The 576,716-nt window shown below is 37.2% G+C and overlaps 3 protein-coding genes and 3 long non-coding RNA genes across 9 annotated transcripts; 2 read left to right on the top strand and 4 right to left on the bottom strand.

Annotated features, from left to right (window-relative positions):
* Positions 1-34,493: 34,493 nt before the first annotated feature.
* Positions 34,494-45,634, top strand: LOC116226001 (uncharacterized). The gene is made up of 3 exons (XR_004166192.2): positions 34,494-34,578; positions 44,039-44,111; positions 44,688-45,634. It is a non-coding gene; the product is annotated as an uncharacterized LOC116226001 (long non-coding RNA).
* A 48,114-nt stretch (positions 45,635-93,748) lies between these two features.
* CTNNA2 (catenin alpha 2) lies at positions 93,749-559,420 on the top strand. 4 transcript variants are annotated; one of them, XM_031588178.2, is made up of 19 exons: positions 127,396-127,416; positions 151,054-151,161; positions 151,907-152,013; positions 198,283-198,478; positions 210,677-210,843; positions 213,949-214,068; positions 215,950-216,216; positions 229,855-230,058; positions 448,073-448,153; positions 465,758-465,910; positions 502,959-503,051; positions 503,293-503,449; positions 506,392-506,592; positions 516,796-516,947; positions 523,176-523,289; positions 527,042-527,223; positions 529,675-529,780; positions 533,676-533,810; positions 558,262-559,417. In XM_031588178.2, the coding sequence occupies exons 3-19, from the start codon at positions 151,912-151,914 to the stop codon at positions 558,547-558,549; spliced, it is 2,718 nt and encodes a 905-aa protein (XP_031444038.1). In that variant the 5' UTR covers positions 127,396-127,416; positions 151,054-151,161; positions 151,907-151,911; the 3' UTR covers positions 558,550-559,417. The 4 variants fall into 4 exon arrangements, with proteins under 4 accessions (XP_031444039.1, XP_031444038.1, XP_089996010.1 ...); XM_031588179.2 differs by lacking the exons at positions 127,396-127,416; positions 151,054-151,161 and adding an exon at positions 93,749-93,904; XM_090139884.1 differs by lacking the exons at positions 127,396-127,416; positions 151,054-151,161; positions 151,907-152,013; ... (3 more) ...; positions 215,950-216,216; positions 229,855-230,058 and adding an exon at positions 387,126-387,193 and having other exon boundaries at positions 558,262-559,420.
* Positions 377,330-387,175, bottom strand: LOC149918328 (uncharacterized). Its single transcript, XR_016466252.1, has 3 exons — positions 386,954-387,175; positions 382,440-382,510; positions 377,330-377,454 (listed from the first exon to the last, which is right to left on the bottom strand). It is a non-coding gene; the product is annotated as an uncharacterized LOC149918328 (long non-coding RNA).
* Positions 393,264-399,111, bottom strand: LOC149918327 (uncharacterized). Its single transcript, XR_016466251.1, has 3 exons — positions 398,517-399,111; positions 397,812-398,056; positions 393,264-393,987 (listed from the first exon to the last, which is right to left on the bottom strand). It is a non-coding gene; the product is annotated as an uncharacterized LOC149918327 (long non-coding RNA).
* Positions 404,171-406,198, bottom strand: LRRTM1 (leucine rich repeat transmembrane neuronal 1). Its single transcript, XM_031588182.2, has one exon. The coding sequence runs from the start codon at positions 405,978-405,980 to the stop codon at positions 404,415-404,417; it is 1,566 nt and encodes a 521-aa protein (XP_031444042.1). The 5' UTR covers positions 405,981-406,198; the 3' UTR covers positions 404,171-404,414.
* LOC149918326 (uncharacterized) lies at positions 431,283-432,992 on the bottom strand. The gene has a single exon (XM_090139882.1). It carries the CDS (start codon positions 432,462-432,464, stop codon positions 431,388-431,390), a length of 1,077 nt encoding a protein of 358 aa, XP_089996008.1. The 5' UTR covers positions 432,465-432,992; the 3' UTR covers positions 431,283-431,387.
* Positions 559,421-576,716: the final 17,296 nt, after the last annotated feature.

Here is a 576,716-nt window from a genome sequence, read left to right as displayed (position 1 = left end):
TTGCTGGGAGAGAAATGAGCCAATGAAGACTCTGGTTATCATAAAAGTAATCTAATCAGGTTTATATGAGACAGGGAAAGAAAGTGAATTCTGCCCATAGGTATCATGCTATCCTCAGGCTTGAGCTGAAGCTCTTTGGCTCCTAACAGGCATGGTGATGGGAATGAATTAACATTCATAAATCGAAACAGGGCTGCATCCAGCCCATGCCCCAGACCGTGCCAGATTTTGCTATTTGTGACTATCTTTATAGATCTATCATTGCCTATCAAAAGTAAGATGTTATCATCCTGTTGTTGCAATCAGATGATGCTAGCAGGATTTTATTTTAAATAAATAATTTAAAATATTTCAGTGTTAACTGGACAATGCCTAAGACATGCCTAAGAGCAGCAGTAGATACCTTTTTTATTCAGCCTGACAGAAAATCACTGAATCATAGAAAAAATACTGAGATCACCAAGTCCAGCCATCAGCCTATGCCAGCTATTGCCCTAGACACGTCACTCAGTACCACATCTATTCTTTTCTTGAACACTTCCAGGGACAGAGAGTCCATCACCTCCCTGGGTAGTTTATTCCAGTACCTGGTACTCCTTCTGAGAAGAACTTATTCCTAATATCCAACCTGAACCTCCCCTGGTGCAACTCGAGGCCATTCCTTCTTGTGCTATTGATGTCACCTGGGAGCAGAGGCAACCCCCACCTCACACCAACCTTCTTTCAGGGAGTTATGATGTCTCCCAAGAGCCTCCTCCAGACTCATCCCAGAATCATCCCAGCTCCCTCAGCTGTTCCCCATAAGATTTGTGCTCCAGACCCCTCACAGTTCCATTGTCCTTTTCCAAACACACTCCAGGGCCTCAATGTCTTTCTTGTAGTGAGGGGCCCAAAACTAAACACAGTACATGAGATGCAGCCTCATTGATGCTGAGTACAGGAAGTTAAATTCTCAAATTCATTTTGTTAATCTGTATCATTTCAGTTTCTTTAAGCAGTACACACACATTCCTTGATTGTGTTAGTGACTCACTATAAAATGCAACATCAGTGATTTCACTGAGACCATCTTACTGCTGGGAAAGACAGGATGTTTTATCTTCGCTAATAATTGGTGTGAAGCCTTATATCATGTCTTTGGAACTATTATTTTTCCTAAAGATAAAAAAGACATCCCTACCTAGCAACATTAGGGATCCAGAGCTTCATTGCTGCTGGGCGCTGTGCAAATAGCAGACTGAGGGGGAGTCACTGCCACAGAGAGTTCAGGCATGAGACTTTGTTGAAGGCAGAAAACACAGAGTGGATCATCAAGTGATCTGAACAGCCTGAAAAACAGCAGCCTCATTAAACTATCTGTTTAATCGATGCTAAGACTTGCTCCTTTATCATTGACAGCACAGCGAAGAGTTTGCAGGCAGAATGGGAAGGTGAGCAATGAATTGGCTGTATGAATTGACAGTGGTTTTTACCTGCAGAATTACAGAAAACAGGATTGGAAAGGAGTTGAGGTGGTCAGAGAGGCTACCCTTACTCTGTTGAAGGGATTGAGGAGAAGAAAGGAAGAAAACAAATGACAAATATGTTGTATAGACAGTCATAATATCTGCAGACTGCATCTGTGTGGCAACACTTCAGCAGGTATAGGAGGCCATCAGTAGGGCTGGGATAGACTGGGAAGATCTGTGAAAGTTCACTAGTGTTTCATGGCTCTGTAGGAAATTTCCAGTGAAGGAGAACAAAAATGGAACAAGATGCCTTAATCCTCTAAATGACAAAGTATGAGAACAATCCTTTCTCCACTATTGGAGGTGTTTAAGAAATGTTTGGATGTTGTACTGAGGGACATGGTTTAGTGGAAAATATTGGTGATAAGTGGATGGAAGGACAGGATGATCTTAGAGGTCGTTTCCAACCTTGGTGATTCTATGATTCTATGATATTTGAAGCTATATGAAGAACCAGAGTAAGAGGAGATGGTGCTGTGAAACAAGAATGACTTGACCAAGACAAGTCAAATTGCGTTCCCCAAAATGGTACTGCTTAGATCTGAATGTCCTGGGAGGGCTCAGAGATGAGTCAGAATCAGTAAACCATATCTGACAGAACAAAGGAGAAGAATACAGAAACTTCCCATAGCTAAAGAAATGAAGACTGGATGTTTGTGGATGTCTTCTCTTAAAGAGTGGTCAGGCAGTGGAATGGGCTGCCCGGGGAGGTGGTGGATTCACTGACCCTGGAGGTGTTCAAGGAACGTTTGGACGTTGTGTTGAGGGACATGGTTTAAGTGAGAGCTATTGGTGATTGGTGGATGGTTGGACTGGATGATCTCGTAGGTCTTTTCCAACCTTGGTTTTTCTGTGATTCTGTGTTTCCTAGGAGAAAAAAATAAAAAGTAGTTTTGACTATACTGACTTTGGGTCCATCAGGAACTTTCAGGTGGACAACTCTATAGATCAAGCTGGGAAATACTGAAGAGAAGCTGCTGCTGGCTGGGCTGACCTTAAAAAAAAGATAGTAAAAATGTTGAGGGTCAAAGCCATGCGGTAATTCAAGCAGCCTGGCAGCTTCCTGCAGCTTTTCAGAAGCTTAGGAAAACTCTGACAAAATTACAAATATGCAATTAAGTAAAAGGCTGAGGTTTCAATACAGGTATATCTGATTCACTGCCTATTGCTCTACTATTTAACAGGGCAGACTGCCAATACTGAAACACTGACCCTAATGTTTTTCAGCAAGTGGGCCTCTCATTCCCCTAGAAACCCTTCCTGATCTTGTTGGTTTGAAAACGTTGCATAAGTGCATGTGCAGGACTACGTGACTTGCATAACCCTGCAGCAGAGCACCTTCATAAGCCCATAACTTATTGTTTACAATACAGCTTTTTCAATCTGGTAACGTGAGTGAATGAACAAATACATTCGGCATGCACTTACCTGATTTTGCTAGCATATTTAAAGCACCTAGTTTCACTAAAAGCTGTAATGGATGTGGCGGAAGGAGAAGCTCTTCCTGGTTCTCATTTTTCAATATATTAAGTGCGAACATTTCACTTTTATGAGAAAGTTTTAACTTTTAAATCTATGAATATGAATCTCCGGTAGCAGTTCAGATGAAAATTATCATCTTTCAATCTCATCAGTACTGTCACATCTATTAGAAAAGGTCCTTTTCTGTCATTCTACCATGTAGCTCAGGGACCAAGCCTACAGAATTAGCACAGGGCTACAAATTCTCCCTTCTGTTTGATTCTGTCTTCTGCAAATGTATTTTCTTTGCTCAATTTCATTTCTTATTTTGTTGATGCATTGTATTTCAGAAATAGCTTGCTTTTTTTCTTTACCTTTCTTTCTTTTACCTTTTCCCCAAACAATTATCATGGTGTAGCTAAAAAAAACCAACAGTCCTTACCTTCCTCATAAGTGCCAATATTTAATACTGTGATGTGTCGTAAATCCTTCATTTCTGCTTAGTGAACCTTCTAGTTTTTAGTGAATAAATTATTCTAGGGAATATGTTTATTCCAGGGAATAAATTATACTTGATGCAATTTCCAAGCAAGAGGAAGAGAATGCTATCAGTAGTAGTCAACGTGGATTCACCAAAGGGAAATCATGCTTGACCACTCTGATATCCTTCTACGGTGTCATGATTGACTGAGAAGATTGAGGGAGAGCAGTTGATGTTGTGTACCTGACTTCAGCAAGGCTTTTGACACTGTCTCCACAATATCCTCATAGGTATGAAGGACATTATGTAAGGTCTGAGAAATATCTGAGAACTGAATTTCATCTTGATTACTCCAATTTATTCACATAATCTGTTTTATTATCTTAAAGAAAAGCCTCTGTATTACCTTAAAGCTTTTTTCTCCAGATTTTTGTACGCAGTATTTCTCACACCTTTCTCTACTCCATTAGCTGATATCATTTCTTCTGGTGTTTAACCTTTCACTGCTATCCAGACAACAAGTAGATTTAGTATTCACTGATGCTGATTTCCTGTCACCAGTGACCATTTAAACCAGTTTAAGCGCCTTCAATAATCAGACACCTGAAATACCCACGCTACAGAAATTTAATGGTTTGAGAGCCAAGATTTTTTATACCTTCTAAGTGCACTTTAACATTCTTTATTGCACCAAGTATGAAGCTAAATTTACCAAGTTGCATAAATCTCTTCCACCTGTGCACACCATGAAAAAGAAGTCATTAAAACAGAATCACCATGTCATACATTAAAACTACTTGAAAGAAAGTATAAAAAAATGAGTTAAAAAGCTGAGCTTGGTGCTTGGATTTTAGTACCTTGGACAAGATGCATTTCTACAAATTTCAGACAGCTGTGGTGCTAACACCCATCCTACCTAAATTCCTTTTAGAGGTTTAGAAATGTGTCCTTGCAGGGGAAAATTCACGTGACCAATTTTGAACACACATTTAAGAATTAGGTGATTTACTCCCTATCAGTGCTTTCTCTTTCCATTGACTGAGGACAACATCAACGATCAAATCAAATGGAAATTTTCACGTTGTTTATCTGAAGTTAGGCAGGATGAATTCCATAACTACGTTTATATTTAGAAATATGACATAGAACCTAACCAATAAGCAATAAAGTACAGGTCCCATCTTGCCACTCTTGGTTTATCAGATGAAGAATTATTAAATGTCTATTTTTCTGATGAGCTGAGTGCTTCCTGTGATGAAAATCAGCATCATGACACAAAGTCTTCTTGGAAAACAGTATCCTGACTCTTGAAATCAATCTAGCTCTGCATCCACTCAGAATAATTTTTAAACTTGGTTTTAGCAGAAAAATTTTCCTGGCTGCAAGCTTTAATTAAGCACTTTCATATGCTTTCCTAAATCCATATTCTTAGGCAGTATTCTCAAAAAAACTTCATTTTTGAAATCTCTGTTGGCTTTACTCAGAAACCTTTGTAACAACTGCCTTTGGTTATGGTGATTATGCTTCTCTTTCTAACTTTCTAGTTGCTTTTCTCATTTCTCTCTGTTCAATAAAATTAAACAGATCTGGCTCAAATATAAGCCTTCCTAAATTACCAGTCTTGTGGGCTGTTCTGGGTTTCTGCTGAGAATATTTAAAGTAACAAGAAAACCATGAAAACAGATGTAAGCATAAAAAATTGGCAAAACGTGTTTCTCCTTTTCATCTTTCAGTCTCCATGTTGGTGACCTACCTACTTGGCAAAGTTCATCCAATAGTTCAAGCATTCTATCCTCAGAAGGTTCTTTTTTTAAATACAATTCCATATATTTTGGAGAAAATGAGCCTGTGAAATTAGCACCATTCTGGATAGCAGAAAAAAGGAAAGAAAGAAAAAAAAAAAAAAGGGAATAATCATTTAAAGGCATTTGCAAATGTTCCAGGAACATCATTACATATGTATTTTTAGTCTTCCTACTGGCAGTAAGAGCAGTGTAAGACGGATTTGCATTTCAAGGCTGGAACCAACTGAATTTTGCATGGATCTGATAAAAACATCAGGAGAACAACGAGATAGTCTGGCATGCACACACATTTCCTAAAATGACAGAAAAATGAAAATTTCAAGGATGCATTTCTACTCCTCCCTCTTCAAAGTCCTTCTACTTAACATTCCTGGAATATGCTGCAAATATGCCTAACCTATTAGTAAAACTCATTCATTTCTACATATTTTTCCACATAATTGCTGGATGAGGACTGTACTGGTAGGAGTAGAGATACCGCACAGATGCTCAGTAAGAGCACTCAAAAAGAGTTCAGATACTCAAAAGGAGATACCTTTACATTCAGCAAACACAGATTTTTGCAATACTTACAAATGAGATTTCTCTGTGGAAATCTTTTCCAGTTACAAAGAGACCTGTTTTTCCAAATTTGTTGTAGCACTTAATTTATTACCAGCTCCCTACCGTAAAGGTGGATCAAGGGGATACAACATGGCAGCTCCTAAGGTCAATTCCCCGTGGGCTTACTGTGCAAATTAAAGGTTGCAGAGGGCTCTAGATTAAAATGTTCTGCTTAAAACATTCAGCAGTTCTCTCTGGAAGAAACAGTCAGGTGAGGAAAAAAAAGGATCTCTCACATCTCAGATAACTTCTGGTTTCTTTGCTCTTCATTGCACTTTCAAATTGTGAAGACTCTCAAACTGCATGATGGCAGAAGAGTTTTTCTTTTTCACACTGCTTTATTTTTGTATGAAAAAGACAGACACAATGAAATGTCCCTTAGAGACATTTTATTCTTGCAAATAGTTTTGTTTGATCCCAATTATGTTAGATTGAAAGTATGTATCATTCTCTGGAAAAAGCTAATGCTCTTGAAGTACTGGAAGATAAAAAATATTCTTATTTCTCAAAGAAAAGGTCAAAGGAAATAAAAAGCTTATCTGAATATAAAGTAAATACTCTCATTGGCAGTGAAATATACTACTTCTACACAGCCATTACTGTGGTAGCATGCTTAGTCTGGCATGTGATATTTCCAAAAAACCAAAAAATTATTGGCAAAATTTCCTAATCTAGCTGTTCTGCAACTTTTTCATGTTCTCATATGTCAAATTTGGGCTTCAGTCCTGTCTTTCCCTCAGCAAACCTACCAGTGCACTGCCTCTGCATTCATCCAAGCATGCCTCTTCATCTTTCCATCTTTCTCCAAGCTCCTCCAGTTAGCTAGGAAGCCAGACCCAGGGCAAGGGAAGAGCAGTCTTCATCTGTGACTTGTTCTTGGCTTCCCTGCTCAGCCAGTGCTGGAGTGCTGCCTGGCTTCAATGCTTGAGTGATTCTGGAAATGCTCGTAAAATCTTTTGCAGTATCCCAGACCTGGTTATATTTGAGATCAGCCTCCTCAGGACCTACTCCAAGATGTAAAGTGAACTGCAGCACAGAGCAAATAGTAATTCTTTAGGACCAGGCAAGACCATTTTACCCTTATTCCTTTTGACTTGATAACCTCACTATCAGTTTCTCTTTTTAATGTCTTGCTCAGGAGGGAGTCTCCAAATGGAGACTCCAAAATCCACCAGCCTTTTATAAAGAAAGGAGAAAGAGGAAAAGTTGTTTATCTTAACATATTAATTTTATCCCTGAGGAAGTATCTATCACCCACCCTGCCCAGGCCAGATGTGAATCCAGCGAGAGGGATACGTTGCATCTGATGCAAAGGAAGAAGAAGGGTTTAGGATACAAATCTGTAGCAATCTCATCTTCAATGCCTCTAGTAAACGTCTTCAAGGTTATTAACTTTATGATCACCATGATATCCTGTGGCAATAAATTCCAATGGTCTTAATTATGGTTTTACTGCAAACATTATTTTGCTTTCTGGTTTAAAACATGTTACCTCTCAATTTCAGGAAATTTTTTCTGATCTATTTTTAAAATGTGCTAACATGATTGCTTTAGCTACTTCATCTGTACAGCTTGTTTATACACCTTCCTCATGTTCTGGCTCATTTTTTTCCCATGTAAAGGAATAACTTCACTTTTTAATAATTGCTGCCACAAATCACAGAAACACTCATATTTCTGTTGTGTCCAACCATAAATGTCATTCAAAGCGAAGGAGAATTTTCATCTACACAGTTTTGTATCATTTTTATTATTGTTATTATTATTCTCCATTGCTCTCTGTCTGCATCCTCGTAATCTTATTCAATGCACCTTGCCTCTAAAATTAGCACTTCTCACTGCATTATTTATAGTGACTTACATATTTTCTACTGGAGTTGAAACAGTTAATGTAGAACATGCACAGCCACTAGCATGAAATGAACATGCATATTTCAAGACACTATACATTATTTTTGTATCTGAATACTGAATTTCCTCTGCTGTTTATTCAACTTGGGAGGCTTTTTCTGCCAAGATATCTCCTATGCTGAAAACCACAGTGGTTGTTACCTGCATATTTCTCTCTCCTTTGATTACCATCTTTTGAAGATTTCTAAAATGTCTTTCAACCAACATCATTTTTAAAGATGCCTATTTCAGCTTCTCTACTGATAGCTTCTAGCCGTGATAAAAAATGAACGTTTCCCTGTTCTTTAATGAAATACAGAAGGGTTTCAGCAAATTGCCCTCTTTAGACTAATGCTTCTGCTTGCAGCAGTATGCTAGGATACAACAATAAGTTTGCAGACCAGGACAAATATATTAATATTCTGTGACTTTGCATTATTGGTGCAAAGCAGATGTAAGCCCAGATCAGCTGACTTGTTCAGGCCATGTCTAGAGACTTGTATAGTTTCCATGGTTTTCGAAAATCCTGAATAGACTGGTACCAAGCTATTTTCAAAATCTATGGTATAGAATTTAAATATTATTCCTCCAGTATAAGCTATGGATTTAAGCTAACTAGCCATCCTGGTGTGACGACCTCTTCATCATTTGAGGGACGTGTTTAGTGGGCACGGTGGGAATGGATTGATGGTTGGACTACATAATCTTAGTATTTTTTTTCCAATCTTTATGATTCTATGATTCCTTGATCTATGATCTCCTGAGCTGAATTTCTGTATCATCAAGGTTTTTGTACTGTAGTCTGAATGACCTTGCAACACCTTTTAAAAAACAAATCTCCTTGCTTTTTAACGAGTCCCAGCAAAATACTATCCACAGGCTATCGCCTTTAATAATGTAATTTTCACCTTAATTTCTAGGAAATTCTCCTCATCCTTCTTTCAGTGTTTAGAATGGAGGGGTCTGCAGAGCTTGTGCTGGTTCAGAAGTGATATGAGAGTAGAATAGAACTGTGTTTGCCATTCACATATTAGCTGCATACATCAACCCTTATCAAGATGTTCATTTTTCCAATCTCTGACAACTCCAGACTGAAACCATAACAGTGTCAGGAGGTGATCAGGACAGAATTTGACTTGCTTTCAGTATCAAAGCTTGCAGGTTTTTTTCCATTAGAGCTACTACTCATGAAAAAGCTTGAAGAACACATTGGCTGTTAGTCTATGTAAAATAATGTTAAATTTAGCTACAACCATGTTTGTATTTTGGGGATATTTACTTAACTTAATGAGGAATGTGATCAGCTCTAATGGGAAAGTGCTCTGTTTTCATATGTGTATGCAAATGTAAGTAATTAACGCGTGCAAATGAAGAGTAGGTGTCCAGGGGAAGGTTGCTGTTTGCTTTCTATGACTTGTGCATATTAACTATCAAAATAAGATTGAAAAATGGTCCTACATTTTTTTTTTTTATTCCAAGGTTAATGATACAATTCAATTAGCATTAAAAAGGCCAGTCTTGCATTACAGCTTTGGCGAGCTTCCAGAAATGTTGTACAAACCCATAAGCTTTGCTGATCTCAGACCTTTAAATCCTGCATTTGACAAGGAACTGGCCTTTTTCAAGAAATGGGCAGCAGATCTGAACTTGTGTATATCTGATCTGGACAGTATTATCACCACCAGGATTAAATTCAAGGTTCAAGTAAAATTAAGCGAAGTTTCCAAATAATTTAATTGCAGACAGTCAACTCATACTTGAGTACCTGAGAGTAATTGCCCACATAAGACCAATTTGAGTAAGGAATTTGAAGAGCATTTCTAGAAAAACGGCCCCCATTTGAGTCATTGTTCCTGAAATCAAGGACATTCCTTTAAATGCTTGTATATAACTGTCTAACTTGAAACTCCAAGATTAGCAAATCTTGCCATGTTATGAAGTTTTATCTGTGAGCAAGCATTTACCTCCTATGATCTAGCTAATGTCTTTGATTACATCAGTTGTGAGCACACACATTCTATAAAGGAATTTAAACCATCAGATGTGATTCAGTATGGAGCCTGCAGCCTATTATACACACTAGAGATACAAGACAAGTGCCTGTCAGAAAGAGACTGTATTTCAAACAGTGTAGAAAAAAATCAAGGGAAATCAGGGAGGGTTTTAATCAGGGAGTACATTTTAATATTTGTTTTTTTCTACTTAGATATTATAATATATATATTATAATATATAGCTATAACATTTTTTACAGTAATTTAGACTGAATTCTGGTCCAGACAGCAATAAAACTTTACTATCGTGAATAGCAAACAAACAACAAATAAAACAAAGAGCTGATGATAGAGAAAAGTTCATAAACCTCTCTCAGGCTGCTGTCAACAAGCTGTGAGGAACTTGTTCAAACCAAACCCTCTCTCAGCTCTTAAAGTTATTGGTCCAAATTGAACCTTATCTTCTGACATGACAAGTTCATTGTGCAGTGACAGCTTAGTATTTTGCCCCTCACCATGTTAGAGCTCCTGTGGAGCCAGATGTGCAGTGGCTGAGCAGATAGAGACATCTGTTCTGAATCATGCAAATCTGAGAGACTCCACTGTACATCTGTCCCAGACATCACTATTCATTGAAAACTTCAAAACCTGAAGATATAGATTTCCCTTTGTCCAAAGCAAGCATTTTCCTCACATTTTCATCCTTCTGTTTCCTGAGCCAATACGTTGCCTATTGGCCAGAGCCCCAGGATTAGTGAAAGCCTTATAAGTAAGAAAGGCACTAGTAGATACAAATACCCTTTGGAGAGGCATAAACAAGCCTTTCTGCTTCATTGGGTACTGTGCCCATTTACAGACACGATAGATGGAAAAAAAAAATGAGGTCCATGTGAAAGGAATCCTGAAAGGAGACCTGAGAGTGATCAAGCTGTTCACTTGAATTGTTAAGCTAAACAAAGGAGGATGAGACCAAGAGTGATCATGAGACTCCAGCTTTAAGAGAGAGCGAAATTCCCGTTGCACAGGTACAGAACACAGTCAATAAAATCTATCAGATATGGTATGGAAATTGTTGTCTTGGTCTTGAGAGAGAGAAAGGGACTAGATGACCTGTAAGAGCTCTTCCAGAGCACTTCCTCTCCATATATTTATGCGACATCCTATAGTCAGATGAGCTGACATCCCAGAATGCCAAGGAGAGAAAGAAGTAAATGGATTTGCTCATTTTAAGATAAGTCTTAGGGTAGACCTTAAGGCTGTGATCAGGTTTGTAGTGGGTGGGTTTTCTTTAGAGAAGGCAGAGCCAGATGCTCTTGAAGTGTGCCACTAAAGATTACAGACACAAGTTCTTGTTCAAGAGCAGGAAATTTTGCCACCGTGATGGTGGGCAAGCATTGTCATAGAGACCAATATGCCTCAAAGTTTCTCAAAACTCACCTTGCTCAAGACCCTGAGCAAACTGACATTACTTTTTCAGTTTCTCACAAGACTGTTGTGGTCACAAAATGATTAGAGAGGAGAAACCAATATACAAGGGGAATTTGGCACTGTAACCATCAGCACTAGCTATCATTAGAAGTTAGATGACCACCTCAGGGAGTTATTATCACACAGGATAGCAAAGCACCTATGCATCTAACAGCCTGCTAGAGCACCGAGCCAAGAAAATATGTCAACAGGAAGGATTTTTTCTTCATTTTAACCTGTTTTTTTTGCATGGACGAGGACATCTCTCTGAGGGCTGCAACTACAGAGCTCTGTATTATTGTAATTTAGAGCTAAAGAGCAGGAAAACATCAGTTAAGTAATTATTTTCTCCCACAACTGACTATATACTTTACCTTAGATAGAATCATAGAATCATTGGGCTTGGAAAAGACCTCTAAGGTAGTCTAGTCCAACCAAGATAATTACGGGGTTAAAGAAAGAAACAGAAAATGGCTATAAAAAGAAAAAAAAAAAATTAGATTCCTTCCTTACCCCCACCTAAATGTCCTAGCCAGCAGGCTAAAAAGTCACAGCTCCCATCCCTGGGAGTCGAGCCTTGCTAACTGCAAAAGGCTGTGGTTGAGTACACTTATCACAAAGGTCATCTACACTAAAGGTACACATCAGCAGCCTTCAAACAGTAGCAGCATTTAAATCAGTCTCCCAGGAGATGAGCAACATAACTTTAATTTCCACCTCAGTACAAGGAGATAAAAAGCTACATTCCACATGCAAGCTTTAAGCACCAGTTTATGGGATATTTTGCAAGGAAGTAAGCTTCCCTCTTTCTCTTAGTGTTAATGCCATGAGGATGAATAACACCCCTCAATCTGAAGAAATACCTTTTTGTTTACTCCTTGGGACAGGTGGAAGAAAGTACTGTTCTGTTCTCAAGATTTATGTCTGGATTTTATATATTCACAGGTGATAGGATAAGACAAAGTCAGCTGTGGCTCTAGTGAAGCAGAAATATATCCTAAAGGCCAAACATGAACATATGATATTTAATAAGCATGGGTCACACTTTCTAGCTCAGTATAATAAAGTGAGCCAATGCACTGCATTGCGTCAATCTGCCTGAAAGGTAACAATTTCTTTCTTTTCAGGACTTACATGGTATTTCCACCCTCCTCAAATCCAGCTTAGTCAGTAAAGAATAAGCTGCCTCTGTAAGACAGGAGCTTAGCTTAACTTTCTTCATTAAATATTTAGCCAGATATCCTTTAGTATAAGATTTGCAGACAAACCCTAGAGAGAAAAAACAAACCACCTGCCAAACAGGGATCACAACCCATGCAAGTCATTCTCAGGCAGAAGCTTCTTCACAACTGACATGTTTTTTTTTCCCCTTTAGAGTGAATAGACTTCTACCACTGTCTTAAATAGAATAAAGAGTCAAGCAAAAAGCCTCATTACAGGATGCTTGGATTTAAAAATTCAGCAGGGCTCAAGTCAGCATCATTGCATATGTTAAAAAATGTGCTTGTCAAACTAAACAGTCCTTTAAATCTATTAAAATGTTGAAAACATATTGCAAATCCACATGAAACAATTATATTTTCCTTAATGAATATAAAGGAAGTTGCAACCTGGTGAAAACCAGGGAGGGTAACCCTGGCTGTGCCATATTCACGTCACTTCAATTGTGCTATGAAATGTGTTAGGTAAACCACACTCAGGAATATTTAGGACAAACTGCTTTTATCTGAAAATAAAAGTGATGCTCAAATCAGACTATGCTCAGTTACTGTGTCTCATGGAGTAGGTGGGAATTTCCTAATATCCATCAGTTTGTTTGTGTTTAATCTTCCAAGCATATCGTGATTTTTTTTCAAGTGAGTTGTTTATGATATAAGTCACACCTACTGTATTCATATATCTTGTATCTAGAAATAGAGACTACAATATTTGAAGTAGTAAAGACCTCTATGGACAACTCACGAGCAACAGGTCTATCCAAGCATGTAGAGTCTGTGCAGCAAAAATGCTTTCCAAAATCATCGTATATGACTGTATTTTCAGCATTGGGCTACAGGAGCTCCAGCTAGCTGCCATATATACAAAACTTAACTATGAAGTTTCTCTAAATGTGTGATCATGCATATATTCTATGATTTTCTCTTATATTTTTCCCTGAGGACAATTCTCAGTAGCATTGTAGAGGAAAGCATAGTTATAAGATAGTCTTAAAATGAAATTCTTAGGGCTTTTATCATCTCAATTGTACATCAATCAAGTTCGATTTCCAGTTAGGAGTGAAACACGACCACAGTTTGCAATTGGAAACTTCAGTCTGATTAGCATCATAAATTTATTCATGATTGTGTAATTAAAAGTGATTTGCATCCTGTGATCTGTAAGTACTGAGAAGTCTATGGAGAGCTTCTAGGGGCTTCTTGGCTCAGGACATTTGTACTTACTGCATAGGGCTCATAGCTCCAATGGGAAACCTTTAGGTGTCTACAAACAAGATAAAGAATATCAAGTATTAACTAGTTCTCAAATAGCTCTTTCTCCACCCAGTTGTATAATTATAATGTAGCAGGATGCTGTACCCTCATTTGGGGGATATGGAAATATTTCTGTTTTCATGTATGCTATATATGTAATACACATGATATGCATTTGTGATATTAATGTTATATTTGTATGTTACATGTATTATATATGCTGCATGTCTTGTGGTTTATTTATCCATTTAGACTCCTGGTCATTCCCTACACTTGCAGAATAATTTTGACTTGCAGCCCTTTGCTCCATGTTGAGACAGAGGTTTATCCTGACTAGCTGTAAACAATAGTGCTTCTGTTTCATCTACATCACTTACTGCAATGTCTGAGTTTCCCTTGGGGAGCACTGTCACACAAACATTATTTGGGTTTAGCACTTAAATCCTTGTGAATGTGGTTTATAAAGCACAAACTGCAGGTACTGTAGCATAATACAATGAGGCACTTCGAGTCATATTGGTGTTTGACCGCATCTTTTAATAACTGTTGGTTGGGTGCACAGAAACTATTAAACACAATACAGCCAGATTTTCTTTTCTGCAATAACAAAAGGCCCTAAAATGCTCACATCTAACAATTCATTACATTGACTTTGCTATGGTTTAGGGCAAAGAAGCCCAGTAAAATTTGGAACAAAAGCAAAAAGACTTAAACTGGTGTTATCACTACCATCTGAAATCCCTTCACAGTGCTCTTGCTAAATGCAAGCAGCACAATACCAGACAACATCTACCAAAAACTCTCATAGAGAGGTTTAGAAATGCTGCTGTGTTGAAGTGCACTTTTTTTTTTCTTCCCAAAATCAACAGGTATTTGTACTCTTATATAAGAAAACAAGTCCATGGCAACAGCTTATACAAGTGTACATTTTTAGGAGCACTTTTCATAGAAGTGATCAAAAGCAATTTTCAACTAATAAGAACTTCTGATGGGAAGCAGGTTTCTTGAGTTTTATACATACTCTCGATTGTTCTCAGAAAAAAAAAAAACAACCCAACAAAAACAAAACACCTCTCCTAAAACTAAAATACGATTGCTCAGAACAACAAAACATTTCAGGTGGGTTAAGAATCTCTTTCTCAGTTCTAAGGTTCTTTTCCACTGCTGATTTGCATTAACGCGACTAATTTCAAAATACGATGCATCTTAAAGGATGTTGTTGGCTATTTGTTCTCAAAGGAAAAGAAGCTTTAAAAACCGTCAAACCTGAACAAGAAATTGATATTCTTCAACAGATTTCTTTCTCTCTCTCTCTCTTTTTTTTTTTTTTTTAAAGCAGAGTCTTCACAATAAAGATTCAGTATCTCTGAAGATTAGCTTCATGAACTCAGCTACTCTCAGTGCATTAAGTTAAGCAGGAGCTAAGTCCTCAGATAAAGAACTGCATTGTTTTAGTACAACTACTTTGGTCTTCTCAAGCATGACTGATTGTGAAGGGGCATTTTAGCAAGTCTTCCTGAATCAGAGATTTGGATGTTCCCTTTGTTTGACTCTCCACTTAACCCAAACCCTCAGATTTTGTTGCAGTAGACCAAAATTATTTTAAAACATTAAATGAGTAAATGAGAAATGAATGTATGAAAAGGTAAATCAATTTGAAAGGTATTATGAACCTGAAGCTTGGCTCCTGCAGCGTGAAGTTTCCAGAACAGCCACGTTCTGTATACTTCTTATTTATTTTCTGAGAATTTTTGTTATTGCAAGGTTGCCTCTTCAGGCTTTTCTTCAGTTACTATGAGAACAGCAGTTCCTTTCTATTAAAAAACAGATCTTCAAAAACATCATTACATTCCACAATTTGATGCTCAAAGAAGAAAACAATAACCTGATATTGTAAAACATTTGATAAGAGTCAACAAGTGACTCAGCCCAGTCTCAATATGAGTTTTTCTTCAAGAAGGTCTTGAGGAAGCTAAGCTGTGGGACAAGAATCTCTCATTAACACGTGTTGAAAGTCAGACAATCTACCACAAAATTAATTTCATTTCCTGTCTTTTCAACTTCAGGACAACAGCCTTAGAAGGTAGTCTGTAAGGACACACTGATTCCATGGTATCATTGGCTTTTGAGGAAAGCTAGATGGAACATCCCATGTCTAGCTTTTCACCAATGAGCAAGATGAATCTCATCTAGATGAGAACATCTGTTTCACATTCATTATCCTGGTCATCCAAGGGAAAGGATGAGTGCATACTTCAGCGTGGATGTAGAAATCGCCTTCATAGATGCAGGATAAAGGCAAAGTGGGTGAAGGACAGATCACATCAAATTACATTTATTGCTCAAAAATGACCCTCCCCATCTCTATAATCTATCCAAACTGAACATTCCTTGGTAGATTTACATGAACATTCCTTGGTAGATTTACATGCCTTTTAAAGGTTTTCAGAACAGACTTCCCACAGGCTATAAACCTTCGTTAATCAAACACATTTCTCCAGTGCAAGAATTCATAAACCCAAAAGTACACTAAGAAAAGAACTTGAAAACAGCTGCACAGAGCCAGATATAAAATTCATCTAGACTAATACCTCATCTATAATACTGGACGGTGGCAGATCCTTAGGGAAAGTGTATAGCTAAGACGTTTATAGTTAAATCTTTGCCCTGGCAAATCCCTCAGGCTGTCAGTGGTTTAAGGACTTGACACTGCAGTTAATAGCTCCTAACTGATATATAGCCTTTGAAAAAGTCTAGTCGGTTTTTGAGCTCATTCATTTAAGTTTCCACAACTTTCTGAGACAATTTAATTATGCTATCAGTGAAGAAGTAATTCGCTCTGTTTGTTTTGAATCTGTTGCCTGATAATTGAAATGTGCGTACCTAGTCCATACATGTCAACATAGGAAGAATAATGATTTTCTGTTCACTTTTTGAATATCATTAATTGTTTTCTACGTGTCTGGTCATGCCCATCTCAGCCATTGCCAAGCTAAAGAGATTATTTTATACAGACACTGTTACATACCTTCATCTAGCTTTGCCATCTTTGTGTGAGTGGATTACTTGCATCTTTTTTTCCCTCCTTCTCTAATAGCTGTTTTCTGGTAGTATAATTCTCAAAAAACAGTTCATATGTAGATTTACAAAGGTGGTTTGTATCTCCATTCACCCCTAACCTTTTTGCCTTCTAACAATTTCTAAGCACTGCATCTGTCTACAGTATCCCCAGGATCCTTGCTCTGAGCAACAAAAATTAACGTAGAGCCCATCACAAAAAAAAAAAAGAGAGAGAGAGATTTTTGTTTTTTTTCTTTTCATATGGGTTTATTTGCTCTTAGCAATGCTTAATTTCATTTGTCATTACTTCTTCCAATCAGCCATGCCACGGTTTAAATAAAAACTAATCTAAAGCAATGACATTTGGTTCTTACACTGCTTCTTCCAATGTCCACTAAGGTTAGCGGAAAGAATTAGATGGGCTTTCAGCTGGACACAGATGGTATTAGGTTGCCATTTATTTTATAACATTTTCAAAGAAGAAAACCACTTTTGAAATAGAAATGCTTTCCAGCCATGTTCAGCAGCTGAGCTGCACATTCTGGAGATTAGAAAAGGGCTGTCTCACCCACAGAAAAGCTGAATGGCAACACCACAAAAAAGAAAGCAGTACCACAACACAGTTATTCAGATGCATTTTAATTCAAATGAGATGGGGCTGCAGAGAGGAAATGCTGAAAGCCACAAAAATAGAAATTTTCCTCTCTCGCTTTAGTGTAATTTAAAACATCAAATCATTTTTAATGAGTTTTAGTGAAACCAAATCTTGGCTGTGACATTCTTTGCCAAAATTTAGCCTGAAGAAAGTTTTCAAAGTTGATTTATAAATCCCATAATAGAGATTGTTGGTGGAAGTAGTGAGCTGCAACACCCAAATAGGATATAGTGTTAAAGCCTCGTATTCAACTTTTCATCTGCCAAAAGTCTTTGTAATGTGTATTTTCACTGCATCCCAATGCGGAAACTATATGAAGCATTGTCTTTATAAAACTATGACTTAATCATTTTCTAACATTTTGCAGTTTATTAAAATCAAGAACAAATTATTGATAGAAAAATGTATAGAAGAAACTATGTACCACCAAGATCTCATATCAATTAGAGAGGTCTAATTTACATTAATAAACATCAAAAAAGTTCACTATGCTCCTTGTTTGGAAGGAGAGCTTCTTGACTTCTGTTGGATAGGTTGTTTGTACATTAATTTCTCTCTCTTGCATAAAATTGAACAAGATCTTGAGGCTTTCAAATTATCAGTGCAGACAGTGTTCACCTATAATCATGGTGTGAGATTATTAACTATTATGGAAAAAAATTAGTAATGATTAAGTTACATTAGCCATTTTTTTCCTATCATCCCACAAAGACAAAAGAACTACGGACAAAGAGAGACAGAAAGCCTTTTCATAGCCCTTCATTCCAGGCCTCCTTTTTTCAGGCATCCATATGTGTTAGTAATGACACAAGTTTTGCAAACATCCAATGTAGTCTGCAATGCTGACTTATTGATTTCTACGTCAAGAATTCACCCAACACTTGGGACCTTTTGCTCCAAAATGTAATTTGAGGTATAAGTGAGGTCCATTGTCTCACAGCCTCTGGTGAGGTCAAGGGCACAGGTACATCATGTCACAATTCCATGGATTACTCATCTGATATGTACACTGCACTGCACCATTCCCCACCACACGCTCCTAGCATCCTTACATCTTTTAATTCTATGGTTGCCTAAATATTCTCACTTTCTTATCCAAACAAGTTTTATCACAGTTCTCCTAGTTCCTGAACGTATCACCTCATACAGATTCTACTTACCTCCAGGATTTATCACTCCTTGGGAAACTTTCGTCCACTGACTCTTCAGCACATACATCTCCTCTCCTCAACCTATTGCTTTCTTGCAGTTCTTTCTCTATACCAAACTAGAGACACATACGGAATCACGGAATGGCCAGGGTTGGAAGGGACCTCAAGGATCATGAATCTCCAACCCCCCTGCCATATGCAGGGCCACCAACCTCCACATTTAATGCTAGACCAGGCTGCCCAGGGCCCCATCCAACCTGGCCTTGAACACCTCCAGGGATGGGGCATCCATAACCTCTCTGGGCAGCTGTTCCAGCACCTCACCACTCTCTCTGTAAAGAACTTCCCCCTGCCATCCAACCTCATTCTTCCCCCCCTCAACTTAAAACCATTTCCCCTTGTCCTGTAGTTATCTATCCTTTCAAAGAGTTGATTCCCCTCCTGTCTGTAGGCTCCCTTTAGGTATTGAAAGGCTGCAATTAGGTCACCCCGCAACCTTCTTTTCTCCAGGCTGAACAAGCCCAGCTCCCTCAGCCTGTCTTCATAGGGGAGGTGATGCAGCCCCCTGATCACCTTTGTGGCTCTCCTCTGGACCCTCTCCAACAGCTCTCTGTCTTTCCTGTACTGGGGACTCCAGACCTGGACACAGTACTCCAGATGGGGCCTCACGATGGCAAAGTATAGAGGAACAATCACCTCCCTGTCCCTGCTGGCCACCCCTCTTCTGATGGAGCTCAGGATACCATTTGCTTTTTGAGCTGCAAGAGTGATATACAATTTACATAAACTCAAATAACAAGAACTACTTGCTACAAGCCAAGAAATAAGAATAATTTTTGTACCTGTAGGAATTTTGGATGGGAATTGCTTTACTTCTACCTTTTGGCATTAGCCAGTGTTGGTGCCCATGTCAGAGCTGGTCGTTTAAGACTCACAGAATATCACAGTAGAGATGGCGACAGTATACATTTTAAGCATCTACTCACAGTGAGATAGAATGTGCTGAAGGAGCACCTCTTTGTCTCCATTGGCTGTGGAGGGATGATCAACAGCTGTCAGAGATAACTAAGGAGGTAATTATCTGCTTTATAAATACCTCAGGTCAGATGAGCTGCCTATGTCCTTCACTTCCTTTCCCCACATAAAGTACGCGAGCAAAAGGACATCATGATGTGACTGCCCTGCACTGATTTGAAGAAGGCAAACTCCCTGACTAATAACTTGACTCTTGATCAATTAGTTAATAACAAGCTGCAGCTGTCATCTTTCTTTGTAAGAATTTCACCATTTTCAAGTAAATGCTGTCAGTACAGCCTTTAACTCATAAAATCTGGTTCAAAGCAACCACCACTGTAATTATACCAAGACAAAACAGAGAGAGCAGTTTAGTAATGTTCACAATAAAAATATCTCCAGGGAACTAAATGAAGAAAGTTTTTATTCTGCACAGAGCAGGACCAGTGAAGGTTGCTCCAGATTTTGAAGAAAACCTCAATTTTGCTTAACACACATGGGTGATGGCAGTGGCAGGGCTACTTTATGATTCTGTGGTTTTCTTTATGTACTTTCTACTCTTGTACGTCATTTTCAATGAAATCTGGAGTTCTGTTGAATAGTCCTACCTCCATTACTGACTTGCTGGAATAACTGAAGAGGTCTTCTAACCTCTTTTTATTCAAATATCCAATTTATGAAATAGAACACATCCTTTTACCTCTATAAAGTGCTTTGGGAGTTAAGGGATTATTATCATTACATTCAACCCAAATCCGGAAGCTCAAAACAATCAGTCCTGATGTTGGTGGTCACAGTAGAAACCACAAAGACTGTTCCTATCAAGAGCTCATGTTAGAGACTATAAATGAAAAAATAAATCTAGGCTTTTTTAATATATTCTCCAGTTTCCCTCTCTGCTCAAGAAATAAAAGAAAAAAAAAAAAAGAAAAAGCAAAAAATAAAAAGGCATTTCAAAGGTTCCCCTTGCCCAGAGCATGGAGATTGAAAGCGTGCTGTTCAACATGGCTACAGTTCCCAAGCTAGAGAGAGATCAAAACTGCAGTTTCAGTAGCACTTCCCTACAATAAAGCTAATCACATTAGCCACTTCACAAGAACAAATCTTTCATTCCTGTTTCACTTTGATTATCCTTTTTCATTTTTATCTATGATCAGCTATGGCTTCAATAAAATCCTTAGGTACAAGGAAAACAAGGCATGTCTAAGATGAGACTTCAAGGTGGGTGCCCTTGAAAGATCACCATCCTACAGGATAGGCTCAACATTTGCAGTGTTTCATTTACCTACTTAAGCATGTCTTTCAGCATCTAAAGTGTCTTGGCTTGGAGGAAGCCCTTGTTTTGAAACTCCCCTCTTCATCTCTTTGAGAGAAATAGATGAAGGAAAAAAAAAAAAATAGGCAGGAAAATATTTCGGTATTCACTGCTCTGGTTTTGTGAATGCAGGGAATGAAGAAGTTGGATCTGATATTGCCTGAGCCCTGCTCAATAAATGCCAGTACGTGGAGGGTGGTGACACATTGGAACAGATTGCCCAAGGGGGTTGAGGATGCTCCAACCCTGCAGGCATTCAAGGCCAGGCTGGATGTGGCTCTGGGCAGCCTGGTCTGCTGGTTGGCGACCCTGCACATAGCAGGGGGGTTGAAACCAGATGATCATTGTGGTTTTTTCAACCCAGGCCATTCTATGATTCTGTGATTCATTAACAATAGGACATAGAAGACAGGAGGCAGCAACACCTAGAAGACAAGGAAACTGTAAGTATTGTTAACATTTGAATTCAGCTATATGATCCTGATTCTGCACATATAGTTGTCTGATGAAAGAGTTCAGATGGCTCCAAATAGGATCACTCACTGACAGTGAGGCCCCTGTTAGTCCTTGCCAACTAATGCATAGTGCTTTGCATAGGCATTCATTATTTTCTATGTTGTTAAGAATCAGTCTTCTGATTTTTGGTAGACTAAATGCAAAGAAGCAGTTTAAGATAAATGTAAATATGCCCTGCATTTAAGACCAGTTTTTTTATTCCACATCAGCAATTTCACATAGATTAATGAACAAAATATTTTGGCAGGTAGCATCTCAGGTTCCCTGTCCTCAAACTATCTGCTTTCCTGACTAAGTGGTGGGGAGAGAAAGGAAATAAAAATTACTTTAGAAGAAATGAAGAATGAATTCCCATGCTCTGAAAATACTTCCAGCTTCTGGTATGCATGGCACATCAACCTGGTTTGTTGTCCCCTGAAGGAAGCTATTTATTCATGGCAATATTAATCAGTTTTTTCCATTGTTTTCTTACCCCTTCTCTCCCCAAATCGTTCATTCTCTACCTCCTTCATTTTAAAGGCATTAAGCATAATTTCACCTAAACAGTCAAAATATGCCATCAGTTTCTTTCTGCACTCTCATACAAATGCATACCTGAGGAAAACTGTACAGGATTTAAGAGGACTCACTCATGATATAATTGTTTACCTGGATTAGTGCTCTACAAGCCTGAATGAAAAGAACAATTCTCTTTTTCCCTTTTTTCTCTTTTTTTCTCTTTTTTCTCTTTTTCCTCTTTTTCTTTTTCTTTCTTTTTCTTTTTCTTTTTCTTTTTCTTTTTCTTTTTCTTTTTCTTTTTCTTTTTCTTTTTCTTTTTCTTTTTTTCCTTTTTCTTTTTCTTTTATCTTTTTTCTTTTTCGTTTTTTTCTTCTTTATTTTCTTTTTCTTTTTTTTCCTTCCTTTTTTTCTTTCTTTTTCCTTTCCTTTTTCTTTTTTTTTTTTTTCTCTTTCTCTTATTCCCTCTTCCTTTCCCTTTTCCTTATTCTTTTTCTTCTTTTTTTTCCCTTTTTTCTTTCTTTTTTATTTTCCTTACATTTTTTTTCTACAATTACAATTGCAGTTCAGAGACAGAGATTCACTGTTCATGAATAATTAGAAAGTGCAGCACGTTGTTGAAGGAGCTGAGTTTGCAGAGAGATGTGAAAATCTCAGATTCTGTGATTCGTGTGGTTGTGGGCCCACAGGTTTCTCCTTTCTCATTATCAGTACAAAGGTTTCAGTAAGGGTGTGCTGTCTGGCTCTCTTATAGCAAGGTAGAGGGATTTGCAAAGCTCTTGTCGATGCTGTAAGTCGAGGAGTGATTTCAGTGAGGACTAGAGGAAGTCCTAACCACAAAAGAGATCAGGCATGTCATGGAGGGAAAGGAAGAGATTTGCAGATGGACTTCACTTGCACTGTGAAGGAAAGTCAAAAAGCTCTGGGCCAAGTCTAATGCACAACTGGCAGAGTGGGAGTGCAGTTTGTTCTGGGAGTGCTATGCTCGTCCTGTGATGGGAGAGGAAAGCTAGATAAGCACATAAGGGATATGGTCCTATAGTTGCCATGGGAAAAAGTTCTGAGCCTACTCCAAGTCCATCCCTGTTTCCTGTCAGAAAGGAAATAAAGAGTATGCTAAATTTTATTTAAAAGAATGAAGAACCAAGTATGCTATTCCTGAAAAGCTTAAATCTTGTTTTTCTTGTTTATTTCAATAATTAATTAAAAATAAAATATTTATGTTTTATGTATTCAAAAATTACTAGTAGGTATGAGTAAAAACAGTTGAAATAAGCCTAGATGCCATTTTTAAGAAAACAAAACATGGAAGTATCTTCAACATTACACAAAGCATAGTACACTCAGCACAAATTCCTAAATATATTACAGCTACAGCGTGCTCTGTAATTATGCCACATGTTAGAAAGTGTAAGAATAATAACAAGTCTCTCTGCATGGAGAAATGCAGTATGACTCAGGCATCTGGCAAGGGTTCACTGCTGTGATATGATAGACCTGTCACCTTTTGATATGTGATGCCAAAGAAGAAGAAAGATTCATAGCTCAATAGCTCCCTTCTCAATCAATTCTAATTAGATTTAGAGAGGTTGGATGTGGAGGGGGAGCCACCATATGCTGGTGGCATCTGAAAATACACAGACAAATGCAATAAAACGTTACTATTTCTGTGTTGAGATCTATCTGCTGCCCTTTTTCCACTATACATTTTATCAAGAGGTCAGTGTGAAAAAAACCAGCAATTAACTTGTCTATGACTAGTCTTAGATCAACTGTCTTAGCTGAAAATCTTGCACATCTACACAATACATGCATTATTTTTGACTACTAGGGCCCTGATCCTGCAAGTGCATGTAGGTTTGTTTAGCCTCCCACGTGCAGATAATTAAGTTGATTTCAGGGGGTGCTGTTTTCACCATTAGCATGAAACATCTGCTTTATGCTTGAAGAAGCAGCACCCTGATTTTCCTTTCCCAATAAACCTCATGACACACATAATATTAACTGACAGACAACAACTGTGTAAAATTAATCCACTCCATATGTGTTTGCAAGGCTACGAAAGAAAAGTGATAGAAGAATGTAGTTTTCAAAAATCTATCAGGCAGGAGCAGTTTCACAGGAGATTCATAAACCTTCTTATGAGCAATGTAAAACGCTTTGTCAGGGCGTTTGTACCATGCACATCCCTAGGGTAATCCTCATGTTTAATGAAGGAATTAAGAAGGAGAAAAGGAGGAAAGAAAAACAGCATGGCAAAAATGTCAGAAAGATCCCACAATTAAGGTGCTGAGCTTTGATTCTGTGTTCTATTCACTTTCTCTCTGCAATGGCAAACACCCTTTGTAACCTTGGGAGTTACTTTTCTACTGACTATAGAGATAGCACTCATTATTGGAGCACTGAATACCTAAATAGCAGCACTAGCCCCCAACAATCCAATGGAAAGCATTAATCATTTCAAGAGGATCTGTGGAAGGATGTGAAGATTTCTACTGCCACCTTCCAATTGGTTTTAAACCACGCTTTCTCACACAAAGAACAGAATAAAGCTCAAGTAAGCAATGCTCCTGGCTCTCCTATATTTCATAATAAGAAATTTTGCAAGGCAGGTCTTCCTCTCGTTGGTTGGTTCCTTCATTTACTTTGTTTAATTTTGTTTTTCAAGAAGAGCAGAAGTGGTAGACAGGAAGGATGGAAGGCTTGAAGACACGAAGGGAAAATAAGCAGTACACGGAATATGGACATTTTGGAAATGTGATGCTTTCTAGTGGGGGCACAAAGCAGCAGATTGAAGTAGCATAATTGCATCATAAGCCTTTGGAAAACAATATGCAACGATGGCAGCTCCGGACTGAGCAAGAGAGGCAAGGTCAAGTTGCATGAACAAAACCTAACTGTGGCATTTACTGAGTTTTACATATTTTGACTCTGCAGGCATAACATTTGTGATTCTGATTATTTTCTATTGTTTATATGAAACACATGCAACCTGAACATTATTCACTAGTAGACAGCGTCGAAACGCAAAACGGAATGAAACCATGTTGGCAATACACTTTTGCTTGGGGAAAAGATTGCAGGGGATGTCTTCAGAATATTCTTCTGGCATTTTGTTTTGATCAGCTGAAGAGGAAAATATTGCCCTTAGGACAGCAAAAAAAAACTTCTCAGTGTTACACAAAGAAATTTCAGGCTTTGGCTCCGGGCATTGCATCATAATCTCAGTAACTCTCCATCCCTAGGCGACGTTTCACCAACGTTTTCCTTCACAGTTACTATTTATAGGATGGGAGAAACTGCAGACTGTGTGGGATGTTACATGCACGTGGTGGTTTGTTTTGAGTGTATGTGAGGAACTTGAGGTTTATTCTGAACAATTCAGACAGCTTTACTTTAGGTTCTCTGAACATGACCGTGCAGAAAGCTTTTTCCTAATAATTCTAGACAGAATAGTGAGATGTTTCTCATATCAAATGGTATAAGGAAAAAAAAAAAAGCCAGAAGACATTCAGACCCCATTCCTTTTTTTACATTCTTAGTTCCAGAGGTACAAAGCAAAGATATCTACCCAAAAAGCCAGTCAAATGACTGTAGTGAAAGCGGATGCGTATGTAACTGTAATAAGATTTTCCTCTATTACACTGTCCTTAACTTAGCAGTTTTTGAAATGTAGAGTACAGTGGTGATGGGATAAAGGGAAATAGTTTCAAGCCTCAAGAGCTTTTAGGTTGGATTTAAGGAAAAAGTCTTTTGCAGTGAGGGTAGTGAGGCACTGGCGTAGGTTGCCCAGAGAGGTGGTGGGTGCCCCATCCTTGGAGACACCCAAGGTCAGGCAGGATGGGGTTCTGAGCACTGATGGAGCTGCAGCTGTCCCTGTTCATTGCAGGGGAGTTGGACTAAATGGCCTTTACAAGTTCCTTCCAACTCTAAGGATTTTGATACAGGATTCATTTGATAACTTTAGCCATATAAAGTCACAATTAATCCAAGCTGGACACTTACAAGCATCCCTTCTGCAGTCAGTGAAGAGTGATTGCTGGTTCATTCCAACTGGGAATGGATGTATATATATGCATATGTATATATGTACATATAGGAAGCTTTATCCTTGGACAATTTTTTTTTTTTAATTTATTGTTTCTTTTGATGATATAGGTAACCTGGAGCATAGATAGTTTTCTTTGTGGACAGATGGACTCCAGTAAGATATGAGGTCACAGAATCATGAAGTAATTTAGGTTCAAAGCAGGATCACTGTGACATCAATGCAGTCTACATGGGGCTTCATCCAGGCTACAGAAAGGCTGGAAACTGTGCAGCCTATCTGGGATACTTGTTCTTCTAGCCAAGCAATGAGACCTTCCTCCTTTTCTGGTCACTCAAATCTGTTGGGTTTTTTTTAATCACACAAAATGTTATTATGGGATGGAGCATCAGGGGACTGTGTAGTCCAACCTCCTGCTCCAAACGTATTCTATCTTTCCAAGAACTTCATGGCATAAGTCACTGGCTATGAACCTTGATATTATGGAAGGAAAAACATTTTCTTCTTTGTCACTGGTATGGAAAATAGTTGTTTGTAACACACATTTGTCCTCTGGAAACGACTGATTTATATGTCAGATTGACCCCTTTAAATAGAAATCAAATTATTAGGAAGATGCTCCAAAGAAAGTGTCTGTTTCAGTGGAAGAACAAAGGAGGAACTGGAGCTATAAACTAAGAGGATGAGAAGCAATGAGAGGATGTCAGTAAGCCAGAGAAGGAAAGAGTTTTTCTGATGAGATTTTCAAAGACTAAGCGATAAGAATGATCCTATTTAATGTTTTCACTAATTAATTTAGAAAAAAAGCCAGAAGATGCTAATTAAATTGATGACAAAAACTGGGAGGCATCATGGTACAGAGGACTACAGTATTCTGAAATAGTTGAACAGAAACTAAAATCAGAGAAATTGGATGAGATATAATATTTTAAATTTATAAGGTCACACACATGGAGACTAGGCACAAATAATCTAGTAAAGTTGCAAGATTATACTATGGTATACCAGTCCATCAGAGTATAGATGTGAACCAACATGGCATTGTCATGGAAAAGACAAATGTGATTCTGAGGGGTATCGAGTGGAATACATCAAATAGATAACATAAATTATTAAATGTGCTTTCCAAAACAGCATAGCTTTCTTATCTCAGGCTACGCATACAGTTCTGGTTACTCCTGTTCAATAAAAATAAATTTAAGTCAATATTACATTCTTGTTTGGTAAAAGAAGGAAATTAAAAGGAGAGGCAAGTGAGAAAGAGAGATTCCACTGTTGGTGCAGCTTGAGAATAGAGGTTGAGTCTTCAACAAAGGTAATTCCACAGATTTCAGCAGCCTGTCTGCAGATCCAAATGAAAGCAATCTTGGCAAGCAGGGACTGAACAATGCTGTAGTGTTGATATGCATTTCAGAGCAAAGGGAAGGAAAAAACAAACATCAAAATTAAGACACACTGAAGGTCATATTTAAGAGGGAAACTTAGCAAGACTCACTGCTGTGGTGTGTAATCCATCCTACACATGTTCTAATTTTTATTACTGTTAAATTTTGAATGTGTTGCACAAAGAGATTATGAAATTGCAGTGTCTGAGGATCAAAACATTCTTCCTCTGTCTCTCTTGAGGAGGAAAGACTGTGTATAGTTTACACAACGGTATGGAAGCAAATTCACATACCTCAGAAAGAGGACAGAGAACAAAATCCCTACTCTAGCTTTTTTTTCTGCATGTCAAAAAGTATTTCAGTGAACTCAAAACTAAGTGGAACTGAAAGCTCTCAACAGCCATCCAGCCAAAGAGAAGAACTGTAGGGGAAAATTAGAGAGAGAGCAACTAGCAGAAAAGCAGACAACTGGATAACAGCACCCACTGCCATAATGGTAATGAGAACAATTGAATTGCACCATGAAAGGTCACACTGAGATGGATGATATCCAGCTCCTGGATGTGTGTGTTTTTGCAAAAGCCACAAAGAAGGATGCAGCCTCTCCATGCACAGCCACCATTTCCATCCGTCCTTGGTGTTCCCAAGGGCAAAGTCACCAGTGTTGTCCCAGACCTTCTGGGGGCATCTCACTGTCAACCTCCCCTTTGTGTTGTGCCTCCACATGCTGCCCTGCCTGCCTGGGTGGTGGTTTAAGCACTTCAGAAACCCAGATGTGTTTCTGCTTCATTAAGCAGCCACTAGGCTAGGATTTATTGGTGAGCACTTTATGAGCAGCTGATGGAATGGGTTTTATTTGAATTGCTGGTGGACACGCTAAACAGAAATACAGCATTAATTGAATTATGCTGTGGTCTGGGATAGATCATTGCAAACATAAAAGCACACATTCTCTGGAGGTCTGACTTATTCTAGTGCATAACAGCAGCTACAGGTTTTGTGCAGCCATTAATGCAGTGAATGTTTCTCTGTCACCGAAGCAAAAACTCAGTACAAATAACACCATGAAGTCACACAAGCAAAGAACTGATGTGACACGATCATTGGCTGCTCTGTGTTTTCATCCTAATCTTGTCATTAATTATCTTTACAAACAGTAGTCCTTAAATTCATGTTAATATTAAGAAATCTGAATTTATGTTGCACATCAGATCACCGCATTCAGATCACATCTGTGCTCAGGGGCTGGCACGGCTGGACTCTGAAGGTCAGAATCACTTCATAGTCAATTAAGTATTTATAAAACCAGTTAAATGTGCTTCCTCTGTAGCCAATGGAGAGCATTAGATTGTTCCACATTGCATTCATATTATCCTTAAAAAGCAGATGCCTTCTTGAGATGCCTAATTTTGCAGAGGCTGAGGATAGGCAACATGATTCCCATCTCAGATGACCAGTCATCCATGGACAAGTAGTTCAGGTGAAAATAGATTGTGGCACAAGTTCAGAGCGCAGGTTGATTTTTCACCTCTGGATTTTTCCCAAAGTGCTTTAATTGATTTTTTTATTGTGCTCCTCGTCATAACATTAGAATTACACTATTCTGTGCTGCTTTATTATCAGGAATGAAGGGAGTCTCTTTCCACTAGTGTTTGACCTCCCACCAAATGACCTATGTATCTTTGTATGCAAGATACCCTTAAGTAAACTCCATGTGCAAAGGACATCATGTCTGGGAGGGGGGGATAAAACATATGGCTGCAAATTTCCTCAGTAGCTTTTTGGAAAGCACAAACCATCAGTAAGTTGTCATTTGAAGGAAAAAGCACTGCTATATCTATGCAGCACCAAGATATTTCTTTTCTGACGCTCTAGTCCAGAAGTTGCATAATCACATTAGAGCATTAGCAGTTCTGGAGAAGGCTAACTGTGTTAGACTTATGGGGCTTTATGATTTTCTGACAGGAGCTGGCTCGTATCCAGGCAGCTAAGAGCTTGCACAGAGGAGAAAGGGATTGTCTGCACCATCATGACCTTGGTTACCTTTAGATCTGCAATGAAACATCTGGCACCTTCTATGGAGGGACAGTAGGCAACACTGTAGTTTAACCACATCATTGGAGCAACCCTGATTTAGTTTATGAGAAGAGTTTGGCTTTTGTTGGCCAAGTTCTTATTTTCCTGCAAACAATCCTGTCTCTGTTTCAAGCACCAGTTTCAAACAGAGACAGATTGCAGGTTGTGCTTCTAGGCTCAGAGTAAGACGGGTGGATGGAGATGGAAATAGTGTCAATAGAAGCAATATGTATTGCAGTTAACAGGAATCAAAGAGAAAATGCCAAGAGCAGCTGACACGTTTTAAACTACCCAACTACTGTCGTTAACTTTCATCAAGTCATGGGCATGAAAGGAATGAGGGAACACCCTGGGGCAGTGACTGAGGACATCAGCTGAAATGTTTTCAAATTCATTGCAATTAGAAGAAATTTTCACAAATGCCTGTAATATGCTGATCCTCAGCCCCATTGGCTTGGAATCCCCCACCTGAAGTCCCTTGGAAACTTCGGCCCTTCACAAAGCAGTTAATAGCTGTGAAGCTGAATATATTCCACAGAGGCAGGCATCCCCCTCTGTGCACCCAAGGGCAAGGCAAATCCTCAGTGGCAGAAATGTGGCCTAGAAATCAAATAGGTATCTTACACTTATCTCATCCACTTGTCCTTATCTTGTTTCCAATCCAGGTACCAAATCCAGAATGTCATACCCACTCTGGCATGCACAGAAGCCCCCTCTGTGGTCTATGTGCTAATTTCCAATCCAAGAGCTTACATAATTCTTTGACATTGATAGCACTTTAAAAGTTTCCTCGTTCTCTTACTGGTTCTCTTGGTTTTCCCTTACAAAGTATAGCATATTTTTCAAAGGTCAGACTATGTTACTCCCTTCTGACTTTAAAAACTGCAAGCTTTTCAAGACAGTATTCTTTTCTGGCTTGAAAAACTGTAAGCTCATAGGATGTTTCAGTGGAAGAAATGCTGTAACTGAGTATAAATAATGCCTCTTTTCTTCTTCATGTCTTTTTTGTTGCTGTTCTACTAGTTACAGTAAAAACTTGGTCTCTCAAGCTATAACAACCAATCCCAGCAATGAGGCTGCATTTCTGCTTTGGGGATGATTATATTTTTATTTTCAACTGTGAGCACTTGCTGTCAAATTTCATGTCATTTTTATTTAATATGATTCTCTATCAAATTGATTCTCTGTCTCCCAAGCCTTCCTGTCTTCCAGCTGGGCATTTTTTAAGCAGTGATTTGCAAAACATTAAAGCAGGCATATAAATAAATTACTGTCTGGAGAGTGAGTCATCATTATTTAATAGGAGATTGTACCATAAGTAGTGGCTGCATGTTGGTAGAGCAGGCCCATGATGCCCTCTGCTTTATCCCACTGTTTTCTGCTGCTTTCCTCCTTCCTGGAAGCTTGCCCTACTCAATCACATCCCATAATGCTGGTAACTGAGACTCTTGTTTTGCATCCCTGCTGTTACAAGGAGGACAGAGAAGCACACAAACTCCTTGGGCACAAGTGCTACCCTGTGGTAACCTGGGTTCGGAAGAGACGCCTAATGCTTAGGCCCCCATTAATCAGGAGTTGCTCTAGAGCTGAAGGGCATCCAGAGATGAAACACTAGATGCCCATAGAAGTTGTGGATGTTCCATCCATTGAGTTGTTCATGGTCATACTGGATGGAGTTCAGGGAAGTGTCTGATTTAGTGGCTGGCAACCCTGCCCACAGCGTGGGGATTGGAGCTGGATGATCTTTGAGATCCCTTCCAACCCAAGCCATTCTATTCTTCATTGTTTCTGTGGCTCTGTATGCTTTAATGTAGCTCCAAATCGTGCTGATACATTTATGGTTTCTATGCCTTTGATATCTACATTCAGGGAATTTAGAGGATGTTACCAGGAAAATCTTCTTCACTGAGAGGGTGGTGGGCATGGAACAGGCTCCTTAGGGCAGTGGTCAAAGCCCCAAGCTGCTGGAATTCAAGAAACATTTGTAAACACTCTCAGACACAAGGTTTGGATTTGGGGTGGTCCTGTGTGGAGCCAGGAGCTGGAGTCAGTGATCCTTATGGGGCCATTTCAATTTGAGATATTCTACGGTTCTATGAATTCATCCTCAAGATCTGACTTTGATTTTAAAATGAACAAAGGAAAAGTTACAACATACAGGCAATTGAATTAATTTTATTTAGGAAACGAATCTCATTCTTAGTAATGAAAGCCAGCTGACAGCAATGTAGCTTGCTCCGAAAGTAATGCCTTCTATTTATTTCCATAGAAACTTCAGCAGATACAAAGAGCATAATAACACTGTTTGATTTGATAGAGCTAATTCTCAGCTAAAAAACACTCTTTTTTGACATAGTCATGACCATTAGCTTACATTTTCACCAGTCATGACAGAGCCTGCATGCCATGCTTGCAAATATCTGCTCCTGCAGAGGTGACCCTCTGCTTCACAGTATTTCACAACCCACTGTCTCACTGTGCTGACATTCAATATTTGATCTCTATAAACATTCATTAAGTGCCAGTGGATGTCAATGGCCTTTTTTCCTGCATGGAGGAATACAAAGACACACCTTTTCTTCATGCACACTTCTGTGTCAGATGCTATGCTATCAGACTGCCCCTCTGCTGCCATCTGTCACACAGCAACAAAATGTAATGGGATATTGGTGGGAAGGTTCAACCTGTACTGCCATCTCACCAACATCTGCATCTCACATCACTGGCCAACAGAATGAAGCAGAAGGCATTACCTTCAGAGGAGCCCTTGTACTTCATACCTACCACCAGCTGTGGAAATTCTTGTTCTTAGTAATGACTGTTTCTCCTACTTGGAGTTGCAGAGTGATAGATAACTGTTATAACTTTATTCTCTCAAAGGGCACAGAACAGTGACATCGATTCCCACTCCTTTACCCTCCAGCTTCTCCCTTTTTTTGGATAAGAGGCAGGATTGAAAATATCTTTACTCTCAGAAAAAAAAGTATATATATAATGAAGTCGTGTTAAAGTAAGCAGAAAAGAATAATTAGCAGCCCTTTTAAAAATGATTTGAGCTAGATTGTTTTCTACTAGCAAAGATAATCATCTTAATAGGCTGTTTGTATTTGGGTACATTTTATCTAGAAATGGGAATCACTAAAATGCCTTGACAACAGGACAACCAAAGCTACTAATGAGGTATAATTATAACATAAGATCTATATAATTAAACGTTATAAATTGACAAGACCTTGACAACCTGCAATGAGCTAATCTCATGGCATTGCTCACAAGTGTTGGTACTCAGTGCCTTTCCTGAGCTAAACGCACATTTGGATAATAGGTTTTCCTTTCCCAAGTTCTCCCTGCAACTAGATAGAACATTTGTAATTTTCTGGCAGTATCTAAAATAGAACTTCAGAAGACCAATTGAAACCTATTTGCCCTATAGCCCATGGTAATGACCATTACTGCAGAATGTGAGTATATATATTTTATGTACTGATAAGTGCCTGCATCTTTCTAATGCACTTGCATCCAGTGCTAAACTACTGTGAAGGCTGATGATATTTTGCAAGAAACTTGGAGGAGTATATGCACATCTCATTTAAAAACCCACCTGGTGTTGAAATTTATGTAATAATCTTCATAAGCAGGTGATAAATTGCATTTTTATGCTTTCCCCACCTGCACTGTATCCTTTAGTCTATTCCCCTCTCTGAGTTCCTTCCAACTTAAAAATCCCTGAATAGCTTCAAGCAATCAATGTTTTATTTTAAATATAAACATGTAAATCTTCTGGGGATTTTTCTGCTCTTTGTCTCAACATGGTATTTTTCTTCCTTGAGCTTAGGGTGCTCTCAGTTGGATGCAGAATGAACAATAGTGTTTCTATTCAAGTTGAAAATCTGATTTTTTATGATTCACTGAATCCATAAGCAATGAGGGAAATTTTGCCATTGAAAAATGAAGATTTTCAGCTCCATAACAGGTGCAGCATTTACACCTACATCCTAACCTACAACTGTGCTCCAATTATGGAAAGCATTGTTTTATAATATTTTGCATTAAAAGCTTTTCAAACATCTGCTCATATTTCCACTAACTACTTTTTCATTTATAGATAAATTAGCAGTAACCAAAGCACATTTCTACAAGTGTGAGCAGTCCTGCTTCACTCTTCCACGTGTTATAAAGCTGTTCAAAACTCAAGAAGTATTGTCTATAGGAACATATAGCACACCTTTTTTTCCTGGACATGGGGAGGGTCAGGTGGGTGTTAGGAAATGGATCTGCCACAGAGGATGGTGGGCATGGAATAGGCTACCCAGGGCAGTGGGCACAGCCCTGAGCTGCCAGAGCTCAGACAGAGCATTTGGACAATGTTCAGATATAGAGTGTAGATGTGGGTGGTCTTTGAGGACCTCAGTGATTCTTGGGGGTCCATTCCAACTCAATCTATTCTATGAACGTATTATTTGCACGATTTTAGGGCTCTCTAGCTTTCAAACTCGCTTCATTTCCTCCCCACAGGCAGGAAAATACCTCTGGTCAGAATCTCAGGTGGTGCAAATAGATCTATAATGAAGCCTGGCTGATTTTTGCCAGCTGATGATTTGAATAATGGTATTTCAGCATTGAAAAGTTTCCTTTTTTGAGTGGAGGATGAAAAGGATGAAAACAGAAAATCTAGAGATAAATATATTGAAGTTAGAATGGGAAAAAAAAGTTAATGTTTTTTCACAAGTAATCTTGAACTATTAGGACTTGACCAAGAGCACTTTTATTTTATTTTATAGATGTCATCATTGAAATGATTTCCTAATATGTGAACACTTTTCAGTACCATGCTGATCAGCATAACATTTGTCACATTTGTTCTTAGCATCACAGTTGGAAATGACCTCCAAACTCATCCAGTCCAACCATCCACCTACCACCAATATTGCCCACTAAAACAGGCCCTTTAGTTGTATGGAAATTGCTAAGTCACAGCTTGAACCAATGATTGAGCACCTGGTGAAGGGATACAACCAGCCCTGGGAGCACAGGTGTAAACAATTCATCTATATGACCAGAAGGGGGTGGAACCTGGTTCCATCCCTCTCTAAGCCTCATTTAAGGGCTGGCTGCCTCAAGGGATGGTTTTTTATCTGGAGATCCCTACTGGAGTATTTTGTGGTCTCTGATTCTTATGACAGGTAAGCAAATCTTTATTTCTTTAGCTGACTTGTGACTCTCATCCCTTTTTTGGATCATTTAGGACTGGTTCTCTGCCATTGCCTTTCTCTACACTTAAAACAGCATCAAATGTTTCTTGCGTACATTTCTTCAGCCTTTCTGGCAAAGCAAGTTCTGGAGGGTTTGTTTTGATTTTATCTTTTATAATTGCACTAATTTGAGTATGAGGAGGCTGTGTTTCTTTTATTAAGTCTCTATATCTTCAGGAAAATATGAGAATATAGAGGAGAAAATAAAAGCAATAGACAAGTATCTGCTATTTTGGCAGAAAGATGGTTAGATTTATAAGGATATTGTACTATCTTACTTAACTTACTGCTCACCTATATTGAAAAGAATCACAGTGTGGAAAAAAAATAAACCTTTTGGTCATGGTATTTACCTTAGAGATTCATGTGTTCTTTTAGTTATTCTGAGCCTATGTTTTAAGTGTTGGAGATAACAGGGGAACTTGTGAATGTAAAATATTGTTTTCTTTAAAGAAGAAGAAAATACTTGATTGATTTATCTCAGTCAAAAAGCTGCATTTATTAAAAAAAAATTAGTCCAATAGTGGAAATGGGGGGGGGAAGGGGCCAAGTAGGAGAGCTTTTGTATTTCCTTGCTTTACTCCTTAGACTATTAAAAAAAAAAAAAAGGAAGAAAATTGATAGAGAGATAAAAATATCTTAACAGGGACAGCTAGAAAGAGAAGGGAGGGGGAAAAAAAAAAGCTGAGAAAGGTGGGTTACAGATGCAGAAACTCTGGGCCACCCTTTCACTGGAGAGATTGTCCTCTCAAACCACCTCCAAATATTGTGTTCTCTGAGTCCTGGGGGGAGAGAGAAAAATTATGCTCCCCTTTTCTTTTCCAATGGAAAAATGCCTTATTTTTGCCTTAAAATGATGAGCCTGAATAACACTGATTGAACCAAACCTTCTGTTGTTCTTACATTGCTCTTTTGCTTAAAATTTTGTTTGTCAAATCCTCCTTTTTGTATAAAGTCAGGAATTTGGCTGGTACAATGACAGGAAAATGGATGGACACTCATCTGAGCTCCCTTTTAACCCAGTGGTTCTTTGATTGGTGCAGGAGGAAGGGAGAATCAGAGATTGATGTACTACAGGCAGTTGGTGGAAGTTGTAATATTTGCATTAGGATTACTTGCCCTTTGAATTGATCCTGTGGCTTCATGAGACTGCTACAAAGCATGAGATCTTGTTGTATCAGATCTTATGTCAGCATTTTGCGGCAAGCTACACTTTATCTTGTGTGCTTCTAGAAGAGAAGAAATAAACTTGGACAAGGATTTAGCTGCAAGCAAGGGGAAGTAAATCCTACAAGTTCATTCTATTCTGATAAAATTAAACATCAATCCTCGGGAAGAATCATAGAACCATTAAACTTAGGAAGATTTCTGAGGTACCCATGCCCACTGACCGTGTCCCTCAGTGCCACATCTCTATGGTTCTTGAACGTCTCCAGGGACAGTGACTCCACCACAGGCATCCAAAGGCAGCAGAGATGTGCCAAAAGGACAACACTGACATTTTCTTGGGCTGTTTCATCCAGTTGTCCCAAACAAGATATTGCTCAGAAGTCATTGCTAACTTCCTCTACGCCCTGTACAGTCAAAATTATCATGTAACACAGAGATAAACTTCTCTTGAGTAGGGCTACAGATTTTAGTGCCTTTCCATGAACAGTGAATTCCAAAGAAGACAGGTGAGTTATAGGAGTGAGACCTATGTGATAAAAATGATAATAATAAAAATAAACAAGAGACTCCATTACAAACACTTTGTATTTAGTTTTCTGTTACTGCTTCTAACTTTCTTGCAAGTTAGAAACATATTCACACAACTTTAGACATTCATTACTATGCAGATGAATCATAATTCGATCTTTTAAGATTGACTCTTTCTGTTCATGTTAACATCTTGGCCTCTCAGTTCTTCTGCTGTCAAGCCAAACTCAAAATAATTAAGGCAGGTTTCTTTGTCTTTCCTCCAGACCTCCCCTGCTATTTATTTATATCTCTGTGGACACAATTGCTCCTCTGCCTTTTATTCAGATCCATTTTCATTCCTTTCTTGTACTTCCCTCTGACTCAGTTGTCTCCTTTTATTTTCAGAGCTAATCTCTCAATGCCAAAACATCAGTTTCCATCCACCCACCATTTCCATAAATTACCTTCCTCAATGGACTCCTGATCAGTGATGTTGAGATGGAGATGTGACAGCCATAAAAAGTGTAAATAACAAGGGTAGCTTTTGTAGAAGTTTAAATCTGGACTAAAAGTATTTAACTTTTTCCTCTTGAGATACAGTGAGGAGATGGATCAATCCAGACCAACTCACTTTCAGCATGAACTGATATAACTCACAGTGACATCTGTGGGAGCAAAAGAGCACAAGCCATTTTGAGCTCAGTCAGAAGAAAATATATGTTGCTCTTTTGTTTCCATGCATTGATTCATGCCACCTTTTTTTGTTTTTCTTCTTTCTTAGTTGTCTGTATTTTAGAAAAATATGTATAAGCAATAATTGTACCGGGAAAGTTTTTTGCTTGTACCCATGGGTGGAAATTCTTAAGCCAGCAGATTCTATTAACTTTTGACAACTGGGTTGTTTATATGGTCACTACAAACTATAGTGCAAGAGTGAAAAATACGCCAAATTTCTAACTTAGAAAAACTGTGATTAAACTCAGTTAGGATTCAATACACTCTGCAGAGGTTAATTAAATTTTTATAGATTTATTCTTCATTCAGTGCTTTAAAAGGTTATTCTGTTTGGTTATCATTGCCAAGTTGACGATGGGGGAAATTGAAAGTCCTGATCTACATCAATCTTCTGTGTTGCCAGACATTGAAATAATTTGCAGGATATCAGTATGGCGTGAAATGGGGAAAGAAGAGAGAACTACAGCTGAATGATGTTTAGGTGAGCGGTGGGCTATCAGGAATTTTACACAAGCACAACAGAGATATTGAGACTTTATCTCAATGGGATTAAGCTATTGAAAAATGAATGCTTCTCAGCTCAAGCTGAATAGCCAAGGATGTGACTAGGTCAATTCCATGAAGATAATATAGTTAAAAAGAGTAGTAAAGAGCAGAGTTGAGTTCTGGAAAGGCTATGATCTCTTAAGATAATTGCAGCAGTAACATAGAGATCTCCAGCATATCACCTAGAATACCCAAGTGGGGATGGGTGTTTGCTACTTGCCTATCTGACACTGCCTTGAGAAAAGCAGTCAATGTCCCAGGAGGATTACAAGTGATGTATTATACATAGCAGATGGTTGTGATAAATAGAAAAGAATGCTGGGAGGTTAAGGCAACAATATACAAAATAAAGACTACTTTGAAAGCTTCAGTTTCTACTTTATCTACTCTATAAGCCTGGCATGCAGCAAAGCTGAAAACGTGCTTAAGTTCATCTCTTTTAAGCAAAGCACTGTGGCATGTGTTTAATTTCTGGTTTGTGGTGAAATACTCTGCTAAATGTGGATTGACTGCTGAATGCTGGCCTGAGGATCTTGTTAAAATACTGGCTAAAGGAGATCCAGTTAACATTATTTATTAAAAAGCTTTAACTGCATTCCTTAGAAGAAGTTCTGTAGGAAGCTGATCTGTCATGGAGCAAGGTTCTGCCTGGGGGTAAAAACTGGTAGAAAGGCTAAAAAAAAAGGGGGGGGGGGGGGGTCAGACATGATACTGACACTTCATTACAGAAGGACAATTGTTACAGGTATCTACAACAAGCATGAAATTATGTTGCTTGTAGGGATGCAAGCTCTGTATGCTGAGCTGCCTGAAAAGTAAATGAGAACAGTTTATTTTCCAAAATTTAGAATAAATTATAGTATATTTTTTCTTGGTTAAGCAGATAGTGATCATCCCAAATATTCCAGCTGTAAACCTACATTTAATAGCAGAGCTCCTTGGAGGATAGCTCTTGCTTTCTTTCTAACTTGAAAAATATCTTGCATAGTCCCAGCAGTAGCTGAAACAAATACCCATAAATTCTGTTAATAATCTGGAATAAGGCCTGAAGAAGAAATTTTTTTTTTGCCAGGAAAATTGTTTTATCAGACAGAATTTAGATCAGGCAAGATTAAATAAGGCTTTGGAGATGCCTGGACTCAACTATCTGCACAACATTTATGACAGATGAAATTCACTGCAGATAACTTCAAGGTGATACACATGAGAAAGGATGATTCACTTGCTCATACACATAGCTGAGTTATAAATTAGCTGTAATCACTCAAGAAAAAGAACTTGCTATTATTGAGGACAACTCCATGAAAACATCTGCTCAGTGCACAGCAGTGATCAAGATGAAAAAATGTCAAAATGTATTAAGAGAGGGTTATGATATAAGGCTGGAAGCATTATAATGCCATGGCTGTGCATGGTCTATATTCACCTTGAACACTGTGCCCAATTGTTGTCACTCTACTTTATAAGTAACTTTCTATTTCTAGAAAGTAATTGGGGAAAAAAAGCACAATTATGAAATCAGTGGTTAGGAAACTTTCTAGATAATGTTGAAGTAATACAAACATATGATTTGAAAGTTAAGTTTTGCTCTTGTAGAGTATGCACTATGGACTTGGCCATTGCCTAAAAGACAAACTGACAGAAATCAGAATTTTTATGCAATTAATATATACAATATATTCTTACAAAATAAAGTACTTCAAGATCTTTATTGCTTTCAAAAAAAAACCAAAAAACCCTAAACTGTCATTTACTTTGCACCTTAGAAGCAGGCAACCCAGAGAAGGAACATGACCCATCAAAGAGATGCCAGCCAAGAAGCAGATAAGGATATGTGTAGGGAAAAAGTAGATTAGTTAATGTTTCAAATTCATTGAGAACTTTTTTTTTGTGTTCCCACAGTGGATTATTCAATTTGTCTAGCATATTCCAAAGACTTCTTCTGTGAATTTATCATGTGCAGAGATGTATCATAGCTAGCATATATAGAAGTACATCAGTGGAAGAGCATACAAGCAAGAATTTTCACTACAGTTTACTATATATTATTACTATGCAGCATTACTCTCAGGTTTTTGCTCAACAATTGGATTATATCAATATTCTGTATTATATTTCTGTGCTGTATTGCTTTAAAATAAGCTACCTGAATGAATGATAACTGAATTGGCATCACTGTATAAAATATTATTGTGGGAGAAAGCATCATGCCAAAATAAGATGAGTGAATAAGAAGTGTGGTAAAAATTAGTCTGAGATTTTGCAAATGAGTGCAAAGCTCATATCCTTCAGCATGCAAAAAAGCATATGAAAGAAATTCAATGTAGGAAAAGAAATACAAGCCAAATACAGCTTTGGGAATTATTTCTTGACAAAAACGTTTTAAGGATCTGAAGCACAAAAATCTATTTTATGCTCCTCTGTGCAGTTGATCATGCATTCCTTCAGGCAGCAGAAATCCTATTGACTAAACAAGATTTATGGGCAGAGAACAACAATGGGATCAAAACCAAGGTACCAACCCGTTAAAATCCAAGCAAGGCATGAAACAGTTTCTCTCTCTTTGCAAAATTGTGTGCAAGAAGAATGGCTCTTCTCTGTGTAAAGATAAAGCAATATTAACTGTGAAAAATTAGAAAGAAGCAATGAAAACCTTGATGAGAGGAGACAAAGCTGTGGTGTGTGTTGGTGCTGTACAGCAACTGGACCACAAAGATGTACCTGCTTGTCTTAGGAATACAAGATGTAATGTGTAGAGTTTCATTTCCACTGAACTAATGGCACTTTGGAATAGCTGATGGTGCTTTTGTCCCTTATTCCCATGCTTTTTCAGTTTGGCAAGAAATTCTGCCTGCATCCTGATGCTTTTTCTAAGAAAATTGATATCTTGTTTGTTGCAAGAAAAAATGTTCTGATGAAACTTCTTTTTATCACATAAAAGACAATTTCTCAGAAATATACCAAACAGCCATCAGTAATACTATGCTTCTTCATCTTAAAAATGTACACAGTCTAGAAATACACTGATAGTCATCTCTTCCATCTGACATGTACTCCTTCATCTCTGTAGCTAGCTACTCCCATATGCATTAAATAGAGTTGTATTTTTATGCATTCAATAGTTGAGTAGTTGAAACAGCCCACCTCTCTGCAGACAGTGACTGTCACCAATATGATTTTTTTATATTTAAATATATCTGGTGTTAATATTAAAATTAATGTTATTGTAGAAGCTCTGAGCTGGGTCAACAATCTCCTCTGTTTAACATTGTTCAGAAATATTACAAGTAGTCAAGTTATTGTGAGTAATGCAGTTCTGTTTATCAGCTAAACTGCAATTACTTGTCTTCTGCATGCTGTTATTTCATTACAAAGGCAAGGTAAAACATAAACCTAAACCAACTTAAGTCTGAACACTTTGTATATGCAGGAGAGAAAGCCTTGAATATAGCTATACATTGTTGAAGGCTTTCAAGAGATGAATTAGCAAAACGCTGAGCAATCTAGGCTGATCTCAGAGCTTCCCTTGCTTAGAGCAGGAGATCTCCTGAGGTCTCCTCCAACCATGGTGTTTGTAAAGATGGTGCCTTGTTGAGAAAATGGCCCCTAACAGGAGGTAAAATGCTACTTTCTAGTATTCATTGCGTTGAGTTAGCATTTTCATGATTTTGTGATCTACGTAACTGAAAACAGATCCAAATTGTCTGTCTCAAAAACTTACATTTTCTGGAGCCATTCAAGAAACTAATTCAAATAAAGTCACGTGCATTGAAGTCAATGCAGTAGTTTCACACAGGCTTAATAAGAAATAATTTCTACCTCAAGGAATCTAATCCATCTCTTCAGAATGGTCAGATTGTGGAGGAGTTTTGCACGGTGTACTCAGTTCATTACATTTTTCTTTGCTTCACAGGAAGGTCTGAATTCTTTTTCCTTCCTATTCACAGAATCATGTGATGGAATCATGAAATGGTTTGGGATGGAAGGGACCTCAAAGATCACTTTGTTCCAACTCTCCTATGCTGGGGGCAGGATTACCAACCACTAAATCAGACATCTTCTATTATGTCAACTATACCATTCAGCTTAGTGTCATTAGCAAGGTCACTGAGGGTGTCCTCAATCCACTAAGTTGTTGATAAGGATGTTGAAAATATGTTGATTACTAAATATGTTGATATCTAAAAATGGAAAAAAGTTTTTGCTGGTTTTTTTTTTTTCCTGTGAAATGTTACTTCTCTGAATTCTGCTATCAATTTAAATCCATCTTGTGCAATGTCTTTCAGCTAAAGGTCAGCAGGAAAATTGAGCTGTCACCATGAGAGCATCCCATGCCCACAGCCAGCAGCAGCTATTGACAGCAATGGTTACCTCATGACTGCGTACAATGAGACATTAGAGAGGACATAAATTATTGAAGAGCATAATTAAATAGGAAGGAAGGGTTTTGCTTGGTAAAGACACTTTCAAAGTTATAGATTGCCTTCATGAAAGATGGCTGGAAAACTGCTGTCATATTAGTAATAAATGAGCCAAATAACAGGCTATACTTCTACTGTGCTGCTTTTTCCTATAGATCTCTAGCATCCTGAAGATGTTTCTCTGACCCTTGGCTTATTAATGTGACAAAACAGACATGCCATTATTTACACATGTAGCATCTTGTAGCACTGGCTTAGTAGGATTCATTGGCCATTGCCTTTTGCTGTATGAGAGGAAGAGGGAGGAAAGATGAAGGGGATAATAGTGCTAGTCAGTTTATAGCTTTAGATGTCTTGATTTTTAATCGTTTTTAAAAATCATTATGAATACTATTGTAGGTACTTAGAGAAATGACAGATATTGAGAGCCTTATGTGTTATCCTATCTGGCTATGATTTGATAGATAGAGATAATAACTTTTATTCACTAATCTGTAAATAATAGCTATCTTGTTAAACAGCAAACAAATCTGTTATAATCAGAGGAGGCTACTTCCTTAAATTCTTAAACCCACTAACACAAAGGGATATATTTATCTTCCTTCCTGATCAAGTGATTAAGATAAATATCACTTTTTTTTTTTTTCAAACAACATTCATATCTTTGTCTAATTTCCTTCTGGACAAAATTATGCTGACAGTCAACAATTTGTAAGTGCCTCAGTTCTTGCTCTGTATAAAATAGATTAGAAAAGACTTCCATGCAATATTTACCCTATGAGGCACTCAGAGTCAACAGCAGTACTGCATATTCAAAAGAGACATGTTACAGTGTCAGTCCTCCTTCAGTTTGCAAGCTAAGCTCTCACTCCCTTCTGGGTTCACTTAACACTGCATTGGAACAGGTCTAGAGAGGTGTCCACATACCACATCCCTGCAGATCCTCAAGGTCAGGCAGGATGGGGCTCTGAGCACCTGATGGAGCTGTGGGTGTCCTTGTTCATTGCTGGGCAGTTGGCCTAGATGGCCTTTAAGGGTCCCTTCCAACTCAAATGATTCTGTGATTCTGTAGTTCTACATCATCTCCTATAAAACTGGAAAATGTTATATGGATTTTGCTATATAATCTCCACTTACAGAGCTAAACTCAATGCTCTAGAGACAGACAAAGCAAATTCAAGCTCTCACTGCCAAAGACAGATCTGCTCGTTTCTCTAAAATGTATAGAGATGAAGAATTCATCATCTTCCCTGGTCTGACACTTAATTAACTTTTTTTAAGGAAGATTTTTATATGTCTAGACTTATGTTCCTTGAGGAAAACATAGTAGGTTATCTGTGACCCACCTCTTTAGGATTATAACCATCCATGTATGGCATGTGTCTACACTAATAAGATCCCTTCTACTCTAAGCCATTCTGTGCTTCTTTGTGTAATAATTCTCAGTTTACCATAGCATATCTTTCTGTTCTCCCTTTTTACCATCTCCTGGTACAAAAAAGGCCTAGTATCTGCATGTCCCAAAATAGTTTTCACTGATCCTCTAAATCTAATCACGTGCACGAATGAGACACGGCCACAACAGGATGCAATCCACTAGCATAGTGATTTTGCTGAAAAGAGAGCTTTCCAAAATGTTTGTGAGAGCAGTCCCATTGAGACTATCCTGGCGTGCTTACAGTAATTGGGAACCTTTTGTTTTCCGCCCTCGTTGTGGAAATGTCAGTGCGTTCACCTGAATGTTCTTGAACAAAACCTCAGCAACGAGCTGGTCAGTCTTTCATTTGCATGAATATTTGAAATACTTTTCTCCTCTGTATTTGTCCTGCTCTTATGCAATGTTACAAGTCATTATGTTCATATCAAAGCGTGGCAGTGAAGCTGCTTTTGGAATATATGTGTATAGTCATTGCCTTCATTTACTCTTTATTTCTTGTATATGCTTTTCTGGGGAGAAATCTGATTTGCCTTGTTCTGATATGAGGCATTATTTTTATATCTATTTTCAGAGCAGTGTTGACATTTCTTGAGCCTGCTGTATATAAATAAATGAAGAAAATCAGAGCATTTACCCTTCTGAAGGTAAAACACAATTAGGCAAAAGCAGTATAGCATTATATTACAATCTGATAGAATGTCTCACCACTGACTCAGAGAACCTATCACAGCACTGAGTTTAATATGATATTCATTGCTTTCAGCATAAGACGTGTGAAACAAATGGACACTGAGAGCCAATAAAATGATAGAAACCAGATCAGTTTCAACAACTTCAGCAGGGATAATGGGCAGAATAATTATAATACTCCCATTAACACTTTGCACAGAAGAAGGATAACATAAAAACTAAGCATGCTCTTCCATAATCATTTGGGAGATATTCTACAAAAGCCCCTAATTTTCATAGGCATGCCTTTTGTTTTGTTTTTATAAGAGACTTGTTAAAACCAACAATTTTTGATGAAGGCATTATATCCACAAAGGGGAAAAAAAGTGGAATAAAATACAAACCAAGTCTAAAAGCTTCTACAATATGTAAGCTTCTCTTGTATGGACATTATGGGATATTATTTTTTGGGGAGAGGAATGGTCCATCTGTCCAAGATAACCTATCATCTCTTTTTAAATGTTTGTTTTACTTTTGATCTTGCTTTTCAGAGCAAGTGCACCATGCTGGTCAGCTGTGATAAGGGGCTGATGGACACTGGACATACTCTAGGGAGCCTGAAAGGCAGTTTTTCAATTGCATTGGATTTTGCCCTGCCATTTTTTGAGTGGGGAGAAGAGATTTCAGATGGGGAAAAAAAAATCAGCAACGATCCAGGAACATCTAGCTGTTTCCCACTGGAAACTGGGAGCTGCTGATTGCTACAAATCTGTTTAAGGTTGGAAAATCTGCAGCTGGCAGAGACATCACTGAGGCTTATGGTAAAGTCCCTGAGGCTTTCCGTCTGCTGATGAATTGATGAAGGGCTTCAGTGAGTGAGCATGTGCAGGTGTCTTTCTGCCCATTTCCTTGAACCAAAAAGTGTTTATTCTGGAAGCTGATCCTCTAAAATCAGTCACAAAGCATATATTGTAATGGGAGTGAGAGTAGCTAAATCTGGCCTGAAGAAAACTGACAGAAATGATGCATTTCACCTGAAGAAAGCTTGACACAATGTAAAGAAGGGAAACCACAAATAAATCAATTTAAACTCAAATTCATTTGCACAAGTATCCAAAAACCAATTTTTCACACTGTGAGTCATTGCTTCCCGTTCTCTAGCTCTCTGAACAGAGGTTAAGTGGGATGGAGGCTTTGATGGAGATGAGCAGCTTTCAGCTGCTGGTGGGTGACTTGCAGCTGATGTCGCCTGTAGGCTCCCATGGGGAGGTGATGTAAGGATAAATTGGAGAGCAAATGCAGGCAGATGTGACTGACCACAGGATGCTAATGTGAGCTACTGCCATTGCAAGTGCTTGAGACAGTACACATTTCTGAGCCTGTCATTACTAGCAACTCTGAGATTTTTTGCTGGGAAAAAGCACTTTGTTTAAATTACTGCACTTGCTCTGAGTGCAAAATGCTTTGAGTTTAAGTGAGTCAAAGGAGAAGATACTGCTTGTGCTAGACACGGGGATTTCAATCCTTCAGAGAGATGAAAAAAAATAATGCTTAATGACTGTGTACACATCCAGTAATTACTGAAGAATGAAGTCTGATATCAGTAGTATAGGAAAGTGAGGTTATGTAAGGCTCCCTTTAAATGAAGGGAATTTAGGGAAGGGAAGAATGTGCATTCGTGGCTGCTGTTTCATTTGAAAAGTTTTACTTCTTGCGATGAAAATATGCTGCCTCTCTTCTAAATAAAATGGAAAATGGGCTAAGTTGCTAGAAATACTTCATAAAAACACTTCTCTGAGATTAAAGCAGGGAGTTTGGACCCTGGATTCTTTTTCCTCCTTTATAACATCACTCATCTTTCCTTGACTGAATCATTAAATCTGAAATAATCTAGAAAAAAAATCTCTTCGTTCTGTATGCCATGAGCCACATACAAGGCTGCCAGTTACCCAAGGTAACTCAGTGCCAACAAATTTGGTTGAAATCAGTGAAGCCTGCAGAAATTCACAGCCCTGTAAAGGCAGTTGGTGTCCAAAAATAGAGGCAGTTATAATTAGTGTGGACATTTGAAAATTCCCACAGATGTAAAGCAGTATTGAATAGAAGGAAAAGGACTGAATCAGAACTACCCCAATAGGTGCTAAGTTTCACCTGATGAATGCAGTGTTACTCCAAAATCTGTCTTGCTTATTCTTTTTCCATTAATCCAAACATTTTGTGTGCTTGTGAGCATTTTTTAAACAGTAGTTAATTTTCTTTGCATCCTTTTGGTCTAAGGATCCTCTCCATCTTTGGAGTGCAGAGTCAAGGTTTTATGAGGTGAGATTCATGAAATCATAGACTCATTAAGGTTGGAAAAAGCTTCTAAGATCTTCAAGTCCATCTGTCAACCCATCCCTACCATGCCCACATCCCTCAGTGCCACATCTCCACAGTTCTTGAGCATCTCTGGGGACAGTGATTCCACCACTCTTTCAGAGAATAAATTTTTCCAGCCATCAAATCTCAGCCTCCCCTGGTGTAACTTTAGGCTGTTATCTCATGTCTTATTGCTGTTACTTCGGAGAAGAGTCTGACCCCCACCTCACTCCTTTCAAGGAGTTGCAGGAAGCTATAATGTCTCTCCTGATCACCTTCTTCTCCAGACTGAACCATCCCAGTCCCCTCAGCAGCTCCTCATAAGACTTCTGCTCCAGACCGTTCACAGCTTTGTTACCCTTCTCTGGATACTCTTTGAGGCCTCAGTATCTCATTTGTTTTTGAGGGGACAAAGACTTCTTGCTGCTGGTTTATTTGTACTTCTATGTGTTTTTTTTCTTTCTGCCTCTTATTCTATGATTCAGCAGTGTTCAGGCAGAAGTGCTCTGCTCTTGTGCTGCCAAGAGAAAAAGCTCTCCATGCTTTCTGGTGTGAAGATGGGGAGCACAGTTTATTTGGGTGCATGGCAGGGTGCCCTGCGGGTGGCTGGGGGGCTGCAGGCAGAAACTGTGTAACTCACAGGATGTCTTTGAAGCCAAAAAACTCTGCAAATCTTTCCCAGTGTCAGACTGACCCTCTCATTTCAAGAGGAAATTAGAAACAACAAAGCCAGTGAAATGGAATATAACGGCAGCAATACACACAGATGCACAAACAATTGGGAACTTTTTCACTGCTGTTTGTTGCGAGAAAGATAAATCCTGTAGCAGAATGGAGTTTCATTCTTTCTTTGACTTCCTCTGGCATTTAGATCTATTTATTCCCTTAGGACCCCTAGGGTGTCTTTTGAAGACATTAGAGTAGAATTTATTTTCCCTTCCTTTTCATTTCTCAAGAAACAGTAGCAGAAGTACTTGGGGATGTCATAAAATCTCAGTGCTTTCAGCTTTTTTAAAATGCAATTTCAAATTATTATAATAGTAATAATAAATGCAGGAAGCAAGTTAGAAATGGTAAAGAGGGAGAGGGACAAGTGACTCAACCCAAGGTTATCCAAGTTCAGGAGAAACAACAGTGAAAGCATAGGAAAATGCCATGGGAACTTGCCTCCTTGCAAACAGAGCAAAGTAACATTTACCCCTCATGTTGGTTGAGTCCATGCAAGAAAAGCTTTCACCATTCAAAAGGAGCTTCTGACTTCTTTCATAGAAACGTGTGAGATATGGTGAGAAGAGGTGAGGCTATTTCAGAGTAGGATTTAGAAAATCCAGAATTAAAGATAAATCTCCCCCTAAAGCCTGTACGTTCGTGTTGCTAGGAGTAAGGTACATTGAATATGCAGGAGACTGGAAAAGGAAGGAGTGTGCCAAATTGTGTAATTCTGTTGGATGTTCTAGTTCTAACTGCTGACCTGGATCAAATCTGCCGCCAACTTGCTTGTACAGAAGTCAGTGGCTGGTGTTCATACAGCCTGGGACATGCTGCTATGTTCATTGCATGCATTTTCCAATGGAAAATTCAGTAGAACAGTAGTAAGGAGTATATTTTACAGAATATATATACATCAAGCTATGTATTAGAGCTAAAAATATCTATTTTTTATGTGCCTCCATGTAGTTTTATGGCTTTTAGCATTTTGAGCACGAATCTGTGTTTTTTTGTAGGGCATTTGGCAGAGGAGTTTGTCTTGTGAGGTGGGAGAGTGACAGAAGGGATGTGAAATTTTGCAGGGCTTATGCATCTTGTGCCAGGTACCCATGCCAGGGGACTGGACTCCAAGCACAAAGCATATCTTCCAAGATTGCCATCTGAAGAGCTTTTTGCTTTAATTCCAGCCTGCTGTGGCTCCACACCCAAAAAATATTATGCACCTTTTATAAAGCATGACCTGACACATTTGTGTGGTGCATCAGGACTGCATTGTAATAAGCCATCTTGAACTTACAGCTCGTCCTGAGAGTTCAGTTAAGCGTGGCAGATTGCCTGACCTGCCAGTTAGCTTACCTTGTTTGTTTTACAGGCAGCACCTTTTTGCTCCTTTGCTCTTTTCTTTTTTTCTTTTTTCTTCACTTTCACTTTATTTTCATTTACAGGAACAGATGTTTGTGTAGACTGCAGTCACCATTCAGGTTGACTGGTCTACACCTCTCTGTTCTCTGGTGTGAGATAATCATGCTGTGAAATGCTGGAAGGCTGTGTGTGATGGTTTTGTTCTTCATCCTCCCACTACAACACTACTTCTGCAGTCACCTTAGCTGTAACAGCAACACTGCTGTAACATCTTTGCACTGAAGTCATGCTCACTTCTCGTATTTGCAGAGTCATAACAACTCCACAGAATCATTATAGCAGATAAGAGGACAAACGAATTTATGACAGCCAATTAAAGCACAATTAATTATTAATCATATAATCATAGAATGGCCTGGGTTGAAAAGGACCACAATGATCATCTAGTTTCAACCCCCCTGTCATGGGCAGGGCTGCCAAACACCAGACCAGGCTGCCCAGAGCCACATCCAGCCTGGCCTTGAATGCCTGCAGGGGATGCAGCTTCCACAAATGAAATGGTGATGTGAATTCTTAACATAAATAGTTGTTATTATAGAAAGAATGCTAGCATTTGACAGTGGAATCTATGGCTAAATATCAAATAGTGCACGAACAGAGTGGCGTCACTCCTTCAAAGTTAATGAAATATTGCAGGGGAGCTTGGTCCGTTTTGCTCAGCTACCAAATAAAATGCAGAGATTTTTGTAAGCTACATAAGATGTGAAAAATCGGTTTTGTGGATGGCTGTTTCTCCAACAAAAATGTCTTTGCTGCATATCTGTTGGAATATGTTTTTGCATACTTTCAAAAACTGCCATAAATCATAGAGTCCCCTGAGTTGAATGGGATCTCAAAGATCATCGAGTCCAACTCCTGGCTCTACAGCAGACTGCCCAAAATTCAAATCCTACATCTGAGAGCATCGAAAGTAAAAAGGCATCCTTGCACAGAGCTAATGATAGCAAGTTAGTGCACAGTAAATCTGTAAAGCAAATAGTCTAAAATCCACACTGAGAGATGGCAATTGAGGTTGGTATGAAGGCTTAATGGTCATTAATCTTAAAGGAGAACAGGATGCAAGATGCAGTGATTCAGTAAATTTGATAAATGAAACAAATAATGAAATGTGGGCAAAAAGAAAAGAATGTGTAATATATTTTCACTCTTCAAGTGTTTAACTTAGAAAGACACACCTGCTTGCAAGCCAGGAGGTTCCATGTGAGTTTTTGGCTATTGCAACAGTATGGAGGGAGAAAAAACACAGATTATAAAGCACAGTGTTCAGGAACCAGAAGAGAAGGGCTTTTAGATCTGTGGATGTAGTTGAGCTCTGAATGAGTATGGAAGGTATGAATAAGAAGAGATCTGGGCAACCTCCTCCTGCTGAGCTTTTCCTATGGTAAGCAAATATCTAGCAGTGACTTTTTCTTCTTGTTTACTCTTTCCCTAGAGCTTCACATTTCAGAGGGTTTCCATTTCAGTTATTACTACTCTTTGTTTTTCTACCCCCTGTTTATTTTTGAACAGCTTCCTCATTAAAATTTTTAAATAATTATTTCTCTGCATGTAACCGACATGAAAGCATATTCTCCCACCTCAACCCATGCAGTTAGGGGGCCCTTGCTTAAAATGCTTTCTCTCTCCCTACCTCCTTACTGTACAAAAACAATCCAAACAAACAAAGGAGGCTTTCTTGGAAAGCTGGCAACTATTTTCAGAGCTCCCACTGTCTTTTCTTTAAGTTTTTCAGCTTGTTTGTTTATATGTTCATGTCTTAAGGCCTTCCTTCCTGATTTTATTGATGGAAACCATGAGAACTGCTATTTTTTTCCAGAATGCAGATTTATTATTTCTTCTCTACCCCATCTATGACTTTCCTCCAAATTAAAGTTAAATAAATAAATAAATAAATAAATAATTTTCAATATGTGCTCTAAGTCCTGTGACTTAGAGCTGTGGAACAACACATCTGGGTTTTTTTTTTCAATTGATAAGTAGGAGTGGAAGGCTCTAAGAAATTGTGATGCAGACCGCCAGTGGCTGATGATGGGAGTGATTTTGCAATAATAAAATGTTAAAAATAAAGGGTAAAAAACATAGCAAATAGTGTAATAATGGGCACATCTCGTGAAGGTACAGGGATTGTAAGTTGTTATTGTGCCTTGCTGAGTGGTTTCCAAAGGAGGACATGCTGCTATGCTGGGAAAAGTCCAAAATGATACTGAATCTGGGTTAACGGAGACGAGAATGCACAAAAAAAGGGTTAGATGGGGTGCTGAGCAGCCTGGTCTAGTGCTTGATGTAGTGGTTGGCAATCATGTCTATGGCAGGGGGTTGAAACTAGGTGATCTTTGAGGTTACTTCCAACCCAAGCCATTCTATAATTTTATACGATTTAAGCAAACCAGGAGTTTGACTCCAGTCATCCTGCAGCTCAGCACAGGGCTCTAGGCACAAGACCGTCAGTGTATTCTAGGGGAGGAGAGGGCTTGTTTTGTATCTGTAACTGAAAACACATTTGCAGAATATTAGTTCTGTGCTGCATCAGACTGGAAAATATATTTTGAAACCTGAATTTTCCACTAATCAAAATTCTGGACTTCTTGCCACTCTACTTCAGAGATCCGCATCTACAATTGTGCAGTGGTCTTTTGAATACCTGCAGAGTCTTAGTTCATCTATATACATAAAAATGTAATTCAGGTCATTCCATTGTAAATAGAAAGATGGTTTCTGGGAGGCACTGAAATGCTTGTGGGAATTTATTTATTTTCTATGCCGAATGAAGTTTTTCATGCTAACCATTGCTGCCTGGAATACAGTCAGAGCTAGTGGCAGCCAACCCAAGTTCTGTTATTTTGAGAACTTGCTTCTGCTCCACCATCATGAAAGAAAAATGCAAAGGAGAATTAGTGATAAGAAAGTCTTGGTAAAAAAAAAAAAGGAGGGGGGGGGAGGTTCAGTGCTGATTGTATTGAAATATTTCCTCAATTCAAAGTTAAAATGTTAAAAAGCTTGTAATGAAGAAAAAAATTGCTTTTAATGAGAACTGAGTCATGCACAACCACTTTGAGCAGAATAGGTATAGGGCCAATAATCCTAAATGATTAAAAGTCTCTAGGAGTACATAAAACTACAGATTGCAACACCAAAGTGTTGGAAATTATGGTGGTTTCTTATATTCTTCATGGGTTTTTTTTGTTTGTTTGTTTCCTGTGAAGAATTATTTAAATATAAAAATTCACCTCAAGGTAACAAGACCATTCTTTCCAGGTGCTTGTTCTGGGACAATTGGGATTATTTTGGAAGGTATCAGAAATGCCGTGAGCATCTCCCACAGCAAGAAGAAATCCATAACAGAGAGAGATATTGATACAACATAGGAGTGGTCAAATTGAACACCTTTGCAGAGGTGACTTAGGGAACCATTCTGATTTGTAGTACTAAGGAACACGGTTTAGTGGGTAATATTGGTGCTAGATGGATGGTTGGATTAGATGACCTTAGAGGTCTTTTCCAACCTTAATGATTCTATGATTTTTTGGCTACACCTCAAGTACTGTTTGGGGCACCTCAGTACAGGCAGGACATGGAGGTGCTGGAGCAGGTTTAAAGAAGGGCAACAAGACTTGTGAAGGACTTGGAGAATATGGCTGTTTAGGAACTGGGGCTGTTTAGTCTGGGGAAAGGGAGACTTGAGGGAGACCTTATTGCTCTCTTCAAGTACCTGAAAAGTGATTGCAGCAAGAGCGGGGCTGGTCTCCTCTCACTGGTGACAGAACGAGAAGAAATGCCTGAAGTTGCATCAGGGTAAGTTTAGGTTGGATATCAGGAAAAACTCCTTTACAGAAAGGGTTGTTAAGCACTGGAATAGGCTCCCCAGGGAGGTGGTTGAGTCACCATCCCTGGATGTGTTTAAAAAGCATTTGGATGTGGTGCTCAGGGACATGACTTAGTGGAGGGTTGTTAGAGTTAGGGTAGTATGGTTAGGCTGTGGTTGGACTCAATGATCTTTAAGGTCTTTTCCAACCTGAGCAATTCTATGATTCTGTGATGATTCTAACATTTTGTCCATACTTTACAAATCAGCAAATGAACGTGTTGCAAGAAAATAAGGAGTGTGGGCTTGTATGCATGCAAAGATGAGTAGATTTTTCTTCCATCCTTTTCACCTCCTCTGATTTTCTTATGGGACAATTTTTGTGCTATGAAGAGTCATTTGTGCAGATTGGGCTGTCTTGGTGCATCAGAGTATTTTCTGCAGCTTTGTGTATTCCATTCTGTTTGCCTTCTAAATTCTTCTATCTCGTGCCACTGGCTGCTATGGAAATGCTACATATTCTCTGGACACTAGTTGACTAGTTGCTGTTAAAATTCATCTGGGAATAAAATGCCTTTTGGCCAACTAGACATGTAGTGGCTAATCCTGTTGTGGTTCTGTGGTTTCTTCTCACAATTCAGGGGTGTGATAATTAGTCTTCCGTCTCCATTTCATATAGTGTTAGCAATGCTTACTACCAGAAGACCAGATGGTCCGCTTGCAAAATTACAGCTCTCTCCTGAAGTCCCATGCTTTATTTTCTGGAACTACTCTGAGAAAGCATTTTGAAATAAAGCTAAAAAGATGGGAATTCAACCTAAATATGAGTAAAATGAGTAAGAATAAATGGCAAAGGATATTGTTTTTCCCTTGTGCATCTTTTGCTGTTATCTTGAAAGGAGTACAAAGAAGGAGCCAAAAGAAAATTTGAAGGATGATGTCTTCCTTTCAAAGGGGTTGTTGGGGGTAACTAACAAAGCTATTATCAAAGCAGAAACACTCCTCAAAAAAGCATGGACAAACTGAAGTTATGCTCAATTACAAGTACAGACCCCAAAGCTTAGTAAGTACTATCACTATGTTCAATTGCAGCACAAAATACTCAACTACAACAAGAGAGCTCTCTGTATAGGCAAATATTAAATGTGTTGAGACAAATGATACTGAAGACTAACACTCCTTATTCCTCATGTCCTTGCATGAGAGGTCCCTTCCCCCAGCACTGATTTCCCTGTCCTCAGTCCCCAAGGGAGTCTTCCTTCTCCCATCATCTGCTTAAAGAGTAAATCATGCAAAGACAAATTAAACAGCTTTGCCTTCTTTTAGAGATGTCAATAACTGGACATGAAAAAGTAGAAACTTAAGCAAAAATGTGAAAAAAGATTTCTATGATAAGAAACTGAGTCAGTCCAACTCATGACTCCACACTCATCAAGAAATTCCCTATAAATAACTGTGATGTTTTCATTTCTTTTTCTGAAGTTTGACTGCACTCCCACAGGTCTGTATGTGTATTTTCCACAGTGCCTGAGTGGAAAAAAGTTTGATTTTAATGTGAAGAAAACCGGTGTGCCAGCAATCAATTAGCCTTAGTTGCAGTCAGTTCAAGTAAGGAGGCAAGGATGTCTCTTCACTTGCGAAAAACAGAATTGAATCATTCCTAGTGAGGTGAAGGCTGACACACTGGTAGGGACAAATGGGATGAAGATGGAAGGACCTGTATCTTCCCCACTTCCATTAGACTATGCAATTTCACTAGTAAATCATGTATTCATCTTCTGTTTATTTGCCTTGCTTGCACTCATACCACTAGTGGGTAAGGGTCTGTTTTCCATCTCACATATGCTGTTATGAAATTTATAAATTAGCAAGCTATTTCAGCATTCTCTCCCTCTGTGTTTTGATCTCTGAATCTGGGTAAATTAGGACCATACAGCTGAAAATATTGGCAACTGCAGTTGATTTTCTTTTTTCTGTAAAAGTTTCCTTAAGCCTTCTAACATGCCATATATAATAAGCAAATTTAGTTTCAACAGAGCCTGCGTAAGGTATCTAATGCCATCCTATCAGTGGATCCCTACCTAAAAAATAAATAAAACAGTGTTAAGTCTGGGGAGAAAGAAGTGGTTTTAATGCAGATCATCATACAGTGTGAAAAACAGCATTAAAACCTTCTCAGATTGCCAGTGTGGAATGCAACCACAGTTTACAGAGCCAGAAGTGTATTTTGTACAAAATTTAAGCACTGCCACATGAAGAGATGTTTCATAACCCATGGATATTATTTACTTCTCCTCTTGGGTCTCAGGTCAGGCCCAAAGAGGTTGAATGTTTAGTTTGGATAGCCACTTGATTTGGAAGTAATTCACCTTCATTTAGAACATATTAGTTCTTACATTAGCCTTGACATAGGAGCTAGACATTATGTTTTGTGGATAGGTGTTATTCCAGCATAAAAACATATTAAACACACACAGTGTGGATGGCAGGTGCTCAGCACCAAATATTTTACCCTAAAGATCTGCTTTTATGGTATCACAGTACTCAGTAATGAAGAAACGGGAATGAATCAACACAGTAAGCCACAACTGAAGAGGAATCACTGTCTTTCTGTTAGCAAGGTCACCTCCAGTGGGATGTAGCTATACTGGGAGCTGAATGCTGATATCCTGAATGTCATTTCCTATTCTGAACAAATACAATGACATCCTCACTGATTCTTCTTAAAGTGGAACATTAATTGAATTTCTCTGCCCATTTTCAGTGGGATCATGGTTTGCAATTGTCCACTGGCTGCATGCCTCAGTGTGATTCTACTTTATCTCACACACTGAGATTATGAAAACTGGCTGTGTGACGTACAGTGAATCGTGACATGATTTACTTTGAAGAGGTAAGCTTAAAAAATTTCCTGAGAGGAATCTTATTAGATGCAAACCACGCCATAACCGAATTAAAATGCAGCCTAAGTATTCTTATATCCATTTCATCATTACCACTATATTTCCCCCCCTGTTTCACCATTATCAACTGATCCGAGTTTGTTGCTTGCTTTCTTTGAAGCAGACAGGTCAAAAGAAGCATTCTACAAACATAAGGTCAATTGTGTTCTGCTGAAAATGATAATAAATAGCTCCAAAGCAGCAGTTACTCTCAGCAATTAGTGGATGATATGGACAGAGAATGTAATGGAAGGGCAGATGTGGAGAGTATCGTTCAGGAATCTCTCAACCCAAAGCTCACTCCCAAGGCTTGTAAGGGTTTTAACCAACCAGCATTAAAAGCTGGAAGCCACTGTATAATGAAGCAAGTATTTATTTTGCCATTCAGTCCAGACATTCTCACAGGATAAGTCTGTGCATGTCTTTGTATGTGATTTGAATGTAGCAGGGGAAGTACCATCTCACCTCTAGGATAGCTGAGACAGCTATTTACCTTTCTGTGTCAGCTAATAGATAAAGTATAAATAAGTGATGCCAAAACAAACACAGCAGATAGTTTTGGTATGTTAGTAAAGTTATTCTGCACCAGGAATGGCTGCCTTTTGCCACTCTGCATATGCTATTGCCAAGAGTGTGTTTTAATTATTACTGTAGGATACAGCAGAGCTGTTTAGTAACACAATCTTATGCAGTTTCTGCTGCGCTGCCATCTTTAATCATGTCACTTCAAAATGGTTTATGTAAATCAAAAGGGGACTTGAAGCATCCGTTAATCTCCACTTGTCAAGATCGAGACGGCTGGTGGGAATGCAGAGCTTTCTGGCATGACATAGCATCCTGGCAGCATGCCCACAGATCTGGCAGCGTGCAGATGAAGACACCTGGCAGTAGGAGAGGACGAGGAGGTATTTTTAGGATTGATGTACCTCTGCTCTGAAAGTAACAGCAGTAATAATTTATGCAGAGCGACTAAATGCCACGTGCAAACATGCATTGTGACGAACTTTACTTTATACATGCCACCAACATGCAGAAAATACTTAGCTACTAAAATGAGACATATAATAAGAAAAAGAAATGTATTTAATAGAAATGTAGAGTCATAGAATTATTAAGGTTAGAAAAGACCGCTAAGGTCATCAAGTCCAACCATCAACCTATCCCCACCATGCCCACTAACCCGTGTAACTCCTGCCACCTGGCCACATCTATACTGTTCTGGGGAAAAAAAAATAATCTTTTGTTGAATTCTACCTGTTCTTGCTCATTGAATTATTCACGTAATGAATTCTTTTGAAAAATATTATTTCTATCAGTAGCTGAATGTTTTCTACGGTCATTGTGATGTAATGACATCACAACATGTAATGATCTTAATTCGAAGACTGTGATGCTCAGTGAGACTATTTTATATGCTGAAAATCACATTTAAATGACTGGAAATTTCTCATTGGATGTTAGGAAAAATTATTCTCCAAAAGAGAGGCAATGTGTTGGAACAGGTTGCCCAGGGAGGTGATGGAGTCACTGTCCTTGGAGATGTTCAAGAACCTTGGAGATGTGGCACTGAGGGATGCGGTCAGTAGTCATGGTGGGGGTTGGGGTTGGACTTGGTGATCTGACAGGTTTTCTCCAACCTTAATGATTCCATGATTCTAAATCACAGAATTAGGTTAGGCTAAGGCTGTTATTAACTTCTAAATTGATCTCCAAATTTTTACTGATACAGTGACCTGTGAGATTGGGAATTATGAAGAAGAAAATACCACTGTGATTCAAAATCACTTCCTATTAAAATATTCTTGTAGTCATCCCTGGTAATGGTCAAACTCGTAAGTATGAGGCCTCAGTTTCTGTTTTTTTCAGCCACAATGCCTAAGCTAGGGTACTTCAAGATGCATGATTAATTGATTTCAACTGTTTTATACCAGAGCTTTAGGTCAGAATGGCAGCACTGGAAGTCACATAAGCACTGTCATTTGAATCTGCATATAATTAGAAGCAAGTGCACTATCAGGTAACCAAGAGGTAACACTAAACATTCAGTATGACAAAAGTCTGAGGTACACATTTAGCACCTAGAGAAGCAAGTTAACCATCTTATAATTAAGACAAATTAAGCTACGTATCTGATAGAACATATTTGGAAAGTTCTAATTGTTTTTCTTTTTTTTTTTTTTTACATTTTCCTAAAATATTTAAATTAAAACTGTGAATGCCAAGAGTGAAGCTGAAATATTAAGTGGTATGTTATGCTGGAAGCAGGTAAAGTATAGAATTTAGAGCTATAAAAAAGGGAAGCCTAAATGTCTTTCAAAAATCCTCCACAAAATGTCAGGATGCCATACCTCTGGCTTCAATAGCTATTCACATTTGTGTTTATCTAACTGGGCCTTATGCATATACAACAAGAGCCCATCTATGGACTGGCTTGACTTGACCTAGAAGTTGCCTCCTATACAACTGATGTTGCAGTTTTACATTTCATTGTTTTCTTTCTTGACCCAAATCAATTCATGCCAAGGGGAATTTTTCCATTGACACTAAATGGGCATTGGATCATATCCTAATTTAACCGTTCCCAAGAGAGTGAGTCTAGAGCAGCTTAACTGCTGTAAAATCAGCATTCACAAACATTCATTTAGAATATGAATGGCTGCTCAACTCAGCCAAGCTTGTGTCCCTTTTTATCACTGAATCTTGTATAATCAGGTGTTTACTCAATGAAAAGCTGTTGTGTATCTGTATATTTACCTTTACGCTATAATAGGTTATTTTTCATTCCTAATTCATTAACCTCCTTTTTTTTTTTTTTTTTTTTAACAAAACTATATTTTCTTGAAAAGGGATTTTTTTTTTTTTTATTTTACCAGCACATAGTAGCATTGGTTTTTCAATGAGAAAAATGGTCACATCATTATTTTTGGTTATTGTCTTCTACCTTTTTCTTAATCTTTCTTTTCCCCGTGACTTTTAATGGACAATTTTGTGACAGGGAACGGAAAATAAAAAACCATACACATTTTGCTTGGTCAACAAACACAATAAGGTGAGTGTGCCCAATACGTTGTGATCATTTCTTTTTGAATCATCCCTCCTTTGAAATTTCCAGACATGGTATCAAAGGAAGGAGACTAGCTGGCCTCGTACAGAAAAAGCAAAAAACCTCTTAAATCTAAATAAATAGTGCATGAACACATCTTCAAATGAAACGTTTTTCCTTAAATTAGTCATCAAACAATTGCAAACAAGAAGTAGGTATGCAAGGAAATCAGTGTGATTTGCAATCATTTGTAACAGAAAAAGAGCATCCAAATACACCAGATAACTGATTAATTGTAATTAGAGTGTGGGGTCTTGATCATGCATAGTTATTTCCCACTCATCTGATTTCAATGCAAGTAGGTTTTGGCCCATGTTAATGAATTCAAATCAGTTGATTTCAGCTCTACTGAGGAGAGTGTTTGGCTCCGTTTTGCAATGAAAACTGTTCCCATTACCAAAAACCTTCATAACAATTATCAGTTAGCTGACTAACAATTCAGCACACGTAGAAGTGACGTGCTTGATAAAAGTACTTGATTGAATCTCTGCTAGAAAGACATGGATGTGAATGAAAGCATCAACTGCTTCAAATAAATGAGTATTAACGGATGTACTTAATTTAAGCAAGTTGCAAGGACATACTCATAGATATGTATTTATTATTATCTCTTTCTCCATTTGGATAGTAAGGAAGTAGCAGTGTTTGATTTTTCTGGAAGATCCATATTTTCTGTATACAGCTTGAGTCAGCATTCTGGTTGGAGCGCTGGGCTGCTGGTCCTGCTCCAGCATAAGCTGTCATGAGTTTTGCTTGCAATCTGTTTGAGAGCAGGAATAGAGTATCTGTCTACCTTGCATACAAAGAATGGGTATGAGGCTTCCTTCCAGACCAGGACTATCTGCAGTTTGCACAGCCATGATTTTGGCATATGTCAGTCCTTCCTCTGCCTGAGAGCAGCCAGGTGAGTTAGCAAACTGCCAGGGCAGATGACATGCCCTGTTGTAGTAGTTGCAACAAAATAGGAATGAAGAGAAATTGACCCAAATGCACCAAAGTCCATCCAAAATTCAGGTGTTTCCCTCTAGAAATAGTAATGATAATTCATTATCATTTTAATCTTTCTTACATCAAAGAATCATAGAACGGCTTGTGTTGATAGGGACCTCAAAGATCACCCAATCCCAACCTCCCTGCTGTGGGCTGGCTGCCCCCACCAGATCAGGCTGCTCAGGAACCTGTTCAACCTGATTTTGAGCATCTCCAGGGATAGGGCACTCACTGTTTCTTGCTCAGTCTCTCAAAAATCATGGGAGTGTTTTGGCATGAAGTCTGGGGTGCACATGAGCAAATGGGATTCATACTTACAGGTCTGTGAAGAAGATCATTAAAAGTCACTAATTTTGCATCAACAGCTAAAATAACTTCTTCCTACCATGTGTGATTGTAAATTAAATAAGCTGAAACAAGCCGAAAGAAATATAACATCAGAGCTGTCTCTAATGGAAACAGCAAGCTCTTGATTTTCCATCTCTAATAATGAAAGGTTTTGTGTAAGAACTTAAAGGTAGAATATGCCCATGGTTTTGCATAAGACAATTAGTAACATGAAGATATATTAATCCCTTAGCCTTGGTGTTAGGAGAGAATTCCTGAAACATAAATATCATTCAGGCAATGATTACAGTTGGCAGAAGGGAGCCTGACACCAATTTAATCCTGGAATAGAGCTGAACAGGCTGCCCAGAAATGTTGTGGTGCCCCATCATTGGAGATCTTCAGGGCCAGTTGGATAAGGCCCTGGGCAACCTGACCTGGTGTCTGATTTAGTGTTCAGCAATCCTGCCCATGGCAGAGGGTTGGAAATAGATGATATTTGAGGTCCCTTCCAACCCAAGACTTTATATGATTCTATGATGATTTGCAGTGTTGTGGAGGCACAGCCCAAAGCTGGGTAACCTGGCAGAATTGTCACAAGACACAGGAAAGGAAAAACTGCATTTAAAAACCAATTTTACTCAAATAGTTTCAGAGAGGAAAAAGGTAGTGTGGAATAAAAGGGAAATTCACTGAAATGATTTCCTGCAAAGCACATTATTGCAAAGGTCTGATGACGATTGGAGACACTCAGACTTGTAGTAAATAAATGTTATTGCACTGCCATGATTACAGCATCTTTCCAGTTTCCAGCCTGGTTGAGCCATCTGGCATGGGCATCCGGATAAAAGTTACACAATTATTAAAACAAGCTAAATTAGATTAATTTAAATTAATCACAGTGTATGAAAATAACTGGCCAGAAGCATCAAATTGTAGTTGTTTTGAACATGCTGACCTATTTTTCTGGTTATTGCTTGGCTTTCTCTAATTATGGGATAGCATGCTGCCTTTGAAATCAGTGGCAAAAGTCCAGCTGAGTGAAAAGAGGAAGATTTGTGCAGGGTGTTGTTTCTCTTGCACACAAGCAGTGACATGCTTCGTTAAGTAACAGCCACATACAGCACCAAGAGAAAGATATGGACACTTTTTATTGCTGTATGTTGGCCAGTTGTGTAGAATGTGATGTTACCATTTTACATTAAGATATTTCCCATGCTATTTTGGGAAGGTCTAAAATACTTTTTTTTTTTTCCCCCTGAAATAGACTTGATGATCCCTAAGGTCTTTTCCAACCTGAGAAATTCTACGATTAAATGTTAAGAAAAGTTTGCTCTGCTAACTATTAAAAAAATAGGCCATTTTAACCAAAATATTTCCAAAATAATCATCTAAGGTCTTTACTTGTCACAAATGCAAGTTTTGTGTTAAAAATGCAGCCAAAGCTTTGGTGACGACGCATTTAAAAAACAGTGTAAAAATGACTAATGAAAAATGGCTTGTTTTAAAGTGCTGAAGAAAATGGGAAGGCATTCAACTAACAGTCTCCCAGAGCTGCTATGAATAAGAGCTGTTGAGAAGGAGAACCCCAAGAAGGAGAATCCGTAAGAACTTAGCTCTATTTTTACCAAATCTGCTTGCCAACGTATGGAGGAAAAAGGCAGCATCTTCTCTACTGCTCAGTCAGAGGCAGCCTGGCTCAAGGTTTAAGAAAGTGCTTGAACTGATTCACCAGGGTGTATTTTCCATCTTCAAAGCCCTTGATGTATGTCTGTAACCCAGCAGTGGATGCACTGAGGATGGAGGCTTGTACCTTCCACAGCTAATCATAGAATGACTTCAGTTGGAAGGGACCTCAGAGGTATAATTCCAACCCCATTGCCACAGAAATGAGCAACCCCAACTCCAGTTAGCCCTAAAATGCTCTCCTGCACTCTCATAACCCATAAGAATCCACCCCAGCAGGATGTATATGTGTATACACAAGCCAGACAAAATCTCCCTCTGAACTCAGTTTGGACTTTGTTTCATTTCTTCTCAAGTGTTTTGTCATTTTTTTCCTACTACATCGGCTTCAGATAAACCCTTTCACAGATGTTCTCCAAATCCATAAGTGGCTGTGTGCAAAGAGCCAATTCAACTAGCTTAACGCAATGGATTGGAATCTGAGCTGCAGACGAAACACACTGTTGATTTGTTTTTATGCTGCTGGTGTGAAGTCCCCCACTGGGCAGAACAACGTGTCACATATTGAAGGAGATTGTGTGGGATGCAGGGGATATCTATACTAGATATTGAGAAGCAATTTCTCAAGATGTTCAGAAAGAAGGGGGAAACTGCTTTGAAACAAATCATTTTTCCTAAGTGAGATCCATAATTCTTACAATAAAGCACAGGCAGGAATGTTTATCAGTGGCTTTATTTATTTATGTATTTTTTTTGTATAGAAAATGCTAAAAATGCATGTAGGGTAACATGCTATTTAAAAACCTAGCCTGAACTTCCTTTTCATCACTTACCTGACGTAACTAAAATATAGAAGTGCTAATAGCTGTAGATAAACCCAGGTATGGAATATACAACTTTGACCAATGTGATATTCCACATTATTAGGCAGAGTGGATTCTTCTAGCGGCAATCAGATTTTAACCTGAAGTAGTTTCACATTTACACATTTATCCTCCTTTCATATTCTGAAGAAATCCTTTTGAGTAAGGCAGATAATGTGCATACTTCCAGTATAAAGAAATCAAAACGTGTAAATTATCCACACAAAATGACACAGGCATTTACAACAGGAGACCTATGTCTATTTCCATTACAATTTCTACAATATTAATTACAATGTTAATCTCATAAGACTCTTTCTCATATACACATTTAATTCGGATCCCATTTCAAGTAAATATCATGTTTATTATGCCTACATTTCAGTAGACTTTCCTGGAAGCTTTGCTTTTGTAACTTTTCGCCTTGAGTTATCGATCCCCAGAGGTAACGTGTTTACCTGTTTGGGAGAGGGATTAGGATCTAGACACGCAGTCCTATTCTTGGCCCTCTCATTTAAGACTTGTGAACTTCAGCACAGTACCTTTAAAAAAAATAATGTCTCAATAGTGAGACAGGTTAACACCCTCACTGTGCCTCCTCTGTTTAAGACAGTGATTCTGGTAAAATGAATGGGTTAAATGTAAGAATAACTCATCTTTGCAAATAAGGATTTAGTTCCTCTTCTGACAGTCTCTAGAAGCACTAATTGTTTCCAGCAACTGTGTATAAATGATCTGAACAATCATCAACTGAAGGCTTTTATATTTCCTTCTGTGGTTAGTTCCACTAGGATCGCTGTTATTTGAAAATAAGCATGAAATGCAGCAGTTTTTAGCAAAAGCCTTAGAGATTCATATTGAGAGCGTGGACCAGAGGGTATAAAGCAGCTATTTGGAAATCTCTGTATATCAGAATACCCACAAGACACGTCAAGTGTTTGGGTGTGCATACAACAGAGCATCACATCAGCTACCTGCACTTCTAGGCTAATAAAACTCATACTCAAACACCTAACTCATATGCATACCTTGGGGGTTTACAGGTATTAAAAGTGGAAAGGACAAATAGCTGTGAATAATTTCATTTGCCTCACCTTGAAAATCTACCCATTAGAATCAGTCTGTATATTCAGATAAACAACCCATCTTCCTCCTGAGTGTTTGTTATTGTGGCTAAGTTAGCACTGAAGCGAAATGAAAGCAGGTGAGCATTTGGAAAGGGGCAGGAGAGAGGTGTTCCCATCACATGAGTAATCAGACAAATGAGGTATTTCCAGAGAACTCTTTGAGTGCAGCTGACTATTCTAAAATGTTTGTTATGAAGTAATTGCATTATGAAAATAATCAGCTGCTCAGCATTCTGATCATTAGAAGCTGATGATATAATTGTATTATAATGAAAAGCATTCTGGTGATTACTCCACAGAGAACTCCTCTGCAGATAATATTCAAATTTACTTTATTTTGGCATCATTTCAAAGAAGCTGAAAGTACAATGCAAACAGCTGGACCATGAGGTAATGTTGTTATAACTTCTGAGTATGTCCCTTTTTAAAATTTTTTCTTGAAAAACTTCTTTGTGCTTATCTGCCTAATGCTAGCTGAACTTACTGATGCTTTATGGTGGCTCATTGAATAACTTTGTTCTGTATTTTTCATGAGAACCAGCAATGTTATTCTTTTTTTTTTTTTTTTAATTAGAAAGCATTTTAAAGTTATAAAGACTCACTAATTGGAGTTAATTCCTGTTCTGAATGATGTTTTCTCAGGTGAACTCTTCTACTAATGATAAGGGAAGAGGGAACGGCCTCAATTTGTGCTAGAGGAGGTTCAGGTTGGACATTAGGAAGAATCTCTTCTCCACAAGAGTGGAGAAGAATCATTTTAGCGAGAACCATTGGTGATAGGTGGATGATTGGACTGGATGATCTTATAGGTCTTTTCCAACCTTAATGATTCTGTGATTCTGTGATGCGTTAGAACTGGTTGCCTAGGAAGGTGGTGGTGTCACCATCCCTGGAGGCCTTTAAGGAAAGGGTAGACGTTGTTCTTTGGGACGTGATTTAGTGGGCAATTCTGGTTGTAGATGGATGTTTCCCAACCTTAATGATTCTGTAATTTTAATGCCAAGCCTTAACTTCATGTAGCGGTGATGACTTAAATTAGTGGCATTATGCAGAGTGTAACAATAGTCAGATCTGTTCCAATCAGGCAGTTCGCTGCTGATTCTAAATGGCCATGCTATATTTCATAAAGTTAATAAAAAATCTCAAAACTAGCAATCTGTTGTAATCACACAGATAGCTGAATAGGGATTTCTTCCTAAAGAACTCAATCCATTAAGAGAATAAAGAGTCTTACAGAGGAACCTATTTTTCTGTTGAATACCTGGGATCCTGTAGCTGTGGGTAAATGAATTTTGATGAAAAATTATTCTGCTGTCTTGTTAGAAGTGGTGTGCTGTTTCCATAGTACTTGAATGCGTTTTGAGGAGTAAAACATTCTTTTATGCTCTGTTGACTATATTACTTGCAAGGAGATGCTGGGGCTGCAACATGGGCTGATCTTTGACTTGAACAATCTCTGTTTTCTACTTATAGTTTTCTTCAGTTAAATATGTAGCTGCAGGCCTATTTGGTAGTTGATAGGGATGAGAAAGCAGAGGTGAATAGCTTTCTATTCAGTTAGACTCTAGTTAACCTTTAATAGGAATTTCCAACCTCTGAATTTCCCTGTTGACTTAAATCCCCTCTTTTTCATTTTAATTGTGATACATATGGCTTTTTAAAAAATAAGTTGTCGTTTGATACAAAAAGACTAAAAATAGCCATGTATTCTGTTCTGGAGCCAGCCAAATTCAGTAGCAACATGAGAAAGGGAATTTCTGAGTGTTGGACAGGAGATACTGAAATCATAACCACAGCCTATGCAACTGTAGGGAGAGTTTCTGAACTGCGTGTTTGAGGAAGCTATGCTAGGTGTGTTTTCATTCAATGTTCCCTTCATCCCTGTTATACACCCAGACAACTGAACAGCTGTGACACTGCTCTTAGCACAAAAGATCAGCTCCCCCCTTTTTCCTGATTCTCAGCTCTTCCAAAAGTGCATTCATATCTTTGATACCTCATGCCTATGGCGTGCTGAATCAAATGAGAAGGCTGCAATCAAATACCTTATTTCACTTGATAATGCTTTTTCTAGGGGAAATGAAAGCCCACACCTCTCTTTGACTCTAATTAGAACAACACATAATTGGCGGTGCTGAGAATAAAGCCACTTGCACAGATGTTCCTTGTTGTCTTAGAAATTTAAAAGGAGTAGAAATGGCAGCACCTGCACATTAAAAGAATCTGTAAGTTTTTGAGAGGCAGCTAGAGCCTAATTCTGAATTGCTTTAGTAAGTTTTTAAGTACCTCAATACACTTAGGGTTATGGATTTTCTTGCTTATGTTTTCTTAAGAAGACAATAACCACATCTTAAACTTTCAGAGCCTCATCTTCACTTCCTGTTTTAATTGCTGTATACTATTGCCAGATGGAAGGAGGTAGAAAATGTCAACAGAATAGAAAAATATTGTTCTTTTCCAGCCTCTGCAGTTCAGTTGATAAAGAGAACTTCTGCAGAGCCCTGGAAAGTTAATGCTGACGTCTCTCAGCCTGTTGGCCAATGGAGTTGATTGTTGCCATGCGCTTTCTTACTTTCATACCACAAGGGCCTTGAAATAGCATTGTAATAATGAAGTGCTGTAAAGAGAGCTTGCCTGTGGCTGCAATAACAGCTTTGGCTCCCTAGTGATTATACCTTTTGCAGGGCGCTGGCTATGTCATGTAACTGTGGTGTTTTTTTCAGTCACTTTTTCAATGCTTTTTATTCCACTGAAGTAATCAAAGACAAAATCATTTCTTTGACATGTTGTATGAATTCAACAGAGAAAGATTGAAAGGAGGCTTTGGGAACTACTAGCTGCATCTTCTGCCAGCAGTGTAATGGAAAGACTGAGGTTATTCTTGCACCTTTGCTAGCTTTGTGCTATCTACAGATATTGGTGAATCATTGAGTCTATTGAACTTCCACCTGAAACACATTAAAACATGCAAGGCAAGTGTAGAGACAATGTTAAGTTATAACCTGAACCACTGATTGAGCACCTGGTGAGAAGGCGGGGCCAACCCAGGGGAGCTCAGGTGTATGCAATGCACTTGAGTGATCAGAAGGGCTGCAGCCAGGATGCTCCTTCCCACACCTCATTTAAGGGTTGGCAGTGGAGATAGAGGTGTCTTGCTGGAGATCCCTGCCTACTGAAGGTCATTTAAAGGTAAGCAGTTTTTCTTCTTTTTGTTTCTGCATCCATGGTTGTATTTGGGCTTGATCTCATTTGCTGCAGCCTGGGATTGTGCCACTCTGCTATTACTGTTGTACTTTCCATCACATAGTATTATAGTAAGCAATATTTGTATCCAGATTTCATCAAATTGAAGCATGTGTTGGATTTGTTTTTTGTTTCCTATTCTAAATGCCACTATGGAGAAAGTAACTGGATGTGCCTAATAAGGTCTCTTCTTACCACCACTTACTGCTAGCATAAGTAGAGAGAGAAATGCAGTCTTTCCAGGAGCTGAGAGAATATTTTTGTAGCTTCTCATTTGTGGCTTTTATTTATTAATTAGAATAAAGTGTAGGAAGCCTTTACTCTATAAGGGGGCCTGTTTATGTCTTTACATTGAACTACTGCTGGAGTAAATCTGAATGTCAAAATAGGACAGTTAAGGAACTATGGGATGCGAACATGGAGTGGAAAACATTTGGGTACCATTATTAGTGAACATGGTGTATACTGAGACAGACTGTCATCTGACACCTATAAGCAAGGTGTTCATAAAGACGTTCTGCAACAGTTTTGTTATTATAAGCACTCTAAAACCAGACCTCTGCTAACAGTCCAATTAGTCCACAGCAATGCTTGGTTATGTCATTATTACACATAGTGATGTGGCATCAGTTGATGATACTCAAATACACATTTCAACAGCACCTCCTCCTTTCTTCCTTCCCTTTCTGCTTGCTTACTTTGCTAAACAAGTGATAGGCATGGTTCAAACCAAATAATTAACCATTTCTGCCCCTGAGCCACACAGTCAACAAGTCATGCATCACAGGGTGTTAGTAACAGATGGACTTTTAGAGTGCATGCTATGAACACTTAAGAAATGCATATATTGTGTATCAATATTGCCGTTGGAAAATAAAAACTGTAGTGAAGAGTCATTTCTGTCAGTAAGAAGAATAGCTGGGCAATTTTCACTGGGGTGGTGGTTGGGAATACCAAAAGCAATCATTCCGTGTAATGGAATAACTCCCTGTAATACCTGTTTACGTCGGCAGTCAATTCTCATTTGTAAATAGCACGAGCTAAACAACAACAACAAAAAAATAAAATGAGTAGCCCACAGATCGAAAGTTTGCAGAAGAAATGTTTAGTACATAATGATTTTTTGCAGTGCAACCAATATGGAGTGAGAGTGTGTTGTGAGAGGAGGTGGGGGGGGAAGAAAGGGGGGCTGGGAGTGTTGTGGAAGTCTTGAAAGACCTTTAGCTACAATAGTTTAAGTGAAGCTTTTGCAATTCACTCTTTTTTTTTTCCTCATAAATCCATTGTAGTTGTCCTCAGTACCTTCTGTGATGTTATAACTTACGCATACTGTTTCCTCTGGTAATTCTATGTAGTGAGTCTACACATCTATAAAGCCTAATGTTTCTCATCTATTCTCTCCTTGTAACATCTCTTTGCTACTAACGTTGGTTGCTGTTATACATCCCACCAGTACTGAGTATGGTTTTAATAATCCATTTCTTTATTTTCTGTCTCCTAACTTAAAAACAAGCACTTGTTAAAATTCTTGTAACATGTATGTCAGTCAGTTGGAAGATTTTTGCCTAAGAGTAAAACTCCCATTTATGTGAATGAAGCCAAAACTTGTCTGCAGCTCTTTATAGCTCATTTCATTTGGAAAAGTTTGCTCAGTTTGGGCTTAGTTTCATTGGGGTGTCCTTCCAAGAAGCTGATAAACTTTCTACAGATGTCCTTCCTGAAAGGAAAATATCGGTGGAATGAGAATAAAAAAGAGTTAAGGCAGAAATGGAATCAACTGGGAGGCCCTAAAGGGCTCAAACATCTCTTCATTTTTTCAAGGATAAGGATGAGCACAAAATATGTTCCTTATCCTAGAGTTCTGCCTAGAAAGAAACTGGCTTGGCTGGTGAGAGGACCATGCCCAGTCCTCTGCATGGTTTGCTGAACAGATGCTCATTTAATCTCTGATTAATTGGGACACTTACATGACTGCCAAACTGACCCTTAATAGATCTCTTTTCTGATGCCTATAAAAGCTGAGAAGTCTTATACCCTTTAGCTTTTCTCAGGCAGTTGATCTTATACATTGATTTACATGCATCATAAAACCTGAGAAGGCTGCCCGATTTCGTTGTACAAGACAATATCTGACTCACTCTTGCAGTGTTGCAGAATTTTGCAGAATTCTCAATTCCTAATGTCACCAAGAAGCAAAACTAGTTCTAGAGCTCTTTTTCTGATGGGACTCGGCACTGAAAAAGAAAATCACAGGGTAAAAATTACTTCTTACTCTGGGCTTGTGGTACATCATGGGATTAAAGTAATTCTAGGTTCCCATGAAGTCTTTCTGTTTCTGAAGGAAGTAATCTATCAGCTTATTGTATTGTCACAGGTTAAATATTCACTAATGGTTTATTAGTGTATACATTGTAGGTGATCAACTTTGTAATTAATGTATGAGTGCTACTAAGTTTCTCACATTTAATAAATATTTTCAGTACTCCCTTATTGCTTCATGCACCAATTACATAAATGCCTAATAACTGTAAATCAATACAAACTCTGCAGTAAATCATTATGAACCACAGAGCTGCTAAAAAGTGAAATGCCAATCCAATTTTTTCACTACTTTATTGTACTTTGTCTGCTGAGAATTTAATTTGACAAACCTCCAGCAATGCTGTGACAGTGTATTTGTTGAATCGCCTCCTTGGACACTTCTTACATCTCATCTCAATTCACTGAGATTAGGATCAAGTTCTTATTTTTGCTATAGGCTGAAGAGGCAACTGTGGTTCTTGAGGACTTGAACTTAACTGAGTTTTACTTTGCCTCTGGCTCTCCTTCTTTTCTTTTCTATTTAATTATTATAATTGAAACTTGTTTGTGCGTACAAACCAACATATCCTTTTCTTCCCATAGAACAGACTGAAGAACACATCCTTGGTTTCAGCACGGAGTGGGCCTTAGGATGAACCTTCTTGTCTAAATTTAGGCTGGAAGATGTAGCTTCCTCATGGCTACTCCTCTGGGTTCCTCCAGCAGCAATGACAGAGAGAGGGAAATCTTTCTGAGGAGTGATTCCCAAAGTAGCACTTTCAAGCAAGCAGGATGCATCTTCCTCCACAAGTGACAAAAAAAAATAGTGGGTGACTAACTGGGATTCGACACCTACCTATTGGATGGTTAAAGTTAAGGAGGATGAGTCATACTGTTAAGACTTCTTTATCTATATAGAATAAGAATTCTGTTCATGCTTCTTTTTAAATGTAGCTTTTCCACTGAAATATCTGCTAATTTTATAGTCTTCTGAAGAGTCATGCTGAGTTGAAGTCACAGGTGCATGGAGTCTAGGTACGCAGAGACCAAAAACCACTATATTTAACTGCAGGAAGTATCATTTGGTGAACAGGCTTTCAATAATTTTTAGTGTGGTTATTTGTACTGGATTGGTCAATTTGTTTAATGTTTCCTGCTCTTATAAAGTGGGCCATTATGTCTGTGGTGATTTCAAGTAGTGAGGATCCTAATGTACGTACTTCTAACAACAGAGTCTTTGCTGTGTTAGAAACAGTAGGTCCCAACCAGCAAACTGTTAAAATAACTGCCATTTCCTGCATTATTGGTCTAAAAAATCACTTATCCCCAATAGCATTTACTAGCAGAAACACTCCCTATGGCTGAGTTATCTCCACATGTGTTTTTCCTCTATGTAAATAGCCTATCTTAATTTTTCTTGCCAAACAAAAAATTATCAACAACAGATTATATTTCCACACATCTTTTTTCTCTTAATCATCAGGAAATGTTTGCCCATAATTCTGCAGAAGGAACATAGCTAGCAACTGGGGAGCATTTTGCAAGAAAAGCTATCATTACCAGCTTGGTGCTACCCTGCCTCTAAGATTGCAGAAATCATAATGTAAGGAGATGTAGCTGCAGGTACAGCAGATAGTTAATCAAGTTTTCCCACTTTTCCTAATCAAGCTATTAACAGTAAGCAAGGCCTGTTAATTTCTTGTCTGCTGCTCAATAAATTGATCTGATTGTCAATATCTTTCTTCATAGCAGCATCCTCAAATATGCCCACTTGGATTGCTCCCACTTGAGGCTAACTTTTAAAACAGGTTCAGCAATGAAAGCCAATGTGATGCAAAGTATGGAAATAAGGTCTGAGTATTTAGGAAGTTTTCAGGTGACTCCTTCAAAAATATTAGGGAAAGAAAATTAAATAAATGAGGTGCATGTGAGAAAGAAGAATTGGAAATAACAACTGAGAGTCAGTGAGCTGTAGTGTGTACGATGAAGCCCCAAGAACGTATGCAATGTGTTTGTGAAATGCTGCATAAAACCACAGCTCCTTTTCAGCAGGCACAAGCCAGGCAGCTAGATGAGCAAGTGCCACAAAACAAAAATGGAAGGAGAACAACAGAAATATCTGTTTGAGTTTTCCCCAAAGGACAATGCAACTTATTACACCAGCTACAGAAGTGCATAAACTGTGGCCTAATATTGAATACTTACAGATTATAATCTCAGAAGAAACCATTAAATTCAGCTAGTCTGATCTTCACAGTATTTGCTTTCCTTGAGCACTTCTGGCCTCTTCTAGATAAGTGTCCTGACAAAGAGAGTTAAAATGATGGGGAATCAAGACTATGCTTTAGTAATTTATTACACAGAACCCCCATGGTTTAAAAATGATTTTGTCCATTAACTTATGCTGTGCTTCACTCAGCTAGACTAAAGAGATCTGTTTGTGAAAGTCTTCTCTCCAAGTTCCTATTTAGAGATTAGAAGGTGACTTAATCATAATCCTTTGTCAGATAAACTAAAAAAAATCTCTTATTTTTTTTTTAACCAGAAAGAATGCTTTCCAGACCTCTATGAATCAAAATACTCTTCTAGACCCAGTTTTGCAAGATTTGCAGGTTCCATATCTGCTATCTCTGATGTATTTTCTGTCCTTGTCTGACATTTACCTGCTTTTATTGAGCCAGGTATCTTAAACTGCACCATCTCATCAACAGATTCCGAATGCTTTCTAAAACCAGCCTATCACTGCAGTTATTTCTTACAATTCAGAGCTCTCATTGACAGTGTAGGGATGCTGTCTGATCACTTAGAGCATTTCTATAGAATCATCAGATCACTAGGTTTGGAAAAGACCACAAAGATCATCAAGTCCCATCCCAACCCATCTGCACCATGCTCACTAACCATGTCCCTCAGTGCCACATCTCCATGGTTCTTGAATGCCTCCAGGGATGGTGACTCCACCACTCCCTGGGCAGCTGTGCCAGAGCCTGACCACTCTTTGTGGGAAGAAATATTTCCTAATATCCACCCTGAACTTCCCCTGGCACAAAGCTTCAGGTCACACTGCAGAATGGTTATAATGTAGAATTTTTGATGTTATATGTTTACAGTATATTTGCAAAGATTCCTCACAGAAAAATGGAAAGTATTTCCCTTATGCACGTTTTGGTCGCTTGCTGCGTTCTGGTTCGGTTCTTAGCTTCTGGGTGGTTGCTTCAGAGACACCTTCTGATGACAAAGCTTGGAAAACATCATGTTTTTATTGATTTCTTTATTCTTTTAATTAAGCAGATGTAGTAGTCTGATCACTAAGACTAGACTATCTATCTGCCTCTTAAATTTATCGTAACATCTAGTAGTTTACTGATTGGTCAGAGACTGGATACAGCAGTCTACTCTCTTTACTTGCACATATGAGAGGTGCTAACAGTATTTGTGGCAGCATATGGGCTGGTTTCACATCGCTGCTAAAATATTTCCAAGCTGCATCACACAGTAGAGTAGTCAGAGATATTTTGACTTGGTTAATCTGTCACATGTACAAGGAAAGGTTTTTGGAGCTCTAAGCCTAAAGGGGACAATTCAGACTTAAAACATTGCCAAAGCATTTTTTTTTTTTTAACCTTTCTGCTCATTTACGTGTGTTTCAACAGTCTTACAGAAGGTGGTAGCAGCTGCCCTACAGAGAGCATTGTGCCTCTTGCATGACTTCCTTTTACAGGAAATAGAAGATTTCTTTTCTTATTCCAGTTGGATACCATTTTGCTCTTTAATCCTAATTTAAGGGAATAAATAAGATATCCTTATATTTTATTTATATAAAAAGAAGTTGAAGGAATTCAAGAGAAAATATGCTGAGGAATAGGAACATCTCCTGTGTTGTTCATGTGTTTATGGCCAAGAAGTCAAATTTATATTAGAATCTCAGCACCGTAATCTTTTAGCAAATGTTACCAGCTGTTCAGCTCCACACTTTCTTCTAGAAGTAAGAAAACAAAAATCCATCTTATCAGTCAGCTATTGGTTCTTAGTATCCTTACCTTCACAGATGATTGAGTCCCTATCTTCCTGCAAATTTTAGTTTTAATAGGCTGGGATCCATCTTTCTGCAAATACTAGAATAAAAATATGTATGAAGTCGTCTATTGAGTGACTCTCTCTCTTGGATCACTTTTTATATATTCTTTGGAGAAGTAGTACTTAATTTTTCTTCTATGCTTATAAATTATGTTAGAGCATATTTTTTTCTCTTCATGGAAATGGGCAATGAACATAGCTTGAGAATTTATAGTACTTGGATATACTTCTGAAATTGAAGAATGTGAATGTTTGGAGGAATAAAATAGAAAATTTCTGAGAAATTTGTCAAAAAAAAAAGCTGAAATTAAAAACAAACTAACAAAGAATGCTTTTTCTAAGTGTTACAGTCAATAGCATCCTGGGAATTAAAAAAAAAAAAAATCTTCCTTCTTAACGTTTATATAATTCTGTATTTCTCTATGTAGAATTATATATATTATTTAATATATGCTCTATTACCTAAACTTCATTCTTCTCCTGTGCAGAACCCTGAGTGACAAAGTATGGATGCAGGATGTACTGTTACCACAGTAAAGATCAATGTATATGTTTACTGTAATAAAAATAAATGTTATCTGAGTGAACATGCATTTCAAACACTAGAATGCAATAGAAAAATAATGTTTAATGATGAACAGCTGAAATACGTGAGGTAAAACTCATGTCCAACATAGGATTTGTGCCTGATAGGTGTGACCTTATTTCCTATACTACTAGGAAATCATAGAATGACCTGGGTTGAAAAGGAATGCAATGCTCATCCAGTTCCAATCAGTTTCAACCCCCTGCTATGTGCAGGGTCACCAACCAGCAGACCAGGCTGCCCAGAGCCACATCCAGCCTGGCCTTGAATGCCTCCAGGGATGGGGCATCCACAACCTCCTTGGGCAACCTGTTCCAGTGCATCAAATTAAAAAATAAATAAAATAAGACAGATTACACAGTACACTTCAAATACCATACAAACAGTTCTGGAAGTATCATTTTGTTTTATTCTCCTCTCTGGCAAAAAAAAAAAAAAACAAAAAAACACTACTTTGAAAAGCTGGTTGAAACCAAACGCCTTATAAACCAACCAAGCATTACTCAGCAGTACTTAGTTTTTGGTTTTTGTTTTTTTTTTTACAGCAAAACAGGAATGAGTGAGGGAAAGAAATAGTGCTTCAATCCACAACATTTAGTATTTCGTACATGAGGGAGCTGACCATATATTAGAGTAACTCAGGTGTTACAACTGTCTATACCAAATAATATCTTCCTGTCTGAAAAGGCAATTTAAAGACATTCGTTCCCCAGCTCTAGCTTCTTCGACCCTTTAATCTGTTATGACAGTGAGCTTGGCAATATTCTGAGATTTTGCTGTCCAGCTGTCAACTTATCCTGTATATCACTCAACACTTTCCCTCGTGCTCCTTACTGTTTGAACACAGTAAAAGCTCCATACTAAAATCCAAACATCCACAGTCCTGTCTTATCTTCAACTTCCAGCTCATCTCATAGCCTACTCACATCATAATAGCCCAAATATTTTTTTTGCTATTGTCCTCTGAATTTTACCTTTGGGTTATCTACAGTAAGCATACTAGAAATGGATGAATGCATGATTTAATTTTTTTATTGTCTGCTGACTGAAATGAAAAATAAATCAATTTCTTTGATAATTCATTTTACTTCCATCTTTCATCAGTCTAGCAAAAATGAAAAGAAAGATGAAATTATTTTCAATTGTAGAAGATGTTTGACCCTAAACAAAGTAATTCATACTTTCTTAAGCTTCGCTTTTATAGTAAAGGAATTGATTTTTAGAAACATTGTTTCAATTTAAAAATGATTTTTTTCTAGTTTTTCCATCTTTTTTTCAGATAGTATGCTCATATTTTGGTTGATGTTATTCAGCTTCTTTTCACTTTCATCAAAAAGAATCAATAAGAAAATTTTCCCATGCTTAGAAGCATAAATGGAACAGACAACTTAACAGTATTTTTTGCACTGCTTTTGTCAGTGCAAATTCAGTCTTCAGATCTTCCTTCATGTGTTTGTGTTTTCATAGAATGGTTTGGGTTGGAAGAGACCTTTAAAATCATGGAGTTCCAACCCTCTGCAATAGACAGGGACACCTCCCTCTTGACCAGGTTGCTCACAGCCCCATCCAGCCTGGCCTTGAAAGTTTTCAGGATGGAGGCATCATCCACACAGAGTTTTTAACCTGTGAAGTCTTTTGGATTCTAACATCTCTGTGTAGAGTTTGCATTACACCTGCTGTTAGACATCTGGCTCTTAGTACAGCCTTCCTTGGGTTATGTTCTAACACAAATACCAGTAATGGGTGGAAATCACCACCCACCTTGCGCTTACCTACACTTAGATCAGGTTTCTCATAATAATTATGCTGAACAGAAATATTCATATAAAATAATGGTGTTTATAGTCTCAAATGGAAGCACTTAGGGATTATTTAATTTAAGAGAATAAAAATATTAATGAGCATAAATATTGGCAAGAATCTTGGCAAGAAATGATGTATTCTTAAATAATTTTTCTGCGTCCATTCTCTTAAAAACTTGGCAAGACAAAGCAAGGTAATTTATTTCAGGTATCAGCTTAAAGGTCTTAAAAATGCTTCAGAAGTGTTGGACAGGAGAATTCCACATTTGTTGTGCTTTAAATGCCTTTCCAAACCAACCCAATTGGACACGTGTACTTGAGGAGCATTGAGTTTACTGTATGTGGCTGCTCTTGGAAGCTGTGTGTGGAAGAGAAAACAAAACATCCAACTACAGAGCAATGGGATGTCTATCCAGGTATCCAGTGAGTCAGATGAACAATGGATAGTGTGTATATGTATACACAAGGGCTTCTCTGAAAGTAATCGCTCCTATTTCATTATGTTGGCCCACAGCATCAGAGGTGGGTGCTGGTGCTATGGCAGTAGAGGTTAAACCTTACTGCCAATTTCCCATTACATTTTGTTGCTGTGCAATGGATGGCAGCAGAAGGGCAGTCTGACAGAATGGTGTCTAACACAGAAGCAAAGGTGTAGAACTGAATTTCTCCATACAAAAAAAGATGGCGCCCACTGACATTCATCAACCCTTGCTGAATGTTTATGGAGACCAAACAAAGGATGTGAGCACAGTGAGGTGGCTGGTGCATTTCAGCAGTGGCAACGATGACATGAAAGAGAAGCCAAATTCTGGACAGCCACGCAGACTTTTACAAGCATTACATGCTGGTAAAAAATGCACAGCTAATGGTGGTGGTGATGTTGAAACATGGTGTTTTGTAACTGGGAATGTGCTCTAGCAAATAGTGTTATCTTGCTCTTTTTTTCTGTTAAAATTTCCATGGGAATATATACAGAGCATTACTTTCAGAGCATTTGTTTATATTTCTACTGAATCAAGCTCCCTCAAGTCATGTCTATTCAAAGCCATTTGTGCTCTGCGCTCATTCATGGGCTGCACGTTGCTACTGGATACTGTATTTCTCCAGGTTTCTAGACCAATGGTTGGCTTTTTCATACCATCAGAGCCAAACAAACTATTTAAAAAGTCAGAAGATAGAGTCATAGAATGGTTTGGGTTGGAAAGGACCTTTAAGATCATCTTGTTCCAGCCTCCTGCTATAGGCAGGAACACTTCACACTAGAGCACAGAATCACACATAGATAATGACACAATGTTAGGCTTGACTTCTATATTCACCAATGAAAATACATTATGCAGAATTTCCTTGCTCTATGGAAATGTCCAGTTCAACAGCAGAAATGCTGGAGGGGAGTTATGAAACTACTGGGTTGCTTTCAATTAAGATCTGCAGTGTCCTTTCTTAATAACGCACAAAGGACATAAAGATTCAGTATAACCTTAGGATATCATATAAAATAACTGCACTAATTATTCCTACCTAAGTATAGAACGATATGATCCCAGTCCTTTATGTCCCTTCTCTCTCTTCTTTGGCACTTTGCAGTTTTTGAACTATAATCAGCAATTCCATGTGGAAACTTAACATCTGATTAAGCACTGTTGGTTCAAGCTGATAGGAGGAATTGCCTAGAAATAAGGAATCAGTTCTGAGCTGAATGTTGTAATTTTAAAACCACTTCTTAAAAAGTATTTGGTAATGTAATTAGTCAGGTATCTTATTAGAGACATTTTGATGATGGTGGCTTGAGTGAATGACATTTCTCGCTTAGTCCTGTATTTTGGGAATGTTACAACCTGATCCAGCTTCTGAAAGTAACTTTTGCCTTGAGCTCTTTACACTGTAGAAGTGGAAAAAATAATCGGGAGTTCCTGTGAGGTGACATTCTTCTGACACTTCCCAAATGCTTTTGCTACAACATGGTATCACAGCCTCTATTCAGATCAAAAAGTAATTTCAGGCACCCTGGCTTCATGTCAGATTGAGCAAAGACTAATCAGGCTTTCAATCTTGAAGACGCTCCTTAGGGAAGCATGTTATACAGACACACTTAATAGATGTTCTGCTGATGTACTCTAATTACTGTATTAGCTTTATGCTTCTTTCTGGATTATACCATATGTGTAGCAGCTGAAAGTAATGCCTCCTATTTATTTTTGTGGAATCTACAACAGATACAAAGAGCACGACAACACTATTTGATAAAGCAAATTCTCAGCTACAAAACACTATTTTTTAACATAAGTCACCACCATCAGCTATACATCTTTATCAGCAACGTACAATAGCCTGCATGCTGTACTCATAAAGAATCTGCACTAGTGGAGATGACCCACTATTGTCGCTGTCACCACTGCTGAAACGCATCATTCACTGCCTCACTGTGCTCACATCCTTTGTTTGGTCTCCATAAATGTTCAGCAAGTGTTGATGAAGATCAATGGGTGCCATTTTTTCTGCATGGAGGAATTAAATAGCACACCATTACTTCAGATGTGCTTACATGCCAGACACCGTTTTGTCAGACTTCCCCTCCGCAACCGTTTGTTGTACAGCAACAAAATGCAATGGGATGCTGGTGAGAAGGTTCATCCCCTACTGCTATACCACCAGCTTCCATCTCTGATATCATGTGCCAACAGAATAAAATAGAAGGCATTACTTTTGGATTCTACCTTGTAGAATCTTGGCTTGTAGATCTTGAATTAAAAAATAGTGACCCCTTTTCCAGGGAAAAACAGTGTTAATTACTCATTCTCTTAGTCATCTGTAGTAGAACTTCAGGATTGTGATTTATTGTCCCATAGCAAATGCAAGTTAAAGTGCCTTAAAACATCCCAAAATGAAAGAGAACCAAACTTCTCTTGTTGCTTTACTAAAGAAGTGTTGCCTTACTTCTTTAATAGAGAAAGGTTATACATGTGATTAATGCCACCTGGAAGGTTTTGGATCTGAACACTACAGTTTGGACCCAGCAGTCCACGGGTTAGGATTACCTTTTAGCTAAGGTTCAAGATTTGCTGGTGGAATAACCTGAAATTCAGGATTGCTGTTATTTTATGAATAAAACCAAACACTTACAAAATTAGGAGGTACAGCATAGTTACCCGTCCTAGTGGAGGTTCTGTGGCCAGGTGGCGTAATCTAGTTGATTTGGTGGAAAACTATCAAAGATGATTTTTCAAAGGATGTAAAAATAATTTAAAAAAAATCACCATGAACAGAGAGAGTGGAAATGAATAAAGTAGAAGATATATTATGGTCAGTGATATAGTTAGCAAGAAAAAGGTTGTATTTTGGGGTAGAAGCTCAGACAAACTGTAAGAACAGGTTCAAGTTTGGCAATGTAGATCTTAAGTCCTTTGTATGTGGTGATACAAGTCTGCAGCTTTAAAAACAAAAACAAATTAAAAAATCTTCTCAGTATAGTTGCAAACTGCTTATTCCAGGAGTAAGCAATTGTTATATTGTAATGGTCAACTGTTCAGAAATGGCCTTGTATGTCTTAAAGATGTAATTTTTCTTTCATGTACACTGATGGAAAATTGGATAATATCAAGGTTGTATAAACTCTTCCTTTTCTTTGGTTTCTTTATGAAAGCTGGAGGGTTGGTTCTCTATAATTTGCTGAATCAAATGCTCTTTTGCATAATTGGTGATGAATGAAAAGTACAGATGCTTCATCAACATTTGGAATCATAGAGTCATTAAGGTTGGAAAAGACCGCTAAGATCATCTAGTCCAGTCATTAACCCATTTAATATGTATTAAAGCTCTATCCAGAGTTTCTTTGGGTCTCCTTATCAGCTGTGTAACTGTTACTGATTTTTGGCTGTACTAAATCTTTTCCACAGAGTGACTTTCTTTAACAGTATTTTCATGACCACTGATTATCCTCCCTATGGAATTCTCTTCTCATTCTTTACGTCTGTTCTTTGGTTTATGTTTCTTCGTGTGTGGAGGGCATGTTCCGTATGGTGAGTTATCTCACAATCAACCTCTCTTTCATTGGGAGGCAGTATCAGTTTAAATAACCTTCTGTTTACTGCAGACAGGATATTTCTCATGGCTCAGCTGAGCACAGTAAAGTGTTAAACAGCTGTCTTATGGCAGCTGCTTGGCATCATGCAATAAGCCCACAACTTGGTTGACACTGCTCTCACTGTGAGAGGGGGACAGTAGCAGCAGACTGATTAAACATCAATGCCCCGGAGAAAAGCTTTGCATTGTACCCTGTGACTTGTTTTTCTTGCCTGTGACATCTTGCAGATTTTTGTTTAAAATGTGCATAATTTTGTAGATACAGCACTTACAGACTCTAATCAGCAGTTAAGATAAAACAGTATTGCTTTTGTTCCCCTGCGAAAGCGCTTTTCATGCAGTGTTGCTGGTTGCTCAACAGCCGCATTTATTCCGAATTGTCCTGTGTAGCCCAAGAATGTTCATCTCTCATTTTTCCTACAATAAAAACATACTTTTTTTCCCCAAGATTTCTAAAGCACAATAAATCCCGTAGTAATGTCTGTCCTCGCTCAACCCACAGCTGTGCACGACCCCCAAAATGTCAGAGCACGAGTCCCCCGCTGTGCCATCGTCATCTCACGTTGCTGATAGCACTGATTTGGCCAAAAAAAACCCCACCAAAATGTGAGCAGTGGGGGAGGAGGAGGTCAAACTGATCCCTAACAAGACAGTTCTGACAAAATCACGTAGGAGGATTTCTTGTTCTTTCAACCCTAGAGGCATATAAGTAGACCAGAACTAACGAGTGCCAGATATAAATCTGGTACAAATTGATTTCTTTTTAGTTGAATGGAGCAACATAGCTTTCCACCATCTGATGATGTGGCCCTTCATTTCTCATTAGTAGGAAATAAATACATTTTTATAGATGGAGGGGAAAAGAAAAAACATTCGCTCTGGAGGCTGTTCATCAGTTCCTGCACAACACCACTTGGATTAAGTTGGGAAAATTTAATTAAAAACATGAAGTTTAAATTTCTCATGAGAAATTAAGTCCAGATCACTTTTTTTTTTCCCTGTATATGTGACTGATCTCCTTACTGCTGTTTAGTTTCTGCACTGCTGCAAATTATCTAAACAAAACTCAATATATGGACTACAGTCATGTAGTGCCGTTCACAGGAAAATAATTCCATGGTGCCTTCATAGTAGGAGGACAGACAAGAGCTTGACATTTACCTCTGCTGTTTGCCAACAGCCAGCTGGTCTGACAGCATATGTGGCCTAGCAGGACAACTGGCACAAGCACCGCTTTAAGCAACACGTGCCATTCCTTGCAATGAGGGGGTAAAAACACATGGGGGATACTTTAAAACTTTGGGAAACGTTGAAAATAAAGAGCAGGAATCCATAGGAAGAGAGTTCTACATCCATGTCTGTGGAACAGCTTATTGCACTTTATGCATAGAAAGCTGTATAATAGGGTCCTCTTAACATGGATTTGCCTCAATACATTGTCAGTCTTAGAGTATCTCATAAGTAAATAATTTTTTAAAAATTAATTTACAGAGTCCGTGGCTGAAAAACATATTTCTCTGTTTAAATTTGCAGTATAAAAAATTATATCCCTTGTTGAAATTAGTCATGTTTCTTTGGTCTGGGCGAGAGTGCTAGGCCCTGTAGCATTGTAGAATAAAGAATTTTGTGAAAGAAGAACTGATGTCTGAGGTGTTTGTTGTAGTTTCAATTATATGACTCCTATCTCAAAGTGGGATATTGGTTGGAGCAAGGTGTGGGTTGGCCCCTTCTCCCAGATAACAGCAATAAGATGAGATGTGATGGCCTCACATTGTGCCAAAGGACATTCAGATTGGATATTAAAAGAAAAATATTCTCAGAAGGAGTGGTCAGGCACTGATTCAGGTGGTCCAGCGAGGTGGCAGAGTCACTGTCTCTGGAGGTGTTCAAGAAAAAAGCAGATATGGCACTGAGGGATGTGGTTTAGGGGGCATGGCAAGGATGGGTTGATGGTTGGATTAGATGATCTTTGAGGTCTTTCCCATCCTTTATGATTCTATGACTTCTTGATAAGATCAGATAAGGGGCAGAGCCAACCTGTTAAGAGGCTGAGAGGAAGGCCTGGGTTGGATGCTGATCTGTCTGATATGTTTTAGACCCACAGCTCTCACCTGAAGGAGGGGGCACAAAACTGGAATTGCTAACATGACTGTTGAAGCGACTGTCCTTCTTTACCTGAACCTGTGCATACAAAAAAATATAATTCTGGGGATGTGTGGAGCCAAAAAAATGTATATATATGGAAAGGAGAAACCTAAATTTTAGCACTTGTTAAGAGTCTTTAGGCTTGCTAAGCGAAGTGTAGATGAGGTAGGGAAGGAGAGCAGTCCCCATTCCTACTGTTTGGCAAAATGAATAAAGAGATTAGAATCTATGAGTTAGCTGAATCTGTGCTCTACTGGTGAGTAGTCCACATTGGAAGAGACCATACATCTTATTTCCATTTTATTGACTCTAAGATGGTTCTAGGTTGAAATGTAAAGACGCAGTAATGTTTGGAAGGTGCACAGAACATGGGGGAGGGCTCCATTACGTCCAGAAACAGCATCTTTCACCCTATGCTGCAGTCCTGGGTCGAAGCACTCTATTACTATTGCATCACTTCAGAAGAAAGGTGTTCAATTTCACTTTAGCTTATATTTTGTTCCAGATAGCTGGCATCTTAGTTTTAATTTCCTCTATCCTATCGTGAGATAATTTTCCAAGTGTACATCATTAGGATCATTTACTTCAGTGATTTGTGATTCAGTGATTAAATTGCTTCCTTTCCATCTTTACAGATGAGCCATATTTAATGGCTGTATTTCATAATACACACCAACCAGAACCTCTCTGAACTTTCTTGAAGGGCAGATTAGTTCTGTTCTATCACATTTATCTAAGCATCTAAGTCTCATTTTTAAGATGCCAAATGTTCTTTCAATTACTATTCTGGTCACTTTTTGAGTTTCATTATAATTTATAATGATACAGTTCTCAGAGAGAACCTGGAGATAAAACAGAGAGGGATTAGGCAATTTTTCAAGTGATATCTGCTGTCACCTTATGAAAAAAGGAAAGATTTCTGTATAAGGAAAAAAAAAAATTCAGTACATTAGAATGCATTGGAATATCTAAATGTTGGCATACTAGTAAAATGTTCTTTCAGAAATGTACTGTTTGGATATAACATTACAGAAAACTCTAGGTGAGAGAAGTGAGATGCATAATGTTGTAGCGTTAAAGTATATATCGTACAATCATAGGAATCACAGAATGGCCTGGGTTGAAAAGGACCACAAAGATCATCCAGTTTTCAACCCCCTGCTATGTGCAGGGTCACCAACCACCAGACCAGGCTGCCCAGAGCCACATCCAGCCTGGCCTTGAATGCCTGCAGGGATGGGGCATCCACAACCTCCTTGGGCAACCTGTTCCAGTGCATCACCACCCTCTGCGTGAAAAACTTCCTCCTAATATCTCACTTAAACCTCCCCCTTGTATCAGTTTAAAACCATTCCCCCTTGTCCTATCACTATCCACCCTCGTAAACAGCCATACCCCCTCCTTTTTATGCACTCCCTTCAAGTACTGGAAGGCCACAATGAGATTTCCCTGGAGCCTTCTCTTCTCCAAGCTAAACAAGCCCAGTTCCCTCAATCTTTCCTCACAGGAGAGATGCTCTAGCCCTCTGATCATCTTAGTGGCCCTCCTCTGGACCCACTCCAAGAGCTCCATGTCCTTCCTGTACTGGGGGCCCCTGGCCTGGATGCAGTACTGCAGATTTGCTCAGAATGTAATAGTTTTGTGCAGATATAACTTAACCAGCCTTATAATTTATGTCTTTATAATCCCCTGCAAATAACAAAGGGTACAACAAGTGGAGGATCTTATGATAACAGTCTTTGCTCACATTGCAAATTAGTAGTAAGTGCTTTATTATGGTCAGACCTGATTACGCTATTCCTTAGTTCTAGCACAATCCTGTGTCACAGGCAGCAACCTGGCAGCCTCCCCCTGTCACCAGATCCTCACTGTTCCCATAATGGGAAATAGGCAATTTCACATGGAGGCAAGCTGAGGAGCCAAGATACATCATCAGCACACTTAAACTCTACCTTTAGTGTTGCACAAGATCATAGAGAATATCGTGAGTTGAAAGGGGCCTATAAAGATAATTGAGCCCATCTACAGAAAGATATTTTCTCATTATTTTGTACTAGACCATATTCTGTGTCTATTGCTTCAAATTTGGGCAACTGAATGTCAGAGGAGGTGCTCAGTGGAAATCTATGGCAGTTAGACCTCTTGTGTAAACATGCTCAGTAGGTTTGGAATTTTTAAACAGACCCATTCTGTAAAATGCAGGCTATATAAACCTTAACTCACATTTCATAAAGGGATACCTTACCTAAAGGGCACTTAAGACTCGGTGAATAATGAAAATTTTTATTCAGTACATAATTACAGCATATTTGTTAGTATTCTAAATGAGTAATGGTACCACACCCATATTTTTTTTTTTTAAATAACGCTAAACTTTTATGATGTATGCCTTCTTGTATAATCAATGAAAATTATATAAAGGAATATTATATAATCAAATAATATTAAGATGTTATAATAATGAAATAAGCAAGAGAGTTAGGCACAGCGAGACAAAGAGAATAAATAGGATGCTTACCTGTGTTGTAGGCTTGCTCAGGAAACTCCAGTGGAGTGGATCTTCTGAAGAGAGAGAGATCCTTCCCCACTGGTAGTCAGCTCTTAAATGGGTCTAGGAGAGGTGGAGCCAGGCTCCACCCCTTCCTGCAGCACAGGTGAATTGCTTTCACCTGTGCTCCCAGGGCTGACTCATTGCTCGCCTCAGGTGATTAATCAGAGGTTCAGGCCGTGACTCAGCAGTTCCCATCCACTTCTTCTTAAATCATTAGTACAACTTTTAAAATATGTATACAGAGTTGAGTAAGTCACAGATTTGAAGTACCCTCACAGTTTTTTACTGAAGGTTGGCAAAGTATCGGTACATCAGTAGTGCACATCTTGAGTACCTTCCTGGCCTGTACTAGCTGTATACTGTCAGAAAATCAGATGCTATACGGTAAGCTTTCTTTTTCCTCTTTTTCCTGTTCCTACAGTTTGCTATTTGCTGTTATGATGGGTACATTCTGTCATTGTGCTCCCTCAAATGTGTCCGTTGCCATTGTAGCATTTACAGAAATGCTCAGTGCTTGTATTCTTTATACCACTACATAAATTTACACCCGTTGAGTGCTTAAATGAATTGTGTTACACACACTGATGTGGTTTCTCCATGTCTACAACATGTATCGTGGCTCAGATTGATAACAGAAGTCTTGGTCGGATGTTTGAGTTCACAGAATCAATTTCAAAGAATCATAGAATCATGAAGGTTGGAAAAAGAAACCATTGTAGTCACCAAATTCAACCTCAACCCATTCCCACCATGCCGACTACCCATGTCCTTCCAGTGCCACATCTCCACAGCTCTTGAATAGCTCCAGGGTTGGTGATTCCACCACCCCCCTGGGCAGCCGATGCCGATCCATCTCCACTCTAAAAGAGCATAAATTTTTCCTAACACCCACCTGAACCTCCCATGGCACAACGTAAGGCCTGTGCATACCCATACATGCTGTCATGTTTGAGTCAGCAAAGATAGACACATAATAATATAGCATCTGATGCACACTGTTTTTCTAAGCACGGCACGCACGCTGTAATAACAGACACATCTAAATGCCTGTGACAACACATGACATCTTTGAGCTGATTGCTCTTTAAGAGAGTTAGAACCCTCACATTTTTTTCTTGGTGGCTTTATACACCCAGGCTCTAGTTCAGAAGCACTTTCACATTTCTTTTTATTATTCAGCAGTATTTATAACCTGCTAACAAGACAAAAACATTGAGGCATTAAAATAGAAGTATCAAATAAGTGTATATTGTTCTTTGCAAGTCAGCTGCAAAAGAATTATCGGTGTTAGCATATGTGTGGACAGTGGAAGTAGCTAGAGTTTCCTCTTTTAATAACAATCATTTTTAATGAAAATATTAACTGCTCATGTACTGTTATATGGGGCATCCTCCTCTTCCATTTCCAACTACTGAAAATCTGAGCAAACTCCACAGTTTAGAAAGAACAAGAAGACTAACTCTGCAAGCATAATGCCTTACATCAGTTCTCATCTGGATGCTTTTTCAGAATTTTATATCCTGTCTCTCCTTTCATATGCATCCTCGTCATTTTATTCCTGTATTTGGGACTTTTCCCTTTCCTTGTTCATTAGCACCTTCGAAGAAGCAATAATACACTGTCATTAATCAAATGATTTCTAATGTCTTGACATAACTCAAGAAAACCTTGCTGCCCTTGTAGTACCTGAATCACATTTTGAGAGATTGTGCCAGAAACCAAATTATCTTAGGAGAAACAATCAACAGACAATACAAAAAGCAAGCAAACAAAAAATCTACAAAACCTACAAATTTTAATTGAAGAAATATATTTAACAGTAATTTACCAACCTTATGGCCCCACACAAGTGACGCCTATCTTTCACAGCTTGTTCTCCAACATATAGTTCTTTTATCTTGATGTCAAAAAGCTATCCTCCTTTCTCTACCTGTGAATGTGAAGACTCAGCTCTCAGAGGTAAATTCTTTTCCTCATAAAAATTCTTGGTTAACTTCATCTCATTGTAAAGTAACGGATGCTGAAATACACGTTTGTTTTACTTTTGATTTAAACTTACTCAGTTAACACTTATAGTGGTCCACTGGAACAAATATTAAATAAACTCCTTGTGAAAGGTTTCATCAGTAAAATCTGTAAGATAAATCTATGCTATTTTTTGGTCTGTATCTCTGAGCCCATCTGTTTCTTATTTAGAAATGTGTTGATGCAATTTCCTGCATCCATTTCACATGGTACTTCACATGGTACTGTTCTAATTGAACAAAACCTAGAACCATTAATATTTTCTATCAATGACCTCTATCTTTGCCATTGACTTCTATTTGAGAAACCACTAAGAATGGTTTTGTCAATGTTAAATATTATTTATTTTTTAGTCACTTGTTATACAGAGCAGTAGCCAAACACAAAGCTAACAATACTGTATATAATACTTAAGACTCATTTGTAAGACTAAAGCTGTATTTATGTGGGTTTATGATTATGCAGACATAAATGAAAGCATTTGGAATTAGCCCTTATCTTTATTTTGTTGAATATGTAAAATGAGAGCATTGACAAAAGGCCTGGTAGTTTTTCCCAAAAGGAAAGATAATGTTCTGTTTTGACAAGAATGACTTACCTTGACATATTTATAATACAAAACAAAGATAAAGTAGGAATATTTTAGGAACTGTCACGGCAACGTTTCAATTTGCCAAAATTCCATTATGGAACTCTACTCAATTTTTAGAAAATACTTCATTAATTTTCAGGAAGAAATTTTTAAATAGAGTGGAACTTAGTAACCTGTCACAGTAATCTCCAAAATAGGACAGCAGTAGTATTTTTTCCTCCACAACTTACTGTTGCAACTTCAATGATCGTTATAGTTTGCTAGATGTTCCTTCCATACTTAATAGTTTGATTAATTTAACAAAAAATCATTTGGTTTCTTCTTTCTTTCAAGTGATGGTTCATTCAGCTGTCATTCAAATACAAAGAATGCCTTGAAAATGTAAATATTCCTGCAGTGTCATTCCCACTTGAGGTATGCTTTATGTAAAGCACGCAAGGTCTTATGAAACTCTTGACCTGGTGATCAGGAGGCACAAACATCTTGAGAAGTAACAAGATGCATAATTCAACTTGAATGCATGTAGCATTTTTGACACTGAAATAAAGGTTTTCATTGAAAAGTAGCAGGGCCATTTTACATGGGGCATTCTACACATTTCTCCCACAATTAACAGGTCCACGTGGATATTTAGAATGTCATTTTCTGTTTGAAACTACATACACCTACAGGCTGGAAATGAATGAGCTTGCTGATAGGTAATTACCTGTTTTCCTAAGCTTAAGTGATTTATTTACATTGACCATGTCAAACAGACAAACAAGAAGGAATTTTTTTATATAATTCTTTAACTATCACTGAAAAGTGAGGGCATGGCAAAGGGGTGTGAGATACTTCAGGTTTATTATTTACTAACCTATATTTAATCAAAAATCTGAAATGCTGTTGCTTTTCAGAGTATTGTTACTCTAAATGCTAATAGATTTCTTAGCCAAAGTATACGAGCTTCATATACTTCATGTACTTCATGAAAAAAACTCTTAACTTCTAAAAGAAATTAAAAAGAAATAGCCTTAATATAAATAAGGTTAAAACATCCACGAAGGTACTTAAGAAAACTTAAGCTCGTAACAGATTAGTCATAACCAATTGTACTTCTTCTCATTGGCTTCCTCTAGCTTTTTTTGCTTGATGTTTCTCTTTTTCTTCTTACAGCTGTTGCTCCTTCAGCAAAAACAACTTTCTGCCCTTTGTAGGTTTCATCAAAGTCTGAAGAAAAGACTAGAACCATCCATAGTCTTGTCATTTGTGACAGAGACTACTAACAACCTCATCAACTTTCTTCAGGCTACGTCTCAGTTATAAGTCTCTTGTGCATTTTTGCAGGTGTAGTGGAAAGACGTATCATCTTGGCTTCTGTCAATAGAAAAAGAAAGAAGTTAGAAACTTTACATATGTTAAGATGTGGGAGATATTTTCTGTAAACATCGCTATCTCTCCTCATGGCTTTGCGCCCACAAGAGAGAAAATATATTTAAGTAATAGCATTTCTTCTGAGAAAAAGTATTTAGTAAGTAATATGTTGCAAGTATCTGTTAATTAAATATTGAGAATATTTAATGTATTAAAAACCAGACATCATTAAGAAAGAGAAAGGTTAATAAAAACAATTATCTTTTTCTTGTAGAACAACAGTTCTAAAACTATTTATATCTACATTACTAAGATGCTATGAGAGATATGGATATTCCTTGATATGTTTTGTCTACTGCAAGTCTATAAAGACAACAGGACTTTGTATAATAAGACCTTAGTAAGAATCAAAACTTAGCCCAATACTTTTAAACGACACTGCAGAGAAAGACTATGACTCAGAAGAGGAATTCAACAATTTTCACAAGGGTGAGCAAGTACCAGACACGCTTCCACCCCACCTTGTACATACAGAAAGCACAGCAGGATGCAATAATTGAAAGAGCAGAAGGTTGAGGACAGTCATTTCCCTGAAGTGAAGCAAGTCTGCTGGCTGTTCTTTTAAATGGAGGAATACTTTCTGAACTCCATTTGGAGCCATAGCAGCACAGAACAACTCTTCTGCTCCTCAGGCTGAAAGGGAAAGATTCTTCCTGTGTGACAGTTGTTAGGATTCAGATATTGATCTTTCTCACTAAGTTTTTATTGGATAAAGAATGAAATTGTAAGGACAGAGCAGTGCCAAAGGAATTTCAACAAGTTCTGCAAAGGAACAAGCCAAAAATACTGCAACTTTTAATCTCTGCAATTTCTACTAGGTCCTCTAACACCTCCTGTTCCCTTTCTTTACACAGTCCATCTCTTTCCTTTGCTCTCCAACATAGATAAGGCTACCTGAACATGTGCTCTGTGTACTTGCCCTGTAGTTTGCAACACATTTGTTTACTTCCATTAAGTTTCACTAATTGAGATCTCCAACAAGAAAAAAAAAATATCTTGGCGCTGCATAGGATTCCACAGTTGTGGACAGTTTTCCTGCTGCTTTGATGCAGTATGCAGACATAAGAAAATTGAGCTTGTTTTGCAAAGAGCTAACAACATCAGCAGCACAAGTGGTAAAGTATTTACAAACAACAGATGGGAAACAGCTAGAAGGTGGTGGTCAACATGGAAAGTACTGCTCTCTGCATGAGCTGCTTGCTTGCTCAAGGTTTCTGTAAGAGTCAGGAACTTTAAGGATGATAGAAAAAAAAAAAGTACGTGTAATTATGTATAATTAAGATAATTTAGATACAGCTTTAAATAAGCCAATCACTCAAGGAAGGTTGGGAAAGACCTGATAAGTCACATTTTCCTGGGTCCCATTTTTTTTTCTAGTTGCTACATAATCCAGAGAGGTTACATGAATCATTTTATAAAAGAGGTTTCATGGCATTTGAACTGAATGTTCAAATGTTTAAGCTCATTCTCTAATTAGATGCAAGATTTCTAAACTTTTCTCTCCCCGCCCCATTTTGATATATGGAAGAGCAATGCATCTATTACACATTGTCTGATTTTGCACTTAAAGGATGAGGGAGGACCTCCACACGCATACTCCTGCTCTGATAGTAAGAGGTATCAAATGAAGCTCAAAACAAACAGATTTTTAAATATATTCTTGTGGTTTTGAGAAGTAACCATTTAAAGAAAAGGCTTTGTCATAGCGTGCAATGGCAGACATTAACCTAGCCTACATTATTCCCAAAGCAGCAAAGAACAGATTTATTTTCACATTTAATTTGAGCTCTTAAAGTCAACTTTCTGAAAGAAGTGAAGGTAGTTGCACCATTCTCTTCAGCATAAAGTGCATAGACATACACACATATATTTTTTTCCCTCAAAATAAACTGCATCTGCTACTTGCCTTCTAGCTACTTTGGAGGTACAAGCCAGGGTAAGTCCTTGGATACTCTGACTGACAGATTCTTTTGAGCCAGATAAAACAGTCAAAAGGGAAGGCAGAGGGCATGGCAGCAGGAGACTGAGTGCCAGAACTCACCTTGCAGATTACTCTTCGTGCAAGATCCAATTTAAATGATCTGAAAGGTGTGAAGGCTTTACTGTTGCTTTTTGTACTGCTCAAGATAATATGTAACACACAAGTATATAGCTGTACAGAAGGAAGAAATATTTGCCACCCAGTGTTTAAGCAAATGTACCAAAAATGACATACCTAAACCAGAATACAGATACTTACAATACCTATCCAAAAAGTATCCATGTGTGTTCAGAGGTTGTGAATAACTTTAGTCATTCCCTGTTATATTTATGTGCACTCGGGCAATCAAGTCTAGAAGGTAATGATTTATTAATACAAATTACTGCAACATCTTTCAGAGCTGCTGATGACCTCCCTTCATTTTAGGCAGGCAACAACGAAGAAAGCTATTATTCTGTCTTTAAAGTTAACAGAACCTAAACGAAGGTTAAAACATTTTAAGTGAAATTCCACCTGTACCTGGATGCTCAACAGCTCATGCAGACTTGCAAGGTACATCTCACAAGGGCAAAACACTCTGTCTATCTCTCTTGCTAATCACACTGCCCAGTACTCCCTATGCTTTGATCATGATTCTATCACGATTCTTTTCTATACATAGCCCAGTGTTGGCAGGGGGAGATTCCAAGGCAGTTGCAAGTTTTTGGTAGTAGTTGGCCCTCCTTGGCTAATGAGAGCTACATTCATTTACAGAGTTGCTCTGTACCTTGTTTCAGTTTTCAGTAAACACTGGTAACAAACTCAGGTTACTTACTTTTCTTCCAGACTGTTAACAGTGATAAAAGTTGAGGGTAGTTTCAAAAAACAGTTAATAACCTAAAGGAAAGAAATGTCTAAGCAGTGGACAAAGCCCTCTTTCAGCACCACAGAAAATAAGTTTACAAAACTTCCAGATTTTTAGATTTCCTTATCACGTTCCAGCAGACATCTGCACAACCTGCCTTCTGTCTTAAATAAAAATAATCTGGAGTAGGTAAGTAATCTGATTTGCTTCTTAAACTGACATACTTTAAACAGAAATATGTACAAATCGTTGATCGAGTCCTTTGGTTTCAATTTACAGGAGATGTATTTGCAGTGTAGCTATTGGTGAAGGGAAGAGGTTCAATCATTTTTCTTAATCATGCTTATTTACTATTTGTCATTCTTACATGTACGCTATAGCTCATGCTCATTTTACTCAAATGCCTCGAGACACTTTTAACTGACATTCAATTAGTGATGAAATGCAGTGTGATAAAGGAGTAGATGATGATTTCCTATATTCTACTTGGAAACTTTGTTTGCTTCCCTTAACATTTACAGTAGCCACTTATTAGTGGTCTAAAAGACACAGAGTACAGAAGTGAAAGCAAGAAACAGGAGGTCTGTAGATAAATTTTTCTTACCATCACATGGCTCAATTCAATATCATGGGAAAGCACCTAGAAAATTAATTTGATCCAAACTGAAAGCCTAATAAAGACACAAACTAAATACCTAGCTTGCAGCAATAATTTATACATCATCGTACAGGGCAGGTCAGCCTAGCATGATCTGTTTATACATGCAGAATTGGTTGTGTGTCAGTCTTAAATGATGCTGTGAGAAGGTTAAAGTAATTAGAAGTATTTCTGTGTAACACCATCTTTGAGTACTTACATCTGTTAAATGACTCTACCAAGTACATAAGCTATAAAGAATCAGATCACATTTAAAATCATATTTCAATGAGTTTTTGCTAAAAAATTGTTTTCCCTGGTGCAGACTCTCCCATGGATTCTATTGTTACTTGGGAATGGGAAACAGGGCTCCAGTCTAGCTCCTTTCCTCATTTATTTATCGGAAAAATGAATGTAGACCTTGATAAGACCTTTCTCAGAGTGGGGAGATTCTACTTGAGGGTAGGCAGACACCTCTACAGAATCTCTTATAGACTGAGAAATAATTTTGGCAAATCCTCTTCAAGCCTGAAACAGGCAAAAAAAAAGTCTGGAAGGACTCATCCCACTCCATTCCTTGTTGCCTGTCAGTGTATGTGGAAGCTGGGGGAGCAGATGGACATCCCCAAAATTGCAGAGGATAAATGGAGCAAATCAGTGGGATTTGCACTGCCTTGAAATGGCAAAGTTCCTCAACGACACCACTTACACCATGGGGATCCCTGACACTGGGACTTGCAGGATGCCAGGCTGAGTGATTCCAGAGCAGAATCATAGAATCATTACTGTTGGAAAAGATCAATAGTATTAAGTCCAACTGTCAACTGACCTTCACCACACCCGCTAAACCATGTTCCTCAGCACCACAACCACTCTTTTCTTGAAAACCTCCAGGGACAGTGACTCAACAATCTCCCTGACAGCCTGTTTCAACGCATTATTGCTCTTTCAGAGAAGAAATATTTCTTAATATCCAACCTGACCCTCCCCTGCTGCAACTTGAGGCCATCACTTCTCATCCTATAGCTGTTACCTGGGAACAGATGCTGACCCCCACCTCACTCCAACCTCCTTTCAGTGATCTGTAGAGCAATGAGGTCTCTCCTGAACCTCCTCTTCTCCACACTGAACCTTCCAAGTTTCCTGAGATGCCTCCTATAAGACTTGGGCTCCAGATCCTTCACAACTCCATTGCCCAAAAAATAAGGAAGGTGATGTAGGGTAGCAAAACCACCTTAAGCTTGGGAAGCTTAACAGTAGCACTGAAGAAGGAAAAATTTATAACAGAAAGACAAAAAAACTGGTCTTTGGTGCAGATAATTTAGGGCTGCAAGAAAGCTGCGAGAAGCTTTTTACAGTGGAAGAGAGCTGAAGCTCTAGCAGTCAGTCCTAGTTGTCTAACAAGAAAACAATTAATGAAGCCATTAATAAAGCAAAATTACTTCCCCCTGCCCTTCGGAAGGCACGTGAAGCATCGCACTGGTAAATCCACCCTCGCTTCACTCCCGGCCCTCCATCAGGCGCATCTCCCCTCACATCCCATCCCTCAGCATCTTCCCTTCACCGGATGGACGCAGCCGTCCCACAGCACCCCGAGGACGAACCACCCCCCCGGGTCGGGGCAGCCCTCACCGCCCACCTGCCGCCCATGCGGCCACCACCCTTCGGCACCTCCCTCCCCTCCCTGCTCCCTCCCTCCTTCTCTCCCCGCTTGGTAACGCCGTCTCCGTACTCACAGCATCTGCGCACTGCGAGGCGGCCGGCAGCCCGCCGCTACCGCCGGCCCTGCGAACCCTCGCTCAGCCCGCCCCGACACAAGGCCTCCCCTCCGCCTCGCCGCCCCCGAGCGCGGCGGTAACAGCGGCCGGATCGGCGGCGCAGGCGCGCTGCCTCCTCCCCTAGTGGCTGCTGCGGGGAGGCCGGCGGCCGCTCGCGGGTCCCCCCAGAGCCGAGCGAGAGCGGCTCGGGCCGGCAGCGGGAGGAGAAGAAGAAGGAGGAGGAGGGCGGGAGGCGGGGGCCGGGCGTTGTGTGAGGAGGGAGTCGTGCTGCACACCCAGCCCGTCAGTAACCGCCGCTGCTGGGGAGGAGGAGGAGAAGGAGGCGGCGGCGGCGGCGGCGGCGGCGGCGAGAGGTTCTCCCACCCCCACCCACCGAGCTGAGGTGAGGCCAGGGCAAAGCATCCTCCTTTCTTCCCCTCATCCCTTTCTCCCTTTCATCCTTCCCCCACCCTCCTCGGGCTCTTTCCTTTCGTCCCTCTCTCCTCATCCTCCTTCCTCTCATCTCATCCTTTCCCGGTCCTCCTTTCCTTTCTTCTCTCCTCGCCACCTTTCTCCACTCCTCCCCATCCCCCAGGCTCCTTCTCCCCACGTTTCACACCCACCACAAATCACCATCGCTCCTTCCCTTTTTCCCTTTTTATTTCAAAACGCGTTTTTTTCTTTTTTTTTTTCTTTTTTTTTTTTTCCTTGTAATTGCTTGCCCGGTGAAAGAGAAGAGGCTGAGAGCCGCTCACAGACAGAGATAATCCGCTGTCTTTAAAGAACGGGATTTGAATTAATGGTCATTGGGTGGCGCGTGTATTGTGGGGAGAGGGGGATTTTATCGAGGGAAGAAAGAGAGGGTCGGAGGTGCGTTGTTTTGCTTATCCGTCTATTTCCCATCTATTTACACGGCCCCGTGCGAACGCTCCTTTTGTGTTTCTCCTTATTCTCCTTTCTTCAGGCAGCACGGAGATCTCTCCATGCCTTTGCCCACCCCTCCCTGTCGCGCAGTGCGGGGCCGTGGGGTGGGCAGGGGGCTGCAGCCCTCCATCCATCCATCCTCTTTAGGCCTTTTTCAGTCCCTCTCTGCGGTGACCCCCAGCCCAGCCCCAGCCTCTCCCGGCTGCTGTCAGAAGTTTGCAGAGCGTTGAACGTGGTTTGGTCCGTGCGTGGAGCTGATAGAAAGCAGTGTGGAACTAGGCTGTGAGGCGGTGAAGTGTCTGGAGTGGAAGAAGTTTGGCTTTTGGGTGATGAAGGGAAGCAGTGTGTCGCTGTCCTTCTGCTCCCAAACATCAGGGTGGCCAGGGAAGTAAGTTTGACACGTTTATGGCACCTGCTTCTTCCTGGAGCGATGGGGATGTGGTGCCTGAAGGTTTGGGAAGGTGCTGCTTCCTCCACTGCATGGTGGTTTTGCTGCTCTGCTGTGCAATGGCCCGACCTTTCATTATCAGTGTGTTTAGTTGTTAGCATGCTTGCAATGATTTCAGCCCTTGGAGGCTTCTGTTTGTCAAGCCTGAGCCTAAAGTTTGCCTATGCTTCATATATGTTTCAAAGCCTGTTACTGTAACCATTTACTGTACCTCCTAGGGCAGCATGTACAATAGCAAAACTCTCTGAGCCCTAACATGTAAAACCCTGCATCTCCTGCCCTACCTAAGAAATGTTCATTACGTGAACTTATCAAGATTGCAGCAGTGTGTTTTGGAGTACGAGATAAGTAGCACAAATAGGAGAACTCTCCGATGATGCTGAGGCACATAACAGATTTGGTTGGCTTTGTGGCTATCGCAGGGCTTTTGCTTTTCCTTTTAACCTATTGTTTCTGTGATTAATATCGTGTATTGTTATCAGGCTTTTGGCATTGCATTCAAACAGTTCCTTCTAGAAGAGAAAAAGTACTGACCTGAAGGCTGAACTTTCACACTCAATTGTGTAAGTCATTGTTTATAGGCTGCTGCAGAAACACTCTCATCTTAGGGTAAGGTAGCTGTAATGCCATCAGTGGGTGCTGCTGGTGACAAAAGCCTCCATAGGAAAGCTTCAGTGTCATTGGAGACTAGCATGGAAAAGCAGCCCTAGTTTATGCAGATTTTTGAAAGCTCTTTTTTAATATTAGTGGTGAACACGCATGGTACTGCTGACGTGCCTTTGAACAACTGAAAACCGAGGGTATTCATAGACTGAGGCTTTAAAGCCAAAGGAAGCTATTAGATCTTCCACTCTGACCTTTTGACTGCTATAGTCAGTTGGATTCTATCCAGTTACTTTTGAGTGCAATAACTTGTATTTGGCTGAAGCACATTTCCCAGAAAAAAAAATGGAATTTTGATCGGAAGACTGTAAGAGGTGGAGAATCCACTGCTTATTAAGTTATTTGGCTCCAGCTCCCAGTCACTGGTTACTGCTGTGCCTTTCTCCAGCATGCTAAAGAACTCAAAGTATTTTCTTACCATGGAGGGAGGCATTTATCTGCTGGAACCTTGTAAATTCCTCTCTTTTCTGTTTGGAAAAAAACAAATGGTCTAAAATTACTTTAAACTGTCACTGCATACATTTTCCTCACTACTCAATTTCTGTGGCCTTCTTTGTTTTTTTTTTTCTTCTTCTCCAAATCTGCTTTTTCAACATTTTTGTGACAATGTGAGCTGAGTGCAGAACGCCAATGCCTCTCTCAGGAGTGTTGTGTGAGTTTAAGTATTACCTCTTTAGCATTACGCTTCTGTTGATATATCAGGTTTACATTTTAACCCCATTGGCTGCAGCACTGTATTTTTAATCACATTTTCACTGGTAATGTTTGCCCTATCAAAGCCTTGGCAGGACTGTTTATTTCAAGAAGGCTTCATAGTTTTATGGACTAGAGTGTGTCTCCTGATTGTAGCTAAACAGCTTTATATGTGGCTTTATTTAAGAGGTTGTTTTGTTTGGGTTTTTTTCTAACATATATTTGAGTATATCAAACAGTCCCAACTGGTTTACCCCAGTTATGCACCATTCTATCAGTCTGTAACTTGTGCAAACTTTGTTGTCATGATTGATCGTATCTACTTACAAGGAATTGAAAAATGGTTTCTTGGTAGCAGCTCAAACTGTGGGGAATTCATAGAATCGTAGAATGGCTTGGGTTGGAACAGGCCTCAAGAATCATCAAGCTCCAAACTCCCTGCCTCAGGCTGCCAACCTCCATATCTAATACTAGACCAGGTTGCCCAGGGCCCCATCCAGCGTAGCCTTAAATGCCTCCAGGGACGGGGCATCCACAGCCTCTGGGCAGCTGTTCCAGCACCTCACCACTCTCTCTGTAAAGAACTTTCCCCTCACATCCAACCTAAATCTTCCCTCCTTCCACTTAAAACCATTTCCCCTTGTCCTGCTGTTATCTACCCTTTCAAAGAGTTGATTCCCCTCCTGTTTATAGGCTCCCTTTAGGTACTGGAAGGCTGCAATTCCTCATAAATCCCAGTTATGTTGTGATTCATTCTTATTGAAGGCTGATTAGTTTGTCCTGAGGTGTCCCTTAACCAATTCTTAACCTGTTTAATTGCTGCTAGTTTGTAATCAGACCATCACAAAATAGTACACTAAGTGCCATAAAAGTTTAAGCATACATACTGATGCTCACATTTTTTTTTTTTTACTATTTTGCTCAGAATTTGCATCATGTTAACCTACAGCTATAAACACAATCTCACTCGCTTGTTAAAGCATGGTTGTAATGTTAGCATTCTGAAATTTCTCTGCAATTTTCAGAATGATTAAAAATTCATGTTGGTGGAGTAGCCATCTCAACTATTTCTGTGAGCCCCCTTCTTTGTGATAACCATTTTCAGTCCTGCTGAACAAAAAGCATTGCAAAGTAACGTTGTTTTAACATTGCTCTGTGTCGCAGGCTGAAGAGGTAATTCATCATTCTCATGAGACACAAGAAAGTCATCTCATTTCTTTCCAAATGCAGAATTACTTCCTGAATGCATCAGTCCCTTCTGCACTATTAGTGTGATTAGTTTCCCTGTTCAGTAGCACACCTTTGTGAGGGTGAAGATGTCTTTTGTTCTTACAAATTCCACCTCCCCCCCTCGTGTTTTTCCCTTCTGCCAAGAAATGTTTCCAGCTTCACCCATCAATTTTTACACAAGAAACATTTAATCTGTTCTCTTAAAACTTTTCTTCTTGTTTTGTGTGGCTTCTTATTCTTAATAGCAGCATTGATTGAAGTCTGTTGCCAAATTACAGTAGTTATGACAATACCTTCTAGGTATTACATGCTGTTTGAACGTAACTGGGATTTTTTTTTCTTTCTATGTACAATAACACAAGTATACAATCCATTGTATTGTGGGGCAAAGTAGGCATTTGCTTTTAATACAACATGTTTCAAGGCTTAGATAAAAGAAGCTAAGCTATTTATTTATTACCTCCCTACTTTTTTTTCATAGCCAGCACAAAGGATGGGACATCGGTTTCAGATATAGCAGAATACAATGTGTATTTGGAAATGTGAGGGGGAGGTATAGAGGAATAAAGAAGAACAGCATGAATCTGATAGTAACTGCAGTAGCATAGTTAGGTTATAAACCTGTTAAAGTTTTTGGGGGTCCATAGCAATTGTCCCCCAGAGCTAATTGGAGGTAAGGTGCTAGAAGGGGATAAAACAAGAACAGAATTGGAGAGGATAATAAAAGTTACAAGAAGAATGTTGCATTTTAGAGGCTAAGAGCTGCTGCTTGATTAAAAGAAACTTGTTCGTGTATTTTGTATCCACACATTAGTTAAGATAAGCTTTTTGGGGGAATTAGATAAATTATACTGTTTACCACTTGGCCAGTGAGGACTTTCCCAAAGCAGAGCTTCCAACACATCAGGCTTCTGCAGGAAACAGAAGTGGTCAGGACTCCCATTCCTCAATGGGACTCCACTAGTGATGGGGAGGGTCTGCCAGCTGTATCAACAACACCAAGAGCACAAGTGGGATCAAACTGCTGCCCCATCTTGCAGGCCTTCAACATTGTTGGAAAGTAGTTGTATTAATACATTTTAATGTAAAAGACAGTAAGAAGCGAGTTGAAGGTGCAACAAAGAACAGAAACCACGTTTGGGCATATTAGAATAAGTGGTTAATAAGGAATTTATTCTTGTACTATCCTGAGTATTTCCATTTGGTCGTGAAAGGGTAGATAATAGCAGGACAAGGGGAAATGGTTTGAAATTGAGGGATGGAAGATTTAGGTTGGATGTCAGGAGGAAGTTCTTTACTATGAGAGTGATGAAGTGCTGGAACGGGCTGCCAAGAGAGGTTGTGGATGCCCTGTCCCTGGAGGCATTTAAGGCCAGGTTGAATGGGGACCTGGGCAGCCTGGTCTGGTATTAAATGTGGAGGTTGGCAGCCCTGCATTTGGCAGGGGGGTTGAAGCTTCCTGATCTTTGTGGTTCCTTCCAATCCAAGCCATTCTATGATATGATTCTATGAAAAAACCTCCAAAATCTCTTCCCAAGGATTTAAGTTTCAGGTTAAATTATGGAATAGAAATGCTATTGTATGTGTTCTGATATTTTCGTAGATGCTGCTTTTTCTTTCTCTTGTACAATTATTGTAATATAGCAATAGCTGTGCTTGTTCCAAAGGAGCTATGTTAACAAACGTGAATAAAATCTCTTGAAAAGAGACCTAAAAGTTCTTTGCCATTTTAATTTTCTTGCATAATCCTGTTATGCAAGTTATCTGATGAAGTTTTTTTTTTTTTTTGTCTTCTTGAATTTTGAGTCAATTTAAAAGTTGTTGTAAATAATAGCATTTGCATTCATGTGTTTATTTAATAAACAGAATAGATTTGATGTTCTCTATCATTAGGTATTGCCTTCCTTAAGAGGTAATGGAATGAATGGTCTCTCTTTCTAATATAAAACAAGCTGTGATGGTGGTTAATTCTTAATGTGAGTTCATATCTGTACAATTATATATTTCCCAGTGGATGCAGGATTGCATCTCTAGGCAAGATGGAGCTAATGTATGTAGGTGCCATTTGTTTATGGCCTATTTTGTGTAATAGAGCATCTTTTGTTTCATCTAAAAAAAATAATCAGAATTGTAGTAGATATTTCCTATTGAGAGGACTAAACCTTGTGTTTGAAGTCATGCAGTTGATTTAACATATGCCACCATTTTTTATTGTTACCAAAATTTAAGAGGGCTGATTAATAAAGTTCTCCCCCCACCCCTCACTGTTTTGAAACATTGAAGTAAAAGAGATCGTTGCTTGTGCTTGATTTTTTTTTGATCTACAGGTTATCAAAACTGTTTGCAAATGTTTATCTCATGGTTATAAAAGTTGACTGTTTGACAACAAAAGATTGTTAAGACTTTCAAGGAAAAGTATAATAAAGGTAACAACTGGAATTGCCAGTGAGAAATAGCAAGAGAAGGAAGAGAGATTTTTTAAGCATCTCTCTTCTGTTGGTGTACTGGTAAGATCAAAAAATATCTCCATCATATAGGGCCAAGATTGAACATAGCCAAAATTGGCTTCTACAATGTTTTTAATCTTTCCTGTTTTTGAATAAGTTTACACTGTCATTCATCAGCTTTAGATTTCTTGTTTGACATAACTAACAGATTTAATCTGGAAGTATGAAAACAGTTTTTCTATTCGGAAAATATAGGAAAACCAATGAAGTTTAATCTTACAATAAAAAAAAATTTAATGAAGTTACAGAGTTGCAAAGAAACAAGTGCAATTTATTACCAGATTACTAGTTAGAAAGAAACAAATGACACTTTTCCCCACGTTTTAGGGTCAACTTTAGAGGGATTAATGTATTTTCATTACAACATGCAAACTCTTTTCTGATTCTTATACAAATAGTCTTGAGTGCTTACTATAATCAAGTCAGGAATGCAAATTGGGAATTACATCTGCTTAGTCTAATTTTAAACGTATCTATTATTTCTGTAATCTACATTTCCAGCGCTTGGATGCTGGGCAGAAATACTTCTAAGAAAAATAAATTGTCAGGAAATCCATGAATGAAGAAAGATGAGGCTGTGCTGGAGTAGAATGGGAATAAATAGATTCAAACAAATGTTCTCCAGGAGCGCTTTACCCCAGAAAGAAGTGTGCAGAGCTGTCACTTGTGCTCAGGTGGGCTGCTCACACTTACAGGGAAATTCAAGCCTATCTGAGAAAACGTTTTGGACTTTCACACTTACTAAATATTGCTTCTGGGTCAAATCTGATATCTAGAAAGAATAGGAACATTTTCAAGGGAAAAAAAGTTAAGAGGAAGAGCTATTGCTATCTTATGGTCTCATTTATTACTTGTATGACTTAAGAAGAATTCAGTGTATGATTAAGACAGACAGCATTCTGAATGCAAGGATATTTTAATCTGTTCTTGCACTCTAAAAAGTTTTTAGGTGACTTGTACCCTTGAACCAAGTGTTTCTTTTATGCTCAAATTCAAGCCCTTGCATTTAGGCTTGTGTGCTGGGAATCCTGTGCATGTGTAGGCAGCAGGATGCTTCCTGGGTGCTAAAAGCAGGAAGGACACAAACCCTGAGTGGGAATGCCTTCTACATGTGCTTTGTTCACATGAAAACAGAACTAAAGTGTCTATAAACACTAACATCCCCTGCCTGTTTTCCTCACCTTCTAAAATGCATCTCTACTATGTTCTTTACTATGAGAATGGTGAGGTGCTGGAACAGCTGCCCAGAGAGGTTGTGGATGCCCCGTCCCTGGAGATGTTGAAGGCCAGACTGGATGGAGCCTTGGGCAGCCTGGTCTGGTATTAAATGGGGAGGTTGGTAGCCCTGCATGTGGCAGGGGGTTTGGAGATTCATGATCATTGGGGTCCCTTCCAATCCAAGCTATGTTGTGATTCTGTGAAACAATTTTCCACAGCTAAGAACAGGAAAATGTAAGGAGTATCAATGTTCAATATTCACCTTCAGTGAGAAGGGTAAGAAATAGTATTTTTTAATTTGTTTTTATTATAATATATAAATTTCCTTATTGTGACCAGAGAAACAATTGGCTTACTTCTCAGAGTCTTCCTGGAGCACCAGCTGGAGGTGCTGTATGTTCCCCAGTGATCTCAGATGCTGTGCCATAGCCTAATGAACAATGACAGAGTAAAATGGAAGAGTAAAATTACATTTTATGCAAACATAGCCAAAAAGTCTTCAGAATTAATGCCTTGAAGTAGTTGAGAAAGCTGAGCAATTGTGGGAGATAAGTAGACTTATTTTCTTTGCTTTTAAGTAGAAATATCACTGAGTACTCACCTTCATGTGAGCCTTAAGCTGGGTACAAGTTCAGCAAGCTACAAATGTGGTGGCAGCAAAAGAAAATCATAGATGTGTGGACAGATTTAACACACAAGAACTGTTGTGGTTTGGATGTAAAAATAGAAGGCTTGCAAGCAGAATGAGGTTAGGAGCTGTAGTGGTGGCACAAATGCAGTTGCTTTTTTGAGGCTCTGCACTCCATGTTCTCCTTCCTGCCAGTTTCAGGACTGTTCTGGCTTGGCAGGTGCCAAAAATTTTCCCTTAATTTCAAATTCTGTGACTGATTGACTTCAAGTTGACAAACCCTAAGTTGGTTGCATCTTAGGGGTAGAGTCAGCTTAACGTGAATTGTTTCAGAGCTTTTGTGCTCGTGAGAATGATGCAGAGATGAACTGACAACATGAGTGCGCTCAGGTCTCCTGTTGGCTTAATGAGTTTATTTTTGTGGAGTGGTTGACAGGCAGCCAAAAGAAACAAACAAACAGAATTACATAGCCCAAGAACAGCTTCTTCGCTGATTTTTTTTTTTTTTTCTCCATAGGAAAATGAGTTAGGAGGCAGGGAGTCACTGTATTCAGTTCATATGAGGAGTAGCTTCTAGGGAAGGACCGAAGGCTGCACTTTGCAAAAAATAATCCATTGGTAGCTTGAAGACTTCTTCAAGTGTACTTGAACTCTGTGATCTGAACTAGACAATGTGAGCCTGGGTTTCCAAGATTTTGTGGTGTTACTTACTCAGCTCTTGACAATACTGTTTGGATTTTTCTCTTTTGTTACTGTTCTTCATTAAAAATGGGGTGAAACTATGATTGATTAAGTGAGGAGAGAATTTTGAAATCACTCTTGATAAAACATAATTTTATGAATTTTTACCAACATTTATTTAGGAAGGACCAGAAGGTGCTCAGATGTGGTTACCTCTCAGCCAGTAAAGCTAGGCTATAGGAAATGCAGACAAAGCATGGGTGCTGTAGGAAAAGTGTGTTGCAGGAAGACTTTCAACTGCTTCATGTACCTAGAGCTTCTTTGAATGAGGAGAGAGATGTAAATAGAAAGGAAAAAGAGATTTGAGAAGATGAACTTATTTTATTCATTTAAAAACAAAATGCACCCATACAAAGCCTTAGTCCCAAATCTGAATTATATTTCTGCAATTTGATGAAATGTGCAAAACCCAAGAAAAACTTTGCATTGACATTATGTAGTGCTTCTTTCAGCATTATAGGCAGCTTTCTGTGCATCTTAGCTAATGGACAGATTGGGTTTTCACCTTGCAAAAGCTGACTACCCTCAGTCCTTTAAAAGTAATGACAGAATTAATGTTGAAAACATCTCACTCAACAATCTCAGTCCTGTCTCTACCTTTGGCCATGAAATGTGTCAATATTTTCTAAGTTCAGTCTGGCCAAATCCAGTCCTCGGTGGTATTACAATGATACGTATGTAGTTCCAAAAGTAATGCCTCCTATTTATTTTCATGGTAACTACAATAGACACAAAGAGTCCAATAACACTGTTTGATGAATTCTCATCTACAAAACACTATTTTTTGACATAATCACCACCATTTTTTTTTGCCAGAAGTGAACAAGTAGCTGTGTGCTGTGCTCTTAAAAATCTACATGGAGATCTAGATTGTGGCTTATCATAGAATGGCCTGGGTTGAAAAGGACCACAATGATCATCTGGTTTCAATCCCCCAGCTATGTGCAGGGTCACCAACCACCAGACCAGGCTGCCCAGAGCCACATCCAGCCTGGCCTTGAATGCCTGCAGGGATGGGGCATCCACAACCTCCTTGGGCAACCTGTTCCAGTGCATCACCACCTCTGTGTGAAAAACTTCCTCCTAATATCTCACCTAAACCTCCCCTGTCTCAGTTTAAAACCATTCCCCCTTGTCCTATTGCTATCCACCCTCGTAACAGCCGTTCCCCTTCCTGTTTATATACTCCCTTCAAGTACTGGAAGGCCGCATTAAGGTCTCCCTGGCTTGTCTTTCATGTCACTGTTGCCACTGCTGAAAAGCACCACCCGCCACCTCACTGTGCTGTCACTTCTTGGTATCTGTAAACATTTAGCAAGAGGCGATGAAGTTGAATGGGTGCCATTTTTTTCCACATGGAGGAATACTATGACACACCTTTACTTCAGGTGCACTTCCATGCCAGACACCATTTTGTCAGGCTCACCCTCTGCTGCCTTCTGTCACACAGTAACAAAATGAAATATTGGTGGGAAGGTTCAACCTCTACTGCCATACTACCAACATCCACCTCTGATGTTGTAGGCCAACAAAATAAAACAGGAGTCATTACTTTCAGTGCAGCCCTTGTACATAAGTTGCTTAAAGCACTGAAAAATTAGAAAGCTTCCCTGTATTACCTCACAAAGCTATTGTGAGCATTGTGTACCTCTTCTGTGTTCTAGCAAGTGGTTTATGTGAGGGGACTCATCATTTCAACATTTGGATAAGAAAAAAGAATACTCAGTGTTTAGTACTTCAGAGCTTCTTGCATCCATTTCTCATCTGCCTCGAATAGGTAGTGCATTCTGCTCAAATTTTCATCTTAATGAGCTATTTCATGTATGTTCCTGTTTTGATCTAATGATAGATTTTCTGATGAAGTGAGAAACCAGTTCTGTCATGTTGGGCCAGTTGAGCAAAACATTACAGATGGACTTGGTTGACTAACATGAACTCGCAGGATTGCTGGTGTAGATGCCTTGTGTTGTTCTACTTGCTCTTGTTAGGTGCTGTGCAAGACCTCATCCATATCTGTCATGGATGTCTTGTACAACATCTCAGAGTGAGAAACGTGGTATCAGAGCATGGAATTATTTGATAAGTTTCATTAGATTTCTCTCCAATTGCACTGATGTGGGTGGTTCCGTCCATGGAAAGAGGCAAAATTCTTGGTTAGTCTTATGGTGGCAAAGTGCAATAAATAACAATGAAATTTGGTGAAAATAAGGGAAATTAGTGCTGTTGCCTTAAAATTAGGTTTACTCTAAGTATGCATATCTAATATGCAGATTTCCTGGATGAAGAATCTAAATTCACTGTGGGCTGATGTCTTTTTAGTGCAGCAAGTACTACTGAAAACATTCCAAAGTGAAATACAAGTTATGTCAGAGGTGGTGGTAGTTTTCATTGCGTTGGAAAGGTTTCATTATTTGTTTCTCCAGGGATCTTTTGATATCTTAAGACCAAATACTGTGATTTTTAGTTTTGGATTCCAGTGGATGAATGATAAAAAATTTGTTAAAGGTTTATGATGGAAATTGATAGTGTTGCAATAGTGCCACTGCCCACATTCACTCCCTGCACTGTTTAATCACCACTGAGTGTTGAAATTTGGGAAGTATACCTTTTATTTCTGTTAAGGAAAATTTGTTGTTTGTTTGTTTGTTTTTAACTGTAGATGCTAAACCTTAGTCCAGACTTCATTCCAAAACTGTATGTCTACATTATTCTAAATAATTTAGTGAAAAATGTGTTGGTAGTAGCAGGGGTTTTAAATGTTTAAAAATATCGGAATGTGTTTAAATTGAGTTTTGCTGAATACAATGAAAAGATGAAAAATAGACAACCTTATTGCTTATTATAATAAATTATGAATGCTGCAGGTGATTTCCAGATTTAATAGCTGCTATAGTGCTAAGCAGTTCTGTTGTTGAACTATTTTATTCTAAATTATATTCTTAAGCCTGGGGAAAAATTGGTTTTTAAGAGCTGTGCTAACAAATTCTTATCATCATATTGAGGCCTTAGTAAAGTGTGATCTATTATTCCTTATATTTTATTTCAAGACAACTGAATGTAAGGAGATGCCTTTTTTTTTCTTTTTCTTTTTCTTTTTCTTTTTTTTTTTTTTGGCTACAGCCTGGCTCAGCATTGCTCCAGTTCAGTGTTTGTTGTTGTTTTGCTATTCTTGTAACTGTTTTTCATGGTGAAGGCTTGTGATTTCATTAGCATTTATTTTAAAACCTGGAAAACCTGACAGGGCTAAATGGAAAAAGAATTCTGTTTTCCATGTAGATAAGCACGGAAGGACATGAATAAAAATCAGGTTGGCCTTTCCTCCACGCTTCACAACTCTCCTCCACAGCTTTATGAACCATTGGGAAATGGGCCACGTTATCTTTAATTTTGTAAATAATTAGCATTCTTTGTGTGGTTATTTTTACTGAAAGTATGTTTCTAGATTAATTTGCAGATAACAAAGCCAGCTTGATGTACTGAAGCTGCGTTGCCTTCCATCTTTGGCTGGTTAGTTGTTAGGAGGTTTTTGTTGCTATATTTGCCTATCTTTCCAGCACATTGGCAGCTTGTTCCAAGAGCCAGAACTTATGATAACCCTTGAAACTAAACCACACATCTTATATGTTACCTCCAGCTTTAGTACCCATAAGTTGTCTCGAGAACATCCTTGTCACTCCTCAGAACTCAGAGTTGTGTTCATCCTTTGAAATGAGCAACAGTTTTTCTGCCTGCTAAATGATGTAGTGACTTATATTGATGCTACTGAGAACGTGCCCCTAAGTTTAAACCAGATGGGCATTGGTGCTAAAATACCACTTTGTTTTGGGGGATTATGGCTATCACACCTGGACCCTTCCTACCTTCAGTTCGGTGCAGCAGCGCTTATTGTCCTTGTTTTCATTTCATGTGTTTTGCTTAATAGAAGGAAACAAGTTACCACTTTGCATTTATTTTTAAGTGAAGAGAAAAAATGACTTTCTCCAGAATGATGACAATGAGCAGTTTATTACCACAAGCGGTGCATTTTATTTTCTTTCAGTTAGAAAGCAGTGATTTGTCTGAATTTTTGGAGTGGTTTTTAAGTGAATAATGATATAAGAGCCTTCTTACTTGAGGCTTCTTATAAATGCAGTTATTTATATGAGAAAAACTGCTCATGCTTGGATTATTTATGCAGGGAAAAAAAAAAAAAAACAACAACCAACTGGCTCTGGATTGATACAGTTTTTTTTCCCCATCTTCTCTGAACTAATTTGTTTTCTCTGTGCAGTGAGTTCTACTTTGTTTTAGATAGTTAGGAGCTCCTTATGCCATTTCCCTGGGTAAAATGATCAGATTCAGACCTTGCCTTCTCTTCTTCAAGGCAAACTTTGTTCCTTGTGGCTTCAAGAGAGAATATTGTGGCCTTTCCCGTTTCATTTTTAGCAGGCCAGGCTTCATTAAAAGCAGTGCTGAGACTGTTCCTGGTCTGCTTTCACTGGCATGTTCTTTGCTTCCTTTCTATGTTTTTTTTTCCCCCCAGCAATTAAGAGAGAGGTGTGAAGATGAACTGCACCTTCTTCCCCCTTTTCAGGTTGCACTTTTGATGCCAGTCTCCTCCTATGAGTTTCATTTGAGCCTGGAGACAACATTCTGACCCTGCAGTGCACGGGGATGTGAATCCACTGCTGACCCTTCAGGTCATTTAAATCTGCAGTTCTGTGGTCAGGAATGTGTGCTAGTTGGTAAAAGGACCATCTAAACAGCCTTCTTAAAGCACTGTTAACTACTGACAGGAATCATAAAGCAAAGATACAGAGGATTTTATATCAACAAAGATTACTCCTACCTAGAGCCAAGAGTGACCTAATTTTTGTAGATACACCAGCAGGATCTGAGAGTCTGTCTGTAAACAGTTTCTTAGCAACAGCTGCCTGTCTGTCCCCTAGAAAGAATGTCACTTTTTACTCATTGTGAGGCTTTCTTCTCTTGACTCCTGAATTTTACAGCCCTTCTGCCCCAATCAGTGCTTTCAGTTGCAGGGAGGCTGAAGCAGTTTTGTCAGCGATGATGGCTTTCCTTTCTCTGGTAGAAGCCACCTACAGCTCAGTGAGGTGGGGTTGATATTAAATCACTGTTTACTTTATTGCTGGCTTCACAACAGCTTTTCTGTTGCAGCCCAGCACACTGATTTATCGTAGTGCAGTTCCATATATATTCTGAAATGATGAAGGATCTTGCATTTCCACATTTCTGCTTCCGCTTAAATCCAGGAGGTGACAGACCAGGAACAATAAAATGAAATTCCTTTTATTTATTTATTAAGGTTTCAACTTATTTTGTTATTCTCCCCACCCCCCCCCCCCCCAAAAAAAAAAAAAAAAAAAAAGATTTTTTTTTTTTACAGCACAAGAAATGTCTTTCTTCATTTAGACTTGTACAGCCTCTGTCTCAAATACTGAATTCAGAGGCAAACAAACCGGAGCCCTTTTGGATATGGTTTTTATTACCTGGAAGCCTGCAGCTCACGTGTCTGTCATTTTGAGCTTTATCTGCCTTAAGGACTGTTGTGTAATTTGCATGGAGAGGTCAAGCAGTGACACTTCCAGAAAGAGCAGCTCTACTGTTTTCTACAATAATACAGTGATAAAGAGAGCAAGAGGGGAGATGGAAAAAAAGAGTAATTTTCCTGGACAATTACAAGCTCTTGTGATTAATTTAAACAGAAATATTATTTGAAAATAGCGATCTTATTCCTTTAGCCAATGATCTGTATGGCATGAAGTACAGAAAAACAATTTTCAGTGTTTTTTTTTCTTTTTCTATTGTTTATTGAATATTTTAAGACTCATAACCTGGGGGCTGAGGCCAAGTGATTGATTCAGGTAATAAGAAGTTTGAATGATCATAAATATTAAGTCCTCTATCTTGCTGCTGATACACCATATCCTGTTTTAGCTGAGACCCATTTGAGATGGAGAAGTGCAGGTCCTGTAGAAGTCAGGTTTTGAACTGAAGGTGTTGGAATGGGATCTGATCATAAACACATTTAATAGGAGTTAAGGAAGAGCAAGCTGAAATCTGTCTCCATTATATTCAGAGTATCTTAGAAAAGAAATCTTCAAGAAAATACAGTGAAGCACACATACAGAAAATGCTTCGAGGGTAAATATAATAATGTATGCTCTAATTTATCAGTTCTATTTCCCAACTCTGTGTGGCAGCAGATCAAAAGGACACTTACACTGAGATGTAAAAAAGTCTTTCTCTGGAGGTTGTGGAAGCAGAGGTGAATTTTCAGTTCGTTGAAGATTCACGTGAAGTCAGAATAGTGTCAGTTAGCACAGGTTGATAGGACCTATGTAGGTGTATTGTTCCTTTTACTTATTTATCATAGAATGGCCTGGGTTGAAAAGGACCACAATGATCATCCAGTTCCAACCCCCTGCTATGCACAGGGTCACCAACCACCAGACCAGGCTGCCCAGAGCCACATCCAGCCTGGCCTTGAATGCCTGCAGGATGGGGCATCCACAACCTCCTTGGGCAACCTGTTCCAGTGCATCACCACCCTCTGTGTGAAAAACTTCCTCCTAATATCTCACCTAAACCTCCCCTGTATTAGTTTAAAACCATTTCCCCTTGTCCTATCGCTATCTACTCTTGTAATCAGTCATTTACTGTTGATTTATTGTCAATTCTTTATTTCAGCTGTTCCTGTGAGGGTTAAATATGACTTCAGCTTGGAAAAATGGTCTTCCTACTTTTCCTTCTCCCTTAACAGAAGGCATTTGGATGTTGGAATCAGATTTGAGGAGTGTTTACGGCTGATATAGACTGAAGCCTATTGCATAATTTAAGGGAATTGTAGATTTTATTTCTGCTCCAGAAGAGGAAAATTCATATGTCTTTATGTCTGAGGGCTTTTGAGCATAATATAGAAATTTCTGTTAATGTGAGAAGCTGTCTTGTTTCTTAAAACTGTTTTTATTTCCTCCTCTTTGTTTGATTTGATATTCAGAAGTTTCTGCTGCGTGCAGAATGGAGAGTTAAAAAGTAATTGAGGTATTTTTCTGGCTTGCATTTAAAAAATGAGTAGTAGGAATTTCTCTTATGAAAGAGGTTAGATGCAACTGGGAAACACAAAAAGAAAGGCAGTTTAAAATACTTCGATGCCTAAAAAGCTGACATTGAAGTACAATAAAGAAGTTGAGTAGGAAGACGGATGAAACATGAGCTTTTGAAGAACTTTCTATGAAAAGGGCAATAAAGCTAAGATTTGTTACGTTTATAATTTTTAGGAACTGCTGGGGTGGCTCACTGTCAAATAACATAAAAATAGACTGTGATAAAAGACTGAGTACATTTTTTTTTTTTGTACTGGTTTCAGTATTTTCCATTACATTTTGGCCAAAAGTTGCTCATTGTTTTAAAATGTTTTATTATTATTATTATTATTATTATTATTATGCTTTTTTTGGTAATTTTTTTCTTATGTAAATGAAAATAATCTCAATCACTATCAATAATTAGTTGGCATTTCCCTTCACATTTGCACCAAACTTAATCGATGCTTTCATAAAAGTAGAAGTTTCTCATTACTATTATTTCTCTGCTATTTTGTGAGGTATGGATAGACCCCAATAAAAATATACCTTTCTAACTAAATATTCTTTTCTATCAAGAAAAGAATGTTTTTTTTTTTTTCCCAACCTCGTCAAGACCAAAAAAACCTTCCTTTTTATAAGCAAGTTATTGTAGCTCTGTGTTTCCTGCATATATTAACCAAATGTTTGAAGACTGAAGACAACGAATATGCAGTGACTCATCTGTTTAGAATAAAACCTGATACATTTGTGAATGAAATCCAGCTTTGTAAAGCAGAGCATAGAATCACAGAATCAGAGCATGCAGCTTGTTATTGTTTGGGGGGATTTTTTTTTTATTATTGTTTATTTATGCTTTTAACAGATGTACAGGTTAGGAAAGTTTTATTTAGACTTGTGAAGCACTCACTCATATTTGTAAATCTGCTGATAGTGGGATGAATTGGTTATTTCATAGAACTGTACTATTAGTACAATTATCATCTGTAGTGGTTTTAAAGCATTTTTAGAGGTGCTTGCATTGATAATATTGAAAGAACTTCGATTCTTAACCCTAAACACAAACACGAGGATGCCTAAGAAGTCTAAAAGAGAACTGAATCCCAAACTCTTGATGAAGCTCCTAGACAATTAAGTAGCTTGTCAAAGAGTTGGAACAAGTATAGGCTTTTTAGCAGAAATGTGAGCTCATCTGACAAAAAGTGTGAAATATCAATGCCTGCCTAAGTCCAAATTATGTATATGTTGATATCTTCAAGTCTTTTTGACAATTTTTTCCTGTAATCAGCATGCTTAATAGCAAAATGTGGTATTATTTCCGTAGCGGTGGTTGAAAACAAAGAGGATGTGTACAGGCTGATTCTTTCCTGGTTATTCTATCCCAGCCTATAATAGCTGCCTGTGGGTTTCGTGAATCTCAGGGTAGCATCTGGGTGATAACTTTTAAATGAAGACAGCTCCATTAATGTTTCATAACTTCCTTCATTAGCATTGCCTTCTTCATCTCTGAAACATTCTACTGCAACTGGCTCCACAAATTTGAGGGAAGAAGTAATTCCTTTCTAATGTTTTAAAACTCTTCACTGAAGAATTTCTGAGGTGCTTTTAAGCCTTTTGAGGCATATAATATAGTGTTACCTATTCGCCTCCATTCTTTTTGTCTTTAAATTTTTTATTTCGTCAGTTTCCTTTTTCGTGTTGAAGATTGAAGTCTGTTTAGACACTTCTCATACAGAAAGTATTCAGTGCTTCTCACTGAGACTTTACAAATACATTTTGTAGTTCTAGTAGACCTTTTTGCAGAAGGAAGCAGACAACATTAAAGATTAGATTTGTAACAAATTCAAGTAGTGACATGCTAGTATTCAACTCCCCATTCCTTTTCCTTTCCGAATGAAGCAATGCAGAGCTGCTTTTTCAATGAGTTCCAGCTGTGACTTTAGTATCAATTGCTCACTGAAATCATATTACACGTGAAACATGTTTGCTTCTCCCAGTGTACCATATTTTGCAGTGGTACAAAACGTAATTTCATGTGGCATCTTTGACCCCAGTCACCAAGTATAAAATCTTCAGTTCTGCTTAGTGAGATTTATGCTAGAGTATCCTAAAAATATATATTTTTTCCTGTAATTAGTAAATAGTCACTTTACTCTTCACCTCCTTTTTTCCAAGATGTATATGAATATAGAAGTGAATGTGGATTCACAGCTTGGGCTCTTGGGAAACCGGGTTCATTTTCTCATTCTTTCCTGTGAGGACTTCATGATGATTTTCCTGCAGGTGACAAATACAGGTGAAAATTCTCCCAGTGTCCAGACAGCCTCTTAGGACTGATGAGCAGCAGCACGGAGATCAAAGTCCTCATGCAGATAAGATTTCATATGGAAGAAAAAGTACTAAGGGGAAAATGAATGTTGTGAAGTAGAAAACTGAGTATTAGGATCTTTACAGTATTGTTGGTTGAAATGTTAATATCTCACAGGATATAAAAGCAGTTGAGAAATCTCAAATGGAAAGCAATGAAAAAGAGCCTGAACAGCACACACAAGCCAAAAAAGTTGTGGATGCCTCATTCATTGAGGCATTCAGGGACGGGCTGGATGGGGCCATGGGCAGATTGAGCTACTTGGAGGCAACCAGCTCACGGCTGGGGGTTGGAACTGGATGGTATTTCAGGTTCATTTCAATCTGATCCATTTTATGGTTATTGTCCCAAAATAGAAAATAATGGGACTTGAATGTTGGATTTCAAATAAGTATATTGATACTAATATTGCGTTTGAAGAATGATAGCAGTTCAGTTTATGGACTAGGGAAGTTATATAGGGAAGCTGTAGGGTTGCACTATACCTTCAAGAAAGCTTAGAATTCAGTTAGATTAAAAAATTAACTCCTATAATCGGTAATGCAGTACATGTACTGAAGTTCATGACAAAGCAGGAGAAGCTCAACAATGGTGTGGCAGTTGTCCATCCAAGGACTGCTTTACAGAGCATTACAGTTGAGGAAAAGGAACTCCTGGATTTGAATAACTGTTGGACCTATCTAAAATGATTACTACTGAAGATATGAAACTGTGATCATACACATTTTTATTCTGATCCTTGTAGGAGGTGAGGAGAAAATCCAAATTAACCATAATAGTGTTCAATTTCCAGAGGAAATACACGTGTAGGAAGACATGCTTACAAAGAAATTATAGGGAACATTAAAAAGCTTTTTTTTTTTTTTCCAGTTTCTGTTCTTAAGAAACTTTAAGACAGTAGGGAAAATATATATATATATATATATATATATATTTATTCTTTAAAATAAAGAATGAAGAGTAATCAGAATGAGGATTTAGGATAGTAGAAAAAGCTATTTTTAGTAAATGTATTTGGAAAGGTATCTTCCAAACAGTGTTGAAATGTTAAATGTCCAAAATGGCCAAAAATAATTCTGCAGAGAAGTTCAAGGCAAGCAAACTAATTATGAATCTATTCCTAATCCTTCGGAAGCAAAAGCCATTCAGTGGGGTTGGCAGTTGGTTCAGGACTGAGGTGGGAAAGGGAATGTTGGAGGAGGCCAAGCAGGAAAGCTGAGGAAATTCTTTGCATCCTAACTAGGAAGAAGGAAAGGTGTCTGAGACTGAAGTGTTAATTAAAGGGATTTTAGCAGTAATGGATACAATGAATAGAATTGGGTCACTATTATTGAGGGTTTACTTTATTATTTTATCTTTAAATCATGCTATATTCATTTCTAACAATTTGTCTCACTCTTGGTTTTTTGTGTCCCAGATGATTGGGGTCTATGTTTCATACAATGGTGAGAATTGTTTTCATCTTAATATTTGTAATTCTTGGATCAAGATCTGGATTTTGCCAATTTTTGTCAGTACTAATATTTTGTTTGAAAAGGTATGAATGGTGACAGTTTCACCTCGCTGAACCCGTCACTCTTTCCATTCTAATCCTATATAAACACTACTTGTATTCCACTGAGTGGCCTATAGTAGCTTGTTTACCTGATGACTTGAAGAGTTTATTTGCTGTTTTCAAGTTTATCTGCATTCCTTTCTTCTCTTAATCTTCATAGAGATGATTTCTTCAGAGACATTGATCAAAGATTCAGTAACAAAATGAAAACTGTGCTGAATGAGAAGAAAAGTTGGTATGTGGGAGAATTAATCTGGCATTACCTAAATTGCTTTTTTTATTATTATTTTTTATTTTTAGAACTAGCACGTCTTTGTCATCTGCATTACCTGTTGCCTGCAAAAGGCTGGTCATTTGTTAAGTGATCTCAAGAAAATTGACAGGTGGTTTTTATGAATTTATGCAAGAAGTTACTTTGTATTTTAATAGCAGTAATGAAAAATGGATTTTCTTTCTTTCTCCTGAGCTTTAGGGGATTTTCTGATGTAGCAAAATTCTTCCTATCTTTAAATCATTAAGGTTGGAAAAGACCTCTAAGATCCCCAAGTCCATCCCCAATTCATCCCCACCATAGATCTTGTCCTCAAGAGCCATGTCTCTCTACTTCTTGAATGCCTCTGGGGACAGTGACTCCATCACTTCCCTGGGCAGCCTGTTCCAATGCATTATCACTCTTTCAGAGAAGAAATATATCCAACCTGAACCTCCCCTGGTGCATCTTGAGGCAATGCAGAAAGATGCTCTGAAAACTGAAATAGAAAGAAGTTGGTTGTGGTGCCTTCCTGATGTCAGGGCAAAAAATAACTGTCATCACTTGGGTGGGTTGCAAACAATTTGAAATACAATACTGTAGTTACTGTATATTTTGTCTTAGTTTTGATGAGATTGAATTTACCTTCTGAGAATAGCACCATAACATTAGTGAAGTAATGCTTTTAATGCTTTACACTGTCCTTGTGCAGGACAGAGGGAAGCTCAACTAATAGCCTCATCTTTTTTTTTTTCTTTTTTTAATAGTTGAATTTCCAATTCTTTTACAATTTTTAAAGTTTCATACCAATTTTGAAATGTCTCTTTATGAAATTCGGTGCTGTAGAATGGAAAGCAGCTCAGATTTGAGTAATTTTACTGTGTGGATATTGCTGTTTCTTTTTCAGATGAATTCTTAAGGATTCTGTTAGATATCCAGCAATATATATCTCCCACTGGAACCATGCCGTCTATGTCCGTGTTTGATTATATGTCTACTGGTTCAAAAAGTAAAAATGCAGAGTGTGGTTATTTTAAGGATCAAGTCCTGGTCTTCAGATTTGTTTATGTAAGAGATGTAGCAAGATCCCATACGTAAATTCGACTTGTTTTCTGGCATATGAATTTTTCAGCATTTTCAAAAGGGTCAGCCAGTCTTTTCCCTCTATGGAACTGGGATAAAAACAAATAACTTGAGTTATTTCTATATGTTTGTCTGATACCCTTTTGCGTTATACTTCTCAGAAATGGAGCTGCAAGGCTTAAGGTCTGTGCTCTCACCCACTGCATAGTATGCATTCACAAGGCAAAGGCAGTCCTACTTCTGGGTGCAAATGGCTGCAATCAAGGCAGTTTCTAACTCATGATTGCAGATTTCCTTAAAGTCAGCAGATGTTCTGAGCATCCTCTTAGAAGCTGACACATTGGAAGGAGGTGGGAACAGGTTGCCCAAGGAGGTCGTGGATGCCCCATCCCTGGAGGCATTCAAGGCCAGGCTGGATGTGGCTCTGGGCAGCCTGGTCTGCTGGTTGGTGACCCTGCATATAGCAGGGGGGTTGAAACTAGATGGTCATTGTGGTCCTTTTCAACCCAGGCCATTCTATGATTCTAAGTTTGGTAAAGGCAGTGTTTGAACTGCTTTACAAGTGTAGCAGGCTAGCCATCAGCTCCTATGAAGTTTTTCTTGTGTTTAAAATTCATATGCTCCTGGCTTCTTAAGACTGATTTTAAGTCTCCCTCAGTGTTCATGATTCTTTCACCATCAATCAATAATAGGAAATTCTGGGTGAATTAAAATGCCTGTAGTACCTGGTGTCAGTTGGCAGTTGCTAGGATGGAGTGTTCCTTTAGGTCAGTCGTTTTCAAAGAGGAAAACTGCTCTCTGTAAATATATTTAGTAAAATAACACTGTTGTGGTTTTGCTGGTTTGCCTGAGGCTGTGCGTAAAAAGCAGGATTGTCTTAAACATGGCATCAATTTGTTAAACATATTAAGTTATCATTACAGTCTTGCTGTTTTAAATGGTAATAATTTACTCATTATAAGAGTGTTACATGGAGGGTCTATCTTGAACCAGTCAAATCTGAATTGCAGAAAAATACCTATTCAGGAAGGTATACAGCAAGTGAAAATGGTGCTTAAAAAATCCAAACCAGTCTGTTCAACTTGAAGGAAATGTCAGGTTGGAGATATGACAAAAAAAAAATTATGGACTAAAAATTTTTTTTTAGTAATTATCTTTAATACTATCTGCATGCTTTAAGGGATCAACAATTACAGGTTCAGTGTATGACTGTATACGCTTCTCGTGACTTAAAATTCAATATCAGATAAGTGGTATCTGTTTAGTAATCTCTGAAATCTCTGAATGGATTTTGTCTTTTTTTGTGTGTGGCTATTTGATTATTTCAATAACTACTGCTGCATAAATACACCAATGTCATCTGCAATGAGTGCCTTCTAGGCTTAACTCCTGTGTTTAAAAATACAGCTGTAGGTGTAGGGGAGGTAAGAGAATTTCTTGTTGTAGTTGCTATACATGTTGGTCATAAAGTTTTCTGTGATTTTTGAGAGGGAATGGGAGGCTGATTTTTGTATATTTTATTGCCATTTATTTTGAGTCTTGGGAGAAAGTTCTGTTCTGTTTGAGCTAAGTGCTGTATAAACACCCGACAAAAATAGATTCCATTTCCATTTCAAGTGAAGGGCAACAGCTGGATTTATACAGATGGAATGCTAACACAGACAAAGTTAGCAGTGGTAGCAAGGTAAAGCTTGGTGACAATAACTTATCCCATCTATCCACAATATATCTTTTCTGTAGATGGCTGCACTGTGTGTGCAGGAGGAAAGTGAAAGAAAGCAACGAGGAGATGGAGTTTTGGAATAGTTTCCTTGTAGATGTCAAGAGCAGCTTTATGAGAAGGTGCAAAGCTATGTGTTTAATGATTTAGCTGCTTTATGGGATATTTGTAGCTGAAATCAACTTCCTGTTGCTGAAGGCTTATTTTCTAATTAGTTAGCTCCAGGGTTGACTTAAGCAGCTGCCATTCTCATTCTGCGTTGCCTCCTGAGCTGTGCTATAACTGTTTGTGCATATCTAATCTGTGCTAAACTAACTTTCCTTTTTAAAAATGCTTATTTTAATCCCGGATTTTTGTTGTTGTTGTTGTTTCATTACTCACTTGAAAAAATACTTATATGAGCAGAACTCAGAGCACAACTCAGGTGTGGGAAGAAGTGATGAAGAATAAGTACATGCTGCTGAAACCATCACTGCTGCAGAGAGAAAGGCTCATTAAGCTACAGCCCAGTAAGTGTCTGGTAAAGTTTCAAAAAGTTCTGAAAGTGAAGATGAGTGATAGAGCGTAGAAAAGTGAATTAGTGGAAGAATTTTGAAAAAGCACTAACTTCACCAAAAAACTAAACTGTCTTTGTAATAGTTTCCTGAGAACATAGGATGGAATAAAATTGCCTTTAACAGAAAGTGAGATGTGGGATGATAATATCAAAAAGATGAGGGGGGAAAGCCGAGCTTCAGGTATATAGATGGAATCAGAATGTTATAAGAGTATAATACTGGAAGATTTAGATATGACTTAGACTGGACAATGTGGAAGGAAGTCCAGAAATAATGCTTATATAACAGACCAAGAGATATCCAAAGTCAGAATTAGAATTACTATGATTATCCGAAAATAGGAAATAGAAGCCATGTAACTCTGTTCTGTACCTCACTAGGGTCTGATGACTGTTCTAAAATCTGGATGTTGGGATTAAATGTAGTACGGCAGCTCTATTGCTTACCATAAAACCCTTAAACTAGTGTTGTTTTTTCTTTTTTTGCTTTATGCTTTCACTTTTTGTAATATTGAAACAGTTTTCTTGAATCAACCCAATTTAGCAAAGAACTCAGATTTTATGGCTGACCTACATTTATTGTTGTGTGTGTTTATCTTGTGGTGTTCTCAATTTTAATCACTTTACCTACTATTTTTTTTTCCCTGTGGAAAATATGAGGTGCTTGGAAAAATAATTTAATTCAAATAAAGGATTACCAGCCTGAAAAGGCTGATAAATTATCTTCTATGTAAGAAACAATCATAGAATCATAAAATGGCCTGGACTGAAAAGGACCACAGTGGTCATCTTGTTTCAACCCCCTCCTATTTGCAGGGTCACCAACCACCAGACCAGGCTGCCCAGAGCCACATCCAGCCTGGCCTTGAATGCCTCCAGGGATGGGGCATCCACAAGCTCTTTGGATGGTGAATACCAGTGTTTAAATGGATTCTCTTGAGGTTGTACATAAATTGAGAATGGCAGCCTGACACTGGCACTGGAAAAGACTTGTAATAGGTAGTAAAAGCCTTTGATTTGATCAAAGCTCATTAGTTATTGTAAAAAGAAGGTGAAGCATCCTTTTGAGTGATTATTTATACTGGTAACCTGAATGTTGCCAGTTGCTCCACATGGAAACTTGCTGTGCAGATATTCTTAAATGGCATATCTGGTGTAGGAGATATTTTGTGCGGTGTGTGTCAATTATTGAATTAATTGAGGATACTCTGAATAAGTGAAAAATTAATTACTTGATAGCTGTGTTCAGGTTACCTGCAAGGCTAAGCAAGCTTTCTGCATAGGTTAAAGTACATCTCCATTCCAGTCTGTATGGAGATGTACATTATAGAAACTAGTAGTTACTTTTTATTTTGAGAGCTGTGGTTTATTGCTGCCTTCACAGTGTTAGTAGAAACCTGAGGAAAAGTATGAGTCGTCATATACCTTAATTTCTTTGTCACCATCATCATATCATAGAATCATAGAATCACAAGGTTGGAAACGACCTGAAAGATCATCTAGTCCAACCACCTTCCCATTCCTATTAGTACCAAGCTACTAAACCATATCTCGTAGCTCCTCGTCCAGGCGCCCCTTGAACACTGCCAGGGACGGCGACTCCACCACCTCCCTGGGCAGCCATTCCAGTGCCTGACCACCCTCTGAGAGAAAAAGTTTCTCCTAATGTCCAACCTAAACCTCCTCTGGTACAACTTCTGGCCATTTCCTCGGGTCCTACTATTTGCCTGGGAGAAGAGGCCAGACCCTTTTTCATCACAACCTCCCCTCAGGAAGTTGTAGAGTGCAATAAGGTCTCCCCTGAGCCTCCTCTTCTCCAGACTAAACAATCCCAGCTCCCTCAGCCACTCCTCATAAGTCTTGTGCTCCAGACCCCTCACCAGTTTTGTTGCCCTTCTCTGGACTCGTTCCAGGGCCTCAATGTCTTTCCTGTAGTGAGGGGCCCAAAACTGAACACAGTACTCGAGGTGCGGCCTCACCAGTGCTGAGTACAGGGGATGATCACCTCCCTGCTCCTGCTGGCCACACTATTTCTAATGCAGGCCAGGATGCCGTTGGCCCTCTTGGCCACCTGGGCACACTGTCAGCTCATCATAGAATGACTTGAGTCAGAAGGAACCTCAAGGATTACCAAGCTCCAACTGCCCTGCCACATGCAGGGCCACCAACCTCCACATTTAATACCAGCCCAGGCTGCCCAGGACCCCATCCAATCTGGCCTTGGACACCTCCAGGGATGGACAGGGCATCCACAGCCTCTCTGGGCAGCCTGTTCCAGCACCTCACCACTCTCATAGTAAAGAACTTCCCCCTGATATCCAACCTAAATCTTTCCTCCTTCAACTTAAAACTTTCCCCTTGTTTTGCCATTATGTAACCTTGCAAATTGTTGACTCCCTTCCTGTTTGTAGGCTCCCTTTAGGTACTCAAGCTTCAATGAGGTCATCAAGCAGCCTTGTGTTCTGTCATGCGTATACATTAATGAACTTTGAATTTTAGATCAGCACAGAATATCATTAAGTAGAGTAATTCATTAAGAGTAATATTTAAGAGTATTCAACTAATATTTGATATTAACCCTGTTACATTAAGAGTCTGGGATGTTCTATGCATTGTTAGTGAAATAGTTCAAATACAAATCTGAGATATTTTCAGAGACTAGAAAACTTTAAAGATAAACCAAAAAAAAAGCCTTTAAAATTATTTTAATTAATTGTTAGCTTAAAGAGGCCTGAGAATGCCTCTGTTGTCAAAATTTGTCTTTAAAAAAAAATAAAAATAAAGAATTTTAGACCTAACATAAATATTTCTTGTGTTGAAGAGAACTGATTTGCCTAAATGCTGGATTTCCTATCTGTACAGTAAAATTCTTTGTGTGACATGAAGTATTAAGTGCTTAAGAAATCCCAGCTGGGACCTGCAGAGGTAAGGCTGGATTCAGCACAACAGACAGGAAGGGATTTCTTGGCTCCCTGTCCGGATAATCAGATCTGCTGGGCTGGTGAAGAAAAATCCAGGGCCTGTTATTAGGTGCAGGAAATAATTGTATTGAGTTTATTCAAAAGTATCCTTGTTTCTTCTTTCTGGTTATAATAAATCCTTTTAAGCACTGAAGTGGTGCTGCTTTTGTGACTGTTGCAGCAATCTTGCTAATGATACGAAGCTGCAGGCTTCACATTTGAAGAAACTTGTTATAAAGACCATACTAGGCTTTCATGTATATATTTTAAATAGCAGTTTATGTTGTCCAGCAGGTATTCTGAGTAATATCTACCAGAGAAGTGACTATCCAACAACCACTTGTAAGCAGAAGTTCAGACTAGCAAATCCATTAGATCAGCTGTAGCTCAGCTTTGTCCGCAGTGTCCTCCCATCTCTTCTTCTACCAGTTCAGTTTGATTCAGGATGGTGATTGTTAAAATAAAGAATGGCAATTGCTGCTGTGGGTGCTCGGTTTCACCTGCGGAGAGTCCCCACATTTTGCTGCTGCAGTCTTTGGTTTCCCTTTTTGAGATACACATCCTGATGTTCAGAAGAGAACCCATCGAAGATGTATGGAAGCTTTATGAGAAGCAACTCACTGGGGACAGTTCTACTTGAGTCAGGACACCCACCCTCAAAAAAAGTTAAAAAATTAAGTAGTAATACTATTTCCTGCCTAAAACATAAAAAAATTTAGAAAGTCTGTATCTTCCAAAACCAGCTTTTCTAAGTAATGATAGAATTATTTTGTTCCCTTTAATCCAGTTTTCTGTCTATACTTTTGATACTTTTGACAGCTTCATTGCACGCGTAATTATCAGTATTGACACAAAATGCCTTGGTTTCATCTATCTAAGATGTTTTAACCTGTTTTTCCACTGACCGTTTTCGTTCTTCACATGATTTGTTTATTGAAGAAATCAGTAGTTTAATAGAATGTGTATTTTGTAGTTGTTTAATGATTTAGTTCTGATTATTTCTGTATGCAGCCCAGAGTTTTGGAATTCATTATCAGTACTGCAACTTCTCAGTGTCTGAATTTGCTGTGGAACTATTTTAAAATAGCTTAAAAAAAAATCAACCCAGTGTCTTGGATCTCATAAAACTGAAAAGAAAAAGAAAATTGCGTGAATGAACTGTTTTTTGTTGTTATGCAGGTGAGCAGTGCCAGCAGTGTTATAACAACCTTTGCACAGAGTTAGACCTTTTGAGGTCAGAAAGAAGTGGAAGGAGCAGCTGTTTAAGTTGTTATCCTCTGCTATGCTATCCTCTCTAGACTTAGCAGGAAGAATTTCCGTGGCTTATGTCACTGATAAGTGGTTGTTGCATGGTTGTTGCATGCTAGGTTTAGATGTGGTGGGTTGAAGCCTGGCACTGAGGAGGAACGTGCTCAAGAAATGCATTCTTTTTTCAAACACGTCTTTATATGTGTTTATAATTTCTGCTTTGTTAGGAAAATAACTTTGAGACCAGTTATACTAAGTAGTGAGGAATAGGAAATAAGGGAGAGAATTCGGAGAATCATGTGTACCTCTTAGGTTAGTATTAAATGCCAAGCTTAGTGTCCTTATTCCGTTAAGTGGAAGAGCTTAAATCAATTCCTATGGTCTCCCTCTAGCTCAGTCTTTCCTTTGAAGGAAAGTTAAAGGTTGCATTTGCACCACATAAGGAGCTCATTTTTAAGATCTGAGATTTATTGCAAGAGGAAGGTTTTGAGAATTTGTTCTTGAACAGGATTTAGTTTTACCCCCTCAAACTCATTCACGCTAACTAAACCTATTGGTCTATCAAAAGTCTATCCAAAGGAGATCTTCCCCCCCTCCCCCCCAGCCTCAGCATCTTGTGAAATGTGGATTTTTCTGCATCAACGTTTGGAGCTGAATGTGTTATTTTTGAAAGCTGGATTCCTAGACCTCTTTTTACCTTCTCTGGGGCCTGCCTTAGGAATTCACTGAATCATTCCTGTTAAAACCTGCTTCCTTACTCTCTGAAGCAACAATTTAAACCAACCCAATCTGCTTGAGAAAAAGAGTTAATGGCATTTCAATGGTCAAACTCATGTTTATGTTCAGAAATCAAGGGCCTGCAGTGAGATATTTTATTTCCACCTTCGAAAATACGATAAATATAGTACCTATATAGAAGAAAAGATGCTTAACAATTTGCTGAATTTATTGCTCACCTCTGTCTTAAATATTTTTTTTTGTAAGCAGTTCTGTTGCATTTAAGCTTATTTAAATCTTGATGCCATATTTGACTTCACATAACTGCTTTAAAATTACGTCTACAGTGGTGTGAAACATCTCTGTTTCTGTGAGGTGATGTTGGAGAACAGCCTAAGCACTAGTCTGGATTGCAGAATAACATTTGGAAATAGTGAGAATAAATCATGAACACAATTCTTGTTCTTCAAAATCTCGAAGTTTCATTTAGGAGGAATTTTTTTTGGTATTTATTACTCTTACTCTCTGAAAATTGATATAGTATTAGTATTATTTAGCTGTATATATTTCTATCTATACGTATTTATTTCTGTATCTATAGTAGATGAAGCATTTTCACTTTACTGTGATTAAATTAATAGTACTCAAAGAATTGTTGTCTTTGTTGTTCCAAATTTGAATTCAAATTATTAGACATGTTAAAATGGTATAGGACTGCTACAAGTGAATGTCTAAAATGTAAGTATGCTCTGCTAGCAGACACAATTTTAACTTGAAAGGAGATAATTTGTTTCCTGGTGTCTTATTGGTGCTTTTTGAGTCAGTCCTAACAATTAGAGTGGGAAAAGACCTGTCAAGTTACATGGATCATTTTCTTGACAATTTTTTTTTTTTCCCTTAAACAACATCGCCAAGTATGTGTGTCTGTTCTAATCACAAGTGCTCTTTCCAAAAGTCTATTTCACTTTCTAGCAGAAGTCACTGTTGGAAAAGCACCAAATACTCCCCATTGTGTGGCTTCCTCGGCATCTTTCTCATCTATGTGAAAGAATTGTCATTAAAGAAAAAATAAATTGATGTTTGTTCAATTTTTTTTCCTCCCTCTCCAGTCACTTTTCTAGGAGGCAGACGATTCGTCTTGATCAGTGACCTTTAAAACTGGTTGATATACATTTAAATACAATCTGTCACTTAAATTCCTAATAAAAATAAACAAAACAGGAACCTACCTCATATTCATATTTAAAAATTTAATCAAAATGCAGAAAATTGGCACTTAAATTGTTGTTATTTTAATAAAATGTATGTGCGGGGTGTATATAGCATTCTTCTTTTCAAATCAGTACAAGAAAGGTTGTCTATAGTTAGAAATGAATTTTTGCGTGTCTTTTCTATCTTAGAAATGGTATTAAGTTATTAATTTTTTAATTGTCCAAATGGATGGAAGGAACAGAGCTTTACTGCAATTTCAAGTACGTGTTAGTTTCTGAACTTAGAATAAAAAGGGAGAAGGCTCCGGGGAGACCTCATTGTGGCCTTCCAGTACTTGAAGGGAGCATATAAACAGGAGAGGGGATGGCTATTTATGAGGGTGGATAGCGATAGGACAAGAGGGAATGGTTTTAAACTGAGACAGGGGAGGTTTAGATTAGATATTAGGAGAAGGTATTTCACTCGGAGGGTGGTGATGCACTGGAACAGGTTGCCAAGGAGGTTGTGGATGCCCCATCCCTGGAGGCATTCAAGGCCAGGCTGGATGTGACTCTGGGCAGCCTGGTCTGGTGGTTGATGACCCTGCACATAGCAGGGGGTTGAAGCTAGATGATCATTGTGGTCCTTTTCAACCCAGGCCATTCTGTGATTTGGACAGACAAACAGCAAGAAAACCATGGACTGAAACAAAAATGTTTTTCTCTCTTTACCTCCTGAAAAGGTTGGCTTCATGAGCAGAACTTTGGTTTTGGCTAGATCAGCAGCAAGGTAACAGTCTGGAGTTTCACTGTAAGCCCTCTAATGAAGGCTAATGTGTATTAATTAGATATTATCACTTTTAAAATATGTCTCAGTTATTATGGTTTCTTTTTTCCCCATTTTTTTTCTGCTTCTGGAGCAGAAACATAAAACCAACTGTGATGTAGACAATTTGCATAGCACTAAGTAGCCATCAGAAAACGTGTTCTGACCTCATAACTCGTGCAAAGAATATAGAGCAGCCACTGTACCTGTCAGTCTCTTTTGTTTGGATGCCAGCAAGTATAGTGATGTTTGGCTTAAATTTAATGTTTTATTTATGGCAAAATAAAATCACAGAATCACAGAATCATAAGGGTTGGAAGGGACCTCCAGAGATCACCGAGTCAAACCTCCCTGCCAAAGCAGGTTCCCTACGCCAGGTTGCATAAGTAGGTGTCCAGGCGGGTCTTGAATATCTCCAGAGAAGGAGACTCCACAACCTCCCTGGGCAGCCTGTTCCAGTGCTCCGTCACCCTCACCGTAAAGAAGTTCTTGCGCACATTGGTGCGGAACTTCCTATGCTCCAGCTTCTGGCCATTTCCCCTTGTCCTGTCTCCACACGCTGCTGAAAAGAGTCATATTAAAAATATGATTTTTAAAAGTATTCCGGGAAAATAAAATAAGGAAACCTAGGACAAGCTTTTTTCAATAAATTATTCTTCTGTATCTACTTCTTTTTCTTCCACCTTTTCATATCGCTGATCTGACAGGTTTCTTTCACTTTCTTTCACTTTGCTGCTGTTGATTGACTTTTTACAACTAATTATTCTCTTGCTTTCTCTAGGTAACTCTTAAAAAGATAGTGTACGTTATCTGGAAGTAAAAGAATGTACCATTGGGAAAAAAAAAAAGCCTTTCATGCTTAGTTTCATTATAAGCAGATGAACTTGCAAATTTAAATCAGTTTTGCTCATTAGTTTTCATCTTTGTGAGCGAGCTAGAAGTCCATTGTATTGATCAGAAGTTCTAAATGCTATGTGATTAAAAACTGTCAGTGCACCCTGATAACAACATCTCTGATGTGGCTTCAGTTTCAAAATACAATAGAATCTTGTTAATTTGCTCAAATGGATGAGATCTATGCTGATTTTAATAATTCATGGTATGTGATATGCATGAAGGTCACCAAGTGACAGAGCATCTTTCTTCTTTTACTTTGGAGGCTCAATGAAATAGGGATAGCATGCTAATAAATACTTTTTTTTTTATACTATTTTATAACAATATCTTAGGAACGTGAAGTCATTCACTCTGGAATGCTGAGAAATGTATAGATGGGGCAGATATTCTTGCTGCATGTGTCTGTCTTTGTGTAAAAGGAGTAGAACCACAGCAGTCACATTTCAGTTGTCTCTGAGAAGTTTTTATGTATTTTTCCTTCTGTCGCTGCCCTTAGGACCATAAGCACTTTTTCTAATGCAGAATATGGAAAAAAAACCTGTTTTCTCCCAAAATACATAGAATGTAAAATCCACGCGTCAAGAAAATGAATGCATATACTGACACTGTAGTTTAGGGTGGTAAGAGAAGAGTGTGTATGTATCAGTGGAAAAACGTTTTTCTGCTCTTATATGCAAATTCTGAGCTATAAGCTGCCTTCTGACATGGACCCAGATGCTCACTTCCTTCTATTCCTTCTCTCTAAAGTGCTCCTCACTGAAACAATGAGATGTCAAAATCAAAGATGTAGAAGCACGTCTGAAAATGTATAATTCAGATCATCTTCAATGTGTTTGCATGAATTCTGAAGCAGCTGAGCCACATAAATGTCCGCAGCAAGGAGGAGTATCCATTGATTAGAATCTTACTCAGGGAAATTTCAGAACAGCACATTTTAAGAGCATTTTTTGGGTGAGACTAGAAAAGATTTCTTTGGTTCTTCTTTCTACCCTCCTGCCCTCCTCGATGAGTTGATACCAATAAACATAAGGATTAAATTAATAAATGTAAAGAAAAATCGATACACATCTGAGCTGTAGGAAAGAAAGACGAAAAACTTAACATGAACCAGCAGTGTGCCCTTGCGGCTCGGAAGGCAAATGGGATCCTGGGCTCCATCAGAAGAGGGGTGGCCAGCAGGGACAGAGAGGTGATTGTTCCCCTCTACTCTGCTCTTGTGAGGCCCCATCTGGAATACTGCGTCCAGGTCTGGAGCCCCCAGTACAAGAAAGACAGGGAGCTGTTGGAGAGGGTCCAGAGGAGGGCCACGAAGATGATCAGAGGACTGGAGCACCTCCCCTATGAGGACAGGCTGAGGGAGCTGGGCTTGTTCAGCCTGGAGAAGAGAAGGCTGCGGGGTGACCTCATTGCAGCCTTTCAGTACCTAAAGGGAGCCTACAAAGAGGAGGGGAATCAACTCTTTGAAAGGGTGAGTGACAGCAGGACAAGGGGAAATGGTTTTAACCTGAGGGAAGGGAGATATAGGTTGGATGTCAGGGGGAAATTCTTTACGGAGAGAGTGGTGAGGTACTGGAACAGGCTGCCCAGGGAGGTTGTGGATGCCCCGTCCCTGGAGGTGTTCAAAGCCAGATTGGATGGGGCCCTGGGCAGTCTGGTCTAGCATTAGGTGGAATGGTTGGTGGCCCTGCACGTGGCAGGGGGGTTGGAGATTCATGATCCTTGAGGTCCCTTCCAACCCTGGCAATTCTGTGATTCTGTGATTCTGTGAAAGATTTTTGTCCACATATGCATGACATTCACACTTTGCTGAAGCTTAGGAGGGGATGTAGGAAATTTCATTACTTCCTCTTTCATTGAGTAGCTTATTTACTTTTTGTTTTATTTTTGAGACCTCTCACTCTCTGGAGTAATCAACTGATCCTTTGTTTAAAATTAAATATTTAAAATAAATAAACTTTTTGGCCTTTGTCACTTCAGTTGTTGATTTTTGTGAAGGCCTGAGTGTTTCTGCTGGTGATCCAACTACATCCAGTTTATGGAAGGTTTTGCAATGGAATTATATTCCTATAACTGATTCTTTTTGAGGTTGATGTGATTAACGTCAACGTAAGTTGTGTTTTCAGTACTTATCCTTTTCACGTTCTCTTTTACCTATTGCTTTTTTTCTTTATGCCAAAGTTATTTGTAGGTACTTTGTAGTGGAAGTGCTAAGTCACAGCTTGAACCAGTGATTGAGCACCTGGTGGGAAGGCAGGGCCAACCCAGGGGAGCTCAGCTGCAAGCCAAGCAACTGAGTGACTGTAAGGGGTGGAGCCAGAATTCACCCCTTCCCAGACTTCATTTAAGTGTTGGCAGTGGAGACAGGGATGTCTTGTTGGAGATCCCTGTGTACCTGAGGCCTTTCAAGGGTAAGTAGATTCTTTCCTTGTTTCTGTGTCCATGGCTGCTGCATCTGAGCATATCCTCACTTACTGCAGCCTAAGACCTTACTACTATGCTGCCATTGCTGTGCTTTCCATTACGTACTTTAGCACGGATAGTTAACAGATTAAAGTCTTTGAGCTTTATTACTTTGGGTTAAATTTGGATGTCTGTTTATTTATCTTTAAAATTGGTGGTGAAAGCAGGAGGTGAATACCTGGGAGCCTCTTTTGAGTCACTGGTTGTAAAGCTTTCATAATTCCTTCCCTTGGTGATTTCCTTTTTCTTTTTAATGACTTAAATAGATACAACTTCTTAAATAAATATGTTGTAAAACCTAATTTTCTTATTTCTACTGTGACTTTTTTTTTTGTTTTGAAATATGTGAACTTCTGTTATGCATTCAATGCAGTCCATTGTAATGATTTCCTAACAAATATCACAGCCTCTGCCTAAATGTAGTCATTTCTCTATGCCTACCTGTACTGTTTAAGTTAAATATGATTAAGAAAAATTTTATGAAACTGTAAACAAACTTGTGTGCTTTTGATCAAACAGCTAATCATGTCTGTGGTCATTCAGTTATCAGAACATCTCCGTCTTCGTTTTGACTAAAGACTTCACTTTCAACAGTAACTAATTGTTTCTTCAGTCATCGCTGTCACATTAGATGCTCTGATATGTTTCTATTTCGATATGATCATCTATTAATGATGGTAGTATAAATAAATAATGGTACTGTTATTTAGCGTCTTGAAACCAGAAATTTCTCAGAACTGCTTGTATGAACATTGAGTCACTCAGTCACTTTATGTTTACATACCTTTAGCTGTCTTCTAACAAAACTCTCATCAGAATTTTGTATTTTTATTTTTACTTTTTCATGGAATTTAGTTGTAAAAGGAGAACTTGGGAATGCTAGTATTGCAAGGACGAACTGGAAGGCGAGGTAGCTGTGTTCTGCTGCTTGTAATGCTTTTCTAAGGATCTTGGCTGTGGAAGGTGTCAAAGGCAGCTTTCTCTCAGTCTGTTTGAAGTCATGTTAACATGAGTATGGTGATGAAATCAGACACTGACTGCTGCATCTCTAAATAAAGAGAGTGACCAACAGTCCTGTTTGGAAAGATGGCTTGCAATGCAAGAGAACTGCCAGTCTGAATCCTGATGTGTAGCGCTTTAGTCAGGAACCAAGTCTAAAAGCCTTGAGGAAAAAGTGGGTTTCAGATAAACTTACCTTTACTCTTTCCATTCAGCTATTTAAAATGGTGTTCTGCTCAGTGTGGCTCATTGGCAGAAGGCTGTTTGAGGTTATTGCCAAGGCAGTTTAAGATCTTGTCCCCCATCATGGAGTCCCTACAAAAAGTTACCTACTGCAACAGAGAATGACTTGAGACTTAATAGTAGCCCAAAGCAACTTTACACGCAGCCAAGCAACGTATGGATTTCAGCTTTATTATCAGAAGATTTGCTTTTCTTTTTTTTCCTTGCTATGGAAAAATCCTTGTTTAACTAAGTTTTTAAAAATGTAATGACATTAAAATATATCTATTTCAAATATTAAAGCAATTTATTGCAGATCAGCTGAAATGTCTTCATAATAACTTGAGAATTTCAGAATCTGATTTGTGTTTTTGAAATTTAATGTAACTTTCTTGGAGGGTCACGTGAAATTCTTTTGGAAAAATTTTAATGTTTTAATAATGTGTTGATGTGAAATTCTTCACAACCAATATAACGCTTTCACTTAAGCACTCATAAAGAAATCTATCCCCAGAAATAAAGACTTCAGTTCAAAGTACATAAATTGTTTTTGTTATGAGCTGCTGAGCTGTATTCTTTGAAATAGTTGCTATGGAAATCCTTTTTTGCTTTTTTTTTTTTTTTTTTTGGTTATACACTCAATTAGGCTTTTAAAGAACAGAAAAAAAGTGCTGAGAAAGTTTGAAAAATAAAAATAAACCTTTTAGTTGGGAGTGTTTAGAAGTCTAGACCACATAGAATGGTCCTGTTCTCTTTTTGTTTTATGTATTCTGCTCACAAATTGACTGTCCACAATAGAATAAACAGGCCATGTTAGTTATTAGCTTCATAGCTGATGTTTTTATATCTGTCTGCCCAAAGACAGGAAGAATAAAAATGTTGTTGACCCTACTCAAGAGTAGCTTTCAAGGTCCAGGTCTCCCCTCAAGCTCAGTAAATGCTTCTCTGGCTTCTAAAATGAATGGATCTAGGTCGAGTGTTCTCAGTATCGCATTATTTCTTTGTAAACAGTTCACCTACTTTCCCTGAATTGAATCTTAAAACTTTATAAGCTTCCTAGACTAGTTAGTAAACAAAGACCTATCCCTGCATTCTAATGATGATTATTGCTCTTATTGGCTTGATGCTGTAACTAAGTAAGAATTTCTTATTTACTGTGGAGTATTAAGTGAGATCCATAATTCAGTTATGCTGTGTGTATCACATACCATTAGACTTCTATTGTAAAAGCAGACAGATGCAAATCAAATCTGTTGTCCTATTTCCCTGCTTAATATCTCAAGAATATAACCTGAAGGTCAGTGTATACTTCAAATAAAATACAGTGATTACAAAAAAACTATTATCAGAAGGTAACGTATCTTTTCAAAACTGAACTTCTGCAAAAAGGTATTTTTAGAAATGTTTTCGGGAGAAGAAAAATTGGTACAATTTGTCTAAAAATGTTCACCAAAGGTTGTTAATAAAGGAACAAGATGTGCGTGCAATATAAAGGAAATGGGGAACTCGCTCCCCAAAAGGTCGTGTTCAAAAGGACTAAGAAGGGAATCTCAATTCTGTATTTTCTGTGCTTAAGGTGCCACATAGTCATCATCAATCTTACAAAATAGGAACTTTAATCTTTTCTTTATTGCAGCCGATAGAGAAAATTGCTGATGGATTCAATAAAACAGGATTGGAGCCTCCATTGTAGCCTGTAAGGGGAAAAAAATTACATCTCTTCTAAGATTCGTTTGTATCTGACACATACTTTTGAACTGCCAAATTGGCAATGAATGCTATCTTAATGTGTACAAGTCAGGATTGTAATTATACCTTGAATGTGGTGGATTGAGTGCAGCACCAGCAAGTATATTCCCAAAAAATAAACCCAAAGTTCTTTCAGTAGTGATCAAGTATAATTTGAGACTTGAGTCTTAAGTTTGTCATTAGACTCATCATGAAAAGACTGAAAAACTCACATTAATCTGGTTAGTCTTTGAAACTCTTATGCTATGCAAGTAGTCTTTTTTTTTTTTTAATTTGATTTTTCCAAGATTTTTAATGAATCTACTGAGGTAGATGGCTTGAACACATAATAAATTGTATGTATTGTTTGAGTTATTGTGAGTAAATTGGTCATTTATTAAAAAGACAAGTGTAGCAAATGGGGTAGAATAAGAGCATCTCAGAACAAATAGAGCTTCCAAATTTGTTAGTTTTATATTGATTTTCCTGACTTATCAGGAAAATATTTGCCACATGATTTGATTATTAAGTAAACAATTGTAAATATTAGAGAAGTGAAGTGATACAAAGTTCTAGATGTTTAGAAAATCAGAATTATCATTTGAGGTGTTTGTAAGAGAGCCTTCCTTTAGCTTCTAGGTGAACGAGATGCTAGTCACTTCAAGCAAGTAGCACATCCACTTTCTTCAAGTACACCACCATTTCTTCCTGAATTTCATACATAATGTTTTCTTGTGTAATACACTGCAGATATTCCTAGTGTTGTTCTGCTGTCATAACGTTTGACAGCTCTTTCTCATACAATTATTTTTTCAGTACTTTGAATGGGAGCAAATCCCACGTTTGTTTATTGCTAGGCAAGAGAATGATGCAGATCAAGCGACATTGTGATGCTGCTAGAAAAGACAAAAGCTGAGGATGAATTTGAAACTAAATTTTGTAGCTTCTAATCCAGTTCTGTGTTGTTTACACCCACAAAATATCGAACTTATGCAAATATGCATAACTATGTGTATGAAAGAGCTTGCTTTCAGAAGGACTCCAAGGCTGGAGCACCTCTCCTATGAAGAAAGGTTGATAGAGCTGGGGTTCTTCAGCTTGGAGAAGAAAAGGCTCCAGGGAGACCTTATTGCAGCCTTCCTGTACTTACAGGGAGCTCATAAACATGAGGGAGACTGATTTTAAATGTGGTCTGATAGAAATAGGACAGAGAGAATGGTTTTAATCTAAAAGGGGAAGTTTAGATTCGATGTTAGAAACTTTTCACTCAGGGGATGTTGAGGCACAAACACAGGCTGCCTAGAAAAGTTTTAAATGCCTCATCCCTGAAGGTGTATCCTGAGCTGGATAAGGTCCTGGGCAGCCTGATCCGGTGGGTGACAACCCTGCCCATGGTATGTGGTTGGAACTAGATGGGCTTTAAGGTCCCGTCCAACCTAAGCCATTCTGTGAGGATGAGGGAATGTGATCTGAGAGGCACCTGGTGGAGTGCGTATCGAGAAAGCAGGAATTACCTGACTTCTATCTGCAGGTGGTTTGGCTTCATTGTGCCTTAATTGCAGCCACCTTCTGTCAGTGGAGTAGGCTTTTGTTCTTGGCTGAAGAGTTTGGGCTCTGGGATTTAAGCCACAGAAAACTGTAGTTACTTTTTTGCAAAGTCTGCTATTAACACAAGGTTCTGTGTAGATTAAAATGACTCAGTAAACTTCATCGCTATTGTCTTGTCTTTAAACAGCCGAGATCATTGGTTTAATCTGTGGTGTGGATACTTCACTAGTGGCAGTGCCTGGAGGATTTATAAATAACTACTTCACAATTAGGAGGGGGGTATCTGGCACTGGTATTGGTAAAATTAAATCTTATGTATTAGTGTGGAGGTTCTGCAGTGAAATAAGCGTTCCTGAAAGGTCAAACAGAATGTGTGCAGTCAGATCTGGCCTTGTTCCAAGATTATATAAATGAAAACATAATACTGGGCTTGTAAAATCATATCTTTTCTAGTGCAAAATAGACCTTTTAGCGTACTTGCTTTAGAATTTGTAATTGCTTGTGTAACCTGGTGTGGAAAATGATACTTTGCTGCTCTGTATTGTTGGGTACAAGATTTTCTTCTGTGTGGTCCTTATTCATGCGATTGCTTCTTTTGTGTTACATACTGGATGCCCTTATAACATTCTGGCTAAGCACCCGTGCATCTGTGAGAAATACTGAATTTCTTCCCATCTGAAATCTTGCTGAGATATCTCCTTGATACCTGAGGCTTTAAATGTCTGTAGTTAACAAAAGAGACAGGTGGAGACAAAAATGACAGAGAATGTTGGAAAAAAATTGATGCTATTTGCTTCAGTACCAGAAAAATTCAGTAATTTCTCTAGGAGTTTTAAAGCAGAAGGTAAACCTGAAGTTGTTGCAGTAGAGTCCTATATACATATATAGACACATGTGAATATGTATGAATATATATGGTAAATTTGAATATATATGAATATTTCATATCCAGCTATATAAAATTGTGTTTTGTTCTTATTATTATTTTATGAAGCTTAGCTCTCTTCCATCCCAAGATCCTTCATGAAAATGTCAGAAATCAGCATGGCTTTGCATTTAGCCTTTTTGGAGTTGGTGGCATATTTTAACTGCTTTTCATTTCCCGTTAGAGAATTTGAGTTTTTTTTTACTTGCATTCTTTTTCCTTTTTTGAGCTTTTTGTTACGTATAAGCTATCTGAATACCTACGGAATCAATACCCAAGGAGTAGAAAAGGTAGGGAACTACCAGCTATGACACCAGCCTGAAGGCAAGTGTATTTTTCTATGCCCATTGGTTTCCATCATGGCTGATGGAATCATCACTCAATTCTAAGTGCTTTTTTAAATTTTATTTTCAGTCAAGATGAAACTATTAAGGTAATATGTCTGAAATATAGCATTTTCAGTTACTCTTTGTAGGTTTGTGCTGTTTTATGCGGAGCTGTGACAGAACTGTAAGGCAAAGCACGTTTCCAGATGATAGTCAAGGGGCAAGATGTGATCAACCAAGTAACAGATAGCACTATTCATCTTCCAGATGGGGTGGGTTAATGCACTTTAGGACTGAAATGACAGAAAATGCCATAGGCTGGGTAAATATATTTATCAAACATGTTGATTGTAGTAGTATTAGTATATGGCATGACTGAGATGTTGCAGCCATATGTTAATGTAACTAAACAGCATAGGCACTAGGCATAGTTCCCAGTCTGTTGGACTACAATGTAGATCACGCCATAATGGTTTGATAATACTTTCTTACATTTACGTAAAGGAATAAATGTTTGGCTTTCTCCTCTGTCCTTCAACCAGGTTCTTTTCAGAAGTTGATTTCTATTTTTCTGTTTCTCACGTTTGGGGAGGAGTAAGAAGCTAAATGATTTCAGTAGATGGTGATTTCATTTCAAACAGTAGATTTCAGTAATTTGAGTTGCTGAAAGTAACTAAATACATCTTCAGTGAATTTGGAAATGCCATTCAACCTTATTTGGAAATTCAATTCAGGTCAGTCAGTTTCCAGCTTTTGTATTGCATGAGTTGCAATATTTTTTTATGTCAAGCATCATCATGACCTTTGATTACAGCGTTTGAGCTGAAGACAAATTCAAATTCTGTAGTTTTGATGACCTCGTAGGTGGTGTGAATGATGACCAAATTAGATCCTAGGTTAAAATCAGGAAACCTATATTTCTTCAAATAACTGTATCATTTTCAGTGTTACAAAGCTGGGAGGAGTGCCTGACACGCCAGAAGGCTGTGCTACCATTCAACAAAACTTGGACAGGCTGAGGATTGAGCAGAAAGGAACTTGATGAGATTCAACGAGATCAGTTGTAGAGTCCTGCACCAGGGATAACTGCATGCCCCAGCTGCAGTTTGGGGGCTGACCTGCTGGACAGGAACTCTGCAGAGAAGGACATGGGTGTCCTTGTGGCCGAACAGGTTGGCTGAGTCAGCAGTGTACCCTTGTGGCCAAGAAGGCCAACAGTACTCTGGAGTGTATTAAAAAGAGCATAGTCCTCCTCTACTTTGCTGTGGGTCAGGCCGTGGCTGGAGTACCTTATCTGGTTCTGGGCTCCCAGTTCAAAAAAGACAAGCATCTCCTAGAAGGAGTCCAGTGGAGGATGACTAAGGACCTGGAGTGTCTCCCGTACAAGGAAAGGTTTAGAGAGCTGGGACTCTTCAGTTTGCAGAAGACAAGGCTGAGAGGGGATCCTACTGCTGTTTATAAATACGTAGAGTATGGGAGTCGAGTCAATGGGAGAAGACTCTTTTTGGTTACAGTACAACAAAGGGCAATGGGTAGAAACTGGAACTAAGGAAGTTACATATTAATGGAAGGAAGAACTCCTTCACTGTCAGAGTGATGGAACACTGGAACAGGCTGCCTATAGAGGTTGTGGAGCCTCCTCTGGAGGTATTCAAGATCTGCCTGGTTGCCTACCTGTGCAGCCCTGCTGTAAGGAGCAGGCTTTAGCAGTGAGGTTGAACTTGGTCCCCACTACAATTCTATGATTTTTGTGTCTATCATATGTACTGTGATCTGGAGGAGGGTAGATGGACCAGGAAATATGCAAATACTGGATTTAAAGGTAATTTTTTAATGAACTGATGGTTTAACACTGCCAATAATTGGAATTTGTGTTACCAACCTTCATGTCTAATGGCACATAGTAGGAAATGGAAACTTATAGGCAAATGCATGACAAACTCATAATAGGCTTCTAAACAACCACCACGATTCAGATTTGTTGGATTCAGGCTTCTGTGCAGTTAGATGCTACAGTGTTCTGTTGGATCAGCAATGTGCGATGTTAAGCTGTCTGTGTACTACACAAAAGCATCCTGTATGACAAATCTTATTGCAGCTTCAATTGTGTGGCTTGGAAAGTCTGAATCAGTCCAATCCCTGGAAGAGATGGGGTTAGTAATAGAGTCTGGTGCTGCCAGCTCTGCCTAGAAACCCAGAAGACAGTGAGAAGCTGGGAGTAAATTGTGAGAGAGGCAGGTAAGACATGGAACTGCCTGAACAACAACATCATTGTATTAGAACTGAATTTACCTTTTTTTTTTTTTTTTTTTTTTTTTGCTAGCAAGCATGAGGAATTTCTGATGTAAAGGGGTTTAAAATTTTAAAGCTGTTATAAGCAATTTCCATGAATTTATTTATCTATTTATGGATCTGCAAACACTTCAGTAATTGGTATTTGTGGAGCTGTGTATAAATGCTTGGTAAATAAAATTAGTTCTCTTTCCTATTTAATAACTAAGGAAACCAAAATGTCAAATTGTCTTTTACACTAGAAGGTTATTTTTGCACGCATATATATATTTTTTAACTCTTATTAAAGTTTATCTGTGTATTATATTCTGTGGTAAACATGGAAATAAAGAGCAACTTGAGAAATTGATCTTTTTTAATTTCCAGAAGAGCTGTACATCCATTTTCCTTTTGTTAGGAAGAAAAGCTTGAGATTCCGAATTAATTTTAAATTGAATCTATTTTTTTTGTGTGTGTGTCTTATATTTAGGAGGGCAGAGGGCAGTAAGAATACAGAATGAAGAGGAGATAATTACTAAAAAGAGCAGCAGGCTTTCAGTCACAGAAATGTATTCATATTATCTCACAAGAAGGCAAATTAAATATTTAGTATCTAACTGTAGACTTCCATTCACTTTTGGTTGTAATTTTAAATTGTAGTTTACAGTTACAGTATAAAATTATGTGCTGGTCCTTTGAGATGGTACGCTTCGTGAGATGAATTTGTACTTTGGCAGTTGATAAAGGATGAGATAAGGATATGATGAGGAAAAATCTTAGCCATAGGGATCTGAAGTGATAAAGAAGACAATTCTTGTGATTCAAAAAGAACAGTGTAAAAGGCTTCAGAGAGCAAGGTCAACAAAGCTCATTCTAAAAGCAGCGGGTCTATATTAAGTTTATTTTTGTGGAACTGGTAGGGTTCTTGAAGGGTACGGTGTTTCCAGCCAGGATAAGCTGAAGTGCTTCATTCCTCTGTTACTTTCTGGTAAAATGGAATGGGTTATCTTTAGGAGTTGAGTGACTGGCATTATGGATGATGAATAGATAAGTGTTAATGAAAGTGAGACACATGAGTGATGATTAGGACAGTGATTATACCAAGAACATAGAACAAATAGTCATTTTTTCCCCTTAGGCATTTGTCCTACTGATGACAGGATCAAAATTAACTCAACAAAATAATCTTGCTGATTTCATGCTTTTTTGTCAGCCATGAGTAGAAAGTACTCTGTTTCCAAATGAAAGATGTAGCATCAAAAATGTTAATGAAAGAGATGTCTATACAATTCTCTTCAGAATGGGGGATTTAAATACGTTACGAAAGATGACACTGTATAAAAGCAAAGGTAAACGCTGAAGGTTTGTCCCCTTTAGGTCATCATATTCTCTGAGGCAATGCACCTTATGTCTTGAGATGAGTAGAATGGAGGAGAAATGCTTGTCCACATCGCAAATTATGTCAGCCTATGCAATAAAGATGTCTGATAAGTTGAGATATTTATTGCATCGGCATTACTTGATCTTTTTGAACTTACACTCTGAAAGTGATATTTCAGTGGCAATACAAATAAAAATGTGATTTTTTTGTCTTAGTAATTATAACTTTTATTAATATTTCAATGGGTGAAAAAGGCTGAAATCTTAACTTGCTTTAAAATTGTATATGCATACATATTTCTTTGATAGCCCAGGCAAAAGGCTCTGACCAATAAACTTAACTTTCAGTATTCTAATTTTTAATAAATACTACTTTAAATTTCTGCGTGTAGTTCTAGATTTCAAATGGTAGGTTTGAAATGGTAGGTTTCTGGGTTTAGTAATTTGTATAGTTTGGTAATACTGTGTAACATCGTGGTTTGACGTTAGTGTATAGATCAGATTCATTTATAGGTTTGATTAAATGTGCTCTTTGTGATGTATTGACACAAAATTTACATAGCTGAGACTTAGATTTAGTTGATAATTTCCGTTTACTTTGCATACCTACATCAAAAGTTCCTGTGCATGGTGCCAGCTGCCTGGCAGTGCTCCCAAATTCATATCGACCTCTTACAGTACAAGGAAATTAAAAATTATGGAAGGATTAATATTGCAAAATCATGATGAAATTATAGGGGAAGCTGAAGAAGTGTTTCAGTGAACTGATATATGTGAAGTAGGTTAAGGTCAGTAAATTTCTGGCAGTACAGCTCTTGGAAAGTTTTAATGTGACGTGCTGTCTCTCAAGATAAATTAAAGTAAATAAAAAGCAATTGATGGAATTTCTTTCTTTTAAATGAACCTTCTGGCATTTACACTTCAGCCCTTTTTACAGCAAATTTGGAATTAGGTTGTGCAATGCATAGAGAAGTTTTTAATAAGAAAGAAATTGTAAGTTAACATGTAAACAATATAACTGAATGGAGGAAAGTTGATAATTTGATAGGATTTCAAGATATGGTTTCGTAGTTCATTTTTTTTCTCCTGCTGAGAGGATTTTATAAAGGGTTTTTCATGCTAGAAAAACTAGAATGGTTGTAGTTTGCTTATATCTCTCTTGAATATATTGTATTTTATATGTTGGGAGTTGCTGAGCATTAAATTTTAGGAAAAAATCACATATGCTTTTGCAGTTAATAAATAAAGGGATCAAATAAGGAATATGAAACATGTAATAGTTTTATATTTGGAGAAAAGTAATGTCTTCTACGTTCCCCATTCATTGCATGGGAGTTGGACTTGATGGCCTTCAGACGTCCCTTTGAGCTCTAAGGATTCTATTCTATGATTCTGTGTCAAATGAAAGACAACCCTAGGAGTCATCCAGATATGGAACAGATTATTTATTGCTAAATCTTCTTTATTGCTTGTTTATTTTTGTTATATTTTTCCCTTTCATGAATGTATCGACTCTTTTCTTTTTTAACCTGATGTGTAACTTATGGCATCTGTAGTGCCCTCTGCCAGAGTTCCAAAATCTTTGCTGATAACTGAAAATGCAAGCTTATTTTAATTCTTTGTTTCTTGTGGAGAAAGATGTGCAAAGATTTTTTCACTTTTTTTCCACAATACTTAAGGTCTTATTGTTCTACTGTATTCCCCCTCAGTCTTCCTTTCTGTACCCTGAAGATTCTTAGTCCATTTAGGTGTTCCTCAAAGTCTTTGCCTGTCTTTATTGCCACTGTTTATTCCCCTGTTCTGCAATACTCTTTTTAGGAAAGTAGTGACCAAATGATGAGGCATATTTATAGAGGCATAATGTTATTTTCTGTTGATTGCTTGTTTGTATTCTCTTTCCCATTCAGAATGATTCCTCACTTTATTTTTGTTGTTATTCTGTGCTAAGCTGACATTTACATACAGCTATAGTTCACACACTTATTCTAATATGCAGGAACACTATGTAATCCATCATTATGTGTATAATCAGAAAACTGCTCTTTTTTCCTAGTGTCAATCATTTTACGTTTATCTAAGTTAAATTTCATCCATCTTTTTCATTATCATTTCAAGAACTTCAGTGTGATTCTGTTTCATTGTTCACGCTTGATAGGAAGGGGGAAAAAAAAGAGAAATGACTAAATGATTGGATTGGGCAGGTTGGCATTTTGTACTTTTACAGTTGTACCCACTCTTGAGATTGGTTATGGTCACTGCTTTTGTTTCTCAAAAGTATAAAAGGACAGGGAAAAAAGGAAAACAAACTATAAGACTCATATTATCTATTGTCTGTTTCAATTATAAGGATATGGGGTTCTATGTGAGATACAAACCAAATCTGAACCTGGTGGCATTACTAGAAATATGGAAGCACCTGAAAAGTATGGAATAGACACCCAAATTCATGTTTTAAAGTGAAATACATTTTTTTTTCTGGTGATTAAAGACATAATAAAAAGCCCTGCTACCCAACAAGCCTTCACAAAATACTAGATCTGAAAGTGAGATGAAAGGAAGGACCTGCAGTGGAAGGGCACAGAGGAGAGGGAAAACAGATGTTCATAAATCCTTTTCATTTTGGCTCCTTCTGTCTGAATTTTCTTTATTTTAATGGCTAAGCTATGTTCTAATAACATCTAGTTTTACTAATTCACACTTCTTGTGGTTTAACCTCAGCAGACAGCTCAGAATTTTGCAGCTGTTTGCTCACTTTACCCAAATGGAATGGGAGTGCAAGGTGGGAGAGAATTGAAGAGCTAAGAGTGTAAGAATGGATGGTTTGAGATAAAGATAAAGCAAAAACCACATATTGAAGGAAATCACAAAAAGAAATTCATTTACTTCTTCCTATCAGCCACTAATGGGGAGAAGGACTACTGAGTAACAACTAAAACATTTCTGTACTATCAAAAACTGTACACTGTTTTCATCAAAACCCAAAACATGACATCACACACATCTTTACAAATGAAGTTATCTCTACTCCAGCTACAATCATGACAAAAACCCTCGTAGTATTTTTGGCTTGCTTAATTGAAAGAAAAGCTGTAAGTGAATCCACCTCAAAGTAACAGTTGATGTAGAGCCTAATTACAGTCACTGTGATGAGTCTGAGAAATTCTCTCGATCTGTTAGCAATTGCAGATGTAGTCTAGCATTGTCACTGGCTTATTGGAACTGTCCTGTGTTCACTTGTGGTAATGTCACAGACTTCAACAGCTAACTTATAAAGAAATAATCTTTTTCTAAATGTTTCCAGGACAATCACTGTAGAGGTTTTAGCCAGAGTAAATAATGTCTCTATGCATAAGAACAAACTGAAGAAGCTGAGAAAATTGTAAATTTAGTTTGCCTCTGTTTCATCTCCATATTTCATTTGTTGGTTATAACTGAAGTTTGAGGAAAGACTTTCAGGCCTTTAATAAAGAGCATTATTGAAGGGCTGTTCATTCTGCAGGTGTTGCAGGTTACACTGGGTTGGACTCAAAGTTTAATGCAAAGAGGATGAAGCAGTTGCACCTTAATGGAAAAAAAAAAAAAAAGGAACGAATAAGTCTTGAAATGTATGAGCAGGGTAGTCATAGAAATAGTAGGCTCACTGCTTGATTTCTCTCTTCATAGAATGAAGTGGAGAAAAATGTTAAGCTATGAATTCTGCACAGAAAGCAACAATTTACAGACTGATGATAATAAATTAGATCTTGTAATGCAAGCTAGAATGTAGGCTGTGTAGACTAGAAGCAGCCACGTGTAGTTTGCTCTCAGATACTAGAAAGCTGGAACTGCAGTGATAAGAATTACTGAAAAAAATAGTATTGCACAGTGGAATTATGTTAAGGCAAATAAGGAATTTAAGAAATAGGATGTAAACAGGCAGTAAGAAACAACTAACGATAATCACAACATAGCCATAAGGGACAAGCTCACAATGCTTGGTACATGGCAGCAGAACAAGTGATAGGATGCTGTGGAAAATCTTGAGCACGCAGCTGAGGATTTGCAGGCAATCACCTATTTACTAGTTATTTGAGTACAGTATACAAAACCAAAAAGTACTTGGCTTTAAGAATGAATATACCGTGCTCAAGGACAAGTGGTAATACTGGATGCCTTCCATCCCTCTGCAGTGAATAGAAGTGATGATGACACTTAGAATCATGGAATATCCTGAATTGGAAGGGACCCATAAAGATCTTCAGGTCCATCTCCTTTTCATGTTCTCATTTTAGCTTATCAAGGAAGAAATTTTAAAATGGTGATGTAATTAGAAAATCACCTACAATGATAGTAATTTTTTATGCTACTATTCTGTATGCGTAGTTGAAATATCAACTGTGACTATTGCTCAGTGTTCGTTGAGGTCCTTTCTAATCTCAGTCATTTTCTGACTAGATTGTTGTCTTTTCATCTCTTGCCTTAGTGAGTAATTCCTATAACTAAAGCTGGACAACATTGCTTAAAACAAACAAACCTCAATGAATTAATTCTTCACATCAGGTCATTTTCTGTATTTTATGGATAGACTTAATGAAGTAGTGAGTGAATTGTACCAGTCAGTGCCTAAAGGTGTCTGGCCATACAAGTTAAGTTGCCATGGACATAAATCTCTAGATGTCAGTGGCCTGCCTGACCTGAACAGGAGCATTTGTAATGAGCTGGAATTCTTCAATCTATGTTCCTCTCTATGGGAAGTAGTGTGGTAGCTTGTACACAGTGTTCAATGCTAGATTCCAGCAGTTCTGGAATTCACTTCAACAAAAAATGAACTTTGTTATTGCTGGAGCATGTGAATCTGCTTCTCGGGTGATTTGTTGGGTCCCATCAGGTGGCTATCAGAGTATGAATGGTTACACAGGATTTTGGGAAAGGAAGCTAGACTTCGTTCTTTGCTTTTATGTTGTTGTTTTTTTTTGTTTTTTTTCCTGTCTTGTGATGCATTTAAGGTAAAATAGCAAGGTTCTGAAGGTGCAATGCATTCACTGAATGGAATGCTGGAAGGAAGAGATGTGATTAATGTAATCGCCTGCATAACATGCATCATATCTTTTAATGAATTAAGTCCTGTTTACAGTAATCCTTACCTTTGAGGCAGTGAAGTTCTGCATTTGAAATAAGCAGTGATAGAAAATCCATCTCAAGTCCTTATAAATTGCTTCTTATAAGTAGTTTTGCTATTTGGCAATATTTTTCAAAGCTCTTTATTTCTATGCAGAATTTGTTTAATTTCAGCCTGATATGAGAAGTCTGTTGAAAACACTTTTTGGAGAAAAAAAAAACAAAACAAAAACCCTCTCTAAAGTACTTATAATTAAAAATAATCTATGATAGCTACGGTCATTTTGTAACCCTTGTGTTAATTCTTAGTTAACAGTATTAAGTGCACCCTCTTCCCCTTATTTGTGATTCTATTTTGTGAGTTTGATGTTGGATTGTTGGCCTTACTAAGGTCATTCTGCCTTCTAATTTTAAACAAAGTCCCAGGGTTTTATCCTACTCTTCTAGAATGTCTTCAGTGCTCCACATTTTGAGGAAAAAATAAAGATAAAATCAAAATTAGAGAAACAGATTAGAGAGGCAGCAGGTGTTAGGAGTTCTGATCTCTTCACATTAGATTGTTTTTATCTTTCAAAATCATGTATAGGTTTTAGGAGAAACAGTGACTCTTTTAATGTCACTAATCATGTGGTTTGTGCTGTTGTGGCTTTAGATGTCATCTTTTAGATTAATGTAGACAATCATAACTCATATCTGCTACTTATTTCATTTTGAATAAAGAGAAACTTAGGAGGAAGTTTTTCACTCAGAGGGTGGTGATGCACTGGAACAGGTTGCCCAAGGAGGTTGTGGATGCCCCATCCCTGGAGGCATTCAAGGCCAGGCTGGATGTGGCTCTGGGCAGCCTGGTCTGCTGGTTGGTGACCCTGCACATAGCAGGGGGTTGGAACTGGATGAGCACTGTGGTCCTTTTCAACCCAGACCATTCTATGGTTCTGCGTCCCAAGAAGAAACAGACCTTTATTATCCTTTAATTAAATTAATTCATTTAACAATATACTGAAGTTGCTGTGATTCTTATGCTGTTGCATAGTATTTCAGGATTAAATAGTGAAACTACAGCAAATTCTGTGAACACACAACTGAGGAAGATAAAAGCTTCTGTATATCAGCATTATATACAATGTGATTGGAACACCCATCAGCGTTAAGAATAACGTCAAGTTCTAGTAATCAGAGACCATGCATCATTAAACAATTCAGTTCTTAGTCTTAAAACTTCTTATTTTCACCATTATGGGGTTTTGCTTTGTTCTTTTTGGTATGAATGAAAATCATGATAAATAATACCGGAATGACACATGGCTTCAGTGAGACCTACTTTGAATGGCCTTGCTAGGGAGAAAACAACTTAAAGGAAACCTAACACATTCAAAGGAAGAAGCATATTTAACAACAACAAGGTTAGGTAATTTCTCTCAGATTCTTCCAGGCAGCAGATGAACAGTTTGACAAATACATGTATTCTCTTGTTGCTGGTATCTGCTTCTGGAAGCTGGTGGGAGCATTCAGAAAGGTTATTAACGGCTATAAATTCTTGCAGAGGGAAATGGCAACTGTGCTCCCACTGGGCTTTGTTTGAGATCAAACCTGTTTAATGCATTGGTTATGGAGTCGGAAAATGAAACACCTCCACCTCTCTGGTATTGGAGCTTGTAGACTTTACAAGGGCAAGGGGAGACTGATGTCATCCACTGTGTCACAGTGGAATTGGGCAAGCTTTGGGCTGGTTCTGTCTGTAGTCAGGTAACTAATAGATCTTGTTCAATGCAGGAAAATAGCATTACTACTGGAGTGACAAAAGCAAAAACCTTTTAAACCTTAATTAAGAAAAAGGATGTATAGAGGTTATAATGACAACATCGCTTCTGTAGTCAAACTAGCAGGGAAATTGTCACCTTAAAAAGATAGCAAACTAAAAAGCACAAAAAAAAAAAAAAGAAAAAAAACAACACCAAAACCACACCCTAAAACATTGGCTATAGATAAGGAAAAACATGTAAATTATTCAATTTGCAGGTAGCAATGGTTGATCTTATGGAATAGGTGGTTCTTAGAGCAATGAAGACAGGGAAATACAGAGTTAATGTTAACTGGAGTTTCCAAGTTTGAGGAATTGCAAATGGGATACTTCTAGTGAAAGGATGACCCCTACATGCAGGAGTTTGCAAATTCATGGTTAAGAGCTACGTTTAAGAATTTTTTTTTTTTAAGAACTGTTTTAATTATTGAGAATGATTCTGTGTTCAAGGAGAGCAAATGTGCAATAGTTTAAACCAAAGATAGTTGTTACTTCTATGCTCTTGTAAAATATATTGGTATTACCTATGCTAGTCTTACACAGTGAATGGAAATAACAAAAAGAAAGTAGATTTAGTGAATAAAATTTCATTTTTTTCTCTTTTTGTAAGACTTAGGTTTAATTTAATGTCTGTCTCTAGTAGGAAAGAACTCAAATATTTTTAAAAGTTATTAACAGAAAACTAACATCTGTTTATGTAAATTGATCATATCCACAGCTATATGAATAACTTGAAGGTATTATTTCACTGTAGTTACACATCGGATGTCATTTTGGGGGGAAATGTGATGAAGTGAGAATGCACAGCACAGAATGTGCGCCAAGGACCTGGTTGTAAAATCTTTTGGATTTTTTTTTGAGCTTGCAATGTGGCCCTGTGTGAACCGGCATCTCAGCAGCATTGATCTCAGAGGCTTTGATCACTTCCAACAGTCTGTGAGAAGACTTCTATTAGGAGGCACTGAGGGCTAGTGTGAATACAGAGGGATTTATGCGAAACTCTTTACTCATACAGTTGTGACTTGACAGTCTTTTGCTGGTGCTTTGACTCCCTTTTGATAGAGATTTTTTTTTTCCCAATTCTGTTTCACCTTGCACGTTAGGAAGCTCCTCTACCTTTCTTTTAAAAGTTATGCAGTGGACAAAAGCATGTTCCTATGAGTAAGACAAGAAAAAATATTCGAACATAGGGATTGGCTAGGGATTTAAACTTGGCTGTTTAAATCAGTTTTCAAGCACATTCATTCAGGATGAATGCTACCATCTTAGAGTGAACTAATTTTCATATCAAGCAATTGTAGTATTAATGTTTGTGAGAACAAAATAGAAAGCAATGTCCCTCCTCCCCCTTTTTTTCATTTTATTACTGGTAGCTTTCTCCAAATCACCTTTTTCCTCACAGCCAGACAACCATTAGATTCTTATTTAAGAACTGGAAATTATGTCGAGCATCCTCTAAAGTGAGGACCTTCTGTATACAGAATTCCAGCAGAGGGCTGAAGTAATGGTCTCACTGTCCACAAATTGTCCTCAGATTCTTATTGTTTGCCCTACTTTCTTTCTGAAATGGTCCTGGTACAACCAGTTGCAGCTCAAACGTTTGCTGGACCCAATGGGATACACATCCACTGCTTCTTAGATTGGACTCTCATGTTTGGATTGCCTGATAGTCAACACGAAACCACAGACTGGTAAGCCTTTAAACTAGAGTTATTTTTCTAAGCCGTGTATAGATGTAACATTCAAAACAACTTGAATGTTGCATGCAACTATGCTTCATGAAGAGTTGTGAAATGCTGTCACTTTTACTTAAAGCAGAAAGGGATGTAAGTCCTGTGGGTGGATGAAAGGGGGGAATCTTCCTGTTACCCTGACCCTTACACTGCAGTTTACACCTTCTGTATGAGTTTTTCCACAGTCTCTTTAATTTCTAAGGGTAGTTTTCCTTCTCAACTCAATCAGCTCCTGGTGTAGGCAGTTGTCTCCTAGAAGGAGCTGCGTAACATGCCTGAGAAATGTGAATGACTCAGATGTTGCTTTATTATAACTTCTCTGCTTCCATGACAGGGGACCCTGTGGTCACCATTTCACTAACTTTGTTACCGAGGTTATCTTCCCCTTGTCAAGGTCTTTTTCCTCCTTAATCAATGGTTTACTGAGTAGAATTTCAGGTTTCCTTAGTGGACTTCTTCCATGTGTGAACTCTGTTGAGGGCAGATGGGAATCTCAACCCACTGTGGAGGTGGAGGGTGAGCAGAAGGGGAGAGCATTGTGAATCCAAAAGGAAGTTGAAAGCTTAGAAAAGCTCAAGTTAAAAATTCCGTGTAGTTGGGACTGGGGCCAAAAGTTTATTTTGGTTTGTTTTTCCTGTCTAAGCTTTAGGAAAGAAGAGAGAAGAATCACATTTATGAAACAAAACAAGCAAGTATGTCACAAACTTGTTATCTAAACATGTAGAGACAGATACTCCTCCAAACCATCTTGATCCATTTTTTTTTTCCCTATTTTTTTTTTCTCTTCCCTTTTTTTAAGCAAGGTGACAGGAACTGCCCATGTCAACTTTTATCATTTCAGCCAGCTCTGCTGGAAGCTGTACTGGCTGTCGCTGACTAATGAGATGTGGTTTTCTCTGCAGAAAGTGATGTTCTCTACTCATTTTTTCCACTGCTCTTCTATTCCTCATTGTTAATCTCTGGACTGTTAATATTTTTCCCTTGATTTCCTTTCCTTGCAATTGCTATGCATGCTGTATCTTTTTCTATGTCTTTCTGCCTTTACTTGTATTATTTGAAGTAGAAAAAGGGGAACTGGGTTGAGAATGTCTCAACTTCTGTTCTTGTATTACCTGAGACAAAAAATGGGCAAATGGATGTGGACAGTGTTGGAAGCCAGCCTACTTAAATATCAGATTTCTTGCAATAGCACTTCATCATTTGGACCAGATACCGGAGTCTGTGCAGTACTGAATACTGCCAATAGATGCATGGTAATGGAAAAATCTCAGCTATATATACATCACGACAGTCCTCTGTCAGACAGATTAGCTCAGAGGTGGAGATCCCCAGACTGTGCATGTGCTAGGATCTGAGCTGGTTTGTGCTCTTATGTACTCTGTAATCATGCTTGGTAATTCGGAGCCTGCTCGTGTATCACTGATGGCAAGCAGTTCAACTTCACGCGCACACTAAGGGATATAACCAGTCATGTATTTTAGGTTTCTAACTCTCAGTGAAGCACAAAAATGTATTTGCGAAGTTAGACAGAATTTTTCTGTATCTGTTGCAATCCACTGTGTATCCTGCCGTAAGGAATTCCATACTCTTAGCATAAGCATCTCTCTGTTGAAAAGTTTTTGTTTTGACACAGTTCTAAACATAAGGACACGATCCAAGAAAGCACAGAATGTTTATCATTCAGTTTTGCAGGCACCTTCAAGCAATTTGTGTCCATGCTGCTGAGGCGGATGCAATCCAGTCCTCCCCATCATCATTGCTGTGTTCAGAGCGTTTCCTTCTGCTGGTGCTGTCCCTCTTGTGGCTCTGAAGTGAAGCAGGGAGCTGAAAACTCATTCTACTTTTGTAGGATTAGTTATATTTCAACCAGGTTATGTTCTGATGGAGTTTATTGCACTGTTATCACAAAAAATTAAGTGCATGCAAAAAGAGCTGAGTTGGCCTCAGCCTGGAAGATTGCATTGGTTTAAAGCATGAATTAAAGCATGTTTGGGCTCATGGACTTGATGTGAGGTAATGATTTGTGAAGTATGTATTCTTTTTAATGGTCCACATAAATCTCTTCAATGATTAAAACTACTATAAACTTAATCTTTGGAAAAAAGGGTTAACTATTATTTTATATTTTTGCAAATTTTTTGTCATTTTTTTCATCTTGTAGAATCACAGAATTGTTTGAATTGGAAGGGACCTTCTAAAGGTCATCTTGCCCAACTCCTCTGCAGTGCACAGGCCTGTCTCTGGACATCTTTCTCTACTATGAAAGCCATTTTTTGCGTTGCTGTAGTAATATTGCAAGTACAGATCTGTGCTAACAGTCTACCTAAACTAGTCTTGCCACCAGATTAATCCTATAGATTTGGTAGGAATCAAGTAGAATTATATAAAGAAATACTGAAGTATTAATGAGGTTTTATCATGTGTGTTTATCTCTTGTAATTGAAAGAATTGCTCATCCTTTCATATTGAAATTTGAAGGATATTTTTCTTATTTCTTAATAAAGGTAGAAAATACTAAAGTATTTCTTTAGTACAACATGAGGAGTTTCTTTTATTTTGTCTCTGCCATATCTGGTGTTGCAGATGTGAACTGGACTGACACCTGGAGGCCTATTCTGTGCTGGCAATACTTATATTTATAAAAAAAAATGTAGAGTTCATTTTGCTTTCAAAATATCTTAAATATGACATTTAAGTTGCAGCACAGAAATGAGATGCGCTGTCACTTATAAGCAATTTTTGTCCACCTCACTGGGCATTTATGTATGTAAATCACAAGGGAAAGGAGTCCATTGTGCAGGAAACAATATGTTATAGTATGGTGCACAAATAAGCAATTTTGCATGCAAAATGCTGTGCTTCTATAGAAGGTTCCAAATGGTAAAACAGGTCTGTTTATAACACATTGATGCTAAGGGTGATTGTGGGGTTAGATTTTTAGGGGCTGCTATTTTAGTACAGAATTCCACTGGCATAGTTAGAATTTGGCTATAGTTGTAATCCACTCCACTGGATCAATGATTAAAATAAACAATTATTTTCTTTATCAATGATACTTTGAAGACAGACTTCCTAATGCAATTTTATTCACCTTGTAGAAGCTGCTGGGCTGGGTAGGGAACAGAAAGTTCTGTGCTGCTGCATTGAAGAAAACCTGAAAACGAGGCAGACATACTGTAGCACGTATGCTGGGAGAGGAGTACAGTTAGACAATAACATCCCTAAAATATATTATTAATATGGAGTTATTTTCTGGATTAGTACTGTCAGTCATCTATGCAAGGTCGCTTTAGAATTCTGATGTCCAGAGTGCTATTAACAGACTTTCCTTATTTAATAATGCCAAATTTTGAATTCCTGCTTAGTAACAACGGTCTTCCAGTAGATAATATGTGCAAACAACAAAGAATAAGTTTGAATGAAACTTTCTATTAAGAACGACTTTTTAACTATACAGCGTGGAAGTTTAATTCAATGGGATTTACCCCCAAAGAATGATCAGTTTGTATTTCTGAGTAACAGAGGCTGGAACTTAGATGAGAAATGTATTATAATATTTTGAAAAACAAAAAAAAGATTTTTTCTTGAAGTGTGTTGCTGAGCATTAAAAAACAATGGCAATAAATTGGAAACTCCAGAGAGGAGTAAAAAATAGGGTGCAAAAAATAGGATGCCAAAGGAAATAACAGGTATCATTTCAACCTAGATAGCAATAGGAAGGGGGATCTCTCTTCCTTGCGCCTTTTTTTGTCTATGATAACAGACTTTTATGTTAGTATGAAAGATGTTATGAGATGTTGTTATCCTCTGATCAGACAGGATGTCTTCCTTATGTGTGCAACCACGAGCCAGGTTCAAACTGTGAGCAGGTTGTTTTCAGTGAAGCACTGGAAGGGAACGATTTAGGGGATATTTGGTCAAAGCAGGAATAAGGCATTGTCAGCATCCTTTCCTTTCTCCAATTGAGCAGTACTTATTCACCTGTTCAATCAATACAGGAGGGTTGTTGTAGAAATGGCAAGGAAGAATTAGTCAGTATCAGGGAAATACCAACTCTGAACATACTCGGAGTTGTGCAGGTAACTTCTTTACATTCTTTTGTTATTTGAAACTTTTATTATGAGAGCAGCTGGAGGAATGTTGAGGAAGAATGGACTAATTGTTTTATTTTACTTCTTTGTGGTGTTGGAGTAAATTTTGTTGCAAATGAGAAACTTTTATAGGCTCTTAATGAGGCTTTATCATGCATGTTTATCTTTTGTAGTTGAAAGAATTGCTTATCCTTTCATATTGAAATTTGAAGGATATTTTCCTTATTTCTTAATGAAGGTTGAAACTGAGGCACTATTCTTATTGAAACAATAAGTTGTCAACTTTACATGTTGTGTTACCTGTATGATTGCTATCCGCTGAAACTCGTTTCTTTTCTAGACTTTGGTCTGTGTTACAGCTTTTAATTAGTTTTTGCTTTGTGAGAAGTGAATGTTTCTGTATCTGTGTTAATAGTTAATGAGGAAAAATGTGCTTATTAAAAAGAAAAACTCTATTTCACAGGTTTATAAGTATCAGAACTCATAAATTATTGACTGGAATCACAGTCTGCCTAAGACTTATGTTGTGAATACAGAGTCCAGTGGAGTAGTAACCATCTTTCTAGAGAGACATATAGGTTCTGAAAGATAATTAAATGTTATCTGATAAAAAAATGAGAATTGCTCTCACACTGCCCATGTTTACAGCAACTAGAAACCATCTCATACTTTACTATAATGATACATGTGGGTACTTTTACTGCTGTGAAGCCTCATGTTTTTTTGAGTGGAAGCTGAATAATAGTAATTTTAGTTGACGCTAGATATTATCAGATAATTCTGCTACTAAATATTTGTAAATGAGAGCAGACTGAGGCCTGTGTGATTTATAAGTACATCGATCAGTGATTTCTGATATCTCTGTTCTTGTGCAAGAACTACAAAGTTGTCAGCTAGTAATGCAGTGAAAATCTTTCATCAGAATGTGAATTAATTTTATATAAACTTACCAGTCTGTTGATTTTAATTGGCAGTAATTTGTCTGAAATTCTTTTCAATAAGGCAGTGGAACTTTTGTATGTACTAGATGATATTGATAAGTACAGAATGTGTTCCATATTGAAATCAACTTTAAGTATGTTGCTATTGGAAGAGCAATTTCTGTACTCTTGATTGTTGTTCACTTAAGGTCTCTGTTTTGTAATAGTGTAAGTAATTTGTCAGCTGTGTTTTTTTTTTTAGCAACTTCTAACATTTTGGATTTTATGTAAAGAGGACTTGATTTGAATCTTAAGAAATGCATAAAATAATATTACTTTCCCTACTACATTTCTTACAGTCTTCCAGTTATATGGGACTTCTAGTTGTTTTATTATTATTATAATTATTCCTGATTATAATGAAGGAAATAATTAAACTGGAATTTGCATTTATTTGATCAGATTTTTCAGTGTTTTTTAGTGGATAAACTGGCTGACAAGTGACATGAGTTGTCACCTCATAATTCTGTTGCTTCCCATGCAGATTTCCAGCTCTGTGAGGCTGATTCGCATGCATCTTGCAACCTGACAGAAGGATTTTTGTCTGAATTTTTAAAAATGACGATAATTGTCTTAAAAATTTCCTGAGAAGGTAAACAACTGAGGATGGTCTCCTTTTTTTTATTTGTTTTTTGAATGAGCACTACTGTTCTTGGTTTAAAATTGAGAAATCCTCGCTAATGCAGGGTACTTTTATTTGAAAGGCAGAATGTATTCCTTGTGTGGTGACTTGACCTTGCCTGGTGATGAGCCACAGTGCTTGGGGAGGATGCTCCTGCTCCTATCCATGGGCTGCAGTTTCTGTTAAGAGAGTGCTCCAGTGTGGGCTCTGTCCAGTCTGCAGCCCCTTCAGAAAATCCCACCTGCTCTGGTGTTGTCCTTCATGGGCTGCTTCTGCTTCACTGTGGTCTATTGCAAAAATTCAGGGGCTGTCGGGGGAACTTCCCCTCCTTCTCTAAGTTTGGGATTCACAGAGTTGTTTCTCAAACTGATTTTGCTGTGAAGTTGGCTGGAAGTAGCCTCGTTTAGCACGAGAGCCTATGGTCTCTTCCACATAAACCTGGAAGATTCCTGCTACCAAATCCATGCTTGTTAACATATCTGTCCTTAAGGGTGTAGGAGGGAAAGATTTTCTGAATTGAAATGTTTAATCACTCGGTGGAGGTGGCAATGGTGCACCTGGGAGGTTTCAGGAGCAGAGGGACAAGAAGAGCAAGATTACAAAGAAATATTGTGTGCATAGGAACAGCAAGTGTGCTACTCCCTAAAATTATATTAAATGTTTTGATATTACACTACGAATATTCATGGCTTTCACGCTGTTTTGTCTGTTCTAGGGAGTATGACTTCTGCAACGTCACCTATCATTTTGAAATGGGACCCCAAAAGTTTGGAAATCAGAACTCTCACAGTAGAGAGGCTACTGGAGCCACTTGTTACACAGGTGAGCATCTTGTATTTCTTTTGTTTCATCCACTAGCATGATGCTGTACTTATTATATATAATTATCTTAATAATTATAGATAGTAAATTCTTAAGTAGTTTGTTGTTTGTGATCTCTAGAGGAAAGCTCTGTTTAATTGTGTTCAGAAGTTCTAGTTCTAAATAATTTATAGTGTGAAGATACAAGTGTTAATACAGGAGCAACAACTGTTTAGTTATGCTTGACTTTCAACAGCAGATTAGAAATTTATGAATCAGCCAACTTAAAGCTAGGTATCTGACTGGAGCACATGCCTTGGTTTGTTGAGCTACAGTGGTACACAAATTCACATTGAAAACAAAACCAAACAACCAAATTAAACTTTTTTTTTTCTACGTGGACTAAAATGATATGACCTTGAGATCCCTTCCAACCCTGGCTATTTTGTGATTGTGTGATATAATGAAAAATCATTAAGGTTGGAAAAGATCTCCAAGATATCTAGTTCAACCGTCCACCTACCACCAATTTTTCCTACTAACCATGTACCTCAGTGCCACATCTCTGTGGTTCTTGAACACCTCCAGGGGCAGTGACTTCATCATTTCTCTGGGCAGGTTATTTCAACACCTGGACCACTCGTTTGAAGAAGTTTTTCCTAATATCCAAACTGACCCTTTCCTGGCTCAAATTGAGTTCGTTCCCTCTTATCCTATCAATATATTCATATACGTTACTGATATACAGTTTTTAACAAGATAGATGAGATTTTACGTAGTCAGAAAACATCTTTATATTCCTATGCATATCAAGATTCCTGTATTTGTACAGACTTAAATATGCTGTAAATGCATGGACAGGGGCAGGGGTAATGTGGTGTGGAGAAATATGGCAGTAGATATCAAACTTCTGTCATCATTAGGGCAATTTGCTGAGACTGTCGTCTGGTGCACTTATTTTTCTATATTGCTGTTCGTAATAGGTAGCTGGTTATGTAACTATCCTACTAAGCATTAAGATGGGTTGCCCCATTATTTGAAGTACACAAATCATTTTTCTCCTAGTAATGCTAGCTATGATAAAAATTCCACAAATGCCATCTGTCCAACCACCTGTTAGTAACAGTTTTCTCACAGGCATTGTGGATCCTGGGGATTGGTCTGCTGCACAGACATTTTAGACCTTGTTTTGAGCATGAGACTAGACTTCATGATGGTTTTGTTTTTAGAATAAAACAGATATCAAATACCAATCTCTATTTCTCCTTAAAGATACTCACTTTCTGAAGAAGTTAATCCTATTCTTCTGAAAAAAAGATTAGTCTGTCTACAAATTATTCTGGATGTGTATCTAATAGTACACACAGACTCAAAAGCGAAGAAATGAAGGGATGCATATATCTATCTGTTGATGAAGTGATCATAATTATATATGCTGCTGATATGGAGGATGAGCTAAAAGTCATTGTAACATGAACTAAAAACTAGGTTATGAGCTCTCTGTTTGTCTGGCTCACCTGCTGGCATGGGAAGCAAGGCTGCTGTGCCTCTACAGTCTGTTCCTGAAAAAAAGTAAATTACAGAAGAGAGAATGCAACAGCAAGAGCTTCACTGTAATTTTGCAGTTTATGAATTTTCTTTTGGTTGCTTGGTTTAGATAGATTTTAATTTGATAGTGTTCCTCATCAAATGTAAATACAGAAATCACAACTTGATGATGTGGATTTCTTCAACTAAGATTTCCAAGGTTCTTACAGTTACATTATTTTACTTTTATATTTATCTTCTATTTCACAGTGTGTCAGTAAGGCTAGAGGAAATAATACGCGATCTAGATGTACAAGAGTAATGTCTGCCTATTGCTTTATTCAAAGTTTCTGTATATTTCCATTCTAATTTCTTTATTTCAGTTTTCTAGACAGTTCTTTTTCATATGTTCATACTTTTTGAACATGTGTTTTATTTCTTGTTCTAGAGAAATAACTGGTTTTACCTATTTTCCTCTAGTTTGAATCCAATAAAGTATGTTTGACAAAAGCATGTTTTGTAAGCCATATAAACATAATCTTGAAAGCTTCAAGTGAGAAGAAATGTGCTATCTTCAGAATATGTTTATCTGTTGCATTTTTAGCTTAACTTAGTTCCTCTTTGTTTTTCTCAGACAAATTGACAACCATCCCAGCTTGACAGAATTTTTTTTTTTCCTTCTTAAAACTACATAAACAGTCTGGTCAAGTAAGAATAGTATCTCATTTGTCTTTGTTTGGGCTTGAATTGCAGTCTGCTTATGCTGTGACTAGCTCCACAAGAACTGCACGTACACACTAGGTGCAGTAACTTCAGTCTCCTTAAAAAATTCGAAAGTTCTTCCCAAAGAGAACTTTGCAAGCTTATTTTACCAAATAAATAAAACATTTAATCTGTTCCATTGGAACTCATAAGTGCAATGAGGGTGGATAGTGACAGGACAAGGGGGAATGGTTTTAAACTGAGACAGAGGAGGTTTAGGTTAGATATTAGGGGGAAGTTTTTCACTCAGAGGGTGATGGCATGCTGGAACAGGTTGGCCAAGGAGGTTGTGGATGCCCCATCTCTGGAGGCATTCAAGGCCAGGCTGGATGTGGCTCTGGGCAGCCTGGTCTGCTGGTTGGTGACCCTGCATGTAGCAGGGGTGTTGAAATGAGATGATCATTGTGGTCCTTTTCAACCCAGGCCATGCTATGATTCTGTCATAGATAGATTCTATTCCATTGGTTGGCAACCCTGCCCACAGCACATGTTCTGAATACTCTGATCTGACTTTGATCAGGAGTTTAAAGTAAACAACATCCTATGATTTTGTATAGCCAAAATTTGTTTTGATTTCTTTTTAATTTTGTTTTTAGCACCATCAAGATAAATCCGTGTTTCGTTTTTGCTTCAGACTTGAGTATTCTAGAAGATTGTTTTGGATAACAAACTCTGTATGATTTTTGGAGAGTGCTTGGAAAAAATGGAGGCACTGGTCTGTCTTTAGGCTCCAAAAATGCTCATCAATCCTTTTTGTTCTGTTTAAGGTGTGTGTGTTTGTATGGAGAAGGCTCTAAACTCAGTGTATGTATATAGGCTCATAAGTGTGTGACAGACTTGCAGATGGTGGAAACTTCAGTGATTTCTACTGGAATTCTAAGAAGTAGTGCAGAAATGTGATCTGGATTTGAGAAAGAACACAGCAGCAAGTGAGGAGAATGGTGCATTAAAACTTGAATTCTAGACAAGTTCATTAGTGTTCCAGATGAGAAAATACAGATAACCTATGAATTGATTTAGAAGAAATTATAAGAAAGGAAGGTTGTCTGAACTGGAGGCAAAAAAAAAAAAAAAAAAATCCATTAACTGATCATGAGCACGCATTAGGAATGACAGAATTACATTTATTCCAGGCAGCTCTGAACTAGCAAACTAATTAAAACTTTCTCTGGCTGTCACAGGTCTAACAGTAGTGGAACTTGCTGGAGTACCCATTTACCCAGTCATTGTCTAACAGATGTACCCTGCCACGTGTCTTTTTTCACATTAGTGTTAGTGAGATTTATTTATTTTTAAAAAATGATTCAGAATAATAATTAGAATTTTCATTCTCAACTTCGTTGAAGTTAACTGAGATGTGTTTCTGTTCTCTGGCTTCAATTTCACAAATAGTTACAAATAGAATCCTAGAATTGCTCAGGTTGAAAAAGACCTTAAAGATCATTGAGTCCAACCACAACCTAACCATACTACCGTAACTCTAACAACCCTCTGCTAAATCATGTCCCTGAGCACCACATCCAAACGGTTTTTAAACACATCCAGGGTTGGTGACTCAACCACCTCCGTGGGCAGCCTATTGCAGTGCTTAACAACCCTTTCTGTAAAGAAGTTTTTCCTGATACCCAACCTAAACTTACCCTGGCACAACTTGAGACCATTTCCCCTTGCCCTGTCACCAGTGAGAGGAGACCAACCCTGCTCTCACTGCAATCACCTTTCAGATATTCGACGACAGCAATAAGGTCTCCCCTCAGTCTTCTCTGCCCCATACTAAACAGGCCCAGTTCCTTCAGTCTCTCCTCATAGGCCATATCCTCCAAGCCCTTCACTAGCCTTTTTGCCCATCTTTGGACCTGTTCCAATACCTCCATGTCCTTTCTGTACTGAGTGCCCAAAACTGAACACAGTACTTGAGGTGAGGCCTCACCAATGCTGAGTACAGGGGCAGGATGACTTCCCTAGTCCTGTTCCACTCCATTCCTGATCCAAGCCAGGATGCCATTGGCCTTCTTGGCCACTTGGGCACACTGTTGGCTCATATTCAGCTGACTGTCCATCAGTACACCAAAGTCCCTTTCCATCAGGCAGCTTTCCAGACACTCTTCCCCAAGCCTGTAGGGTTGCCTGGGGTTGTTGTGACCAAAATGCAGGATATGACACTTGACCCTATTGAAAATCATACAGTTAACCTTGGCCCGTCAATCCAGTCTATCCAGGTCCCTCTGTAGGTAAATTTTGTCCTCTGAGTTTATAACTGCTTGTAACTTTAATTCTTTGGATTAGGAAGTAATGCAGAAATTCAGAAATGAACTTTCATTACCTTCCAATTAGGAATTTGGATTTGAGGGGTGGCCAGCACCCCTCAAGGGGGTGATTGTCCCCCTCTTGTGAGGCCCTATCTGGAGTACTGTGTCCAGATCTGGAGCCATCAGTACAATAAGGACAGAGAGCTGTTGGAGAGGGTCCAGAGGAGGGCCACAAAGATGATCAGGGGGCTGGAGCACCTCCCCTATGAAGACAAGTTGAGGGAGTTGGGCTTGTTCAGCCTGGAGAAGAGAAGGCTGCGGGGTGACCTCATTGCAGCCTTCCAGTACCTAAAGGGAGCCTACAAACAGGAGGAGAATCAACTCTTTGAAAGGGTTGACAACTGCAGGACAAGGGGAAATGGTTTGAAGTTGAGGGAGGGAAGATTGAGGTTGGATGTCAGGGGGAAGTTCTGTACAGAGAGAGTGGTGAGGTACTGGAACAGCTGCCCAGAGAGGTTATGGATGCCCCATCCCTGGAGGTGTTCAAGGCCAGATTAGATGGGGCCCTGGGCAGCCTGGTCTAGTATTAAATGTGGAGGTTGGTGGCCCTGCATGTGGCAGGGGGATTGTAGGTTCTGATCCATGAGGTTCCTTCCAACTCTGGCCATTCTGTGATTATTTTTAGTTAAAATGAAATATGCAATATATATCCTTAACTGCTAGTGCTTCCTAGTCTCACTCTCAAGCTAGTAAACAAAATGAATGACAGTTTGATTTGTCAGATTGTGGGTGGCTTTTGTAATAAAGAAGAATTGTATTTTTGTGAAGGGCTTAAGTACATTTACCTGATATTTTATACATAGCTTGAAAATATTGCTTGTGGAGGTTGTCCATAGTGTCTCATGGGTTAGTTTTTTGTATCTAGGGATTTTGTATAATAATTAAATGCAAATAGGAATTTAATGACAGAGATAATATAAATTAACACAATTGTTTTCTTTTGGAAAAATATCAAGAACAGTCTTGTGCAAATGTGGTAAAATGAGAATGGTATTTATGTACTGTTTTTGAGGATAACTTATGCGTTTCTTGTTCATAGTGCTGGTGTTGAACTGTGAATTGTAGTTTTGCATAGATATTTTAAATAGTGGCTGTCCTGCAAGTGTACGTTTATTATTAGAGCCATGCCACAGTTGTGCAATTTGTGTTCTTCCAATTTTTTGAATATTAAGCATTAGTTCAGAATTGTAACTATAACACAATGAGTCTTCCTCTGTAGATTTTTTTAATGTCTGATCACATTTTCCTTCAGTCTGACACATTTTTGGCCTTTTAGTTTTGCTGTGAGGAGACAATTGTGTATTTCCATTCATAATCACTTTTCTGTGTGTGTTTTACTTAATTTTTCTGCCGAAATCTGAGGCCTGTTATAGTAACTTTGAAACAATAACATGTTTATGGCAGACAGATGTCATTGTTTTTTTCCTTGCACGTAGTATCAATCAATACAATGAAGTAACCTACATATAAAATAAGCATGTCATAAGACAAAATTCCAAATAGTTTCATATGGTGGAACTTTGTAGAAAGTCGTCAAAGAATTTGAGCCTAATTTAATCCCTTATGCAGTATATTTTGAAAGTGGACTGATTGCCATGAGAAACATATTTATGTTTCTAACCCTTCCAATTATTCAGATGCTATTTGTATTTGGTGAGCCTGGTCTTCATTGCATTTCAACAATGAACCCGGTGCACTAATTAATCTCCACAGGAAATATATCATTGATTGCTGTCATCAAGGAGCTGCCTCTGCACACACTCATCCAGCACAGGGTACCTTTCAGAGGCTCAGTGAATATGTATCCGTGTTTAAAACAGGTTCCAGAAGTACATTTAGAGATGATGGAGATTGTATGGCTTAAGCACTTCTTCCACTCATGTTAGTAATTGTGCAGCATTTTTGTACAATTTCTCTATTTGATAGCTGGATTCAGCTGAAATCATCTCCAGGACAGACTTAAAAGAAAATGACTTATGAAGGCTCTTTTTTTTTTTTTTTTGATCGTTTGAGCTCAATTCAGTGACATTATAAGGTCCAATTTATTATGTTTTATTTGAGCAATGCTTATTTTTCAAATTGCTAAGATATTTTCCATGAAAGCTCTATTTCTGTTGATTCATGATGTTTTGGGGGAGAGCAGGAGGTTGAGCTGCTCCAACGTGGGCTCATTATGTGATGCCCAATGGTAGTGAAGCTGCATCCTCTCAAAAATTGTTTGGAATTTTTCTTTTCTAACTGAAATTGAACTTTAAATTATAGTTAAAAAGGATTTCTTTGTTTAGAAGTTACCGAATTCACCTTACTTTCTCTGACATTCTTACAGTCAACATTTAAAATACCATCTGAACTAAAAGTTATCAGGTATCTATTAATTTCAAGGCTGTTTTTTATTCTATTGCATTCTGCAAGAGTTTGCTGTGGTCAAATTTCTTTTTCATCATTAGATTTACTGACATCTGTGCCTCCCTTTGAACCCTAGTTGGGATATTTTTGGTACTTCTCACAGTTTTTGTGCTGACTGAACAAGTATCTCACTGGATTTTATCTTTTCTATTAACATTATCCCTGACTGGTAAATGTGAGCTATTTACAGTATGTAGGGTCCTGTAAGGTCTGTAGCTTGTCAGTCTGTTTGCCTTCATAGAATCAGAGAATATTCCAAGTTGGAAGGGACCCACAAGGACCATCAAGTCCAACTCTTGTCTCAGCACAGGACCATCCCAAACTATGTCTGAGAGCAGTGTCCCTGTGCTTCTTGAGCACCAGAAGTTCAGGGCTGTGCCCTGTGAGGAGCTGCAGGCTGCCATCCTCACACCTCTTACCCTCCAGACCTTTCACCATCTTTGTAGCTCTCCTTTGGTCAATCTCTAAAAGTTTTGTGATCTCTTACAGTGATGTTATTCACTATTAAAATATATTTATGTAAGCATCTGCATATTTTGGCCTATGCATATGCAGGATAGCATTTTCTGTGGGAAGAAAGAGGACTTAGAGGATTCAGGTCTCATCCACTGCTCCAACTTAGGACAAGACAACACACTGGCTACTTCAGTCACATGAACGATGTAGTGTGGAGAGATGGTGAGAAAAAGTTGTTCATGCTGTATCATAGCTGCAGATGTAAGTTTTTCTGGGACTACTATAGACGTGCAGAAAATAGTGACTGAAAAAGCTTATGGCTAAACAGAACTACTCTATAGCTTTGTATTCTTACATGCTGCATCTCCATCCATTGAGAAGGGCTTTGATCTTGGTCAGTATTAGGAAATTCTTAGTGGCTTACGGTTACCAGGCAAGTCCAAAATGTTCTTAACTTTATTTGGTATGGCCAAAACCATTTTCATCATGGTTTAATTTAAAGAAGAGATTACTACTTTCTCTCTCCAGTCTGACAGGTAGTGTAATTGATATTAATATGCAGTGAGTTCCGAGAAGGAATTTGCTGGGTGTCTTGGCTATTACATTGAATATATATGTATCATCTGCCTTGATGCAGTTATGTAAGTCGTGTTATAATTTTTCTCTACTGTATGAATGTAAGATGAGTGCTCTTTCCTGTCCACGAAGTTGATCTCACAGTGAGACCCATCTATCTTTCTGAAGTCAGATTCTTTGGGTCTGGAGCTGTGACTGTAGCCAAACAACAAAGAGAGGCATACAGAATAAATATGCATTCAATGACAAGAAGATATGCAGTATGGTTAAAAAAAAAAGTGATTTGTAGACTGTATGCATTTTAATGCTGCACCTAAACCTCATTTTAGCAGCAATACCAGTTGTAAGAAGAGCCTGAGGGTTACGTTAAAGTTTTCCCCACTGTGACTGAATAAAGGAGTGTAACAGCAATGAGGCTTCTGTCTTGATTAAAAAGAAGAACAATTTCTATTAAAAAAGAAAACAACAACAATGAAAAATCCTGAGTATTAAGCTAGAATGAAAACTAGGAAGTTTTGTCAGTATTTCTGGTTGCTGCTCCGTTGCAGCAATGAATCAGTCGTAGTGGGGCAAGCAGGGAAGAGGGGGACTTGGATGAATCTTTCCCATCTGTGTGGAGTTTTCAAAAGGCAAGAATTAGTGCAAACAATCGCAGAGCTAAAAGCTGGGAAGGTTGCTGAAATAGCTTTCATCTTGATTGCTGAAACTGCAGCGTGGGATTTTGAAGCTGGTCTATCTTTTCTCCTGTTTGGTTTTCCCACGTACCACTTTCTTGCAGATGTTTCATGGAACAGTTTTCAGAAAGTGACATTCCTTCTGGGAATTTCCAAATGCTAAGCATGGTGCTCAAAGTAATTTGAATAGTTTTTGTAAGGTATTTCCTCTACTTATGTCCTTGAAGACATAGAGCAAGATGCAGCTAAGCAAGGTTGAGCTTTTTTTTTTTCTGTCCTCAAAAACCCAGCTCAGCTCATTCTTAATAATCCTGTTAGTTTACACAGGGTCATTGCTATAGAAGATCTAAAAGGGAAAGATCTAAAAGTTTTGAGGTAAAATTGACTTTGGTTGTGTAGTTGTAAATTTGTCTCAGTGCTTTTGAAAAGCATAATATATATATATATTTCCAAAATAACGTGTCACTTCCAAAAGCTTTCTGTCTAAAAATGAATACATAGAAATACATTAGCAAATTAGTCTCTTTAGTGTCAACATGCTAATTAAAGCAGATGATGCATACCGGGTTATGTTTCAAAAGATGATCACATATTTATAACATTTTGCATTGATCAGTGGATAGGTGACCTTGTTATGAAGCAAGCAATAGATTTATTGTTTTTCTTTTATTCTGATAAGCAAAATCTTGTTGGTATTGTAAACTTGTGCATATAAAAGTATTTAATGTAGTAGTTTTTTTCAGTGATTAAAATCTCGATATTATTGCAGCAGTTAAAACTGCTGATATAATAACTTACAGAGCTATAATACTTCTATATCTAATGTACTTTTAAAGTGAAACTTTGAGTGCTTTTGCAGGGGGTTATCTTAGAAGAAAAAATCACGTGTGAAGTAAATGTATTAGAAATAAACATCATCAATCACACATACTATAGGAGCAGTGAGAGTAGCAAGAGATAAAGTGATCTTTAGATGGATCCAGCTGGTGGGTATTGAATAAATTTAGTGAGACGGTATTATTGTTGTAACAAAACATTAAAGAGATTATTATTGGAAGGATTCCCCGTTCTCAGAAATGATGTTGACAAATTGGATACGGATCAAGGAAGATTAGGTGAGTGATTCAAGTTTTGTCTTTTAGTGGTACTCTAATGGCTTTGGATGTATTTCATTTCTATGTAGGTTTATCAATAAAGAGGAATTGTTTTAAATTAACATGCACTATAGATCTACAGGCTATTTCTGATAGTGTCCAGAGGGTTATTTTAGAACCAATTTAAACAAAATTCAAATATATGTTTCACTGAAATGGAAATGTTCCAACATGAAAATGATATTCAGCAAGAATTCTGAAGTACTGCTTTAGAAATCTAAGAGGCGCTGTGATCTCAAGCAGTATAAGTTCCCTATGTACACTTCTAATTAGTTCTATAGTCTTTGGAAGAGATTTGAGTATCCAAGTTGGTAATCCTTTTTAGCTTCATTCTTGAAATTAATTTTAAGAACTTCTTTACTTTCTTATTTTTCAATAACTTAATTTGCTGGATGTCATCATCCAATCTATAACAGACTACAAAATAAGCTTGATTGTTAAAAGAATATGCTAATTACAAGACTTTGCTTTGAAGTGTTAATTAACCTAATTATATGAGATCCATGTTCTGAAAAGCAGTGGTAACTTTTTCGAGTTCACTTCAATATCTGAAGACTGACTTTACATGGAGTTGAAAGAATCCAGGGCATAGATATGTTGATTAAGATATTTATTTTGTTTCTTGTATTAATTGTTTAGGAATATTGATTCTAATGGGTATACACCTTTGTATAGATCCAAATACATGCAAGTATATTTAGTTATGTTTGATTTTGCGTTGTAAAATGCAATAGTATGAAGCTAACCAGAGATGAGCCTTTGGGATATTTTTAAGACATTGCTTTTCAGTTAGAGAAATTTAGATAGGAATTCTGTTTTTGTTGTAATCACATGGTTAGAATTGCACAATTATTACTCCTGTTTGTAAACTGATTTTTGTATCCCTTCCTACGATCGCATAAATAGGCAGTGTTCTCTAATATTGTGTCCCTGAGCAGTAAATGCTCATAGTTTGAGGAAGTATCTTCTCCAAGTAGCGTGCAACTCTTGAAGAGTGGTAGCCCCAGCTCTCTTGGCCTCTCCACACAGAAGAGCTACTCCAGTCCTTTGATTATTTTGGTGACCCTCCATTGGACTCTTTCCAGTAGGTTGAGTTCTGTGTTATACTGCGGTCCCCAGAACTGCACCCAGAACTGTTCCAGCTGTGACCTGCAGTAAAAAGGAGTATAACATAAGATGTATAACAATGTGCTGACCTTTCAGGTTGTGGAACAGCAAGCTAAACCTGTGTTTGTGAACATCGTATTGTTAGACAAGTGCATTTAGACAATTCTGCCACATCTAAAGGTGGCATTACACCTCCCACTATGGTACAGGCTTGTTTTTCCTCTTGTTCTCAAATCTTACCTCCTTCTACAAATGGTTAAAATGTAAGTTTTCAAAGAAGGATTTTGGAGAAATAAGACTTGCAACTGGAATTAATTTCCTTGTTCGTTTCATAGTTGCTCCATAGTAATGGAAATGTCTGCTTATGCTAATAGTAAGTTCTTTTATTAGAAGGTATTCATACAGAAGCATAATGAATCTAAGTGTACTGAACGGTTACAGAATATTGAGTTGTTTCCAGGGGATACATATTAACCTATTCAATTTTTTCCCAGCAAATTACATATATCTACACTCCATAGTTGAGAACGATTAAGCTTTTATTACTCTGTTTGAAATATTTTAATTAAACATATATTATCTTGTAAGGTTATTCAATACAGGTCCAAAATAGGGGAAGCTTACACTTCTTCGTTCTTAGGTACACCTCTTCATTTTTGAAGGGAATCTTAGAATGGCTTGGGTAGGAATGGACCTCAAAGATCATCTAGTTCCAACCAAGTAAAGAAATTGATTATTATTTTCTTGTGCCACTGGCAGATGGTTTTCACTTCTCTGGAAAAGGAATTGGATTAAAAAACTTAAAATGAGGCACAATGTGTATTAATTTCTCTCTCTTTCTTCCCTGTCTTATACGTAGGTCATATTCTTTAAATCTGCTTCCTTCATTCTACCACACAAGGTCTCTTGGAATGTTTTCAAGAACCTGCTATATTCATACTTGTATTTCTTTTGAATCCAAGTGACTCTGTGCTTTCGCATATGTGCAGTATGATCTCATTTGCTATTGGAATGTGGTGGATTTTAAAAGTTGGTGGCAGTATTTTCATCCTTTATAAAAGGGGAAATGGACTTTGAGAAGTTTCTGCCTGACATAATGGAAGTACTTGTTAGAGTAACTGAAAAAGTGGAGCTGTACAGCTATAAGACTGACTACTATCTGTTGGCTCATTTTATAGTGGTCCATGCCAGGTATAATAAGCTTTTTTATGAGCAATTTACATGAAGAATAAATTCCCTGTCAAATAGACACCTGTGTTCATGACACTGAATGCAATGGAGTTTTAACTGGCTTGTTCAAGTCAATTTTATGTAATTTATTTCCAACCAGGACTGAATGCATCTTATAGACATGCCAGCTCATCAGGAGCATGTGTTTGATGGCACTATTGCTAATACCAAGAATTGAAGACTGATAATGTACTGTACACATTGGGACATGACAAGAAATGCCAGGCTCTAGGAGGCATCTAGCTGTTCTTCCCAGAGTGGCAGACAGATCTGGAAAGAAAATTTTCTCTTCCCTTGCTGGTTTACCTTGACAGGTAAAAATAATCAGGAGCATTATTTTCTAGATAATTTTTCACTGGTTTTTATCCCATTTGACTTTCAGTCTCTTTGACTGTTAGAGACTTCCCTGCGTTCCCTGCTTGGTTGCCTTTCTGGTTTTATAGGGTTCATTTTTTTTTTTTTGCAGTGAAGTGGGATAGAAAGCTGCAGCACTGTGTCATAGAGGGTGAAGTGTTGACCTCCTCTTCTCAATCAAAGTAGAACTTAGGATCCTCAGGACTTTATCACCTGTACTTTATCATCATTCCTCAGCCATCATTTTTCTGACTGTTACTTAAAATTGAAAAGGCCAGACTTGTTTTTGGTATGCAAACCTGGTAACATAAAAGGCTTACATTCTTTTTGTTATTATTGTACTCTGTTATGCAATTATATGTTGTTATTCAAAATTATTTGGACAGAAAAATTAGTTGTACACGTTACCATTAAATCCTATCAACTATCATGGAACATACCAGTGATACGTGATTGATGACCCTGCCCACAGCAGAGGGGGTGAAACTAGATGATCTTTGAGGTCCTTTTCAACCCAGGCCATTCTATGATTCTATGATATGCTGTACAAAATGAACTGATGTAACTGAAAAGTTGTTTCTTTTTCTCTCAGAGTTCATATTGTGAGTGCTTCATTTCTGTTTTAGTTTGCTTTAAATGTTATGTACGAAATAGCAGGAGGTATTAAAGGAAAGGATGTAGGGGCTTGTCTGATGCTAACAAAATGGCTGCAATTGTACTGGTCTTCATGGTCTTTAGTTTTCTTTCAGAACTGTAGTACACAAACTGCAAGAGGATTGGCAATTATTACCTCATTCTAGAGCTTTTGTGGGTGTTTAAATTTTCTGAACAAAAGTTACTAAGCGCTTAGAAAATGAAGGTTGAAATTTTGAGCTCAGTGTAGACTTCACAGAATCACAGAATCACAGAATGACCTGGGTTGGAGGGGACCTCAAGGATCATGTAGTTCCAACCCCCCTGCCTAGCAGGGCCACCAAACATACACCTTTACTAGATCAGGTTGCCCAGAGCCTCGTCCAACCTGGTCTTGAACACCTCCAAGGACGGGGCATCCACAACATCCCTGGGCAGCCTGTTCCAGGACCTAACCACCCTCCTAGTAAAAAACTTCCCCCTAACATCCAACCTAAATCTTCCCTCTTTTAACTTAAAACCATTTCCCCGTGTCCTGCTATTATCAGCCCTTATGAAGAGTTTACTCCCCTCCTGGGAGTAAGTTCCCTTCAGATATTGAAAGGCTGCAATGAGGTCGCCCCGCAACCTTCTCTTCTCCAGGCTGAACAAACCCAACTCCCTCAGCCTGTCCTCATAGGGGAGGTGCTCCAGCCCCCTGACCATCTTCGTGGCCCTCCTCTGGACCCTTTCCAAAATCTCCATGTCTTTTTTGTACTGAGGGCTCCACACCTGAACACAGTACTCCAGATGGGGCCTCACAAGAGCAGAGTAGAGAGGGACAATCACCTCCCTATCCCTGCTGACCACCCCTCTCCTGATGGAGCCCAGGATCCCATTTGCTTTCCGGGCTGCCAGAGCGCACTGCTGGCTCATGTTAAGTTTCTCATCTATCAGGACCCCTAGGTCTTTCTCAGCCGAGCTGCTCTCAAGGACAACTCCCCCCAGCCTGTACAGGTGCCTGGGGTTCTTCCGGCCCAAGTGCAAAACCTTGCACTTTGCCTTATTGAACCTCATTAGGTTCACCCGAGCCCAGCTTTCCAGCCTGTCAAGGTCCCTCTGAATGGCCTCCATTCCCTCCACCGTATCAACTGCACCACTCAGCTTGGTGTCATCAGCAAACTTGCTGAGGGTGCACTCCATTCCCTCATCAATGTCATTAATAAAGATGTTAAAGAGCACCGGTCCCAAGACAGACCCTTGAGGGACACCGCTCGTTACCGGCCTCCACCTGGACATAGAGCCATTGACCACCACCCTCTGTCTGCGGCCTTTCAACCAATTGCTTATCCATCTAGTTGTCCACCCGTCAAATCCACTTCCCTCCAGTTTGGAGATGAGGATGTGATGGGGGACCATGTCAAAGGCCTTGCTCAGGTCCAGGTAAATGACATCAGTTGCCTTCCCTTCGTCCACCAATGCCGTCACTCCATCATAGAAGGCCACAAGATTAGTTAAGCATGACCTTCCCCTGGTGAAGCCATGCTGGCTATCTAGGATCACGTGCTCGTTCTTTATGTGATCAAGCATATTGTCCAGGAGGATCTGTTCCATAATCTTCCCAGGCACGGAGGTGAGACTCACCGGCCTGTAGTTACCCGGGTCCTCCCTGCTCCCCTTCTTGTAAATGGGAGTGACGTGACCCTTCCTCCAGTCGTCCGGGACCTCACCTGACAGCCACGACTTCTCAAATATGATGGAGAGCGGCTCAGCAACCACCTCAGCCAGCTCCTTCAGGACCCTGGGATGCACGCCATCTGGCCCCATAGACTTATACTCATTCAGTCTAAGGAGGCACTCTCGGACTTGCTCAACCCTTACAGTGGGGAGGGATTTACCTCCTTTGTCCCCACATAGAGGTATGGGGGTGCAAGACTTAGGGACGTGAAAAAGACTAGAATCCTGGCCACCAGTGAAGACCGAGGTGAAGAACTCATTCAGCACCTCAGCTTTCTCTTCATCTGTTGAAGCCATTTCTCCTTTTAAATTTACCAAAGTAGGTACGCCCGTTTTGGCCTGTCTCTTCTGGCCAATGTACCTGTAGAAGGTTTTCTTATTGTTTTTCACGTCCCTGGCCAAGTTCAGTTCTGCCTGCGCCTTGGCTTTCCTGATCCCACGTCTGCAAGTCCGGATGGCATCCCTGTATTCTTCCCAGGTGACACAGCCTTGTTTCCAGAGCTTGTACACCCCTTTCTTCACCCTCAGTTCTCTTAGCAGGTCCTTGCTGAGCCATGCCGGTTTTCTACCTCTCCTGCCCACTTTCTTAATCAGGGGAATGGAGACCTCTTGTGCTGCCAGGAGGGCATCCTTGAAGAGCAGCACTTCACTGCATAATATTTTATACATTTTTAAAGAGAGCTTAGTACTGCATGTGCTCTTCACACTTCTCAGCCTTTTTCATTGAACTATGAATTTTCATTGAACTATGAATTTTCAAGAGCAAAATTGGTATAATCAAGTTGTACAATCATGTTCTCTGTTCAAGTGATTGGCCTGTAGTTTTCATACTTCAAAGAATGTCCTCAATTAACCGTAGGAATGTAGCTCTCTCTGTTTTTTCTTTTGTTTTGTTTCTTGCATTTGCAATTGTTTAGTTTTTACAACCCAGCAACAGCCCCATGGGCTGGATAAGCTAGCAAGGATGCTAAACATCCACAGGTCATTTATTTCACATCTCTCATGGAAATGAGATGGAAAGCCTGGAGCATAGAAGTTCTAAAAGAATTGTGTCAGAAACTGAGTAGAAATAAAGTTGGTGTTATTCTTCTCTATTCATCTACAGTGATCACAGTCGCACAGTGGTTGAGATTGGGAGGAGTTTCTAGAGATTATCAAACCTTGCCCTGACAGGAATACCCATAGCTGGTTCCCAGCCTGTGTCCAGGTGCCTTTTGGACCTCCCCAGGGAGAGGAAGACCCCTCAGTTCTCTGGTCCCTGTGCTGATGCTTTGGCACCTGCCCAGCACAGCAGCTCTGTGTGATGGCAGGGGGAGCTCCTGGGCTCCAGGTTGTGCTCACTGCTTCTGAGCCTGGCCTTGGGCACTGCTGAGCTGGGCTTGGCTCCCTCCCCTTGCACCCCAGTACTTCCAGATCTTTCTGGTACTTAAGGCTCCAGATATTCCTAATGCTGCTTGGCATTGAAACAGGATGCATTCCACAGAGGTCATCTGTCCATAGCCATTCCTTCAAGCTTGCTGTGGAATCATAAAGTCATAGAATCCTTAGAGTTGGAAGGGACCTTTCAGAGGTCATCTAGTCCAACTGCCCTTCAGTGAACAAGGTTGACATTGTTTCTAGGGATGTAGATATAAGCATCCACAGAGTGTAGCAGAAGAGCTGCAATTACATCAACAGATGTCACTGACAATGCGTTTGCAAGCTGATAAAAGTACTGTAACTAGCCAATAATTTGACACTTAGCTATCATGGAAATGAGGCCACTACTCTTGTGAGGAATCAAAGTGCAAGTTAATATATATGGCCTTAAGTGTGATGGTCATAACAGTTTTTTTGTTTTGTATATCAAAAAATAATTGATGCAATAAGATAAATGCTAATACTATCTTCACATGTACTCAACAATCCATTACTCCATTAATTTCTCTATCTCTCTGCTACTTGAGATCGAGGACTTCAATGAGTGCAGCACTTTTGTTAGAAGTACTATTCTCTGGTGCTGTATCTTTTATTTCTGTACTAAAATCTTGCATGTTGTTAAGTGACCTTTTAATAGGTACATAATACAGCCACATCCAATTGTGGTTAATGAGTCGTTAGCCGAAGAGGTGACTGTGACTGAGTTCTGAAGGAGACATAGTGATAGAAAGAGATGCCACTGGAACATTAGTGGTCATAGACACAGCATGATTTTTGAGAATCCTGAGAAAAATGTCAGACATTTCATTTTTGAGGTAGTATTTTCTTAATAGATCTCAATTCTGAAGAAGCGTTTGGCTCACTAATGTTTATTAAAAAAAAAAAAAAAAAACCCAAAATGGTAACAGAGTATTTCTCTGTCCTAATTTTGGAACCACGTGAAATTTCAGAGCTGCTGTGAAGGACAAAACCTTGACCTGAAATGCTTATCTGCTAGTGCTTCTGCTGACCTACACCTTGGGGCTTTCAGTAGATTTGATACCAAAAGTTAAGGTATTATAAGGAAGCCAATGGATCTTTAGTTAATGTAACATAATCCTCTCATCTTGTCCTTCTTGTTTTCCTTCCAATCTTTTGCTTTTGCCAATTGCCTGTTTCTGTCCCCAGTCACCATTCTGTGCCAAAATACCAATAAAACTTATGAATTGTACGTCAAGCAAATGTAATTAAATGCATTTGAACTTGAAGGAAAACTACTGAAAATATACAAGCTTTCATTCTTTATGGACTGGAAATTTAGTGAGGAAAAACAATTTTATATCTTTAGAAGTGATGATTTTAGAAGTTGAAATTTCAGATTTTAGCTTCTTGTATTAATTTTATTCGGGACTGTCTTATTGCTCTCTACTAACCATTCTGTGTACTCCTTCAAACACATCCTTTGGCCAAAGAATTTGTAGCGATTACATCATCAGCTGTATCCTGTGATAATTTCTCCACTTTTTTCTCCTTCCTGATATAGTATCAAGGCACTCTAAATTAAGCCTGAATTTTTTGTGCCTTTTATATCACACTCTGTGGTGTTCCTTGTTTTTTCTTTTTTTTTTTCTTCCAGATGTAAAAGTTTGTCTTTTACAGTAGGATTGTCACGTTCCTGAGGGCTCCCAAATAACATCTGGTTCTGAAGTTCTTCTCTTCACTCTGACAAAGCTTTTGAGCTGATGTGTTTTTATAACCAAAAAAGGCAGTAATCAGCAGGGTTACGTGTTCCGATTCTGAAATTCTTGTTTTCAAGAAAATGTTTTTTGGTTAACAGGCTATTGTCTGTTTTAATCAGCTGGTTATATATTGAGTTTCGTAAGACTTAGTGAAATCTCATTCATTCTTTGGAAAATCACAGTCATGTAAGTTTCTTCTGTAAACCTGGCAGTCTGACCTTCACATTTACTGACTTATTGTTCACTGAACTGATGGCAAATCCTTAGGAAATGGATATTTTGGATACTCTGTATGAGTCAACTTGCAAATACCACTACGAAGAACAACAGTGAGTCAGCCACTCTTCCAGTGTGTTTTATGACCATCAGCAGAAAGCTAAAGATTCAGTGGTTGCGTATTAAAATGATATATATTTGAATATAATATATATAAAGATCATGTTTCCCCATCACACTACCCACTACTGTATAGAATATTATCTTCACTAATGTCCTTGTCAACAGTTGTGGTATTTTATATGATGTATAACTTATTATAATTTCACAGAACAGAATCACAGAACTGCCAGGGTTGGAAGGGACCTCAAGGATTATGAATCTCCAACCCCCCTGCCACGTGCAGGGCCACCAACCATTCCACCTAATGCTAGACCAGACTGCCCAGGGCCCCATCCAATCTGGCTTTGAACACCTCCAGGGACGGGGCATCCACAACCTCCCTGGGCAGCCTGTTCCAGTACCTCACCACTCTCTCCGTAAAGAATTTCCCCCTGATATCCAACCTAAATCTCCCTTCCCTCAGCTTAAAACCATTTCCCCTTGTCCTGCTGTCACTCACCCTTTCAAAGAGTTGATTCCCCTCCTCTTTGTAGGCTCCCTTTAGGTACTGAAAGGCTGCAATGAGGTCACCCCGCAGCCTTCTTTTCTCCAGGCTGAACAAGCCCAGCTCCTTCAGCCTGTCCTCATAGGGGAGGTGCTCCAGTCCTCTGATCATCTTCGTGGCCCTCCTCTGGACCCTCTCCAACAGCTCCCTGTCTTTCTTGTACTGGGGGCTCCAGACCTGGACGCAGTATTCCAGATGGGGCCTCACAAGAGCAGAGTAGAGGGGAACAATCACCCCTCTGTCCCTGCTGGCCACCCCTCTTCTGATGGAGCCCAGGATCCCATTTGCCTTCTGAGCCGCAAGGGCACACTGCTGGCTCATGTTAAGTTTTTCGTCTACCAAGACCCCCAGGTCCTTCTCCATAGGGCTTCTCTCAAGGACCTCTCCTTCCAGTCTGTAGGGATGCTTGGGATTCCTCCGGCCCAAGTGCAAAACTCTGCACTTTGCCGTGTTGAACCTCATCAGGTTCACCCGGGCCCACCTTTCTAGCCTCTTGAGGTCCCTCTGAATGGCATCCCGTCCTTCAACTGTGCCAACCACACCACTCAGCTTGGTGTTGTCAGCAAACTTGCTGAGGGTGCACTCAATTCCATCATCAATGTCATTGATGACGATGTTAAAGAGCACCGGTCCCAAGACAGATCCCTGGGGGACGCCGCTCGTTACCAGCCTCCACCTGGACATAGAGCCATTGATGGCCACCCACTGTCTGCGGCCTTTCAACCAGTTTCTATTTCCTATGTGAGTATATGATACAGCCACTGTGCGCCCTCTGTATGAGATAATATTTCTAGCAGCACAGTCTACGAACACCCTGCAAGAAGCTTATTTAGCCAGAAAATGAGTGTGTGTAATCAGCATGCAATTTCACAGAAGTCCAACAGGGAAGCTTATGTTGGGTTACTGCATTTCCATTTATGCAGGGTGGAACTATCAGAAAGATAATTGTTTCATCAAAATGTGCCGTATGTTGGATCCATTAAAGTTCTACTTTCATCCACTGAGAGTGTGGCCCACTTGATATTCATAAATCCCTTATTAACACTTAAAATGACATTTTATATTACTCATATCTCTTTTATTTTTCGTGAGATTTTCGGTGTTGCTTGTCCTTGTAAATTTATTTACTGCGCTATTAATTTAGCAAATCTTGTATATGATACAGAAGAACTTTATAAAACCATGACCAGAGTCTTTTTATTGAGTTTTGCTCTTGTTTGACACATTTGCTGTTTAAATAACTAAATCTGTATATTTAATACAATTCTGTGACTTAAGTAGACTTCTAGGTTTTAATATATTCTACATTTAATGAACATTCTATCTTGTTATAAGGTACGCAAATGAAAGATAGTACATTTTGTTCACCATATTAATCAATTCTGATTAATCACCTTGGCCCTGAATCTCTGTTTTATGGCAACACTCATATATTCCTCTGTTACTTTTCCTTTTAGAAGGAGATCTTTTAGTGGTTCCTTTCACTTTTCCATGCCCTATTCATCACTTCTCCCACACCCCCCAAGAAAATATTTTATCAGGTTATTTAGTTCTGGTCTTAAGTGAAATTAGAAACTATACTCTACACGTATTTCTCATGTTAGGAATAGCATTAAATTGTATTTCCAGCACAATCTATATTCTAAAATTGGTTCAGTCTAGAGATGAGATGTGTACTGTAGCTCACTATTTATCAGGTATTTCTGTTCGAAAGGTCCACACAAAGAAACATAAGCCAGCTGATCAATTCCCATGCATGTGGTAGCAAGCCAGTCAGCCCATCTGTATGTGCAGGGGTGGGAATATGTGGTGTGAAGCAAGCGGGGAAAATAAAACAACCGCTGGAAAGCAAGATGCTGTAAGAACAGGTCCTCATAGTCTTGCTTTACTTTCCTGAGCATGCATCCAAAACAAAGAAACAACTTGAAGACTCATCCTCTCAAGGTAGATCTTTCTATGATGATAACACTGTGTAAAAGATGTTAGCGTAATTTAGTTCTAGTAAAAATCAGACCTACTTTTGCCTTGCTTCCTAAATGGCTGAAAGGAAAAAAGCATTTCTAGATACGACAGATGAGCAATCTCCTTCCCTCTTCAAAGAAGAAGAGAGTTAACAAAAAATATTGCATCTGGAGACTTACGTAGGTGTTCAAAATTTATAGAGCTCAAAGGAGATGTTGCTATCATTGTGAGATCTTTTTTGAGGTGCTGTAGTGTTGAAATGATCATATATCAATGTCCTTTGAAGTAATTTTATTGTAAAATGCTATTACTCCGTAGGCTTTTATCAATGTTTGCTTTTTATTCCAGAAAGATTTTTATGCCTAAGTTGCTGGTTTAGGATCTGTATTGCATAAGGCAATAATGTGTTACTTATTATAGTTTGATGTAAGAGATGGAAATTTGAATATTCTTTTCAACCAGAAACAGTTGCTCACTAGATTTTTAGAATAAATAGACTGTGGAGACTGTGAAAAGACATACTGTTTGAAAGTAGTTACTCTGGGAGAGCCTCTACTCTGTGTTTGCTTTACTCATGATGCCAGCTTTTTTTTTTTTTTTACTGCATGGGTGGAAAAAAAAAATAATAATTGGGAAAAGATCCTATGAACTTTAAAGTGGTTTCTATTTATTGTTTGCTTTGGGATTTCTGCAGTAGAGAGATTGATTAGGAGAGGTGAGGCTGTGTTCAGGAAAACATTTGAAGTGACAGTATAAACTAAGCTAGTTGTAAACTCACAGAGTGGTTTGGGTTGGAAGCGACCTTAGAGCCCATCCAGTCCCAACCTCTGCCATTGGCTGTTTGCCCCCCATCAGATCATGCTGTCTGATCTGGCCTTGAGCACCTCCAGGGATGGGGTATCTACATCCAGGCAACCATCCTCACCTTCTTATGGAACAGCCTTTTCTTTCTTTTGTTCCTTTACGTTGCTCGTTAGGGGAGCAAAACGTGGAGGTGCTTGGTGACTTTGGAAAAAAAGAACTATAAATTACTGCACAAATAAAAAAAATAGAGTAATAATTGGTAGAACCTTTACTGATGTCCTTTTTCACAAACATGTAGCAGAATCTTTAAATCCAGAGTGCTTAACTGGAACAAGTGGGAAGCTGTAAATTCATGCAAATTTATAACCACTTGAAAACAGAGGATTAGTTGTAGATTGTCTCAAGTACTCACTACGTATTTCTTTGTTTATGAGCTGATAGTATTTCAATTCTCTACTTTCTAGTTCTGACAAGTTTGTATTGTTAGAAATACTGTGGCTAAGAAGATATCTTTCTGATTTATAATGTGGTTTCTCATAATTCTATTGCATGACTATGGGATTTACTGCAGGCAGTATGCTGGTTCATCCTTATTTGATTTATGAAAACAATTTAAACTTCTGTTAATCCTACTGTAAGTGGCTGTTTTATCTTAAACATGTTTTTAAGTGCCATCTCAACTACAGGTATTTTCTTGAGATGTCTCCTTAGCAGGGAGTGTTGCTTTCAGTTCCCTGTTTCTTTCTGGCTCTTACTGAAAAGTAATTTGCATATAAAACAAAATTTAAAAAAAATAAATAAATAAAAATAAAAAACAAAGAATTTTAGTTTTATGTTCTTCAGATATCTTTGGAGTTATTTTAAAACAAATATGCTTTTATAAATTACCTCCTTCAGGTATAAGTAAAATCAAGACACCTGGAGTAAATGTGCAAGTACTTTCTTTTTTGCGAAGGAACTTTATAGCCAAAGGTCTCTTTTTTTTTTTAAATATGCATTTTTATTAGGATGTAGACTCTGGCTTTAAAATTCAAATTTTCTAGATATTAGGATAAAAATTAGCTGTCTAGAAGCTGCAGAAGGCAATTGAAAAATGCTGCAGCAGTAGGGGTGTTTATTGCCATACACTGTCCCTGCATGAGTAGTGTTTTACACGACTCGCACAGCCACTCAAAACCATCTTTGCATTTGAATTGAATGCAGTATTAGGTCTGGATATATTTATTACTGTTTGTTTAATGTGTTGGTGGAGCTGAATGACCCATTTGATTGGCAGTGTTTAAAAAGGTTTTCAGATGGGAGTATGCTTTTTAGTACTCTGATAGACAAATAATTTTTCAGTGGCAAAAAAAAAAAAAAATCTTGTTTCTACTGAAGTTTACAGACTGATACAGGAATTATCAGAGCTGTGATAGAGCAAACGTTCTCAAGGACAGTTGCTTCAATAAGCACCTAATGCTTGTAAGGAGAAGTGGGTAAGTTGGGCTGAGTTGCAGTTTGCCAGCAGTGGTCCAACAGGACGTAATTATGGAAGGATTTGGTGTACACATAGGGATCTTAAGGGTTCCTTCCAGCCCAAACCATTCTATGACTCTATGGATGCCTACTATGTTTCAGGCTGCCAAGCTAGAGCTGGGGCTGTGAGCGTGTTGGTAGACAAGTTGAGAATTGAAACAGCCTAGGCAAGTTGCAGATAATAATCCAAAAATATAGAATGTAATTCATTAGAGGTAATCAAAAAGCTCTACTCTTGGCCAGAGGTAATTAGCTGCATAAATACAGATTAGTGACCTGCCATACTTAAAGGTGTGAGGAATGGCAGTGGATCATAGCTAAGCATAAGCAAAGAGCATCAGGATTTACTTAACAGGCATTCACTAAATTCGGTTATAGAACAGAACTTCAGCTTCCTGAAAAACAACCCTTTAGTGCTTCTCAACGCTAAGTAAAGTAGGGTGAAATATGATGTCCAGTTTAAGTACCACACTTGAGGGAAGACTTGAACAGCCACAGGCTGTCTAGATAAGAGCAAGAACTGTGATCAGAAGTCTAGAAAGTGGGATCTTGTGTGAAAGATAGGATAAATTGGAGCTGTTATTCTAAGGAAAGAAGACAGATGTGGGGTTGTAACAGTTCTCAAATACATTAAGAGGGAATGGGACAATTTCTTCTTTGTGCCTGTAGTGGATAGGATGAGAAATAACGGCCTTAAATTGAAAAGGGAGAGATTTCTGCTAGATAATGGAAAAAGCTCTTTCGTACTAAGAGTAGCAAAGCACTGAAATAGATTTCTCAAGGAAGTCATGCAATCCACCACTATTCAAAGTCTTCAGAATAATTAGAAAAAGGTTCTCCTGTACCCTTGTCAGGAATAGCAGAGGTAAAACTGATTCTCTGTTTTGTGATGAGATGGCTTGGAAACTCCTGAGGACCTTTCCATGCATGTATGGCTGGATGATTTTTTTTCCCATTTTTTTCCTGAACTTCTTTTGTGTTAAGTCTTTGCATTGTTGACCATCAGTGAGTAGTGTCATCTGTCATGCAAAGCATTGTTCACAGTATCTTTCACCTCTTCTGAGTAGTGATAACTTCCTGCACATCCTTGCTTTTTCCCTTCACTGTGCACACATTAATATTTCCACTATTGAAGTTTATGTATTACTGAACCATTAAAGGTAGCAAGTATCCTTAGTGCTGCTTTGTGGTCAACTTTAGTTTTGCTTAATTTCATTAACACTGTATTTTAGTTATGCATACTGTATCATTTATTTCTTTATCACTTTAGTCATATATCAAGCATGATAATTGTTTTTTTAATTCTCTGGCATCTTTTCTCTTTTGTTCTATGTATATTTTTCACTATATTTGAAGTCTGAAGGGTTTCAGTTAAAAATCTGTCACAGGCCAAGGGGGAATTAAGAAAACTAATAAAGCTCTCTGATGATCAGAGGTGGTTTGGTATGTAAGAGCTTGGGTTGGGGAACTTAGCTGTTACGCTTTAATTACTTCTGTTATTTAATTATATTATTTTGAGGTTTGTAAATGGTTATGACTACGATCTGAGCAATTTCCTGGGGGGTGGGGAAAAAAAAAAGGATTTGAATGAACTCAAGGCATAATATTAGTATATTTATCTTACAGAAAGCAGGAAAGGTCACAATGCTGTTTTGATCTTTCTCTCACTTCAATTCTCATGACATTTTCCTTGAATATCTCCAGATTCTACTGTTCCAAGTCAATTGCAACATTTCTATTAAGTGTTGGGATTGGGATAAAGGGCTGGGTCAAGAGTAAACAGCCACAAGCTTTGTCCTATCTCAGAGACTGATAATCAAAATTAATGAGCAATCAGGTTTCTCTAAATATTGTCAGAGTCTATGGTGTTTTGCCTCTTTCTGTGAAAGTTTTCTGTTATCTCTTGGAACAGCTACTCTGATCTCTCTATTAAAGACAAAAAGGGAATGTGTTTGTGTTATGTGTGTGTGTGTAAAAGTGGGTTTTCATTTCTATTATTGTAACTATGTGCAAAGTTTCAGGTCAGCACTGAGGCATCTTTTTCTGCTAGCAACTTCACTTAGTCTAGAAGAGCCCAATATTCTTTGTAAGGAAGTTCTGGCTTCTTCCCAGACAGTGCTCAAATTTGAGACTAATAAGCGACCTGATACCTTCTCCAAAAGTGGGGCATTTATCAGCCAGAGATAAATTTGCTGACTTTCTTCCTTTCATTTTAAATCGGGGCTTTATCTCTGAGTGCAAGCTGTGCCCCCAAGTCATAGCAAGGTGAAGTTGTGATTCATTGCAAACTGCTCAGGCATTAGTACCATATGCCTAATGAATGACAGCATCTATCTGGGCTTCAGCATCTTCTAGCATCTGCTGCTGCGGATCAGAGCTCTGCTGTGCCATGTGCTGTACAAGCTCACAACAGAGTGACCATTCATATTTCCAGTAGCTTTTTGCTCACTTGGTCTTTGCTGCTTTCCTGTTTTGTTACTTCATTTTACATCTGTCTTTAAAAGCTCCCTATGCTGAATTTAAGAAAGCTGTTCAGGAATGGATTGTCTGAAGCAAAAGACAGGACTGCTACAGAAGTTGCAGTTGTGTGTGTCTGTGTCCAAACACATTGTAATGAAGGGGGGAAATGCATCCTTCAAATCACATCCATACTTAAATAGCAAATACTGTGTCTTCAAAAGGCTGGTAGGTGTCAAATCTTGCCCAGCACTTTTCTTGTGCCAATAAACATTAAGAAAGGAAAAACAAAATACAAAACAAACAAAAAAACCCCACCAATTTTCATTTCATAATCAATTGTATTAAAGAGGTCACAACAATTACATAGTAGCTGCTTGAATTTATATTGCAGCCAAAAATATTCAACAAATGCAGAATGGATTTATATGGTAATTTGTTAAGGTTCTCTAACTCAGTATCCTTTCTATAAGTTCAATTTTACTTAGGAACTAAAAGTGGTTATTTAAGCCTCTTGAACACCTTGCTTCCACCTGCAGTTGTCTGTGTGTTTACATTTGGTTATTTAGATTTAGGCTTAGAGGTTGGTTGTCAGTGCCAGATACTGGAAATATGCAAATCTGAGTGCAGATTCTCTTTGTAAAAGAGAATGTGTCATTTGCAGGCCTCACTTGAAGGCAAAGTTTGTTGTTTACCAGTATTTTCATGATATGTTCTCCATTTCGATTTGATATTTCATTTAATTTTTTCATTGATCTACTTTATAGAATCATAGAATGGCTTGGGGTTGGAAGGGGCCCCAAGGATCATCAAGTTCCAACTCCCCTGCCACAGACAAGGCTGCCAACCTCCACATCTGGCACTCGCCCAGGTTGCCCAGGGCCCCATCCAACCTGGTTACTGAACACCTCAATGGGATGGAGCACTCACAGCCTCTTAGGGCAGCTGTTCCAGCACGTCACCACTCTCATAATCAAGAACTTCCCCCTAACATCCAAACTAAACCTTCCCTCCTTAAGCTAAAAAACATTCCCTCTTGTCCTATCACTGTCAATGTTATTAAAAAATATATATACGAATGCACAAAACTGTCTGTGAATACCCAAACAAGCCCCCCAACTTTTAGGAGAGGATAAATACACCAATGGATATTACAGCACTCAGTAGCTACTAGCTCTTCTGACCATCTGTATTTATTTACAGAGACAGTTCATCCAATGCTGAAGAATCTCTGAATGTCAACTTTGGTTGGTTTTGTTACTTTAAAAATGAAACCTTTCTTGCTGATTGTTTTCTTATTAATCTATTTCCACATGCTTAGTATTCACAGTCATGGATGAAAATCTTGCAAATTGTTAAAAGCAACAATGAACCTTGGATATGCAGTGGAATATTGGATAAGAGAATGACACTGAGAAAATGTAAATCTTCCTAATTGTTCCTAAATGGCACATTGATCTATTTATCTTTCTGAAAACAAATGTTTCCCTGTTACCCAGCGTTTATAATCCCTTTCTTAATTTCAAGTAAATACTTTGAAGAAAGACCTTTGTTTTCTTTCAACCCCTTCTTTTTAATTTTTGATATTTTCAAGATGTTAGTGAAGTTTTACAGTGTTTCTTGTTAACTCTAAACTGTCTAGTTGTATCAAAGCTATCTTCCTCTTTCACAAATTAATATTTTTAATAACTTTGGTTATTTCTGAGTAGTCACTCTGCTGAAGACCTGTGTGTCCATCTGCTGGGAAGAGTGCAGTGAGATTTTTTTCTATGTGACCTTGAAGGGATAGATTAGCTCTCCACAGTTCATCATAAATTAATAGATATATATATATATAAATCATACAAATGTATTTATTTCTGGAGGTTGTTCAGCTACTTTAGAAACAATATAACCAGCCAGCTGAAAAAATTTCTTAGGGATACGAACCAGTTTGTACTGAAGTATACTTCTACTTTAAAGCACGTGAATTGCAATGAATTCCTAATCTGGGACTTTTCAGGGAGCTGATAGTTTTATTTGATTGAAATAATTGCATTGAGCAGTTTACTGTTCCTTGAGAGTGGTGATTTGACATAAGGTAAAACTCAGGGTTTAATTGAAATGTTCTCTATATAGCCTGACCTAATTAAATCTACTCTTGCAAAGGAATACAGAGGACCAGCTTGGTACTGTGTAGAGTTGAGCAAACTTTTCAGAAGGCCACACCAAAGTATGCATTCAGTATTTTTCCTTCCAGTTCAGATAGTTAAAAATAAAGTGTTAGGCATGTGCTTCTATGTATCATACTCCCACATATCTACTTCTGAAACCTCTTTCCACCTTTCTGACAGTTTGTCAACAGAGTGAATCATGTTTATTTGGCCTAGAATTTCTTGGAAAACTTGTTCACGTAACAAAGGGATTTTAATAGTAGATGTTTAGAGTTAAGGCATTGTACCAAATGTGTTGAATTTGAAAGGCTGATGCCAAATCTTCGATATGGTTCTCAGGAAATACCTTCTAGTTAGAGCTCCATCATGAAAATTATATGGGGAAAGGGTTTGTAGAAGTTAAAGAACTTGAGGCCAAAAGTAATAATGATGAAGTGAACTAAGAGTAAAACCAGCTTGTAGTCAAACACTGCTTTAACTTTTAAATGTACCTTTATAATAGATACAGATAATCTGAATTTGTTGACCTGTATTGTATGTAAGAAACTTCATTTGTTCCTCCTACAATTTTATTTTAAATTTTAAGCTGATTGAGGAAAATTGCCTTGAAGGTGTCAAAGATGTACAAATGGGGTGGAAAAAGTGCAAGATCATCATTTTAGATAGCTACAGACTAAGCAGTATCTAAGCTTTGAAATAATACAATTGATCTTTGCATAATAGCTCTTATTTATGCTGAGTAACATTATATTATGCTGTATATTATGCTATTCATAGTCAGACAAGACACTGAAGTGAAATATGCTTGACAAATTCACAGTAATTGGCCATAGAGAGTTTGTACTAGCTTAACGATTTCTGAATAAAACCACTTATTTAAGTGAGTAAAGTTAAAGTTGAGTGTGGATATGATCTGTTGGTACAGCAGGATCTGCAGGTGCAAGTGATGGGCTGCCCAAAACAGCCCTGATGTAGAGCACAAATCAGCTGTGCTTGTGGAAGAGGACGTTCAGCAATTCAACAGTGGTTCAGGCAGTAAGTCTAGTACAGATCTGGCCTCAGGTAAAGTTAAATAACAATCCAAAAGAAGTAATTTGATTTAAACTAGGCTTTTTTATCTCTTTCATGTGTTTTCCCAAGAACCTCTGGTGACACCTCCCAGTCTACATCTTTTAGCAATAAAAAAAGTTACTGGTTTCACTTAAAGGCTCGTGGTTCTATTTATGCTTGTGGATAATTCCTGTAAGTAAAAATTTATTCAGTTTACGTTCTTACATATATCTTAGTGAAATTGATGTGAGTGAAATTGATCACACTCAGTGAGTGATGTGGGGTTATATTTTATTGGACTTTTATAGCATAATCACTTTTTATTAGCTCTTTCCAGAATGTACCTTGGTAAACCTTTTTAAGGGGGGTATTTTCTGTAACTGTGCAGTGCTGTGTGCTTCATATGAGGATAGAAGGGCAAATAAGTTTTGGTCCTTCCCTGATGATATTCATATACATCCAGCTAAAATGAGCAAGCAATTATTTAGATTAACTCTGGGAGATTATTTATTTAAATGTAACTAAAGTCAAATAATACGATAAAGATAAATTTATTATTTTGTTTTATTGTATCTAAGGAAATGTACCCAGCAATGTCCAACCCAAGTACAAATAAACTCCTTGGAAAAGCAGTTAGATAAGTACATGTCACAATCTGTAATCTTTTAAGTGGCAGAAGAGACTTTAAACTTTGTTTATTTTTACTAACTGTTGATCTTTTGTTCTACTCTTACTATAGTGCTTACACAATTATTCCCTTCATGCATACTAATCTTAATATTTGTTACCCATTTCTTTTATGTTATACTGCAGGCAGTATTTTTTTTATAAGCTGCTATGCATTCCTTGTGCTAACTAGCTAAAACTTTCCCTATTACACATTCAGGTACATTTATTTGCAATTATTTGATATTTTACAGGTCAAAACTTGTTTTTTTTTTTTTTTTTTTCCCTAGATAGAGGTTTTTGAATTTAGACTGACACATACGTTGCTCTGATGATATAGAAACTGCATCCTCAAAGATTACATTGGGTTGCTTTCAATATCTCTTGCAGTATTTAGGAAGGAGTATGATTCTTTACATGAAAAATTCTTAGCTGTAGATGAAAGTTATGCTATGGAACAGTTACATTCTATTCTGGAATAGTCATATTAGACAGACTTTTTGGCATTTTGGAAAGGTTTTTATTTCATAATTAAAGAAAACACAGTTTAGAAATGCTTGTTAGGAAGGTGACTGGAGAAAACCTACTTTTTATTTTTAGCAGTAATATTCAACTGAGATAATTGGGGTAAAAATGTAATATGGAATTATACATTGTTCAGGATGACATCTTCATTAAATAGCTTATTGTTAAAAATACAGCCTGAAGTCTACATACTTTAATATTAAATAATACATTTGTTCTATAATAAAAAGCTTATTTTGTGTGCCTTTATAGCCTGTGCCAGAATGAGTTGAAAACTGACTTAATGTCACTTTCTGTGTTTCAGACATAACACCTTTTCTTTGGCACCTGCTGTTCTGTTCTGCCAATTGCCACTTACTGCTGGGAATATATATGTATATATATCTTCTTGTACATTTCTAAGGCTTTTATTGGCTGCCATTGCCAGTTAAGGTTATTTTTCCACAAATTTGTAGTTTTGTACTTTCTTTCTCCATATGGTTAAGTTTAAAGCAAAGCCATTGTTACTGCACTACTCTTCAGAAAATCAATACCGACAGTGTTAATGGTAAAAGAGAGTGGATTAGGAAGTATTCTATTTGTAGCAGGAGGGGCAAAGAATTCCTTGCTCTTTATCAGTAGGGAAAATAGAACACAAACCAACCGTAGGGTAGGCAGACAAATGCCTAGCACTGGGGTGATTAGCCAGGTTCAGGTACCATATGCAGCAGGATAATTAGTTGTATTACTCATAATGCTTTTGTTGAAACAAAGAAAAAAAAAAGTGTTGATTTCTACCCAACTAGATCTGTGTGTGGAATGTGTGGGACATAAGAAGCTGTTGGATCTGTGTGGGATGATGTTATTGCTCTATGTTCTTCTGATTTAAAAAAAAAAAAAAATCAAGAACAGCAGAAGTGATACAGAAATGGTTTATCTTCCTAGCAAATCCTGGTAGAAAACCAAGGAGATGATGTTAGAATCACAGGCTGGCCTGGGTTGGAAGGGACCTCAAGGATCATGAATCTCCAAACCCCCAACCACACGCAGGGCCACCAACCTCCCCATTTAATACCAGCCAGGCTGCCCAGGGCCCCATCCTACCTGGCCTTGAACACCTCCAGGGATGGGGCATCCACAACCTCTCTGGGCAGCCTGAAAAAGACTTGTTAGAAAGGACTTGCTTCTAGGTTGACGAAAATCATTTTCTGTAGATGTTCTCTTTCCATGTCTCAAATTCTATCTCTAAATAGGCAATTTGCAGTCTCAACTGCTATGGCAGGTCCCCAAAAGATAAAATTATAAAATTAGATGTTTGCGTGCCAACACAGAACAGTACCTTTTAACACAGTGAATACAGTCTCCTAGAGTATAATGGCAGCCCATAGCCCTAATGGGTGAGATTGCTGATCTGTAATAGAAGATAAGCAGATACATACACATAGATATATGTATATATAGTATCAGACATACTTTCCACATACAGCAGTGAATTGGATGTGGTGCTCAGGGACATGCTTTAGTAGAGGGCTGTTAGGATAGTATGGTTACATTGCAAATGGACTTGATAATCTCTTTAAGATCTTTTGCAACCTGAGCAATTCTATGGTTCTATGAATCTTATTTTAATTGGATGGTATTCACTGGAAAGCTCAATTTAAAAAAAAAAAAAAAAAAAAAGAGAGAAGTAATATATAAGCTTCCAACAAGCTCCTTCATGTTTCTCAGGCTATTTTTTTCTAATTGCACAATTACCTTCAGTTTTGTAAGACTGATTTCTTTCTTGGAACGTTATGTAAAAAGCACACAAAAGAGAAAAATCGGCTGCTTTGTCAAGAGGAGGGATCTTGACTGTAGATGAAATACAGAGGTTTTTTTTTTACTATGATTTGGCAATCGTGAGTATACAAGACATGGCTATACTAAAGTAAGTCTAGCCAAGATGGACAGGGGGCAGGAGTGCAAAACACAAGGATAGGCTGAGATCTGACTTGTTCACCATGAGGGAGATTGAGAAGAACTTAATGCTCTCTACAGTTGCCTGATGGGAGATTGCAGAGAAGGTGGAACCATGAGCATTAGTGGAGCCAAAAGCCATAGTATTATAGGGAACACATATAACAGAAAAGGAAGCAATGGGCAGAAGTTGCCAAGATATCTAACTGATGTCTGGTTGAATCCAGAAATAATTTTACACTGTGCAGGTGGTCAAACATTGTAAGTTTTGGGCCAAGGAGGTGGTGCAGTTTGAGAACTTGGACTCACTCAAAGCTGGTCCAGATCTGGTGCAACCTTAATGTTACATTTAACTAGCCTTACTTTGATGCAAAGCTGGATGAGAGTGCTGCAAAAGTTCCTTCCAGCTGAAATATGGTAATACATATAACTTCTTGATTTCTGAATTTTACACTGGTAAAAGAAATTTTATCTGGCGTGGGAAATATGCAGAATAAGGAGCCCGAAAATTTACTGATATATACTGATATACTGAAAATATTCTCTGATGTATTTTTGACCACAAATTTATCATTGCTATATATTTACAATCTCTGAAGGTGTTGTCATTTCTGTTCATTATGTAAGCATGACTACAGTTGAATTGTGGAGGTGTGGCTATCAGTGCTGCTGTGATTGCATTGAAGTTATTTCAGGACTGAAACAATTGGCAAGCTAAAATGGAAAGTTATTTCAGTTATACTCAGTTATTTCCCTTTGCCTGGATACTTCTATTTGGAGGTTGTCATCACTGGTAAATAGGTGGCTGAATGTGAAATGCACCAGCCCTGGATGCTTATCGTCAAAAATCATATTTTGTTCAAACTCAGTAATTCAAGTCTTCCTTTCCCTATGTGAGATACATGAATCTCTGCATATTGGTGGATCAAAGGTTAAAAAATAGATGATAATGCTGTGGGAAGAAAACAAAAAGCTGTAATAGTGTAGTCTGTTCTCCCTCAGATCACTGAATCATTTTGTGAAGTTATGGTTTACTTAAGTAAAGTTGTTTTGGAAAAGAACTGAAATAACATGGTAATAACAGCTGCTTTTACCTGTCCAGACTTTACCTTAAAGAAGTTTGCACAGTCTTTTTGGAAAAATGATTTTTTTTTCATTTAAAATGACTGTTAAGAAAATTGTTTTCTTCATTTTCCTCAGTTGTTCATTATTTAAAAACGAAAACAAAAAACTTAAGGAATTTTCACTGGATGAATAAATTAATTTCATTATTCTTCATACTATTGGAAACAGAACTCCCAGAAAATAGAATCATGTCTATTTCCAGAAGATTTTGATTTTTATCTTTTCTATAATTAGAATGGAAGATTGGTAGCTTCTGTTTTCTGCTGTTCTTTATGGGAAAGGTTTTCATTAAAGAAAGATATATTGCTTGTTACAGAGGAACTAGAGTAGTAACTCACATGTTTCTGAATTATTTTTCTTCCTTCACTTGCATTACTTTAACTGAAATTCAAACTCCTGGGAACCATTTTCCTTCTTGTTTTAGTGATGCATGAGATCATTTTGAATATTGTTTAGGATTGCTCAGAAATAATGTGTGTAGCCTAGGAGAGATAATCTTCAATGTCTTATTGATAACTTTCTTTGCTGTGAGAATGGTGAGGTGCTGGAACAGCTGCCCAGAGAGGTTGTGGATGCCCCATCCATCCCTGGAGGTGTTCAAGCCCAGGTTGGATGGGCTGTGGGCAGCCTAGTCTAGTATTAGGTATGGAGGTTGGTGGCCTTACCTGTGGTAGGGGGGTTGGAGATTCATGATCCTGGAGGTCCCTTCCAATCTGGACCATTCTGTGATTCTGTAATAACTACTGCAGAGATGCTTTGGAAGTCACCTCCAGGTCCAATGTCCTTCCCCGTGCCTCCTTCTAGGAAGGCCAACTTTTCTTCTTTCACCTTCCTATGATAAATATAAAAGTAGTACTACCTGTCTTTATAGTTGCTTGCTGTGTTGGTTCAATATCCTATTAAACATTAAATCCTTTGACGTAGTGATTTTCTAGTACATTTCCTTACTCATTGGAAAACCAAAAATATTAAAGCTGTTATTCTAATTGTGATGTCCTTTAAGGAAATAAACTTTTTTTTCCTCAGTACAAGCGAAACCATAATTATTAGTGAAAGCCACAGAGACTTACTAAAGTAATTGCCAACTTGTTTTTTCCTCCTAATACAATTTTTTTCCTGCTTTGCAGTAAAGTTCTTTTAAGACCTAAATCATAAATAATGCTATCTTAAAGACTTGAACAGATTTTTATAGCAAAAAGAAGTGTCTAAGAAATCACAGTATCACAGCAGTTGGAAGGGACCTCTGGAGATCACCCAGTCCCATCTCCTGCTAATAATGCAGGTTCTCTAGAGTAGGTTACACAGGAATGCATACAGGTGAGTTTAAATATCTCCAGAGAAGAAGACATCAGAACATCTCCGAGCAGATTGTGCCAGTGCTCTGTAACCCTCAAAGTAAATAAGGTTTTCCCTGTGTTCATATGCAACTTTCCTTTTACAGGCTGGAGTAGTACTGGCTTTCCTCTAGTCCTCTGGTACCTCTTCCATTCTCCATCACCTGTCAAAGATGATAGAGGATGGTTTGCCAGTCTTTTCTGCCAGCTCTCTCAGTCCTGTGGATGCATGCTGTCGAGGCCCATAGGTCTGTGTGCATTGAGTTTGCCTAGATGATCACTGACCAGATTCTCATTGACTAAGGGGAAGTCTTCCTTTCCCCAGTCTCTGTCTATTGTCTCCAGCATCTGGGTCTCCCCAGGGACAGTCTTAGCAGTAAAGACTGAAGCAAAGAAAGTTCTCAGTAACATTTTTCTCGGTGTCCTCCATTACCAGGGCATCCACATTGTTCAGCAGCTGGCCCACATTTTCCCCAGTTATCCTTTCATTTTTGACATACTCAAAGCCTTTCTTGTTGTCCCTGACTTCCCTCAGCAGATTTAATTTCAAGTGGGCCTTAGGCTTTCTTTTTTAGCATTCCTGCATGCCCTGGTGTTTCTGTATTCCTCCCAAGTAGCCAGATATCTTTTCCACATTAAATTAACTTTCTTCTTCCATTTATGATTTTTTGTGAGTTCCTTGCACATCAGTGCAGGTCTCCTGCCACCTTTGCCTTATTTCTTAGTCCTAGGGATCTGCCTGTCTTGGAAGAAGTGGTGCTAGAATATCAACCAACTCTTGGGCCTCCTTGCATTCCAGTGCCTCTAATCATGGCATGCCTCCAAGTAAGAAGTCAAAGCTGGCTCTCCTAAAGTTCAGGATAACAATTCTGTTATCTCCCTGTTTCTTCCATGTAGATCTTGAACTCCACTCTCTCACTGCCACTGCATCCAAGGCTACCCCTAAACTTCACATTCCCAAACAGTCCATCCTTCTTTGTAAGAGCAAAGTCCAGGAGCACGCCTCTCCTTGTTGGCTTCTCCATTACCTGTATCAGAAAGTTGTATTTCAAACATACGTCATGAACATCCTGGACTGTGTGTGCCTGAGAGTGTTAATTAGTTAAATATCACTAATTTTAGTTTGTAAAATGTGTGCTATTTAGTGGTAAGGATCGTTCATAGCCAATAGTGCAGTAGAAAGTAATCTAAAAGCAGGAATTTCACAAGTTGCTTATTCTACTGTTTATTGTAGTGTGGTGTGCCCTCATGTGGTTAAATGAAATATTTTCCTTGAGTGAGTCAGTCATCATTTAAATGTATTCTCTATTCTGCTAAAGAACAGAGGAAAAAAGTCCTACGCCTAAAGAGAGGTAGTTTGATACTAAGTAGGTTTTAATGTATTAAATACTTTTCTTTTTCTGTACAAAATGATTTGGTGCTTGAAGGCGAAAAAAAAAATTGCTAACATTAGGTCTGATTCACCCGTAGTTCAACAGTAAATGCGTGCATTTTGTCTGTTTTGTTTTTTGAGGTTTTGATGATCTACTACCCAGTACTTAGGATAAAGTGGTTTCATTTCTCATTGGCTAATACTGATTACTTCAAATATGGAACTTGTTTGCTGATTTTCTCTTGCCTAATATGTAATCATAGATTGACTTAGGTAAGAAGGGACCTTCCAAATCGTCTAGTTTCAAGACCATGCCATGGGCAGAGTGATCAACCACCAGGTCATGCTGCTCAGGGTCCTGTCTAACCTGGCCTTGAGCACCTCCAGGGATGGGGCATCTACAAGTTCTTTGGGCAGTTTGTCTCAGTGCCTCATTACTCCTCCTAATTTCTTCCAAATGCCTTATCTTTTATCATGGAATCATAGAATGGTTTGGGTTGGAAGGGACTTTTAAGATCATGTAGTTCCTACCCCCTGCTATAGGTAGGGACACCTCCCTTAGACCAGGTTGCTCACAGCCCCATCCAGGCTGGCCTTGAATACTTCTAGGGAGGGGAACATCCACAACCTCACTGGGCAGCCTATTCCAGTGTCTCATCACCCTCACAGTAAAGGCTTTCTTCCTGATACCTAGTCTGTTCTTTCAGTTGAAAACTATTTCCCCTTGTCCTGTCACTATGTGCCCTTATAAAAAGTGAGCCTCTAGCCTGTTACTCAGTTCCCTTCAAATACTAGGAGGCTGAAATGAGATTTCCCCAGAGCCTTCTCTTCTCCATGCTAAACAAGCCCAGCTTCCTCAAATTTTATTTGTAAGAGAGGTGCTTCAGCCCTCTGATCATCTTTGTGGCACTCCTCTGAACCCAACAACTCCATGTCTTAATTGCATTGGTATCTCGAGGCCTGGATCCAGTACTGTGGATGGGGCTTTACTAAGGCAGACTAGAGGGGGACAATCTTCTCCCTGTGCTGTTGGCCAACCTTCTTTTGATGCCCCCAAGATACCGTTAGCCTTCTGGGCTGCAAGTACATGCTGCTGGCTCACACTAAGTTTTTCATGTGTCAGGGTCCCCAAGTCCTTCTCCAGAGGGCTACTCTCAATTTCTTCTCCCAGTTTGTATACGTATCTCGGATGCTTTGCACTTGGCCTCATTGAACCTCATTAGGTTTAAATGGGCTTACTTTTCAAGCTTGTCCAGATCTCTTTGGATGGCATCCCTGTGCTGTATCACCAGATGGTAGCCTGGTCTTCTGCAGTATTCTCCTGCAGAAGCTGGCAGCCCGTGGCTTGGACAGGTACACTCTTGGCTGGGTAAGGAACTGGCTGGAGGGTCGAGCCCAGAGAGTGGTGGTCAATGGAGCTAAATCCAGCTGGCGACCGGTCACGAGTGGTGTTCCCCAGGGGTCGGTGCTGGGGCCTGTCCTTTTCAATATTTTTATTGATGACCTGGATGAGGGCATTGAGTGCACCCTCAGTAAGTTTGCAGATGACACCAAGTTGGCTGGAAGTGTCGATCTGCCTGGGGGTAGCGAGGCCCTACAGAGAGATCTGGACAGGCTGGAGAGCTGGGCTGAAGCCAATGGGATGAGGTTTAATAAGACCAAATGCCGGGTTCTACACTTTGGCCACAGCAACCCCAAGCAACGCTACAGGCTTGGGGTGGAATGGCTTGAAGACTGTGTAGAGGAAATGGACCTGGGGGTGTTGGTTGACGCTCGGCTAAACATGAGCCAGCAGTGTGCCCGGGTGGCCAAGAAGGCCAATGGCATTCTGGCTTGTATCAGAAGCAGTGTGACCAGCAGGAGTAGGGAAGTAATTGTTCCCCTGTACTCAGCTCTGGTGAGGCCGCACCTTGAGTATTGTGTCCAGTTCTGGGCCCCTCACTGCAAGAAAGACATTGAGGCCCTGGAGCGTGTTCAAAGAAGGGCAACAAAGCTGGTGAGGGGTCTGGAGCACAGGCCTTATGAGGAGCGGCTGAGGGAGCTGGGATTGTTCAGTCTGGAGAAGAGGAGGCTCAGGGGAGACCTTATTGCTCTCTATAACTACCTGAAGGGAGGTTGTAACGAGCTGGGGGTCGGCCTCTTCTCTCGTGTAACTGGTGATAGGACTAGAGGGAATGGTTTCAAGCTTCGCCAGGGAAGATTCAGGCTGGATATTAGGAAATACTACTTCTCTGAAAGGGTGGTCAGGCACTGGAATGGGCTGCCCAGGGAGGTGGTGGAGTCACCGACCCTGGAGGTGTTCAAAGAACGTTTGGATGTTGTGTTGAGGGATATGGTTTAATGAGAACCATTGGTGACAGGTGGATGGTTGGACTGGATGATCTTATAGGTCTTTTCCAACCTTAGTGATTCTGTGATTCTGTGATTAAGCGAGGTGAGATAGTCTTTGCAAAATGCATGATGTTGTGGGGTGGGAAAGAAGTCACAAATCATTGAGCTAGAGAGGTGATGACTATGAGCGTGTGTGACTCCAGCTATTACAGGAGCTAAGGGAAGGTTTTAAGTGGGGTTTTGGGGTGCTGCTAGGAGTACTGCTTCCTTTTTTATGGAGTGACTGCTTAAGGCAAAAAGAAAAAAAAAAAAGTGTCCAGAGAACAGTTGCTGAAAAAATTTTATTTTAACCTTATCTGTATGTAACAAACTTGAAATGATACAAACAGATTACTTGATGTAATGTGAAAAACCAAAAAATACATGATATAAGCAGCACTTTTAAAGTATTCCATGTCAATCAAATACCTTGGATGCTTTATAATAAGTTAATATGGGGCATCTGAGCAGTTTATTATAATTGAAAACTTTCTTAATGTTTTGTGGAGATGGATAGATGATCTAATATGTGGTTATAGCTGACATATATCAAATAGTCTGTGAGATATGACAGGCTTTGGTTAAAAATAAAATAATGGGAATGCACATATTTCATACTGTCTTTGGCAGCTGCATTTGACTGGGAGCAAGACCTTTCTGAGAGTGATTTTCTGTGATTAAACAAAGCACAGTAGGTTAGAAATGCAAAGAATCATCATGATACTTGACTTTTGTCAATTTTGTTTGCACTGAAGTCATTGAACGTTTATTTTAGGAGGTAAATTAGGCCAATAATTTTGTTGAAGACTGTTTTCTCAGGTTGATAGTAACCAAGAAGTAATTACAGATTACTTAATTAAGCACTTCTAGCTTGGCGGAAGCTAGAATTACCAAAATTCCTAACAAGATACTAGAAACCTTTATGTAGAAGAGTGTTTTTCCATCCTTAAGAAAGGTTCTACAATCATAGCAGCACATACATAGACAGTGCCCTAAAATCACTGTCACCATCTGACCTGTCCCATTTGTGAGATGGTCCTGGTCTCAGTGAAGCTACCAGTTGACATGTCCACATCATAGAGCAGCAGTGCTATAAATGCACAATGCACAAATGCACAAATTCCTCTTGTCAGATTTTTGTACAGTGGTGGGGTCAGCAAATGGAATTGAACAGCGGTTTCTGTGTCTTTAGGGATTTTTTGAGGTAACAGTCAGGGCGACTTGGCTTGGAGGTTTGCAGGAGGAAAATGTATGAGGTGTTGTTTTTGTTGTTGATTCTTTTTGTTAACAGAACAAGTAATGGGCAATTCCACAGAGAATTAAGAACTTTAAAATGCTTACTGAAGAACTTTACAAGTGCCTTATGCAATATTCATTCACATGAGCTTGGATATAAGTCTCTTCTACTGGTGTGAATGCTGATAAGAAGAATATAAATGAACAGTAACTTAGTTGCTATCTCTGAATTACATCCTAAAGGTACATTGTTTATACAGAATAGAAATATGCAAATTTGTCCAAGAATTTGTGTAAGGCAGTGGAAAAGTGAACGAGAGCAGCTAATCTGTTCTCAGGCTGGGTTGGGTGAAAATACACTGGCTTTGATCAGCTTGCCTTGAGTTATCTGTGTACTTGGTATCTGAAAGTAGGTATGTCACTGGCATTTTTGCAACATCCTCACTAATAATTTATACATTAGAGTATAGTCTGCTTATATATTAGTTCTTCTAAACAGCAGATGTTTGCAAATGCTGAAGGGAACTGGAAGGAGTACAAAAAGGCTGGGTTAGTGTGGAGAATTACACTGCTTGATGAAAATTCAAATATCTGTTTTTTAACAGAAGAAGAATTTCAGTTGTATGAATTAGGTAGACATCTGGTGTTAATTGTGCAGAGATAATTACAAGAGTTAATTATGGAAGTTTTTAGAAAAAAAGAGTTATGATTTATAGACTAAGGGCAGTGGCAATACTTTAACTTGATAGAGAACTTTGAAAATATTATTAAAAAAAGAAGTTGTATTAAAGACTAAATCATGTTTCATAATGTGTCTTCAAAATGATATTGGTGTAGCAAGGAAAAAAGCAAATTTTCAAGTGACACAGGATATTAAGAATAGCTAGGGAAAAAAAAACCCTCAAGTTTGCAGCTCTTCTGTTTTGTATGTAAATGAAGAAGATGTAATTTGTTTAAAGCATTTTATACTGCATTTTGCTCAGTAATATCTCATGGTTGGAGTAGGATTACCTAATGAGATACTGCTGAGAGCCATATCATAAAGCAACTTTGCAGTATGCAGGATTTGGGATATATAAAGCCAGCAGTCCCCCATGGCTTTACTCCAGTTCTGGATGGTCAACGTGAAGGTCGTGAGCAGTGTTCAGATTAGCTCACTCTTTGATTTTGATCTTCCCACAGTTCTTTAGCCCATGGCAACACTTCAGCCCAGTGCTTTAGTCCATTTCTCTCATGGAGTTTTTGAAAAGTCTTTGTTTCTTCCTCCTGTCAAAGAAAACAAATTTTGATTAAACAGACCAAAAAGACCCCAAGCTTAACATGCCAAGACAATTTGGAAAATTAAATTATTGCTTTTCCAGACAGCTGTAGTGATTTTTTTCTCTGGGATGAAACCAACTTCTTTCAGAAAAAGGAGGATTTTTAAAAACAGTGCTCAGGGGGATGCTGATGCCACTAATACTGCCAGTGAAGTAATAAGGCTGCCTTCCACTTGAGTGCATCTTATCTCCAGTAGCAAAAGTGTCCCTATGCTAAAATGTCAGGGCTTTATTTTTTCAGGTCATTGGGTATTTCCAGAAACTTAATGATATATGAGTGTATGAGAAGAGAGGAATGACTCGTAGCTGTTCATATTCAAAGAAATGCCTCTGGGAAGAGCAAGTAATGTTTATTGAAAACAGGAGGGGCAGTGGCAAATAGCAGAATTTCTTACAGACCATTAGAAGTCTTTCAGAGAGACCCTGATGTTCATTGCACCTGTTGCAACCAAACCATTTGTGTGAATTGTTTTAGAATAAATCAGTTGGAAGGGAACTTGAAAGATCATCTAATCCAAGTGACTGTCCTGAATTGTTTGCGTAATGTACAATGCATAGCCATGTTATATTTGCCTTCTTTATCAAAAACAAGCAAACAGATAAATGTTATCCACCCCACTCTATCTGATAGGTGTATTCAATATTTAAAATTCAGTGCTTAAAAATAATAAAGTCGTGGCAAGGAGGTGTGTGATCAGTGACAATCCAGAATAGCTAGTAGTACAGTGAAAAAGTGTAGATCGATATTTTCCCATAAAGTGTCAATATATGCATATTGTGGAACACAGTTATAGAAAATTTTAGTGCTTTGAGTGCACTGGCACAGGTTGCTCAAAGAGGTGGTGGATGCCCCATCACTGAAGACATCCAAAATCAGGCTGGATGGGGCTCTGATGGAGCTGCAGTGTCCCTGTTTATTGCAGGGGCGTTGGACAAGATGACCCATAAGGGTCAGTTCCGACTTAAAAGATTTTATAATTCTATGATTGTGTGAAAATTTTGGCTAACCAGTTCAATCCGTTATTAGAGAAAGGTATTGCAGCTCTTCAGCTTTCTGGCCCATTCGTTTCAGGAATTTGTAGGGAAGACAGTTTAACTCACGCAGTCATGAATGTTTTTCTGTGAGGTGGAGCTGCTGATTAGGGATTAATGTGATGAGTACATGATCTGGTTCCATCCCCTTTCACTGCTGATATCGCTGCCCGCACGTGACCTCAGCAGTAGGGAAATCCATGTTAATACAATTTTCTTCTTTTATCAAAGACATCCTCACCTTTCTTTTGTGCTGCTGGAGCTGTGTAAGAAAGACTTAATTGAGGATAGGACTGAACTATTAATTAGTAAAGTTCTGTTTCTCCAGCAGAGATCTATGCTACAACTGTGTGAAGCTTCTTTAATAAAATAAGAACGAGGTTCCCTGGTGTGATCACAAAGCCAAGATCATTATAGGATTTCCAAATGAGCTTATGGGAATTATCAAGTGATATATTGAACAATTGTACTGAATTTTTGTGAGATCCGCATTAATTACTAAAAGAAACTGAAGTCAACATTCTTTCTTTTGTACCAGTAAGGGTAGGATAAGATATTTAAAGTAAACCAGTAGCTTTAAAGCCTTGCCAAGGGGACTGAACTATGGTCTTTTTTCTTATTCCTTTTTTTTTTTTCCATGAATGCCTTTAACATGAATGCAGTTAAAATCTTCTGGAAGATGCTTCTGAAAAAAAAATCAAACAGTGTTAATGGGATAACAGGTTGTTTCTTTTATTTTCCTGTTTATACTACGACATATGTTATAGGCTGATGTGTGGCTTTGTTAGAAGAGGAAAGGAAGTGATTTTCTTTTCACTCATACAAGTCTTCCTCCCCCAGTATTTCTGAATTTTCTGAATGGTACTTCTAATTTGAACAGGAGCTACTTTCTTAGCTTTTCAAACTGGTAATTCAATGTCATTCCAATTAAGCTGGTAAAAGACATCCCAGTTTGGCGAAACAGCAATATTTTTTTGAATGGTTCTCTAAAGGCTGAACCATAGAATATCCCAAGTCTGAAGGGGCCCATATGGATCATCAAGCGCAGCTCCTGGCTCCAAACATGGATTTCCATCACAGTATGACTGACAGCATTGTCCAAACACTTCCTGAACTCTGGCAAGCTTGGTGCTATGACCACTTCCCTGGGAAACCTACTCCAGTGCCCCCTCACCCCTGTCAGTGAAGAACCACTTCCTGATATCCAATCTGACTTTCCCCTGATGCAGCTCCATGCTATTCCTTCAGGTGCTATTGCTGGTCACCAGAAAGGGTGATGGTCCAGCCTCATTTGGACCTAAAGGAGCCCCAGCATTGTGGTCTCCTGGCATCAGGGAGTGTTTTTTTTTTTTTGTTTTCTTTTCTTTTGTTAGGCCATTTAATGAAAGGTTATAACATCTTTTTGGGGAACTTGAATAATTTATTTTTCCTTATCAGGGAATCCATCCCTAATATGTATTAAAAAGTCATATAAAAATAAATGCAGAGGAGCATGAGACATACTCACTGTAGCGTTCTTTCTGTAGCAGTCCCATAAGTCCATGGCAATTCTCTCTGAGTTGATGCACAAAGAAGATGACCTTCACTGAATGAGGTTCTCATTTTTTTATGCATAGCAATAGTAGTTACAGTAGAGAGTTCTGGTTCATGACACAAGATTAGGAAATTTCATCGTGTCCTTTGGAAAGTATTTACATTTTGAAAAGAATGTATATGCTCTGTGTCTGCTGTTAATATTCTCTCTGTGTCCCTTCTGTACTCTGAGACTTTCTTGTATGCTCAGAAATTCTTCTGGGAATGAGGTTTCTGGAAGCTGGAGATTTTAGATGTTTTGCTATGGTCAGAACTTCTCATCTTCTATTCTGCTGTGCCCATTACTTTTTGAAACTGTACATGAGGAGTAGTCCACCATGTTGGGGGCATCACTGTATATATTCCTCTACTTGCTGCAATTGTTACATTCAGAATGTGGACTTTTTTTGAAAGACATATATTTGCATCTACAAATTATTATTTGTGGTAGAGATTTCAATTAATGTTTTCATTAAAAAAAGCTGAAAGATGCATATGTTAAAGTAAATCAGGGCATAATGCACATTTTCTTTCCTTAAGGAAACCAGCCCCTTGTGCTTACTTTTAGTGCAGTAAATGAGTTTGTCTCCAAAATGAACTACTGTCTCGATCAAATTAGTTTGGGACCTTCATTCAGCAATGTAATTAGTTTTTTCTATTAAGGTCATTTAAGTGGATGTGATATTGAATAATTTTCCAAGCAAATTGGAACATCTGGAATTGAGAAGTGAAATTAAACTGGAGAAGGGAGACTTGATGACCAGGTTGCAGAACTGAGTGACTGTGCTGGGTTTGGAATCAATGCATTCTCTCTCCTCCATCCTAATAATGCAAATTACGTTAGAGCATACAAAGTTAAGATCTTCCATTCTGTAGATTATAGTGCTTTGCATGTACATTCTTAGCCATTTAAAAAAAATGGATTTTTACTGTTCTTGTCCTGTGCTTAGCTGTTTGAAATTCTCTCTTGTTGCACAATAAAGTTTGTGTGAATTAAATCAGGATATTTAGTTTTCTAAGTACTTTTTTGTCTAATTTATTTGAAGTTGCTTGGAGGGAGTAGTTGTGTTCTGAGGGCTATATGTAAAATGCCTTGTTACTTCTACTGAGAACTTTGTTTTACTACTAAATACAACATGTAGAAACATTTTATAAAGAATACATACATATCCTATATCATTTATTATGGTTATTTTTAATGGAAAACTATATCTTTTTAGGATAGCAAAAGAGATGTGCAACTCGATTGCTCCTTCTGTATTCACAGGACTTCGGCAGTTCTTCTAGCTACAACTTATTTGTTTCAGTGCTATTTGAAGCATTCAATTTTATTTTTTTTTCCTTTTAGTTGTTGACCTTTGTAAGTATCTAGAGAGAGAGGTCTATAAAATAATCTGATTTGACTTCATTTATGACTTTATTGATCAGCGTTTTCTTTATTTCAGATCTCTTCTTTATTGTCTGAACTGCTCTGGCTGTTTACCTCTAATTCGTTCAAGAAGTTAAAATAATTAAGATCAAGTTCTAGCATTATTTTCTTCCTCTTCAGGTCTCTGATGAGAAGTTCAGTAGATACATAATCAATTTTATTGCCAGTTGCATCTGAAAGGTTTTCTTAGTCATTTTCATGATGTACTGGAGAAATCCCTTCATAGTGGAATAAACCAAAGGATAGCAAAGTTTTAACTTGCTTGGCCAGGAAGTTTTTCCTTGTGCGTGTGTGTATATGGTGCTTCCGTGCCCTGGCAACCTTTTCTATTTCATTTTTATTTTTTTACTTCTTCAGATGCCCTGTTTTCAGAGTGGTTGAAAATCTAATATAGAGACTGCGGTAGAAGTCTCTTTGGTCATAACTGTACCACATTGTCATGCTTCTCATAATAGGAAAGGGATGGCAGCAAGTTTTTATACTGCTTTTAGGATCTTTTCTTTCTCTTTCTTTCTTTCTTTCTTTCTTTTTTTTTTTTTTTTTTTTTTTTTTTTTTTTTTTGGCTTTGTATTGTCTGTCTATTGCAAAGACTTTGTTATTTTCTGACAGTACATTTTTGGGTTAGCACATAGCTAAGCCACTTATGTAGACTGCCTTGGTTTAAATCCAGGCAAATGTGAAATGGATCACTGAACATCATGGATTCATTGGTACATTTCCATGCATTTAACACCAGATGATATCTGGGTTGGAATTTGGGTCCCATTATCCACCTCTAAGGATTCTGTGATTCTGTCTATCACTGGACCCATGTGAGATTTTTTGGTCTATCAAAAAGCTGTGACTTATTATGAAGCTATGTGGTTCAGTGCGTTCTTATTATTAAGTTGTGTGGTTCAGGTTTCTGGTCTGCTCCTGCACAGTTGAACGAGGAATTCTTTTAGTTGACTTCAGGAGAAATTATGAAAGCAGTGTGCATTTCTTTTTAAATATTATAAGTATGATCATTCTACTATCCACTGTTGTTTACATTTATTTCTTGTAAACATATTGAAGCAACATTGCACTGAACAGTTAATATCTAGAGAACAGCTACAGTGCTTTTGTCACTGCTCGAATATAAGCAATAGCACTTATATCTAGAAGCAATTTCTTTTTGAGTAGTTACTGACCTTTGTTACGTTTTCATTTTATGGCTTTGTCATTTTTTAAAATGAAGACCAGTGACAAAAATGTATATTGTTTCTCTAGTTCACTGTTTGACTGTTCATTTGCTTGGACCAGAATAAATTAAGCTAAAAGCAAAAAACCTTTTATTGGGTGGGGTGTATGCTGCCATCCTTCAGATGACACAAAACCTTAAATTGTATTTATTCAATACACATGACCATTACATCACCTCACCAGTAGAAAATACTGGAAACAATGAATTAGTCAACAATGTATGTTGCTGTTAGAACTGAAGAATTGATCGAACTTACAGAAACTTGTTTTTTTTCCTTTCCCAAAGGTAACAACGCTCGTTAACACAAGCAACAAGGGACCATCTGGAAAAAAGAAAGGGCGCTCCAAGAAGGCCCATGTGTTGGCTGCCTCTGTAGAGCAGGCTACTCAAAACTTTTTAGAAAAAGGAGATCAAATTGCTAAAGAGAGCCAGGATCTGAAGGAGGAACTGGTTGCTGCTGTAGAGGATGTACGCAAACAAGGTGTGTGGAAGAAGCTAATTAATTGTTTAACTGCTGTGGTTGGATCTTTTCAAAACAAACGTATCTCCGTTAATGTTTGAAAACTACTATGTCTTCAACTGCACTGTATTTATATTGGAATATAGAGATATTAAAATAACCGCACCTTCATTACTGGCCATGGGTGTAAAAAGTGTTTTAACTTTGAAGTGAAATATGTATTAAGTTTCCTTTTAGCTGTCCTATCATCTAGACTTAGTATTATGGTCCAAACATCTCTGAAAAATCTAACAGTTATCGACCAAGTATAGCAAAGAAGAATTTTGTCTTTTCAAGAATATATTGAAATTTACATAAATATAATGATATTCTGAAAATACACAAATATTATTATTATTATTTTTGTCTTGATGTTGGTGATAATAAGATAAATGTTAACATTACTTTTCAATCTGCATAAATCTGCAAGTTTCAAGATACGCACCTTTACAGAAAATAGTTTAGTTGGGCATCAGTCAGTCATGGGATAACATGAAGTAATGCCTCCTATTTTATTCTGTTGGTCCATGACATCGGGGGCGGATGTTGGTGGTATGGCAGTAGAGGTTGAATCTTCCTACCAATATTCTGTTACATTTTGTTGCTGTGTGACAGATGGCAGCAGAAGGGCTCTCTGACAGAATGGTGTCTGACATGGAAATGATTATGAAACAAAGGTGTGTAATGACTCCCTCTGTGCAGAAAATATTGACATTCAGCCATTGGCATTCATTGATGCTTCCTGAACGTTTAAGGAGAACAAACAGTGGATGTGAGCAGAGTGAGGCAATATGAGACATTGCTTTCAGAGTGACCCTCATAACACTTTCTTTACGGCAGAACTAATCAGTTTTGGGAAATCTAATTTTGAAATTTAATTTGAGATTGTAAGAAAACTGTTTTCATGCAGGGCTTTGAAATTTCAGAAATACCATATATATTCATGGTGCAGTAGTTTTTATCTGATAATTTTCCTTCAAATGGTAAAACCATATGTCAGATGCTTTCAGATTTACATGTGTACAGAGGAAAAATATGTTTTCAATCTATGCCCTTAAGAAAAATATTCCATAATTGACGTTGATTGTAATTATCTTTATTACCACAGAATTAAGTACCTCTCAGTATTTTCCATTTTAAATCCTAAAATCTAAAAATACCATCTGCCAGTACCATAATTCTTAGGTTTTAGAAAAAGGCTGGCAGATTTCCAACTGAGATTTCGAAGAATCTAAAGGACTTTGGTATAAAGTGCTCACTGATGTTCAGTGAGACCCCCAGTACTTGTTTTTTTTTTTTTTTTCCCCAATACTTAAAAACTGAACTTCGGTGATCATATGAGTGGACAGGGTTAAATGTTGTATATGAAAACCTTGATCTGAGTTTATTCCAATCTTTTCTATCCTGAGGCTTCTTCTTTCTATCCTCTATATCTTTTTTTGCTTGTTTGTTTTCACTGTTTTTCTGTTTCTGCATGCATTTTTTTTTTACCATTCAATTGCCAATGCATGATAATAAGTCCAGTATTTGCTGTGTTCTCTTAACATACAGCATTATGTTGGTGTTCTCTATTTGCTTATTGTTTTCTTTTAGAATTTTGATGCCAATGCTGGTTATCCTGATACGCAGTTTCCTTTTTCAGTGTCTTCAGTTTCCTGTTGCTGACATTTTTTATTGTGTGCTATGCTATTCTAAAAGAGAATTTTCAGTTTTCTGTCTGAATTTGTCTCCCTTTGGGGTTGTGATGCTGACTCATTTTTGCTCCTCTCTCAAGGAGTTTTATACTGTCTTAGAGTCATTAACCTACTTTGTTGCAAGCTCTCTCATCCAGGCTTATACACCATGTTCATTAGCAGCGTCTGAGGTCCTTATGCATCTTTCTTTGTCACTAGAGCTTTATAATAGTTCACTGTGATTTTTTTTTTCTTTTTTTTTTTTTTTTTTTTTTGCAGATTTGTGCTTTGTAAAACTAGAAACATGAAATGAGTGCTATGGAGAATTTTGGTTTTCTTCTTGAATTCCTGACTCATAACAAGGCAAATGTTATATTCATTTTTAATCTTTTTTTTTTAAGATGCAGGTAATAGAGGAATAGAGAGTGTAAATAACGTTGGGCAGAATGATACATACATGTTTTGTCAACATTTCAGCCTAGAAAAATGTATGTTAGAAAAGTAGAGCAGTTTTTTTGGACATATATAACCTGAGTCCGTAATGAAGAGAATAGGAAACACCAAGCACTATTGCTGGCACACAGGAGCTTCATAAACTAGACCAGCTTTGATGCAACGTGGAATGATATATTTAGCTCAGTGACATAAAGAGGTGGATTAATAAACCAGTGTTGATTTTTCTGGCAAATTTCCAACGTGGATAATTACACCATCAACCTAAGAAAGTCTCCAGCAGTGACAGCTGGCTCTGGGGTTCCTCATTTCCCATCTTATATTGCTTTATCCTCACATGGTACTATATACAATTGAAATTATCCTGGACAGAATTGCTTTCCATTGATAGGTGTAAAAGAAACGCACTGAAACAATAATTTGCAAATGTTTTGGAAGGAGCAGGAAGGAAAAGAATGTATATATTTGAGATTCTTGGAATTTTAGAGAATAAATTACGTTTGGGTAGTTGTACAAAATTCTGATGATCAACAATTTTGGTTTACAAGGCTGAATTGTGTAAATGCAAGAAAGTTTTTAAATGTGTATATATATTTTTTAATTTTGCATTATTTTATCAAAAAGTAAATATTTTATGTGCAAAACTCCCAACTGTGTACGTATGCTTATCCTGCAGTAGTTCCATAATACGTTCAGTTTGGTTTCACAGTCTTTAAAGGTCAAAATAGTGAAAACAGGCATTAGTTCAGAACCATGAGAGTGAAATTATCCATCACTGGATAATTTGCTGCATGAATATTCATTCACGTGTTGTGAGAGCTGTGGAAAAGATGAGACTTAGGAAAGGCTGATGTTTGATGTTTGTGTTGTCATTCTTAGGGGTGAGGGAAATCAGACAGTTCAGATTCATTGAAGTTTTACGAGTGAGATTTTTATATATTTTTATGATTGCAATAACATTAGATCCTGAAACTACAGAGCTTGAGAGGATCAAAGAAGAACTCACAACAATAAGAAATACAGTCTGGGGGGCACGTTTCTATAGCATAGGTGTCTAAATGCAGTTGTTCCTGTCTTATCACTTTAATTGATCTTTTATTGATCACTGGAGGAAAAGGATATTCCTTGTGGAAGAGACATTCAGGTTGTATTTTGCATGAGAGTCTACCAGAAATTGCTGGTTCATTGGCCTCACATCTACTAAATATCTTAAGAAGCAGTCAAGGTTGCCAAGGGAAATAAGTCAAGGAAATAGATTATATTTGGGGAATTTGCTGCTGTGTTTCTTCATATCTTAAGAGGCCCAGTGTGTTTATAAGTTCCCTAGCATCAAACACAATCTTCTAAAATTTTCATGTTGATGTTCATGTCAATTTTCCAATTCCTTGAAGGCTAGTCAGGTCTTGAGTTTATGCCTCAGGGATGATAGACTGAGAAGTAGCTGAGAGCTGCAGACAAAGCAGGATTCAAAATGGTAATATGTTCTCACATTCAAAACAATTTACATTTGAATTGAAATTTAATTAATGTTTTATTGTACTTAAGTGTATCAGTGATGTTTCAAATGAACTATTAATCAGACTTATTAATTGGAAAAGTTCTTTCTAAAGTTAGCATTTGTGAAATAATTGTATGAGGTTGTCACAGATCTGTGGCTTAATGGCTCCAAGTTCTGTGCTCTCAGTATTTTGCTGTCCCTTAGGAAAAAAGTAGTTGGATTAATTAAAATTATGTATTTCAATGGTCTGTGAAGTGAATGAAATGGTTGGATGTAAATGTGAATGAAATGGTATTGAATGTAAATGCGAATATTGAATCGAAAATATATACTAGTTTTAATAATATGCATTGTACTGTAAGATACATATTCATCTTCTATCACCGATTCCAAATGTCAAATGTAAAGTGAATCAAATTTTAGTCAGCTAGATTGCTTGTATAATCAATTCCAGAGAGATGCAGCTCTAGTAGCAGAAATGTAATGGGAAAAGATCAAGCTAGATCATACATGGCCTTTCCTGGCATTGAAATATATTAACATATTGAAGAATGGTAATTCATCCTCAGAAAGGGAACAAAATCCCAACTGCAAATGAAATAGGAAATAAGTTTAGAAGACAATAGTAAAGATTTATTTTTTAAAAAAAAAAAAGGAAAAAAAAAGGGGTTAAGGGTGTAGCAATGAAGATTTAACAGTTGTTCATGTAAAGCTTTGGGAATTCTGATTAGCATTTTAAATGGATATTTATTTTTAGTAAGTACACAGGATACTTCAGTATGGAAATGCTTTACAACTGGCTTCCAAATGCTAACAAATGATTATACAACATCTAAGTAGAGATTACCACTGTAATGTATTCATTTCAGTTACGTGGATTTTAAAGTACAATGAACAAAACATAATGTTTTAAGATAGGAAATAAATAATCATATATGATTTTTATGGCAGAAGGAATACAGACAGTGAGAAGAAATCCATTGAAGAATGCATTTAGACCATTATTCCTGAGAATACAGAGATGGTCACCAACCTATTTGGTGAATTTCTGGATGAGTACAATGGTAATAACACTGGGGACCTTTGCATCCTGAAGGGTTAATTTGTTTGTTTTAATAAGATGACCTCATCCATGAAGGAAGGGCGAAAAGAAATCTGCTTATGTTATTTAAACATAGCCTACTAGCAATTATGGTTTGTTCAAATCGCTCAAGTTATCATCTAATATAATCAGTATTCCGTAAGGAATCTGCAAATCAGTTTGAGTCTGTCTACATATTGTCATACTTTAGAATACCTTTGTAACAGTACTTTGTCTGTAATTACAAGGACAGAGCTCTGATTAGGTCATAAATCAGTTGTCACGTCTTTTTAATCTTGGACATGTAAAAGAAAAGACAAAATGTGAAGGAGATGGATTATTTAGACTGTAAATTCTTAATGCCTTTCATTTGAGAACTGTTCAAGAATGGTACATGCAATCAAGTTGTCATGGATTCCTTAATTGTTTCCAGGTGCTTGGTGTGTTATCATCATGCCTTACTGGTCATAGAAGCTCTCTAGATTGTTGCTTTATGTCCACCATGTATATTTCTTAATAAAAGCCTTTGGAAAAATAGCATTTCCTTGGTATATTACCCATTATGAGATTTAGTCCATTTCTTTCTTACCAAATAAATGCTTATGTTCAACTCTACTTATAATTCCAAAATTTCCAGTACCCAAAACAGCACTCCTACATACTCCTACCAAAAAAAAAAAAAAGTGAGAGTTATCACCCCTGCCATCCCCTTTGCTCTTTTTCCTTTGTATCTCCAGTAAACTGCACTGGAACTAAAATAGGAATAGTTTTTCTAAGACGTTTTCTAAGATTTATAAAGATATATACATGCATCTGTGTGTGTGCATGTCTGTCAAAGAACAATATGGAATACTTGCACATTTCTGTTGCTTATTAGCAGCTTTCCTGGCTACCGGCGTAATGAAAATATTGTCAGTAAAATAGAGGAAGCCTAACAGTTTCTAAATGTGTGTGTGCATATGTATGTATACACATATGAAGATTTGCTGGTGTCATCTGTTTTTCTCCTTTTGATTTTCATTCTCAGTATGTAGTATTCACTTAACACTATTCTGTTGCCTGAAGCCTTAATCCATCGTAAAAGTTGAGAAGCAGAAACTTCAATAGGATTCAGTATGAGACATGCAGTGGATTGACCTTTCCTCTTGCACTTTTGACAGTTAGACTTTGGAGTGGATGAGCTGGTGTGTGCTGTTTCAGTCAAAATTCTGGTGAACTTCTCAATTATCCCATCTCTCTCTTTTTCTTTTTGCAGAAATTACAGCTTGTTACTTGAATTACCCTACACAGATTACTGTGTGACCTGTAGGTGTAAGTGATTCTGGATAGATAATGTAAAGGCATCTTTATCTGACTCCTGTATGAGTCCTGAATTTAATATCCCAAATCAAATGACATCTTATTTTGAAAAACTAAGGAAACTTTTCCTTTTTTTTTTCCCTTTCTTTTCCTTTTTTTTTTTTTTATTTTTCATGCTTCCCCTTCCTCCCCCCCCCTTTTTTTTTTTCATGAGACTGAAATTTAAGACTCAATTTCTAAATGCTGTTGTTTAATTGGGAGAAAATGACTTAGTCTTAAATGCGAGGATGGATAGAGTAAGTTCCTTAGTTAAATCCCATCAGAATAACCTAAGTGGTTTGACAGTGATCTTGTGAGGTAGTAACTGGTAGTAATTGGTAAGTTTGAATCTTCTGAATGAAGCTGAAGAGATCTCAACACCTACATAATAACTTTTTTCATTAAACAATAATAGTAACTTCAAAAAAAAAAATCCAGTCATTGCTCAAATACTGGATTTCAGTATTTCTGTTTCGTTTTATCTTTGCTTATTTGTTTGTCTTTGCTAGTTTGTTTAATTACTTACTAATGATGAGCAGTTCTGTGTAGAGGGCCTTCCTCTACTGAGTGCCCTAGGTTTTACAGCTCACTTTCTAACTCTACAAATACTCCTCATTTAAGAAATGTAAATGAAACATACAATTTGTTCATAAAACTCAGTGCCAAAGAATACAATATATGAATACTAGTGAGAAATTTGCTAATATGATGTGCTTACAAAAAAAGCTATGCAAATTTTTCCAGATTCTTAGTAGCTGAGAATGATAAGGTATCTCCTATAAAACTGCAGTTCTTATAATGTATATCCCAGAAACAGCAGTTTCATAGGTCTGATTAAATTATTACAGAAATGGATAGTCTGTGCAAGAAGAGGAGACTGAAATATCACCGTTGATCAATCAGGGCTCATTACAATAATGCATGAGGCAAAAAAAGACAATAGGAAGCACAGTGGAAGAAGAATACTATTTAAATGGAGAGACTAATGAGGCATAAGAAGAAATGGGTATAAATTAGCTATAAACTCAGTAAGTATGGAATTAAAGTGGCTCTAATGAAAAAAAGAAAAGCTTACAAAAAACTGTCAGATGCTGGAATTCATTTAGAATGAACTTCCTACTTCCAGTAGGATTAATTGGGGTTAAATGTCTGGGCTGTTTCAAAGACAGAAACTTGATAAGTTTATGTGTATAGTTATTATCATATTAAGGTTATTATTAATTATATTATGACATGACTGTCTGCAGTAGCAAGGAAGCAGACCTGATGACTCAAGATGTCTGTGTTTCTTGTGCTGACCTAATTTTCATTGAAAGTAATTTAATACTGACTACAGAACAACTTGAAATGAATTTGGGAAGAAATGGATAACTGAAAGGAGGGTTGGCTTTTTCAGATAAGAAGGATTCTCTGATACGTAATTTTCTTAGATGTAGCTTCAACATAACCTTTGGCCTAAGAGAGTCTAATACTGTTGTACAAGATAAGAACAGGTTAATAGATAGACAGCCACCGCTCTCCAGTAACATACATCACATGGTGCTGCTGTAGTTGCCAAGCCACTCTCCATCAAATTTGAAAAGTCATGGCTATCAGTTGACTGGAAACCCACGGTGACTGCAAAAAGGAAAACATCACTCACTTTTTTAAGAAGAGTAGTAAGAAAGACTCTGAGATCTACAGGTTGGTGAGCCTCAGCTCTGTGCTTGGAACAGATCCTTCTGGAAGATATGTCAAGGTACATGCAAGTCAAAGAGGTGATCTCGAGACAGCCAGCACAATTTTGCCATGGTCCTATATAGCATCATTATCCTTAATATGGAAAGAAGTGGCTTTGATATTGGGTTGATAAGATAATATGAGCCAGCAGCGCACACTTACAGCCCATAAGGCCAACCATCAAAAGAGGAGTAGCCAGCAGAGTCCCTGTTCAGCCCTGGTTAAGCCCTATCTGGAGTACTGCATCTGGACTGTGGGGCTCCAGCACAGGAGGTTGTGGAGTGGGTCCAGAGAAAGCTCTTGAAGATGTTGGCTGGGCTGGAGCACCTCGGCTATGAAGAAAGGCTGAGGGAGTTTGACTTGTTTAGCTTGGAGAGGAGGAGGCTCCTTGCAGACCTCATTGTGGCCTGCCAGTGCATTAAGGAAGCTTATAAATGAGAGAGAGACTGACTTTTTACATGGTCCAATAGTGATAGGTCAAGGGGGAACTATTTTGAACTACAAGAGAAGGGATTTAGATTTGACATAAGGAAGAAATTCTTCCTCACCACCTTTACTGAAAGAGTGGTGAGACACTGGAGCTTGTTGCTCAGAGAAGCTGTGGATGCTCCATCTCTGAGGTGTTCAAGGTCAGACTGGATGGGGCTCTGGGCAACCTGGTCTAGTGGGAGATGTTCCTGCCTGTGGCATGGGAAGTTAAACTGGATGGTATTTGAGGTTTTTTCCAACCCTAGCTATTCTATGATTCTGTGGTTATTAGACTGTTAAATGTTGGTTCTTTGTAAGATAAAAACAAAACAAAAATTAAAAAAACAAAAAACAAAAAACAAAAAAAAAACAAGACAACAACAACAGCAAAAACTATGAAGTTTTGTATTTTTTTCTTAGTTATATGAATATATTAAGTACTTTCTGCTTAATTATATATAAGGAGATTCTCTTCACTTAACTGTAGCTTTCAAATGTTAAAGATCTAATCCTAACCTATAAACTCGTTTTGACTCTCCACATATTCTCCTTCTATCCACTAGTGTTCATTCAGATATGTTTGCTAGCTATATCTCCTGGGATAATCAAGTCTAAGAAGGTAATTTTTTCTGCTTGCTTTCTGGTTCCACTGGCCTTTTAGCAAATATTATTAACTTCTTTATAGTTCAACGTTAATATTCATCTGAAGCTACAAAATGAAAAATTGGCAGAGATCCAAAAAGTCTTTTTAATGCAAAAATTTTATTTAAACAATTCTTAGGCATCTGGTTCTAAATTCCAAAGCTTCCTGGATGTACTTAAAACCCAATATACTTTCACATACAAAAGGTTTGTTGCTGGATGTTCATAATCATTTCTATCTTGATCAGAAACAAATTTAGAGCTTTAATAGCAGAAAGCCTTGGTGGGATTTTCATATCGTTGCACATACCCCCTTGGTTTCAATCAGCTAGATATGCTCCAAGAGTTATATCTCTACTTAAAGCTGTGATAGTTTCCTTTAATAAATGAGTGTAGGGAAGTTGATGCCTTCTGAGCTGTTACGGTGATTAGGTGTATCCAGTTGTCCATATTCTTACCCAAAGTTAGGAGATTCAAATGTTAGAATGTTGGCCACATCTTAAATTCTATGGTCACTCTCACTTTCTATGAGGTATTTTGAGTCATTGACTTAAAAAGATCAGCACATTTTAATTCCCAGTTCTTACTATGCTCTGAGCCAAATTATGTTGATAAATTTTCCAGTGACTGATCACTTTAAAATGCACTGCAGAAAAATGTTTGTGACCTGAGAGTTCCTCGCTGGTTGAGTTTTGTTATATAGGCAACATGCATGGGGACTTAGGTGCAGCAGGCTGTGGTGATCCTGCAGAAGCCTTGATTTTTTCCTTGGGAGACCAGCTAACTAGAACTTGGATATTTCAGTGCCAAGCAATATAGCATTTAAGCATGTAAGATATTGCTTTATTGTCTCCTTATCTGGCAGTAATTATTTGTTCCTTGCCTTTGAAGAAACACTGCACACGAATTACAATAAGAACATGTAGTCCTAACGGTAATAAAATAATGAAGAGAGTTCTGAAGGGAGTAATTCACTGGGGCTGATTTAAGTGTCTCCTGCACTATTTGCATTGTCTTATGGGAAGTTATGCTGTCTGAGGATTTTGAATGTTATAATCATCTGAAAGGCAACGCAACAGAGCTTTGATTTCACATTAGAAATACTTTATGTGTTTCTATGTTGGAGAGAAGGAGGATTTTCTTCCAACATAATGACAAAGTTTGTGTTAATATAAAAGCTCAATCTAAATTGTTTTTCTCCTTTACCTTATTTCTATAGGAAATCAGACATACAGCTATTGATCTACAGTTAATTGTTGTTAAAAGTATTGTTAATTATTGTGGTCTAGTAGAAAAAAAGAATAACAGGAAAATCAGCAACTGGAGAAAGAAGAAAACAAAAAACAGACTCATGTTTACATTAAGAGCAAGGCAGGTGCAATCTACCATTGCCTTTGCCCCTTGCTGCCCCTTTTAACAAGTAACAGCAGCAAAATTAGAAAAGAATCAAGTTGGTCTGCAGTTAACAGCAAGGCAGCCCTATGCTAGTTTGGATCTTGAACCATTATCGTGGTCGGTCTAAATTAATTAGAGCTGTCATTAGCAGGGCTCATCAGCTGGTCCATAACATTGCAGATGCAGCTAAATTGCTTCTAATTGCAGAGATAGCTTCTTGGATTTTAGTTTGAGGTTTCTGTACTAATGTGGCACCAGGGGGCATGGTCTAGTGAGCGTGGTGCTGATGGGTTGGTGGTTGGTCTAGGTGATCTTAGTGGTCTTTTCCAACTGTAATGATTCTGTGATTCTATACTTGATTATTTTCCATAGCCTTTTGAAGTCCATGAAAATAAACAAGTGTTTTTCTCGTAGATTGGATTGACAGCAGCATCTCCAAATTTCTACACTGAATGCATATCTTTTTTCTCCCATTTCACAAGAAAGTTGATATATTTACAGTTTGTGATTTTTTAGCTGACACTGTTGATAAGTAAGTTGTTGTAATCACCCATTCCTTACAAGGTTGAACATGACAATGTTTCTCACGTGTTGCCTAGAACAATGTTTTATTCGTTCAGAACAATTTGTAAGAGTGCAGTCTGCTTACTTAAAGACATTCCAATCACCTTTTTGAATCAGTGGATTTTTCTTGGGGCCTCAGCACTTACATTGGCATTTATATTCTAGTGAATTCATCCTTCATCACATCACAATTAGGAATATATTCTGTATTTCTGCGTGTTCTGCATTTTCTGTTGCTCCTCTGGTTGTTATAAAAAAGAAATACCTCCTATAGTAGAGATCTGTCATCTGTGTGTCATACGTGAAAGGAAAAAATATGTGCCATCAATTACCTCTGCTTTATTCTATTAGTTTCTTTGCCTTCCAGAGCTGTATTGTCTATTTTTCATTCGCATTTTAAAAATATTTATTTTATATATCAGGATTTACCTGATCTCTGTGTGATGTTAATCACATTTCTATGTAATTTAATACAGTATTTCCCTTTCAGTTGAGCTTCATGCTATGTGTTTGCTTAATGGATTAGCAAAACTTTGAAAGACAGTTATGATTTTTAAAAATATTTTACATTCAATTGTATTTCTTGCTGTAAACAAGTGGAAAAGATATTCCAAATTCAGTTTAAATGCCTTTGCACTGTTAAGTTGCCAATCTCCAGGCCATGGGCTGGTTGCTCCCCACCAGCTCAGGTTGCTCAGGGCCCCACTCAGCCTGGCTTTGAGCATCTCCACAGATGGGGCACCTACAGCTTCACAGGGCAGCCTGTGCCAGTGCTTCAGCATCCTCTGAGTAAAGAATTTCTTCATAACATCTAACCTAAATCTCCCTTTTACTCTAAAGCCATGGCAACAATGCTTCTTTGAGTGGAGAAGAATCTTCAATAGGAACAATAAATCTTGGTGAAAAAAATGCATGGGGTTTTATCTGAGCATGAAGGCAAAGAGTAGAGAGCAGAAGTGAAAGCAGGAGTGTCTAGAAGAAGGAATTGTAGAGAGTTGCAATAGGAACAAGACTGTTGGGTTATTCTGTGCTATCTTCTCTGCTAATAGAAGTGATTTCTGTGTCCATGTAACACAGTGCTGTCTATCTGATGTTGTATGCTTGTGCTCAGCTGTCTATTCTGGTATGTTGTTTGCCTTCTTAATTGTTACACATAACTGCTCTAGAAGAACAATAACACTTGGAAAATAAAGAAAAATGGCTGCACGCATTCAAACTTTATTTCTCCTAAGCAGTTCAGCTTTGAGTAACAAAACCTGTTTTCTTAAGAATGCTTTAATGAATGGTTAATACTTTCTGGAAAAAAAAAAAAACTAAAGCTTTAATGATCATTTTTTTTTCTACTCTAGGAGAAACAATGAGAATTGCCTCTTCAGAGTTTGCAGATGACCCATGCTCCTCAGTGAAGCGGGGCACCATGGTGCGGGCTGCTCGTGCCTTGCTTTCTGCAGTTACCCGCTTGCTCATCCTGGCTGATATGGCAGACGTCATGAGGCTCCTGTCACATCTGAAAATTGTATGTATTTTTAAAGGTTCTGTATTATGTTTGCTTTTTTTTACGTATACAGAAGTTGGGACAAATCATAGAATTGCTCAGGATGGAAAAGACCTTTAAGATCATTGAGTCCAACCACAACCTAATCGTACTACCCCAACTCTAACAGCTCTCTGCTAAATCATGTCCCTGAGCACCACATCCAAATGGTTTTTAAACACATCCAGGGATGGTGACTCAACCACCTCCGTGAGCAGCCTATTCCAGTGCTTAACAACCCTTTCTGTAAAGAAGTTTTTCCTGATATCTAACCTCAACTTGCCCTGGTGCAACTTGAGGCCATTTCCCCTCATCCTGTCACCAGTGAGAAAAAAACAACCCTACTCTACTCTCCCTCAAGTCACCTTTCAGGTCTCCCCTCAGCCTCCTCTGTGAATAAGTGTTCACATTTCATACTCAGCTGCTGCTTGTTTTTTCTTCAAGTGCTACCGAGGGTTGGCATGAAGCAAATTTTTACACTGTTCTCATTCATTTCCTTATTATGAAGAAGTTAATTTTTGGAGACTTTAGGCAGCGCACTGAACAGATGCATCTATTTAACTGACCTTTCATCTCATTCAGATCGTTTACTGACTCAGTGCTTGTAAAGCATTGCTATCTTGTGGCAGAGTTTAGGTACTGCAGTTGTTCTTGATGTCTGCAGAAATTCTGGAGGTACCAGGAGTTTGGTGCTTTTATGTACAGTCAGAAAATAGAACAAGTGCCTTATCAGTCATCATAGAGGAAAGATGGTATAAAGAGGAATAATAGATTACCAGCTAGTTTGGTATAAATTAGTACTTACACTTGGCTGTTATCGTTCATATTTTTATACGGTCATATTAAAGTTCTGTAATTGCAATGGATTTTCTTTGTTTGTTATGTTCTCAGATGAATTCACTTCATCTTTTTAACAGTGTGACTGTACAAAAAGATTTATTCTCACAACAGTGAGAACCTTTCATCTGGAAAATTGGGCTAAACAGATAGAAGACAGTTTTTATGGTAGAAAAAAAAGCAGCATTTTCTTCTGCGTGAATTCTAGTGTGCTCTGCTCTAGTAATAGAATGCTGTTGTGATAGCTGCAGTATGTAATTTCCAGTGTAAACATAATCTCTCGTGAATGTTTTAATTTTTCCCTGCTATAAAGCTCCATGCAATAGTAATTCAAATAACCCTTTGCTAGTGAGGCTAACAATATTATGAACAAAAGCTTTCTGCAAGTGCTGTGATTAAACTTCTGATCCACGCTCTTTCATAGGTGGTGAGAAACACTTTCCTCACATCAGAGTTTTCCTCCTCTTGTTAGAGCATTGTGTTGCATTATTTAGAAAAAAACATATTCCAATACTCTTTTGTAAGTGGGTGTATTTACTAACACAGTTTGCTCCCTAGATTTGCAAGGGCATTTATGGCACTGTGGTTTGTAATCTGTACATTTGTCTGATGTCACTGTGAATAACCCAGCCTTCTGTTTCAATGAACCCAGACTTCTGTGGTTCTTTGTAGCTAAATTCAATTTCAGGACCTTAAATGTCTTTTTTTTTTTTTTTTTTTTTTTTCAGGTTCAAAAGTGTAACTTATTTCTGAGGACTGACTGTGAAAAATAGTTTTATCATTTTATAATGCGAATGTCTTTAAGACAAATAAATTATTAGGAAAAAAAAGTTTATAAGAAAAAAGATTCCACTGGGACAAATCCTGTATTGACTCAGTAGTAGCATTTAAAGACTGGTGTAAGTTAACCATAAAATCATCAAACTAAAACCATGCAGCATGTCGGAGTCTAATTTATACTGTAGGGATCCTGAACTGTACTGTGATCAGTTTTCATTGAAAGCATGTCAAAGGAGTTGTGCTACAGACTTCATTTGAGATAGTACATTTTAATTAATGTTTCAGAGCAAAAGCATGCAGTTGTCATCTGGAAGGATATTCAGTCATTTCTTTCAGATTATATTTTGCTCTGTTGGAATTAATAACAGTGACTACTACAGTGAAACTCATGAAACAGTTGAAGTATTTGGTAATACAGTCTAGATGATAGACATCTAGCATTATGAGTATTGTAATGAATTACCTGCTACTTAATCAGAGGAGCACATCTTTCAGCTGAGTGTGGTTGTATTTGATTGAGCAAAGAAGTTACTCAGAAGTGAATTTGTTTCAAATTCCTCTAGTAATCAGTTGACTCATTTTGAAACTTAATGCGTTGTACATTTAAGAGGAAGTTTTTCACACAGAAGGTGGTGAAGCACTGGAACACGTTGCCCAAGGAGGTTTTGGATGCCCCATCCCTGGAAGCATTCAAGGCCAGGCTGGATGTGGCTCTGGGCAGCCTGGTCTGCTGGTTGGTGACCCTGCACATAGCAGGGGGTTGAAACCAGATGATCATTGTGGTCCTTTTCACCCCAGGCCATTCTGTGATTCTGTGATTGTACAGTGATAATAGAGTGTGATCAACACTGTTCAAAATCTGCTTATTGGAGTGGAATCTGTAATGAATCTTCTAGAAAACTGGTTTAATATGGGACTGTCAGGGCTTACAGAAATGGTTGTTGTGCCCATGGTTGTCATTACAACCACATTTTGGAAGAAATGTTTTAGAATGAAGAATAGAACATATTTACTTCGCAATCTTTTTTCTCGGAATTACATTTTTTTATAGCAAAACAACACTTCTGAATTCCTATTTTGTCTCAGGACAAGTTATTTTGCAGAGTAGAGGGGGACAATCACCTCCCTGTCCCTGTTGTCCACTCCTCTTGTGATGGAGCCCAGGATACCATTTGCTTTCCAAGCTGCAAGGGCACACTGCTGGCTCATGTTAAGCTTTTCATTCATCAGGACCCCCAGGTCCTTCTCTGCATGGCCGCTCTTAAGGACTGCTCCTTCCAGTCTGTAGGGATGCCTGGGATTCCTCTGGCCCAAATGCAAAACACTGCACTTTGCTGTGTTGAACCTCATTAGGTTCACCCGGGCCCACCTTTCAAGCCTGTTGAGGACTGGATATGCAATGGACAGAGTAGTTACAGGTGTTGTACAGCTGGATTAAACTGCTAACATTGGTAATCTATTATGTTCTAGGTAGAGGAAGCACTAGAAGCAGTGAAAAATGCAACGAATGAACAAGATTTAGCAAATCGCTTTAAAGAATTTGGAAAAGAGATGGTGAAACTGAATTACGTAGCTGCGCGACGACAGCAGGTGAGTACATTCCAAAGCAGTGGTTGTGAAATTTAGGCCTGACTCTAAATATCTTGTTTCATGTTCAAGATGCTTTTAAAACATACAATAAGTAATTGTTGTGTCCTGGCACATCATTGAATCATACGGATTTTACTGAACGTGATCACATTTTTCAAAATGTAATTTTTTTTAAAAGAAAATTATTCAAGTGAATTCAATTAATAATGAAGTAAAGATGAAAAGGCAAACTGTTTGGGGGGTTTGGAATTGTTTTCAAATGGTGACTGTTCCTGCTCAGTTGCTTTGAGGGCACTCCAACAGCTGAAGAGCACGAGATCTTTGATAGTGTCGTCTAGTTCAGATTCAAGAACGAGAGTCTAATTTGTGTTTAAAACCAACATTGTTAGTTTTCAGATACTTAAAAAGACAAGTACCCAATTCATTTATTACTTAAGCAGATGGAAAAAATGAATAAAAAGTCATGACAGCATTTATTCAGTACCTATAGCTATTCAACTTTGCATTGAACAGAACTTTCTCCTGAATGCTGTTCTTCTGAAGAGTCCAGACATTTTGTCATTGTGGAGTTATGTAAGGTTTGTTCAACACAAAGCTGTGTTTGAATATTGATAATCATTCAGGGATGTCTTTGTATTGCAGGTTGTAGAGCACACTCAGTTTGGAAAGCTGGTTTTATACATTCATCCTTCTATTTACTTTTGTATTGCAGTGGTACTGATTTGTTTTTGTATCACTTGTACATTTCTAACAAATCACAAATGCAAGGGTAGTATCACATAAGCAATGTTATTTTGTACATTCAGACACTTCTCTTCCAGAAATGTAGTGAAAATTATGTGAAAAAGTTAAAAACATCAACAGGAAAGCTAATGAAGCTATGTCTCTTATGTTCTTGGAAATATGAAAAGATCAAAGCAAATGTTAGCATAAACCTTTTGAGATTTCCATCTTAAAGCTCATTTATATAGTACCAGCAAGGTGTTCCATGTAATTGTGGAATATCTTGACAGGATTGGAAGTTACTTCTGAGATTTTCATTTGTTTTCCTTTAATCTCTTCTCTTGTAGCTGGCAAAACTTTTAGGAACTTAATTCTCTCTGAGAACTGTATCAGTGAATCATGTCGTTGAAATTCATCAAGTGCTAAAACCTGTAAACCCAGAATGCATGGATTCTTTTTCAGTTCTTGCATTCGATTCATGTGTGAGCACAACTATTCAGCTTCCCAAACTTCTTTGTTCATAGTTTTAAAACAGAATAGTGTTTTCTTACTGCTTATGAGTATTGCTAGGAGTACTTTACCTGGTGTTTGAAAAGCTTTCATAAACAAGTTGATATTATATATATGTGAATATATTAGTGGATAAACAAAAATAATACAGTGCCATCTTATTTTAGTAAGGCATTGCAGAATATCTGTTGTATGTTGTCAGAGGAAATAAAAGGAAGAATAAGTCACTATGGTAAAATGTAAAGTACACGAGAAATAGAGCAAAATGTAGAGAAAGCAAAATGTGTATTATATTTAAAAGGAAAGCTCTGGGAAAAATATCTATAAGCACAGCAGTCGTAGCCAGGAAAAGGAAACATATTCATGGACTTTCCTTCACATCAAGGGAAAAAAAAAAAAAAGTATTTTTAGAAGGAATCCAAGTCATGAAATATTGAGAATTCTTACGAAGCCACAAAATACATGTTTTGTAAATTCAGGGCCCATAATAAAACTGTAACTATGCACATAAAAAGCTTTTGTGAGAATTATGGTCAATTTTGTCATTAATGACATCTCTGCAAAACCACTGGACAGTGACAGTTTAGACCATACTTTCTAACACTGAAGCTTTCATTTACAACTAAATAATTCTGTGTTTTTCTATAGGAGCTGAAAGATCCTCACTGCAGGGATGAAATGGCTGCAGCTCGAGGTGCTCTGAAGAAGAATGCCACAATGTTGTATACTGCATCCCAAGCATTTCTTCGTCACCCTGATGTTGCAGCCACTAGGGCCAACAGAGACTATGTCTTCAAACAAGTTCAAGAAGCAATTGCTGGTATCTCCAACGCTGCTCAGGCCACCTCACCCACTGATGAAAACAAGGGGCATACTGGCATAGGAGAGCTTGCTGCTGCCCTAAATGAATTTGATGTGAGTATCATAATTGTATGGAAAATGAAATGTTTCACCCTGGAATCTACAGTGCTTTTAACTAAGTGCGTTTTAGACAGGACTCACATTTTTCTTTCCATTCAGGTCCATTTTCTTAGAATGCAGAGGCAAAGTGCAGATGTTGATTTGTGTTATTTTTAACCAGGAATAGTTATTTGCTGCTAATGGACTTGAATTATAAGGAGTTTGTACTCATATGCTGCAACAGTGCTAGAGGGAAAGAACTTGTCCTCTGCCCTTAGCATCCTTGAAAATCCAGCTACAGAAATAGCACAAAGTGTGATTAATCTGACAGTTTATTTCTGTGACATTTGTCATGTGTTCTGTTGAATGGTGAAATCAGATTTATCTGGCATGTCAGGAAGGAAGATATTACAGGAAAATAAAGACGATGGTGGAGCTGCGCATCCTGGAAATATTAACAAAGTGTATTGAATCATGGATTATGTTCATCAAATAAGGCAGAGATGAACAGATAACAGATGAAGCTGGTCCCATTAATTGCAGACAAGGGGCTGCACCAGAAACAGCTAGTTTTGCTTAAGTAACTTTCTTAACACCTAACTTTTTACATGTTAATTTCACTACTAATCTTTTTTGTAACAATTTTTCTTCTCTTCATTCTTGAGACTTTTTTTTAGAAAGTAGAAAAAAACTTTAATTCAAGACAATATATGAAAATTCTGGTGTTACAGAAATTAGTTTTGACATTAATGAAGGTCTAACCAAAGTTATTATTAGGAAACTGTACTTTTAGACTAATTTATGAAGTTGCAATGCAAGGATATGTCACACCTTTTGAGGAGCTATTCAATCCTGCTGTATTTAGGACTGGAAGTGGAGGCGTTGTACTAGTGGTTCCTCTCTTGTCCTAGGATGATTGGGCTTCTCTTGTGAATCTGCAGCTTACTGTCATTGGGTTTACATTGGAAATAATAATAGAAAGAGTAAATGTAACAGGAGTGACTGAATAGGATATGGTATTAAAAAAAAAAAAAAGCAGAGAATGAATATAGAAATGATAGCAAAAGGGAAATGGGAACAAATCTGCGAGTATGTCATCTCAAAATGGATGGGCATAGGGAAAGCAAATGGGCTGGTAGCTGACCAGCAGAAGGGTTTGTGCCATTGGTAACATATTTTCTTCCTCTCATGGTTCCTCACACTGCCTAGAAGCTGTGCTCTGGTTAAATTTCTTCCTTCATGGGTCAAAGCAGTTGCCAGCGTAATGAATGAAAAGGAGTAGCAGAAGGTGAAACACTGCTAAAACCATTCAGAGCTACTGTGGAACCCAGAGATAAACTCAGATTTCATTGTACTGATAGATAAAAAGAAAAAAAAAAAACTACTGCCCTCATTGACAGTACTGATACTGTTTTAGTATCTGTATTTCTGATTATGTAGATTTTCCAGTTATTGTGGGTCAGGATTTAAAGAATTCTGCCTGGTTTGCAAGGCCTTCTCAGCTTACAGATCCCTTACTGGTAAGGTCCTGGAAATAAAATCCCTGCTTATCTGATAGTACTCTGGCTTTTGTGTGTGACTTTGCTGTTATGGACAGTAGAGGTTTCACAAACAGTCACGGAAAACACGTGACTCTTAGCAGATCTAAACTGATGATGCTACTGCTCTCTGGAAAAGGCTGTTGTGCATAGTGAAAGTAATTTTAGTGATTCTTTGGGCTGTGGAGACGATGCGAGACATCTGATGTTGAACCCTGGCTTTTTTGGACAACATTTGTTCATCGGTTTGCTTCTCAGGTAAAGTCTTTCCTGGTTTACATGATGTGGTGGGCATCGTAAATGTGCATGGGAAATACGTAGTCATAGGATCGTGTTCTGTCTACAGCTGCATGTGGAGAAACAGATTTTTTCATCTTTTTTTTTTCCAGCTTTAGGAAATGAAAAATTTCTTATCAGTGAGGATGCAAAGATTGAAATGATTGTTTTATCTACTTTCTAACTACATTCCTTATTTCACTTCAGTGATTAGCTGCTGACTTAGATTTATTTGGACGTAGTGTTGTAACGGAGTCAACATTCCCTAAACTTCAGGGAAAGACCAAAGTTGTAGCTCCAGTTGTGGGATGATTCTCAATTTATTCTTATACTGTATGAGTAGGAAAGCAAGCAAAATTACTAGTTTCATGTAACTATGTCTTGAATGCAGATATGGCAGAAAAAAAAAGTGCATGAGAAAGGAGGGTTACTTTTTGCAGTGAGAGAGATTTCACAATGTGTTTATTTTACAGTGGCCATTTGGTTTTGTTCTGAAGTGCATAGTAAACCTGATATTGTATGATAAGTTAATTCTGCTGTATTAAAAATGTTTGCATATTTTCCATAGCACTTACCAGTTCTCAGACTTCAGTATTTCTGATTTCAGAGTCAGCACTCTGTGGCTTAACACTTAAATGACTGCAGTGTCATTAGTCTTAATATCTTCTCTATCAAAATATCATCACATGTAATATAAATCATTATCCAACCTATTTTAATCACGCTAGTATGTTTATAGGTGTCACTGTTATACTCTGTAGAGGCACCGTGACTTGTGGTATAAAATCTCCTGTGAGCTATTACCAGTTAAATCTTTGGAAAGAATTATCACTTATTGCTTCTAGAGATTATTTATGTAGAAATGAAGAGAGTTTATGAATCTGTTCTGTACCTGCATTTCTGCATTCAATTACTGCTTGAAATAGATAGATAAAAATTACAAAAATACGTGTTATTTTTTTATAATTGTTAATTTTTTTCATTTTCAGATTATTTAACTCCAGATATTTCTTGCTTTAATAGTGAAGGATTTTATTATTGAAGTTTGTTACACATTTTGAAGTCATTAAATATTTCTGGGTTCTTACTGCAACAACTAAGAGAGCTCCTTTTGTTCCTCTGGAGAAAATTATCCCAATTTCTGCAAGGTACATAGAGGAGTTAGCTGTGAATTCTGAAAATACAGTGTTTATACTGAGCATATGGTGGTTTCTGTCTGATGCAGTTTTTTATGTCTCAGCCTTTCTCATTGTCAGCAGTCTGCTGCTGTCACTTGTTGTCAATGGCAGGCTGAAATGGTATTTGTTGGGTACGGGGCACGTTCAACTAGTCAGAGAAAATGTTTCCAGTCACAGTATGGACCAGGGCTGGGATTTCCTAGTTTCTGGAAATGTAGTTGTAGGGTATCCTTACAACACTTTGAAAATTAAACCTTTTCTGAAATTCAGATTGTAGGCATTTCAAATATGTCACCCTAAAATGTTTAATGTTCAAATACCTTTGAATGTTTTGAATCATAGAATCATAAAACCATTAAGGTTGGAATAGACCTCTAAGGTCATCTAGTCCAACTGTCCATCTATCTCCCATATTGCCTGCTAAACCACGTCCCTAAGTATTACATCTACTGTTTCCTTAAAAACCTCCACTTCCTGGGCAGCCTGTTCTAATGCCTGACCACTCTTTCTGAGAAGAAATTCTTCTTAATATCCAACCTGAACTTCCCTTGGTGCAACTTGAGGCCAATCCTGCTCATGCTATCACTATTACCTGGGAGAAGAGGCCAACCCCCACCTCGCTTGCAACCTCCTTTCAGGTATTTGTAGAGGGCAGTAAGATCTTCCCTGAGCCTCCTCCAGACTGAACAGTTTCAGTTTCCCCAGTGGCTCCTCATAAGACTTGTGTTCCAGACCCCTCACAGCTTTGCTGTCCTTCTCTGGACACACTCCAGGGCCTTGATGCCTTTCTTGTAGTGAGGGGTCCCAAACTGAACACAGTACGTGAGATGTAGCCTTACCATAGCCAAACACAGAGGGATGATCACATCCCTGGTCTGGATGGCTGCACTATTTCTGATGCAAGCCAGGTTGCCATTGGCCTTCTTGGCTACCTGAAACCCCTACCTCTCAAGCTTGCCCATGTCCCTCTGAAAAGCATCCCTTCCCTCTAGTGTGTCAACTGCACCACTCAGTTTGGTGTCATCTGCATATTTGCTGAGAGGGGGCACTTGATCCCACTGTCCATACTGTTAAATCCATAGATTTAATTCCATTCACCACCACTCTCTAGGCACAGCCATCCAGTCAGTTTTTAACCCACTGAAGAATGTACCTGTCCAAGCCACAGGCCACCAGATTCTCAAGGAGAATACTGTGGTAGGCAGCACCAAAGGCTTTGCTGATGTCTAAGTAGACTATGTCAACAGCCTTTCCCACATCCAGCAGGCGGGTCACTCAATCATAGGAGATTAGGTTGATCAAGCAGGACCTGCCTTTCGTGAACCCACGTTGGCTGAGCCTGTTCCTGCACCTGCCATGTGATTGCCCTCAAGTGTTGCATAACTTTCTTGGCACCGAGGTCGGGCTGATGCGCTTGTACATCCTTGGATCTTCCTTATGACTCTTCTTATAAATTAGTGTCATATTAGCAAGTCTCCAGTCATCTGGGACCTTTCCAGTTGACCAGGATTGCTAGTAGATGGTGGAAAGCAGCTTGACTCCCTCAGCACCCTCAGGTCAATCCCATCTGGCCCCATTGACCTTTGACAGTCCAGGTTGAGTAGTGGGTCTCTTTAACTGTTTCCACCTGAATCATGGGGGATTTATTCTGCTCCCCATCACAGACTTTCAGGTCAGTCAGTAGAGTACCCTGAGGATAACTGTTCTGACTATAAAAGACAGATGCAAAGAAGGCATTGGGAACCTCAGCCTGTTCCTTATCCTCAGCAGTCATCTCAGTTCCCTGCCACATCCAGTAGAGGACAAAGATTCTTCTAAGCCTTCCTCTTACTTTTAATATATTTGTAACAACATTTTTTGCTGTTCTATTCCACAGCAGCCAGATTGAGATCATGATGGGTTTTTGCCTTTTCAATTATATCCCTGCATATGCTAGCAGATTCCTTGTACTCTCCCTGAGTTGCCTGGCCCTTCTTCCACAGAAGATAAACTCTCTTTTTCTCCTGGAGTCTCAGCAAAAGTTCTCTGTTCAGCCACACCAGCCTTTTTCCCCTCAAGTTGTCTTATGGTACACAAGAACAGCCTGCTCCTGCACCTCTATGTCATCTTCTTGAGGAGTGTTCAGCCTTCCTGGACCCCTTTACCATTTGGAACTTACTCCCAAGGGAAGTGCATTTACTTTTTGATGTGAGAAATTAATCATTTTTGTGCAGTTATATCAGCAAATGTATAGATGCTTACTGTGAATGCATCATAGATCCTTAAAAATTAATAATTACATGTTGGTCTTGGATTTTCTGTGATAAGTTGAGTAAATGATTAAATAAATAATGCTTCTGATTTAAGTTTAAAAAGAGTTTATTGGAAAAAGGAACAAAAATCCTTTTTTTCATTGATGCTAAAGGCAAGTATCTCTCATTTTCTATGTTGCTCATTGAAGAAAATGTCATAACTGATGAGACTGCTCAGCTGACTTTTTCTTTGAGCTCTGTCTAAATTAGAAAGTTCTGTGTTTATAAATGGAATGAAATGAAATTGTTAAAATATATAGAGTGCTTGATTTTAACAGATGTTAATACAAACAGATAAACAATGACTTATTGTTTCTCTGTGCATACATTCACTTGTTATTAAATTTGCTTACTAGGAACATTCATCCACGTTACATCTGGTGTTGCCATGCCTGTGTGTCACCCCTGGTTCTTCTGGTTTTAAAATTGCATTGAGTCTTGGCTAAATACAGAAATAATTTCTTTTATAATGGAATTGATTGCTACAGATGAGAAAGAAGTGATCAGCATTTAGGGATGTGGTTTAATGGATATGGTGGACGGGACTATGGTTGGACTAATGTTCTTAGTGGTCTTTTCTAACCTTTATGATTCTATGAAAATTATTTTTGTTTTTCCTACGTGAGGTACATCTATATTTAAGTTACTGAAAATATACCATGTTTCATTGGAAGGAACAGAACTTGCCACTTTTCTAAAATAATTTGGTTATTTCAGCCAGCAGCTTTGCAGCTGCCCTCCCTTCCTTCCCTGAACACCATCATTAGCCTCTTGTTCTCAATTTCCTGCTCATTGCCTTTAGGAACAAAGGGTCGGGAGTGTGCTGCACATCATTTGATACTTTAGGAAGGAGGGAAAATGCAGTGGATTCAAGTTATTCCCTCTTTCCGCAATTAACTTCTGAATTTATTATTATTATTTTTTAACCTTCTGCAAAAGCCTTTCCCTTTCTGTTGAGGTAAGAGTTGTATAAGAGGGGAAAGGGTTGTAATTCAGAATTTTCCATATGGCAGCAAGAAACAAATTCTTTCATTCATCTATCTATTTTTTTTTTCCTACTTATGATCTTAGTAGCTGGAACTGTACATATTTTGGCTAATGTTTTGTCTATGTCTGTGTATAAATGGGAAAGTATTATTATGGAAACATCAGCTCCACAGCATCAGTGACAGCAGTGGAAATGATGAGATTTTGGTATCAAATACGTAGCAGAAACATAGCAGGGCCTCTTGTAAAGGGAAACACCGTTCCCTACTGGCAGCTGGAGTGATGTGCATTCATTTCTCTCGGCACTACGAATGCTGCTGGTGAGTTCTGGATGAATATTTTCTGTTTAAGAGCACCACCTAGTGGGTTTCTTGGTTTTTCTTTTCCCCTGAAATGCTGAATCTCCGTTCTTTTGTATAGTAAATTAGCTTTGCAGAAAAATTTAGCGATGCAAAATGCTGTTTGCAAGCTTAACCACATCTTACCGCTGCCACTTCTTTTGATCGTGTTTTCCTTTCAAATGCATTTAAGCTATAATAGGACAATAACCAGTTTATTTGCAGAGGAGATTTTGTAGTGAACTCTTATCCAAACAAATTTGTTAGAGACAGTGGAAACACAAATGAAACACACATTAAAACTTGAATCAACATAAATATATTTTTATCTCTAAACATTACATAGATTTTCTCTGGGAAAATAATTTCTCCATTGTGGGTAGTGGAATTTGGTTAATAATAGTTATGAATATCTGAATGGTTATATCCAAAATATATTAAAGATTTTTCACTCTGTTTAGCTATGCTTAGTGAAATTATCCAATGAAATTACAGTTGGTACTATTTAGAATGTGCTGATTTAGCACTTGTGAGATGTTCATGTAAGTCACATATGAGCATCACCAATATCTCATGGAAGTAATATCTTCTTAGTTATTCCTGTAATTTGTTTAAGGAAGATACTATCCTAAATTTAACAGTGTAATTAAGAGATTTAAATACTAACTATTAAACTACTCTTAGGGTAGTCACAAGGTTTTCATAAAGAATGAAAGCTTTCAGATGATAGACATTTTCATACTAATAACTGCTATCTGCCATTTGTATCTTGCTCTAACCTGAATAATCCATCATGAACTCAGGTGGTGGAGGTGGGGTTTTGGAATGTGAAGAGTGAATTTTGGGGAGCTGTTGCACTGTTGGTACTGGGTTTTTCAAACCTCAGCTCTGTGGTATCTGTGAAATACAACATAGTGTCAGCTACAAACATTTGATTTGCCTCTAAACAATAGTTAAATAGCCTCACTAGCAACTTAGGTGCACATAGATGTACATATGTTAAACAAACCCAGGTTTCTTTCCATGGTTGTGCAGGCAGCTCTCCAAAGCAACACTTATCCACTATTAGCTCCCATGTTACTTTACAAAAGTTGGTCCTTCAGCATATTATATGCTCTTTTTTACACAAAGACTTCTTTTTGTTGTTGTTGTTGGGTTTTTGTGTGTGTGACATTGTTCATCTATGATATTTATCAATTTGATGTTTTAAAGGCATTTGTCACTGGGAACGTAATCCTTGTTGTGGTATATTATTTACTTTGCAGTCACATTAGCTTTAAAAATGATATTTTCCTTGTGCTAAATCACTGAGAAGCACATTATGAAATGATCTCTGCCCTGGACGCTTTACCTTCTAAATAGAAGAACTAATAAACTATAAAAAGAGAAATAGAGGAAAGAAGGAATTATTTGTCCTGTCACACAACAGATTAATAGAAGAGTCACTAAAGGAACCTCAGAGCCTTAACTCCCAATTAAGAATCTCTTCTACTGTACTTTGCTATTCATCATGGTGTTTAATATATCAGTTCTGTTCAGTGGTATTAGATATGCATATCTGCAAAACTGTATAATGAAGAAGTTTTTTACTGAAAGATAGTTCTGTTCTGTCTGGGTTATTTCCTTCTTCTGCAGAGCTTCTGATGGACATGCATTCAAGGCACATTCTGATGCTGTGTTATGAGACATGCTTTAGTGAGAACTATAGGTGGAAGGTTGGACTGGATGACCTTGTAGGACTTTTCCAACCTTGGTGATTCTATGGTTCTATGATTGTATGGCAGTGACATAATGGCCATTACTGTTTATCAGTTTCATGCAACTACGTTAGGACTACAAGGAATGGCCTCAAGTTGCACCAGGGGAGATTCAGGTTAGATGTTAGGAAATAGTAAAATGTAGGAATTTCAAGCAGCATGAATTCCTTCTTCACTCTGTAAGGTTATTGACTGGGGAATTCTCAAACAGCCATTTGTGTGAAGGTGAGAATCTGCTCTTCTCTTCAGCTCTCATACACTCATCTGTATAAACAAGAAAATTGTATGGACCTGTTTCGTTTGTTCTTTCCCAAAAACGTTATCTGAGACCTTTTCCTGCCTGAATATACATTGTAAATTATAGCTGAGCTATTATGTTTAAGATTTATCTTGTTGCCAGCTCCAAGGTGGTAAAGTAGAAGTGGTTTCACTATTTCAATTCAGAACTTTGAGAAGATGATGCTTTTCATGTGCTTTTTTTTCAAGTTTGCTAAAATGCTGAGCAGTATCAAAGGTTGAGTCTATACACTGACTTAGGATCTATTTGGATCTATTTTATTTTGGCTGTTTTTTGGCTTCTGCAGATCTGGATTTTTTTTTTTTTTCCTAACCAAATCTTAAAAATTATTTATATGTATAAAAATTAAATGATGCTGTGGTTCTGTGTAACTGCTGAAATTTTAAGACTACATGTTCATGACAAATTTCCTCATCTGTTGGTTTACACGAGACAGCAATGCCTTAAGTAAGTAACTTTTTGCAAGAGCAGATGATTAATTTGGAAAATACAGACTATTATAAACTGGCAGTAGTTCTGGGATTCCAGAATTGTTTTAAAAGATTAAATTCATCTTAACATTTTGTTTTTGTTTCTATTAAACCTTATTTTATATTATTGAAAAATGTATTCCAATTGAGATTGCTGCAGTGAAGTTTGAATGATTGTGTGCTCTCTGATCTCAACGCCTACATAAATGCATTGTATTGTTTAACCCAGCAGGCAGTTCAGAACCACACAGCTGCTTGCTTGCTGTTCCCTAGTGAGATTGCAAAAGGAACTGGAAAGGTAAAAGCCTGAGAACTTGTAGGTGGAGATAAAGCAAAAGCTGTGTACACAGGCAGGAAGGCAAAACTAGAACAGTTGTTTAACCACTTCCGGCCAAGTAGCAGTCATTACATGTGATGGTTATTTGGGAAGAGAAGTACTGCAAGTCCAAATGTCCCCTTCTCCTCCTTCTTTCCTCCCAGATTGTATAAATGACCATGATGTCATCATAGGATGATTTAGAATCCTTTACTATCAGTTGCATCCTCATTAATCGTTGCCCCTCTTTCCATCCTAAGATATGTACTCAGAGATCAGTCGTGTAAACTTACCACATTTGCTGGGTTCCTTTAGTCCATGACTTGGGTCACTTCTGTTATGGTGGTAGCTCAGGACAGGAGAGATGGTGCATTGCTTAGAGGTATAGGGCACCAAAGCCAGCTCAGGTCGAGTCACTGCTGCACTTGCATTACTTTTTGTGAGGCTTATCCTCTGTTGGTTTGAGTGGTTCCTCTATAGGACTTCCTATAACACATAACTAAAATCATGGGTTAAAATTTAAAAGTGTATCCATTACAGTCTCTGCCCCTTGTTTCTTTGGAGCAGGCCACAGAATGTAGATATTTGCAATATTGTTTGTTCAAATGTGGATAATTATTTCAGATCTTAGATTTCAGGAGTTTATTAATGTTTATGAGAGATTTTTCCTCGTTGAGCAAAAAAGAAATGGCATGCACTACTCATCAGTAAGAAGGCATCTATTTTCTGAAAGCTTTTGTTCTTTATGAATACATTGCAACTACTCGTTTATGACTTATAAAAAATAGAGAATATACTTACCTATGATATATCTAAAGAAGGTATTCCAAGTTTAACACACTTTAAGTCTGTAATTATGTTGAAATTAATTTTCTTGGAATTTGTTTCAGCAAATAAAGCCAAAATAATGTAATTTATAGCCCATTGCAAAGGTACAGATGACACCAGTCAGTCTGCAGTCGCACAGAGCCTTGAAATGCTTAATTATAAAACCTGGATTATAGTGTCAGTCATTGATTTATGGTTTTAATATTAGCTAATTGATTAAAACATATTAAATGTTCCAACTCATTTCCATTCATCATTCATTAACTGGCTGTCAATAAATATGAGATTTGTTCTTTACAGGTTTTTAAAGGAATTTATTTTACCTCTACTTCTTATAATGGACACAAATTGCTAAGATTGGTCAATCGAAGCAATTTCATGCTTGCTATTACAGAATTAAATATACTACTGTAAACATGAATTTATATAGCTGCTTTCTGAAAGTCCCAATGCTATGAACGTAAGTACTGCAGTGAGCTCTAAGTATTAACATTTGACTGAAAAGCACTGCTGTATAAATATGCGTAGGCCCAGCTATTAGAGAAGTCATTTCTAATTTAAATGCTTGTAAAACTGCTTTGCTTGCAGCTATGAAACATAGACCCTAGAAGATGCATGCAAGACATTATTTCACATTCTGGTTAATGTTGCGTTCATTTCTGTGAAGTCAGCAGTTCCTGGAGCTTGAACAATAAGATATCTGCTTAGAATTCTTCTGTATCTTAGTAATGAATGAATATTAATACATTTCATGACATCCTTACACTTGTTGCTGTTTAACTGCCTTGCATTTAGTTAGGTTGTAAATATTGAATGGTTTGATCCTTTTTTCTCTGTGCAGTAGTGAGTAATTCTTTAATATTTTTTATTTTTTGTTTTTTTAATTTTTTTTTGTGTGTGTGTATGTGTGTACAGAGAAATTAATTAGAAATTCCACTGACCTCAATTAGATGCCATATTGCATATGTAACAGAATCAGAATTTAACCTATAATAACTTCGTTTGAGCATCTGCTCTTCATAATAATCTCATACAGTTTTCAGCGTTAAAAGAGAATGTATGTTTATCATATATCATGCACCTAAATCCTGATTTACATTTTACTATGATTTATTATTTTTTTTTTCAAATTAACTGTATCATCTTGCAGTTAGATGTGGCAGGAAATGGACTAATGTCATCAAAAGTACTGTGCAAATTCAATTGGTTCATTAATCAAATCCTGTGTTGTTTCAGATGCTTTTGCTGATTCTTAGAAAACAAGATAGCTTTACCTTTTTCAGATTGTTTTATTCATATTCCACGATTTTCTTTTAAAACTAAAATAGGAAGCATGCAGCTCAGAGAACATTTTTAGACAATAAACCATTATGGAACTTATTAGCATGAGTGCAGCTAAAGGTTATGAGTGACATGGTGTTGCTAAGGTGCCTGTAAGTAGGAACAGAAGATTACTTCTTATATATTTGCTACCTCAACCTACAAAGACAGAAAAACAAATCAGAACATGACATATTGGTGATTCAAAGCCCACAGTATGAGATTATACACCACAGGGGCAGAATCTGTGCATTTTGTAGCTTTTTCATATTTGGTAACACATTTGATATATGAAACGTTTAACAACGGTCATAATTCAAGAACTAAACTGTTTTAAATGCTAAACAGCCTTTGAAAAGCAAAAGTTTTCTAGTACAGCAAAGATTTTGTTAACTAGTGTACTATTTGGCAAATTAAGGACATGTGTAGACTGTCTTCCTATCATGTAGTCTCAGATTTATTTAAATATCCAACACGTTTTCCTCACTTAATAAGAAATTAGAAATTGTCTTTAAAAAGATGTACTATAAAACAGCAATCATAGATGTTTCACATTTCTATTTTTGTGTGATTACCTAGTGTGGTTTTCTTGAGGTGTTAATGAGAATCCTTCATTTTTATTTTTGATGATGTTTTACACTGGTTGACAGCAGCGAGACAAGGGGGAGTGGTATTAAACTGAGACAGGGGAGGCTTAGGTTAGATAATAGGAAGAAGTTTTTCACACAGAGGGTGGTGATGCACTGGAACAGGTTGCTCAAGGAGGTTGTGGATGCCCCATCCCTGCAGGCATTCAAGGCCAGGCTGGATGTGGCTCTGGGCAGCCTGGTCTGCTGGTTGGTGACCCTGCACATAGCAGGGGGTTGGAACTGGATGACCATTGTGGTCCTTTTCACCCCAGGCTATTCTTTGATTCTATGATTTTTATTTTATTTTATTTTTTTTCATTTTATAATGCTATAAAGTAGTAGCATTTCAGCAGTATAAATCTAGTAAGAGAAAAACAATCAAACTGGATGGATTAATGCTGAGGTTATTCAACTTTCTTTTCAGTCATAAAAAGCTCGCACTTGAAAAATGATGATTGAATATTTGCATCTTTCAAATGAATTTCCTGACTAACGAAAAAATTCTGATGGTTGAGAGGAAAAAAAAATACTTGTGAAATTATGGTACATCAAGATTATATATATATATATGTGTGTGTGTGTGTGTGTGAAGTGTATATTTGTAGAGAGATACACAATCATTGTATACATAATCCCATAGTTTGTGTTGTGTTGATTTTTTTTTTTTTAACTATGTGCTTCCCAAACTGGTATTTGAACCAGTTGTTCTGTTTGTAACAGTAATGTTTATATATATTAAAATATGCTCTGAATTATTTTCATACATACAATGAGATTTCTTAGCTGTTGGGCATTTCTTTAGTGTTTATTTCTTAGGAATTTGGTAGGTAATTTATCCATAGGAAAGATTAGAAACTCTTTGAAACTGCTGAAATAAGAAACGCTAAAAGCAGTAATGATCAAGATACAGAATTATAGAATCATAGAATGGCTTGGAAGAGATCTTAAAGCCCATCTACTTCCACCCCCTTGCTGTGGGCTGGTTTCCACCCACCACATCAGGTTGCCCAGGGCCCCATCCAGTTTGGCCTTGAATGCTCCCAGGGCTGGGGCATCCACAACTCTCTGGGAAGCCTGTTTGTTCTGGTGCCTCACCAGCCTGTGAGTAAAGTATTTCCTCCTAACATATAATGTAAATCTCCACTCCTTTAGTTTAATACTATTCCTCCTTGTGCTATCCCTGTCAGAGCATGTAAAAAGTCATTCTCCTTCCTGTTTAGAAGTGCCCTTTAAGAACTGGAAGGCTGCAGTGAGGTCCCTACTGGAACCTTCTCTTCTCTAATCTGAACAAGCCCAACTCCCTCAGCCTGTGTTGGAGAGGTGCTCCAGTCTTCTGATAATCTTCATGGACCCATCCCAACAGATCCACATCTTTCATGGAGATCCATTTATCCCGCTCATCTTCTCGTTACCATTTTGCTTTTCAGAACAAAATCATATTAGACCCCATGACGTTCAGCGAGGCCCGTTTCAGGCCATCTCTGGAGGAGAGGCTGGAGAGCATTATCAGCGGGGCAGCACTGATGGCAGACTCCTCGTGCACGCGGGATGACCGCCGGGAGCGCATCGTAGCCGAATGCAACGCCGTGCGGCAGGCACTGCAGGACCTGCTCAGCGAGTACATGAACAATGTAAGTGATGCATGCTTAGCACTGGTTTCTCTTCCGCTAAATTACTCAACTTTTCTCTAGCAAAAGGCTTTAACTGTTTAAGAAAAACCAACCAAACAATAATGCTTCTTCGTATGAGCTGTTTGAATCATTTCATTTTTAAATATCTTGCAAACTTTTGGCAGAACTTTGGTGCAATTAGAAGTTCACTGGGATGTCTTTTGGTCTGTAAAGGAACACCTTGCTCCCCATAGCTGTAGCATTGGAGTTCCTTCTTGTACACTAAATAGCCAACAAATAATCATATTGGGATAAAATACTTCTTTAATGAAACCTGGTGGCAAGAAGTGTCACTGGATAATGGCCTGAGAAGTTTTCACTAGTGAAAATGAATACAGTTCATTATCAAAATGATATTCTCTGTGCAATAATGGTCATGGTGTATGTTTGTTAAGATGATACCTATAGATGCTCATGTGAGATAATGTGTCGGCTGTGTGGGTTAAGCCACTGACGGTCTTTGCTTACTGTTGGAGCTATTAAATATTCTGTATCTGTGGAAGCAGTGAGTAATATTAATCAGTACTGCTGTTTCCACAACAAGATGTCTGCTGTGCCTTAAGTACAGCTGTTTGTGGAGGGACTCGAGCTGTTGACAATGTGGTAGTTGCAGTGCGTAGCCTTTGTTCTTCCTAACTTATCCCAGAAAATTACTCCCGAGTCCTGTGGAGGATGTGTGAATTCCTAAGCCATATAAACAACCTAAAAATGGCAACTTATTGTTGGGAAAACTAAAAGAAATGTTTTTTTCCCTTTAAGAAAAAAATGATAGTTGCCATTTGAAACAAGCAGTCCTTGTGGCTGTCATCACTCTTCTGTGACCTTCTGGGCACTGGAATATAATACCAATGCAAAGTTTTGAATTCTCTTTATAAAGAGAATTAAATGCAATATGATTATGATCTTAAATATCTGCAAACAGACGTCTGAACAAACATTCTCAGAATGACAGTCCTACTTTATGCTTGTCTATCATCTCTACCAGGCTATGACTGCAATTTTTGGATCCTATTTCTCTGGAATCATATCGTTACTAAGACTGTCCAAGGATGAACCTTTAATATAGTTGTGTACATTGTTACACAGCTACATGGTAGGCTGATAAACAGCAAAATTCAATCCATGAGTTATTTTGTTGTACAGATATAAACAACGATGGCATTTTAAGGTCTTTATTCCAAATAAGTCACCATAAGAAGTAGCTGTTAACGCTAGTGGAGAATTTGAAAGAATATATTTGCTTTTATTATTGTTAAATTGGTTGAAAAGTTCTTGTAATGTGATAGGAAGCTAAGTCTAAGCTCTTGCATTCTTGATTAGCTATTATGAAGAGGCTTTGATGGAAGGAAACCTTCTGGATTGCTTGCTAGGAAATCTTGCTATATAGAATTATTAGTTAGGTGTCATTGTTATAGGTCTTTCAAAAAGAGATCTGATGGATTGTCATTTGTCATTGCAGCATACCTTTTAAGGGCACAGGTTTTTGGAAATGAAATGCACTTTATTTTATTTCTGACCCCGTCTACAGAGAAGGGAGAGTTTTAAGTGACTGTAAGCATTTATGAACACATTGAAGATGGCTCACAGCCTCCTAGTTGTTGCCTAAATACATAATGGTGTGAATATCTGTTACCATGGTATCTTCAATTTTTCTTCCTTTTTTTTCTTAATTTTAGCTATACCACACAATTTCTATAATTATGACTTTTCATGTTGTATAGGGGAATATAATTGACTTTAGCTCTTTTTTATAGTGATTGAATACACATTGTAATGATTCAATACATAATTGATTTCCTAAAAAGTGAAGTACTTCTAACTTAAACATGCCTGTGATAGCAGAATTTAAGAATGGTATTGTATTAAACACTGTAAAAGCTGATCATAGTGGATACAAGAGGTGGGATTCAGTTTTACATCTGAAGACACTTAAGTTTATGTTTTAACATGTAGATACATATAGCTAACCTGAGGATCTCTAGTAGATGCTTAGTGCCATTTTAAATTACTGGTTCGGGTAATTTTTGATCATTTGAACTGAGGCTCTTGGCCTCAGTGTGCCAATAGAAAGCTTTTGAATCTACCATAGGTCTTGTGTTGTGTCTGTCAGCCCCACCTCCATGTTGTGTGTGCTCTGGGAACAGCAAATGGCTTCTTGACTTCTACCTTAATCAAATCAATTGAGCCTGAGGTGTTTAAGCTTCTTTTATAACTGATGGATATCAGGTGAATCCTGCTAAGGCCTTTCATAAGCTAAGTTTTACAATCTGATGTATTATAAGATGAATAACTCTATCTGGAGACCTCAGAATATATTAATTAAATTTCCATCAATGAGAATGGAAGATTTTATTTGCAAAGTTTTTTAAAAGCTTGGCTAAGTTTCAAAAGGGTAAAACTGAATCATGAACACCAAGCTGTCTAACATGATGAAGTTGTAAGTCTGAGTCTGTACCTCTGAGATGATTTGGTGAAGATGGATGTATTTAACATCTGCCCACAGAGATTTAAATCACTGAAATCCTTCTATCGTTTCAAATCACATAAAATATTATTTGACCTTTTCTTTTTTCACTCTTTTTGATAACACCTGGACAATGATGGATCAATTTGGCTGATGATTGTTGATCATATCTACATACTCCTTTGATACTTGTCATGACATATAGAAAGCATAGGATAGATTGAATATTCAGTGGTCCTAGTGTACAGTTTTAGACAATGTAATCTCTGGATGCTTGCAGTGTCATTTAGAGTCAATGCAAGGTCAGTTATTCCCCAGCATAAAACTTTTTCTTTCTTGTTATCTATTCTTATGATTGGGAATCACAGAAGACTTCAAATTGCTTAGTAGACAAGTAGATTCTGTAATCACTTGTACCGTGTTAAACACTGACACTGCATAGGACTGTAGAAATTTGTCGTAGTTTTCATTCTATCATCTTACATTAAATTTCAGTAGATATGAAGTAAAATATAGTGGAAAGGAAACACTCAGAATGGAATTGTCATTCTTGAAGTTTCACTGATTTATTTATTTATTACTTTTTGCTGTTGTATCTGTGGATGGTATTCAAGGCACGAAGAGGAAACTGGGAGGGTTACAGGCAGTTGTATGAAACAGAAGGTTGGCTGTGTGATGATACAAGCTGCTTGTGCTTTCTGTCTAAATGCTAAAGGCAATACAAGGAGGAAAAAAAGGGGTTTTGCCAGATTTTGCTCCAAGTAAAAGGAAATAGCATCAGGCTGAACAATGTAAGAACTTCTGTCTTTTATGTAGCATCGGTTGTGTAAGAAAACTTCCCCCACCTGCAGAACACCCACTGTGCCCACCTCTTTCTTAGAAAGCTGCCTGTGGAGAGGCATGCATCTTATCTTCTGTGCTCCTGCAGGGCTTTTAAAGTACATCCGTCATATCTCCTGATACTCCCTGCACCTGTGGTCTGTTTTCATCGCTAGTTGCTGTAGCAGCTTTTGGTAGATCAATATACTCTGCTGCATTGCAAAGGAAAATTTAACACACACACAACGCTGTTGTTTCCCCTGTTTGCCTTTCCAGTCTTTATGGATCCATCACAGGCTGCCAGGTAGATTATAATGTTCCTAAGGTTAGTTTTATGTCAGGGAGAAATCTCTCTGTGTGTTACTCAAAGTTTACTGAAGTAAGTTAAAACTGTTGTGCAGTTCAGTTTTGCTCTTGTGGATCCTTTATGACTTGTGTTGCAGGCTGATAGGAAACAGCAATCCTAGGTATTTGTGGATAAGCAGTGTATTGCCAGATTCATGTAAACCAGCTCTGGGCACTCTTTCTTGCAAGCATGAGGGTGCTGCTTGTTGATGTCTGGTTAGGATGAGAAAAGAAGAAAATGATATATTTAGAAAAATATGCTTTAAAAAGATGTTCTGACATCATTGGTATCATTGCCAAATAAAGACAGACTGTGAATTTTGGGTTGCTGTGGAGTATCACAGACAAATTTGGAAAGTGGTTGACAAGTGAGTAAGCCACGACTGTTAAAGATCTCTGCAACCAATTGAATTCTGGCTTGGAAGGAGTACAAGTGCACATTTGAAAAGACATTTCCCATCCAGTTCAAATACCTAGTTATCTTCACTAGCCTTTGGACTTGTTGAGTTAACCTTCATTCCCACCCAGTATTCTTGCTTTCAGCTACTGCTAACATCTCAGAAGAGCTTGGTTTTCAATTTATTACAATTGTGTTTCTGGACAAAGAATGCTTAGTATTGCTTGTTGACTTTTTTGACTGCTCTTTGGATTGAACACATCTTTCTGGATTCCTTGTACTACTACTATTTAATCTGTATGTGTGAGTTTCAGAGTTCTACAGGCTAGGCTTGTTTTTGTTGATACTTTACTGATATTACCATAGGAATAATGTTGCCTAGTGTTTGCTCTTTTTAATCTTGTTCTCTTAAGCTGCTACCTATTCCTGACTGCTGTTCACTGAAACTGAGGTGCTACAGGCTATAATTCCTGTTTCTATGGAAAAGAAAATGTCATATCTTGAAGATGCAAAACGTAAGAAAACAGAGAGGGAAAATATAAGTCTCCAGGCAGTTTTTCTTCACAAATATATCAGTAAGAAGTTTTAACTTCTCAAAGTAAAACTGTAGTGCTGCACTACATGAAAATGAAATGTCCTCAAAAGACAGCTAAAGTTACTGTGCTTGATTGGAGAATGAAAAAAACTGATAGCAAAGGGAAATCTATAATATATAAACTCTCAAGATACTGTCAGCTCCTGTGTTTAACAGGTCCATTTGAATTCATATTTAGAAGAGAAAGGCAATAATTCTTGAATAACCTTGCATAAGGTTAGCCTGGGTGACAGTGAGCAGTAAATTACAGTTATGAAATAGAATGATGTCTGTAGCTATCCTGGGATGGAGGCTGGGCTGGGTGACAGGCGACCGAATGCTGAGTCACCAGGACTGAATGATGTGACCATGACCACTTTGGCTGGACAAGATTCTTGTTGGTACTGTAGTTGAACATTGAGCTTTTTGAAGCATTTCTAGAGAAGAACAGCTTGTCTGAAAGTGTCCATATTGTATTTCAAGTTGGAGATAAGCTCATTTATACCCACTTTACACATTGGGATGTTATACAAGCAGTTTTGTCTTCCCTAACTTGAAATAAACAACTGGAAACACAGTAGTTACGGCTGGAGGAGAAGAATATGTTCCCAATTTGCAAATATTTTATGATATGCCACGGTGTTTCTTCTCGAGTACTTTAGGCTTTACATTTATGCATCCCTCCTGAGTGCCTCAACTTCTCCTGATGGTACATAAATCACCATCTAAGTATGCTACCTACATTATAACTCCGAAAGGATTCAGCCACATTTCAAGGAACCTTTTGAGTCTTATTTTTTGATCATCAGGGCCTCATAGGAGGTGCCTAGTTTCTTTATGATATGTTTACAGAAATGCTGCACTGCTTACAGTTACACAAGTGAGGTCTTTTTTTCACTGTTTGTCTTATTTGCTTGTTTCTGCATTTTCTCATTTTGCAAGTCCATGTTTACATTTATTTTTTGTAGGAGATTCAGTTAATAACGTTGATGTTTTTATAAAGAACAAATAGAAAAGCCCTCTGCAAAACTAGTCTTGATAGCTTGGGAATGGCAAACATGCAAAAAATTTGCCTTGACCTCCGGTTTCTTTGGTCATAGAATAACACAGCCCTGTGGTATTTCATCTGTTTGGATTTTTTAACTCACTGAGTTACGACTTGTGGGACTTTCTGAACTGCACTCCTGATGGCTTTGGCTTGGTGGTGTCCATAGGAGAGCCTTCTGTAGGTACCTACTGTATGCTGTATTTGTAAAGCTGGACCATGATGTGCCATTGAGAAAGCTTTGTATCTTCTGATAACATGTAAACAAATAAAGAGATTTTTGGAATCTGAGGCTGAATTGCAATATTAGGTTGAATGATGTTTCTGACAAGGTATTTCCCTCTGAATTAGCATGGGATTTTCCTAGATTGCCAGTGAATTCAACTAAATGCCTGTATGTGAGGACTTATTTTTTCATTTTCCTTTATCTCTATATACAATTAATGATGCAATTGACATGAAGGGTCAGAAAAAATATGGTCTAAATGATGTTATGTTACAGTCCTTCTGTGAATTCTCTTCCTTAATATGACTTCATTGCTATTCCATTATTAACTAAATGCATTTTTAAGAATCCTTTTGATACCAGACAGGTTCATTACTGGAAATCATGCAATTATTATTTCTGTAACTAAGAAATACTGAGTATACTAAGAGTGCCTGCCCCTTTTAAATTCAGTATGTTTAGACCAAAGGACTATTGGGGAAAAAAAAAAAAAAAAAAAGCATTAATTTTCCTTCTACTGAATGCTGTATTTTAACTCATTTTATTTTGCATTAATTAGTTTTGATCTTTCTAAAATGTGTTCTTACAGAAGTAATGACTTCTGCATCAGTGCTTTTAATATGCTGGAAAGCACAGTGGTAATGTTTGTAACGTTAATGCTATCTGAAAATAATATTGTTAAAGCTAATTTTTTTTCACCTGTAGAAAAGACTTTGAATATGTGGTGTGATTCATAACTTTAATAATTTTTCTTCATACCAGAGTTAGCATTTATGGGTCATTAGTTTGTTATTTTTTCTTGTCTGCAAGTCAATAGCAGTGAGAAAGACTTCTCATGCATTTTATACTATATTTGTAGCATTATGATTATCTCCATGTGCATCTGCCTTTTGTGTATATGTTTTAGTTTGTGTTTGTACAATATGTCCAGATATATATATTGTTATGCAGTGTAGGCTTTTGAATGCAAGGTAGAATGTTCAGAGTGCCTTTACAGAATCACAGAATGGCCAGGGTTGGAAGGGACCACAAGGATCATGAATCTCCAACCCCGCTGCCACATGCAAGGCCACCAACCTCCCCATTTAATACTAGACCAGGCTGCCCAGGGTCTAGTGTTATTGGGAATGCATCAAAATAAGTATGAACCTAATAACAGTAGTAAGCATCAGAAATCTGTATCCTGAAGGCTCCATAACATCTTCTGTTCATTTAATGATTTCTTTTTTTATATATGCACAGTATATCTACATTCTTTCAATTGAGGAAAACGTGAAGGTGTCAGTGGAAACTCAAACAGTATATTAACTATACACATTTGTGTCTTTGAGATATTATTATTCTGCAGGTGAGCAGAGGAGGGTGTAACTATAAAGAGACACTGGGGCTTTGTGATAGTGAGTGCATACCAGCAGTGTATTCTTTGTCAGGGCATTTGTGTCCCAGTTTAGGAAATGGGTTTGTATCATTTCTCTTGAGCATTGCCAAAATGTGCCATAGCAATGCAAGAAGTCAGATTTGAGCAGTTTGGTAGACTTGCTTCCTTCTCATTAAGAGCCTGCAGAAGGCACATGGAACTAAGGGAAGGATGGAGGATGTGAAGAGAAATTGATCCTGTTGAGTACCATAGAAAAACATCAAGAATCCACTTTCCCACAAACAGGCAGAGAGCACAAATCTATGTATGAATGTTACTATGGTGCTTACACTTCCAATTAGCAATCCAAACTACAAAATCAGGGAGTTACAGTACTGTCCACTAAGCTCTGCTTTGCATATATTGTGTTGGTTTGAGTTATGCATGTTTTTACCTACACAAGGAATGATTTTAACTTAGAAGAATTCATATTAGAGAAATGTCATCTGAAGTCATGGTAATAGATGTCCAGAAGAGGGCACACTTGCATACCAGAAATGTTTTCTACATAACTGGAGATCTGCATTCTGATGTGGTATAGCTGCAATCAAAGAAAATGTAATAAAATATAAAATGAAGAGGTTAATTTTTAGTAGTTACGGGATTTTTAGAAGAAAATAGATTCAAAAGGTTATTTGAGTAAATATATATATTTAAATCAAGTTAATATTAAGTGTGTTAATTATCAAATAGAAATTGAATGTTAAGTTCTACTTGCGTTTTTTGAAATGCCTTGATAATTTTATGTTTCACTAACAGATTTGGCAAGCAAGGGATAAGAGCTTCCCCCGCCCTTCTGAGATTATTTCAGATGCAGATTTATGATGCAGAGCTCAAGAACACATGCAACTTAGTGAAGTCTAATTTACAAATTGCCTTCTACAACAGACATATGATAAAATACAAAGAGATACATCCAAGTTTGTTGGGCTTTGACGTTTGACCTGGAGCATCATCTTATGGCTTCATAAATACAGTAGACAAATTGTGTCTGCTGACCCAGTAACTCATCACTTTTTCAGAATTATGTATTTGACAGACTCTGGGAGGATGTGTGGTTTATTTTTGTGTCTTTACTTGAGGAATGAAAGGCATCTATACTGTAAGCAGCTCCCTAAAACTTAGTGAAATCAGAGGAAAGAATTGTTTCATTTCTTTGAGGATTGAGCTGCAGGAATAAATTCTTTCCATATTTGGATTTTTTTTTTTTTTTTTGTAATTTTACATATTGATTCAGTTTTCATAATATTTGATAACATTTGGAGACTTTTTCAGAGCCTTTCCTTTTAGCAGAGATTGAAACTATGTCAAAATGTTGTAGCATGTATTTGACTTCAACAGAATGGAATGAAATGTTTTGTGAAATCTATTTCTCTATAATAAGGCTTTAAGCTTATATGCTTTATAAAGTAAGCTATGATTAAGCTTAGGGTAACATATTGACTCTATTTTCACAATACATATGTTATGTAGGTTGTTTATATGTTTGTCAGTTAATTAACTGATGCCTTGACTAATTCTTTCATTTGCTTGTCAGTTATTAAAAAAATAAAATAAAAAAAATGGAGAAACCCAGTTGGATGCATTACAGCACGTGACAATGTTGGAAATTGTTTTGGGCATTTGGTCAAATTTTGAGTTAAGCACACAAGTTATAATTTCCTTTTATTCAAAGGAAATTCTTCCAATTTATGCTGAGGATTGACTCATATCTTTTAAAGCATCACAGATTTTTTGCATTGTAGTGAAACATTTCAGTGTGAAGTCAGAGATCCCCAAGAGGCAATTCTGGTGCTTCAAGTGGACAATGACTGAGTTTTTTCTGATAGCATCTAAAATACCTAGGGGCACAATGTGTAGTAATGTAGTTACTATAAGGCTGTCAAATTCATTGCCAAATCGTATTTGAATCCTGGGATCAGATAAATGGGATTTTAATTGGGTTTTAAGGGTAAGCTGAATAAGTAGATAAGGTAGAATTAACCAGAGACATATTAATTTAATGAAATCTTTGGTTCTCTTAAGCTGTTGTATTAAACACCATTCAGTCTCTGCTGAAGAGAGACATTGTAGTAGGTTAGAAAGAGTTTGACAGTGATAGGTAAGACAAATGATGGTATCAGATGTAATGACTTAAACACACAGTAACATAACTGCATTATCTGGAACACGGGGTAACCATGAAACTGGTTGACGTCCCATTAGCTGTATTTTATCATAGACAAAAGAAGCAATTAAACAGAAACCCACATTTAATGGTTTCCAACCTGGTTGGACCATTCACCCAAGTGATTTATGAGGCTTTTGAACTGTGTTATTTGTTTCTTATATGGAACACCAGAAGTTGCTGTGATGTGAAGTTGTTGTAACCATTTCTTGTAAATTCCTTTTCTTTCTGAACTATCTTAATGATCTTTTTTCTTTTCCTAACATCAATTAGTTATATAAATTGCTAGATATATAGGAGGAGAAGAAAAATAGAGTCAGTTTGAGTCAGTCATGAAAGCATTGGCTTATCACAAAATTATGTCTTTATCATTCTGAATGGGTAGGTGAGCACAAACCCTTATGCATGCCTTTTGGTGCCTGCATGTATGATGAGGCAAATTCCACAAGTGTCAGCAAAGAGTTGTTTATCATTATGTGAATGCATAAAAGATTCTATCAGGGATCTAAAAGGTAAGAATTGCAGGATGTAGATATCTCTGTGAAAGGCTGTAAAGCAAATTCTAATGGTTTAAAATGTGATTGTATACTTTGTTGGTTTTGGGTCTCAGGTTTTATGGGGGCTGGTTCATCTCATGTGTTCTGCATGGATAGCCAGCACGTAATGAATCCAAAGGTTCGGCTTCAAGCATTTTGTCAGCGTGAACTTAAATTAAAGGTTATGAAATCAAATGTTTAAAAAACAAAGCATTAAGTAGTTAATGTTTTGCAATTCCACATCAGGCTTTCACTGATGAAATACATTTTGAAACAGGAAGACAGTTCAGTTCTTTATTTATTTTTTCCAGAATCTAATGAGAAACTTTGTTTACAGATCTGCCTTAGGTGAACAACCATTTATTTTTCTCTTAAAGTATTTTTTTTCTTCTTTCAATGTAAATAATAATAATAAAAAAAGAATGAATAAATAAAAGATACGCTTGATTGCAAGCGTGCAAGACTAAGCTTGCAAAGTACATCTACATCCAACCATTTGTATGTACCAAACAATAAAGCTTGAAGGCTCATTAGCCTGGAATGACCCAACTGTGTTTTATGCATAGGGGTCATTTCTTTACTAATGAGCCTCTAAGCCAGATGGCTAACCCCACAGTAGTCTAACTGCATTAGTGTGATTTAGATTTTTAGGCAAATTGCTTTTTTTTTTTTAATTAACAAACTGGAGCTGGTGGCAGTGCTGACAGACAGCTTTTTATAGAACTGTGTCAAACGAAGTATTTTGCCTTAGAAGATAAATGGCTAAAGTGGCTCTCTTTTGTATCAATTTCTAATACGGTTGCTCATTTCTAGTGATCATAGTTTGTTAGATGCTATCCCCATGTTCTGAACAGAAAGCTAGTTTGGTTGTTTTTCATCTCTACTGGATTTTGTTTCAGTAGCCAATTAATCAAATCCATCCTTATTGCCTCATATCTGGGTACAAAAGAGAACATGAAAGAAGAATGATCTGCACAGGTGAAAGGGAGAGAATACTGTTTGTTTTTCAATGTCTGTCACCTTCTAGAATTCCTCATCCAGACTTTTTAGTTGTCTTTATGAATTTAAGATGTCTCAGATGACTGGGATGACAAACTGCTGCTCATTTGGGCCTGGGTTCATATTTCTGTAGAAACCTTTCCCAGTCATGAAGAACCTGGGATTTTGGATTCCCTCTGATCAGTTGAAAGAGTTTGACACCTTCAAAACATGCCACGTTTTATGTTGATCATTTTTGAGGGATGCTTTTCACTCACCGTTGTCTGAAGTGTCCTCAAGACAGATTTGGAAATAAGACAAAATTTTACATAGAGAACAGGCCTTAAGACAGGAGGACTTGAAGGAAGGGCAGTTTACAAAAGACAGAGTGTTCTGGAGATGGCTTTGAAAGAGTGTTTCAAACACTGCATGAATGAGCATCCGTGTCCTTTTGGCAATCCCATATTTGAAAGAAATTTTGATACGGTAGGTCGTTCGTGTCTGATACAGTGAGTAACTTCAGATGATGATTTACACATATCGTATGGGCTTTTGTTGCAGTGATGTTAAATAATTCTATATAGGTTCTCAGCACGGAAAATTGCTCTTATCTTGAAAGAAGGTGGCTACATTTGAAGGAAAGAACATAAAATGGGTCAGATTTATGTGGCCCGGTATCTTTTCTCTGACAATGGTCACAGGGGGTGACTAAAGAAGAGTATAAGAACCTGACAAACATTGTGATTGTGATTCCTTGCAAAATTTATTCTCTCTGCCTCGAGCAATTTATGGTCCAGGGAGTTCCTACACAAAAGGTGATCTTTTTTGTTGAAAAATGAATAATTTAGGATCCTTTCTTAAACAGTCTGTAGAGCATTAAGAATTTTAGAGATGTACACAAGTCTCTAGAGTAGCTATTTAGCATCTTTTTTTGTTTTTGTTTTTCTTTTCCCCCCTTCAGCTTTATGAGTTGTATAGTCCGGGCCAGATCAGAAAGGAGAGAAATGCAACAGCTGTAACTCTTTGGTAGTTTTCTTTGTAGGTATTTTAAAACTTTATTGAACCGTTTTTTAAGGACATTATCAACTTCTCTTGTGTGTTTTTTTTTTTGTTTGTTTGTTTTGTTTTTTTAAAATTTACATTGGGAATACTGAAACAAAACTTAAGACAAAGTTTCATGTCCTTTAAATGTATCAAGTCCAATACATGGAGATTTGCTTGCTTAATATCCATGTGCTTTTGTTTTCCATCTATACCTGCCTCTCACCAGCTGCAATAACTTTCAAAGCAATGTGATTTCCCATTGTGGGAAATCTCCCTAAAATTATCTGTAAAGATACAGAGAAGATGGACTGGCACCTTATGAAAGCAGGAATAAGCCATGCTTCCTAAATAAGCCATGTTTATAAAGTTCTGGTGGTAGGTATAGCGTCTTCAGGTGCTTTTCATTGCATATTGGCATTATGTAATCAAAATGGAGATATGGCAATGCACTTTTCTTTGTCAGAAAATACAGCAAAATGTTTAGAGAAGCTTTGATTCAGTAAAACGGTTTTGCTATAAGCAGTCAAAGTCAGAATCAGGGCCAAAACTGCATGAGATAACTTTCCCCTGAAAGGAAGAAGAAAAGCAGTGTCAAAACATTAGAAAAAATAAATGAATTTAGATGTGAAAGTGCAAGAAAATCTTAATGCTGTTTTGATTTGCCAGTGCTCATAAATCTGTCTTCAAGAACTGGGGAACGGGTATTTTTCTGAAGGAGATACTAATCAAGGTGGAAAAGAGCAGGTGATTTTCTGTTTTATCCTGACTAGTGCTCATATTTCTTTGACTACGCATTTCCTGATGTATTAGGATGTTCATATGTGTGTGTATTTCACATTTTTAACTTCTGTCTCTCTTTACCCAAAGCCAAATGAACTCGCACTGAATGTTTGGTGTTAGGTAAAAGCTGTTTTCAAATCTGTCGTTACTTTTAAGATTTGTTCTTTGGAGATTGAACTTCTACTTTCTAATTAAGAATGTGAAGCTGGTATCTGAGTCATACCTTAATTTGTAGTATGGGAAATGTAAGTAGTATTTTTTCTCTTTACTTCGTGTTGCCAAACTAACAGAATGGCAATAATTTAACTGTGTTGTTTTTTTGGTTTTTGTTTTTTTAATCAAACCATATAATTAAATGACTATGAAAACCAAAGAGCATTTCACATTCACTGAAGAGTGGTTACACTTTTACTGCCCTGTAAGCAAAACTGTAGTAACGAAATGATACAGCATCATATACTGTGTACATTTTTATTTGTTAATAACAAATTTAAAATGATAAATACTTTTCCTTCTGTAAAATCTCCTGAGAATTCAGTAGCACTGTAAATGTAATCTGCAGTTCTTTACAATTATAGTTTAAATAGACCAAGTCTAAAGGGAGTCTGCCTATTTGATTTTCAAATTTGCATCACTTAAAATCCAATCAGACCAACTGTTCAGATTTTTATTAGGTATGAAATACACGAATGGGTTCAAGGCCACGCTATGTATAGCAAACACACACCTTGTGTTACAGCATGGCTTATCTAACTTGTTACTTAGCATGTGATTCGACCTTCATCTCACAGAGACTGCTGGCTGACTCCTTGAATTGTTACTATATTAAACCCTTCGATTTTCAGTAACTGGTGTTTTATAGGCCAGCAGATTGCATTTGATTTTGTGAATTTGCTGTAACATATTGAGTTTAACGGATTTATGCAGGAAAGTAAAACAAAAATAATACAGCAGGCACTCAGAATTTTAGAACATGAGGGCATTAGGCTTGCAGGTGACTGATATGGATATTGGCATTGAATATTTTGGTATGAAAGGTAATGTGGTTTTGACAGAACGTTTAGCCAATGCATTCAGGTGTTTGGGTGGTAATCTGCATGGTCTCATCTACAGGAGACCATAGTGACCATGTGATGTACAACATTATATTCTCACTGTTTTTAAAAACGGAGGATTTGTTCAGAGCATGCTAAAATAGATTTTAAAGGCCTGAAGAAATGGAGTCTGTATAATCATTTCTTCGTGTAGCATCCTTTGTTAATTTTAATCATAAGGTAGAAGGAAGAATGTTTATTTGATGTTTTGATTATAATTGTTTGTTCATTACAAGGTGGGTCTAAGGAAACAAGAAAAAAACCAAAGCCATTGGAAAAAAAAGAAAAGAGGTTCATCTCCTTTCTTACCTATTATATCAAAACAAGTTCTGCCTTTTCCATCCAAATACATAATGATGCACTCTATACTTTATGCCATGGAAAAATCTTTAAAATATAGTTGACACAATTGTATTCATTGTAGCTGAAAATTTTAGAGGAACAATCAGACCAGTAACCTACTATTCATGTTCAGGTCAGCTGGTGGGAGCTGAGTTGTAATTATTGGGTCAGATTACCATCAATATTACTTTTCTTAATGATATGCTTGGAATATAGCAATCTTCCCCAACTCTTCAGTGAATTACATTTCTGTAAAATTAACAATGTTCACCAATACATATACGTCAAGGAATATTCACGATGACATCAGGTAACGAATAATAGAACTTTAACCATGTATGTAATATTTATCAAATTTAGTCTTATTGGTTGGGTTTTTTTCTTTTTTTTTTTTTTTTTTTCTGGAATATCCTGGATATTTATTGCCTTGGTTTGAATACTTGAGGAGTTAAGTAACAAAGCAGGTCTATCCTAGTAACTTTTTCAATGCTTTTGAGGGACCAGCTGCAGTGCTTGAACTTTGCATCCTTTGCAAGCCATGAATCTCTCTCTGGTTGTCTTAAGTGATCCACAGAAGAGCTGAGTTAATTTACATTTTCAGCATGGTAATCTTCTTGAAGGAGAAGTTAGTGTTTTATTTCTGATGGAGCCTTTTGTGGGCTGGATCATCTTCAAGACAATTGAAGCACTGGTTGAATCCCCAACTGTGATTATTGAATCCAAATAAGAATCTGATGAAAAAAAGGGGAGGGAGTTTTCAGCAATGCCTAGTATGGAGTTTAAATAAACCTAAAATTTTCTGCTTTTTTTGTTTCTTGCCATTTCCAAAAGGCAATAGCTATCAGATTTTCTGAAAGAACTGAATACCAGATAGCACCAAATGTGGAGAATTTCTGTTGAACAGTTGAAGCATTCAGTATCATAGGAAACTAGAAATTATAGGATGTGAGGGAAAGAAATCTTAATATAGCTACTAACCACTATTTTTATAAAATGCACCATAAGTATTATGAGTGCCAAGAATATCCTAACCATCATATTGATTTTATAATGTTTTTTCTGACTCTGGTATTGCAATGAAGTGACATTTCATTACAGTCAATGGAACTATAATAACTGAAGTGCAACACCAGCTGATGGAAATAAAATTAAATCTCTCTTCAGTAATAAAGAAGTGACATCCACCAAGAATAGAATACAGACTGGTTTTGTAGTTTTAAAATGTTAAATTACAACCAGTTATAAATAAAAAGTAAGTATTTGTTGTAGGTAACAATCAGATAATATCATTTATCCTAGGTTTCTTCAGAATCCTAAAGCAAATACTTATACATGTACGTGGATATTCACCTCCTTTAACAGAAAGCCACACAATTGTGACATATGCATTTTGCAAAATATATTTAACAAGGTTTCTTAAATATCTTCCCGTTCCTGGTGACAGATAAATTAAAAATAAGCCTGTTTGAGGGATTGAAAAATATAAATCTAGCCCTGCTTTGATACATATGCTATTAGAGTACATACAGAATTTTCAAGAGCATGGACTGCTGAGCATTTGTGTATCATTAAGCATCATTTGGATTGGAAATTCATCATGCTTCAGTGAATGAGTACTAATACATTTGATAAAGGAATAACTAAAAATATAACCTAAAAATATATATGCAGTATATCTATTTGCTGCAATAGGGTTGAAATGACACTACCTGCACAAATATCATGATACTAAAAGCTTTCATCAACAGATGTTTTTTCTTCTTCTTTTCTTTTCTTTTTTTTTTTAATTATTTTTTTATTTTTTTCTCAAAGAAAATAAAGTTGCTGTCTTTGCTTTGACCCCTCATCTGACTTCTTCGTGTGCAGTGACTGTACTTGACTAGCAGCTTCTTTATTGGTTTTTGTTTTTAACACTGTCTGCTAGCAATAGGAAAGTGGGAAGTGGTTTAAAAGAGGGAAGATTTAGATTTGTGTATTAGAGGGAAATTCTTTATTCAGAGGGTGGTGGGGCACTGACAAAGGCTGCCAGATCTGGTGGGTGGCAACCCCCCCTATGGCAGGGGATTAGAACTAGGTGATCTTTATGATCCCCTCCAACTCATGCCACTCCAATAACAGGTGAAATAAATTTATTATTGGATTTTGGAAATAAAGATCATCACTTGAGAAAACAAAGTTTGCTTTCATTGATTTGCTGAATGCTAGAGGTGTTGGCAAATATATTTCATGCGCTTCATCTGATTCATAGCAATCTGCTAAGGGTTACTATAATTATATTTTGTGAATTCAAAGAAAGAGGAAACTTGCATCCTACATAGGTTTGTCATGGTCTAAAATGATAAGAGCTTAAGGACTGGACTACTAGAACACTGGACTTTCTAATAAATGTATGAATGGTTACAGCTCCCAGTTCTTTGGTCCACGTTCTCAGCATTGTGTGATGCATTATTCCGAAAGAAATTATTCTATGTGCATATTTTGCCATCTATAGAGCACAGTGTGTAAAAAGCATAATGTATAGGAGTGTATTTCAGTTAGTTTAGCTAGTTTAGGGAAAACAACATGCAGTTTGTCTTCCTGTCTTCATTCAGTTCTCTCTAGCAGAAGGAGGTCCTAAACTCAAAGATCCTTAAGTGACCTTTTGAAAATGTTATTAAGAATTCAGAACAATTCTTACCATTTTCATCTTGATCTTGATGTCTGTATTACTCTTAGTAGAGTCATTTTCGTTTCTCTGGCTCCTTTCAAAATTTCCTGACATTTAACTGACAAGATCTACCTGGAACATAATGCGTGAAGACCCCAGCTGAAAGGGAGCAGAAAGAGCCTGACACTGGGATATGAAATGCAGCCTTCTTCTGTCACTTTGATATTAAAGCACGCCTGGCACCTGCAACCCTATTTCTCTGATGTGGATGGTGAAAAATGTAGTTGAGATAAGTTATAAACTCATCTGATTACTTCTTTACAAAGGTTTTCATTATTATTTCTTCATATCTGGAATTCTGTATTTTTGAGGGGCCTACAAATATATTCAATTTTCTTTTATGTTCCAGAAAAGATATTTCTTCCTATCCTGATGTATTTATTTGATTAAACAGGTAACTGGCTGAAGCTGGCCATGGATGTTGGGAAGACCCAATTTCATTCTGTTCTTTTTGAAACTTAAAAACATTTTCACTGTATTCTTATAAAATGCTGTTCTGTGGAGAGACAATATATTTGGGAAAATAAAAATTCCTATTTTTTGTCATTATTATTATATGAGAGTGGTTAAGGGACAAATGTGAATTTGACAGTCACCCAACACTGCATGTTTTGTAGAAGGTGCTTTTGTACCTAGCAGTAGTATTTTGGATTTAAATAATGACATTGGAGCAGGGAGAGCAGGACAGTCATGACGGAAGTCTACGTTGATGGGGAGGGTTGGTCTTCCAGTTGTTGGTTTCCTTACTGAATCATTTGCAAGCATCTGTAATTTCTTGTAGGGAAACCAAAGGAAACATGGCAAACTTGTCATTGTATCTGTCTCCCTAAGAAGGGTGAGAGGATTTTCCATTAAAAACACGATCAGCTTTTAGAACAAGTTGCCCAGAGGTCTTCAACTATGCAGCTTTTCAAGACTAAGGTAGTTAAAGTCTTGAGTGACCTACTGTGATCTCATAGCTGACAATGCTTGGTGCAGGAGATTGGACTAGGGGAACTCTGAAGTCTCTTCCAGCCTGTATGATTTCATGGTTTAAGAGAGTTTGGATGCAACAGGCCATTTGACATTCAGAATTCTTGCACATTTGCAGCTGACAACAAACCATTTCTGGCATTTTGCAGTATGTGCTGAAACTGGTATTCTTGTCAGCTTAAGAAGCAGCACAAAAGTAGAATATTAATTATTAATTGATACTGATTTATTGTAGAAGGATAGCACCCAGGTACATTTAACTCCCATCTGATTCTCTCCATATGCTTCTGCCAATTTCTAAGCTAAAAGCAGATGTTGGTTGCTTTCATCACACTTGCTCCTCTTTTGCTAACTACTATAAATGAAAAAGAATCATAGTGTCTTGCTGTTTGTTTTTTTTTTTTCTTTTATTCAAATTAAGAAAAATTAAAAAGGCCTTACTGCAAAATATACTCAACTTTGTGAGGTAAATTCTGTACAGAAGTCATGGGCTTTGGTTCTTTGTGTGAATCCTGGATTCTACAAGAAAAGATGTTTGAACATAAGGTTAGTAAACAGACCAACAACCACAACACACACCCACAAATACCCACATTCATTTGCTTTTCTAATTCATTTAGAAAAAAGAAAGAACACAAGTTATAGAAATACTCAATAGTTGGCTAATGGAAAAAAAAAAAAAGGTTTATTAGATTAGAGGTTGAAGGTGGAAGAGTCTACTTTTAATTGAGAGATGCATTTGTTAATTGCTTTTTGGTATAATTTTGCATGTTATGATGAAAAGTAGTATTTGTAAATTGTACCCAGTCATACTTTCAAACTTTCTCCATGTCCATTTGGAATTATTTTTAAAATATACTTTAAATTTTCTTTTCTTAGCCAGGATGTTGGAAAAACTACCCCCACATTTCCTCCAAATATGATTGCAGTTTGCTAATAAATTAACTACATATAGAGCTTAAGGACATGTTTGTAACTTATATTCCATTCCTTGTAAAAATTCAGCAAAACAGCACTTGCCAGATAAGTTCTTTGCTACTTATCATTTCCAATAGAAAGAATGATTTATGAGTATTCTAGGGAAAATGACTTTCTGCAAACCTCATCTTTCATAAAGAAAAGAAGACTAATGAGGGCCATCTTTGTTTTAGAAAATAAATCAAGTTTCCTTGCAAATGCATCAGATTTCCTAATGCATTTGTATTTGTACAGCAAATCTGTTGAAACAGTGATTTGCATTAGATTGTGCTAGATCATGCTAATTTATAAGAAAAAGAGCTCACCTTTGAAGTAAGTTTCTTTTTGTAGTTTTCCACTAAAGTTCTTTGAATTCTGTGACAGTACCATGCGTTCAGTTAACCTAATTAAAGTGCATTGATTCGCACTTAAACCTTGTTCAAACTATGGAAGTAAAACTGCTTTCCATGGGAAACAGACTTTTAAAATGTGTTTTATGAGAATGTAGAATATTCTGATGAATGTGCTTTGATGTAAGCCTTCAGAAGATGAACAAATGATAACTATATCACCGTATTACATCATGCAAACCGAAACAAAAGAAGGGGATAATCTTACTAATTCATCTTTCACTAAATGAAATATTTACTTGGACAGAAACATTTTCAATCCAATTGTTTTTGAGTTTCTTAACAAGTTATGTTACTGTGGCTTCTCTGTGGAGTTCAAATTGATGAATCTAACTGTGTGCTGATTCCACGATAAACTTTCATTAAATTAGCTTTAGTAAAATCTCAGAAATAATCCACAGTAAATAGCTTTCTTAACCAAAATTACACTTTAATTGCTTCGTGGAAAAATAAGCCTTAAAAGATTTTTAGATATTTGAGGCATAAAAGAATCAGAAATTTCTTTTTCTGCTTCCACAAATTTTGTTTTCAGGCCAGAAAATTTTGAGATATAATTGATGATTAGCAACGCCATCGCATTGATCCTGTCTCCTTCTTCACTACTAAAACATGGTCAGGAAAGGGAAGTTTCATGTAGTTATATCCTTCACTTGAGAAAGGTCTGAATCTGACATTTCGAAGGGGTTTGAAAGTACTTTCCAACTTTGTACTGAGGAATGAGAATGTAGTAGAAAAGTTGCATGTGCATTTGAGGCAGCAGCTTATTTAATTTTAAAGGCTCAGGGAAATAAGTTTATTATCAGAGCTCAGGTTCTGGAAGAGTCTGTTACTGCATACTCAGAGAAGGAAGAGAAATCAGAATTTCTCTGTTCACTACTGGTTTTCCATTTGTGGAAAAACCCCCACAAGATTTCTTGCATGGATCTCAACACGCTTGCAATACTTTTCACTCCAAAACAATAATTGTTATGAAATCATATGAGGTGAGCACTTTGGGTGAGTGTTTAAAGAGTGATGGTTATGTTTCTCAGTGAATAAATTGAAATATTGGAAATAAAGAGGAATTGCTCTCTGTCTTCACCAAGGTGAAGGTAAGTGACATTCAACAGTATGTGACTGATCTTTTGCTCAGAGTCTTTATACTGTACATGCTTGGAAAAATCTGTCCATTATAAATGTGGTGGGTCATTAAGATTCTGTGCATTTTTACTAAGCCACTAACTCATTTCTTCGTGTTTTACTGATTTCTAATATATATATAGACATATATCTAATGTATCTTACATAAATAAATCAAATATAATACAATTTATAGTTTTAACAATTATAGATCAGTGCAGAGATTAAAATAAATACAAGCATTGAAGAATTTTCCTTCAGGGCTCCAGCATGGAATTGTAATCAACCTCGAAGAGATCTGGGTTCTCAGAAATGAGATCACCTTGGCAACAAAATCTTCTTTTGTCTGAAAGAAGCTAATCAGTGATTTGGCAGAGGAAAAGAATGAGATAAAGGATCTCTGAGCCATTTCTTCTCTTTTTGGTCCTCCACTGCTGTACAGGATGGTGGTAAGGGGTTTGTTTTAGCAGCTGGGTGAGGCTCCTGCCTTTCCTCAGTGCATACAGACTCTCAGAACACCAAAGGGAATTAGCAAAGCCCTAAGAGAGATAGGAAGTATTCAGCTTTTTCTACTGAACAGTGTCAGCATGGGTTTTATTCAATAAGTGAATAAAGTGATGCATTATGAATGATAGAAGACCTTTCTGCATGTTCCTACGTGTTTGCTTGTTTGGTCTTGTCCTAAAGGGTTAGGTGTAATGTCAGGAGGAAGCTGTCTTTGGTAGGATGCTGGGAATTGATTGAGTACTGGTGCTGGGTACGTGAGGACTGGTGAGTCAGGCCTGGTTCCTGGGGTTAGGAAATACTACTGTGCCATCAGCTTGCAGTATGGAGGAATGTGTACTACCTCATTATTCACAAATCGTAACTCTACTGCCAGAAACTTGCTTTTTTTCTAAAAGTTTGAAGCATTTGGATTGCTTCCTCTAATAGTAATGTACCTTTTCAACCTGACTCCTATAATGCAAATCCCAAATCATTTACAGGCATTCTAGCATTCATGCAAGAGATGAAAATGTAATTGAATCTTCTGCCAGCTTAGATGGACAGGGGAACTTACAATGTTTGCTTTATTGGTTTACTTTTGCTTTTTGCTAGTATTGCTTTCACATTTCTCTCCTAATTACTTTCTTGACATTGTAGTTGCCTTTTTCATTTTCTTACTGTGCTGTTTGTTTGTTTGGGAGAGACAGGAGCAGGCAGGATTTGAAATATTTAACTAAACAGAAGGTGTCTTTTTGTAGCATATTGGATTAAGTGTAATCATGTGAGTTATACTAGGTATCGTGCCAGATGATCTATTGGCCCTCCTTCTCTTTGCTTTCTATTGATCCATGGGGCAAAACAGTGTGAATTTACTTGTTTGTATATTTACCTACTTCCTCACTCCAAAAATAATTTCTGGTATTGACAAAAACGCTTAAATTTACAATGAAATCTGTGATGTTGTACAATTCTGTTTGTTCAATCACTCTGTTGTACCATAAAGAAATAGAGAAAAGAAATCAGATGTAAAGCAAACAAGTCAGAAGTAATTTCTTTTGCGTCTCACATGTAGAATTCTTCACCTTTAGATGTTTTAAAGGAATTTCAGTGATTTCAAAGTGGGATTATTTAAATCCATGGAAGATAGAACGTTTGGTGTTGTCTAATCCTGCTGGTCTTCTATAATCACCTTAAGAGTTTATAGTCTACAAACTGCATGAAGACAAATTAATGAGGAATTCTAACATTTCCCGGATAGGCCTTACATTTCTTCCACTTCTTTATGCAGTTATTATTTCATGAGCATCGTAAGGCACTTCCAGAATCAGTGCATTCTTACCAGTATTGTTTGAAATTCATATTGGGTGTACATCTATTAAATCACATTTCAGTAAAGATAATTAGAGTGTCTGCATCCTATTTTTTTTTTTTCTTCCCGTGTCTTTGGCAGAACTTAAAAGGATTGACCACAAATATAGGGGCAGTGTTTCTTGCATAAGTCTGGTGCTGAAGAAGAGCACTGGTAGCTTTTTCTACCGTAGAAATATATTTATCTTGCATGAAGATTTTGGATATGTATCTCTCAAAAATACTTTGTGTATTTCTGCAAGTTCTTTAGAATTACTGAAATCAGTAATAAAAAGCCTTTGGAGTTCATTGGCACTGATTCCAACCATGGAAAAGTCAAACACATAATATAACCTGGGTATTGATATATACTGATATAGATTTCCTACAGCTACCTATAGATAAAAGGAATAGATAGTCAAACGTTGGCATGTTCTTGCAGAAATCAAATGAAGTAAAAGTCCCTATTTCTTTTATTTTTCTTTCCTTTTCTGTTACTTGTCACTCTTACCAGCAGCAGTTACTGGAAAATAAAACTAACAATGTAGATTGAGAGTGCAACTGCAAACATGACGTCAGGGTGTAATTCATCACCTATTTGTCTCCTTATTGGCATTTTCTCACTGGCATAATCTTCTCCTGCTTTCAAAACATTGTGTACACATTTTTCTAGGCTATCTTCTGAACTTTTTAGATTCATTGTGTTAGGTTTAAATCATTACCAGAATCCATAGTTGATGGGCCATGTTTAGGAAACAAGAAAAGCATTCTTAGAGAATTTTTCATTATTTAATAGTCTCAAAATGATGGTTTTTACATTCTGCTTTATATAGAATTCACAGGGGGAGCACAATGTAATAATATTATAGAAGCAAGTAAACGCAGAAGCAGAGAGAAATATACAGAGCACATGGTGAGGTATTTTAATCTCACTGTATTTATTTTAATAGAAGGCCAATAGTACACATAAATTGTTTGTATTCAGTGGCAATTTCTGCAGAATCCTGTAAATCAATAAACATCTTTGCCATAGCTTTAAGTGCTGATAATGACAGGCAGAGAGCATTGTTCTTAAGGTATACACATGCTAATTGTTCAACAGTTATCAAATAACAAAGCCCAACATGTCTGGTAGACCACTACTTAAACACTTAGCAGAAGAGTTGTGATTAGAAGAGTTTCAGGGGGAGGGGGAGAAGAAAAAGAAAAGAGGAAGATTGCAGCAGTTGGAAAGGGAGGGAAATTTGAAGCATTTTGGAACATGAAAGAAAGCCTAAAACTCTTATTGTGCACTCAGAAAAATAGTTCAGCACTTATATCAGTAACGGGAGTAGACAACAACATTGTTAATTAAAGGAATTTGTGGCATCATGTAATATCTTTAATTATAAATACTGTATTCCATATCTTTTAAAAAGAAGGTTGCACAGAATAGCTCCTTGTTCTATCTTAACTTTCTGAAAGAGACGTTGTTTTTCTAAAATCCTGTGGAGAGACTGGTCTGGAAACCAAGCTTGCAAATCCCTAAAATGAGGAATAAGGGAATGAAAAGGAAATAAAAACATAAGGGAGGAATGCTACCCCCAGGTGCCCTAAGTAGAGAGCAAGGGCAGAAATTAAAGCATATCTCTAAGATATCACAGAATCATAGAATTACCAAGGTTGGAAAAGACCTCCTAGGTCATCCAGTCCAACCATCTACCTACCACCAATGTTTCCCATATTTTTTAATACAACATCTAAACAGCTCTTGAACACCTCAACCCCATCCCTGGGCAGTCCATTTCAGCACCTGACCACTCTTTCAGAGAAGAAATTTTCCTAATATCCAACCTGACCCTCCCCTGGTGCAACTTGAGGTCATTCCCTCTCATTCTATCACTAGTTACATAGGAGAAGATGCCAACCCCCACCTTGCCGTAATATGTTCTGTAACAAGAGAGATCTTTTCTTTTTGTGGAAGTTTGGTCAAATTTTCAAATGCTTTGGTTTCGTCTTTAATAAAAGATGCTACCCTGCACAATGAGAATTTACTATTTTGTTTGGCTATTCAGTAAAGTCAGCTCAAATGGCCCAAGTATTCTTTTATCATTTTCTCATATATCACTTCCTGCCTTATTCTAAATGAATAACTAATTCAGAAATAAGTCATGGGATAACTGCAGTCACTGACTGCAGCACTGTGTCTTTCAGCTGACTGATGTCCCTTATTCCTATCTATATTATATTTCACTGTGATATAAAGTTCTGGTACTACACTATATATAAGCCTTTCTGTTGTAACGGCCTTGACATGACAAATTGGAAATCTTGTGTAGATTTCAACAGCCACGCAGGTTGTTAGAGTTATTTGTGAAGGTAAATCAAAACTGCTATTATCTATCTAAAGTTTGTTCCAAAGGGTGCAGTTATAACTTTCTATGGAAATTTATGGGCGAGCATCCTTAGACACACAAGTGTTCTTTTTCTACGTATTCCTTTCAACTGGGTATGTTTTTGTGTATTTTGATATGAACTTGGTATATTTATTTTGGGAAGTGCTGCACTTAATGGCCATGACATTGTAAGTATATTGAAAGGATATTCACTTATGTGTGTTTGAAAGGTAATATACTGTGGGTTTTGTTTTGTTTTGTTTTTTTCCCCATTTTATTGTAGGTTTTTTTTTTTCTTCTTCTTTTTTTCCCCTTCTCCTGCACTGTAGATGTTCTGGCTTTTTTAAAATGATTTTACTGGCTATTGAAAAGTAGATTAACCTGTCTAAAAAAAAAAAAAAAGTAATAAAATTGAGAGTTAAATCCCCAGCACTGAGCATCAGACTACTTTTTTTTGTTACTGAAGTTCTCACTTTTAACAAGAAGTCATGCTGTCGTCTCTTTAGCTGAATTCACTAGTCTGAAGCCTGAATCTAACTTCTGAGGTGTCTTTTCTTCAACTATAGTCATTAAACCTCCATAGGGCCCACTAATTACTGTTATCAAAATGATTTTTGGAGATGGATGATTTTGTAAGTCAAAATATGAATGAATAGACTGTTTTCTATCATCTCTGGTTACTTCCCAGCATTCTGTTGTGTTTTGTTCTTTTTATTAAATGGATTTTTTAATGGCTAATGCAAAGTTAAGCACTTAAAACTTGAAAAGAAATTGAACACTGTTTTCCATTAGGCTAATATGAGAATCTGCTTTCTCCTATATAAAAAGTAGTTTATACATGCAAAAAACAATTAATACACCATCTGATTCGTGTGTCTCCTTTTGTTTGTAAGATTAAATGGATTGATGTCGTTTGAAGTCCTTAGTAAAATTTCCACTGTCAGATTTCCATTACAACTACCATAGGAATTCTGAAGTTTTAATCAGTATTTGTGCCGTAGTTTCTTTTTGGTGTCACAGGAGATCTACATAAGTAAATACGAAGAGGATGTTTTATTCTCATGTTAAGTGTAGAATAATGTGTTTCATGAGAATATATAAATCTTTGTTGGAGGAGGAGAATGGAAACCTTGCTTTTATTTTCAGAAGACAGTAGGCATGTTAAACCAGCACCACTGCTAGAGACACCTAAGTATAACGAATGTTGTAAGCATCTAAATTATTGTGATAATTAAGCTGATTGACAAAAGGTAGTAATAAACATTATTCAGGATCTCTTCAAGTCAACATTAAACTTTTATGGCATTGAGTGAAAGGGGTTTGGCCTTTTGTAATGGATTTATGTGTAATAACACCCAACAATTTCATCATGGTGCACTGGATGCTGTGTAGCAGCTTTGCATGCAGTGGAGTGTTAATGTGAATTTTTACTAGTAATTAAAGTAAGTGGTGTTTTGATCTTTGTTGGTACATCCTTGATACCTGTTATTGTAGTTGAATGTTTTCTTTATGTTGACATGGTTAGGGCTGTCTTGTTTCTTTTGGACTACAAGGAGTTAGAATTACATCTGTATGGCAGTGACTGTAAGACCGTGCACTGGAAACAGAAGTTTGCTTCTGCATGTCAATCTAAAATTTCAATGGTTTTTAACAGTTTCTTCAGAATATTACGCAGTTTGCTTTCATGGAAGTAAGTGAAACAACATCTTGAAGGTGAAAAGGAAAAGAAACCCATCTCTTCCTCATTAAAAATTAAAACAAAAATAAGGAAATTACTTAAGCTGCTTTATATGCATTATCAATAAATATGAACTACTCTGTTACACTCTGTGTTTTTTTGCAAGACTGCAATAACAGATCAAATTGCTCAATATAGTACTCCTTAAAAAGCTTTTTTCAGAGCCTTATCTTACATAATTTGTCAGTAGAAAATAGAAGAAAAAAAAAGGATATAGGATTAATGTACGTTTTTCCTAATCTAGTAGATCCTCTTTAGAATCTAATAGTTATGTGAAAACCAAGTTATGAATTCTGGTTCAGTGAATCTCTGAACAAAATTTACTTGAAGGATCTGCCAAAGGTGATGTTGAAAGACATTTCTCAGTTACCATTGACTTGTTTAATTAGAACTAAACATATCTTGAATGCTTTACTGTACCCTTTTAGTAATAATCAGTATTAGTATTAGCTTTGAAAGATAAATATGTTAGGAACCTTCTTAAGAAATGCTGCTGCCCGATTAAGAACAAAGTAACATACAGCTTCTAAGAGGAATCCTGTATCCATGGTAATCAGAGGGATGTTGGCCTATGAGATTATAGAAGGAATATTCATTAAATGAAAGTAAAAGAAACAAAATGTTTGCCAGAACTAAAATATAAACCTTCAAAAAAAAAAAAAAAAAAAAACCCCACAAAATTGAAGGTTTATCTATACTCTAATACATAGAGATCAAAGAAGTGATGCCAACATAAACACAATAGACTTGAAAAGATATTTGAAAGTATGTGTAGAAGTAGATAAAATAAAATTTGTAGGTGATACAAAATACTCCTAAACCACTGAGTTACAGATTTAAAATTTTATCCGTAGTTCACTAATTGGAATGTAATTTTATTTACTGTTTTGTTAATCCATTCCAATCATATTAAATCATTTTGTACTATGAGGCATATTTAACAAGATATTAACGCATCAAAAAGATTAAAGAGTGAACAATTAGATCCTGGCTGTTGTTTGCTATTGAAGGAATTGCTTCTGAAAGGTAGCCAGTGTCTGTGGTGTTTAAGAGTTAACTAATGCCTTCAGTTAACAATAAATTCTTCATTAAATACGATTATGCTTATAGTGGCAGAAAAAGCTCTTACCGTTCTTTTGTCTGATTACATCACCTGCTACATTAAGTTCATTAGAAATATTAAACAGTGAATAAAGGCCAAAGGAGATGAATCATTTTTAATGAATGATGAGTGTTACTGAGACCATTTGTTGAGTAAAGAGGAGTGATAGTTTTGAATAATGTTTTTTCTTTTCTTGTTTGCTGCTAAAATATATGCCTTCCTGGCAGTTTGGTGTTGGTTTGATTTGATTTGATTTTCATTTGTTTTATGTTTTTTTTTGGTGCGTTTTTGATTTTTTAAAAATTAATTTATTAAAAACCGTAGGAAAAAAAAAATAATAATGACCAGAGCTTAAAATCATCTAGTAATTTATTTTAGTTGCCTTCAAAATTTTGAAAACACAAGTATAAATGCCTGTGTGATCATTTCTATGACTGCTTGTAAACTTTTTTTATCTTATCCTACTCTGAATTAATGATCTTTAGGAATTTCTTAGAGACTACCAGATTATGCAAGAAGGACAGAAGGATTTAAATAAGAATATCCTCTATTCTCATGAAGAAACTTTCATCCTGGATGTTAGCTATTTATGCCAGGGCCTTTTCAGAAAATTCAGTGCTAGTGGTTTCTTCTCAGGTGTAGAGAGGATATCTATCTTGGAATCACAGAATGGCCTGGGTTGAAAAGGACCACAATGATCATCTAGTTTCAACCCCCCTGCTATGTGCAGAGTGGCCAGCCACCAGACCAGGCTGCCCAGAATCACATCCAGCCTGGCCTTGAATGCCTCCAGGGATGGGGCATCCACAACCTCCTTGGCCAACCTGTTCCAGTGCGTCACCACCCTCTGTGTGAAAAACTTCCTCCTAATATCCAACCTAAACCTCCCATGTCTCAGTTTAAAACCATTGCATCTAGCCATGCAAACAGTTGTTTACTATCACTATTGGGCATTCACTATTGTGATTATGTTTATAGTGGCAGAAAGAGCTCTTACTGTTCTATTCGCTATCGTAAACGCCCAATAGATCTCAGTAGTGCTCTATCAACAGCGTATCACCCAAAGGCAAGGAATGTCTGCTACAATTTGTTTTATAACTTATTTTTCAACAGTTTTAAACTGTATGTATTATCATTGGTATTTTGAGTTCTCAGTTTTTTGGGTATCTCCAAGATCTCCCCCAGTTTATCTTCCTAAATAAATTGTTGTATGATTCACTGCCTTTTATATACAAATCACGTTATTGCTTTATGAAGCTAGGTAAACACTCACAAGTTGGATGTATGCTCCTTTTTTCTTTTGTATTTTTCCTGTTCTACTTGACTCAGTCTTATAGAGAGTTGTTCAGTCTTGCCTTTTTACTTCATCATCATTTCAGTGCCCTACTTTTGCAATCATTTTCTTGCGTATTGACAGTAATTTCAGTTGAGATTGAGAATCTCTTTCCTTAGGCAAAATCAGGTAAGAAATGGGAGCATGCTAAGTAGAAGGAATAAATAATGTTTGCAGAATCTACTGCTAGTTCAGAGACTATGAAAGATTTGACATTTGCTATTACTGAGCTTTGACATTTACTATTACTGAAACAAGTTTTTAACAGCATCATTTAATATTGTTTTATAAAGTAGTTTCTCTATTGTTTCTTAGTAAAACAGCTGTACTGTATCTGAAGGAGGGGGATTGCTTTTTAAAAAACTTAAGAGCAAAACCAACAATTCATTAGATAGTTTCTAAAACTGTTTCTCTTGCCCTGTATGTTGTTATGACTATTGTCTCTAACTAGAATTTTACCCAATGACCAAAAAAAAACAAAAAAAAAATAATCAGGTTCTCCTTTAATAAAACTTCTGAATAGTATCAGTAATTACCTACAGGCTTCTGTAAGCAAATTTAAGGAACCCTATGTCTCTCACAGGGAAAATTCTCAAGACAAGTAATCAGGTTTTTGCTTCATATATATTCATATGTCAAATATTGCTACTTATAATTGAAAAACAGTGCCATCATAATTCTGTATAAAATTACATGATGTGAACACTGAAGCATTAAGTTAATTTTTTAGCTGAATTGGTAAATAATCTTAATAGCTATTTCTTTAATTGTTTATATTTTTCATCCCTGACACAGGAAGATGCTGTTAAAATTCTAGTCCTGTTAAAATTTCAATGGAATAAATTATTATTCCTTAAACATACAGTTTAAGGCTCTTCTAGTTATAGAATTGCCACATTGATTTCATATTTAAGATTTTCTTGTGTACAGTGTTCATATTGCTTGATAACAGAATACTTAATCTTTCCTATGGTAGTTCTACTTAGAAATTTCTCCCCAGCATTAATATACTAATTTCCAGCAAGGCTCATATGAAGAATTTTAAGTCCCAGTAGACAGAAAGTAATTAAGGAAATTTAGCTGATGCACTTCCATTTATGCACTTCATTGAAGAGAAGCTTACCCTTTAACAAGTTCATGTTATTTCAGTGTTTTAATATTTATCTACGTCTTGTGTGTCTCAAGACTGGGAAATTTTAGAAGATACATTTGCACATATTAGAAAAAAGACACTGACTGACTCGTTCGTTGCTTATATTTTCATTTGAAATATAAAGGCAAAACAGATGAGTGCAGATAATGTTTCTCAAGCTAGTTAAGACGAGAAGTAGTGAAACTCACCATTTAAATTCAAGACAGAAATGAAAAATATGAAAAGGATTTTGAGATTTTTCTGGTGGTCTAATTTTACCCCATTAGAAACAGTTTTGTTTTTTCTAAGACAACTTCTGCATTCTTACTTGGTTTTAAAATCAGAAGACCTCCAACAGATATATAATATTGATTTGTGTATTCAGATAATTCAATGAGTGCAGTATGGTTGACACACCAGAGGGATGGAATGCCATACATAGGGACCTAGAGAGGTTTGAGCAGTGGGCCCAGGTGAACTTCATAAGGTTTAACAGATCCAAGTGCAATGTCTTGCACTGGGGTCAAGACAACCCTCACTACTAATACAAGCTGGGGCAAGAAAGGATTGAGCACAGCCCTGCTGAAAAACACCTGAAAAAGAGCAGAGCCACAAAAATGATCTAAAGGATGGATCACCTCTTCTGCAAGGACAGGCTGAGAGAGCTCGGACTGTATAGCCTAGAGAAGAGAAGGCTGTGAGGTGACCTGATAGCAGCCATTCAGTATTTAAAGAGGAGCTACAAGTAAGGAGGATACAAACTCATTTGCAGGGTCTGTTGTGATAGAACAAAGGGAAAATTTTTCAAGTTCAAAGAGGGGAGATTCAGGTTAGATAAAAGGAAAAGGTACTTTACAATGAGGGCGATGAAGCACTGGAACAGGTTGCCCAGAGAAGTGGTGGATGTTTTCTAGTTCAGTCTGGAGACTTTCTAGTTGAGGCTGGAACCAAGCCCTGGGCAACCTGATCTAGCTGTGCATCATCATGCATGTCCCTGTTCACTGCATGGGAGTTGGACTAGATGACCTTTAAAGGTCCCTTCCAACTCTAAGGGTTCTGTGATTCTATGAAGTATCTTCACGTGTAGAACATTTTTAACTGTTCTGGGTTCAAACTACCACTAGTTTTCATTTGATTGCATGATACAAATATATTGAATATATGAATATGAATATGAATATGAATATATATATTTTTTTTAAAAAAAGAATGTAGCAATTAAACAAATGTATTCATTAAAAACAAATCAAAGCCAAAATAAAATGGGAGAACGGGAGAACAGCCTTTTATTTGGGATTGGCTTGTAGTTACAGACTTCTTTGTCTCATCTTTTTGGCTGTCAGTTGTCTGTCCCCTTGAAAGTTGCAATGCTGGAGCTATTAAAGGCAAATAAATCAAATGCCTGTCAGACTGAGCTCGTTCTCTTTCTCTAATCTCAGTGCAAGATTTCACCTCATCAGAGGTCCAAGAAGGTCATTAAATGGAATTCAGCAGTTAAGGAAGCTTCTCTCAAATGACTGTTGTCTTCTGTATATGCTCAGTGATACACCCATATACCCTTCATCCCATGGGTAGGTGAGGGAGCATGAATCAAAATATTCAGTGGCACCTATTTATTTATTCCTTTATTTTACTTCCCTTTCAATACAGTTATTTCCTGAGAATGAAATATAAAAATCGTACTTCATTCCTTTGGTATTTTGAAGGAAAAAAAGAGTAAAGTCTAGAGATATTTAATTCTCTCAGGCCTTTACTAAATAACTTTGATTTCTGATATGCATTCGGTTTTTCAAAGATTCAGTCTAGCTAATTATAAAATCTAGTATTTTCTTCATTATTCTGATTCTTTGCTTTTTCTATTTCAATTTACAACTTAATTATGAATAAAAGGATCTTACTTTAATTACCTTCCACTATAGCTGTGAGAATAAGCAAGCAGTAATCGTAGCCATTACACCAAATGCTGTGACTTCAAATTTCTGACCCTACCAGACAGAGCATCTTAGTATAGTTGAACAGTTCTAATTATTGCTTTCTGTGAATGCTGCATTTTGAACTTTTTGCCCTGCACCATCTTGTTCACAGCTAAGAAATAACAAGTGCCTTCATCAAAACGCGATGAATTCTCTGACATTTTGAAATAACTGCTAGATCCAGCTGAGGCATAGAAAATAATTGCCATTCAAATATATCATTGTTTGTGATTTCCTTCTTGCTTCACTGAAGTTCCTAAACTGTAAGTTGGAACAAACATTTGGGAAAACATCAATTCTGTTTAGTTAGGTCCTTCACAAAGGTAAGACCTCAACACCTTGTTGAAATTTTCCTCACCTGGATCCTGATGGGAAAGTTGACTTGAACAAGAACTGCAGTCCTCTTTGGAAGAGAAAGGTCAATTTTCTACACATACCAGACAGTATATGTAGGATTAGACAGCAGGAAGACATTATTTGCTAAGAAGATCCTGGCACAGGCTGCTCAGAGAGCTGTGGGTGTTCCATCTCTGGAGGTTCTGGAGGCCAGGTTGGATGAGGCTTTGGACAATCTGATAAATAGCGTTCCTGCCTATGACGGTTTGGAACTAGATGCGGTGCAGAGTCTGGTTGGAGACCTGTAACCAGCGGTGTTCCCCAGGGGTCGGTGCTGGGACCGGTCCTGTTCAACATCTTCATCAATGACCTTGATGAGGGGGTAGTGGCCACCCTCAGCAAGTTTGCTGATGATACGAAGTTGGGAGGATTGGCTGACACGCCCGAAGGCTGTGCTGCCATTCAGCGAGACCTGGACAGGCTGGAGAGCTGGGCAGTAAGGAACCAGATGAAGTTTAACAAAAGCAAGTGTAGAGTCTTGCACCTAGGGAGGAATAATTCCATGCACCGGTACAGGTTGGGGGATGACCTGCTGGAGAGGAGCTCTGCAGAGAGGGACCTGGGTGTCCTGGTGGACGACAGGTTGGCTATGAGCCAGCAGTGTGCCCTTGTGGCCAAAAAGGCCAATGGCATTCTGGGGTGCATTAAAAGGAGCGTGGCCAGCAGGTCGAGGGAGGTGATCCTCCCCCTCTACTCTGCCCTGGTAAGGCCTCATCTGGAGTACTGTGTCCAGTTCTGGGCTCCCCAGTACAAAAAAGACAGGGATCTCTTGGAAAGAGTCCAGCGGAGAGCCACAAAGATGGTGAAGGGCCTGGAGCATCTCCCCTATGAGGAAAGGCTAAGTGAGCTGGGTCTGTTTAGCCTTGAGAAGAGAAGACTGAGAGGGGACCTGATCCAGGTCTATAAATATCTAAGGTGTGGGGGGCAAAGTGGCGAGGCCAGACTCTTTTCAGCAGTGTGCGGAGACAGGACAAGGGGAAATGGCCAGAAGCTGGAGCATAGGAAGTTCCGCACCAATGTGCGCAAGAACTTCTTTACAGTGAGGGTGACGGAGCACTGGAACAGGCTGCCCAGGGAGGTTGTGGAGTCTCCTTCTCTGGAGATATTCAAGACCCGCCTGGACGCCTACCTGTGCGACCTGGTGTAGGGATCCTGCTTTGGCAGGGGGGTTGGACTCGATGATCTCTGGAGGTCCCTTCCAACCCCTACGATTCTGTGATTCTGTGATTCTGTGATTCTTTAAAGTCTCTTCCATCCCAAATCATTCTGTGATTTTGTTTGATTTAAACCTGGGGTAGAGAAAATGCAGACAGTGTAGGCTTTCATCACATGAAAGAATGTACAGGTACTAGCTCCAAAATACATATTTTGGAGATAGAAACATAATGCTGTCCTAGTAGTCTGTGAGAAGGAGTTTGCTAGAGAGATAAAGGATATAGGAAGAACTTTGGGAAACTGTGAATTTTATGTAGTTATGCTTTTCCAGCTTCAGCACGACAGGATTTGCTATGGTTGTTTATATGGGAAGTGAGATCTGTGGAGGCTCTAAATGTCCAGAAAGTTCTATGATCAAATGATTTATGTTGAAGGTGAAAAAGGAATGATTGGAGCAGTTGATTTGTCATTGAAACTTTATTTTAGGATCATGTTATTAGATAAAATAACGTAGAGATTAACGTTGAAGAGAATTGGGAATATTTTTTAAGGAACTTCAAGTAATCCTGTGGATCGTCTGTGCTTTCTTGAAGTCCTGAAGTACCTTTGGACCATTTCTGACAAATCAAGCACTGGATTTGTTGGTGTGTTAAAAAAAAAACCCAAACTGTAGAAGTTGTGAGTTTAAACTCGTAGGGGAAAAAAGCAAACAGCTTAAATTTAGTGCTTTAAAATGATTATTTTAATTTCCACTTGAAACTTTGTTGAATTTCAAGATACACTTGGATGTTTTAATCTTTATGTTCATGGAAGTGCAGTTATGGAATATCAAAAGGTGGTATAAGCAATGTAGGAATATTAATTGAAGGACTTCTTTTATATTCCTATATGACCTTTCCATTTCTATTTTCTAACATTATTTCCACGTTTTTACATTTTATCTATTTGATTTTGAAAGAGAATTAGCGAGGAGATCTATATTTAAGATTTTATAGTCTCTGTACATTTTAGTAAGGCTTAAATATAATGTTCTGCTAGATACTATGAGGAAAAGGCCAACTGAAATCACTGATTTCCAGCCACTTTTTTTTTAGAATGTCAGAATTATTTTTGCCTGTAATAATCTTCAGTGCTTTGCTTTGCTGTTGCTGGAACATGTTTGACTACCACTTGTTAAATAAGCCTGTGTTGCTTAAAAGTGGAAGAAGAACATTTCAAAAGTGAATCAGAGTATATTTATTTTAAATAGGCAAATTAAGCTGTCACAAATACCATTATGAACATTTTTTAATAGACAGCCTTCACATGGTTCTCTAAATTAGTGATTTAAACCTTCCAGTCTGTAGTTTTCCCTTCTAATTTCACTTTGCAATGATCAGGGCTTTTCTCAGCGTTAGTTTTCTTAGCTTACTTTGTATTTAGATCATTTTTATATATTCACAGATCTTTTTTTTTTCAATTAAATGTAAGAATATGAGAGCATACAGTTCAAGACAAAGCATTTAGAAAAGTTCCAATATTGAACACATTTCTATTACAACATGTTATTTCCTTGCTTGAAAAACTCTGTGGGAGGTCATTCTGATTCTTTTAATACTCCAAGAAAGTAATGGATCAAAGCAATATCTTCTGCTTGCAGAGAGTTGCCTTCTACCAGTTTGCCAACTTTTCTGAGTTAAAATAATCCAACACGGTTATCTTCATCATTGGACATATCCTTCCCCATTGTCATTATCATGATGGCATTATAAGGTACAAGGTAGAAATTGTATCAGACAAAGCTGTTTATTACTTCACTGCTAGCTTCCTTGGAGATTGCTTTACTGTTCAGTTAATAGACATTTGATCTTCAATCACTCCTAGGTGTTTATGTCTTTTCTCATAGGAGTGTGGGTTTATTTGGCCTCCATTTTATTAGAAAAATGAAGCTAGCAGCCACAACATACTGCTGGAGTCTGTATTTTAAGCCCTCAAACGTGGGCTATTTATCTAGTTCGAAATCAGTGCAAGGAGGTGTTGGTTGTCAGGTGAGGAGTAGATTCCATTGTGCTCTGAAGTAATGCTTTAAAATTAATGTTTATATTGAGCACAGAAATAATGAACCTGCATAAAGAAAAGCATGAAAGCCAAGGGAACAGAGAGAAATAGATGGGGAAGAACACTGAGTAAACCGAGTTAAGGGTGGAAGGACTTGAGATTGTTCTGACCCCAAGTTATTTACATGGGAAGCATCAGATCTGTTGGTACAAGGCCTGCATGCCTTATTGTCTGGAAAAGACAGACCAATCATTACAGACTGTCTCTGCATGTGGGAACATTGATGTAATATTTACATCAGCATTTTTCTTCTGTCCATTCTGCCTGTTTATGATCAGCTGATCTGTGTTACATCAGATCGAAATGGTAGAAGACTAGTCAGAATAGTGATATAACCAACACCTAAGCCTTAATAGCTGGGGTAAATAGCTTTAAGGAAGATTCTGATTTGGATTGCAGCAGTGGAAAAGCAGCAAGGAAAGCAATCAAAAGCCAGTGGACAGTTAAGGGATTCATCTTGCAAATAAGGGAAGAGATCTGGAGAAAGGACTGTCAACTGCCTGAGCAGAATGATGCACAAATCAATACGAAAATAAGGAGTGTATCTGCATGATGCAGACTCTTGGGTGCAGAAAGGAGATTCTGGAACTAAGCTGAATTATACTTAGATAAGTTAAATAATATGTCTGCACTTCCGAAAGAAAGCAAGATTCATCTTCTGAAATTGTGTTTGTCTTGCAATTGAGTTCTGCTTTAATTTTGGAAAGAACAGCTTCTGAAAAAACAGTTTTGTTGATAGAATTTTATTCTGTCACAGGCTTCCAGAAGAATGGGGTTTACGGGTTTCAGTCCAAACAGGTTAATGTAACTTATAACTGTAAAGATTTCCAAGTAAGAGTGATGTAAGTGTGTGAACCCATCTACAGAAAACTAACATTAGGAGGAGAGAAGACCTGAAAGAGGTTTCAAAATTAAGCTTGTTCTGTAAATGGCAATAACCTTTGCAAACACTCAATGTGAAGAAAGCAAAGAGAAACACAGATGTATTTTAAGATGGATGATGATTAAGAAAAATATAAGTTGACATATGATATTATTCTGAAATATAATTTAGTATATACTTGTATCATATTTTTCCCCTATAAAAGTACTTATTGTCACTTAACTGAGTAATTATTAAAGGAAAATAATGAAACCAATTACTGAAAAACATTGTAGATTGTTCACATTACAGGAACATTAAACTAGTTGTTATATATTCAATGAGAAGCCAGTATGGTTTCTTTTCTGGAGACAAGTCAAATATTTTATTTTCTTAACTTTTAATCTTCTTGGCACACACATTCCAGGTTATTTGTTCGAAAGGAATCTTCATGTAAATAGATTAATTGTGTAAGCAAATTAAAATGTGGGATGGGAATGAGTCACTAGTAATGTTCCCTTTTCTAACATGTATTGATTTATTATAATGGATTTCTTTAAACAAGTCATCAGAAATTTTCTTGGAAAATGTGGTTTTCTGCACTTACGTGGTGATATAAACTCCCCAAGGACCAAAGTATGGTTTAGGGATTACTCAGTGTTCTCCATTTCATCAAAAGGCTCATATTGCATTTAAAGGCCCTCTCCCTTGAAACATTGCCCCCTTCCTGTAAGCATTCAACGTCAGGCTGGATGGGGCTGTGAGCAATTTGGTCTAGAAGGACGTGTCCCTGCCTTATAGGAACTAGATGATCTTAAAGGTTCCTTCTAACCTAAACCATTCTATGATTCTGTGCATTCAAGAATAATGTTAATTTTGTGGGAATCTTGAAAACTTCAAGACAAACGCACTACTGGTAATATTGTTTACATAGGCAGAAGAAATAGTGTTTCACATTTATTAATAGAAGCGGGGAAGTTCTTTACTAGGAGAGTGGTGAGGTGCTGGAACAGCTGCCCAGAGAGGTTGTGGATGCCCCATCCCTGGAGGTGTTCAAAGCCAAGCTGGATGGAGCCTGGGCAGCCTGGTCTAGTATTAAATGTGGAGGCCTGCATGTGGCCTATTGGAGATTCATGATCCTTGAGATCCCTTCCAACCTGAGCCATTCTGTATGATTCTGTAATTAAAGTGGCTCTTTTAAGACAGAGAAGGAAAAGAAGCTCCAGTAATGTTTCAACCTTTCAGTTTAGAGCGTGTTATACATAGGTGAGAAGCAATCAATTTTTCCTATAATTTCAAGTCCATTTTACTTTCATAAAGATGTAATAAGTTTACATGCAATAATCACGTGATTAAAATGAGTATAAATGTACGTATTTTCTTCTGTTTACAATTTAACCATAGGAAACGGAAACATTTCAGTTAAATAAAGTGGAATATTCAAGGTTCAAAGCTTTGGATACTTATATTTGGTACTTGATCTTATAAGAATGTGAAAGAGAGTTGAATTAGCTATTTTTAACTAAAATTAAGTAGGGCACAGTTGTATTTTGGAGCAACTTGGATATTCTTGTCCATTATAAGTAGATGCTGGGTTTTATTTAAAGATTAAGTAACTTCTTATGAATTCTCCAAACAATTTGGAAAATCTAATTACCAAGCTGAAAAGTGAAATATAACCCTGAAACAAAACCTTGCTATCATATCATGTGCAGTGTTTTTACCTATATATATTTTGTTTCTCATTAAAAACAAACACACAAAAAACAAACAAAGAAAACACTATTAGTAAACTTCTGCCTACCTTGGCACATAGTTTGGATGTCTCTAAACTCATATTTTCATAGGAAATATATTGACTGAATTGGACAGGCTGTGTAAGCAAATTTGTGGCTGTGGGCAGGAGAGAAGGAAAGTTCAGATTTGTTGAGATCCCACAGTTGCAAGTACAAAAGTGTGATAGTTTGAGTTTACAAGTGGTATGTTCTTAAATTACATTGGCACACACATCTGAATTTTTTAGAGTTAGGCTGGAGATACATAGTGCATCTTGCTTAATGTAAGCAATGGGAATGCAGGCTGTTGATCCACGATTGTTTCAGGTGAAGGTTTTTGTAAAATAGGATGAATTCATTCTAGTTATATTTGGAATTACTTCAAACTTCAGTAGTCTTGGTTGTCTTTATATACTGTGTGCCAGGTTCTCAAGCTGTGGCAATTGCAACCTGGTTGCAGAGATCCTTTTCAAAGTAATGAGCTGTTAAAAGAGAATCCTGTGCTTTGAGAAAGGTTAAAAAAAAATGCAGATATTGGATATATTCTTCCAAGTGGAATTCTTGATTATTTATTTCAGATTCCAAACTCCACTTATTTGTAACTCTAGGTCTTACACTTCTTGGCATAATGTTAAGGCTCCAATGGTAAAAGTGTAGAATGCCCCTTGCAGGTTATCATAAAGGTATCACCCTGTATAAAATATGATTTAAGATATAGTTAAGTAGTTTATCATACAGTCTACATTGGATTCCACTCTCTTACTTGCTCTCCCTCTTTTAATACAATGTGTTTACAACAGTTATTCTCAATTTAAATGTTTATGAAGTTGAGCTTCACAAATAGCTGTTAGCAATTAAATCTATGTTATTGCATAATGAAGTATTGTCCTGACTTTTACATCATTCTCTGAGGGATTTGTGTTTTATTTTTCCTTTTAAGATTTTATGTAAAGGAGGAATAAATGCACAGAGGATATTTAATCTTTTCCGTTGCTGTCATTGCCATGGAAACATTAGAAGTAAAAGGAACTGTAGGAAGAAGATGAAAAGGTAGAAATAAAGAAGCAGAAGTAAAGAAAAAGGAAGGCATGCAGCAGGCAATAAGTTTTAAGGCAATCAGTGTTTGGCTACTGTTCTGATTCAGAAATTCTGTCCTGTTTGGAAGAACGTTCCCTTTTAGACCTGAAGTATGGGTCAGTTTGATCAATGCATTTAAAAATAAGAATCATTTCTCCATTCAGTTGAAATACTGAAAATAAATCCACAAAAAACAACCCTTTGGTTCATGTCTTTTCTGATGTTTTCATGGCTTTATGATTCTGATAATGGTAGAGATTTACAGCTGAGATGCATTACGCTAGGATGAATGCTTCTGTTCGCTCTTATATCTTTTTTGCATGTCTTGGACCACTGCCCAAAATCTTTGGAAAAAAAAGATGTTCCTGACAAGGTGTAGAGATGTTGTTGAAGTCTGGATTCCTGAACGTGTTCTTGTCTGGAGCATTTATCATTATCCTTTTCTTAGATGCGTGAATCTAATCCAATTTTATCTGGATGCACTAACTATAAATATCACAATTTCCCTCGTAACTAGCCACTCCCTCTTCTTTTTCTCCATCCAACAACCACTAATATAAGAGTTCTGTTTTACATTTTTATGTTCACTCAGTGAAGGTTCCAGTAGGTGGCAGCCCTGTAGCATTGTTTGTAGATTTTGTACGATTAATAAAATTAAACTGTGCCTTGCAAACAGCTTCTTTTTGCAACACTCTTTCATATATTTCTTAAGTTCTCAGACCTTTTGTGCCTATGGTGTACCACTTCAAGAAAATAATGTCTCAAAATCTCCATTTTATATATATTTTTTTTGCTATAATGCTGCCTGTTACTGTATTCCATAGCAAAATATATATTAGGTCTTCCTTTTTGTGCCTGGCCTCTGCTTTTCGATATGTTACTGTGGTTTAACTCTTAAACCCATGCAGCAGTTACAGTCCATTATGCTTATGAAGCCAGCTAGTGTACAAAGACCCATTTGCTGATTTATTTTGAATTAGCAGGTGGTAGGCGACTTGCTGACACCATTTTGCTTTTGGGAATTAATATTTTCTCTACATAGTCCAGTTCCATGTGGGAGTGGAGGAGGCTGCTGGGAAAAGTTAAGCTGGCATATGCATCTCTGTATCCCTCTCCAGTCTCCTACTCCCGATCTGAAATAGGATCAAGAACTCCTCAAGTCACTTTTTGATGTTTTTTTTTTTTTCTTTCTATTAGGTAAACCTTTGTTTTATCAATTTTCAGGACGTTCTTGGATTTTATAAGCACAGAACAGGATGTGAGAATGGGTTAATTTAACTGATCAAAGAAGAAATAATGAGTTGAACTACTAATCTTTAAAGCTACATTCTTAAGGGCTTTAAACCAAGAATTGCTTGGTCTCTGAAACATAATTTTATTTTTCCACATGTAGACCCCACAAAACTCATTTAAGCTTTGGGTTGAGAACCTGCTTCTTCAAGAGAGGAAGGATACAAGGGAGAAAAGCACTGCATAAAGCACTTGTATGAATGTCATGAAGCTGTTATTTTCTGGACCCACTCATACATATGTTATTGTTGCAGCCCTTTAAATAGTGTTGATGTTGCTAAGCAATATTCAAATCTTTTACAGATTTTTTGAAAGATGTGAATACCTGTTAATGGTTCTTTTGGCTATACTAGTTGATTTACTACTGAACTATATTTGTAGCCTTTCCTCTGTTTTTCTCTTTTTTGGTAATTGGTTAGTTGTTGTTTTGTTTGTTTGTTTTTACTCCAAAAATTCAGACTTTGAAAGTACGAAACCTGTGAGAATGGCAACAAGTCAGTCAGTGGACAGGGCTTGTGGGGTACATTGGGGAGGAAGGTACACAAACAGCAATCTTCTGCTCATTAATGAATGTTCCATTCTGCTCTTCTCCTTAAATTACAGAAATTTCAGAAAGAAAGAATTGCCAGACAGTGTGTTGTTGCCTGGCAGCCTTCTGAAATCATGCACTGCAACATGAAGCTGCCTGACCTAAATCAAATATATATATATTGCCCCTTTCTGCTTCCTGTTAATTCTTGAAGGTGCTGTTGGGATACTGCCTGGTTAAATTATTAAGTGAAAAGGAATTCTTATAGATACCAGTATATATTTAGAAGTGATGCAATTCATATTTTAGTTAAGCTACTATATTTTTGCATTAGTTGGAAGTGATAAAAGATATTCTCAAAATAATAGCTATACTGCAGTTTGTAATGGTAGTGTAGGATGCTACTAATTATGAATAAAATGGGTAACCTGTGGATATTTTAGCTATCTGAAGCATAGGTTGTACATCTCACTGGAACTAAGATGGGTGTTAGTACTTCTCCTTTTACTTCAAAGACATTGTAGTTTTTTTTTTCTCTTCCTATAAATGGTTTAAATTTCTACAGTTAATCATCCTCATTAAATCTTTAGTATCAAATTCACGTTAATAGAAGAACTGAAAATCATAGTTTGAAAAGCTGCATGTCAAACTCCTGCATCTCCATGCAACTTTTTAAAGCAAGATCTAAAAAGACATCTTGGTTGGTTTGCATGGGTTCCTCTTACACCAACTGTTTCCATTAAGGAGGGAAATCTCGGACTGAGTTTTAAATTTGTAGAACAAACTTATTAACTTGCTGAACCTCTGTCTTTTTTTTCCCTTCTGATTGAATCTTGAAGAAATCATTTACAAGAGAACTGACAGATTTAAAAGCTGGCATTTTGTGTGTGTGTTTTAAAAGGTCTACAGTGGGTCACCATTGCAGGTAATAATGATGACAGCAGAGTTTATTACAGGGAAAGAAGGTAACAACAGAGTTCAGAGCTTGTTATGGTAGATGCCGTACATACTAATAGGCACAGTGCTTTTAGGAGGTGATTAATGAGTTTTCTGAGACAGTCTGCAAATATTAGAGCTCTTTAATATATCAAATAGCAAGCTAATGAACGTTAGGGAAAAGAGCTTGTGAGGGAAATATTTGAAAGTCTGAAATATATGCTAAATAGACATCTTCTCGACTGAAATATATTTGAGATGTTCCTTGTTATTATTTAGTGCTTTCTCCTGGAAAAATAAAATAATAATAATAGAGAAATAATGTATCGATTGATAAGCTATTATGTACTTTGTGTATTCTCAGATATCATCTGACTTGTTCTTCTATTTCGTAGTTGAAGCTGCTTAAGATCACTGATCTGAATGGTTCTCATTTCTTCCACTCCTGAAGTCTGGTTCACTCTTTCTTCTCAGGTCAATTTTTCATATGGGTTGGAAAGCTGCACCTTGCTCAGATGACCTTGTGGTTGCAAGGTTTTAAGTTATATGATCCTTTTTTAATCTGAATTTCCACTTTCAGTTTTCTGATGGTATTTATGAAAAGCTCTGATACTTCTGTTTGTAACTTTGCAGAGCACATGGCCAGATAAGCTGGTCGTAAGCTTTTCATTAAACACATTTCAGACGACAAGATTTTGAGATCCACATAGTCATCTGGGAATTAAATATTGCTAAATGCAAAATACAGAAATGCCAAATATCTGAATTGAACTACCTGACCTTTTGGGATAATCCTGCCTTGAGGTTTTGTGTTTAAACGCACATTCTCTCATGAGCACTTGAGTTTATAAAATTACTTTATCTTTCTTTATCATTTCTGTAATTTTCTAACAAGCACAAGTCAGAAAATATCTTCAGCAGTGGTGGTAGCAATGGTTTCCAGTGTCCACATTGTAAGTAATAAGCAGGGTATGTTTCAGATTACATTGACAAAACCCACAAATTGTAAATGACAGCAGGGTTTGATCTTACAAACCAGCCCACTATAGCACTCTCTTGCTTTCTTTCTTCCTTCAAAAAACTTGCAATTAGGTTTAATTTTCATTGGAGGAGCTTCAACTTCTTTAACAAACCAAAAAAAGACACAGCCACACACAAAAAAAAAAAAAAAAAAAAAAAAGCCCACAGACCTCATGAATCTAATTTCCCACTGAGAAACTTGTTCTGTATCTGGAAAAGATGCTGCATGTTTTGTGTAATTTAAGACTTCAGGGATGTATTGAAGTCATGTCACATCACGAATCAAGGCCATCATAGCAAAACACTGCTGTCTTTGTAATAAGGTACGTACTGTCAAACAAAATAAATTCTTATGAATAAGAGTTTGGCTATACTGCAGAAATAAATGATGCTTCTACAGCCAATGATCAGTAACTCTCAGATCCCAAGATTTCTCCCAGTCTGCTTAAATTCAGGTGTCTTGACCTATCCTTTGTCAAGCTGTGCAACTTCAGAGCTCTTCTTTGTTCATGAGTGAATCTGTGTCAATGACTCTGTCTTTCTTGTCAGTATCATCAATGAATCCCATTTCTGTCTTTGAAGTACTAAAATTACTCTACACTGTGTACTTGGAGTAGATTGCTGGTCTCATCCCTTTAGGATCATTCCAGTGCTTATGTCACCCACACTTTTTGAGTTGTCCTGCCATATACTATTTCTATGTCTACTATTTCACACTAGCTTAGGTGTGAAATGACACGTGATTAGGTTTTTCCTTATATAGCCTCGCAATGGTGCCAAAGTCTTCAATCCTTACACTATTTTGGGAGAAAAGAGTAGGATGTTCTCTTTGTCCACAGAATTCATATCTGTTTGAGTCAAGCAAAAACATATTGCAGTACTTGTAACTATCAGTGACAAAGGAACTTTCTGTTTTCTATCTGCATCATGGATTCTAATGAGCCATATAAGACTGCACATTTGTTACTAACTCTGAGGTGATTGATCATTTTCATCATGTGTGGATAATTATTTCCCAAAATAGAATTCCTAATATCGTGAAAACGCTCACAGCCCACTCAAACTGATTCACTCGTGTAACTATGGCAGCTTCTTATTATATTGCACTGGAAAGGATGGTCTGATTAGTAAGAAATTATGATTTATTTAAATAATCAAACTCAATGTACTTAAGAAGGAAACTTATCCCTCTCTTGGGAGATCTGACTGTGAATTAGCTTCTCAATTGCATAGCCACATTAGGGTGTTGTTTTTTTTTTCTTTATTTCTTTTTTTGTCAACACTGGCACATAGAAGTTCGTGAACAGCTATTTCTACTCTGATAAAATCAAAGAATAATTTTGGTTAGAAGGAGCCACTGGAAGTTTTCTGGTTGAAATGTAATCAAAGCAAAGCTAACTTCAGTGTTACATCTCAGATCCTTGTTCTGTCAAACAGAATATTGCCAAGGTTGGAGATTCCAGTGTTTTTCGGAGTTATAAGTATCATAGGCTTCCCATCAATTATATTTGATCTGAGTTGACAGGGGAGCTTAACTACTAGAAGAGGCCTCTGTGTTTGCTTCATAGTTTTTGGCACAATCCTTTCCAGGGATTTTTTCTCCCTCTGTATAAAAGGCATAGGTTTGCAATGGCTTCTACACTGCTGGCTTTATAAATGTATCTTAAAGTCCCAAGTAGTAATTTCCCATCATTAGTTTTTTGTTTGTTTTCATTAAAGGGGCCAACAGGAAAGCTGGAGAAGGGCTCTTTGTCAGGGAGCGTAGTCATGGGACAAGCGATAATGGTTTTGAACTACAAGAGAGTAGATTTAGGTGAGATATTACAAAGAGACTGTTCATGATGAGGGTAGTGAAGTCCTGGCTATACTGAGATTCTGTGGTTCATCACTGAAGGTGTTCAAGGCCAGGTTGGGTCTTTGGGAAATCTGATCTGGTGAGAATTGTCTCTGTCAATGACCGGGGTTGGAACTGGATGGGCTTTAAGGTCCATTACAACCCAGACCATTCTAGGATGGTTCAGAATGTAATTTTGGTGCATTGGATAGGGGTTAGCAGTAGTGGAGAGGGGACTTATAAGGTTGAACAAGGACGAGAGTCCTATACCTGGAGAGAAATAACCGCATGTATCAGTACGGGTTATTATAGGTTGACCTGCTGGAGAGGAGCTCTGCTGAGAAGGATGTAGATGTCCTGGTGGCCATCAGGTTGATCATGAGCCAGCAGTATGACTCTCTGGCCTTGAAGGCCAGTGGTATTCTGGAGTGCATTGTAAAGACTGTGGGAACAGGTTGTTTGAGGTGATCCTCATCCTCTACTCTGTCCTGGTGAGGCCACATCTAGAGTATTGCGTCCAGTTCCTGGTTCCTCAGTTAAAGACAGGGCACTTCTAAAGAGAGCCTAGCAGAAGGCCTTAGAGATGGTTAGGGCCTGGAGCATCCCCTTCATGAGGGAAAGCTGAGAGTCCTGCGGCTGTTCAGCCTGGAGAAGACTGAGGGGGACCTTATCAATGCTTATCAATATCTTAAGGAGTCAAGTGGATGGGACCAGGGTCTTTTCAGTGATGTCCTGCAACACAATAAATGACAACTGGCACAAACTGAAACGTGGAAGTTCCATATGAACATGAGGGAAAACATCTTTATTTTGAGAGTTACAGAGTACTGGAACAGGCCCAGAGAGACTGTGGAGTCTCTTTCTTTGGGGATATACAAAACCTGTCTGAATGCTTTCCTGTGTAACTTTCTCTAAAGGCTTACTAGAGGCATTGGTCTAGATTATCTTCAGAGGTCCCTTCCAACCCCTATAATTCTCTGATTCTCTGAATAGTAAACTGATAATACATTTGATTGACCTAATTAAAGGCATCTGATTACATCAGCTTGGAACATTTTCTATAACATGATTAAAATCACACTGGAACACATTCAGCAGTTTTACACTTCAATAATACACAATATGGAATGAAAACCTGGCAACAGTTTGATGAATTCAATGTTGCATGCAGGAATACAGAGTAAGCAGAATTAGGGGGTTTCAGATGTAGTGGACAAGTAATGTGTTTCAACAAATTTTCTTTTGTCTTTGCTTAGTCTTCAAAATGAAGTTTTAAATTAGACAAGAGCAACGTGTAACTCTTTCGGGGTTGTTTCAATAGTTCTGCTTGAAAATGTTCAACAATTAGGATGCATGCTATTTTATTTGTTATTGACTTTGCATTTTGTGCGAAGTACTTGGGCTTTTTCCTTTGCTATCTTTGCTTCCTGCTACTTTTCTTTCCCCTCTTCTTTTCTTTCCCCTCTTCTTTTCTTTCCCCTCTTCTTTTCTTTCCCCTCTTGCTTTTCAAACCTGATTTGTATTACTTATTTTTTGCTTTGATTATTCTATTTTTCTTTTAAATCTTAAATACTTCATCTAATCTACTGGGACTATTTTTTCCCCCCTATATTTTACTTCTCCTCAGTATAGAAAAGATTCATAGTGATATCACTAAAAGTAAATTCGTTAAAAGAACCTTCCTTCTAAATGTCTGATAGGGACTTTCCTCTCTTTAGTCATTTTTATTTCTTTCCTTCTCTTGGTACTACTAGATTGTTTTCCTTCCTGATTTCTGAGTTCTTCAAAGTCTGGAGAAAAATTCTGTGTAAGAGAAAAAGAAACACTGGAATGAACCCTAAAAGCAACCAAAAATTGAGAGACCATGAAGCAAGGATGGGGTGGGAGAAGAGTTAAAGTTGTTGACAAGCAGTGAAATGGTGTAGAATTTCCATAATAGAATAAATAAATAAATAAATCATATTTTCATGAACTACTGCCTCATTTGTTTGTCTTAATTTCCAAATATTGTAAAATTTGTGGAGTAAAAGATGTAATTTGTTGGTAATAAGCAGCATGGAATTATTTCAGAACAAAATGTAATAAAATACTGTGTCCTATAACTGAGCATAACAGTATATAATTTAACATGATGTGGTAATGGTAATATAAATCTGTTGCTTGCTCTTTTGAATTTACATCAACTAATAATTTTTGTCCATAGACTTAGCGTCAGCTTCTGTTTTTATCTTTGCTAGCATAAATCAGCTTCAACTTCACTGGAATTGTAAGATCTCAAAATGCTATATTGCCAATCTCAAGATTTGCTTTAAAATTACTCATAAAACAATATCAAAATAAAAATATTTCACCGTTCCTTTGAAGCAACAAGTTCACAGCACCAAATAAGTGATAGAACAGACTTCCCTTAGCAACAACTTTATCCTATCAAAGTGATTGCAAAATAAATTTAATGTTACTCTACAATAAACAAAATCATGAAATTCTTATGGAAGCTATATTAATTAAGGCACATGCAAGATGGGAAGATGATCTAAGACAGCCAGGATGGCTTCACTAAGGACACATAATTCCTGACCAACCTAGTGACATTCTGTGATGGAGTGATAGCATCAGTGGACAAAGGAAGAGCAACTGATAAAATATACCTCAATTTCTGCAAGTCCTTTTACATGGTCTCACACCACATTCTTATCTCTACTTTGGAAATAGGTGGATTTGAAGGGTGGACTATTCAGTGGATGAAGAAATGTTTGGATGATTCTAGCCAGAGAGTTGGTTTCGATGGTTCCATGTCAACGTGGAGAACAGTGATAAGTCTTCTTCCCCAGTGGCTTGGGGCCAGTGTTCTTCAGCATCTCAGCTTGAGGCCATTTCTTTGCCTCCTATCACTTGGTGCTTGAGGGAAGAGAATGGTGCTACAATCTTCTTTGTAGAGAGTGATAGACTCTCAAAGGAAAACAAAAAACAAAGCAAAAAACAAACATGACTGTGGGGGGCGGGTGGGGGGGGAGTGGGGAAAAGTTAGAAAGAAATGAAGTTTTGGAGGAAAAAAAGAGAAAGGAAAAAAGAAGACCAGAATACAGCTACCATAGTGGCTCTGACCAGATGTTCTTTTACGTGATGTTCTGTTGTTATTTCCAGTAGTAGGTGTTTAAGAGTGCAGGCAGCAAGGAAAGCATGAGGTGAGCTTTTTGTGGCTAAGCTTCCACTCAGCTGTGATTTAGAAACTTCCAGAGCTCAAATTAGCTTCTGAATCACCATTTTAATAGCCATCAATGGACCTATAATCCACTCATTTTTCTAAAGACTTATTGAACCCACTCATACATGTGAGCTTCCCTGCAACAGTTTCTGAAATTAATTAGACATTATATGAAATAGTAATTATTGTTGTTCATTTTAAATGTCCTACCTTATTATTCTGTTTTAGATCTCCTAATTTATTGATTAATGGCCAAGTTAGAAAATAATGATCTTTCCCTTTCTCTGTTATGTAGTCTTAATAACTATTTTCTTCACAGAATATCTGACTGCTCCATGTATTAGCTCTCAAGAGATGTTAAGCCCAGAAATGTATGTTTTACTTTGTCATTTTATTCTTAAAGAAGCAATACTCTGTGATTATCTCTTTAAATGCTTTTTTCATAAAATATTTACTCACTTGGTTGTCTTTTTGAAATTATTTAATTTAAAAACGTGAAGGCAGCGCTCATGTTCAGTTGAATAATACATTCAAAGGAAGTTGTTGTGGTAAGTCATGCAGTACAACTTATTAACCTTAGGTGGACAGTTAGAAAATTGCTTTGCATCTCTATTGAATTGCTAAGAATGAGGTCAAATTTCGATCTGTGTAGGGTTGGCTTTAATCCAAGAGGTCCAGTAAAAATTTCTTGGAATTGGCAGTGCTGTTAGTGGTACTGTCCTGGAATGGTGAATATCTAGAGAGGGTATCTTCATTGGTATTCATGGTGGCTACCAGCATCAGTGAAAATACAAGATGGCAAGTTTGTGCTGATGCAATACAATTTATTATCTTTGAATGACCTTTGGCTCACAGTTTGCTACAGCTGAATAATATTGACAAATTAGGTTGGATCAATTTAATTTGTTTTTAATACAATTTGCTAATTACTCTTGAAATGAGATTTTCAGGAGGTTTCATTTTGATGTTGGAAAGGGATGTTGGGGAAGGAATTCAAAACTTGCAGCAATAAGCACAATGCCTTAATTTTAGGCTATTTCTGTAAAACATTACTGCCATTTTAACAACAAACAAGGGATCAAAATAAGAAGTGGATGCTTGGAAAAAAATGAGAGTAATGAAGTTACAGCGAGCTGTTTAATGGGATGTGATGATGGGGAAAATAAGTTTGCAGATTTGACATGCGTTCTCTCCATTTTGCCTAGACTCATTTGCAGTGCTAGGCACATTTCTTAGATTTTTTCAATTCATGTGTACTTTTTTAGGGGAAAAAAAACTTAATGCAAGCCATCATATGTTAATTTGTAATGTATTAAGATAATTTCCTTTTGCTAGCATTATAAAAATAATTATGGTAATGTAAAATGAGTTGCTGGTCTTCCCAAATTAATTAAAGAATAATGATATTAATCACAGGAAGAAGATAGCCTAACAGAATATTAATATAGAAGAGCGAAATGGGATTATTTGGAATATATCACTTTTTTTTCCTCTTTCTGTTAAGTATGTATGTATTTTCACATGAGGATGGATTTCCATAGGGCAGTATGTAGAAGCTAAGTACGTGAGATGAGGAGCTAAAATCTCCCTTTGAATAACTATGGTGTAGTGCTTTGAGTTGCATGCATCAAAAATATACAATATCAGTGAAGAGAATTCATAGGTGACAGACATTTATTAGTATGCCACATGCATGTTGCTTTCAAAACACAGTAAAAACGTAGACTACACTGTAAGTCTTAACTCCAAGAGAGAAAGATCGTGATGGGCAGATTCATTCTGCTGGAGGTGTTCCATGTGAAAGATGCTGTTGTGAGCGTTCTCTATGAGTTGGAATAATCAAGAGCTGAAGAGAGAGATGTCCCCGAATTCAGTCAGCCCCTAATCTGTGTGTGAGAGGATTCTGTTTTAAATAGATTTTGAACTGTTTGTCATAAGTTGTTACAGGTGGTTTAAATTGGGTAAGGAGGTGTCGGTTCTTAGAATGCCTTCTTTCTGTGCCCTAGGAAATATTCAGGTTTTCTATTCTTAGAGTAAAGTAACTTGATGGAAAAGTACTTGATAATTTAATAATTCTGGAGTTGGTTTTATTTGAGATAATCACACGGGCTAATTAGATCACTGAATTTCACAAAAACATTTTATAGATAAGGTCCTGGACAACAGGGAATTGCAGAAATGAGCAAATCTTCTCTTGTTAAACATTGTCAAAGTATGAAATGTCATATCATATGGTATATTCAGACAGACACTGGTACAATAAAAAAAATCATGTTGCCATTTTAAGTAGAGCAAATAAAAATGATATAATCTAGACATTAAGTAGAATGGCAGTAGATGAAGCAAGCTAGGTGGGAAGTTTGACTTCCAAAATATAATCAACATTTTCTCATTAATGAGGTAAATATAAGCCCAGAAAAAAAGCTATCATGGACTGTTTGTTCTGGAAGAGGATCTGTGTAGAACAGGCAGCATCGTAGGCTTTTCCTCAAACTGCTCTTTTAAATCATTGTAATATGCTACTGGTACAATATATTGATAGGCTGACAGCTGCCCGCAGTGCAGTATGAAAGCTTTGAGAATGACCCAATGCTGTTTGTCCTTTGGTAAGGCTGCACTTTGAAAAAAAAAAGAAAAAAAAAAAAAAACAGCTGTTTTAGACAAACAAATTTGCATTTTTATTTTAATGGAAATCACACAAATTCTTGGACTCGATTTCAAATCTTAATTACTTACATTGTTTTGACTTTGGATGGTTTATCAGCTTGCATGATGAGATGTTCAGTAGCTCAAGAAATATTTAATACCTAATTCTGACATTCTCAGTTAATTATCTGCATTAAAATGAACTTTTGAAGCTTTGAGAAGGAAGTTTGACCCAAGTGATGTGAGTTGCCAGAAGAAACAAACTCCAAATGCTTTTTTTATGGGGATTTCTCAGTGCTCACAAAGTTCAGCATCTTGTTCAGGTTTTTACATTAAATGTCGATTTCCTGAATGTACCACAGGCTTTTACGTACCCTTTAACAAGTGTATTTTTCTGTATTTTAAGGCAGCCTCAGAAATCAAACTGAGTAGTTTCTAAACTGTCGAAGGAAGTCAGGGCTCTGGAAATGTCATTGTCAGTACAAATGGGCTGGTTTGTCTCTAGCCTGAGGTTATTTTTGGAGAATTCCCATGGTGGTTTGCATTTGCCAAGAATAAACTTCTTTTACCCTGGACGCCTAAATTCTCTGAATTCCCACTCATATGCCACAGAGCATCCTTTGTCATCCTCCAGTGAGACTTGTTCCAGATACTGGGCACCTCTGAATTCCTCCTTGTGAGCATGACTTGCAGTCAGGTGTGTGGGAACGATGAAGGAAATCTCAGAATGCACTATTAATGTCTGGTGTGCACATAGCTGGATGCCATTGTGGCTAGGACTCTCAAAAGCAGCAGAAATATTGCCAAAACAAGATATATTTTGCATCTACACTGCAGAATCTGAAAAAAATGTTATACTGATTTTTTTATATTACTCATAGAGATGAGCGTTAAGTAAACTAATTATTTTTAATCATAGATTTTTAATATCTGACTTGCTAGAAGTAAATAATCCTAGGTACATCTAGATATTATCTCATAGATCAGTTAGGGGTTGAAAGTGAGGGCTTTGTGCATGGAAATCATTGACAACAGAAAAGCAGAAGTTGTTCCTTGTGATTTTTTTTTTATTTTTTTTCCCTGTGGAGTCATTTGTCAGTAATGGTTGCAAATTTGTTCTGAAAAACTGTGAATATTCTAGAACCTGAGCAGGAGCAATGTGTATGCTGTCTGGGGCTCTGTGCGTCGCGGAACAGCCGGTTACACCAACACTGTGATTTGTGCTTTGATGTAATTCATTTCCTTCCTTCTCTGCTTCTGTACTACAAACAGCCCATCTGTTAAAGTGAGTACATTGTAGACAGCATTTTGGTGTGTGAAGTATTTTTGATGTTTTCTGTAGAAATATGAAGACCTCATAAATCTGCAGTGTACTGATTCCCTACAGTGAAGGGTGTTGATTTTTTTTCTGTGTGTGAAAGTTGAAAACATATAGATCAATATAAATAATGATAAAGAGAAAGAACAATAAAGAGAATTTACTTATTTTTGATTTTCCCCTTTTGGAAAAATATCACAAAACTCATGACAAAATGTGCCAGAAACAATCTGCTATTGCCAGGTGATTTTCATCTTTTCCAGTTTTATTTCTTTTCCATGAGGATGACAAAGAAATTGGATTTTTCTTGCTGGCAGAGTGTCTCCTTTTATGGTCTGTATGTCCAATATTTTTATTACAGAATTACAATGAAATACGGGAATGAAAAGATTGCATAAATGATGATATAGTTTGCACAATTATACTATCAAATTGAATCATAATAATTTAAGCTTTTGTAATATGAGTGAATAGTATTTATGTTTTACAAATTTTATTTTTTTTATAATTTAAACAGAAGATTGCTGATTTATACATAAAATTTATGTTGAATTCTTGCTATAAAGGAAGAGTCTTTAGTATGATTAACAACTGGCAAGGTATATAAGATATTTAATGGATATGCAATGCTGAATGAGTGATGGCTTTTGCCTGGATTGTCCAATTTGGTGTAGAGTAGTTGTATATTGGCTAGGTTTCACAGGGGATTGTAGTTCTTCAGGTTTCCATGAATGCAACTTCCGCGAAAGCACTGGTGGAGGTTTTGCACATTCATAGATTTGAAGCTACATTCCTACTTAGTGCTAATATTATTTCTTCAGTACTATTGAAATAAGGTAAGGGTTTTCTTTTTAAGTCATAGTGCATTTCTGTTTCTGCAGATTTCTCACTGATCTCATTGTTTCCCATCAAAAACACAGAATATACTTCAAATGGACAATTCATTATAGTATATTCAACATGATCAGGTTGCAGTACCCCTAGGTTATAAATCAGCAGCAAGTTGAGTAGTTAATCTCCTTTATTTATTTATTTATTTATTTAATATTTTATTTTTTTACACAGAAAAGTAATGGAATGTCTAATAGTAAGTCAACCTTATTTATACAGTGAGGGTGGTGAGGCACTTGAACAGGCTGTCTGGAGATGTGGTGGATACCCCATCCCTGGAGACTTTCTAGTTGAGGCTGGATCAGTCCCTGGACAACCTGATTTAGCTGTGCATGACCCTGTTCATTGCAGGGGAGTTAGACCAGATGGCTTTTAAAGGTCCCTTCCAACTCTAAGCATTCTATGATTCTACAGCTATTTGCTTAGATAAACCTTTAATAATATAATTCTGAAGTTTTCATTATTATCAGATAACAACTATCTTCTTTTTGTGTTGGTTTTTATTTTTTGTTGACTTCTACAAATAACATCCACTCTGTTCCATCAGAGAATGTTTTTAAATTCTGATTATTTCACATAGCTATCATATATTTTTCATAGTTATTCCCCTCTTAATTGTATATAGAATATTTTGAAGTTCTTTGGTACTGTATCTTGTAAAGATAATTGTTAAATTTATAGCATTAACATTTCATCATATCCAGTATTCTTATCACTAACTCTTCCTTCAACACTTACTTATTTTATTTTTTTTATTTTTAAGTTGTTCTTTCTGTCCTTACTCTTATCATTCCAGTGATTGTTAGAACATCATGGTTATAAATTAAGCAAGATTGTAAAAATACCTGGAGGGGTTACTAAAAGATAACGTGTCTCTTAAAACATCTATTATATTCTTTAATTGCTAAATAGCTTTTGGATTATGATGCTTGGAAAGCACAAGAAAACACACAGTGAAAATCTGATTTTCCTTTTTGAATTTAATCAGAGAAACTCTACTGACCATCAGTGGGTTTCCTTGGTCTCCTAGAGAGCTGTGCTGCCTGTGAGCTTGCCAAGTCTTTGTATGAAGGTCAGAGTACTGAATTTAGTGTGGGACTAAAAATCACACCTCTCTGTTATATTTTCTGGATGTTTTTGTTCTTAATGTGAATAGAACACTTTGAGTTTTCAACCCTTGTAATATATTGAGCTTTTATTAGGCAGATGTACGTTTTGTTATCTTGTAGAGAACTTGAACTGTTGGAATATCAGTCTACACAATGGGCTAAATATATATATATGTATTTGCTTATAATGTAAAATAACATCCCTCTTCAATAAGCATTTAAACATTAAACTATTCATATTTTTACTGCCAATCACCCTGGAAAATCACCCTAGCTGTTGAAACCCTTCTTGGATTGTTTATTGACACCTACTTTAATGTAGACACCCAACAGAATCTACATCAATTTGCTACTGTCCCCTTCTTGTCTGTCACTGGAGTTGCCTTAGGATTCTTGTAGTTCATTGTTTCTGTGCTTATACTGCTGAAAAATAAAAAGTAAGAAAAAAGAAAAGAGTTTATGCATTTGCAGCAAGGTACATAATTACAGCACTGTGCACAGTTTGTCACAAGCTAACATATATATTTTTTAAATTTAAGTTACAAATTTGCTGAGTCTTAGGTAGAAAAACTCCAGTAAGCTCAAGATAATACATTTAGAGAGATTTTAAGAAAGAATATCTAGATAGATCTATGAATATTCTACATTATTTTCGCTTAAAACTGACTGTGATTTAGCAGTTTACCTTTACTACAATTGGGTATTTATATCCAATACATTTGAGAAATGGGCTTGGATGTAAAATGTAATGGAGATGTAGGTAACTAAAAAATAAATAGAATAATTCAGGGACTCATACAATGTAGCATTTTTGCATGAAAATTGCTGCATTAAAACACAGAACATGGAAGTAATAAAATCAGTATATTAATATTTTAAAACTTACTGGTATCAGAGACTTAAAAATTAGAATCTTATTAAAATCATATTCCTAATTATATGACCCACAACAAACAGACTTCAAATTACTTTTTATTTAGCAATTTGTTTTTGGCATTTGCAGCAGATGCTTCCTGCTGCATTTTATTGTGTCAGTTATTAAGAGTTGGGAATAAGTCTATCAGTTTGTAGCATCTCTTAAACTGCTGGCCTTTAAGCACTGATTTCAGGGAGTTCAGATAGCTGAAAAATTGATAAGTCCTTTTTTTCACTCTTTTGGAAAGCTTTCATTCTTATATTCTGCACGCAATATACATGGAAATAATATATAAGCCTTAAGATTATAAAAATATAGGGTTTTTATTTTTTTCCTTTTATATGCTTTTATTCTTCTCATCATTGACATCTAATTCCAAAAATATCTCACATATATTCAAAATGCATGCTTGCACAGCATGTATGTAGCAAAAGTTAATTAAAATACTAAGATGTTGGGTTTTTTTCCCACAGTAAAATATAGTGTTATTGTTGTTTTTGTTTGTTTGTTTGTTTGCTTGTTTGTTTCTGTAATTAAGGGTGTTTGAAAATAACCTTAAGAATATGCATAACAACACAGGCTAAATTTCTTACAAAAGCTAACAGAAATATTAGGCTATATAATATTCTATTCTGATTCTTATGCAACTGAAAATGTCTATGGAAGGACCTTCAGTAACAGTACCTTCGGTACAGGTTGGGGGATGACCTGCTGGAGAGGAGCTCTGCAGAGAGGGACCTGGGTGTCCTGGTGGACGACAGGTTGGCTATGAGCCAGCAGTGTGCCCTTGTGGCCAAAAAGGCCAATGGCATTCTGGGGTGCATTAAAAGGAGCGTGGCCAGCAGGTCGAGGGAGGTGATCCTCCCCCTCTACTCTGCCTTGGTAAGGCCTCATCTGGAGTACTGTGTCCAGTTCTGGGCTCCTCAGTACAAAAAAGACAGGGATCTCTTGGAAAGAGTCCAGCGGAGAGCCACAAAGATGGTGAAGGGCCTGGAGCATCTCCCCTTTGAGGAAAGGCTAAGTGAGCTGGGTCTGTTTAGCCTTGAGAAGAGAAGACTGAGAGGGGACCTGATCCAGGTCTATAAATATCTGAGGTGTGGGGGGCAAAGTGGCGAGGCCAGACTCTTTTCAGCAGTGTGCAGAGACAGGACAAGGGGAAATGGCCAGAAACTGGAGCATAGGAAGTTCCACACCAATGTGCGCAAGAACTTCTTTACGGTGAGGGTGACGGAGCACTGGAACAGGCTGCCCAGGGAGGTTGTGGAGTCTCCTTCTCTGGAGATATTCAAGACCCGCCTGGACACCTACCTGTGCGACCTGGTGTAGGGATCTTGCTTTGGCAGGGGTTTGGACTCAATGATCTCTGGAGGTCCCTTCCAACCCCTACGATTCTGTGATTCTGTGATTCTGTGATTCAGTAAGTTATTTCCATACTCTGTCAAAGGAGATATTGTGTATATGGTTTGTTTTGGAAGTTGCCTATAATTGACTGTTGTCCAGCTCCAATGTTAGGACGTCTTTCAATTTACTTAGAAATTATCCAGAAGTTAATGTAAATAAAGGACTTTCTTGATTAGGAAACTCTTTGTGGTATATCATTGAGCTCTGTAACTTCCTGAAGGGGGGTTGTAGTGAGCTGGGGGTTGGCCTCTTCTCTCGTGTCTTTAGTGATAGGACCAGAGGGAATGGATTCAAGCTATGGCAGGGGAGATTCAAGCTGGACATTAGGAAGTATTACTTTTCAGAAAGGGTGGTCAGGCACTGGAATGGACTGCCCAGGGAGGTGGTGGAGTCACCAACCCTGGAGGTGTTCAAGGAAAGACTGGATGTGGTGTTGAGGGACATGGTTTAGTGGGAGCTATTGGTAATAGGTGAACGGTTGGAGTGGATGATCTTTTAGGTCTTTTCCAACCTTGGTGATTCTATGATTCTATATCAATATCCTGTGAAAACCAGATGAAGAGCTTACATCATGTCTTAGAGCTCTGGGTGTTCTAATGTAGGCTGAACACATCTGTAGGGTTAGAGCAGGTCCAGTGGAGACCAGAAGGATGCTCAGAGGACATGTAACAAACTTAATGTGACCAGGAAAGCTGAGATGAGTAAGAAATGTGGGAACTTTCTGAAGAAAATCCCTTGCAAAACTAGTGGTGTAAAGCTCATGAGCCAATGCTAGAAGTTAATGAACATCAGCAAGTGTGTGTGAAACAAATGATATCTAATAGCACTTTATGACTCTTTTTTTTTCTGTAGATGTAGACAAGTATAATGATTTTTTGTTTGTTTTCTCCCATCTCTTGTGACACTACCAAAGATCTTAGGTACTTGCGAGACATAAATAGATGCTTTGGAATAGGTTTATGTAATGTGCTCCTTTTATGATAGTTCTGGGAACCATGGTTAGGAAAACCTTGTGAATTTATAAATATCAATCTTACAAAATGAAAAATGCTCACTTTGATAGGGTTGTGTTTCACTCACTTTCACTGCTGATCTGAAGTTTTAGGTAGAAGATAAAAAAGATTTTTTTTTTGTCCTCTCTAATCACTGTTTCTGACAAATTCAGAACTGATGGAATATGCCATTAAAAAGAAAGAGAAGGAAAAAGAAGCAGAACATCTTCTTTGTGCTATTAAGGATTTTTTTTTTTTGGTTGGGTGACATTTTGGGGATAGGCTGTAATTATTTATTGAATATTCTGCTTTTGAGCTGAAGGAAAAGATGTTCTCTTATTTCCTCTCTTTCTCCATATGTCAAGGATAACATTCTGTACATTTTCTTTTGTCTCCATGTTACAACTATTTATTTGTATTCCTATTAAGGTCCTGTATCTACATAAACAACTTTTTGTAATACTGTCTATTATGAAACGAAGGCAATTTTGCTAATTGTTATTTATTACCTCCGTCTTTCTATGTCTGTTAGACTTTCATTGTTTGCTACTTTTGGTTGTGGAGTATCTTTGCAACGAGATAAAGATGAATAAATGATAGCTAGTTAAGCTTCTTAACCCTTCACCCAAATGCAATTAAGTACCTGTACTTCAAATTTGGAAATACTACAATATGCATAATATAATATTTGTCTGAATTTCGTGAACTTCTACTGTAAAATAATTTTATCATGTATTGTTCTTCAAGAAAGAATGGAAGATGTACTATTTTCTCCTTCCATATATTAGTTGTGTTTGAGACAATAAGGCTTTTTTAGTGTAATGCATATTCCTGCCATATTGAATTGGTAATAATGGGAAAAGAGAGAAAACAGTACTAAGAGGGAAGTGTATAAAACCATCTTTCTCTCCACTTAAGGCTTTCTCCAGAAGCAATTAAGATCCAGGCAAATCACTGAAGTACAAGATGCATGTTTAAAAATAGGAAAGATGATTGGAAATGGGTGAAATGAGCAAAACTACTTCAAACTACGTTTGCATTCTTTCATCAAACTGATACAATTTCAAGTTGCCCGTGTCCACAGCTAGCTGGATCTTAGAGGTCCTAGATGATCTCAGAGCTCTTTTCCAACCTTTATGATTTTATGAACTGCAGATAATATCCAAGTCAATCCCATGACTGGGGCTCATGATGCTCTGCCCTGCTTAAATCACAGAACCACGTTTTCCTTTCAAATATCAGTCCCATACTACAGTAATTCCTTTCAGCACTCATTTTTCATTATAAGGACTGGCATCATTGAGCTTTAATACTGCACGTACAAGTTAGCAAAGACTAACATGTGAAGGAAAGAGTTTATTAAGTTTCTTTAATTCTTACACCAAAAAATCCACAATTCACAACTGCACTGTTGTTCACCTTTTGCTCCTTTCTCTTTTATTCTTCTGCTTGGAAGAATAGGGTTTTTTTTTTTTTTAATTTTATGATAAAATTTTGTAGTCTACATTGTACTCATGCTTCTGTGGAAACTGTTATACTAGCAGCAGTATGTGGTTATGGAAATATGTCTGAAAAAACAGGGCAAAACTATTGCTACATTTTCTTACAATGTTTAATGGGTTGGGTTTTTTTGCTCCTATTTTGCCCTTGAGCTGGGTGGTAACAGTGGAATGGTAGAAAGATATAATTTAATCTAAAAAAGCATTCTATGTTGAAAGTAACTTCAAAGCTATCATTAAACATACTTACAATAATTAGTTTCAAAGCATTCTAATTCCTAGCAGTGTTTGAAGAATTCAGCATCTAATGAAGTAAAATAAATTACACACCACTTTGTTCATTGAATAACCAATTTTCTTCCCCTAACCACCGTTTATCAACAGAGCCTTTCACTGGGAAATGTCTCAGCTCTCCTTTAAAAATACTCAGACCCAAGCATGCTCCTCATTTCCTCTCCCTCCCACACACAATGAGCTTGATTATAACACCTTTGTTGAATTATAATTTAGAAAAAAATAATAGTTCACTTTCGAGTAGCGTTGAATCAAGAGAATGGAAATGCTCTGTGCAATCTCTGTACTGCTTTACTTCGAAGAGCTTGTATTACTATTGATGAATGAGGAAATATTACATTTTCAAAAGTCTGTGTCGTGATAGCCTTAAATAATAATAATGAATTGAGAAAGTCCACACACTATGTAATTTGAGCTATATTTTCTTTTGGAGGAAACTTTTGAAACTGTATTTATCAAAACGGATTCGTGCCCAGTTATTAGGCTGATGATTTGTAATACTGAAGGAAAAAAAAAAACAACAAAAACACACAGCTATACTTCTATACACAGAATTAGTCCCACTGACATTAGTATCATGTGGTTTTCTTGTCAGCAACAAATTTTAGGAGAGAAATGAATTGAAACTGAGAAATTTCCGTGTGAGATTGACTGCAACTGAAATGGGACTAGTTAGTAATCATGGACATTCTTGTTTCTAATGCTGAGTAGATATGTTTACTTCAAATTACTTATGACCTATAAATGAATTGCAGTATAAGTGATGAGGCAGCTTAATTATCACTTTGGAAACACAGCGGGAGATGAAATTGGGCTCTTCATAGACGTGGGGCAATCCAGTATTTGTGAAATCCCTGGTAGTTTTGGGGCACCAAAAAGTACCACCAGGAGCAGGAAAAAAAAATAGCAGCAATATTTGTTAAAGAATAATTGCCTTCCTTTTCTCGAAAGGAAAATCACAGCTCACTTTTTTTTTCTTCTCCCGTTTGACTTTTTTTTTTCTTACTGTGCAAATTGGACCACACATTTATTCTTTTATTCATTTACTCATTAAATTTTTAAATTATTATTTGTATACATGTCTTTAGACAGACCCAATATGTAATGTGATTTAAATTTCTATTTTGTGTACTATCTGTACACATATTTATGAGCAACAATGTCTCACGATTCCTAGGCCTATTATTTTGCATCACAAAAGTGAAAAGGATTGTGGTGTAAGGGAGATACAGCTTGAATGTTTATTGTATCAAGCAGTTTGCTGAGATTCAATAATAATGTTCAACATTCCAAAATACCAGAAGGTTAATTTAATTGTAATTTTGGGATATAATATGACTTGTTCATTGACAACTTCTCACAAAGTTTCCTCATTATTTTTCTTTTTATTGTGCCAGAGCAACTTAAAGCCCTGGGGAATGGTTTGTCTGTCACAAATTAGTTTCTTTTTTGACCTAATATTTCATTTAGGTAATGCAATGAATAAGTGAATAAATGTATGTATGTATATAAACTCTAGATACAAATACCTTGCTAATCATGTTTTTGCTACTCGATATAAGCAGTAAAAGTAAATAAAGGTAGCAAAATGACTGTGGTCTGAACTAATGATTCTTTGGAGATTAAAAATTGAATGTAATTCTGTGTCCGTATTCTCATAGTGCAACCTTATATAGATTATTGAATGTGGATTATTCATTGTGGACTATTGATTGAAGAAATCTCAGTGATAAAATGCATTGTTTATCCATTCTTCACAGAAGAAAAGAAGCAGCCACATTGGAGCTCTGTTTTCTTATAAAATTGTAATGGGTGGTGATAGCAGACAGCTGTTGATTTGCTACCATTATTGTAATGCTTCTTGGACACAATGTAGATGAAAAGTACTCTGTAAAAGTTGTTCTTATTCAACTTTGGAAGCTTTGGTTTCTCTTCGTTACTATGCAGGAATTTTAGGACTATATTTGGTTATTCTGTGACTATATTGAACAGGTTTTAGTGTTGTTTTCATTTTGGACTTCATGTATTGAGAATACATTCTGTTCTGCTTGTCTGAATTACCAGACCTAAATATATATGTATATATTTCAGCTTTTGCACATGGAAGCTGCTGCCTCTGTATTCCCAGCTTGGAAAGAAGCCTCTGGGACTACACCCTTGCATTTGCCTTTTTTTTTTTTTTTTTTGGCTATCATTTAATATGCCGAACAAATGGCATAACTTCATTGGAAAACATTTTCTAATAAAATTCCTGTAACTTTGTGAAAAAAAAAAAATAGAACAGCAGAGACAACAGGAGGTGCCTGGGAAAAAGATATATTAATAGAAGAAGTACGGAGTGACGATTCCCTCAATGTTTTCCCAGCCTGTGCTAAATCACAGCTTGTAAAGTAAGAAGAGACTGAAAATGAAAAATGCATTTGTTGAAAAGTTGGTGGACAAGTTTTATTTCCAATAGTTCCTTCTGCAGATTTTATAAATATGTATCTCATATACATGGTTCTAAAGTGTTGTAGTTAAGTGGTTACTTTTTCTTGATTTTTTTTTTTAAACTTGAATCAGGATGCATAAAAGAGTGTTTTCATTACTTTATTTCTAAGGTACTTCCATACAAGTGTTTTTCAAAATGGATGCATATATTCATGCTGACTTAACATGTTATTTGGCAAGTTTGAGAAGGTTCAGATTGGTTGTTCATGAAATTTAAAGTTTACTGCTATCTTAGCCTTTCCTGCAGCAGAAAATATGCCATTATTGAAAGGTATAGGTCATAAAAATACAGAAATGTGCAGTGAAAACCTTTTTTTTTTTGGCATATCTTTACTCCCTTTGGTTGCTTTAACATGTGTAAGTGTCTGCTGTCTCCAAGAGTCAATGGATTTTAGTTTAATTTATTAATCAGCATCACAAAAAAATGCTATAAAGAACTTAAAAAGTTAAAAGAAAGGGGAAAAAAAAATCTGCTATATTTCTCTATGTAAAGAGATGGGTTTTCCAGGTAATACACGAGTATGCCAAATTTTGGGCTCTTATCTCTACTGCTTCCTTCTTTTCCTCCAGTATATCTTTCTGATAATTTTTTTTTCAAACAGGATGGTGTTTGCTGCCATGTGTGAGTTATGCAGCATTGACAAAAGATTGAGAAAACTGTGGGCAGCTCTGCAGTAGCCTATTTAACCTGAACCTTTCTGGCCATCAGAGAGAACTTGATCACATATTTCACACCCGACTGATCTGTTAACTCAGTTGAATTCTTGTGTATTTTTTCTCTTCCTCCAGATCCACTTTTAGGCTCTGACTGTTTGCGATTGATGGTGGCCTTTTATTTGAGGTGGCTCTCATGTATCTGGGGAAAGTTATGTTTATCAAAAACTTAAGTTTGGATGTGCAGCCAAATCCATATAAAAATACCAACCAGAGGGATCCTTGGAAGATCTGAGCTGATTCTGTTTACGAACAGTGGCCTAAAGCTAATGATTCAATGAAAGATAACTAGCTCTGTGGTCAGTGTTCTGTTCATGCAGTTGCCTTTCTTGTATGGCAAATAAAGACTGTCCTTGACTCCTGCTTTATTGTTGTAAAAGAACATAAAAGACAAGCATCAGCTAGGTGACTGGGGTTAATTTTCATAAGATTTTTTTTCTTTTAATTTCAGTAATGAGTATTTCTTGTCTATCTGCTGTTGGATTTTGAAGAAAGGAAATCATCTTTTGCAATTCACAGATTAAAATCTAACAACACTCCTTTTTTTCCAAGGCAAATTTATGAAAATTAATAGCCTGTGAAGGTTACAGCCCTTCTTGTTACTGAAAACAAGGTAGTTAACTTGTGTTCCTGAGTTTGTATCATAGATCACAGAAATGAACATAAGATTACTTTTAGGGGTCATCTTATCCTAGAACAAATAAAATAATGCATATGTATGGACATGAAAATTACATTCTATGGTGTATGAGCTTATAGTATCACTCAGCTGACTGTCTTGAGTATATGATATCTTTGCCCTTGGGTCATTATTCAGTTTAACCTTTGGTGTTTGTATAATCACCAGGACTCAAGGTAATTTCAAGTAAAACAGGATCTAGTGATAACAGCTTTGTCTATATCTGGAATATCATATTATAGCTCCTGTAACTCTTTAAACAAGTAAAGGGAAAGATGTGGGAAATCTGAAAAAAACAATGGGCCATAAATGATAGAGGGACATTAATAATTAAATGCATTACAAGTAAAAAAAAAAAAATCCAGTGCAGCAATTCTTAATGATATTTTCCATGGATCATATAAGTAAATGAATTTCAAGTTCAACCATTTATGCTAAACAAGGTTAAAATGGCTAAAAGACTGACTGTATTTTAATGTGCTATAAAAGAATTAAAAGCCTCCAGCAGTCCATAAAATATCATCCTTCATTTCTGAATGCAATGCACATTACCAGAGGAAGATTTGGTCAATCACAGGGCAATAACTAACTCTGTAGGGCTGCTGTAATTGCTAATGTAATTGTAAAATGGAGGTTTACCCAGTATTAATTCCACTTTTTCCTATTCTTTTAGTTAGAAATAAGGTTTGTCCTTCTTTTAAAGAGATATTATATTTCATACTATTATGTTTACTTCATTTACTTAGTATACTGCCAAACTGTATTATTACTGGTGACGCATGGCATCCAGTATTTAGCTTGTTGAAAGCAAATGCTACTTTCATTTACTTTACTTATCTAAATATTGACAAATAATTGACAATATAATGCATTTTCTGTTCTGTTTTGTTTTAGCATTGCATTCTGTTAACCCCTCAGACAAAGGGCTTGGGTTTGAGGTGGTCCCATGTGGAGCTGGGGGTTGGACTTGGTGATCCTTCTAAGTCCCTTCCAGCTTGGGATATTGTGTGATTCTGTGAAATGTGCACTGGTCTGGTATTTGTGGAAGTCCAGAAAGGAAAAACTGGATTGTGATAGCAGAAAGAACATGTTGGGTATTAGGTTGGACATCAGGAAAAATTTCTTCTCAGAAAGAATGGTATTGCACTGGCACAAGCTGCCCAGAGTGGTGATGGAGTCACGATCCCTTGAGGTGTTCAGGGACCATGGTGATGTGGCACTGAGGGACGTGGTCAGTGAGCTTGGTGAGATGGGTTGGGGTTGGACTTGGGGATCTTAGAGGTCTTTTTCAACCTCAGTGATTCCATGATTCTGTGGTAAAGCTGGAGCTCCCTTTTCTCCTGCAGCCCCTCTTTTTCCTCTCTTTTCTTTTATGCAGGGTACCATGCTTGCTTTCTAGAATGAGGAAGGCTTTTCAATTCCAGTTCTTTCCAATTGTCTGTCTACATTATATAATCAGAAGCTGTCATACTAGACAAGCAGAAAAGCAAGGATTTGACTTGTAAGTTTGTTAGGTGCAACAGCAAGTGGGGAGGAGGCATTCTGAAAAAGTGAGAAAAGTTGCTTTTGTATTCTGTTGAGGTTTTCTTTTTTGTATGTGTGGTTCTGTGTGGTGTTCTCTTTTTTTTCCTCACCGTGTGGCTGCTTGGCATCTCATTCTAAGCAACAGCAGAGGCACTGCAGCTGTCAGGCTGAGGAGGCAGCTATGGCATTGATATTCTTGCTTTCATGTTTCAGCAGTTATCTTTACAACTCTAAATGACAGAACCTCTTTTTAATTCATTTAAAATAAAAGCTATACTTCTGTAGACGTTGATGGGAATCATGTGGGAAGTATTCCTACTTTCTATGAAGATACTGCTTTGTTAAGCTGAGGATAAGAAATGCATGAGATACTTTGAACAAAAAAAAAAAAAAAAGAGTTTATTTTCTTGTTTTCTTAACAAATGTGATTTGGTAAACATATGGTCAGTTTTGCAGTGGCAGGTCCTATGCTCTTGATATAGCAAATAAAACCAGATATGCTAAAGAGGAAAATGTCATAATTGTGTGTTAGAACCTGTGGATCATCAAGCAGAGTATACAGCCCATGCATTTTCCTGAATTGTGATAAGAGTTGGAACTGTGCCTTAAAAATATTTGAGAAAAAGTAAGAAGCAATGCTTGCTATACCAAAAGCAGCACGGCAAGGTTAAGAACTTTGCCAAGTGATACTAAATGGAGGATTAATGACCATAAGGACTTCTTAAAGGTGAGGAAACAAAAAAAGAGAAAGACAGACTATGCATTTTAGGATTGTAAATAAATAGAAGGGCTTTGTGAAAGCAGTTACCCATTTATTAGTCAAGTACAAAAGTAATGAATGAAATAAACGTTTATTACATGCAAAATATATGCTTTTATTTATTGAGAATGAAATGTGGAAGAATAAATTACAAATAAATGGAAGCCAGAACAGATTTTTCCATAATGTGAAAATAAAGTTACAGTTCAGAGCATCCTCCAAAAGAGAAGAGCAGAAGGAGAGTGGGAACAGAAGAACATGATTAATCTTTAACAGTAAACTTTTTTCCTGTCACTCTGAATGTCTTGAATCAAAGGCAACCATGCGTCAGATGTTGAGTTTGAACAAAATAAATTATAAAAATGCCTGATTTGATGAAGTCTAAAAAATTGTTGATTGCTGGTATCTGATTGTACAGAAAGTCTCCCTTCACCTGTCTTTGACATTGAAGGACTAAAAAAAACCCACCTGTTTGTCTATGCTAACTTAATAATGTATAATATATTTGCTTAGTCTTAACAGGGAAAGTGAGGGTATATTTCATGTATTTTGCTACCTGTCTTTAGAAGTAGAGTGAATTCCATGAACAGTGTGCATTATTTCTATCACTGTCTTTAGGGCTTTTGTGGGAGCAAACTTAGAGAAGCCATGCCTTTTAGTTCCTGTCTGAAAGCTGTAACATCAGTTGATGTCACCTTTTAGCACGGGCAAAATTATTATTGCCATTGGCTACTGAAGAACAGCAAAGAGTCACTACAGAGATTCATCATAAAAGTGCCAAGTCTTCAGTCCTCTATGTCAGTGATTTAGGAATTGATCAGCTTCATGTATGAATGTCATTGTGTCTTCTTGGCCTGCGCCATATGGGTGCATTTTGCACTCTTCCCTTCTTAACAAAAAAATAAAAAGGAAAGTCAGCAAACAAGGCATGAACCCATGCTGGTATATCTAAACTCTGCTCACCCGAAGCACTGGGTTCCATGGAGTCACCCTGTCTTCATTGCAATGGCTCAAGCCCTTCCTCACATCTGGCAGTGTTATCAGATCAAATGCCAGGAAATACCCACACAATGGGCAAACAAACCAGGAGAATACAGGGATACTCTGACCAGAAGGGAATCGGAGCGTTTCAATGCCAACAGGAGGTGAAGATCTCTGAGGCAGAAATGTGCATTTCTAAAAACGTACCTGAAACCTGAGGATTTTAGCTGTTGTGTTTAGCTGTTTTTCTGTGATCCAGGAAAAAAATGTGAAGAAAAAAGAACAGTGCCCACCAACAAAACCCTTCCTGCTGAGTCTGTGTAGAAAAGATGTTACAGAATTATATGTGAGAATTGAAAGAAACTGAACCTTGTACTGCATGTACAGAGCTGAAGACCTTTTCATGTGCAAGAGAAAATTAATCCCAGCCTCATTCTCTTTTGTTCTTTCTGCATTACTGGGCACTTCAGAGTGTCAGTGCTGAAAGCTATGTCAACCCAATAAAATATTTTCTATATTTACTTTGTGTGCTTCAACACCAGCACACCTATTTCTTTTCTCTAAATTTATGGAGATATCGTTAGAAATACAGTTTTGACTAAGAGGTTAGCTGAATGCTGTGGGAGACAATCTATCTTCTTGCTAAAGATGCCAGAAATTCATTCTGTAAGGAGACAATGTGCCACAGCAGCTGCTCTTAGTTGTCTGCCTGTGGTCTTGAGGAGAGAATGAAGTCACGATAAATCACCTGCTTTACGTGTCGTGAAAGAAAAGCTTAAAATCGTGAGTTTCTCGTGAAGTCAAAAACAAGTTTTGTGTGGTACAGTAAAAGGGCTTGGCTGCTGTGTGTGCCTCTTAAATTGCTTTTGTAGGAGTTTTTTGTTACCTTAATGGCTTGTACACAGGAAAATTTGCTTAATGAGTAACTGGCAGAGGCTTGCCCTTTGGTTTTGGTATAGCCTGAATCATATGCCATAATACAAACCTCAACTAATACATTCTCCTCGTGTTTTCTGCATTCTGAATTATTTATTCATGCTGTCCTCTTAGCAGCAGAGTGGTAGGCATTTATTCTAATGACACCTTTGTAGGAGGTAACTGTTTTATCACTAAACAACAGCAGTGATGGGGAGTGGGGTCAAAAATACTATTATGAAATAATAGGGCATAGGTAATTAATAACATCTAAATTTTAAACTGTGTAAATGAATAAAAGTCATCATGACTCTTAAATGACAGATAAAATTTCTCCTTTTGACCTACATCATTTGAAGTAATAGAATTTGAATTCACCAGCCATGTGACTACCTGCAAATCTCACCGTGCCTGGCTCTATGCAGTAATATGTTGATGTGGTATTTGCTTGTGGGGCTTAGGCTGGGATTTTGGGACAACGTCAGCTCCTGCTGCTTTGATACACTGACACATCCATTGACTGTTGGAGAGGGTCCAGAGGAGGGCCACAAAGATGATCAGGGGACTGGAGCACTTCCCCTACGAATAAAGACTGAGGGAGCTGGGCTTGTTCAGCCTGGAGAAAAGAAGGCTGTGGGGTGACCTCACTGCAGCCTTCCAGTACCTAAAGGGAGCCTACAGACAGGAGGGGAATCAACTCTTTGAAAGGGTAGATAACTGCAGGACGAGGGGAAATGGTTTTAAGTTGAGGGAGGGGAGATTGAGGTTGGATGTCAGGGGGAAGTTCTTTACAGAGAGAGTGGTGAGGTGCTGGAACAGCTGCCCAGAGAGGCTGTGGATGCCCCATCCCTGGAAGTGTTCAAGGCCAGATTGAATGGGGCCCTGGGCAGCCTGGTCTGGTATTAAATGTGGAGGTTGGTGGCCCTGCATGTGACAAGGGGTTGGAGATTTATGATCCTTGAGGTCCCTTCCAAGCCTGGCCGTTCTGTGATTCTGTGATCCAGTTCAGAGCCCTGGATCTCACATAGTGGGAATGGGTGAATTACAACTCGCTATATGCCGTAGTGTTTTTTTAGAGGCACTTATTTCCAGCTCTCCCCAGAACAATCAGCTAGGTTTCGATTTCTGTCATTGCTCTGATAAAGTCGTCTGATCCTAGTTTCCTATCTGTGAAAACATATAATGGTGTCTTGCTTATTAATTGGAGGTTTCTTTATTTTTGTGTGAAATAAGGTAAACCCCTGCTGCTTTCTTCACAATGGAAATATTTCCAATTCCCTTCAAAATTGTACGAATGATTCATATGCGGTGATATAGTTATGGTTGACTGGAGAAACTTAAAATCTTTTTGAGAGATGAGGAGAAATGAGGCATTTTCTCCATCATCAGTTAAAGAAAAGCCATTAATGTCAAAATCTGAAACTGCAATATTAGTGTGGTGTCTGTGGTGAGTTGGCTGCAGCTTCAGCACTTGGGAAGCTGCCATTGGGAAAGAGAAATGATGTTCCACACTCAGTTGTACTTCATTCAGACTCAGCAGAAAGGGATGTGGATGGTGTGCTGCTTTCCTTCTGCTGGTGTCCTCTGAATTAGGATTTTTTTTAGCCAGGCCTCTCCTAGATCACAGTTTTTGTTGCTATCTTAATTGGATGAGACTTACCGAATCTGCTTGTGGAAGGATAGAGCTGGCTGTAATGTTTCTACTCTTTGGCATAGAGCAGTACATGGGAAAAACATGTTTGTTAAGGTGAGAAGTAGAATTCAAAATTATAATGCTCTCCCTTCCAAAAAGAATTTGGAATGTATATGCACACTTGCAAAGGGATATATGAACGTGTAGGGAAAAACAGGATGAAAAATCTATTTTATGCTTTGGCACTTAATTAAAAATCTATACTTAGCATACTTATTCTAGTAACTCTATACGTCTCTAGAAATTTATCAGTCAATGAGGTTTTTAGTCTTTTAACTAGAGGTTGAGGGGAGACTGAGAAAATAAAAACGCAACAAACCCACACCCAAATATCTTCCAAGTGTTGAATTATTTGGAAAAATAACAAGACAACAACTATCACGGCAAACCCTATACTTCATATACATATTTCCTTTCTTTTCATAAGCAAGATAATTTTACTATTCTCTTTATCGTCTCCATCTTTTTTCCACCTACAAGACAAAAAAACAAACAAACAAACAAACAAAAACCACCAAAAACTTTGTTTTGTCAATTTGCTTTTCTTTTTCCATCTGTTTTCAGAATCTGTCAGCCAGCTTCTTTACACCTCCAGGTATATTTATTTCATGTTCCTTCAGCACCTTTGATCTTTTATAAAGCAAGGTGGTCATTAGTGATAATTGGAGAATGAACATAGCTGTGTAGTGGAAATGAGATGTTATCTGTTGTTGCAGTCAAGTACTCTAGGGAAACCGAGGCAAAGTTCTCATGTGAATTTATTCCAATAATACATAAGATAGGAATTTGGATACAACGCCACAAAGTTATTGGATGCTCATGGAGGTAGAAGTAGATAAATAAGAATTAGACATACTAAAATTTCTTGTCAGATCTGGTCTCTTGTTCAGGACACTGGGCTATTGCTAAAAGACATGAAAACTATGACATCAGTTTAATTTTATTTTCCATTCTTGTTTGCAATTGTGATTTGATTGCATGCTTTTGGAGTCAGCATTCTCTGTCACATTGTGCATGTTTGTGTCTGTTTCTTGTCTTTCAGATTGGAAGCAATCTAGGATAAAACTATGTTCCTACCCTTTTCAACATGCATTTAACATATGAACTTACTGGCAGGCAACTCTGTATTTTTTCTTTTTGGACATACCAGTTGTCCACCTTAGGTTTTAGTGTTCTGTTTCCTATTCCTGAGATTTTTACTGCTAGACAGGTACTGCTAGCCTTCAAGACATAAGTGTAACCATGCACTGTGATACCAAAATAAGCGTGAATCAGAGAGATCCCATGTTTCCCATTTGCAGTCAGTAGGAGCAAGAGCTGGAAGGTGATCAGCAACTGCAGGAAGCGCTGTCAAATTGTTATCAGCATCTTCCACCATGGAGCAGCAGAGCAGGCGGTCCACAGCTAAAGCAAACGATGAGTTAATGAAGGAAATATTGTTAGAAGCTGAATTTTCACACAAGGAGTGTTCAAAGATCTAGATGAAAAGAAGGTTTGTTTTGAAAACCTGCAAGCCTTTGAATACTCCTTCTGCACTGTATTTGTCTACTTTATTTCTGCCTACAAACAGAAATACATCTTATGGAGTCTTTTGTTTTGGCAACTCAAAGTTCTCATTTCTAGCATTAATTCTTCTGCAGGAGACACTTAAGTCCTGTGAGTCACTATGCTTTTGTTCTTGGTCTAGGAATCATTGTACAACTTAAAAAAACATTTTATTTGTTCTCTGTAGTATAGTTATTTTCTCCCTCTTGTACTTCTTTCTTATTCTCTCCACGTTCCTGATAAACTCTGCATAAGAGGTTTGGCCCCACCATCCACACAGCACAGGCACTACCTGCTGGGTGAAAGGGGGTTGCTGCAAAAAGTAAGAAAAGAAAGAGGACAGTGGATAAATAAAAACAATGTAACTGCTATAATTAAATAAAGTAACGTGGAGAAAAAAAAGGGAGGTGAGGATAGAGATTAAATGAGGATAGGTGAGAAGAATGGCATGCACATTGTAAATCTTAAGCTCCAACAGACTTTATTTGAAGTATGAAGGAAATCTATACACAGAGTATTGCTTAGAACTAAGCTTATTAGTAAGCAGAGAAGAAAGGTCTTGTTAAGCACTGCTTTTCCACAGTCAGAAAGCATAAAGCCATGAAAAATACATGAGAAGGCTAAGTGTAACATAATGTCCACACAGTACCATAAGGCTGCATTAAGAACTGCACAGAATGAAAGGAACCTCAAAAAATTGTACATCAGGTAGCATGAAATTATATCTTGTAACTATCAGATGGGTCACCATACATTCACTGGATTATTTAGGTTGCCCTGTTTTTGTCTGTGTCTTATGACTGCGTTAGCTAATATATTGTTGCATGTTACATCAAGTTAAAGGTGATTTTACCCTTTGCTATTGCAACAGGTAAGGATTTATGAACAATTTGAATTCATCTTTCAAAATTTAGGCTGCCTTAATTACTTTTAAGTAGGAGTAAATGTGGTATTATAGTCTTTGTATAATATTGCCTTAATGAAAAAATCTTACTTTCCTGTCACTGCTACACTAGTAAAATTTTCTAAAATTTTAATTAATTCCCATCGTCCTTCATGGAAAAGATAAATGAAATTTGTAGTGAAAGACAGATGTAGATTTACAGATTATAAATCAAGAGGAGATAGTTTTGATTATCTGTTTTGACCTCTGCATAACACAGAGCAACAAATTTCCCTCATTTAAATCCCTTTCAAAGCAGACAGGATCTGCCAGAAATAAATCCTTCCTTTCTTTTATATTAGTCCATTATGCAGAATCTAGCCTAACCACTAGGAAACCTTTCTAATAGTTAATTATTCTCATTTTCTCAGAAATATACCTATTTCTTGCATGAATTTGGTGGATTTGACATTTAGTAATTGTTAATTCTCATATTTTTTTCTGTGATTTTGCACACATTAAGCTATTTCTTTGAGGGCCAGAAATAAAGCTGGATTTTAGGGAGCAGTTGTTGACTACTGCTGGTGCAATAATTTCGGAGACCTTCTATGGCCTCTGTAGATCAGGACAGAAACTGGAGGACTTCAAGGCACTTCTGTTTATCTCACAGGTTTTAGATCTGAGAAAGGAGAATCTTAATTCAAGAGATGTTTAGAAAATGCCCTCGATGATGTGCTTTAACTTTTGGTTACCTCTAAAGTGGACAAGTAGTAGCTGATCTTTGAAGGTCGCTTCCAACTGAACTATTCTGTTCCGTTCTCCTCCATTCCATTCCATCCTTCATTTCTTGATATTTTCTTTTTATCTGTTGTTTTTAGGAATGGGAAAATGTATTGTCTGCTGAATGGTTTGTGTGCAACTGCCAAATGCTTTGGAATAATAAACCAGTGCTCAGTCAACTTTCATTTTTTTTTCTTCAGCTGCCTCGGAGGCTGATTCCAAACTTATTATCTGATGTGTTAGACAAGTTTACCCTGTATTTGCACTTTGACGAAGTCATTCTGTTTCCCTGTGCTGCTGATAGAGGCTATTCCTCAATTTCTGGTGTTTGCATCTTCAGACAGGCTTTTCTGACTGCACTTGCAGCAGAGCTCGAAGTCAGAAGAGGAGAGTTATTGGCAGTAAGAGAGCAATGGAGTGATCATGGAATGCCTACTGCTTTGGCAGCAGAAAAGAACAAGATTAGTTATTCTAAATGAAAAAAAAATGCTTGCTGATATACCTGCTTAGTGTAGAAAGTCATGTTTCTGTCACTTTTTTGGAATGATTCATACAGGCTGTAATTTTGTGTCATGTCACATTGGGTCTGTGTGTAAGAATATAGGAAACAGACCAAAGGCTCACCGATCAGAAAGGGAGGGGAATCCACACACACAGAAGGGAGGGGAAGGGAGGGGAGGGGAGGGGAGGGGAGGGGAGGGAAAAGGGAGGGGAGGGAAAAGGGAGGGGAGGGGAGGGAAAAGGAAGGGGAGGGAAAAGGAAGGGGAGGGGAGGGGAGGGAAAAGGAAGGGAGGGAAAAGGGAAGGGGAAAGGAAGAGGAAAAGGGAAGGGGAAAGGAAAAGGAAAAGGAAAAGGAAAAGGAAAAGGAAAAGGAAAAGGAAAAGGAAAAGGAAAAGGAAAAGGAAAAGGAAAAGGAAAAGGAAAAGGAAAAGGAAAGACCAGAGTAGGTTTGTGTAGGTTTATGTGTTGGGAATATTGTAGCAAAGCTCAGTCCAATTGCGATTTTAAGATAACATAGGAGATTTCTGAAAAACTGAAGAGGTTTCTATACCCTCTGAAGAGTATAATTGGTGCACAGAGTTGGACAAGGGCTGAGGCAAGAGATCAGTTCTGTGGGGCTGTAGAGGAATCTCTTGCATTGTCTTTCCTGAAGTGGAAGCTGACAGTCTTGACCTTTTTAGAGAGCGTTACCAGAACTTGATTGTCCACTGAGGTTTGTCTCTCTTTGTTTCATGTTTTGTTTTTTCTTAAAAAATGCATTCTAGATACTGATTTATGTAACTAACAAAGTATGAAAAACATTAATATTCCTTAGTTCAAAAATGAGGGGTTTCAAGTCTAACAAGACAACTGTCTGATTGTCTTTCAAGGTATTGAGCAGTATGCAAAGGGACATTTGCATGTTCAGTGGCAGCTACTACTGGAAGGAGCAGATGGGGCTCACTTAATTTGTAGGGTCTTATAAGGGGAAATCACAGAAAATCGCAGCTGTTGTGATTAAACATAGAGTAAGAAAATGTGATTTGGGGTCAGTTGGTCATTGCTATTACTAATAGATATAACAGTATGTGTTTATATGGCATATTTTCATCAGGAATATAGGATCTATTACATTGGATTAGACTGATGATTTTTTATTTCTTCTGTATTCTTGACACTTGCATTACCTATAGTTTTAAACATTGAAAAACTCTACTATTTTTCTCCATTTTTTTTACTGTGTAGTAGTTATAAATGGCCAGTGAAAATGATGGTCAGCTGAAAGTAGTGTTTCATTACTTACAAGTTTGTGATCTGAAATTACAAATCATTTGCTGAAATCTCATTTCTTTTTACCAAGTTGTTGTATAGCTGAAGTTTAAAAATAGTCAGATGATGTTTCAATGTCTGTGTGTGTTCCTGTCTAAATTGGTCATACAGGTGCAAGACAATTTCTCTAATGTATTTGTCAATCTGCAAAGGCATTTTAATTAATTAAGTGAAGTTGGTAGGTGCCTTACAACTTGATTGTTCTATTCTATTTAGACATGTGGCTTTATAAAGACAGTGTTCCCATAAGTCACAGAGATACACATACGCAAAAGTGGAGTAAATGTTGCTGAAAGTCATCCGAAAACAAAACCATAAAATGAAGAACATGAGAAGCTCAGAAAGATGCAGGATTGATTTAGGCAGGAAAGATTCCTAAGTATTACTGTTAGTATCCAATTGTAGAAGTCATTTTCAGTTGGAAAAGGACACATTAAAAACAAACAGAGAAAAAAATTGTTTTATTCCTGTGCATAAAATCTTCAGAGCTTATCATCATTTGTTTGGGAGTCAGGGTCTTTGGCTTGTGTTTCCACCATCATTTAAAGATTCCTTTACTTTGATAAGACACTTAATCTCACTCTGCTTTTTTTCCCGATAGTAAAACTGAAATAATAAATCTTAGCTGACTAATTATAGGTGTTCTGTTAGGCTCAATTAATTTGTAAGGAATGTTAATATGCCCATATGAAAATTGGTGTGTGGCATGAAGTGTGTGTGTATAATTACACTGAAGACACACACACATGGACTTCTCAGAAGAGCACTACTAGGGCTGCAAGGCCCAGCAGTCAGAAGGAAATACGAGTTCTGCATATGGCTACTCCCTTGTGACTATTCATTATGCTAAATATTTAATTAGACTATGATATGCTGTTATCCCAGCAGAAACCCTGTCTCATTCATTTCACACTGGCTGCAAACATCCACCTCTTTTACCCAATGTATTTACTTCTGTTGTACTGCTCAGTTTTACTGTTTAGTTGTGTCTCTTTCTCCTTTCTGATCTCATTTCCAGGTCCTTTCCCTTTCTCCATCATCCTAATGTCCTTGTGAAGTTCCTCAGGAAGTATTTTTCTTGACATCTCTCAAGAACAGTTCCTAGAATTCAATAGACAAGTGCTTGAGTAAAAACAGTGGCACTGTCATCCTACTTGCAGTTATGTTTCATGAACCATTTCTAGCTTGACTTACAGAAATCCAGGACTGCAGGTGGCAGAAAGCTTTGGTTAGATTAGATGTGATTTGGTACACTACAGCTTTGTGTACCTTAAATTCAATATTGTCATGTTCCACTGACTCTGGAAGAGAGCATGAACTGACCAATTGTGTGTAGCTCTTCAAAGAATAAGAAGCCCATTTTGGACAAAAAAATACTAAATTTTGGATCTGCACACCAGTAATATTTGCAGACCATCCAAGGTTTTTGACATCAACATTCAATATTCCTGGGAATTATTCTTTTATACTCAAGAAATTGATGAGTGAGACAGTTGTTTCCTAAAATGAGATAAGGCGAGTCATGGAAAATCACCATAGCCAGTAGCAAGGGATTGGAGGACATATTATTGTGGACCTTGTGTTGCATTTCACCCAGCTAAGCGTGTTCACTGGCTGCTTTGAAATATTCTTTCTGAAGGCTAATTTTATTGTAAAGAACATTTGCTATTGAGGAGAGCAAATACAGCCGATCCATTATCTACTGAAGCTAGCTAAAATGTATGCATTTGTACTGTTTAGATATGCAGCACTGTGTCATTGCAGCCATGCTACCTTATGGTGTTCAGATGTTTGAATTCATTGAGGTTCATTGAATAAAGCCTGTTTTAGTCAGCTGGGAGAAAGCGTTATGAAATTAGCAGAAGAGTCATCATTAAAACCCATTATTCACGTACTTCAATACAAGATAACCATGCTTATTGCTTTTTGGAAAATTGAGTTTTTTTAGTTTTGTTTTGTTTTCTGAGGCAGAAATTACAACTTTATTTTCTCTCTTTTTAAAAACTATTCATTATTTTGAAAGCAACAAGGAAAATACAGTAGCATGAAATTGTTACTTCCCGTAGATTCAAACTTATCTGAGAGCCATGATTTTTATAAAGGAAGAGAAATATTACATTGAATTGAAAATATTGTTAGTTTTACGATCTAGCAGTGCTCAATCTGTTCAATTAAAAGAATGCAGTTAGATGCAGTTACAGTGGTTCTGTGCTGGTAATCTAAATTTGTTGGCTTCCTGCTTTGTAGTAGCACAGATTACTTTCTGCATTCTTCATTTAAGTGACACATGATTCAATAATAACAACAACCTCAACAACAAAAACCAACATAAACCATACTGATTTGGTGAAAACCAGCACAAAACCATACTGATTTGGTAACCTTATGTTTCTGTCTCTTAAATTGCTACGTACAAAAGTAGCACTGTCATGTAGATCACATTAGTACAGAATACTAGTAGTGGACTGCATCCTTCAGGCTTTAATTCTCGTAAGAAAAAAGACTACAAAATCTGCTCCATAGAAAAATAATGATAAGCAACAGAGGAGACAGCATTTATTAACCTAGCAGATGTGTCAGATCATTGTTTGGTTTGAAGTCAGATATAATCATGACTTCAAAAGCATTGTAGGAATGAATATTGCTGAAATAACTTGCTGTGAACTTTGCAACGTTAATGAAAGCTGTAGAAGCATTTTGGAATGATGTGAAAAGTGAATTATACAGAACCTACTGTCTTAAGTATAAAGACTTCTTTAACTGCATTGTGTATTTCTCTGTGCAAACAGCTCTAGGGCTAAGATTTCAAATAATTGCTAAAAAAAGTCTAAAATTCCAAAACTGTAACAATCATTTAAAAACTGACCTTTAAATGATATTTCTACATAATTTATACCCAGATTGTTTGCAAACAATCAAACTTCTATTACAAATTCTACGTCTGCTACAAAGAGAAAGCAGGCACTGTGCTAATATGGAGATAAACAGACACTAAAATTTTGTTATGAAAATGCAAAATACATGAAAACATCTGTATGCTAATGATCTATGAGTAATTTAAAAGTATAGTTCTCCCAGGTACTGAATAATTGCAAAGTAATATTAATGCATTTCTCTGACTCAGCTGAGTATCTCTCTCTCTGTAATGCTGTGAAGTAATTGTAGGTGCTTGGGATGTTGTTTGACTGATGGGAGAAATTTGTCAGAACCACTGAGCTGCAGGCTTATCTGCTGTGAGCTCCACCAGGGATTGTGTCTAATATTGAATGTGCAGATGGTGAGGATTAGGTGTGAAAGAATGTAAAAACAAAGTGCAGCTGGGGATAGTGAAGATCATTATCAATCTATTGAACATTTTTAACTGCTAGGTGACAGCTGTGTAAAATATACAGCAAAAAATGGCATTTCATTTATTCAGTGCATGTATTATTAAAAATAAATAAATAATAAAATACCTTTCTTAAAAGCAAACAGATATTTGATGAGACTCCAAAGCGTCATAATGCCTGAATGTATTTGTTAAACCAATTGGATGTACCACATAACTGCTTCTTGATTTTTTCCAGATATTGGAGCTTGAATATCTTAAAGGCTCAATGGGAAAGACTATACTGCAACATGCTACCAAACTTAATTTCCTCCTACTCCACCAGCAAACTTAGAATGAAGAGTGGGAATAAAATAAGTCAGAACATCAGAAGAGTTAATTATGAAAAAGAAAAGGAAATAGTATCTCTTTTCTGCTGTAGACTTATGAAAGATTAAATATTAATAACTCCATTTGGATGGAAATTTGAAGGACAGGAAGGTGGTGCAACTTGTACAGCATCATTTTTAAGGCAAATAGCAGAGCTGGGTACAGGGTCCCTGCACCTAGAGTTGCACTTCTGCAGACTTTGCGTAGGGTAATCTGGTGAACCAATTACCTGTGACAGTGATGTATCTGAACAGGTCACTGAAAGCACTAAGATGAGGCTGGACAGGGCTCTGAGCACCCTGATCATATCCCTGTACCCTGTAGATGCCCTTGTACATTGTACAGGCGATAGACCTTTCAAGATCCCTTCCAGCTCTAACAATTCTATGATTCTGTAACACAGTGCTAACCGCCTTGGTAAAGAAAGAAGGCAAAGAAGGTGGATGGAAAGGAGGAAAGAAAACAAGGTTGGTACACAGGCAATGTAGTCATTTGGAAGAAGAGACGTTGTGCTGCACAATTTTTTTTTCTGACATGGCTTTTCTCCCGTGAAAGGATTTTGTATTGCTGTAAATCTTTGGGTTTTATGGGGTCTCACATTTTGAGCATTTCATTGGCACTGCCTAATAGTGAAGAGCCGACTGGTCACTAAGGGAAGGATCATGGAAACAAATACATATTAAAAAAAAGAAAAAAAAAAAGAGAGAAGATGTCAAGTCTTAGGTCAAACCATGCCCACGGAGCAAAACAGGTAAGGAATGTCAAAAAACAGGGAAGTCCTGCTACATTAAAATGTGTTTTATTTAACTCTTTAAATGTGTTCTTAACGGAGCAGAAGGCTTGTATTTGGAGATTAAAAACCTCTTGGTATCTAAAAAGGTCAATTAAAAGAAAATATTTAGTTTTGTTTTCTTTTAAAACTCATTTTATCATGATATTTACTCCCTGTAGTACCTGGCAGCACTCCCATGGTTGTAAATATCTCTTCATCTTTTCCCTAATACCTGAATCTCTCAATGAATAGTAATGGAGAATATGCTTCTCATGAGGGTGTCCTAGCAACAAAACCCAAGCACACAGTGGAAGAGTAGTGGAGGTGGTCACTAGCAACATGAGTATTCTGCCCTCCTTTCTTTGAGAAAGTACTTTGTTAACAGTCCACTCCTACAGCCACATTAACAAGCAGATATAGTCATACTTGGGGTAGCAGAATTGTCATTGATGTCATCTACAGTTTTGGACAGAAGAATGGAAGAGAAAGGACTTCCCTATTATGCTCATCAGGGTGTGTCTCTAAAATCTGGGTGAGATACATCCCTGAGATAATTGTTATGATTGTCATTCTATTTTCACCCTCTCAAAAAAGGAGAATATAATTATTTTTAAGGAGGTAAATACTTTTATTGTATATCTTAGAGATGCTATAGAGAGCCAAATTTGGTACCCTGAAAGTTTAGATTTCCTCCTAGAGAGTTGGCTCTGATGTAGACATCTTTTGTCATTGGCTAGAACCATGTAATAACTGCTTCTTGTTGGGAGAAAGTATGCCAGAATGTACCAGCAGCTTTCTTTTCACCAAAGGCTTTTTTTATTTTTATTTTTTTAATAGTGAAACAATAATTTAGAATATCTTAGCTCTCTAAAAAGTCAAGTAAAGTAGACTCAAAAATGAAGAGACTTGGAAATATGTCTTCGTGTTTGCTGGATCCTTACCCTGGCCCAGATTTCCTGTTCAGAAGCTAACAGGGATTTGTTGTTGTTGTTGAATAAACCCAATACAGCTTTTTGTGTGTTCCTAGGAAAGGTATGTCAAAAAGGTATATTTTAGAAATGTCACTGGTGTTTCTTTTATTAGTACACAGGCAGTTCAAATCAACACTGTTATTAGTGAACTTGCTTATTTAGAAGCTTGTATTATTTCTTTACAGGAAAACTTATAAAATTTTGACAAAACAAAACAAAAAGTCTTCCTCCTTATTACCTTGGGTTGGAAAAGGAGTGAAAATCAGAGATTCTTGCCACTTTATTAAAAAATGAAAAAAAAAAAAAAAAGAAAAGACTTCTTAACTCTTTTGGATGCAAATACTTTGTCCTTGGCTAATTAGACCTCTTTTTAAGCAATGTATTGGACATTGAAGATGCCAGATTGACAGTCCTGCTAAATAACAATCCCCATTCATGGATGGATACAGTAGATGCAATGAATTGTGATGCTAATTTTATTACTTTGAGCTTGAAAGTTTTTCAGGGCAAACTATTTAAGCACAAAAGAGTTTTCAGAGGGTGTTGATGCTATGAAATTTTTATTCCTTCCTCCTTTAGCTTGAAATGGCAAGTTAAAAATTGGATCCCTGACTACCTTCTCTTTGTAGATGTGACTCTACTGAGGGTTCATACTGTGATTCTCATACATTATCTAAAGGCATTTATTATTCTGCCTTCTCCAGTTTTATGTATTTTTATGTATAACTATTGACTTTAATGGAGCTGCTCCCAGTCTTCCCTGCATATCTAGTATTTATTTTATTTTTTGCTTTTGCTTAGGTGGTATTAGAAATTGAGAATAAAACCACCAGTTTGTCCTTTGGAAATATCCACTTTTATTACTATTTATTAGGAGCACCATGAAAACTGAAATGGAGACTGACGTGAGAAGAAAAATTATACTTATATTAAAGCATAGAATATAGGCGTTTAGGGAATGATGCTTCTCACCCTGGGTATCAGTTTGATTTTTTATAGATATATATGGAAATTGATTCAATTGCATTCCTTCCAGTATGTTAAGTGTATACAGTCAAGGATAAACTGTTTTTCTTTTCATAACTCTATGCTAAATTATCAAATTCATGTTTCTTCTTCTCTAACTTGTGAAAGAAAACCAATAGAGAAAAACAAAAGCATATGAAGTAAAACCTTTTCCATATCTTTCATTTTTGAAGGAGAATGGTTTTATCTATGTAAATCCCACATTTAAAGACATAAAACCTCATACTGCGCACTGAAAATAACCAGGAAATATCTGAATCATCCTTTGTGTCAAGGATATAAATAAGCAGTTTATATTTTGTAAGCTGCTCTCTATTCTAAACCATGAGGATGCATTGAAAAACTTTGAAGTCTCAGATCCCATTATTGTTGAGGTCAACGGAGAAGCACCAGAAATGAACTTGTTGGCAGCATGACAGCATGGTATCACTTAGACGTATTCCAGCTGCTATTTTAATTGAATGAGAACTTTAATGAGCAAAGTGAGGTTAATGTACAGTCCCAGCTTTCCAGCAGATTAGATTGACAATGTTTCATTTTACTGTCAGAGTTATCAAAATCTGTTTTTTTCTTCCCCGTGATATTCCCTTATTATAAGTATTGCTGTAGTAGGGGAATGCAATTGATATGCAGTCAAATTGTTCCTGACAGAGAGATTTTAAAAGCTTTTAGAGGGGATGTAAAGGAAGAAATTCTGTCTTCGCAGACTCTGCTTAGAATATCTATCCACATTAAGTGTCTAACAGTTACACTGAACAGAAATGACATCTTACAGAAGACTAAGTGCTGCTTAACTTTTTAATGTCATTCTTGGGAGATCTGAAGTTGAATGTGTTTTTTTTTTTTTTTTTTTGCCTCTTCTTCTTCCTAGCTGCTATATCACTCCATCATTGCATTTTATGAAAAATAAAACAGTACTTCTGTTCTCAGTAGCAGACTTTCTATTCTTTCTATTGCACCATGGAGATAGCAGTTTATGTCTTGGCATATGGAATGAAAGCCCCATACTGTTAAACAATTGATACTTGCCTATATATTGATTTGGGACAAAAGGAATACAAGCCAAAAATAAAGTTCCTGCATTTCTTGTAACCAGACATCCACTGTTGCAGACAGACCTTTTAATCTTACTTGAGATTCTATGAAAGTTCTCAGTATATTTAAGACTTATGTTTTTCTCTGTTCTTCCTGAAGGGCTGTTTCAGAAACTCAATCCTGTTATTTTCAGAAACCTTGTAGTTTTCAGTTTGTATTTGGTTCCAGCCCATTCACACTCCATTAATTTTCCACTAACTCTATCCTTTATCCTTAGTAAATCTTACTCTGGATAGCTGCTTTTCATGGTATCTTTCAACAGAACAGTCTCCTAGCAGCCTTCCTTTTGGTGGAACTTTATTTTTTGTTACCCTCTGCTACCCTTTTTCACCAATATCATCCTAGCACATCCTCCGAACACCTTTCTCTAATGATATAAATTCCTCTTTCTTGAATGTAAATGACTGAAGTACACCGTGTTCCAGATGAAAACTTACCATTACCTTACACAATATAATTAATACTTCCTACCTGTGCTCACCTGACACTCATAATATTGCATTTGCCTTTTTACAGGTACTTGATATTAATACCATTAGATTATATTTATTTAGGATGATAGGTCTTCCATTAGTATTTACACCTGGTAATTCTCTAGCCAAAAACAAATTAGTATCAATAGTTCATAGTGTAAGAAGTTGAGCTTTGTACCTTTAATTTCTAACCCATTTCTAATATTTAAGTCACGATTCCTTACAGTTATCCATTTCTTCAAGTGTGGTATTTTCATCCAATTACATGTTAAAGATTCATTCCAATTTTCTTGCTTAATCAAATTTCATGACCGCCAGCATGAATATCAAAGGCTACTATCAGCTTTGTCTTATCTACATTAAAAAATAATAATTCTCCATAGTTATTTAGTTAACTGGCAATTATAAATACTTTAGGTCATATATTATCTGGGTCAACCATCTTTTTTTTCAAAGTAGTCATAGCAGCAGCATTGGTCAGAAGACAGAATATACTTTGTATGTCCATCCCATGCTAGTAACATTTGGCAAAGAATTCACTTTTCTCATAGGCTGATTTTTATATTTCTCCCTTGCCTAAGCTTTGCCATTTCCTCTCCAGTGACCACCTTTGGCCTAACCCTACCATTAATATTTTATCTTCAAACTCTTCATTTTTGCTTTTTTCTTGACCCTGTCACCTTTAGATAAGCAAGGTGAAGACCTGCTCATTCATAGCTCCAGTGGCACAGAACTGCACTCTGAATGCAATACAAATTTCCACCCTGGAATTTGACCTGTTAGGATACAAACACATGGGATGAGCACGAGGAGGCACTGTTCTCTGACAGCCAGCTCTGCCTTAAGTAGAAGATCAGGCTAGAAACTTCTTGAGGACTCTTCCAACATCAGTGTTTTGATGATCTGTGTCCTGATTATTCTGAAGAATCCAAATTTATTTTTCTTCTTTTGCAAAGTGTTCTAATTCAAAAACTATTCTACATTGTATTTCTACCTGGACTCAGGATATTTGACTGTGTGGATAACTTTCTGAACACTTTTCTCTATTGAAGTAACCCCAAAATGGAACATTTCTTAAAGTGTTTCTTTTTGTTTAATACTACTTACAAAGGCTTCATCTAAATTGACATTTCTGCTTCTCACTTACGCTTACAAGAAGTACAGAAAAGGTCTACGATCGCTTAATGTGCAGTAGATATTACAGCTAAGAATAGTCCAAGGAAGTTTTACTTTGGAGAAAGATTTATTTGAAGGAAAAAGTACTTAGCTATTCACACGAGCTAGGTCATATACATATAAAAGTTATTTTCAACATTTTATCAAATTCAAGGTTAAAATCTCATTCAACTCTTTTTATTAAAGGTAATATTTATAGTATTGGTTACATTGGGTTGTACTGCTCGAGACATTTTAATATTAACAATGTAAATGGTACAACAATGGTACCTCTGAGAAATATGTTATATATGTATGTGCTGCTAATGCTATTCTTATTACCATTATCTACTTTATCTCATTTCCATTAAAGTGATGGATATTAAGCAATATGAAATAGAAATAGCCATTTTCTCTATTTTCTGCTTTGCTAGCTGGAAGTACATAAGGGATGAAAACTCTTATTTCAGAAAGCATATTTTATATTCCAGAACTGGACTGTAATAAGTGAAAAGCAAAAAGAATACTAACAATGAATTGGATCATTAGTGTAGAGGCGTTTATGAGATGTACTAAGGATATTCAGTAACATGCTTGAGGAACATGGTCATTCCTGTGGTCAAACATAACTTAAATGCTTTTTACATTTAAATCAAATGTAGTCATGTAATGAATATATAAGAAAACATGGTTTAAGTGACCTAGAAATGAAAGGTAATTGGCTTTTGTATATCTTAAAAATTTAAATGAACTAGTTTAAGGCTTTTTTCAGTTTCAGATTTGCTTTTTCATCTTCTTTTTAAAGTAGTTTACAGGACACCTGAGGAAATCTTATTCCTTTTTCTCTTTTAATGGCAGGATAAAATAGAGCTCATCTCTAATAAATGTTTTTTTGGCCGATTTAAGTTCTCTAGATCCCAGCATTACTCATGCTGTAGTTGACTAAAGTGGAACAATCCATCTTTTCTTTTTCTCCTTTAGAATAAATAAAGAATCTTCTCTCCTACAGCATGTTCCCTGCATCTCTTCAAGGTGTTTGCAGTTTCCATTTGTACATTCTCAAACAAGACTGCAGTTATCTCAAAGCACAGTGCCCTAATTAGACTCGGTGCTTTATCTTAGGATCTGTTCCCCAGCCAGTGTCACCTTTCCGTTGTCTTTCTGTTTAACTCTTTTCTTGACTCTTCTAACACTGAAAAAATATTTTAGTCAACTTCTCCAGTTGTGTAAATGGCAGGTATTTCCCTACGGTACAGCCTTCAAGCATGTCATGGTCAGGTGAACAGACGCGGGATTCCCTTTAAAGCAAAGAAGCAATTATTATTTTAAAATTCATAACTGCTTCTTTGCAAAAGCCACTAAAAAAGAATACTGCAATTTATGTAATTAGCATGTAGCACTGAAAACTTCCAGGAAAAAGAATGAATATGAGCCATTAGTATGCAAAGCTGAAACTCAATACAGTAAAAAGAATTTATGGGCTTGTGATTACATTCAATACAGTTAATTGACTCACACTTCTTTATTACTTACAAACTGTGAATAAAATTTGAGAGAGGCACACAAACGCACCCTTTTTTTTTAATTAATCAGTAACTTTGTTTTGTATAGCAATTAAATCCTAAAATAAACAGACTTAGGAAATAAAAAATATATATCTGGTGACTCAGCTTTCTCTTACTATCACAAACAATAGCAAAAACTTTGAGTAGTCGAGAGCTCCAAAACAACCCTATATATTTTATGAAGGAAATATGCAATTCTTTTTTTTTTCATTTTCTGTTTACCTACAAGTTTCTTAACACCTGTTTTCTTTGAGTGAGTGCCACTGAAATCACTTGCTTTTGATCTTTATTAGTTGGCAGATAATGCTAAAGACAGAGGAGTTACAGCTCAGGATGCCTAAGATTGCTTAATACAAAGCCTTAGGAAATAGATAATTGAAAATTGTAGTTGTCTTCACATATCCTTCATTTTCAAAACATTATTATGTTAATCCTTAACCAGAGTTTGAAATCTACTCTACCAGGTTGTTTGCTTGTTGTAAAGACTGAATATTTAAAAACTTTGTGTTGCTGCCTTGCCTGACTTCTGTAGATGAAATAGTACAAATATAATACTATATAATTCAGCCCTGAGCATTGCAGCCACTGTTCTACTTAAATTCTGAGTGGCCGCCAAACAAACTAAGAGAAAAACTTTTTCATACCATATTATTTTGAATACCTTGACAAAATACTGTAAAGTAACAAAAAATGTTAATTATCTGTCTAACAATCTCTGAATCTCCTACCGAAGTGTTTTAACTCTCCTTAGCAAGAGTTTGCTCAGTTAAAATTGTGTCAAAATCTATATGAACCTTGGTAGTGCTGGTCAACAATCTGCTCCAGGATCATTAGTGACACAGAAAATTACTTATTTCTTAGTCCTATTGTATTGCAGTCCTGTCACTCCCCAAGCTTTGGTAAAGACCTACATGGACAAATGCACCAAAGGCTTAACTGAGGAGATATGAATACAAAATAATTCACATGGATGGATTCTTCCTTGGCTTCTTTATCTTCCTTGTTCCCATTCTACTCCTCTCCTAGCAACTGATTCAAACCAAGATCCTGTGCAGTATTTGCTTTATGCTTCTTGCTTTTTTGTTTTGTTTTGTTTTTTAAATATCCTAACTTCTTTTATTTCTACGTTGGTCAGATGTGAAGAATTTCCTTACATTGTGGGTCATTCCTTACAAAGCCTAGGTCAAAACTGAGAGATTTCGGTTCTTAGGAAATTCATTCTGTATCTCCTTGATCAGAAAAGAAGGTAACTGTGAGAAAGATGTAAAATCCCATGAAAGGCTTTATATGATACTTTTCTAAGCAGCTCTATAGACTTATGGCTAAGTCATGCTTAAGTGTTCCTGCAGTGTGGTCACTGCTACAGGTGTGTTTCTAAGGCTAGTATGTCATTTTATGAGAGGAAAGTCCTTTGCCTATTAAGTGCTTCTCCACAGGAGCTTAAAAGGGTCGTTAGGAGTTCTTAAACATTTCTGCAACACGGTTCCCAGGAGGGCAGACTCAGGTTTCCAAATTTAACTGCTTCCCTTTTCTCATGTTGAACTGACCTCCTCTTCTAGCTAGACTGTCTGCTGGGAAAGAAAAAGCAATGCCAGCATTGCATTATAGTTTTAAGACTATAAAACTGTTTTATCTGACTATTGTCCATTTTGCTTTACTGCTTCAGTCCAATGGGGCTTGAGGCAAACAAGGATGGGACAGTGTGTGGTCTGAAGTCCCGCATTTGCTGTGTTAAGTGCCCTCTACAGTCTTGCCAATATCAACTGGCAGCATTTCTGAGACTTTGGGTCAAGGCCTCCTTAGGATTGCAGCAGCGTGCCAGGGCAGGGCAACATCCTTGCTCCAGTTCTGTGCAGGGGTAGGAAATATTTGTGCTCAGCAATTACTCTCACTTTATACATGCTGAGCCAGAAAGAGTTGCAATTTCTAAAAAGACTGGCATTCATCTCCAGTATGTGTACCCAGACAGGAAGCTCATTTTCTTTTATTTAAATGGTCATGTGGGATTTTAGCAGAGAAGGTGAAATATTTCATAGAATCATAGAATCATAGAATCACAAGGTTGGAAATGACCTATAAGATCATCTGGTCCAACCATCTTCTCGTTACCACTGCTACCACAAACACTAAACCATATCTCACAGCTCCTCATCCAGATGCTTCTTGAACACTGCCAGGGACGGCGACTCCACCACCTCCCTGGGCAGCCATTCCAGTGCCTGACCACTCTCTGAGAGAAGAAGTTTTTCCTCATGTCTAACCTAAACCTCCTCTGGTCCAACTTGCGGCCATTTCCCCGAGTCCTGTTCGTGGCCTGGGAGAAGAGGCCAAACCCCTCTTCACCACAGCCTCCCTTCAGGAAGTTGTAGAGTGCAATGAGGTCTCCCCTGAGCCTCCTCTTCTCCAAACTAAACAATCCCAGCTCCCTCAGCCGCTCCTCATAAGTCTTGTGCTCCAGACCCCTCACCAGTTTCGCTGCCCTTCTCTGGACACGCTCCAGGACCTCAATGTCTTTCCTGTAGTGAGGGGCCCAAAACTGAACACACTACTTGAGGTGCAGCCTCACCAGTGCTGAGTACAGGGGGATGATCACCTCCCTGCTCCTGCTGGCCACACTATTTCTAATGCAGGCCAGGATGCCGTTGGCCCTCTTGGCCCCTGGCCATGCTGTCGGCTCATGTTCAGCCTAGCATCAGCCAACACCCCCAGGTCCCTTTCCTCTTCACAATCATCCAGCCGCTCGTCCCCAAGCCTATAGCGCTGCATGGGGTTGTTGTGGCCAAAGTGCAGGATCTGGTACTTGACCTTGTTGAACCTCATTCCATTCACCTTGCCCAGCAATCCAGCTTATCTAAGTCCCTCGGAAGGGCCTCCCTACCCTCAAGCAGATCAACACCATCTCCCCAGCTTGGTGTCATCTGCAAACTTAGTGAGGGAACACTCAATCCCCTTCCTTGCACTGAGACACAACTTCCATTCTCTGCAGCTAGGGCAGTACTTGAAAATCCTGCTCTGGTATTAAAGTGTGAGCAAATCTGAATGTTATTGTAGTGGTAATTCCAAATGAGGCTGGAAAGGCTGATGGCATCACCTCTGAGCTGATTCCTTTGGTGCCTCTTTGTAAATTTTTAGGGTAAAAGAGCTCTTTTGTTTCCTTGTTCCTATGTTTCCTCTATGCAAATATTCAAAATTTCTGAACATGTATTAGGAGACGCTCAAATCCAAATCACTTTGATCACCAAAAGGGGGAAAGTTAGAAATGCAAAGAATTCAAATGCAAAGAAAATATATTCAAATGCAAAGAAATAAATTCAAATGCAAGGAAAAAGAAGTTTCTAGTGATTGAGTTAAAAAATGTGAAAATCTCTTCCTTGGGGAACACTTTCCTGCAATTTCAGGAGGCCCTTGGTTCACTTATTATGATATGAAAAGCAGTGAGAAAATTAACAGCTCGCAGATTGTGAAAGTATAGAATCCTACTGGTAGTTGTATGTTTCCAGTTTTCTACATCAATATCCTACAGGTAATTTAGAGAAGAATAGAAAAAAAGATTTATCAAAAATGCATGAGAAAGGATTGAATGCATGGATGCATGAACGGATGGAAAGCATGCCATGCTTTTAGGTAAGAATTAAAAGTTAGAATGGATAGAGTTAAAGGACTTTAGTTTTAAACATATCTGCAGGATACAAATACAGACACAGTAGTGGGCTTTCTCTTGCAGTCACTATTGCATTTCACAGTTGGAGAAGCAGAGCACTCTGGCCTTGTGTAAAGATGTCAGAATTTTTCTGTCATAAGTGACACTTCAGTTGTTCCATTCAAAGATACTGACCCCTACTTATAAACAAGAACTGAACAAAAATCTGCACTGAAAAAATTTACTTTCATATATTTGCAGATGAGTTACACAATTCTTAGGATTGACTTGTGCGTCCAAACTTCTATACACTCTTTTTTCTCTCTTTTTTTTTTCTATACTGAGAAAAAAAAAAAAAAAATCAGTCTAGAGTTAATTAGTTTTGTTTGGATTTTCAAAGCAACAGCTAGACAGCAGTGATGAATTTAATTAGCAGTAGTGAAGTTTCACCTGTCAGTGCATCCCACTGTCTGAAAACTAGGAGCTTGGAGACTCGTAGTCTTTCAGACTAGGAAACTGTCATGATGATAGTAAATGGACCACTCATTCTATAATGTATACGAAAAAAGAAAAGGGAGGGAGGGGGGACATTACAGAATTATTCTTATGGTACCTTTGTGTGTTGTGTGGGAGCTTTTGAGACTGACATGCTTTTGTCTGCTTTGTCTGGTAGTGATTTGCAAAACTTGCTCCAGATTCAGCTACCTGCAGAGCAGTCTGACAGCTGTGATGAGCAGCAAGCTCTTAACGGCTCTGTAGAAGCTTCTTCCAGTCAGCTCATCCACTGGTCATGGAACAGAGAGGAGTATTTAACCAAGTAAAGGAATTCCGCTCAAAATGCTGAATAAATGCTGTGGATTCATTTATTTTGATCAGCTGACTATGCAGCTTTGTAATGGCTAGGGAAAGGAATAGGTTGAATCACTGAATTAGAATAGATTCGTTGGACGGGACCCACAAAAATCATCAAGTCCAACTGCCTCACCACTTCCAGGCTAGCCAAACATCGAAACACGTTATTGAGGGTGTTATCTAAATGCATCTTGAACACTGACAGGCTTGTGGCATCAGCCATCTCTCTAGGAATCCTGTTCCAGTGTTTGACCTCACTCTTGGCACAGAAATGTTTCCCAGTGCCTAACCTGATCCTCCCCTGGCATAGCTCTGTGCCATTCCTCTTCTGCCATCGGTTCTCAGAAAGGAGCAGTGCTCGGCACCTCGTTCTGCTTCCCCTCCTCAGGAAGCTGCAGGGAACAGTTAGATCTCTTCTTGGCCTAGTCTAGATTGGACAACCCCAGTGTCCTCAACCCCTCCTCACAGGACATGCCCTCCAGCTCTTTTACCAGCTTTGGTCCCCACGGGATTCACTGAAGCATCTTATTATAATTTTTATAGGATGTCCTGGAAAGGAAAGGGATGGGCTGAAAAAGGAATCTTTAAAAATAACTAGAACCCCCTAAAATGTGGAAAAGTGGATTATTTTTCTTTTTCTTTCAGTGTTTTTGAGGACTGCTAGGTATGTAAATGAACTTAAGTTCACTTAAGAAAGGTATTAACTGAATCTCTGTTCCCAGTGGCTCATCCTGCAGTCCTTCAAGTATGTTGAGAGCCAGTATACTACACAAGGATGCATTTAAAGAATAGTGATAAATAAAGGCCAAAAACATACAGAGAAAACCAAGATGTAACCCTAAAATCTGCTGCCAGTATAGTCCAGATGTAGGAGATTGTCATTTTAATTTTCCTTTTGAGTACAGTATGAGTTTATGAATAGGAGGAAGGGAACACCACTTGGCCTCATTATTGGTCAAAGAATGTATTTCCTGGATTTCAGAAAGTGCTTGGTTATCACTTAGTGTTTTCTATCCCATCTGTATTATTTATGAAGTCTACATCAATGGAACATAAGTCTCACTGAGAGTGGGAGAGGAGGAAGTGATCCAGAGAGAGCAAATTTGCCAACCTGCTGAAAGACGTCGCTTCATCAACCACAGCAGTCGGTGCAAAGTTAGCAGAAAAACAAGACAGTGCCTCTGAGTTTCATACCTGGTTGTGCAGAGCATTTACTAAAAGGCTCTAGGGTATTGGGACATAATTTGAAATGAAAAACAAAATCTGACATTTAAGGAAAAGAAAACTATGATATACTTAATAGAAATGATTGGAACTGCAATCTCTCTGAGACATGTTAATTAAAATAACACAACAAATGGTGCCTCAGTGCAGAGTTTGATATGCACCGTGGCTTTAAGTTGTTTTTAATAAACATAGTAGACAGTAATATCAATTTAGGAAAAAAGATAAGCAAGAATAAAATTCAAATTTAAATGCAAAGGTTAGACTAGAACAGATGACTCATGCTTTATCTATTTGAAGTAATTATACAGTGAGGGCTCAGAACACTGGCTTTGGAAAGAGCAAATCACCATAGTGAGATTTATCTTCTAGCTAATTTTATGGGTAATACAAAAGTTTCTAAAAATGACTGTTTGAAGGATGGGTAGGAAAGGTCATTGCTTCTTCCATTCCCTCTTTTTTCTATTGAAGGACTTTCCAATCAGTCATGTTTACAAAATCTTTCTTTTTTTTTCCCCCCTGAAATTTCCTATCGAGGTTGTTGATTGCTTTTCCTTTGCATCTCTAAAATTTTCAAATTACATTCATGTCTTCGTATATGATCTGCTAGAAATGGTTGCCAATGCATTTGTAGTGTAAGAGTCTGCGGGCATGGTGATAAACACATTCTCCAAAGAGATTTGCTAGATTACTGTTCTTTTTATTGTGCCTTAACTCACCTGTGAGCATCCTGAATGCTTGCTGGGAGTGGTGGCTGTGTTTTCAGAAATGTTTGATCATAAAACAGAACAAAGACATTTTAGTTATGAGGATTATACAGATCTTGATTGAAGTATTTTTAAAGTCTGATGCCAATAGATGTCAACCTGCGGAGCGTTTGGAAAGTCAAATCAGTGGGAGGCTATGAGGTGGTTTGCAGATGGCAGAAGTGCTGTACTGAAGCATTAGAAAAGATTATTTGTAGTGTTTATTTTCCCTTCAGTTTCTTATTGTAAATGAGTGTCATTTTTTTGGTTCCCTCAAAATCAAGGCTAAAAAATAATAATTAGTCAGTTTTCTGTCTGTATTGATGAAAACCTAATTATTAAGTACCATAATTAATTGCTTTGCAGTTAAAATTCTTACTAATCTGGAAAAAACAAAAAAAACAACAAAAAAAAAACAAAACCAGAGGGAGTCAGTGTTGAGAGGTACAGGCTGAATTTGGACCCCTCTCCTTTCTTTCTTAACTATAGGACCTTTCTGGACACGTAATCCCTAAATAGTTACTCTGTTCATGCTCATTAATAAGCATTAATTCTGCAGCCATTCATCTGCACCTATTTGCAATATGCCATTTCCATTCTGGCTTCTCTCTTCAGGTGTCCCTCTCCTGTAGATACCCACTACCTCCATATTCCTCTTTTCTTAGAGGGTGCCAGGACAGATTGGTTAACTGATACTCCTCATAGAAGAGGACAGTGGTTGGGAGGTAACAGTGTGTCCTGCAGAATTTGGTTATTTCTGGTGAGTGCAGAGATCCATCAGTCTGACAAGAACACACCAAACATAATACTTGTGTTGTACTTACTGGTTTGGAAATGATTGATTCCTTTGAACAGCATTAAGCATTAATTTAGTGCTCTCCATCTTAAGATTCCTAGGAAACATTTGTCAGTCTTTTCATCCACTAACCAGACTGTTTCCTCCCTCTAGCCAGTCATGAAATTGTGTCAGTTTTCTTTGTAAATTACCTTTCCTGTTAAATTTTCAGTTCACTCTTCTGTTTTTTAGAAAGATTAACAGCACTGACTTTTCTCAGTGGTATGCTGTGAACTGCAGTAGATATCGTTCGTTCATAAACAGTTTCCATTTTCATTTTACCTGAGAGTCCATTTAGCATGCTGCAGTAGAAATACATGGGCAGTCTCTTTCTTTGTGAATGCTGACAATCCATCTTCTATTCAGTCTGCAACAAGTGGAGTAAAGCACCAGAAAACACAGTGTGTGGGCTAGGGGAGTTTTGGAATGATGTATTCACAGGATGTATCTGTAGGCATCGATATGTCTAAGAAATCAATTGATTTCTTCACCGTCTTGCGATATAAATTTCAGCTGTTCCTATTACTTCCATATTTCTTTTTGACATTGCGGGAGGAATGGTGGGAGCCATTTTGAAAGCTTTCTCAGCCATTTCAATTTTCAGAATTTGTGCCGATAATTGAATTCATGACTTTGTGTATATATAGAGAATCATCTAATGATTTAGGTTGGAAAAGACCTTCAGGATCATCGACCAACCATAAACCTGCCTTACTGAGTTCCAGCACTACATCATGTGCCTTAGTGCCACATGTTCTTAGTGCCACATCCACATGTCTCTTAATACCTCCAGAGACAGAGACTCAACCACTTTCCTGGGCAGCCTGGTCCAATAGTTGACCACCCTCTCTGTCAATAAATTCCTCTTGATAACCCATCTAAACCTCCATGGGTGCAACTTATTTCTTTAGTTTGGTTGTTTTTTCATCAAAACCCCTATCCATATTACTTGTAATTATGCAAATGAGCTCTTACGAAAGGGTCGCTCCTTCAGATGAAGGAGCAGCAGTTTTCCACCCCAAGCAAAGTGTGCCAGATTTTGCACTGGCTCAGACATTGTTATACTGTGCTTTTATTCAATGCAGATATACAGCAGGTAATATTTTACGTTACGCTGATCTGCTGTAACCAGTGAAGAAGGGCAGAGCTATCTTTCAGATAGTTTGGCTAGTACCTTAGGCGATGTCTTTCTTGTCAAGATGGTGGAGAAAAGCAGGAAACAAAGTCTCCTGTGACTCTGAGTCTAGTGTGATCAGCAGAAAAGTACTGGACAGAGGTACCTCTTGATTTATTGTATACCAGATAATAAACCATGCAGTGAGAGAAAGGCTGGAAGAAGTCCTTCGGATAGCACGATTTATTCCAAGAGTGAGGAAGCATAAGATAAACCTTCTTCCCTCTTACAGTCAAAATGCTGCTGTCTTGCATATCTTGTTCTAAGTAAAAAATTAGATCTATTTTTTCAAGAGTTTCTGCATGTAACATAAGCTTTCAGTGCTTGAAGATAAAAATTATGGAGATGCTGGTTTAACTGTGACTTTGAATGGGGGAATTACGGTAATAAACACATTTATTAAAGTTGAATAACTTCTGTTTTTTAAACAGTAGGTCAAAGCAGAAGCAGGACTTTTACTTTCTTCTGCACAACAGAATTTTGTCAGCTAATCTGGTAAAAAAAATAAACCCAAGGAAATAAATAATTTTACAATGCCCAAAGAATAAGAGCCTTCAGGCAGCAAATATTTTCAAGACCGCAGTGTGAAATGATGCTGGAGTCCCAAAGCAATTAAATGCTTATAATTACATGAAGGTGGTTTTGTAATATATGGAAACAAAAACAGTAACAAACAAACAAATCCCTTTTGCTCTAAAAAAGAAATACATGGAAAATGAACAAACAAATCGTCCAGCTCTGTAGTGGTTATCAGCACGTTTAACCATGATAGCTATGTACATTTTGAAGTGCCACATATTCCTAGAACTAATATAAACATCTATAGACATTTTAGATCTTCTTTTTCACCTTCTATATGACTTTGTCCAAGCAGTTTCAGTGTGAGTGTTCAGAAAATAACATTTTTAAATGATGCAAGCTCTCATATTCGGTCTTGTTCTCTCTGAAGACTACCTAATGTAATTTTGGATGGACTTGTGACAGATGGCTCTAAAACGGATCTGCTTTGTGGAAGTTTTGGTAATTGCTATGACATCACGAAGCCTGAAATTTTGGTGAAAGGATAATTTTGGAGAAAAAAAAAAAATGTTTTGGATGCATAAGCTATCAACTGTAATATGCCGTCAGTAGTCTTTCGAGAGATCTGACAGCAAAGTGAAAACTTGGGAAAGATACACATTATAAAAATACTCCACCAAACATGAAAATTTTGTGAACAACAGGAAGGCAGTTCTAAAATGTATCCCTCTGCCAGTGTGGTTTTGGTTCCTGTCTTGAGCAAGAAATCAGAGAAGCGTCCAGTTTCACAGCACTTCTACAAATGAATTTGGACTTCTTGTGTTGAGTAGACAGTCCTCTTCCTTTCCTGTGCTTTAAAGATCATTTTGGAAAGTTTGGAAAGATATTTCCTGATGGATGGAGTGCCTCTTTGCATTACCTTTTCAGGAGAATCCACAAATCTTATTTATAATCTTGAATGGTTTTATTATGCTAAATGTTTCTCTTGTGAAAGTTTGATTCTTATTTTTGGATACTTTTGGAAAGTATCTCTCCTTATGATTGTTGTTAATCCATTGTCATTTCTGGTACTGAAATTAGCTAAAATGAACCTGGCAGATAGAAGGCATATACATTCCCTTAGAGCAAGGTATTAAAACAAGGCAGCGTGTGTAGATGAACCTATTAATTATATGAAATATGTATCAAATTTTGGAATTGAACTATTTCTTCATGTTTGTGGAAGGACAGTTTTTAAGGACATCCCTTGTGTGGTGCATTAGTGCTGTTCAGCAAGAGGTAAGCATATTTGGCAATGTCTATGCTCTGTGTTGTGTCCCTAGTTGAGGATAATTGTTTTTCTTGTAGATACAACAGAGAAAAAATGTGAAAATGGGTTTGTATCAATATACACAAATGTCAGCTATGTTGGCCAAAGCTTGAATGCTCTTTGCAGAATTTCTAGGGGTGTGATATTTGGCGGAGGGACAGAATGAGCAGCTGCAAAACATCTTAAATTGCTACAGCTGTTTGCTTCCGTGCAGCTGAGCCAGATTTTCAGTCAATTCCCCATTAACTTAAACTGTAACAAGATAAATGGAAATAAAGCAAGGTCGCGTTCAACTAAATCAAACTGTGGGCAGTTAAATTGAAACAGTGTTCTCACATAGATAAATCCTATTGCACATTAGAAAGAATTTAAAATAGAACTAACTGCAGGAGGACCTAATTTAGAAGTCTACGTTAAGAAAAACGAGAAATAATCTTGAATGGGAATTTCTTACGCTAAAAAAAAAAAAAAAGAGTACGGTTTAGAAAACAGTTTCATCATCATTTATGCATCTACTGAGAAAAGCTTGAAAACAAGAGTATTTTCTATGCTCTCAGTCACCTGTGCCTAAGCTGCCAACAGAAGGTAAGTGTGTGATGGGCAGATAGAGTAAGCTATTGACTTGGGTATGGCTGGTTTGAAAAACAGCCACGTGCCAAAGAGAGGTGCAAAAGCAGAAATCTTAGGTCTTGATGTTTCTTTTTGATTGTTGTGATTTATGATCTCCAGCTTCAGGTTCCTTTTAGTTTTTCTTTTCTTCTCAGATTTGTGAAATGGATATTCTTTGCCATGTAAGGCATGACATAGGGTTGCATCAGGTGGTTCCTAGACCATGGGAAGCTGTTGGAAGTCTCTTTGATACTAAGAATGGCAGTGTTCAATTATCCTATCTAGTTAAAAGCTTTCTTCCAACCATATTCTTTAATCTTTTTCAGATGAAAAATACTTTTGTCTGTAAGATAGGTATTGCTTTATTAATGCCTAATATTCTTCATGTTCTTCTCTAGGTGTTTCCTTATCTCCGTAAATCTGTGTTTCTCTTTCAATGTATTTACGTGTTTATCTGTTCTTTAGTCTTCTTTGTATGTCTTTTGAGTATAGACATTCATGTTATTTTCTGTGGTTGTTTTTCTCCCTGTAGTTTTAAGGTAGGTAACAAAAAGTTGTCTCCTCCAGTGCAGTGATTTACCTTTGTCAAAGATGTGAAGGACAGGCTTGCTGATCTCTGTGCAGCCTGCATGGCTGAGAAATCAGTGCTGTTCTCTGTATCATTCTCTCCTAGTGTGACTTTCCAGTAGAGTGATGGCTTCTTGGCTAGCAGGAATGGGGAGAAAGTTACTTCAGGCTTTACAAAGGAAATATAACTGAGTTCCAGGGCTAATAACTAGTCATGAGTTTTAGGCTGTGTAATTCTCAGAAAAAAAGTTTATTTATGTAAGTTTAATTAGATAAATTTTACGTTTATGCCTTTAAGTTACTTATCTTGATTCAGATTCAATTCTATTTGATAATTGCAAGTCAAAACCTTGTTGGATGCTGGGGAACTGCAAATAGTTTGAAATGTTTCAGTTGGTTAACATGCGCTGATCACATCATTTTATTTTCTTTTGGCCTAGAAGTTATTATGGTATAGGATCATTGCTTGCACCTAGTAAAAATCCATTCCCTAGTCACTATTTGCCATTATTAGATGAGGCTTACTGGGAAGTTATATGGATTATTAATCATAAAGTGTAATGTGTGCATTAAGGATCATAATCAGATGATTGAAATGAACTTAAGAAGATGATTTGGTGGGCTAAATGTACATTTCAGTATTAATCACAGAATCATAGAATGGCCTGGGTTGAAAAGGACCACAATGATCATCTAGTTTCAACCCCCCTGCTGTGTGCAGGGTCACCAACCACCAGACCAGGCTGCCCAGAGCCACATCCAGCCTGGCCTTGAATGCCTATCAATACTGTTGTCCCTGTCTTTCACCAATACAGATTTCATTTGAAGCATCTTGTGTATTTATAATATCTTGGATGAGAAAAGATTTGTCTCATGGAGAAAGAATAGTTTAAAATTAAAGTGAGTGGGTTTGCTTTTTTTTTTTTTTTTTTTTTTTTTTTAATTTCGTGACTCAGTACAAATATCTCATTGACTTTTGAGGCAGTTAATCCAACCGTCAGGTAAATTACTATTAAAATTTCCAAACCATCTCTGCTGCCATGAACGAGGTCAGTTCTTGACCCTTTTTGAATCAAGGGAAGATCAGCCCAAGGGAGAAGAGAAACTAATTAAAATGAAGTCTCCAGGCCTGATCATCTTTCTGTGGAAGACAGCTGCAGAATTTGAAAAACGACTTTCTGCTGCCCAGCCAAATTCTGGCTATTTGCTTGGCTGGGTGATAAAATCATCCATGACTTTAAGCAATGCAGAAGGCTGCAAATCTTTTGTGATGGAGAAAAACTAGAAGCAATAGGTAGATATGACGATTCCTACAATGGAATCTCACAAATCCTCTGTTATAAGTATGTAAAAGAATAAAGAAAATGTAGACTGCAAGGAGTCACTGAAATATCTAAGACAGGTTTATGTTAAAAATGTAATTAAAAATATTTTAATAAGCTTAACATTTTAATTTCTAAAATATTTTAATTTGTGTTGATACACCACCTTTTATGTGTTCACGTTGTTGGGCAGTATATTAGAAATGCAAAAGTGGAAATTGTAGTAGTATTGAAACATATGGAGATAATTGACTGAAGACAGATAACGTGGAGTGTCTGGTAATTAAAATATGTTAATAAAACTATAAAAGTGCAAAGTTCTGATTTTTAAATAGCACTGGCTGGATTTGCTCATCCTGTGATTAAGTTTATTTTGGTGTTCAAACTAAGTGGCAGATAATAATTGCCAGGGCAAGCAATGTCAAAACCTTCACCATAAAATAGAGTTGTGCAAATAACTGATAATTGTGTTAGTCAACATGATTCAGCTGTAGGGAACTGCAGTGTTTTCTTTTGAGAACTGTTCTTATTTATATATTTTGGTGCAACATAGCTAAACATGGCTATATCCACTTTTTTCATTATGAAGTGACTGTCCAGTCTCTCTCATTTTGTATCATCATCCAAGCATTTATTAATTCTTTCTGTTTGGGTAATACTGTCATTAGTGCCAGCAGCAGTTATGTCTACCTACATATTTAGTGCAGGCAGGCTAAGGAAAAGCCTTCATGTGAGTCAGCAGTGCATGTATGTGTTTAAGCAAAGTGCCAGAACTGGGGCCTGGGCAGGATCAGCAAGAGAGCAACCAGAAGACAAAGGAATATGCTTATTGCACTGCACTCAGCACTTATTAGTTCACAAATGATTTAATGCTAAAATATGATGTTATGTGTGCATATAACAATATTACACTGCATTACATGATATCTGTGGTGCTGGGATATGACATCTAATACCTCTAGTGTGTGATTTCATCCTTTTGCTCTCTTCTGTATATGTGCCCTTATGATATATAGATTGCCAGTGCATAGATTCACTCAATGAAAGACTGAGTTGTCCTGAAGGTCTGAGATGTGGTTATAACAGCCAAGCCAGCATGAGTGAATAACCACAAGAAGCAGAACAGTGCTTGCAGAGCTTTTCTGGCTGCTCTGTAAAGATAGCCAGCATAGGGAAATAGAGGCCAGGATCATCAAAGCACCTTTGCAGTGCAGGCACCGGTTATAAACTTCATCAGTGATTACTTAAAACTCATCAGAAGTGCAGTCTTGGAGAACAGTGAGATGAGTGAGGAGTGGACGAGAACCTCTGTGCATTGTTTGCTGAGCCCTGGAATGCTTATCCCTTGAGTTGCCACCTGCGTGGTGATTGCATCAACAACTTGACTGTACCTCAGTGAAAGCTTCAGTAGGCTCACAGAATCACAGAATGGTCGGGGTTGGAAGGGACCTCGAGGATCATGAAGCTCCAACCCCCTTGCCACAGGCAGGGCCACCAACCTCCATATTTAATACCAGACCAGGCTGCCCAGGGTCCCATCCAACCTGGCCCTGAACATGTCCAGGGATGGGGCATCTACAGCCTCCCTGGGCAGCTGTTCCAGCACCTCACCACTCTTTCTGCAAAGAACTTCCCCCTGACATCCAACCTAAATCTCCCCTCCCTCAACTTAAAACCATTTCCCCTCATCCTGCAGTTATCTACCCTTTCAAAGAGTTGATTCCCCTCCTGTCTGTAGGCTCCCTTTAGGTACTGGAAGGCTGCAATGAGGTCACCCCACAGCCTTCTTTTCTCGAGGCTGAACAAAACAAAACATCTGGCTTTTTTCAGCCCCAAATAACTTCAATTTAACCATTTTAATTATAAATAATCAGTATTGTTTCCTTTACCTTTTTAGCAGGATTCATGCCTTTGGGTGTATGATAGGTGATGAGATCAGAATATAAATTTTGAATTAATTTTAAATCCATTATTATTATTATTATTTTAATATAGAGATATCTACAGCAGTTTAAAACAATTCTGTGAAGAAAACAGTGTGAACTATTGCTGCAGAACAAATATTGGCTATAGCTGGATTAGCAATATTAGAAAGTTATTTTGAGTTGCTAGACTGTGCACAGAGATATATCAGTTTTTCAGGGAGATCTACTCTAAGCAAGGAAGATTAAGCTTATTTGTAGGTGAATTGGAAAGTATTGTTTATTTATATAGGAGTTTGTGTTTATATTTGCATGTAGATTTTACATCCAAATAGTTCACAAGTTATTATTCTGAAAGAAGCTTCTACTAAACAGTGAGGAATTTCATATGGGCACCTATGTGTCCAACTATACACACGTAGATTATTTTTTTTTTTTTTAAGATTTTAAAGAGTTAAATCGTGGGGGAAAAACAGAGTGTTTGGGGACTGTGTGGTGTGGTCTCTTATTTAATTTCAAAATTTCATTTAAATGGGAAATTTTTTAAGTCAGTTAAAATTCACTCAGAAATTATTCTATCAGGCTCACTTTGATTCCCCTGAGAAGGCAGTAAGGACTAACACACCAATTCCACAGAAGTCCCTTGAGCCATGGCTCAGTAATCAGAAGTTCCTCAAGATAACTAAGAGAGGAATAATCCATGGCAAAATAAAGTCACCGAATTGTAGGGGTTGGAAGAGACCTCAGAAGATGCTCCAGTCCAACCCCTGCTAAAGCAATTTCCCTAAAGTAGGTTGTACAGGAAAATGTCCAGGTGGGTCTTGAATATCTCCAGTGAAGCAGTCTCCACCACTTCCCTGGGCAGCCTGTTTCAGTGCTATGTCACCCAACTAAAGTTTTTCTTCATGTTTACAATACTGGCAATAAATACTGCAAACAAGCAGATCAAGACCATGCACCATAATCTCTACTGTTTTTATACCTCTTCCATTACAAATACATCAATAAAATCCAACTCCCCAGACTGTCATATTAATTAATTTGAAAAATCAAGAATTTTCATAGCCTACAACCAAAAGGTTGAAGGTGATGCCTCAAATCCTGACTTTCTATGTGGATAATGTTCTCAGCTAACTGCAGCTGTGTAGTACTTAGGCATGTAATTTGAGATAATCGTAGTCAATGGAGTGAAACACGGGGGGGGGGGGGAAAGAAATCATAGACTATTTAAGGTACCTAGTTGCAATGGAATGAATTATCCCTTGGAACTGTCAAGTATAATAATCTTTTATTCTTTCTTTTTCTAAAATAATATCACTTAGCATAATATGAAGTTTGATTTTTTTGAAACTCTCTCTATACCTGAGTGCTGAAATAAAATAAATAAAAAAAAGTCATAGAAAGTTATATGGATGAGGATAATTACATTCATCACAAATAAAGAATTTAATATTACTTATCTGCCTTTATGCCTTTTATCTAGAGATGTCAAAATACATGCCAAAGGATAAGAACTATTGCTACTGAATTTTGAAGATAGGGAAGCAAAGTACTGTCTGTGATTTTACTCAAAGTCACAGAAGACAACAGTAATATCCCAAGTCATTTTACTGTGTCTAATTTTTAGTTTTTGGAACTTGATGTTTCCAGGAAGATTTCAACCCAGATGGATTTCCATTTCCACTCATGACTTGTGGTTGAATCATATAAAATCTATAAGTGTGTAAAATCTATACCCCTATTGAAATAAATAAATCAAATAAGCAGGAAACTCTAAATGGTCATCTCAGTCACAGGGTAACATTCAAACTGTCACTTCTCTGAATTACTTTCTTGCTTTTTCTTGGAAAATAAAAACAAGCAAACAAACAAAAATTCTAGTCTCTTCTGCTCCTGCCAAGAAAGCTGGATATATTGCTGATCCTAGGAGAAAGGTTTATTCATATTTTTTATAGATTAAATTGATAAATAACTAAGGGTTCTTTGTGTAATGTTTGTACATTCCTTACTCTTTTTATGTTTTCTTTAAGTAAATACCTCTTGTGTGTGATGTTTTGTTTTTTCTCTTATCTATTCCTGCCCTTTCTTCTGTTACATTGCAACTGAAAGGAAGAAAACTGCATTAAGCAGAACTTCTTTAAAAATAATTTACAAAGGCATTTTGATATTAAAATGAGAAGATTACAGAAGGCAAATTTGTAGTCATCTTAATGGCTAGGATTTGTTGTGATCCTTAAACTTAAATTTTCCTATTTTGATACTTATTGCAGAAATTATCCTCCCTTCCTCCATGTTTTACATCTTTTGATTTTTTTTTTTTCCTCTTTATTTCTGAAATCTTCCAAGCTTACCGCTTTTATGATGTCAGAATCTTTGTTTTGATTACTAACAACTCTTTGTTAACCACTTTTACAAAACTTAGCATCAGATTTTCACATCATGCCTATGTGCTCGTATGTATCACCTAACCAAACTTCGCTATGAAATTATAGCGTTCTTTGTCTATGGAAAAGTTACTACATTTCCCCAGTCACAATGGTAATCCAGAACTTTTTGAATTGTTAGAGACTATGCTACATCTGTGGAACTCCAATATTTGGTAGTTTTATAAGATCAATAGCTACAGTTTGGGGGAGGGCTGTAAGTTCATCAGTTGTTAGCAAAGATAACAGATTTTACAGGTCAAAAGGACTCAGGTTGGATTTCACAGTTTACCTATCTTAGTTACAGTGAGAGCAGGATCACAGCTGCATCTGAAAAGCATCACCTGAAACAGCTGTGACTTTGTTTTCCACTTCATAGGGAGCTGCAGAGTGGGCAGGCAATCTGAGAACCTGCAGCCTAGATCGAGCTGATTGAGGGATTGTATGGAAAGGTTTCCATAGACAGGAAGGTTTCCATAGGTGCTGACTCTGTGCTAAAAATTGAGATCCTGCAATGCTGCAGTTAAAAATATATTTTTCTTAAGAGTCTCTTTTTTATAATCACAGCAAATAAACATTCAAAAATAGAGATAAGTTTCAGAAGATGAGTAGATTTTTATTCATAGATGTATCTATATGTGTTGTGTGCATGTGAGGAAATTTATAGTTTTATATATATACATATAAACATAAATATACATACATAAAATAGGAAAACAGAGTGGTTGGCAGAGGAGCTGAGTATTTACTGCTTAGAGTATGTTTCAGCATTATCAGAAAGCAATGAAAATATTGCATCTGTTGTCTCTGAAAAATGCCAGAAAATATTTCTGATTTATTATGTAGGAGGAAGAAAGTGAAAAGAGATACGGTGCTGAAAAATTGTACACAGTAGGAGAAAGAATTGACTGAACAATAATTTGTAAACTTTTACACTTGCTGTATAAAAATGCCCTCCACTGATCTGGATTTCAAGTTTGTAAATCATCCATCATTCTTTCCTTTGTGCTTCATGGAAATAGACTGTTAGCTTTTTGTTGGGTTCTGTTACATTTTTCTTCTTTTCCTAACAGAAAAGATGAAACTGTCAAGCTGCTGTAGCTTGCTTCTAGGATAAACCAGTGTAAAATTGTAATACTCCATTTTCACTTTTAACACTATTTTTGACGTGATGTCTTTGCATTTGATCTATAATATCTGCCTGTTTTATGTTTTGGGTGAGTTTAGTACTTAAATGGCAGCTATCCATTCTCTTTTCCCTTTTACAGTGGCTTCAATTACATTTAAATTTCAATTCTTGCCAGCTACCTGCTTACACTTGAAGAATTTTTATTAAATAGAATAAATTAAAAAACAAATCAACAACAACAAAACACCACACTTTGGTTTTCAGTAATCACATAGTTCTGTTTTTCTGATTCCAAACCAGTGTCATACCTTTAACGTGATTATGTTGAACAAGTAACTTAAATTCAGTTGTTATAAAATACAAACTGAATGACCTCAGAAGGTTAAGTTGTTTTCTCTTCTACCCTGACAAAGTTTAGAAAAAAAGAATTGGTTGTGCAAAATAGATATGATGCAGCTGAGGAAAAAAATAAATGAGTAAAAATAGTAAAAAGAAATTTGACATGAATTCTGAATACTAAGGATGAGTTTTGGCTCTCAGGTTAAACGTCAGTGTTAGCCAAAGCATAACATGTCCTACTATTAAACTTGAATATTCATGCCTTTCATTATAACCACTGATCAGTGGCTCATGTTGCGAGTTAAATCTGTGTTAGATAATGAACAAGTGTTCTGAGTTGAAAGCAGAAATAGATTGCACAGTGGCAAAAGAAAACGATGAGGAAGCTTCAGGTGTGCAGCGTTTTCTTAGTACCCAGACTGGGGTTGCTGGCAATTGTTTTGGAAATAACTTACTTTTGATACTGTTGTATGATCTGAAGGAATGATGACTTTTAGATCTGTCTCCCCTTTGATTCATGGTGTAGCTGAGCCCACTGAAAAGAGGATAACTTGAATTGATTGGAAACTTCCTTATATAGTCTTTTCCATGGGAAATACTGAGATCTAAATTCTCACTTAGGGGTAAATTCTGGTGGCAGAATCATCTTTCCAAGCTCCCAAATCACTTTTTCACATCTTTCTCATGCTGCAGGTATTCCAGATATTTCTGGGAGACTGAAAATATTTGGTAATTCTATGGTTGCTTGAGTTTTCCAAAAAACTGTGACCTTGCTGTTCGAAGAGAAACTTGATTCTGTTTTATTTTAAATATTGTTCTCTGCATATCCAGATCCTGTTTTTGTTGTTGTTGTTTTGGCTTTTTTTTTTTAAAGTGAGAATTCCAGTTTCCATGCAACTTCCACAGCATCACTCTATTAGATTGATGAAGTGCTACTCCATCATATTGGAAATATAGGTCTGCTTCCCATTCATGGCACCTTTGGGCTTTGGTACATCATTAACTATTTTGAAAAAGCAAGCCCACTCAAATCAAGTTAGTAGAAGACAATGGATCTTATGATTTCCTTGTGAGCAAAGTGGGCATAAACTTCCCCTTTACACAGGGTTATGGTCACAGAAGAAAGCATAGTTTTAGTATATGTCATATATGTGCTACTCTATGGGATATCTATGAGTGATTTTGGAGCTATTTCTCAGTATAGTTAGAAGGATGCTAGTAAAACTGTTTCAGACAAACTTATAGTCACAGTAAAGAGTGCAAATAATGCTTTTGTGAAACTTTATAATTTGGCCAAGTGCAAACAGGCTTAGCTTAAAGGCATCAACTTGATAGCTGCTACCTCTTGGATAAAACTCAAAGTACCACTGTAAATTATATAAGTATTAGGGTTATTAAGGAAAAATAATAAATAAATATAAATAAATGGGGTAATAAACAGCACAGAAATTGTTCAGTTGTATTAATAAAGGTATTGATATGACTTCCTCACATCTGCTGACAGTTCTGAAGAGGGTTTGGAAAAGCAGTTAGTCAAACTAAGGTTGAAATATTAAAGTTTGAGGACAGATTCTCAAACAAGAAAAACATAGGATTTGAGTAAATTTGGGTTGTGCCAGCATATAGAAATGGAAGCTAGAAGGAGGGGAGTAAAGAAGGGGGGAAAAAGAAGGAACTGAGATAAGCTAGTCTAGCTCAGAACTGAGTATTATGTTGTTTTCAGAAGTTACTTGGAGATTTCTGTATTTTATTTCCGTTTTCTGCCATCTTCATGAAATTTATTTCATTTAACTTTCTCTTTCTCTTTTGTTATTGTCTTCCTCTCCTTTCCCCCTTTTTTGTGTCTTTCCCTCTCTCTTCTCTTCTTAGGTTTAAAACAACAACAGAAGAATACATCCATGTGCCTCCTAAGATGTGCTTTTCTTGAAATGAGTTGTATACATCCTTTTCCAAAGCATAGAAAACATTTTCACTGCTTTTGTTTGTTTTTAGTTATTGCCACTCTTTAAAAACTGTAACAAATTCAAAAAGCACAACAGCATTTAAAAATGTGGAAGTATTGACTGATATGAATATTAGGCAGGCATGCAGATAGAGAAAAGTAATTTTACAAATTAGAATGTGGTGAATATAGGGATTCTCATTGGAAGTACTGGAAGTATTTTGGAGGCACATTGCAGTAGATGTTGTAAAGAAACTTTAGTAAATTCTAACTAGGTAATGCATAATGAGTATTTTGTCAGTCTAGCTCTAAATTTAATGACTTATGCTACAGGAAGGAAGAATTCCTGCTATGTCCCAGGAAATAATTTCTTATTCTAACTGCTGGGACTATTTCTTTAATAACAATCAACTTGAACAGCATCATCTTTGTCTGAAAAATCTAATGGCACGTTCCAAGTCATGCAAGACATCCATTTTTAAGACCATGATTTGTCTTGTTTTGTTGTAACACTTGCAATTTCGTGACTAATACTTGCCAATTTTCACTGACATCAAGTTGATTTTATGGCATTTGATATTAGTACCCATAATAACTTTGTCTCAGTGAGCTGTGTGTTTGTGCTAAGTTTTTAACCTGCTAGTATCATGAAGAGAAGCAGGCCAGCTACAGTCTTGTGACATCACCACTGTTTCCTGCAAGACCCTTGATTGCTCTTGAAGGCTTTCTATGTAAGTACTGAGCACTGCTAGGCTATCCACGCATGCACCAAATCCCACTGATACCTTTGTTCAAAATAGCTGAAGAGGGCATGACAGTGAATACGTACTTTTCTATACACACAGGCATTTAAATAATGTGGAGGTGCTGTTCTCTGTTGAATAGGAAAATAGGGATGAATAGGCCTCTAGGGAGCTTGTATTTATCACTGCTACAATTGAAGTAAGCAAAGAGCTGAGCACTAAAGCAATTTGCAAAGTCACGCAAAGGTCTGAGATAGTCTTGGAAGAGTATTTTCAAGTATGTTAAAAGGCTGTAAGTCCTACTTTTTTCTTTAATTTTTAAGTATCTATTTTTTAAAATCTCCTTACCAAGAAGATTGGGGCTCTGTCTTTCTCCATAAATATATTTTGATAAAGGAAATCCTACTAATCTCGAAAATATAGATGGATACATAGATAGCACATCTGTTAGAACAGTGGTTGTTCTGGTCTCCAAATAGTGCTGAAATTGCTCATAATAATAGTCAAGTTGTTTTAGTCCCTCCAGAAGACAGGAGAGTCTTACAGAGGGGGAATTGAGAGATATTCTCAAGACATGGACAGAGTTGGTAGATGTGATAGAGAAACATTTAATTAATCTGAAATCTCATGGTGGGACATGCTGACTCAGGACAATTCCAGAGGCAGATGAGCTTGTGAAGCCACAAAAGGAGAGTGTAAAATAAAATATCAAAGGAAAGATTGTTACGTAAGCCCAAGTTTAAGAAATTGAGGAAAAATAAAAGCAGACAGGAGATTGAGCTTGAAGGGGGAAAAATAATAAAAATAAAAATAGAAGTTTCAGAGTAGTATTGGAAAATTGATGTGTAAGGGGAAAGGTAAAGCTCACTGTCTTCTACAGCCCCAGGAAAGTGTATGTTTTTACAGATACTGTGTAGGCTGTGTGCGTTGGGGAATTTTTCCTCCAGCAAAAAAAAAAAAAAAAAAAGAAAGAAAGAAAAGATCATATAATATTTTCAATGCTCCTTCTTTGAGTTTGCCTGTGCTATTTGGGGTGTATCACTTAATTTTTAGGATTAGTTTGTGTGTCATATAATAAATATCTGAGGAGATATTGCAATAGCCCAATAGATGAAGTCCTGTTTTCTCTTGAGCCTAATCTACCTCTTCTTCACTTAAAAAAAAAAAATTAAAAAAAAACAGTGAAATTATTATTTCCATAACTCTCATCCTATGTTATGATTACATAATAGTAGATGACATTCTATGACTAATGACAAAAGCTCCTCTTGAAAGATTCATCTAAATATCAATATCAGACACATTTAGTCAGGGTATATCTGGGAGATCTCTTCCATGATGCGTGGAAAGCTTTCAAGTAAAGAGAAGTTTCTGAAACAAGAAATTAGTTGCAGTCTTAGGTTGACTAGAGTAGTATCAGTGAGGGAAGAATAACTCTGGAGTGAATTATAATGAAAAGGAAAGTATAAAAAATGTTCTTACTGCTCTTAAAAGATATACAAAGTCATTTAAAGAAAACAACAAAACAAACAAACAAAAAAACTTCATCATTTCTTATCGTTAGAGTTCTATTTATTTTATTTTTTTTTCCGCTCTCCTTTTCCAGAGTTTTGTCCTGGAACTTCACATTCAAGTTAAAATGTGAAATTTGGGGTGCTAGCAGTTCAATTCAAGTCCATAAACTTGTGGGGAGCTTGTATCTGTGAGGTATGTTTCACACCATGATGTGTGAAACATCCCCTATGAGTGCAGACAGTGCTGTGCTGTCTACCTGGTCAAGTTAAAGCTTGGAAATGCCATCTTTGATATTTGAGGTGACAGTTTCATCAGAGACGTCAGCTGTCCCTGTTACAGAAAACATTAGAGATATACCTGAACATGAGGTTAAGGCACTCATGAAACTGATATTCTGGTGATTCTTCCTTAGTCATGCTGCATAGCCTTAGGAAAATAACAGAGTGTAGTTCATCTCCAAACTCTAGCTGTCCAAAGTGCAAGGATCAAATCTAGTCTCATTCAGGATTCCCCTACCTTCAGCAGAATTACTTCCAGAAGACATTTTGTCCCATTCGATCATGTTTGGCCAGTATCTTCTGAAAAGCCCTTCACCTCTCCTGTGTTTGCAGGCAGCCAAGGCACCTAGCTCAGGTTGAATGTGTATATTTTACATGACTAGGGGTGGATGAAATTAATCCAGTTCTTAATCTATCTGAGATCTATTCGTCACATGTAAATTAAGGATATTAATGGTTCGTTTTTCATCTGTTTCTCGTAGAAAAAATAATTTGATATGACAGGGAACTGTTTGTGTTGGAACATTACAAGTGCATAGCACTAAAGGAGAGAGAAAGAAGAGGAGCAGGATATATGATCAGTATGACAGAAAACTAATAGTTATATATAACTGTATTTTGCATTTCACTCAGGAATTACAGTGACATAAAGTACTCAATATAGTCTCCATCACTTCCTAAAACAAAGTTTTAACCAACAGTCTCGTTTTTCTATTGGAACTTATTTCCTTGCAAGAAGAATGAAAGATTTTCAGATTCCTGTGTTTTAAATCTCCTCCCCCAGCCTTCTGCTTGTTAGTCTTCCTTCTAGAGATTCCCATCTGCCTCATATGTTATCAGTGGACTTTCTGGCACAGAAGAATTTGAAAGAATCTATGTTTTGAATTAAGTTATTTATTTTGACAGTAAATTCCTATTAGTTAGGTGAATCATATCCTTTATTCACTGTAGAGTGAATCTTTACAAACAGTCATGAAAGGATTACTCTAAATGGAAGCAGATTTCTGTATACATAATACTGTACTATTTTTTTAAGAGGGGAATGGAAAAGAATAGACTACAGAAGTAGAATGAATTCTGAAAGAATGTGAATGCATGTAAGTTTTCTTCTATTTAATTCCATAGATGCCATGATGATGAATCTATTTCGTACATTTTCACAAATATCTTTAGTCTTACGTTTTAAACAAGGTAACTCAGATCTATACAGATGCTTTTCAAAGAGTTACAACTATAAAACCAATAGAACAAGTTTAATGCAGTCTTTATAAAAAGTGGGGAGTGTACAGAAATATTAAGTCACCAGTATTAATAATTATATTATGCTCACTAAAATACATCCAGCATAATAGTTATGCTGAATTAAGAGCTTGTATTTACTTAGAACATGCCATTGGATATCATACTAGTAGGTGAAATAAAGAATAATATTTGTGCTATATAAATACATTTGGCCAAAAAAAAAAAAAAAAGTCCAGAGGACAACGAGCATTTGATATATAATATATATAATTTGATATTATTCTCTTAAAATATGAGTTTTATTTGCCTTTAACCACATGCAATTGCATTGACTCAGAGGGAAGAGTTGTTTAAAGAAAGTGTACCTAAAGTATAAATAGAGGGATCATTTGGGACAGAACCTGGATCCATTTGGCATTGTCAATTTTACTCTTATTCTTAAGTTCTGTTATGTTGTTGGTTTTCTTGTGACTGAGGAAGAGAAAAGTTAACTTTGGTGTTGGTGTACATTTGGAGAAGTTAGTTTTGTTCTTACTACCTCCAAATACTTTTACTGTACAAAGCAGAGAAAGAAACTGAACTTTTTTTTCTTGCTACAGTCTTTGATTCATCAGTCTTGGGAAACTATCAAAAAAAATGTGGATTCCATTTGCTTTTTCCAATTTCGGAGAGAGTAAACATTTCAGAATCGGTGCGAATACCTGACAAGGTATGGCACATTCAAGACCAGCAACACAGATAGATAAAATGGTAAGGCATTCTGAGCTAGGAAGAAAAAGATGTTTTATTTAATGTAATTCAGATGACGAACCAAGTCTGTTTTCTTACATCTGCTCAACATCGACATATCTTACAAACAAGTTTTTTGAATTTCTAAGGAATATAGTGTGAGAGCTGCAATTCATGATAGCTTTGTCCTTGACCTTTACATTTCAGCACTTCCACAGTGTTCTGGAGTCTGCTGTTAAATGCCAGCCTTGAGTTTTGAAGGCACAAAAGATTATCAGTTAGAAAAAGAATTGCCTTTCAAATGAAGATCAATACGAAGTCCGCATGTTGTGGCAAACAGAGCTACGTGCATAAGTATTCAGGTGCAGAAAAACAGGGAAGTATTTGTAATTTTGACAGCACTAACAATGGCAGAGGGATGGAGGGCACCTCTGCTGTGCTTGAGTCTGTCTGAACAGCATCCCAACCTGTTGGCAAGCTAGCTCATGGATATGCAGACATTCATCAGAATGCTGGTAGTTTCTAGCTGTAAAAACAGGAAAGGATTATTGGGATATGGTGATGATATGAGGTTGAGGGAGTTGGGTTTGTTTAGCTTGGAGATTAGAAGGCTCCAGGGAGACCTCATTGTGGCCTTCCAATACTTGATGGGATTTTAAAAGCAGGAGGGGGACTGACTTGTTACGTGATCTGATAGGGATAGGAAAAAGGGGAATGGTTTTAAACTAAAAGATGGGAAATTTAGGATAGAAGTTGGGCAGAAATTTGTTACTCAGGGAGAGGTGAGGCCTTTGCACTGCTCCCCAGAGAGGTGCAGGTGTCTCATCCCTGGAGGTGCTCGAGGCTGGGTTGCATGGGGCCCTGGGCAGCCTGAGCTGATGGGTGGCAGCCAACTGAAGGCTGGGGTTTGGAGCTATAGATGATCTTCAAGGTCTCTTCTAACCTAATCCATTCCATAGATCTATGATCTTGTGAGAATTTTATGCAATTACACAGGTGAAATTTGCATATCAAGACTTAGTAGATCCTCAACTCCAAATGCTTCCAGAGAGCTGCAGCCAGCTGTCCTTTGCAGAAACAGTAGGAATCATCTCTTCCATCTTTCACTGTGTGAAAGCCTACATCTGAACTAACTATAATGTTCCAGTGATTAATGAGATAAACAAATAATTTTTTAGTCAGTGATTCAGCTTTAAGCATGTATTTGAATATGAGTTTATAGTGTCCTCAGAGTGCTCTGACCTTATTGACTGCATAGGGACTTTATAAATCTATCAAACTAGATGGATATGCTGGAAGTTTCTCTCTATGCATAAATTAAAATGCTGTTGTGATTTTTGTTACTAATTTCCACATTCCCGCGTGGTTTTGTTTTATTCCAGAACTTCTAGTATATTGGTTTTCAAACTGATGTTTCATGCGAGCAAAATGATTGTGCTAACAGACATACAATTCAGGTGTGAATTTATTTATGAGGAAAAGAAATTTATTTATGAGGAAAAGCACCACCCCTTAAAGTTTATAATATACCATTTGTGCTCCAGGTCATCCTGTATACAAGAGTCTTTGCAGTTGAAAATCTCATTTTGCATTCCAAATAGAGCTAGGTGCAGCTCTGATCCAATTTACACTGGAAAGAAAGGTGCTTGAAGACCTTTGGATTGCAGAAAACATCCTCTAGCTACTGGGAATTAATAAGTAATAATAATTTTAAGTAGATAATAGTAAATAATATTTCTTTAAAGGAATGAGAGTATAGGAAATTTGGAAGAGAGCCTTAAGAAAGTTTGAGATATCTTCCACAGTGATGCTGACTCTAATCTGGTTAAAATCTTCATCTAAAATGTGAAAAGCTTTGTTGTGTTTTTTTAATTCTTTATCTACTTAATTTACTAATTTCATGACTTCTGTATGTTAACAAAAAAAAAAGTGTTTTCTGTGGAATCTCATATTCTGGGGACAGAAGTATATGCAAATGAATTGAAAGCATAATTAGTGTTCATGTATCTTCTAAATATGTCTTGTCTATGTATCATTTAATAAATTAAAAAAGATGGCATATTAGCTATTTTATAAAATTGGAAAACTAAATAATGCTTTAAAATCATTTTCACAAAGCTTTTCAGTGTTTGTAAGAAAACTATATCCAGGGTAGATTGTGTTTCACAAGCATGTGAAATTTCATCTGCTTTAACTGATCTTCATCTGTTCTTTGAAGAAATTTCAGGTTGGAAATGTGCAAAGAAAAAGATACAATTAGAAGTCAGTATGAAAGACAGAAAAAGTTAAGACTATTTAGGAAATTACTCAATTTTTCTACTCTGACCTGCAAAGTACTGCTTGTTATAAAATACAGCAATACAACAAAACATATGCAGGCACTTTTAATTATCTTTAAAACCAAGAGAAATAATGGTTTCTTTTAGATGTCTGCCTGGTATTATTATTATTTTTTTTTTTCAAGCACTTCAGAGAATTGCATCTGTGATGAGATAAATGCAGTTGCAAATTTAAATTAAGATTATCTTTAGGCTAGTAATCTCATTTACTGTTCAGCAATTTTAATTCAAGTCAAGACAGTGCAATTAGTGTCATCATCCTGCTGATATTCCTCTTTGCTTTGTGACTGTATTTACTGTTGTTACGACAAGACAACTCAGATGAAGTATAAGTCAAGATAATTAATTATTAAAGGAAAAAAGTCAGCAAGTGCTGCTGCATGATGAGCTGGGCTTGTGTTAGCCCTGAAAAGAATGTCTCATTAAAACACTTGGCAAACTTTGTGATTTTCCCTTTTGACATGGAGATAAATTTATTTCAAATGGCATTCTGAAATCTGTTATACTTTTTCTTTTGTTTTACCGTTCTCTTAATTGTCTCCTTTAAATTTATATGTGTTTTGAATATTTATGTTACAGGAATTTAAAAATGTAAAAAAAAAAAAACAAATTCTATATGAAGAAGGGATTTTGCTGTCACCTATCTAAGACGTGTTTAAGATGGTATTTTTCTTGAGCTGTATTTTGCTGCAGGTTGCATGGATATAAAAAAAGCTATCTATTTCATATATACAGGTTTTCAAGTACTTCTGAACATACTTTGTGTTCCCAACCAGCATACGTTTGAATGCTTTTTCTTAATAGTGTTTTTTATTTTTATTTCCTACATTTGCATTAGAAGGTCCTAGAGGAAAACAGGGTTCCAAGGTGGGTTCTTCATGATTGTAGCATTAAATCCATTTCTGAATTTTGAATCCTGATGGCTCCATTTTTTTTTTTGTTTTTAACAAGTGTTATTTGTATGAGATAGTCTGTATGAGATCTGGCAAGATGTGATGCTTGTTCTACTCTTCAGTGGCAGTGTGTTTCTGAAGCCCCACTAATGATGATTCCTTTGCAAAGAAAAGTTAAGTTGATGAAAGGAGTTCTAGGACTAATTTGTACTGAGAATGCTTCCCAGAATATATTGCTGTTATATTCAATAATTTCACTACAATAAAGGTGAGATTTCACCAATATATAATCTGCAAAGTCAGATAGGGACCTGCAAGCAATGAGGGAGTTGCTCTTTGTTTGTTTGTTTTTTTACAAGGAAAAGGAAATAAGGAGGTGAATCAAAAACACAGGAAGGATACATTAAACAAAACTAGGAGACATTAAGTTATATTTGAATATAACAGTGCACAGTTTAGTGTTGTAAGTGTACATGTTGCTTAAAAAGACAAATACAGAAGAGCGTGCCTGTATATATTGTTGTGTTGTAGACAATGTGAACTGTGCCAAGAATATTATTGTGCCAGAAGCTTTTTTAGTTTATTACTGCTCAGCAAGGTCTTTAATATATGCTTACCTTTAAACTTATGAGTAATGGGATGGATTTGAGTGGGCTCTTTATGTCTACCTTTCTGCTACAAACTACCTTACTCTTTCTGGAAACTAAAACATATGGTGCTATTAAGACCTTGAAGTGTACTTAGAACCAAGTGATTGTGTGTAATGCACACACTGTATATGCTTCTCTTCACTTCTCACTTCTCTCTGTGCGTTTTATGTATGTTTCTGAATTAACGGAAGATTATAAAAGGACTTTTCCCTTACGTAGATTGTCCTCTTGTTTGTTTGTGAATCAACCCTGCATAAAACGACTCTCACGCTGGCTAATAAATGTACTTTTGAAGATCAGTTTATTTTATGCTTTGCGTTTTCTTTTTTGGAATATGCACTTCTGGGTTTAATGGAGGCCATTTGGTAAGGGAAAAGGGGAATTGTAAAGAAAATGCCATGGAGCATGGAGAATGCTACTATAGCAGAGTTGCTAGGATTTCCTTTCTTGGTGAAGTGTTGAGTGTGTTTTGTACCATTCTTAAGTTCGTTCACTGGATTCACAAATCTGATAATCCTGTCCTGCAGAAGCAAGTAAGAATGTTGGGAAGAGGCAATATTTAACAGATTGAGCAGAAGTTCAAGGATAACTCAGTTCTTAATTGCTTCACTAGGAAAATTATGAGAAAAAAATTAAACCAAGACACCTGTTGGTTGTTATTATTGCAATATAATTCACTTGTTTACTGCTTATTAGCCTGGCTGTAAATCAAGCCACGTTAATTTTGGACGTGTTCTTAACTGATTTCAGCAATAATGCTTTAATGATCAACTTAGAGTCTCTTAAGACTGATTCAAAATGTGCCCGACATGTTTGGATCAGCAGAAATCACCCAGGAAAATAGATCTCAAACAAATTGAGGAATTAATTTAGGAATCTCTGTTTACCATAAACAGTTCATCAGATAAAAGCAGTAATTGCCAGAGCTGTGCAGAGGAATGAGCAGAATAGAGTTAAACTAGTCCTGCAAAATTGAGTGAGCAGAGGGAAAACCTACTTCAGATCTTAAAAGTTCATTCTTTCACTATTATTTCAGTATTTAACCACTTTTTATAATAACTTCAGTGACATGAGAAAAGACAAAAATGAGTTAATGAAAAGCTCAGTCATTAGTGTAGAGTCAAGAAACCATGATTTGATTTTCCATAAGGGAATCTAAATTGCACAGTCTCAGTTTACTTTAATGGGATTTGGACTGAGCCCAATATTACTAGCTCAATTTTTAAGGTGAGCATCAGCATCACTGGACTGAAACAATTTCATCCCCAAATGGCAAATTCATGATTTAAGTTGCATTTAAAAGACTTTGGCCATCTTGGCTAAATTAGTTAGAACTTAGGTTTTCTGTGCTTAGATTGAGTCTAGGAAAAAAGAGAAATAAGTTCTATGTGCAGTACATCTACTGAGTTTGTCTTGTAAACGTGTGTTCCTCGTTATTGGGTTCTGGCAAATAGTAAGAGTTGAATTTTCAGCTTTTTATTTATTTTTTTATTAAGGGGTAAAACAAGTAGGAAGACTCATTTCTACACTACTGAATATGTTTTCAGAAGTCTGGTATCTTTGGAGATGCTGTCCTCCTATGTAATTATACTGAAGATAAGAGAGGAATTCATGGTTTCTCTCTGGAGAAAGGTTGGTAACGTTTAAGTTTGTGTGTATACATGGAAGCCTGCAGTTAGATTCACTGTGCAACAAGTGCACAAACCTCTATCTCAAATGAGAGTGCAGACTACAAGCAGCTTAGCATTCATATTCATCAAATGAAGTTGTACATTATTCTTCAGTGGTACATGTTTTTCACAAACATGATCTAGAATGAAGAGCATTCAATAGGTAGAACATGTTTATGCCATGCACACAATGAAGTTCATACAAATTATGTGATTTGTATTTTTTTTTTTTTTCCTTTTAGCAGGCTGACTTAAGCACAAATCAATACTAAATGACTAGTTTGCAGCATTTTCATAATTCAGAAACTCAATGCTTAGGCATCATAGTGCATAGCACAGATGCTTAGTTCATAGTTGAGTTCAATTCATAGCATAGTTAGAAGTACCTTCCATCGTGTTTTCCTGTATTTGTTTTCTGTGAGGGTGGCTCATGGCAGGTAGGATGAATTGTGTGCCCAACCCATTTCACTTCCTTTGTAATAGATATCTGGTTTTTGTGCATTCTTTTATGGGAACATCCACCATGTATTGGTGTGATTTCTCCTTATTGATTTGGCTGATAATTTTGCTACATCTCTTGTCAGCATTTTGTGTTTGATGAATGAAATGCCATTCTAGGTTATTCACTCGATTTTCCTACAAAATCAAGATTTTTCTCTTACTGTCATGTTTTAAATTCTGATAATGAAATGTCTTCTGCCTCTTGCCTTGTGAGAATATTCCACCTCCAAACATACTTAACTTGGCAGAGCTTGGAAAGTTTTGGCTTGCTTCTTGAATGGGTTTCAAGCAGTATTCTCATTATAGTAATAACTGTAACTGGTGTTAAAGAACTGTCATTATCTACAGAGCATTCTTAAAAGTATGAGAGCCAATATGCTCATTGAAGCCTAAGACCAATGTCTTTAAAATGGTCTTTCTATGAAGTATATCTGTGATACTGGTTCCCATCCTGTGCTCTGATTGCATATGGTGATTTTATTTGTGAATTACACTATTTAGTTATATAAAATGTGCCAAGAAATCTTTTTTTTTAAGTAGTAAGGTTAGAAGCAGTAAAATTTTATTTCTGGCTCGGATATGCAAGATGTATTGATGTAGCTGTACCAAATAGTTGTAGCTACTATGTATGTGTTAATATGTGTTGATAAATGTCATCTGCTTTGGAATTTGCTTAAAGATTCTCCGTTATGGTGTAAAACTGACTTTAGTAGGGTGTTGAATCAGCCTGACATACTGGCTCCAGGTCTTTCCTTCCCTACCATTTATGCCCACTTGATTCTGATCTATGCTTTTTATGATAAAGCTTTGTTTATTATGCTTCCATATTGTTACATCGTTCAGAAAAGTCAGTGTGCTGATATCGGATATAGAAAGAGCCTGGCTTTTCAAATGATCTTCCTTTAAACTGCTGTAGCTCTTACTCATTATTTACATCATGATAATATCAGAATAATTTCTATTTGTATAACTTCATCAATTTAGCAGTCAACCCTCTTTTCTGCCTGCAAGTAAATAAATAAATAAATGAAGCAGTGGTTAATGGAATTACTTGATAACTTACACTTACATGAAATTTATTCCCATTTTTAAAACACCATCCTTGCTTATAATTCTGTTGCTAGGTTAAGCACCCCTATACTTTCATGCCTGCCACCTAAGGAATAATTAAAGCATCGTGCGAAGCTCAACAACAGAAAAAATGAATGGGTTTGGCATCTGAGGCAGGCCTGGTTGTCTGAAAAACTGCATCAGCCTCTGTGTGGGTGGAGGAGCAGTAGCACTGCTTTTAAGACTGCTTCCAGCATTCACATTGACACAGCTGGGGACAAATGACAGCCTTCCAACAAGTTTTAAACTCGCCGTAAACTCGCTCTGTTTAAGAAGCTGAAGTATGGATTATTTCATGATTTTATTTTACATTTTGCATTAGGTAGAATCGGGTTCTTCTTCTTCCAGATTTGAGAGATTTATCAGTTTACGTTGCAACTTGAGAAGTGGATGTAGCTGTGCCACTGGAACAATGTGCCATCTCTAAGAGATGCTGTAAGCTTGGGCTGCTCCACAAAACTTAAAGCAAAATTCTTGGCACTTTTAATAATGACCACTACTTCTTCCATTCACATTTCTGGAAGTTTGTTTATGATGTGATAAAGCAGTTAAAATTTATCTAAAGCTTATAGATGAGCTTTATGTGCATAATAAAGTGCTTTGTTAGATCTGGGCTAACCAGAACCTGATTGTTTCTGCTTTCTGTGGTGATTTACAGCATTTCTTCTTTGTGTTGTGCCTTGTTTTCTGTGAATTATAATAGCAGAACAAATCAAAACCTGCAGTAAATACTGATATCATTGGCGTTAGATCAGTGCAGGGCATTAATATTCATTGCAAAAAAAAACCAACCAATTTTGGAAGATAAATTATTGGTGGAAGAAGAGGCATTTTGGCATTTTAGAGGATATTATTGAAACACAATAAATTAAAATATGATACAATATTGGCAATAAAGTATGTTTCCCTTTATTTAATTTGTTCAGTGGTATAATCAGTAATTTTTACACATTTGGGATATGAGAGCCTTGATCAAATTAAGAGAGATAACAAACCAATAGCGAGATAGATTCAGAAGTTTAAATCCTTTCTTACAAATCCTCTTCCACTGAAATACTTCTAATTCTGTAATTCTAATTCTGGTATTAAGCATGGCACAATGTGGCATGCTGCCATGGTTGGTCAAGCTGTGAGTTGCTCTCACACACAGGGGTTGCTGTAACCCACCACATCTGTCCATAGGTCTTGGATTTTCTGGTGTTCACCAGCAAAGATACAGCAGAATAGTAATTAGTAAACTGAGAATTAGCTAAAAAAAAATTTCATTATATGTCTGTAGGGGAGGGAAGAGGTGGGTTGGGGAAAGGCCTATGCTTTGGATGTACTTCAACTTACTGTCTGCAGGCCTCCAGCATTTCTTCTTCTGTGAGCCCATATTCTACAAGGAATCCATCGCCAAAGGGACTCTCTTGGGTTATTGCAGTTTTTGGTGTATTTTATTCTGGAAAGAGGGAGCATTCTGTCTAGAAGACAGGGAAATGAAGCGAATCTCATTTGGAAAAGCTGTGCTGGTGCCTAATTTCTGTATTGTTAAAGTACAAAATTAAATTCTTGGTAGCTGTGCAGTTTTATATAATTACCACCATTTTTCACTGAGCAAAGGGGAAAAAAGTGCTGTTTACATTAAGGACCATAGAATGACAATGCAGGAGTATCTGGCCAATGTTTAGATGTTCTAGAATTGCAAATATTAATGAGTTTGCACCCTCTTGCCCTTAATCTTTTATCCCTGCCATCTTTCATCTCTCTGACAACATCTCACTCTGAAATTCACCATGTCCTGCACTATTTCTCAAACCAGTCACTGCATCCCAATCCAGTAATTACACCCAATGGCCTGTAAGAAAATAAATGATATTCAGGGTCAACGTTTGTGACCCTAGCTGACCTACCACTTGTGAGAGAATGAGATTTTGCCATCATTTCTGCTCTGAAAAAATTTCCTTGTATTCTATCATAATGTTTCTGTAGATGTATCAAATATTATGAACTTCCTCACTGGTTTTCCCCTGGCATACTTTATATGTGTGCAATATCAAATCAGTAATTATCCCATGGAATATGCTTCATTTTGGACTCATATTTTAGTCTGCCAGTGGTTTGTGTTTGTAAATACAGGTTTTCACCTTAAACCACACCTGCATTTATCAAAAGCTTTTTCTTACCTGTGGTGGTGAACTTCATCAAAGAACTTAAGTGCCATTGATTGGAATCCCCACCCAGTCTGATTTAAGCAATGACATATTAAAAAAAAAAGCTGGTTGATTCCCCGAAAGAAAAAAGCATGTGTTTCCATGTATATTTTGTTGGGAAGCTGAGAGCTCCATTGATTCACCACAAGAAATAAACATATTTGCAAATTGAATCAAACAAGAGTAAGTAACACTATGAAGGTTTTTAAATGTTTAGAACTGGAGAAAGGGGGTATGGGAGTTAAATAAGGAGGAGAAGAGATGAAATTGTTACTTAACTACCAGTTTTGGAAGGGAAATATGTTTAGGGAGTGCATTTTGTCTTGATTGTATTGAAAAGGAGACAACATTATGAGAAGATTTTTACACCTACTGAGATTTTTATGTTGTTGTACGCAGGAATAAAGGAGTAGAAATGATGCCTTGCATGTAGGAAGCACATCCATCTCAAAATGTCCTTGGGTATGGTAGTGTAAGCTGTTATTTCACCTTTAACATTTAAAATCTTTATTTTTGTTGGAATCCAGTTGCAGTGCTAGTATAAAAAGACATTATAATACAAACCTTGAGCTTAGTCCAGGTGTGATGATGTCAGTAGGAGTCTTTGGATGAGACTCATCATCTTTCTCCCAGCAATTATTTATTCAGGAAAATTAAAAAAAAAAAAAACCCAAAACATTTTTAACAGAAAAGTCTAACCCATCTACAGGCTTGTCGCATTCTTAAGATTTTTTTTTTTTTAAAGCCTTTCTAAGAAGAGATACTGTTGTACAGAAATCATTGACTCTCAGTGTATTTTTTTTTAAAAAAAAAGCTGACAGAAAGGAAATCATTTTCTATTATATCCATTTTTAGACATTTGAATAAATTGCCTGATTGTTAAAGATACTAAGCATTCATATTTCAGAAGAGCATTTTGTGTTAGTAAATGACACAGGATGTTTTTCCCCCCAAATGGAGCACTGAAAAGAAAAGGAAATGTTCTGAAAATCAGTAAGCGTAACCTCTTCTGCCTGGAAACAACTTATACCTGTTTTTCTCCTTTATATCCCCCTTTTTTTTTTTTTTGGCTTCCAGATTTAAGTCAATTCTTGATAACAGGTTTTTGCCTGAGGGCTTTTCTTGGTTTTTTATCTTTTTCTGAGTAAATGCAATGGCTTTACTTCCCCAGGGATAGCAAAGGTTGTAGAACTGAGCTTCAGAAAGTAGCCAACATGCTGGTGGTTCTCAAAGCATGATTTCAAGTAAACCAGGCAGAAAGAGCCACATTAACTAATTTGGGTTCTTTGAGTTAAGGGTCATGAGACAGGGGCATGCAAAGAACTCACGGTTTTCTTGAGATGGATGGGCTTCATCAGGCTGGGAGAGCTGGTTGAGAAGGCACGTTTTGAATGACGCATAGTTTGAGGAAATTATGGACTGGTGGACTTTTTGTGCAGAGCGATCTGAGATGTTGGGATATGATGGGGACTTGAAGTAAGGGATTTAGGGGTGGGGAGCAGCTGAGGCGTTTGGATAAGGTTAAGAGCATAGTTCTATCTGTAGTGGTAGAGATAAACGATCTACCATGTCAAAAACCAAAAACCCTTTCCTGAGAATAGGTGTTTACAGGTGCGTAAAGAATATAGCAGGACAAGTGCTAAATGACCCTTATCTTCTGGACAAGAGAATATTTTTTTTTAATGGAAGTTGCATCTAGGATATCTTGTATAATAATTTTTGAAGTTGTTTTACTGCCTTTCCAGTTCTTATATATATTGCTCCAAGATACAGATGACAAATGTTTATGTGTGAGAAGGTATTTATTTTCTCTTGTCTAATCATTCAGTGCGGTTGTCCCCAAGGCCTTGTATAATGAGAAGAGTAATTAATTAACCTCTATTCACTTTTTCAATGAAGTTCATAAATGCATAGATCATCCCATGTTTTTTCTCCAGTGAGCTCATTTTGAATGGAAAAAAATACGTATATCTATTAGTTCATTTCTGTTAAATCTTACAGCACTGCAGGCACAGATGTAGCCCACATCCCCATAGATTCATGGTAAAACTATCTTGTTCTGTAGTCCTTTCAGAATAGTTCTGGCAGTATATGATCATCCAAGAACATTGTAACTTTACTTCTAGAGAACAACCCAAGCAATTTTTTTTTTTTTTTTTTTTTTTTTTTTTTTGCTCAGTGAATTTTTTGTCTATTGTAAATACACTGTTGAGGTGCTGCAAGCACTTTAATGCTGAATTTGATCTGATTTTTCATTTCTCAGCTCCTTGCATCTGTTCAGATTGCCATTAGTTTTCATCATGCTGAGTATTTTGATATCATTAGCAGATTTTGCTACCTTACCGAGTCCTAGATGAATTATGGACATACAGATGAGCCATGATCTACAACATATACCAGTGGGATTCTTCTTATAATTTTCTGTCGTTAGGTAAATTGATCATCTTTGATCGTTTAACAGCAGGAAAATCTATAAGACTTTCCCCTTGTACTGAGTGCTTCCTTGTTGAGCTTTTGTTGTCAATCACAAATTCACTGTGATGTGATGGTGTTGTTCAAGTACCTTAATTGTACCTTGCTCATTTACACTTGCCTGATGCTGTATTTATACACAACCACTGTGGTTTAAAATCTCTAACTTTATGCACCAGATATGGAGAGGAACAGACTGAAAACCATAATTCATATAGTCAAGCGATTATTCTGTGATAGCAAGTGAAAAAGAAACAGGACCTAAATCCAAATAAATCTGAAGATTGTGACAAAGCACTTTATTTACTTATTCTACTTGCTGTGTGTATTATAAGAATGACTTCTTATTTTCAGATAACTTTTCACTTGAAAAGCCAAGCTTTTGATGCATCTAAGATTTGAAATGCATTTATATTATATTCATCTCATAATCCAAATCTTTTGTGGTTGTTAAGACTTCACACTTCTTCATTCTCTGGTTTCACCATTTCTCTGACTCTTTTTGCCTACCTATAAGCTACTCAGCTCATACAGACGTGTTACAGATCAGATGCTCCTACTGGTGTTAAATTCTTCTGCTTCAGAAGGTTAAAGCCACCAGATTTGAAGTCAATAGGTTGTTTTCTTTTACTTGTTGTTTTTCTTCTTTGTAACAACAAATAAAAAGGAATTCTGGGGATTGAGTTGCCTGGTTTAGTGTTGCCTCATTCAATGAAATCCAGACAGCTAAAGGAAGCCAAGGCAGTACTGATGGTTGTAAGCTGCCATGTTCTCTTCTTTCTATCAGATTTAAATTAATTGTAAGGTGTTTGTTTTTTTTTTTTTTTTTTTTTTTTTGAGAAGTTTTCTGATAACTGAGGAAACTAATAGACTGTCTAGTTCAGTTTTAAGTTTCAAAGATCTTCTGAGTATAAGTGGTTTTTATAATAATGTCTTAGTAGTCTTCAGATATTCAAATGAAAGTATTGAGAAAGAAAATAAAATGAATAACTCTTCAGAGAAAGTTGTATCTGAGATCTGGTTTCTCCTATCCATAGAACACCTCTACCCTTCACAGCTATCCTAAATAGTCATTCTGTTGTTGTTTATAATTTTATTTCTACTATGTCTATTAATAAAAATGTCAGTATTTTAATAGAGCACATCATCCTCTTCTATCCACAGAGAACTCTTAATGCATTTTTTTTTTTAAGAAGTAGTCTATGTTATTGTTCTAACTGTGGAAAATAATCGTATTTAAGCATACATCATGAAGATACAAAAATATTAAGGGTTTGTGGTACATTTTTAAAGACAAATCTGTTCTTTGGTTCTACCTTGATATACCTGTCTTACCAGTGAATTCCAGTCCTTTCTACTGCTATATCTCTTTCCTGCTTACATCTGCATGCATTTGGCAAATCCTAGCAAAAGCATTCAAACTGAATGGGATAAAATATTAGAAACTTGTCAGAAAATCTTTATTTTAAAAGGATGCAAGTCTGAGGTCATTCAATTTCCCCCCAACAGAGTTATTGTGTTTATTAAAGCTCTTGTTTGCATTATTTGCAGACAAAAAAGAAAGAAAGAAAGAAAGAAAAAGAAAACAACAATATCCCATGCAGATAAAATATATTGATTTCTCAGTAAATAGAAGAATTTATATCATCTGTCTTTTAAGACAGTGTTAATATTTATTAGGTTAAAAAAAAATTTTAAAAAGGCATTTTTAAAGATGTCAGCAAGTACAGGTCAGCTTAGGATAAGTTTTCCTGATGCAATGTACAGAACCATGTTCTCAGCTTTATGTACCTGATAAATGTTGTTCAGCTTTTGTCAATGTCATTGGAGCCATTAACAGATCGCTTCAAAAAGTTCAGTCATTTAAAAATGAACTGAGCTGTTCTTTATGGACGTCCATTATTAAAAAGAAATATAACAGAGTTGTCATGAATGACTTTCATCTAACATCAGTTCCCCATCCATGTAACTGCATTGCCTTCAAGGGAGCTGTTCCTAATCTATAACCATTATAGATTTTTAAAGTCAAAAGAGCCATTTTGATTATGTGTAATCTGACCTTTGGCATAACATGTGACATAAAATTCCACCTGAATTAGGCTTTATGATTAAACCACCACTTCTTTGAAAGGTGATAAATAATGTCTCCAACCTAATTTCATCTCTCTAAAAACAGTCATACGTTTTCAGCTTTCTTAAGTAAACAGGGGGAGAGAAATAAAAAAGCACCTTTCAAGACCACAAATTTCAGTTACTTAAAACATAGTAAATTGGGTTGCCAGCTGAGGGTCTTCTTTATCTCCAGCACCTTTGCTCTTGTTTAGGTTAGCCTTGCAATTTACACAGTTGAAATTAGTTGATGTTAACTTTTCCCATGTAGCTCTGATCTTAAGATTTCACGAAGTGTTGACCAGTTTTCTCTTGGGTTTATTGCTCTTACTTAAGAGTTTATTTGTATTCTGAGTTTGTTTAGCAGCAGCGTCGAAGTAATGAATGTGGTAAATGGATGTCTGTTACTCATCACAGCCCATCAAAATCTTTCCCTCCTGTGGACAGTGGTAAAACTGAAGGTGAAAGTGGACCAGAAAACAAACAAATTATTTGCATTTAATCAGAAGTTTGCAGGACCAGTATTTAGAGGCAAGTCAATCCATATGCAAGTTTCTGGTTTTGTGTCAATTCATCACAATAAATATCTAAAATATCCCACCTGAAGATTGTAAAATGTCTCAGGAAAAGGAACTGGTTTCACTTCTACTTGTAGCTATTCAGTGGAGACATCTTTTGATTTGTATGTGGATGTATATAAAGTCTGTTAATGTTAACCTTCCTTCCTCCAGAGGTCATTAACATAGTTTCTTTAAGACAAAATAGAGAAGGAAAAAAAAAAAAAAAGCAAAAAAAAAAAAAAAAAGCATTGCAATATTATTATTCTCTCTCTTCTTGGATGTACATTTGGCTTAGAATTGGTGTTTTTAATATCATGTTGCATTGATGTTGAGGAGCAGGTCATGAAATTTTTGATAGCAGGCACTCCGTAACTGCAGTATCCTATGCAAGAGATGCTGAAAATGGAGAGTAGCTGTTACAGCTTGGGATGTTATGTATTATGTCTCTTGCCTGATCAATGGAAAGAACGCACACCTTCAGGACTCATCTTTTCAAATATTTTTGTAGCTCTATCTGATGAGGGATAATGGATCCACAGAAGGTGCCTATTAGGAAAACAAAGAGTGAACCATATGAAGCTGGTACTCTTGAGATCTTCCCAATTTCTAGTCTTCCTGTAGAGAAAACACATGAGCTAGATGATCCCCTGTACTCTGAATATAGGAGCTGGTTGCTGAAGAGAGCCAGCTGGCCTGGTGACACAGTTCCCCATTGATTCCTGGGATGTTTGCTGAGTGGTGCAGGGGGAAGAAAGTCAACAAGACCAGACAGAATGTAAATATTGATATATAGGATTGCACTATGTCAATGGTCCATCAAATGATTATTGAAATGAAGAAACAGGAGAAACACACACACACACACAGAAAAAAAAACACCCTTAGCAAGGACAACCTGACCATGTATATTTTGGAGAACTACTAAAATAGAGCCCTGGATGAAAAGAGGTTCAGCAGTAGTGTGGCTTGTTTCTTTCATTGATTGTATTGTGTGTTTCTACTTATTAATCAGGAGTGAAATTTTGCTGTTAACTGAGTGTTTGCTATCAACAGTGACTGTAAGAGTTCTGGGCAGAGGGCAGACTAAACCCTGGATTGCTTTTATTATTTGCATCATTTGTAGTCAAGAGGAAGCTTTTCTTTTGCAAATGGTGTAAAAAATGATGTTTCTGCTCTTTTTAAAATTAGACTCATTAGTAAGATAATCAGGAAATAGGCTCCTGATACAACCTGAAAGGTTAGAGTGCCAGTTCCATCACCTATGGAATGAGAATCACTGAATTGCTGTCAAACTACGATACATTTCCAAGAAAGAGTTCCATAAACTGCCTGATTAACAGATATCAACCCTTGAATGCCCAACAAAATTGTTACATGGTATAATTTAATCAAGTACTTGAATACATTCGGGATTTTCTAACTATTGTTTTGTTCCCTATTGTAAATGCTTAAGCTGGTAATGAAAATCTAGGCCAAAATGTTTGCAGAGCAGATCTGGAACTGAAATTACTCAGTCTGGAGAAGAGAAGGCTCAGGGGAGACCTTATGGCTTTGTACAATGGCCAAAGATGAAGTTGTAGTGAGGAGGGAATTGGCATCTTGAACCAGGTAACAACGATACGATAAGGGGTAATGGCTTTAAGCTTGTCTCATTAACAGACCTGACCTTATTATTGGATATTCATGCAATGTAACTTGTTAAATACTTGGTCACAGATAGTGATGGAGCTCTCAAGGGACTGAACCACAGCTTTACCAATGCCCTCAGTGTAGACCATCAGTTTGCACAAGTGTTGTGTTTTGCAGTCCAAATATCTCACTGAGAAAGGGAAAGGAAGAAAGTGTTTCGTGAAGGTAGAAAGGGAACATGGTATCTTCAGTTGTTCAGTGCTCTGTGAAGCTGTTTAATGTAACAGTGGTTTATGTGTTTTTGGACCTACCTACAGGTCGTTGTTTAATTGAAGTTTCAAAGCATTCAGATAATACATGCTTCCTGGCAGCAGTTATATTGAAAATAATTCATTTAATTCAGGGAACATAAATGAGCCTGTGGAATTACATGGAAAGGATGCTGCTGCTCCCTGCCAGACAGACCAGAGAAGATAATGCAGAAGAAGGGAAACCACAATAGAAACTTTTTTATTGGTTTGTTTGATATGTCTGTATACTCAAAACCCAGTCTTGACTACTTTGTATCTCCTAATGAAGAATTATATTTAATCAACGGAGCTTCTGACTTGAAATCTGAGAGGTCACACATAAGATTTTGGTTCTCTAGGAGATGTTAGTCCTTTTCATACTAAAGAAGAAAGGACTCCTAATGATGCCAATTAAGGGATATGAAGGGCTTTTTCCACTCTTTATGGTCTGATAGGTCAGTTAAAATGAGACAACAGAACATGCAGCACAGACAGAGCAATTTGAGCTATTTGTGGGAAGATGAATGTCTGTGGCTTAACTAGCAGAAGGAAGAATGAGCTTGCACAGCCCACCCAATTACAGTCTTTCTCTTGCAAGAAAGTGAAATCATTTGGAAACTTTGCAAATGTTGTCACTTGTTTATTTACTGAGATAAAACAGTCTTTATTGGGTGAGCAAAAACTTGGTGGTCTGTGATCTCATTTTGTAACTTGTAACCCTTGTGGACCTTATCTGCCACTATCTAATCTAGCTCTAATGGCAAAAGTTACGCCCCCTAAGTAGTGACTGCTTGAACTATGAGATGGCTGGAGCTGGCAGGGTTTGAGGATAGTTACAGCGCTGACAGAGCGTCTGTTCAGCACAAGACAGACATTTTGCAATTTTAGCTGTGCAGTTGAATATGGAAAGTGTTAATGAGTAATCAGAAACTCAATTAGATTCACACTGTAATTACATACCTGGGCTTTAACCTTGTAAAGACACACATTCTTAATTACAAAAACAACCATAATTTCTTTGCCTCTTGTTGTTAGTCTGTTGATCTAGCTGTCTGCTCAACTCTCACTGTTACCAGTGAAGGATTTGGGTTTGAAGAGGAAGGAGGCATAAATAATTCTTACAGCTTGATAATTACATTGGTAGGAAGCGTACAGTGTGTCTGGAAATCCAACCACAAGCACATCTTCACCATGCAAGGTTAATGTCTCACACTGATACAATATTCACTTCTTGTTGTTCCAGTCTGTGAACTCAGTGTTGCTTGTTAAAATATCACAGGACCTGTTTGATCTGTTGCGAAAACATTTCTTCATTAAAACCATTGTTCAAATTGCACTTTATTTTCCATTTTACAAGCACTCCATAGTGCTTTGTGCTATGTGTGTATAAATACACTGGGACAAGCAACTTGTTCCAAAAATGCATGGTCTCTGTTTTAGATACAGCGTGAGTCCCTGTGTACCTCTGGGGCAAGGCTGCAAGCACAATCAGTCTTTCCTTATGGTTTCATCTGGAAGCATTAGATTTATCTCATAATTTGAATTTCACCAGTTTGCTTGAATTCATCGCAGCCTCTTGTGTGCTCTCGCAGCCTCTTTTGAGACCTGCTGTGGTCTTCACACCTCAATCTTCCAACTGTCTCCCAGAGTCAAGGGAAAGCTCTGTACTTCATGGTTTTGCCTGGGAGGCAGCAAGATATTTAGTCTGTATTTTTGGTTAACACTAATAGTGAGCTGATTGAGTGAGAAAAAAGGGGAATGGTATGAGACCAGCTGTTATTCAGGATGCAGGTTCTCCATCCTGAGGGGTTTGTGCAGGGCTACTTTGGAAAACAAAATGGCTTTCTGGACTGACGTAGCTATTCCTACCAAAATCAAAGGAAACTGCTGTTTTGTTCAGTGCTAAGTGCTTTCAACAGCCCAATTGCTGCATCTTTTGCAAAGCACTGCTTGTATGGAAATAATACAAGTGACTGTACATGGGAGGTGAGGGGAAGAGCTTTCCATAGTACTGGGAATTTAAGCTGATTCAGATACTTAAAAATCTATGGGCTATATAAAGCTTTTCACTAGGGGACTATTGAGAGAAACCATTTGAAAACTCATTTGCAAGTTTAGCATATGAAACTTGGAGTTCAAATATATGGTGTGACACTGTGTTATTTGTTCAATACGCCAATATTTTATGGGTATTCTTTATACAGAGACTGAAATGAAGAAAATTGGTGCTACGTGAAGGTGAAGAGAAACTGTAGAAATAGAGATACAATGGAGGCCTATTTATGCAGTGTCCCAGGCAGCACCATCTATGCTGACAGTAAAGGAAATGTTCTCTATTGAAATAAACACTCTCTGTTTACAAAAATAATAATAACAAATCTATAGAGGAACAGCTTTTTTTTTTTTTTTTCCTTTTTTTTTCTTTTTTTTCTTTTTTTTTTTTTTGTTACTTTTCCAAATACGACTCCTTGAAGTCACCTTGAAGTACAAAACTTTGGAAAAAAAATGGCACAGGAGAAGTATGGCTGGAGATGATTACACGATAGCAATAAACCATTCTGATGCAAGAGCATGACAGCAGTTGTGCTTCTATACCAGTAGTAGAGAGCAGGGTTCTGCCTCGTCCTGCCTGAATTGATGTTACCTGCTGGGAACCATGTGCCCTGAGACCCCTGATGGCTTACTCTTATTTATTCTTCTTTATTGTTAATGTTTTTTTTTATTTACTGATGCTCAAATTTCAACCTGAGGATTTTTTGTCCATTATTTAATCCTACAGTGTGTGCCAAGCATTGAGTCAGTGTGTAAGTTAATTGTGAAACAGATATACTGACTTAAATGTCCTACAAATTCAATGTCCAGCCTGTAGCATGAACCATGAGGAACAGAACAAACTTTGTGCAAAGAAGTTAACTGTGAATTTTCTACTATTCTGAATCCACATCTCAAAAACTGTAGCTTGTAGGTCTAATATTAGACCTACATAATGATACATACTAATATTTCAGTGCAATGTTATTAGCATAGTATAACATATATAAATTATGGTATAATATGACATATAGAAGTATAAGTAAATACATAAAAAATGTGTTAGTCATGCTGTCTTTACAGTATAAAAATGTATTAGAGCTCACACTTCAGTTCCTAACAAATAATGCAATGAAAAAGAATGGAAATTGTTCTTGACTAGGACCATCTGGTCCCTTATCACAGATAAATGATTGCTACATAACAGTATGTTGTTTCATTGAGGTAGAAAATACATGAAATATTTTGAGATGGTAAAATATTTGAACATAATAAACGAGCCAAAAGTAAAATTAAATCTGCAGTATGCATTTATTTTAATGACTTATGTCAACAGTGTGTATAAGAAGTTAATATTGGCTCATTTTCTTTAGAAAATTGTGGTGGTGGTTTTTTTTGTTTTTTTGTTTTTTTTTTTTTTGCTTACCTCTTCCAACAGGAATCATGTTCTACAGCTTTGATAAACCAAGAAACATCCCCCTTAAAAACAATTGACCAGTTACTACTCCCAACTGAGGAGTGACTTCAAAAACACTAGCTTTTTAAGGATTATTCATCTTTTCTAAATTAAACTAAATTAATTGATTATCGGGACAAGTGTATCTACTTATTCTTGGGCCAGAATTGCATTATGGCTTAAATCAGTCTTTGCTGCTCCTTGATGCTTCTCTTAGAGGTAGTGGCTGCTCATAATATGATGCCCTTCTTGTTTGATTTGCTCATGTAAACACAGCAGTTTCCTCAGGGCTCCATTCCTTGCATAGGCACCCCTGTGCTTCTGAGCACTTTGACAGCAATTTGCTTTCAGTACTTATGTGTGGGGTTTAGAGATCTCGAACAGGATTGATATTTTTGTCACGTTGCTGAATCAGTGCCTTCCACAGCAGTAATGATATCTGTCATTACTGGCTGATACATGAACCCCATTGTACACCTGAAAAGCAGCTTTAACTTGCTGTTGCCTTCAAATCTCACCTGAAACAGCTTATTTGCTTTCATAATGACCAAAGTTAGAATTGTTATATGTTATAAACACTGTCTTAAAGTACATTTAGAAAGTCAGAATGCTAGAAGTAAATGCTTCAGTGTTTTCTGGCCTGCTGTTGTTTTTGCAGTCGCTTGCTCCAGCTACTTATGCAATGAATATCAGCCTTTCAGCAACACCATTTTGATGATGCTGTCAGTACGTGCAGAAATACACATCTCTTTGTAAGCCTTCAGCACTACCTCGGGGGTAGAATTATTATAAAACGACAATTTCTGTCTCTCAGAAACGGTGCATTTGTCTAGAAATAGCACCTCAGGCATAAGGAATGTCGCAGAATAAGACATGGAACAGGTTTTGTTTTCCTCTGGAGTCAGTTTGGATATGGAGACAGAAATATGTTTTGTTGTTGTTGTTGTTGTTTGTTTGTTTGTTTTCCTGAGAACACTGGTAGCTTTCCATGCTTTGAGGAAAGTATATTTTCTTGTGAAATTTGCTTAATTAAAAGTAGTGACAATGGTCATAATAACATATATGCACAATCATGGAATCGTAGACTCATAGAATAGCTTGGGTTGGAAGGAACCCCAAGGATCATCAAGTTCCAGCCTCGTGACACAGGCAGGGCCACCAACCTCCAGCATAAGTAATGTACAGAATGGAAATTTATAGAGACCTTCTGAGAACTTCAGACAAGGGGTCACTAATATATAGAAGTATTAACGCGAGACGCTGTAGGAGACTACGCTCATCGTCCCTCTGGAAATGTAGTGGTAGGTGACACCTAGTGGCCTTCAGCATTCACTACAGCAGTGTGCCACAAAACTTTTCAGTAGTGCAGTTGAGTTGAAAGGGGGAAAAAAATATTCCTGAAGCTGTTGAAAGTGATTGTTTATTTCTCTTCTTAAAGACGTGAAAATTTCGCGTCATACAAGAGTTCTTTTTTTTTTTATTCTATTCAAAACGATCATCATGAGGGATTGTGGGAAGAGGGAAGAAAAGCCTTTTTCAGCCTCTGCACTTTTCTATTGGGTATTTCTTTGTTTCTTCTTGAGGATGCAGGATGTAGAATTATAATAACACCATTTGGGGCTATTTTTAATGCCAAAAAATTCAGGTTTATTTTTCATTGAGAATTCTTGTACCAAGCTATGTTAATGAAAAAAATAAAATAAAAAAATAGCAAATCAATGTTTTCTGTCAAGGAACAGAGTATTTCTTGCAGTTGACTGTTAGCATGGTCTTTCTCAAGGCAAAGTGTCATCACTGAAAATGATACAAAATTAATTGTGTTAAACTTCACCTCACCAAACAAGTCAGTTGTTGTTCTGTGAGTCTCACATTTATTGGGAAGCTGAAGCTTGTCTTTACTGATGCTTTCAAATACCAGGAAAGAAAAATATGAAAGTTGCCTTCCTTCTTTTTTTGTGGTTAGACAAAGGTTAAGGAAACACATATCTTATAGTCAGGTTTTGTTCCCTAATAAAAGTACATTTTAGTTCTTAGCTTTACTGAAGAAAATGAAAATAATAAAATTCTACAAGCACCATTTGCAGCATCAGATGCTTATCAGAATGCTTGTGCTTGGCCAGCTTAGTTGGTACATAATAGTTTGTGTTTATCAGATGACTTGTGTTCATGTTGGAAGTTACACCTTTTAGGGCCGTTCCACTTTTTTATTTATTTTAAATCTAACTCAGAATAAATTTCCTTGTGGGTCACATTGAAGAATTTATCAAAAAATCTTTGGAGTCTGATCTTGAAGTAAGCAAGTGTTGTTCCAGTAAGTTTTATGTTGATTTAGTGATAAATCTGCTTCTTACCAGGGTACACATGAAAGCACAGTCATCTCAGTGAGTTATAACGTATACAAGGATGTTTGTGGGGATGCTGGAGCAGGAAGGTTTGTCCTAGTGAGAGGCAGCTGAGGTACTGCTGTGCCTTTCAGACCTTTTCTACCTCTGGAGAAACATCATTTAATAACCCATTTCCCCTGAAAGTACTGGTGGTTGATGTTCCTCTATGGCAGATGTGCTCAATTGGCCAGAATCCATTTTAATCTCTCGTTTACTGGTTCTCATAATGAAGTCTTGACCTCCGAGCAGATGGGGTTTGCAAAGCAGTTCTGCTTACCACTAGCAGAATCTATGGGCCAATTTGTGCCTGAGAGTGTGGCTTTTACATGCAGTGGAGTGGCAGATTGGGTTCGGTGCTGTAGGGTGCTGAAGCTGGAATTACTTCGGACTTAAATTTATATACATCACAACAAGATGATGTCTGGACTAATCTTTGCTTTGGTCTCACCATGTATCCTTCCAGCTACTACATTCAGTCCATGCATGATCTTCCAAAAATGCTTAAAGCCATTTAGATCAGTTGACAACTCAAGAAGGCAGTCCAAGTTTGCCAGTTTATGTAGCTGCTATAGGAGTTCTGCAGCTTCAGTAGAATGAGTTCTAACAAGTGCATTATTTGGATCGCTATGCAAATGGTAAATGTGAAAGGTAGTGTTGTTTGCACATCTGTATCTCACACTCAAGTTTTTTGATGGGATTGATTTAAATGCTTCTCTGAAAATAATAAAGTAATTCTGATGCAGTATGCAGGAGAGAATTTGATATAGGCATTGATTTGCATTTATTAAACTGTACTAAATTTACTCTAAAGGAGCTGGTGTTATCTTAATCAAAATGCAAACCAGACATTGTTACATATCTGAGAGTAAACTCCACTGAACATACAGACAAGGTGTGTCCCAGAGCAACTTCAGTTATGCTATCTCTTGTGCCATACGTGATATCCATCCCCAGGAGCTGGTGCTGATGTGCTGGTACACCACAGAACTGGGCTGGTACTCATCTCAGAGACGCAACCACATCACAGATATAGTTTGTTCAGTCTCCAAGTCAACAGAGTGGCTGGTCTGAGTGCAGAGCAGATGGGCTGCTTTGGGATTATAATAATACCCTTGGACGCTTGTGGAGGCTGATTATTTTACATTTGGTGGCACAGAAGTGTTATGGCACAAAAGCATTCAAGTAGAGCATCAAGGGGATGGAAGGTTCAGAACATCAATTTCTGCTCCAAATGGCCTTTAGATAGTATCTGCTTTCCCCCATCAGAGAAGTCCAACATAAGTAAAAAGCTTGGACCTTTTTGACAAGTACCCTATATGTAACATAGGTAATACCAAACATACCTAGAATGGTTTGCATTAGAAGGGACCTTAAAGCCCATTCAGTTCCACCCTCTCTGCCATGATTGTCCAAAGCCTGGCTTTGAGCACCTCCAAGAATGGAGCTTCCGTAAATTCTCCGGGCAGCCTATTCAGTGTCTCACCACCATTATAAAAAATATATTCCCTATGTCTGATAAAAAATGATAGCACTTTTGAATTATTACTGTTTCACAGTTTGTGGAACTTACCTTACCTCTCCTGAAAAAGAAGTAGCAGTGGACATTATTTTTGTTATGATGTGGCTGACTTGGTCATTGCTTCATATTTAAAGCAGGGACATATACTGCAGTGGTATACAGATGTCTTCATTTTTGTGTAATTTTGTATTTGAGCGGGTGTTTTGTATGTGTGCCATATACACAGCTTAAACAGGAACAAGTTTGGTGTTGGATAGCAGGTGCAGAAAGTGGTCTTCAATCTAAAATCATGAGGATGCGGTCAATCTTCACAAGCCTTCTTAAATTCAACAACAGCATCTTCATCTCCTACTTGAGGTTTTTATGTGGTCTTAGTGTCACATTACCATGCATGAGACACTGCAAACCCATGAGGTCACCCCACCAGCCCTATGACCTGAGCATCTTAAATTCTGAATTATCTGGACGCTGACTCAGCTGTCGCTGCCACGAGTAAATCTGAGCCTAATGTTGAGGTTCCTGATTATTTAGTGTGTGCTAAGGGCAGACTTTCCCTGAGTCAGCATTTCAGGGCTAAATGCATAGTGGATATATTATAAAAGCAATAGGTGGAAATGTGAATTCTGTTGGTCCACCAGGCTCAAAAAGCCTCAATATTAAAAGAATAACTAGAGAAAATGTTTCTTCCGCTTTGTGCTGGCTGTGATGCCTGGAGTGAAAATAAATTAAAGACTTTGTTACAATGTGAAAGACTCAAAAATTAATCTTACAGCAGCCCGCATAGCACTGAGGGCTTAAATGCTTTATTGACCAAATTGGTGCTCAGTCAGTTGCAAAAACCGGGAAGGACTTGCATCAATTTATCTTTCCCATGTAATATCCTCTCAGTCATAAATCTTTAGGCTGGGCTGGCTCTTTGAGCAGTAAGATTAGGCTGATGATCTGTGTTTATTTTTGTTTGATGCAAGGGAGATGAAAAACAGGTTGGGATGTTCTGTGAAACCCATCAGTGGTCAGTAGTACAATCTTTGTTTTTGTTATCCAGGTAATAACTACAATTTTGCCGCATGCTGTACATAAACTACGGAGTTCAGAGTTGAAATTTTGCCACATAAGAAGCTGCAATCTGTGGACCACAATGACCATTGTTTTCCACTTCGATCCAGGATGCTGGAGCATGCACTGCCGAAATCCCAGTAGATGGAGCAGGGATGCAGCAGTGCTGTCTTGGTTGGGCCATAGGGCAAAAGCGCATGATTAGCTGTCAGGGGAAGAAAAGACGGGGGAGAGGAGAAAGTGAAGTATATATAGAAGCAAAGAAGAAGCTTGAAAAATATTTATTTTATAGGAGGTTAGCCAACTAGGAGGTTTTTCTTTATTAAAAAATATATTTCTGTCTTGAGATTCTTACTTAAAGCTGAAGTATTCTCAGTAATTCATTTAAGTCAGAAATATACTGCAATCACAGTCGTCATCATTTAATTTCAGTAGAGATAATTTCACTTTGACTACTCCAGAAATACTTCAATTACCTTATGAGGATAAGCTTTACTTTTATTGCTCTTTTCTGTTGTTTTGTTGTGGTTTTAATTTATTTTCTTGATGATGAAAGATAAACTAAGCTGTTTGGTGTTGATAGTTCCACTGCTGCTGTCATATAATCTTATAACATAATATTGTCTCATTTCTTACTTGTAAATGAACCCTAACTATAAAATAGTTAAATAGTGAAAGTAGTAAACTCCATTTCAGAGTTTGTCTTCTTGATCATTTTGGAATATTAGGCAAATGCCCCCCAAAATGTATCTGCTCACTGCTGCATTATCTGTATGAAAATGAAGTGGGATAAATCAGCAGGACATTGTAACTGATTTTAAGTAAGTAAGATATACTTTTAACTTTCAAATTATGAAATGTATCTTCCTCCAGCAATAAAATTATTACGATAAGAAATACTTCAAGTCCCATAAAAATCAGTGAGACGTAGGTAGGGTTTGCTGGTATTGCATGGTTCTGATCTCATTTCCTTTAGAGCGTCACAAATGACATTGATTTCAGGAGTGCTCTTTGTGACTCTGACTTTTGCCACTGCAGATGCATGTGCTAATAAAAAAGCAGCTGGGGCCATGCTGGTAATCCACAGTGGTTTACATACAAATTTTGTTTAGAGGAGAGATTCCTCGTTACTCCTCTGATAAGAGGTGGGATTCCTGAATTTTGTCTCTCCTTGGTTGCTGATTTTCACCCTCACGCTGTGAGAAGCTGCCCTTCCTTTGTACTTCACAGTGAAATCATTTAAATTAAACTTGAATTAAAAAAAAAAAAAAAAAAAAAAAAAGATAGCCAAATTAAAAATAAAAAATAAGAACCCTTCCCAAAATTAGAGAGATTTTCTTACCAAGTATTCTGAAGCTAAACATATTTGTGAATCTCAGCTCCCCAGCGTGCCCTGTCTGAGCTTTTTACATCTCTTAAATTATGCATGTACAGCAGTCTATGTTAAAACTGGAGAAATGATCAGATGTAGGAAATAAACGTTTGGAGGAGGCAAAGGAAAAGTCACTCTGATAAGTTTTGAGATGGTGACCTTCTGTTGTAGCATCTCTGCTAGAGCCCTCTTAGAAAGCACTGGCACAGAGGCTCCTAAATGGCAGTCTGTGGGGTGAATCCCACAACAAGGTGGGAAGGGTGATCTATGAGCAAAGTCTGTCAGTGTTGCTGCCAGGAATCATGGGCATGAATGTTCTGAATGCATGGAGACAACAAGTTCATAATTATGGATTTTCTACCTCATTTTTGGGGGGAGTGGAATAGGATGAGAAAATAATATAATAAGGAATTACATGTGTTTTCATGATGCTTGTCCTCAGTGGGAGAGAATAATTGCTCATAAGGATCTCTCAGTGTTCTCTTGCATAGAATAAAAAAGCACAAGAGTAGATACTGCACTGTTAGAACTGTGGTGTCTGGGAACAGCCTTGGAAAATGGTAACGAATCTCTAATTAGAAGCAGGACTTTGATGATATGTGAATCATATGCTGAGAAAAGCAGATCTGAGCAAATGAAATGCCTGCAAATATGAAGGACTGGGAGCTATACATGGAACTTGAGTGCAGGATGACTTCATCTCAACATCTACAATGCAACAAAAGTAGTAGGTTGGGGAAAAAAAAAAAAAAAAAACAACAACAACCCACAGGTGAAACTTTGTCATGAAAGCAAGTAAGTCATAAAAATACAAAGCAAGTGCCATTGTGTCCCAGCACAGGGATAGATTGGACAACTCAGTCTTCTGCTTCCCATTTAGTTGTTCCCGGAAGCATAATGAGACATAGAATAAGCAGGTTGGAAAGGGTCTCTGAAGGTATTTGGTCTGATCCTTTGTCATCTTGGATAAGGATGCTCAGGGTCTTATCTGAGCAAATTTTGAATGCCCTTGGGGATGAAATTCAAGAGAGAAAGAATAATACCAGAATTACAAAAATATAGAAAATAGAAGTTATAAAAAGGAAACAGAACCAGATAAGAGATAACAAGGTTGTGCTGGCAGCCTAATACAGCGAAGGAGACAAGAAACTGAGATGGAGTTGGTGCCATCAAAAAGTCATACACACTGGGAAAAACAGCAGCTGAGACTGCGATGAGCCAGAAACCAAATGCAGCAACTGGACACCAAGGGTTCCAGAGCAGATGAACCAAAGTATAGGAGAAACATACAGAAGCGTGGTACTATGGTAGTAATAGAGGGAGAGATGTTAGATCCAGGCATGTATGGAAAAGCTTGGTGCAAGTAAGTCAAATAAAGCTGGATAGAAGCAATAGGAAGACCAGCTAGGTGGAGAAAAATCATTAAAGTGAAGTCAAGTCCCTTCCAACCATGAAAAAATAAACTAGAATTAATTCTTATTTGAGAATCGCTTGAGTGCATTTGAAAACCAATGAATTAAAGTATGATGGCAGTCAGTAACGTATCTTTGTGCTGATAACCCCATAAACTTGCAGGTCAGGAAATGCTTGCATGGAAGGAATATTAACAGTACAAATAAATTACATCAGGTGCGACAACATACACAGGGCTATGAGGAATGAACATGAATTTCAAGATATGGAGAGCAGATAAAAAAAGTCATTGGGATGTGTATATAATTGCAATTTAGCTGTAGATGCAGCATTTCATAGTGCATTATATATTCTCAGCATTTACACCAGTGTTGATGTTGACAGTCTAGTTGTAGAAGCACAAAATTGCCCAGCACGAGGTGTTCAATGAATGAATGAACAATAACTCAATTTAGAGTAAAACAGGAGAAACAAAATTTGCAGTTTATTACTATAAAGTGTAAATCTTGTGTCTGTCGAGCAAAGCTCACATTTGATGTCTGTGAAATGGCAGAACCAACTGTGGCATATTGAAGCAACCCGGGGTTCATAGGCAGCATTTTCAGTTGGAGCAGATGTTTTCAGCACCTTTCTTTTGATTCGATTTTTAATTTTTTGAGTTTCCATTTTCAGACAGCTTTAGTCATTTGGTACTATTGAGGTGCTCTGCATTTCCAGAAATCACAGGCAGCCTGCCTTAAACTTTACAATCAAGCATTTGAAACATCTTGGTATTCATACATTCTTTTTGGCCTCTGTGAGCTTAGAGAAGGCAACAGAGGGACGTGGCATTTCTCCTTGTCATTTTGCTCCTCTAGGGTTTTACCTTAAGGAGAGTTATGTCAATGCGAGCAGTCTCACTGAATCCTACAATTTAGATACATGACAATTCAAGCACACTCCAGCTCCTGTGAAACTACATGTGAAGCAAATGAGAAAGAAGACGGATTACTATTACTAGCGTATACCCAATCTATTTCTATCTGGCATACATATGGATATATTACAGGCTGTTCTATTTGGTTGTTTTTTTTTCTGTTGTTGTATTTTTTTTCTTTTATTTATTTTAATAGACCTACCAAATGGAAAATTAAAATGTGAACAAAAGATTTTCTACACCACTGATGTCTGAAAAATACTTTATTTCTGAACTTCCCGGTGTGAATTCATTATCAGAGATCGTTTGTGTTTTGCAAACTGTCATGCTTGATATAGAGAATAGCTTTTGCCACCTCTTTCCTTTAACTTGGTGTGAATGTTGAGCAGAAGATAGCTGAAGTAAAGTTTTGATATTATCAGCATCATTTAATTTCTTGCGCTTAATTTACCTCATTAATATTTCTACTGTATTTTGATACTATTGCATATAGAAAAAAAAACATAGTGGTAGAGTAATCCAGTTCAAGTTAGCATCCCTGTATGTCCCAGAGATTCAACATGCTCTCTTTTTAGTGTTAAACTGCATTAAATAGTTAAGTTTTTTGGCTATCTTAGTACCTCTCCAGCTGGCAACGTGTAGAATAATTTATGACTCAGAGTTTTCCAGTTTTTAAGATCACATTTCTACAGTCTGACCAAATAATATGCTAGAAAGAAAAATGGTGTGTTGACCAGAGGACCGGTATTTGATTTCAAGCCTTGATGCACCAATACTTCAGTAGGAAATGATCTTGATAGGATGACATTTTGCAATTTATCCTCAGAGAGCATGAAGATTGTAAATTACCATACGTGGTGTTTACCATTGTTTCCCACCAATAAGCCTTGGGAATGAAGCGCATTTATGATATTTTATTGATTGATTTACTGAAGGTAAATTTTTTTCTGCAATTGTATTGTAGATATCAATGAATGCTTTCAAATATTACTGACATAACATATATAATACTTATAAGCATGCTTTACTATCATCCAAATTTTTAGAGTTCCGAAAATCATGGATGTCAAATTCTTCTGCATTTCTTGTCAATGTTTTCAGTAAGTATGTATTTCATAAAATTAACAGTGTCTGGATATCAGGAGTATGCAATTTCACTTAAACTTCTGTTAAGTCGTTAAGAACTGAAGGTCATTTGTTCGGAAATCTCTTTTTTCTTTTATTTTTTACCATGATCTTTGTAGTTTCTGACCTGGATGTCGTGACTTTTTAATGATGATAAATATTATGTAACTTAAAACAAAGTATGCATTTTTTTTTTTCCTTTTTTTTTCACTGCGTTCCTAACAGTCAGGAGCTTTATAGTAGGAAGTTCATTTTAACCCTTAAAACTGACTTTATCTGAAGAGGTGAGACTGGTTTCTTGGATTAGTCATCGTTAATGAATTCATAAATACACCATTCCTTCTAAATAACTAAAGAAAATCATATTCACTTTGCTTCCCTAATCATTATTAAAAAGACATTTCAGAATATCAGGTTGGGTATTAGGAAAAATTTCTTCTCAGGAAGAGTGGCGATGCATTGGCACAGGCTGCCCAAGGAGTGGTGGAGTCACCATCCCTGGAGGTATTCATAAAGTTGGAGAAGTGGCAATGAGGGTCATGGTTAGTGGGCACGGTGGGGATGTGTTTGGGGTTTGGCTTGGTGATCTTAGAGGTCTTTTCCAACCTTAATGATTCTGTGATTCTAATATAATTTTGTTCTTAGGATTCTGAATGGAAGAAGTTTAGAGCACACCTTAAAGCTTTACATTCTTGTAGAGAATTTTACAATTGACTAAATCATTTCTTAATTCAATTACATTCTTTTCAAATGGATCAGTGCTAATTGATTAATTTCCTTCCAGAAATACGTAAATGATATATATTATTTGCTAACAAAACAATACCACTAGAAGACTGAGAGGAAATTGTACTTACAGTGATCTATAGGCAGGATTCTGATGTGCCATGAAAAGCATTTAAGAACTACTCTAGATAAGCTGGGTGGGAAAAAAGGCCTCCCTTCCAAACAAAGTATTCCCATTAGTATTTAGAGTGGTTAGCTTCCTTGGTTTTTCTTTATTTCTTTTTCACACTTTTGAAGCATCTTCTGGGAAATATTTATGTGGAATTACAGGGTGAGAAAAGATCCACTGATGAGTGAGAATGGTAGTGAGAATGGAAAAGAAAACATGAGCGTGGGTGAAGTGTGGATGAGAATAAGTAACTGTGCATCTGGTTCAGCAACACTCAATCTTTATCAGCCCAATTAGTGATCATCTCTGTGGCATGCACCAGTAAACCACAGGGTGTGTAGCTGCTAGACCGTACACTTTATATTGAATTTTCTCTTCTGCTAACTGTTTATTGTGCTGTTTAACCTAAACATGGCTACTAGTGTCTCCGTTCTATTAGGGCTTTGTTAAACACTTTGGAACACCTTTGAGTATGGGCAAAGAACTTCTCTCTGTAGTCTTCAATACATTCTTTAGATTTCTGTAATTGCTTTAAAGAATGACATTGGTATCGCTGACGTATCAGGATGGACATCCTTAGCAGCCTTCAAAATCAGTTTTCAGGTTAAATTTCCCTTAAGTCACTTTTTATTCATACAGGGGATATGTATTTCTCTGAGGATTTCATCCACATCTGGTTATCACTGCTATGCTTAAAATCAGACATTTGCTCATCCAAAATCAATTATTTCCAGTAGGTGTAAAAACTGAAATTCCTTTGCTATCTGGCAGCAGAGTTAAATGGAAAAGGGATGTGTGGGTTGGAGGACTGTTCAGAGCATTTTGAAACAGTTAAATCGGATTCTGGTTTGGTTATACATCTCATATGTATCTCAGTTCAGTTACCACTTCGTCGGTTACCACCTCAGAAGCTCTCTTGGTTTTAAACTAAAAACAAGTAAATGTAGGTAGGATGCCAGGGGGAAATTTGCCACTCATAGGACGGTGAGGCCTTGGCACTGCAAGTCAAAGGGCTGTGACTGCCCCATCCCTGGAGGTGCTCATAGCCAGCTTGGATGGGGCCTGGGGCAGCCTGATTTGGTGGGGAGCAACCAGCCCACAGCAAGGAGATTGGGAGTGGATGGTCTTTGAGGTCCCTTTCAACCTAATTCTAACCTCATTTGATGATTCTGAAAGTTGTTTGTTTTTTTTTCTCATTTATACTGTTGAAAATGACTGTGAAATGTGTACAGCGTATGAAGAAAACACTCAGCAAATGGTAGAAAGTTGCAAAGTATAGGAAACCCTTATTTTCCTCAGTTTACGCAGCTCTTTAGTCTGCTTTTCCCAGAATATGCTCCCGCTGTGATCTTCTCCCTCTTTTCCAGAAGCTTAGAATCAGCTTTAAAGAAAGCATAGGAGCTGAAAAGCCATTACTGTGGATAAGATACTGTCCCAGCATCTTAACCATGAGAGCTTTCAGCGCTGACAATCTGAAAGTTTACTGAAAGTATCCAAGAATTTGCTGCCTGATTAGTCTAGTAATTAGGAATTGCAGTTATCTGGGCTTATTTTAATATGAATGAAGTGTTTTTTTCTAAGAATGGATATGATCTTTTTTCATCAAATCATAATTGAATATGTTGCACTATGGTGTGCCTTTCATTTGCATGTTGCCTTTGTTATTCTTTCTACATGCATATGTGTGCGTGTTTAGTCTACAGAGAAATTGCAAGAAACTGATGTTAAAAAGCTTGTTCTTAAGTCATGAATGTTTCTTGTGTAAAAAAATATTTTGAAACGCAGACCCATACTGCTCTTTTCATACAGAATAACTGTGGGATGTGGGAAACCCAGACTTTGCTGTGGCAGAACTGATACATGAGTTTGAACCTGGCAATTGAAATAATTGCACGGCTGTAAGGGTGTGGAATTAGTGTCTCCCATTGCAACTTCTGATTTGTGTACGCAATTAAAGATTCAGTGGTTTACAAACAGAGGAACTATTTGTTCTGCTCTCTGTCTGAATGATTTTATGTCTGTCATCCTCCTTCCAGAGACTGCCCTAAGGAGAGTGAAGAAAATTCATGACAAAAATGTCAAATATTGGCGAATCAGGATTCTCTAATTTACAAAAAATAATATTCTCAGTCATTAACTCTATGGCTACCTACCATCTTATTTTTCTGTTTTCAGATCTTTTGCTGAGACAAAAGAATTTCCTTTCTCTGTTATGAAAGAATGTAGCTTCTTTTAAGTTAACATTAGAAAAATATGCAGGTGGAGAAGCTATTGAGTTCTTTGATTTATGTAGGAGTTCTTGGCGTTGTTGTTTATGTGTCTTTTTTGAGGGAGATGGGTATGGGAAAAGCAAGCGTCTGTAGATCAATTTGTCTTTCTGGAAGAGCTCTGTTGTCACCTGCTAGCTCAGGAGACAGTATCATGGATGGATCTAGAAAAAGTAAATAATGGTGATGATGAGTAAGTGCAGAGTGATGGTTTTATGCTATAAATATCTTGCCCATTTTAATGAGTGAAGTCGACTCACTATTTATCTGAATTTCAGATGGTTATTCCCTTTGTGTGGCTTCTGATTTCTAACTCTGAAATTGGCTTATGGAAGCTCTGAATCCAAGGAATATTTCACAAGACTGTGAAAAAAAGGTTGCAAAGGAGCCATCTCTTTATCCTCATGTTCACAATTTCAATTGATCTTCAAAGTACATTATATTCCAACAACTTTCTCATCATATCTTCTGCTAGTTCTCACATCCAGGCTGATTTCAGCTGTAAATCCTGAGCAGCCTTATGCTTATTTTCTGCTTTTGTTTTATTTTGTTTTGTTTCTAGTTTTTATTTCGAGATTGGAACTATTTGTAACATAAAAAGTAAATAATTTCTTGACAAAAGCAATATGAGGAGTGTGAAAGTTTGTAGAAAATATGAGCACAGTGAAATGGGACTGCAGCAGATACAGTTCTGCAGTCTGAAGCATAGCATTTTGTGTTAAGCATACACTTCTACAGTATTGGTAAGCACATTATATTATGTCCCTTTCAGAATTATCTACCAATTTACAGCAATCCTTTCCTAAGTAGACCAAGTTATAACTCTAAAACGATATATTCAAATCACTTAATCAAGGATATTTATATGATTTTTAATCTGTTATGTCTACTTGTCAACATGCACTATTAACAGCAATATTTAGAAATGTTTATGTATATGTGGGAATTCTTTCCTTAACAGTTTCCTTGTCTTGTGGCATGAAAGATGGGTAAAAGTGCCATGTTATGAATGATTTGGATGTCTTCAAAATTCAGTGCTGATCAGACCACACGTTATGTATCTGTCAACTGGACGTTCATTAGTTGATGATATTTCTGATTAATGCTGTCTCTTTCTATACTATAATTGACCGAAATTGTCTGGATGGATTTCCAGAGAAGGACCAGTAAAATTCTATGGTGTTCCTATTGCACTGTTTTTTATGTTTTGAAGACAAAATCCACAGGCACAGAAAACTTCAGGCTTTTGATTATCGGCACTGGCATTTTGATCTTGAAGTGACCCTCAGAACTGAAAACAAATTTATCTTTGCAAAATGTGAAAAGATAAATGTAAGGCTGCTGAAAGGCAATGGTAATAAGTGCCATTATGTAGAAATCCCGCTTACAGCCAAAGGGAAGATCTAAGCAGAAGAGTTAACTGAACTCTACTGTAGAATAATTCTTTATGTCTCCTATATTTTGTTGGATTTAAATAGATTTTATCACTGTTCCCAAAAATATGAAAAGGAAAAAGTGGAGTACGTGACTAACTAGCATTAGACTTTTGTATGAAAATCAGCAAAATCTGGCTGTGGTAGGCCATTTCGAAACCTAAATATTCCTTCTTTACTTCTCCTACTGATCAGTTCTTCATTATCCCAACATAGCGTCCGATAGAATAGCCATCTCTTTTCTCTTTTTATTCAAAATTAACCACAGGAGAATTCATAGGACTCATAGGACAAAGTACTTTTGAACACCCTCTAAGAATTTTGGTTTAGTAGTGGAAAACCAAAAGCTACAGGTCTGATGTGCTGTTAAAAATTGATCAAGGGTCTTTGCAGTAAGAAAATGTTAGTTAAATACAACTCCCAACCACCTGATCCAGCTTTAAGTGAGGGATTGTAAAGCAACGTGGCAGGACTGTTTAATCTGAGTAGTGACCAGTATTTGTGCTATGCTGTCTCCATTTGAAAACTGAACTGAAAAATCAGCTGCATTACAGGCTCTTATTGTTCTCCAGTCTCAGTGCTATCGTGGATGCAGGGATGCTTGTTATGGTTTTGTTATGTAAGGTTGAAGCACAAAATGGAAGATAAAATAGCATTCATAAAACAAAACTGAATTGTTAGTCTGCATAGAGTAAGTACTTACCAAGCAGCTGCAAAAAAGTTGACAATGGCTATGATTTTTCTCTGAAATTGTGGTGTTTTGGCTGAGATTAGATTATCCTTGCAGTGACTTGAGATCATGGGTCATCAGCTCTATCACTAGCAAAATCATTAGGAAAATGTTTTCTTGTCAAGATGAGAAAAATCCTGGTTGACTGCCTATACATCTCTGCATCTCTTTTATTTGGGCATCTTTTACTGTGTGCTGAGTGAGTCTACAAGCATTATACACACTATGTAAGAGCAGAGAGTAAATATTTATCATCTACAATACGCAGCAAATTTCTAAGCTAAATGCTACTCAGCTAAGCATTAATACTGTTGTTATCCAGTGCTGGGTGTGGAATGGATCTCCTTCATTGCTCCTTGGAACAAGTCTCCAATTCTTTGTTGTTTTGCTTGTTGTTGCTGAGTTGGTTGCTTTTGTTTCTTTGTTTTGTTTTGCCTGTTTTAGGATTTTAGCTAGCTTCTCATAGCAGTATTTTTTTTCTGAATCTTAAGCTGTATCTTTGAGTCCAAGAGAACAGATGTTGGATAAAGGGATTCATCTTGAACAGGTGACAGGGAGGGGAGCAGGTATGGAAGTTGAATAGCAGGACTGATGGAGATTTCAATAGGGGAAAGAGTGGATGTGGGCTCAAGAGAAGCTGAAATGGAAGCTGCAGTATTACTGTAATGGAAATTAACAGAGGTTTTTAGAAGTTAATGAAATTCAGCAGCTCACATTAAGCATGAATTTCACCTTCTAGATCTGATCTGTGTATCCCTTGTTGACACCAACATACCTCTCTGGACTCAGTAGTGTTAATCCTACCTGGGGCTTGTAAGGACTTTACTGCTTAATTTAAAAGGAAGTATTTCTTAAGGACATTAATTCAGCTCCTACCTCTGGGAAGTCACTCTCCTCATTATAATAACTACTTAGAATTGTCAGATTTTAAAACTGGCAACTTTTTGTAAATACAGCACATACTCATTTCTTCTGTGCAGAAATAACAATGTCAGTGGATCAGGGAGATGGGAAATTGGATAATTTTTGTCTCTTTAGTATTTTTAAACTGCTGGTTCATCCTCTGCAGCTGCCTTGCATTTTATAGGTGCACTAAATTTGATGACCGTGAAGGGTTGTTAAACAATATACTGTGATAAAAATAGTTCCCTGTGCTGACATTATGTGTTTTTTTTCTAAACTAGCTCCATAAATTACATCAACATAAGCTATTTGCACTTTTTTATTTTATTCCAGAATTTCAGACAGGTAAATTAAATTGTCTCTGTAGGGCCGAGAATAAAAAGGAGCACATACAAATGATAGACTTGGACCCCCAGTAGTTATTCATTTAAAATATCCTTGTTCTTGCAAGTACTGCTATTTAAGAACAGTGGACTTTTCCATGACTCTGTTAATGGACAACGTACCTGAGACAGTGTTACGTGATATTCTTGTTACCAGGTTTTTGTAGAGCTTGCCATCTGAATATAATTAGTTAATTCCTGTATGTATTTCAGATTAAATGAGGTAATATGATGTTTGACAAGTGAAATGAAAGCACTAAGTGGATGGTATTTCTGAAGAGATTTCTTAACTGGCAGGGTTATAGAAGCTTGCTCACATCATACATAGCATAAAACCAGACTGATATTAAAGTGAGACTTTAAATAATATAATTTAAATAAGAGATAAGCATTCAATTACTTCAATCTAATGGGTCAAAGTGCTGAATGATAGTTGGTACTGTGGGAGATGTTGACAATTTCAACAGAAGAAAAATAAAGGAGAAAATACATTCTCCTGCCTCAAGAAAGGATTACAATAGAGAAAACAGTATTTAAAGGACAAGCAATGGAGGGAAACGGACAGTAAGCTATATCATAACAGGAGAGGTCATTTGAAGAAACAACAGCTTGATGATACAGCTAATCCAAAAATCAGGATGACACTTTTACTTGCTATTGTTTCTCAATTTCATACCAGGACATATACTATCTACTAATAAATGCATCATAATTACATGTCTATATGCTGTCTTCCACCTCCTATCCGTTCTATTGAAGATATGAGGTAAAAAAAAATTGCATACGTTGTAGGAGATAATGAAAGGACAGCCAAGAACTGGATGATGAATATCAGTTTGAGTATTTTGAGAGGTTAAAGTCTGGGATTTTGAAACACAGATAAAGAAGTTCAGACATTCAGTAAAATTCCATGACCTAAAATGTAAGATTTAAAAAATTCCAGCTTGAAATTAAGCATATGGTACACAATTCCTCTTCCCATTTTTGTTTGTTTTAACTACTGAAATTCCACTGGTAGGGCCATTTTCTTTGTATCTTATGGCCATAGCATGAGCACTGACCATCCAGTTCTTTCAAGAGTGCATGCAAATCAATTAAACCTTCTGATTTTTATTTTTTTTTTTAACTTCAGTTGCTATTCAGTATCTTACTTTTTACTGTAGCATGTGAAATATTTCATTAGCAGCTGACAATTTGTAAATACAGAAGATAGATACTTACAGAACACCTCTGTTTGGATTGATGTGATAATCTACTAGATGAATTACTGCCCATTTTATTGCACATATGCTCAATAGTGATGTTCTGGTTAATGATCCAACCATTCATTTGCTTTTGCAAAAATCCTTTTACTGAAATATAAGAGGAATAAATTATTAGATTCCACCTGGAGGGGGTGCAAAAAAAAAAAGGTACTGCACACCATGAAAAGGTTTTAGATTCACACGTACTCTTCCCACCTGTTGAGATTTACCAGGTCCTAACAAACAGTCATAATGAAGTCGTTCATGGTAAGAGGCGCTGTAAATTTTGGAGCAAGACAAAGGAGAAAAGGGAAAGACGTTTGTGATATTTGTACTCTTATTCTCTGTACTCTTATCCTCGTTGCTCTGTTAGTTTTACTTTCTGAATATCTCCTAATATTTCAGTGGTTGAGCTAACACATCCAGCCAAAATCTGTTTAATTTCAAAAGCTCGTTGTGGATTTACACTATTTGGTAGTGTTTCTTGAGATGTTGCTATTTGTTCTGAGAGGAAAAATTTATCCTCAGCTTGTATAAATAACATGGGAAGGGGTAAAATGTTGACATGATAAGCTCATAAATCAATGATAATGAAGAGAACTCTATCACCAACTCAGTTGAATTTCAGGTTGAAAATAGTAGTTTCACAGTTGACAAAAGAAAAATACTTATGTTGGTTTTCCACTTGTGTGTCCTGGCTTGTTCAGTTTTGTTGTTTGTTGTTACCTATACATATATATATGTATATATATATATCCTATTTTCTCAAGATGTACATATAAAATCATTTGGCAATACACTGCAGTCATTTTAAAAATAAATCCACTTTATTTTCACAATTTTGTTTTCTTGTTCCTGTAATAGCATACATTTATGATTCATCCACCTGAGCAGTAGTTAAAGAAGATCTAATTCTAAATTTGAAGAAAACTTGAAGTATCTTCTGTATTTTTCAAGAGCCTTTGAAAAGTTCCCATAAACTGCAGCATCATATAATTCCTATTATGTTATTGAAGGAAATCCCTGCTCCTTCAGCCGCTCCTCATAAGGCCTGTGTTCCAGACCTTATGAGGAGTGGCTGAAGAATCTGGGATTGTTCAGTCTGTAGAAGAGAAGGCTCAGAGGAGACCTTATTGCTCTCTATAACTACCTGTTCTTTACAGAGAGAGTGGTGAGGTACTGGAACAGGCTGCCAAGCGAGGTTGTGGATGCCCAATCCCTAGAGGTGTTGAAGGCCAGATTGAATGAGGCCCTGGGCAATCTGGTCTGCTATTAAATGGGGGAGGTTGATGGCCCTTCCTGTGGCATGGGGGTTGGAGATTCATGATCCTTGAGGTCCCTTCCAACCCTGGCCATTCTGTGAGTCTGTGATACCTGAAGGGAGGTTGTAGTGGGCTGGTGGTCGTACTCTTCTCTCATGTAGCTAGTGATAGGACTAGAGGGGATGGCTTCAAGCTGCGCCAGGGGAGATTCAGGCTGGACATTAGGAAATACTACTTCTCTGAATGAGTTGTTAGGCACTGGAATGGGCTGCCCAGGGACGTGGTGGAGTCACTGACCCTGGAGGTGTTCAAGGAACGTTTGGATGTTGTGTTGAGGGACGTGGTTTAGTGAGAACTATCGGTGATTGGTGGATGGTTGGACTGGATGGTCTTGTAGGTCTTTTCCAACCTTGGTGATTCTGTGATTCTGTGAAAAGGAAATTAGGCCATACATATTTGTCAAGAGGTTCTTTACTGTGCCTTGGTTTCCTAGCCTTTCCTGCTGCAATGAGGAAGGTAGTATCTAATTTTCACATAAGCCCTTATTGCAGTTGCACCTTTCAAAACAAAGAAGAAGAAACAAGCCTTACAGAAAAGAAAAAAAATGAGCTCAAAAGGCTATTTTCAGAAATTTAGGTAAGTGCAGCCGGATCAATTCCTCCCCTCTGCTGTTTGCTATGTAATAATGGAGAGGACGCTTGAATATTACATTTGGCCATCTCTGACGCTGTTTAAGGCTCAGTAATCCTCAACACTAACATCCTGTCATGAAGAATTAGTTAAAACATTGCATCTAGAGCAACTAAGGGGGATGTGATATGTATGTAGGTGTTGAAAAGCATGGATATGAAAAAAAAAAGGAGATAAATTGTTGAGGTTGATTATGTAACTGTTAGTTCCAGTGATGAGAAATGAGATGAATCAAAGAAAGGTTAGAGCTGAAGATCAGCAACGTCTTGATTAAGAAGGTCAAGACACATACAGAACGAGGACTCTGTGAAAGCAAAGGATATAATTACCTTGACCAGCTTAGTTATAGCTGAACATAATTTCCTGGTAATGGAATTAATAAACCTTATGCTGAAATCAATAGAAGCATATTGTTACCTTCTCTGGGAGTTGTGTAAGGGCTAGATGACTTTGCAGATATCTTCTGGTTCATTTTTTATGCATCTGTGAAAATTAACTCCCTCACAGAATGACATCTCTTGCTAAGTTAGTCTTTGACAAGACTTCTCTGCATTTCTGTTTATGTAAAACTTGTAACTGGAGCAAACTCTGAGACTCAGAGGGAAATAGTCCTCCAGTTGTCATAGGGTCAAGAAAGAATGGACAAACTAACTTGCCTCCAAAGGTCTTGTCTAGACGTATTCTGTTTGACTTTATCGTTGTATCAACACATTAATGACATCTGTAGAGGTGTGCTTTTTCCAGACTCTTATTTCTTTCTTTCAAAGTTAAAAAGATAGTTAATGTGTCTGTCCTATTGAATTAGGGAAACAGCATTTCAGAAATTTAAGACAATCTTGCCATTGTAGATTAGATATTTATTACAGTCTACATACGTCTCCTTCCTTCCCCAAAAGCAATCAAACAAAAAGACAAAAACACTCCAGAGGAATGAGATTCATTTCCAGACGTTGCTGTTGCATCATCACTTTCCTTGAAAGGCAATGTGTCTTTGTCTGATCCTTCAGACATAAAAATGAAAACTGTCCTAAAGAACAAGTCAGGATCCTTTTCTGGAGGGTTAAGTATATCATTTGTCACCAATGTCTTGTTAGTTTGGCTGCTGACATGTCAAAAAGAAAAATGTTCTGGTTTATAAAGATTGCAGCAAAGGAGCACATGCTTGTTTTTAGCAGCTGGATTATTATCTGACAGGATGGCAAATCTCTTTGTGATATTGGCTACATTTTGCCTAATAATCGCTGTTAAGCTTTCTCTGAGGTTCAATATTTGTATAGGCAGAACCAAAAGGCAGAACAGTGCTATCAACTAAATAAAAATAGAGAAGTAATTAAGGAATTAAAACAAAGTGTAGTTTCTATATTTATCATACAGACTCTATTTTAGTGTGGTGGGCAGACCCATAGTTTCACTGGTAAAATTAATTTTAAGATCTCCAAAGAATTCTGATAATACTAACTTGTAAAAACAGTAGAAGTCATTCAAGAGGCACATCAAGTTTAGCCTGGCTAATAGGAAACAGCACAGCTAAAACAGAAATATTGATCAACAAGAATATGTGTACTTTTTTAAAATTCTCTTTGTGTATATGCTTTTATATATACATATATATCCATGTATATACACCTACATATGTGCACACACACACATATATTTATAGGAAGATCATACTTCTGTTTGTGCTAAATCAAATATTGAAGTATCAAGGCCAAGCTGTGATAATTCAGCTGATGATTGCATTGAAACTAAGACATGAACTGGTGCTCTTTTGGAGTGTCTATGCGAAATAGAAGCATGGTTTAGAGAAATTACTCATGTGATCACCCAAATAGAATGATTGAATTCAATCTCTTGGCAGCCCTTGCTCTAAACCCTGAAAATGAGGTAGTTAAAAAATAATGCTCATAAAAAATATATTTAATCCTGAATATACAAAATAAAATTTCTAAAGTGTGGTAATCAGCATTTGTATCTGCTCCGATATCGTAATCATTTTGAGGAATAACTGCAATGAAAAACTCAAGAATTCTCAGGCTGTGGTTACTCATACATGCATGTACAAAAATGAATATCCAGTATATATATGTATATATATGTGCATATATATACGTATGTGCATATATGGAAGTATTCTCATTTGTGTGTCTGTAGATTAATTCTCTGGATTCATTTACATAATGGAAAACTTCCAGTGTTCACAGATATAAGTCTTACGTCAGTTTTGGTTCAATGAGAGATTTCATTAGATCCAGTGAAATTTTGCCTGAATTAGGAATGAAGAAAAACTTTCTAAAGGAAAAAGAAAATAAAAATCCAGATACTGTGCTGAAAAAAACAAACAAATAAACAAAAAAAAAAAAAAAAAAAAAAAAGGAAAAAGAATCCTGATACTGTGCTAAAAAAAAAAAAAAAAAAAAAAAAAAAACCACTTTAAAAAATTATTTATCAAATGATATTTAAAACCCAAAAAGTAATTCTAATAAATATCCTAAAAACTGGTATTGCTGCTGTAATTAGAAAGTTAATATTTTTGGAAGTCCTTCAAATATAATGTATACAATGAGTAACAGGGAGCCTTGGGGATGCAAAACATTTGCAGGAAATGCATGCAGCATGCAGCATCAAAGGGAAAAGAGGAAGAGTTAAAGAAAAATGAAGAAAACAAAGCAGCAAGGATGTTGATAGATATGAGAAATTAATCTTAAAATGAGGTCTGCTGTAGAGGAAGATAGTGAGGGATCCTTTCATGAGGACTCATGTAAAGATGTTTTTGCTAATCGGGAAGAGGAGACATTGAAGATAAGTGAGAGCTGAGCAAGACATGTGGGTGCCAGGTGTTAAAATAAAATAAGATAGGGGGAAAAGGTTTTCAGTCGAGGGAAATGTGGTGAAAAGAAAGTAGTTTAAATGCTGTAAAAAAAAAAGGAAGAGTTCTTTCTTACAAACTTGGTGTGAGATGAAAGTACAGAAGATTGGTAAGGAGACCAAAGTCTTTAGTCTTTGAGACTTTGAGAAAAAGGTTATTTAAAGCAAACAAGCAAACAAACAAACAAAAATAAAGAAAGAAGGAGAGAGAGGGAGAAACACAGAGAATTAGTGACAAAACCAGAAAGTTTAAAAGATACCTTTGTGAGTATTTACCTTTGAGGCTGATTAATCTTCGGCTTACTAATATGCGACATGTTTCCGTTTGTTGCAGTGGGCTTTGAATCCTAGAATCATAGAATCATAGAGTGGTTTGGGTTGGAAGGAAGCTTTAAGATCGTGTAGTTCCCACCCTCCTGCTATAGGCAGGGACACTTCCCTCCAGACCAGGTTGCTCACAGCCCCATACAGGCTGACCTTGAGTGCTTCCAGGGAGGGGGCATCTGCAACCTCACTGGACAACCTGTTCCAGTGTCTCACAACCCTCACAATAAATAATTTCTCCTTAGTCTAAATCTACCCTCTTCCTGTTTAAAGCCACTTCCTGTCACTACCTGCTCTTATAAAAAGGTCCTCTCCAGCTTTCCTGTAGGCCTCCTATCATGAAATGAAAACAACTGAGCCATCTTCTCCTCAGAATATTCAAATTCTCGTAAAATGCATTACTGCTGGTCTGCAGTAATTTCCTTAATTAAAAGGGACATAAAACAATGATTGGTGCTTAATATTTGGGGTATAATTTAACCCCATGTTCTACACAGTACAGAATTATGTGATTTTGCTTGACATATTCTGAAGACAGTTTTGACTTTCCATAATAATTAATACAGTTTCTTTCAGCTCTGTAATGTCAGTGTACTTGGGTCCCATCCAGATACAGCACTCTGGTGCTGTCAGCAGAGCTGCCATTTTCTAGAAGAGATATGAAAATTAAACTCATCTTCAAGTAGCAAAAAAATAGAAAAAATAAATTAATTTTCAATGTAGTTTTAAAACTGATGTTGTTTAGTACTGTCTTATCCAATATATCTTCATTTTGATGACTAAATTATTTTCTGAAACTAAATTGTCTTAAATTAATTTTAGAAAGTGCTTTCCGATGCATTATACTTCCAGACTGTATGAGTGGAAGAATCCATCAATTTATATTGCCTGACTAACTTATTCCTGGTCACTCTGAAGTATATCTCCAGTGAAAAATGTTTAAGTGTCTTGCTGAAATAGGCAGATAAATTAACAACTCTACTTGTGCAAATGTATTTATGTGTGACCAATCTAGGCAAATGAGTTGCTTCATTAAAAGAAAAATGGTTTCTTAAAAGAAGGGACTTTGATGCATATAAAGCATTGAGAGAATTGAACTTGATGAATGCAATTGAGTTTTTAATGAAACAGAACACAGAATATGATGAGAAATTCATTTTTAATATTTATAAACATATGTATGCACTGTTACAATATTTATACACAAAAAGAGTATGCTAAATACTTTTCTTGATCTACTTATCAACTCAGTCTTGCTTGACAAAATATGCATCATCGTGTAAAAAAAAAAAATGCTTTAGAAATTAGAGATTCTGTAGAAATAAGATATAGGTGAGTTGTTGTGCATAATAACATGTTCACAGGTCAGCTGTGTATAAACAGAATGTATTACCTACCCACATTTGTAAGACCTCTGCTAAAGTACTGTGTCAATGTGGGCTACAGACTGCATGAAAGATGAAGATGGATTGAAGAAAGAGGTGAACATAAGGAAAAAACCTGGAATAAAGTGACTGATGGGAGAAGATTGAGTGAACCAGTTTTATTTAGTCTGGGAAAGTGAAAATTGCTACTGTTTTTCCTCTATGAACTATGTAAGAGGCTGCTGCAAAGCAGAATGAAATAAACAGATTTTAGTTTCCTTGTGGAGAAGAAAAATAGTTCTGGAATAACATTGTAGCAGAAATGTTCCAGATTGTAATTAAATAATTGGCAGCAGAGAGTTCAGCACTGAAGGTGCTGAAAAGTCCTTATCAGCATAGGCTTTTGATAATACATTGGACAAACACTGTGAAAGATACAAATGATTTTGCCTTGTTATAGGAGAATGTGCTGAATAGTTTCTTCAGTTGCTCCCAGTTATTTTCTTCTATCATTTTAGAGGCTAAATAACAAGTTATGAAACTTGGAGTATATAATATATTAGAAAACACAAATATAAAGACACTGTGTCCAGCCCTGGGACCCCAGCACAAGAAGGATGCAGAGATGCTGGAATGGGTCCAGAGGAAGGCCACAAGGATGATCAAAGGGCTAGAAAACCTCTCATAAGAAGAAAGAATGAAAGGGCTGGGTTTGTTCAGCTTGGGGAAATGAAGACTCTGAGGAGACCTCATTGCAGCCTTCCAGTGCTTGAAGGGAACTTAAAAGTGGATGGGCAAACTGACTTTTTGTGTGGTCTGATAGTGATAGGACAAAGGGAAATGGCTTTAAGCTAAAAGAGGGAAGACTTAGACATTAGGAGGATATTATTTACTTAGAGGGCAGTGAGACCCTGTCACAGGCTGCCCAGAGAGGCTGTGGATGCCTCATCCCTGGAGGTACTCAAGGCCAGGTTAGATGGGTCTCTGGGGAGCCTGAGCTGATGGGTGGCAGCCAGCCCACTGCAGGGGTTGGAACTGGGTGGGCTTTGAGATCCCTTCCAACCCAAACCATTCCATGATTCTATGACCTTCAAATTAAACTGTACCTTATCCATTTGAGGAACCCATCTGAAAGTGTTAAATGATTAGTTCTGTTCTGAATAAAAAAAATCTTGAGTTAATGATACCCACACTTTCTCCCGACAATCTTTCTTTTTTAAACTACCAGAAGAGCAAAAAGTCTTGAAATGACAAGTAAATAAAAAATGCAAGAGATCAAACACATCCAATTTATAAACCAGTGGGTGAACAAAATTAAACTAGTGTCTTCCTTGTTCCTATGTCAAATTTGCTCTAACTTTCAACATCACTTAGTAACGGTCTGCCAGTGCTGTCAGTAATTCGGGAATTCAGCATGGGACAGTGTTTGTACTATTCAGAGTGTATGGATTTCTATGTTCCAGCTTTAAGGTTGTTCCCTGCAGATTACCTTAATCCAGTGTAATGATTTCATTAAATGTCAGTATGTATGCTGACAAAAACTTATGAATGTGCAAGCATGCATGGATATATTCCATTGCTCCCTATATGTCATTGGTTATTTATGCTTTTTAAAAGTTTAAGTAAATTGATGAGATGACTGTAAGTAAAAAAGATGTTAGTCTCACAACGTAAAATACAAAGTGTGCTTGTTATTCCTAAAAAGCAGTATAATGTGGACAGTTACTTGGAAGAGTTCTGATACACTTCAGTTGCAATAATGGATTAAAATGCAAAAAAAATTTGGCGCAAATAAAAACTATTTCAACTTCTCTGTCAAATTGGATTTACAGTTAGGAAATGCTTTCTAATACATAAACCAAATGTCTCTTGCTGCAAATTGAGTTGATCACTTTTTGCCTAATCCTGTGTAGACACAGAATGCTTGAACAGTTTCCATTGCATTAAATTTGAAAACTACATGATTTTGCAAAGCTACTTTTGTCTAGAATACAGTTTCTGATCCTGTGATTATCACCTGATGCAATGCTACTGGCTGTTTAGATGAGCTGAAATTGTATTGTACTCGAAAAAGAATTCAATGACATTTAGTTCAGTCATATGGCAATGGCAGTACCTTCTTACAAAGAAGTCTTTTGTCTTTTCTAACTTCAAGCAAATCTGTACTTTCAGAAGACATTGCTTACTTCATGAAGAATACTCTGAAGTAGGGTATGAATTTAGAATGTAACAACTCCTGAGCCCTGATGTGGAAACTTGTATTACAGTCAGCCAGAGGTAAAGGACCTTGCTGGAGGTGATTTCAGTAATTTGAGTGAAATTTGCTGCTGAAATTATGGCTGCTTCTTGGAGTTCAAAGTCATTTTCAGCAAGCTTCTGTCCTATCTGCTGGGGATGCATCCTTCCATGGCTTGGAAATACGAGTCCATGTATTTTCTAGGTGTGTGAGGATGTAGCTTGTCTGTAACCCTGGTCCTGCAAACCCAAGATTCTCTAGATCTCTTGGATACACTCATACTCCTTTGCCATTTTGGAGAAGCCTCACTTCTAACAGTATTTTAAAAATCTGAAACCAACCAACTGAATACAGAAATTGGAAGAAAATTCCAATCAAAAAAAAAAAAAAAAAAAAGTCTGTAACATCACTAGGGAAGTGAAAATTTCTTGATTAACTTGACTACCTTTGATCAGAGAATCAAATCTTTCAGCTACTATAAGTAAACCAGACAAATTTGGGTTGTTTTTTCTTTTTTTTTTTTCTTCATTGATGGCTCTGATATACTATAAAATCTATTTCTGCTACAATCAACCTCTTCCATAGATTTGCAGAAGAATAGTATAATCCTGTCTTTATTAGCTATCGACCACTTTCTAACATGGGTGGCCACTGAAAGCAAAACTGGACAACAACAAGGTTATTTAGGAGCCCTGTATTAGGATATGTTTGGCCTTGCATTTTACAAGTGCACCCATGCTGAGGGTGCACTTGATCCCACTGTTGATGTTGCTGTCAAAGATGTTAAAGAGCAGCAGTCCCAGTACTGATGCATGAGGGACATGCACTTATCACTGATCTTCATCTGGACATTGTTGAACACTCACTCTGTACAGTCTTAAAACCAGTTCCTCATCCATTGAACAGTCCATCCATCAAATCCACATCTTTCCAATTTGGAGAGAAGGATGTTAAGAGGGACTGTGTCAAAGACCTTACTGGCGTTCAGATAGATGACATCAGGGGCTCTTCCCTGATGCAGTTATGCCATCATAGAAGGCCACTGTGTTGGTCATGCAGGACTTGCCCTTGGTGAAGCCATGCTGGTTGTCTTGTATCATCTCCTTGTAAGGTTATGTTTTCTTTGTATTACTGGTATACTTTTCAATCTTTTAAAAATCAGACTTGGAAATTAACTTGGTTGAGGTACCAATTTCTCAGGACAGGTATAGAAATGACCAAAAACCTAAACAAGACAGGAGGAATTCTAAGTGAGTTCCTTCTATGCATAATTCACTTTACTTCCTGCAAGGGTCCTGCAGTGATGAGTTTAATCAACTCATCTACATACATTATGATTGCAGAGGTTAATGGCACAGCATAACTAGGTCAACTTCCATTTTCTGTGAAAACACAGCAATTGATCCATGCTTGGAGAGAAAGTCATGCAAAAAATATGCTAAAAAATCATATTTGATTTAACAGTGACAGAATCAGTCCAGCAGTATCATCTACCAGACAGAATCAGCCCAGCAATATAATCATGCAAGCTCTAAATATCTGTGCTAAGTTCAAGGGTAGACAGTTTGCTTTATTAACCACCAATACTGTAGTTTTAAAACTTGTGTCTAAAACTTGGTTCTTTGGCTGTGGATACTCCCACTTCTAAGGAAAAGGAAAAGAGTCAAGGCTATGTATTTTGATGTAGTTTGTCAGAAATGCTAGATGTGTTCCTGATTTTGTCATGTCAACTGTCATTTTGCCTGAAGAATTATTGAGGAAATCAGGTAGATTCAGATTGCAAAATACTGCAGTATTAATACCATTATCATACCAGGTATGATATCATAAAATAAAGGATAAGGTAAGGTTATTTGAGATGTAAGATAACTAAGGAAAATGTATTTTTATTTCAAAGACGACATAGCTTTTTTCTATTCATTTGTTTGCTCATATGTATTAAAGTGTCTTCAGAAAAAGGCACTGAGCTTGTGCATAAGCCTGCATTATGGTACATAGCATCTTCCATTTACCATTACCTGGCTTCTTGATTCATTTAGTCTTGTAGTGATCTGAGCTCTAGAAATCCAATGACATTTTCCCTAACCATCTCAAATGGTCTGAAATTTTTGTGTAAAATTCTTTATCTGTTTTACCATTGGCATTTTTAGAAGCTTTCCAATGGTCATTCTGGCTTCTGCTGGGCCTGCTTATATGAGGATTCCTAAGTCTGTCTAGAGATGTCAGACTTGACCAAGGTATATTTTCTTGTCCCAGTTTCCTAGGAGATACTGTTTAGTTGTTAGCCATGTTATTATATCTACAAGAACACAAGTGTCAGTAGTTGTTTTGTATAGGAGTTCAATATTTTAGATCTTGTAATATGTGATTTCCTTAATTTTGTGGGTTTTGTTGACATATCACTTCACACTTAACTAAAAATAATAAACTACTTAGATCATGCATATCAATAACAAAGTCTGTTAGAATTGAGAGATTGCTTGCTTAATACCAACAAGTGCTTTGGAGAACATCAAATCCCCTGACAGATGAGTGTTGCCACAAGGATTTATTTTGTACAGCCTTTAACTAAAATAACTTCAGTTGCATTTTCCTATTTAAGAGTACTGAAGTAGAAGGTTATAGGAAAATGATTTATAGATAGAAATTGCTTTCCACAGCTTACCTATTTCTGTAAATGAAATCACAGATTCAGTTTGTACTTGTTCTTAACCACAACAATGTCAATGTTTGTATGTTCATCAGTTTAACTAGAAAGTCATCTTCCTTTGTTCCTCCTCAAAATGTTTAGAAGTTTTAGAACCCATGATAGTGTGAATTTTCTTTTTCTCATCATCAGATAAACAGAAATATGTTTCTATATTTGGAGCATTTTGATTGTTAATTATGACAGCTGCTCTGAAAGTAATGCCTTCTATTTATTATGTTGGCCCATGATGTCAGAGGTGGATGTTGGTAGTATGGCAGGAACAGTTGAACCTTCCTACCAATATTCTCTTACGTTTTGTTGCTATGTGACAGATAGCAGCAGAGGTGTTGTCTGACAAAACGACATCTGACATGGAAGTGCCTATGAAGTAAAAGTGTATCATTGAATTCCTCCATGTGGTATCTGTTGTCGTTTCCATGGAAATAAACAGGGGATGACCCATGTAGAAGCAACTTATGTGGAAGCATCTAACTTGTTAAGTGGTGAGGAAAACAAAGCAAAGTTTTCTTACACCATGTTTTGACCATTTAATCACCATCCTGCAACAGTGGAATTAGAAAACATACCGAGTCCTGTCCTGTATTTGCAAATTGAACTTTAACTCACTTTTAGTTTTAGAGATTGCATACAGCCAAATCTCTTCTCTGACCATTTTGTTTACAAAAACCACAAAATCATCAAGGTTGGAAAAGATGTCTTAGAACATCCAGTCCAATCCTCCATCTATCACCAAAGATATCACCTATCACTTACTGTATTGTACTGAAGGAAAGCTAACAGTCATATTTTGACCATTCACTATAGAATAGATGTTCATAGTGTCACAGCACGCTGGTGTGAGATTTTCTGTGAGTGAAATGAAGAACTAGGAAATGAAGTGATTTAGGCAAGATCGTATAACTCCAGTCCAGGACAAGAAAATCATCAGGCAACTTGTAAAGCTGAACATGTACTTCAGCATAATCTATGCGAGTTTTCAGTTCTGTGCTATAGATAGATGGTTGTATGTTGCTTAAAATAATTGAGTTGGTTACTCCAAATAAAATGTTTCTTACGAAGACTGGGGCAAAGGAAGGAGTTAGCGTGGGAGTGCTATTTCCTAATAGGAGGCTTAAAACCTGCATTATTTTGCAGTGTAATTTTAGCTAGTGTCACTGACAAAAGAGCACTTTCCTAAATACTTTCCCCGTCTTTGCTTCAGTTCCCTTTTTGCTGTCTGAGTTGTTCCTCTGTTATCTCCTTCAGTTGTCCATGATTGAAGTTGCAAGGAGACCAACAGACTTGTGCAAAAACTGTTGCTTCATATGTTTGGTGTCATAGCTACCTGGACATTTGAAATATCTAGCAATTATCTGACCTTATTGGGATCTGCTACTATGGTCTGCTAGCCAAAACAAGGACTTTACTAAAAATAAATAAATAAATAAATTACTGGTTACTACTATTTGCATGGTAATTGCTTTGCTGTGCTTATTAAATCAGTGTTTCTGGCACAGCTTTGTGATAGGAGAAATAGGGTTATTAATATATTATGACAAAAAGCTTCTCTCATTTTGTGCGTTTGTTGTTGTTGTCCTTTTTTTAATTAATTGCTATTTTCCCGTGGCAGAAGGGAAAATGGATTCATTGTTATTCTCAGCTTCAAGAGATTTTGTTGAGGGTCATTGCATGGGCTGGAAAATCAGTGATGTTTGCAGATGTTTAGGGAAATACTTAATGGGAGGAGATCAGTTCCACTGTAGACTACTTGTGCCTTTTAGTTTCAAGCATGAAAACGGCTGATAACTTGTCACATTCATCAATCTGAAATGCATCCTCAACACAGTTAATCTTATAAGCTGGAAGCCCAATGCTTTGAGACTATGCTGGATTTGTTGTTGTTGTATTCATTACTAGTTGACACAATCATACATGCACTAGGTCTGGTCACAACTACTGGTTGATTTTAGTAAGTGTTTGGAGAGATTTGGGATTTGGAAAAACAGTCTTACTGGAACAATTTTAAATGTTCCTGTTTTAGGCATTTCTAAGACACTTGCCACAAAAACTCTATTGTCTGTACTGCATCTTCTCATACCATTATTTTTAGTTGCCCTGATTTCAAGATATTGCTGTAAAGACACCATTGTACATTTTCTTTTCTCTTAAGTGTTCCAAGGACCCAATGCAATTTGTAGTTAGGGTTTAATTAATTATTAGGCATATGTAACTGTCAATCATTAATTTAGATACTTCTGGCTCACAATATTTGGAATGGAGCTTGGTTTATGAAGAGTGAAAAAAATACACCATTCCATCTGTTAGCCAAAGCCACCTGGCACAAAGTCAATTTGGGCATCATTATGTAGTTGGCAAGAGTTTCAAAAAATGTGATTTCTACAGTTTTAATCCCAATTGATGCTTTACTTTGTAGTGATGGACCCGTTCTTTTTCTCACAGCTCTAAGTAAAAAAGATTGTATTCACCTTGAAAAAGAAATGCCTAGCATCAACAAATACACAAATCGAAAGACAGGAGTGAAATAATCCTAAGCACACAAACAAATGAGTGGAACTGAAAATGGTCTGTTGTTATAGGCAGTTGAAAGCAGTCACGTAGGAGTTGTACCATTGTCCTTTTAATCTCTGTAGGAAGCGACAGTTTGGGGAATTATTCTTTTTCTTGATGAAAATGTGAATTTTTTTTTTTCAGAATTCTGGATTTTACAAGATTGCTACATCTGCAAATCTATTTTCTTTCTCTTTTGGCAGTGAAATTTCTACTTTAATCCTCTGGAAACAGAATACAGTCATAAAATACTTAAATTACTTTAGAAATGCAAAGATACTTTCTCCTTTTAACTCATCAAGGGGAAAGGCAGACTAATGCACAGTTAGCTCTATTTTAGATAAAACCAATGAAATAGGATAAAAAAAAAAACAACATAGAGCATTTAAAAACAAAATAATTTTTTCCCAATGTTTATTCCTGATTGGAAAGAGTTCTTTAAGTAGAGTCGAACGTCTTGCAGAGTTTGCAAGGAAGACATGCATACCTTATGTATTTTAGAGCTGCAACTGAGGCAAAACTGATTTAATGATGTAAACAGAATAGTGTTAGGTACACTTGAAGCAGGTAGTTCACACAAAACTTGCTCCTTTTTTTTACTAAAGTAGGTGAGAATATCAAACAGAATCGCAGTTTTACTGTTCAGAACATGTGGCCTGCCTGAAGATTGTGCTGTCATTCTGTGTGTATCAGACAGACAAAGGTAAAAGTTTGTAACTGAAATTATCAAGAGATGACCTTGTCACAGAGGAGTTGGTTTACAAATGCCTGCTCAGAATAGCTTACTTTGTTCAGGATTGTTTCCCTGTGGCAAAACATTCCTATGTCACATTTCATCACCTGGGGAGAGCATCCTTCGTTTGAATTCTTAAAGTCATTCAGTTATCGTACAGTTTAATTAAATGGCTTTTAATATTTAATTTTCATGAAGGGAAAAATGATCCACCATTGCAATTATGATTGATTTTATTTTATTTTATTGAGGCAGACACTGGGAGAGAGCCTTTGAGATAAGTTTAGTAATAAAAACGCTTCTGGTAGTTTGTAAAATGTGTTATCTGTAATGCAAAAAGAATTGCTCATGTTATTAATTAAAAACCTATGAGTTAGTCTGGAACCTGGCATTTAATTTACCCCTGTAATGTCATTCAAAGTAAATCACAGCATACATCAGGATGTCATTCTGAAGGACCCCTATTTCTTAAATCTGTAGGAACGTATGGTTCATTAGCTAAAGGTCAAGGATTGCATTTTGTCTGTTGTGACAAGAAATCTGGGAAAATATATTTATGAATAGGCTTATTATTACTGTTAAGTAATAGGTAAGAAGTATTCACCCAATATGATGTGCTCAACCAACTGCTCCAAGCCATTCTCTTGTGATTAATTCTGTAATTCCCTCACTTTCTGTAACGTGCCTCTCTGTAAGTGTTGGTGGAAAAGTAGATGTCCTTGGTGGGTCAATGTGGATGCGTCCTTCCCACATTCAGCAGGTTGTCTTTAGATTTCTCTGTGTGCTTTTACTCCTACCCTATGCCCATCCTAATGGTATTCAACTGCATTTTGTCTATTTATTACTGTCTGTAAAGTTCCTTATATTCTTAACCTTGAAACTGTCTTGACAGTGAATATTAAAATACAACTGTTGTCAGAAGTTGCATCACTAAAGGATAGACTATCAGATTTGCTCTGACTGTGGATAGTAATGAATTCATTTTATGCTGGAAGAGCAAATTGCTCACGTTACTATGTACAAATCATTTGAATAATCTGTTTTCTAAATATTTTTAATTAGGTAAAATTATTAAGACACGTTGGAAATGGGTTCTTTTTTTTTTTTTTTTTTAATTTAAGATGTGAGAAGTCAAACTGTGCCTTGTTTATTGTGTTATTCCTTAGTTTCAGTTGAACAAATTAGTAACAACATATTCAAATTAACATGAAAATGCCAGCTGTGAGCTCCTTCTAAACTAGAATTTATCTTCACCAAAAGCCACTGTAAGATACAGAAAGGCACAGCCTACGATGGTTAATTTGTAATTTCAGAACAACCCATAAAAAAGCAGTGCAATAACATATAGTGTGAATTTATTTATTCAGTTATTTACAAGTGTGATTGGTGTGTTATGAGCTTTAATCAGAAATGTGTTCTTGGGTAATTTCTTCACAAATCATTTGTAGAAGGGGTTACTTAATTTGTCTGTCTGTCCCATACACTAATTAATATATACTGGGGGAAAAAAAAAAAAAACAACACACTCCTAAGGATGATGTTTGAAGCAGAAGTTGAAAAACTTAAATGGTAGAAAGATTTTACAAGAGAAAAACATAATCCCATGGTATTTCTTGCCTTTCCAATGAACCACAACCTTTACATGGAGATTATTAGCTTGAGGACATAGCAGGCTCCCTGAGAATGCAACCAAATAGTGTTCATTTCTGCTCCAAGCCACCAGGTTTCTTCTCTCTCTTTTTTTTTGTGAAAGAGAGGAGATTAAAGAAGAAACACAAATAATCCCAATGAGCAGTTTGGCATTATCTCTTCAAGAATCAGAGCACAGCTCTTTTCATTCCACAGCAGCCCCTCTTTGTTCATCCAGTTTAGCATCTCCTTTGGTCCACAGAAGTGCTTGGGTAGGACTGCTAAAAGATGGAAACAAAACATGGCCTGTTACACTGCGTTATGCAGAGAAATGGGTAAAAATGTCTCTTTTTTTTAAAATCATTTTAAATGATGTCCTATAGAAGATAGAGGAAGCACTATCAGAGCAAGGATAACCTGTGTGTATTGCAAACGTGGGGTTGGATGGGTCTCCTCCAGCCTCGACTTCTCCACGTGTATATGGCCATGGCTGGGCACTGAAAAAGGCCATGTCCACCCCACAGTGTGCCTCATCCCAGCCACTGTTCCTAAAGGAGCACCGTCTTTTAATCCAAAAGATATTAAAGGTAGATGGACTCAATTAGTTCCCTGTTCCCATTTCTATACAACCGTTCCTTTCTTAATGCCTATTTTTGTAAGTATCTTGTACAAGGTGTTCCAAAGCTTATTTTTCTTTACTTTATGAATATTTCTGTTGCTAAAGTGTACACAGGCCCCTATCACGCTCCGTATCCTTCTCTTGGAGGTTAGGATGAGCATATCACAAAATCCTACCTCTGCTGCAAACCAGCTTTGGCTCTGACTAATGACAAGCAACCAGGAAGGAATACAGCAGGCAGTTTAATGAGGAGTAGCACAATAACAGTAATATAATTTGAAGTCGCACAACGTTGTGAGTGGAGAAAGAGCAGGTGTGCGTTTGCTTTATGTGTTTGCTTTAAAATCAATTGCCAGTGTATTGCTTTTCTTTTTGCAGTAACCTTGTGTGGACTGGCCACTAGAGGGGGAATGGGTACACGTTTTGCTGTTGTGCTTTAGCCGAATGCCCAGGTTCTTTGCACCTCTCCTTTTACGAAAACTTTCCCAAATCCTTCTTCCTTTTACTTGTCAGCAGCTTATCTTTATCACCCGCTTATAGCTTTTCATAGCTTATGCTTAACAGAGCTAGAGATGATTTTCTAACAGAAGGCAGAGTAATATCAGTCTATTTAATTTCTGAAGTGCTGTTCATTTGTGCATACATTTTAGATATTATTTAACCTTTCTTTTTTTTCTCCTTTTTTTTTTTTTTAACTCTCCACACACTGAGCAGAGATTTTCAATGCAATATCCAGAATAATAGTTGTTTAATTACTGCATATAACTTACATTTTTACAGCATGCATGAACAGCTTTCCTTCTATTTGCGTCTTTTGCTTTGTATTTGACAATTGAGAATTTCATCCATCAAATCTTATGCAATCTTCAGGTTTTGGAAGTCCGTCTGCACATCTTCCTGATTTTCATTACTTTTTGCAGCATAAGTAATCTGTCATTTGAAAAGCATTGTCAAATATTTCCTGATTGTTGCCAGGATGATTCAGCAACCCTGGCCTTGGGAGCATGCTGCACTCCCTGTTTTGCTGTACTGAGTAAAAAGTCACTGTAGCTTTGGGTGCCTAGCTAGTTTTCTATGGTCGTGGAGCTTGTCTTGCTTATGGGAGCCTGAATATCTTTCAGATGGGCTTGTTAAAAAGATCTTTGGACATTCAGATAGAAAATTTTCTGCTTTTATGTCACTTAAGGCAGTCTCAAAGTTAAGGAATGCAAGAAATAATGGATAATAGAGAAGCTCGCCCTTACTCCACAAAAGCCCAGTCAATTTATCCCTTTTGTATGATATTACAGACCTTAACGGATCTTTAAACTAACTTAAAAGCTACTGCTTAAGATTTATCAGTCCATTAGGATAATCTCAATTCAGATTCAAGATAGGGTAAGTATTTAGTGCAACAGCTACACTTACTAGAAATTTGCATATTTAGCAGCTCCTCCACTTTATTTTTGCACTTTCTTTTTTGTTGTTTCAGTTTTTGTTGTTGTTGTTGTTTTTAACCTTGGTAAATACCATTTTGTCCTAATGATTTGCCAATTTAAATGCACTAGATTGTTTCTTTAAAAGCTGTAAGTTTTATTTCCCATTTACTAACATCTCACTCACTTGAAAACAATAGGTTTGATGTAGATTTTAGTGTTTGTTTCAAGTTTGATTTTACAGAACTTATTCATCAAATTCTCATTAAGAGTTGTCATTAACAGCCATAACTTGACTCCTTTGCTAATGAAAAATGACAGATTGGGGCTAGGTTGTGCTTCATAACAGGAAAACATATCTAGAGAAAAAAAATGGGGAACTTTTCATCTCCCTTTTTTATGAAAGACATGAAATGTGACTTCAAAAAACAACTTAGGGGGACATTTTTGGTAAGATCTTTTTTTCTGCTACCTAGAATAACTCTGTAATCCCTAACAGTTGCTGGAATCAGAGAACTATATGCATAAAACCAATAGAATAGAATTTAGTTGAACCTGCACATGCTGCCCATCAAAGAAGTACAACTATTGATTTGGCATATTTATACATAAAACAAAAATCAAAGGTCCAGTTTTGTGCATAGCCATAGAATTGTAAAATGGCTTAGATTTAAAGGGATCTTAAAGCCCATGCAGCCCCAATCCTTGCCATGGGCTGGGTACCACCCCCCAGATCAGGCTGCCCAGGGCCCCATCCAGTCTGGCCTTGGGCACCTCCAAGCGTGGGACATCCACAGCTTCTTTGGATACTGTACTAAGGGACACTGTTTAGTAGGGAAATATTAGTAGTAGGTGGACAGTTGGTTTGAATGATGTTGGAGGTATTTTCCAACCTTGGTTGTTCTGTGACTCTCTGGGCAGCCTGTGCCTTTGTCTCACCACCCTCTCAATAAATAATTTCTTCCTAACATCTAACCTAAATTTCCCCTCTTGTCCATATTAAACCTTATTTCATTCACATGGGCCTACTTTTCAAACCTATCAAGTCCCTCTGGATGGCATCCTTTCCTTTTGTGATGTAAACCGCAGCACTTATCTTGGTGCCATCTGCAAACTTTCTAAGGGTACACTTGATCCCACTGTATATGTCATAGATAAAGATGTTGTTGATAAAGATCACAGATAACAGATAATTAAATAGTTAGATTATTAAAAATATACCCCCCCAAAAGCCACCACCACCACCAAAGCACAAAAACATGACAGTAGGGAGATAAGCTCAGGATCTGGTTTAATTGGACTTCATGAATTGCTGTTTGTTTGTTCTCAGTATGTCATTAAATATTGCCACAGTATTTGCTATCCCCTGAGTGTCTCCTATGTTGGTTATAACCTCATTCTCTTCCTGATTCACCTGCTGTGGGCACCTGTCCCCTTTTCTTTTAAGCACAGTTTTCCTGTGTCTTGTGTAATTCACCTTTCTGCAGCTGATGCTCAATGCCCTTCACCTTCTGCAGCCCTAAGCCTCACCATATGCAGTGTCTTTTGGTTTAGAGGGTTCCCCTTTTTCCTTCTCCAGAGTGAACTTCTGATGCATTTCTTCTACTCATTTACTGTCTCCATCATTTCTTTATGGTCAGGGCCATAGGACTCACAATCACTTTATTAGCTTACAGCAATTAGACGTTAAATTCATCACAACCAGTTGTTTGGGGAATTCATCTGACAGCAGAAATGGCTGTGAAGATGAAGGCAGTTGCATATGCAGGCAGAGAAATACTGAATGTCCAATATGGAGTGATATTTACATGAAATAAAAGTAAACATTTGACATGTGGTTGCCTCTTTAGTATGAAGATTGCAAACCTTTAAGCAGCAGCCACAAATTTCTGTTTGCTGTCGGAAAATTTCTTTGGGAAATAATTTGGATTGGAGAAGTCAGTTCTTTGTCAACATGAATTTTAGGATGGAGCAAAGTTTGAAAAAAGGGGCAAAAAAATCCCAAGGTTGTTTATCTCATTATTATTATATAGAGATATATATATATATATTTTTTTAGTATTTACCAGACCTTTTGGCAAGCCAAACTGTCAGCAGAGGCATTGGGTTAGAGGCAGGTTTGGGTTTACTCCCAGGAGCATGATTTGCTCTCAGCTTGCAAACAGGTTTGATTGCAGATGCGTTTCACAAGGCTGGCAGCTGATAAAGGAATCCAAATCTCTGGAATTCTGCAGCTGCGGGCTGTTCTTGCAGTTTAGTTTGGGATTTTCAGGGCGTCCCTCCCACCAACCTTTGATTCACTCTGCTTGTGAAATTCTGGGAATGGAAAATGAGAGAATGGTTAAGCTGGGATAAAAAATTAGAGGGAATTAATGTATTTTAAAGGATATTCAGCAATCTGTTTTCATTCTGAGAACCTCAGCTATTAGGATGCTTGCTCATACCTCTTTGTAACCACTAGGGTACAGAGGTGTGCTGCTTTACTGAGATTTATTATATACAAGCTGCATCACCTTCATTGGATAAGCCCTTTTAATCAGTTTGATATGTCCGTGCATTTTTTATTTTTTTTTAAATCTCAGATTTTACTGAAAATACAATTTTAAGTCCTCTCTCCGGCGCCGTGCTCTGGTTTGCAATTAGGACAAGAGCGCGTCTGAAAAAAAGGCCAGAACAAATTTTGCAGGGGATGAGCTTAGTTTCCAAGCATGCCAATCAGATAAATCTGCTGTGCTCAAAATGGTAATTCAGTGATGAAGTCGATTTTTATACTCACCTATTACCTTTGAAATATCGGGTTTAGGCTTTGTTAGCTCAGTCACGGCACGGGATCGGTCGGGTTCCCATAGCACCCATGCTGAAGGACATCTCTGGCTGTAGTTACTGCGTGAGGATGTGAAGAACACGAGAGCAGCAAAATGGTTTAAAATAAAAAGTGCCTTAGCAGCATAGCATGTGCTGTTTGCCAAGCACAGGCGCACACGATGCTGTTCTTTAGCCACTGCAGCCTGCTACATTTGCCTCTCTCACCCAACTGTCACACCAGCAAAGGCGAGTTGGAGCAGTAATTGGCTTAAAGGCTGAATAATTGCTTCTGAATGCCAACAAGTGACGTTATCTTTATAACAAAAACAATTGCCATGTTCTCACGGAAGTACAGATTTCATTGCAAATGGGTTTGCTTTAAAGCAGCCACACTGCAATAAAATTACAGTGCTCTGCAGCATTCAGCTTGGCTCTTCACAGCCACCCACCCGATTACAGGCTCTGTCATGCCAGCAGAAGATTGTTGCTTGGTTTCTGTAATATTTTTATAGCCTTGCTTCCCTCTAGATAACTTTAGAGGTGGATTGCACTCACTCCTTTCCTTTCATCAGATTTATCTGCTGTAAAAAAGAAGTAAACTGGTGGATGGAAAGTCTTTTACGTGGCTTTAAATATGCTTTTCTGTTGGCTTTCTTTTACACAGATTCTAATAGCATAATAGCTCTGGTTTATGTCAGTAATTCTGTAAAAGGTTAATCTCTAAATCACCAGCATTTCCTAAATTCCTAATCAACTTCATGTTTGGAAAGGAACCCATATAAATGCTCAATTTGTTAATATTAGAATGGGTTGAGCAGGTCAAGGAAAAGTATAACCTCCGTGCATGAAGATAAATTGGATCCAGCAAAAATACCTCAGATACGTTTTGTCCTAATAGGCATGAATACAGAGGCTGAATATGAGGGAGAATGAGCATGGATGTATTTAGCAGCAGAATCTGCTGTAGCTCACCATCCCCTTCTCTCTAAATGAGTGTTTCTTAAAGGATGGAAAAAAAAAAAATGAGATAAGTTGGTTATAAAAGCCTTATTTTCTAGAAAGTGCATGTTGAGCTGTGCTGAGGGTAGATAGGAAGTCCACCCAGCAAAAGTAGTGGAATAGGCAGTGGAAAGGTGAACAAACATAGAATCATAGTATCATTAAGGTTGGAAAAGACCTCTGAGATCAAGTCCAACCATCAACCCATCCCCACTATGCCCACTAACACATGTGAAAACGTGTGTATGTTTGAGAAGACAGAAAAGAGAGAGAGGGGCTGGGTGTCTTCTTCAAACCGCTGCTGTTTGCCCCTGCCATGTGGGAGGTGAAGGCACTGAGAAATCTCATTTACCTGGCGTGTGTGGCAGTCCCCTCGCCTTCTCACCAGGTTTCATCTTCCCTTTCATCTGTGCCCTTGCCCCTTCCTTTTCTCTTTCTTGTTCAATGGAGCTGTTTGCTGCGGTGCCTTCCTCTCCAGGAGCTGTTTCATCCCTGCTTGCACAGATTTTAAAACTGCTTTCTTCACCCACATTCAGTCTTGGTTTTCATCTGTGCTGGTCCTTTAGATTTACCATCTTTCAAACGAAAAGGCAGAGGAAGCCAAACCACAGCTTCATTTCCTTTTCATTTCTCCAGTCCTTTCTCTTATTTTTTGTCACCTCTTCATTTCTTTTATTGTTATTATTATTATGATAGCGCTACTAATAAGCTTCCTTATTAAATACTTATTTGCCACTCTGAATACCACTGGAGAAGCTGGAGGGAAGGGATATTCAGAGCATCCTTTTGCTCTTAATGCGGAACCAGACATAATCAAGAAACAAATTTAGTCCATCTCAAAAGCAAACGAGAGGCTCTTTACTGGAGCCAAAGAAAACAACCAAGTAGGTGCACTTCAGGTACCCCTCAACACTTTTGCCATAGAATCACAGAGCATCTACTACAGCATACAAAAATATCCTTAGGTATCAGTAATGATTTTTGCACCCATGTGCAAGGCAGTTAATATCCAAGCATGGAGCTGCATTTTCACACTGCCCTAGCCCCCTGCAGTACTCAGACAGCATGGTAAAGGAGGGAATTTGCAGCTTTAACACAGAATTTCTTTGTATTTTTATATATTCAGGCCAGAAGCAGAATGTGATACATCAGCATTGATTCTGTGGTTTCATATCACTTTCTTTTTTTTTTTTTCTTTAGTACAGAACAAAAGGAAAAAAGACAGAAAAGAAAATAAATTATCCCTTATATACATTCATAGCATACACAGCAACAGTTCCTTCATCACTGGGTGCACTGTGAGTGTGTATTGATGTTAGCAGCAAGAGATTGCATATTAGAGATCTATAACACTGATAGTGTTAACCATCCTCAAAAATGATGGCTCTTTCTCATGCCTTTTACCCTGTCTTGTATGTTAAGAACACTAAAAAAAAAAAAAAGAAATAATGTTAATTACCTAATTATAAAAGGCAGATTAGTCATGTTAAGTGGAACATTCAAAGGGGACTATTTAAAATATTTTATTTCCTTTGATATTTCCCAATAATCTGAACAAGAAACTGTCACAGCTAACTCCAAAAGTACCTTTTTTTTTTTTCCCTTCTTCTTTTTTTTTTTGGAGCCATAGAGTGAGCCAGGGTAAGGGGATCAAGAGAGAGGGAATGACATATGTCTGGACAGCTGGTAAACATGAAATCTGAAAATCTGAAAGGAATAGTGAGGGGAAAATGTATTCCTGCAGTTGCCATAAATACATTACAAATAGAAGACTTCTCATATATACCAATGCAAGCAGCCAGTTGCAGGATGAATAACTGGGTTTGTGAGAGCTGAACTCAAATGAAATCCTTGCATCCTTTTTATTATCCATGCTTTTGTCAAATCAACTTTTAGAACAAATGTGGGCAGGCAACGGAGCAACCTCTGTGCCATGTAACAGGTGGCAGTCTTCTTTGCACCAGTAGATGAGTATCCAGATATCTGGAGATCATCAGGGGGCTGTCTCTAGAAGACATTACCCTCATAAAAGATTTTCACATGAAGATTGTGAAACAGCTTATTTTTGGCAGGTTAATAAAGTGCTATCCTCTCCATGGAGGGTTCATCCATCATCCTGCTGGGGTGGCAAGCCGTTGGTGGTCATTACCTCCCTCCAGGAGAAATGGCAACAGGCAGTACTGCAATTTGCCCTCACTTCTGGAATCATGCCTCTTGAAAGCCAAATGTTCTGTTCAGTTTACTCAAGCTGTCATTCGAGCATGAAGCGCGGGGTGAATAAATTGCAAAGGTGGAATTGCTCACATCTTGCAAACTTTGCTTGAGGTTGCTAACACCAATAAACAGCAGGAATCATTCCAGGGGGGTGTGTTTAAAATACAACCAACAGCTATGCTAAAAAATACATAGAAATACAAGCACAGGATAGTTGTTTGTCAATATCAGATTTGCATCAGATTTACAGGGTCCAAAACATGACAACAGTAATACATTTCCTTTGAGTAACAAGGGGTCACTATGTAAAGAAATATTTTGTTTGTTGTTTTTTCCTTTTTTTTTTTTTTTTTTTTTTACCCATAAGTAGACAATATGTTAACAGTCTTGGTTGGATTTGGAAGCTTTCTGGCATTTAGCTGTAATCAGTCCTTCTGATTGCAGTGCTGGATGTTGATTTGAGGAATGTATAACTTAGTCCAAAGTTAACCTTAGATCTGTGTTGATTTCAGAGAGGGCTTTAAAGGGGAAAATACACATTTCTGGTCTCAGCATGGCATGAAGTAATTTCTCCTGTTACCTACAGTACCTTTGCTCATAAGTTCCTCTCTTGAGAGTCCCTATATTGATAATTTGGGGATGAATCAGGCCCTTGTGTGCTTGAGGCAAAGAAATAGAAATGTACAGTTGTTTAAGCAGATAAAGGGCCAGTTTGACAGCTTGTTTCAAACCTGGGGGTAATTTTTCAGTGGCTTTGATTTAAAAAGTCTGTTTTTATTAAAATTCCCCTGAAGAATCCTCTCCCAGTGCATATTCTCATTGATCTCATTGATAACATTACAGCCTTTTTAAATATATATACATATGTATTTTACTAGAAGGCTATATCATATTTAATATTAAACAGAGTGATGTATGTACGAAGTAGAGGAAGATATAAGTTTTGACCCCTTAAAAATAGTGTCAGTTAGGAAAAATATAAAGCTCACTCTTTATGGTTAAAATTAGCAGCTAAAAAGCTGCTATGCAGTAAAAAAATTACATGAGCTGTGCGTAATCTCTTCTTTATAAGACTGCTGTATCCTTTTAAGAGTAGATAGCACTTGGATGCTATTAAAAAAAAGAGAAAAAAAAAAAGAAAAAAACCCTCTATGTTCTATTAAAATTTCTGTTAGATTTCTGGAGTTTTCCTCTCTTGCATCTTAGGGATAGGGAAATATGTACAAAGCATAAAAAAAATGTTTCCTGGTTCTCTATCTGCAGCATTTTATTAGCATGTTATGCTATATGGAGAGAAATTTAAGATGCTCTGCCTGGTGTTATAAAACTGCCTCACCTTCATTAGTATGAGGGGAGTTGTTTGAAAGATCAAGCAGTAGGTTATTCATGTACTAGAATGAAAAATCCAAAATACAAGGAAAGGAAGCCTTTATTTAAGGGCAATCAGAATAAAGCAGCCGTGTGATTCTACATTATCAAATCACTGTTCATACCCATAAATCCCATGGATCAGTCATTGGTAGGGAGGGTTCCTATGCTTTCAGCCTCTGTGTGGGTTTCAGGCTGTTTTGTTGGTGAGGGCAGTGAGGGACACAAGGCGAGCTTTGCTAGCATATGCCAGAGAACCCAGAAGTATGCTTGGGTAGCTCTGTCCCACTCACAGCCCCAGACAGGCACAGGTTGCACCACTGAGCACTGAACTGCTCCTGCTTGCCTCTCAGTGTGGCTCTACATTGCATAAAGCAAAGGTTTCTTTGCTCTGGTCATAGCTCAGAGCAAGCATAGAAGTGGGAAATGCTAGCAAAAGCCCTTACACTTAGGGTTTTCTCATATTTTTTGTTTTAAAGAAGATGATGACTAGCACTTTTTCAGCAGCATTTCACTTATTCGTTTCTTTACAAGACTTTGCCATATGATCCATTTTGATTAAAAAATATATATATACTTTTAGGGGTTACGATGCAGTTTTTATGGCTCTTACAGCAACATACAAGTGAGCTGTGCTTAAAAACCCCTTTGACACGCAGTCCTAGGGCATGGGCAGAACTTCAGCCCCTCTGGAGTGCACTGGCTGCACTAACATCCAGTTACAGGTAGCGCAGGAACACAAATAGAATTCTGGTGTCATGCTTCATATCACCAGTAAAATGATGGAAGTGAATGTGCACTAATTACAACGGGAAGCCATTGGGTTAATTTTTATCAGCCTATTTGATGTGGCTTCTTTGCTCCCAGGCTTTCGGTTCAACACTCAGTATGAAGAGAAAAAAAGGTTAAACTGTTGCATTTTGTATACAGGGAACAATTCAGGTAATATACACCAGTCTGTAAAAACTGTAAATGCTATTTTTTTTTATTTTAAACATTTTCCTTAGTTTACAAAAGATCAATAATCAGTACCTTTTTTACACTCTCAGTTTCCTGAATATTGACAGATCTTCAAAGGGAGTATTAGCATAGGAAATCTTAAGATTGGCTGTCCTGAAGATTTTAAGACATGATAAAGCTAAAATATCAAGTTCTGCCGACAGCTCCTCCTGTGATTTCAGCAGAGGAGTGCCCACGAAATCCTCAGCAAAGCCCCACAAACCCCCCACTCTGCTCCCCGTCTGCGCGCCGCTATTTGGTTGCACACTGTGTAAATCCCCAAGGCAAATCACACCTCGCACTCCCTTGCTGGCTGCTGGTGACAGGAGCAAGATCCGTACTCATTAATGATCACCAGGGCTCCCTCGATGTGGTTGGGTTTGTAATCAACATAATACTCCTGGGCTGACATGGCAGCCATTTGATGCATGGTCTGTTTCTGCTTCTGCTTCCTGCGCTGTGTTACAAAGCACTGTCTTAGCTGCCTTATGCTGGCTGGAAAGCACTTCCAAGAGACGTACAACACTAAAACCACGATGAGGAAGCTAAAAATCAGTGCCATGGTCCCCGTCACCACCTTGTGAATCTGCACGGCGTTCTCCGCGCCTTCGCCGGGCAGCGTCACGGTGATGGCGTACGTCGTCGGCTCCTCGTCGGCCTCTGGCACGTAGGCCGTGGCGGCGGCCGAACCGTAGCCAAACATTTGGTCGCTGTTGTTGGTCACAGGGGACAGGGTGTTGACACTGGTGGGGTCGACTGTGTCCTCGCACAGGTGGAAAGCATAGACTGCATCCAAAACGTCCTCGCCCTGTGCGTACTCGGGTGTAGCACAGAGCAGGTTGCTGTCGTAGCGGCCCTTGAAGTTGCTCAGCCATGAGGCCAGGGCACAGACGTTGCGGCCGCAGTCCCAGGTGTTGGCCGACAGGCTGATGCTCGTGAGAGACTTCCAGGAGTCCAGGATGCGCGAGTCGATGTAGGTCAGCCGGTTGGAGTCCAGCTGCAGGGACTTGAGGTGAGGCACGCTTTCGAAGACGTGAGGTTCGATGTATTCGATTTCGTTGCCAGAGAGATCCAGTTTTTCCAGTTGCCATATCCAGTCCAAAGTGTTGACGACGATGGTGACTTTATTCCGTCGCAAGCAGAGCGAGTGCAGGGAGATGAGCCTGGGGAAGTGGGCTAAATTCACCTTCACCAAGTCATTGTGCTCGAGGTGCAGCTCGGTGAGCTTAAACAAGCCCGCGAAAGAGTTTCGAGCCAGGCTCTTTAACTGATTGTATCCTATGTCTAGAAACTTCAGGCTGCGACAGTCCTGAAAAATTCTCACCGGCACAAACTTGATGGCGTTTGACCGCATGTGCAAAGTCGTGAGTTTTCTCAGCCCGTGAAATAGGTCGGGCTCCAGAGACTGCAGGTTGTTGTACGATAAATCCACACTGCGCAAGTTTGGCATGGGTCGGAACGTGTTGTTGGGCAGTTGGGTGATTTTGTTGGAACTCAGGGTGAGCTCCTTAACTCGCCGCAATTTTTGAAAGGCATTCCCCTCTACTGAGCAAATGTGATTGTGATCCAGATAGAGCCACGTGAGCTGCATTAACCCTGTGAACTGTCCGTCATGCAGCTCTGAAAGGCTGTTGTACCGCAGAGACAAGCCCATCATGCCCGACAGGTTGCGAGGCATCTCTGTGAGATTCAGTGATTCACAGTACAAAAGCCTGCCCTCACACCGACATAGCTGTGGACACCCACTATTCACGGCTGGAAGCATTTTAGAAAAGATACCCAGCGTACACAATATCAACCCCGGGGGCTTCCTCAGCAGCCAGTTTAAACAGAGACCGATAAGAAGGAAATCCATTAGCAAGAATATTTCCAAATATGCTCGAGAATGTCCATTGAATCTTTTCAAATTCTACATCATATTTTATTTAAGAGGAAAAACAGCAACAAGAAAGAAAATAAACAACAACAAGAACAACAAAAAAAAGCCCAGACCAAAGCAAAACAGCAAACGGAACAAACACAGAGCCAAATATTTCACTTTACAGCATGCAGGAGCTGCGCAGCATTAAAGTTCACAGACATTCAAAGGTAAAATGATAGTGATTTTGTTCATGTTAAAGGCTGCAGCAAAGAAAAAAAAAATCTTTCTTCATGAAAGAATTTAATTAAAAAGTGTCTTACCCACCCTTTTCCAGAGAGTGACAACCTCCATTCAGTTGCTTCCTTTGTGTTTGGACTAATTATATGCAGAGCTAAAAAAGACCCCTCTGTGCTACAAATTCGGTCCCTTTCAGAGCTGTGCAAGGCTGGCAAGCTCACAATGTCTCACTTCGCTTCTGCTCAAAGAGCTCAAGGCTTGTCCAGCTAGCTTTTAGCTGACTCCTAGGACCTGCAAGTTTCAGAACTATGTGCATGAGCTTGATCTTCTCCTTCTCCCTCTGTCCTTTTCTCTGCAGTTAACACTGTGGCGTGAAAAAAACTCCAAACTCTTTACTAACGACTCCACAGGATTTGGCAATCTGTTTAATGTCCATCATTTGCAACGACCATTGACCGGCACAACCTTTACTCCATAGAGAGATTACCATGCATTCACTGACCGGCTAAGGGTAGCTTTATTTCCCATTCTTTGTTCGCTTTGCTTGTTAGGTGATGCTTAGAGCAGAGAGACAGCAAGAATCCTTTCCCTTCAGCCGAGCAGTATGTTGGTAGAGCATGCAGAGGCACCTAGTGTTCACTGAGTGTCGTAAGCTGCTCATGATTGTACGCCTGCACTGTGCATCTCAGACATGGGCAGATGGAAAAGGGGTGGGCATAAAACCAAACGCTGGAGCGAACCGGGAAAGTAATATATGCTCTTTGATGAAATGGAAAATACTTTAAGCCTATCTCTCCATTTCTCAAACACGCACGCACACACAGCCGCACAAATCATCAACAGCGAGGCAGTGCTAAGTAGGAAGCTTGAGAATTAGGATTCTTTATTATTATTATTATTATTTGCTTTTGTTTAAAGTCTGAATGTATAAGCCATTAGCCGGGGACAGGGAGATACTTGATTTCTTGGTTTGGGAAGGAATATGTAAAGCAGTGTCATCGGATTGCTTTTTCTCTGTAAATCTGAGGATGTTTGCCTTTCGGAGACTTTGGGGTTGAAGGGAGGGGTGGGGGGGGGGGGGGTGCGGAATGTGTTTTTATTCTGACATTGTCTAAATAGAGGATGATTTGAAATTCTGTGCATTCTTTCTCATAGAAATGCAGCCAGAGCTCTGCAAATAGGAACGTCTGCTTTCCTATAAGCTTTAATTACATTTGGTCTTTTTCCATCCTGCATATTCTCTGTGTGTGTTCAGCACATGCCTTTCCTAAAGGCTTGCTTTTTTTTTTTTTTTTTTTTTTTTCCCTGCAGTGTATGCTACGGCACACAAAACTATCTATTATTCTTGCAGCATAAAGAATACCGTGCCTTCGGCATCAGATCAGCATATAGGTTCCTCTGACTATGTCAGCAGCATGCAAAAAGGGGTGGAAAACCCAATCACTTCCTAAGTTCTGCAGATTGTGTTGCTTTTTTGTTCCGTGCACCAAAATAATTTTTGCCTGGTAATTTGCAGCCCTCATTATCAATGGGAAATGCGTCGGCAATGGGCTCTCACTCCAATTTTTACCGACTGAAAAACGTACAATACTTACTTCTGTCAGGAAAACGCTGGCCATCTTCTTTTCCTGTTATGAAATAGAATCTAAAGGCTGTGTGTTGATGAATGCGATCAGAGCTGACAGCTCACGATCCTGCATGAATCCTCTGTGAAGAAGTTTCGCTCGGAAATACAAGTATTGCAGAAGATAGTGCTGATTTTCTCCTTAAGCCGAAATCGGTTGCAAAGTACTGGAGGCAGGGCAAAAGTGTTACATTTCCTTTCTTTTTCATAGCCATGTTAATATTTAAGTCTTCTTTTTTTGAAGTATTTGTTGCAGAGGTACGGAATGCTGGAGCTTTGCATGTGTGTGAGCGTGGCTGGCTGCTGTCTGTGTGTGTGTTGGTATAGATCAAGGAATGCAGTAATTTGATGCAGTAGAAGTTGTTTTACAGAAGTCTTGGTAAACTTAGCCTCTCGTTCATAAGAAAAATCACTGAAAGAGATTCATTACAAATGTATTTGCTCAAACCACTCTTAAATAAATGACAAATGTTAAGCAGTCAGTCTGCAGTCTCAGAACCCTGGAATCGATGCACTTTAGTGCTTCCAATCTGGTTTATTCATTCACATCCTTCTGCTTTTCACATTTCAGGGGTCTCAAAGAAAAATGTGATGCTTTAATATTGTATGAACCTCTTGTATGTTGTAGTAGGGTAAGAGAGCCAAATGTGTTCTCCCTCTCCCAAGATCGTGCTGTCTTGTTCAAAGCAGGCTGTTTATGCAAGTGTCCACTGGTTGCAGTACACCTTAATTCTGTTTCTCAATACACAGAAGAAGGAGGGAAAGCAATCACAGAACGGGGAGAAAGAGCATAGAATCAGGAGAAGTGATTAAAAACACCTGTGTGCAAGAATAATGCATTCTAGCTTGCATTTCCAAATATTTTGATGCAATTAGTAAGGGGAAAAGAAAGGACTATTTTTAACTTTATGAATACTGAACAAAGCTTCACAGCATGGAGGCTGTATCCCTTAAAAACTGCAATCCTGTACGTGTTGTTGAGGTGGATCTTACTGCCCTCTCCCATTTAACGGTTTGGGCATAGAACTCCCAAACTAGCCCTAAAAATTTCCATTCTGTATTCAAGGAAAGCTGACATTTTCTGCAAATCAGATGACGATAATGATCTCTTAGTTACCATCTAAATACTGCGTATAAAATGAAGCATTTCGCTTTAAGAGATGAAACTCCATGATACATCACTGTGAAGAGCTGAATTCTTTTTTCTGTGATGCTTCTTGCAATCGCCTGGGATACATTTTGTGCCCTAACCAATCTGCCTATTGCCATGCTGGCATATAATCTATTATCATTTGGTTACCAGTGGTAGAAATTAGAACAGACAGTAGAAAACCTATCTAGCATTAGCTGGAAGGCTGACAACTAGAATTAGGAACCCAGAATTAATGGCCCTAAGCAGAATCTCACAGCTCTGTCAGAGCTATATTGCATGAAAGATTTTGCTGTTATTTATCCAAAAATGTGTTTGTAGAAAACAATCCTAAAAACAGGTAGTTTTTAAACTAGAGACCTCAGCGTATGTTGGGAGCTGTGATGCTGAGGCAGAGTGATGACCAAGTGCAAGAAATGGGGCATGGGAATCTGAACAGACAAACATGGGTGAATGTTCAGCTTAGCCCTGAAATACCTTTGTAAATTTTGTTTTCTTCTATATTTTTTAAACTTTTTGAAATGTACTTCTTCTTGTTATGGAACTGGGAATCCATTTTGAACTTGATTGTAACACAAAGGGCTTAATTTCCACTCTTTGAGCTGTTATCACAGCCAAACTGTCAAGTTTACACATTTTCTGAAGTTTCAAAGCCTCTGGCAAATCTCTATAAATTAGTGGATTTAAATTAGCCTTATTAAATGTGCTATTATAAACCAATCTTAAGAAGCACAAACTAAGTTTCTAAGTACTTAAGAGAGATTGATTAAATCAATGTAAAGTAGGTTATAGAAGAGCAACTCGAGTTAAAGTTTTAGAAATTTTTACTGGTAAGCCATTTATTGGAGTCATCTCAAGTTTAAGAGGGTTGGAACAGGGTGAGTAAAATCAGAATATTGACCCTAATGTCTAAATATATATGTACACGTTGCAATGCATTAACCACCACTGCCACCCATAAATTGTCTTGTTTATTGTACGCATGTAGTAATGAGTATTCCTCTTCCTTCTGGTATTTTCTGAGTGGTTTCTATCAGTATAATAAAAAGTGGGGCTTCTAGTAGTGATTTTAATTTCCTTTCATGAATGGACAGACTCAAAGCCTGATCTTACAAAGTAGTCTTTAATTTTCAGGTGCACTGAACCATAGCATTTCATATAAAGGAAACATTTAAAAACAGAAAAGAGAAGGAAGAGATGTGACTCCAAGTAAAGCAAATTAAAGCTGTTATTTCTCTTATGTTCGTATCCTGGCCATCCCTGGCATTTGGTCAGCTCTCCCTTCTATATAGAATTCAGGGTTTCAGGTAATAAGAAGTCCATCACCTATATAACTTGTCTTTTTTAGGAATTGCAAAAATGAAGTGTATTAGACAAGTTCTTGACCAAAATAGTCCCAGACACTCACAATACCAAAGAAAGAGTCATAACTGCCATTCATTTCTTGCAGTACAGAAAGACAACGTTGGATTTGATACTGCATTTAAACAGTAGATATTCTTATGTAAATCATCTTATTGTTTTTGACAATGCAATAAACACTTTTTATCTCTCAGTACAGCCACTCTGTTATCATCATCAGCCATATTCAAAAGCAGATATTCATGTATAGCTCTGTAAAGTCACTCAGAAGAGACCTATCTGTAGAACTGCCAATGAAGTGCAAAAATGTCCATTCTCAGGAAAATACATCAGTGGTAAGATGAAGAGCCTCTCTCACCTTTTCATTATTTGTAGAATATGTGTATAAGCCATAGAGTTACAGATTCTCTTAGGTATCAGTGAAAATTGCCTATGAATTTCTGAATGTGATGTCAAAGCATTGGGCAATGTTATTGGTTGTGAATGTCTAGGTATAATGGAAAAAATGAGTTGTTATAAAAGTACTATCATTTTTCATTAGTCATCATATTCTTGAAGATCATTTTAGCATCCTCATCAAGCAAAGGTTTGTGCTACATTCAGGTTACCACCTAGTTGAAACTCTTGTTTCACATGTAAAGTGAATTATTTTACCTTTGTTTTCAATTAACTCTTCCTAATTTATACTTCCAAAAATGTCTTGGGAAGTTTAGGAGGAAGTATTTGTAGAGAACAATGATTAGCATTTCTGATGGTTTTAGTTAGTCATAGTTAATTGGAAATCAGTTAGTTCCACCATCAAAAATGTTAAGCTAGGCACCCCAGAAGGGTTTGTTTCAAGAGCTTCCCAGGCATTTCTGGATGTGCCAGTGAATGAATGCAATTGATTTCCAGTTAGCTTAAGGACAGAGATGTTCATAGCTTATCCATACACATGAATGTATCTGCTTTGTCCTCTTCCACTTTTCTTAGTTCATCTGTAAGGTTTTTTTTTGTTTGTTTTTAATAAACTATGATTCCAACTGCTTTCTTATTTGTTTTTCATGACTGATTTTCACTGAAATAATTCTGTTTTCTTACTTGGATGTAGCTAACCCAAGATGACTGTGGAAACCACTTTGTTTTGGTTGTTTGGTTAGTTATTTTATCGTTAGATTCAGCCATCCTGAGAGAGGTTGAATAATGTTTCAGCTATGAAAACACACAAAGTGGCAGAATAACAGAGTTGTGTAGGAGTATGAAAAATGTCCAGAGTACCCAAGTTAGTTATGGTTTGAAACCGTCTTGTGCCCATGACTTAGATTGATGCTACATTCCGCTCCCCTGGAATGACTTGTGTCACTCAGAAAAAATGACAGGTCTCAGTTGGGAACATAGATATAGCCACACCAACAAGCCAGAAGTCATATGTATTACATGGAGATTGCATCCTGATGCAAAACAGGTCACCATTTTTATCGAGGACATACCTTTGGTGGCAGTAAACACTTCAAACTTTTAAGATGCGGGAAATAGAATGAAGAGGAATTTCTGAAATGAATTATTAAAAGTTAGGATGAACAAGTTAAAAGCTGTTCCTGGCAATCTCCTGGAAGGTCTTTTTACAAATGAATGAACTGCTCTTGGAAAATTTTCCCAGAGCAGAAAATCTGTTCATTTCAGTTGTAGACAAATTTTTGTTCCTAATCCATTTCTTTTGCTTTTTTTTTTCCAAACGTATTTTAATGTACAGTCATAAAAATAACTAATCTTATGCTGGCCTCTGTAGGTACCTTACTAAAACAAATGTAGATTGGTGCTGAAGCTGCTGCTAAAGTAGTATTTTGGAATCCAATAAAGACTTTTAGAATCATAGAATCCTATCACAGAATCATAGAATGGCTTGAGTTGGAAGGGACCTCAACGATCACCTAGTTCTAATACCACCACCTCCAAGGCAGTTTTCTTCCATCACAGAGGGTATCATCCTAACAGACTCCAAAGGAGTCATCGTGAGGAAACTGGGAAACTGTACTTTTGGATCCTGCTGCATGGATGTTCTTAGTTCTGACTTTTGAAATTACTTAAGACCAGAACAATATGAGCTAAATATGGAATCATAGAAATGCTGGATTCACAGAATCACAAAATCACCAAGGTTGGAAAAGACCTACAAGACCATCCAGTCCAACCATCCACCAATCACCAATAGTACTCACTAAACCATATCCCTCAACACAACATCCAAATGTTCCTTGAATGTTTCCTCCAGGGTTGGTGACTCCACCACCTCCCTGGGCAGCCCATTCCAGTGCCTGACCACTCATTCAGAGAAGTAGTATTTCCTAACATCCAGCCTGAATCTCCCCTGGCACAGCTTGAAGCCATCCCCTCTAGTCCTATCACTAGCTACACGAGGATTATAGCAGAGTGCCTAAGAGCAGGCAGTCAGCTCCTTGGCAGACTGTATTATTATCAGTTATTCTCAGTGTGCTTGTTGGTATATCTTGGCAGCTAAAGAAGGTAGTATTTTTATGTTTCCCTCCTTCTGCTCTGATGAGATCCATAATCTGAAGGGAAAACTCAGGCTAAAATTTGTTGAAATTGTGGTTGGTTTTGTGTTACATTTTACTGGGACATTGGAGGGAATCTGAATCATTACGCAGAATTCACAAAGCATTGAACAGGTCGAAAATTCACATTTCACATAGAAGTCATTGTAATTTTTGCAAACTTAAAGAAGACGGTTGGTTGACTACCTGGAATATTTATTGCTTAATTACGTATTATTTGCAACTGATGTAATGTCTAAGAGTAATAATCATGGGTTATGAGTCTCAGAAGGACATATTTAAAGGCATAACAAAAGATGTCACACCTTCTTAAAATAGAGGATAACCTGACCTGTTTTATAAACAACTTAAAAATAATGAGGCAATACCAAGCATATTTGTAAGGTGGAGGTGCAAAATGTGTGTTGTATATGTATTGGTACACACCTAGGCTTGCTCAACAGCTAAACCAATTTGTTGAGAACCAACGGCTAGTTTTTAATGGAGCCTTCCTGCCTCTTGTTCAGTTTCATTTCAACGTGTCTGTCTATACTTAAGGCTGATTACAATGTAATCAGAGCTTTGTGTTGATCCTTTGCTCTCTCTAAATGTATAGAAAGATGCACTTAACTTAATGAGCACACCTGAAGATCCTGAATTTATCTGAGAAGCTATAAAAGGAGTATGTAAACCGTTTAAGGAACAGACATACAATAATAAAGATGTACATTACCTACACTTTACATATGTTTTTAGAGTTGAAATGGTGGATTTCTTGTACTGCTGTTATATTAATTCTTTAATATTCATGTTATGTGAAGAACTTATTGTTCCTTAAGACTCAATTTATGTTTTAAACAAGTGGAAAAACACAATCAGCTCAAAATGACAGGAAATGATCAGCCTGTTTTTCAAGATATAGGATATTTTTCTGTGCTTGGAGACCATTTTTAAAGAACACTTGGCTTACTTCTGCTCTTTTTTTGTAGTGCAAATTAATTATAATTTGACAAGAGAGTGCTTGATTTTTTCTTCAGATTTGGTGTAGTGCCAAGCTTTATTAGTTAGAGCTTCTAAATCAGAATCAAAGGTCAGTATCTGTGAAATGCCTGTGGCTCAAGATGTGTTGTAGATCTTTCCCCATTATTTAGAGATTTTTGTTTTTCAAAAGGTGTTTAATTGGATGCTGTATGTTGCACACATGGCTGTGGAAGAGTAACTGTCTCTCATGATTATATCAGTAATATGGCAAAGAGCAATCCTAATGATGTGACGAATGAATGATGTGAGATCCTTATGTCCTTCTTCAGCATAATCTATAAATGCAGGCTGAGGGTTCACTTCCCACAGCGTGTTGTACCCACCTGTGCAGAATCCCTTTCTCCCTCCATCCATGTAGGTGTTGGGCAGAGATGCTGCTATCAAATCGCCCCAGTATTGTCCTTCATCCACCTGGAACATATTCTGCCATCATCACACACATTGCTCAAGTGGGGCCATTTAGGGAAAGAGCAAGTAGAGAACTATAAGTGGTTAAGGGAGCTGTGGTAGTGTTCTGAATATGTTAGAATTCAGTTGCTGAGCAGTAAGAGGCACTTAAAGGTAGGCAGCTTTCAAAAAAAAAATACCATCCTGAAAGCTATACTATGTGTCCTGATCCTCACTCTGCTACTTCTATTTGCATTCCTTTTTTTTTTTTTTTTTTTTTCCCCTTATTCTATGACCTTACTCTTCCTATATCTAATGTGTTGTTTTTTCTGTTTCCAACTCTCGATCTCAAGGTTTGTCTCTTCCTGTATAACACCTTGCATAGCAGGAGTCTGTTTTTGCTATGTGCTAATGAATGTGACAATAATCAACACAGCATGGTTGTTCAAGGCAATAATAGCTAGATAAGAATAAGTGATTTACAATTGTACCAGAGAAGCAGCCTGTAAAACTGAGGTTTGGTCATGTCTTTCTTCAGCCTGTTTTGTTAGCTGAGCTTGGACCACACACTGACATGAGGTCAGCAGAAGCTCCTTCAAGCTGTTTTCTTGGCCGTGAGGACCATGAAGGCAGTGAGCTTCAGAAGTCTTTGATGATGGAATGGGATAAAGCTTCTGTAAGCCCAGAGGCAGCAAATGAGATTTGGGTGGTATTTACTTCTTTACCTTCCATCCAATTATATAGTATTGATAGCAGCTACAAAAGCAGTTATCACTCCATCGCATAGGGCATACAAAAACAAGCAAACAAACAAACAAAAAACATAAATAAAACAACTCCATGCCTTTGATCGATGCTTCTTTTCCATGGTCCTCAGTCTGGTGGATCGTGGATCCTGCTGGATGCTTCTGCAGCATCACAAAGTAACGGTGACCTTGGGAAACTTCCCTGAAGCACATTCAGCTGAGTCTTTTGAGATATGTTCTTTGACTTTCTGGATTTTCTGGCACCATTGTGTCCATTAAATACTGATTAGATTTCAGAAATCCAAGAGACCAAATAATGCTATCATCTGTTCCCTACTTATCTTAATAATATTGCCAGTAATATTCCAATATATCAATTCCAGGATATTCTAGAGCTAACATGATGCATAAAATATATGGACAGGATGCTTTTTTGTTTCAGAGGCAGAACAGAACCAGTTTATGGATTGGATTTTGCTATATTGCCTAGAGACGATGATAAAAAGTGAATTAGCTGCTTTCAAGGACTGTTAGAAAAATACATCAGTTTTCATAATGTTTGATGAATTGCTTACAGTACTTGTTTTACTTAAAACTGCAATTAAAGATTGCCCTCTAGTCAAAAGAAAAATGTGATAAAAATGTGACTTGAAACCGGGCAGAAAATTTTCTGAAGCCCTTTGGGATTAATTCCAGTAATTATTCAATCTGACGTTTTCGAGAGAAATAACCCTTTCTGTATGAACTCCATTAATCATAATAACATAGTTCACATGTCAGAGACTTCTGTCCTGTCACTTCGTATAAAATGTTTAATAAGAGACTAATAAACATCTTCACTATAGTTGAGAAAATACAGAACTGCTTTCAAAACATCCCAATGCATGTGAATTGGTGTTACGTAGGTTTTGGTCTTGTGAGGTGGGACACGTTGTGCTCGTGTCTACAAAAGTGCTGAATTTCCAGACTGTAGCTGTCATTGACATCATGTCTCCTGCTAATTCTGTGCAATTTCATTCATAACACTTCAAGGACTTGTTTGCTTTCTTGTCTTCTCTGACCTGTTACAGAGACATCTATTTTGTCTACCTGTCCTGCTGTAAACAACTTGTTTTATGAATTTCCGTATATAAATAACAGGGGTATTTTTTTACATGAGTTATATGTAGAAAACTACATCATCTACAAGCAGAAGAGTAAAAACTATTTTTCTTGCATGTGAACTTCCTGCATATTATTGCAACTGCACAGTGACTATTGAGTATCTGTCTCTGATGATAAGCAACTCTAAGAAGATTGGCGTTATGTCTGTCATTGTTTCATCAACTGAGGATATTCTGTGATATTTTCTTGTATGAAGAAGTGGTGATTTCAAATCGTGGCTCTGATTAGATACCCCTATTTGAAGAATTTACCATTCTCTGTGTTTCACATTCTAACATTGTTTTGTGCTTTTGAAGCTGGAAAGTGGAATTATCTGTGCTCTGATGAGAAGCGATAAGTATAATCTTTTGCTGAACGTGGATAAAAGACTTAGGCAAATGAGATTGTTTCAGCACTGCTTCCTCATGCATCTCCTGACTTGTTCAGCAGCTAAAACTGGAGAATAATTCCTTGTCTTTGGAGGTCTCCTTTATTATTTTTTATTTAGGAGCATTACACAATACATCTAAACTGTTACATTGACTAATGCCTTCAGCGCAGAATTTTTACATGTCAGTTGTCATTCTTTGCACACTCCAGTAGATGGCAACTCCAGTCTTCTTGACATTTAATATCCATTCAAACTAGAAATATTTTCTGTGCCCCCCCCCCCCCCCCCCCCGCCACTGCATCTTTTCTATATAAACGGCCAAGAGTTTCAAAGAAATGTGATTCAATTTTACTTTTATTGAAATCACTGCATAGTATCTGAACTCAAATAGTACCAAAAAGAAAAAAAAAAAGAAAAAAAAGAAAAAGTAAAAAAAAGGGGGGTAGGGGTGTGAAAAGAGGCCCATAAGCACCAATTCTCCTGGATCATAAAGCACATACTGATTCCTCCATAACTTTTAAAAATATTTTAGGAGTTTTCATAAAAAGGCTGAGTACCTATTCTATTTTTACTTCTCATGTGAAACAAATGGCAGAAAATACAACACACACTAGCTTGGAGTCTGATGACTAAATCAGACAGCCCATCCTACCCCATCCTTTCTGTCAAAGTATTTACTTTCCCTATACGCACTAAATTCTAGAGTAAACTTTTTAAAAGTTTAAATGATATTTGTTTATGAATACAGCGATGATGAAGACTGTCTTGGATGAGGAGAAGAGCAGGACCGTGGGTTTACAGTTGGAGATGTGGATTTTCTCATTTTCCCCTTTGTGCTTCAGTTCTGTCCCATCAATTTTATTATTAAAACATCCGCAGAGAGGAGGCTGTTTCTCCATTTTCCTCTGCTGACTTTCACAACATACTTGAGTGTAGAATGTGAAGGCGTAAAACAAGGCATCTCTCTGTGAGTGAATGCCAGACGTCAGCAGGCACAAAAGGTTGTGATTGCTCTGCCTGGGATAGAGACTAATGATCATAACAGTCACACAAAGGATCTTTTCTCTAACTCTCTGTATAAAGACTGTAGTTTAATTTTCTAATCGCTTTCACTGTCTACCAAGGTTTTATTTTGCAGTTGGTGCTTAAAAAGGGGCAGAGGGAGGAACAGTTAATAATATTTTAATTATTGTTTTAATGAAATGCAGGTCTAACTTGAAAAGAATGCATGCTGCATTGCAGTTCTGTTGTTGCTGTTGCTTTTGTTTATTTACTTCTTCCATAAAGCATTTCCAGTAATCATGTGAGAAACTTTCCAACTACCACAGTTTGTAGCATCAGTGATGCTATTTGGTAGTAGCTCTTATGATCAGAAACAGATATAAACTTATTGCTTAAAATGAACTGCAAAAAGTTCCAAGGGATAGAAGTGTTTAAGACCAGATTTAGATGTTCACACTTTTATTGGTTTAGTAAAATCCTCAGTTTTCAACCCAGACTTTATTACTCTGTGGACATTTTTACTTCACAGAAACAGTATTAAAATAAATTATGCTCATATAAGACAAGCAGAATATTGGTCCATTTAAGCCTGACTGATTTTTATGTAACAAATTAGCCAGCAAGGTAATTAAATCTCTTTTGGATGTCTGTTTCATCTCTGGAAAGAATCCCAAGAACCTTAGAAAACTGGCTTTTAGGTTATATACAGGTCCTAGGTCTATTGCAGCTAAGTGGCTTGTTTCTCATTATCGCATTTAGTGCTACAGAAACTACTCCACCAGAGTCTTTATTAAAACTTGCTTAAGGCTAGCATTTTCCCTTGGGTCAATAATGACTTTAGAGGAATGGATGTAGAAGCTGGATTTGTTCTAGCTACTGGAATGAATTATGTCTCATCGGGGCCCCCAGGCTAGTATTTCAAATTCGCCACCAGGCACTTCATCAAAAATTCCATTCCAGTATTGCAGAGACCTTGTGCACCTCTTAGTAAAAGCAGAGCATGCAGCTGAAGATCTTCCCCCCGCCCAAACTATACGACAGCACATTTTTCCCCATTCACCTGCACCTATCAGTGAAGGATCCAGTTTAGAAATGTTAGGAAGATTGTTGCCCATGATTTCTGATTAAAGAAGAGAGCACAAAGGAGGAGAAGGATCTGGTTAACTAGCTGCTGCAGCGCTCCTACAGCTAATAGCCTTTAAAATCCAGCAGCTCATTCTGGTGGTATGAGCACAGTATTAATGAGAGGGGTACCATACGCATCTCCCTGCTGCACCGTACAGTTTTCCCACTGCAAGCCCTTGTTCAGAAGTAATCCAGTCAAAGTCTGTGTCCGTATCCTACTCGTATGATCAAGTAGTGCCTCAAGTATGCAGCTTCCTCATGAAGTAAAATCAGCTGTATTTTTTCTCTGGTTTGGAAAATCTGCTCATGCTAACAGGAAGATAAAATATGAACGTAGATAAAGCTTTGGATTTATGATCCCCAAACAAATTGCTAGCTTTCCCATTACAGGCTCGTTCTAAAAAATATATATGATTGCATGAAATTTACAAAATGCAGTCGTATGTGGGCATTTGCTCTCTTTCGGTGTGTTTACAGACAGAAGTATCTGTTGAAGTGCAGTGGTGTTTGATATTAAAAAGATAGATAATGGAGAAGAGGCAGACAGGTGTTTGGCTTTTCCTTCTGCTTGTCAAGGACAAAGACTTTCAGCACGTTACTTGGATGGCTCACAAGCACATTCACATTCACATCTTATTTTTTCTTGCTGACTGGATTTTCCCTAAGTGCTCTGTTCAGACATTTCAAATGCAACATTACCGGGGAGCTGCCATTGAAATCTGAATCAAATGGTGAATGTTACGACAGATATTGCATTTCAAATGCCACAACTGTAGCTATATATTAAATATAAATAATTATTTTCATATATACAGTGAAATTTTCCCTATAACCATTTTCATGGTTTATTTCTAATCTATCAGTTGCAGGAATTGTAGAACATTCTTCTCCCTTTGCTGTCTGGCATATACTGCACTTCTTACTTTTGATCCTAGAGCAGGTTTCCCAGATGTTTCCCTACAGAACATAGATTAGACCATTCTAGCAACTACAGGAGGCAGTAAAATTATATTCGCCTTCTTGCCTTGTCTTTATTTAATCTGCATTAGAATTCTAGAGAATAGCATTTTCACATCATGGCAAGGCTAACTGAATATGGTTTGTCTATAGGTAAGCTTTTCTTGACAGTTTGTAAGGACAAAAAGTTATTTTACCTAGGAGAAACAATCATCATCATATGAAATTTGTAATCCAGTCAGCTCTATCAAAATATAGACTGTGTAGATACAGTAATAATAATACATTTCTCTTAAGTGGGATTTAATTCCTACCTAGGAATTTTCTATCTGAAAATGGAGATTTTTGGTCAAGATCATAGAATACACGTAAGAGACTTCAAATTTTCTGCGATTTTTTTCCCATTTCATTTCTGTTTTAAACACTAGTAGTCTAATAGAACAGTGAAGCTTATTTTAGATGCCCAACTTTGTCATTCTGTTGACATCTTTTAAATTGTATGTTTCATTTTGCTTTTAAAAAGTTATAATTTCCTGATGCTGCTTTAGAATATAGAGGATAACCAGGAATTAAAGTCATTTTTTTTTTTGCTCTTCTAAAGATCCTCAGGAGCTGAAATGGATTCTCACTCCAATTTTGAGATTTGGATTTCTCAAGAACTTTTGAAGGTTTGAGTCTCAGTCCATGACTATTTTGGAGCCTCATCATAGATAATATTTTTCTAGGAGGCTCCTGTCTAACCCAGCCTTGTTGAAAAATATAAAACATATTTATAACCTAACTTGAAAGAAAATTCCATGATTTCTTTTGTGTGAAGCTTTCAGTTGGTCATGCCTGGAAAAGTCATTGCAAAAATAAACTTTCTTAGTTCATGGAAGTACAATGGATTTTAGAATTTGTGCAGTCTACCTTTCTACCCTAAAGCAGATCAGTTTTGTTGTTCCTGACGCATCAACTTATCCTGAATTGAAGATTTCTCAAGGAAATCTATTCTAACATTTTGTTTCTCAAATTTTGGAAGTTTAATCAACTGTATGGGAACTGCTGAATCACGGCCTGAACCTCTGATCAATCACCTGTGGCAAGCAACGAGTCAGCCATGGGAGCACAGCTGAAGGCAATTCCCCTGTGCTGCCGGAAGGGATGGAGCCTGGCTCCACCTCTCCTAGACCCATTTAAGAGCTGACTACCAGTGGGGAAGGATCTCTTTTGGAGGTTCCTCCTCTGGAGTTTTGCAGCAAGACCAGGATGTGGGTAACCATTCTGTCTATTTTCCTAGCCAAATTCTCTGGTATATCTCATAATTACAGTGTGTCCAAGCTTATGGTTTGAAGTGATTTTAAGTTGAGGGAGGGAAGATTTAGGTTGGATATCAGGGGGAGGTTCTTTTCTATGAGAGTGGTAAGATGTTGGAGCAGGCTGCCCAGAGAGGTTGTAGATGCCCCGTTTCTGGAGGTGTTCGAGGCCAGGTTGGGTAGCCTGGTCTAGTATTAAATGTGAAGATTGGTGACTCTGCCTGTGGCAGGGAGGGTTGGAGCTTGGTGATCCTTGAGATCCCTTCCAACCCCAGCCATTCTGTGATTCTATGGTTCTAAGCTTATGCTACTGATGGATTATTATCTTTTGTTTGTTTTTGTTCCAATTGTTTGATTGTTTTTTTGTTTTCTGTAGATTACTGACTGATTGATTACCTTAATATCTGCCTTTGATCTTTTTTGCATCCATTCTAGATAACGCCTATTTTATTGATACAGAATGCCAAAAAGACTGCGGTGCTCAAACTGAGACCTTGCTCATTCTGAACATAGTGTCTCCCTAGCTACAGTTAGGTTTCTACATCTGAAGACAGTGCTTGCCTTTTCCGCAGCTGGGTGACACTGATGATTCATGTTCAGTCCGTGATTCACAAAAGCCCCTGGAACTCTTTCTTTTTGCAGATTTTCTGCATAGCTACTACTCATTCTGTTTTATAGCTGGTTATTCCTGACTGACTGAACATCTTGCACATGACCCTGTTGGATAGCATCTTGCTACTTTTTTCCTTTTGAGGACGTAAGTGCAATTTGTCAGGATCATGTTGAATTTTTATTCTGCCCTCCAGAGTACTTTCAGTGCTTCTCAGCTTGGTGTCACCTCCAAATTTAATAATTGTAGTCCATGTTCTGTCACCTCGGTCATTAATGACAATATGAAACATTGATGGACCCAGAAAAGACCTTTCTTTGTCATTTCTAAGTGCGTCAAAGAATTGCTTTTAGATAGCAAGCTCATCATGTGGCATGGATAATTACATTAGTGAAACTGTATAACAGAAGGAAGTATCCACATTTAACAGTGACAGAAGGAGAAAGACTTACCTACACCAAAACTTCCTTTTTTCTCTCTGTTTTTACATGCTTAGAAGGACACCAGGGTAGAAATAAACTTTGTGATTTAAATAACAAAAACCTTCAAGAACTTACACTAACAGGGGTTTTCCTCCTGTTTTGAGATAGCTCTGTTTCCAGGGATACTTACTCAAGTGCAGTTCTAATATTTGCCATTTGAGTTGTGTAACAGCCTTCCCCATGGAGCTCAATGATGCCAAGTACTCACTTAAATGCACAAATTACTTTGTGCTGAATTATGTATTTCTGGAACTTTCATTTTAGCAAGTAACATTCTAAAAAGTATGTTTTACGTTCTACTATGGAAATAGACACTTATCCTCATTTATAGCTGTAAATACTCCATAAGAAGACATGCTACATTCATATATCATGTCTCTATCAGCTTGACATAACATTTGTATTTATAATTACCTGTTCTGCATGTAAAAAATCATGTAGCTGGACAGCTGTTTCTCTGAGGAATCTCAAAAGCATTAATTATTTCAGTGAAGTCCTGAATATGATATATCCTTTAAGCTGGATCTTTATTTGCCTGCCTCAAACTGTTACACCATGTTGTACCAGTTGTTCAGTGGCCACACCAGTTATTCTGTGCAGAATGAATTTGACTAGGACACTTTTATGGCTTTGGTTTTCTTTGTTGAAGTGAAGCGATGTTATTTATTCAATAATATTATTTCCCCAGCAATATAAAAAGAGAGTGCTGGCTTGGTTTGTTAGGATGGTTATTTACAAGCCCAGGCTTGCAGTATAAATGGCAAACTAATACAATTTTTGTTATCTTAACAGTATTTCCAAGGAACTTTGGCTCATGTGGAATAATGTATCATATTATTACTTTCAATTTATTTGACACCTATCCAATATGCTAGGCACTTTCTAAAGTACTAAGCTTACAGTACAATGATATTTCTGAAATTCCGCTATTTTTTCTTTGCTACTTATCTTCAGTATATCTATGTGAAATATTCCTGCATGTAAACAGATAGAGGAGGTATAAAAAGACTAATCTGACAAACACGACTGCTGAGGCAGAGAACTGGGGCTTCAGGTATCAGGAGGTAGAACCCCAACCATGCAAACCTTTTTTCTCTCTAGCTTGTTGGATAAAACACATCGTTCTCAGCTCGTCCTCACATAGTGATTTTGTTTTCATGTCTAGAAGACTGTAGTACCTTAAGGAAGCTATTAAGCAAAACAGCTTGCCCATACCTGACTTTCTGTTCTGTCCTTCAGTTGTTGCTGTTCTTTGTCTTCTAGTTTTCTTTCTTCAGATCACGTTTTGTTTCACTGTGAGCTGAATCCTGGAAGAAGTTTGCTGTCACCCATGTTTCTCCTCCTATCACAACATGGAGGATCCCTTCAGCTCCCAGACCAGATCAGTCCCACTGGCTTCCAGCCATCGGCTTTCACTACAGGGTCTGCCAAGGGCTGGCAGCAGGTGGAATCAGAAATATTCTGCTCCATCCTTTCAAATCAGAGGCTTAAAATCTCCAGAGAAGTATTCTGCTGAATCATGCTTAGCTTTTAAATGCTCTGTATAAAGTAAAATGACCACTGGTGCTGCCTCAATTCCCATCTCTCTTATTAAATGCATAAGGGATTTTTTTTTTCCTTTGTGGTAAAACCTATCAGCTCTATTACTAGTTATGACTTTCTTCTCATTTAATCTTATTGCTCCTCATTCCTGTAGGACACAAGCCAATACTACTACTTCCATTTTGGGGACTGCAGTAGGAGATAGCCACATCTCTATTGAAGCAGTGTTTTTCCTATTCTCCAGCATCACTTGTGCAGAAACTTGTAGGAGCTCTCAATAGCCATCCCATCCCCTTTGGGGTCTTCATATCCATTGAATCAAATACTGCAGAGCATGTGCATTCTGTATCATGTGTCCTGCTTGACTAGGGAAGGGAAGTGTGGGCCATACAGACCATTCCTGCATGTAGTTGAATATTTTTAGATGCGTTGTCTTCCTGTATTCACAATTGAAGTGGATTCAGGTATTTACTGACATGACTTACAGATGAAGGAGAAATTCTCAGCATCATCTTCAGTTTCTTTGGACTTATCTCTGCCACAAGCATGGGGAAAGCTTTCCTGAGAACCGTTTTTCCCCTACAGCTTCTAAAAAGACCCCTATCCTCTTCAGGTGAATGTATGTTTTGAGCATCAACTTCCACCTTACGTGTCAAATGCCACTTTTCAGTACTCTCTCCAAGCTCCCTTTCCCATGTCCTGTATTTTTGTTCTTAAAACAAGCAACAGAGATCTTCCTCTTCTTCCCAAGCCAAGATGAAATCTCAGAGCTGAAACTTGACAAAACACCTGTAAATTAGGAGTTCTAAGGCAGCCACTACTGACAATTCTTGCAGCCCTTCCACCTCTCTTGCAGATCTCAGATGTTTGTGTGTGTCCAGAATAAACCTGAGCTGGTCAAAGCTCTTTGGCTGTTTGTGAGAAACTGAATTAGTGCATGGTTTATGCATTGAGAGTGAAAAATTACAGTTGGCTGTGAAAGGCAGAAAAGTAGGGACTGACAATTTGCGAGGTCAAGATTGTGAGTAATGAGAAAAAGAGAGAAAATAGAGGCAGAATTGACTCAGAAGGATTTAGAACAGAAAGGTACTGATATGGAAAAAAATAATGTTAGACAAAGGGAAGAAAAACCATAAATTTACAAGTAATGATATTATGATAAAGTTGCAGGAACTTGATGGGACTGGTAGGCAAGTTTACTTTTGGAGATAAAGGTTGTATGAATACACATCTTGAGGTCCAGTGTTTGTAACCTAGGGGAAGAAATGCAGCAAATATGCCTGGTGAACAAATTATTCTGGTACCCTAATTTGCTGCCACCTTGCAATGATGCCTAATAATTTTGGAATAGCTGAGAATGTAATTAATGTGAATCATAGAATCATAGAATGGCCTGGGTTGAAAAGGACCACAATGATCATCTAGTTTCAACCCCCTGCTATGTGAAGGGTCACCAACCACCAAACCAGGCTGCCCGGAGCCGCATCCAGCCTGGCCTTGAATGCCTCCAGGGATGGGGCATCCACAACCTCTTTGGGCAATCTGTTCCAGTGAAAATCTGTGAACATAAATATACTCAGTAGCTTTTGAGTTTAAAAAAAAAAAAAAAAAAAAGGGGGGTGGAGGGGAAGAGAGAGTAATAGTGAGGAAGTCAAATAATGGAAATATAAACTGGCATTCAAATTAAAACCTTGCTTCTGTTTGCGAATGTGGCAGTGCTTAATGTGGTTTTGATCAGTACAATATGCTGTCCTTATATTGACATAGAAATGAAATTTGTTCACTGAGTAGTCTGTATCAGGCTGCCGTGGGTGGGAGGGGATGTCCCTTCATAACAAGTGCTTGATTTAAGTGGGACAAATGAGTTAAATGTGGGTCCGTGTCTGCAGATACATAAAGCTGAACTAAATGTCCACATCTGCTCCTAGCGGAAAGGACTCAGAGTTGATGCAGTGCTTCTCAATGAGGCCCCATGTACCATGCAAGCAAAAGAGGTCAAATATTGTTCCAAAGAAACTGCTCTAAATAGTGTAATCTATAGGGGGAATAAGGCAGATACAGATTTTTTTTTTTTTTATCCCTCCAGACATTTACCCTACATTTCTGCTTTGAACAGATGTCTCTTGAAACAGTGTGGGAAATTTCCAGGAAAGTCCATACGCTTGGATTTTATCTTTCTCATGGATGAGAACCATTCCAGAGATGACTGGTGATATTATTTGTGTCTTTTGCAACATTTTGTGTCATTATTTTTTTATTTCATGCACAAATGTTAATAGTGCTCACGTTAATTATCTGAATCTTGGGGAAATATATATATATATATAGGGTTTCAGTTTATAAAGTAATGTTTTCCAAGCTTGTAAAATTTTTTGTACTGTTCCCAGATTAAACTGATCTTCGTATCTATCTGTGAAGGTAGTCATAATAGTCATTGAACAATATTGAAGCCTGCCATTCAAAATAAGTCTTTGTCTTTACTCTGTATGGCAGTAGAGACTGAAGGCTGAATGGTCAACTAGTCCAAAAAGTCAGGCATCACTAAAGTAAAGAACTGAAAACAGCAAGGCAGAGGATGGGTTTTAAGTGAGATATCTTGAGGGGCTGCATTTCTAATAGAGTGCCTCAAGAACTCAAAGCTCCTCAGGTATTTATTGCAATTCCACGAACTGTTCCATGGATGAAAGAAAAATGTGTCAGATGAGCAAGCAGGTGTAAGAAAGCATCCTGAACCGTGATAGCATCTCAGACTGAAGCAGCACAAACACTTTTACATTTGTGTGAAAATGAAGAAAATACTTAAGCACCTAGACGTAATGTTCTGCATCAGATTGAGTGTGCAGAAGACAGAGCCCAGCTTGTTTAGTTCTTATATAGAAAGAAGGAAATGAGCTTATCGAAAGGACCATGAAGATAATTTTGATTCTGTTGTAAGGAAAATTACTCATAGCTGTATCTACGTGGTCAATTTGAGACTATAGGGAAAGAAAAGCAAACAATAAACAAAATACTTTCTAACGAACAAATTTGATCGTAGTATTAATGTGGGCAAGGAAAAGCTGAAAGGCTGTACGAATCTAGGGTCTGGGGGGAAGAATGACAAAAGCATCAAGCTATTGTGACTGTAACTAGCCTGTATAAGATTACTGTTATTAATAATCTGACTTTAGTATGTCCTTTCCACTCATCATAAGGCACTATTTAATGAAACTCTGGGCTCTTTGGGATGGACGCTGCCTGGCTCTTGTTCAAGCCAAGGAGACTGACCTTGATGGAGGGGATTGAGTTTTATTCTGGAGGTGTGTCTATGTGCTTATACATATGGATAAGCATTTGCATATGTTTGTGTAACATAAAATAAATGTTACATAGCATTTGCAGACTTCAGCAAAGTGATTTAGAGGGAGTAGGTGGTTACTGCCCTAAAACACAGAAAAGGTTTGATGATATGAGAGAGTAGGAGAGGTTAATTAAGATTGCAATTTTTTAAAATGTTTTGTAGCTGCTGTAGCTAACTCTTCTTTTTCTGTATCACCAAGTTTTCTCTGAGTTCTCATGTATTTGTTTCCTGCAAAAATGGTCTGAGTTTTGTTTTAATAAATGAAACTTCTAGCCGATGGGCATACATAGAAATATTTGAAATGCAGTCCCATAAAACCAACAGACAAATAAGCAGAACACAAAACAACAATATTAGTTTTTAAGAAGCTTGTGCAATTTAAGGAGCATTCCCTTGCTTTCATATTCTGCATGACTTTAAATTCTTGAGACTTCCATTATAATGTTTAGGGATTTTACCTCTATCATGTTCAGTACAGTATGCTAATGCTGTCTGCAGGGAATATAAATATGGGAGTCATTCCACAAGGTTGCTTGGAAAAGAAATTTAAAATGATATATTAAAGATTGAAAGTTGCGGCAAATTTCCTGCTGAATTTATATGATGTATTCTAGCAGTCAGTAGGGGAGTTTGTAGCCCTTCCCTTGGCTTGCTAATTCAACACAGGTCCTACAACTGCATCAAATGGTGAACATTTAATAGATAGGCTTTTACGGCTGTAGAGCATTTAACATGGTAAACTCTTCAAAGTATCCTTTAGCTGTGAGATTGCTGTCTGATGCCGTAGTAATTGACATTTAAAAATACTTGGGTAGATGAATGTTTAGGCTATAGGCTGTTTAAAATAAATATTTGCAGATCATATTTACAAAACAGACTCTTTCACCCTCTGTTTATGAAGCAGTAAACAGATCTGTTCATTTTCAGTGCATTCCTTAACAAAAATGATTCTGATATTGCAGTTCTCAATTAGAGGCAATGCATTATTTCCAAAAGTAATAATTTTTACAGTGCGTATCCGCACAAGAAATCACCAAGTGATTCTTCTTTTGATTTCCAATATAGGTGAACGTGGGCCTCTCGTTTTTGTGGTGAGAGGTTATCTGTTCCCAAATTCTCTTAGCAGTTTTCTGAATTACCCAGATAATCCTACCACTGCTGATTCCCTTTTCCAAGCAGACACAACTGGACTCTCACAGCTACTACACAAATACACCTTAGAGCACGTGGAAAAGCATAGAAGAAACTTGAAACATTTTCAGAATTTTAAATCGAGATTAGTGGATTAATTTTTGATTTCATTATACAGCAAGCAGAAATGTATTGAAAATACTGAATAAAAAATACACACTAAAATCCCATCCAACTTTGAAATTCCTAAAATATTCACAAAAAAAAACCCTCTAAATTTCTGCTTTTGTTTTGTGTCGTCATAGCCATAAAACTCATGTAGTATATAGCAGCACAAATGGCAATTGGGATATCTGTGTTATTTCACAGAATCACAGAATCACTAAGGTTGGAAAAGACCTATAAGATCATCCAGTCCAACCATCCACCTGTCACCAATGGTTCTCATTAAACCATATCCCTCAACACAACATCCAAACGTTCTTTGAACACCTCCAGGGTCGGTGACTCCACCACCTCCCTGGGCAGCCCATTCCAGTGCCTGACCACCCTTTCAGAGAAGTAGTATTTCCTAATATCCAGCCTGAATCTTCCCTGGCGAAGCTTGAAACCATTCCCTCTAGTCCTATCACCAGTTACACGAGAGAAGAGGCCGACCCCCAGCTCGTTACAACCTCCCTTCAGGTAGTTATAGAGAGCAATAAGGTCTCCCCTGAGCCTCCTCTTCTCCAGACTGAACAATCCCAGCTCCCTCAGCCGCTCCTCATAAGGCCTGTGCTCCAGACCCCTCACCAGCTTTGTTGCCCTTCTTTGAACACGCTCCAGGGCCTCAATGTCTTTCTTGCAGTGAGGGGCCCAGAACTGGACACAATACTCAAGGTGCGGCCTCACCAGAGCTGAGTACAGGGGAACAATTACTTCCCTACTCCTGCTGGTCACACTGCTTCTGATACAAGCCAGAATGCCATTGGCCTTCTTGGCCACCCGGGCACACTGCTGGCTCATGTTTAGCCGAGCGTCAACCAACACCCCCAGGTCCATTTCCTCTACACAGTCTTCAAGCCATTCCACCCCAAGCCTGTAGCGTTGCTTGGGGTTGCTGTGGCCAAAGTGTAGAACCCGGCATTTGGTCTTATTAAACCTCATCCCATTGGCTTCAGCCCAGCTCTCCAGCCTGTCCAGATCTCTCTGTAGGGCCTCGCTACCCCCAGGCAGATCGACACTTCCAGCCAACTTGGTGTCATCTGCAAACTTACTGAGGGTGCACTCAATGCCCTCATCCAGGTCATCAATAAAAATATTGAAAAGGACAGGCCCCAGCACCGACCCCTGGGGAACACCACTCGTGACCGGTCGCCAGCTGGATTTAGCTCCATTGACCACCACTCTCTGGGCTCGACCCTCCAGCCAGTTCCTTACCCAGCCAAGAGTGTACCTGTCCAAGCCATGGGCTGCCAGCTTCTGCAGGAGAATACTGTGGGAGACAGTGTCAAAGGCCTTGCTGAAGTCTAGGTAGACTACATCAACAGCCTTTCCCTCATCCACCAGGCGGGTCACTAGATCATAGAAGGAGATCAGGTTGGTCAAGCAGGACCTACCCTTCGTGAACCCATGCTGGCTAGACCTGATGCTCCAGTTGTCCCGCACTTGCCGCGTGATCTCCCTCAAGACAATCTGCTCCATAACCTTCCCTGGCACCGAGGTCAGGCTAACAGGCCTGTAGTTCCCCGGGTCCTCCTTACAGCCCTTCTTGTAGATGGGAGTCACATTGGCAAGCCTCCAGTCTTCTGGTACCTCACCAGTCAACAAGGAGCGCTGATAGATGATGGAAAGCGGCTCGGCTATCACCTCCGCCAGTTCCCTCAGCACTCTCGGGTGAATCTCATCCGGCCCCATGGACTTGTGACAGTCCAGTTGGAGTAGAAGGTCTCTGACCGTTTCCTTCTGAATCATGGGTGGTTTAGTCTGGTCTCCAGCCGAGACCACCTGGTCGAAAAGTGGAATATCCTGAGGATAACTGGTCTGACCTTTAAAGACAGACGTAAAGAAGGCATTCAGGACCTCTGCCTTTTCTTTATCCTCAGTAGTCACATTCCCGGCTTCATCCAGTAAAGAATGGAGATTCTCCTTAGTCCTCCTCTTACTGTTGATATATTTGTAAAAGGATTTCTTGTTTCTTTTTATTCCAGTGGCCAGGTCGAGCTCGAGCTGGGCTTTCGCCTTTCTGATTTTCTCCCTGCATATCTTAACAACTTCTCTGTATTCTTTCTGAGTTGCCCGTCCCTTCTTCCACAGGAGGTAGATTCTCTTTTTCTCCCGGAGCTTCAAGAATAGTTGCTTATTCATCCACGCCGGTCTCCTTCCCCGCCGGCTCATTTTGCAGCTCAGGGGGACAGCCCGCTCCTGCGCCTGTAAGACTACCTTCTTGAAGAGCAACCAGTTGTCTTGGACCCCTTTACCCTCTAAGACTGAATCCCAGGGGACTCCCCCTACTAGTCTTCTAAACAGTTCAAAGTCCGCCCTCCGGAAGTCCAAGGTAACAGTTTTGCTGTTCTTCCTCCTGGCTCCACCAAGAATTGAGAACTCTACCATCTCATGGTCACTCTGTCCAAGACAGCCCCCAACCTCCACATCTTCCACCAGACCTTCTCTGTTTGTGAACAGCAGGTCTAGCGGGGCAGCTCCTCTCGTAGGCTCTCTCACCAGCTGCATCAGAAAGTTATCCTCTATACACTCCAGAAACCTCCTAGACTGCTTCTTCTGCGCTGCGTTGAATTCCCAGCATATGTCAGGGAAGTTGAAGTCCCCCATGAGGACAAGGGCTGGCGACCTCGCAGCTTCTGCCAGCTGCTCATAGAACACCTCATCTGTCTCCTCATCCTGGTTCGGCGGTCTATAGCAGACACCCACCAATACATCTGCCTTGTCAGCCCTTCCCCTGATCTTTACCCATAGGGATTCAACCTTATCATCCCCAGCCACAAGCTCAGTAACATCAAAACACTCCCTAACATACAGAGCCACACCACCACCCCTTCTTTCTTGCCTATCCTTCCTGAAGAGCTTGTAGCCATCCATTGCAGCACTCCAGTCATGGGAGCAGTCCCACCATGTTTCCGTAATGGTGACTAGGTCATAGTTTGCCTGCCGCACCATGGCTTCCAACTCTTCTTGTTTGTTGCCCATGCTGCGTGCATTGGTGTAGATGCACTTCAGCCGAGCCCCTCGCCTCATCCCTAATCCCATTGCCGCTCCCCCAGGCTCATCTCTAGCAGGCCTGGTTTTATCCCCTACCCCCTTCATATCTAGTTTAAAGCCCTCTCTACAAGTCCTGCCAGCTCTTGGGCAAGGATCCGTTTCCCCCTTCGAGACAGGTGAGACCCATCAGCAGACCCCAGGCCAGGAGCCGAGTAGACCGCCCCATGATCAAAGAACCCAAAATTCTTACTTTTGCACCATCCTTTCAGCCATGTGTTTATAAGGTGTGTTCTTCTGGTCGTCTCAGCGTCCTTCCCTGCCACTGTAGGAATACAGGCAAATACTACCTGTACGCCTGTTCCTTCAACTAACCTCCCCAGTCTCCTGAAGTCATTTTTCATAGTTCTCAGGCTTCCGTCAGTGACCTCATCACTGCCAGCCTGGACTATCAATAAGGGATAATAATCGGAGTTGCGAATCAAACTAGGAAGTTTCCTGGAAATATCCCTGACTCGGGCCCCAGGGAGGCAGCACACTTCCCTGCGGGTGGGGGCAGGCCGACATATTGGGCCTTCTGTTCCTTCTAGAAGGGAGTCTCCTATGACTATTACCCTCCTTTCTTTTCTGGAGGAGGCAGTTATTAAGCGTGGAGCTGGATGCCTCCTCTTGGGAACACTTGGAGGCAGTTCTCCCACTTCACCCTCAACCACCGCACCCTCCAGTTTCAGGGCTTCAAACCTATTACATAGAGGCACCTGGGGAACCGAGGTAGGTCGGGATGGGGGTCGCCCGCATCGCCGAGCTGGGACCTGATGCCATTCCTCCTCTGCCCTCAAATTAGCTCTCTCATTTCGATCGTGGCAAGGGAGAGGGTCCACTGCTGTTTGGGGGGTGCAATCTCTCTGTCTTTCACGCAGAGAGTCACACCACCAGTCTATCTCCCGCTCGCACTCTCTGATGGCTCTTAATCTCCCTACCTCCTCCCTAAGCTCCACCACCAGGCTGAGAAGCTCGTCCACCTGCTCGCACCTTGCACAAGTGGCATCCTTCCCATTCTCCCCTGGCAGCAGCAGGCTCAGGCACTCCCTACAGCCAGAGACCTGAACTGCTACATTTCTTGGCAGGCCCTCTGTCTGGGTCGCCACAGTCCTCTTGGGGGAAGCCCGCCGCCTGGTAGAGACCATGTTTGAACCTGCGGTCTCGAGGTCTGTCAGTAGGAGAGCTGATCACCTGAACAAAGACAAGGACAAGGCACTGATGTGTCCTGCCACAAGTCACAACTCCCACACCAGCTACTGCAGTAATGTATGAGCAGTGTGGGCTGCGTTCACACTCTGACCACCCTCTCCGGTGTCAAAGGCGGGTAACACCTCGTTCTCACCTGGAGCGATATGTGGGCAGGAGCCGGCTCCTGCCCTCCCAAGAGCTGCTTTTAAATTCCCAATGAGCAGTCAAGGTCAGGTACAAGAGATAAGGGCCAGCTGTTTAAATTATACCGCGATTTGGGCCAGCTCCACCCCTGCTGCCTCAGCAGCCCGCCCACAAGCTGCCAGCTCCCGGCGCCGACCACGTGCTTTTTGCTGCCTTCAAAACCAGCCCTAAAAAGAGCTTTTTCGTCGGCTTCTTTGCTATAGATCCCTTCCCCAGCGCAGTCTTACCTGCTCTGAAGCTGGTCTCCTCAGCAATGACCGTTTCACACAGTAGGAAGCTGTTTAAATTATTTCTAATTTCAATTTCTAGTAATGCTGTTTTTATTTTTCGTTTAATTTATGTTAACTAATATTTGTGCTGTGTAAGATGGCTTGTAATCTCCTTTAATGGCTGCTGAAGTGTGCCTTTCTACTGACCATCCTAAACATACTGACAGACACCAAGATTAGCAGTGACCACGGTTTCTAGTCCAAGAAACTGAAAACTAGTCTACATTCATGACTATGTTATACAATAGACTGATATAGATCCAATTGGATTGAGGTTTGCTTCCTAAGGAAACAATCATGGTCATACTTTATGTGATAGATTCAAGGTTTGCAGAAGTGACCCATTTTAATAACACTTTTCTTGTAAGAAAAAAATATCAGAAGTGATAGCAAAACTAGTTAACTCATTAGAACTTAAAAGTCAATTTAAGTCACAAGCTGTGAGGATCCCAAACCAAAATCTTCTGTGATATTCTGTATTCGGAAGAAAATATTTTCCACCTCATATTTCATTGTGCTGCAGAATTTCTTTCCGTAAAACAGTTTTTACTTGGTTGTGAATTTATTTCTTTAAACTTTTGTGTACTTTCCTGATCTTTTCAGCACCACTACAGCTCTGCCCTCTCCCCATCAGTCCTGAGGAATTTCTTTCTATCCTAAAGTACAAACAAAGCTGCCTGAAGGTGCTAATTGGACATGTGTAAGACACTCTATATTGCTTTGTAAACCTCACATTCCTGCCAACTTAAACAATGTCATTTTGCTTAGAGAAACATTCTAATATTTCAGAAGAAGTTGTTCTGCTCTGCCTTACTCACAGTCTTGAAGTCTATATAAATTGTGGGTTTAGCTTATAGGAAACTAAATGTATCAAAATAGTGAGTTTTTAGACTATGATATTAATTTCTATGTTAATTTTGCAAACAACATTTTAGCTATATGAGCAGCTGAGCAACAAATGCAGCTCATCTACATTAGGAAAATTATCATGAAAAAGTTAGGATTTGATCACATGATTGAGGGTTATACAATAACATGTGGATAAATAAGGGGAAATACTAGCTGAGCAGACAGCTGTAATACTAATATTTTATTTTCTAGTGTGTGCTTCAGCACTTTCAACAATCTGTTAGCATACAAATAGAGGAGACAGAAAAATAAGATGCTTAAAATAATTCCTAATACTGGTCATTGCCCTTCTTAGCTCTGGAAATATTAACCATATCAGTCAAAAAATCATGGTGTTTTTTTTTATTTTGGTTGTATAGAGGTAAAATATAGTAGAATGCTAAAAGCACGCACAAAGGCATAAATATATGCTATTCAGCTTTCTTTTTCCTTGATACAATTTGAAGTTGTTTGGTATATTGGAAATAGCCTTCTGAGTCAACATGTCGTTCTTCTGTATGTTGTTACAATTTGTTTCTTATATGAAAGAGTTGGCTTTTGGAGAGCAGAATGATATTAGATGTAGAAAATTTTACTAGGAGAGACTGTTTGTCATAGTAAGCTTATCTGATTTTCATCAGGCAAAGTGAATGCTGGCATAGGCAGTCAGTCTCTGAGCCTCACTTCTTTAAAAGAAAATAAATAAAAGCACTGAATCTCAATATTCCTACACTTCAGCTAAATTAATTGATAGACATTCTGATGTTGATTTAAGAAGTTATCTACAAAATGAAATTTCATCCTTGAGGATGCTATTACTTGTTTTTATGTTCATAAAATCATGCTTGTAAGTCAAATTTAAAAATAATATATATTTTTTTAAAGAAGCCAAAAGAGAAGCCCATGAAATACTAATTTGGAAAAGACAGTTCCTTTTCTTTGTTACATGTGATGCCAGTAAAGCAGGCTCATGTTTATAAATGTATCACATGATTGTGATGGACTTGAGTTGTCCACTACCCATCTTGTCCGTGCTGATCAGGGCTATAACTGCAAGTTATAGTTTCTCTACTTTATGGGGAAGTTTCCAAAATCACTTGGCATTGGCCATTGTTTGACTCAAAATACAGATTAACCTCACATTAAAATACTGTGGTTGGGAGTATGGCAGCATCGATGTCCTGTATGGAAATTATTGTGTTGGATTCACTCCCCTGTAACGTCTCCTGATCTTGGAGAACAAGCTATTAATATATAGATATTTCAGCAGAGAACAGCTCACATGATATATATAGAGGCTTGTTCTGCATCATTACAAAGTGCTTTGCAACACTGACTTGTTAAGTACTTTCCTGAAGCCAACCCTAGTCATCCCATCAGCGCTATGCGAAATACTTCTGAAGGTCAAACCTCAAAACTTGTTTCAGGACTGAGGCAAAAATGAGTCTACACTTTGTAGATACACTTTTGCTCTTTCTCATGAGCAGCTCACTAAATGGCTGTGTGTGTTCAGGATTCATGCCCTCACTAAGTATTATTCTAAAATCTGTATGATATTTAATGTAAGATATCAAAAAATACAATAATTATAAATTATACATTTATATCCTAAAATATAAATATCTTAAAATATTTTAAATAACCATTTCTGATCATTTGGAATGAATGTCGTCTTCACCTGAACAAAATAAAAATCCTCTTACCTGGAGGAGTTTATGGCCAGGCTGGATGTGACTTTGGGCAGCCTGGTCTGCTGGTTGGTGACCCTGCACATAGCAGGGTTGAAACTAGATGATCACTGTGTTCCTTTTCAACCTAGGCCATTCTATGATTCCGTGTTGTAGAAAGAAAGAATCAATGATAGATACTTTCTGCAATTTGTGCTTGTCAGGTGTTAAACCCTGACCAGTGCCCTCTTAATCATTACCTCTTGGTTTTGATCTGGGACTGAATTTCACTTCTATGATGTACAAATATTGTAATGTAAATGTAGTTATTTCCTTAAATGCAGTATTCTAGCCACCTCATATGCAGAATCCATTGCAACCGATTTGTCACCTTTTGTCTCAGATTAAGTGTTTTTGATTCCTTTGCAGTTGTCGTTTCTCTACTCCTCAATATCTGCATCTTTTCATAACAGTTGTCCTAAAAAAAAAAAGAAACAATCCAAGAGAAAAAAAATTTCTTCTTGTTAAAATAGCCTCATGTATTTCTTTATGTTGAAATAGCATCTAAGTATTAATTAGTTGCAAGAATCCCCTCTGTTCTCTTAAAATCCTCATAAGGATATTTTCCTAACCCATGCTGTGATGGTAACTTTTCTATTTAAATGACCTCCATTTTCTTCTGGCTTTCAAGGCTGGGGAGTGCATGTTTGCAAAGCATGCTTATAGGCTTTTCTTAACATTCTTTAACATTCCCAAAACTGTTAGTCTCCAAGATAATGTCTCCACTCTCAATCTATACCTTACACTGGGAGCATTAACCAAATATATTTGGAATATACTGGGCATCTCTTGAGATTTCATGAAACTCCTGAAGTTTGTTCCAGTACCACTGGTCCACATAAAAGACCATTAGAAAAATCAAGTTTGCATTCCAGTGCTTCCTCCTTGCTCTCTATTATATTAGAGAGGTAGTATGCATTATGGTGCTACTACTAAGATGAGAAACTTCCTACTTATTTCACGCTTTAGAAATAATTACTTATCACTGCGCAGCCCATTTATTCGCAGTAACTTTTTTCTCTGTAATTTACTTAGTAAGTTTGAAGTGAAAAACATCATGGAGTGTGTAAAGCCACAGAGCTTCTCCTGCCAGGCTTTGGTTTATTTTCTAACATTTCTGCAGACATTTGATCATCATGGAATTGACTCACTCTTAACACTAATTGCCATACTAATGAAGATTTCACTAAAATACTGCCTATTAGAAGCAGATCTAGACTGGGAAACTGAAGTAAAGGCTTGTTCCCAAAGACTGGATTCAGTTGCTTTCTTGTTGGTGTACATCATCAGCTTTTGTAACATACAGAATTACTGTAATAGTTGTTTTATTGAAACTGTAGATTTTAAAGGAAATGTTTATTAAATTCTAACGCTGTCACTAATATCAAGGAAATTATAAGGTATTGCACAGAACAGTAGGGAAATAAATAGGGAGTGTGGAATTCTTTGTTATATTACTAAAATTTCTATTGAAGTCACTGCAAAGCCAAATTATTATTTTAATACTATTTTACATAGTTGGTATCTTAATATATATATACTTATATACATTAAAGATAGGTTTCATTGTAAACATCAGTTATGTTACTTAGGATATAAAGAGTAAAACCAAATGTAGAGGTCAGTTGTCACTTCCATCACTTGCAATTAGTTCCTAAATGTATCTGCCATTAGAAGGTGTTCTAAACAGCTGTGGATAACATTCTGAGCTACTACATATGCAAGTCTTGGTGCAAGTCATTCACTGTCCCCCAGTACAAAATTTCCTGCGATGAATTAACTCCAGTTTGGTAGCTCACCTCAAAAAAAAATTAATGCTAATTGGTTATGAAGGCGTATGCAGTGTAATTTAAGATTTTAAATACCACAGATCTTCAACTCTTTTGATAACATAAAATTGTTAAGGTTGGAAAATGCCACTAAGATCACCCAGTCCATCACATCTGTCTCACTGGATGAATTTTCAAAGCCATATAAATATTATAACGGGGTATAAATAACTTTGGGGCTGATAAACTAAATCCAAGCATGTTTTAATGTGCTTTGGACGGTTACACTCCCATTGGCACCTTGGAAGGCTCATTCAGTTTCATTTATGAACATCAGAACAGAGAAGATTCCAGCTAGCATCTATTTCAAAGTTATTTCAGGTCTTGCACTAGAACCACAGGTTTCAGTCTGCTCTGATTTCATTTAACATTCTTTAAAACTTTTTACACTTCATTTCCTACAAGAAGTCTTGGTGGCAACCTGCCAAAAGAACTATCTTACTTTTAACCCCTTTTGTGATAGTTTGGATATTTCAGCTGTTCCAGAAAGTGAGGATGTTTCAAGCAATTTTTAAAAATAGGATTAACGTTATCTTTTTTTTAAAAAAAAACAACTATTTTTCAGAGGACTGACAGAAAATAAATTGTACAGCAGTTTTGAACGTAGCATATTCATCTAATTTCCTCCATTTCCATTGGCAATGAGATCAGCTGCAGTGTCACATAGCTTAACGGCTTCAACATCATCATTATTAACATCACAAGAACGGGCCTGTCACATTGCACATTCACACGAATAACTCTTTTGGGGGCATTTGTGTGACTGTGCGGAGCGAGTTATTCAATTACCCTATAGACCAGGTAGGGATGATCAAATTAATTACTGTCTCAAAGAAGATAAAGGGCCAAATGCAACAAAACGCCTCAGCATCTATCAGCTGGGAATTACAACGTGAACACTTAAGGTGTTTTTTAATCCAGGGGTACCAGGACATACATTATACATTGCATTTTTTGAAAAAAAAAGAAAATTAATGTCAATCCAGGAGATTTACTGTTCTGAGTAAAGTCCAAGACCCCTGTTTTCTGAAACTTAAAAAGAGAGCTGGAAGGAGGAGGCCTTTTCTAAAGCAGGGCTTGTGCTCATCCTTTATGCTGTTGACATGTATATATAGTTATTGTTTTGAAAAGATCATGTGAGATTCCTTTGAATCTAAAGCACGTTGTCATTATTCTTCCTCTTATATTTTATTTAATAACTGAGTTATCACCTGACAAATGAGAGGCCTGATTGCCTGATTTGAAGATTCACAAATCCTATTTCTTTTATACTGAATGCACATTTTGGCCTGAGCTGTGGTGCTTCTTGGCGTGAAAGTGTCAGAAGGACCATGGGGACCATAGCAGCATATTCTACCTGGGAACTTAAGGCAAGCCATCAGGGGCAGGTTTGTCTGTCCTTTCACATCTGCTAGCCTTGCATCTCTGCCTTCAAGGGGAGGAATCCCTTCACTCGTCTGCTCCCATTTCATCCATGCAGTCCACCATCTATTTGAAGATTCTATAAATGCAGCTTACATTCAAGGAAATTTGGAGTAGCTAAGATTAGTGAATGTTTCAATCATAGAATCACAGAATAGCCTGGGTTGCAAAGGATCTCAAAGATCATCTAGTTTCAACCCCCCTACCATGCCAACCACTAGAGCAGGCTGCCCAGAGCCACATCCAGATTCAATCTTTGGAAATAATGTTAAAACTCATTATGACTTGAGAGGGGGCATGGAGAGATTTTATAAATGCACTATTTATCCCTTCAGGAAAGGACTTTACATTTCTGCATTTAGTGAGGTTTTGTTTTTTTTTTTCCTAAGAACAGAACAAGTGCTGAAAAAAATCTGAAATCAAAAAGGAGAAATAAGGACTCTAATCACTTCGTAGAGTCAAAGCATTATTTTATGCCTAATTAGTTTGTAATAGCATTTACAAAGGTGGTGTTTGGTGTGTTTTTCTGTAAAAAAAAAACAGTTTGATAAAAACAGTTTGATGAAAATGTCACAGATTTATTCTCAACAGACTTTTGCTTCAGATATCCCACATGGACATTCTGTTATTTTGTGCAGGCTTTTACACTAATGCTCTGTAATTGTGTTTCACTTCCTCTGATTAAATTGACACATAATTTGAATGGATATCGCTTAGCACATTGATCTGAGGATGTGACAGGAATAGGCTCAGCTTTGCCCTGTAAAAATAGAAGAAGCTGGTCTGTTTATCTTGCCTTCTTTTGAATATCTCTGTTTGGAGTTTTAAAAGATCCATATTGCTTATTTTTGTGTTACTTTGTTGTGGTTTGGGTTTGCTTGTTGTTTTATTTCGTGCCTTGTGGTTATAGTGTTCTGCATCTTGTGGCTGTGGTGGTGTTTTTTTGTGGACACAAAGGATCCAGTACTCAAGTTGACCAATTAATTACCATAGTCAGAACTAAGTTCTTTCCTTTCCCAGGCTTTTCCTGGGAAATCTCCACTATTTGAAAACAGAAGGTAAATTTATAATAAATGTCCGATTAAATCTCAAGCGCATCACTTGCTTGGAGGTGAGGTTTTTACTGGAGGTGAAAATCTGTGCTGTCAGACACGCAATCACTGTCCTGAGAAAGCCTGACATGTGCATTAACCTGGTATCGTATGGACTGTACAGTACACTGCCAAGTAGGGTGTCAGATCTGAAAAGCATTAATGGCTACAGGGGCTGCACGAAACCTCAGCCCAAATCATTTCAAGTATTGTTTTGATGGAGACTTTAACTGAAATCATTCAGAAGAGATTGGCAGATAATTAGGGAAAAGTCTGAATGGTCTGGAGGGAACTCACAATAAGGGCAAAGAAAGTAACAGTAAGCTTTCTCTAAGTACAAATATTTAGTTTCTTCTCACATAGCATTGACTTCTAGTTGCATACATTGCCTAACACATTTTTGATAGGATGCAAACAAGACCTCGTTTTCTCATGGATCATCCAAGGAGTGTAAGCATGACACAATTAAAAAGAAAGAAATGCAGATGCAATACCCAATGCACATCTTAGAAGAAAATCCGTTAGATAGTGACAGAGGCTACCAACTTGTTTAAATCCTATTTTTCAGTGATATTTGAAATTCAAATAATTGTAAGTAAAGTTAAGCTAGTTCTGTGCCTCTTAACGAAAGACCAGATTTGAGGGCTTTGAACTCTGAGGCTATGTAATACCCAGTTCTGTGCCATTAATAAAAATTCTGGTGTAGTTGTAGAAAGGGGTATTTGGAACTTCAGTATGTTCATTTAAAAAAGGCAACATTTTTGAATACCTCTAAACATTGTGAACTCTGAGATCCTTCCAATAGCCACATCATTTCTCAGAGGTGTCTAAAATGTGTCTACACTGAAAAAAAATGCATTGAAGTGCACACTGCAAAGCCAGCGCTATGGTCCAATATTGTCTTGAATGAAACCTTTCCCTCAAATAGAGAAAGAAAAAAGAAAGTCTGTTTGCAGCCTTTTCTCAGAGCTTGTAGTAAAGTTGGTACATTTTGACAATTAATTTGCATAGCTCTTCGCTATGGACCTGAAGGGAAAGACAAACTGTATGCTACCTCCTTTTCTTCCAGTTACTGTAGGTGATAAGAAACCACCCAGAAGTGAATTAAAAACAGATTGTAATTTACAGCTGGAAAGCAGTTGATGGTTAAATGGGGAAATTGTTGGACCCTTTGCAAGTGGATGTCTGCAAAGAAATTAGAACAATTCACAATTCTCTTCTGACCTTCTAAATGGAAGCATCTGCAAGGTTTCATTTAACTGATGAGTGAGGAGATTCTCAGCTTGTTTAAATTAGTGTGATATCATTGGAGTTTATACCACCTACATTTCTGTTCTCTTCTATTTTTTAGTGTGAATTTAACTGTAATAGCATGAATTTGCGTAAAGAATGTAATTTATCCTATGACAAACCTGATGTTTTCCTCTTCAGATTCTCTGACTCAAAGAATCCATTCCTTTGCAAAGGAAAAGACGTTATTTAACTGAAAGAAATGTACTGCGAATCGATTTGTTACAAAGTCACTCCCCTTCAAACAAGAAATGAGAAGATAGCATGCTAAGACTTGTACCACTTGCATTTGCAGTGACATAGATCACATTCTGCATGTTTTGGAGAGATTTCTTCAGGATATATCAGAAAACTATCTCAGTTTATCAATCTTGGCTCCTCCAACATCATTCCTTTGGTTTCATTACCCATTGCCTTTTCTACAATTTTGATACCATATATTTCTGTAAAATTTGATTTTGGATAGTACCTAGAAGAAAAGGGCTGTATGTTCACCATAGTCATCTTGGAAACAGTAATTCAGAAATGCAAAGAAATATAAAAATATTCTGTCTGCGTCTACAAAAGAAAAACAAAAATAACCACTCTGCTGCCTTTGTTGTCAAGAGTGAGAAAGGTTTGCACGGTAGGCAAATGCTAGTTTCATCATAAATATAAATTTTTCAAGCAGTTCCTTTTTAAAGAAGCCTGGATTCCAGTACATGATTGTGAGTAAATATCAATTAATAACAGTAGTTATTCTTGTCTGATCAAGTTACAACCCTAACAGGTCTTTCAAATCAAATTACTGTCATTTATAACATTTCTGAAAATCCTTGATCATAAAACAAGAAATGGTTGCAGTAGTGAATTATGCAAAACTGACAAATCAATAGCCACAAAACAACCAAAATAAAATATTCCACATAAATTCTTCATGTAGTGAGAGCATAAAAGAGCAAACCACATGGCTAATATTAAACACACTGCCGAGTTCAGCAGCTCAGCCTTGAGGTATTTGGATATTGTGATGATGAGGACTGCACGGAAATTTAGATAAAATATAAAAAGGCACTCTTCTTCATCCCTATACATATTCAATTGGGATTATCTATTTATTTTTAACTGTGTGCAGATCTAGATGAAGCTTGTTTGGATCCAGGCGAATGCCAACATCTGTTCACCTGAGGTGTTCAGCCTTTATTTACTATCTGGGGCTGCAGGGAAGTGGCTTACTCAGTTTTCTGCATAGTTACAATCCTTTATGCTGTGTTGGAACCTATTACCCTCACTGTGATCTGGTCAGAATTTCACAAAGTAATTAGAAACTGCCGAAAGCAATTGTTTCATTTAGGGAAAACTTTTTGTTCATAACTTACATTTATGAACAGGTTAATGAATGACATTCTAGAACTGGGCAGTACTGTGGAAGTGCCCTGAAGAAAGACTGTAATTCAGTGTTTTATTGCAAAGTAGCAAGATTATATACGTAGTGGGATCTGTTTGTCTTATCCTTTCTCTGTGGAATCCAAACCTTGCTCCTTTGCAACTGCTATTGCATAAACAGTAGTCAAAATACCTGAGTAGAGAAAGAATTTCTAAGCAACATTTTCTCCCCTCATTTATGCCAAATTATTCTCCTTCCACACCTCCCCCACAAGAAAAAAAAAGGGAATTATTAAGAACAAAAGGAAACGCATAACATTTCATTTCATATGGGGTGATCCTCTAGGAAAAAAATGAATATTGCAAACAGGTAATTGCAGAACCTCCCATCCAGCCAGAATAAGTGCTAAAAAGAAAAAAAATATCATTGATGGGTATAAAGAATGGATGAAATAATTGAGCTGAGTAGAACAGTGATTCACATTCACACCAGGGTCCTTAGAGGTTTTCTCAATGTACCAATTTAAAAATTAAAGTACGTATACATGTATTCTAAGTTATCTTGTTCAGTTCATCCATAGAGGGACCACACAACTTTCCTAAAATATGTCATCCTGACCCAGCTCCCTAGCTAATAGCAAAGGTTTTCAACTTCCAATGAAATTTAACCTCTACTCACCTCTGCTGGGATATATGGGTTAGCCTTTTCCTGACCTGAAATTAGTCTTCTTAACCTGACAGAAAGAGACTGTTGTTGGTGTTCTTAATCCTAGCTTTCTACTTAAAAGCACCAAGGCAGCTTATGTCTGTTGTTCAAAATGTTTTTCTTCTTCCTAGTAAGCTTCTCTTCATCACCTTTAAAAGGACTACTGAACGTGAGCATAGTTTTTAAAGAGTGATGTTGTTCAACATTTAAAATAAAATATTAGGACAGATATATTTTTGAGCAGCAGTTTACACCTTAATAAAACATTGTGATATTGAAGTTTTGAATAAACTGTAAAAAATTGAACCATTTACCGAGGGGATGATGAAAATATAAGAGTATATCAAGGTTTGGTAGCTCTTGGATCGATAGATAATCTTTCCACCTGTCTCCTAGAGGCTAAATTACTCGATAAATGGCAATAAGGGTGTCTTGGACATGGAACATATAATATGCTAGGAGATTGAGGTAGCCCAGGCATTGGGCTTATATATAAAGCAGCAAAAAAAGGGAATGTGTGAATTAAATGTATTAAAAGTATTAAATGTGGAGGTTGGTGGCCCTGCATGTGGCAGGGGGGTTGGAGATTGATGATCCTTGATGTCCCTTCCAAGCCTGGCCATTCTGTGATTCTGTGAAAGCAGTCGTCCCGTAACATCTGACACCATTTAAGGCTTTTATTATTTTTATTATTTGTGATAAATTCAAAGATTGACCTTCTAGATTATGCATTTTAAAGGAATAGAGCAAGAATTTCTCTAATGTCTCTCATTTGGTAGTTATACACGTAGCTTTTTATCTGTGATATTATGCTGTAGGCCTGCAATTGCTATGTCTTTGTCTATTTCTTGGCAATTTTTTCCTGTCTTTAGCAGGTTACAATTGTCAGACATGTTCATCTGCATTGATTGTAAAATAAATTAATAATGTACTCCAAATAATGGATTTCCATTTCACATGATTGTGCGTGTCATGTGTGATGACGGAATTTTTTGGTGCATGAAAGCATATCCATTAGCTCTCTTTATAAAAATAATGGTAGCAGCAATTTTATCTATTTCATATGCTGAAATGTCACATTTGTGATTTTCTTTTTGGTGTTATTTGGAATTATTCATAGGTGAAAACATAGTTCCAGTCTGAACCATTCTCTTCCAGAGTTGACTGTGTCTCATTTAAACTGCTCTGTCTCTAGACTGTCTCTGGTTGACAGTGGTGGTGACTGTAGGCAGTTACCAGAGGGAAATGATAGTAACTAGATTTCTTCAGGTACTCAGTAAGTATACATTGGTTATAATGAAAAGCTGTTCAGGTTCTCAGGACAGGCTTAAAAGTTCTTGAAAAATCTGTTTGGGGGGCTGCTTCTTACATTGGCTGATCTGGAAAGGGGACTGCATAACTTGGGGAGAACTGCAATGCAATATCCACTTGTGCCTGGCACAGCCCATAGTTGAGAACCCGTGGAAACTATCATGAATAGAGGTAATTGTGTCCAAAGGAACTCTGAATGCCAATTTTTTGACATTCCAAAGTTTCTATGCATTTCTGCTTATTCTACTTTTAACTCAATTCCAGGAGCAGATTTTACATCCCTTGTATCCCATTTCCAAAGTATCTTTCTTTCCTGTGCAGAAAAAAGATTAACACAGAAATGCTGTAAGTCTCAGTACTAAGCTTTATGGTTTATCAGAAACACAGGAAACTGATAAATTCCTTTATATCCCTGCTAGGAGCGGAGGCCAAAAATTTATCAGCGAGCAACTTTAATGTAACAGTATTTAACGACTTAAATAAATAAACTTTAATAAACTTATATTTTCAGTGCAGAGCAGATGGTGTTTGACAGACCTGCCTGAAGCTATGTAACATCACATGCCATGCTATTTATTTTACAGTAATGTGATTTACTAAACAAAATTATCTTCCTTTGAAATTGTACAGTGAAGAAAGGCTTTTCTATCCAGATTTAAAGGCAGAAGCTATTTCACACGTAACAGGTGAAGGACACTTAAAATTCCTGGATAGTGACAAACTGTGCAAGACATGAAAAGTGTCTCTAGGATTTCATCTGCCCTCCTATGCGTTGATAAAGTATTGCCATAGAGAGAGCTCAGTCAGGTCTCTGTCCATATGGTTTGATTGCTTGTTCTCCAGCACAAATCAGTTTATGCCATTTAACATCTCAGATAGCATGTAGGGCATGATTCAGACCACTGCACAGAGGACTTTTCCTGTAGGGAGTATAGATGAGACTTTCTGCTGTTTTGAGAGGAGAAGAGGTTGGCAATATGGACATGACTAGTTGTGTGGCCTAAGGGTCACAGAAGGGCTCCCAGTTGTCTTGGGTATCTCCATTGAATGTATCTTAAGGGCCATTGTTTATATATTTTAAAAATAGACTAAAAAGTTACAACAAAAAATTGAAAAGAGGTCTAGGAGAAGCACTAGATACAGGCTACCATGGGTCTATCCTCACAGAATAGTCTGTCATCTAAAGAGCAATGTCAAATATTCAAGTTAGGAGCATAAATCAAACTTCTCACAGAATTATAGATTCATATAGGTTGGAAAAGAGCAGTAAGCTCATCAAGTCCAACTGTCAACCCATCCCCACCATGCCCACTGACCGTGTGCCTCAGTGCCACATCTCCATGGTTCTGGAACACCTCCGGGGATGGTGACACCAACGCTTACCTTGGAAGCCTGTGCCAATGCCATTTAAGTCAATCTGAGAATTTCTACTTTCCTCCAATGAACATTTAGGGAATGTCAGGAGCTCTTGCTCATAAGCTGTGCAGTTTATCAGGTGCCTGATTTATTTAGTGTCTCTGTATTCCCTCACTGACTACTTTGGAGGAAGTCCCAGGTTACTATTTTGGACAGTTTTATGGCCCTTTATATTAGTGCCAAGGGTTACGTGCTTGATTTCACATCAGTGGTGAGTGCACAGTAGGTCTGCCCTGCACAAAATCACTGAAGAAGAACTGCTAACTAGTTCTCTTGGTTGAGAGCACTAAAATACCATCCCAATGTAGGCTTCAGCATCATGACGGTTTTTAGTTGTTCACATTGTGTTAATATTCACTGCAGTTTGCACCAAATAAGGAGAAAAGAAGAGAAGAATTTAAATGATATTACAGAAATTTAATTATTTGACTGGGAAAATAATGCATGCCAAAATGCTAATGTCACCAAGGATACTTGAGGCAACTAGCACACAGCACAAAGCTGGAGTAATTGAAAATTTTCTGGGAATGTATATGAATGTAGTCTAATAGACCAGGAACCTGGCCAAGACCAGCTCATCTGGCAGACCCATTTCAGAGAAGCTACCAAGGGTTGTATACAGGTTGTCTGAAAATAAAAGCATAAGCCATAATGACTATGGCTAAGGAGCCATGGTTCTTTAGCTGGGGACCAGCAAAACTCAACCAAAGAATGAATGTGAGATGAACAAGGTGAAATTGACTGTAGTTATAGAGGTGCCTCTTTTTGTAAAACACCAGATTTTCTGATTTGTATGATTAAGTCTGGAATTTGTAATGGATTCTTTTTAGAAGCATAAGAGATAAACTTACATTTCATATTAAATTATTGTGGCAGTTAATGTTTTAATTATGTTTTAATTTCTAAATAAAATAAAGAAGACAGGTTTTACAGATTTCTAAATGATCACTAAAGGCATTGTCCTGATATCATAATTAGAATTACAGATAATAATGGAAAGCAGGCATTCCCTCTGCTTAAAGCAAAAGATTGGATTGAATTGCCAATGTGGCCATATAGGGCTGATAACACAACACTGGACAAGCAAGAGATAGTTATTAAAAGGGTATATTTAAAACTCATCCCACCCCAAAAGTGAATTCTCAACAGGTTCTGGAGACATATGTTATTAGGCTCAGTGGGAAATAGAAAACTGCTCTTAACTGTATGCAAGGAACAATTCTAAATAGGAGCATTTGAAAACAGTGTTGAGGATAAAAGAGTTCTGCCAGAAAGAAAGGAAGATCGTTTTGGTTCTCGATGAAAAGCTACCAAGCAGAGTTCAACGTGTTGCAGGATGTGACAAATCTTGAGAGAAGCAGTATTCTCTTAAGAGAAAGGTACTACAGCTGACAAAGTCACTTAATGCTCTTTGTGCTGTGGAACCTAGAAGAATATATATCTTTCTGTACTTTAGCCACAGAAGGCTATCCTTCCTTCCTCCCCACCCCCTTTTCATCGTTCTTTGTAAGGATTTTTGCTTTGAGACTTCCTGCAGGAAAATGTTTTAAGTGGAAGTTTTCTTTCTATTGCACCTAATGTCTGCCAATATGATTCCTGTTACAATCATAAGGACCGTTTTCCTTCTGTCCTCAAGCTGTGTTTCTGCTTATTATCATGTTTAACATTCCCACTGCCTGGCAGGATAGAGATTAGAAGCTCTTAATGTTTGCTTTATAGTGAAAGGTCTTGCAGATATTTGGAGCATGGGCTATAATATATGCACATAATTTATTGTTGGAAAAGTTCTGAACCCTCCAGTGAGTCACCTTAATCTTTCTTCTTATCATTTTAGGTTTGTTTTAAAATAATCTGCTGTGCCCCACACACATAAACATGTTTAAAACATTGTGTTGAAAATAATGCCTTAATTGGAAGCTAACAAAAAAGAAATGTTGCTTTTTTTCTTTTCTTTTTTTTTTTTTTTTAAATTAGCTTTAACTATTTCAATAAAAGGTATATAAATTGTGAAGTATTATTCTCTAATTCCAATATTTGATTTTAACAGACTGGAAGGAAAGAGAAGGGGGACCCACTCAACATTGCTATTGACAAGATGACCAAGAAAACACGAGACCTTCGAAGACAGGTAATTTATGCTTTTTATACTACTTCTTGATTTTCCTAGAAATTAAATGCTTTTGAACTTCACATTGTTTTTGACACATGTAAAAGCATAAGGAATTTGTGGCCTTATGTAGATACACCACTATTTTGCAGCTGACACTAAAAAGAAATACTGGTATTTTCTTAACTAAAAAAGGGATACTGGAGCACATTCCAAATGTAACATATAATGGTCTTCATTTGTGGGATCAAGGAAGATTGGCCAAACCTTCACTGCCTTCACAGCATTCTCAGTTCTAAAAACACTGTCAGATGTGCTTATTATATTTATATGAATACTCTCAATGAAATATCAATTAGCAGAATACGAAAATGTTCCTGAGAATTTCAGTGAGAACTCTTAAGTTACTACATGACACAAAGATCCTATCTGGATAGGGAGAAGGCTTATAAATAACTGTAAAACCTATTTTGAACACATTGCTTTTAGCTCTGTGACTGGTAATAAGACTGAAAGATTTGTTAAAAAAAAACAAACAAAAAAACAACTTGAGATGGAAAAGAGTAGAAGGGAGATTGGAAAGCAGAAGAGAGAGAATCCTAAGAGTTTCAGTGTACATTTTTAAAGTTAATTTTTGGGGACAGACTTTTTACTTCTTTTTTTAAAAAAACTTTTGAGATGAAACAGTTCTGTACTTTCTGTTAAAAAATATCACTACCTGACCAGTCAAATCTTCTTCCTAAGGAAATGATCTAAAATCTACAAATCAGCAAGACCAAGGAAGGACTTAAAAGTACCTCCAGTTACCTATTTGGTACTAGATAGTTTCAGAAAGAGGCACTTTGAAAACAGTACCCTGCTCTTTCATTTTGTCCTGAATTTTCAGCAACTGTGTTTGAGGGTAATATTCTCAGAGCTAAATAATATAAAAATGTTGCAATGGACTTACAGACAACGTTAATCATCAACTCTGCATTAAAGCCTAGCATCACATCTGTTGCTCAGCTAATGAGAGAAGAAAGATCTCCACTGTTCTGACCTCCAAATTTGTGGGATCCTAGGTTTTGCAATGGAGTTTGTACCATGTGTTGCCTCCCACCTCTGTTCTTATTGCTTGAAGGAAGTAGCAGACTAACACATGAGTTACTGTTCTGTGTGAGCCTCTCAGCAGTTGTCTGAATTACTCATCTCTAATGCCAATTTTACTCTGAAACGTGATAAAAAAATGGCACCTTTCTCAATAAACTCTGTTTCTCACGTATATTCAACCCCATGGGTGTTAAATTCAATCACAAAAACGTTGAAACTCTGTATGTGGGTAAAGTGAAGCATGCACATAAATAGATTCCTGCATAGAAATGAAGTATTTAGTATAGTTTTCTATATTTATGACTGTTAATCACATAGGTATAATGTTTATTAAATTGTGACAGTCTCTAGTAAACTAATAAAGATTGGATCCTATCTGTGTTAGGGAGATATGGGAAGATAGAGTCTTTGCTTTCAACAGTGTGTATTTGGACTATGAATTGGTCTGCTTTAGAATCATAATCAATGTTGTGCTTTGTCCTGTGCTTAATCAGTTGTATAGGAAACATGTGCACATCTACCCAGGTCTGCCTAGACATCCCCAGCTAAATTTTGCAAGACAAGGACTACTTTTAATAGCTGGGGAGAAGGGATTAAAGGTGTAGAAGAAATGAACCAAAGCTGAGATTGCACCATTACACTCTTTCAGTCCTTCAATTTTGGGCTTAATTGTAGTAGATGCAACCAACTTTGAATACCATAATGCCTTTCATTTTCAATTAATGCATTTTGAAGCAGCCTGGTTGATCAGATTTATGAAGCTTAATGATGCATAGAACAGGACGATCTACAAAACGAGGTTTTTTTTATGAAGAAAATATATATATTTCACTTGGTAGTCAGGTTCCCTTGTGAGTTAGTCTTCAGCAGCCAACCATCTAAGAATGATTTTTCTTTCTCTCCCCAGGTTACTTAGCTCTTTATCTCCGATATTTTTTTATTATTATTATTTTTTAATTATTATTATCATACAGCTATATGAAGTGATGGTAGCTGGGACACACGGTGTTAAAATCCCATCTCACAATTTACAGGCACATCAGTACTTCCCATTCTGATGGAGTTACATCTTCTATCTTATCATTTAAACACTCCTGGGCTTTGAAAAAGTATTGAGGAGAGAGAATCTAATTATATAACTTAATATAAACTGCAAGTAAGATTATCAACACTGGTTGGACTGAATAAGTTCTTGGAAGAAGACAGGTCTCACCAGCCCATGGCTTACTGTTGCCATTGCCTAGTTTATTTTGAACAGTTTGGAGAAATCACAGAGTTCTGTGTCTGATAAATAAGTTGTGCCAGTTGGCAGGATTTGGGGTCTTTTTTTTCCCCTGGTACACAAGTCTGTAGTAAAAAACAAACCAACCAACCAAACAAACAAACAAAACAGCAAAACCTAAAAGCTGAACGAAAACATCCTTCACTGCGTGGAACAGCAAGTTAGACTGAGAACAGCAGCAGGGTGCTTGTTGATGCCAGTTTTTATGTGTGTTTGTATTTTTCCTTAGGGAAAAAATGGTCCTAATCCTATACTAATATTAATGCTAACACTTTAAATACTACATCTCATCATAAAGCAGCACGCACACACTGTTTTTCCAGCGCTGCAACTCTGTGGTGACATTGACACCGCAGGGATAAGCAGGGATAAGCAGGAAGGACACCCCAAAGAATTTGGCTGAGGCACAAACTGGATGTCTAGCGAGGCCTACCACGGTCCATAGATCATCTGGAGATGTGTGAGCAGGGCACCAGCTGCTCTGCTGTCACCACCACTGGTGTCCCACCTGTCAGTGCCGCTGCCTCCCACCCTGCTGCTCTCATTCCTTTTCTGTATGTACTGTTCCAGCTCATCACCTGAGCTTGTTCAGTCTGTGTTAGCCAGTCGGTTTCCCCACAAGGTACAATAACCAAAGCCATTAGTTTTCTCTTAAAGAGCAGATATCGGTACTGCCATTAATTTTAACAGTGCAGCCTGTCTGCAGTACTCCATACAGTAGATTGAAATAAAATCTTTTTTGTCCATTCAAGCCAGGCTAATAATTTATATGCATCCAAGTGGAAGGAATGACAGAGAAAAGAGAGATTTTTTTTTTTTTTTAACCAACAATTCTCAGCTGAATTGGAAACGTAGCTCTCATATAGCTATTAAGGACAATACATAGACCTCCTGTGGACTAAATAAAATACATAATCAGCAGAAAATTTTCTCTTTCTTTAAAATGGAAGAGCGTGATAAAATCATGTTTGTTTATCCAGAAACATAATTTTGAAGATAATAAAAAGTCCAACTATTGAAAAGTCATGTGTATGTTTTTAACATTTTCAACTTTTCCTTCTGAAAGTGAATATATCTTTTCCTATAGCTTTTCATTTCAAATATAAACATATTCATATAAATGAATATTGAAAATTAAAATTGAAAATTGCACTTCAGAATGTTCAAGGATGTTTTCAGTTGCTTTCTGGTGTTTTGATTGTTTAGCATTTTGAAATTTCCAGCTTTCATTCCAAACTGGAACAAAGGAAAATAAAAATAGTAGTAAAGTAGGATTTCTGGTTCCTGTTGCAGTTTTAGGCAACAGAATTTTATAATGAAATATATGAATAAGAACTTTAAAGTGTAAAGTCCAGAAATAGAAACATTACCAGCTGCATTTTGATGAATACATTTGATACTTCAAGTGCTTAAACTGATGTCCTTTGCTTTTGTTTTAATGTAGTGGATATCTGAGAGAAGTCATTGCAACTATTTGATATCCAAGCCTACATGTGCAATATCAACAACAAAAAAAAGTTTAAATCAACCATCTATTACAACCTCTTAGCATGGTGATTTGTATATGGAAAGCTTTCTAGACTTGAAATACCCATGTTTGCTTTCGTGGTTATATGAATTCTTGGAAGCAGACAGGTCTCACCAGTACATAGCTTAATGCTGCCATTCTTCGCACCACTCCGAAGCAAAATATTCTAATCCAGCATTTATTTTTAGCAAAAATTGCTCTTCTCAGATTGTCTTTTTCAGACAGCATCCTGTGAGATATACATATTGTATAGACAGAGGACTAAAAAATTGACAACAACCAAATTAATGAAGACTTCTGCTTTCTGTAGAATTGTATTGTCTGTGTTGATCTTCCTACAAAATAATCTCATGTCTTCCCTTATGATCTTTGATTTTCATATTTTTTCTTATTTCCTTATATCCATACTTCCATTCCATGGTGGCTGACTAGCTGTTATCTATGTAGGTACACTGATCAGCCAGCTACTGACCTCCCATTACAAATTTCCCTCCACAGAACTCAAATCTGGGTCACCTTTCTCCTACTAACAATTTTTTTTTAAATCAAATAATTGCTTAACATCCTTAAGACCTTTCCAGTATGCTGACATTAGTTTGAAATTGCACAGCAGATTGAAATGTATTAGAAAAAAAAATAGAATTTTGAGCCTCATTTCCTCAAAATATCAGTCTGAAACTGATAGCACCTTTGTCAAGTCCACGGTCTTTTTTCGGTTACCATCTGCAACAGCACTCCAAATATTTAAAGGTAGATGTTATTTTAAGGCTACAGTTCTACTCATACTGGTATTGCGTAACTCCAGTTACGTTATTAGCTCCTCCATATGATTTCTGCAGAGACACATAGCTTGTGATTTTTCAAGAATGAATTTCATGTATGGCTTTAGTTTGTCATGTAGAAGTTGATTGGATAATCTCAGCTACTTTGTAAGCTCCAAGCTAAAAGATTTCTGAGTTGGTTTAGATGAGTTGTCTTCCTCTTTCTCATAAATATTAATGGTGGTTTGGATATTGATTGCTTCTTCCCAGTGTCTGCTTTTTTTCTGATGGCCATTACTAGCATGCTGGTTGCTCCATAGCTACATACTTTTGGCTATTTGGGATTGAGTTTAGTCATTTAGACATCAACTAATATTAGTAATTGACTGCATTGTGGTGTCCGCTTTGCAGCCACACAGCCAGGCTTGTTCTATCACAGACCTTGTAGAAGCCTAAATTCTGAAAAAATCCAGGTCACATTTGCCCTTTGCATCCCTCTAATCAATTCATTAGGTGTCATGTAGTTCAGACATCCCTTTACATGACTGTTATGTATTATTGATGGCTCATTTACATTATCTTTGCCTTAGACTATGCTCTGAAGTATAACTTTCTGAGATATTTGGTGGTGGACCACAGACACAATTTTCATTAGTTATCAGCCATGATCTCCAGCATACTTTCATTCAGTTGCAGAGCTACAATTGTTATACTCGTTAACTTTTAGTCCTTGACAATACTGCTATATTAGTCTACAGGTTACACCTTTGAAAAAGATTAAAGGTAGATGAGGAAAATACCTCAAGTGATTTATTCATGCACATTCAGTAACAGATCTTTAGGAGAACTTCGTCATCATACTCAGTTCCTTCCACTTTATAGGTCTCTGAAAGTACTGACAATTCTGTATACTTTCTTTAATATGGGCACAATAATTTGAATTAGATAACAGACTTCATAATGTTCTTAGCACTACTTGTTGTATCTTTATTTCCTAGCTCTTGAGAGGCAGTCTAATCTCCCTTTGCTCTTTATGTCGGTCATTTCCACTTAGATTAAGTTGTATCACTGCTGTTTGTGAAAGCTATTTGTGGTTTAAAAAAAAAAAAAAAAAAGTTTAGCACTTTGGAACATGCCAAAAATTGATGTAGACTCCGTAGAGACTCTCAGAATAAGAAAAATATGAGTATTAGTTAGTGCAATTAGACTAAAGGGACACCTAAAAATGAAAAACTGTGTTCTGTTAGAACAGATTTCCTCACATCTAACCCATACAATGCAAATTATGTTATGAATAAACATTTATATAACACTTTCAGCATGTGAACTTAAATCTCTCTCTTTTCAAATACATGCATAGCTTGCTTCTTTACGGGATATAAAAGCTTTGAGGAAAACACAGAACCCCCACCAAAAGTGGAAATTGTATCATCACTGTCTTACAGGCAAGTTACTGCCTTACAATGAATTATCAAGTGCTACAGGGAGGACCAGCTCCACCTAGAAATGAAACCTCGCTGTCCTGAATCATGACTTACTGATTTAAACTGTTTCTTCTCTTCCCCTTCTGAAATGCTCAGATGAAAGTTATGCAACAGTTACTGTTAAGTTTTCAGAAGAACAGTACAAAACACAGAAAAGTAAAGTTGCTTTTGAAGGCAAGGCTACTTCAATTTAGATATTCCATATTGTACCAGCTTTAAGGGTATACAACATCCACACGTGAAGATAAAGCCCCAGGCAAGTGTAAGCAGTTAGAATCATAGAATGGCCTGGGTTGGAAGGGACCTCAAAGATCATCCTACTCTGACCTCTCTACCACAGACAACACCCATCAAGTCAGGCCCTAGACCAGCCATCCCAGGGTCCCATCCAGCCTGGCCATGAACATCTCTTGGAGAGAAAAAAAACAAAACTAGGAGCTTCAGAAGAACACAATGAAGTCAGTTATAATTGAATTTATTAGACAAACAATTTGTCTTAGATCTTTTAAGAAATTGAGCAGCACACCTAATAAATAAAAACTCATAATGGGGAGGAGAAAAAGTAGCCAACCGACCAAAAATCCCACCTGTGAATTCACAGAATCACAGAATTGCCAGGGTTGGAAGGGACCTCAAGGATCATGAATCTCCAACCCCCCTGCCACACGCAGGGCCACCAACCATTCCACCTAATGCTAGAATTCACACCAGCTGATGTTAATTATGGAAGCTGGGTGATAATATAAGCAAGATGGCATTCCTTAACTCTCCTATACAATGGGAGAGTTCACCTTCAGAGAGTAGTTGGTTGGAGGTGGTTTGTTTTGGAAAAGGTCAATTTTCTTTGTATGTTTATAGGGAATAACAAGAAAACTGTCAACTAGTTCATTTACCACAAAGAAAGAAACCTGAAGGTAGGTTGTTTCAGTAGTTCTTCTACTTTCTTATTGTAGAGCTATTCAATACTACATTAATAGGCTTGTGTCTAGGTGGCCTAGAGAATCAAGTTCTTGCTCTTACTACTATAAAAGTAGGCTTTGATATGTCTTTTATTGTAGACAAGTAGGCATTGTCTAAGGTTATAAATCTTAAGGTGGTTCTATTAATTCATTACCTGCATAATTTAAGGGGAGTTAAAAACAGAGAGAGGGTCATAGGCCTCACGTAGCTTATGTGACACAGTCAGAATTTGTTAATAGAGACAGCTTTGAAGATGCAAAACATAATGCAAGTGTTTAACAGCAACAGAAAATCCAAGAGAGTTTTAAATTCAAATTTAATATTACATGAATGCTTACTGAAGATTTATTTTGTGAAGACAAAGTTGAGGCAAGGTTATGCTTAACCAGACAATATAACAGGAGCCTTGCAAGTTTGTGCTGTATTACCAAAGATGAGATAGGAGTTGTTCCCAAGGGAGCATGTGATGTGATGATATTGCCTCATTCTGTCACATAAAAACACTCCTTGATGAAATGTTGGCTTCTCTTTTTTTAAAAGTGATCCCAACATGTCAGTCTGAATGCCTTTGAACCTACGGCCACCTGCAGCATCAAGCCTTTGCTCATTAGAAATGTATCTCTTGATATATTTCTTCAGGTTATGTTTTTACCTGTAGTGACTTTAGGGCTCTTGATTATGGAGATCTGGAAGCTGTCTTTCTAAAAGCCCACTATCAAATCCTAATACAGATTTACTTCTGTGCCGAAGTGTTCAGTTTTTTAATTCATTTACGTTGATGCACTGCGTTGTGCGTATGTCAGTACTTTCTTTCCTGGGTTTCTCTTTCAGCTTCTACTAGTGTATTAGACAGAAATTTCATGTAATGCTCTGTTGTAAAGAAGGGATAGTAACGCTCCATTTGATAAAGCCCTCTGTTCTTTCAGCTTCCACTGAATTTATAGCCAATCTTCAAAGCAATAAAAGTAGTGAAATACTTCGAATTTCACTAGTTTGGAATAAGAAAACTGTAAGCCCCCTGGCATGCTACTCTGCAGTGCATCTAAATTTTCTCTGCTCCTGGTTGATAAACTCACTTTTCTACTTAACTTAGGAAAGGAGATTTAGAAAAATTTCTAGGAAAAAGAAAGGTAAAAAAATAAATTAGAAGTGATGAACCATCACTTACACATGATTTTGACTTTAATTTATTTGAATGTATGCCTTTTTGTCTATCTCAAAATATATTTCATCCCTATGTTTATCATAGTGACATTGAGGCTTTTATGGTGCTCTGAAGTGCTTCAGAGGAAATGGAGAGTGTTTTAATACTGCTGATTTACTCTTTCAGGTCTGTAGTAATTTCCTTACTGCCTAATTGTAAGTCTCAGTTTAATTTACTCTATACATAATGTTTACTGATGCACATATGGTGCCATATTTCAGGAAACTATACCTATATCAGGTAGTTTTGTGCAAATCTACAGCGTGCAATATTTCCATCAAGTGAAGAAAACTCTCACCTGCAATGTAATACATGTGATGGATTATTTTGGTCTGGCAAAATCCAAATATTGTAGTACCTATGGCTGTTCTTGCTTTTTGAATTAGGATCTAGTTTGTTTATTTTTAATCCAACTGAATGATGTTGCAAGTTCAGAATGTTGGCTTTCAAAGTGGCTGATGAGGAATTATGAGCACTAATTCATTGACAAATATATTGTAAATTACTGTGCGTAGTTTGTCAATTATTCCTCTAATAATGAATCTTCCTAAAAAATCTCCTATACTTCAACAAATCTTTCTATTCACTATGGGAACTTTGTAATCACTGCTTGCTTTTGTTTCAAATATATCATCTCATTAAAATGAGTTTTAAAAACAATATAAATGAGAGAGGAGAATTTCATCAGACATGTCTAATAATGTTCCCATCAAAATAAACAAAGAACAAAACAAAACTGTCCTGCTGATAATGATTTATATGAAGTTTAGACTGTTTTGTAGTACCAGCCAAGAGAATGACCTGTAGTTGCATTAGCTTATGAAACTTACAGAAGCTGGAGTTCATAAAGAGCTTCAAATTTTGATGTTCATTATCAATAATGTAGTAACAGGAAGAAGGGAGCAATATAAATTGAAGAAAAACACAGTCCCTTCCCAAAGATGTCCTTAACTCTCTCCTCCTAATGGATTTATAAGCAATGGCAAGGAGTATGTAGAATCTAATTTCTAAATGGGATTTCAATATAGCAGTTGTCTCTTAATTGCTATTAATTTTGTTCATTTCTTAAGTAGTTTGTCTTTTCTGTTGCTTGCTGATATACAGCAAATTTGGTTTTCAGTTTCTGCTCTATAGAAATTATGGCAAGGGCATTATAAAACAAACAAACAAAAAAACCAGATTGTGATCCCACTGCAGTAGACTCTTTTTGTAAAGACATAGATGGTAACTTACAGTATCAAATGTCTCTCATCACTGTTCATAGGGTAATATGAGTTCATGACTCTTGGGAAGGATGATCTTCTCATTCAATTTTCAGAACTCAATCAATTTTTAATTTCTTCTGCCATTGTCTGTAATTCCAATGGGTTGGTCTACCACAGGCAGCTGTCGTAAGCTTTTGCTGTGGCTAAATCTCTAGATCTTAAAGATGCTTAATATGGCAGCCTGTCTCTGCAGCTTGGGTAGATGGGAATACAAGTGTTACACATATAATGCTTGCTCCATTAGCCCTTTTAAACCTTGTAGATGGGACTGCTTTTGAGTGAAGTTGCAATGTATGCTTGTTGTAGTACAGATTAACTTCATGAAGAATTTTCGTAGTGGAGGTCCTTAAAATTTGTGACCATGGATGTGTTTATCCACCCTGGGCCATTTTGATTTCACTGGTGCTTTCTGTTGTCTCTTTAGTTTCTGCCTGTATTTCTTCTTCTTTTTCTTTCTTTTCTTTTTTTTTTTTTTTTTTTGGATGGTACACTCTGTACTGCCTTCTACTATGTTAATGCCTTGTCTCATCCCTTATTTTTATAAATTGTAAATATTTGATACTACATGAACCTCCAGTCAGCATAAGGGTTTTATTGTTTTATCCAGACATGAAACGACATAGCCCTCAATGCCCATAAAATGGGTGAGGAGGGAAAAGTGTCCCTCGTGCTTAGAAGAGCTTTTGTACTTTTGTATAACTATTCTAATGCTGTTAGCAAGTACAAGGCTCTTTCTTGTCCAGAAATCATTATTTCTTAACAGATCTTACAATTTTTAAGCCATTAAAATTGATAAACTTTAGAAGTTCTATAGCATATGCATGTAAAATGAATAAAGCAAAAAAAATCAATGTGAATTAGCTAAATTATTTAAGTAGTTTAAGGTATAGCCAGTTCTATCGTTCTGCCTATGCAGTATATTGAGAATTCCTTTGTAATGGCCAGTGACTAGGAAGAATTCTTTTTTTTTATCTTGGTCCCTTTCAAATTTCTGGTCCAAGCTTGTTACTGCAAGTTGCTTTCCATCAGTAAATTAATCCCCGGTCTTCACATGACTGAAAAAGACTTCTGAAAGAAGAAAAAGAAAAATACATAAAATGGTAGAATCAGTCTTTGTACTTCGTGATTTTTTTTTTCTCATAAACTCAAATCTTAACATACTTTTATGTATTATATTCCAGAAATCTGTAACTTAGATGTTCTTGTGAGGTACATGCTTTGAATGTTAATCCTTTTGTTGTTTAGTCTATGAAGATAGATGTAACGGGATGAATATCCACTACCCTCCAGGTTGCTGTTCTTTAGTTCATGTCTTCGTGGTTTGTTGTATGTAGAATTGACTGAGACTTTATAGCATTATAGCAACAGCAAACTTTGCTGTAGCCTGTCATCTCTTTTGTAACCTGCCTTTAGATACCGAAAGGCCACTCTCGGTTCTCTCCAGAGCCTTCTCTTCCCCAGGCTGAAAAGCTCCAGTTTGCTCAGCCTCTCCTTGCAGGAGAGGTATTCAATCCCTTGGATCATTTTTCTGGCCCTTCACTAGTTCTTCAACAGGTCCACATCTGTCCTATACTGAGGATTTCACATCTGGATGCAGTACTCCAGGTTAGGTCTCACCAGCATGTAGCAGAGGGGAAGGTTCACCTCTCTCACCCTGCTGGTTATGCCTTTTTTGATGCAGCCCACGATATGGGTGCCTTTCTGGGCTGTGAGGGCACATTCCTGGTTCATGTCCAGCTGCCATCCACCATTATTCCCAAGTCCTTTTGGTGGAGCTGAGTTTCATCCTCCAGCTTGTAATGATAGTGGGGATTACCGCAACTCAGGTGCAAAATCTTTGATGTGGATTTATTGAGCCTCATGCGGTTCTCCTGGACCCACAGTTTGAGCCTGTCTACGTCTCCCTGGATTGGCATCCCATCCCTCAGACTTGTTGACTGTGCCACACAGCTTAGTGTTGTCCTCAAACTTGCTGAGGGTGTGCTCAACCCTACTGTCAACGTCATTGATGAAGATATTTAAAAGCACTGGCCTCAGTTCTACATCCAGGCACTGAGCCATTGACCACCACATTCTGGGTATGGTCTTGCAACTGGTTCCTTGTCTGAACAGTCTGCCTGTTCAATCCATGTATTTCTGATCTGGGGAGAAGGATATTATGAGGGGACTGTGTCAAAGGCATTCCAGGCTGCAGTGGCGAATAAGGTGCTCTTTGATTAACTTGACTTGCAGATAGCTTTATACTGCTAGTCTTTATAAAGTTAAAGAATATGTTAGAGTCATTAATCTCCTGTTATGATGTTCCCTTTCCATGTCAGATTAGACACTTAATTCTCTACCAGAGAGAGTAAGTAATACTGAGATATTTTGGTTCTAAAATTGTTATATAGCCATGGAAAACATCATTTCAGTGAGCAGGTTAACCTCTTTGAGCTCAATTATAGCTGTGAGTTGATGATGATAAAACAGCCCTAAATAGTGCTTAGAACAGTAGAACACGATGCTATCAAAAACAGCAACTGACTCTGTGCACTGTAAACTGACTAAATTGACTGAACTGGAAAGACATAAAAGCTGTCTTTACCATTCATACTTTTAAAAGAATTTGCAGGTCTTGATGCTTCCCTTTTTATGTTTTTGTGCTCATATAGCCAATTTACTATTCTTTTAACTGTATGTTAATTAAGTTTTCTCCAAGACAAAATGAATTAAGTAGACCTTTAAGTCTTTCCTCCAACAACTGAAGTTTAATGTAGTAGAAACTGTCTTCATTTTGAAGCCACCTCTAACTTAATAAATTCAGTTAGGGAATAAAAGTTAATCATTGCCATATGAGTAATACTATGTGTCATAATATTTACATCAGAATATGGGGAAAACTAAAGGAATAGCAAAGACATTGCTTAATTTACTGGTGTGCACGAGATCTCGTGCTGTTTTTAGAGTAAAACTTGACCTTTTTCACTGCATGTTTTACAACCATTTAAATTCAGGTCACAGAATTTTCTCATTCCCTTCTGAGCTGATGTCAGTTGTATGAAACCATAAAATTTCTCGATGCATAAGCCATCACTTTAGCTGGACTTGGTTGCAGTGTACTGAGGAACATATAAGATTAGTTTTCGAGTAGTTATTTACCTTGATGAATTGCCTTAATTGAATCAAATAGACTGGTAATGCTGAGCTAATACTTTTAAATGTCTTGTCTTGTGCTATTAATATTACCTTGTCATGTATCCATTTGAGCAATTGGATGAATGTCTTGTGTTCATACTCCTGTCACATCTAGTAAATGATTTTGTCAAGTCATTCTTTATAGCCTGTAGTGATGGATAGCAAAATTTGTGTTCTCCTGTGTGTATAAAAACCATTAAGTATACCTTCCAACTTTGATGTGAGGGTGTCCTAAAACTCAGAATTTCTTTAGAAGATGATTGTGCCTGCTTATGAGAGAGGTTAGGAATGTGCTATTGACTTCTATGAATAACAGAGAATATGAAAATAGCATTCATTTATTTGTCAAACCTGTGACAGTCAGAATTCAGGAATTTTTTTTAACTGCTCAAAATATCTGCAGAAAGCCACACAGAGTTACCATAGGATATCCATTTTATTCGTGAATTTTGATTCAAATACTATGCTGCTGCATATTTGCAGTGGAGAGCCCCAAATTGTTGCTTAGCTGATGCTCTTATTGTGTTTTTCCTTTTATTGTCTTCTAACATGTGATTTTAATACTGATGAAAATAAGATGTGTGAATGCACATGTAAATAAACATCCTGAGACTTTTTGTAGGGTTCCATGAGGTACATTCTTATTATTATTTGAGCTGGAAGGACCTTTAAAGACCATCTAGTCCAATTTTCCTGCAATGAACAGGGACATCTACAGCTGCATCAGGGTGCTCAGAGCCATGTGCTGCTTGGTTTTGCATGTCTCCAATGATGAGGCATCTACTGCATCTCTGGGCAGCCTCTTCCAGTGCTTCACCATCCCAAAGTGAAGAAACTTCTTCATATGCAATCTAAATCGCTTACAGCCCCCCCATCAGGTCTTCTCTTCCTCAGGCTGAACAGCCCCACCTTTCTCAGCCTGTCCTCACAGGGGAATTGTTCCATCCCTTGGAGCATTTTTGTGGCCCTCCTTTGGATGCACTCTAACAGGCGCATATCTTTCCTTTACTGAGGACTCCATATTTGGATGCAGTACTCCAAGTGAGATCTCCCTAGGATGGAGCAGGGAGGCAGGATCACCTTCCTTGCCTTCTTGGTCATGCATCTTTTAATGCAACTCAGGATGCAACTGGCTTTCTGATCTGCAAGTGCACACTTCTAGTTCTTCTGGTATAGCTTGCCATTCACCAGTACCCCCAAATCTTTTTTGGCAGGGCTGTGTTTCACCCTTACATCCCCAAGCTCATACTGATAGCAAGGGTTGTCATGATCCAGGTGTGACACCTTGCACTTGGCTTTGTTGAACCTCATGAGGTTCTCCTGGGCCTACTATTGGAGCCTGTCTAGACAATATCGTGTTCCTAAGACGTGTCAACCAATAGCTTGAAGTCATCTGTGAACTTGCTGCAGGTGCACTTGATCCTATTGTTGATGCCACTGAATGATCAGATCTATAATACCATATTAAACTTGAATAAAAAAATGAATTGTTTGTTCATTATTCTTAAGCTTCTGAAATATTGTTCCCTAAAGAATAAACAGAAAAAAAAGTGTTAGTGTTCATTTAAGATTTAAAGTAACTTTTCAGACAGTGAACTGAAGAGTGTGTTTTATTGAGTCTTGTACTGAATTAGAGCTAAGAGTTTTTCTGTGAGGATTTTCCCTGGAAATTAGATGGAGACCACCTGGGATTTTTCTTTTAACATTGTGTTCCTTAGGAAATACTACAGTCTGTCTTATTTCAACATGCTGGACTTCAGAATTCTAACTAAATGTCTAAAAGTGAGGCATGTAATTTAGGTGTAGGTTATCACAGAATGGCCAGGGTTGGAAGGGACCTCAAGGATCATGAATCTCCAACCCCCTGCCACATGCAGGGCCACCAACCTCCTCATTTAATGCTAGACCAGGCTGACCAGGACCCCATCCAACCTAGCCTTGAACACTTCCAGGGACGGGGCATCCACAACCTCTCTGGGCAGCTGTTCCAGCACCTCACCACTCTCTCTGTAAGGAATTTCCCCTGACGTCCAACCTAAATCTCCCCTCCCTCAACTTAAAACCATTTCCCCTCATCCTGCAGTTATCTACCCTTTCAAAGAGTTGATTCCACTTCCCTCTGTAGGCCCCCTTTAGGTACTGAAAGGCTGCAGTGAGGTCACCCTGCAGCCTTCTTTTCTCCAGGCTGAACAAGCCCAGCTCCCTTAGCCTGTCCTCATAGGGGAGGTGCTCCAGTCCCCTGATTGTCTTTGTGGCCCTCCTCTGGACCCTCTCCAACAGCTCCCTGTCTTTTTTGTACTGAAGGTTCCACACTTGGATGCAGTATTCCAGATGGGGCCTCACAAAAGCAGAGTAGAGGGGAACAATCACTTCCCTGTCCATGCTGGCCACCCCTCTTTTGATGGAGCCCAGGATACCATTTGCCTTCTGAGCCACAAGGGCACACTGCTGGCTCATGTTAAGTTTTTCATCTATCAAGACCCCCAGGTCCTTCTCCAGACAGGGCTGCTCTCAAGGACCTCTCCTTCCAGTCTGTAGGGATGCCTGGGATTCCTCTGGCCCAAGTGCAAAACTCTGCACTTTGCCGTGTTGAACCTCATCAGGTTCACCTGGGCCCACCTTTCTAGCCTCTTGAGGTCCCTCTGAATGGCATCCCTTCCTTCAACCGTGTTGACCGCACCACTCAGCTTGGTGTCATCAGTAAACTTGCTGAGGGTGCACTCGATTCCGTCATCGATGTCATTGATGACGATGTTAAAGAGCACCGGTCCCAAGACAGACCCCGGGGGGACATGGAGCCATTGATGGCCACCCTCTGTCTGCGGCCTTTCAACCAGTTTCTTATCCATCAAGTGGTCCACCCATCAAATCCACATCCCTCCAGTTTAGAGATAAGGATGTGGTGGGGGACCATGTCAAAGGCCTTGCTCAAGTCCAGGTAAATGACATCGGTCGCCTTTCCTTTGTCCACCGATGCCGTCACTCCATCATAAAGGGACACCAGATTGGTCAAGCATGACCTTCCTCTGGTGAAGCCGTGTTGGCTGTCACGGATCACATGCCCTTTCCTCATGTGATCAAGCATGTCATCCAGGATGATCTGTTCCATGATCTTCCCAGGCACAGAGGTGAGACTCACTGACCTGTAGTTCCCAGGGTCCTCCCTGCTTGTACATGGGAGTTACGTGACCCTTCCTCCAGTCATCCAGGACCTCACCTGGCAGCCACGACAGCCACGTTTTCTCAGTATGTGTCAGAAGATGGACATCTGCAATGAGCAATTAAGTAAACATGAGACTTACCCTTTCTGGCAATATCTCTTCACATAAACTGGCTATAGATTAAGTTCTTGTAAAGAAGATGGAGGGGAGGAAAAGAGAATAGGTGATGACAGTGGTAGTGGCCACCACAATCCAGTTTCCTAGCCTTTGGTGAGCCTCTCATATGAATTTATCCTTTTCATTCTTTTTTTCCCTCCTTCTTCATGTATATTACTGTCTTGGCCGTTCTGAGTGACTTAAATCATTTTGCAGGTGGAAAAATATTTTCCATGTGTAATCTGAGACGAATTAACTTTTTGTGGGAATTAAGGATTGCTGTTCTTAATGCACTGTTTCTTTAACTGTAATTTATGTAAAAAGAACCACATGCAAGTACATATATGCTAAGAAGTTGCTTTGCTGCTTGTTTTTAGTGTACCACTATGGATTGAATAGAAATATTCCAGGTTAGATTTCTCTTTATTGAAATAGAGCTGTCATTGCTGCTGTCACACTCTGTATCTCAAATCATTTATTTATTATGCCTAATAATATAGCAGTTTCCAATATGATGTGGTGTTTAGGTGATACCTTCTCTAGCGAGAGCTTTCTACTCTGGACTGTAAAATAGAAAAATTTACCTTGCCTGAACATTCATCTAACTAAATGATTGAAGGATACTTGTGGCTAACCAGAGCTTCTGGGCAAATGGCTCCCAGCTTGTTATCTCTGAATTCATGTTGTTAGTTTTCTTTTTCATTCTTAACAACCCAATAGCAGAATAAAATATGCTAAAAATGTTTCTGATCCATACTCCTATGGAGCAATTAAATTTCCAAGTAGAATTATTCAAGATTTCATCTTTCTGTCTTTCAAATTTTAGCGAAGTTTAACATGAATTAGTAGTTATTAGCAAAGTAGAGAAGTCATCAATGACACAATTCTTAGAATAATATTGTCTCAAACAGATGTTTATGAAATAACAGGTGTTCAATCTGTGAAAACTTTTACCGAGTTTTTTTCTTTGGAATAAATTGTAGCATTTTTGTTAATCCTGCCTGGAAAGTCCTTAGTTCTTTTCTCTTTATACCTACTGGAGGTATTTGGAAGAGTGTGAAGCTCAAGGCACATGCTAGAAGATACACTCAAAATAATATTCAGTGCAGGAATTAGAGGAGATTTAGATACATTCAGACTAATATTTTAATGGTTACTTGAAGTTAAGCTTCTTAATCCATATTTGGCTTTTAAGTGAGCTGAACTTTTTTTTTTTTATATAAAAAATGTGCGGCTTTCGATTCTCATCAATTTTCAGTGTATTATGTGAGAAATCATCATTATCCCAGACAGAGCCCCTCAGTCCACTGGGGTTAGAGGTGTGAGTCAGCATGAGTCTCAGGCGTTTAGCAGTTGGATATCTGTATTCTGCAAATACAGATTGCAGAATCTGAAAGTGTATAGCTTGGAGGAAGGAAGGAAAGAAGTCTAAACTCCAGTACAATGCTGTGAGATGTCACGTCATTGCTTGAATATAATGGCCAATGAATGCAGTGAGACTGTATATTGATAATTCTCCTTTTATTTACTGCTTTGCTTTTTTTTTTTTTCTTCACTGCAGCTCCGGAAGGCAGTAATGGACCATATATCAGATTCCTTCCTGGAGACCAATGTGCCATTGCTGGTTCTCATCGAGGCTGCCAAAAGCGGTAATGAGAAAGAAGTGAAGGAGTATGCACAGGTCTTCCGTGAGCATGCCAACAAGCTCGTTGAGGTAAGCAATCTCATTGATGCCACTAGGCTTGCACGTTGTCCCTTTAAGAGAAGCAAGGATAACAGTCCATCAGCTGAAGTCCAGAGGAAGCAGTTACAGGCTTTAGGAGTTCGGGTCAACTTTGTGATGGCACAGCAGATATCTTGCTAGATGGCAGAGAAAAGCACATGCTGTAACTTAGTAGCTCGATAGAGCAATTCAGCACATTTAAAATATGTTTCTGATATTTTGTCAAAAGTTGAGAGCAATGAGAAGTAAATTTCAGTTCAGCTTTACTGATAGTACATAAGGTTTCCATTTCAAAGTACAAAGCCAAACAAGTGCTTCAGAGTATCTGCTACTGACCAATACTGCTTTCAGCTAGCAAGAGCTAGTTGTGCCAAAGAAAAGCAAGAGAAGGACGTATAGAGAAGGTATAATCTAATGCTGTGTTTATTTTTGAAAGGTATGTATTCCATATATGTATTTAGTATTATGTGTTTCTGAAGAGACCTACGAAGTCACAAGCAATAAATTCAAGGCTTCATGGGTGATACTGAAATAGCTCAGTTCTACCACAGGGAGAATAAAACATCATGATTGAAAGCTGGATGCTCACTGAATAGACTTTTAAGGAAATGGTAATGTTTGTTGCCATTTGCCCTTTGAGAGTGTAAGAACTATGAAAAATGCTTGTATTTCTTGAAGACAAATGCAGTTCAATGATTTGTTTGGTATTATGTGGCATTATGAACTTCTCAGTACTAGCATAATTTTGAAGAATATGTAGCAGCTTAATAATATCCTTTCTCTCTAGCTATACTATGTGTTCTTAAGCAGGGAGGAAAAATATGTTGTTAGGGAGCTACTAACTTGACAAGTATTGAGCTATGCTTCTGAAAGACTTTGATTCTTACAATGAACTCTGTCCTAAATCACTAGCAGCCCAGCTCTTGAGAGGAGTGAGGGTTTCTTTGTTGCTCTCGACTAAAGTAGAAAGTTCTCTGTTCGCAACTTCCCTGACATATGCTGGGAGTACAGCACAGCACAGAAGAAGCAGTCTAGGAGGTTTCTGGAATGCATAGAGGATAACTTCCTGATGCAGCTGGTCAGAGAGCCCACGAGAGGAACTGCCCCGCTAGACCTGCTGTTCACAAACAGGGAAGGTCTGGTGGGAGATGTGGAGGTTGGAGGCTGTCTTGGAAATGATAGATTTCTCGATTCATGGTGGAGCCTGGAGGGGGAATAGTAAAACTGCTACCTTGGACTTCAGGAGGGCGGACTTTGAATTGCTCAAGAGACTAATAGGGGGAGTCTCCTGGCATTCAGTCTTAGCAAATAAAGGGGTCCAAGAGAGCTGGTTGCTTTTCAAGAAGGAAGTCTTAAGGGCTCAGGAGCAGGCAGTCCCCCTGAGCTGCAAAATGAGCCGGCAGGGAAGAAGACCAGCGTGGATGAATAGGGAGCTATTCTTGAGGCTCTGGGAGAAAAAGAGAATCTACCGCCTGTGGAAAGAGGGACAGGCAACTCTGAATGAATACAAGGAAGTTGTTAGAATGTGTAGAGGTGAAATCAGAAAGGCAAAAGCCCAGCTTGAATTTAACGTGGCTGCTGGGGTGAAAAGGAATAAGAAATTCTTTTTATAAATACATTAACAGTAAAAGGAGGACAAAGGAGAATATCCACTCTTTACTGGATGAGGCTGGGAATGTGACCACTGAGGATAAGGAAAAGGTGGAGGTTCTGAATGCCTTCTTTACATCTGTCTTTAAAAGTCAGACCAGTTATCCTCAGGGTACTCCTCTGTCTGACCCGGTAGTATCGGCTGGGGAGCACACTAACCCTCCTGTGATTCTGGAAGAAAAAGTCAGAGACCTGCTACTCCAACTGGACTGCCACAAGTCTATGGGGCCAGATGAGATCCACCCAAGAGTACTGAGGGAACTGGCGGAGGTGATAGCCAAGCCGCTTTCCATCATCTATCAGCGCTCCTTGTTGACTGGTGAGGTCCCAGAAGACTGGAGGCTTGCCAATGACTCCCATCTACAAGAAAGGTCGTAAGGAGGATCCAGGGAACTACAGGCCTGTTAGCCTGACCTCGGTGCCAGGGAAGGTTATGGAGCAGATTGTCTTGAGGGAGATCATGCAGCATGTGCGGGATGACCGGGGGATCAGGCCTAGCCAGCATGGGTTCATGAAGGGCAGGTCCTGTTTGACCAACCTGATCTCCTTCTATGATCTAGTGACCCATCTGATGGATGAGGGAAAGGCTGTTGATGTGGTCTACCTACACTTCAGCAAAGCCTTTGACACTGTCTCCCACAGTATTCTCCTGCAGAAGCTGGCAGCCCGAGGCTTGGATGGATACACTCTTGGCTGGGTAAGGAGCTGGCTGGAGGGCCGGGTTCAGAGAGTGGTGGTGAATGGAGTTAAATCCAGCTGGCGACCAGTCATGATTGCTGTTCCCCAGGGGTCGGTGCTGGGGCCTGTCCTCTTCAATATCTTTATTGATGACCTGGATGAGGGCATCGAGTGTATCCTCAGTAAATTCGTAGATGACACCAAATTGGCTGGAAGTGTGGATCTGCCTGGGGGTGGCGAGGCCATACAGAGGGATCTGGACAGGCTGGAGGGCTGGGCTGAGGCCAATGGGATGAGGTTCAACAAGACCAAATGCCGGGTCCTGCACTTTGGCTACAACAACCCCAGGCGATGCTACAGGCTTGGGGCGGAGTGGCTGGAGGACTGTGTAGAGGAAATGGGCCTGGGAGTATTGATTGACTGATGACATGAGCCGACAGTGTGCCTGGGTGGCCAAGAAGGCCAATGGCATGTTCCCCTGTACTCAGCACTGGTGAGGCTGCACCTTGTGTACTGTGTCCAGTTTTGGGCCCCTCACTGCAAGAAAGACATTGAGGCCCTGGAACGTGTTCAGAGGAGGGCAACAAAGCTAGCGAGGGGTCTGGAACACAGGCCGTATGAGGAGAGGCTGACGGAGCTGGGAATGTTCAGCCTGGAGAAGAGAAGGCTCAGGGGAGACCTCACTGCTCTCTATAACTTCTTGAAGGGAGGTTGTAGTGAGCTGGGGGTCGGCCTCTTCTCTCGTGTCATTAGTGATAGGACCAGAGGGAATGGTTTCAAGCTACAGCAGGGGAGATTCAAGCTGGACATTAGGAAGTATTACTTTTCAGAAAGGGTGGTCAGGCACTGGAATGGACTGCCCAGGGAGGTGGTGGAGTCACTGACCCTGGGGGTGTTCAAGGAAAGACTGGATGTGGTGTTGAGGAATATGGTTTAGTGGGAGCTATTGGTAATAGGTGAACAGTTGGACTGGATGATCTTTTAGGTCTTTTCCAACCTTGGTGATTCAATGATTCTTCTGAGAAATGTGTGGGTTCTTTTTGGTGGCAATAAGATGCTAGTCTGGAGTGTACTCCTTACAAGTTTGAAGACCATGGAGCATGCTGCCAGTCTTGGCTGGGATGTCCTAAATGCTGCTCTACCCTACTGTCTCTATTGGTACCTTCTGACTTCTATCTGTTCAGGCTGATGAAAGATGGATTGCATGGGCAATATTTTCTTAGCGATAATGATGTTGAGCAGCTATGAAATAGTGAGTCACCTTCACTAGTGCACATTTTTGACTGCAGCATTCAGGCTCTTGTTCATCACTGATGAAAATGCACAGCTAATGGTGGTCATTATTTTGAAGAGTGTTTTGCAGCTGAGAATTTGTTCCATCAAATAGTGTTATTAATGAACTTTTATTATGCTGTTTAGTAGAACTTTCTAGGTTTAACTCTTGGTTTGCTGGACTGTTTTTTGTTATAACTTTACCCATTAAATTATTAAATTCAATTAGTTTTTCTGGGAGATGAATTTCAACAGCAGTAGACTCTAAGAGTTATGAAAGCAAGCTGCTTGCTTGCTTTCAAGAGGAGATGTTTGACTTCTAACTAATAACTGTGTGAATTCATATTATAGGACCTTATAGGTGAAGCAGTGAGTCAAATCAGGCTTTCCATCTTCACAAGAAGGATAGGGGAAAAAAACCACTAGTAGAGCTCTACTAATTATTTAAGTGTTTTTTATTACTTAAGTATTTTTATGCAAGGTCAGCCAGGACTTCACTGGTTAGTGAGGAGTTAAAGTCAGTTGCATTATTCTTCCTCGAAGTTTACTTCCAACAATTCTAATACCATAAAAAGGAATTCTTATTCTTGAAATGTTTCAGCACCAAGTTTGAAACTGCTAAAAACAGTACTTTGAAAGTAAGTTGTCCTACCAATTTTATACAAATTGTTCTTTATGAAGGGTTTTATGGAGCCTACATGTATCTATCAGTTTCATCTCATATAAGCTTAAAGATTTCCAGGGCTGTCCAAAACAACCCAAGTTATATACTAAGAACACTTGCTAGTGGAAGAGCTGTGTTAGGCAATGGTTTATGGTGATTAAAGTTTGATATAGTGCAAGCAAATCAATAGCATCACAAGGTTGGATAATAGCTTGTAGCTGGTGAAACCTAACGACAGCATTTCTGTTCCTGCTTGGTTTATAGTGCCTTTGCCTGTTTGGCTCACAGGAACCTTAATTTACTTCCTCTTGCTCATGCAGCTGTTATTTTGAAAAGGATACTGGCATGACTTCAGGGAGTTGAGGGTTTTTTGGTGTGGTGTTTTTTTTTTTAATCACTGTTCTTGTTTGCTTTGTTTTTCTTTTAAAATGTCAAGAAGAGCAAAAGGTATTGTTTGAACTCTTTCATAACGTACAACGTAGGCTACCCTTCATTTTTCAAGAAGCGTATTTGTAGCTCCCAAGATCAGGCTGATCATACGTTTTCTCATCATAAATATGGTAACAGGCTTGCACACTCAAGACAGGAGGGAAGAATAACTGCTAGTATGGACACCATAGAAAATGAGCATTTGGACTTGCTCAGAGACCTCTACTTACTTGATTTAGGAAGGAGAGGAGGCATGGAGTGGAAAGTGTAAAATGAAATTTTACTATGGTGTTCATAGTCTTGATTTACACCAGCAGTAACAACTAATAGCTAACCCAATAGTTTGTGTTTTTTTTTTTTTCCCTCTCTGGAAACACCTTTCAGAATGGTACTCAGGGCATTTAATCCATAAGGAATGCAAAGCCATGGTTTCTTTTGGGCAGTGTTCAGATCCTGGACTTGCAGGTGAAGTTATTATTTGGTGCAAGTCTACAGTACATGTAATATCAGTGCAGTGCTGAGAGTTTGTGGTGTGGCACAATATCTTTCTTTCAGAAGCTATTAGTGATCTTCATAAGGAGCACACAGCATCTACAACACCTTGTTTTAAGTTCATGAACAGAATTGGAATTTAGGGCAGACACAACCGAGAGTAACAAGCCTAAGAAGTAAAAAATTGACTCATTATTTCTGAAACTTTAGTTCAAGGAACAAAGAGTGTTTCTACATGAGAGATTTCATAAATACTATCCCTACTTGAAGTTTTCTATTCTTTTTATTTAAGTGCACATCACTGCATTATCAGAGTATACAGCTAGCTGTTTGCTTCTGGTAATGAATAAAAGTGTCAATATTCTTTCATAGCTTCTGTATCCAACTTCCATCATGAAAAATGTATACCTCTCTGGATTTGCTCTTAGAAACTGACGAGGTTTTATCCTGTTATTGTACTTGACATTAATTTAGCTAGATACATAACATTTAGAAGATGACAAACCTTGGTTCTAATCAAGGAATATAAAGAAGGTCATAGATAAGATTAATTCAAGCCCTTCAAGTTGAGAGATTTGCTTTTGAAGCTGTGGGCTGCTTCTGTAACCTAGTGTTTCGTATGCTCATTTTAGTTTGAATTTCCGTCTCAGGCCTTTCTCCCCCCCGTGGGCAACAGATGTTCTTAATTCCTAGTAAGCATCATGAGTGTATTGAAGATTATTAAAACCACAAGTCCAATTATCTGAACTGAGCATATGAAAGGCTTGAACTTCTTTGCAGTTATTTCTTCTGGATGCCTGCTGCAGCCAGATTGAGGTAGTTCATCTCTTCACCTTGGATGGGTGTATGTATTTAAGACAAAATGAACCAGAAGCATTTCAAGACAAAACTTTCTGCTATGCTGCTACTAAACTCTTAAATAAAAGCAAAAAAAGTTAAAAAGCCAGAGCCTCTTTATTTTTAACTTGTCAGCCACTACATAAACTACACTTGTAGTCCACTGGGATTTGTACCAATTTCCTCTTCTATTTTCTAGATCAACACAGTAGAAGTCATCTTACAAAAAAAGTGATGCATAGAAATAATTGCTCTTCCAAGGCTCTTGTGCACCTGTCCCTGAAGAAGACAGAGTATTAAAGGAGTTAAACAATTAATGTCTAAACTTTCAAGATTGCTTTCATGCAAAAGTCATTTCTACCTTCAGGCAGCATGGATCTGGCTCTGGAGCTTACAAAGTCCTCTGTAGGAGGAAGTATTTACAGAATCTTGCTGTGATCTGCAGGCTGCACTATTAACACAAACATGGGTACAAGTCAACAATTTGGGAATGGAGCAATTGTCTACAGCAAATGATGAAGACAATCCCTCAGCACCTGCCCTCATAAACTTAAATAAAACATAAAATTCAGGCTGGCTAAAAGAGGAATAACTTTACTGGAGAGCTACTTAGTCAAAACAGTTAAGCTTGTAAAATTTTCTAATAAACAAACAAGCAGACTACAACCTGAGATACTGATTGTGTTACCTCAGTCATTTTCTATTAATGTTTCCATTTCCTTTATTCTTAAATTGCTGAACTTCTTTATTTCATAGCATAGCACTTTCACGTATCCATAGCAAGGGAATCCAAGGGTAATTTTTGTTCATGTTTCTTTCTGTGATATACAAAATAAGCATATGCTACATAAAGTAAGCAGCCTGTGAGCAATGACTTTTTTGTTGTTGTTGCTTTTTTCCACTTCTCTAACTCCAGAAGGAGTTGAAGATTAAACAAAAGAAAGGAAGTGGTAAATTTGTGTGGCATCTTCATGTCAAATAGAATACATCTCTGGCTTTGGGACTGTAGATATAAAGCCACTGTTGGTTCTGTTATCTGATTTTCAATAGGTCCCTATTTGTTACCAAATGACTGAACATTTTCATTATGTTTTCACTTATTGGAAATATGCACTTTTATGGGGAACTTTCTATAAATTAAAATGTACTTTGGCCGCTTTGCTTTTCTCTGCAATTCTTTAATATTGCTTTCGTTTGCATACTCTTAAGAGTTAGTTTCACAAGAAATGTTTTCTCCTTGCAGAAAAATTTATCCCCAGTAATTTCCCAGTATTTTCCAGTTATCAGCCAAAATTGTCTATTTTACCACATATCTATGCATTTTATGTAAAGTTTATATGTCTATAAACCACATTTATTTACTGTGTCTGTAAAAGAGATGAAGTCCAATTACTCCCTTTTTAATTACAATGTAATATTTTAAAAATATTTTCCAGGGAATAACATCTGCTTAGGTAGAGGTTTACTATTCAAGTCTGATCTTGCTACTCTGCTGTGTGATTGCTGTGGCATAGTATCATCCCAAGATAAAATTCTTTCAAGTTCTAATACCTGTTTATGTCTAGCTTGCACGCTCCCATCAAATAGCAGCCTATGTGATTTAAAATTAGATAATAACACAAATAAGACCTCTTGGTATCTTCTTAATTAATTGATCCCATGTATTATGGGATTAATGACAGCTCCTAACCAGTTATTTGAATGTATGACCTTGGAACGCTCACAGTGACTAGAGTGGGAGTCATCCCCCAAATCTTCCATAGAAAGAACTGCTTTGAAGTGATGTGGTATATAATCCTATTAGTGAAAGGGGTCCTTTGGAGCCTAAACTTTGAACTTAAAACAATTGCAGTAGATGTGGTTTATTTATTTATTTATTTATTTTTTATTTCCACTGTGGAAGTGAAGGATTTAGGGAGAAGCTCCTTAATTACTTCCCTCATCACTAAGAGAAATAAAACTAGTTAACCAGAGTCATTGCTTTCAGATTGTTAGCATGAATCCTTGTTATCTTTATAATGATGTGGTGTTAAATTCTTAACTGTATGGCTCCTCAGCCCACTCTGTTTAGCAACAAGAAATCAGCACTGTGCAGGTATGTGGTGTACCTACCTTCAATTTGTTTTATGTTTTGTTTGGGGTTTTATTTTTTGATATATCTTTTCACTGGCAGGAAATATGAAAGCCTCCTCACTTAGCAGCTGAGATTTATTACTAGCATTTGTGACTGAACAAACCATTAGTTTTCTGACAACATAGAAAAAGTTCTCTTAACTCAGAGAAGGGGCTGTGATTGGAAATGGGAAGTTCAGCAAGTGACAATAATCTTTGAGGGAGGTTGATAACAGAAGGCGCTATCTGCCTGTCCTTCTGATGTTTAGCAACATCACTTGCCTTCTATTTATTTGTGTTGCAGCTGGGTATTGCTAGTGACACTAGATTTTCTCTGTCATTGACCATTGTTTCCAGCTGGAAGAAGGATGCATTAGAGCAAATAGAGCAGTTTCTAAGAAGTATGTATCTTTCAACAAATATTAAGATATACCTAGTAGAAGGGCAGCTAATTCCTTATCTGACCTATGTTGACTCTCTCATCTTTTTTACTCACTTCCAGTGTACTAAGGGCACTGAATATGTTCTCAAGAGGAGTTTGGAAGATTGATAGTCAGGCCTCTCCCCCCACTGTAGGTCACCTGCAACTCTGCTGTCACATCTATTATTCCTCTGCTAGCTAAGAAGAATAACTTGAAAATCAGCACTGCATATAGCAAGTTGTTGTTTTTTTGTTTGTTTGTTTTTTCTTATAATCATTCTTGGTTGTTTTTTTTTTTTTTTTTTTTTTTCAATGCAAAACATCTTTGCCCTGATTGTTTCAAGATACTGCCTTTTCTTACTGTATTGACTTCATGATTTGTGTTGTTTACTATCGAGAATGACTTCTATTTATTTTATGCAATTGCTTGCAATGTGTTGGGAGTCCTGCATCCTGGCCTGGGGCCCCCAGCACAGGAGTCATAGAATCATAGAATTGCTGAGGCTGGAAAAGACCTTAAAGATCACCACAATCTAACCATACTACCATAACTCTAACAACCCTCTGCTATATCATGTCCCTGAAGACCACATCCAAATGGTTTTTTAACACATTCAGGGATGGTGACTCAACCATCTCCTTAGGGAGCCTATTCTGGTGCTTAATCACCCTTTCTGTAAAGAAGTTTTTCCTGATGTCCAACCTAAACTTCCCCTGGTGCAACTTAAGGCCATATTTCCTCATTCTGTCACCAGTGAGAAGAGATCAACCCTGCTCTCACTGTAATCACCTTTCACATACTGGAAGACAGCAATAAGGTCTCCCCTCAGTCTCCTTTTCCCCATGCTAAATAGCCCCAGTTACTTCAGTTCCTCCTCGTGGGGCATATCCTCCAAGCCCTTCACAAGCCTTGTTGCCCTTCTTTGGACCTGTTCCAGTACCTCCATGTCCTTTCTGTACTGAGGTGACCAAAACTGATCACAGTACTTGAGGTGAGGCTTCACCAATGCTGAGTACAGGGGCAGGATGACTTCTCTAGTCCTGCTCAAAGGAAGGACATGGAGCTCTTGGAGTGGGTCCAGAGGAGGGCCACTAAGATGCTCAGAGGGCTGGAGCACCTCTCCTGTGTTGAAAGGTTGAGGGAACTGGGCTTGGTTAGCCTGGAGAAGAGAAGGCTCTGGGGAGACCTCATTGTGGCCTTCCAGTACTTGAAAGCAGCATATAAACAGGAGGGGGAACGGCTGTTTATGAGGGTGGATAGTGATAGGACAAGGGGGAATGGTTTTAAACTGAGACAGGAGGTTAGGTTAGATATTAGGAGGAAGTTTTTCACACAGAGGGTGATGAGGCACTGGAACAGGTTGCCCAAGGAGGTTGTGGATGCTCCATCCCTGGAGGCATTCAAGGCCAGGCTGGATGTGGCTCTGGGCAGCCTGGGCTGCTGGTTGGTGACCCTGCACACAGCAGGGTTGGGGACCCTGCACAAAGATCGATGATCTTTGAGGTACTTTTCAACCCAAGCCATTCTGTGATGGCTAATTCAGACATCTTCTCCATTTCCAGTCTCTGATTGTGGAGATTCAGAGGTTAAGATTTTAAGGCAGCGCAAATGAGATACATGACATGTTATTTATTCAGAGTGATATTTTCTAGACAGCTCCACCCAGCCATGCTCATTCTTTATTCATAGACTCACATTTGATTTTTGAAAAGTGTATTAATTATGTCTGTATTGATAAGCCCTAACCATAACTGCTACTTTTCCTAGTGTTTCTTTAAAAAAAAAAAAAAATAGTATTTATATTCCTGTATTTTTTCATTTCTATGTTTGGATTAATTTTTGCTGCTCTGGGTATTTTAGAATTATGCCAGTGAATTATTTAGCATCTTTGTCTTTTTGTTATGATGTATTAATATGGCTATATTTTAACCAGTGGATGATATGAACTATGCTCTCAGTCTTCACTGTAAGACAGAAAAGTTTAACCATAGCATCATAGAGTCATTTGAGTTGGAATGGACCTTTAAAGGCCATCTGTTTCAATTCCCCTGCAGTGAACAGGGACACCTACAGCTCCATCACATGCCCAGAGCCCCATCCAGCTGACTTTGAATGTCTCCAGAGATGGGAATCCAGCATATTGCTGGGCAATTAATGAAGAAAATCTCTCTTAGACCATGAAACTTAGGATAGAAATAAGGGGATTAGTGAGGGGCAAAGAGAAGGCTTAAATACAGGTTTAAATATGTTCATATTCCAAACTCATGACAAAATAGAAAGCACACCAGCAATTTACATTATTGTAGCAAAAGAGAGTTGATCATCCCCACCTGAGCTATTTTCAGCTTGCTGGACAGAAACAGAGGGTCTTGCACTTTTTAGGAAGTGAGAAAGTTCAGTGCAAGCAGTAAGAGTTTCTGAGGAGACTGCAAAGAGCATTTGCAAGAAAATGAGTCATAAATAAAGGGCATTTTGTAATGCTCAAAAATCATAGGAGATTCACAGGGAAAAGCCATGTCAAAGGCCTAAAGAAAAAAATGACCTGATTAATGATGGGGCTTCTAGCTGAAATAGAAGAAGAAATTGTAATTAAAAAAAAAAAAAAAACCTCATGATTTTTAACAAAAGCTATAGCAGCTTTGATTTATAAACAAATCAAAATGCAATCTATCTGTATGAGTCAAAATTTCAAATGTGGACCCTTAAGAAATATGCTTATTAATCTAGATCAAAATATGTAAATGTGAAAACATTATCTCCAAACCTCAATGTCATATGTTCACTGGACACTGTACAGGGCTGTCCTTGTTGCTTGAGCTTATGCAAAGTGTGGATCACAGCATGCCCTATCCTGCTATGTCCCTGTATTCTGTTACCTAGGTTCTAACAAGCTCTGGGATTATGGTACTGTATGCATCCATGCCAGTACTGTATGTATTTAGTTGATACTGCACAAGTGTCAAAATATTTCATATTGCCAAAATGTGAATGACTCGTTGGAATCCTTACTATGACAAGGAGGATACATTGGGAAACTTGCAATAAGCTATATTTGAGCGCTCACAGTAGCACCCAGATCAATTTACTTCATTAATACCTTGTTGTATTAATATTATAGTAAGACTAAAACTGTGAATTAAATCTCCTTCATGACAAGTTTTTATTGGAAACTTTTCACTGATTCTTGGAATAACTGATTAAAGGTACAGTAACATCACAGTGAATTTCCATTAGTAGTAAAGTTTATTACTCCACCTTTAATTTAAATATTGATATTTCATAATTTTTAGCACTTATATTTTTTTCCACATTTTATCTGTGCAACTGAAGATGCTTGTTATAGTAATTCTGTTCTTCATGTAGATACTTACTTATATGTACATCCAACAACTTCCCAAACTTTCTGACTTTTTCTTACCATTTAGTAGATGGAAGTAATACTTGTAAGCATGTGGTTTTTGTCTTTAGTTGAATGAAAAGGTCATGTCACGTCAATGCTTTTGTGTCTTTTTCTGGGATTTTCTGTTGTTTTGAGTAAGGAAATGCAAGTTTTGGCATTCTGGATAAGTTCAATAACTGTTGTTACTGTGTTTTCCCACATATAATCTAAGTCTTCAAAGGCCTGTGCAACTTTAAAATATGTTTCTGTGAAAATAGATTTTCAGGCAACCAGCAGAGACAGATGAACCGTGCTTTTGTTTCCCTGAGGATAGCTGTTGTTTGGACAACTGCACATCTTTTGCTGGAAGTTCTTTTCTAAAGAAGCACATAAGGAAAATGTTAACAGAAATTGGTGTTGCTTGCAATACTGGTGCTGAAACTCAAGTATATATGGGACTAGGTGTTTTTTAAGAGTTTAGTTATTATTATTATTACTACTACTTATTGACAATGCATGTATTATATATATGAAAATCCAACATTGCAGATAGATATGAATCTAGTAAACAATTGTTCATTATCTTCCTAGATATAAACTTGAGCTCAATGAGAATATAGAGAGCTGCAAATCTGATGTACATCATTAGGTAAATACTACCTCATTCAGAAAATATCTAGGTGTTATGAGTATGATGCTGTACTCTGAATAATAAGGCTCCTCAGTGTTTGAAATGCTTTTTACAAGTTAATTTGAAGATAGATTTCTAAACAAAAAAACATACACCTTACTTTTCTGCTAGAATAACAGCGTAACGGAAGCGTGGATTGTGATTCAGTAGAAAATTTTTTTAGGTCTCCCTTCCGATACAAGCCATTCTATGATAGTAAAAAGGATTGACTTCATGGCATAGCATGAAAAGTGTTTGGTCTTGTTGCTTTATTTTGAAGTTCAGAGCATCAAATAAAATTGTTAAGTGGATTTTCTTCAAAGCTCCAGAAAGTTTTTCCTTTGGCCCTAAAGAAAGCATAAGGAAATTCAGCTTGAAGACAGTGTCTTGAGACACTTGTAAGTAGTTGAGAAAAGGAGTTTAGAGTGGAAGTGTCATCTCCACAGTGTTTATTGTTACAGTAGACAAGTTATAAAACTCCAGGTAAAAATGTATTTGGGTGATACTGAAGTGGTTTCAAGACTTCAAAAGTTCAAGAGAAGAGTTTCTGCAAGTCTTAATCTCCTTACAATACCTTACGTTTGAAGGCACATGATAGAGAAGGGAGCTGAAGTCAAGATTTATGCTTATACTTCTTGTAGTCAAAAGATTTGTAGGACAGAAGCCCTGCTTCTAAAATGTGAGTGATTTACAGGCTAGTGATGCCACCTGAATATCTTTGCCATTGTAGCTAGGTGAGAAAGTCAAGTCACTGCTTTATAACAGAACCTTTTATCACAGGCAAATAGTTGACTTGGTATTTTTCACATAACACTGAAACTGTTACGTGTCTTTTCAAAGCCTGTAATTCTGCACTTGTATCCTTTGAAGTATCAATTAAATGCCTTGGGTTTTTTTCCTCTTGTAATCAAAATAAGAAAAGTACAGTTCTTACCCATTGACATGCAGAATGTATAGCAGATCAACTGTTACCATTCTGAGAAATAATATGTACCATTTAAAGGGATTTGTAAATTTTACCGTGCTCACAGAAGCATTTAAGAGCCACTATAAGATCCTAATAAGATCCTAAATTAGTGTTGGTTATGCTACTGAAAAGTCTTTTGAATATGTTTTTGTTGAAGAAAAAAAAAATTGACAATGTCAGAAGAAAGGTGACGGTACTCAGAACCATGTATTAAGAAGAGAATAAGGAAATGAAGATACGGAAGTTTTTTGATAGATGTGGGGATAATGCAAAAGAAGCAGTGACTATGTTTCATTTGATGTGCAGTATAACTTCCTTGGTAGGATAATTATTCCTATGGGAATGCTAGCATAACTGACTAGCGTTAATAAAAAAAGGAAAAGATCTGAGGCTTTGTGTTATCCCTGTCAGACAGTATCAAAGGACATCCCTTTTACAAAAGAATGTTTGGTAATTTTGTTAGCTTGTGTTATAAAAACAGAAGTGCATTCCCAAAATGTTGGCAGTAGCAGCTACTGACTGCCATACCTACAAAAGTCAACATCATACGCAGACTGTGGGGTTGGGGGAGCAAAACACCTCCCACTTTAAGAGAGCAGTACGTTTGGGACTGCCTCATGAGACTGAATGTGTACAAATCTATGGGGCCAAAAGACATGCATCCCCAAGCCTTGAAGGAACTGGTTGATGTGGTTGCCAAGACATTCTCCATCATATCTGAAAAGTCATGGCTGTCAGTTGACATCTGTGGTGAGTTGATAAAGGGAAATATCACTCCCAATTTTAAGAAAGAGAGAAAGGAGTTATCCTGGAAGATATGTTAAGGCACATGCAAGGAGGTGATGTGTGAGAGTCAGCACAGCTTTGCCAAGATTGTGCCTCACTAATCTGTTGGCCTGTGATGAAGTAGAATGGAAAGGCAACTGATACTATCTGCCTGGACTTGTGCAAGCCCTTTGATATGGTCCCACACCACAGCCTTATCTCTAAATTGGGGAGTTATGGATTTGAATAACAGACTATTTGATGAATAAAGAATTGATAGAATGGTCACAGCCTGAGGATTGAGGTCAGCAGATATTTTACACAGTCTTCTATAGATAGGACAAGGGGGAACAGGTTGCCCAGAGAAGTTGCGGATACCCCATCCCTAGATGCATTCACGGACAGTTTGGATGGGTCTCTGGGTAATGTAAGCTGGTGAGTGGCAACCCCACCCATGGCAGTGGTTGGAACTATATGGTCTTTGAGGTCCCTTCCAACCCAAGCCATTCTATGATTTTAACCACTCACAATTCTCTTGGACGGGAAATAATCACTCAGTCAATTACCTTGATATACACTGTAAGTCAAACACTGTAAGTCAAACATTGTAACAGAAGTAGGAAGCTCTAATATTTCACTTAATCAGGAAAATAGAAGGGTGATCAAATTCCTTGTGTCAGGATTCATACCTCTATCATAAAATCATAGAATATCATATATCCCTGTTTTACTGTAATCCTTGTTCACTTCATTGAATAATAAGAAGCCTAAATAGCATGAATAGATCACTGACAACCTTATACAAAGGTTCTACATAAACATAAAATTTTAATCATACTAATTTGAGACAAGTCATTTATAAAACCTTTAATATATAAAAGCACTACGGACATAAATCATTCATTTCATTTGATTATTTTGAGTCAGTCTTTTTATTTACTGTCTGTTCATCCAGTCTTTCAAATGTACTATAATATTCTAGAACTCATTATTTTCACCCCAAGTAAAAATCTTTTATTTTTTTTCTCTTCTCCATCCCTTTTTGATTAGAGAGTAAGTTCAGAGCCACACCATATATTTTCTTTTGTGAAAGTCCCTGATACCAGCTTTTCCATCTGAAAAGATGTGCAGAGAATGAGATGGCAAAAAGCCAGAAAACGGTAGGAGCTCTGGGGTACAATGTGCAAGTGCACTTTTACCTTATTTTTTTCTGCAGAACCTCTGTTCTTTCTCATCTGTGTCATGGCCAACAATCATCTTTTACTTTATTCTTATTCTTCATTCTTATTTTTAATAAAACTCATCAATTTCTGTTGAGAAAATTCATCACTCCTTTTTTTAATGTACTTATTTGCACATGAAATAGGTGTCAGCTAAATATATTCAATTTTGGTGGCAGTTATTAGAATGATCCATAATTTTCTTTCATTAATGTCAGAAGACAAAAATGTTTCCAATATTATTATTAACATCCCATTCTTTGCCTTTACCTGCCACTTCAGCAATATGTAGATTTTGTCTTCTAGAGAAGTATTGTTTCCCACACCTTCAAACTTTTCCTTCTTTTCATTTTATGATAATATTTAATATTCCAAAAAATGTTTGGCATTTTGAAAGCCATAAGGAAGCATATAAAAGCAGTAGGAGATGAGAAGACTTTCATCATCTTCACAGGAGGTGTGACAACTTCCATCAAACAGGTTTCAATCCATGGCTTCCACCCTGACTGAACTCAGTAGAAATACAGCAGTTCAGATTATGTAAGAATTTGGGTTATACTTTCTCCTTCAAACACCTATGAGTTGTACATGTACAAAAAGTCTGTCTTACTAGAAATTTTGAGGGGTTTTGTTGAACTCACTGGGAAAACTTTTGAAACTTAAACGTTATCATTATATTCACTTTGCAGTTAATAATCCTATAAGGCAAAGTGATTGACCATAGAGTAGACCTGTGATGAATTTAGAAAAAGTCTAATCATCATGATTCCTTTCAGCAGTTCATCATTGAGGCTTTCACGCTCCTTGTTCTAGTTTCTAGATTTAAACCATACTATCTCTTGGATTTTGGTTGACTTGTTATTTACATATCACTTAAAATAGTAAACTAGATAGAAGTAGGCAAGAATCTTCAAGTGTTTAGAAGCCATTGAATGCAGCCTACGCTTTGCTATATATAAACCAGTATAAGTAAATATAGTAAATTTTCAGGATTAATTTTGAATAGCTAGGAACTTAATGATATACAATATGAGACTCATTGTCCCTGACTTTGACCTTAGACTCGTCAGTTGTCCTTTTAGATGGCTACTGTCTATACCCTCTCTATCTCTTACTGACAAAACAAGGATTTCTTTGCAATCTCAAGTTAGGGGCGTTTAGCTAAAATTGGTGGCATGCATTCCTGCTGAAGATACCTTACTCATGCAACTTTAGAGGGAGCCTAACCTGCTAAGGGGCAGCAGATGCCCTTTTAACAGCCAATGCTGAGTTACGTAGAGTGGTCTTAAACCTATAATTACTAATGGCTGAAGTAAAAGTTTTCTCCTGTAGAGATTGTTTTTGTTTTTCTAATTTTGTATTCAATTTCTTACAGTGAGGGCATTATGTTCTTGTAATTACCTTGTTATGAAAACCCAGAATGCTTCATTTACATCAGATTCTTTCCTTGTTTCAACACCATAATATAAAGTCTCTTTGAAAGTGAGAAAATCAAAGACTCGTGTCCATAAACATCAATGTTTCTCCCCTCATGCAGGCTGGATATGTGTTTTTCTAATGTTTTTCTTTAAGCCGCAGAAAAAGAATAATCTGTTGCCACTGCCTGTGGTCAGTTGAATCTCAACCTGTTTGACTGAGGTCTTTGACATTATTTTAGTCCACAGTGTCTGGTCAAAGATGTTCCTGTTTTCATCTTATTTGCACTGGAAACTATCTTGGCATGTGATTTTAGCACGACAGATGGGACACAGATCAACTTGGCTGACCTCTACTTTAAGCATTTAAATAGCTAAAATGATTATATTACCATAAGATAAACTTCCAGGAACTTCTTACTCTGTAGAACAAGCTGAATACTTAACAAGTGCCAATTGCAACCCTGTAATTGCAGTAGATGAAGAGTTCAGTTTTCACAGCAGTTTCATGAAAATGAAAGAAACTTCCACTGACTTTAATGAGAACCATAGGGATAAAATACTTAGCAAACTTACTCCCCTCACTAAGAAAACCAAAATAATACTGATGGTAACAGGCTCCATTAAATAGAAAATAAAAGAAGAGCATCTGAAATTCTGCTTTCATTCTAAGAAACTTTATTACAAAGTTAATATATACATATATATATAATATAATCACCTACAAGGAGACCTTTGGATTAAATTCAGCTTTGTATTTGTACCTCATTATACAATTTTGTCACACTTACATGATAATTATCATTATTATTTCTTCATTTTGATATCTGCTTAAAAGAGCCTTTCATTGTGTTAGAAGACAGTTAGGGTAAAATTTTCTTCTTAAGTTCCTCATGTAGAATACAACTTTGCCTATGGATTCAGGATGAATTCTGCACTTACGAAGAAAGCAGAATATCTTAGTACTTGCCATAAAGGTGCAGAAGGTTTGCTGTAAAGGAAAGGAGCAATGGGGGAAAAAGGCCTCCAAAGATGTAATTGAGAATCATGCAAATATATTCAGTGTTATGGACATGCAAGAAACATTGTCAAGAATAGCAATTAGCCAAATCTAATTGCTCAGATATTCTGTAAAGTAACTTCTCCTTTCAAGCTGATTTCTAATCTGCAAATTCCAAGGTTTTCAAGCTCTCTTTTGGAAAGAGATTCTTGCTTCCCAGTACCTATTTTGAAGTCACTGCCAGGATTTAACTGACATAATGATCATAAATCTTCCAAATTTCATTTTGAAATTACGTATATACAATTAAATTCATTCCAGAATGTGAAGAACCTCCTTTGTAGTCATCTCAAATATATTTGTAAGACATTATTGTAGCTTCCTCTGATGTCCTATTTCCCCATCCTGCCTAGAAACTCTATATTTGATGTAGTTCTCAGTTTTTGAGCATATTCCAAGTGAAGTTTTGCAAGTATTTTGTCTAACAATAGAATTTATTTTCTTAAATTATCACTATTGACTTCTCTTCAACTTTTTCAATATCAGCTTTGATCTCTTATATGCTTAAGCTCGGATCTGTTTTCTTTGGCCTTTAAAATTGATTGTGCAAGTATGATGCTTATTACAGATGATCATCTGTGTATGTTACTTGTCAGAACCATTATAATTCCTTATGACTTATCAGGTGATATAATTTCTATCTCTGCTTAATCTTTTCTCTACTTTCTTTGTCTGATGAACATTGTGGTAATCTATGATCCTTCCACAGCTACTCCAAGAGCTAGCCCAAGTCTTTTTTGTCCTAATAAATGTATCTATATTTCTAAATAAAAGAGGGTCAGAAAACAAATGTAAGAAATGCTATTATTTAGTGGCTTTCTCTTAATTAAGAATATTGACATAGAATATTTTTTTTTCTTAAGAAAACCTTCTTAAAGGAACCATTTGCATCCCTTGTTACACGAGGTACTTGTATTTTATGACAGGAAAGAACTGTGGGGAACATATATAGACCTAAAGTGACAGGAAGACAATGTTCAGTCATCTGTAGAAATCTGCTCTGTGCCTAGAGACTCTAGTGAGGGTATCCTACTTTAAAATAAAGGCTTCTTCCTACAATATTACTTGTTGATGTCTAGACAGAATGATGATGATATGGGAAGCAACAAGTGAAAATTAATTTGGGCTTCTGTTTTTCTTTTTTAACTTCCTTTTTTGGATATGCAGTTTCAACTACTTTACAATGTACTGACGTGTATTTTGTCGGGTCAATACCCTGAAGTATCTCAAGAACACATAAAATGTTTGTGAAGCTCAAATTCTCAGGTAATTGATGGTAATTGTTTGATAAATACACTGACATCAGTATGTGACTGTGTAAGACTGAAAGATGGCAGGATGGTGCAGAAAAATGTGAGTTGCATGAAAAATCAGTAGAAATTTTCAATGAAAATGCCTCTCAATTCAGATGTAAGATGGCTCATTAAATTGTGTTGGAGGCATCAGCCGCTAACATAATCCCAAAGAGAATAGCCCTGACAGTACTGGGTAAGGCTTGTAGGTGGCAGATAAATGTGGCCAGTTTGTTTGCATAACATGCAAAGCCATTTTTTGGAAATGGATCTTGTGCTGTTTATAGTTTTCAGAGCACTCCAAACAAATAAATGCTTTGGGTATTAAATCCAGAAGTGCATTTCTCAGTAATTACAGGTTTGAATTATTTTAGAAAAGTCTAGAACTGGAGAGAAGCTCTGTAAAATTTCTCATGAGTGCTTTCCCAGTAAGAAATGCCATTTTAGGTCAACACAAACTGTTTGTGAATGTTTACTGAATTTGACCAATAGAAAAGTCTCAGAAATTAATAGCAAAGGTTGGAAGGTTGCAGTGCTTTACTTTAAAATTGCAGAGAGGGTAGAATATATTGAAGAGGATATAAAATGTATTCAGTGTCAACCTGAGGCAATTTTTTTGTGATTATTTTTCATTGCAGACAATAAGTAGAAAAAAATGTATTATTTAAACAGCTCTATTTTTGGCATGCATTTCATATAAAGATAGTCTGTTTAGTACAGTTTAAAATTTTTATTTTCTTATTATGAAGGAGTTTTCCTGAATCTGTCGTATGTGTTTAAAATAGGGCTGTACTCTCACCTATATATATAGTCTGCTTAATAATAGTCTTGACGAAATATATGAGGATAAAATTAATGCATTAATAATATATTAAAGCATGTAGGAATTCTTGCATATATGAGAAGCTTGATCACGTTTCCTGCAGTAGTGTATAATATCAAACATGATTCACTACTGTTATTGAACTATTTTACTCAATCCCACTCATTTGGTTCAGTTACTATACCCTTCATTTCCTTCCTTAAGCTAAAATACCAAAGTGCTGTTTTTTAGGTGAACAGCCTATATATTCATTATAACAACCACCATTCTTGTTTGGTGAGAGAAATAAGTGTTAGCTGTGATTGTGGTGATAAACGTTAGTTATTAAAGAAAGTAAAATTTTTCTTCACAATATTTAATGTTTATTTTAGAAGACAAGAAACAACCCTATAACGAGATCATATAATCTTGGTTATTTCCTGTTCAAAAATCTTGATTTTTTTTTTTTTTTTTTTAAGATGCTCTGGAGCCACAGTTGGCCAGAAGCAAAGAAGCCATTAAAAGGAAACATTTCGATCTCGTTTCCTGTGATTGTCTTTTTGCTTCTGAGTCAATACATTGCATGAGACACAAGTTCTGTAACTTGAGTTAGGAAGAAAATACTTCTTACTCTACAAAAAACATACTGAATAAAGGGATTGTTTTACCTTGAAACGTGAGCTAATCTTATAATAATCAGAAAAAAATATATCTTAGTGTTTCGAAACTCAATATCTATTTAATGTGAGTTCATACTCTCTAGACATAAGATATGTTGAAATTATTGTCTTTATTTCAACTCACAGTTTCTAACTCTGGAGAAATACACTAATAAACAAGCAGTGATATTTTTCCCATTTTAAGTGTAAACAAACAGGTAGAATTGATTTGTCCAGAACTAGAATTTTCTTCTGATATTTAACTGCTTCATTCTGCATCTGACAAAAGGATGACTTTTTATTTGAAACTCTATTTGAAAGGGCTTCTGAATTACATGTAATTGACTGCATTTGGTTTCAGATCGAAACCTTACTTTTCACTACATATAGTGCATAGTGTTAAACCTACATGCTGGGAAGGTGACAAGTGTGTTTTGTAGCCAGTTGGTTGGAGTGTTGTCTACAATAGTTAAAGGTGTGGGCTTGAGCACCTTGAGGCAAAGAATGGAAATAGCCCTCAATGTCTAACAAAGTTGTTGTGTCTTCTTCCTGATGTATTTTAAAATCAAGGAGACTCTACTGGTGTTGGAGAAACAGAATGAAAATGGGAGAGGTCATAACATTTGCAGGAGGTGACAGAAGCTTTTGCCTTTGTTCAGTCATCTGTGTTATGAAAGCAGAACCTGCCTGAGATTTTGTAAAGTTGTTTTATTACCAATTTCTCTGATCTTGAAGCTGGTTTTCATTGACAGTGCTGCATGAAAACCCAAAGTATTGGGGTTTCAATTATAGCAATGATATCCTAGCTGAAATCTGACAACTTAAGACAGATTTTCTAGATTTTGTGAAATAAATGAATAAAGCTAGATAAAAATAAATACATTTTTTTGGTACACAAGCACTAAATCAGCTAAGTTTTCAAATTTTTAATATTTTTGACAGTACTTGAGCTCTTTCTGCTCCTCCCATCAGAACTCAGTCATCATGACATGTTCAACTCATTTGGGAAAAATAGTTACAGCAAAAAAAAAAAGGAAAGGAAAGAAAAGAAAGAAAGGAAAAAAAAAAAAGATAATTATTGTCTCTGGTTAATCTTTGTCAGTACTTTATTTTCTCATGGACAAACGATAAAATCTCTGTAAAGCAGAGTTAAGGCATCACTGATAAGTTAAAATGTTCTCCAAATACATACCAGTTAACTATACATTATCTACCTTTTACAGTGGACTTAAGGTTTTAGCTTATTAAAGAAGAGAATTTGTTGCTTGATTGCAGCAGCTGTGCTATAAATGAATGTTAAGGAAGATGATTATCTTAGTTAATTTGAAAGTAGTTTGTGTGCCAGCAATCTAACAAAGAAAACTTTAGTCTGGCAAATTGTTCACAATTTTGATAAAATAATTATTATTTGGATTTGGTATAAATTCTTTTTTTAATTGACTTATCCATTACATAAAGTGTAAAATCTCTTCCCAATTAAAGTGGAGAAATTAAAGAATTTGTGTAGCTATTCAGTAAACACAGAGCTTAAATTTCAGTTTGAACAAGTAAACCGTAGGCAGCTTATAAAAGACTGTCTCTCAGTGGTCTGCTTGAAGCTTGTGACTTCAGTATCCATTCTGTCCACATCCAAGTTTAGGGAACACTTTGGGAACCCGCAATCTGAGATACTCTTTTTTGGGAAGTATATTCATCACTCTGTGTAAGCTAGTTAGATTGGTTTGGAGAGTAGTTTTCTTTTCTTTTCTTCACTTTGATACCAATATGGAAGGAATATATTGCTGGCTGGCTGACCTGGACATTCAAGGAACCATAAGGACATTGTGAAGTAGGGAGCAGGAAACTATGAGTAATGATCATCAGTTTTTATCGTTACATGGCCACTTTCTGCATACTGAGGTGAATATATAGAGATCTGGAAATCACATACTGCCATTCCTTAAAAAAACAAAGCCTTTTTCTTTTTTCTTTTTTTTTTTTTTAACAAAAAGCAAAGAGTCCTTCTACATAGGCTATTTGGGAATGGAAATATGAAGTTCAAATGTAAAGAGCAGCTTTACATTTACTTTATAATATAAATACATAAAAATACTTCGAAATCTTTCATAATATAGTGCAAACTTGCACTGTCACACTCGGGTATCTTTCCTTAATTCCAGTTTGAATCATGTTTCTTAGGAGAAAAAAAAAAAACATCACTTGAGAGCTCTCCAATTGGCATTTGTCTGAAGGGCAGTGAATGCAATTGAAGTTGCATTGCATAAATCCAGAGTAATAACATGAATTCAATCCAGTATGTCTAATTATACCAGTATAGAAGAATGCAGCATCTGTCCTATTTTATATTTAGGATTTTTTCTAAAGATTTATTCTTAGCTTGAATGTTAGTTTGAATGTCAGTGTCAAATGTCAGCTGGGGTGTTAAATGTTAGTTTGTTGTTTGCATCTTTGTTCCTTTAGCCCATGTAGATTAAGCTAGCATTCCTCAGCTTGTTGACACAGTGTAGGTTGTTTTTCCCTCCCATAAATCATGTGAATTCAAGTAGAACATTAAGACTTTCGACTTGACTGTGTTTTCTTTTAAGCCATTCTCTAGAAATGAGATCAAGTTATTCGAAGTTAATCACTTCTGCGCTCCCTTTTGAAATTGAGTGCTTTCCTAAACTGGGAATAGTGTAACAATCATCTGTTCTTCTATTCTATTCTTATCTTCTATTCTAAAATGAATAAAGCTGATCTCAAGTACATCAGTGTTTTCTCAATGTAATTTCTGCTCAAATATCCTCGATTAATGTTCATTTACCATAATTATTTTTTTTACTTCTGAGAAAAAACAATTTAGGAATTTTGACTAATAAATGATTTGAAAAACATTTCCTTTTTTTTTTTTTCCTTAATCAAAAAATCCCTAAATGGTTGTGTAAGAGTATTGGCTTGTCTTTGTGCATATTTGTATGAAGCTATATTATCTCATTTTAACCAAACAGGTAAAGAAGCATTGCAGCAACATACTTGTAACCTAATTTCAATGGCACTCTGTGTCACTACACAATTATCTGTGATTTTACACTGTTTTGTGGTGTTTCTGAAGATTACAACATAAAATCAGTATAACAGGTAGCAAGCAAGAGCTTGCAGACTGTTGACTGTCATTCAATCGGAGTAGTTTCTCCAATTGGAACAGCCTAGGGTAGGTTATGTTTCCATTGACTCATAAATGAAATTGGTTTCCCTGTGTTTATGCAAATAAACACTTCACCATCCATTATGCTCAGACTTCTGAGCTCATTTCTCCTATTGCTTGCACTGATGTATATCAGGATTAATTCTACTGAAGGTGATGACGAAGTTGTCCTAAATACACGAGAAAAATTGATGATTTGGTAGTGTGGATTTCATAGCAAGCTGTAATTTTTGAAGAAAGAATAAAATTAGTAGCAAAAACTTCTAGCAATGTGAATCCAAGTTGCAGCATGTTTTATTGCCATTTGGGAATTGCTGTCTTTGGGACAAAACTCTGTTGCATGTTTGGTTCTGAGACACACTGTCAGAGCACTTATGCTGGTCCTTCCCCTGTCCTTTTAACTGGCAGTAAGCTGTCATCATGGAAGTTGCCAAGGGGTTTAGAGAGCTAAAAAATATTGCAATGGAAAAAAACAGCAAGGATTTAAAAAATGAAATGTTTTTAAAAAGCATCGGTTCTCTGACAGTGGAAAGAAATATGTGCATATAATAGCTGGAACAAAATATATTCACTGGCCCTTTGGTTTCTTGTTATTCTGGCTTCATTCTGATGCAGTTTCTTCTGTTTAATATCAATTTATAAAACTGTGTTACATGTTCACTGACCCCTGATAACTAAACAAATCCCAGTGTGCAGCTAGATGAATAAATCCCAGTTTAATATATGCTGATGATGGTTCAGTGAATTTATAATAAATTAACCATTGAAAAAGCAGGTTGGAAGAAAAAGCAATAGGAACAATCTGGGTTTGTGATACAGCATTCATTTCTAGTGCTAGTGTACTATAGATATATTTTTATACAGACTACAACATATTCTTCAGTCAACCAATACTGTGGTGAACTTTTTTTTTTTTCCCCCGAAGAAAGAAATGCTTTGATAATCAATTGCCACGATTAGAAAATCCTATTTTGTTTATTTCTTTCTATACTGGATTGGTTATAGGATTCATTTCTACTTTGGTTTATCAGAGAGTGTGTTCCATGAGTCAAAGCTGGTGCAAATTGCTAAGGCTTTGCAGAAGAGGAACGAATCTGAGGATCTTCAGCTTTGTCTTGCTGGGCTAATTCTTAATCAATTAAGAGTTTTGGCTGTTTTGGTTTAGTGTTGGTGAGTTTTGTATTTCTACTTCAGAATTGTCATTGACTGAAATATTGAGGATGATCTACAGTTCTTTACTCTGCAAGTGCTTAAATGTTTTTTAGAGATACATTTGAACATCCTCTGCCTCCTTACACATGCAATTTAAAGATTTTATGTATATATAAATTCCTGACACATTTTAATCAGTTCAAGGTTTCTGTTAACATTTCTCATTGTTAGAACAAGGATTGACTTTCAAATACGTAGAATTGTTGAGCTTACAGTGTTAAATTTTAAATAGCATAAGTAGTGCTCAAAAATAACTTTAGATCTGCATTACTTGGGGTGTCTAAGACATTACAGACATCTGAGTAGAGACAGCAATAGCAGTGCATTAAGCAGATCAGAGAAACCAGTGTGTCACCTCTTCTGAAGATAACTCGCCAGAAAAATAAAAATCCTTCAAAGATATATTTTAACATTTTTCCTTTGGTCTTCCAAGCTTGTGAAGGTAGTGTAGGAGCCTAGGTAATATATGGAAATTTAATTTACAAGATGAAAATGCTTAGGTTCAAACACTGATCCATTCTGATGTTGTTTCAAGTGAAGAAAAGTATATGCAGAATTTTAGATACAAATGTATTTTACACTGACATATGAAATTTCTCAATACATCACACTTCAAGGGGTTTTGTTTGTATTTTTTCAAGTACTGAAGTTTGGTGAAATTATGACCATATAAAAGTTGTTTAATGGATGAGAATAGCCTTACTACTGTGTAGTAGGTGAGTATTTTCTTGTTCTTTTCACTCAAAATCTGAGAGCTGAGATTCAGATTTTAGTGAACAAAATTCAGTAAAAGATAAATGTCATTTTTCTTGATGATGTTACTCAATCTTAACATCACAAAAGTGAGTGGGCCCTACTTCTGATTAGTGCTTGCTCATTGCAGTTGGTCTGGTACATCTGGTTTCACGTAGAGCAGTAGAAATTCATACTATCATCTATGTAGATCTGTGAGACTGGGTTTAACAAACAGCTGTAACACACGGATTTGTTAAAGCTTATCCTGTCTTCAGATGAGCATCATCTGTCAAGTTTGCTTTCGGTTCTAATTTCCCCAACTTCTAGTAATATTATATTGTTATGCAGTAGAAAAGATGCTCCAGATGAAAGTAATCTAACTTCATCAGAATATTCCTAAAATAAAAAGAAGCTTGATTTACCTATCTTAATGAAGGATGTAGGGATATCTTACCTTCTGCTTGCTCCACAGACAAGCAGTCCATGGGTTAAAGAAAAATACCTGGATGTAATCATGCGTGAAGTCATTGCTTCTTAAAACAGCATGTGATGGGCCTGACTAGAGACTTAATAATGATCTGTTTTATTGGATATGTGCTTGTATTTCCTATATTTTGGGTGTTTGTATTTTTTTTTCCTTTCTGAGAATATATGAGGAAATGTTTCATTTAGAGATGGATCTTGGAAAGCTGAGTGATGACCTCTTATTTGACAAAGGATACCTTTCTGATCAACACAGGGAAGAAATAGACCCTTCCAGTCCCATAATTCACTCCTTCGCCTGTGGTTGATTTTAAAGGTGATTTAGTGAAAAGGTCATGTAGAAGCCAGAAACCAAAGTACTAAAGGAACTCCTTGGCCTCACCTAGTATTTCACATATCCAGAATGGTATCAAAGGTGTTGTTTTCAACACGCCACTATAAAAGTTCCTATAAAAAGCATGATAAAACATCCTATTACTACAAAACCTGTCTTCTCATAACCACCACATAACCCCACAGAAACAGTAAATGTAATGTTTCCTAGTTGTGTTTTTTCAGATGTACAGTCCTTGTAGTTTGTAGGAACAAATATCTTTTATTAGACAAGGAGCTGTGCGAACACCAGATGTTATGAATATTGGTTACTTAGAGATTTGTATTTCTGGCCAAATGTCAGATCCAGCTGAAGGTTTTTCCACAGAATTTATGAAGCCTCTCACCTATTCAGATTCCTCAGTGTGGGCTAGTAGGTATACTCATTCCTCAGTGACACATTAAGGGACTAATAAGGCATGTCCTTAAAACAATGACCTATTTTCCTTTATTATTTAGGAATATTATTACCACTGAGGTCTTCATCTGCTAATTTGCATTAATTCATCAAAAGCTTTAAAAAAATGATTCAGGTGGACTGATGGAGAGGCTCTGCAGTTCCGTCATGGACCCATCGACCTTTTGAACTAGCAGTTCATAAAGGAGCCCAAGACATTATTTATATTCTTATTAAGTCTAATAGCAGAGAGAATGGACTTATTATACTGGTCTCTGAACATCAAGATGACAATAAATTGCAGCACAGTGAATTGAAGATCTATGTGCAGTCCTGTCTAGAATTTTGATGTCAGTTTTGATTTCTTGAATAGATGTTTATTCCCATTGAATGTTTAATGCTAAAAGTTGCGCAAAGAGCTCTGATATCAAAACTCATTATTAAAAACTATTTGCTTGTGAGCTGCATTTATATGACAAGTGCCTCTTTTTTGGATAAGGAAAAGCCTGAAAAAGCCTAAAACAGCACTTTGTAAAACATAGGAAGTAATCTTGGTTTTGTTAAATGGTTTTGAGTATTTATGAGCTAATGATGATCCTCCGTAAAGGTAATCAGCTTTCATGCATAGAACTGCAAGTGTGTGAGAACAGGGATATAATGTAAGACTGAGTCAGAAATATTGTTTCTGTAACAGTTTTTAATCAAATAAACGATATGGTTGAACTACGACAAGTATTTCCATGTTTATATCAGTAGCAAAGTACAAAAAAAATTATAAGAAAAAAATGCAGTCTTGAATTAAGGGAAAATATAATTTGAATTCCAGCATATGGAACAATGAATAGTACTTCTTTTCTTTTTTCTTTTTAATAATATAGAACTGGTGAAATGCCTCTAATTTCTATATACTACTTTTCCGTGAAATGATCTGGATTTCTTAACATCACATGCTTGTATTTTAAAATTGGGATCATAAATATGACTTTTTCAAGAAAGAAGAAACTGTGCTTGCAGGAAAACGGGCAACTCAGGAGATGAGTAAAGTAAATGATATTTTGATCAAATATGATCTCTCTCCATGCCAGGGCATATTGATAGGATTAATAGAAGATGAGGCATCTAATACTGACACTTAGTCAACACATTCTTGCTTTGGGCAGATGATAACATGGTGCACTAATGTTGAACTATTTCTAAATGATTGTAAAACACTTTTATAGAATCACTGCACAAAAATTACAGGCAAAATCTATCTTTTTTCTGAATGTGGCTTATAAAGTTTTTAATATATTATTCCAAACAAAAATATCTTTGTTCGCCCCTATGAAGGCAGTCATAATCTTTCACAAGCTTTTATTTGTGAGCATGGAACTAATCAGTTGTGATCTCTTTAAAAAATTTGCATTTTACATCTTCTCTACCATGATAATCTCAGATTTCTTTCACTCTAGCAACCTTTCTTCTCATGCAATACCACCAGGTTTTCTCCAGTTGCTGTTGTATGGTTGTACGTATATAATTTGAAGATGTCTCTACCAGTGCTATCAATCACAAGCAGTTGTTATAGATTGTTACACAATTCTTTCTAAATATGCTCAACTTCAGCTCTAAAGTTGGTTCTGTCTAGCTCAAAAATTGCATTTCTTTAGGGTTCAGTAATTGTAATTTGTGATTATCCCCTGAGGTCTCTGACAACACACTGTGTTAATATCTTCAAAGCTTCTGTTTCTATCTTGGTCTTTTTTTATGTTCTTACTACAATCCCTTTTTTTTTTTTCTCCAACAACATTCAAAATATAGTTCCCTGATGATGTGGCTAATGTTTAATTATCATAGCCTAGTCAGGCATGCATCCCTGTTCCAGGGTCACTGAATAGTTTGCCAAACCAGTGGACTGTTATTAGAAAGATGGATTACTTTGGTAACTACACGCTATTAATATTTATTAATTATAGCAGTGCCAGTGGTGTGTTGTCAAAACAGCTTTCAGGATCAACTCATACACATTGCAGTCTTTTAAATCTTGTTTCCCTAGGACACCAATTGCTCCCTTGTCCCTTGGGTTTTTCAGTACACACAGTTCATAATTCATTATGTGTTTTAGTAACAGCAGCCTTCCTAACAACTGGACAGAAAAGATTTATATAAAAAATCTGAATTTCTATCCTTTTTTGTTGGAATGCAAACCAAGAAGTTGTTTTCATATTTTTGCATCCTTTGGGGCATAAAAGATACTGATGATTAAGGTTTTCATTCTTTGGCATTACAGAAATGTTGCTGTCATTTTTTTCTGTTCCTCTGTATTCCTTGTTTATTGTTTGTTCTTTTTTTTTTTTAGTATGAATAGCAAAATGTGGAAGAATAGTTCTAAAAAAGCCTTTACCTACTGTCGAATTAAACTGAAAAGTAACTTGATCACACTAACAAAGGTAAAGGAATATCAAGGTGGGTTACTGTCTCTGACCTCTACACAAGGAATTCTTGTCACAGGTTTTACCTTCACTTTCTGTGACAGGAAGAAAATACCTGTATCGTTGCAATATAAAATGCATTTATACCTCTAACTCAGAAAATCAGTAAAACACATTAATTCCACCTATCCAACCAAAACTCAGCAGCTGTGTTAGCTGTGTGGTTTAGAGCAGGATATCTGCTACATGGCTGCCTGAATAGATAGACCATATAGAAGAGACTACTAACAGCTCCAACAGCTGCTTTCTTGTAGGAGAATGACTGCTTTTCATCAGTGCAGTGCTTTGTTTCTCAAGCAGACCAGATAAAGGAGTAATATGGTTTTAGCAGTATTTTTTTTTTTTCGGCTAACTCTTACTCTTAATTCCTCATGGGTCGCCACAGTTGTTTGCTGGTTATAACTTTGTCAAGAGATGTACAGAGACAGTGTAAGAATATGGAAAAAGAATTCAGAAATGGCTCCAATCTAAGGAGTAAATCTTTGAAAGGAGATATCCACATCCATCACCCAAAGCTGAGAACCCACTGCATTTCCTACCCTTGAGGCAGGGAGCCCAGAAGAGAAGCCCTTTTCTTCTATCTCCATCTTTTACCAAGCCAGCCACGGTGCAGGTGTGTAGGTTCCCCATTATAACTGACTATCAATTAATTGTATTCCATCTGGATGACTTGGAAGCACTCTGAAGTGCAAGAAAGAGGATCATGTGTAATTCCTAAGGAAGTTTGCCACCAAAGCAAGAAGCATTTCTATTGATTTCAACTCAGGGCAATAACATCTGCACCCACTTTTCTAAATTCCTCAAATTCTGGTTTATTTTAAGAGATAGTTGGACACAGAACCCATACCAGATGTGAGTTCTAATTGTGGGAATGTGTCTTCATGTATGGTAAATGGGAAAGCTACAGACCTGTTCACTCCATCTGAGGATGGGGCTTGATAGTTCTGGCAGTGCTCCAACATAAGTACCCAGCAGCATTGATTAAATAAATCAGTGATTCCAGAATCCTTTTTTTTTTTCAGTTTCAAATTGGAAAATTGCTCAGAAAAAATCACCTTTATTTTCTATAACCAGTTTGCTTTCCCCTGTTTTCCATGGAAAAGGTTTGAGCTTACCCTGCTGAGAAATAGCTGTTGTCTGGAATATCAGTCTGAAACTGCACGTATACATTAGCATCACATCTAGTGATTACTCCTCTTGTTTTAGGAGGCCTTTGAACCAATCAGGAGTGTTTATCACAGTTGGAGCTCATCAGTGCTATGTAGAAACTTAATCTGTTCTAGGAAGAAACAGTTGTATGCTCAAATTCCATGTTAGAAAAGAAAAAAAAATAGAAAGGTCATCTTGTCTAAAATCATTATTCTTGTGTTATTTTAAGATGGTCAGACATAATGCAATATCTATTTCATGTATTATTTACTGTCAGCTCTGTAATTGAACATTATTATTTCTTAACTATGAAAATAGTGAAGTGGAATCATTTTTCAAAGTGCTTCATTTTTTATCTCACCTCCATTCTGCCCTGTAGACAATAATCATGGCATGTACCAGAACTGACGTGGAAAATGGAAGGGAAGCGTCAATAGTTTCAATAGTTCAAGGGATCACTTCAATATTATGTTACAGAAAGTCTGAAGCTGGGATTTCTGCATTTTAAATTGACCTTCCATATGGCTTAGGCATCTAATACTCTTATGTTTCTTTAAAAAGTCTCTGTTCAACACACACTGAATTTCTTGGAGTCAGAGGTAATTTGAACTTTACCAAAAGCAGAAATCTCTTAAGGCTCTTCCAGTTAAATCTCATGTAGAAGTCACATGAGAATTTGTATATGTGGTAAAGCATTATTGCTATATATATATGAATGAATATACCACTGACCTTTTGAGAAGAGAGTTTTTTGTAGGTTCTGCGGGCAGTGTAGGTAATGTAAAATAAAAAATTCAACTGTTGTGCTGAAAATTACCTGTAGTTTTCCAATGTCCTTCTGCTACCAACCTGCTTAGATATGAACAGACCATGTAAATGTATGAGCAGTTTATATATGTTGAGGGTTTGATGTTAAAAACATCAGAGCAGACATCAAACTCAGATCATTTGTAATTTACAAAAGAAATTCCATTTTTTTCTGCTGTTCATAGAGTTAGATGTTTAATACTTGTGAATTAATATCGTAAAAATGCATCTCTTTTTAAGTATGACTGTGTGGCTGAGGTTCCCATGTGAAATAGACCCTGAGTAAGATACCACGATACAGAATTTTTGGTGCAGTACAAATTGGCAGTGAACTCCATGAAGAGGAAGAAACTGTACTCTGTGACATCGTGACTTTTGGCACATCTTTTTGTATGTATGAAAGCATCCTGTCTAGTGATGAATAGGATTTTGCTCATAATATAATGCTTGAGTGAATACAGTCAGGATAGTTTGAAGGTCTTGGATAACTCAACTCTAAATTCTTGTTTAGTAAATCCTAGTTGTGTCTCCAAGAATATCACTTATTATTGCTGGCTGTTTCCAGCAATACCACCAACATTAATATATGTCAAAATTTTGAAGGATTCAAAGATGAAAAAAATATTTGAATTAATGGAATACATGGATGGAGAGATAATTAAAACTAATAAAGATGTTGTTGTTCAGCAAATCACCTCTCCTCAGCTGAAACCTGGTAGCTCATTATTTACTTAACTTTAGTCCACTATGAATAAAAGAGTTTTACTTAACTCAAGCAGAATAAGTCAGAAAATTTCAGTTTCTCAAATGTGTGGAGTAGACACATAAGTTTGCTTGTGTCTTGAACCTTATTTAAATTATTCTATTTTAAGGAAATATAGATTGACTTTTTCTGTTTTCTAATATGTCCATCAGTTATTTATAATAGTTTGAATAGGAAAGGCATGCATTATGAAAGTTATGTATTATATAGATACATTTCTAAGGAATGTACAAAATTAAGACAAACACTGTAATCTTTGTCTTGGATGGTTAATTGGTTGAGGAAGCTGAATAGAGCTTTTATCCTGTTCTTTCTAAGCAATCCATAGTATAAATAAATAATAAAATAATAATTAAAAACCCATCTATATATGTTAGCTGCAATAAAAATCTTTTATGGTTGACATGAAGGACATTATAAATTAATAGTCATAATTACCTATAATAATACAACAAGCTCAGTCAAAAGTTGAAATAGAGTAGTTTAGAAACACAACTAAAGATAGCTATATCAAATTCTCATCAGTGTAAAAATAGCATGAATTGGGATAAACTTTCCTCGATTATTTTAATAATGTAGAGTGCAATGTTATAGCAAAAGTTTTCTTGTCCTGTAGTGCATGTGGCAAATCCAGCTGAAGTGCATTAATCCAAATTTTGATGGAGTATGTGAGGCTGTGAGAAGTAGCAGTCTACAATGCTACTTTGTGCTGCCTGTCTTCACTGGTTATTACCCATACCATCTAGAGAAAAAGTAGTGTAGGCATTGTCTAGCCATTCAGTAGTTAAATTTCCAGCTGCCATGTATCTCTGCTGTTTTAATAAATCCAGTCCTTGATGTATACTTTCAACCACTGTAGTAAAAATTCACATTAGAAACCTTTTCCATCACACCTGTATCTGCATTTAATGCAGGGGCTGCCTGAGGCTGAAATACAATCAAGTACATGCAAATAATTTTTACTGGGACTCATTCTGCATATGTTTTGAATAATTTAAACATGATTAAAGATACCTAGCAAAATGCAGTGTTGCATCCTGGGCTATCAATACTACTGACAGGGAAATAAATAGGAAGGCGCTGGTGTGCACTTTTCCACCTCCCCAGTTCTAGGATTGGTTCGGTGGCTTTGTCGATTTCAGAAAAATACAACATCACTGGAGCTGCAGGGTTTATTTTCTTGTTCATTACTTTTCAATACTCTCGAAGGAAAGGTTTAAGGTGTTTAGTAATTGTTTTGATGGTGTAAAAGTAGCTTAGCAGACCTGAAATTTGGGACAGTAGTGTTTTTCTATGCAGCAGTCTCGCTGTTATTAAGTTCCCCCACGCATTTAGAGGATGATTCATGGTTCATCAATGCTGGTGTTTAAAGTGTGTTCATTCATAGATGTACTTTTCAGACAGTTCACAATAATCTAGTTACAAAGTTAAGTTTTCTTTAGGCAATCAATGAATTCCAGAAACATAGCACACAGCAATGAATAAATAAATAAATAACATTAGCCAGGTACTTCCACAGCCTCTCATAAATTCTTTTCTTCAGTGATTCAGTAGCAACAGAGTACTTGAAGCATAAAGGTAAAGGCTGTCAAATCAAAGTTTTGGCACATTGGCAACTGTGATAATACACACCCTTCTTAATTTCCTTTCCAAGCTATCCATTCCGTCCAATGTTAGATCTTTGGAGTGGAATATTATATGAATTCCCAATCATGAAGTGTTTGAATTCTTCACAGTACATGCTATATTGAATATGTACATGCAAAACTGCTGGTCAAACTGAGGGAAAAGGAAAAAAGTAGAGGTAGAGTTGGCTTGAGAAGAATCCAGGGATGCAGTCTGGTCATGCATGGGTGGGATCAGGAAATCCAGGGCAGAGATGAAACCGAACATGGCTAAGGATGTAAATAACAGAAAGAGATTTTATAGATACATGGGTCAGAAGAGAAAGAGAAAGGCAAAGGATAGCATACCTCCTCTGATAAATGAGAGGGGAGAACCATAGAATCATAGCACGGCCTGTGTTGAAAAGGACCATAATGATTATCTAGTTTCAATCCCTTGCTGTGTGCATGGTCTAGAACCTGATGTGTCAGCTGAATGGGGTAGAATTGAGTCTAAACTTCTTTTTTGTTTGTTTGGTATTTCTGTTTGTTTGTTTGTTTTAATATAAGCAGGAAAAATATTGGAGTTGTTAAATTTATAGTAGGCTAAAATATATTGAATTACCTCATGGACTCCATGGATTCAGCATGCATATAGACCTTATCTTGCCAGAAATACTAACTGTTGGTGTCATGCTTATGTACTTGATAACAAAGGCAATCAAAATAATTAAATAGCATGGTATTTTGTGATCGATTGCACCTAAGATTTGTATGGCTTCACAGATGTATACTTAAATAATACCACTAAAATGTAAGTTTTAGAAAGTAGTGTCTATTTCTTGCTGTTTCAAAAATAAGTTTTGAGTGTAGTCATAGTACTTCTCATTTGTAGTGCTAAATTCAATTTTATCCAGGTTGCATCTACCTCTGTAGAATTTCCTTATCTCTGCTTATTTGGCATAATCAGATCTTCCCATGGTTCATGCCAGCATACTCCCAGCTGAACTGTAAAACTAATACTGCTTTCTGACTGGTGATGATATGGGACGATACTTGAAAAAGACTTAAAATATACCACAAAAACTCTTTAGATTAGGATTATACATGATATATATCAATGTGTATTTCTTTAAGTAGATAACTAATGCTCTTTTGATGCATATTTAAGGTTGCCTTAGATTATATCTGTACTACTACTGTACTGGTAGCAAGACCCAAAACACTCTTCAGAACTCTAAATTATTTTATAAAAATGAAAGAAAAGGCTTTCTCTAATTATCTATGTATCCTTTCCTGGAAAAGCAGAACATTTAAATTTCTAAATACTATCTCACTAGATCCTGCTGTAAGAATAATTAACAGAGACAGGAAAGAAATAAGCTTTGCTTTCACAGATTTTGTTCTGCAAAGTCCTTCTCCAAGGGAACTCGAAAGATCTGCTTAATCACTTGATTGCCATTTCATGACACCCAGTTTCTTTCAGTCTCATATCTCGCTGCTGTCTGAGAAGTAAGATGTGCAATGCATATTTGGAGCCTTAGGACAGATTTTCATCATGATAATCACAAAATGAAAGGGCAATCTCAAAAGCACTTATTTTAAATACAGGAAGCTGGCTTTTGCTGAACCTAATACCATTTTGTGGCTTTTAAGGTCTGTAATTTCTACTCATGTTACTGCATTCTAACTATTATCCTGCTTAGCTTTTGTTTCTCATGAAGATTAAAGTGATCTGTTTGATGTGCACAAAGAAGGGAGTTTAGAGAAATGGTAAATTAATTGGAAGTTGTCAGCTTCAGAGAACATTTTTGACATGAGCACTGTAAGGCGGTTAACAAACAGACTAACTCATTTGTCTCATCATGAAATGAAAATAAAAATCACAACATTATGATAAAATCTTGACTAGGAAATGCCTGTAAGACTTCGAAGCCTTAGGTTCTTTTCCTCCCTGGGCTTTGGCACTGTGATATATGCAAACCACGTTCTACATAACTGTGAAGTGAAATAGGTTCTATGAAGAACAGATGGACCAGGGCTAATGTTGCAATGTGCATTGGAGACGAGAATAGATTAATACCACAAGGGGAAGCTGGAGGAAAATTGGAAAGATGGGGGTATTTGAACTAATTCATGAATCATTTCCAACTGATAGTTATGCCTTCAGGCACAGTGAATAATATCAAGGAAGCATATTTAAAATTTGATAAGTTTATCTTAATGTGGATTAGAATTAAGAGCCATACTTTCAGATGATTAAAAGAAAAATCATGTATTCCCCTGCCCAGAATATACCTTTGTGATTTAAATATTGCTGATGAGCACAATTATGTGCCTTGTGGCATGAATTGCTCTTTTGAAAACACATGGTAGCTTCATGGACTTGGCACACAGCTTTTGAGGATGGATTTTTTTTTTTTTTGCACAGAGCCCTGTAGGAGAACATGTTCTACAGCTTGTATCCAAACACAGCTATGCAGATCTGTGCTGCTTGGAGGCATGTGCTGATTGCTAGATCTCATTTGCGATTAACCTGAGAATTCGGGTTCTTTTGACATGCTTAGGATTATCAGGATCTGAAATAATTAAGGTACTCAAAAAATACGTATTTTCTGAGTATCAGTGTCAAGATTTTGTTTATGGGTGGCAAAGCATATCATGTTTTAGGATTCTTCATCTTTACAAAAACTCAGTAGTGTATGGATGAGCCCAATTACTATTTTTAATGGTTAATAAAAATAAAAAAACCTGTAAAGAAAAGCAAATACACAGATAATTGTTTGGATGCTCCACATTCTCCGTTTGACATCTTGGGAGATTATTCTCAAGCTATAGAGGAGAGTGCAGAATGACAGCAGGGTAAGATTTTGGGAAATAACTAACAAGAAAAAATGGCTAGTTCTATTTGTGTTTTGTTTTCAGTTAGGAAATAATCTACATAAGTTTATCTTCATCAGCAAAGAAGATCCTGGATCGTGCCTCTTTTGTTCGATTCTTTCATTCTAGGAAGGCTCAATAGGAGAAAAAGGCGTGAATCACCTGCCTAAAACTTGATTCTGCTGATTTCTTTATAGGTTGCAAATCTGGCCTGTTCTATCTCAAATAATGAAGAAGGTGTGAAGCTAGTGCGTATGGCAGCAACACAGATTGATAGTCTGTGCCCACAGGTAAGCATTATTCGTGCTGGAAAGTAACTGAGAACTCTTTCAGCATTAGAGAGCATCTGACAAGACAGACACCCTGGTTGAAGATTTTAGCCTTGCCTTTGTCATTAAACTGTCTTCTGTGTCTGTTGCACAAAAGGAAAAATACATTGGGTATTGAATGGGGTGTAATGCTTTATTTTTAATAGTCTTTGTTCTTTAGCTTGTGAAAATTGTTGCCACTCCTTGTGATTTTGAATAACAGGTAATAAATGCTGCGCTGACGTTGGCTGCCAGACCTCAGAGCAAAGTAGCACAGGACAACATGGATGTCTTTAAAGATCAGTGGGAGAAACAAGTGCGAGTTCTCACTGAAGCAGTTGATGACATCACTTCAGTGGATGATTTCCTCTCTGTTTCAGGTACTGGGATTACTAAATCAAGGCAATGGGTCACAGCTGAAAAAAGCTATAGTTATTAAAGCATCTTTCTTTTTGGAAATCTTCTGCTCTTAGTGGGGGCATCCAAGCCATGCCAATGAATCCCTGGTGACAATGGTTGTTCTTTTGTCTTCCAGAAAATAGCATCCTACATGTGCTTCTATTTCTAAAGAGAAATTTTGTTTTAATTCAGGCATATACAGTGTATGAGTCTCATTTAGATGCATTGTTAGGACATGAGCAGTATGTGCATTTCCGGAGAGATGGAATGTGCATCTGGGTCTCATTTATTGGTGTAGCAATGCATCCAAACAGAAAGAATTAAAATAGTAGTAGAAGTAGCATTTTTTTTTCCCACCTCTAACCTCTCTAGGAAGAACTATAATACAAAGCAAAACCTTATGTAGAAAAGGAGCTGACAAGGGAGGAACACTTGAGTCATTGTCTTTTCTCCATTCTCCTTGTACAGTGCTGCAACTTGTAGCAACTTTGTTATGATACAGTCATATGCAATTTATACTATAATGATATAGTATATATGCAATATATGCTATAATTGCCTGAATTATGATTATTGATTAATAATGATTATTGGTGCAGAAAAATCATTTTTCTATTACAGTTAGGAAGAGGTGAATTTAGTTTTTGTAAATAAGGGTGAACAGGCTTCCAAGGCTAGCTTGCAGAAAGCTAACCTCACAGAATACTCAAGCTTCAGGAGATAGCTTAGCCTTGACTTTCTTTTCTTCTATATACTTTCCTTGACATTTCCTTAATTTCCTGGTAAAAGTTAAATATCTATAGACCTTTATTTTATTCTTCAGTTTCCTCTTCAAATTTTTTTTTTGGTGTTGTATCCCACTATGACAAGGAAGTGGTTTGGGGAACTGCAAGCTTAATTACACTCCACTATTCAGCGCCACTGCTGGAGTGTTTACTGTAAGCCATGACAAAAAGAAAAGAACTCTCAGAATACAAGGGTACTTCAGAACTGTGGGGGTTTATCTGAGGATGCAAACACTTTTCAGCAGTGAAAGAGGGCAGAACATGACATCAAGTGCAGACCCAGCCCACAAGCTTAAGAGTTGGGAAACGTGTTCTAAATGGCCATTTTGTTATTTGTTTAGGGACGGTTGCTCACTCCAAACACTTGTATCCATAAAATCAGAGGTTATTTAATCAGATGACATTTTTCTTTTTTCTCAAATCATTTTTTATCATAACATAATATTGAGAAGCTTTGATGTGGAATAATTGGCTTTATTTCCAAACTTCTCAAGGTAACTGAGAAGTTAATGTAAGTATTGTTTTCAGATTTCTTTCTGATACTGCTCACAGACCATATCCATCATATAAAAATAAGTAAACATCTAATGCATCCAGAAAGCCTGTCACTACTAGCTCTGAGCTTGGGAGCCTCGGCTTACACAGAGCAGCTTTCTTTTCAGCTGTTAAATCAGCGAAGCATCAAAAATGGTCTGGTGTCTGATTAAACGTATCTCATAAAATGACACTTCCTCCTCTTCATATTGAGTGTCACAACTGATGGCATGTTTTATTAATACAGTGCCTACCAAAGGAAGGCACATCCTAATTTTAATCAGTGACTTTGTATTCCAACCAGAGTACCTGCTGCTGCTCAGGAAGAACTTCTTGTGGGGTAAAATTTGACCATGACAGAGTAAAGAAAATGGCAATGGTTAGGAGGAAATATTTTAGCAAGACAGTGTTTTTGAAATACGGACATATAGTCCTGACTTTCAAGTGACTGAGTGACAGCATAGGAACCTTACAGTTTTCATTCTGCATTTAAAATTCAGCATCATGTAAACCATTTCATGGACTCTCAACTTGTCCAACACTGGGTTGCTAACAGTGGAGCTTAGTGTGTCACTCTGTGTTTGTGGCAAAGGAGAATTAACAAAAAGCTACTGATGAACTGATTGGTTTAGTTTTACTTATTCTGAACAAACAGTTGTGTTTTTTTAGCTTACTTGTGGCTGCGACAGAGAAGTAAATTGCTGTTTAGACTTGATGAGTTTCTCAGAGCAAGTTAGCTCAAATACGAAATTCCATAATGGTTTTATTATTGAAATGATTTTTATCTGTACTGGCTGGAGAGAAATGATGTCCAAGCTAGTCAAAGTCTGCTTTATCCTTTCACATTATCTGTATGTGAGGGTACCACATAAACTATCATGTTGCAACATGTGAAACATGTGAGAGTGAATGGCTTAATTCTGAGCCAAGAAAAATTAATGGAACTCCAGGGATTTCCATAAACCTACTTGATATTCCATCATCTGAGCAGACTCACTGTAGTTGACTGTTACTTCAGAATATGCTGTCATATATGATTATACTGTGTGTCATGAAATATTCACATCTTAATACTTTGTGCAGATGGAATGAATGGAGCAAGGGAGATGAACTGCTCATGCACAGACTCCCTGCTATTAGCAAAGACCATTTGCTGTTATCTTTTCAAAATGGTTCATTTTCTTTTCTAACTTACTTATGCACAAATGAAATATCCATATTAAACGCTTATAGAAATGGGTAAATTAATCTTCAGGAAATTGCCCAACTGTTTATTAGAGTATCGCATAATATCTGTCCATGTTCTTTTTTGCAGTGAATTTTATTACGTTAGCCTTATCATAGAAGTTAATGTGATACTTGAAATTAGTGTCACTGTTTTTCAAACAAATGCAGATTGGCACTCTCAGCATAGGTGAGAGTGCCCACTACATTTTAAAGATAAATATTGCATAAGGTAAATAACCTTAGGTTCTAAGGTAAATAAAAATAAATAATTTTTAATGTATTTATGTTTCTCTTTTACCAAAATCAGTAAGCTTTGCCTATGATGGAGAGTAAAATGAAATGAGCCTTATATCTGTTCATTTCTCCCTGCTTTCCAGAAAATCATATTCTGGAAGATGTGAATAAATGTGTGATTGCACTCCAAGAGGGAGATGTTGATACCCTGGATAGAACTGCTGGGGCCATCCGAGGCCGTGCAGCCAGAGTCATTCACATCATTAATGCAGAGATGGAAAACTATGAAACTGGAGTTTATACCGAGAAGGTACTGGAAGCAACCAAACTGCTCTCTGAAACAGGTAAGCTTGTGTGAAATATTGCTCAATCAGTGAATGAAAACAAAATCTAAGCAGACAAATTAATGACAATATATGCTTTTTGGTTCTCTATTCAGTACTACTGCAAAAGTCACATTGACGAGAACTGTGTAAGAGAAGAGTGATCCATCAAAGATGGTGTACTTCATGAGTTGCATTGTATTTGATTAAATAACACATGGTTTGTTTTCCAAGATCTCAAGCTGTATGTTATATATTTTGTGTCCCTATCAAATGGCACTGGAACAGGTAGCCCAGTGATGTGGTTGATGCCCCATCCCTGGAGTCCTTGAAGGCGAGGCTGGATCAGGCCCTGAGCAACCTGATTTAGCTGTGCTGTCCCTGTTCATTGCAGGGGAGTTGGACTAGATGGCCCTCAGAGGTCCCTTCCAACTCTAAGGATTCTATGATTCTATGATAAAATCATTACAGACATTATTCTGTGGTCTGTGCAGGTGAATGTTGGTGACTTAAGCATTTCTAATCAAAACAAATTTTCATTGAAGATTCATTCAATCAACTGAAAGTATATTATATGAAAATGTATTATCTGAGAGACTGTGAAGTATGCTAGATTGAATGGGAAAGGAAAAAAAATGTGGATTGTTTTTAATTTTTTTTTTGCCTTCACTGACAAAGAGCACAATTCATCTGACTGACTGTATGCAATTACACTTTAGGCTCTTTTTTGCTCAGTATTATCTGTTGCTATTTGTACACCTGAATTGTTCAGTCTGGGCAGTACTATCAAACACTCTCAAAGCAGAGATCTGCATTTACTCATATGCATCATACTTTGAATTGCATTTAGTTTACAGAGTAGATCTCCACTCACGGTACAAATGACCAGATATTATGTAGATGCACACAGGGGTAGACACCTGAAAATCATAGAATCACAGCTTGGGTTGGAAGGGACTTTAAAGCCCATCCAGTTCTAATCCCACTGCTGTGGGCTGGTTTCCCCCTACCAGCTCAGGCTGCCCAGGACCCCATACAACCCAGCCTTGAACACCCACAGGAATGGGGCACCAACAGCTCTCTGGGCAGCAGCACAGGGCCTCACTGCCCTCTGAGTGAAACATTTCTTCCTAATAACTAATAATAATAAATAAACAAACAAACAAACAAGATAATAAGCTAGATCTTTTCAGATTTAATGAGATAATGTTTATCGTCTAATGTTATATAAAAATTTTACTGCTAATTTTTCAAAGGATTACCTGTCAATTATAAAGCACAATTAAATAAACAAGTAATAGGCACAGTGAATGCTTACATTCTGTACTTAATGTACTTTTTGATATAATTTGATTTATAACTAAGTGCTAGAAGCTCTGGACTAAGTGCTTCTTGACAGCATCGATTTATTAATGCTGGACTCAGTGCTTACAACTGATCCCCTGTTCCTCAAAGTCAAACGTAATTACTTATTTTGTACTAAGTAAAATTTAAGAAAACTTGTGAGTAATAAACCAGGAAGAGAGAAAAGCTACCTTACACTACACGCTGCAATGCAATTTCTGTCTATGGCTTTTTAAGCTACTTACAAGGGGGCTGAGTATTATTTCTCTATGGCTGATGATTAACAAAACAGTAAGTGTTATTCACTCATTTTGTAACCCTAGGGTAAAATGTTGGTATTTAGATGACACTGCTCCATTCTGTGCCCTGCTAATTTATGCTGTGTCCTCTACCCTAGAACTGGTCTCTATCTATGTATGCATCAGTACAGCTATGCATATAGATATGCATATATCTATGAATATGTTCTTATGTATTCCTTATAGTCTTCAGCTTGAGATCTAGTACAGGATAAATCAGTGATGAGTCATTTATTTAGTCAGGCTCCACCCATAGACATATATATCAAAATCTCTGAGCAGCACAACTATAACCATCTCATCTTTTTCATTTTTATTTCTCTTTATTTTTACTTGAACTTTTATTTGTTTCTAAATGAAATACTTTAGAAAACTGTAGAAAATTTAGTTGAATTACAATAGAAGGGAAATAAGCAGAGCGCACTTCTTTTATAACTATTATTTACCTTTAACTATCAGCTCAGAAAAGGAAATCTTCTCTTAACACGTAAGCCTTCTTCTCTCAGGATTTCACAGGGGTATGTGAGTATGGGATTTGATCAGAAATATAGACACAATATTTTGGAAAGAGAAACACTAATGCACGTGCTAATGTATACTGGAAGAAGAAAGTTAATCTTTGCTGTAAGTGATATTCATAGTTTTTGAGAAAATGCAGTCATGCAAGCCTTACTTTAATAACTTTCACCTTAAAGTTTTATTTGTTTGTTGTTTTAATTTACAGCCTAAATCTCCTTTTAAAAATATAGTTATTTCTTTCCACTGTTTCAGTGCTTTCTCAGTTGTGCTTGACTAACCCACTGACTTAATAGCCAAGGACTTGTTTGAGGCTAGATTATTGTCTGAGAGAAGTATTACATCAGGATGTATTGGCTAATGTCTCTTTTTAATTGGGTACTTTTATTTTCCTTTAAAAACAAACTAAAAGCTTGACTCTCATTTGCTGAGATTCTTATAAATCTAAGATGAAAACTATAAAACCACTGAATCTATGGGTCTGACTCAGGACAAAGACAAAACACAGATTTCATTGGATGTTAAGTGTGCGCTGAAGTACGCTAAAGCTTCAGGGCTTAATTTTCATGTGTGTCTTTGTTTTCTTGGGACAGTTGAGAAAACAATGAAGTATTCCTACATCTTTAACTTGGTTTCCTAAAGAAGAAGGGCCAGTCGCTTCTTTGTCAGGCCATGGCTGTGGGTCAGGATTAGGAGCAGTGGGCAGAACCAGGGCCAGACACAGCCCAGAGATTGGCAGACAGGGATTTCTGTAAAGTCCTATTGAATTCCTCCTTGTTGTTTACCACTGGCATTTCCTTAGTGTTTTTAGAGAAAAAAATGCAATTTAAAAACTCAGAAAAATACATAACATATAATTCCGCTATATATGGTAAAAGAAAGAAGGACAGAAGGATGGGGAAAAAAGAGAGAGGAGAAAGAGAAGGTGAGAAACAAGGAAAAGGGCAAAATGTAAGGCAAGGGAATAAGAGAAGGCAGAACACAATTTCTATATGAATCTTGAGATCTTTCATAATGCTGAGCACCTCAGAAACCTGCTGAAAAGGGCCCATTGCCTTTAATAAGGTGTTCGCGATCTACTCAGCAGTTTCTTGAGAAGCTGTAACAGCTGAAGAGAAGAAGCATTAGTTTCCAAACAAACAGAACCAGAACTGGCTGGAAAGGCTTGTGGTTGTTTTCTTTGGTTTGCATTGGGATATCTGGAAAACAAGTGGGAATAACCAGTACTCCAATACTTTGGTTTACATGCTCCTGCAAAAGAAACTAGAAACTTTGGAATCATGTACTGCATGACTCAGATCAGAAATTAGAGTTTCAGCTTTTAGCATGTTTTAGAAATACCCTAATAACCCGATAACTGTTTTTTTTTGTTGTTTTTTTTTTTCCTTTTAGCTTTTCTTTTTAAGTATGTCTCTCCCTCTGACTTCTATTTTGACTCAAATTCTATATTTCATCATTATTTGAGAGGACTAAGGTTCAAAACAAGCACTCCTTGCAATTCAGCAAAAAGACTGGGAGTTTTATCAGTGAGAGTAAGACAAACTTTGAAGATATTTATCACTAGGCAAAAGCAGCTAAATGATGTTATCAAAGCTAATACTAAAATGTTGTAGAGATGGATTTTTCAGCAATGATATGAAATGAAATAAGTGTAGGAGCAAGAAGATAAATTTAAGCATATCAGTAATCAAAAAGGCATATTGACTCTGAGGAGAGCTAAAAATTCTAAAATAGAAACTATTTTAAAAATGAATGATGTTAAATTCATGTTTTATGTGAGTTCCAGGTGGTTATAGTACAACTTATGGATACCATCATCCTTACAATGAGATCCTATATCCAAGGACGTTTATGAAATTATGGCTTTTATTCTGCAAAGCACTGCCACACTTTCGAGTTTTTGCTAAACTGAAATGCAGAGATGAAGGTATCACCAACAAAAAGCTGTTAATACATTATTTAGGAAAAAAAATAGAAAAAAAGTAGTTTTATACCAAAGAGCCAGCAAAGTTTCCTTCATATTTCGAGGAAATACTTGGTTTGATTCAAAGAATTATTAGCCAGAATACAATGAGAAAATATGCAAAATATGTTATAAAATAATTACATGAGACATGTAAGAGATGATTAAATCACCGCGGTGTCTGAAACATTCAATACTGTTTCTTTTTCTGTCCATTTTCACAGCTTTAAACTGGACTATATTACTAAAGGCGAATATAATGTATTTGATTTAGATTTTTCAAAGTTTTTTTTTATAAAATCCTTCACACACAGGTGATTGGAAAATGGGAAACCATAGAGTGAATTTTAAAGTCTTTGATGGATTAAGAAATGGATACAGTTCAGAAGAAAAGTATAAATGGCCATTTCTCATCAGGCTAAAGAAAAAAAAAAAAAAAGAAAGCATTGTGTATTACTTCAGAGGCAGTGCTGTTGTTGATACTGTATGACATATTAATCAACAGGTGAATAGAAAGAAGCAAAATTTGCCAAAAGAAAAATGCATTGTTTGACACATGAGAGTACAGGAGCTTCATTATCAGAAAGATAATTTTATTTAATTTTTCAACGTAAGAGGAACATTTATCTAAGCTGAGGACATTATATTCACTGACAGAAAGGCTCTGAGTTAATTCAACCTCTCAGAAAAAAAAATGTGTCAGCAATATGAACAGTGGGGCACAGATACTCTTTACATGCACAACATATCTCAAATTAGTACATAAGACTAATGTCTAATGGGGAAATGGTTTCAAGCTTAAAGAGCATAGATTTAGGTTGAATATAAGGAAAAAGTCTTACAGTGAGGATGATGAGCCACTGGCACAGGTTGCCCAATGCTGCTGTGGATGCCCTGTCCCTGGAGACTTTCAGGGTGAGGCTGGATCAGGCCCTGGACAACCTGATCTAGTTGTGAATGTCTGCGTTCGTTGCATGGGAGTTGGACTAGATGACCTTTAAAGGCCCCTTCCAACTCTAAGAATTCTGTGATTCTATGTCCAGAAAATATAGGTAGAAAAATACAATGAAGGTTGACTGTCTCCAACAGAGTGTTTTGTGAATGTGAATGTGATTTGTACATTAATCTTTTAAAATAAAATCACTGGTATCCCTTTCATCCTCTTGCCTACACACATCTACGTGCAGATATACACAAACTTATAGCTAATGCCAGAAATGGCATTTCGTTCTGGTTTGTATTGTGTGATCCATTTTGCATCCAACAGCCCATGACTACTTTCTGGATTTAAATTTTTGAAGAGCTAAAGCTAGCTTTTATTTGGAGCATTAACCTGAAGGTAGTTCTGTTTAGTAGTAATAAAATTTGGGGGCTAGACAATGCATGTGGTTTTTATTTGCACAAGTAGGCAGGAGAATGAGTGAGACATCTGAAATTGATGAGACACGTATGTCCCTACAGCCTTCTTTTACAATCCTTGTTTGCATGCTTTTTGATGTACCCTTTCATTACATGATTGCCTATGTTTGCCACAAGGCACTTCCCTCTAATAATGTTTACCTTAGTTTTCCCCTGACATTTCCTGTTAATGACAATTCAATCAGGTCAAAACTTGAAGGGCTTTTTCTTTTACATGTGTCCATATATCACAGTACTTGGTAGCATAACCACATCATAGAATCATAAAATTGTTCAGGTTGGAGAAGAACTTCAGGTTCATCAAATCCACTGCAAATATTCCATGTTTCTACAGAGGCTATCTTTCTCTCCTATGCTGGAGTAGGTATATTCATTAACCATTTAAACAAGGAAAAGGTGAGTCAGTGAATAACAAGAAGAAAAAAGGTGGTCTTGGGCCAGATGAGCACTAGTAACACTTCATCATTTTCTCTGCCACAGCACTATAAACACCACATTGCCAGTTTTTCCTCACTTTTGCTTTTGTTTTTTACTGAAACACAGAATTTAATATCCTGAACTAATGAGCATTTACATTTGTATTGCTGGGCATTTAGCTACAACAGACATCAGTGACCACATCTCTGAGCACAGAACAGCGAATTCTGAAAAGCCAACTCAGTGACATAAAGCATAAACATAATTATATGCTAGCACTTCTTCCTATGTGACAACCAAAACAATATTAATATATATGTGTGTCCACGTCTCTGCTCAGTATGCAACAAGCAACAAAATATTTATATCAAATCTGCTCTTCTCGACAGTTAGTCTAATGCTGTCGTATGTGGTAAACTGCCTCAATAGACAGGTATAAAGCTTTTTCACTTTAATTAGCAATATGATAATCATGATTCAAATGTTGAGAATTACACTATAATCTAAGGCTACAATTTAGTGAACCGCTTATGAAGTGTTTAGAATTTTCTGATAAAAATTTTACAGTTCTTATCATACCCGATTTTGCCAAACTCTTGAGACTAAATCAGGTGACATGTATATTTCCTACTTCACCCTCCAAATCAAATTGAGATAGTGTGCCATTTTGGACAGGATATGTCAAATAAATATCTCATAACAACTATTTTTAAAATACCTGTTTAAAATCCTTAAATATCCTGGGAGAGTGTATTTCTTCCTCAGATAAATAAATTACCATTAATTAATTTATTTTTTTCAGGAGTAAAAAAATGAAAAACAAAACAACAAAAAAAAGAAACCTGAAAGAAATTTCATCCAGAAGTCTAAATTTGTTGTTATATTTCCTTTAATAAAACCTATTAAATCTAAACAATGAATTGTTTCTGTAACAGAGCACCATTTTTTCTTGTGGAGTGGGTCATTCATGGAATTTTTTTGCTATCTTAACCTCCTCTGGTAACTTAATTTACAGTAGTGCCAATCATCCTTGATAATTCATGTGATGTAACTGAGATCTTTACAAGAAGCATGGATTATATGTGTGAGATTATCAGGGACCCTTCAGCTTTCAACAGTGTGGTGGTCAAAATCTTTAGTATGGCATGTGATTTCTGAATAATTTTAACCAAATCTCTTTGGCCAACTTTTACAGTCACTTGCAGTCTATTTTGATCAGTGCTTGGCACACTAATAAATAAATGAATGCAGCTCTACAAAGAGCTTGCCAAGGGACAAAGCTGACTATGCCAGTATGTCTGAGAACAGTTATTTCTTAGGAGCTCAAGTATCTAGTTTGTCTGAGAACAGTTTAGCTTCAGAGAACAACGTCTGGTCTTAAGGTGATTGATTCCCTTAGATCTAAAGCCCTGGATATCAAAAATTGAGAATTTCTCAACTTGTCTCTGACACCTCCAAGAGGTAGCTATAATGATGCTGTTACAAGAAATTTATATATATATATATATGTTTAGTCCTGTGGACAGAAAAATTGCCTGAAAACTGAGGCCTTTTCTTTTTTTTTTTCCTAAAGTGCTGATTTATCTCTGAAGTTCAAATTCATAGCCACTGTCTCTCTACATGGTAAATAAATTGTCATCTGTCATTGAAGAGCTTCAACTCCTGATACAGACTTGTTATCTTTGTCTGAATTCTTCTTCTCAGCTTAAGAATATCCCTTTTTGTACAATATATGACAGATAAAAAAAACAGGAGTTTTTATGGGTACAACTGAATTGGATATTTACCATACGTCGCTGTCACGGAGCTCTTCAAGTGTGTCCCAATAACCTTAACAGCTCTTAACTCAATTTTCAAAAACTTTACTGCGATAAATGGTAACTTAGAAAAACCTTTAGGAGCTAGCATCTAATTAGTGTAAGATGTTTTTTCATGCTTATCTAATCAAAACTAAGCACTGAAGTAAAAATACAGTCGGCAAGCAAGTAAACAATTCATAATTAAGTTTAATAGCTTTTAAAAACAGATAATTTTCATATGTAATAATGTAAATTAAGGACTAATCTGTAGCCAGATCATCAAGGTTAAGATTGTTGAAGCTTTCACATGCAATGGTCATGTGTAACTGTCAAAAACCTTACCAAAGTCAAACTGTATCACAGTTAGCAGAACAGGTTGCCCAATGACATTGTGAATGCCCTCTCCCTGAAGGCATTCAAGGTCAGGCTGGATGGGGTTTTGAGCAACCTGCCTAATGGGAGGTTTCCCTGCCTGTAACAACAGGGTTGGAACTAGGTGATCTTAAGGGTCCCTTCCTACCCAAACCATTCTACGATTCTATGACAGTGTTTCTCTCTCCCCATTATTTAGTTACTGTCAGGAAAACGTTGAAATGTTTTGATACACCCAATTTATGACAAATCTTTTGCCTGTCCAACACCTGCTCATTATTTACAAAATAAAACATTATTGCTTTACGTTATGTTTCACTTCTCTCTGGGTACTGAAAATAGATTGAATGTTCTATAACTCTTCTGTCCTTTACCTTTCTAAAAATAGATGCTTACTTTTTTCTCTAAAATCTCTAAATCTAAATTTAAACATTTACTGTTATTGCTTTTTAACTTCTTAAGTACTGTAGATTAAATTCTGTATACATGAAGATATATTTGATAGATATATTTATGTATGTTCATATAGATAAACTGTCCCTTCCTAATTCAGGTCTGCTGCATTTACTATTAATTGTATTATTAAATACCTGATCACATCTGCTGATTAGGAAATTCTTGACAGAAATTTAAGAATCCTAAATATTAGGATCCTTTGCCTCCTTTTCTGCTGCTATTTTTGCAGCAGCAGTTTCTAACTTTGTTGTTTTATCCCAGTGACCCTAAATATATTTATTTTGATTCTTAGTTAACTTGTTTTCATTATATTTTTAAGTACTGTTTTTTATTATTATTATTCTTAGGTTAGAGTTCATTATGCAATCACATTAGTCTCCTAATATACTTTCAAGTGTTCCATTAATTAAGATAATTTGATATATGTATTTACTTCCATCCCTCTTCTACTTAAAATGTTTCCCCTCTGCTTAGCAATGTTTTATTAATGTTTACTTTTTTGAAGTCTATTGTCAATATCACTTTTTCCTGTTTGCCCCAATATATTCCACGCACTTTGCGCTTACTGAACATTATCTGCATGAAAGATTCAATTCAGTTCTTTCATCTTCGTGCGTGAACAAACATATATAAAGTCAGCATAAGCAAGATTTAAATAGATTAATCCCTTTAAAGTTTTCCCTTTTAAGAAAAAGCATTCAGTGAGTATTACTGAAATGCCAGAAACTGAAAACAACAGTAAGTGCTTCCAGTTGTTCTTCAAAATGTAAACTGGTCTTGAGTCATGTTTTTGTGTTGTTGTTTTTTATTTATTTTTGCTTTAAAACAGATGTTAAGTGAGATGCATAAAATATACTGTTTTCAGTATGAGTAAGAACAAATTTAAGGGCATCCATTTAAGAAGAAAATGTGGTTGTCTGCCACAGTGAAACTTTACTTCCTAGGAGAAATTATTACTTTTGGTATTACAGTTACTTCAAGGAAAGCTGTTAAGTATTTACATAAACAAATAATTGCTTTAAGATATGTTTCATAAAGCACATGCTACACTTGATAATACCTTTACCTTATAGCTATGACTACTTTTTCTAATATATACAAGATGATAATGAAGAATATCTTTTGATATGCCTTTACAGAGGTTGCTTGCTAACTTTTGCATTCCAGAGGTGTTTTGTCCCTTTTACTATTCAATATGAGCCAGACTAGAGTTACCCAATCTAAATTAGTAGGTGAAATAGTTATATTTTCCTTTGATCATTTGATATAAATATTGTACTGTGTTCATTCCAAGTTTAAAGGTTTTAAAAGAATTTTCCTGATAGCTCAGATAATGAGCTATTGATGTCAGATAGAAGTTAGTAAAGAACCAATTAATTAAAAGGAAATTTTTATATTCTTTATTATTCAGCTAGTGGCAAGACTATGAGAATGGCTGTTTTGTTGCTAGTAGAAGATGTGCCAGAGCTCTGTACATAAAGCATGCGTGTAAAACTGCCCTGTGAACCTTCCTAGGTCTTGAAGTTGTGACAACAACATGTACCATGCCTACTGAAAAGTGTTTATGCCCAAGGGCAGGGAGAGAATGTTCACGGAAGGAGGTGTCTAATCTTGTTGCCTTTCATTTTCTTTAATCTAGTTATGCCACGTTTTGCTGAACAAGTTGAGGTTGCCATTGAAGCGTTGAGTGCGAATGTCCCACAGCCATTTGAAGAGAACGAGTTCATAGATGCCTCCCGCTTGGTTTATGATGGAGTTCGTGACATCAGGAAAGCTGTTCTGATGATAAGGGTATGTAAGGCACCCGGGAAATAAAAGCTGGGGATTGAAGCAAAGTGTCACACACTGAATAAGAGGAATGGAAAAGCTACTTGGACTCAGCCTTGTTTCATAATTTGCCAGAAAAGCTTGATATCGAAACGAGCATAAAATAAAAATCTATGCAGAAAAAAAAAAAAAAAGTATTCTTAAGAAAAGAGGTGAGGGGATGAGCAAGAAAATATTATTTAACTACTTAGGAGATTATTTGATCACAACTGCCCATAGATGGAAGCTCAGTATTAAGTAGAACCGCTTCCATAGCAGTAGCAATATATTACCAAGATTTTCAAACTTTGTGTAGAATGTTTTTTTAATGTATGTGTGCTGCCTAGGATATGAGGTAAGTCTGGTTAAAATCTAAATGAATAAATAAATAATCTTGCTGCTCCAGTGAACCTCTGCAGGGATGGTTTTGAATGTTTACTGAGCTAAAGAATGTGTCATTTCGTTGTTGACTAACCAGTTGATTCAATTTGCTCAGGCATATATAGATTTTTATTTATTTATTTCTTACCTATCAAAATAGTTGTGAGTATAGCTGTATCTTACTTTTCAGTCTAGTCCAAAGTCAAGTATTTAAAAATAAAAAAAAAATTGTTTTGGACATCTCAATTTAATTTTTTGTATGAAAAACAATTTACCTGCCCTGATGAAAGCCAAATACAAATGAACTCATAGTGAAGATCTCAAAGAATACTGTCTCTTGTGAAGCAATAGTGGTAAAGCAACAACTCACTCATCTGAGCAAACATATAACATACACTTTTGCATGTGAATCTACTATAGCACTGACTGAAGCCTTTAGGCAGTTGGAGCACTCCAAAATTGCTTCATTTTAGTCATTATACATGTCACAATACATTACATTAACATCTACACAGAAAGCTTTTGGCAGTCTTGATTTTTTAACTGCAAAATATAAATCATGTTCCTGTACCCTGTGCAGCCCTCAGGTAGCCTAAATTATAGGCATTGTTGGAGCAAACACATCCTTTTTAGAGATGTGCTACATTGGAATATTTGCAAGACTTCTAGACTGGAATAGAATAAGATCTGTTCTTCCTTTGACTGTACAGTTTCTTAGTCTGTAACAGATGTTTCTAAACATTTCTTTTGGACAAGAGAACCTCAGGGAAGGTTCAGGTTGGATATCAAGAAAAGGTTCTTCCCTAGAGAGTGGCTGGGCCCTAGAACAGTCTCCTCAGGGCAGTGGTCAAGTTCACTGGAGCTGCTGGAGTTCAAGAAGAGTCCCTCCTTGGGATATCCTATGATTCTAGAAGCCACTTCTAAGTACATTTCAGTCTTCAACAGTCAGACGTTTAAAGTGCTTCATAAGATGCAATTATGGCACGGGTACTCCTACAGACCTATTTTCTTCAGTCCCCTACGCAGTTTTTCTCCCAGGACCCACTTGCACATCTGTCCCACGGAGGTTGCTATGAGACTTTCCATCCTGAATGAGATTTTTGGCTTAGCAAAAACCACCATTTTAAGTTCACTTATTTCAGTGCCATTTTGCTGTTATGTTAATCACTAGCTTGCAAAGCTGATCAGCATGCAGGCTTCACAGTCTCCTTAGAAACATCCCAGGTTACTTTTGCAATTGTATCACTACCACTTTTCACTCTGTATGTGATACGAGCTAATGAATTCTGCTTACTCAGATTAGGAAGATGTATTTTTGCATTCAGACAATTAACTTATTTATGGAGCTAAATGTAGTGCTCCTTACCCAGGCAGAGAACTAAAGCAAATAAATGGTCTCATTATCCTTGTGAATTAACTGGGAAAAATCACATCTATAAATTTACATAAACCAGAGTTTGCTGACTCAGAACCTTATTTTCTGTAAAACACAATTTAGTTTAAGTTTGAGATACTTTCTAGTATTCCCATCCGGACATCTCATGTTGAAATAGAAAATGCAATTAAGGGGGTAGATATTATGCTATAAAAGACAAAGTAGAGAATATTTTTATCTAATAATTTCTTAATTCCTGCACACTCAGGCTGCAAAACTTCTTGTAGAATTATATATATATATATAAATATAAATCTTGCAAACTTTTTAGAGCATCTGCCTCAAACAATTATTTTCAGGCAGTAATTGTTTGAGAGTATGCTATGGAAGATTAAAATTTGTCTGAGATGATTCTCTCATACCATTGAGGAAATAAAGCCACATTTCAAATTATTTTTTGTTATTATTATTATTTTAGTAATCTGAAGGAAAGGGGGAAAATATCTTCTCTTTTTCCTTGGAAAGGGTAGAATGTAATGTCTGTTTGGAGGAGGAAGGAGACTCATTTTGCATTGGGGGCTGTTATAATCTGTACAGAAGAAAGATCACTTTCACAACTGAAGAAGTAGTATAAATAAATTTAGGAGTATAATTATAGAATCTAAAAATAAGAAAATAATAGCTTTGTTCCAACATCGTTTTAAATTACAGCATAGGGAACAAATTACACTTTGTGTTTTTTTGGTTTTTTTTTTTTCATGAATTCTTGTGAAATTCACTCAGATGTTAGATGGAAACTTGCTCTACAGCTAGGAACAATCAAACAGCACCTTTCCACATTCTTTTGCATCTCTGAGACCACTCTCTTCACACACGGCCTTTACTGCTGGCAGCCTTGCTAATAGCAAGGCTTTTTTTCTTTTTTTAATCAAGAGTGCACTTCTGAATCCAAACTCCAGTTTTTACCACTTGCTATACTTTGGTCCACAATATGGAGCAGTCTTAGAGGACATTAACTTGACTGTTCTTGGTAACTGGGGAAGATGTGCACATTAAATACACTCCTGGCAGTGTGGGAATTTCATTCCATGGGAGCAGACCACACCTAGCCTGAATAAAAATGAGATGAGATTAGTGTGAGGTCTCGAATAGTTTGGATGTATGAATCCTCTCCTACTTTTCCACACTTGTTAATATGGGCTTAGCCTTGATAACCTAGGAGATAAGCACTGGGATGAAATCCAAGATCCTGCTACATCCCACACTCTCTGGAAAACTAGACTTAGTGCAGGACCACATCAACTTTTAAAACAGTCTATCTCCAAAGGGCACTACAGCAGAGTCTGTTGCCTGTACTGAGGGCCTTTTGCTTTTCAAGTGTTTGTACAGTTAGTTTTTACTTTAATCATTAAACAGCTGAAGACGTGCTGTGAGAGAGGTTCTTTGTCTTTGCCACTCAGATGGTGCTTGAAGCACCTGAGTCACTGTGGCTGCAGCTGCCTTTGTAAAAAAAAAAAAAAAATGTCCAGAATAGCATGGAGTGAAATATAAAAGCATATTATAAAGTCTTTTTTTCTCCTTAGCTTTTAGAAGTAGAGAGTATTTTAGTGGTAGAAAATAGAGAAATATTTTCATTTCTACTCGTTACAAGGTTAACTTGACTTGATGTTTACAGTGCTGAATTTCTTACAATTGCATCTTACAGTTTTTAAGCACATAGCATAGTGAGTCTCTTTATCTTCAGTAAGTATTTTTGAATTGGTGAAATATTAAACAAATAGCTTTTATAATTCTACGTATCGATGCCACTTTACATCTAATTCATGCACAAGTGGGTTGATGGTTGACTAGATGATCTTGGTCTTTTCCAATGTTTTTGATTCTATGATAAATCACACATTCATACTGGCATTACAAAATCAATGACTTTTTAAAATCTATTGGTTTTGAAAATGGCTCTGGCTACTTCTTACACAGCTGGTTGTAAGAGTTTTGTGTAGAAACTGTCCCTGATCTCACATCCACGTTTCCTTAGTTTTTATGGCCATAGATTCAGATTTCTGCAGGCACAAATCAGTCCTTCTGTCATCCAACTCAGATAAATTAAGTAACAGACTGTTGTCTTGGAAACTGGGTTTTAAATACCATGGTCTTGTTAGTTGTGCACAAAAATTGGAGTTCTTCTGATATGTTTGGAAGACTCAGCTAAGGAATAAAAATGCCTTAAGTAAAGGTACCTTCTTATATATTTTTTTTCTTTTTTCTTTTTTTCCATTGTCTCTAAGTGAATCAGAGAGATTAAAATTGAGGCTGCATCTCCAAGACATCACATATAGCAAAGCAGCAGCACAACAGTGAAAAGCATCCCATGTGTTTGAAATGGGAGCCTACAGTTAACAATTCACTACTATTCTTCATCCTAATGAAAAGCGTAGCTGTTTTTGCAAGAAAATGAGGGTGTTGGATTCTCCACACTTGAAAACCTTAACAAAGTGAATCTGAAAGTTAGTACTGGATTAGATCTCATTTGCAGATTGGGAAATACTGGAGTTTCTTGAATTGGTAGTATGTTATAACTGTTCCATTGCCTTATCCTTTTGTTTGGCATTGCTTTTCTCTGAGTTCCAGACAATACTGATTAAGTTTCCATTTTTTTAAAGACCACAGATATTAAGATTGTGAATGTTATGCAGAAAGTGACAGCAATGTGTTTTTTTCTCAATGTTTCTTTAAGAATAAATGACCTGAACATGGAAGTTTGAGAATGTTTCATCTCTTTAATAAGAGTCCTCCTGTGCTTAGTGTGCTTACACTACTGGGATGTAATATTTTAAATATTCCACCTGGCTTATCTCTCCAGGTTAAACTATTATAGCCCTTACTCTGCTGCAACTCGGACTACAAAAAGCTGGGAAGGGGCCGCTTGTTATCTTTTATAGTCTTATATATATAAAAGTGTGCAGACAAAAGAAAAAAAGTGTACCTTGGGAAGGGTGCTGTTTTTACAATGACCAGTGTGACTGACTGGCTGATTGGACTTGGAAGATGGGGAAGAGTCAGCTGATTTGCAATGAAGGGTCTGAAACATTCCACACTGCTCCTGCTACAGGCTAGAAGTGAGCCTTATAACTGGAAATCCTCTGTCTTGCTTAGGGAGGTATGTGCTGTTTGTTAGTAGCTGATTTGCTTATGACAGATTTTAAAGTCACATCCTGCCCTCAGGTTGTTTAGGAGAGAGAAGATATTAAGTGATTAAAGATGCTTGGACAAAAAGACCATTGGACATTACAGCAATGGTTGCAATCGTTCCTTTGTTTGTTATGCCAGAGGAGAAAAGACATTCATTTTCTAACCTAGATTTCATTTTCTCTCCAACTTGCTAGGCATGTTACTTGGGCATGTGTCTCTTCAGAGATGCTGCCAGTGTTTCATTACCACACTGTCATACTTGGTTATTTCTTCCTTCAGTGCTCAGCATCAAAATATGCGTCTAATTCATTTCAGCCATGTGAAGATGGCTGTGTTTTTTCCTCTCATCATGTGCACTTTACCATGTAGTTAGCAAAGCAGCTGATTTTTCTGTTACAGTGATGTGCACTTCATGTTGGAAACCAGGCTGTAATATAAATATCAACAAAAGACTTCTCTACATTACGTTAGAGGGTTTGGACCAGTTCCTGGTGACTGTTAATCTTCAAGATAGAGCTGTAATGACAACTGGCAATGATTAGCACCTCTGCTAGGAAACTTGACAGTGCCTCCAAGCAGGAAATTACAGCGTGACTGACTTCTTCAGTGTTGGTTGCTCCTCTAGGTTACCGCTAAAGCATGTGGGTAGCCAGTAGGATGAGGATCTCTCTGTAATTATTATGATCTCCTTTTTCTTTTACTACATCTATCGTACCAACCAAAGTTACTTGTGGACAAACTGCTTTTATTAGACGCTGTTCAAATGACAAAAGCAATATAATCTTCCATTCTGAGGCCTATATCTGTTCTTAAACTATCCATATAGAATATAATACTAAACATTGGCTTAAAGTAGGCTGTTTCTCTCTGCATGCATACATATTTGGAAGACTACAACAGTTTCAGTATCCACTTATAAATGAAATAAGATTGTTTTGAAATACTGCATTCCGGTTGTTAATGTTTCCGTAAGATGTCTGTTCATGGAACTACATTTGTCACGTTAACAGAATTAAGAAAAGTTGCAGCAAGGTAGTGATAAATGCCATCTGTAAAGGAAACTCAAGTTGAAAGAACTTAATTTTTAAGACAATTCAATTTTGGTTCTTGACTGAGAGGGCACACAAGTTAATTTAAAACAAAAGAGAAACTGTGTTTTTGGGGCAGGTAGTCAATGAAATAAGAGCTTACTGTACACAGGATTTGTATCCTTTATAAGCTTGTCATCTCTTCTCTTGCTTTCTTTCCCTCTCTCTCTCTCTCTCTAGACCCCTGAAGAGCTGGAGGATGATTCAGACTTTGAGCAGGAAGATTATGATGTTCGCAGCCGAACAAGCGTTCAGACTGAGGATGACCAGCTTATTGCTGGCCAGAGTGCAAGGGTGAGTGTAAACCCCATGTATGCTAAGTGTTGGTGTATCTGCAAATGAAAATTATGCCTCAGAAGGCAAATGCAGTGACTTCAGGTCTTCGGGGTCGTGTAAGACATAATAGCAGTAATCTAGCCCTGGTAGTTAGAGTTTTTCATGTCCTACCTATCTCAAAAGCACTGAGTTTATTGAATGATCTGGTGATGCATTGTATGAGCTGTTTGCTCTCGAAGGCCTTATAGGTTTAGAATGTACTGTAATTATGGGAGTATTCAGCAAATTAAAAATAAATAAATAAGTGTTGTCAAGGCACCAAACACCGTATCCAGAGAAATCTTACATTAGTCATGTTTCCCAGTGTGCAAACTTGTCAAGTACAGCTGAGCAGTCCCTGTAATTTGATTGTAATTGAAGACACTTGTTACTGAGTCAATGTAATTTTACCAAGGTAATTATATCATGATGAACTAGACTCATTGTGATTTGTGACCTTAGCTTGTGCACGGGGATTGCAAATTAAGCTGATGAGTGCTTCAGGGGTCACAGGTGCTGGAAAAGTGGAATTTGTTGACACAGAGGGATTACATAACCCTCTGATATATGTTTATTTTTCAGTAACCAGACTGGTCAGCTCAGATTAAAAACAATAATAACAGAATATAATTTGGGGGACAAACAACATGATAAAGAAAGAGTCAAAAAAAATAACAGAAAAAAATGAAAAAAGAAAAAAAAACACCAGAATTTTCTAGCAGAGAACCAGCAGGGAACTGAGAGCTGCTTGAATTGTTTCCATGGCTGTTTTACATGTCTACATGTTTCTTCTGATAGTAGAATTTGCTGAAGTGAAATGATGGATGAGATGAGAAGCATTTCCACACACACACACACACAAGCACTACAGCAAAAGCTAGTAGGAGAGAAGGTGACTTCTTACTATTAATTCTCGAAGAGGATTTACAAGGCTGAGAACTTTGAAGGCCAAAAGGCAATGATTGTGTGAAGGATTTCAAAGGACATAAACTGAGAGATTATCAGCTGTTGTATAAAGAACAACAGTATGCCAGGGCTTGAAGCATACATTTTAGACATTGAAAAGGTAATGTCAGCCTAAATTAAGTTTATGTAGAGGTATGGGAGGAATGCAAGACAGTGCAATGAAACGTGCAGAAGACTTGTCTTTTATTCATTTCCATGAATATTGAATACAAATGTTAAGAAAGAAAGAAGGAAAGAAGGAAAGTAGGAAGGAAAGAAGGAAAGAAGGAAAGAAGGAAAGAAGGAAGGAAGGAAAGGAAGGAAAGGAAGGAAAGGAAGGGAAGGAAGGGAAGGAAGGGAAGGAAGGGAAGGAAGGGAAGGAAGGGAAGGAAGGGAAGGAAGGGAGGAAGGAAGGAAGGAAGGAAGGAAGGAAGGAAGGAAGGAAGGAAGGAAGGAAGGAAGGAAGGAAGGAAGGAAGGAAGGAAGGAAGGAAGGAAGGAAGGAAGGAAGGAAGGAAGGAAGGAAGGAAGGAAGGAAGGGAAGGAAGGGAAGGAAGGGAAGGAAGGGAAGGAAGGAAGGAAGGAAGGAAGGAAGGAAGGAAGGAAGGAAGGAAGGAAGGAAGGAAGGAAGGAAAGAAAGAAAGAAAGAAAGAAAGAAAGAAAGAAAGAAAGAAAGAAAGAAAGAAAGAAAGAAAGAAAGAAAGAAAGAAAGAAAGAAAAAGAAGCCATAGCAGATATCAGAAAAGCTGTTTTCTCATTACGTCCCAAGAACAAAAACTTAGTGTCTGCTATTGGATTTCCTGGATATCATATAATGACTAGTAGCCTCATCAGCTAAAGGAAAATGTGATTTGGATTGTAGATCCCATGCCTGCTGGTTCGGTGATGTTGTGGATGTGGGTGAATATCTTTGAGGAATTATTATGTTAGAAAGCATAACATATTGTTTGAAATATTTAAATGATTATTAAAGTAAGTTTCAAATACAATAGTATTGAAAGGTAATACTAGAATTTTATGGTTTGGTTGTGTGGTTTTGGTTTTTTGTTTGTTTATATATAGAATTAGGTATCACATAATCCTTTTTGCTCTGAAAACCAAGTACAGATTGCAATAATAGTTTTGCTAAGAATCTAGTTCACCTAGAGACTTAGGAGTCTTAAATTGTATTACATTCATTGTGGTTATTATCACTGCTGCACTTCAAACCTTCTGCTTTGATCAGCTGCACGCTGTATAAACATAATATACTATAAAGACAATCCCATTACTGAATAACTTATAATGCAGTATATCACAGGATGCAACAAACAGATGAAAACACAAAATGAAAGCACACTGTGCAGAAGGCACACGGTCCACAGTCTTGAGTGACTCCTTGAAGCGAGTCTGCAAAGCATGGTGGTAACTTATTTGAACCTTTTCCTTAGAAAAGCTAGATTTTTAGTTGTGGACCGTAATGGATTTTTTTAGTATGCTTACTCTGTAAAGCTATTAGCACTACAGTAGGAATGCTTATGTCGGTTTTCAGTAGGGGCAAAACTTTAAGATATGATCTGCAGTTGCTTCTCAGGATATAGCAGGATATAGCTTCTTTGAAAGTATATTAGCAGCTGGAATTGAAATGTTAAAACACTGTATACCAGTTTAAAGGCTGTACAAATGAAGCTGCCCACAGAGAAGAACCACGTGCATGACATACAAACCAGCTCTCCAAATTCTGATTCTTCCATCACATTCTCTTCATTTCAGTTAAACTATCAGTTTTAATGTATGTTCTTCATGTGTATTCTTCTATATATTTATTAGCTTGACTTACAGTGCATTTTTCTGTGGAAAGACTAATATGGTAATGTTTGCAGCTGCTGAATTACATTGATAAGGCCTAATTAAACGTCGTGTGTTGAATTTTAATTTGATTAACTTGCAAATTTATCATTTTTTGATCTACTGTTTATAACCTTTCTTAATTTCAGTTTTGGAAAAGGTCAGTTATTAATTTTTAAAAGCCAAGAGCATTTTAAGAATATGTAGAGAAAGACTTCAGCTGATTGAAAGTGACATAAACAAGAAAAAATGTTACAACACTTAAATATATGTCACACCCCATTAAATGCATAATGTGGTCTTAAGAACCCTAAAGCCAAATGGTAGCTCAACTTGGAAATCATTACTGGAAGTGTCCATTTGATCTTCAAAAATAATTATTATAATTTTGTAGGCTTTTCTTTTCTTTTTAAGGAGGTGGGGGAATTTTCTGCTTTGTTGGTAATGTCGAAGCAAATTAGTATCAACTTGTGCAGTAGTTTTTTGCATATCTTCCATAATACAATTAGACTACTAAAAGTTATTGAAAGGTACATTCATTACAGCTCACTTCAAATGTATTATCTTGCATGTCATAGCTTATTTAAAGAAAACCACTGTACTTCTGACAGAGAACATGACTAAGGGAGATGCTAGCAATTCAGTCTATCTTTTTCCATAGATTTCCTTCATTTTCAAAAGGTTAAAGATAATTTCTGTTAAATCTTAATCTTCTTGTATATATATGATAGTGAATAATCTGCATATCACATCTTTTTAAAAATTTTAAAGGTAGAAGGAAACTACTTGTAAACATCCTACGTACTTTCTTTCTGTCCATCCTAACAGAAATCAAATGATTAAGGGATTTTGTTTGGTGCCTTCCACTGCCATAAAAAGAAACCAGAATGCAATTTGAATCAATGTATATTTCTCACATCCTTTTTTCATGTCCAGCTTCTCCCATATTTTTTTCTTCAGGCTATCATGGCTCAGCTCCCCCAGGAGGAAAAGGCTAAGATTGCTGAGCAGGTAGAAATATTTCACCAAGAAAAGAGCAAACTGGATGCGGAGGTGGCCAAGTGGGATGACAGTGGTAATGACATCATTGTGTTGGCAAAGCAGATGTGCATGATTATGATGGAAATGACAGACTTCACTAGGTAAGAACAAAATGGTCTGTGCTGAGGATTTCTTTAGACATCTTTCCTTTTTGTTGCACTTTATTGCCTAGTGATGTGATGTGCTGTTGGGAGGGATACACAGCTTGATAACACACTTTGTCCTTATGGAGATGGTGGTTCTCTGTGCATGGGTGCTCTAGATATTTCACCATGTTTGATAAAACGTAAAGTTTTTGTATTGTTTGTGAATCAGTTTTATTTGCAGATCATCTTGAACTTCAGCAGTAAAGACAGTCTCTAACCCTTTGACACTCAAGTGGCATTTTGTTTAGTACCAATGTAAAAGCACGTGCCTGTACGAACTTTCAACATTTCAACATGATTCGTGTTAATCAAAAATAACAGCAGAATTCTTTGTATCATTTTGAAGACTGAACCTCTTTCAAAAAAAAAAATAAATAAATAAAATCAAAAGACAATTTAAATATGAAACCTTTTTGATCTAATACTTCATTGGAGTCTGTCAGTAATGATTTTTTTTGCTTTCATTTCATTTTTTCTATTGATGTCTTGTTCTTTTCTAATTGCAAATCATCAAAAGATCATACGCTAATGATATCAGATAAACATAATTATTTTGTTTAAATTGGTTATATTGTTAATGACACCAGGGAGAACTTTTTATAAGATTCTTTGAATTACAGATCGCCATATTAAGTTACAGCTATTTCAATGTTTACTCTTAACAGGAGTCCAAGAGAACAAATGAAGAGTATAAATATTTATCAAAATATGATTCAATAAAACTAGGCAAAAATCCTTGTGTTTTTTTGAGGATTGAAGTAAAACCTCTATTTATTCAATCTGCTGAGATGCTCAAATAGATTTCTCTATCCAGCCTTGTGTCTGAAGCATTCGGCCTGCATTGTCTCTGCATTGACAATACAGTGTTTGCACATACCTTACATACGTATGTTAATTAATTTGCATAGATAGGTAATTGGTATAGCGATTCGCAAACATTTTTATGCATTTAAAATATGTATGTAGAAAGTTTATCTACATTTTAATAGATGACTACTGTATTTCTTTCCGTTCTGAACAATTGTTCTCTCAGCTTGCTCAGTGTTCTCTCAGCTTGTGCTTTCACAACTATTCTTTTGGCAGCAGACTCGCAACTCCTGTTTACAAATGACAGTGCAGAGTCTCCCATGAAGGGTGATATATCTGAGAAGCCTTAGTTACCTTTGTATTATTCTTCTCTTTGGCTCTCTGTTCCTTCTCTTCAAAAAACAGATGAAAAACTGCCCAAGCAGTGCGATCATTTCACATAATGTAGAAATACCTTTCTAAAGCAACATCCCAGAATATGAATGCTTTCTGCAACCTCCTGGACAAACTTTGATACATTAAGCATCAAACTGAAAGTTTTGAATTGCATTTTCTACCATCAAAAGAACAGAACTAATATAAGAGAAAAACCGCTGTCATATTTGAAGTAAATTAAAAACAAAAAGCAAAGTGCGTCCCTATTTGCATCAGATTTCATAAAAATTTGTTTAATATATTCCATTAAAACAGAACAAAGCCTTTCACATATTTTGATTGGCTGTAACCACTGCAGTGTTAAAATAGGAAAAAAAAAAATCAAGTATTTGGAATTTGAGATGGTCAGATCTGCTGATGGAATGAATGTAAAAGCATATGAGATCACTGTGAAGGAGTTCTGCTCCAGTTTAAATTCAACAGAAATGAGATACTTGAAGATCATAATTTTCCATCTGTCTTGTCTGAAGCTGCATTTGTCCACATATGACCAAAAATAAATAAATGAGGAAAATCAGCTTGCTTCTAGTGGAGGCATTATTGGGAACGGTAGCAAATGTTATTATAAGCAGGATAAAAGTTTCGGGACTGAAACAAACTCAGAAAAGTCTGCAATGATTTTTTTTTCCCTATACAATTCGTAACTATAGTGATTAAAATCAGACTTTTGTGCATCATCTTAAAAGTATAGGATCAGTCTTAAAGCAAATTATACATGTCTTAAATGTCACAGGTTTATACTTTGAGAATCTTTTTATGATATATCTAAAAGAAAAGCTTTCTAAAACATGGCAGCCTTGCTCTAGAATTGATAGGCTTAACATTAACGGTTGGCATGGGAATGACATAGTTTTTAATAGTTGTGTACTGCAGAAAGAACATTGGTTTAATAAGCACTTAAAAATGCATATACTATTAAGTGTAGCTTGTGCTTAAGGCACCATCAAACTAAATTGCTGGAGAGGCATTTCATAAGAGAGAGGAAATATAGCAGACCAACATTTTAATCAATCTCTACTATAAAACGTAATTAAAGGGAGAATTTGTAATAAATTAAGAAGTCATCCCTGTTACTGTTTTAAAATCAAATACTAAGCAAGGTCATTAAAACTGTTTCCTTTCATAATTTATCTATATTGTTCATCATTTCTTTGTATTTCACAGAGGTAAAGGACCACTGAAGAATACATCTGATGTCATTAATGCAGCCAAGAAGATTGCAGAGGCAGGATCAAGGATGGACAAATTAGCACGGGCAGTAGCTGATCAGGTAATAGCAAAAATAATCAGAGATACAACACAGTAACACAATTGCTATCAATGAGTCACATTGTACAGTTGTGTAAAAAAAAAAGAAAAATCTTCTGTAGCAATCAACTTACAGTTGCTTTTTTTTTTCTTGTTTAGCAGTTGTTATTTTTTGGGGGGGAGGGGAGGTTGTTTTGTTTTGTTTTTCTGCAGTTTAGGAAAGTAATAAATGAATTTTGAAACCTCAGAAACTCCTCAGTATTCCATAGCCTCATAGTCTGGACTGGGAAACTCTATTACGATTAGATTAATATGTTTGTTGACACGAAAGCAATTGGATGCTGTTACCCTTGATGAACGTGTATGACTCCTTATATTCTTTCAGTTCCCTCTTCCAGCAGTTTCCCTTGACATTGCATGTCTTCTTCTTTGCATTGCTGTATTATGCTCTGCACCTTACAGCCTCCTACTCTAGGCTGTAAAATCTGTGTCCACAGTCCCATTACTAACTTCATTTCACAACTGTAAAGATGAACTTCAGCTCTTTTCCTTCAGACTGGATTATATGAAGAGCAAGAGAAAACATCAAATAAGAAGTCAAGAGCCAAATTTCAAAGTTCTTGGTTCAAGTTCTTGGTTCAAGATACTTTATTTTAGATTTATGGGTTTTTTTTTTTCCTCACAAATGATTATCTTTTTCCCAACAATCCCCTGAAATACCCTGTGGGAAATATGAGAGAGTGTAGTGGAATCAATAAATAAAAAGCTGTGATTTATTTATTTATTTATTTTTACTTTAATTTGCTCAATTCATTCTTATTTCCTTTGTATTTTTGTCATTTTTGTCATTTTGTGTATTCACCTAATGCTAGTTTAAATGTCCAATTAGCTGGCATATATTGAGCAAAGAAGCCTTTGGCAACCAAATCATGAATTGGAAGGGACCTTAAAGATCATTTTTTTCCAAATCCCCTGTGGTCAGGGGTGCCCCCAACCAGATCAGGCTGCCCATCCAGCCTGGCCTTGAACGCCTCCAGGGATTGGGCATCCACAGCTTCTCTGGGCAACCTGTCTCAGTGCCTTGCCACACTCTGAGTAAAAAAATTTCCTCTTGATATCAAATTTAATTCTCTTACCTTTTAGTTTAGCATCCTATCACTATTGTATTGTGTAAAAAGTTGGTCTCTCTTCTATTTATAAGCCCACTTTAAGACTAAAAGGCTGCAGTGAGATCTCCCAAAACCTTCTCTTCTCCAAGCTGAATAAGTTCAGCTTTCTCAACCTGCCTTCATAGGTTAGGTGCTCCAGCCTTCTGACCATCTTTCTAACCCGATGTGCATCTTGTGGTCGAGAACAAAGAATATCAGTAACAATATCAGTGATGATATTGTTTTAAAAATTCATGTGAAAACCTTTAAAGTACCACTTAATTACAGTGGTAATTATAGTGGATGCCTCACTTCAGATATTTATTGTAGAAATTCTTCTACAAATATTTCTTATGCGGATTTTGAAGGAGTTGAATCTTCTGCCACTGTTGGTGAAATGTTTTATAATTCTTTCTTTGAAGAGTTTTTCCATCATATATTTATTGACTTTTTTTTGTAATTGTCCCCATGGTTTCTTTCTTTTCACTGCTACCAGGAGAAACTTAGCCGGTAGTGAGAACTACAACTTCCTTGTCTCTAGTCTTTCTCTTCAAAATAAATACTTCTTTTCTTTCTTCACAGTGGCATGCAATAGCATACAATATTTACTACTCATGGAATATCATCCGAAGTGGCAAGAAACCTGAATCTGCCTATTATCCTATAACCTCTGAAAGTTTGGTTTTGAGATTTTCATCATTGTCAACAACCATTTTTCCAGCACTAAACCCATTCCTATCCTTCATATGCAGCAACTATTCATTTTAGCATAAGAGTGAGAAATCCATCTGTTAGCTCATGAAATCTCTAACCTACAGTATCTGAAGAGATGGAATATCATCAAGAAACATGATGTAAAAAAAAAAAAAAAATTCATGCTGCTTTTGGAGTGCATTGTCCTGAGTTACGTTTTCAGTTTCGGGAGACTGTAGCATGCACACTTAAATTATAAGCAGGGAAATCATTATGAGAATGAAATGTCTGTTTTCATATTCACACTTTAATGATGTTTTACATATCTTACATAACTTCAAAGACATTCGTGATCTAACCTTTTTTGTGGACAGTTGCACTTCTAATTACTGTTCCAGTGAGAGAGGTTTTACTCTTTTTTGTTCCAAACTCCTTGTATTTAAAGCCTTCTCAGCTCTCTAGAGGTATTGCTTTTTCAAGTTCATTTCTTTCAGTTCATAGACTTCAGGAGTAGGGTAAATATTTCTGTATTAAATTGCCACCAGTAGGGAGAAGAGTTCTCTTAGGGATTCATGCCTGAAAGATGTGGCAACTGCATGAGAAAGAGAGGCATTATAGCATTGTCGTAAATACAGAACAGATTCAACTCAACAGCCACAATGAACCTCCAGCTTTGTTTACTGTTAGTGTCAAAGGGAGAGGAAAAACTAAGTGACTGCTTTCAGGGATATAGATGACAGTGCATGCATCTATTTCACCACAGACTTGTTCTCTGCTGGCTGCTGGGGACAGAACAGTTATCTCTAGTCAAACCCTGTGATGATATTGACCCATATGTGCTTAATTCTATCAATTTTTGTGAATATTTCACCCTACCTGGGGGGTGGGGGGAGCGGGAAAGGAATATAAATATTTTAAGATGCTGATAAAATTTGGAAATCTTTGATCCCCAAGCAATACATTCAAAGATCCTTGTCATTGGAACTTTTTGGGATAGCCACGATGAGTATTTGTTGGAGACATGCTGGAAACAAAGGAAAATTTTAGCTCTCTTTCATCAGAATGAATTACTGAGGTCTGTTCTCGTGAGGCAAGACTGAGAATATTAATTGCTAGAGTTATTTATTATGGTGTTTTTATTGTGGGGGATGATGCAGTTTCTATTAAATGTCCCAAAGATTATAAACAAATTACATTTGGACCTTTTCTGGTTATATTTGTAATGAAACCTTCACTAAGTCAAATTACATTTGACCTAATGTAATTTGTATTAACACATAATTGACACAATGTTCAAAATGGTACAGGACAGTAGATAGCCTTCTCTTGAGTGTAAAAAGCTATCCCAAAGACATGCAGAGGGATGAACTTGTGTCATTGTATTCTTAAGAAGGGCTGCAAGACAGATGGCATCTGCTGAGACACTGTGTAATATCTCACATTTTAGAAAATTATTTCCTTCTGGCACAGACTAAGGTATTTAGACATTAACAGTAATTTTGCCAAGTCTGTCAATACCCAAGCCAGGCAACCTCACCTCTTGAGTCCTTAATGTGTCAGAAAGGCTTCTACAAAGTCTGATGCAGAGCTGTGTGCCCTGAAAGTCTGCATAAATGCCAGGGAAGCTGGCAAGACAGTCAGGAATGGATGTCATCAGTTGGAAATAGTCCCTGTGGCATCTTAATCTGGACACCTAGCAGGCACCCTGATTCTTGGAGTTTCCAATGGAACTCTGGCTACTCAGCAGATTCCTCCATTCTGTACAACCTGATATCCCAAAGAGACCTCCTTCAAAACATGACAGTTTTGTTATTTCCATTGTGTTTCATTAGTATGTGACTGATTTTTTCCTTTTGCAAAAAAACTTACAGCGCATCTTCAAGTTACTACTGTTAAGCTTTTACTAACATGAAAGGTAGAGTTTAGTTTTCATGTTTCAGTAAGTATTTCAAGGAAAGACAAAGTGAAGTGGAGCCACATAGTGTCATATATGTTGCCAATCTCACCTCTGATTACCTCTCCATAACAACCATGTGAATTCAGCTACATCTAATCAAGCATTTGTTTCGTCTGCAGTGCCCTGACTCAGCCTGCAAACAGGATCTGCTAGCCTACCTACAGCGCATTGCCCTCTACTGCCACCAGCTCAACATCTGCAGCAAAGTGAAGGCAGAAGTTCAGAACTTGGGAGGAGAACTTATTGTATCAGGGGTAAGCTGGTATTTGTATTTAGCCATTTATGTTTCTCATTGCATTGCTTAAAAAAGGAGCTTTTTTTTTTTTTTTTTTTTTTTTAATGACAGTAATGTATAGCACACAAAAAAAAGTGATTCATAAGTAGTCTTTTTAAAAATTTTATCACCATTATTCCAGACCTTACAATAATTTGAGTAGAGCAATTTGATTTTTCCAATTACCATTTGTTTATAGTAACCTTGTAAAATCTTCATTCTTCCTAAAGAAAAGTAATTTCATAGCCTAGAAAGTAATTGCCAAGCTGTGAATATTATAATTATTTGGAGCTTTTGTATATTTGCTCATTATAAATCTTCTTTCCTTTGTTAGTACTGGTAATTTCCTTCTTCTCTGCAGAAGCCAGCTCTGTATGAACTGCATATTGTTAAGATGGTGATGACTAATGGGATTTCATTCACTCAGGTTCCAATGCACACTAGGTTCAGCAAAAGCTCTTGGAAGGCCAGCAAAATATTTCAATTTTCGATGCACGTGCTGTTTTTAAATACATCACCTAGCCTGATGATTATATACTAATTATCATCTGGTTATTTCAGTTATTTTTAACAAACACCACAAACATTTTACTCACAAGCTTTTTTTTAGAAATAAAGACAGGAGTGTATAGCAGAGCTCAATGTAATCAATGAGTTTTCTGCATTTTTTCATTTTCTTCTCCTAATGCTGAATGTGTACCTCTGGGAGATTACTAAGGCCAAGCAGTAGCAATTCTTGCTCTTCGTAATTTCTTTTCTTTTTTTCATTCTTTTAACTGATTAACCTAGTATTAGCCTCAAGAAACCTTTGTAACTCAACTCTTCTAACTCAAATACAGACCATATGTATATTAACACATAATACATTTGACTCTACTGAGTGTGGATTTAAAATGACAGTGTTTTTTAAATCCTGACATACTCAAAATAAGATTGTTTTCAGATGCTGTTTTGAAAAAGCACCCTCTCATTGTTTAAGCCCAATCAAGTACGAAGATTGTTAGGACAACTTGTGCCCTACATTTCATCCATAAGATTCTCCAGTGAAATCACTGGCCTTCCTCAAACATATCAAAAGTCAGAACAAACATTCTCAATTATATAACTATTTGATTTATTGCAAAGCACTGGAGAAGGTCTTAAACATTTGTTAAGATTTCTTGGATCCACCATTCTGAAAGCCTAAAAGGAGCTGCTTCAGTGTTCCTGTATCTGTCCTGCAATTGGTCTTCACTTCTTGACGTACGTACATATCTAATTGTAATACCTTGATCTTCCCACAGCAATGGAAAATCCTCTTTCATTTTGCTAGTATTAATGAAGTGATCTGTCCTTACATCGCTGACAGCTGTGTTACATAGTAAATGCTTTGATCTTTTCTTACCTCCTGTCATCCGGGTCCAGCTTTTCATACCCATTGAATTTTCATATTCATCTATTTATAACAGTTACCCAAATCAGTGCTTCTACCAGCTTGGCTTTTGTGGTGTGTGTGTTTCTTTTTCGAGTCTCTTTATTCAGTGTATGTGGATGCTGAAAAAGCCATCGTGATTCTCTAGCATCTATTTGTTATTGGAACATCACCATCCGTTGTGAAATTTAAGTGGCCGAACTGCTTGACTTCATCATTTCCAGTCTGGCATTGTTAGCATCTGCTGCTTACCAGGCCTCATCACCATTGTGTTTCTGTTTGGTTGGGTTTTTATACTCAGTAGTAGACAAAGGCAAAACTGGATTCAACCACAAATTATTTGGGTCTATTACAAAGACTCGGTAATACTGACATGTAGAAAAGTTTAAGCTTGCCCAGCTTCTTCTCCTGCTGTTCTAAACAGGAGTTGATGTAGAACGTTGATGCTGTGCATCCCTTTTAGAGACTGTTGTCTTGTTACCTACTGTAACACAGTCAGTACGCTGCTTCTTTGAGAGTGTTTTCCAAGCTATTTATCTTCAAGCTGCTGGGTACTGTATGCTCCTTTGCTATCCAGATAGCTGGTATCCAAGTGCACGTCTACATCTGCTTGTCTACTTGCCGCTTCTGCTTCCATCTTCTTCATTTTCTCTTGGATAGCCAATTACAAATAAACAGTATTTTATTTGCATTAAAATGAAATACCATTATTTGGCGACTTGCATACAGTACAGTGCTGGAAGTACAATAGAAATCCAGAATTCAAGCTTCTTAAGCTATGACCATTGGAGTTTATGTGAATGTATTATACTTAATTGTTTCGATGTAATTATTGTAGATGATTATTCAAATATTATCATTAACTACTGTGTTTACAAAGAATAACAGTAAAATTCAGATTGATCCAGAAGATGAGTTATTATTCAGAATAATTATGAGTAGTATAATCTTTGCTTGAATTTTTGCACTATTAAGCATATTAATATATATAAATGAAAATAACATGTTCATAAGCATGAATAAATCTATGTATGGGCATATTTATGTAAAAAGGAAAGAGACATAAAACCAATTAAAGCTAAACAACAGATGAAAACCACTTCACAGCTATTACAGGTCTAGTCCGTTAGGGAGAACATGTTGCAACAAATTCAAAAATACCACATATAATGTATACAATGCGATATATATCTTTAGGTGAAACTTCTATTTATTTATTTTTTTTCACACGAGTCAGTAGTTCCGTATGGTTCATCTCTGAAAATAAACATACAGCTGATCCTCTTTGCTTTTTCCTCTGTAGATTGATTTGAGACTAGCATAGCATGTGAAGGGGTTCTTTTGGGCGTCATTGACTTTGCTGCAAATAGAAAAACTGATCAAAAAGTAAGCAAATGTCAAACTCCTGAAATGGAAATTACTTCAGTAAAGAACCCAATGTTGCTTTTTCCTTTTCTGTCTCCCATTCCTTTTCCCCTAGCTCTTTTTTTCCTTTAATCTTTCCCTTCAAATTCTTTGCATGCACTTAGCAAACTTATTTTCCCCAGATAACTTAGATCTGGCAATTGAGAGTTAGCATAAATCAGCTTAACCTCATTAATATCGATAGAGGAAGGACAATTTATACTATCTGCTGGCTTAACCTCATTAATGTCAGTGGAGGAAGACCAATTTATACTATCTGTTGATTTGGCCCTCTGTGTTAAGTGTTGAAAAATAAAATACTAAATAAGGAAAAACTGTGCGATGTCTTTCTTCAGTGAGGAGCCTCGTAAACTGGAAGAGGACTATAGGGAAGAAAGTACAGAAAATGGAAAGGAGGGAATTAGATGAAATAAAGAGTAATTTGATGAAATAAAGAGTAATTAATATTTTAAAAAATCAAAAGATTTTTTAAAAATCTGTTTAGATGTATCTTTGTTCATTGTAAATATCTCTGACCTCGGTCAATAAACAGATACATGTTTCTGTAATTTTAACTTTGAATATTCAATTTCTAATTCTCTTCTAACACTAAACAACCACAGTTAATATAAGCATAGAAGAAAAATACATCAAGGTCATTTTTTTTTTTGTCTTTTACCTTTGTTTATTTAATGCAATGTGCATTTGGTTTATAATCAGTTTCACCATTGTTGTAGAATGAATTCTCTGAGGTGCTGAGCATATGCTGCTCTCAATGAAGTAAATACTATTTACATATATTTAGCTTATGCTAATAGATACCCTTTTGTAGAAATTACTTTTGTTGAATAGAGTTGGTTTGAACCACTCTGTTTGCATGTGGATGAAGATTTTGATTTATTCTAATTCCAGAGCTGCTTTATTTTTTAGCATTCCTGTCTGACACATGTAAGCTAGACTGTTACAGTAAAACAGATCTATATGTTCATTTCTTACCCCAGAATAAATATCCTCTTATGTCTTTATTGCTGCTCTGGAGCTGATCTGCTCATTTACTTACTATATGTTTAAGTTACGAACTTGGATTTTTTATCTCTTGTTTATGTTAGCAGCTTTGCTATGGTGTTTCCTAAAGGACTATGTTGAAGAGTATCTAAAAGATGCATCTAAAGAATGCCTCTATTTTCTCTTTTTTTCAGTTTTGTTTTAGAACTCTACAGACATAATCAGCTATGTTATGAGAAAATGTATCCAAAGAGTCCTAAAATTCTAAGCCAGATAGAAATGCAGTGTCATACACAGTAACAGCCACGTACCTTTGAACACAGTCCAAAGATACTGAATCAATAGCCACAGTGCAATTTAAACTTATATTTTAGCTGGGTCCAATTTCCAATTATTTTCAAGAGCCCATTAATCTTAGCATAATAGGCTTAGCTGTGATGATAAAAGAAGGAATCTTATAAGATTTTGAAGATAGCAAGCAATTCAGTTAAGGTTATGATTTTATCTGGGTGCTCTGACTTAGTGAACTAAGGGAGGACTCTGGGAGAATAAGGAAGGTGAAAAGGCTGGAGGCACTCATTACCTTTGTCTGAGGTGGCACAAGTTGGGGTTTGAGGGTGTGACAGTACAAAAATCCCATAGCACCTGATCTGGGACATTGAACGCATGAGAATATGAACAGATGAGAAATTTCAAAATAATTGTCCCTATGTTTTCTCTTGATTGGTGATGGAAATAGGTAGTTCTCATCAACAAATGAGCGAGACCTGCTATTTATCACAGGATAACTGTGTGCTTCCAGCAATTACATCATATAAGCTAGCAGATAGCTTGTCCATCAGTTCTGTCTATGGTTCCTATATCTGGAAACACAAAGTAGCTTAAATGACATCTTTTTCTTTCATTTAAGTCTGAATTTCTTTCAATTAAGTCTGAATAGTCCCTCAACTACCCTGCGCTGTAAAAACAGGTTGATGTGCAGATGGGCAGTGAGCTATCAAATAGCTCCTTACAAACCCTGTAGACCCATAGAAAAGTCAGGTAACTTGACTTCATCTGCTATTAAAAGCAAGTAAGCTCTTCTCTCATAGAATTTGGAGTAAGAGTCTGTGGATATGTATTTACTTAAGTCACTGATGTAGTATTTCATTTCTGTGCACAGTAAAATTTTCTGTTTTATTATTCTTTTATTATTATTTTTATTTTGCCTTTGCTTGCAAGTAGGCAATCATAGGGAATCTTGGCATTTAAAGTTTGAAAGAGTATATATATATATATATATATATATATATATATAAAGTTGGAGACTGGTAGTCATTTTATTCTTCCTGAATCAGGTATGAGTTTGGCTTTAGTGTAAAAGAAAGTTTGCTGAGGACAGAGTTGGAAATTGACAAAATAGTCAGGTTCCTTTTCTTTGAGCCTCTGAGAGGCAGAAAATAGTCACTCTGGTTATTTAGCTAGCAACAAAATATGTTTTACTGTTGAGTTGTAGCAGAAGAAAGATACATGAGGTAAAATCACAGAAACTGACAAAACCTGGCTTTTAGATGTTTCAGGGCTGGGCTGCTTGCCCTGACAGGCTCTCAATGTTGTCAGTAGAAAACATCTGAGATAAGGCATGCCGTTTTTCCAAAATTGTATTTTGAAAAGCAATACGTATATTATCAACATTTTAAACTACGCCTTTCCTAGCTGTACTTGAAGATTAATAGATGTCAGTAATAGAAGTTTTATGTTTTATCTGTTGGTGATTAAATTTACTTGAAGCTGAGGGTTAAGAGCAGCTACTCTTGAATAATTGCTGACAGTGAGTGCTCAGAGTCACAGACCACAGAGAGAAGATGTAGTTCTGTCTAAACTCACATCGCTGTACAAGTGGGGTTTGGGTGATAGCAATAGATGACAAATAGATACATCTCAATTGGTAAAGGAAAGTGAGAGAAGGACTCAATAGATAATTATTAAATTGTTTAAGGATATTATATGATTTTACTTGCTGCTTTTTTTTTTTTTTTTTTTTGTTACGCTTTTTCTTCCTTTTTTCCTTTTTCTTCTTTCTTTCTTCTTCTTTTTTTTTTTTCTTTTTTCTTTTTTAACCATTCTTTCATCCACAAGAAGTAAGAATGGCACAAAAATGAGTTAACAAATATGAATAGTAGTATTTACCTCCAGCAGTAGTTTCCCATTAACTGGAAAAACTGATTAATTTTATTCTCAGTATTTTGCTTGGAGCTTATTTAACATGGAACATAAGAAACTTCTTGTGTGTATACATATAATCACATAAATGTGCACTCGTGGGATGAAAACAAAGTTATATGAGATAAACCAAAGGGAAATGATTTGTTCAGGAGGGATTGGTGGAAAGGAGTTCTGTTTTCAGACCTGGAATGGAAACTATTGGTAAAGGAAATGACTTCAGAGAGAATAAGGAAATAAGCCCAGGAAAAAGGTGATACAAAAGGGTCAAGGTAACAAAAAGACAAACAAAAAGAAATATAGGAATATGAAATCAAGGAATTTCAGTAGTGGGGAAGGACTGATGTAAAGACAGGAAAATAAAGCTGTCTGGACTCTGCAGTAATCTCCACTCTCCTATTACTCCAAGTAGAACATGCAAGGAGAGAAAAAGCATTCGTATGTAATCTTATAAGTTACCACTGTGAACGGATGGTTTCCAGGACAGAAAGGCTTAGGATAGAGAAATGGGGGATGCAGGATAGAATGGGGAAATGGAGGAAATGAGGGATCTTGATTTACACTGTGTGTTAGACTGTAGCTCATGTTATCTCCCGTGAAAGAAATGAAAGAGCAAAATGCAGGGAGACATTTCAGCTGTACTTTTGGGGATAAATACATATAAGTAACCTCTACACACGTGTTTGAATTTTTGCAGATTCACTGATACAGGAGAAGGTGAAATAAAACTGTATTAAGTATACCCTGTTTCAAAATATATTGTTGTATGAAGCACATTACAGGCTTTAATTAATTTAATTTCTCCAGGCTTTCAGCCTGGAGAAAAGAAGGCTGCGGGGTGACCTTATTGCAGCCTTTCAGTACTTAAAGGGAGCCTACAAACAGGAGGGGAATCAACTCTTTGAAAGGGTAGATAACTGCAGGACGAGGGGAAATGGTTTTAAGTTGAGGGAGGGGAGATTTAGGTTGGGCATCAGGGGGAAGTTCTTTACAGAGAGAGTGGGGAGGTGCTGGAACAGCTGCCCAGAGAAGTTGTGGATGCTCCGTCCCTGGAGGTGTTCAAGGCCAGGTTGGATGGGGCCCTGGGCAGCTGGTCTAGCATTAAATGAGAAGGTTGGTGGCCCTGCATGTGGCAGGGGGGTTGGAGATTCATGATCCTTGAGGTCCCTTCCAACCCTGGCAATTCTGTGATTCTGTGATTCTGTAATTATCCTTTATTTGAGACAAATTCTTTGGAGCTCTACTACTTCTGACTAATACTGGAGTCTCCAACTCGTGCTGTCTAAGGCTGTGTCTCCCAGTGCACTGTCCAAGAAAGATACTACAGCTGATGTGGTAACATAAAAAATTTATCATCCTGACACCGAGTGAAGTTACTAACCTTAAAGGACAAAGGCATCACTGTGTTATGCTGATTAATCAAAATGAGTGCTGATAAAATTTCTCATGGTCATATATTCATTATATATGATGTATTTTATAGATACACGATCTTAAGGCTTTCTAATAGTTCAAACAGTGAAGATTTCCTGATTATCCTCTGCAGCTCAAAGATGAAGAGAATAAAAAAAGACATAAATAGATCTATATAGTTGCTTTAAATCCAGCTGACAATACCTCTTCCAAATATGTAACAATAAGAAAGATTACCTTTTGATTCTCAGTAAAGACTGCACAGACCACAAACCCAGAGAATTTGTTTAAATGCTATCTTTGGAGCTTTCCAAGCCTCAGGCAGATTCTGCAGCAGCTGAGCAGATCTAATGTTGGCAATCAATTAATTTCAAGTGGGAAGTTGTGCAAGAGATCTCCAGAGGTCTCCCTTAAGTGAAATTTGAGTGGTGCTGTGATTGAGCTAAGTGAAAGATCCCATAGGATCTTACTTAGGTCTTTGAGTTCACGTGGTTTTGCCTTGATAATTGTTGCTGGATTGTGGAGTTGCTAGTTTCCCTATTCTATGCCATATTAAATGATTGAGGTATAAACTGGGAAGATGGAGAAGCTATCTTTCTGAGATACAAACTGTACCAGCCCTTCAATAATTAGCAAGGCCTAGAAACCACTCTTACATTCCATGGACTATACCCATAAAAACTGATGTAAGAGAAGACTTCTGTGATATTTCATATCCTCTTATTGTCCCATCTTCCTTCCTTTAAAGGAGGTGGCACGAGATCAAGTTTCACTATTTTGTATTAAATAAGAATACCTTTCCCCCATGGCATTCACAGTTGGCCTTCCTAGTGCACAGCACAGTTGTGTAACCTTAAATAAAAATCACATTTTTTTCTCACACATGGGAATATGGAGAATTGGATTTATATATGATGGCTTTAACACACAGTAGGAGAATTTAAACTGTTTCTTATACAGAAGTGCATCTTTTAAATCGCACAATTATTTCACTTCCTCATTTGGATAGTAGTGAGACAATCTCATTTCTCAAGTACAATCTGATGATGCATTTGAAGATAATGAAAGAGCAACTTCAGTTCAAACTCATGAATTTCTTTCACTTTAATTATAATTCTTGACAGCCTGAGTTGCAGATGAGTAACGCACACATAGAAAGATTCTCAGACAGAAATACCCCTAAGGGAAAAAAACAACAGGTTATCCCAGGCTTAGCAAAATTAGTTTCAAATACTATACAAACAAGCTTACATATGTTTCAAACCCATTGGTTTTGTGTTTTGGTTGCCATCCTTTTTTTTATATACGTATATACATATATATTTTTAAATAAAAATTATGTAAAATAATAAAAGAGGTTTTATTACTTATATACATTAACTATATTATATATTTCTTTTGAAGCCTAAGACAATTCCTCTTCACTCATTACAGCCCAGCCACACCAGAAGGTTGGACACCCATGGAAAGAAATTAATAAAATGCACAATATAAACATATGTTCATTGAATGCATTTCTAGGAAAGGATCAAACCAAGCTAGGAATGTTAACTATTGCCTTGTATCTTTACTTCTGAAGTTCTTCTTCCATGATGAGAACATACTGTTATTATTATTATTGCTATGATTGTTATTATTTGTTAACCTCATAGAACAAAATGAACAAATTATCTGTTCTCACATCACATCTTTAATCTTATGAAGCAGATAAACAGCTTCATCAACAAATAGATTTTATTTTATACAATGTATTTAAGAAATTGGTATGAAGTCAAAGTGAAAAAACAACCATTATAATAACTATAATAACTTCTTATGGTTAGATATTCTCAAATTATTTTTCTGATTCTGACTACTCTGTCAAAACAGTGTATAAACTATGCTGCTAGATAACTAAATGTATCATCAGAAAATGAAGCAAAGTATATAAGTAGCTTGTTCTAAACCTCAAAGACAGATTAGAATTTTATGGAGTTAAAATACTAATTTCTGATCCAAAAATTATACTGAAACATTTTCATACTTTCTCATACCTGCATTCTCAGTGTCAAAAAATTAGAAAAGTTAAACATCTACTTGCAGGCCCCTGGAAGTGTTCAAGGCCAGGCTGGATGGGGTTCTGGGCAGCCTGGTCAAGTACTAAATGTGGAGGTTGGTGGCCTGCCTGTAGCATGGGAGTTCAAGCTTGATCATCCTTGGGGTCCCTTTCAATCCAGGCCATTCAATCATTCTGTGATTGGAGTCAGATGTGGCGTTAGACTGGATTTAAGGAAGATTTTTTTTACAGTAAGGGTGGTGAGGCACTGATACAGGTTGCCCAGGGAGGTGGTGGATGCCTCATCCCTGGAGACACCCGAGGGTGGGCTGAATGGGACTCTGAGCAAGCTGATGGATCTGTAAATCTTTCTGTTCATTGCAGGGGAGTTGGACTAGATGACCTGTCCTTTCCTTCCAACTCAAAAGATTCTAGGATTCTACGTAATGTGTTTTACTATTCTTTGACTGTGGCGGTTAATGAGCAAAAAAGATTTTGCAATCTATCCATCAAGTTGATCTACTACAGCAACAAGACATCTTTGGGTCAGGTGTGTGTCTGTGTTAGGATATCAGTCTTTTATGGTGTGTGTCAGGTTGGTATTCTGGAATGCTCTTTTCAAGTTGTTTCAATTTCTTAAGATACATCCATTTTTATCTTCTGTAGGTATAGCAATAAAACGTAGAATGTTTCAATACAATGGGTACTACAGTAAGGTAGTCTTTAACTACCTTACTGTTTTCAAACTTCATAGATTGTATCTACTGGTATCTTAATAGTTCTTGCTCATTCCTAACAATCTGTTCATCTTCTTAAGCAAGAAAGAAAATGTTTTGTTGTTTTTTCCAACAGATCTTTGATGTCAAAATGAATATGGAACCATTTTTTCCCTGTGTTTGCTAGTGCCTGGTTGCAAGTTATCAAACCAATCATCTTGTGTGAGTTTTCTTAGCTTTCTTATGCAGTTGAGCTTCACTTAAGAAAGATTTTAGAGTCTTCATTTGCTGTCTCTTTGCTCTTACATGTATTCATTTAATTAATCTTAATGATATTCCTTTGAACACTTGGAAGATTTCTCTAATTTTATGTACATTTTAATAATATTTTCATTTAAGTATATTAATACTCTACTTTTGTTCACTGTTTAGGCAAGTTATCTTTCTAATGTCTGCTCACAAATCAGTCTTTTTTCCTCTTTAATTATCATCTTATCAACTATAGATATCATACTGAACAGATCAAAACAAGGTTTCAGATTGGAGCAGTGCTAGGCCAAAATACCATCTGGGTATGATCTGCTACTTAATCTATAGAACTGTTTATACCACATTATCATGATGAAATCGACCACATTTCTTGTTTTGTTCCTTGATAATATCCTTGGCCAACCTCAGTTTCCCAGAAGCTAACTGTGCTACATTCATATGTTTCTATTCCAATTTAAAATATATATATATTTCTTTTTAGGAGCTCTTAGAACTGCTGCTATAAATGTAATTTTTAAGAATATAGTTTCTGAACATCCTTCTTTTAATCAGAATTACCACACTTGATTGGAGGCTTCTGAAGGTCTGCTGGTCACAAGAGTTCCAAATTTATTCCTACTTTATTTGGCAAAAACAACTGTGGTGCAATGATCAGGTCATAGGAACTTGTGAATCAACACGGTTTATTTTACCATAAAAGCCTTTAAAAGTTCAAAATTTCTTTTCTTTCTGGTGGACTAATAGAAATACATACTAGAAATTGGAAATCAGGCCCTATAGTGAAAAGCCTTTTGACAATAGGTCATGATGTTTAGAATGGCATATCGTAATCTACTCCTTTATAAAAGGATGTGTTTTTCATCTCCCCTATCTTCATATATGCAAATGGCTTGAAATTAAGATTATGTAACAAGAAATTGGTTAGACATATGTTTAACACAATTCTGAACTGAAATTCACAGCACTATCATCACTTTGCATTAATTAGCTGCAGCCTAGCTTTGCATTGTGTTCCTGAGGTTATATATCATCTCTAACAATCAGAATAAATCTTCATTTAGTTGGCTGGACTAGCTAATGTGTTGAGTTTTAAAATCCACTGCTTTAAACTAGCAGCTGTAGGGTCTAGGCTGTGATAAAAGCTTTGAAGATTGAGAAGAAAAGTACCTGACCTCCGTTGTTGGGTGAAGTGATTGGTACGAGACGGTAGTCAGGCACTTGGGTTTTTTTAGCAGGAAAATAGAGAAAAACAGAGAGCACACAAACAGAGCAAAGTGTACACATTAATCATGACTAAGACTAAGACAATAATCATGATTAGGTTACAGTTTACATGATCCTTGTAACAACAAAATACCTAGGGGAAAATGTCAGTGTTATCTGTGGGCTTTTAATACATGTTCTTAAGATAGATTTAAGGAGCATTCATTTTTTCACCTTCCAATAAGCAGGTTCTTATGTTAGTACTCTTTACTGATACTGAATAGTCACCCATTCTCAGAGCAGGTTTATTTAATGGTGTTATTTTAACAGCATATACTATTTTTTTTCTTCCATTTCAGTACACAGCTGGGTTATATACAAGCAATTATGTTTACTCTCAAACTTGCTTTTCCAGAATTTGAATGATAAAAATTCCATTTGCAATAAATTAGAATGAATGTCCCCTTTTAAGCCCTTCAGTTTCAGTTCTGAGGTTGTTGTTTGAAAAAATGTGCTGCAGCATGTAATGGTTTCATTGTCCAAAAATGTGCAGTCTTTAAAGCATCACCTCCTTGCAATTTTGTTGATATTTTCTGCAACTTAAAGTGTGCTCTGTAAATAAATATATGCCCAGACTTTTTATACTTCCCTCACTTGTTCTCTCAGCACAGTTTGTCCATTCTCAATTTCAGTGTGAGAAGAAAATAATTCCTTCCCATCCTCCTTCAAATACTGCTGAAGGTGCCTCCCCTCTGGCTGACTCTGTTCAGTGATGATTCCAGAGAGCTGCACTGTTGAAGTTTATTGATCAAATTAAGCACTGGTGGACATGAGCGTAAGTGCAGTTGGAGTCACTACCTCAGTGTTCCTGTTTTGATGTGCTTTTCCAAACCATTCCTAAAATAATGGTACTCTAAAGAAGGTCAATAAAAATCATGCCCAATCTGATGTCATTCAGACTTCAATGAGGATAGAACTTTCTATCCTTTCTGATTTTCATCCAGAGGTGACAAAATGTTTCTTCTTTCCCAATCAGCAATCCTGCTTGGGATTGCATGCCTAACCTGTGCTATGGGAGCAAGTGAGAGGAACCACCGGACAGCGGGGTTACTCAGCGTGGAAGAGTCCCTGTTTCCTTGACCAAGCATAGCTCCTTCAGCACACGTTTTCCTCTCTCCTCACCTCTACGCTACGGCGCAGTATTTCTCTTGCTCTCTCTCTCACTCTCTCTTTTCTGTATCTCTCGGAAATCAGACTGGAGTTCAGAGCACTTTCACTACCTTTTATGAGGTAGAGTGCGATGGCATAGATGGGAGTAGGGCTAGTCAACTTTCTACCCACCCACCTACCTGTGCTGAGGGAGCTACGCTTGAGGCCGGAAGCGGTGACTCCTCAACGGTGAGTAACCTCCTCTCTCATCTCTATCTTTAACTCTCTCTATAGGACTGTGGGTGGAGGGAAAAGAAAATGTGTTTTAGTGTTTTTTTTGTTCGTTTGGTTTTTTTCCCCAATTGTTTTTTATCTTTTTATTAACCACTGGGTCACAGAATGAACTGCATGTATTGTTTTAGTCACCAGTGAAAAATCGTTTCCTGCCCATTCTGAAATCCTAATGTCATTTGTAAAACAAGGATGATGTTTGTTTGCAGAGGTTATCAATTTACAGGTGGTTAATCCTTCTGACTTGTTTATTTTACACTTGTAAAAAGGTATTCTCTTATCACCTTGAACTCAGTTGCAAATTTTCCATTAATTGCAGTAGTGTTGAGCAATCACTTTGTGATTAAAGATAGATAGTAGTATTTATATTTTTATCATCACTTACTATGGATAATGATAATTTCTACAAGACAAGATTTTTATTTTCCGTATTTTCTATTACTGATTTTAATCCAGAATGTTTATGAAGCTATCTATTGACAATAGGCCAATTACAAGAGTTGTCTTATAGATAAAATAAAATTCATAAGTAAACTGTAAGGAGAAAATCAAACCCCAGGAGATCAATTCTCAAAGTTTGAAATTATAAATCCAAGCTTTTGATTTTTTTATGTGATGTGAACTTGAGATTGACAGGGTTGTTGCTGTCCAGATTTCTTGATGTTTTTCTTGTGTCACTGGGTATACATTACTATTTTATTGTAAAGTCTTGTCTTTTTATCTGTTTTTCTTTGCCCCAAGTATTACTGCTTCACTGTTTTAATATCCCTCAGCATCTTAAAAAAGACAAGATGGACTAAGAAGATCTTCCTTTCTTGTTCTGCCTCTTGGGTATCTACTCAAGCTGTCAAGATGTCAGACCACTCATACTAAAGGGCAGAAGAAGGGTCATATGAAGATTTTGGCCCCTGGGGATACATAAATCTTACTGTTCATGTTCATTTAATGCTCTTTATCAGCTCCGTGTGGGGCCATGTCATATCACAGTGAAAGGCACTAAAAGGCAGTAATGCATAGTCTATAAATCAGAGAGTGCAATCACAGCATTTGTAGCAGAGGTGGTCTTTAGTCTGATTGATGAAATACTTCTATTTTCAGGTGACTAGGTGGCTTTGAGGAATTGGGAATAGGATGCAGAGCCTTCCATCTTCTGGTCACTGACATATATTGGGAATTGGTCACTAGTGATGGATAGGTGTTCACTCTGATGACTCAGTGATGCTTTTTGCATGAATGCACAGGAGATCCTAGTGAAATTCTAGAAGGATGAATATCTTGTTAAGCAAGCTGGCAGAATTTCACTAATAACCGTTTCTGCTAGGGAGAAAAATAAGAGCCACAAATAAATAATTGGCTCCTCTAGCTTTGAATAACATTTGCAAAGAGTTTTATTATTACTGCTTATTCCTTTTAGTAAAAGCAATGAAGTCTCCAAATCTTCCTATGCATAGCCAAAAACGTGTCTAGAAAATTTAGCTTCCCTGGCAAACTTTGATCTTCTGAGTAGAAAAGAAAAAGCAGGTTAGTCAATTTGTAATGTTTCATTGGGAAATCTTTGTAGGAATTTCAACTGTTAAAGAAGATTTGAGGTTTGCACTACTGAGAGGCAAATGCTTTGAGGGAAAATTTAATCAATATCTGAAGCACGTCTTCTGCTGATGAGTTTACAAAATTGTTTTTTTTTTTCTTCATATAATTATTCTTGTTTAATGTAGGAGACTTTGAGTTTTGCACAGAATTGGCAAAGCATGAAGACCAACTGAACAGTGCCCCTAATCTCACTGCAATTATATGAACGCATATTGGTAGCATAGAGAGAAAAATTATTTTTAAAAGTGGTATAAGGATTGGGAATGGGAAATCAGAATTGGTATCATTCAGTAATTAAGGTGAATTAGAGATACTGTGGGGGATATTATGAAACAGAGATGTCAGTGGATTACTTTAAATCCAAAGAAAATTGCTCTCGGCATTTATCTTGTAAGATGAGCAAATCAGAAGTTGGCATATTTGTCTATACAGGGGTGTTTGCATAGGCAGTGATATGCAAAATACCGTAAACTATTTTGATAATTAATCTGGAATCTTAGTACATCAAATCTGATACTAAATTTTAGTCATGCAACCCCAGGCTGTGGATTTGCCTGAGTAACCTCACTGAGAGAATAAATAGCTTCATTTTACATTTACTGTGCTAATTGTCCTCTGAAATTATTTTTTTAAGTATAAAAATTGAAATTTCTAAAGTGCATAGCTTCTTGTATTTTACAATATTGACTTAAATGTATATTCTGACACAACGTTTCTTTTAGTCATATTATTTACATATGCATAAATTAAAGTGAAATATAATAAGACAGTTTTCAGATAATTTTGCTTATTGAAAACTTTTGAAAGCAAATATCTGAGCAACTTATTTCAATATATGCCAATCTAAATTTGTTAAATCTTATATGTTCTGTAAACCTCAATATACTTAGCATTATTTGCTTATAAAGCATTCATTAAAATTGTGTTGGTTTAGGTTGCCATCCACAAGCTGTGTTAGTGACTCCAACCCAAACCAGAAATTAGTAAATTTATACCTTCGTATTAATCAGGTCAGCATTGAAATTACAGCCTTGTTTCTCAGTCATATTGGTAGAGATGTGAATAATACTTTAACAGAGTAGATCGTATATGGAGATCAAACGTTTTCTGAGTTAATTATGGTGGTTAAGATGGTTAATTATAATTCCCAAATTTTCTGTATTTTCCAGGCTGATTTCTCTCACAAGCTGAATTAAACCTTTGTGGGTTGGTTCTTACCTTCTTCTTTTTCTGTATAAGAAGTGAGGGAGAGCTGTGAAATGCACCATCTGTTTGCAAACGGTGTCAGCTGGCATATAGATGCTCATCACCCTGCCCTCTCTTATTTCAGTTTTAGGCAGGTGTAATACCATTGACTCAACAGGAATTACTTTTGATTTAATCTCGTTTAAGCAAAAGAGGTGAAGATGATAGTGCACAAGCATTCTAGGGTACTCCTTGTGTTGATTTAAATTGCAATCCTTTTAAACATTGACTTCAACTCATCTGAATTGTCAACAAAATGCTCGGTAGCATTTGGACTAAATGTACATTTTCAGAGGAGAGTAGGGCTTTCCTAAGATCCCAGACATTCATTCCTGGGACAGTTCAAACTCAACGCCATTAAACATGATTCTGTTTGATCAAAAATCCTTTGAATTTTTATCCATCCCATCTGAGCATATCCAAGCAAGCACACCAATTTACCCTTGATCTGTACAATCATGATGAGTTTCAAACACCATATGCTCCTCCAAGACTCAGGAAATTTTCAAGATGAGGAGAAAGAGATCACTGTAAACAAGCACATTTTGCAAATGATAAAGTGGGAAAGAGACCTTGCAGTAACAAATGGAGGCTACCCTACTCAAGTAAAAAAAAAAAAAGAGAGAGAGAGAGAGTAAAAAATTAAGAATGGGTCAATAATGTGAGGAAAATTGAAAACTGAGTATTTTATTATTCAGAAACATTTTACCTGAATTATGAAGAGTTTTTGAGCATTCTGTCCATTGTTAAGTGGAGAGAGATTAATCTATCCAAGTGTAAATATCTGTATCTGAGTTGCTCACTCTAGACTTCCTTTATCATTGATGGAGAACAATAGGCTTTTCTACTCAAATTAGTAACAAGGTGTAGGCAGATGAAGAGAACCATGCAGACAAATGTAGAGTCAGGGGATATAGTGTTGGGGTCTTTGAAGTGTGTGTATTCATAGGTAACTGATGTCAACATTTTATGAATATAGCTGTGGCAGAAAGCAAGCTACCTTTTTTTTTGCTGGACAGATATATTTAAATTGTTCTGTAAGAATATTTACCTAAATAAAATAGCTTCTGAGGAGGTTCCAAGCTCGTTAGTTTCTTAGGCTGCAGCTTTATCATTTCCAACATTTGACAATTTTGGGGATGAAAAAAGAATTAAGGAAAATAATCTCAAAACTATTCATTACGTTTAAATTCTTGAACACTTGAGTCAAAATTCAAATACAGTTTTTCAGAAATGTTGAGCACCCAGGCCTAGGTTCACTATATTGTCTTTAGGATTCTAGTGCAATTTAATATGGTTAGGTATAATCAAAGAGGAGAGGCACTTATAGAAAATCATTAATGATCTCAGGTACTCCCTGGCTCTTGGTCTTCTCCACCAAGTACAGATGGAAACTGAAATGCTTTGGTCCAACACCTGAAGCTACATAGAATGAGCACAGGATAAGAATTCATTTATAGAAATGCATAGGTCTCTAATCACATTGTCTGAATTTTTTATAAGCAGACCTACTTTTCATGCCTACATTATTAGAAAAATTTATCAGTTGTAGACATCTGAAAAACTGCTACTGAGTATTCTACTGCCATGAACAGTTCTTGGATCCTGATAAATATGAAAAGATATTCAGTCACAATTTTTGACATCAAGTAATTACAGACAACTAATGCATGATATTTAGGTTAAACAAGAATCACGTAAGAAAAGAAGCTGTGTGAGAATGCTCTTTCATTTCACCATTTTTTCAAATCACTGATGAAATTATACTTTTGTCTTCTCTCCGTAAATTTTGATTTGGAGGTAAGATTTTGGAGAAAGGGTTGAATTAATTTGTGTGGGAATGATTGTCCTCAGGTTAAAAGCACAGAAACTGTCTGGGGCATGTGAATCAATGAGGTTCTGAGCAATTCTTCTGAACTGCTGTTCAAGCAAAATGCTATATAAAACATTGAATCTCAAAAGAAAACATAGGCTAAGTAAATTAGGATTTCCTAAGATAACATGAATATTTCCTGAAGAAATTGGTATTGTACTTAAACAACTTGAGTGGCCTATTAAACATATGTCAATAACTAATGATAATTTTTTCCTCAGTTTTACAGTTAATCATTTTTTTTTTTCCCTTTGGATAAAAGACTTCTTATAGCAGTGAAACTGATCATCAGCATCATCTACACTACTTTTGTAGATATATTTATGTGAATACAGAGGAGAAGACAAAGGCAGGTCTAACACAATACTGTAAGAGAAAGATACAGAAGACCCAGACTTCTGATGGGTGCATGGGTGACAGAACAAGAGGCAATGGACAGAAGTTTGAATGTGGGAGATTCCAGTTAGATATAGTAAAAAACATTTTACCATGTGGGAGTCGAATTCAATTCCGGGGGTGGGGTTGGTCTAGATTGGCTGAAGATTATCTGTGTTTGGAGATACTAGAATGTCCTGAACAACGCAATTAAATATTCATCATGTCTAAAAGAATGTTAATCACAGTCAAATACGAAAATGAATAGCTAGGAAAATGGGAGCATAATTCCATTGTGTACCCACAAATCCCTTTTTATCCCCACTGCAACCACTTTGTTTTCCAAACAATGACTTTTTGCTTGTTAGAGAAATTCAAATGGACTCACAATAGCTGAGCATCTAGGAAAATCCTGATACATATTCTCAAGCCACTGATGGAAATACAGCTTCAGGCATTGCGTAGTAATGCTGAAAAATAGCAGATGTCTCCCACCATAGGAATGAGTGCATCTGAATAGTGAATAGGCCATTCTTGCATTGGCTGTCAGTAATGGTATCGTGTTTATGCATGCAATGTGCTACAGAAGCATAAGACACAAGTATTATGAATATAACCTTTTTTAATATATATATTTATCTTAAATATATACTGCTATTTTTACTATCAGGCACAGTTCAGAGGAAAATCTTATTTTGTGTAAGAGGTTAACCTGGGAAAATATTACTTCTGATTCCCCCTCCCGATTCATAATTGCTTCATGTAAACTTTTTTGCAATAGAGGGTGTTAATTGACTTTTGGTTTGTAGTAACAAACATGCTTCCAAAAGGAGGAGTAGTGGGGAATGTATCCAGAATTCAGGAGTTGGATAGCCTTAGTGGCTTGACAGTGCATAAATTATCCTCTAATGGCTTACAAATCAAGTTCTAGCCAACAATATTCAAAGAGTCGCACGTTCTTTTCCAATATAGAAATATATAATATAGAAATATATATATTCTATATATATATATATTCTATATTCTATAGAAATATATTATATATATACTATATACTATACTATATTCTATAGAAATAGAATGGATCAGTCTTGGTAAGAGAATACTGTAAAGATCATCAAGTACAACCATCAACCTGACCTACTGAGTCCCATGACTAAACCATGTCCTTCAGTGCCACATCCACACATCTTAAATATCTCAAGGGATGGGGAGCCCTAGGCAGCTCATTTCAACACTTAATCACTGTCTCCTTGAAGAAAGTCTTCCTAATGTCCAGGATAAACTTCTTCTGGTGCAACACATTAAACAGAAGTTGCTCCTCACAATTTATACCAAGTAAACAGACTAAACTTTATTCATCAATAATTATGAATACTATTTTTTGTACTCATATGTTTCAAGGTCAGTGTGGGCCATTGTTATCATTAAGCTGCCTAAGTGACAGATGGACTCCCTGAAATCATGTAATTTAAAAATCTCCAAGAGTTATGATAAACTTAAGTATACGTATTAAGCAAAAACTTCTAATATTGATTTCACAGTTTCTACAGATAGAATCATTATCCTTCATGATTTTGTGATTAATTACTATCACTACTAAAATTTTTCAGCTAATTAATATCAAAAATTGCATGCTTTACGTTCCAGCCATTACGTTCTGTTATGTCTTTGTCTAATCTGAAGGGAGCATATAAACAAGAGGGGGAACGGCTGTTTACTTGGGTGGACAGTCAAGGCCAGGCTGGATGTGGCTCTGGGCAGCCTGGTCTGGAGGTTGGCGACCCTGCACATATCAGGGGGGGTTGAAACTAGATGATCATTGTGGTCCTTTTCACCCAGGCCATTCTATGATTCTATGATATGATCTGAATCTGTTTAACCTGAAATATTGTCACTTATCTGTTACCATCTACTTGCTGACTTATATCAATTAATTTTCAGTCATTTCCTTATTAGTGGAAAACAGAGCTGCCTGAATTTTTGCCATGAAACATATTTTTCATTCTTGAGTTTTGTTATGTTCTCTCCAGTTCTTCAGTGTTCTTCTTGCATTGAGGTATTCAACATCTGGATACATGTGATATACTGAACATGATTATTTAACATATTTCATCAGTTTCCTTCTTTTTATACACTCAAGGTTCATATTAGTCCTTTTCCACAGCATTGCTTGGAAGGGCTATTTACCTAAGTATCTGCAGTGATTTGGTGAGATGTTGGCTTGCTTCTGTCTAGAAAAGTGTTTCTTATCCTGCGAGTAGGTATTACCTGTTAGAAAATTGGCCAAACTGAAAATTACATTTCTGGTTTTTACCAGCTTATCAGGTAATTATCCTCGTTATGACTTATCACATTTCCAGCTATTTACAGCAATTCTTATCATTTACAAATGACTTTTTTTTCCAGGATGTTTTTTTCAGCATTTTTTTTTTTCCCCCAGAAATAATGTAAAGCTGAAAACTGTTTTCTCCAAGAGCCCACTGAAAAGTCATAGTGTAACAATGACATCAATGCCTGTACATAAAATTTAGTTAATAGAGAATTTAGCAATTATTCTGTACGTAATTTTGAATCAATTGTGTTTTTAATCAAACTGTCATGTCGTACCAGTTGTTACCTATTCAAAGGGCTATAGTTATACCAACAGCATTTTTTCAAGCAAACCTCAGTTTAATCACATCAAAATATGATGTAGGTTACTTTGAAAATACTTCTATGGACAAAACCATTTGGTTAGAGTTAATTGCTTTTCATCCTCCCCTTTATTTATAGAATCATAGAACCACCAAGGTTGGAAAAGACCTCTAAGATCATCCAGTCCAACCATCCACCTATCACAGAATCACAGAATGGCCAGGGCTGGAAGGGACCTCAAGGATCATGAATCTCCAACCCCCCTGCCACATGCAGGGCCACCAACCTCTTCATTTAATGCTAGACCAGGCTGCCCAGGGCCCCATCCAATCTGGCCTTGAACACCTCCAGGGACGGGGCATCCACAACCTCTCTGGGCAGCCTGAATCAGCCTATCACTGAATGTGTTGTAGAATTTGCATTATTTTAATTGAGAATGCTCTTGGCTGAGCTGGCCTATAATTTCAGAAGTCATTTTGTTTCCCCAGATGAAATATTTCCGACTAACAACTATGTACAATTCTTTCCCTGCTGCCCAAAGTTTATAAAAACTACCAATAACAATCTATAACATTCTTCAACTAGCTCACTTAAAACTACCTATTGTACTTTCTTACTCTCTGGAAGTCTCTTTTCTCTTGGTTTTTGCAGTATGTTTTCAATTCTAAATGTGAGGATAAATTTTCTCCTTTTTTTTTTTTTTTCTTAAGTGGATTTGTAAGTAGATATAAGTAGCAGAACACTATTACTTTGTGACATTAATCAAGAACTAGCTTTCATTATATTCATCCCTAACCATTGCGGTAGTGAAGTTTGCCTTCTGTACTGTGCAACTTATGCACAGCTTATACTGATGTCACACAGCAGTATATTAAGATCTGAATGTTAATTGGAGTGATGATGTTCATTCAGTTAAATTCTTCTTTACTGAGCCAGAATACAAACATGAAGCTGTAGGCAATACAAAAATCACTATAAGTGATTAGTTAGCTAAACTGAATATGTGGGATGGTTACCAGAAGATTTTGGAGAACAATCATATATTGAATACACTTTTGGGATTTTTATGTCTCTTTTCTGTTTCCAAAACTTGAAAGCAATACCATACAAATAAACATTAAGGACAAGGTATAAGTACCTGCATGTTAAAATTAGACAATTTTATTCTCACCATAAAATAATAGTGAGAATAGGGTGCTCTTATGCGTTATAACAGAAGATTGGAACTACAGGTAATTAAAACAGCATAAGAATATGTAAAAGACATCATTACAGTCCTCAACTGATCTTGCAGAATTACATATGCTCCTGCACAACCTTACCAATAAACTCCATAAAATTATTAATGTATTTAAAGATGTAGATTGCATTCTATGTATGGATTTCAGCATCTTATTTATGTGCTTCCTCATTTCAGCTTGCTTTTTTTTCCATCGTTCTGTGCCTTAGCATATGCTGAGGAACATTTAAAACAGCTACCAGAACTTTTTTTCACAAAGAAATGGAAAATGTGAGACTATTAGAAACCTTCAACAAATGGAATTAATGGGAATGTACAATATAGACTTGATCCAGTCAGTTTACCCTCACTGATTACAAAGTAAATACTATTTGGCATCACTTTACATTCAGAATCAATCCACTGGTGTTTCAAAAAGAATCATTTAACAATGAATAATGTTTAACTGTAGATCTCAGCAGTAAATTTGAATATCCTAATTTAATAGAGTATGATCTGTTATTTGCCAACAAACATAGATTGCCTTATAAATCATGCAATAGTGTTGTTACGGAATAACACTATATTGAATTATATTTAATTACTGCCTATTGAACAGTCATGTTTCTGCCATATAATATAATTTTCCATCTTTTAACTTAGTTTCTTTTACTAACAGAAAATGCAAATTAGTTCTGAAGAAAATACTTACTGGGGACAGGTAATTAACTATGTATTTCAGGAAATGACACCAACTACGTGAGAATCATCAAAATACTTTTCAGTTTTGCGCCTCTCTGTATACAACTGTTTATGTATTTAATGAATTATATTGAATGTAGGCCACAGCTGAGGAATTCAAAATAACAGGTAAGTCTATAGATGAATGTGCTTCCCGGTGCAGGCTTCCTATAATGTCTATTCTTGTTTCACATCAGTCACTGATACTTTTCAGAAAGAGGTTTCTCCTGCATTTATATTCTGAACTCTTTTCTTCTGTTAATGATCCAGTGTGTTTGAGATGAATTATGTTGGTGGTTTTTTAATTGCCTTATGAGTATTTGTCCCAATTACCTTGTTTTAAATTCACGTTAAGTAGTTGTGTGGTCCCAAAAGATAGAGTGGGAAAAGCTTGGAGGGAGGAACAGGCTTTTCATTCCAGTTAAAAACACCTAAGAACTTTCTGTGGGATGGAATTCAAGCGCTAGAATAGCATTGAATCCTTAATAGTTGCTAAAAAACTAGGGGAATCTTCTAAAACTTTAAGCCAACTTCCATGATAGAAATTAAAGGCTTCATCACAAAAAGTAAATACAATTTTTTTTTGCATTTTGAGACAGAAATAATCGAGCATCCTGAATAGTAAACTTGTTTGCTATGCTGCTTAAATCCATATATTTTAGCACCTAATGATTCGAGGATGCCTAGCTGGACTTGGCAAGCACCTAGTTTGTATTTTACAACACTGAGATATTGCTTTGGAAGCCCCACTTTCTGCTTTCATTCTTTTGAAATATTTGGCCAGGTACTTGATCTCAGTATATGGAAATATTTGGCCAGGTACTTTATCTCAGTATATGGAAGTTTGTTGATTGAAAGTCCCAATGGTTTGAAGTTTAACAACTTCTTGAGGCCTCCTGCATCCAGAGTATCCATACACCTGAGGCAGATTTGAGCATAGAAGAAACATGGGGGTGTATGTACAAAGTTACTTTGCTTATCACAAAGTATTACTACTTGTGAATGTGAGTAGTAAATATTACAGTTATGAAACCAAAAAAAGTATGTGGTTAAATGTTTCAAATTTTTAATTCTTTAGGAGTTTTTGCATCTCTTTTTGTCTTTTCACATGGGATTCTCAAACAAGCTCAGCACTGGCCTCACGTTACTCCTGCAGATATCACTGTGAATGTTATCCTGGGATTCATAGGAATAATTAGGGGAAAAAAAAAAAAAAAAAAGGACATCACTTGGGAAAATGTCTGCTGACCTATTTTGTTGTTTCTGACATTTAAAAGTAAATGTGCAAAGGCTTAAGCGAGAAGTCTTGTTTTGGTTTTTTGGTTTTTTTTTATTGTTTTATTTTTGGGCGAGAGAGTGAGGAAAAAAAAGGAAACTGAATCTAGACGCGTATAAAAAGAATCAGCAAAATCAGCCAGCACAACGTTTCTCTCTGACTTACTGAAAATTGTTCATGTGAGGTACCACAGTCTTCCCCTAATATGGTGCACATTGCTTCTGGTGCTTGTTACTGCAAGCCTGTTGATTAATCCTCAAAGGACTCATTATATCTTTAGTGGGATCTCAGAGCATCCAAACTTCAACAAGGGAGTGATCCAGTGATCCAGACACAGAGTAACCCTGCTATATTTCATTTTGTTTTCTCTTCATAGCTGGACAGTGCCACTTCACTCATCCAGGCAGCTAAAAATCTGATGAACGCTGTGGTGCTTACAGTGAAGGCATCATATGTAGCTTCTACTAAGTATCAGAAGGTCTATGGTACTGCTGCAGTGAACTCCCCAGTTGTATCTTGGAAGATGAAGGCACCTGAGAAGAAACCTCTAGTAAAGAGAGAAAAACCAGAAGAATATCAGACAAGAGTGAGAAGAGGGTCCCAGAAGAAACATATTTCCCCTGTACAGGCCTTAAGTGAATTTAAAGCTATGGATTCATTCTAAAGCACTAAGCTTTACCAGCAGGGTTTTATATTCTTTTTGTATGCATACCTGCCGACTTGTATGCGTCTGGCATGGGGTGGGGGGGAAGCAGTGTCAATTTGCATGCAACCTGAGGCTCTATTGAAGTAACTACTTTCTGCAATGCCAAAATTTAAGGGCGTTCTCTTCCAATGTTCAGTGGACTTGGTCCAAGCTTACTTTTTAAACTCAACTATTGCATTAAATTGGCCAAAGAATTTGCTTCACAGGAGTATTTGCTTGGGTTAAATAACAAATTCAAGATTAAACCCAGAAATTTTTATGCATGCAAGAAACATTAGGTTGGCAGGTATATTAAGTGGAAAAAAAAAAAAAAAAGGAATTGTAATGGTAGACCATAAAGCTTGTATTGCTTCTGTTCCAGTGCAAAAATGTACTAGCCAATATGCTTAAATGTGTGGCCCAATAATTAAATGATATAACTTTTAAGTCATTTTCATTATAGTATGTGAATTTTTAAAACAGATACAAACAAATTCATCTTAAAATTGCTTCTTTTAAACAATATTTTGTTCTTTATATTCTAGTAGTGTTATGATTGCTCACATTTCAATTTTTCCCATTAATATGAACAGAGGTTTACTTTTGCCAATTGAATTCCTTATGGTGGAGTATGAAGCACAATATGGTGATTGACATTGCCTTTTATATTATGATTATGATGATTATTATTATTATTATATTAGTAATAGAAGACCTGATGGTGGAATGTTTAGAGACACGGAAATTGACAATGTGAGAATTTAGAGGCAAATATGTAGGTGTAGCTTGGATTACAGGTATCTGACATACCATTGTAACCACTAACTCAATAAACTCATTTAACCTTGGAATCCTCAATTTGTATGGCTTATCTGTTTTAATGCAGAGATGCACAGATGCCTTCTGCAACACAGTTGAGGTAGGCCAATTAACTTTGCCTTGTGTTTCCTTTTATTTTTTTTGGAAGAAAAAGCAACATTACACTAATTTTTTTTCTATTACCAAATATGAGCTACGGGTCAAAACCATAGTTTAAATCCTCAACAAAGACACATATGTCAAGTGGGTGATGAAATTTTGTTTGAATGCATAACTTTAAAAACAACATGAAAATGGTTCGATTTAATAAGTGAATAAGCTTGACATTTCAGAACCTTGGAAATCATCATTATGCCACACTGTGTAGATCTGTATAAGGACTACTACAAGATGAAATGCAACATCTGCTTTTACTCTCTTTTTGTTGGCTCAACAGATTGCATTGTGTATATATATATATATATATATAATTAAAATTGAAAGAAACTTCATGATATCATAAGGGATTTGAAAAAGTGTAAGAAAATGGGATACACTGTAAGTGACTATCTATCCCTTAAAGTGTTTTTGAGATAGTGTTTGGATGCTTTCGTCACATATGTTCATCATTCCTCAGAACAACAATGTACAGAATTTTATTTTCCAACACAGTCTGTATAAAGAAATATACTCTCAGATGCTTTCTAGTAAATTATGATTTTTCCTTTTTTCAGTTGTTCTGTAAAATAAAAAGGCTCCCCAATAAAAACAGGATATGATTAAAATACAGTCAGAGACATGGGTAAGTCCTTAAAGAGCTTTCCCCACATTGCACTGTGGTCTGACATGGATTGGAGGAACTTGTGATATCAATAAATTACCTAAAAAAAATTGGAATACTAACACAGGAAATTACAGAGACAAAAGATGGATCTTGAATGTATAGGAAAAAAAAAAAGCCAATAACAGACAAATAAAAATGTCACAGTCAATGATGGCACACTCAAGAAATATATATATATATACACAATTGGCCACAATGACAAACCTATTGCCAGTCACTCAGGCAGAATATTGAGTATGTCTGCAAAATGCTAAGGAAAATTAGATTTTGTGAAGGTAAAATCCATAATGATTCTGGGCATCTTCGTTCACTTGAAATAAAGCCCTACTTTAAGACAAATTATTTGTCTTTGGATGGGGCCCATCACTGCTCAAAATGTCATTGTGGTAACATGGTAACATTTACCATTGAGAAATGAAGAGCGATGCATGTGAAAACATAAATAAATAAATAAATAAATAAATAAATAAATAAATAAATAAAGCAAGCTCAATAACGTCAATGGAATGGAAAGATCTGTGAAGAAATAGAAAGAAGACATTACTAGTTGATACTACAGGCAAGATACGCACCTATATATACTTCAAGCAGTTTTTATCTACTCATCTGAAAGAAGTGTTATAGCATGGAAACATACATGACAACATGAATACCTAGAGTCAGTTGAATGTAAGGAGAGACTGAGTGAGGGAAAAATTTCTGGTTTCTTCAGGGCAATAAATAGGCTAAAAGATGAATAAATAAGTTACAAGAATTAGCGATGACGAAATGAATTATCAAACAGCAAGTTTGATATAATAACAATAATTAATTCATTCAATAAGTAAATTTAGAGTTCATTGTTACAATGACACACTTATCACAATGATAACAACTTTGTTCACTGCACTTACTAGGAGTTCATTCTATGGTTTCCACCTTGAAATCTTGCATGTCTTCAATATCACACAGAATCACAGAATCACAGAATGGCCAGGGTTGAAAAGGACCTCAAGGATCATGAATCTCCCACTCCCCCTGCCGCATGCAGGGCCACCAACTTCCCCATTTAATACTAGACCAGGCTTCCCAGGGCCCCATCCAATCTGGCCTTGAACACCTCTAGGGATGGACGGGGCATCCACAACCTCTCTGGGCAGCTGTTCCAGCACCTCACCACTCTCTCTGTAAAGAACTTCCCCCTGACATCCAACCTCATTCTCCCCTCCCTCAACTTAAAACCATTTCCCCTTGACCTGCAGTTATCTACCCTTTCAAAGAGTTGATTCCCCTCCTGTTTGTAGGCTCCCTTTAAGTACTGAAAGGCTGCAATGAGGTCACCCCGCAGCCTTCTTTTCTCCAGGCTGAACAAGCCCAGCTCCCTCAGCCTGTCTTCATAATATCTTTGACATGAAACATAGGAGTAAACTAATGGATGAAAATTTTGGAAATGTCCAGTACAGTCAGTCCTCCACTTGCATAAGGGAACCTGTATCACTAGAATAGTGTAATGAAAAACTGTGCTGGACCTTGGATCAGAAAACTGTGTTTCATTTCATAGTTACCTTAGTTCACAAACTAAACGTAAACAATCTATTTGTATTCTTGAACACATCGAACCTTGAAAATCTTACCTTCTGACTGTATTTCTAATGCAAGAGAAGCAGTTCTATTTCTGTCTCTAGCAAGTACAATTGTAATTTTCCTAAACACCTATTTCAGTTATTTTTAAATAAAAATTTACTTCTAGCAGATACATGTACACAGAATGACTGGATTGAAGATCATTGTGGATGTCAGCCTGGCATCCCTGAACTAGAGGCAGTTTTCATCCTACCGTGGTCTTCCATGCTCTCATCACTGTTCATATTATTCAAATGCCAATAATTTCTCTATGTGCAACAACAAACCCAAATTACAAGTGACTTCCATGTTTATCCAAGAAATGGCTGTATCTATTGGTATGAAGCCATGAGATGTCTAGAGAAAGGAGTTTGGTCCTAACCCTACTTCCCACCCTAACAAGCTATGGAAGAAGGTCTAGTAGAATATTTCACTTTATAAGTTAATTCTTCCTGAGGAACAGCAGCCAATTTCTGAATTAAGACGTCAGAATACAGAGAGCCTGAAAACTTTTACTTAACTCTCAGAATAATTTTCCTAGGATTACTTTTCCTCGGTGGTTTATTTATTAAATTAAGAATTTGAAAGTGAGAAGAAGAGTTAAAACAGCTAAGTACATAATTTACACCAAGGAGCTACTGAACAAAGCATGGTAATACAAAGGAGTGGAAGTTCTGGTTGGCGCAAAGAAATGAAACCTGAGCCTAGTAAAATAAGTCAGTACATTACTCATATATAGCATTTCTTATCCTTAATTCCCAGTGATCTTTAAATTTATACCTGAACTTAAGTGCTTGGCTGCATATAAATGGCAGTATTCATATGCTTAAAGGTGAACAAATGCTTTGATAATAAGGAAGTAGAGGATAAAGCTGGGTGCAGGTTCACTTTGATCCCATGTTTTCTTCTACTCTGTGTAGAAGAATGTGAAATGCCAATCAATGTTTCAGTTCTTTTGTATTTTAAGAAGAGGTGGACCAAAGAGTGGAAACACAGTGCTGGAAATAATCCCAAATGGGCAAAATACTGGTTAGCTGTTTTTATATCTATCACATTATTTTACATCTCCACGTGAAAGCTGGCCAAAACAAGTTTCCTTTCTCTCTAGAAAACTCGCATTTAATAAATAAAATGTATATTTATAGGCTCAAAAAGAGTCTTCATATGTAATTTCATATTTAAATGAGATTGTTAAGGAAAAAAAACAGAAGTGCATTGCTGTTTTTTTTTCCAAACCAATCATCCAATCTAAATCAATTATTATAACTGGAATAAGGCAATGTAATGTAGCTCATTTCACTCTATTTTTACTTATGCCTTCAAACAATCTTTGTTGTTCAACTATTTTTGCAAGGCAGAGAAAGAATACATGTGAAAAAGGTAGGAGGTTAGAAGAGAGAAAGGGAAGATTTTTGTTAGATCTTCATCAATAGTTTGTCCAGAAAAGGAGTCACAGCTGAAGCTGTGTCCAAGGAAGGATAGAGCTACATATGTCATCTTATAATGAAAGAAGCTAACTTCAGCATTCATTTATTTGAACATATTAACCTTGATGCTAATTTGCAACTCCAGAGATCAGTAATAGTTTCAAGGATTTTTCTGTTTTCTCACTGAATGACCACGTGCATCCTCAGGCAAGAGTTCACACATTTCTCCTGCTTTCGATATTTTTCTCTTTATGGCTCAGTTAACACCAAATTACGGAGAACTTGACAGCTTGATAAAAGCTGTGGGAGGTAGGAATGTTGTATTTTCCTGCTCTAGTTATAGTTTTAAAGTAATAAATATTTAATTACTTGAGAAATAGTTCTTTCTTTTGTTAATGTCTGGTGGGATGTCATGGGTGATTAGCTACTATTAATATAGGCATATTAGCTTCTCTGGGTAAAATTTCAAAGGTCTGGTGGTGTTTGGTAATTCCTGTCTAATAATAGAGAACAAGCAGAATGTGAAACTTTTATACCTACCGCTTTGTCCCTTGCTAAGAATTAAATACAAGGAAGAAAGAAAAATAAAGCATTGTTTCCAAAGCCTCCTATAATATTCAGAGGTAAGTAGTTTGCAAGAAGGATGTATCTGATCCAGGGTGGTTTTTTTTGTTTTGTTTTGTTTTGTTTTTCTGAAAAAGTAGAAATTATTAAATGATTCTTTGGCCTGCATTTCCAGCAGGTCATATTAAGTTGTCTTAATGCTTCCATCCCCCCACCGAACCATAAATCTGGATTCTAAAAGGAATATAATTTCAAAAAAGAAAAGAAAAAAAAAAAGAACCCTTTTAATTTGTCTTAAGCTGTTTGATGATTTTTCATTAATTATGTGTATATATTTGTGCATACTTTGTGTGAGTGCATGTATACATATGGGAGCATTCAGGACACAAGTATATTAAGGTGGCCAAAATTCTAGCAGGTAGCAAACTACTCCCCAAAAAGCAGTTTGCTTTTATTTAGCTGGAATATCTTTAAGGTTCACAAGACCTTCTGTGTAAGCTGTACTGACTTTGTAAGATCTCTGAAGACCTTGATGACCATATGTATGGATTTGTTTCAAATGTCATGCCTCCTTTTTATTTCCATGGAAACTACAATCAGTGCAAAGAACACAGTAACACTGTTTGATAGTGCAAATTCTCAGAAGCAAAGCACTGTTTTCCAACATAGTCATTACCATTAGCTATGCATTTTCAACAGCGATGAACAGAAGCCTGCATGTCACACTCATAAACATCTGCACCAGCGGAGGTGACTCACACAGTCACTTTCACCACTTCTGAAATGCACCACCCACCACCTCACTGTGCTCACATCCACTATTTGGTCTCCATAAACATTCAGCAAGCATTAATGAATGTCAGTGAGTACCGTTTTTTTTTCTGCATGGAGGAATACAATTCCACACCTTTGCTCCATATGCACTTCATTGTCATTTTGTCAGACTGCTTCTTTGCTGCCATCTGTCACACAGCAACAGAAAGTAATGGAATGCTTGTGTGGTGCTTCAATCTCTATTGCACCAACATCCACCTCTGACGTTGTGGGCCCACAAAATAATGTAGGAGCCATTACTTTTGGAGCAGCTCATGTAGAATCAAAGAACAGCTCAAGGTCGAGCGTGACCTTGAAAGATTATCAGGTTCAACCTTTTGTGATAGAAGGGAGCTGAGATGAGATCATCTAGAACCCTATTCAATCACACCTTGTGTTTATGTATGTGTTCACATATATACATATATATATTTGGCTACGTGGAAACCAAGCCTGGTTCAGCTAAAAAACAGGCTCACAGGCTCTTCATTCTCATTAGCCTGCCTTCAATGGTACTGCCCAGCATTAGTCAGTATTACACAACCTGGTGTCAGGAACCCTCAGGTGCTAGCTGCCATATATAATTTTTATTATCAATTAGATCCTGGTCTACAACTGAGACTTTAAGGAATATCTATTATTAGAGACATATTTGTGGAGAAAATTAAGGTCACTAGACTCTGTCATAGAGCTATATGAAAGCCTACGGGTTCTTTGTTTCATTTATCCCTCAAGACAGAGTATTAAATCTGCAGTATGAACAGCTAACAGATTGGAGAAGCTCAGTGGTATTTCAGAGAGCCATTTATTTACTCACCCTCGGAACAAAAGCTCCACCCATTTTCCCAAGGGCCACTATCTAAACTGATTTTCACCCTCTCATGTGTATGTGGGTACTTTATAGTCTCTCTTCCCTTTACTGACAATGGTATCAAGAAATCACAATACCTGGATCTCAGACACTATGGGAAATCTCTTTCACTGGAAGCAGTTTAAACTGCAGATTCATGTTACTGTGGCTTGGTGGAAACATTTTCCACATAAGATCATGGAGCGTGCTCCATGTGTCTTGCATATTAGCTATATTGCATGTTGAACATTGGTCAGCACTCCATTGGAAATAAATTCAGCTTTTCCCAATGTGTACATTCAGATGCTTCTGTTGCTCCCAGAAATCCTCCTTATTTTTCATTTAGATACAGCACTGACTTGTTAAATGATTAAGTGAAAGCATAACAACTTACACCCCAGTACCTGCTTTAAAGTATCTATGGGAGTGGGGGAAGGAGCAATGTATTCCTTCCACAACTCCACTCCACAACTCATAGGCATTTTCTCGACCATCAGAAAATGTATGAGGTAACTTAGCTGGTTGCCTTTCCACTTTCTTTCTTTATGGTTTTCTTCCCAGCTTTGACTGATCCTTATTACCTGCTCTTTCTCTTTTATAGGTACTACCTGGTTTTAGTTGGAAAGCTTTTATTTCAGCATGAAAACTGTAGTGTAAGTGTTATGGATGGCACAGCTTATCTGAATGATTGAAACAATGGAAAGTCTCATCACAGGGGTGGGATTCTGTAAATGTTTCACCTATTAACGTTTCAGGGCTGGTATTTGAGACTTTAGCAATCAAAGCAAGTAGTTCTCTAACTTCATTACTTTTAAAAACATCACAAGTTCTGTATTCCATTGCTGAAGGACAGTGCTTGTGTAAAAGGAATGATATTTTGTACCTTAATAGCTTTCAAATGAGTAACTTTGGGAAGAGGAGGAGAAAAAAAGCACCGAGCTCCAGTCTATACTCCTTGAAAGTATACTCTGCTATGAAGACTGAACAACCAAACCCTGTACACTGAGACTCGTTTTGGCAAAGCCACAGTCTACATTAGGCTGTAATAAAAGCACTTTATTCGTGGTCCCATACAGCACTGTGCATCACCAGTCACAAGGAGTTCTAAATTCTTTCCTTCAGCTACAGAAAGATAAAGCAGAAAGCTGCTTCCAGACTCAAATACAGCTGCAAAAGACAGACATTTCAGAAGATACTGTTCTGGTTTTAACAAAGATGCAAAGAAATCACTCCCTCCAATTTTTTAATCCCCTTCTCAAATACTTTTCAGATGTTAAAAGAAAGAAAAAAGTTCTTAAGGCAGTTCCAAAGCCTGTTAATTTATGCTGTTCTTACTAACAAAAATATCTGACTGAGAAAACGGTTTGTTAATTGACCTAATGATTGACTTGTAGAGAACAATGTGTTGGGCATTAGAAGTTATCTCACTATAATGCCCTCCTCATCAGGGCTTGCTGCTTTGGTTAGCTCATTAGGAAATGAAGGCATAAATCAAACTTGCAAAGAGGAAGTTGATATGGAATGGTCTTGAAGTATTTTCTATGCTACAGAGGGTAAGTAGCTCTTTTCTTTGTTTTGTTTTGCTTAAGTGATGTATTTATTTAGAAGCTGTAACTATCACTACTTTTAATTGTTTCCCCTGAGACTTCTGTGATAAAAACCTGTTTCTTCTAATGAGAGGTGACTCTTATCTGAGACTATGATGTAAAGGTATCCTTAATGATTAGGGAGATTTTAACATGAAATACTACTTTATGTAAGTTTCTTTAGTCTAAGTGTGATAGTAACAGCTTCAAAAGGCTCACGCTCAGGTTGCCTTTTGTGATATTACAGAGGTTACTCATGATAGGTAACCTGTATTCACAGTGCTTCTATAGTAAGCACTGAGCTCACCTGCATGAACTAATTCAAAAGTAGCTTTTATTCATTATTAATAAACTATTTTAGATAGCACAGAAGTTCTATTTTTCCTTTCAGGATTGGTGTTTCTTATCCAGGCAGTCTTTTCTATGTTATTAATTCAATCATGCAGAGTACCTTGCTGTTTAATTTATTGCTTTCAGATTCTTCCCAAAAGCGGTGGGATTTCAGGTTTGCACTCAAGCTACTGAAAGATCTGTTCTTGTTTAAAATAAATACTTTATTACTGCTGACTTGATGGTTCTGATACTCTTTGGCATTATGCCTCAAGTACTGAGTGGTGAGGTATTGCAACAGACTGTCCAAGGAGGTGGAGGAGTCTCTGGAGGTGTTCAAGGAGTGTGTAGATGTGGCACTGAGGGCCATGGTCTAGCAGGCATGGGTTGATAGTTGGACTTGATGATCTTAGTGGCCTCTTACAATGTTATTGATTTGGTAATTCTACTGTTAATTTCACTTTCCTCCCCAGTGTTCAAGAAGTTACCATAGTTGTGGAGTATCTTATGTTACCTCCCCATTTGTGCATCAGAATGCCTTTTTAGGAGTTGATGAAGCAGGCATATTGCTGCAAAACACCTCTATCTTTCTGCAAGAGAGACTGGACTAAGTGCCTCTGTAGCATAGAGATTTAAATGACAAAGGAAATTCCGATGGACCTTTGTCTCCTGCTCCTACTTTATTGTCTGTGTGTTTTTCTGAGTCAGTATCTATCATGTGCCATAGGGCATGACTTGGAGATGTAGACTGATCACATCAAAGTTGTGTGTGAAACCATAAGCAGCATAGCTGCATCATAGCTGTCCTCTGTCTAAGTAGAATCCTGATGTGAAGAAGCTCAGATCAGTCAGGTTTTGATGCAAAAATGCCGCATCTTTTTCCCTGTACTAATCTTTACAAAAGAAATCAAAATAACTGTAGAACACATACTACCTGCACAGGTGTCCTTCTTTGAGCTCCCCACTCACTTCTCTCTTCCCTTTTTTTTTTTTTTTTTTTTTTTTTTTTTTTAATTTTGGTCCCATTCTGAATTAGTGATTTCCTTTTTCTCCAGGAGGATCTGCTGCTCTCTACCACTTCTCCCACCATCTCTCTACTAAGAACTGCTTTGAGATTCTTTGCCCTATCTGCTTGTTGCATGGTGAAGAATGTCTGTTGTCTGAGATGTCTGAATTACAATTGCCCAAAGCAGGGTTATCTCAGGCTGTTTATCAGAAGAAAAGTGTTCCTCATGAATTATGCTCTTTGTGTTGACTGCAGTGATATGAGGGACAGCAGCTTTCCTGTTATTACCTTGTTAAAACACACGCTTAGCAGTGAACCTTGACATGAGTCTAAGTCACCTCTTTCAGTTTGCTGCTCAGTACCTGAGAGCATCTCGGTTGGGATTCCTCAGGAAAACATCTAAAGGGCTCCCAGCTGCATGGTCAGGGGAGAATATTTCTTGTGGCAGTTCCATATGCTCTTGGCACACCCTTTGTTTCCCAGTGACTACAAAGTGGACTATGTTTTTTCTCTTTCCTTACATTTTTTGTTGTCCCCTTCCCCATGGCAGAGCTGGAAAATGGTAATGGTGGGAAACAAAACCAGACCAACCCTGAAGGTATGATGAGTGTTTAGATGTGATCAGATAAACTTCAGTGTCTAAACGGAGGAGACTTGTGTTGCTTTTTGTGGTCAAGGTAGTGTTGAAGCTATCCTTTCTGGCTGTTCATGTATTCCAAATAAAGCCATGACTCCAGTGGTGGGGTTGGCAAAGGAAATCCCAGGAGCAGCCTGCGTACAGCAGCATGAATTCTGGTGAACATTTGTTTAACCCATTTGCTTTGTTTTACTTCTCACTTCTGTCTGCCTGTCTCATGATTCTGTGTGCTCTTACCGTACATTTGCATGAGGCTCAAGCTTTCAGCCTGAGGTAGTTTTAGAAATTAGTTTACTTTTGTCAAAAGACACACTTCTAAAGTTCTGCATACATATAACAAGGTAAAACAATAACAAAATGAATAGGAACTTCAGAAATACGCTGTGTAAAATCTGCATAAAAATCCATAGATTGGCTGCCAGTAAAGAATGGTTAATGCTAAAGCAATGAGTCATATCACCACTGCTGTACCTCCTTTCGAAGAATTTTAACAGGAAATCATGTTAATCTTATTTAAAACTGTTGCAAATATCCTTTATTCTAATTATACTTGCCTGAGTTTCTGTTAACAAATCGTGTACAATTTAATAATATAAAATAAATTCTTATCGTGTGCAGTAACATTAGTGATTTTTTTTCTTCCTCATGTACGCAAATAAAGCAGAAGAAAATTCAGAGTAGGCTCCCTTGCTTGTTAGTATTTTGTCATGGTAACCCTTTAGTTTTATGCTAGCTGAGTTTATCATATGCTCATGCTGAATAAAGAGCTGGTTCTTACAAGTCTCTTTTCTATACCACTTGTTTTTTCACTCAGACTTTATTTTTTTGCTAGCAAGCATATCTTTTCCAAGAATACTTACTGTTTTTAAGGTGGAAAAAGAGAAGTTACTTTCACTGTTTTAATCAATGGCAGCTCACTACCTTTGAATCTTGTGTTAGTTTTAGCCTATCTTGTGGAAAGTAGCTTGAGAAGTGATTTAGTCCTGCTGTCAAGCCCCTCTCCTTTACCAGTACACAAGGCTGATTACTGATACTTGACTAATGCAGGCTCAGACCCAGATTTGTCTATACAGTTTTGTTCAACTGTGTACAGTTTTGAAATATGTACAGCTGTATGAATATGTGAGATTGGCTCAGTGCAAGCAAGAATGTGATCCTAAATATTTTTAGATAGTTTTGGCTTTGCTAGAAGGGAAGGTTGTCTGAATCAGGCAGTTACTAAGTTACTAAGTAAGCTACTTAAATTTTCTGGTGAGCTTCTAAGAAATTCAAGCTGCAGGAAACTGAACTTTATTTCTTAAAGTCTCATCAAGAATTCCAAATAATAGGATCCTATCAAATGATGTTACTGAAGCACAAGAAGAGCATTACATCAATTGTGTGGTAGCTGAGAGTTTAATGTGGACTACACTTGTCCTCGTGCACATATACTTTTATTATTGCTCTGGAACTCCACCATAACTTCTGTTTTTACTCAAAGAAGTCTTAAAAACCCTAGTACCAGTGAATGTGTTCATGTTATTGTGGGAGTATTTAAGATTGTCTTGAAGCATAGTGATGTGGACATGAGTATGTCAAAAATGAAATCTAAATATTGGTAAGAAAATCAAGGTCGGAAAAAATAGGGCTTTGGTTTTATAACATTTCAGAACACAGTAAAGAATATCTTGCTGCCCCTTATGACTCCAGGGCAGTCAGAGAACTCTTCTGATGCTCTAGGCAAGAAACAGCCATTGGCAGCTCTCTAACAAGCTGAGCAGAGTCTAGGAGTTACTGGTGGTAGGTGGATGGTTGGACTGGATGGTCTTGGAGGTCTTTTAAAACCTTGATGATTCTATTTATTTTTCTGGAGGAGAACAAGAAATAGGGTATTAATCAAACGATATGTCCTACCAATAACTCTGCCATAGAAAGGAAGTGTGGTTTTTCAATAGCATTTGAAGAGTGATAAAAATTTTAGTTTATCAAATGCATCCAAAGCTTGGAAGTCTTCTGTACACCATAGCTACCTAGAAGGAGAAGCAATGCAACAACTGACAGGAAAGCTATTCTGATGCTGCGTCCTTAAGTAAAATCTTCCTTTTCTCCTGTCAGTTCTATCAAAAAACAAACATAGGAAGATACAAACATTAAGAAAACCCAACAAACTAGTACTTGATTTTTAACTGCTTTCCAAGCAGATTACGCTAGGAAACTGCCAGTATTTGTACAAAGAGGAAAAAAAAGTAACCTTATATTAATTTCTAAGTATTTTTTCTGAACGTTTTGTTGAGAGAAAATTATAGCTGATAATTATTTCTTTTCCCAAAATTCCAAATGTATTTCAATACTGAGTAAGAAAAATCTGTACTGAAGAATTGAAAGCTTACAGTTAACAACTGATTTTCTCTGTGTTCAAATTTTAGTTCGGATACACCTTTCAATGGAAAAAGGAACTTTTCCTGTTGAAGAAGAATTTAAGACTGTTTCCAACTTGTTCTGTTTTAAAGTGGATCATAGGCTTTCCCATAGAGTGGTACTGGATCTGCTTTAAGCCAGAATATTCGCACTGATATCAGAAATGATTTCTTCAAGCTGTTGTAATGAGCCACTGTCCATTGTGTCTCTTCAACATATAGATGGAGGACTGGAATATTTCACTGGTGTCATTAACTCAAATGGCTTCTAGGGGAGTTTTGCATGGTATAGTTCAGCTTTCAGAGAGATATATGCAGTGACTTTGAGGAAACAAGAATGATTAATGGAGAAAAAACTATTTTCAGTGCGGCTTTGTACACTGAGCACAACCTCACAGTGACAATTCTTCACTTAAATTTGCATTTCAGTACAGATGTAGTGTATAGCTGAGCTGGTTTTGAACTTATTAAATATTCTACCTTTGAGTTAGGTATTATTCTGATTTGTTTAAACCAAATGGTGTATGTTCCCATGGAAAAGTGCCTTGTAGAAAACTCAGGTATTCAAAACTGACACCATAAATTTTCAGAATCAGTGAAATGTGTAATTATATGAAAAAAGGTATCAAAATAATTTGAAATCTTTTTTCAGAAGAAAATGTGAATTGTTTCCCTCCCTTGGGTCTTTATTTGTCATATCCTGTGTCAACCACTATTTTCCTTGGAACCAATGTCAGGCTGATGTGCCTGTAATTACTTTGTTTATCTAAATACCAACAAAGTCTGTGTTTGAAGAATGTGGATGCAGGGTGTACAGAATTATTTTTAGTCCATGACTGGAAATTGCGGACAGTAATCAGAGCTAATGGGGGTATATTAATCTTGCAGTCAAAGACGAGGCTGCAAGGTATAGCTGAGCTCCAGTTCATTATATCCTAACATCTAATCACAAAACAAATAGGAAGAATTAGGGGCCCCTGTGCTACTAGAAAAACCTTGAGGTAGTTGCCAAAGATCAGTGACATCAGGATTGTAGGCTGTTTGGGCTGTAGTGACCATGCAGTAGTAGAGTTCACAATCCTGAGAGATATTAGACAAGGAGTAAAATTACTTAATTTTAGGAAAGCCAGCTTCCAGCTCTTCAGGGAGTTAGTCAACAAAACCACCTGGGAATCTGTCTTCAAGGATAAGGGAGTTTAGCAGAGAAGGCAGATCTTTAAGGAAGCTTTCTTTAAGACTCAAAACTCTCCATCCCCAGGTGCAAGAGGTTAGAAAAGGAAAGCAGGAGACTGGCATGGTTGAACTGGGACCTGCTGGTCAAACTGGAGAGCAAGAAAATGCACAGGCAGTGGAAACAGGTACAACTTCCATGGGAGGAAATATTATTCAAAGAATGTAAATTAGACAATAGAAGAAAGCCAAAGTTTGTCAGATGAACAGTATTTCTTAAGGAAGTAGAGGATGATTAGCCATTATCAAGGTACAAACATCACTAATATTGCAAAATTAGGTACTTCTACTTAGTTTGTCTTCTTCCTGTTAGATTGTATTCTTTCTGTACTTCCCAAATTCTCTTCCCTGATGGGTCTACACTATGATCCAGTCTTTAATTACATAAGTACATACAACTTATTTGCATAAGAGCCTCTTTTATTCCTTCTTGTGTATGATGGACTTCTGGGGATACATCCTGACTGTGTAGGAGAGGAGTATACAGTCTCTGACAGGCTTCACCCTCACTTTCTGTTGGGAACGGTGGTGACAAAGTATTGCAAAAAGAGAAGAGAACCTCATGGTTAGGTAACTACATGCTGCTCCAGGGAGTTATTTATATTCCAGCCCTTGCCTTTGACTTGTGTGATATCCAGGAAGTCGCTTCAATCCAGACTTTGCACAAATGGTTATTAATTGTCTGTCCCTCTTCTTCTAGTTTCTCACATCAAGACTCTGGATGATGACCGGCTGCAGCCTGACCTTGTGAAGTTGCACCCTAGTTGCTGTGTACTGTGCTTGCAAAAATGTGATATATAGGGATAAGTGCCCTGAAAGAAGCTATGTTCCAAGTGTTTCAGGCTGGATGTTCCCATTTAGTGTGTCTAGCTGATCTTAATCTTTGTGTCTGCACCTCGTTGATAGAATGGAGATGTTACCTCTCAGAATAGGTAACTCAAATTAATATTTATGAAGTACTTGGTTTCTACAGCGATGAAAACAGCAGAAGATTCAGGAAGAAATGAAGAATTATGTTTTTGACAGTAGAGTTGGCTAGAGCAGAGTAAATAAAGGAAGGACCAATAAACTAAATGAGAGTATCAAGTGGTTTCTGATTAAATGAGTGTTGTCCTTCCTGTTCACTGAAAGAGCTGTAGAACAAAAGCAATCAGCTTTCTACCTGTCATTTGTAATCAGATTTATACAAAATTGGGTGGTTTCTGGTAAGAATCTTTAACCTGAAAGGTTTATTTAGAGTGTTCATTGCCCTGCGTGTGGGAGGAGTAGTGGGGGGGAGAAGAATTATTGGAAAAGACAAAGAAAAAAAAAATATTTTCTCCATTTTAAAATCATTAGGAAATATTCAAAATTGCTGTCTTTCATCAAAGCATTTCACTCACAAAAATGAGTTTTAAATTCTAGACATTATAATTCCAAGTCTGTACTTTGCGTACTTCTATGAATTATTCTCAAAGCAGGACATAAGTGTAGATACATGACTTAGGGCTTAGAGCGAATGTGTAAAGCTGATCACTTGACTTTCTGTCCCTACGAAACAAAAGGTTTGTTATATTATGATGTGTCAAGTGGCAAAATTCAGTCAGTTACTAACCTAGACATAGGATTTACTTGTTTGGTCAGTGGTAACATGGAAGCTAGAAGTAGTGGAATTACAAGAACTTACACTGAGGCATGTTAGGAAAGACACAGTTTATATTCCTGACATTTCACATATTCACTGTTCTTGTGAAAATAATCCTGCAGCCACACTTGTAAATTCTTTCAGCAGAGTCATTTGAGATCTGTACTGATGGAGGTTTGGGGAAAGCAGCAAAGAGAATAAAGAACAAATAAGATAATTGATTCTCTTATAATATTCTCAGCAGTGGAGAATTTTATAAAAAATGGTGGTGGAGAGGAAAAGAACAGAAAAATGATGAACAGAAAAAGAAGTGTAACTGCTGTTCCTGTTTTACATGCAGAAAATTGAGGTCAGCTATATTATAGGCTGTGAAAGTGTGGTACTGTAAAACATCACTTCCACAGTACTTTATATTGTGCAGGTAGAATAAATAAATGTTTGCTGCTATATTAAATACCCTAAGAACTGTTATAATATGCAGCAGATCAGACATTCTCCTTGTGATAGATAAATCCTCCTTCAGTGAGTTATCAGCCTGCAGAAAAATAAAACTGAATAGCACTGTTATATCTAATAGAGCAGTTTAAAGCTGTTCTTTTGAATGTTTTTTGAAGTTACTTGTCAGCAATCTAACAAAGTCTAATAGACTTCTTAAAGTGAGAGTTTAAATTTTTCTTCTGTTTTCAAAAGAAAATTTGCATACGGGAAAAATCACATTTAAACCTGTTAATGCGGAAAAGACTGACTTTTTTTTTTTTTTAAATCTTGGATATTGACAAAAATGTTTGTTCTATCAACATTTAGATCAGATATAATTTTCCTGTTGACTATACCAAGTATCATATGCAAGAATAATCTTGTTTAGAGGCTGAGTGAACGACTCCAAAGTGCTGATGGCACATCCAACTAACTTTACCTTGAGAAACACGAGGCATTATTTGAGGAGGTAAAAAATATTACTTGGTACGAGCAAAAGTGAAAGAATCCACTCACTAGTAGAGAAATCCATAAAATCATGAAATGTCGTGACTAGTCAGTGAAGCTACTCTGAAATTAGCATTTGCTGAAAGATTTAATAAAATCAATGGGTCATGAAAAAATAATAGCAATTACAGTCTTATGTAACACCCAGGGAACATGTATCAGACATAGCATACTATCTGAAGAAGTATAATTTAGCATTCCTCTTCCTTGGAACTGCTTGTTCTTGCTCAAGATAGTCTCTTTCCATCCTATTCCCCCATCTGCTCCACCCCCGCTTCCTATCCTATCTGCTTGTACACTTTTTATTATTATTATTAGTGGTCTTCATTTCAATGAATCAGTATCAGTTCTGGGTCTAAAGCTGTTGAAGGTCTTGGCAGTTTAAAAAGAGATTCCAACTCCCATTAGCTTCAATTCGCTAGTTTCAATTTAATCTGTCAGATTATCTAGGTTCTGGTATTACTGTTTACCAGTATGGATGCTCTTTAGGTTACAGTTGAGTGTTGGCAGAGGAATCCCTTCTTCGTAGTGCTGCTCCTTAAGACTCCTGGCTTTACTTCTGCATTTTGCAGGTCATCTGACTATTAAAAAAAAAAAAAAAAAAAAAAAAAAAAAAAAAAAAAAAACTGCCTGAAGAGATTTAATTTCAAGGAATGGTGCTTACAAAGATGTGTAAATCACCTAAGATGGAATGAAAAATTGGTAATGGCTTTGCGGGCTTAAAAATCAAATGGATCTTGGAGATGAGATTTTGATAGAATAATTTGATGCATTTAGATACTTTTAAATGTTTTCAGATTTTTTTGTAATGGTGACTGACAGTCTGTAATCATATAAAAAATAAATCTCCCTTTTTTCACAGCCTCAATGGTATGTTACTAGTATCTCTAACTTGAAAATACCTCTCCCAGACCACATAGCCTCTTTAAATGTCAGTAACTCACCAATTTCCAGCTATTATAGGGAAGAATACCTTTTGCTGTGCATGGATACAGCATGTAGTAAAGCAGACAGAAGCTTGAACATTTTTGTTTTTATTTTATTGGCCTTTTGAATGTGTCTAAGATTACTGTAATATAAAGTGAGTTAACCATAGTCTTTAGTTGGGAAAGTGGGAAAGTGCTAAAGCAGTGACTGAAAAGGATTGGCTCTTTAATAATTGCAGACGATTAAAAATAAGATAGTAGGGATCTTGTTTACCTAAGAAATAGGTCAGTAGAGAAGAGACAATAAGAGGAAAAAAATTAATGACTGCAACATAAGTGGGAAAGTAAAAAATCACAGAGGACTAAATTTTCAGACCTTCTCTGACAACATCATTTTCTATGATGGTGTCATAACTGTTCGTGTGATTTTGTGTGACAACTAAATTCCAGTTATATTGAAATAAATGTTATGAACTGCTATTGTAGCTTTAAGCTTCCATTAAATAATCACTCTGAATTCTGCAATTTG

Source organism: Phasianus colchicus, chromosome 4, assembly GCF_987193195.1.
Source record: "Phasianus colchicus chromosome 4, bPhaCol1.hap1.1, whole genome shotgun sequence".
In the NCBI taxonomy this organism is placed as follows: domain Eukaryota; kingdom Metazoa; phylum Chordata; class Aves; order Galliformes; family Phasianidae; genus Phasianus; species Phasianus colchicus.
Note: the sequence above shows the minus strand (reverse complement) of the source record. Positions and strands in the feature narration are given on the sequence as shown.

Excerpts from the sequence above, each read along its gene's own strand:
- CTNNA2 (XM_031588179.2), top strand. The coding sequence starts at position 151,912 with ATGACTTCTGCAACGTCACCTATCATTTTGAAATGGGACCCCAAAAGT. Across the intron at positions 214,069-215,949 it reads TAGCTGCGCGACGACAGCAG|GAGCTGAAAGATCCTCACTG; the intron begins GTGAGTACATTC and ends GTTTTTCTATAG. Across the intron at positions 503,052-503,292 it reads TTGATAGTCTGTGCCCACAG|GTAATAAATGCTGCGCTGAC; the intron begins GTAAGCATTATT and ends TTTGAATAACAG.
- LRRTM1 (XM_031588182.2), bottom strand. The coding sequence starts at position 405,980 with ATGGATTTCCTTCTTATCGGTCTCTGTTTAAACTGGCTGCTGAGGAAG.
- LOC149918326 (XM_090139882.1), bottom strand. The coding sequence starts at position 432,464 with ATGGTCTCTACCAGGCGGCGGGCTTCCCCCAAGAGGACTGTGGCGACC.